A 496799-nucleotide genomic window follows, 5' to 3' on the forward strand; every position below is an offset into this window, starting at 1 on the left:
ATCAACAACATTAAGAATATAGATCAACAACATTAAGAATATAGCTCAACAACATTAAGAATATAGATCAACAACATTAAGAATATAGATCAACAACATTAAGAATATAGATCAACAACATTAAGAATATAGATCAACAACATTAAGAATATAGATCAACAACATTAAGAATATAGATCAACATGGGATAAAAACAGAATTTTAAGAAATAAAAACAGAATCCAAATTAAACCCAATACATTTTGTTGTTGCTGTATTTATTTATTTATTCATTTATTTATTTATTTATTTATTTATACTTGTTTGTTTACTCCTTAAAGTAAACGGAGCTGTGTGCACAAGTCCCCTTCAGAGGCTTGACCGGTGATGACACAGACGGACACTAGGTGGCGACGTGCCCTCAATGACTGAGCTTACAGAGGAGAAGAAAAGAAGAAGAACCAATGCGCTTAAAAGTAATCCTTCCGCAGGGACTGTCGCGGGAATCAAAACAACACAACAAAAAGGGAGCAGTAACGTAAACAATATTACACTTTAGTCTATATTAATGTGGTCGCTTTTATTTTATTTTTTATTTCGGAGCATTTGGTTTTAAGAGGCGATAAGAACGTGGCACAGTCTTGGCTAGAGGTTGGAGCGTCCTGTTTGTTGATGTGTGAGACAGGTAACTAGGTCTAACATCTTAACTGACTTTCTGTTGGACACCTGCTAGTGCACTATAGTGTGTGTGTGTGTGTGTGTGTGTGTGTGTGTGTGTGTGTGTGTTAAGTTCAGCTCCCTAACTGGGTTGCATGTCATCTATTTACATTGTTTTATTTAGACTACAACTAGCCCACTACCAGGTATATACATGTCATACACACCTGTCTGCACTGCTGATGCTAGCTCGTTATGCTAACTCACTTTTCTGCTCAGGGATATGTCATTAACCTGCTCTGGAAATGGCTTATCGACTGACACAAGAGGAGTTGGATCAACAGTTTGAACAGTTCTTGAAAGAGGTAAGGTTTGTGTGTGTGTGTGTGTGTGTGTGTGTGTGTGTGTGAGAGAGAGAGAGAGAGAAATTACCTAATTTTGGTTTGAGCATCAACCAACTGTTATGGTAATATTATATATTATTTTACTTTATGATGTACGATGACCCTTAATTCTGTTTGTATCAACAAAAAAACAAGTCAGGAAGTGGTGTCATTTTCAAGCTTGGTTACCTCCAAGTGAAAAAAAAAAAAGAGAGAGAAAATCTCATTTGAAGATTTCTATTGAAACATGCCGTGCCTTCTACATTTATAGAAAACTCCATTTTAAAGAATTTAAAGGTTACATTGGTAATTGAGTTCTCGTTGTGATCCACATCCGTCAGTCTCTACTGGATTTTTTTGGCTGAATACAGTCACACCGATTAGATCAAACTAAACATCAACAACGTTATACCGAAGGAGGATAGAACTGCGGGCATGAAGCCTTTATGATCGCCACACGTACATTACAGCACAGTGGAATTCTTTTCTGTTCATATCCCAGCATGGTGTGTACATTTATATGCTATTTCATCATATTTATGTTCTGTTATCTTTACAGTCAGTGTCTGATGACTCGGTTGATTTGGGCAGCAGCTCTAAGCGTCCCAGCGTTTTGGATAACCTAGGAAAGGCACCTCAACAGCAACAGGAGAAGAAAAGCCAGAGTTCAGTGCTTTGGTGGCAAGAAGATGAAGACAGTGATGAGACTCTGGGAAAAGGTAGGTTCAGTAATGATGTTTAGATGCAATTCAGACTGGAGACCTAAACCTCTGATCTGAAATTTCTATTGTAATAAATGCAATATGCGAAAAGTTTGATTTGCATAAAACTAACATGTTAAAGGTTTTATTAATGCTCATCATTTGATACTTCGCCGAAACTAAGCAATAGTGGTGGGTAGCAAAAAGCTATGGCGCACAATATAACCTAGCAAAAACCTTCAACCAACGATTACTATATAATGCATTGAGACCTGTAGAAGTTAATATTATCTGAATTGTGTGACAGAAATGGATTAGAAGAGTGAAAAAGTATTCACTGACTGGGAAATAACATGCCACTACTGATGAGAGATCCCCAAACCCTAGGGTTTTTTGCAGTCATCAAAAAAACAGTCAAACACCAAATTGTTTGGCTGTTTAGAGCCTAGATTTGCGAATTATCATGAGCATTTCTATAAAGCCAAGGTCTCCCTTATTTCATATTGTCATAAGTAATTTATTTGTGGAATGACTGTGAAAGGTAGAACATGGTTTAGAAAACAAAACAAGGCATTTAAAAAGGTATTCATAACGATTTGCTAAATTGTTCTCTAGTCCACAGGGTTTTTTTTTTTCTTTTCAGTAATAACATAAACATTAATTTGAGGTGATCTGGAAAAGAAACACTCATAGTTTAGTAGAATTCATTCTGATTGCCAAACACATGATGTTGGCAACAAGAGCATATCTGACTGTTGCATGTCTGGTGAGTCATTTGTCTATAACACATGCCAGAGTTGTAGCAGAACACTGCATCTTCCCCAAAGCCCAGCCAACTTGAAATGCCTTTATGACTGCTGCCAGTTAGTTCACAGGTCTTCTCTGAAACAGATGACTGCTGCCAGTTAGTTCACTCTGTAGTTCATCTCTGAAACTGGAAGACATATTTGCACATTGTCTAAGTTCCTGGGCAAGTCTTTGATACAAAACCTACACATGTTTGCATTTAGTGATGTTCACAAAACTCAGTAAAAGGAAATGCTCCACATGCTGTAAGCATGAGTTGACTACTAAATGGTTTTTAGTAGTTTTTTTTTTCTCTTTTAGTAGATTTTTGCCTTTATCCAGTTAAAATAGTATCAGTGTTAAGGCAACTGAAAAGGAGCCAAATTACAGAAAAGCAGAATAAGGTGTAAATTAAATGAGATGAAACAGTGGTTTGACATGAAAATACAGAGGAGAGAAAATGGATACCTATAGAAACAGCAGTGCTAGTGACTGTCAGCAAAGTCTCTTGGGCTTCTTGTGCACCATTGCAAATCCCATTTGTACACAAGCTTTCATCCTCTGGGGAAAAATCATCCCATACATATTCATTACATTTTGAATTGTATTTTAAATATTCGCATTTTTAACTTTTAAGCAGCATCTGCGTTTTTGCAGAACTTGCAGGAGTTTCATGAACAGCAAATGTTCCTATGAACAGTTTTCAAATGAATTCATTCGTATCCAGCCTGACAAATGAGACCATTCTGCTTCATCCCATGCTTCCCTCTGCTCCTATGATTCTAGAAAACCAGATTAAGTTGTAATCAGATTATTCCTTGTGCGATTCCCTGATCTGTTATTACTTCAGGGCATCTTTATGAGATCATCTTCCTTGCTTTTTGTGTCTTTGGTGTTTACAAAAAAATCTTTTGACATTCACCTTGTTCTCTGTGATTATCTCTTATTTCTCCTATTTGCTAACCCACATGAAGCTGGTAAGTTTAAATTTGTCAGGAATAAAAACACCCATGTTGTGGACACTCATGCCATGGACAGCAGACAGAGTCCATTTCAGGGTACAGCTTTTTATTTATTTATTTATTTTTTTTACCTATTAATACTCAGTACCCCCTAACATAGGTTTTCTTATGACTGTTCCTCCATTGTGTGAATCCCTGAAGCTTCCCTGTAAAATAACATTATCCTCATTTATTCTTGGTTTCCTTCCTACAATCAGTTTATTTCATTTGGCTCTGTAACTTGTTTGTGTTATTTCTTGCTCTGTGCCTTGCCCATTAGTCCCCTCTAAACCCGTCCTTAAACCCCGCAGCAAGGCACTCGACAACGTTAGACATCAAGGCAAGCTCCATCTGCCTAATCAAGAGCCTTCTTATAGCGCCGATAGGCAGCAAAGCTCTGAACACATTATATCAAAGCCAAAGCCACAGTCCTCCAAAATGTCCAGTGATTCAGAAGGAAGAAGTGCTTCAGATGATGAAGCTCTCACTGTGTCAAGTGGTACAAAACCAGATATGGCTGAGAATTCCCACCATCCCACTGGGACTGTCTCTGAAAATCCTCCTACAGAAAAGTGTGATTCATGGAACAGCAGCGATGGTAATATATATCTGTAATAGGACTCATAGGATTTATTTGTCACATGCCCAGTTATATAGGGTACAATGTGTTAGTGAAATGCAGAGATGCTGATACTGGGCCTGTAAAATAAGCATGTGTAAAGAGTAATAAAGTTATTAAAATATCAAATAAAATAGGCATAGACATAAGGTGGAAAAAAAGATATAGGAAAATATAGGTAACTGCAAAAGAATGTCATAAATAAGAACAGTAATAAAGAATATGATGGTGAGAGAAGAAGGATGGCCTATCATTTGAAAATGGTAGCGATGAAGTGATGTACATTGACCCGAGTGTATAATTGTGGAAATGTATGTAGGTAGCAGACAGACTGTCTAAATATCGTTTGCAAATTAATGTAAGTCCAGCACTCAGGAGTTTCTTCTGTCATTCATTTATGTTTCTGGTGTTGTATCAGATCAGATTCTCAACATGTGTCTAAATGGTGCCGTTTGACTTGATCATATTTTCTGTTTGATATTATCTTGATCACAAAGGTGTAGGATTGAGCATCACAGCTGCCCAAAGGAAATGGAGCTGTCCATGTGGGTCTAACAACCTGTCGTACAACCAGAACTATATGATCCATGCATATTTTAAAAGGAATATTGCTACTACACTCTGTACAAGAGAGGAACAGTTCTGAGCAGTTTCTGAGTGACATTTGTTTTCAGTGGTTTCAGTCCATTTTTATGTTTTTACATTCATTACTCTTGCTCAAAAAATAAAAATATAGAATATTTAATATATTCAGTCGTGGTTTTATCATGTGGAATGAGCAAATTCGTATAAAAATTTAAAATATGTTAAAAACCACATTTTTCGTAATTCATATATTCACTTGGGTTGAGTTGGGCCAAATGAAAGCCCTGCTTAATTTTTTTAATGCGTGTAATTACAGTATTTTTATTTAATTATTTTTTGCATGTAAAGAATTTCTATCCAGTAATTACTTGCTAATGTAGCAGGCGGTTGTGTAAACACTAGCCGTAATTAAACGTGGCTGCATAATACCATGTATGAGGAGACATTGAATGACATCTTGAATGTAAGGGTGCTTTTGCAATTCAAATGTAAAGTGCAGCTAATGCACCTATTCATGTTCCAGTCTTAGTTTTGCTACGAGAATTCTTTCAGTTTTTTTTTTTCTTTTATGTTCCTTTATGTTGCCGGCAAAAATGATAGCTCTTGGGAAGACCTTCCTCAAATCCTTAAGGAAGTCCCAAACCATCCAGGAGGTTGATGAAGATCAGGCGAAAGAACGATGCTTTCATGATGAGCCCAGAGCGGAGGCGGTCATGTTCAGCAGAGACAGTCTAGAGCCAGAGGGTTGGTCTTTCACTCGTAATCGTCGTTCTGTTTGACACATTGGGTCATTTGCTCATTTTTGCATTAACCAGAAATATTTTCTGTTTGGCACAGATTCACTAGTGATCTATGGATCTGCACAGAGTGCTGCCGCTTTGGGTTTGCGAACTCTGAATGAGGAAGTGGAGCAAGCAAGCTTTTTGGACAAGGAGTCTGTGACTGAAGAATCAAGACTGAACAAAGACCAGGAATCCTTCAGCCCTGCTCTTGCATCTCCTCAAAGGTGCTACAAAGACAGTGGGGGAAAATCAGTGACCATGTATTAGACATGTAGAACCGCAGATATTTATACATTTGTATGTGTGTTTTGTGTGTATGTGCATGGTTGTGTTTCAGGGAAGACGATGACTCGTTGATGAAGCAGAATCAAAGTGTAGATGGAGAAAGAGATTTGGGTTCTGTGAAAGACACTCCAGGTGAGGGAGTCCTGCACAAGTTATTATTTCTGAATAATGTGTAGGATCTTATGTGGGAATTTTACCTCATCACATACATACATACATACATACATACATATATGCATGCATATACAGTATACATCACACAAACATACCTTACATGCTCAGAGCAGAGGCTGTAACAGTGAGAGAGGAAGGATAGCCTATCATGTGAAAACGGTAGCAATGACCAGAGTGTATATTCAAGGAAATGTATGTAGATAGCAGATCAGGCAATCACAGAGAAAGTTATGTACATGCACCTTGACACTGCCTTTATTTGAATAGTAATGTTGAGTCCTCAGTCACACCGTAAGGAAGCATCTTTTTATTGCAAACTAAATAGTCAGGTTTGGTTTGTGATTGGTGACCCTTTAGTGGAAGAATACTACCAAAGGATAAAAGTATATTGAATTAATTGTGTTGTATATTTTATTGCTTTGTGTTTCCACACCAGCATCCCCTGCTTACAGTGATGATTTTGAAGATGAGGCAAGTGATAAGGAATCTGAAGAAAAGGTAAGGACATAATTTAGTGTACATACCTTTTTTAAATTTTGTTATGGATAAATTGCACATTATTTTTTTGCTAGGTTCGTTTTTTGTAGATACTCTAAACCTCTAAAGGGAATTTCTTTTTTCTCTCCTCCTGTTGCAGAAGCCAGAAAGGTGTGGGATGCTTGCTAAAGGTAATTATATACATTGCTTTCAGATTAGTGGAATTCATCATGACTAATCACATTAATTTGTACAGCCGAGTTCTATCTGTCTGTGTGTGGATCTATCTATCTATCTATCTATCTAATCTATCTATCTATCTATCTATCTATCTATCTATCTATCTATCTATCTATCTATCTATCTATCTATCTATCTATCTATCTATCTATCTATCCCTTGCTGGTAGTTCTCTGGCATTTGGTGAACTGTTATTCCCATCAATTTCTAGCAGTTCACTGTGACAGTTACCGACCGTACATACTGCAGAGCAAATAGTCAAAAGGTTGCAGTGTGGAGGCTGCAATTATTTCCTTGGATTAAGTGTACAGTATGCTCAAAAATCCATGAAATGGTTGGCACATGGTTCAGCATAATGATGCTTCTGTTTTTCTTACAGAGCATGTGGACAGTTTCCTGTTTTTATCAATATAATGTGTTTTAACTTTGAGGTAATTACCTTGCTTTCTCAGTCATTCAGTCTGGTATTAAGGGAAGAAATGAATCCAGACTAGACTACAGATTACGAAATTAGTTGTATTTAAAATGTATTGTGTTAGTATTATACCTGACACTGTGTGTGTGTTTGCTGCTAATTTTGAAGTGTCTTGTTTGCTAGTGTCCCTGCATGACTCTTTGAACTCCACGGATGGAGCTCCAGTGCCTGCTTTGTCCAAAAATGTGCAAGAGAAACCTGAGTTCCCTGACTCCAGAATGGCACCGGCATCAGGGCAAGGCACCACAGGTCTGTTTACATTTCTAATGGGTAGAAAAGATAAGCTTTTATAAGCTAATGCTAGTCATTTTAATAAGCTGCTTATTTTGCTGGGTCTTCATGTTTTGTTTTGCTGTCAAATTCTGTAGGACTGTCATATGGTCAGAGCGGGGCAAGTGACATGGAGGCTCTGCAGGAGGCCTACAGGCAGATCACTCACTCGGTGAGCAAGTGTGAGGAGCGAGAGGAGGAGCGTAGTAGGAGTCCCTCCTCTCTCTCCACTCCAGAATGTATGAAGAGAACCACACAGCATGGCTCCACAACAGAATCAGGTCAGTAAGAGTAAGTCTGCACGGATCAGAGCATTATAATGAGCTTTTCAGTGAGACATGTTTATACCGGGAACTGAAGTGCTTTAACTGCCTGTCACTTTGATTACTCGGGTTATTGAGGTTTGAAATTGGTTTCCTTAGGGGAGTGCGGCGTTGCCTGAATTTTGAATTGAGGTCTTATAGTTCAGTAGTTTGCATAGTAACAGTATATACTATGATAGACACATTTTATGACTGTCTTTCTATAGGTACATTTTTTAAATTCACTGGAGTCTTTCACAAAAATAAGGTTTTACACAGAGTGTTTTTAATTGAATTTTTAATTAAAACTACAAAGAAACAAACAGGAGAATAAATTTATTAAAAAAAAGACTATTGTGAGTAGACATTCAACAGAAGTAGCAAGTATTGTGCATTTATCTAAATATGAATCACTCCAAACTGATTATTCCCAGGCCAGCTGTTTCTCTGCATCTTGTAGAGAGATGCACAGCTAATTGATTTGATTCATGTGCTAGATAAATGTGATGCATAATTTATGTTTGAAAAATTCACACTTGCACAAGGCCATATGTGCTCAAAATCATGATAACTGTGGCCAGACTCTACATTTCTTTCTCTCCACGTTTTCATTCTCAACCAGACCCACTTTGCAACACTCTAAATTCTAAATGTTTTGGAGAGAGAACTACCAGATGGAATTTTTTTTTTTTTTTTTTAACTCATTTTTACCAGTATGCCACCCACCATGAGGCTTCTCTAACGTAATCACTTCTTGTTGTCTTGTTTGTGTTGAAGATTTACCCACTGCTGAAGAACTGATGCGTGCTATTGGACCAGATTCAGGAATCACTATCGGCTTGTGTCTTGATGCCTTAAGGTAAGCTCTCTGGAGCATTACACCTCTCTGTGATTATTAGGAATAGATAGGTTGATGCTGTTTCTGTTTTAGTGAAGGAGCTGTAGACAAGAAGGATGAAAGTTTGGATTCGGGGGGCCCCACTACAAGAGCTAAAGCTAAGCACTCTCCTCTGGCTCTCAGAGAAGCAGATAATGAGAGCCCTAAAGCAGTGGAGCAGTATCAAACATCATCCCAGCACAGACACAGGAGCATTACAGACGAGGTGAAAAGGCTCATGCAGGAGCAGGATGACTTCCCTGAGGTCTCTCCTGTGGCCTCTGGCAGAGGCAAGAAGTCTCAGGTGAAGTCTGTCAGATGTGAAAAGTTATAATGAATATAGTCTCAATACCATGGCCTGACCATTAATGCAAATAGGATTGCTGCGATTGTGTTAATGATGATAATTATGACGGGTTTGTTAACATTTTATGCAGGTTCCACACAGGTCCACTACCGCACCGCCTTTTTCATCTGCCTCTGGAAAAGTTTCAGTCCCAACTGTAAAAACTAAGAAAGCTGACATCAAGCCATTACCCAAAGCCTCCACACCAACCAGACCCAACAGATTAGCTAAACCTCCATCTCCACTGACTCAAAGGAAGAGTCAAAACCAACCATCCAAAAGGATCTCTTCTCTTAGTCAAACCCATATTGTCAAAGGTATTAACCCCTCTGCTTAATATTCACAGTATCTGTCAACCTGTTGCATTCTTTCTTTTCCCCAAGCTTGTACTACAGCTTCTTTGTGGTGGTGCTTGTTTTAGGAGTTTTTTTCATTCAGTCTTCTCTTCAGGAGGTGAAATGCTGCTCAGTTGGCTTTGGTCTGTTGATTGATTCAGCCTGTCTAAAACCTCTGGTTAGCAGTGTCTTTTGAGTAATTTTCTGCAGGATTTCTCTATGCATTGGCAGGCAGAATGTTTCGGTAGATTTCTAAATACATTCTGCTGCTACTATTGTGAGTCACATCATCAATAAGATTATGAAGTCTGTTCCAGAAGCAGCCATGCAAGCCCAAGCCATGACACTACCTCTACTACACTTGACCGATGATCTCATATCTTTTGGATCACGAGCAGCTCCTGTCTTTCTCTGCACTTTAGCCTTTCTATCACTTTGGTTGACATTAATCTTGGTTCCAGAACTTTTGTGGCTTATCTCTTTATTTCTTTGTGAGTTCGGATTCTTACTGCAGACGAGTGGTTTGCATCTTGTGGCATGGCCTCTCTATTTCTGCTCTCAAAATCTTCTAGGAACAGTGGATTGTGATACTTTCACTCCTGCCCTGTGGAGGTTACTGATGTCACTAAGTGGTGTTTTTATTTTTCTTCACAGCTCTCACCATGTTTCTATCATTAACTGTTCTTGACCAGTTTGTGTGATGTCTTACTGCTGGTATACCTACCAGTGGTTTATTTCCACCCCAAAAAAACCTGACATTCCAGATGGATTATGCACTATGCTTGTGCAATGGCCCTGATTTGATATTCCCTCTTCACCTCTCAAACCGGCCTGCTTTTCTCCCATAAATACCTCCCAGATTTGTTCTGTAGCAGTAAAGCATGGGCCTTAGCCAGTTAAGATTAGACAAGTTTCTGAAGCATTTTTTAGATCAATAACCTGCAGCAGGCTTTGAATCTGATAAAGCAGCAACTTGTGCACTGAGTGCAAATGTGTGTCCTTTACGATCTCCACTGCTGTTGAATTTTATGTGAAGTCTCGTGGATTGTAAACCTGAAGTCAAACCACTAGATGTCAAAAATGAGCCAGAAATTGGCACAAATTGAGAAATATTAAAAGAGCAAAAGATTTTTGTTGATATGCTGTGTTAGGGTTATCTTTTCTTTTCCTTTCTATTTTAAACATGCTCTTCATGTCTCTGTGTAGGTCCAGACTCTGGTTTGAAGGTAAGCAATGATCTTGTTGCTTCGATACAGTCTATTGCTGCCTTTTTACAACACAGGATGGAAGCAGATGGTCCAAACACTGGCTATACTGAGCAGTCAGTACAGCAGGCAAAACAAAGCAAAGTGAGTAAATTCCTCCTGTATTACTCTTCTTTTGTCTCATTTTATTAAATCTCTGTTCCTGCAGTGTGTGCATTTCTTCTGTCTGTTTTCCTATCCGCATCACTTGTGTTAAAGAGAGAGACAGAGAAAGAAGAAGCTGTAGCCAGAGGCCATGACCTTTCATTAGAGTACTCCTCATTGGAGCGTATACGTCTGCAGCTGGCTCAGAAAGAGAGAGAATATCTCCACAGGGAGAAGCAGTTCCAGCAGGATCACAGCAAGGAGATCAGCGCTCTCAAACAGGAGAATTATATGTTGCAGAGCAAGGTTAATTATTCTTTTATGGTATTATGCGTCCTCATTTTGAATCAGTTGTTTACATGCACAGTCTCAATAAAACATTTTGCTGCATAATGCACATAAAAGAAATCATTACTGTTAAGACAGTACATTGGCTTTCTTAATACTGCACATAAAAGAAATCATAAGTGTTATGTCAGTACATTGGCTTTCTTAATAATGCATATAAAAGAAATCATAACTGTTATGTCAGTACATTGGCTTTCTTAAACCTCATGGTGGCACATAATCTGTGGTTATTGTTCCAGACTTTGGTCATTTTAGGTGTTACAGGCTAGAATTTCTCTGTAGAGGTAGATTATGAAAAAAGAAAAAAGTGTAAACTGTCATTAGGTACTCATTCAGTCTCATATTTAGTCATTAGGAATTACATATGCTATGTTTAGCAAAACCAAACAACAGTCTATGAATAAGATCAACTTAAATTGCATCAAATATGGATTTTCCAGGCTTTTCCTTTCTCTGATGAATTTGTTTTAAGAGAAGAGTCATAGTAAGGGCTGGATTTGTTCCACTGTTTGCCGTGGTGTTTGTTTCACTCACTGGGGGTTGTATTTGTGAGAGTGAATAAGTTGTATTCTCTTTCTGAGAGTGTTTTTAAAGATGGACATCCTAGATGAGCGCAAGGCTTTTACTGGGCTTTTTAATGTTTATCTCGATCACGACCTTTCTACAACACTCAGTCTCATCTACAGCACATGATTGGGTGACTAAACCCGAAAGATTTTTTTTTTTTTTTATTAACCTCCAGTTTCCATTTCTCAACTCTTCCTGAGCTTATCTGGCAGGCTAAATGTGGTGCAACAGACTAAGGCTAATGCATGATGAGATGGTGTGTTTACCACTCCAAAAGTTCCTTCTTCTTTTTTTAAATAACGCCTTTCCACAGCAATTTGCAAGCAATTACATTTTTTATTAATTAAAGAATGGCACATCCTACTACTTATGTGGTTATAGTTAGGATAAATGTTGTGGAACATCCTCAGAACAAGTTCCTGTTATCACTTATGTTGTAGCAGCTGTAAACATCTAGCATCTCATTTTTCCTCTCTTTAAGTTAATAAGCTTGCAGAAAGCAGCTTGTCAGTGCTTTAGAGAAATTGCAAATGCCTGTAGAGTCTCTTGTGGTACATAACAAAACATCTTTTCATAAATGTCATGTAAATGTCACTTCACAGGAAGTTTCACCATAATGATGCTTATAATTTTTTTTCTTTGTTAAATAACACATCTTTTTAAGCTATTTATTATAGGCTTAAATTGTTTGGAATGTCTGGCATAGTCTTTGTGAATTGTTCGTATACCTACAATAACATGTCAGAGCAAATGCATTATTATAAACCTGTGAAATGCCTTGCCTTGTTATAGAAAATTAATCAATACCTTATAACCAATCAGACCCAAGAATCCGACATTGTGCTATAATAAATTCAGTGTTGGTGGTCTAAGCACAGATGTGTTGGTGTTAGAATGTAGCACTTGAATCAGAAATGAATTTTCTTTTCAGTAAAAGGATGCATCTATGTATTGTGTTGTGGAATTTTGAAAAAGGGTTGCTTTTAGAGCTTGTCTTATATGAGTAAGTATAGTGTATGTCATAGAAAACATTTGACCTTCAGTTGCACAGTGCAGAAGAGGCAATCAGGAAGCACAGATGGAATTTTGGTGAGGCTTCAGACCCAGAAAAAGACGAGAAACTGAGACTGATTGAGAAGGAATTGAAGGAGCAGGAGACTCTAATTCAAGGCTACCATATGGTAAGCTTATTTCTCTGCCGCTGCTTGAAAAGTTTTGCTGTTCGTTGTGGAAATAAATTGCTGAATGGATGGCTAATTTGGGATTTCAAGGGGGAAAAAATGCAATTTAATTCACTTTTTACCACTAATAATGCTTATTATACCCCCTCTTGCCCGTGTCTGTAGACTTAATAAGGTACATTGTTGCTTTGTGCATTTTCTTTTATGTACTTTATATGCCTAGGTTCAGAATGTAATATTTTGAAACTGTCTCTTCCTTGTATGTGATTTGAATTCATTTTCATTCATTTTCACTCCTGACTGGTTTAAATGATTTTAACTTGCAGGAGAATGAAAAATTGTACCTGCAGATGAAGGCTCTCCAGGCACAAAATAAGCAAAATGAAGAGGCAATGTTTGCAGAGAATCAGAAATTGCTCACCGAATTAGCGATCACTAAGTAAGTCATGCCATCAGGGCATTCTTTCTTATAAAACTGTGTCCCATAACATCAGTCACAGGATTCGTGTCTACTAACACACTGTAGTCTAACTTTTTGTTTTTCCTGCAGGGTTGAATTAAAAAAAAAAAACTAGAGTTTTGCAACACATTAAATTAACATTTGTGTTACAATTTGTGTAAATAGAGATTTGTGTTACATAACCGCTGAACTTGGAGAGTGAAATATGTATTACACCTCAAGGTTGGTCAGTTTATGAGGCATATGAAATTTAGATCATGCTAGTACTGCTTCATTACCTTATTTTATTTGTAAAAATATACTACAGTATTTCCAGAGTTTGTATTTTTGTATGTAGGAAGTGTGATACTGGTATTAAAGACTATTAATAATCAATAATGATAATCTACCCGAATATATTTACTATCTTATAGGGAACAGTTGAATAAGAGCAGTAAACAGAAAACAATTGGAAATATAGGCACTGCTGTCCATGGATACAATCTTGCTGAACTATTGTCTGAGCTACAGGCTGCACAGGTAATTTGCTTAAATGTAATTGTTAGCTCTTTAAAAAGTGTCTGGTTTTGTGTTTAGAATATGTGTTTGTATGTACAGAGAAGGGAATCACAGCTGCAGGACGAAAGCCGCAGGTTCAAACAAGAGAAACAGGCTCTGCAGGTGGACCTGCAAATGATGAGAAAAGAAAGGGACTTGGCAAAAGTACAAGTGATCTCTACCACGGGTACAGCAGGCTGGTGTGGGTGTTTCAAGCTACATGTTTATCCTCTGTGAATTATGTGGCATTTTCCAGCATGAGACTGTGGTTGTGTGTTTTAGGTGATAAAGGTTTTGAGTTGAAGCTGCTGGAGGAAAGGCATAAGGAAGAGGTGGCTGCACTGAAGAAGAGGCTGCAGTGGTATGCCGAGAATCAGGAGCTGCTGGACAAAGATGCAGCTAGACTCCGATCAGCCAATGCAGAGACACAGAGACTAACTGAGCAGGTCAGGTGGTAATCTGGCTGTAATCATGTTGACCTTTTCCCAGTTATGTGACAGAATACATTAGTTTACCTGGTGTGTAACTGAGAAATTTCACCTTTTTTAATCTTGCTGAGATCACGCTGTTGTTTTTTCGGCTGCTCCCTGTTTGGGGTCACCACAGCGGATCTTTTGGTCCGCATGTTTCGATTTGGCACAGCCTGTTGCCTTTCTTGACCACCCATTTAATCCGGGCTTGAGACTGGCACTGAGAGTTAACTCTTCAGTGGTTGGGTGAGTGCCCTGCCTGGGAAACGAACCCAGGCAGCAGCAATGAGAGTGCGGGATCCTGCCGCTGGACCACCAGGAGTTCAGGCTGAGATCACATGCTATTCAATAATAACAATAAAATTTCAAGGTGTTAGATAAAGACCTCTCCTAAGCAGCAATTGACCAGTGGTTGTTAGATTAAATGTCATCCTTAATTGCTTCTAATTTTATCTATTTCATGAAGCTGTAACAGTCTTATTGATAATTTGATAATGAGGCTGTTAATAGTGTTGGCCCTGTAAGATTTGCCCTTACCCTTTATACCAGGGGAGTTGAAGTTTTTCAGGGTCAGTAATTAAAAGCTATTAATTTTTTTGACATTACCTATTTAGTGGATTATCAGCAATAACTAAAATTTCAGGAAGAATAAGAGCTGAAACTATTTGTCTACACTATGAGACCTAGATGATAACATTATTTATAGTGATTAAGCTCACTTGGAAATTTAGGATATCATTTAAAGATGAAGCTTTAATCTGCTCGTCTTTTTCACCACAGTGTCTTGAGGTAGAACCAAAATGTGGTTCATCCAGGACACAGGTCGTAAAACAGCAATAGACAAGAAAAATGACAACAGATAGCAAGTATTCTAATGTTAAATACAAGAAATTAATTTAGTAAAAATATGCAATAGTTTCTTTGTACAGTCCAGTAAAAGAAGGTTGTGATTTAAAGTGACATTTGGATGTACAAGGTAGAATCATATTGTCATATTGGTAATTTTTCCATCATCTTAAAGATGAGACGCCATGCTGATTTGCTTAAAAGTCAGACTGCCTGCAGAGGAAAAGTTGTTGCTGTTAAGAGTCTTTTGTATTTTGCTTGGATTCTTTGAAACCTTTTTCCCAATGGGAGAGCAGTAAACTGCTCATTCGAGGGGTTCTTGCTTTGTTATTGCATCATTCAGTGTAAATATCTTTCACTCTGTGATCTGATGCATATCAGTTTTCCAAGTATCAAGCATATAAACACAGATGTATATGTCAAAGTCTCTGTATGCCCTGCTGTAATGACTTCCATCCTGGAGCACTCGTCAACCATCATTTTGAAGTGTGTCAAGATGCTTGTCATGATGCACATTAAAACGCTACTGTCCCCCTCCCTGGACCCTGGACTGGACACTGAACACGGGCACTTCCCATGGCTGTGTGCTTGATCCACTGCTGCTCACTCTATTTACTTGCAACTGTGCAGCAATCAACACCAGCCCCATAGCCAAGAAAGCCCAGCAGTGTCTCTTCTTTCTACAAAGGCTGGGAGAAGCCCATCTTTCACCCCCAGTCCTCACCAAATTTTACTTTACTGCCAAGAGTACCAATCACTGCCTGGATTGGTAATTGCACCGACTCTGAGGACAAGATACTGCAGCAGATGGTGAGGACAGCAGTGAAGATCCTTTCTGTCTTCCATCATAGATATTTACTCCACTGACTTTATGGCCACCAGTATGATGCTCTAAGAAATGTTCTGCTGGAAAGAACTTGGGTCCTGGCATACATGTGGATGTTACTTTGACACATATCTCTTATCAGTGTACACCCCTTCATGGCAACATTATTCCCTAATGGCAGTGGCTCCTTTTAACAGATTAAGGCACCCTGCCACACTCAGGAGTGGTTGGGGAAACATGACAGTGTTCAAGTTGTTGACTTGGCTTCTAGATTTCACAGATCTGTCTGATCGGGCATTTGTGGGATATGCTGTACAAGTCTGATTCATGGTGGCCCCAGTTCACAACATACAGGACTTAAAGGATCTGCTTCTAAGGTCTTTGTGCCAAACATAGTACAGAGGTTCCTCACTGTTCGAACTTAATTCGTTCCAAAAGTCTGGTCGAAAACCGAATTATTTTTCCCCATATGAAATAATGTAAAACAAATTAATCTGTTTCAACTCGATGGTTGATCGCAAAACTTTCCTCCTGGCAACATTGATTTACCCTTTTTCGGAGACATGGCCACTGAAATTATACCACAAAAGATGGCATGGGGTTATGACACAAGAACTCACAGGTGATGCTTTCAGAATAGATGACCCACGTAAACTGCTTCATCTTCATTGTCTACACCAGGTTACGCCGCATGGAAAGCGTGTGCGGAATGGGCGTCGCTAGACCATTTTTAGGGGGGCTTTAACATTTCTATTCAGCCCCCCTAAAAATTCTGCGATTCTCCATAAACTATACACAAATTCGTGATCGCCTCAGTCCGCTTTAAAAACCGTGGCAGACTTCGGCTCCTCCCCGCCTTTCAGAGCGTTCTTCAACTTGAGGCGTCGCAGAGGGAGGATCAGAGGACGTGTGTGTGTTTGTGTGTGTTTGTGATCTGGAAGACTCGTATTTGGCTTGTTGAGTACTCAAATGTTATACACATCTATGCAATACTGTGGAATGCTGCAATAAGTTTACCATCCTACCCTGTTAGTCAAACGTTTATTATTATTTATTAATTTATTTTTAATTTCTTACTATTATAAACTTATTGGGGGCTTTAATGTTATGTCTGTTCAGTGTACATATTATATTCAACAAGATTCCAACCCATTCTGGTTGATCTAATTTCACTTGTAGGTCATACTGAATACACAGCACCCCAGAGCCTTTACAAATCATTAGTCAGCAGACATATGTTTGCTTCACAAGGTTTAAACTGGAAAGTTCTGATGTAAGCTGTTTGATGATGTGTGGGAGGCATGGTTTTTTTTGCTGGCTTTATCATTTGAACTCACTCCCAAAGCTTTAAAACAGTATTTTACCACTGAGCTGCATAAATCAAGTCGTTCCTAAGAAAGTATATAAAAGCCAAACTACTCATCATGTCGCTCAGTAGTCTACAATGACCGTATTTGAGGGGTTACACTGTCTGGATGGGAAAAATAGAATTCTTTCAACGTCTTCAACGTGTTTAGTGAAATATAATTGTTAGGAAAAATGAAACTTGTATAAATATATGCCTTTAACTTACACTGAACCAAAGAGGTTGCAAATAATGCCTACCCATCTGTTTCCAATGTATGCATGCAGTAGTCTTATTAATTACTATTATTAATTACTATTGGTCATTTCCTTGCTTTTAGTTAATGTGTTAATATGTATGTTTATAAAGTATACATTACATAAGGTTATGTATAACATACAGCTTAAATTTAAGAAATCTGCTGTGCAGCAGAATTTGGGGTAGCATTGTAGGAGAGAGTTGGGCTCTTAGTGACTTTTTTTGTATGCAGGGTGCACTACCAAAATGACTCAAATTATTAAATACCACAGTGGTGTGTAGTGTCAGATGGTGATTGTGTCATTGTGATCATTATGCCCATCATGATGTTGTGATTCATTGGAGGGAATGCAACATGTGTGTTTCTTAAAGGTGGAGAAGCTGAAGATGGAGGTAGCAAAGCAAGCTAACCAACAGCAGAAGAAAGTAAAGGAGAGGGCTGCAGAGGCCAAGAGAATTCAGGATCTTGAGCGACAGGTATACCTGCACTCAGCAGAGTTTTACCATGTGTCCTTTGAGCTTCTTTTCCCTGGGGGGAAGCTGTCTCACTCTGTGGCTTCTGTTTATTCAGGACACGTTGCACGTCAGGGTTGCTTTCCTCACACTTTTAATTGCACAGTGAAATATCCTTGAATTTCAGGATAAAAGTGCATGAGTATAAAGAGAACTTATTGCCTACTTTTTGTGCCATGAAAAGTACTGCATAATAAGTTTTGAATGTTCTTGCCAGACGTGTTTGCATGTTTTACCTTGAAATTTATTTAGCAATAGTTTGGCATGTAATGTGGCTGTAATGCTGTAGTTTTAAAGCACATCTGTGTTTAAGAATCCTTGTGCGATCATTTAGTGTTTATCCTCAAATCTCTGTGTCAGGTGAAAGAAATGGAGGAGATTCTCCGCCGTAGGCACCCAAACTCTCTGCCTGCACTGATGTTTGCTGCAGCAGCTGCAGGTGGAGAAAAGGAAGGAGAGAGTTATCCATGTGCAGCTCCTCAGCCTTCTCATTCTGCTGCCCTGCTGGAGAGACGTATCCACAGACTAGAGGCTGAGCTTGAGAGCCGTGATGAAGAAGCCAAACGCTCACTCAGAGCCATGGAGCAGCACTTTCACAGGATCAAGGTGTGAAAAACAGCTGTTTCAATCTTACTTGTTCTAAAAGTCATTTTTATTTGAAAGTACTGAAACACATTTGCATAGATACTTATTTTACTGGTTTTCTGGCTAAATACTAAATGGCTAAAAACAAAATTTATACAACATTTTACAAAATGATAAAACCATACCCTTAAAACACAAAGCAGAGAATGTTTATATATTTGAATATTGTTGCTGAACAATATTCACTTCATGGCCACAATTTACCCATCAGTATGATTATGAAATAAAAATTCATCTCAAACTGGTTTCATGAACATGGCAATGCATTCTTCAGTGGACTTCAGTTACCGAATTTACATTGAGAGATTGCACCTAAATAAATCCACATAATTAAAACGCCTTGTAGCTATTTTTGAGAGTAAAGGGAGGTCCTACTCAGTATTGGTATAGTGTTCTTCTTAAAGAAAGTGTTCAGTTACTGTAAACCTTAGACTGAAGAATGAATGTTGTATTTTCCGCAAATAAACTGCAAATACACATCACATGCATATGCTGTAAAAGGCCCCACTACTTGTCCAGCTGTTTTAAAGCTGTTTAAATTCAGATATTAAAATAACAAAAAAAATTAAAAATCATGTTATTGGTCATTTAAGATGGATCAAGAGAACCACTGTTTATGCTATACATATTAATATAATATACTGTGTAGTAAATATATAGATTTAACACATACCTGGGTGGATTTTTTTATTTTTTATTTTAAAGAACAGAACCTAAAAGACAGAAAACAAGAATAATTTGACCCTTCCTGGTCCTGCTGTATTGTCCATTTGTATGAGTGAAATGTATGATGAACGTTTCATGCCAAATGCAAAAGTTCAGCATGCTTATGTGTTCTATTCCACAATTTATGATTCAGACCACAGTGATGCTTTATAGAGGCTGTTTCCATAGAAACAAAGATTATTTTATGATGAATGACACTGATAAACTGTCTCACTTTTCCATGTACATTAAGTTTAAAACAGATGTGGTAAAACACTAAACTGTATACTTGCATACAAAATTGACTAGTTTATAAAGGCAGTTTAATTGATATGCTTGTTGATGTTTTCCACATGTAACTCGATTTAACCCTAGATTTCAGGTCCATCTAGTCCATAGCAGAACACCACCCACACTTATTTTCACCTAGGGACAATTCTGAGTTGCCACTCCACATGCTTATTATGGTAGAAAACCAGAGAACCTAGAAGAAACACATGCAATGGAAGAACATTAGAACCTCCACAGACAGTAAATTGTATACAGTATAGTGTATTTCTACAGCTATTGCTTCTTGGTCCATGGTATCGGATACATTAAAACATTATTTTATTTTGGTTTAAGCTGGGTTAAAGGGAGCCAATGTTCATAATAAAACGTTATGAATAAAACGTGACAGACATGGAGCACAATATTCATTCATAAATTCATGTCCAGTGCACAGCATTGACTTTATTTTGAAATAGCAATAGGAAGGAACACTGCAGGCAGTAATCTAATTACTCAGTTGATTAATTACAGTTATTTCCACTTCCATACAGCCTAGAAGAACATTACTAAAAGTAATGTGTAAAAAACTACTCCTAAGTCTACATTAGGTATAAAAATATCCCCAAATATGTTGATTTTTTTTTTTTTTTTGGTCTTTCTGCATTTGAACTCGAATGAAGACAAGAAATGTCAATTGCTTATATAGTTTTTATAAATCCTTTAGAGCACTGTGCATGGACTTTTCTTCAGAGAGTTAAGAACACTTCCAACCTGGGAGCCAAACTTGTACAAAGCCTTGCATGGGCATTGATCCCAAGCAAGCAATAGGTTTAGGTCTGTTAAATACACCTAGGAGGTGGAAATGAGAGAAATCCCCAACATACTGCAATACACAAAAGTAGGTGATGAAAGACTCAAGCATATATCTCAGTACATCATAAAACAAACCACTCTCCTTTTTCAGCCTTATTCTCCTAGATCCAGAGGCTGGCTAAAGGCAGACAGGCTAGCCTTTCTGGTTACATGAGGGGTTTTTGTAAAATTGTGCTGTCTGTCCTCATGTGTAGCTATTCCAACCCACCCTAATAGTAATGATAGTTCCTCATTGCAGTGATTTTCTTCTCAGGAACTGTGCTGTAACCACTTACAGAACCATTTTTCAGAAAGGACTGTGCTACAGAAGAACAGTAGCAGCACAGCATTAGCAGCACAGCAGGCTCACAATGCTGCATCATCTATGACGTGTATATATTGTATTATGATCAAGGGCATAAAAGGGAATAAATAAAGACTAGGTCAGTAGTTGAACAGCAATTTACACCTCTGTATCTAAAGAGTGAAGTGTGGAATATATGACAGACATAAGGGTGTTTTCCTCCTTTTTTAAGTATTATACATTTGCTTAAAGGTCATGCAGTTATTTGCAGTAATTTAGTGGCTCAGATTAATTTGAACTAACCAGCACAGATGTTAAAAATGAAAATGTACTTCAAGCTCTTTCCTGTGTTCTCATCCCGAAATTAAATCACTGAGAGCAGATTGAGATGCAGACAGTGAAAACTGCATATCTATTTAAAGCTCTAAATCCCAAGGCACTTCAACCTTGTTTGCGTGCAGCTTCTTTCTAAAGATTTACTTTTTTTTTTTATTGTAAACCTTTATTGATATTGTAGCTCTGGTTATCATTTAGTGGTTTATATCTTTAACACTTTATAATATAAATTGTGTGTAATTATCATATGAAAATTGTGGTAAGTGTTGTGTTCCTGCTGTGGTTTGCTATTTAACATTTTTCAAAGGACATAAATATGTAGCCTCAGGCACTATGGGCTCTCAGGAAAAACTACTAATTTACAGTTAGTAGCTAACATACAACATTCAGTCGTTACTTAACATCAGTTAAGTGTATGCAAACTGTTTCAAACTACGTTTTCAATTTCAACCAGTTACCACTGGCGCTTGTGATGAAGCCGCCACACATCGTGCCCCTTGTTCCAATCAGAAGAGTCCAGCGCCGGCGCAGAGACTGAAGAAAAAAGAGGAAAACGCAGAGGGCTATGAGCCAAGTTCAGGCTAAATCCACACTGACACACTTCTGAGTTTTTCAAAGTTTCAACAGAATGTGTCCTGCTTCACTAGAGGACATAAAACCCTGAACCATGTATACACAAATGTGGCTGATGCTTACAAAGTCATATTTCTACCCCACCTTGGACAATCTGTGACCATCTTTCATTGTTTCTGCTCCCCAAGTACTCACCAGTCATCAATGTGTGAAACCCGTGTGAAAGTCTGTCTGGATGTGGCTGATGCTGCTCTCCAGTAGAAGTTTTCACACACTGACTGGAGTGAATTCACTAACCAGGCCACCATAGACTCAGACACCAACATTAACACCTATACCAACTCTGTTTTGGAGCATATTAACAGATGTGTGGACCATGACCACACAGAAAACAATCATTTTGTTCCCCAACCAGAAGCCCTGGATGAACCGGGAGGTTCACACGCAACACAGTCTTCAGGTCCGGTGACAGGAAGGCCTATAGCGTCATCAGGGCCAATCTGTGGGGAATATGCAAAGCCAACAAACAGCGGTTTGAGGAATACTTCAACTCTGCTGACCCAAGGCGCATGTGGCAAGGGATTCAGGCCATCACTGACCACAAACCACCCAGCATGTCATCTACTGCCAGCTCTGCCAGTCGAGCTAAATCACTTCTATGCTCATTTTGAAAAAGGGAGGATGGAACCCATGCTCAAGGCTGAGCTACTCCCAGGCGAGCAGCCACTCACTTTGTCCACCTCTGAAGTGTGTGCTATTCTGAACAGGGTCAATGCATGAAAAGCAGCTGGCCCTGATGGCATCCCTGGCCAAGTGTTTAGAGCCTGTGCAGAACAACTGACTGAAGTCTTCTCAGACACCTTTAACCCCTGTCCCTAGCTCAGGCAGATGTCCCCACCTGCTTTAAGTCAGCTACCATCGTACTTGTGCCTAAGCACTCTGCAAGCACTCTAAGCACACCCATTGACTTTCGTCCGGTCTCACTCACCCCTATCATAGCAAAGTGCTTTGAAATGCTGGTCCTCACCCACCTCCAAGACTGTCTACCTCCCACTCTGGATCCACACCAGTTCGTTTATCACCGCAAACGGTCAGCAGAGGATGCCATCTCCACAGCGCTTCATCCTCCTCTGACTCACCTGGACATCCCCAACATTTACGTCATGATGCTGTTCACTTTAGTTCAGCATTTGACACGGTCAGCCCATCCAAGCTAATCTTAAAACCTAAACAGATTGGAATTATTACTCCTCTCTGAAATTGGACTCTGGACTTTCTCACAAACTGACCACAGTCTGTCAGACTGGACAACCTAACACCCTCCACACTGGAGTTCCCCTAGGATGTGTATTGTCCCCTCTCCTTTAGTCCCTCTTCACCCATGACTACATACCTGTACATGCCTCTAATAGCATTAACAAGTTTGCAGGTGACACCACAGTGATGGGCCTAATCAGAGGCCCATCTAATCAGATGAGACAGCTTACAGGGAGGAGATCCAGCATCTTGTGGCTTGGTGTTGGGACAACAACCTGGAATTCAACACCAGGAAAACAAGGGAGGTCACTGTGGACTTCAGACGTGCTGGGAATCGCACTCATGCTCCCATTCACATCAACGGAGCTGCTGTTGAGCGTGTGCCCAGCTTTAAGTTCCTCGGTGTCCACATCTCCAAGGAACTCACCTGGTCCATGAACCCCTCCTTCCTGGTTAAAAAGGCAACAACAGCGCATTTATTTTCTGAGGAGACTGAAAAAGGCCCACCTCTGTTTCAAGATTCTTGTAAACTTTTACCGCTGTACCACTGAGAGCATCATCACCAATTGCATCTCAGTCTGGTATGGCAACTGCACAGCTACAGACTGTAAAGCCCTTCAGTGGGTGGTGAAAACTGCCCAACGTATCACTGGCACTCAGCTACCCACCATCAAGAGCATTTACAATAAATGCTGCCTGCAGAGGGCAAAAGGCTTTATCAAAGACGCCTCTCACCGAATCATTCATTGTTTACCCTCCTCCTGAAGGTGTCCATCCTGAAGGTGTCTTAGTGCCCGCACAAACAGACTGAGAAATCGCTTCTTCCCTGTGGTTGTTTCCTTACTGAACATCTGGTCACACAGATACACTGTAATATCTGTGTACATTTACTTTACCTCACTGTTATCCACCTGGCATCTTTGCACTATAGAAATTATAAAACCGGTTTTGCAGTACTGTACATTATCAAAAACAGTACTTTAAACATGCCTATATATATATATATATATATAATAATTAGTTAGAAGTTGCTGTGTGACAGGGAGGAACTACAGCCACTTCCATAAGTGGCTTTTTTTATAATTTTGCCTCTCTCTCCTCCACCACAGTAGATTTGCAATCAAGATGTAAAGCAAGTGTAGACGTTCAGCATTAAATCTAGGGGATTAACAAAAATATTTAAATAACGGTTTAGAAATAATCCATATGTTTTCACAAACTCGAAAGTAATTGGACAAGCTAACATACTTATAAATGTTTAAATAATAGAATAAATACATAACTAGATTATTTTAATATTTTGATACTTATCCTCTGTAGTCAATGACTTCTTGAAGGTTGGTACCCTTGCCATCACCAAATAATTTTTGGTTTCTTCCCTTGAGATGCTTTGTCTGGCCTTTACTGCAGCCATTTTCAGTTGCTGCTTGTCCTGGGGTCTTCCTGCCTTCAGTTTTTTATTCAGTAAGAGGTCAGATGCCATTTAAGAATATTCCATTTCTTTCAGTTAAGTTGTCTATATTTGTCACGCATACATTACTTTACAGTGAAATTCTTTCTTCGCATATCCCATCCTCAGGGGCATCACTGACCGCATGAAAAGCGGCTGGCCCTGATGGCATCCCTGGCCAAGTGTTTAGAGCCTGTGCAGAACAACTGACTGAAGTCTTCTCGGACACCTTTAACCCCTGTCCCTAGCTCAGGCAGATGTCCCCACCACCATCCCATCCTCAGGGGTTCGGGTCAGACTGCAGGGTCAGCCATGTTGCAGCCCCCTGGAGCAGGGTAGGTTTAGGGGCCTTGCTCAAGGGCCCAACAGTGGCAGCGCAGGGGCTTGAACCGTGATCTTCCAGTCATGAACCCAGAGCCTTAACCACTTGAGCTACCACTGCTCTGGCAGTTCTTTGCCTTAAGAAAGCTTTGTTTGCTTTCAGGGCATGTTTTTTGGTCATTATCCATCTGTACTGTGAGGCACTTTTTAGCATATACCTGAATCTGAACAGAAAGTTTAGTGCTATATACTTCACAACGCTACTTCTGTCAGCAGTCACATCATCAATAAACACAACTGACCCAGTTCTATTGGCAGCCATACATACCCATACCATAACACACTCTTCACCATGTTTGACAGATGGTGTGGTACAGTTTGGGTAATGAGCCCTTCCTTTCCTTCTCCATACTCTACTCTTTCCATCATTCTGGTACAAGTTAATTTTGTTTTCATCTGCACAAAGAATCTTGTAATAGTACTGGGCAGGGTTTTTTTCTTTTCTTTTTGTTTCCCAGCAATGTCTCATCTGGCCTTTCTGTTCTTCAGTGTTACCGGTGGTTTACATCTTAAAATAAACTGTCTATGTTGACACTTCTGAGGGCTTGTGTTGAATGTAGACTTTGGCAGTGATATGCCCTCAAGAGTGGTGTTAACTTGGCTAGATGTTGTAAATGGGTTTTTCTTCACCAAGCAAAGAATCTAGGCATTTTGCTGTTGCTGAGCTCAACAGTGCATTCCTTCTCATTCACATTTTGATTGCTTCATTTCATGCTTATGGACCCAACTGTAACTTCTGAGTGTGAAATGGATAAAATGCATGGTTAAAATAAAGATTTTAGCCCAGTGTATATGATAATGGAATTTTGATTTCTTCACCCTTGCAATATAAATCTTTCTGAGTACATTCTATGGCTTGGTACTACATTTATATATTGCTAAACAATTGATTTTTTTTTTCTTAACCACAACACTTGTCTATAACTTTTGGCTCAGGCTTATATACATAATAATCTTTTTGTATCGATTTTTATAACCAGTATTCCCAAATTTTATGCTCTTATTTAAATTTGCAGTCTTGAGACAATGCTGGTTACAAATCTCTAATTCTTTTTCTAGCTCCAGTATGAGCAGCAGATCTCTGATTTGGAACAGCGGTTAGCTGAGCAAGGTCCAGCTTGTCATAACTGCTCCTCTAAGAAGTCAGAGATCCAGTCCCACACAGAAGATGAGGTGGAACAACTAAAGGAACTGCACCAGAGTGAAATAAACACTCTAAAGGCCGAAGTGGCAACTTTAAAAGAGCAGCTGCAACACGTTCATTCCTCAGCAGAGCCCGAAAAGCCATCTCGACACCAGAAGCAAACCGAAGCAGCACACAGCACCCGGATAGAACGCCTGAACCAGGAGCTTGGCACCAAGAGCCGCACCATCCAGGAGCTGAAGCGTACCGTGGAGCGGCTGCAAAGAGAGAGGAAGAGCATGTTATTTAGCCCAAAATTACAAAGGTCCAGTGCTCTGTCCAAACAGACAGGCAAAGAGCACTCCCTTTTCCTGGCTGAGACTTTCCCATCTACACAGGATGAAAAAGATTATCAGCCTGGAGATTTCTCAGGCTCCCACATTTCCGAGGTGCAACAGGAGAATGAGAGGCTGAAGGTCAGACAGGAGCAGCTGGAGCAACAGTGGTTAGAAGAAAGAGCCTCACTTCAGGCTGCTGCCACACAAGCACATGCTGAACTCCAGAGGTATCTAAAACTACTGGTCAAGAACTGGTCATATTGGTAGTGTGTTAGTAAAAATGTGCTGTTTTTAGGGCTCAGGAACGAAATTTGGAACAGTTGGCGTCGCTCAAAGCTGACCACCAAAGAGAAATAGAGCGTCTGGTGGCCTGCCACGCCCTGGAGCACTCCTCTTCCAAAGTAGCTGAACTCGCAAATCAAGTGAAATCACAGGAGGTACGGCTTTACAATTTACAATTGCACATAAATGATGACAGATCTGCTCATGGTGATGAAATCAGTTTGTGCCAGTTCTAATTATTTGGAAATAATAATAAACAATAATTAATCATAGTTTTACAGTAAGCCATTTTTATTTATATAGCAAATTCAGTTTAGTTCAATTACTGTTTAAAAATGGATTATTGTATTAAAATAAAACCTTTTGTGATTTCAGGTCATGGTACTGCATTTGCGTGAGCAACTGAAGGAACTACAAAGAAATAAAGAGGCTCTCGCTTTGTCTAAGCTCCGAGAGGAAACATTACAGAACCAAGTAATCAAATTCTTTTAATCTCCCTCACTGAATCATTTTAGTAATGTTTCCACATGCAGAGTTACTTCTTTATTCTGTAATTTGTTTCCCCTCATTCTTTATGCATCAAGCTGAAGTACTTTCTAAGGGCTTTTATCTTAATTCCTCTCATTTTTAATGCTATGTATAAGCATTCGTTCACTTTCACACATATTTGCTCAGGTGTGTGCCTCTTATAATCTGGTCAATTTAGGTGTTTGGTATAGATGAGTTCAGTAATGGAGAATCAATGATCAGTTACTGTTTATCTCTTACTATAGCATATTGCAGCTTTTATCAAAAGGCCCAGGCTTATGTATAAAAGCTGAGATAAGAGTTAAACACATTTAACCTCAGGGTACCATTAATGCCCTGGTTCTGATGTGTTATTGTTTGTTAACTGGTAATTCACTAGGACTTGTATACAGCTTTCTGCACATAATACAGACTGATTAGATTCGATTCGATTCGATTCAACTTTGTCATTGTGCAAAGTACATGTACAAAGCCAATGCAGTTAGCAACTAAGCAGAAGTGAATAATGGTATATTTACAATAAATTATAAAAGATGTACAGCTATGGGGATAATATATACAGGGGGAGTAGAAGATTTATGTGCAGGGGTGCAGTAGTTATTATAAATAAATATATTTTTATATATTTATGACCAATGTACAGTTATACATACATGTTAAATCTCTTTATTTATATTTAATTAAGGAGATTTAAGTTTTACTAGACTCAAATAGTTCGTGCATGATTATCTGAAATTTAAAGTCTCTGTTTTCAAGTGATTAGCGAGTGATAAAATATGTCAACCGAAAATAACTGCAGTTATTAACCAGTGTTAATGTAACACTAAATCAGTGCTGTCAATCATTTGATAATGAATGTAATCTGTGTGCTTGTGTGTGTGTGTGTGTGTGTGTGTGTGTGTGTGTGTGTGTGTGTGTGTGTGTGTGTAGCTGACAAAGCTTTTAGAAGAGCTGAAGCAGGCAAAAGAGGCCCACAGTCCAGAGCTGAGACACTTTGCTAGCTTGGAACACAAAATCCACACCATGGAGCTCCGATACAATCAACGTGAGCAGGAACTACAGCAGGTATGTATGTTAAACCTAACTATACATTTATACAGACACAAAGCATTAATTACTTTCCTTCATGTTGCAGATGATCGCTCAGACACGTTTAGTCGTAGAGCAAGAACAGCAGGCAGAAGTATCGCGCTGGAAGAGACTGGCTCAGGGGAAGAGCAGCGAGCTGGAGGCCTTCAGACAGGAGCTGGACTCTATACTAGATGTGCTTCGAGAGCTGCAGAAGCAAGGTGTAGTGATTCCTGCCACGCAATACACTTCTGCTGCTGGCTGTATATTCCGGCATCTCAGATACTGATATAGGGTTCTCTGTATAACTAAGCATACACTCAGGTATATCTGGAAGACTCTGTTAACAATGCGAATGCACTTGAATACTCTGGAGAGCACTATTCAAACTAATATAAATAAAACATACAGATTGAATGAATTGTACTAGTCCTTGGTAGGGCTGATTAATTGGTGCCACAGCAATGTTTTGTATTTTCATAGAGATTGTTACACATTTCTTCATAAGTTGGAAAATATTACATTACAACATTACGGTTTGCACTACTGTTCAAAAGTTTGGGATCACTCAAAATTGTATTGTTTTCCAAGGAAACACACACAAAATTAGTCTGAATAGAAAATATAGCAAAAGAACAGGACATGCTGACATGTCAGAGTTAGAAATTATGATTTTGGTGGAAATGATGAATGTTTTCTTCAAACATTGTCTTCATCAAAAAAAAAAACACCTTTTGCAGCAATTACAGCTTGGGCATCCTAGCTGTCAATTTTTCAAGATAATCTGATGAGATTTCACTTCCTGGAGCATCTCCCACAAGATATCAACCTGAAATATGCAAGTGATCACAAAATTTTTGAGCGGTAGTGTAGTTACAACTGAAAGTAATCACAGTGAACTAACACGTTTCCGGTTTATACTCTCACTGTCCGGTTTAATGGGAACACCTGAACATCTCCACTTTTATCTACTCATGTGGCAGCAGCACAATGCTTAAAACCATCAGGTAAAAAGCTTCAGTTAATATTTACATCAAGCATAAGAATAGTGATCTTTGTGAATGTAACATGGGTTGTTGGTAGGGGATAGGCTGGTATTTCAGAAATTGCTGATATCCTGGGATTTTCATACATAACCATCTGCCCAGAATGGTACAAAAAACATCTGTGCAAAACATCTGCAGACTAAAAAGACTTGTTTGAGCTCACAGGAACACCTTACTAACTCAAATAAGTATGATTTATAACCCTGGTGAGCAGAAAAGCATCTCAGTACACACAACACATGAAAACCTTGGCAACAGCAGACCACACAGGGCTCAGCCTAGAACAGAAATCAGAAGCTATCATGGGCACAGCCTTATCCAAACTAGAAGACTGGGAAAAGACCAGGTAATATTTTTCTCATTTTTAACTGTACAACAGTTATTTTAAAAGATGAACCTCTACAGACCAGCCTTAGAAAACTCTTCTTTGTGTATGAACTAAAGCCAGTCCCACACTTTGCTTTGTGCAAGCTGAATTTCTTTTCAGCCTGATAGGGCAGGAGAGTTGCTGAACGGTATGAAATGAGACTTAACACTAAGATTTAAGTTTTTATGGCATATGATTTGAATAATGGACAAGTCTGCTACACAACAATTGTAAAGGTTTTAAATACTAGGAATGTATTCATGCAGTAACCCCTGTGCTTATATTTTACACATTTACCAAAATATTGGTATGTTTTAGTAAGCCTCAAAAAAAAAAGAAAAAACATGTACAATACTGAATGCTGACGTTTCTCATTGTTTAATTTATTATGAATTAACATTACTTATGTAAAAAAAAAAATGATTTTCACACTATTTAAAATAACTTGAAATATATTTTCTATTTGTACTGATCAAAAGTCATTTGTATGTTTTTAGGTTGAATGAAAAGCAACAGGTTTGCTGAATGTATTAAAGCTATTTTGTCACTGGTCGTCTTTCTGTGCTCATTGTGTCTGGGGACCAATCGATATCTCTGCATGCAATGGGTTGCATTTTCATCCTAATTTCACCTGGACTTGTTTTCTCGAGAAGTGCTCAATAAGAAATAAGATCACGTTGACTTCTGGCACATTACCAAGTACACAGCGTCCCATAAATCTCTGTGAGCCTGTCTTCACAAATTTCCTGTCTCTTGACTTGTACTCCTGTGACGAGTTTCACATCCACAGTGACTTTGACTAGGAGCTTACTTAATGAATGATTAAGTTATGAAATTAAAATGATTCATCACTATGACTCTACAATCATGTAGTCACAGCTTAGCAGTGTCTCAAAGCCCAGAAGATTTGAGGGGAGGTTTAAGTAGCCTTTATTTGTCACATGTACATTACTGCACAGTGAAATTCTTTCTTTGCACATCCCATCCTTGGAGGTTTGGGGTCAGAGTGCAAGGTCAGCCATGATACAGTGCCCCTGGAGTAACAGTGGCAGCTTGGCGGTGCTGGGGCTTCAACCCCAATCTTCCGGTCAATGACCCAGAGCCTTAACCACTGGCGCTACCACCACCACAAATATCCACATAGCTAAATTGTTTCATCTGAGATTTAGGTGTGCAAGTTGACTGAAAATTCATTCTGAAATTAATAGATTAGATTAATAGGTTTTTTTTCTGTATTTTTTTTTTTATTGTCCTATTTTGTGGGTTCACAATATACAACATGACTAAGCTGCTGTCAGTGAATTGTATTCCTCAGGTAGTAGGAGAGCAGAAGTACATTTCAGAGAACAATAACCAAAGGGAAAAAATCCATGTACCAGAACAAGATGTTTCTTTATATTTTAAGAGAACTATTTCTATACAGAACATTTCTGAGTCTACAAAGTCGTATTCCTTCCACTTGACAGAACTTCAGCTAGAAAGGGACAGAAGTATTGCAGTGCAAGTTTTTGATGCTATAATAGCATTACATCACAGCAAATACGGAGAGCAGCGGAATTTATACAGCAGTGATTTGCTTTTTTTTTTTCCATTCTTAAGTTTAAGCAAAAGAAAGAGATAAAAAGCATAACTATAGCTCAAACAGTTATTAGATGCAAGACCACAGGCTTTATGTAGATGGGGCAATTAAGCCTAAGAGCAGGACATTGAGCTCTGATGCTTTAGTGAAACCATTTCTAAAAATATCTATCACACAATTAGCTTTTACATGATCTCAGCCTGGTTACCACTGCTATTGTGAACTAGGGCAAATTCATTATGGAAGCTGCAAGTGTTTTTCATTCTCTTATTTTTTTTTATTTTTTTTAACTGAAACTGTGTTACAATTGTGTGACATATCTAGCATTTTATGCTGATTCTTTTGCTATAAACTGAAGACATTTGGGTTTGAGATCAAAAGATGAATGAGACAATAAATCAGAATAAATCCAGCTTTCATTTCCAGATATTTTATTCTAGATGTGTTAAACAGCTTGGAACATGGTATCTTTTGTTTTAGTCCAACCTTTTTTCAAAAATAATGGAGTGAGTTATTTATTTATTTACTTACTTACTTACTTACCCCCAGTGTGCCCTGTTATACTGACTGTTTAAATGTTTAATATCTCTGAATGTCTTCTCTTGGTTTGAGCCATGGTTTTCCTCTGTGAAGATTAAAAGGATAAATCAGAACATCAGAGAGCTGTCTGTTTGAACAGTAAGCTATTTTGTTGAAGCTAAGAAATGTGGGAAAATCGATCAGAGCAGCAAGCTCTGATGCACTGTTTGTTCTGACATCTTTCTTTCATAGCCAGCATTAACTTTGTCAAAAAGCTTTTTTTTTTTGTGATCAGACCAGATGGGCAAGACTTCACTCCCCACAAGCTTCAGTGAGCCTTGGCCGCCCATGACTCTTTCACCAGTTCATCTGCTGTCCTTGCCTGGACCACTTTTGTTAGGTATTAGCCCAATGCATTCCTGAACAACCCACAAGACCTGCTGTTTTGGAGCTGTTCTGACCCAGTTGTCTAGCCATCACCATTCCTTTGGCCTCCATATTCCCCAGATCTCAAACCAGTCGAGCATCTGTGGGATGTTTTGGACAAACAAGTCCTATCCATGGAGGTTCCATCTCGCAACTTACAGGACTTGCTGCTAACATTTTGGTGCCAGATGCCGCAGCACACCTTCAGGGATCTAGTGGAGGTCAGGGCTGTTTTGGCAGCAAAAAAGGGGACAGACACAATATTAAGCAGGTGGTCATAATGTTGTGCCTGATCAATGTATGTACAGTATGTGTACGTATATATTTAGGAAGAGAGGGAGATGTGTGTGCATGTCTGTATATGTGTACATATGTATGTTAATTTAAAACCAATTGTACATTGTGCATGTTTTTGGATTTATTTTTATTTCATAGGTTGAAACACTTATTTCTCATGTTGCCGCATGGCTCTCTGAATTTCATGGATGAGATGATTTGCACAGGCACTCTGACCATGAAATTACCCTGACTCCAAAATAACGGTGCCAAGTGAGGCATCAGATCCCGGTGCCATGGGATTGTGCTCTCCTGCTATCAGCTAATGGGCGTCATTTTAATTAGTTGTTCATTTTGCTTCAAATTTGTCCCTTTTACATGTCCCTCTATCATTTTTCTTTCACTTATTGGCACTCGTTCTAGGATTGTCATATGGTCCGAGTGAGGCAGGTGAGATGGAGGCTCTGCAGGAGGCCTGTAGGCATTCAGTGGACAAGTGTGAATAGTGAGAGAAAGAGCATATCAACAGTCTGTGCTCTCCAGTATGTTTAAGAAGAGTCACACAGCATGCCTCCACTACAGAATCAGGTATGTAAGATTGAGTCTGTAGGGATCTGCTTATAATGAGCACTTCAGTGATGTTTGTACATAGAAGTGAAGCACTTTACTGCCTGTCACTTAGATGAGTCAGGTTATTGAGGTGTAAAATTGTAAATCTTAGGATAGTGTGCTGAAGCCTAAACTTTAGATGGTGGTATTTTGCTTCAGCGGTTTGTACTGTAAAAGGATGTATTGTGATACACACTTTTTATGACAACTCTTATTAAATTTAAATTAACTGGATTATTTTACAAAATCATGGAGTTCCCACCAACCAGCCAGGTAGCAATTAAAGTATAATTCATCATCGTAAATGCATAGTGCCTGCATTTAGTCTTCTGGGTATAAGAGATAGCATAGCTGCTCTATTTCATTAACTTGGTATCTAAATTTATGTATGATTTTATGTTTCATACATAATTTATGTTTGACAGATTCATACTATGGCCGGTATCCTCAGAATAATGGTAAATGTGGTCTGACATTACATTTCTGTATCCAATTTCAGTTTCAGCACTGTTCGGTTTGCAGAAATATCAACCAGATGAATATTTCTACCAATATACCACCCACATGATCACTCATTGTCTTGTTTGTGTTGAAGATATACCAACTGCTGAAGAAGCGATGTGCTCTAGCTTGTGTATTGAGGCCATGAGGTAAGCTCACTGGAGCATTTCACATCTCTGTGGTGTCAGAAATTATTAAGAATGGCTGGGTTGGCTTTGTTTCTGTGAAGAGATTGTAGACGAGAAGGCTGAAAGGGTAGATTCAAAGGGCCACAAGTTAAGCGAGAGCTAAAGTTGAGCACTCCCCTGTGACTCTCAGAGAAACAGATAATAATAGAGACAATTTTGTTGCCTCTAGCAGAGGCAAGACGTGTCCAGTTAGGCAGGGCCAAAGGCAGTCAGACATGAAACGTTCCATTAAATATAGTCACAATGCCATGGCCTGTAAATGGTGATCACATTAATGCAGTCACGGTTGTTGCTTTCCCTCTTCATATGCTTATTCTTTTCGGCAATTGGTATATTTATCACTTATGACTTATTACTTCATTTATTATTGACTGGTTTCTTATTAACCTTTCATGTAGGTTCCTGGCAGATCCATTACCACAGCTCCTTTTTCAGTTGCCTCTTGAAAGGTTTTAGTCCCTTCTGCTAATATTTCTACTGATATACAGCTGATACCAAGCCATTACCTATAGCCTCTACACCAAACAGTTTAGCTAAACCTCCATCTCCACTGACTCAAAGAAAGAGTCAGGACCAGACTACTAAAAGGATGTCTTCTCTTATGTTGTTGTGAAAAGTATTAACCCCTCTGCTCAACATTCACAGTAGAGATATATTATCTATAGACACCAGTACTCTGTTATATTTTTTTTTTTTACACCATGTTACTGAAGTCAAGAATGACAAGGTTCAGGATGAAGGAATGTGATGGCACATCGTTTACTTCTAAGCGGCTACACGAAGAGATTCCCTTACTTATAATGAACATGGCCTATGACCATGACCTTTTCTCAGCCCCTAAAGAGCCATTTAAGTAAGTCTCTGACTCAACATGCATCATGTAGTGTAATCATTACATATATCACTGGTCAATTAAGACCAGCCGTGTTTCTGCATTCCATTTTAAGTTGCATTTTAGCCTTCAGATTGAGAGAGTCACTCAAAACACAAGCCTGCATGCCCTGGTGTATTTCCTTTCCATGCTGTCTGTACTTAGCATCCTAAATATACATTAAAACCCTGCACAAATCACATACAGCTGGCCTATAATTGACTAAACCCATCATGTTACACAGACATTGTTGTACATTTTTGTGTTAACATGTGAATTGGAAGGTATAGCTATATGATGTCCATCTTCTGTGAGATTTAAGTAATGCTGCTCCATTGTGGAAATGTCAGGTGTATCATCACTTTTTAAGTTAAATTAAATAAATAACATCTTGCCTCAGACCATGAGTTTCACATCCATGACCTATACTGTGATTAAATCTAGAAATGTTTTAGTGTACCACTAGTGGGGTCGATGCCAAAAATGAGCCAAAGATTGTTCAAACTTGACTTTTGAAAGATATTTGTGCTTTTGGATATATTTTCTGTTGTTGTTTTGTTTTATCTGTATGTTTGTGTAGGCTTAGGATTAATGTATTTGTTGCTTCAATACAGCAGATTATTACCAGTCATTGTACAGTATAAACTGTATATATGCATATATTTTTGCATTCTATATAAATGCAGTCATAACGCATGTCATGCCAGTATACTGAATTTAATATACCACAGAAAAGTAGGTGTGCTTAAACTGTGGTTGCTGTTGTAGACAGTAATTACTCTGCAAAGGTGGCTTGAAAATATAAATCAAACACTGATGAACTGATATAAGAGACATCTTTGGGTGTATGCTCTGAAGCTGAGGTGGAATTTTTCTCTTTAGCAAATCCTGAAAGTAGGGTCTGTGAATAGCCTCAACTTCAAGTGCCATCTAATACTCACTCTACACATTTACAGCAGGCTTTTTGGTTTGGTTTGATGAATTTATCTTTAAGAAAGGTTATAATAAGGGCTGGATTTGTTTCAGTGGTTGCCATGGTGGCTGTGGTGTTCATATAACCCACTCTGTGTGGGGGGTGGGGGGGGGCAGGTGGGAAGAGTGAATGAGTTGTTTATAAAGATGGACATCCAAGATGAGATAACACAAAGCTTTTAGTGGGTCTGTTTGTTCAGATCACAACTTACAACACTAGTTGGGAGACTCAGCCTTTCTTTCTTTTCTTTTTTTATTCATTAATTTTCTTATTTATCTGTCTCTATTTCTCATCTCTTCTTGTGCATGTCTGTCAGGCTGCATGCTGAAAGACAGCAGGACAAATAAAAGGTGATGCATAGCTGATAAAACATGACAGGGCATACTGTTATTGCAAAATAAGCATATCACTGGGGGATATGATTACCACCATAAAGTCGATATTTTTCAGTACGTTCCAGTCCAATAATCTCATGAGTCAAACAGCTCATTTTTTTATTATAACTACACCCTTACAGCAGCTTATGAGGGTATGGAGTCTGTGCACCTCAGCCCGGGTTTGACTGAGGGGTTAACTCTCAATATTGGTTCCATGCCCAGATCAAATGGAAGGGTTGCGTCAGGAGGGGAATCCAGGTAAACTTTTGCCAGACCAAATATATAATAATATAATTGTTAGCTCTTTAAAATGGCAGGTTTCTGTTAGAACTTGTGTTTGTGTCTGTACAGAGAAGGGAATCACTGTTGCATCTTGAAAGCCAAAGGTTGAAACGAGAAAAGAAGACTGATGAGAAGATGACGAAAAAAAGAAAGGGACTTGGCAAAAGCACAAGTGACCTCAGGTACAGCAGGCTGGTGTGGGTGTTTCAAACTGCATGTTTATCCTTTGTGAATTATGTGACATTTTCTAGCGTGGGCCTGTGGTTGTGTGTTTTAGGTGATAAAGGGCTTGAGTTGAAGCTGCTGGAGAAAAGACACAAGGAAGAGGTGGCTGCACTGAAGAAGAGTCTGTCCAGCAGCTTCTGATTCTCACTGCAAAGATGCAGCCAGACTCTGCTCAGCCAGTGCAGAGACTCAGAGACTAACTGAGCAGGTGAAATGGTAATCTATAATCATGTTGACATTTTCTCAGTCATCGGAAGGAGTTCATTAGTTTATATGGTGTGGAAACGGCTGTTTTTTTTTCCCCCCAATCCCCTCTTTAAACAGTAGCTGATAAATGATAGTTAGACTAGATTACACCCTTAAGTGTTTCTGCATCATGTAGCTCTAACAGTCTTGCTCTTTTGCCTCCATGCCACCCATATGAATAATTAGTAAAAAAAAATAATAATAATTATAGCTGTTTTCAAATGTCAAAAACATATAAAATTAAGAACGACCTGTGGTGATTCTTCTTTAATCTTATTATCCAATCTCTCTCGTCTTTGTGCATGTAGGATTCGCAGTGAATTATTCAATTCAATAAAAAGCCAATTTAATTTTCATTTGAAATAGATGTGTCTGTCAATCTCATTCTGATTATGATTTAAATTGGCACTGTTAACACTAGGACAATGAGTGCAGTGCAGGTCGATTTAATAGCAGGTCAAATGGAATATGCAGCACCTTTGACTTTTTGGACCCTTACTCAGCCCTCATCATTTCTCTTCACAAGGATTTGACAGGAAAGTTCTTACTGAAGCAGTTTGATGTTCATGCGTGGGAGGTATGTTTATCAGTTAAATGGCTTGTTCTCAGCAGGTTTCATTATAGGAGTTAACTACCATAGCTCTAAAGCTGTATTTTACCACTAAGCTGTACCAATCATGTGGTTTTTAATAGAGGAAAAAAATCTATAAGGCTACAGAACATTCTTTATATGGCAGGTACTTCTGGTCCTTGATTGGTCGGTCAGCGTGAAAGGACACTAATTCATTCAGAGTGAAAGGACACTAATTCCTGTACCTTTAATGTACAAATCCTGTAAATTCAGTGTGGCTTCTTCGGAATCTATTTCCTGTTGTATAAAAAAGCAGTGAGACACTCACACTTGTCCAGTTATACTAAATATTGGCATGGCTGTGGTTAGCTAATGCAGTTAAGCAAATGCTTTCTGGTTGAAAAATAGGATTTCTTTAGAAATATATGTTCACAAAGTTTAGTTTAGTAAAATCTAACTGTTCCTATGAGAAATGTAACCGTCTACAACATCCTGAACTATACTTACTGATGTTTTTATAAAAACGGAAAATTGCTTTGACTCCTCAAGAGGTTGCTTTGGTTTCCCCGTTGTGTTTTAGCACTCCTTTAAAAAGGTTGCTATTAATGTGTGTATACTTTACACACAGACTTTTAAATGACTAGCTTCCATCTCTGTATGGTGACTATTCTTCCATACATTCTGAACAGTACATAAAGTCAATAGATTTGATATTTATGTACTGAGTTGCGTGAAATTTCATGTGGGTTAAAGCAGAAGTATGCTTATTACATAATATTAATTTCAATAATAGAAAATTGTCATTGTGAACATTCTGTTATAATGCTGTTGTGTTACTACAGTACATGCACAATGTGTGTGTTCCTTTATGGTGGAGAAGTTGAAGATGGAGATAGCAAAGCAAGCCAACCAGCAGCAGAAGAAAGGACCTAGAGATGGCAAAAAAAAATTCATGACCTTGAGCCAGTAGGTACACACATATTCGGCAGAGGTGGTCCCTGTATGCTCTGAGGTCTTCACTGTTCTCATTATGCATTTTCAGGACACATTCAGGTATGCCTTCTGGGGTTGCTTACCTAACACTAGAACTGAGCTGCAGTTTTCTCTCCCTTCAGTTGTACTCCGTCTTTGTCTCTTCACTGATGATTTCTTTTTCAGGCATTGTGGTATTCAAAGCTGTAGAATAATCAAGACATTGTCGTCATTACCAGAAATGACTTCCTTATCCTTCGAAGTGAATAAAAAGCCCAAAGAGGATAAATTATTTATGATTACACAAAGGAACAATGCAGAAATCCCTGATGGTTTAGATACATAATAAGCAAACCAGGTGACACTGGCAGGGAAAAGCTACCTCAGACAACACGAGGGTGAAATCGGTAGTGTTACTAGGCTCGCAAAAAGGAACCCACTGGCTTTCTGACACTGGCAATTATAAATTATTACTGATGCAAGAGAGCACGCTGCTGCAGCAGGCTTCAGCTTTGGAATACAGCTGTGTGCCACTTTAAATCTGGAACATATACCTCAGAGTTTGCTATACCACTCATGTGCTATGCATGGCAATAAGTAGATATGGAATCAAAGTGGATAAATAGCAATGCATGGTACATGTATATGCTGTACAAGTCCATTGTGGTTGACCTGGCAGCATAATGGAAACATTTTTGCTCCTTGTGTAAATGATTCTATTCAAACAGAAAAAAACAGTCAATGTAACGATGCCTATTATTTAACATATAACACATAACATATGTTATATAACACAATTATGCTTTGCTATACTATATGCAATTTATATAGATAGAATCTGAAGCCATTTTAGATTCAGCCTCACTGTGCGAGTTATTCTTTTTATGCCTCCTTTGAAAGACAAGAAAATATAGTGGCAAAATGAATGAAAATGAATGAAACATTAAAGCCTATGATAAAATACATACGGCATATGTATGCTTAAAATGAATTTAGGGAAGCACTTAATCCTCACACCAAATCAATTATACTTCAGGGATATCAATCTGCCCAGTTAGGAAGCAAAAGTTATTGTGAATCAGTTTCTCCTGCTTTGTCAGACCTTATTTTGTCTGGAGTGCATGCAAGCATGTGAAGGCCATACTACTGACTTGCATTATGAGTTGCCATGATAAAATTTATACAGGTTAAATCAGCCTATAATTTCAGTTTCATTACTTTGAATTTCGGCGTGAATTTGATTTTGTTTTTGGCCATTGACCTTTGACCATTGACCGCTGTCATGTCATGTCATGTCATGTCATGTCATTTTGTTTTCAACAAATTACACAATGTTTATAAGTAAAGATTTTCAACTTGAATATTTCATTTATTGAGATCCAGTGTGTGATTTTAAGCGATTGCTTCATTTTTTTTTTTTTAGGCAGTGTATATTTTCTTTTAATGCTTTTACAAACCATAGTGTAGCACAGCTGTTCGCTTTGTCTTTAGCAGTAAAAAATATAGTTATATCTCTGAACAGTTGAAAAAATACAATGTGTTAAATCTATGTTAAAAAATGCCTAGCTGTCCCATACCTAAGTGGTTTTCAGTAGTAGCACTGAAGAGCAGAAACTAAATGACAGGCATGAAGAATCATGTAGCTATTAAAGCGTTTCAGGTCCTGCCGTGTAGTCTGTATCTATTTTATAAGTGAAACATATACTGAATATTTCATGCTATATTCAAAAGAGTAAAAACAGCATGGCTATGTATTTCACTCCACACTTTTTTATTCAGACAACAGTAATGCTTTATAGAAGCTGTTGCCATAGAAACAAAGACTATTTAATGGTTAATAGCACTTTCTTAAGGTACCTCACTCCCCCATACCCATTCAATTTTAATATGATGTCTGGACACTGTAGACCACTAGAATGACATTCTCAACTCATCGGGCCTGCTTGATCAAGCTCGGTACAAACTGATTTATTTGTAAATCATTCACAAGTGTGATTAAACAAGAAACTTGGCATTCTTGAAAAGCCTGTAATATTGGGAAAATAGTTGTATCTTCGTGCTCCTGTTTGCATGTGCATGTACAAATTTACGCATAAGAAGATTATCTAATGTAAATCTCAAATGATCAACTTCAATCACATAAATCATGATGAGGTACTGCATTTTTATAAACAGTGGACATGGCAAATGATATGCTATTTAAACAGCAAAATATCCTATGTAGTATTTCAGTAATATGCAAAAATAATGAATATTTTGGGAAACCCATTCGTTTCATATTAAAATGCCTGAAATAAATGTGTATTTAATATGAAAATGTTTAAATAGGGTAATATGTAAAGCAAGTAATGTAATACTATCAATTTGGATGAATAAGAGCATTTAGAGACAGCACAAAGTGACCAGTCTGGATGGATAGTTTCTCTTTTTTCATGTAAAACCATTTTCTTTTCATCTCCTTTCACAACTTGTTCATCTTTTCCAAAACTGTGCTTCAGATGTAGGCCTATCAGGAGTTATGCTGGTTCAATAATATGTATTTTTACTGGCTTGGCATGAGTCAAAACAACTTTCACTCCCTCAGAGGAAGTCTCTTATTGTCCTTCACCTGTCATTTCAGCTGTGAGTTGTGCCTTTCATGGGGTTTTGTGGGCTTCTCTAAATGTTAATAGGCTTTGTTATGCATGTGCCCAATAATATATGACTCATTTTCATTCATCAGCTCATGATTAAGAAGGAAAATCAGTGTTTCTGGCAAAATTGTTTTGTTCAGTTTGGCTTACACAAACATTTACTTGTGGCCTAATGAAATTAAAATGCTAGGGAGTAGGGCAGAAGCATCAAATGAAAACATCTTCAAGAGAAAGTCTCAAATGACGCTTTTTAATTGGGAGAGAATGCATAGACAATGCACATAACATCTATCTGATGAATATGTTAGACACATTTGCATTTGCATATTTATAGACAAGTCTGTACCTTAGTTTTTGCAGTACCTTACTGCAGTTTTAGCACATACATCACACATTATGCATGCATATGTGTGTATTTAATGTATTTCGCTCACATTTCATGCTTTTTATCTATACAGGCTCTAGTATTTGTTGTTTTATTTGTCTTTGTGTGGAAATACCAATAAATAGTGTTATAGAAATGCTGACATCACAACGCCTGGTTCAGGGGTGTGAGGAAGACGCAAATAATAAAAAAGAAAAAGATGCTGGAATTAAACTTATATCCTTAATAGTTTCGTAAGTTAATGATGATTTATACATCTCAAGTAAGTGCATTATTCTGGTCAGGGTCGTGGTGGTTCTGGAGCCTGTCCTAGGAACATAAGGCAAAAGACAGAAATACTCCTTGGATGGGATGCCACTCAGTCACACACTATTTTTCTCATTTTCTCCCAATTTTGGTTATTTTCTCATTCCCACCCATCCCATCATCCAGCTCTCCCCTATCGCACAACAGCTATGAAACAGGGACATTGAAGGCTATCCTGTGTTTCCTTCCAGACATGATGCCATCCACCATATCTTTTTGATCTGTTGAGTTGAACACACTCAGCACTAACTGCTCTATTGAACAAGCTCAACTCCTCACAGACTGGAGCCTTAACTCAGTATTGAACTGTGAACCCTGGAGCTGCACTACTGTGAGATGAGGTTCATAGTTATAGCAGAAGTTTTCCATAGCTATTATTGCGTCTCTGTCCCTGACCAAGTTTATTTCACAAGTTTATGTCTGCTTGCCCATTTATTTTAGCTTACCTTGAGCTGGATTAAGTAAAGTGAATCATAACGAGTGGGGAGAAAAGAATAGAGCGAACAATGCGCGTCGATTCACAACAGAATCCTAACCACTTTCATTTGAAATCTATGTTCCGTGCACAGCTTTGTATTTGTAGTGAAATACCAAGAGAAAGGAACATTGCAGAAAGAACTCAATTGATCAAGTAGTTATTTGCACTTGCATACAGCCTAGAAGAGCACAGAGTAATGTAAAACACACTACTCATAGAGTCGGAGAGGCTTTGTAGGTATTTCTTACTCTTCTATGATTTTGTGCATGGACTTTTCACCACATAGTTAAAGAACATGTTCTACCTCCAAACTGGGAGACAAATTTATTTAAAGCCCTGTATGGACAAAGATCAGAAGTAAGCATTGATCCAGTTCACTCAGTGTATACTCGTAATGGGTAGAAATAAGATCAGACAAGAAAATGAGGCAAATCTCCATAATAACCTCATTCATTCTTTTTTCCTTGGCTCTTATGCCCCTTGGCCATTGTCTTGCTAAAGGCAGACATCTGGTCTCCTGTTGGATGAGTTGTGTTTTGTGAAAATGTACTGTCTATCCTTGTGTATACCTATTACTACCCATCCAAGCAGCAATGATAGTTTTCACTGTAACTGATGAGTTACTCAGTAACTGTGAAATAAAGTCATGCATTTATTCCAGGAAAGTTTAAATAAATGTCTTTCCAACAGAGAAACTGTAGCAGCACTTTAGGTTCACAGATCTCTGGCTTGTGTAAAGATCAAACTCATTATAGTCAGGTAGGTTAGGTGATTCAAAGCAGACCCCGGGGTGTAAAGTGCTCTCCTACCAAAGAGTGAATTTCAGCAGACCAGATCCATCAGTACATTTACATTTCTGGCATTTAGCAGATGCCCTTCTCCAGAGCAACTTACATTTTATCTCATTTTATACAACTGAGCAATTGGGGGTTAAGGACCTTGCTCAAGGACCCAGCAGTGGCAGCTTTGTGGACCTGGGGTTCAATTTCACAACATTCCAATCAGTAAGGTAACACCTTCACCAGTAAGCTACCACCTCCCATTTAACAAGATTAAGAGACAAACGATGCTGCTTTCGTTTTTTTGTATTGCATCTTTGCTCAAAGGGCATGCAATTATTTCCAGTAAATAGATTCATTTGAGCTAACCAGAACAGATTTAACTGAAGTTGTACTACACGCTCTTTCCTGTGTTCTCCTTCTCAAATTAAATCACCGAGAGCAGATTATCTGTGTATCTGTATAAAGCTCTAAATTATGGAGCACTTGCTCATGTACAGCTTGTTTTGTTCAGTTGCTCTTTTTTTTTTTTTTTATTGTAAACATTTATTGATGTTACTGCAGCTCCAGGTAAGATATTTGTTTTTATATATATATATATATATATATATATATAACACACACACACACACACACACACACACACACACATACATACATGTATTATATATGTGTGTGTGTGTTAAAATATTTATGTTTACCTAACTCACAGTTGAAATCTCAACAGTGTTGTGATCCTGCTGAGGTTTTCTCATTTAACATCTTTCTAAGGTCATATTGCCTCAGGCACTCATGTGCGCTCCCTGAAAAACATGAAAGTAAAAGTGCAATTTTGTGATAAATCATAGAGCAAAACATGTTCTCTCATTAGTATGCATTACATCGCTATAATTCAAATCGCTATAGTGATTGGTGCATTTTAGCTAAAATAACACAAAAAAGCTTTGTTATTAGAGTTCTAGCAGTGTTTATGAGGCTGTTGTGGTTTTCCCCTATGTGATCCTATGCAACAAAGTTCTGCTTACAATACAGAAAAATTGACAGTTTCCAACCTGTTGTCTATTTCTATTATCTAAGTAGCTCATATGCAGAGATCGCCAGCACATATCATCTCTCACAGAAATTTCTCTCTTAACTTTATTTCATATCTATGTTTAAACCTAACATTTGTTATAAGGTGATGTGATTTCCATGTTTTTGGAAGGACCATTAATAAAGGATGCTTTGGGTGGAAAGACCTTCCAATCAGATGAAGGAGTGGAACAGACGGTGCCTCTGTGGCTGCATGTTTTGAGTTGCATTTTTTTTTTTTACCTTATATGTGAGTTGAGGACACCAAGGCTCCTAACAGAAATGATTTTGGGTTAATTTACCCAATTTGCAGAAAACTGGGATAGAAATGGAAAGAAAAAGAACTAAAGTAGTTTTATATTTATGTAGGTGCCCAGATAATGAATTTATGATTTGTGCAGTAGTCCTTGGTGTCAGTTCTACAGTTCAATACTGTGAATAAATACAATTATTGTAGCCAGCAATGTACAATGAACTTTTGAACAAAACTTTTGGATCAGGTCTACTATATGTTCTGAAATATTCATAGAAAATAACAAGCGTTTTCTGACATTCCGTTGTTTAATGCTAATGTATGAATTTGCAGGTGTGAGACCATGCTGGTTTACACATCAATGATATTCTAGCTCCAGTACAAGCAGTAGATCCCTGATTTGGAGCGACAGTTAGCTGATCAAAGCCCGGAGTGTCGTGACTGCTCATCTAAGATGTCAGAGATGCAATCCCTTGCAATGCAGGAGCTGAGACAACTAAAGGAACTGCACGTAATAAATTGTGTGCTTGTAATGTTAGTCATGAAGGTCCCACAAGTATTGCTCTTGGAAGGTAGGTACTTTACTAGAATAAGCTAAAAGCACTTCCATCTGAAAAGTTACAGATGCACCCGCATTTTATTTTGAAACCTTCGCCCTTCTTGCACAGCTACTGTGAAAATCGTGCCAGGACATATAGCCAAAAATAATACAAAGTTGGAACAAAATGTCACAAAGTCCTGATTAATGTCTGCTGCCACAAAGCTCCCCATAGTGTAGTGAATTTGTGAGCTGAAGTTTTCAAAAGCAATTTTCTTTTGGAATTTAAGAGGCAGCATCATCCTTTTTTTAAAAAAGCTATTACCTTCATTTCTTCAAGTTCATCTTTTTTAAACCCACAATAACATTTTTGCTATTTGGCCTGTTTTACATTAATGTGCTCTGAACCAAGTAACAGGCTCCATTCTCTGTTTAGTGCAAATTGCAGTTGGCTTCCTTTTCACATTACTGCCTAACATAATAGAGCTGAAGATCTTACCTACTGCTACATTTTTGCATAATGTAACATTTAAGATTCTGAAAATGCACAGCATCTGGTGCAGTGACCAGTAAGCATGCACAAGTTCATTAAATCATGCATTTAATTTTGTGTGTGTGTATATATATATATATATATATATGTATATATATATATATATATATACATATATATGTATATATATATATATATATATATATATATATATATATATATATATATATGTATATATATATGTATATGTATGTATGTGTATATATATATATATATATATATATATATATATATATATATATATATATATATATATATATATATATATATATTATATACACACACACATATACATGCACATGGATGGATGGATGGATAGATAGATAGAGAAAGAGAGAGAGAGAGAATAAGACTGTACAAGTACACTGTAGTAAGCTTGAGAGGATCTCCTGGGAAGAATGAGAAACTGCCCAATTACAGGTGTATAAAGCTAGAGTCTTACCCATGAGGATTCAAAGCTGTAATTGCTGCCATAGTCGCTTCTACAAGGTGCTTAACGAAGGGTTTGAATATTTATTAAAATGAGAGATTACAGTTCTGAAAATTCCGTTTAAAAATCTTAAAAATGGATTTAATGAGTATTTTGTGTAGGTATAACCTGTGAATGCAAAACAGTCCATAAATAAAAATCTATAAGAATAAAAACTAAAGGTGTCTGATATGTTACTCTGTGCATGTATTATTTGTAAGTCTTTTCAGTGTTCTGGTCTGAGTTTTAATATAAAATATTATACAGATGCTCTCTCAGTGATCAATTTTAAGCCGGATTTTTTCTCTTCCACATTTTGTCAAATGAGTGTCTCCAGAGCAATACTCATATAGTATTTTATTGAGATTTGTTTTTATGCCTGTACACATGAACTGTGAAGATGGTTGTGCTGTAATGAACATGCACATTTAGATACATTATGGATTTACTATGAGCTATAAGTCTTTAAAGACAATGGGCCACATTTATAAAGCAAATAAATTTTAGAAACCGATGACAGGCTGGTGTGTCTGTGCATAGCCATAAGCCGTGAACAAATGCTTCTTGCAGTTGTAAGACAAAGGTCAGTCGAGACACTTGAAAGGAAAAATAGCATTTTCCATGTGTGCTGTGACTAGTGTCCGTGATCACCAGGTACAGGGTAGAGCTTTGTTTCTCCTCCATTTTTATGTCACACAATTTTTTTTTTCACTTCACTTAATACCCTACTAATTGACATTTTCTCTCATTCATTTGCAGATTTTGACTTTTGCAGGTGCTGTTAAATGTCTTTTATTGGCAGGAAAAGTAAGACATGCCTTTCTGCTTTGTCTTTCACGGTGCTTTCAGCCTTCTCTGAACCTTAGCCTTTGTGGAGTTTTGTGGGTGTCAGTAAACGCAAGAGAGCTGCTTTTAGGAACGAGCTTTACACTTTATGCGTATCAACATACACATATTAGTACATAGAAAATCAACATTTTAAAACCTTTAGTAAATCTGGTGGAAATGTTTGTATTAGGGTTTGGCTCATAAAAACGTTTACACACAACTTAGCTGCCCATCGCCACAATACATATGCATCACACTGGACACATTATGAAATACAACAATGATCAGTCATTTTTATTTAGTGTTTACAAAAATAGTCTACATAACAAGTGACGAGAGAAAAGCTGTACATGTGACTTAGGTAACAGAATGTAAAAAATAGTCAAAGTGCTACTTGTTACTATACAGTTTGATGTTCATGAATATTGTTTCTAAATTCTGTGCAATTGCTTTCAGCTTATAATAACAGTTTAAGAGTAAGTTTGGGAAAGTGTAATATGATGCAGTTAGCAATGCCATATCTCTCGTCCCTAATTCCTCACAGGTTCTAGCTTCAAAAATATGAAAGGTGTTTTGTGTTATGTTTTTATTGTGTGTGTGTGTGCCTGAATCCCCTTAACAATGCTCCTTTCCTCAAAATACATTCTGAAATAATAAAACTTTAATAATTTCATAAGACTACTAAACACAATGGCTTGCTACAAGGTCAAAATAAAGTCTTTGTACCATGCCATGTTTCAAATTACATAACATCCGAATGCCAAAAGCAGTAGAAAGGTTAGAAAGAGGTTGGCATACTTTTTTTTTTTTCCCGTTAGCAATACATAACACACACTATGACCATTTTTTGTTATAATAAAGAAACTCTTTAAAATCTCTGAATTTAATATTGATGTGTTGTTAAATGTCTTTATTTTGTCCTAAGGGCAGCATTCTTCTGTACTTGACCTTTAATAACACTTTCACTACAACAGAATGTGTTGAGCATTTTAACAATCTTTGATGAGTTCTATTGTTTTAACTAATAGACACCATGTTTTGTTGACACTGGATAAGGGCAATATGCTAGTCTAGAATAAATATGACCATTTATAGTTTAACTGTACATACAAAAACCGTACATTTAATGCTATTAAATATTTGAATTGTTGTGTTATTATAATTAAACAACCTTCAAAACCAAGCTAATATTTCTTCAGCAAAATGTGGCCATCTCATTTCATTCAACATTTGCTCTTTTTGTCAAACCTTTTTTTTGCAATGGATATTTCCACATAGAACATGAAGGGACATACTGTGAGGGAGTGTGGACAGATGAGGATAACGGACACATGTTTTGGTTACAGTTACAAGAGGCACATCATACGGTCTTACAGTGCCTCGGCCTACCTCTGAAAATGCCCAAAAATCTGCATAGTGCAGAGCTATAGGACAGAAGATGAATGAGTTCTGTGTAAGTTTTAATGTTAAGTTCAGTGATGGACTTCAGTCTGCTTTTTAGAGCAGATTTATTTAGTATCCTTACATATTTCACCCAGTCTGGCTAATTTTCATTTTGGCAAAAAAAAAAAATCTGTGGTTCAAGTGTTTAGTCTCTAATGAGACTGGTACTGTGGGAATGAGTTTCACTGTCCATTATTATAGGTGGCTCACCCAGCAGTAAGTCATCTTCACCCAGTGTGGAGCTGAGTTCAGAGTTCACAAAGTTTGGGATGTTGAAATGAGCCAGAAAAGCTGCCTCATTATCTTCCATCATCTCCAGTTGTGTACTCTGAACAATTAGGCCACCGGTTTTCATCTGGCCACTCGAGTCACTGCTGTTTGATCGTGTGTGAGCTCTGCGGGCTTGGCTCAGGGACCGATCTCCTGCTTGCTCTTCTTCATTAATGTAGCAGTTAAAGAGAAAGCGAGACTCCTCCAGCAAAGGTCGAGGTAGACCAGCTCTGGTGTTCTCTGGCTCCCGAGGGCGGCCTAGTTCCTCAACACAGCTAGTCAGATGTACGCAATCCTCACACGGTTCAGCACTCCTGTGTGACATATATTGGAAATGGCATGTCATGAGAAAGACCTGGACTTTCATAAATTGGCATTATATGTCAGGAATTTACACAAAATATTACCTCTCCAACAGAGTTTTTAAACAGATGTGCATGACATTGTGAACCAGTATCAGGATGTATTTACTGATAGAGAATTCAAAGCACATTTGTAAGTCTCTCTTGATAACTGTGTCTGCCTAATGCCATGAATGTAAATGTAAAAAGCCCATAATATTGAACTGAAAAAAAAAATTGTTAATCTGTTAATGGTCTGATGCAACCAGTTGACACAACAATGGTTTTAATTTAGAAGCACACAAGTATGACAAAAGCCTATCTGAAATGGTAGGCAATAATGTTTTAGGAACAGCATAAGACACGAGTAGGAAATAAAAAGAGGAAACTCAATATCTGGAGCTCTTCGATACCATGTGGGCACATAAGTACATGGATTTTTTTTTTTTTAGTTTGTTTGTTTACTATCAAAGACAGTACAGCACCTTTTACATTTTTATACACAAAAACCTCATAACAGTTATTCCTGACAGTCCTATATATGCTGCATCTTTTTATATTTTGTCTATTTATTATTTTCGCTGTACAGCTAATGGCACTTTATTCCATTAGCTACTCTACTTTGCAGAGCTATTTCCACTTTATCATATTTTATCTATTTACATTTTCTATATAATGCTATTTCATTAAATTATATTCTTTTGGATTTTATTTAAATCCCCCTTTTTGACTCGTATTTTATTTTATTTTTATTTTTTTTAATACAGTCGAAAGAAAAAGAAAGAAAGAAAGAAAGAAAGAAAGAAAGAAAGAAAGAAAGAAAGAAAGAAAGAAAGAAAGAAAGAAAGAAAGAAAGAAAGAAAGAAAGAGAAAATTCATTGCATGTTGTACCATGTATAAGTGTGTATTAGACTAATAAAATTTGGCCACAAAATATGCACATTGTGGATTCAGTGGAAAAATTTGTATGTTTTGGTCTTATTAACTAAAAGACAAAAAGAATGGTAAGAGAATGACTCTAATAAGTGACAGTAATAATAGGAACACTGGCTGACTTAAATAAAAAATTGTACTTGTGATGATGTGGTAAGACAGTTTAATAACTCGGATGGAAAATCTAATATATGTGTCACATCATATCAATGAGACATTATCAAAAGTGTCATGAGGCAAAAGCTGAGGATCAATGAGTCATGAGGCAGAATTAGGATCAATATAGAGATGATGTAGGAGTGGCCTTATGACTACTGTGGCAATAGACAAATGTCATCCATGTGTGCTGTTTCTGTCACACATAATAAAAGGCTGCTGGCTGTTCATCTGAAGGTATAAGAAGGGTATAGAGAGGGACAGTTTGCTCAAACAAGGCTGGTAGTGTCATTACATTTATTGTCATCTTCAGCGTTGTTATTCTTATAAAATGTATTGCTGACATTGTATTGACTGTTTATTAAATTACTCACTGGAAATGTGTTTAATCATATAAATGCAGTTTTATAATATAAACAAATTCAATTAAATTTTATAAATGTTATTTCTTTAATTACATTAAGTTAGATATCATATCGGCCAGAGACTTTTGCAGGTACTTGTGTTTGCCTCACAGTTTCTGAAGATTAATGATAGTGCAACACTCCGAATGCATATGTTACAGATGAAAAACGAGGAAGTCTCGTGAGCAACTCTGTAAGTGCTTCATACTGGTTCTAATTTGTTTTCCCCATCAGCATATGAAAATGAAAGGACATGCACTTGCCAAGAATCCTGTGAAAATGGAGTCTTCACTGAGTAGCACTTGCTCCTGAAATTACCAGCCGAGACCATGTTTTAAAACTTTACCTGTTTGTAATGATGTCACTGTGCATTGTTTCATTTTTGTGTTTGTAAAATGCCATTGTATTAAACCTGACAGAATCTGTACATGTTTTTACATTTAAAGAAACTTCAGTAAACAGAATTGTTCTATATGTTTCCTGACTGAAGTCATATGCTACACCAACCAGCCATAACATTATGCCCATCTGCCTACTATTGCGTTGGTCCTCCTTTTGCTGCCAAATCAGCCCTGACCCGTCATGCACTGTGTATTCTGACACCTTTCTATCAGAATTAACTTCCTCAGCATTAACTTCTTCAGCAATTTGAGCAACAGTAGCTCGTCTGTTGGATCGGATCACACGGGTCAGCCTTCACTCCCCACGTGCATCAATGAGCATTGGCCGTCCATGATCCTGTCACCGGTTCACCACTGTTCCTTCCTTGGACCACTTTTGATAGATACTGACCATTGCAGACCGGGAACACCCCACAAGAGCTGCAGTTTTGGAGATGCTCTGGTCTAGCCATGACAATTTGGCCCTTATCAAACTCGCTCAAATCCTTACTCTTGACCATTTTTCCTGCTTCTAACACATCAACTTTTAGGATAAAATGTTCACTTGCCGCCTAATATATCCCACCCACTAACAGGTGTTATGATGAGGAGATCATCAGTGTTATTCACTTCACCTCTCAGTGCTCATAATGTTATGCCTGATCGGTGTATATATGTCCCCACTACAAATGATGACTGGAAACTTCTTTTTGGAGCTGGAAAGCTCTTTTTTAGCTCGATTATTAATAAGCATGCACAAACTAAGATGTTGTGGATACAAAAATACTAAAATCTCAGAATGATTTAGCTGTACTGTTACTGCAAAGATTTCTGCTTGTACATGAGCACATTTATCCAGGTTTCCAGGAGACAATCTTGTTTTGTCAGCTCCAGAATAAGGCTACACAAAATCACAGTCCATCCAGTCATCCACAATCTACCTGTGATGGCCAAATAATTGTCTTGAACTCATATTCTAGCCCAGTCCACTTCATTTTCTTTCAAGATTCTTTCAGTGCTTCCCTTTGGCCATCTGAGAAGATGAGGTCTTGGAGAAACTACTTATGTTTAGAAAACTAGCCGGGTCTGATAAGTATGATCCAATCTTTTTTAAGCCCCAGCTATTGCAAGTCCTATGAAATATCTGTTTAATTTAGTAATGTATACTGCTCAGACACATCTGACTGTTGTTTTCTAAAGACAAGACCAAATTGATCCACACTGATACAGGCTACAGCTATTTCCATCTTTCCAGTCCTAGTTTCCAGACCTGTTAATAAGCAGCTAATTAATTAAATGAAGTATAGCACAAACTCTTGTAATTACACCTGTTCGGGGTTCACTTTCTGATTTTTCCATTTATAAACTGTTAATATACACTCCATGTAAGAAGACTGGAAGACTTCATGTAAATCACTGCTTTAATCAAGCTCTATGCTATTTACTTTGATTGTGTGTGATTTCTGCTCCATTTGCCTCAGTCTTGATTTACCCTTTTTGTCTTCCAGTATTCGACTGATTATTGGATTCTGGATTTGGTTGAGTATTGTTATTAACCAGCTACACATGGATCCTCATACTTAAAAAACTCATTTTGGGACTCAAAATGGAAAAGTGCTTTATGTAACCAATAAACACTTAACACTGTGCAGTAGAAAAATAATCCATGACAAAATAAGGTGTGAAATCATGATATCAGCTGATGCTAAAGTGTTTTATCCTGTGATTTGCCAACGATTTCTATTTTCAACACATCATGCTGCAAAGAAACAAAGTATTACAGTGTATAATGTATCAATATAATGTTCAATTTATTTATATATTTAAAGCTGTCACTATTGTCCTGTACTGTTAGAGAAAATGAATACTTTCTGATCAGATTTGGGAATTCAACAGCTATGTGGTATAAAAAAAATAATTATTAGTATATCATACATCCTTTTCTTATTCATATGTAGAAGATTTGTTACTTCATTCAGCAAATATTGCAGACATGCTTGAATTCATGTTTATGAGCTCCAGGACCATATTTTTGAACATAATGAAAATCTGTGCTATGCGCTTGTTACACAGACATCATTAGTCATCTGATACATTTCCTGTTATCACTGAAGATTGATTTCCTGCTTTTCTGGTATCTGGTCTTGTCCTCATTGTGTGGCTTACTACTTATTAGGTTGTTTTTACTTGTGAAATTAAGATAAATAACTGAATGCATGAAACATTCAGTGTTTATTGCATCATTTTCTGGTGCATGATGAAACACCGAGGTTTCAGGCTTTATGAGTGAACATCATATTAGTGTAGACTGAAAAGTGGAAGGTCAGTTATGGGTCAAACGCTTAGATTTACACTCCCATATTCCAGGATGATGCGTGCAGGGTGTAGAGGGTCTTATACAACAAGCATGATTACACACTGGAACACTTTGACCTGCAATGTCACCAGATCTCAGTCTCACAGAACATTTGTGAGATTACTTGGAACACTGGGCGAAACACCAAGCTGAATTGCCACCCAGTAAGTGGAAGAATAAACTAAAATTGCCTGACATGACTGGTACGGGGATTAAGGTCAGGGAAAGTGTGACCCAGTATATGGGGGACAAAATGACATGTGACAAATTATTTGAGGTGCAGAGTAATGTGAACTCCTTGATATTCTCTATGAGTTATGAGACATTCTATATAGGGATGCACCAGTGCCATTTTTTTCCAGACCAGGTATGAGTACATGTTTTTGGTACTCACCGATACTGATACTTATACTGAAATGAAAATGAGTAATCTACCTAAAATTAAATAATCATGGGGCATGATGGAATATTTTATTTAGATTTCTTTATGTTCATTGCTGCTGTGTGCTTTTAGCAATGAACTCCTCATGCTACGTTTTATTTGTCTTTAAACAGTATCTTCAATAGCAAGCGCAAAGACGGCTGACGTCAGCACACATTGTCAATAAAATTGAGCACAATGTGCCACGAATTGCTCATTGACTGTGTAAAGTGTAGACCCTGGCACTGCTCTAATCCACAAATCCATTGCACCTTGCTCTCTCTTTAATGACCATGCTTTAGCTGATACTGTGCTACATGCTAAGAAAAGCCACTCTTGCACACTCTATTAAAGATACTGAGTCACATGCACTGGAACACCATGAGCTGTTATACCATGTTTCTTCCAATGTAAGAAAATCAGTGCTTAATTTGAGCCGGATCCTACCAGATCCTGTTACAGAAAATGTCCAATTTTCGTGTTTTGCGTTCCGGTATTTATTTTGATCGATCCGGCATTAACTTGTGCCTGGTGACCTGACAGAGTGTGTGTGTGTATGTGTGTGAGCGCGTGTGTGTGTGAATGAGTGAGTGAAACACAGCGAGCAAGTCTGAGTGGGTTTATGCAGATACATTTTGAGGTTTAGCTATTGGTCCTCAACATATATTTTTGACCAATCAGCTTTCTTAAGTTTACAATTACTCTCATTGATTATTATGGAATAAAATCACTGTCAAAAATAATCGTGCGTAATTCAGAACGTTTGTGTGTGATTTTAATTTACTCGTGCACAATTTAAAACTATTAGATGTAATTCTGTGTTTTGTCAGAGTTGGATTCCAAAATCTACAGATACGACAGTTTACAGATACGAGATTGTGTGTGTTTGTTAGAGTGCAACTCCAAAATGTATGACTTCAAAGTGACAGTTTTTTGTCACAACGTGACAAAATGTACGACTATGACAGTTTTGTGTCCGGATGTCCGGACGTGACAAGTTTACAGACACAACGCTAGTTTTCATAACAGCTCTGTGACACGCACAACATGAGAAATTACATCCACGAAGTGTGGCGTGCGAAAACAAGATCATAAGAAGATCCTTAAGAACAGAGCACCAATCAATCAAAGGGTCTTCTAATAGTTTAAATTTCTGCAATAAACTAAACAGTCTTCTTCCAGTTTTACATTTTAACAATCTTACAGATTTACAGTACATCCAAAATTCCTTTTGAAAAGCAGGAAACAATGGCTTTGTTTTAAGGCACTCACATTTAGGAATATAAGATTTTCCCAAAATGAAAATAATATTCAGAACAAATGAAGTAGGTACATCTTCCATTAATAAACCAAATATCATTTTTAGAAAACGGAGAAGACAGCATGATTTAAAACTTTAAGCCACTCGAATGTCTCAGACCAAAAGGCTCTACTGAATGAACAGTCATAGAATAAATGTCGTTTCAATATCAACATCACGAAAGGTACAATTATTGTGATCAGTATGAAATCTATATCTAAGAAACTCTAAAGATATGTATCATTAAAAAACTTTAAAGTGTACTTCCTTGGCTTTGGGGGGTATGGAAAAGGAGATATACATGGTTCTTAATTTAAAAATAGAGCTCTTGGGAAAAAGTTGAGTGATTTCGACTAGCTTGATTTGGAAATTTATCTAGGGTCAATAAAGTTCTTATTAATTTATTTGCAGGCTACATCTAATAAAATCTTGCCCATTTATTATTAAAGAAGGTAAATGAAGAGCTTCAGTTACACTGGCCACTGTATTACTGACCAACAGTATAAAGGCCTTTGGAATACAGTTCAATACCCTATTACATTGCTTGTAATCACAATGAATATTATATTTTCCACAAAAAGTACTGTGATCCCTGAGAGCTAATCTTACCTAATATAGAACAATATTCTATAATATAGAATATAAACATGTCCGAATTTGAAGAAAAAAAAAAGATTAGCTCGCTGGGCGCCAGACAGTGGTTTCACACCACACTTCATGGGTGTAATTTCTCATGTCTTGCATGTCACACAATCTCGTATCTGTAGATTTTGGAATCCAACTCTGACAAAACACAGAATTACATACAATAGTTTTAAATTGCGCACGAGTAAATTAAAATCACACACAAACGTTCTGAATTACGCACACTTATTTTTGACAGTGATTTTATTCCATATTGTTTCGCACGCAGTGAGCAGCGGAAAGAAAGAATGGTTTACATGGTAGAAATGGTTTATATTGTCTACCTAAATAAAAATGATATGTTAGAGACAGTCAAACATATTTTAATTTTTTAAATCCACAAGAAAAGCTGATGGTGTGCCTGATCAAAAGAGATCCCGAGAAGATGGAACTGTACACCTGGATCAAGATAGCGGGAGACAGAAGCAAAGCGAGTTACACCAGTCAGAAATAATTGAGGTCGCAACCACGTCGTTGGTGACAGAAACTTCCACTGATCATATAAATGATATTGAGCACAGTCGTACTAAATCGCATATGGTAGCAGAAAGCAAAGAGCCAGTCAGTATACAATCATACAGAGTTGTTAATGCACAGGCTGGACAGATTGAAGCGACTTCTTCAGTATTTCGAACAGCTTACAAAGAGGCAAAACACAATAGACCTGCCCATGGATTCGAGCACGAAATAGATTGCCACGAGTTAAATGGCTTCGATATAGGGCGTATCTTACATTCTAATGTAGCGTGCGTCAGTATTCACGAACACATCTCATCTGAAATTAGACGTAAATAGTTTGAAAAAATTCTGCAAAGTGACCCCAAAATTAGCCTTATTATTGACGAGGCAACAAGTGACGTCATGTTCCGGGAAAACTGAAGTTGTGTGGTTGGTGTCGGTCACAGAGGTGGGAGGTTGCTGGTTTTGTTCTGGAAATTATCCATTTACAAATTAAGCACTGAAGAATATGCTGTAGTTTACAGGACACAATCTTTGCTTTGCTTTGATTGGCATTTTTAATTGTGAAATTTTCTGATCACTGTCATAACAACATTCACTCATCATCCACTTATTAGGAACGGCATCACATTCGTGCAGTTATCCAAACACTCATGTGGCAGCAGTGAAATAACAATCAGGCAGATACAGGCCAAAAGCTTTGGGTAATGTTTATATTAAACAGCAGAATGAAGTAAAAGTGTGAGCTCTGTGACTTTAATCATGGCAGGACTGTTGGTACCAGTTGGACTGGATTGAGTGCTTTATAAACTGCTGATCTCCTGGGATTTTCACACACAGCAGTCTCTAGAGTTTACACTGGATGGCATAAAAAAACAACCAACCCATAAACCAGCCTACGTGCCGAGTGTCTGCAGACTGAAATACCTTGTTGATAAGAGAGATCAGAGGAGAATAAGCAGACTGGTCTGAGCTCACAGGAAGTCTATAGTAACTAAAAAAAGCACAGTGCCTCAAACCTTGGGTACAAGAGCAGAAGATTCTTGTTCTTGGCTGAAAAGAGTGAAACCTGGTGTGGTCTTATGCTGTTGTAGCCCATTCACCTGAAGGTTTGATGCGTTGTGCATGCTGAATTGCTTTGCTGTTCAACATGGTTGTAAAGCCTTCATTGCTCAAACTGGCCACTCTCCTCCGCTTTCTCCCATCAACAAGGTGTTTTCACCCACAGACTTGTTGCTCACTCTATGTTTATTGGTTTTTGTAGCACTCTGTGTAAACTCTAGACACTGTTGAGTGTGAAATTTGCAGGAGATCTGCAGTTTATTAAATACTCAAACCAACCCAACTGGTAATAACACTGATGCCCGATCAAAGTCACAGAGATCACACAGAGATCTTTGTTCTGATATTTGATGTCAACATTAACTGAAGCCCTTGATCTGTATCTGCATGATTTTATGCAGGGTGCCATATAATTGGCTGATTAGACAACTGCATGAATTTGCAGGTGTACTGGTGTTCTTATTAAAGTGTACATTATCATTACGCCACATAGTATTATTAGATATTGGTATTGGAGCATTTTTTGATAATGTGAGTAAAAAGAAAACTATCAAACCAATACCATTACCAGTATCAACATATCCCCAATTCTGATACATGCTAATCTTTGGTTTATTTACTCCACGCATTTTGAACTTCTAGCATAGCTAATCATAAATTTTTAATATGTTCTGTCCATTTTTGGTTCAGCTGAGTTCTTTAGTCATTTATAGCCAAAAGTATGTGGACACCCGACTAACATACATGAATATAAGATCTTCCACAAACTTAGAAGCACACAATTGTCTAGAATGTCTTTGTATGCTGAAGCATTGATACCTCCCTTTACTGGACCTGTTTCAGAATGACAATGCTCCTGTACACTAATTAAGGGTCTGTGAAGACATGGTTTGCCAAGGTACGGATCATAAGAATATAAGTGACCTGTAGAGAGCCTTGACCTCAATCCAACTGAATTGTGTACATTGTCTTCTCTCCCGGCATTCACCCAGTGAGGCACAAATTTCCATAGCCACATTACAAAATCTGATGAAAAAGCCTTCACTAAAGTAGAGGCTGTTACACTATAACACCACTATAGGGAGGACCAAGTCCACACTAATCACTAATGCCCATGGTTTTGGAAAAGGATATTCAAAAGCACATGGGTATCCACAAACATCTGGCCATATAGTATGTGTGTGTGTGTGTGTGTGTGTGTGTGTGCACGCATTTATATGTTTGTTTGAAATCAAGCATTTTTGTTCCTTTTAAATGAAATTCATTTTAATATATCAATGAAATGTGATTTATTTAAAATTATTCTGTCCTTGAACACTTATACATGGTCATTTTATTTAAAATGATTCAGCAAGAAAAAAAAAATACATCAAAAAGCCGTTGGTGTATAACGCTCATGAAGCCCGCAGTAGTATTACATGTCCTTATATTTTATAATCCTGCTTTGCCATTCCTTTTACTCCTCTTTTATGCATTCTAGGGATTTTAATGGATTGCATGTACGTTTGGCTAAAGAAAGGGATGAGACATGGCTTAAGAGCAATATAAATTAATTAATTAATTAATAAAATTAAATGCAATTAAATAACAATAAAAAAAACATTATTTTCCCACTGAAAATGAACATCCTTAATTACCTTCTTGCTTGGCTCTCAGCCACCAAGATTTTACCTGCTATGTGAGTATGATGTAGGTTCTCTGCTTGCATATTTATGCATGCAGCACATATCACAAATGTCAAATGTTTAAAGCTCTTCAGCTGCAAGATAAAGCTCTGAATGGTGCCTTGCTGCAAAATTGTCTTGCTAATTAAGAGTGATCTCAGAGTTGTTTTTAGTCAAGTGCTGGATAGCTTGAATTTGTTACTTGATTTAACTGAACCTAACAGACAGCTAATAAGAGACAGGTCGCAAAGATACACACACGCACACATAAAGACACGAGCAAGAGGTAAGTCGATGGACACAACACAAACAGTTTTGAATAAGATGAATATTAACATGAATGAGGCACTGTGCTTAGGTGCGTAATATGTTTATGGAATTTTTACCAAGTAGATTACTTGCTCTAAACCTTGATTGTTGTAATTCAGTGTATTTCAGTGAGGCATGTCCTGAGATTGATGAGGATTTACTTACTCTGGATGCGGAGCTCCTGTCTTGGTCAGAAGAGTGAGCACGAAGAACATAAAAATGACAAACACTGCAAGACCCACCCAGAAGCCAATTACAATGGAATCTGAAACATAACACTGACTTTAAGCATCATTGATGAAAATGATTAAGTGTTTGTTAAGGATGTTGGCTCTGATAGCTTGATTTAGTCTGAATGTACAGTACATGTCTGTTTGTTTGTACAGTTCTGAGATAAATCAGAAATCACGAGATCACAAGATACTAATTAATTCTCAGAACTGTGGTGTCAATCACCATCAAGACTGAAACTCTAATCACTGTCAGAAGAAGGAATGACTTACATTTGTGTGCTTTGAGTCCCTCGAACGAAACTGGCTCTTCGTCATCGTAGTATTCGTACCTCCATTCATAATCTGTGTGCGAAACGCCAGCAGTGGTGTTTGGATGCTGTAACACAGGCATCTCTCTCACTGTACAATAACGGGGCAGGACTGAAGGAGAATAGTTCACAGGCTTGTAGTTTGAAGGTGATAAGGAACAAAATCCGTCAGCTGACTACAGTGAGATCGGACGCCTATTTGCAGTTAGTATTTGATCTCTGACTGTGTGCATCTAAGGGATCTGTCCCTGTGTTAAAGGGATGCGATTGACACAGAATGTAAACGCAGTTCTTCAGCATGTGTTGGTCCAGATCCGCTGTGTAATTCCATCCCTTAAAACGATGAAGCAAATCCGCTCCTCTGAGAAGAATCCCGTGGGTTTGTGCTGCACGAGTCTCTGACCCGCAGCTCATACCACCACTGCTGTAATCGTCGTGAGTGACTCGCGCACGAATCGGTTCTTTCTGAACGACTCTTTTGAGAGCCGTGTGAAGGATCTGAAACCGCAACGAATGTTTCGGCTCCTTTCTACACTGAATGGTCTGAAAGTATGTGCCACCACATAGGAGGAGTGTTTTTGGATTTCTGTAAGTCTCCAATCTATAACACGAATAACACCCTACAGAGGCATTACATTTAGAATGGGATGTTCAGCAAAGGTCATATGAATGTGATGGTCAGGTGTCCGTATACTTTTGACCATTTAGTATATTCTATGATTCCTCCTATCATCACAGGGAGTTGCTCCTTGCCACTGTCGCCGCAGGCTTGCTTAGGGATAAAATAGGGATAAAATAGTTTAATAATTTAATTTAATATTTTTTTCTCTCCTTTCTCTGTTTCTCTACTTTTGTGAAGCTGCTTTGAGACAATGTCCATTGTATTAAAAAAAAAAGGCGCTATACAAATAAATTGAATTGAATATTCTGAATAGAAAAACTATTAGAAAAATATTTAAAAATATATATATAATAATTAGGTTGTAGCATAGGTGATATTTTAATAGTGTGATGGAAAGGTGGTCATAAGAAATAATAATAATAATAATAATAATAATAATAAGTGTATAAATTATATAAAAGAATTGTTGAACTCGGGAATCTAACAGGTCAGATTGTGTTGATTTATTTTTAACAGTAGCTTCGAATGGCTGTTTTTAAAATCACACATTTATATTAAAACACTATTTCTACCAACTTACACATGGACTTGTATGCCAGATGCTCCGCATAATCTAATGATAATAATAAATGGATTTTAAAAAGTGCTATTTCACAAATTTCAGAAGATATATGATATGGTGGCACTTTCTGTAAGGACATATTTATTTACCATTTATGGAAGGTAAGGTCTCCAGTGTCAATGTCAATAAGAGCTCCTGCACTAAAGAGTCTTCATGATTTCCGCTTTCTGGTTTCTCTGTAACGTGATGAAATTGACAACAGTTGTTTTTGTTTTTGTATTATGAACTTAAAAAGACAGAGAAAAAAGCAGACTGTTATAACTTCTCCGCTTCACGTCAGGCCACCTCAGTATCGATTATCTTCCTATAACAGAGCATCCTATTGTGTTTGATTCCTTCTACTCACCACATTACTTGATCTGAAATAAAAATGTGACTGTTCAGTAAATCCTGCTGTTTCATTGTAGCTGACTGTATCTAACTAGGTCATCTTTTACCAGTTATAAAAAAATCAAAAATATAAAGTAACAAGTTAGACATTAAATCACACAGCGATGAAATGTCTATTATTCGTTTAACATCATACACTTTAATGAATTCATCGTCTCTTAGAAACTATCAAGCAAATACGAAGCCAATCCTGTAATGAGTAGCCTTTTATTTTGCAAAGAGGAATAAATAATAAATGATAAATGCAGCCTTGTCCTGTACACCTGTGCCACAGTGTGCTATTACCCCATCCTTCCTGCTTCCTTCCATCCTTCCTACTGCTGGAAAAGACTAATCAGATTCAGTGCTCTAATGCTTGCTTTGTGGCACAGTATCCTATGAGTGATATGTGAGACAGCCTTGTGACTCATTCAGATCTGTATTCATTACTAAAGAACTAACAGCAGGCTAAACAGATTACCCTAATTGGGAATTCACAACACAGATCAGCAACCTGATTTATTAAGCCAGTAGGGACAATGAACAAAAGCAGCCAAGTTAAATATTCGGTATATCCCTTGTCTCTTATTAGGGTTATTGTGTAGGCTCACAGGCACAAACTTTGCAAATATATAGCACACTTTTTTTTATATATATAAAAGGGTTCCCCCCCCCCATGATACATCACGTCATACAACAACTACCTTCTAGGGGAAGCGTGGCAATTGTATCTATTCGAACTGCTGCTTAAGCGGTATCAGAGGTGGTGTAACACACTCAGAGGTAAGTGCTATGCCTTCTACAAGCATGAACTTGTAGAAGATCAACGTATGTTGGGGTAGTTATCGACAGGGAAGAGATTGTATGCTACCCCTCCCATAGGTGGCTGTGGCATTAACAGGTTTCGATTGCCAGAAGAAAGGGGAACTGTTTCTGTTGTGCTACTCAGGAGCCCAAATAAAAGAGTAATATTGATTTTTTTTTTTCTGAGCATGCACACTTTTGTGTCTTCTTTATGTATCTACTTGTATTCTGGAGCCCAGGAAGTTGTTTCCTGATGTGATTTCATAGATCTCTGTAACAGTCCTCCCTTTATACTATAATCTTTCCCTTATGCCTTAAAGAAACCAAATTTATGCTTGTTTAATTTATGATCAGCAGTTTAACATTAACCACTTTAACCAAAGCAGTTTATGATGAGGCTAAACACTACCACATGTCAGTTGCAAGCTAACAATCAAGTAACGTTGTACATAATGTTAATGTTAATAGTGAAAGTACCTTTCATTTTAGCAATGGAAATTACTGATGTTAACACTGAACACTTTCTTTTAAACTGGTGTTAATGTTAGAAAGCAGTCAAATCAACCCAGAAAGTCGCTTGTTCTCCTGCCGCATTCCTGCTGCATTCATGAACATTAGCTAGCTCGCTAGTCTCTTGCAAGTAGGCATGTGTATGATATAACAATTATTTGATATTTTATTAAAAGGTTCATACACAAAAAGCATCCCAAAAGAGACCCTGCCACACCAATAAAGAATAAATGAGAAAACTCACAGCTCAATATTATCACAGGCAATGGTTGTATGTATTAAGCAAGGACAGAAAAAACAGCATTATCACGAAGTCCCATTAAAAAAAAATACACAAAATGTGTGAGACCTTGAAATCAAATACTAAATAAATTAATGAAGCACAACAGACTCTGGATTCCACCTTTCACTGGATGGATAGATCAGATCTCTTTATAGAGATATTCTGCTTTGTTGGAGCGTAGACATATGAAATGCTTACACAAATTTAATGTCTTTTCCACAGAGGAGAAGGGGACTAGAGATAGTGACTCATTTGTTTTTAAAAGAGCGTGGGTGATGGAGAAAAAGTATTAAAAACAGAAAAACAGAGACTCTTAGAGATACGGTATATTTCATGACAACTCCAGCCTTATTTCACAACTGCTAAGGCATCTAAATGCAATTTACTCAAATTTGTTGTTAGTGCTATGGATGATGACAGAAAGACACACAAGGTTGTCTGTATGCCAAATGCAGTGCACAGTGAAATAAAACCAGCAGCTCAGCTATGAATGCAAATTGCAGCTCTCTTTGACCTAATCAGAGCTGTTGGAACTTGTTGTTTTTAATGTAGAAAGGTTGCTGCATATCCTTAAGCAATTCATATCGTTAAGAAAATAAAGGATTACAGAAAAGGGTTGCAGAGGATTAAAGAAAAAGCTCGGCAGGATGTATAGACTTTATTCATTTGTAGACTTTCATCTGTTTATGAATGTGTGCTAACTGTAACTTAGCCTATGAGAGTAGCCTACTACTAAAAATGGATTTTTGAATGAGTCTGCTCCTGTAATTGCATCGATTTCTTTAATTTAGTAAGTTTATTAGATTTCTTTGCTGTTCTTTTTTATTTCATATTGCTTTGAACTTTGTTTCTTTGTAAATTTTACTTGCCCATAGGAAGTATCTGACTGTATCATCGCTGAGGAAGCCTCCTCTTTCATGGATTACTCTCAGGGATTACTGAATGAAGCCCTACAGGTACTTTCCAGATCTTATAGTAGAGTATAAGTTCTGTATGAGATTGTTAGGTTTTTAATACAAAACAATCATTAGAGAGAATGCTGCAAAACACTGCCAGAGAGCAGCAGTTCTGTAGGTGGAAATGAAAGAGGTCATAATTGAATGGAAGAAATATTGATCCAGCTTGATATCCAGCATCCTGAACGTAAGATATATTAGTTTTATATGTGTTTAATATGCATTTACAGAGGATAACGTTAGGGATGGGGTTATTATTCCTACCCTACAGATCCCCAGCCTTCTGGCAATATGTTTGTTATACATACATTTTTTTTGTCTGTACTTTCCAATTTTGCATAATTTCTTCAAATCCTCAGAGGAACTAAAACATGGTGAAGAAAAGTAAGGAAACAAACTAAACAGTTAAATAATAGTTAAGAAAATTACTAAATAGTGAAAAGGTTGCTGCATATAACAAGCAATTCAAGCAGGTTGTATCTTTGCAGGATTTGTATGATTTATTTGGATTTGATTAATTTCTATGCTATATACACCCGATTATCACATCCATATAAGCTTGCCAGACATCCCATTCCAAACACATGGATGTTAATATGCAGTCGGTTCACCTTTTGCTGCTATAACTGTCTTCACTCTTCTGGGAAGGTTTTCCCAAATATTTTGAAATGTGGCTATGAGGATTCATGCCAATTCAAGAAGACCTGGTTTGCATCCCAATTCATGCCAAAAATGTTCAGTGGGGTTGAGGTCAGCACTATTCTATCTTCATGATACTCACTTTGTTCACAAGGGAATTGCTAGAACATATTTGAACTGGTTTGGACCCCCAGTGAAGGTAAATTGCAGTGCTACAGCACACAAAAACATTCTCGAAAATCTTGTGCTTTCAACACCACCACTATTTGTTCTTCCTAACTTTCAATCAAAATAATAGTTATATAAAGTGCCTATTTTTTTTTTTGCTCTAAATGCTGCCTATTTTTTGCTCTGAAATGCATTAACATTTCAGCAATCAACAACATTATGTCAAATTTAATGAAACATTTTTGTTAGATGTGGTTATATTTAGAATGAAGCTGAACACAAACATTTGTCAGTTTTGTTACCTATCTAACAAGCAGGTAATGATTTCAAATTTTGCATCATTTCCTAACATCCTCAGAAGGATGAGCTAAAATCTGAGGGAGGAAAGTGAGGAAAGAAAACAAGGAAGCATTATTGAAAAAGAACTTGTCTCTATGGTGGCTTGTGAATGTATAGTTTGAATTCACTTAGTACAGGATTATTTATTCTGGTCTTCTCCTGGATCAGGGCTTTCTTTATGTCTTGCCTGCATAGTGTGTGTTGTGTTATAGTGTGCATCTCTGTTCTGGATATTTCATTCTATATCCCAATCCATCAAATTTCCTGTCATAGTGATTGTTTTCCTTATTAATCTTCTTCTCCTTTTTCTAGGCTAATGGTATGCTCTGCCATAGGGCTTGAATGCATCAAACAACACAGAGAGCCCAAACTGGACTGTCAACAAGTTACCATTTCCAACAGCATATAAAAGATCATTTCTTTACATCTCACATGCTGGAGGACTGGATGGTTATTTGAAAATGTAAATGTAGCAGAGTTAGGAACATGTAATTTTCCTTTATCCAACTGAACACAATGTTACTTAAACAAACAAACAATATCTAGCATCCGCAATCTGTAACAGTAATGATGTGCCTTTCATCAGTTGGCTTTTTAGAGGGTTTGATTTTTTATGGATATAGGCAGTGATGTACTTGTACTCTTGTACTCTTGCTGTTACTTGTGTAATTTAATCAATATGCTTCCATGGAAACCACTTTTCATCATCTGAGCTGTTCGTTAGCATGATTGGTGAGACATGTGTTTGACACTTAGTTGTGTGTATGAGGCAGAGGATCCACCTGCTGCTTGTTGAAAATGTACTGCATGTATTAGGAGAGGCGATCAGCAATTAGGACAAATGAAAATTCATCTCCTTAATGAAGCACAAACACAGCAGGCACAAGGGCGATGCATTGAGTGGCGCTATGCCTCAATGCACATTCATAGTGCCTGATGTACTGATTATTTAAATAGATTTTATAAAAATTCAGTGCAAAGCAAATTAATTTCATTAATTAGAATGTAAAGCAATGTGATAGAAAAATATCAGCGAGAATCAAGGGGAAGGTGTACAAGACAGTGGTGAGACCGGCCATGCTGTATGGTTTAGAGACAGTGTCACTGAGGAAGAGACAGGAGACAGAGCTGGAGGTAGCAGAGCTGAAGATGTTGAGGTTCTCTTTGGGAGTGACACGGTTGGACAGGATTAGGAAAGAGAACATCAGAGGGACAGCTCATGTTGGACGTTTGGGGGACAAAGTTAGGGAGGCCAGATTAAGATGGTTTGGACATGTTGAGAGGACGGAGAGTGAGTATATTGTTAGGAGAATGTTGGACATGGAGGAGGCAAAGAGGAAGGCCAAAGAGGAGGTATATGGATGTAATAAATGAGGATATGAAGCTAGTGGGTGCAAGTGTTGAGGATGCAGAAGATAGGGATAGGTGGAGAGAGATGATTCGCTGTGATGACCCCTGAAGGGAAAAGCCAAAAGAAGAAGAAGAATTAGAATGTAAAGCAAGATTTCATGAAACAAAACTAGGCATAGTTTCCAGTCACCACAAACAGCCAAGAATAACAGTCAGTGGTCATGATATCACAATGTTTGTTCCATTTGAGGTTTTAGTGACTTTAGCCACATCTGACAGTTAGATATAAAACCCCAAAAGATATACATATCAAAGGCTTACAGGAGTCAGACAAAAACAGGTTAGCTCTTCATGTGACAGACAGGATAAAAATACTGTTTTTAAACATGTGTCTGGAATTTCACCTTAAAACTAAGAGAATGGTAGCTGTGCCCATGTCAACATTTCAAAACAAGATCAAACCTGACTCTTAGACTGCTTAAGCCTGTAAAGCCTTTGCTAATAATCGCTTTAGGGCGATTATTAATCTAAAATCATCAATTTCCCAAGGCAAGAGCGGTACATCGGTCTTTTGGAAAATGTGTGAAATCTTTGTGATCAAAGGAAATGAAATATTTATGATTATAAAAAAATTATAATTTAATGTTCATTGTGGAGATCTTTTGTTTGTTACTTTGAAGGCACTCTAAAAAAAAAAACAGAGCATATGACATAGACAGGATTTTAAGTAACACTCTCTAGGAAGAACTATTAACTATTTAAAGATCCCCTGAGGAACCCTTTGTTGTAAGAGTGTAAACAAATTGTGTGGTTTTTTAGTCAAAGAGTTTGCCAAAGAGCTTGTGAATGATTGTTCTATATTTGTGCTGTAATATTGGATATTATTTCTTTTAGAAAATCACTGTAACAATTGTTTTTTCCCCCTATCATCACTATCACTATACATGTGAAATAAAATTCCTCTCTATTTTAATGTCTCTATATCCAACTCTATTTTGTTTACAAAGTAGGTGTGAATAAGAGACTGCTGCTTCCAAAATGAAATGTTTGAGGGGTAAAGATAGATAGATAGATAGATAGATAGATAGATAGATAGATAGATAGATAGATAGATAGATAGATAGATAGATAGATAGATAGATAGATAGATAGATAGATAGTTACATGATTGTTTGATCTTTATAAGAATAAAAAAAAACAATAGCAGGTTTTATGTTAATTCATCATATGCACAGAATGCCAGTGGCAATTGTACATTAAATGTTATTGTTTCTATTCATATTTGACCCATAATTTTCTTCGCAATGGTGCCATCAACATTGGAGAACTTTACATTACATTCTGTTCCGATTTTTGGTATTAAAATAAAAAACAAAAAAAGCGTATGATGATAAATCATGATGCGTCTATGGTTAGTTTACAACATAAAGCATGGGTGATAGTGAGTGTACATTTCTAGGGCTGTTTCATGAGCCATTGTATAAGTCACTAATACTTTCTACAATCTGTATTTATCTTTAATGAAGGTTCTGCAATAGCTCAATGTTAAAAAGAACAGTTAAAAAGAACAAGCAACCCCACAGTGCATCCTCTGAAGAAAATGTCACTCAGCTTGGACATCTGAAAGGGCATCCTGCCATGCGTTAAATTCCAAATGATTTTGGCCCTATAAAGAATTAAGAGAGAAAAAATATCAGTGTTTACACTGTAGCCATTTTCTGGTATATTCTGGTTTTCTCTATGTTCCTCTTTTCATATGTCTGCATACCTAGTGCATATCTAGTATCATGGAGTGTTATTGCCTAACCCACCTTTGTTGAGCCTCTGTTTGTAAAGATCCCAGTCATTTTTGTTGGCAGAACTGCTGCACTATAAGTCCCAGACCAATAGCATAGTATCGGTATAATGTTGAGGCCTGGCAGTTAAGATAAGTGTGTTAATTCAGGAATAGAAGTAACTTTGTAACATCTTAACTTGAAAACTCAAAATTGTATATTCTTTAATATACAAGAAAACAGTTCAGACATATATGTTTATGCAGTGGTGTGAATAAGTATTAAAACCCCTTGAGATTGAATTAACTTGACTTGACTAAATGAAATTGACTAAATTGGGATTATGTCCTTGATCTACACAAACTAGCCCATAATACTGAAGTAGGAGGAAATCTACAGAGTTATATAGCAAAATTATTTATAAATGAAAAAATATTAAGCACTTTTGCTTGTTTAGCCACTTGAAACCCCTAAACTAGTTCTGGTTCAACCAGTTGCCACTGGAAATTATACGAGTGGTTGATGGCACCTGTGTATAATTAGAGTGTGACCTCAAAATAAATCCATCTGTTCCTGGAAGGCCACAGAGAGAACATGCCTAAACATATAGCATCAAGAAGACCATGGAGCTTTCGAAAATTCTGGGGCAGGGTGTGTTTACAATGCAAAGTGTTTGGTGGTGTTGACATATGGATAAGTGACTCTATTAAACTGTCAACATTAAAAAGTTTTAGCATTATTATTATTCATTAAATTGTGTGGTTTATTAAGTTTATTAAGAGTTCTATATAAAATAAATACATATAAACAGATACATTTTATAGTTATTAGGACACCACTGAATCAGAAATATATATATATTTTTTAATAATTGTGAGAAGATTATATTTGTGTCTTATATATGATGCATATATTTATTTACCTTATCATTTATCTCGTTCATGCCACCATGGACTGGTTGTTCTCTTACTGGATTGGATTGTTCTTTATTGTGGACTTGATTGGGATTTACATACACAGCATAATCTACAGTGAATGTATAATCTGTAATTAGAAGAAAAGTGTATTTATAGATGTATAAAAGTGATTTCATTATTTATTACACTCAACAACATACCGTCAGTTTCATACTCAAAGCTGTAATCTGTAAATGTAGAATATTCCTCAGTCGGTGTCACAGTCTCAAATTCATCATTTGTATCACCTGTAATTGGAGAAAAACAAACATTTAGAAGGTCATTATGTAGAGATGTTTGTGGAGAGTTTGAGCTACACTCCATTCTTTAAAACCATTTAACACTGTTGTTGTTGTTTTATCTTCATAATACTAAGCTGATCAGGAGAGTCAAAACTGCAGAATATATTGTTTTGTTTTGTTTTATTTGTATTTAATCGATTTGAAAATTGACCTAATGTCTAACAAAAAAATTCTCAACTCTCTTAACTTCTCTGAAAAGTCTGCTTTATAATAATCAGAGCTTGTTAAATTCATGTTGTGTCCTGATATGGGCTTATTTTAGGTGAATATGTGAGGTAATGTCATGGGATGTGAATGTAAAACGATGAAATGACACAAGGTAATAAAACCTGGCAGAAAACACTTGCAGAGTTTATAGTATTCAACTGCATCCAACCAACTGAAACGTTGTGATGGTCTGAACGTGTTCTTATACGTCAGGGATTGAGTTTCCCATCACTGAACCTGACAGCTCTGTTCTACCAAACAGGTAAAGACAAGATCTTAATACATTTTGCAGACTTGGCTTAATGCACCTCATCAACAGCTCACATCTAGAGAAAGTGTTTCTTGTTTTCCTGGCAGCTTTGAATGAGTGGCAAAAACCTGTGCACTGGCTCAACTTTCGTTTTTTTTTAGTCATTTCCTTAGTGCTAATATAATCAGTGTGAAATACAATTGGTTGGGTTGCTACATTCATTGTTCTCATTTTGAGTCAGTGGGTAAATCCTAGCAGACAGCCACCTTTAAGTTATCAGCTAAAACACTTTGTTGACAGCGGGGTGAACTTCTTAAAATTGTTAGATGATGGTCTGTACTTGTTCCACTCTGTATGTGTGTGTGTGTGTGTGTGTGTGGGTGGGTGGGTGTGGGTGTACGGGCTCTCATACTCACGCATGCTTGGACAAGCTTTTTTTATGTTTGCTATTCATTTCTCAGCATGACAGGAGAATTGATAAGCATCTTTTGGAAAGAGCAATTAAGGTAAAATGAGCTATATGAAAAAATATACACTCTGATCTCGAAGTGTTTTGCAATATGCAACAGTTCAAGAGTGCACGGCAAATAGGAGAATGTTTGCACGTTTCAGAGGCAAGCAGATAGTGACAAAAATAGAAATTAAAACTGTCCATCTGTGCTCATCCTCTTATTTTCTTAAGTAATCTACAGTGTTCTGGAAGATGTCAATGTCACAGTTGTTGAAATCTGGCAAACAGCCACAAAACTCTGTTTCAGACCGTTTTTTTTTTTTTTTCTGTTCACAACACAAACAAAATATTTTATTGACCTTGTAAACCTGCCTAGGCTTTCTGCCGAAATAATTTTAAATAAATCATTATCCAGTTTAACAAAATATTATAAAAATTTATACAGCAGCAAAAGCAGCAAAACATTTCACAATGTGATGGGATTCCCCAGGCTGCCACACATTCAGTATTTCTTCTTTCCGTCTACAAAGCTGAACATGAATGAGAAGAAGCTTTACTTAAGCTTTTAAACTGACAAAAAAAAAAGTTAAAATCTACTTTTAGAGCTTCTATCATTCCTAAAATCTACTTTTACTTTTTACTTTCATCCACACAGTATTTGAACGCCTGTTGAATTTCATAATTTAATTTCAGTAATTTTTTTATACATTGCTCATTATTATATAAGCAACTTCCCTTAATTTGGGAGGTCAGGAAAAAACAAGGAAAAAGATTTACCTACCCAAACATTGCAGCAATAAAGCCCCTGTCATGCACAGAGAGAGCAGTCCTGCATGCATGCTGAAGAAGAATGTGATTGCAGACGGATGTGTGTCTGTGTGTGTGTGTGTGTGTGTGTGTGTGTGTGTAGTGAGACACATGCATATCTCCATGTGATGTTTATGAACAGGAGTGTGTAAAAGGGTGGAGAGGACTGGGTTGGGCTACAACAGACAGCTAATGCAAACTAATCTCTGTTCTTGGTTGTTTGGTCTTTATAAACTTACATACAGGTGAATTAAAGACAAACCAGTGTAAACTGTAAAGTAAGTGTTAAGTAAGATATTGGGCAACCATGAGCCAGTAGAACAGCCTTAGTACTTGGAATAGGTTTTATTAGGTATGTCTCTGGAACTAGAGCAATGACAGCATTCTTTCAAATACATTCACTCAGCTGGTGTTTTAATTAAAAACAATGGTGGAATTTTATAGCTAAAAAAAGTACAACTATACACATAACATTATCCTTATATATAATACTATAATTTTTTTTTATCTTTAGGCCAAAGAATATGATTAACATCATTTTGTCCTTAACAAACCTTTCAGTGAGATGGAGGAGAGTCTTCCTGGAAGAGAACACTCCCCGTAGAATAAAAAGATTTCATCATACAATAAAGACGATCAGTCAGAAGATCTTTGAATTGACTGGCAGTGACTATTTCCTTTAAGTGGACTGAAATCATGTTGGCTGAATGTCTGTAGCAACAGTTACAAAACAAGGCACTGGGTTACTGATCAGAAGTTTGGGGGGTTCAAACCCCAGCACCACCAAGCTGCCCTTGATCAATGCTTCAGCACCCTGTGCTCTGAAGTCATTGAGAAGAACCCTCAGGGTTCTTCAGCTTCCTAACAAGCAGAAATATGTGAGGAGAAAATAGAATTTCACTATGCTGCAATTTATATGTGACAAATAAGAGTTCCTTCTTCTGAAACACTGATTATTAATTCATTAACTAATGCCAATAAACATTTTTGCTTTATTAAAAGTTTTTTTCCCCAAAAGTTTCAGGTAGTCAAGTTTACATAGCACTTTGTCTGGTATGTTAGGTAGTTCTCCTGTCTACAGGTCAAATCTAGAGGCAGATCCAAACATGCTGTGAACTTGTTTTTCTTGGTTTCATCTTGTCATGTCAGTATTAACTGGTTTCTGGGATTCAGTTAAAATATTGTTAGTATTTGTTAACCCAGGCGCATCTCAGTCATTGTGTAATATATCCACCTGGCAAAATATATATAAAAGAATATTTAAATAGGACACATATAAAGCACTATATAATTCTGTGAACTAGCACATGCTCCTGTGAGAAACATTTTTCATTTTAGTCATTTTGACATCTTTAAATATGCTACTTAGTGCTTAGTAGGAAGTGGGTCTCGACATTTATAAGTAGCCTATGTGGTAATCCATCCATTTATTCTCTGTACCTCTTATCCTACACAAGATCACTGGGACTCAGGGCCCATTGCAAAGCACAAACACATACACAATCGTACACCCATTCACACACTACATGCAATTTTGTTTCTGCATTTGCAGAAATCTAAATGAAATTATTACACATGGCAGTAGAAATCTGTGGTGGGGAAATCTTATGCTGTTTTATGTGCTTTGCTTAGAATAATTTAGAAACTTTAGAATATTCTGCCCATAACTCCGCTTTTAAATCTGCACTAATTTGAGAGAAGACAGGTTAATGGACTAAACACTCTTGTAGCTCATGAGTTAAATATACTGCTATCATATGACTGTGGTCTTGACCAGAGGAAGCCAAGTCTGCCTAGTCTGCATTTAACAATAAAAATGCAGACTGAACAATGGAATTACCGTAATGTGGTTTGTCAAAGGGAAATGAAATTCATTGTTTGTCTGAAAAATAAATATTTTAAAGTGTTTCTGGTTCCTGTTCTTCCTTCAATAGCAGGTATAGTGCATTATCCTGAAAGAAAGAAACAGCTTTTATACTTGTACTGACCCAATTCCTTGAACCACAGAATCTGCACTCTTATTGCAGCATGCCATCTAATGCATTTGGTTTCCTTAAAGTTATAATATGATATTTCATCTATTTGTGGCAATAAGATAAAAAAGATTAGTGAGTCATTCTTTTGCTTTCAATCTGTTGATTGCAAGACCCAGACACGTTAGGGCAAAATTGTGTTCACGGAAACAGGGCATTTCCAATCCATGAACATTCAACAGTCATAATATAACCGAAAGTAGATTCAAATAACCCCACAGTTTTACAAGCACAAGATAACTGTCGCAGAAATCTTTAGACCTTGTACAAGTTATATAGAGAATAAGCCGTATTTTTACCCATCTAAAGAACTGCCAAGGATTATTGCCAAATAATGAGTCACCTTACATATAATTTCTTGCAGAGGTCACCTTATAGACACCACTTATGTTCACACCAAAATATCTTACATTATGTTTAACAAAAACAGTGCAGACCCTTTTATAAGCAAAAAAACTTTAGTAGAGTTAAAATATAGAAATGATCATTGCAATATATGTATGTATTGGTTTTTTTGTTTGTTTGTTTTTAAGAATCTTTATTTGCATTTATGTTACATATAATCTAGAAGTGTTTTTCCCATATAGATTTTTAAGGCAAAAATATTATTATTTAATATATTTTTTTCTTTGTGAAAACTAAGATTAATAATATCCTCTCTTGTAAATGATATTAATGTTTCTATAACATAATTTTTCTCATTTAAATGAAGGACAATTTTTCTCATTTTAATGAAGGACAATCGAGTGTCCAGTGGAAAATAAGTCTAATGACATGTAGCTATTTTATGTTCTGCATTTGAAGTACCTTTTATTGTTTTAACAAGTTCATTAGCTTCAATTAGTCGTGCAATTGTGTCATGCTGTTCAGTGGGAAGTACATGGGGGGAACTAAGAATACAGGGCTGTTGTTGTCAAAAGGGAAAGAATTTCTATGATTGGATTCAATTTTGGTGCAATAGCAGAACAATATCTTGTTGAGTGTGACAACTTCTGGGCTTGTTTTGTGTGTGGGGGGTTTGTGTATACTGTTGTTAAGGAAACCGAAGGAGGAAGCATGTTATTACCTATCAGTGGCTTTATCTGGAGCTCGAAGAGCAATGCAGCCGCTTATTCCTCTGCCATTTTCTTGCTCCTCTTTTTTGCTATCTCATCTCTATGATGTCCTGTGATTATTTGTTATCATTTATGATTATGCAATTTGCCTGTGTATTGCCAAGGTCTAAGTCCCTATAATTCTCTTATTTGTTTCTCTGAGCTGGGGTCATAACACTAAGCATGCAGATATATTGAGGTGCTAAAAGTGATTTGTGTTGCTTTTTCACCTCTTAGGTTATATGTCAATTTCATTTCACACAGAGATTATAAGGATATACCATGTTGGGGTGGTTTTTCTTTTTTTGCTTTCTTCTGGAAGTGTCCTATAATTTTCACACCAGTAGGTATAGTCAATTGTGTGTGTGGGTGGGTGGGTGTGGGTGTGTTCTGTTTGATAAGGTATATCTTGAGCTCAGTTTAAATACAAATCTCTCTCTTTTTTTAAAGCTACTGTTCCTCTTTTGCAGGTTAATCCATTCATCATTCTACCAAATCACTGAAAGGTTTCAGTGCAAATTTCAATAATAGTATGTATGAATTTAGCTATTCCCCTATTTGCAAAAGAGTCAATTAGGAATTACATGCAGTAATCCCATAACCCTGCTGTCTGAGGAACAAAATAACATGTCGAAGCCATCTGAGATTACTTCCTGCATTTGTTTGTCATTCTGTGAAAATCTTTCGGAAGTTTTTTTCAGTCAGCAAATCAGATGACTGGGGGGAAAATACACTGTGCTATGTCACAAGTTCTGGCAACAAGTTTTTCCCAAGCAGACACAGATTTGTTATGCAAGGCTAACACCCTGTTTTGTGAGACGTACAACCTGGGAAAAAAAAATGATATGAGGGACAGGCAGTTTTATTCTTGCTACATCACCAGAGCGATGTCATATACAATGTCAGTTTAGCCTGAGGACTAACAACACTCTATCTGTTCTGGCACACGTACTGTACAGACGCTCAGATGCTCAAATTGTTTCACTCATTCACCTATTCTACTGTATATAATCAGAAAAAAAGAACAATGATAATAATAGTAACAGTTCTTGGTACAATGTGTTGTATTCACCACCACCCACATACACACACAGAGACTTGAGTATTATGGGCTAATTAGTGAAAATTCATGACATCCCTATTAAGACCATTTCGTTTTCAGAAACGTTTTGTTTCAGAAGAATTACAAAATGTAGAGAAATTCCAGGGGTGGGATGTGGGGTGGTAACTTAGGTGTAGTGAGGCTTGTAGGAAGAACAAAAGTCAAAAGTAAAAGTTCTTGCTGACAAAAAGTTTGTTATTTTACTGTCCTAAAGATAAATAAAGAGAATCTTAAGTACTACAACAAAATGTAATGGTTAGTGTAAGTTCCTATCACATTCTTCATTTCAGGCAGATTTCCTTGGGTGAAAATACGAGCAGTCATTTGTAGTCATGTGAGTGAGGATGTGTTCCCTTTAGGGTCTGATTCCTCTCAAGGTTTCTTCCTCTTACCATCTAAGGAGTTTTTCCTTGCCACAGTCACCTCATTAGGGATTAATACAAATACATTTAAATACAAGGCCAATATTAATCTTGAATTTTTTACCTAATATTAATCTTGAACTTTTTGTTCTATATTTCTAAAGCTGCTTTGAGATAATATCCATTGTTAAAAGTGCTATACAAATAAAATTGAATTGAATTAGTAGAGTCATAATATATAGCACAATATGTGTTCTTGAGTTTGTTCCTTCAGTTATGTTTGTTTAAAATAGCCTTAAAAGTGATTGATTTATAATACTTCAATTTGCAATTAAAAAAATACAAAACATAAAAGCATTTTATGCATTTTCTATAGCCATCCAATCTAAATAAGAACATTAAAAATCTTTTTAAGAAATTGTTCAGTGTTGCTTTGGAACTAGTGTATATCAAATTCTGCTAATTAGCTACTATACTAATTAGCTATCCAGCAGAAGAAAATGAAGTTAGCCATTATGCTAAGCCATTAAGCATAGGCTTATATGGATTACCTGAGAACAGCCATTTTAATGTTATATTTTTCAGTAATGAGTATGTTAATTTATTGGTCCTGTGTTATTTACAACCAGGTTCACTTTTCTTTTTCTTTAAAATAATCAATTTACTCCAGCAGTGTCAAATATATCGTCATTGATGGTAATAAATTTGAAGGCTGGAATCCTGTCTACTAAAATGGATGTAGAATCCGTGCTCAAAATTGGAAATCATCTTGAACACCGTGAAAGAAAGGGGGGGGGCAGTCTCTGTTACAAACACCAGGGGGTGAAACTGAGCAATACATGCCGGGCCACAAATTTACTACTGACAAAATGTTTTAATGAAGTTTAAGTCTTCATTTGCAAGCTACAAATTTGACGCTGAAACTATGTCCCTTTCCAAATAAATAAATAAATAAATTGCTCACAGCAGTGCAATCACATTTGTAAATAATTCATAATAATGACAAAAAGCAGAAATGTTAAAAGGGATGAATACTAATGCATTTTATGGTTTAAATTAGTTAGGTTATTAATTAGTTGTCTGTCTGTCTGTTTGTTTGGAATCTGTTCATCTGTTTTGTACGTTTGCTCATTCAGTATCCATTTATGCATTCAAAATGTACAGTGAGCTTTTCATATAAATGCAGATAAATTGGCAGTTAAGAGGAGCTGTTGATTTGCTGATTTGCTGATTGAGAGGTGCTATTGAATTCAATAAGTGAGAATATCGCGCCCTCTGGTGGATAGATACTGTAAATAATTATAATAAAAACAAGTAGTTGAAAGCAGTGTATTGCAAGGGCTTTCAAACATCTGGCAACAAGGGTTGCCTTTAACTGTGAAATAAATTCCATGGACATCTTATTGCAGATTGCTTTTTAAACATAGCAGCTTCATAATGTACAACAATATTTTATCAATGTGCTATTTATTAATGCCATATGATCCTTCTATTCCTGAACTTTCCACTGACAGGCCTCATTAGGCCTAAGTTGATTTATAAGCCTTATTGATTTGGGTTATTTAAAAGCAGATCACTGGGATATTACAATAAAAAAAAAATGAAAAAAGATAAGGGGGTATTGCAATATGGTTATATACACCGGTCAGGCATAACATTATGACCACCTGCCTAAAATTGACTTAAGGTCTTACAGGACAAAAAGGACTCTTTTAAAAGATACTGCAGACCGGGAACACCCCACAAGAACTAAAGTTTTGGAGATGCTCTGATCCAGTGGTCTAGCCATCAGAATTTGTCCCTTGTCAAACTCGCCCAAATCCTTACACTTGTCCATTTTTCCTGCTCCTAACACAACAACTTTGAGGACAAAATGTTCACTTGCTGCCTAATATATCCCACCCACTAACAGGTGCCATGATGAGGAGATCATCAGTCTTATTCACTTAGTGCTTATGTTATGCCTTATCAGTGTAATTTCCTAATGGTAATGAACTGTTGTTAAAAAAAAGTAAGTAATTTTGTATTAGATAATTAATTAAAAATATTACTGTGCTTACTTTTTTCAACATTTAATAAAATCATTCATCAATTAAGCCATTATTCTGAAGGGTTTTATGGGTTCAATTCTCTTCCAATTAGAAGTGAGGTGTCAAATTGTGACTCAGTAATTATATGAATATTGTATGAATAATTAAATAGGATGTATGAAGCCACGTTATATGTAGAAACTTTATGATTTTGACATTGTTTCATTCATCTCCACTTTGCCTGGGCTAACTCAGACAATCAGCTCTGGTCACAACACAGCTCTAATTCGCAGCTAAGGTTTCTCTTTTGACATGTTATACCATATGATGGAGTTTAAACCAGGTCATTTCAGACTGACACCACACACTGCTGCTAGTCTTTCAAGCCTTTCGGTGATGTGCTATCAAATCAGAATATTGTGTACAGACAATTCCTGGGACTGAAAATCTATTAACACTTGCTTCACTGTTCAGTGAATATTTCACATGTACAAGCTAAATCTGATTAATGAACTCCCGAAGGTGGAGATACACGAGTTTGTTCATTTCAAACAAATCTCCAAAGATCAGATTTAAAAAGAGTGGATTTTTTTGTAAAATGCATTCGCCCAACAATGTGTATAAACAGATTCCTTTGTCATAATGAAACTGTATTCAATGGCAAGCAGGTTTTTTTATTTTTATTTTTAACTTTGAAACATTAGAATGCAACAGGATGTTTTATTACCACACAGACAAAACAGATGCTTACTTATGATTTTGAAGGAAAAACAGAAGGCAGTAACAAAATGTATTATTCATTGAGTATATTTGAGACCCAGTGTGCTTACACAGCACTTGACTTAAACGATCTGTTTGGCCATTACACTCTGCTTGATACAGTTACATGTTATGGATTATGTGTATACCTACCTTGCTTAACAGAAATTAAAAACATTACCAGAAGAAGAGAGGACTGTTGTGTGTCTTTGGCATAGATCTGCACTCTTAGAAAAAAAATAATCAAAAGAATTCTTAAAGGTTCATCGAAGAGACCTTTAAAAGTTCTACCTAGCAGCCTAAAACTGTCACTTTAGGAAAGTAAGAAAGACTTAACAGTTCCAAGAATGCTGGAGAAACTTTTTTTTTTCTGCGAGTGCAGAATATTGCTGCTATTGCTATCAATGGAAGAAACAGACATTTACTCAGTATTTAAATGTGGTCATGGAGTTCAGTATGGTTTTTAATTGCACAAGTGGTCTGTCTCAAGTATATCAGAGATTTGCCAATCCTGAGCATAAAAAAATTAAGTGCAACACCTACAATTATATATTCACACACAATCACATGTATCCAGCTATGCTATACCTGAAGCATGTAGCTAAGGAGACTAGCGGGGACACACTATCAGTTTTACAAAACACTAAGCAGATCAACTGAAATGATTAAGGAATTTGAGGTACATAGCTGCATTTCTGAGGTATTTCCTGCAGTCTGTGACTGCATGGCATCTCAGCAATGGTGTGACATCAACCAGAGAATCAGAGACAGTCCAGAGCATAAACATGATTAAACATGCACACCCCCTGCACCAACACTTACTGCTCTACAATCACAATAAAACAATCTTTAAACATAACCCTAAGGATTTATTCTAGTACATTTCAACAGAGCCAGAGTTGAACTGGGATGTGTTCTGGTGGTCCATCTCTCCTAGGACCACAGATCTGACAAATCAGCCCAGAGCTATTCATTCATTCATTTTGTTAAAAAAGAAAGAAAGAAAGAAAGAAAGAAAGAAAGAAAGAAAGAAAGAAAGAAAGAAAGAAAGAAAGAAAGAAAGAAAGAAAGAAAAGCAATAAAAATTAAGCATTCCAAATAGTTATTACAATTTGTGGATTAGATGGCTTACAGGAAATATTTTTGAAGATAAGAAAAACTTAATTGTTATATGGTCACACTATAAAAAATAATATCTTAGTAAGTGATTTTACAAATGTATTTCTTATTATGAAATTATTATAAATTAAACATGAGATAATACAGCCTGTTTTAGATGCTTCAACTCACTTTAAATGCTCCTGTTCTGCTGGCAGATCATTTTTTTGCACCTTTATAGAAATAACTGCTTAATATTAAACATATCGACCAATAAAACCAGACTATTTTATGCTTCGAATTAATAAAGCATGTCTAGAAATAGGTTTAATAGTCATATGGCTTGCTGTAATGTTATTATAGAAAAGACTACATAAATCTGATTGAATTCCAGATATTTTCACTTAGATATCATTATCATTATAGATATCGCTAAGATATCATTTTTTTTGTGGTGCTTTATTTTAGCTGTAGCTGGTATTTACATTATTTTAGCTGTAGCTGGTATGATGCTAAATAATTTAGATCTTCTCATCTGTGGTTCATTTTGTCTACAGCCAAATAGAATAATGTGTCTCCGTGTCTGGCAGATGTGTGGGAAATTAACCTCCGGTCATAATTTAGTGGACAAATTGTGGTGAATCCGCATGTTGATGTTACATATTCAAATGTGCTAGGCACAAATTACTGGCATCTTTGCAGAATTAACATTGCATATAGAAAAGAAATGAGTTATTTGTATATATTACAGAGACAAAAAAAATGCAGGGGAAAACTTAAAAAATATACTGTGCTTTGTTACATATTTTTAAAAGATTTTCTAAAACACATCATAGTGCCTCACTCAGAGTCGAACAATGTGATGTGAGCTTTTTATCCAGTTAAGTATTAAGTCAATGATTTCGAAAAGAAAAAAAAAAAACGTTTCTAAAATATTTTTACTGATTCTACAAAAAAAAAAAAGCATTTTACAATAAAATGTACAAAAAATAACACTGTTTGGAATCAGGCCTAAACAACAGAACAGATTTAAATCATACCTATATTGTGCAAACACGTTAATTAGCTACTGACTGTAAAACAGGACGTTAGATACTGGCAGCACATGCCCTTTGGTCTGTTACAGTACCACACTTTACATCACCAATAAGCCTTGATGCTTGTTAATTTCAGGCTTGTATGCAATGTTGCATAGTTTTCTATCTACAGAGATTCACATAAGCAAATTAGGTGTAATGCGGGTGGTGTCCGATCTTCTCCACAAAGAGAGATTCCATTCAAGCAGGAGCCACACCTGATTTCACCGGTTTCAGTTCATCTTGGCTTTCAATAGACTCAGGTATCACTTCTGCTTGGTTGGAATGAAAACTGGAACCACACCAACTCTTTCTGGATAAGACTGGACACCCCTGGTCTAATGTAAAGGCCTCTGTGCCACTGCACATCTCACCTCTCAATGGTTTAGGCAACTTGAAGGTGAAATTTCATTAATGGAAAACAAAACTGACATGCAAATTGCATGTGCCCTTGGAAAGTTCACTAAGGCAGCATTTGAATATTTTTTTTTATATCCTTGTACCAACATTTTAGGTATCTGACTGTGAGATAGCTACTGTTAGATTGTCTGCTCAGTGCCTTAGGGGTAACAAAAAAAAAAAAAAAGACAGCTTGCCAGTTTCACTTTACTTTTACAGCATTCAATAGTGCAAATTTGAGATTATCCATTTCCTTTAAGCTTTCAAGCATCCACAAACATTGAATCACAGATCTAATGGCAGTTCTGTCTTATCCTCCTTTCACAACCTGTAGCAACACTGGCACCAGATTTTATCTGTATTTCTGATTATATTTCTACGCATGGCTTTTTTGAGTTTGAGTCCACCTATTTTGAAAGACAGTTTGCAAAGAAAGTACACAGAAGTACCTGGCAAACACCATAAAATTCAACATCAGCTTTCTTCTGTATGGACGGAGTCAGCCTCTTCTCCATGGCCGACACTGCTATTGGCTGCATCTGAATTATTCTGTGTACATACTGATGTCCTGTACGAATATAATAGACCATGTGTGCTGTGCATTATTAGGAAAACTTTAGAGAAGCAGCAAAGTCTCGCACAGCCCCATAACGTCCAGAGCCTTGGAGACTTCCATCCTCAATGAACCAGAGCTGTTCCAGTGTATCAAGTAGAAAAATAAAGCATTCACATTGTGGCAGGTTGGTGATGCCCATGGTTTTCTCAGTAGCTCCACTGCCTGGGAAGCATTGCTCTTTTATATTAATCTTCTTCATAAAGGGCTCCCTGACAGCAGAGTTAGAGATAACACTCCAAAATACCCTGACCTATGCTATATTGGTTTTCCGTGCAGCAAAAAAACCAACATAACAGAACAGCAGTGAATTTCTGTCTGCCTGATCCTTTATATTATGGACCGATATACACTCGCCAGCCACTATAGTAGAAGCATATGTACCCCTGCTTACTCATGACCGGCTGATTTTAGTATATTAGAAACTGCTGATCTTTTGGGATTGTCATGCCCAACAGTCTCTAGGATAGGCTACAACCTCTGTTAGCCAAGAATACGAATCTGAACCTACAGTAAGCACAGGCTCAATGAAACTGGACAGCTGAAGACCTGAAAAGTATCACTGGAACTGTCCAGCAGTGGTCTTTTGCTGTTGGAGCCCATCTGTATCCAGGTCATATTTCTTATTTTATTTCATCCTTATTTAAGTTACTGTGGCCTTCCTGGCAATTTGAACCAATGTGGCATTTTTTCTCTGACCTCTCTCATCATCAAGGTATTTTTACCCAGAAACCACACTCAATGGATGTTTGGTTGTTTTTTGCACTATACTGTGTAAACACTAAAGACTGTTATGTGAAAATTCCAGAATATCAGCAGTTTCTAGTATACTCAATGTAGCCGTTCTGGTACTAAAAACTATGAGGTGCACATTGACTGAAGCTCACCTGGATCATGACACATGATAAGATAAGCGTGTGTTCATGTGTCCCTATGAAAGCGGCCAGTGAGTACATATGATTGGCTCCACTCTACCACTGCCACTGAGGGAAGAGGAACAAATCAGGAGTGTGTAAAGCAGACAGAATTTCACAATGGCTACAACATGCATTTTCTGTAACATCGTGAATGACTGGATTATGGCAAATGTCTTGTTTCTGGCTTCGGACAACCTTCTACATAATATCAGCTGAAGTAAAACAGGACCAAAGTCTGCATGTTTAAACACTTACACACATGCTAAATGCCGTGTAATGTCAATTGGGAAGAAATCAGCTGTGAGTCCTTTGAGGAAATTCACAAAATTCAGGCATAGTGTGGCATCATAACCAAACAATTTCTGCAAAATAAGTAAGGTCTCTCAGTGATTTCTGTTATGTGCTATAAGTGTCATCATTTCAGATGTTCCAGGATGAGACTGCTAGGGGTTTTGTAATATAAAACCATTGTAGATGGTTGCAGAAGAGTGAATGTGTATTTAAACACTCTTTAACGTTTAGTAAGACTTCTGACAAGCTGGGACAATGCTGAAGGTGTGTAGCCTGACAAATAAGAGCCATAACTCCCCAAATCATAAACAGGTTAGTCTTTTACGGGCCAGAAAGTTGTTCATTTTTAAGTCCATTAGCTGCATCACCAGGCCTTACTGCATCACCTTGTCCACATCTTCACATCATGCTCTTCCTGTATTGATTTTGTTGTGGGCTCTTCAGCTTGTCACTGGGGCAGGAGACCTCCTCCAGCTGCCTGCACAGCACTCTGATTTCCTTCACCTCCTCCAGCACATCCCTGGCCTGCCCCCAGGCACTTGCCGCCTCCTCCAGCAGACGTTCCGCCTCCTTGCCAGGGGCAGAATTTGCACCACGAACCTGGCTGTGACCTTGCGCCTCACACAGCAGCTCCTGAGTTCTCTCCAGTTTTAACAAGATGAGCTCCTGTAGCTGGCAGATGGAGTGTGCGGGGGCTGAGGCAGAGCAGTGTGGGATTGATCTCTTAGCATCCGAGTGAGAGAGGATCTCATCCATGGAGGCGCAACGGTTCTTGTCCGCAGATCGGAACTTCTTTCCAGCCCCAGGGGTTTGTGCTTGGCTCTCGCTCCAGGTCCAAGCGCTTTCACTTTTGCGTGGCAAGCTCTGAGATTTGACTGTAGCCTCAGAATCAGAAGGTAGAAGTTTACTGGTATCCACTCTGGAGTTTGCAGGTTTCTTCTGGTCCTGTGCCTTAGGAGATGGTGTATCTTCTTCCTGAATGAGGTCAAGGGTCAGCATGCCATCTGATGTAGATGTTGAGGCCTGAAAAAGATCAAATAAAACAAATGCACATACTGGCAAGTTCTACTGAAAAATGTTTAAGAGAATGTGTTGCACATAACAGCTATCAGTTCTTAGCAATTTAAGGAATCCATGTAGCTCCAGGGTTAAAATATGGACAGCTCACCACAGCCAAAAGGTGCCCGCGGGTGGGAAGTCTGCGTGTGTGTGGGATTTTAGCTCGGTCTCGCGTGGGATGAACCAAACAGCTTTCACCTTCCACTGTAACCTGGAAAGTTAGCCAAAGCAACACGTTAGGATTAGAACATATTAGTCACGTCAAAAATATCTCTTATTTTACCTCTAATAATAACTAGCCCACATATAAATGTAGTCTCACAAAAATATTTAATATTATAATTTATTTTGCATGTATTTAAGTATTGCAGGCTAAACACTCAAATAAATTCATAAATATATTCAATACGTAGATTAGTAAATTAGTAGATTTGACACAATCAATATTATTATGATATTATAATATATATATTATATATATATTATAATTATAATGTTATTTATAACAGGGGCCAGTCTTGAAAACTCTTTTGAACACATTGCTGTTCCACATAATAATCTAAAGCCCAGTTTAAAGCATTTCATGACTGCAGTAAATATGCCAAAGAGCAGTATAACAGGAGGTCTTATGCTAAGCCCATACAACCTTTGCTCTAGTGTTAAAGGCAGTCATGTGTGAAACTGCAGTCTCTGAGGTTTAACTCCTAGATTACAGGGACAATCTGTTCACAGCAGACCTGGCTTTGTGTGCTGACTCCATCCTCTCCATCCTTTCCTCTCCTGATGAGTGTATGAGAAGTGCAAGTAGCAAGTCGACTCTAGTGGAAAGTTTTCATGCCAGTCAGGAGATGCTCTTCAATCAGCAAACAACGTCGACTCAACTATGACAGTTCCCTCAGACTCTCTCAACTCAAGATTTTTTCTATGGAAGCACTGTGTCACAGCCATTTTGCTGCTCAATACATCATTTAATAGGTGTAGTCACTGCTACTCAATCTGAGAAATGGACAGTTTAGCTGGGAAAAAATGCAACTCTATAATGCCATTTTGAGTCAGAGGTTACACATAGAATGTATATACTTAGCTGTTGTATCTTTCAGCTCATTTCAGTTACTAATTACAAATACCTGCAAATGGAAATTCATTAAAACATATGGGACATGAGGACAACAATGTGTGTTTGTACTCTTTAATGCTCACTGTACATCTTTGGAATATGAACATCAGAGGCAGCAGAGAGACAGATATATGTGCGCATGTTTGTGCTTGCAGGTTAAATTCACCTCGTCCAGAATGCGGTTCTTGCCCCTGGTGATGGCTATGTTCAAGGCATTGATCCATGACTCTTTTTCCTCTGGACTGACAGCCAGGAAGACCAGATTTGGAACCTAGGGGATATGCACACATAGCTGTTACATCTACACCAGAAACATTAGCTTTTATATCTTTCCTTGAGCATCTTGCATCTCTTGTTATGGTCACTGAGCAAGTGCAGCAATAAAGTAGAAAGAAAGTAGAAATAAAGATTACTCACTCACAGGTGAGAAGAAAGAATGAGTTCAATAATATCCAATCAAATTAACATTCCTTCATTCCATTTAACGCGAGTATGTGTTATCGGTAACCTGTTCTTTAAAATACATTCAGATTTCCTGTAGGGTGTACTTATGTATTTCACAGCAATAATGTTGTGGTAAAAATAACTTGCTGTCTTTTCTTGCTGTCTTCTGGTGCACTTTGTTGAGTGGTTGCTGAAATCTGTGAGGATAGCAGAGCTCTCTTGTATAAACTAATTCCTTGTCTTTGTGATAAAAATTACTGTGCTAATCTGGCATTTAAAATAAATAATTAGACATTTTATGGATAGGTGTTAATATTATGATGCCTAATAATGATACAACCCACCTGATTGACATGTAACAACCACTACTGAGTTCTTTGTTCTCATTTGCTACAGAAAGTTTAATTTAGTCAGTGTAGTCAGATAGCAGAGAGATGGAATAGCCTGGTTTTGTTAATGGTTGATAAATTCCACTCCACACAAGTTCAATTTTAACCAAAGTCCACCTCCAACATCTGATTTTAAAGTGGGTGTATTTTTAAGCACAAAAATATCAACTGAGTGCAAACAGGATACAACTGGCATATACTCAACCAATTTAGCACTATGCTGGCATTATACTGCAATTTCTGCTTCCACCCACAAAAAAAAAAAAAACAAGAGCCTATAGAGCAATGCGGTTCAAACTTCAGTCTATACACGCAAAAAAAGGAGCAAAAGGCTATAATAACATGATGCAAAATATTCTAAATGCAAAGCTCTGGAGACTGCAGCAGTATATACAAATTCCACTGCTTCAGCTCTGCATATCTCAGTGCTGTCAAAATTCAGAGCATAGCCTAGAAGCATATGTATTTTATTGCTGTCTAAGTAGTTCTGCAACACAAAAGGAACTGGTCTTTACCTTTGAGTCTAAAACAGAAATGTGCACAGCCAGTATTGTCTTATGATCTGCAACTTGGCATGGAAATAGAACATCAGCAGTATTGGTCATTTCCTCCACAGCCTGTGCCATATATTACAGCATGCTATTATAAACTAGTGGGAAACATTAGCCACGTGGTGGCGTGTGCTGCTGACTTGTTCTACTCAGACCATGGGATTAACCACCTGCCTCAGTACTGGATTTCACTAAATCAGCCTTAATGCTCAGCATGTGACCAGTTAAAATCAGGTAAAATAACCACTGATGTTAGGGGATAGCATTTGTGTGGTAATCACTGACGTGAGATTTGTTTTGGTTTGAAGGATAGTGCTCATGTCACATGAACAGGATGACTGAGGACTTGCGAAAGGCGATTAGCATTCTTACTGAAAGCTAATTACCTGCTACAAGATGATGACAAAGATTGTATATCACTTTGTGTTTGTTGTCACTCATTACTTATAAGATTTCTAATAAAAAATGTACCTACTTAAATTGAAGCGTCAGTATTTCCACAAAATATTTAGATGCTGTAGTTTGCACTGTACTCTTTTTTTAACTTGTTTTGTTTTGATCACCACTCCATTCTGAGCATTAGCCAAGAGGCTGCATTACTCACTGTGTTGCCTGGTTGGCGGGCGCACAGCAGTGTGAACTTGCTGTGATTTTTCTTGGTCCGACTCTTTGCCTTCCGAAGCTCCTCAGACCTCTCGTAGTCTGTAAGGTCCACCACCTCCTGAATTTTCTTCTCATCCTTCACCTAAGGAGAGCGATAGCTTTAAGTACATTCTGTCATAACCTTCCTTTTACTGATAATTGTCCCATATTTGAATGATAATGCTGAAGTCCTAAGGAGTCCTGACCTTTAGACTGAGAAGGATTACAGCAGAATCTTGGCTAGTGTAAAAGGGGTGGGAAGTCTAAACGCCTGTGCCAAACAGAGATGAAAGTCCTACTGTGTGTTCCTTAAGACATTTTAGCCAAATTCACTTGCTCTGAACAAAACCTTTCTATCTGTTTAATTGGCCTCTTTAAAAAATGGGGAAATAAAATCCAAATTACTTCAACCCAAACCATACAAGCAAAAACCCACAGCATAATAGTCTTCAGTGTTCTCATACTTGCCATCCATCAATAGCTATTTTGAAACTCAAACTTTAAATAAATCCAATGCATCCCCTCAGTGAACACTTTGGGACAAAGTCATGCCCTGAAAACCTGAATGCTAGTGTGAGATTTGACAGGAAGCATGACCTGGCTAGAGACTTGTCCTGATTGGTTCCATGTCTACATCATTTGTTTGTTTTTTTTCCAGTCAAAATGTGGTTTTACCAAACACTACAAAAACTGTAGACATTACTGTTCCTGGCTTTAAAGCGTATCTATAAAACTAAGGATACATTAGCAAACACAGCCTAAAGACTTATCACTTGGTAGAAAATACATGGGGGGGTACCTCTAATTGGCATCTCTAAATTGTCCGTAGTGTGTGAAAGTTTGTGTAAATGTGTGTGTGTGTGTGTGTGTGTGTGATTGTGCCCTGCAATAGACTGGCCCAGTAGTAAAAGCGGTTTAGAGAATAGATGGATAGACAAGATACATGGACCTACTTTACATGGACCACACTGGGCCTGCACTCTGGCAGTTTACGTCCCTGGCAACAGTTACAGTGCAAATGACACTACTTAGATATAACCAACTTGCCAAAAGGCAATCTAAGGACAAAGCTGCATTTGCAATATTTATACAGCCTGAAGCTTATCACCCTCAGCTCTGGCCATCGAGACAGGGACGATTATCAGTTAGCTTAGACACAAAGCTACTCGTGACAGTCGGTCAGATGCTGAAATTGGACTCTGTTTGTTTTCAAAGCCTCAGCAGTTTCACTGTTTGAACAATATGAAAGCTGACACTTACTAGGATGTAAATTGCAAGTGCTAAGTGTAAACTGAGTCTTTCAGAGGGAATATGTGCAGTTTTTCCAGAATCATCTAACCTACTGGTGTCAGGACATGAGAATAATGATGCTTAATGTTATGTCAATCATTGCATTACATGTCATCCATTGCATCCATGGCTTCAAGGACACTTTACACATATTGATTATCTTGTTACAGTGTATCTGTAAAGAACTGGGATATATTAGGCAGCAAATGGACAGTCAGTTCTCGAAGTTAATGTGTTGGAAGCAGGAAAAATAGGCAAGCATAAAGATTGGGCAAGTTTGTGGTGGTATTTCCAAAACCTCAGATTTTGTGGGGTGCTTCCGGAATGCCGTGGTTACTACATATCAAACGTAGGCCAAAGGCTAGTCCGTCTATTGTAGCACTAACTACAGAAAAAGTTAAGGCCAGCCATAAGTCTCAGAACACACCGTGCATCACAGATTGCTGTGTATGAGAGTGTGTAGCTGCAGACCAGGCAGAGTGCACATGCTGACCCCTGTCCACCACTGAAAGCACCTAAAATGGCCACATGAGCATCAGAACCGCACCATGAAGCGATGGAAGATGGTGGCCCGGCCTGATTAATCATATTTTCTTTTACATCATGTGTGATGCTTTGGGCAGTGTTCTGCTGGGAAACCTTGGGTCCTGGCAATTATGTGGATGTTACTTTGACATGCACCACCCACCTAAACATTGTTGCTGACCAAGTACATTCCTTCATGTGAAAGGTATTCCCTAATTGCAGTGGTCTCTTTCAGCAAAATAATGTGAACTGCAAAAATTGTTCAGGAATGGTCATGAGGAACATGACAAACAGTTCAAGGTGTTAAAATGGCCTCCAAATTCCCCAGGTCTCAAGGTAATAAACCATCTGTGGGATGTGCTGAACAAACAAGTCTGAACCGTGGAGGACCAAACTCACAACTTACAAGACTTAAAAGATCTTCTGCTAAACTCTTGGTGACAAGATACCACAACACACCTTCAGAGGCACAAGGGGAAATACAGACCATTTGGCAGGTGGTTTTAATGTTATGGCTGATCAGTGGATGTTCCAATCACTGTTCCAAAACTAAAGACATAAATTTAGAAACCGGTTACAATAAACCCTGGTGACAGCAGTTTACAGCAATATGTTTGGACATATTATCAAATATCAGCAACTCATCAATGTCTTTAAAAACTGACCTTATTTACACTTACATTTAGTCATGTGGCAGTTGTTCTTATTCAGAGCTTCTTCCAAATGATATGTACTACTGCCCTGCAATAAACAAGTCCTCTCACACTTTTCACTGTGAAGCTACTCATCTCATATTCCTGGAATAATTCTCAAAACCCACACACTAGCACTCAACCCACTCATCGACAAATCTCTCATCGGCAAAATGCACCCATATCTTTGTAAGCCTCATATGTCCACTGCACCAAATCTTGTCATTTCTGTCCACTAAACTTGCAAATGCAAATTTAGTTCAATATCAGAGTGTGACAGCATACTGAAATGATGGTATAACATTTAGTGGCATTACTTTTAACTATATATACATACTTTCAGCTAGTATGGATGAGCACATTTCTTAAATCGTGTACAAGATTTTTTTTAAAAGGGTGATCGATCTGTTTTGATAAACTACCAAATGTTAAAGGTAGGTGTACTGTTTAAAACAAAATTACATTACATTTGCACAGCTTCTGCTGTATCGCATGGTATCTAAACAATTAATAAGGAATGAATCAAGACAGGGTGTGCTGTTACAGGAAAATAATCAGTGATGAATGCATTCTGATGTGAATTGGACGGCTGTTATCAGCCAGTGTTTATTCCACTAATACCACAGCAATATGCCAACTCTAACAATTTTAATTTAAAAAATGTCATATATTATTTTTTATTTATTGTTTCTAGTTACATTTTTCTGTTGTGGAACATCCACAAAACAAGTCTGTTCTTGTTATCAATTATATTGTGTGTACACTTTTATCCTGAATTGTTACAGATGAATTACAAAGACATCTACCCTGAAAACTTTCCTGTGTTTGGAAACTTGAAATTATAGCTGGTAAATCAATTTACGTGGCAAATCCCTTGTGAAAATCTTACTATAGAAATAATAACCAGGCCAATTAATAAAACCTCTTATTTGACTTGCAGCCATGCTGCTATTATTGTAAATACATCAGAATTCAACAGTAGGTGAGAATTCATTCATAAAATTGTTGTTCATTTATTCATGTTCCTATGAATTTTAATATAGTGGAAATTCAACTCACTGTCTGAAATATCACAGACCATTACATCAGTCTGGTTAAGTCCTTTTCCTGTCAGGACTCTTTTCTCACAGTAGCCTAGCAATTAGCTCAGTAACAACAGTTCCAGTTGCATATTGATCAATTCTAAGGAAATACTCACTAGAGAATCTTCACTGACAAACTAAAATAATAATAATTGGGTTGGAGTTGGAATCACTTGATAAATCACAATGACCTTTACACAGAAACGGCTAGATTTACATCACACATGCATGATTACATATAAAAATATTAATGAATGAAAAGAAAGAAAATAAGCAGTGTATAGCTATTTAAGAAGGTCTCAACCATAAATAGCTGTTAGATGTCTACAAAGGCTGTTTTTTACTTTGCAGGTTTAGCTCCTTTTCCTACCTACAATACTGTACTTCAGAATCTAATTTTGTTTTGGTTCTGGGTCACTTGCTTTTGTCCATCACATCATTTGCTGTGGAATTTTGTGGGTAATTTCAGTAAAAGCACCAACGAATTAGCAGATATATATATATATATATATATATATAAATGGGAATAACAAATGCAAAAAAGGGTCAGCGTCATGTCAACCTTTCGGTCAAATGCACAAAATACCAAAGACCAGTATAAAACAAAGTGGAAGTGAAAATGAGGAAATACACTCCAAAAGCAGAACAGAGATCAGCTGAGTATTTCAACATGCAAGCTTATAAGAAACCACCCTTATATGGATAAAGAACCGAAGGCTCAGGCACTACATATCCTTTTTTTGGTTTTGGTGTTCCTTTTCATCAACAGTTTAATAAATACTCAGTTGAATGATCTTGGACGGACTAACTCACTAACTAAATTTTTATAAAGATGATTTAAAGTCTCCAAAGCTTCATAGCACTCACATCTGCTGTACCTAAAATTTGAAACATAAGTCTCTAATCTGTGCATAAAAGGTAAAGTGCTAGCTTGCAGTCTAATCAATAAATCCTAGGCAGGGCAACTTTTCCTAATCAGGAATCTATAACTGTTAAAGAAGTTCCACAGAGCCCCTATCCCACTACCAGATCAGATCCAAGTTGATAATATTCATAGTCTCTTTATAGTTTGTGAGGTTTGGATTAACACCATTTAATTCGAGTTCCATTTCAAATAGACTAATAACTATAATAACTCAGCAATACATACTTTAATCATAGAGGGTTGTGCTTTCCATCAGTGTAACTAAATTAAAAAAACTGACCTCCTGGCTACACTTCACCGATGTCATATTAAAAACCACCGGCTTAGGGAATGCACAACACCCATAATGCACTTTACAGTTTGAATTGAATAGAGAGTCCAGAGTCTTTTCAGACACAGTGACAGATTTTAGCAAATATATTGGTGCAGCTAGAGGTAGCAATGGCAGAAAGGGCTATTGACAAGAAAGAAGAGATGGAGAGACATGAAAGATTCACAGAGCCATTTGTTGCCTTTTTGTTTTTCTTCTGATTGACAGCTATATTGTGCTTACTAGGCTATTTGTTATTCTTCCAAAATTGCTGTCCTCCAAAACTGTCATGTTATAATGTGCTCACCAAAGTTGGCTCAACAAACAACACTTAGATTTCTGCCCAAGATTCACTGTAGGTGCTGTGTGCTTAAGCAGCCAAGCAGCACAATAAGACAATTCTACAAATCAAATCAGTTTAGATCTTATTGAGCTTCTTAATCAAGAATCAGTGTAGTGTAACAGACTGAATAGAATAAAAGCTTGCACCCACACTAGTGCTTTCTGGATCATAATATTTCATCTTGATTCCCCTGTTTGAATGTTTGGTGTGGAACTGAAAAGAATGGGTGGACCTCTTTTGTAGCTACATGTGGCAGCGATGAGTAAGATCGCTAACACTCAACGGCTTTAAGCACGAATAATAAAAATAGCTTCTTGCCGCTTTAACCCACACTACCAGTCAATAAAGTGGACACTAGAGTAAAAATATAATTTTCATTGTCTTATAGGCAATCTTATGATGAAGGTTTAGGAAGGGATTTAAATTTGTTTCTAAGACTAATTCAAACATTTAATAACTATGAATAGTAGATAGAATAATAAAAACAAATAGTTTTTACTTAAAACTCAATCGTTCCCTACAAACATTGTTTTAATGAGCAGCTTGGCCAACTAGGAAACTTTAAAAAAAAAAGAAAAAAAAAAGGGTAAAGCTCCTTATGTTGCATTATTTAAAATTCATATACAATTACAAATGCAATTACTGTAGTGGTTAATATCTTAGACCTGTGCATGTGTGAAGATCATGCTGATACCAAACCCAAAAAGTGTGAGAATAGCATGCAAGCAGGCATTAAACCACAGACAACAGGAAGAAACACTGCTTATTCAGACAGAGCAAAGAGACCAAGACCCATGTCTCCCATGTCTGTGTCAACTCAACCACAGACAGCTGTCACACTAAGAGGATGCCACTGTGTTCAGGACATCTGATCCCCTGCACAGATGAGGAGACACTCCAATGCTGAGGTCACGTTTGTTCCCACACCCCTTTTAAATGCAATAAAGGATATTGTCTCACTTTACACTGACCCACTGACTATCAGTCATTCTATTAAATCTGATGATTCTTTATACATTTTGTTAGTAATAAATCAACTCTAGTATCACTTTGTAAGTCTAAACACCAGGTTAACGCGACTCTTTCATATACTTCCTGGTGTTTCTTGGCGTTAAAGAGCAATTTATCAACTATCCCTTTTGGGGGTCCGTATGAAAATGTTGCTCATTTGTCCTTCACTTAATAAAAATGACACCAAAGCAACAGAAGTTGCTTGATTAATGGCATCTGTCTAGACAGCTGCAGAAAACAGTCACCAGCATGATGAAACATCAGTGTGTTAAGCACTAAAAGGGTCATTCCTCCCTGTAGCCACAGGCCATATGCTGGCTCGGCATTGTTTGATCCGATGCTGAGCGCAGCAAACAGCTTTCTGTGTAAGCATGACTCAAGCTTGTTCCATCTCCACTTCCCTTAGTGGGAAAAGCTAGATGAATAATGGTCTATTTATATTGGGCGTACTTACAGGAGCCTGTTAAAGCCTTCAGGGCGAAAGATACATTACAGAAAATATCAACATCTACATTTACTGAGATGGGAAAAGTTTATGTGTGGATATATATATACACATCCAGGATTGCATACATTTTTCGTTCTTGAACATTGAAAATCTAGATTCATCAGATCACATGAGCTTTTTCTATTGCTCCTGAGTCCAATCTTTACGCTCCATAGCAAATTGAAGCTCACTGATAAGTGGTTTTCTTAAGGCTACACAGCTGTTAAGACCCAAACCCTTAATAGTTTTCTTTGCATTGTACATCTGGAAGTGCTCTTAATTTCACTATTAAACATAGCCATAGTTCTACTGTTGTTGTTTTTTTTTACAAATGTTTAAGTCATCTCCGTTCACGATCATTCAAGATTTTTTTTACTGGCTACATTTCTTTGTCAAAGATGATGGTTCACCACTATCCTTCCAGGTTTTAATGATGTTTTGGACAGTTCTTAACCCAGTTTTAGTAGTTTCAGCAATCTACTCAAACATCTTTTCCATGACCACAGGAAATGTCTTCCAGTTAGGATTAAATAACTTGTTGCCATCTGAAACATATTAATCACTGCAGTAATTATCCAATGGAAGATTCTTAACTATTTGCTTAATTAAATCCAGGTGGTGATTGTTTTTGTCAGGCAGTATTGGTCAGAATATAAGATAACAGGAAACAAAGTTATAAATAAGACAAATGTCTGACAGCAACTTTGTTACGTGTTACATTCTGACCAAGGTAGAGACACAATTGGATCAAGGTGTTAAAGTAATTTTGAAAGCCTCTTAAATCCTTCAGCCAGACCAACTGCCTCCTGTTTTCCATCACACCCCTCTACTATTTTCCTTACATGAACCAGTGACCATATGCAACAAATACAATAGTACTATTAATGCAGCCACATGATGTAGCATGTAATAGCATTATATACACTTATCATCTATATGTAATATACAACTAGTACTTAATAATCAGTGTTTGACTGTACATGAGAACTTGGATAATCAAAACTAGATAAAATACAATAGGGAGAAGATCTATACAGAAGTTTGAGTATCAGTGCTCTAGCAGATTACATGTGTGATTATTTTTGAGCAAGCTTCCTGTTTTGAATGATTTTACTGAAGCAGCTGTGGTTTAGAGAGTTAAATGCATTGGCTGGGTACATACAATGTCTGTGTGAATGTTTCTCTTGTTTTTTAGCCATTTGCTGCTATTTGCGTAAAATTAGGCCATTTGACACAAACATAAGGGTTCATGTTATAAATGTCACTTATATACTGTATCTCTGTATGTAAATGAATATGTTTACAGTTAACTTTACAATAACACTTTTAATTCTAGGTCTCTAATGTACACTTTTAGACACTTTATAGAATAAGTATAAGCACTGGTCACTTCCAAACTGCAACTGTTGCCTATTAATTCCAACATAAAAGGTTGTGTCTAGACCCAAATCCTCCTTAGTATTAGACAACATTCAGTACATTCTGATACTTTAACCCAAATAACCTGATTCATAACTTTCTACACATTTCACAACCAGGTAAAGCAATTTGTTGTTTTAAAAAAGCAGACTGCAGATTTCACTACAAAACATCTAATTAAGATAGGGTCATGATGTTGGCTGGCTAGCTCTGCTCAGCTCATTACATTCTCCCATGCACAATGTTGTCTTTCACATCAGGGGAGGACAGTTGCTTGCTTGCACAGCAAAGCAAAACAGGTGCACTAGGAAAATGCAGAGGGAATGAAAATATTGCAAAGGAAACCAATTTTGTAACAAACAATTGACAGCCCTTTAACAACCCTCAGACCAGGTGTAAGGCAGATGACTGTTGACCACTAGGAGCCATCAGTGTTTATGTATGATGGCAGCAGGGAACACTTGCAAATATCACTCCAAATTCTGCTACCCTGCATTTAACCCTTATGTAAGCTTGAATGATTGTACTGTGGATACACAATTGCTATCAGCAAAGTTATTAAAGAGTTATAACCTTATGACTTCACATCTACTGCATCAATAATAAACTGGCTACTCTCTCACTTCTTTAAACAAAAGGAGGGACCACTTTTTGAAGCAAATTGGGCCACTGTTTAACAATATGTAAACCTTAAAATCACAACTGTCAGACAAGCATGGTAAAAGGATTTACAATGTAAATTATGTGTTTTTTCGTATGTTTAAACATTTCCACACAAATCCTGAAGAATTGAACACGTGTGATAAATGATAAAAAATCTCCTTTCTGAAAATATCAACATATCAATTGTATTTCTTGAAATCTATTTATGTGGAGCATCCACCGTGCTAGTCAATGTTTAAACTGTTATAATAAAATGTATCATCATTACAACAAATGCACTGATATAAACATTACAGTTGGAACTGTGTGATCTGGGCTTATGTATTAAGCAACTTCTGACCAATCAGAATAAAACAGTCAACAGCAAAGTGGTAAACATAAATATGATATTGATATCACAATATAATGACATTAACTTTTCATTTTCCATTTTAAAACAGAAACACAGGCATTAAGTGTTCGTTGTTATTGGATAACACAATCTCAGGCACGGATAAGAATCATCTATAATAATTCAAATAAGCAAAGAAGAAGTGACTAATGAATGAGGCTGTGGGAAAATGTATGAGCATTAATTTGACTTCTAACTCCAACCTTTATAACTTTCTATACTGCGTATAAGACAGTATTGTATCAGTCAAGTGGCAAAAAATTCTGAATATATATATAAAGGCTTTTTAAAATAGGCTTGTACTCTAAACTCACCTCTTTCTCCGAGATGTACAGCTTGTCTCCTTTCAGCACCACATATCTGTTTTTCCAGATCTCCCTGAAAAGGCCTTTGCCACAGTACTTGCGAATCCATCCCACTTTGTCGGGTTGAGCAGGCTGCTGGCTGGAGTCCTGCAAAGCCTTCAAAACACACACACACACACACACACACACAGAAAACTCTAAGCAATTAGGCTACAGCCCTGGGTGCAGCTCCTGGGGGTAGCCCATTTCACAAATTTGCATAGGTTAAGGGGTACACAAACACACACATATTCACATACTACACACAACACACATGCACACAACACACTACCATTGCCTTTGTCATGGAGATCGTCCCATTCTTTGTGCAACACCAACTGCGAGCTTGAGTCAGTGCTGAACTTTCCACAAGCGATCACACAATGGCTCTTTACTTTATGTAGTCCACTAATTCAGGCATGAAACAACAAAAACGTGCAAATGATGGAAAGTGGGGGGAAAAAGCTTTGATGGAAAACGTCAGTTCTGCAATAACAAATGGGTATTAGTGATGGAGTCCAGCAATCCACACGTACAAATAAACGCTATAATGGCGCATAACCGAGCAGATCGAGCATCAGTATGTGTTTCCCAAATGTATCCAGAGACAAAGTGTTAAAGCACAAAGACGAGCATTAGTTAAAGCCACAGTGACAATAGCGCCCACTCCTTTGGGGCTCGTACCCGCTTCGCCGAATTGTTCTTCTTCATCGTGAGATCGCCCGAGTTCCCTCGGATTAATCCCGTTTCTTCACTCTAATCTGTATTTTTGCTTTTTCCGAAATAAGTCCAGTCTGCAAGAGAAATGGAAGACGAGGTGGGAAACTAACTACAGGGTCGTGTCTCTTCACTCCGCCTCGTTTCTCCCAGGCGCTGCGCTTCACGTGTACGGTGCGCTCTTTGCGTTTGCTCCTCATGCGTTTCGCGCATTCCCAACAATAGAAATCAGCTTTCTGGTAGCACGCACATCCGCGCTGCCATGGCTCTCCTCCGCCCGTTAGAAGTGTGTTCTCACACTTGTATGGGTTTGAAGAAGTTGCCGCTGTGCCCCAGCTTGGTGCTCCACAGCGCCTCCTGTGTTCATCACTGCGCCATGAGCACGCTGGAGGAGGAGGGAACTGCACACTGAACATAGTGTACAACTCAAATTTGTGAAGGCCTAGATACAGAAGTTATCTTCTAATACTTAGGCATTACTGATTATTTCGTGGCTATAACCACGTCAATCTGAAGCTATGCTTTGTTTCACACTACTGGCTAGCACCACGGACTCTGAACAGATGAGAATGAGTGCTCAGTTTGATCCACTGTAACATACTGAGTCAAGGGTTCACAGGTTGACAGCACCTGCTGTATATGATCATGAGTGTTTCAGCTCAGCTCTACTTACATCAGTTGGTTTGTAGCTTGTTGGACTTTGTAATTGTGGAAATGAATCAGAAATCACCATTTACAGCTTTACCTGGAGGATGTATACATTGTTGGATGTCAAGCTATAAAACTATAAAATCATGTATATTACATTAGTGAGTATCATTCTATAGTTAACACTGTAGGAAGTAATGTATACAGGCTATAGAAAATGTTTTGTCTTTGGTGAATTACATTTGTCATGGAGATCATCCCATTTCTCATATGGCACCAAGTGTGAGTCTGTGCTAAACTTCACTGAGCATTTTCAGGACAAAATGGATCTTTACTTTATTTAGTTCTCTGATTTACACATGTATAAAAAAAACTGAATGCAGGGGAGGTGGAGTAATGGAACATGTCAGTTTTTCACTAAGTGCCATAAACTGTTTCTAGTTCAGCAGTGAGCGGGTGAGAACAATGTATTCTTCTGAGTGTTCAACATTTTAATGATGTACTTGAGCTTCCTGGAATCACTGGCTGCTGTCCCCTCATGCAACAGTGAAGTCATTCATCTGTAACTAATTACTCAGATGTAACTGTTCCTCTTTAACTGGAAAGCTATTCTGATACTCACTTAACTATTTGCTGCTTGTAAATGGACAACATCCTGTACTATAACGTCTATTTGGCTTGCAAAACCCTAATTTATTTGACAGAATGGATGCAAAGCATTCAAAATCTGTATGCAACACTATGTCAAAAATAGCCCAAATATGTGGATGAAGGGCAAATTGTATCTAAATTCATTCATTCATTCATTTTCAGTAATTTCTTCATCTTGGTCAGAGTTGTGGTGGATGCAGAGATCTGGGTGTGAGGCAGAATGGGACACCTGACTTTCACAAGGCGACATGCACACACACATATTCACACACTCTTTCAATTTATCTGTAATTTAGAGTCACTAATCCACCAGAGGGCATTTTTTTGTGAGGTGAAGAGAAACAGGAGAACCCACACAAAACCCAAATGAACACAGGGAGAACATGTGAAACTCCACACAGACAGTAACCTGAGCTCAGGATCAAACCAGAGACCCTGAAGATGTGAGATAGCAATGCAGCCCATTGTGAGATAGCATGCTGCTCATGTGCTTTGATGTTTGAAGCTAATTATCTTTATTTTTATTTATTTAAATAATCTATTTAACACCAATTACACATAACCATCTATTAGATCATTTGTTGGACAGCTGGTTAATGTGTCTCATTTGTATCTATCCAGAGATTTGATTTCCAACACATTTTTCATGATACCACATTTTAAGCCTATATATTTTTTAGAGTTAATTGAGATTTAATGTTTAATGCCATATTTTGGGATTTAACACTAATGTAATATATTCCTGTTTAAAGTATTTTTTATTTGCTATTTCTAAACATCAGGCACTAGAACACAAAAGTAATCACATCAGACAAATGACACTCACTAATCCAGTACCACTGCCCCAGTTTTAGCAGGCCTGTTGCACAACCATGGTGGAAAGGCGCTTATGGAGCTTCTCTCCAGCCAGTCAATAACAACAACAACAACAAAAAAAAAAAAACATAAGAGGCTTTTTAGACTAGTGAAGGTACAAGTAGATCCACTTTAGAAAGAAAGGAACAAATTATAAATGACTATGTGTTATCTTTTATATTCAAAAACATCTAGCAATTTACTGTCTGTAGATCGCTTAAGTGTTTATTGTCTAAAGACTTCAGACCCTGACAACCTCTCAAGTCCTTTTAGAAATAGCTCACCCTCACATCTCACTTTGTAAGGGAAAAGGTCGCATCTATAAATAGCAGGCAGTCTTCTGAGAGACCTGTTAGCAAATTGGTACTCTACTGTTTGGCAATCAAACTGTGAATCCATCCAAGCTCTGTTAAATTGACTCTTCACCATAATTGGCAAATCAGATTCAGAGTTTTCCAAGTTCAACATAAAAGACTAGAGAGAATCATTTGATGAGACTCTCCCACTCTGGACAGTGACCAAGTAGCTAATATGCTACAGCCCTTAGTGTATTTACACAGTTATTACATTACTGTTAAATGTAGCCTAAACACAGAGATCCAAGGAACATAACATTTTTCTGAGGAAAAATTAATTACAGCTTAAATGCATATTTTAGCTTAAAAACTCAGAGATCAAATGTTAAAACTAGACACCATAGTTAGCTAAACAACTACATTAAAAGCACATAGCTTTAGATTATCTATTTACGATGATCTATTATCTAGCTGGTCAGTTTTTCTTTGGCTTAAAAAATGATGAAATGTAAAAGTATAACAATAGCAAAAACAACTTAAACAACTTGTTAAAGAAGTTTTTGAGTACAGCACTATAGTCAGTGTTTTTAGTGTTTGATAATATTTATCACTTGTGATACTGAAGGACTGAGCATTATTCCGACTGAGGTGAAGGTTTGTGAGATAGCAACGTTGCAGAAACTGGAATGCTGGTGGTTCAGGTCTGTTCACCAGCATACTCCCACACAAGCTTGGACAAACGCTGCCATACTAGGGGGATATTGTGGGTGCTTCTTGACCAGTATCATTTAGAGTGGACCATGCTCAGTGTTTTAGGATTTATGGATTAAGTGTAGAAAAAATGTTTGAGATTGTGTGTAATCTAGCATTCAGTAATAAAATATAGACATATTGCTAATCTGAGGAATGACTGCATGTTTAATAATATTAGGAAAGATTGGGGCATAACAAAAATTGTCTAGTGGTGAAAAAATAATCAACTGCATAGTAACTGCACTTAAATAGATCTGGGTAATATTTGGGGATTTCTGTGTTTAACTTCTACATCACTACATTCCATTACACAAACATTTTCCTTAGGTGTATAATGCGACTAAAATGAAGTAGCTTTTTACTCCCAATTTGTAGTGTAACTCAACTGTATACTCTTCTTTTTTCCAGACTCATAGAGTCTTGTTTGGAAAATAGCAAAATAAATTTAAACCTAATTAATTGTCACAACTTTAATGCTATAAACCGAGTAGATCTACTTTTACTTGTATTTCCCTAGAGGACATGTGTACTAACCAAAGAATCTAAGCACTGGTCACATTTCTGAAATCTGAGTGCATTCTATAGATTTGAATAAGCAAATTCACGTTTCTGAAGTCAAATAAAGCTTTGCCTTATGCTGGAAAAACAAAGATGTCCTGTATATTTGTGCCTGTGTAAGAGAAAATCTGCACTGCTTTTATTTTTACTTTGGATACAGACATAATAAATCTATGATATCAACACAGCAAATATAGAAGCATTTGACTTCCCAGCTGACATACTTCTTACTTTTTCATTATGGTATTGTTTTTATTTGCCTCATAGCTCTCAATGAAAACATCAGGCTTAATGACATATTCTTCAGTTGTTCTTCCAGACAGAGCATCATCAGTAGTACACAGCACTTCACTTTATATACCAGAACAAAAGCACAAACATGTTGCTCCCTGAGGCTAAACTTCTTTAATAACCAATGCTGTATCATGTTGGGGCTTGAAATCCTATTAAAAGATATCTCGGTAATTTCGGTGGTTTAATTTTTCACATTATGTCAGAAAAGAATGTGTCTTAAATTGCTGTACATCCAAAGGGGATATACATCTAAAGCATTTACCCTATGCATCTGTGTATCATTTTCAAAATCCCTCAATACTTTGGAGACTCCAAGGTCATGAGACGGAAATATGCACATAAACATCTTCCTCTTAAGAAATGTAACTTAGGATTACAGGCTAAATATAAGATTTTCTCCCTCAGATAGCATTAAAGTATATAATTATTGTGTTTTCTCTATAGCTCTCTAACACCCTACTTCTTTTACAGGCAGGTGTTTTTTCAAGACAGAGTATTAAAGTGGGCTAGTACAGCTACTGACTGAGGTAAGTCTAAAAAGCCAGGGAGTCTGTCATAACAAAGCTAATGTTTACAATGTAAAATCTTGCTTTAAAATGTAAACTGCTCCTTCAGAAGTGCATACAAAGACAGAAAGCACCGGTCAGCCTTTCACTGGTGTGTTTAGTTTTGGCTGAAAGAATGGGTCGCAACAACAAGTCTTAGATGTGGGTTGTACTGTGTACATTCAGGCACTTGTGTCTGTAGCTGTATGCAAATAAGACCCTAGCTAGAATTTATATATGCGTACTTCTAAATACATTTCTTATGATCCTTTTGCATTATTATCCTGCCCATATCTCTGTACTATAATGATTATTAACACTATTATTGATCAATTAGTAAATTATAATGCACATAACCAATGACAGTCATTGTTACCTGTCAGATAATGATGGGTCTAAAAAAGATTATTATCACACATCTAAAAGCGATGGCTTCAGGATCAGGCTTACGTCAGGAATGTTGCTGTCTCTTCTTTGCTGTTACCTTACACTAGCAAATGAAAGATTCAGTGAAACCCCATCTCACATGGAATGTTGGGTCCTAGAGCAAGTGTCTGAGTGACCAGACTGCTGATAGTTAAACACCAGTTCAACCTGAGTCATCATACTGCCCTGTCCCTTGTTGCGTGATAAAAATACACAGAGGGATTAAAACAACTGAGCCATTATAATGTGTGCATAAGCACTGAAGCACAACCACCGAGTGAAAGTTAACCACCGAGCCGTTTTGTCCTTAAGAAAGAAAAAGCTGATTGAAATGGCAAGAATGTATATCACAGAAATAGGCAGCATTCTTGGATTTCACATTACAAGATATCATGTTTGTGTCCACCTCACTAATCTCACAGCGAATGAGGTCAAGCACAGATATTCAGGAAAAGACCTACTTTGTGTGGATTATATAATTGAATTCATGTATTAGGGTAAATATAGTGGACAGTATCCAGTGGTACAAGAAGTAATAATTTAATAACATGACTGTTTTAAGACAGATTTCAGATATCAGGCTACTTAAATAGCAAGATAAATCCTCAGTGATTTGCGTTCTGTACTCTGATACTCTATTCTGAGGTGTAAACATTGCATCCTCTGGAAAACCTAAAACACTGATCAGAACTCAGAGCTTTCAAGTCTAATTTGGCACAAACTTTTCTGCTACATACTGCCTACATTTCATAGCCTTAGGCATAACAGAAGGTCACTGTTTCAGTAATGGTGTTCAGGTTTGAAGCAGAAAAAAATAGTATTTGAAGATGGAGGATGAAACCACTCATCAAACCTTGTGAGCTTTTGCTGTGGGAATGATTGACAAGTTAGAAGAAATAAATAGATAGTAAACATAGGGTGAGACATGACCAAAGTTAAAATGGCAATAGCCACTTTTTTGCTGAGCATGTGAGATATTTTAGTCATTAATTAGTTTAACAGGTTTCAAAAATAGAACCCAGCTTAGGTTTGTTGTGGTTTTTCAAAGCATTTCAAAACATTTCAGACGTTACTTAACTGTTTTATAATAATTTTAGCTAGCTAGCTAATGTTAGCTCAGGCTTGCCATCAAGAGGCAGTCATATACAGCTCCAACTTTACCCCACATTCTTTAGGAAGCTAAATAATGGCTTAAATATATAAACTTTGGCTAAAGAGAATTGGATTAGATTACTTAAATTTAGCAAATCTAGTAGTTTTACTTGTAGGCTAGCCTATTATAACAAAACAGAAGTAAACTCTGGTAGGTAAATAACCACAAGAAGCTCAGACTTTGCATCCATTTGCAAGTGAGCATCAGGGCTAACTAACAATAGCAGTGACAGTAATCTTGTTTGCTGTAGTATTAATATAACTACCTGGAAAATATGCAGTTAAAACAATTATTGTAACTATCACACATTTCATTTTACAGTGTAAAATACAATAAATGACCAATTATAGAGTGCATTCAGAAAGTATTCTTCCCTCTTTTTTTTTATTTTATGTTGCAGCCTGATACTACAATCGTTCAAATTACGACTGAATCGTTCAAATAGACTGGACATTATTAGGAAAGGCACACACCTCTTTATAGATGGCCTCACAGCTAACAATGCATATTATAGCAAAAACCAAACTATGAGGTCAAAGGAACTGCCTGCAAAGCTTAGAGACAGGATTGTTGAAGGCACAGATCTGGGGAAGGCTACAAAACAATTTCTGCTGCACTGAAGATTCCTAAGTGCACAATAGCCTCCATAATTCTCAAATTGAAGAAGTTTGTCACAAACAGGACAAAAGCTGGTCAACAAGGCCAAACTGAGCTTTCAGGGAGAAGGGACCTGACCAAGAACCTGATGGTCACCCTGACTGAGTTCCAGAGATCCTGTGTGGAGATGGAACAAAGTTCCAGAAGGACAACCATCACTGCAGCCCTCCACTGATCTGGGCTTTATGGCAGATTGGCTAGATGGAAGGCTCTCCTCAGTGCAAAACACAAGCACCTGAAGGATTCTCAGACTGTGAGGAACAAGATTCTCTCATCGGATGAAATCAAGATTGAATGGTTTGGCCTCAATTTCTAAAATACTATCCCAACAGTGAAGCATGGTGGTGGCAGCATCATGCTGTGGGTTTTTTTTTTTCAGCAGCAGGGACTGGGAGACTAGTCAGTGTTGAGGGAAAGCTGAATGGAGCAAAGTACAAAGATATCCTCAATAGAAACCTGTTCCACAGTGCTCAGGACCTCAAACTGTGCCAAGATTTCACCTTCCAACATGTCAACGACTGTAAGAACATAGCCAAGACAACACAGGATTGGCTTAGGGATAACTCTGTGAATGTCCTAGAGTGGCCCTGACTTGAACCCTATTGAACATCTCTGGAAAGAACTGAAAATGGCTGTCCACCGACAGTCCCCATCCAACCTGACCAAGCTTGAGATGATTTGCAAAGAAGAATGGCAGAAAATCCCCTGCTCCAGGTGTACAAAGCTTGTTGTGTCATACCCAAAAAGACTCAAGGCTGCAATTGCTGGCAAAGGAGCTTCAACTAAGAATTGAGTAAAGGGTCTGAATACTTATGTACATTTGATATTTCAGTTTTTTGTTTTAGTAAATTTCCAGATATTTCTAGAATTCTGTTTTCACTTTGTCACTATTGGATACTGAGTGTAGATTAATGAGAAACAAAAATGAATTTGAACGATTAATATAGTTTAATAGTAATATTAAATATAATTAATAGTAATATCAGGCTGCAACATAACAAAATTGAAAAAAATAAAGGGGGTCTGAATACGTTCAGAACGCACTGTACATATGCTATATCATTTGCTAAACCACTGAAACCAGGAAGTCACTGCGTAACAGTGAAATACCGAAATATTTCACATTTAACTAAGTGAAAAAAATATTAAAAGTATTAAAAAAAACAATTACATGTTTAATTAAATTCATTCTTAAATCTTTCTTAAACTCTAAACAGGTTTTGTTCCAAATTTGGTTAGGAGTTTTAAGAGTGAGCCAAAGAAAGAATAAAAACCAAAATCTACGCCATTGAATTTTAATGTCAATGCAATATGATCTACTGAAAATCCTTTAACCGTCTTATTGGGTTACGGTCTGTATGGAGTATCCAAATGTTCTCTGCGTGTTGAATGGGTTTCCTTTGTGCTCTCCAGTATTCTCTCACATTCCAAAACATGCATATAGGCAGATTGGCAATGCTAAAATGCCTCTGATAATGTATGTGAAATGTATGTGCTTGGTGCTTTGCAGTGGACTGTTACTGAAGATGAATTCATGATTTCTGGTTCCCAGAAAAGGTGTGCGCCCATGTCCCTTTATTCTGGACTCCTAAATACTGATACTGACCAGATATTTATTCTATGAGAGTTGGAAAAGCATAATTGTTTCAAACTTGAGTGATCAGTTTTAAGACAAAAGTTTAAACACAAAAGGATTACTTTTAATGTAACGTTCAGCTGATCACTGAAATTCACAATAGCTGTTAATCTTGGTCTTTCTATTAAATACATTGCAGACATGTCTGATGCACCTCTGTTATGTAGCAGAGTGAGAGTAGTGGTTTGTTTACGACTGAATACTTGGATTTGACTAATCGGATCTTACATCATGCTTAAAAAACAATAAAACTAGGGGTTGTTTATTAGTTAACTGCCCTGATTGGACAGTTAAATATAACAAAATACACCCTGTATTGTTTTGTTTTGTTTGTTTTTTTTAAATCAAAACAATGCAATATTTCTTATAGAATAGAAATAGCTGAAAATAAAAATAGGCTCTGTTATATATCACAGCATTGTATGTGTGAGACCTACACTGTAATCATGTTGCTTTGCAAGCTCAAAAATAACACTGTTTATGGTTTAAATTTTGTTAAAAGCATTAATGACTTCCTAAATTTAAAGCTATTAAAAGCTTGCTGTAACTTGTACTTGGATCTCCTGTTGTATTAAAAGTGTAGAAAAATAAAGGTGTCAGAAATTCTGTTTACTACAATATTATCTGCTTCAAAAGGTGCTCAGGACACATAAAAATACGCCTTGCACTTTAAAATAAAAGCTGAATAAATCTTTTAAATGACATAAATTAATTTTAACTTGACCAATTATATCTTAATCTTTTATAAATTCATGTAAATATACTTGGATTTATGACACCACTGACACGTCCACATTTGCACTCACACTGACACTATATTTGGCCAAGTGAGATGCACCTGGGTCTTGTAATGCTAGCCCTGAAACTCTACTCTGTACACCCATCAATTATGGAGTGAGCCAAGAACAGGAATGTTCATTGACACGCTCTTGTCAAAGAACCATCTTTCCAAAAAAAAATCCCTGAAACTATTTCAGTTCATCACTGATATAACGCTGGTTTCCTCTGAATCCCCAAGGAGTGAGATTTATTAGTGTTTTTGTAGTACACCCTGAAAAAAATGGCAGCTCACAACACTTCTAAACACGTCTCATATTCTCAAGGTGTGTAGAAATTGAAATCCCTGTTGTATGGCAGTCCTCTGCTGGGAATTATAGGGACTTGTATATTTTCTCTGCTGACTGATGATCGTTGCTGGGTGGCCATGTATTTGGTGGCTTCTTTAACTGGATAATAATAAGTAAAGATTTCCCTGTAGGAGGCTCAGTGATTTACATTAAATAATAAACTCAGGTCTAAATTAGAGAATTCGTGAATATGATGTCAACCATTTCTTGCTGGTTATTATACAATGTAGTAATTTGGGCTCTTCACATTGGGTTTTGGCATTAAAGAGCAAGTAATCAGAGGTTACACTGAGATCTGAGTGCTCCTAATCAATTATTAAAACATCTTTTATTGGTTTGGTCATTATTCATAAGGCATAAATATGCTATTTCTACCATCTCAACCTATTGTAGAGGTTTGTTTTAGACATCTTTAATCAGTTAATGCAGACATTTATCTACAGGGTACTACTTTTTAATCTCCAGTAAAAAAAAAAAAAAGAAGAAGCCTGATTCCACCTACAGTCATTTACATAGAGTGTGTGTGTGTTGTGTGACCGGCTGTATCACTGTCTGGTATGGGAACTGCACTGTGTCAGCCCGGAAAGCTCTGCAGAGGGTGGTGAAAACTGCCCAACCCAATCTTAGGAGTTCCACTTCCTAAGATCGAGGACATTTACAGGAAGCATTGTCTCAGCAGAGCACGCAAAATCATAAAGGACTTCTCTCACCCTGCCAATAGACTCTTTGCCCTCCTGCCTTCTGGGAGGCACTACAGGAGCCTCCAGACCAAGACAAGCAGGTTTAGGAACAGCTTTTTCCCCACAGCTGTTTTTTTGCTGAACTCTGCCTCCACCCGATCACACATATTGACTGAACACATTATTATCAGTGTATATAACCTTTTTCTGTATATAACCCTTTCTGTGTACAGTTTACATATGTGTACAGTTTACATATGCAAATATTTATCATGGTATACAATATCTTACTCATTGCATACATCTAAATCATTGCACTCATTGTACATAACTCCTTCTATGAATACTGTTTAAATATTTAATTATTTTCATGGTATACAGTACCTTCTTTATTGCACCACCTATAATCATTTTATTATGTTATTATTATTATTATTATTATTATTATTATTATTATTATTATTATTTTATTTTACTCATTTGCACTCATTGTATTTATCTCCCTCTGTATACTGTTTATATACTGTTTTTTTTATATAAATTATTTATATATTTTTATATATTGTTTATATATGCAAATTATTTATTTGTTTGTATACTGATTATATATGCTAATTATTTGCACTGCGAAAATGCACTTCTGGTTAGATGCTAACTGTATTTCGTTGCCTTGTACCCACATGTGCAGTGACAATAAAGTTGAATCTAATCTAATCTAATCCTTTTGTTCACACTAAGAGATAGTATAGTGGACGATATAGTTCTGTATGCTGTATGCTATAGCATGCACTATTTGGCCAAATGTTTGTGGATGCCTGATCATCCCACCCATATTTGGGAATAAATAAATCCCAGTTTAAACACCAACTCCCCTCTTGCTGATATAATAACCTCTACTCTTATAAAAATGTAGATTTTGGAGTGTTATTGTGGGGATTTGGCCATTCAGGCACAAAAGCATTGGTGAGGTCAGGCACTGATGTGGGGCCAGCAGACCTGTGGTGCAGTCAGCTTTCCAATTGATCCCAGACCTTTCTTGTTTCATTTTGTTTATAATGGTTGAATTTGTATTACTGAATCTGTAAAGCAGATAACATTTTCATTTAAACTCTAAGAGTGCCATAACCACATCAGAATGACAATTTACTAGTTCAGAGTGTTAACCTGCACTGTATATTTTACAGTTTCCATGCCACAACATACTCAACTCAGTTCAACTCAGTGCCTCAAGAATGAATTCTGAAATAGTTTAAAATATGTGTAAGTGTAACAGAATGTGAAAATATTTAATTGAATAATGTTGCACAAAATGCACAAAGACATAATGTGTTTTTGCAGGATTAAAACTGCAAGTATGCAGTTTTGTATACAGTTACACACGCTGCCATGTCAGTTCAAGACAGGACAGCATGGTATTGACTGATTCAGACATGTCACATATGTTTGTTTGTCTGAGTTCCCTTTCATAGGTTGATTTGCATTTGTTTTCTATGTTCTATGGGGTGTGATCACACTGGAAACAGCTGGAAGCCACATTACATTAGATAACACAATCAAAGAATTTGGGATCAATAATCTCTCTGGCTCTCTCACTGCCATTATAAGGCAATGGCCCACAGGACAATGATAGTCACAATGTTGGTAAAATGTTGGAAGTGAAATTTGAAATGCTTCCCAAACCATCCCAAAACTCTCATTATCTCATAACCTTCCTGTCCAAGTGAAGCACTTAATCTTTTTATAGCTCCCCCTAAGAATTGTTCAGCTCAAAGGGCCAGAAGTGTGGAACATGAAAGTGCATCACATTGATTATAAAGCACAGGAAGTAAAATGATGACCAACAAACATTCTTCTTCATGGTCCATTAGAATTGAAAAAGACATTTTGCCTCCGATGAGTGAAAATGAAAGTGGCTTTACACAAATGGTTATGGATGTTCTGAATATAAGTGGTAATGATTTCTCTAATGCAATAGTAAGGGCTAGCAATGAGAAGAATGAAAGTGCTACTGCTGGGCCCTTGAGCAAGAACCTTAACCCACAACTGCTCAGCTATATGCTTGCATTGAAACTGTAAGTAACTTAGGCTAAAAACTAATGTAAATGCTAATGTAAAACTAATGTAAAGGCACATAAAAATCAATTTGCCATGTAATACGATCCCATGATGTTTTCTTGCACATTTGCATTTGATTGTGAAGAAGGGTAATTTGCACACTGAAAATACACAGCACAAATATTCATTCATTACTCATGATATTGATCGAGAGCATATCCAGAGAACACTGGGTGTGGAAGCAGGAACACACCCTAGATGTTACACCAATCATTTACCCATCACCATGCACACACACACTTAGCCAGTGCACCCACCAACATTTTTTGATAAGTTTTAGCAAGCCAGAGAGTCCAGAGGATGCTCATTCAAACCCTTTGCAAAACTCTGCAAAGTAATCCAAGCTCATGATTAAACTGGAGTTTGTGCAGCCCTGGAGCCGTGAGATTGCAACACTACCTATGGCACCAACATGCCACCCACAGCCCAAATATTTTCTAGTGAAATGAACTGAGGAACCCTTACAGAGCATGAAAGTAAATTCAAAAACTTTTTGATATGAACTACTTTAGACTTTGAGTTCCGCAAGAAGATCCCTACTTCACAAATGTTTTTATTGAAAATCATATTTATGTTGATTTAAATTACGTATCAAAGTGGAAAACTGAGAATCCGAGGCTTCAAACCTCTCACAGCAAGTGTTTTATTTCATGAACTGATAGCATGGGTCTCAAAGCGTAGGCTATCTCTGTACAATCCCACTGATTCTGTGAGTAGCACTGATTAGAGTGTGTCTTCATGCAGCATGCAGTAGAGTAATACATAGCAGTGATTACTGCACCCAACCAACTATAAGCTGCCATACAAGCTCAATGTTAATTACACCCCAGCCATGATCTGCCTATCCTCCTTCACTAAGCATGAGCTTCAGCTCCCATTATCTTAGTCTGTCTCTGCAAAGCAGCTGTGGACTAAAACATAGCCACTCTGAATATTATTTGGAGTTAAAAAGCTGAGCAATATTTGATTCTATCATGTTCAAGACAGGATGTTTCTTTATAGCCGTTAAATTCAGGCACCTTTACTAGTTAAAACACTATGGTCTTAATTTACTGAAGAGTTTTATGTGTAAAGCGTGTGAAATCGAGAACCCAAAGGAAAATTGTAAGCTGGTTTACTTCAATTGTCTGTCAATGAGCAAAACTACTGCTACATCTAAATTACTTTGCTTTTGTTGTCTCAATGACTACAGTGCCTTCAGAAAGGATTCACACTTTCTCTTTTTGCAGTATTGCAACATCACATCTAAGGATATAAGATTGGTGACTGTCTACAGAAATAAAATTAATTAAACTATTTACATGTCCTTGTGGCCTGTGCTTTGGCTCATTGTCCTACAGGAGCATAAAGTTTCATACTAAACATATACATTTGTTTGACTTTCTTCCATTTCCACTGTTACAGTGGATTTCATATTGATCCGAAAATGGTTTAAAGCTTTACTAATGTTTTATTAACCTTCTCCATCTTTATTCCTTGTCATCTCAAAGCTTTACAGGCAGTTGCTTGGTCTTCATGACGAACAGGTCTGACCCAATCTGCCATTTTAGCTGTGAGACATGCCAAATAAGTCAAATATTCATTGTGCAAGAATACACTTGGACACTTGGATGGAATAAAAATGAATACAGGTCTACCTGTGTACATGTTCCAGTATACAGATGTATTTAGTCTGAGCTCATGAAAACAAAATACTTTACTTTGGGAGGCTAAAAGTGAATTAATTAATCAATTTTAGTATTTTTTATATATTAATTAATAGTTTTCTTAACATGCTTGGAGATTATGTGTCAGTATCTCAGAATAATAAGAAGGTTTATATAATAATCTCAGGATTATGACTTAATAACAGACGTGTAAAATTGGTTCTTTATTTTCATAGTTTTTTCAATATGTTGCAGAGCCATTTATCTGTACTTGGTTGAATGACATCAGGAGCATTACTTTCTGTGAAATTGAATTTCCATTGGATGTATGTGTACACTTTATGGGCCAAAGGGATGGACCATTACTAACAATGAGCAATCAGTTACCAGTCATTGCTGTTCTGACTCAAATAGAAGGCAGTTAAGCTAAATCAAATTCTCTGTAAGAGGTAATTTAATAGATGCCATAACAGCCAAATCGGTTGAGTGGGTCAGCAGTTAATGACTGCAATATTTCAGTTCCTGAAACTAACAAAATAGGGTACTGGGAAACATGGATTCTAGGTTCTTTTCCAAGCTCAATTCCCCACAAATGTTCCCAATGGATTCAAGGTCATTATCCAGGATTATATAATAATAACCCATAATGGGCTATAAATGTGGACTTTATAAAATCGTTCTGACTACTGGAGCATGTAAAATCAATACAAAAGAAGACTTTGCCCATATAATTACTCTTTCAGCTTATGTAGTACAACATAATAATAGTTCACATTGCTTTAACAAAAACACAGCTGACACAGATGACATGATCCCATGAGCCAGTTCACAAAACCAGCACAAGCAACTGAGTACTGGTCTGTAATACTGGAATAAAGATAGCACCGTTCCAATGCCCAGTATCTGTATTGGGCCAATATCAACAAAAAATGCTGAATTCTATATCAGAGAAAACATATCAGATATTGGATCTTGCAACAACCTGGGATGACAGCACAAGAAAAGTATTGGATGGTTTCAGTGTCAGAATCTCAGTATCAGAAAAGACAAAGTGGTTTTGTGCCATGGTTGAATTATGTCCACTGTTTTAAGGGTTTTATGCAGTTAGACATTCACATAAAAGTGCAATGGTTGAACAAACACTCCTTTTCAGGAAGCCAGTTTTCACAATTTGGCTTTGGACAATCTTGAAGTTTGTATATAAACATACAGGGCAATGAAACTGAAACACTGGCCAATTTAGTGTTGAAGGTTTCATGGCTAAATTTGACCAGCCTGGTGGCCAATCTTCATTGATTGCACATTCCACCAGTAAGAGCGGAGTGTGAAGGTTTAATTAGCAGAGTAATAGCACAGTTTTGCTTAAAATATTGCAATGCACACAACATTATGGGTGACAGATTTCAAAAGAGGACAAATTGTTGGTGCACGTCTTGCTGGCGCATCTGTGACTAAGACAGCAAGTCTTTGTGATGTATCAAGAGCCACGGTATCCAGGGTAATGTCAGCATACCACCAAGAAGGACGAACCACATCCAACAGGAGTAACTGTGGACGCAAGAGGAAGCTGTCTGAAAGGGATGTCCGGATTCTAACCCGGATTGTATCCAAAAAACATAAAACCACAGCTGCCCAACTCACTGCAGAATTAAATGTGCACCTCAATTCTCCTGTTTCCACCAAAACTGTCCGTCGGGAGCTCCACAGGGTCAATGTACATGGCCGGGCTGCTACAGCCAAACCTTTGGTCACTCGTGCCAATGCCAAACGTCGGTTTCAATGGTGCTAGCAGCGAAAATCTTGGGCTGTGGACAATGTGAAACATGTATTGTTCTCTGGTGAGTCCACCTTCACTGTCTTTCCCACATCCAGGAGAGTTACGGTGTGGAGAAGCCCCAAAGAAGCGTACCACCCAGACTGTTGCATGCCCAGAGTGAAGCATGGGGGTGGATCAGTGATGGTTTGGGCTGCAATATCATGGCATTCCCTAGGCCCAATACTTGTGCTAGATGGGCGCGTCACTGCCAAGGACTACCGAACCGTTCTGGAGGACCATGTGCACCCAGTGGTTCAAACATTGTATCCTGAAGGCAGTGCCATGTATCAGGATGATAATGCACCAATACACACAGCAAGACTGTTGACAGAGTGGTTTGATGAACATGAAAGTGAAGTTGAACATCTCCCATGGCCTGCACAGTCACCAGATCTAAATATTATTGAGCCACTTTGGGGTGTTTTGGAGGAGTGAGTTTCCTCCACCAGCATCACGTAGTGACCTGGCCACTATTCTGCAAGAAGAATGGCTCAAAATCCCTCTGGCCACTGTGCAGGACTTGTATCTGTCATTCCCAAGATGAATTGATGCTGTATTGGCCACCAAAGGAGGCCCTACACCATACTAATGAATTATTGTGGTCTAAAACCAGGCGTTTCAGTTTCATTGTCCAACCCCTGTATCTTAAACAATACACATGCATAATGCATGCAATACCAGTTACATCTGATTTCCTTTCTCTCATATGATTTCTAATTGGTGAATAAGTATCCTGCAGACAAGAACCCACAGAAGAATGAAGACAGAGAGCAAGAGTCCCTAGTGGGTCAGTCTGTACAGACAGCACATTGATTGGGCATGATCCTTTCTACACTCTGAAATGAAACCAGACATGCTACAGTGTAAGTAAGCAGTGCTAAAGTACAATCTTATTACACTTATATAGTATCAAACTAAGTCTGTATTATAAAATATGAGCACCCTTATATGAGTAGCCATAATATAAAATAGATATTAAAAATACTACTTGTCTGTGTTATGACAGACCATTAAAGCTTGGCATCTGCATGATGATAGATGCAAGAGAAAAAAGTGTTAAAAAAAATAATCTATATTGAAGCCTTTCAGTAATTGAACTGCTAAAGTAGGCTTGAAGCCTTCAATATTTTATGTCTTATTTTTTTATCATTTCTCTCGAATGCATGCCGTTTTCCGTACCTTCATACATCAGGTTACTGATGTATAAAACCAACAGGGTTTTGAGTCAGGAAGCTCAGGTTACTGTCTGTGTGGGGTTTTGAGTCACATTGGTTTCCTTCATTACCCTCTCATGCACCCACCTTTCACAAAGCTTTCCTGCTCCAGTTTCAATTATTTGTGGGAAATAGCATTGCAAATATACAAATGTGAAACCCACATGAACCAACAATTTCAGGAGTGTTCCTGTATACTTTATCAGTATATTGTTCAGTTAGAGGAACCCTATAGACAATGTTAATTGTTGACACTGTGAAGTAAAAACCACTGACGAGTTTTTTGTTGACAGCCATTCTTCAACATAATAAAAACTTCCCTGTGGACGCCTCATCTTGTAAAAAAGGAAAATACTTGAGCTTAGATGTTCCAGTATGTACACACACACATGCACATAAGAGGAATTAACTAGACCATAACTTGACACAAAGACTTTTTTTTGTCTTGTCATCTTTGCCTTACTTTGCTTCCATCTAGGGGTCAAAAGTGATTCACACCACAATAAAATAGGAAGTCAGTGATATACTGTAAGGCCATCACACAAGACACTGCACAAGGTGACGCAATTAAATAGCAGGTTTAATTAAAAAAAATTTTTTATAAAGCCTCAGTAGCAAAATCACTGCAATAAATTTAATGTACACCATATCCTTCATGTACATTGTTTGCCAGCAGGAACAATCTGATAGATCATTATGGGAAAGCTAAAAATTACCAGATACAAAGCATATATTATATATATATATATACATATATACATATGTATATATATTAACCTTCTCCATCTTTATTCCTTGTCATCTCAAAGCTTTACAGGCAGTTGCTTGGTCTTCATGACGAACAGGTCTGACCTAATCTGCCATTTTAGCTGTGAGACATGCCAAATAAGTCAAATATTCATTGTGCAAGAATACACTTGGACACTTGGATGGAATAAAAATGAATACAGGTCTACCTGTATTCATGAAGACCAAGCAACTGCCTGTAAAGCTTTGAGATGACAAGGAATAAAGATGGAGAAGGTTAATATATATACATATGTATACATATACACTATATTGCCAAAAGTATTCGCTCACCCATCCAAATAATCAGAATCAGGTGTTCCAATCACTTCCATGGCCACAGGTGTATAAAATCAAGCACCTAGGCATGCAGACTGTTTTTACAAACATTTGTGAAAGAATGGGTCGCTCTCAGGAGCTCAGTGAATTCCAGCGTGGAACTGTGATAGGATGCCACCTGTGCAACAAATCCAGTCGTGAAATTTCCTCTCTCCTAAATATTCCACAGTCAACTGTCAGCTGTATTATAAGAACGTGGAAGTGTTTGGGAACGACAGCAACTCAGCCACGAAGTGGTAGGCCACGTAAACTGACGGAGCGGGGTCAGCGGATGCTGAGGCGCATAGTGCGAAGAGGTCACCAACTTTCTGCAGAGTCAATCGCTACAGACCTCCAAACTTCATGTGGCCTTCAGATTAGCTCAAGAACAGTGCGCAGAGAGCTTCATGGAATGGGTTTCCATGGCCGAGCAGCTGCATCCAAGCCATACATCACCAAGTGCAATGCAAAGCGTCGGATGCAGTGGTGTAAAGCACGCCGCCACTGGACTCTAGAGCAGTGGAGACGCGTTCTCTGGAGTGACGAATCGCGCTTCTCCATCTGGCAATCTGATGGACGAGTCTGGGTTTGGCGGTTGCCAGGAGAACGGTACTTGTCTGACTGCATTGTGCCAAGTGTAAAGTTTGGTGGAGGGGGGATTATGGTGTGGGGTTGTTTTTCAGGAGCTGGGCTTGGCCCCTTAGTTCCAGTGAAAGGAACTCTGAATGCTTCAGCATACCAAGACATTTTGGACAATTCCATGCTCCCAACTTTGTGGGAACAGTTTGGAGCTGGCCCCTTCCTCTTCCAACATGACTGTGCACCAGTGACCAAAGCAAGGTCCATAAAGACATGGATGACAGAGTCTGGTGTGGATGAACTTGACTGGCCTGCACAGAGTCCTGACCTCAACCCCATAGAACACCTTTGGGATGAATTAGAGTGGAGACTGAGAGCCAGGCCTTCTCGTCCAACATCAGTGTGTGACCTCACAAATGCACTTCTGGAAGAATGGTCAAAAATTCCCATAAACACACTCCTAAACCTTGTGGACAGCCTTCCCAGAAGAGTTGAAGCTGTTATAGCTGCAAAGGGTGGACCGACGTCATATTGAACCCTATGGATTAGAAATGGGATGTCACTTAAGTTCATATGCGAGTCAAGGCAGGTGAGCGAATACTTTTGGCAATATAGTGTATATATATATATATATATATATATATATATATATATATATATATATATATACACATTATACTGTACATGTCTTTACTCTGTACAAATGTGAACTCTATATGGACATCATAATGTGTGTGTATACATAGATACAAATGTTTACAGAAGAGCCATTTAGCACATTTACATTATAGAACAGCTTCACCTAAAAAAATAAAGTTGGACCAGAAACACAACAGAAATACAACCTCTGAATGAATAATCATGTGTAATCAATTACATTTTGAATTGCACTGTGGTTGCTTGGTGACTCCAGTATTTTTGTGCCCCACAGAGTAGGTTGTCCTATTTTCTCTTCTGTTCCACACCAGCGGCAAGTATTTGGTCTGCAGCCACCATCACCAGCAGAGTGACACACAGCAGGGGTAATAGACTGAAGACTTGCTGCTCGTTTAGTTTTACCTAGAACCCCAGCACTAACAGACTTGCTCACTGAGCGAACCAGAAGCAAATAGTGTCCCTCAACAACAGAACACTTAGAAATGGGCCTCATTGAGCCTGTTAATAATTAAAGGGGATTAATTAAGCAACAAGTATGATTGTGTGGTACTAATCAGGAGGCAGATCTATGCACTGTTGTCCACATGTACTGTGCAGCAGTGGTACCAGTCAGAAACCACACAGCTTCATAAGGAAACCACATCAGATCTTTGCAGAATTGAAAGCAGGTGTCGATGAGACTACTGCACTGTAGTCAAGCCCACCAGTCGAGCACTTTCATCCCACAGTCTCCGTGCCAGCTCATCATCTTTAGCTTCTGGACCAGGCTCCTTCTCAGCACAGTCACTATAACGCAAACACACATCCACATGAAACAGTTTACTCATCTTAATAATATAGCATTTCTCTAGCCAAAACATTCTGCATGCTTCAATCATTGCAAGATTTCATTCAAAGACAAGACCATCATTTTAATTTATTTTTCTTTTTCTGTTTTCCAGAATATGTTCATTTCAACTTGTCTCTCTGCAAAACGAACAGATACAGCTTCTGACAGTGTCTTGTTTCTGACCTACTGCTCTTTTTTACTGTCTAAATCAATTTTCAGAAGGGCTTATGTGCCTTCAACCGACCTACAAACACAAATGGGATTTGTTTTTCAAAACTCTCTCTCACACAAGGGAGCAGGTAGAATAATAAGTTATACTAACTAAACATTGGACTGATATGAAAGATTATTTGTGCCACTCAATTATCAATTTCTCATTAGATAAAGTAATCAACAAATCAATTGATAAATAGATAAATCTATAGAGAATGAAATAAACAAACTGACAAATAAATAATTATTATGGTTAGTGTTCAACTATCCAATAAACAAATCTGAGGATCTAGGCAAAAGAACAGGCAGAAGGTTAGGCAGTTGATGGACAGATATGAAGCTAAACTTCACAAACTTATAGAATTAAAGTCCAGATTATTTAAACCCTTGTCCCATGACCTCTTCTGAGGCATCAATCTCATCATCAAATCTCATCTTAAAATGAGGTTAGGAGTTGTAGTAAATTGCAGTAAATGTAGTAAATTTTCAAGTGATTGTTGACAATAATTTTTTTGAGGCTGCAGAAATCAATAAAGGGATGCAGGCTTCCTCCCTTTTTGAATTGACATAGAGGGTGAAATATAGCCCTGGGCAAGGGCCTCCTATAGATACTATTCCATTATTTTTTTTCCAGCTGAGGCTAAAAGATTATTATGGAAACTATTTGGTATGTTTTGGAGAGAAGGTCAACTTCTCAGTCATGAGGTGTGCGGACAGAGCACAGGCTTTTTTTTACTTGAAATTCAGTGCAACCTTTATAGATCGCTATGGACTGATTTACATTGGGGCTTTCGATAGAGATTGTTGCTATGGTAACTATAAGACATGTGGGTCTCATGGCAATACAGAGACCAGGTGGTGATTTCTTGTTATGGTCATTAACCTTTAAGGTTGTGATATTGAACCCATGGCAAACCTAGCACAATAGGGAATTTAGTCAGTGCTGTGAGGAGGAGACTGATTAGCTCACTGTCAAGAGCCCTGGTTCTGGTCATATCAGAATTAATGTCTTGTGATGAAAAGAACACTGGGTACTGTACCAGACTAACACTAACCATTTAGACAGATTTTTTTTTTTTATCATACTTGTATTCTTACTGTGAGTTGTCACTCAACAATGTGATTTGCTGCTGTTGTTCCACCAATATAAGCCCTTAAGCAGTGGGGGCTTGACAGAGCTCTCAGAAACCTGCTGAATCCTTATTATTAATGGTCAAGTCTTCTGGCATGGTTTTTGTGCAAAGGAACACAGATGAAGTCTGAGCTTTCATTAAACCATCCTGTGGCTGGACAATTTCCAAAATGAAGGACAGGCAGAAAGTCAGGCAATCAGCAAACAGACATTATCTAGGCCAGGCTGTTTCGGTAAATGTGAAATAAACAGAGGTCAAACCAAGTAAACTAAGCAGGAATGCAAACAGCTCAAAACCATCATAACCAAATCTTACAGCAAAATTGAAAGAAATAACAGTTTTTTTTAGGTAATAATCTACAGAATATGTTATTTGTGATCATCTTGTGCCCATAACATTACCAATATTTCAAAAATACCAAAAGAAAAAGACATAAGCTACAACAATTCATCACATTCGTTCCACAAATTGATAAATAGAAGTCACACAAGTGACTAACATAATCATCCCCAAGCAAAGATTCTTTAGAAAAGCAGACTTGTCTTAACTTTAACATTTGTATACTATCCTAATTACCTGAAATAGCATCCAGACTTGTCCTCCAGGCCCTCTGTCACAGCACAGTAGATGGACGTCTGTGCTCCCTGCCAGGGTGTCTTCAGCAGCAGCAAGGAAAAGAGTGTGAGTACATAACTTAGCAGGGGGTACTGAGACTTCACATGGCGGCCCAACTCCGTATGGATCACTCCAGGGTGCAAGCTGTAGGAAGTCACCCCAGTACCTTTGATGGTGTAAGAAATTAAATATGCTGATACTGTTTATGTGTTAAACATACAATAACAGGGAGACAGCATTATCTACACTTGCAGTTTGTTACAGTTACAGCTTAGACCATAAATGTTTACTATCTATATTTGTAAAAAATAATGTTTCTAGGAACAATAATTGACAACCTATGATTATCACAAAAATTATGGTAATGGACACATGATTAGCTCAGCTATATTATACCTTTCATCCGCTGAGCAAGTTGTCTGGAGAACAGCACATTGGCCAGCTTGCTCTGTCTATAGCTATCCAGAGAGTTGTATGGCCTCTTGTCAAAAAATAGATCATCAATATGAATCTCTCCTACACAAAAACATACAGATAAAATGAAATACCCTGTTCACCAGGGTAAATTCTCTCTGTTCTCTCAAATAGTTATGGTATTATTGTCCCTTTAATAAGAAAGTCTGACCTAGAAAAAAATTTGTCAAGAATCTTGACCTCACTGAGCTTAATTAAAAAGAGATTACCGCCAACATGTGCAATACTGGACACATTCACCACACGACTCGGGGCGGAGCTCTTGAGAATTCCCAAAAGAAGATTGGTAAGTAAGAAATGGCCCAGGTGATTGACGGCTAGCTGTGTCTCAAACCCATCCTCTGTGATCCACTTGGGGCACATCATTACACCTGTTACAAAAAGCATCACTTTACAGATATGTAAAGTAACTCAAGTCCAAACACCTAATAATCAAACAAATGTTAAGGCAGAAACCTTATGCCACCAGACTGAAAAGATCAATCCAACAAGCACCTTTCAGCCTAAGCTAAATTCTGTGTTTATAAAAATACAGCTGAAATATGGATTGATGATAGAAATGAAATCTCTAATAAAAGTCTTCTATAATTATAATTTCCATTTAAAAATATGACCAGTCAGAGCTTTCCTGCATTGTTGATGAGAATATCCAGTCGTTCCTCTGTGGCTATAAATTCTTTGGCAAACTCCTGAATGGAATAAAGGGAGGCTAGATTCAGGTGTCGGATGATCACATTCCCATTTCCTGTGGCTTGCCGTATCTCTTGCGCAGCGATTTCAGCCCGTGTCAGGTCCCGACAGGCCATCACCACCCGAGCCCCTTGAATACACACACTACTGATAGCACAGACGAACATGACAACATTGCATGATGAACAGCTATATCAGTTATAAATTGTGTTTCCTACCTCGACGAGCCATATCCTGTGCTGTTGCCTTGCCAATGCCAGTGTTGGCTCCAGTAATCAATACTGTTTTTCCATCAAGGCGAGCTTGACTTTTGCACATGCCACCAGCAATCCATTTCCGCATCAACAAAAAGCCTGCAGGAGAGTAGTTAAAAAATAACAAGGACAGTTAGCTGATACTTAGTGCTTGCTTATTATTTCAACACCTGGGCATGTCCACAAGGACAATGAACATATAGTATATAGTATAATGCAATATTGCACTTGAACTTATCAAACCTACACCCTAATTTTAGTATTTTTCCTATTTTTTTTAATTATTATATTTAGAGATTATAAATTTACTTTACTATTATCACTACTATTACTACTACTACTAGTAGTACTAACAATAATAATAATAAAAATAATAACTATGGGAGTGTGCAAACTAAGAATCTCATTGTATAATTAATGAACCACATGAATAAAAAAGTTCTTGAATCTGGACTTCATAGAATATGTCATAATAATAGGCTGATAGACATCCCTAATTAATGAATTAAAATGATTTCAGCCTTTTCATCACTGCTCCACAAACCTCACTTTAAAAACTTTGACTCTGTATGTACAACTTTATAACTAAAGTTCTCAATTGCGCAAATTTCTTCTAAAATAAAATAAAATAAAATAAAATAAAATAAAACATTACAACATATCATTGCCCAAGTCTGATTTTGTTTCTTTTCGACTGCTATGCTCCCTACCACACTCTCTGCTCACAACTAGTTAATCTGCAGTTCTTGTTTTTAATTCAGAAGTTGTGGACTACTTCAATATTACATACCATTATTTGTTATAAAGTTATGGAATGCTATAACTCACAGGATCCCAGCCATGGTCCAGGCGTATCCCTGTACTGTACATTTTAATGTTACAGACCAACTCAGGAAGGACATGTACAGGAAATGCACACGACAGGGAGTACTCCAGGACCTGTTCTGTAGCTATGGTTAATACATTAATACATGTATGCTCTATATGCACACGAATACAACCATATCCTCTGATTAATCTCACCGTCTTCACTACAATCCGTAATTTAAAGAGCACAGAGAAGCGCGCGTGATTTACCGGTCACTGCGAGCGCGAGCACTGCCCCACACTGCGCGTATACCGACGACTGAACTCGGTCCCACATCGTGCGAACTGACCCCCTGCTTTATCCGTCGACTGTCTCCTGAGAATTGTGTCCAGTCCTCACCAAGACTCTGCGGCTCTGAACACATAGGCTATGAATAGGGACGGCTGAGTTTAGCGCATTAAGCTGCACATGCGAGCCTGTGGCTTAAACCATATGAGAACGCCACTGCTGACAAAGTGGTCACAACACACCATATCCTGTTAGGAAAACGGGACTCACAACAAAATAGACTGAGCTGCGTAAACAATCCAGAAATAAAAAGATTCTGTATTTTTTCTGACACTTGGACTGTTCATGATCTTACATTATATTGCATTAATATGGCACACCAGGCCATATTACATGCAATCACAGGCGGATTAGGGTCCAGTAATCTATAACTGCAGCAGAAAACACTTTTTAATGCCTAGACCAAATTATGGAATATTATTTATACAACGTAACGTGTGCACTGAACATGCAGTATAGAAAAAACTGCAACTTTCTTCTTATATAACACCATACTGAAATAAAGCGCAGTACTCCTTGTGTAAATATTACAGTAGGCCACAGGTTCCCTGGTGCTTGAGTATCCCCTTCCCTACACTGTTTATTGTTTATCCTAATCTCTAATGAACTATCAGCTAATTATATACTTTCCTGGGTGGGAAGTGATTGTGTCAGGGTAGCAGAGATGTACAGGACACGTGCAGGAGCAGGCTTGGGAATCCGTGCAGTATAGGCTATAGGCAAAGTGCACATCACTGTATTAAGATGATCACAATGAAGACAAAATGCAAGGCATATCTGATCAAAATGTAAAGTCTTATTTATGTTTGTCTTTTACAGAAATCTCACAGATTAAGTGTGTCTCTTTTGTAGGCTGAAAGTTTGGTGTTCATAGCCTCACTTTTTTCACCACATCCTGAGTTTTCTGTAGCAAGTCTTAATGTGGACAATCAGCCTGTGTGCACGGCCTTTGGGTTAATCATATCTCTTTATGATTGTAGAGTTCAAAAGTGTCATTTTGTAATGGGATTGGAGTGATACAGACGAATGAAACCCTTTTTATACACTCCTTCTTTTTCACTTCTTAACACGTGTGACCATGCATATAAGACAGGTTCCTGATTATGATTCTGTTTAAGACATACAGAGATATCTGTATATAGAAAAATATATCTGAAGACTAGAAGGACTGCATGTGTCTCCTCTCTGCCAGATCTCTTTCTCTCCCCTCTATCACAGACATTTACACCACACGCTGCCCCACACTGCCCTCACACACTCTTCATCCTCCTGTCGTCTGAAAAGAGGTACCGAAGCATTGGGGCCCTCACAACCAGACTGTGTAAGTTTCTTTCCTCTTAACATCCAGAACTTTAACTGTATCAACTCTCTCTCTCTCTCTGTCTCTCTCTCTCTCACACACACACACACACACACACCTGTGTCAACTGACCTGTTTTAACTGTGTGAGATTCAACACATACATTTGACGGACAGACAGACAGACAGACAGACAGACAGACAGACAGATAGACAGATAGACAGATAGATAGATAGATAGATAGATAGATAGATAGATAGATAGATAGAAATTTTATTCATCCCAATGGGAAATTGTGATATGTTGTCTTATGTAGCACTAGGATCCATAGAAGGATGGACAGACAGACGGATAGATATTTTATTCATCCCAATGGGAAATTGGGATATGTTGTCTTATGTAGCACTAGGATCCATAGAATGATGGATGGATGGACAGATGGACAGACAGACAGATAGATCAGGGGTGTCCAATCTTATCCGCAAAGGGCCGGTGTGGGTGCAGGCTTTCATTCCAACCGAGCAGAAGCCACACTTGAGTCTACCGAAACCCAAGATCAGTTGATTAGCCAGTTGGAATCAGGTGTAGCTTGTGCTTGGTTGGAATGAAAACCTGAACCCACACCGGCCCTTTCTGGATAAGATTGGACACCCCTGAGATAGATATTTTATTCAACCCAATGGGAAATTGGGATATGTTGTCTTATGTAGCACTAGGATCCATAGACAGATGGACAGACAGACAGATAGCTATTTTATTCATCCCAATGGGAAATTGGGATATGTTGTCTTATGTAGCACTAGGGTACTGGAGAAACATTGTTTCATTTCACTATGTACTGCGTCAGCTATATGTGGTTGAAATGACAATAAAGCTTCTTGACTAGACAGTTCCCGACCGTGTCCTTGTGGGCGCCATCTTCCCGAGTGCGCGCCATTTTAAAAACTATGACGCCACTCACGACGACGGATCGGCTCCCACTAACTATCTGCCATTACCTTCACACTCCACAGAAAATCCAGAATCACTCATGTGTGTTAATGAGCTCGCTGGTTGGAATAACGTGTAACATACCACATAATACATCACTTTATTGCTTTGGGGAGTTTGTGTTAGTCTAATTAGAAATAACACATAGTGCAGTTCACAGAGCCGTGTGACTATATCAGGATAATTATACATACAAATCTATAACGTTTGTATTTGACAGTGATTTGCTGGTCTAGTGCAATCCTCCATTGTTCCAAAACTAATGTGCCTTTCTCAGAGAGCACAGCCAATCGCCATGTAGCGTTGAAGCAGGATGTGACGTAGGCACAGACGCCACCGTCGGTCGGTGTTCCTGAAAACGGAAAACCATCACGATGTCTGGTCGGTGACGTACCGGCCATGCTTGTTTGTTCTTGTTCATCATAAAGAGGTCGATTCGTAAATTCGCTTTAGTGGTGAGTATTCTCCATGATCCCTCCAAACGCGCTCTTTTGTAATGGAGGATGATGACGCGCGCCTTATGAATTCGCAGTTTACCAGTCTGCGCACTGAACAAAGTGCGGAAGGTTATAGCGGTGTAAAGTGGCCGCTGGCTCTATTGCGCCGTGCGCATCAATTGAGATCGTGCAATTTCAGGAAACGTCACAAAACTGTTTTGGCATGCTTGCGAAAAACAATTAGAGTCGCCATGTGTTTTCCATTGTGTTGCACACCTAAAAGTTACGCTGCTGTGTTCATAAATTCATTCTGTTCGCTTGTGTTATGCGTTTGTGATACAGTACAGGAACTACTTTTTTCTCCGCCCCTTTTCAGTCTCTGTGCCGTTTCAGAATTTCCCATGAATTTTACTTCTATAAATAGTAGATGCACAGAGAGCTGCACTATCCTCTTTATCTAATGAATGACTGTGCTGTCCAGTGCATATTGTCTAGGTGTGAAAGAAAATATTGAACAAAGTGTGGAAATAGTTTGTTTGCCAGTTAAGCATGGAAGCCAGCAGTCTTACCTGTCGTAGTAGATTTGCATAAATGAAGACTGTTCACGCCGTCAGGAAAATACATTCATCAGGCTGGGTTTTATTATAGTGAGGTAATAAGGAACATGTTTTTGGCGTGCTACAAAACACTAATTGGTGGTTAGTTCATAACCCAACTTCAATCAGTAATATTTATGAAAATGAATATTCATCACTGACCAATACTTAATTCATTGCAGTAAAATGGAGGAAACGGATTTGTTTATGGAGTGTGAGGAGGAGGAGCTGGAGCCATGGCAACAGATGAATCAAGATGAGCTATATGATTCACCTGACATTGCTGAAAGTAAGGCCTTTGCTCTCTTATACAGGATTTTATGATTATTTATATATCGTGTAGGGATGATACATAATTTAACTCACTTTATTATGACTTCTGTTTGGTAATTCATATGGAAAATGGCATGAAATATGCCCATGTTTTTTTTGTTGTTGTTGTTGTCAATAATTCTGATGGACTATAAAAATGTTAAATGTTTTTATTGTCCTTTTTTTTTTTTTACCCTAAAGTATTTTTTGTCTTTTTTTTGTATGCCTTCAGGAGCTATACCACCATCTGTGTCCAAACCAGTTGTGGTTTCCAGCATTTCACCAGCCAGGACTAATCTAAATACTCTCCCATTGCTCACACATCCATGTAAGTCTCACTCTGAGGGTCATCCACACTGATTTATAGTGTCAGATATTATTTTATTGTTTCTTATTTCATTATTTTTCCAGTGCCAACAGCTTTACCTGCTGGCATCTCTAAAGGTACACCAGGGCAGCAGTTGATTTTGACCCAAGGTGCTGGGGGATTGACACCTGTGGCTTTGTCCCAGGTGATTCTGCCATGCACTTCTCCTGGTGCTAGCGCTGGTAGCAGCCAGCCCATCTACCTAACCACACAGGTGCAGACTTGTATTGAACTCACAATTAGGCTCCCATCGATTGATCAAAAGAATGTAGAAGCACTTACTGTTGATAAGTGAAATGGCCTGCAAAATATCTGATTGTTAATGGCTTTGTTGTCTTTTTATCAGGGTATCCCTGTCCAGAATATCCAGTCTGGTCAAAGCCCACTGAGCATTGTATTAAATGTCCAGCAAGGCCAAACAGTTCGCCCCATTACTCTGGTCCAAGGTATGGCAGTTCAGTAATAGTGGGATAATAAATTAACGTTTTTCCTGTTTCTACTGCTTTAGTGTGATTGGATGAGAATAGCAGTATACTTAATTGAGTTTAAAACAGTGTGTCTTTATCATTGCCTATGAGTTTATTATTAATAGTAGTATTTTAGTATTTGTTTGTTTATGATTATTATTATTTTTTGAAAACAATTTTGCAGCACCTGGTGCACCTGGACTTTTTAAACCAGCAGTGGGAACAACTCAAATAATTACTCCACAAGCTCAAATGAGGCCGACAGCTCCTGTAGTGAACCGTGGACAGACGCCAGTCTCCTTCCCTGCCATGCAGATTCCTGCCACACTCACTATCCGAAACACCACTCCAGCCAACCAGGCCAGGGCAATGTCTGTCCCAAGCTCCCAGCCTTCCACTCAACCAAAACCACTGCCCATTAACACTCAGACTAAAATTGGTAAGCAAACTTTTAAGTATATTTCTAAATATGGAATGTGCATGACCTTGGGTTTTAGCAATTTAAGATTAGGTTATCATAAGTTTGTATTGTAGTTGATTCTGTTTTGTTGACACCAATTACACACCCAGGGTTGTGCAATAAACCAAAACTAGCTTTCTTTGAGATAGATCAGTTTGAGGGTTGTGGCCGAAGGACTGCAAATACTCACAGTATTGTATTTATGTATTAAATGTAATATTTATTATACATAGACACATTATGACGGTTAATATATAATGACTGGTGAAGTACTAGGTGCAATGTTTTAATGATTTCTTTACCTCATGTACCTGGCAGTGACTGTTAAATCAGGAGACATGCAGAATCTGATGAATATTATGAACACAGTCAATATTCCTCCTGGGAGTCAGGCTCAAACCATTGTTGTCATGAGCAATCAGAAGGTTAATGGCTCTGGCTCTGCTGCTGTCCAGACAGCTCTTCCTGTAGCTCAGAGCAACATCGTGCAAGGTATGCATTGCATTATTATGGATATGGCATTTTGTGTTGGCACAACTGGACATGTTTGAGAGAAAGAAAACCATTTCAAAATGCTCAATTAAGTGCAGTTTTAGTTTGGGCTTATTTGTTTGTTTCAGCCCTTTTGACCTTCACACGTTTTGAAAAAGTGTTTAGCATTTTAACGTCCGAGTATGCTGGTATGACCTATTCAAAAATATGCCATAAGTGCAGTTTACATATGAGGATGACTGATAATTGTGTGGGTGTTTTGAACTCTATTAACTGATGCATCTGGAAGCCCCGCCCCTTTCTCTTATAATCTCACATTAGTAATGTTTTAGCCAGTGCTAAATTTCAACTTTTACACTTGAGGTGTACTGACACACAGCCATCACTTACTGCAAAGGTAAATAAAGTGTGTTTCAAGTCACTTAAGATGAACGAAAATCCATCAGTGTATGTTCAATTTGGCTACCATTAGACAAGTATGTAGTTAACAGTTAATTATATTTTTATTTAGAGATGCACTATTCATCTGCAGCTTGTAACTTGTGATTTCTGACCTCCAAAAACAAACAAAAAAAAAAAAAAGCCAAAGAAAACACAGCTCAACTTGAAAATTTGTACTTTTGATGTAGTTTTACATATTTTTTACATTATAGTTTTACATATTGTAGTTTTTTAGTTCCTCTGAGTTCAGACAGGCACATCACATCCACATGGCTACGCACAGCATCAGAAGTGAACAAAATAGCACTTGTTGGCTACGCATTAGTTGTTATACTTTAGCTCAGTCAAGGTACAGGCATGTTTACTTGTTAAATCTATAATGTTGAATATACAGTTCACTGTTTTGAAAGTGGACATCACCCATCACGGTTAGCTGATTACCAGAATTTGAGAAATGTGGTACATTGGAATTGTGGTTCTCTCCGTTTGGTATATTAATACATGGATATTTTAGGTACTTCTGTGTCACCGCTATCCTACGCTTGTCCGCGCTGTGGAGCCCAGTTCAAAATGGTGGAGGCACTGCGGGGACATATGTGTGTAAGTACTCAAATGCATGACCACCCAGCACAATCACTGTGTCTAATGCCAAAGAGATTATTCATAATGAGTTAGGGTTTTCTTTTCTCCCTGTTCTATAGTTCTGCTGTCCAGACATGACTCATACAAGTGTAAAGAGTGAAATGCCCAAGCATTTAGAACAAAATCAGAGCATCCCCATCATAAAAATAAAGACTGAAGGTGTCATGAATCCAGGAGAACATCAGTCCAGGATTGTCATGTTGGTGGATGACTTCTATTACGGAACCTACGAGGGAAATCGGGAATATGTTCCAACAGACAACGTAAAAGAAACATTATCATTCAGATGCTTCACTTGTGGCAAGAAGCAGAAGAACAATATCAGGTTTGAAATATATTTTAATGTTAACTTTGTAGCAGTGCAACTCTTGAGGAGTTTACTTCTTCTGGCTTGTTACTTGTATGTTTTTTGGTCACCACTGTCTGGACAACTACGAACCTCTTATCTTATCAGGGAAGTTGTAGCTCTATGGTTAAAATGTTGGACTACTGATTGGAAGGTTGTGAGTTTAAATCCAACCCATCTGCCACTGCTAGACCCTTGAACATAGCCTTAGTTATTGATGTACATATTTACATATTTATCTGCACTTGTTCATTTGCACAATTTCTACTGTTTGCACTTCTGGTAGATGCTAAACAGCATTTCGTTGCTATGTACCTGTACTTTGCAATGACAAAGTTGCATCTGTCTGTCTGTCTGTCTGTCTGTCTGTCTGTCTGTCTGTCTGTCTGTCTGTCTGTCTGTCTGTCTGTCTGTCTGTCTGTCTGTCTGTCTGTCTGTCTGTCTGTCTGTCTGTCCCCTTAACTGCTCAGTTGTATAATTGAGATAAATGTATGTCTCTGTATAAGGGCATCTGCCACATGCCATCAATGTCTGCCAAATGTCTCCTTGCAGGCTCATGAACCACATGAAGTTACATGTAGATGTAGAACAGCAGAATGGAGAACACGCATCCTGCCCGCACTGTTATCGCCAGTTTCCAAGTCCATTTCGCCTTCAGTGTCATGTGGAGAGCGTCCATTGCACTATAGAATCAACTAGTAAGTGGAATGTCTTATTACCTACATACATTTTACAGTTATTAACACTTGAACTTTTTCCATTTACTTTGGACATTGACATGCCTCTGTGCACTAAGGTCTTATGATAATCCATGATCTGTTTTTTTTATGTTGAAATATAATGTTTGTTCTGCAAAACATTATTAAACTAGAGGAATTGGCACGAACACCCTTACAGTCATCCGGAAATACAGGTTCTATGAGCACGCAGATTTGGAACTCGATAGGCTATTATCACACAATAGTGTGTCACATGTTCAGCAGTAACTCGGATTTTCCACAGAGGATTTCAGCTCCTTCTGTTCCTGTCAAGAAAAATGAATAAAGAAAAAAAATCATTCAGGAAAGGCATGTCGTGTACAGTTTAATGCAAAGACATTAATTTAATCTGTAAGTACAACTAATCATTAAGGAAGTGTTTTATTTTAGAATTTTAAGTATGTTTTAAAAAGGTTTTGTAAGTTTAAGTGTAAACTTGTCAAACGTAACAATGTGCATATTTTGCCTTGCATTGAACCTTATAAACTTTAAAGAATTAAAAATTTCAAACTCTTCCAGATGCAGTCTGTAAATTCACATCTTCTCACAGCCAGAATTTCCTGGATATTGTTTTGCTTATTTAACAATAGTTTCACTTCCATTCATTTTGCTTATAATTAAACGTGTGGCTGAGCCCACCCCTTTTTTCAGTACTGAGATGGCTGTAAACATAAAACCTACTTTTCTTCAGTTGAATGATTGCAACAGCTGTTTACAAAGACTAGCTGTGAAAGCACTCAGATTGCCACTTATGGTGTAGTTAGTGTAAGAGGGAAAGAGTGGTCTTAACTGAGCTACATGATATGTAAGTTATATCCCTCAAACAACATCTTTGCATCACATGAGCATATTTCCTTTAAGTATCTGTCTTTAAGTTAACACAGAACGTCACGTGATGGTGAGACACACTAATCAGGCATAACATTATGACAACCTGCCTAATATTCTCTTGGTCCCGCTTTTGCTGCCAAATCAGCCCTGACCCATCATGCACTGTGTATTCTAACACCTTTCTATTACAACCAGCATTAACTTCTTCAGCATTTTGAGCAACAATAGCTCATGTGTTGGATCGGGCTATACTGGCCAGCCTCATCGGCCACCAGTGAGCCTTGGCTGCCCATGACCCTGTCATCGGCTCACCACTGTTCCTTCCTTGGACCACTTTTGATAGATACTGACCACTGCAGACCAGGAACACCCCACAAGAGCAGCAGTTTTGGAGATGCTCAGATCCAGTCATCTAGCCTTCACAATTTGGCCCTTGTCAAACTCGCTCAAATCCTTACGCTTGCCCATTTTTCCTGCTTCTAACATCAACTTTGAGGACAAAATGTTCACATGCTGCTCCCACCCACTAACAGGTGCCATGATGAGGAGATAATCAGTGTAAACATTCTATTTGATTTTATTTGTACAGTGCTTTTAATAACAGCATTGTTACTAAACGGTAATCAGCTGTGGTTTTTTTGTTGTTTGCTTCATGTTTTGTGCAGCCAGGTGTAAAATTTGTGAGTGGGCCTTTGAGAGCGAACCTGTTTTCCTGCAGCACATGAAGAATACCCACAAACCTGGAGAAATGCCATATGTCTGCCAGGTGAACTACATTTCATAAAGCAATTTCCTTTTTCCTTCTGGTCAGTGTGTTTTTATCCAGTTAAACACAGCCGTGTTCTGTTTCCAACTGTGATCTTTTTAGCTGTGCCAGTATAGATCTTCATTCTACTCTGATGTGCACAGTCACTTCTGCACATGGCATGAGGACACCCGCTACCTGCTCTGCATTTACTGCCTGAAGGTCTTTAAGAACTCTGGTACATATCAGCAGCACTTCGCCCGTCATCAGGTAAATACAGGTGTACGTTCTTTATAATCAGTTTGTAGTTTACAAATATCACACAATGTACATAGTTGTACATTTTTTCTTAGAGAAGTATAAATCCTTCACTCATTTATTTTGCTTTTGCTTGCAGAAATCGTCAGTTTATCACTGTAACAAATGCAGACTTCAGTTTCTCTTCACAAAAGAGAAGGTTGACCATAAAGTCAATCACCACAAGACCTTCCGCAAGCCAACTCCACTGGAAGGGCTCCAGGCTGGGACTAAAGTATGTGTTAGCACCTAACTTCATCTGATCACTATATTTTTTTTTAATGGCATATAAACACTTTTTTAATGTTACACACAATTATGATGTGCTTTTATGATTTTTATGACTAGACAACTCTTTTGTTTGTCTGTCCAGGTGACCATTAGAGCGTATGCAGGGCACAAAAAAATTACAGGTCTAACCAGTCCTAAAACAAGTAAAGACACTGAGAGACACACAAGCACTGCCCAGCCTGGTCAAACCGCTACTGAGCAGATAGCACAAAGCAGTGGACCTGCTAAAAAGCAGATCACCAAAATGTATGGCTTCCTGACCAAGTTCCAGGAATACAGGTGAGCTCACATGTTTCTGTATTAAATGACCAGCTCTCAGCTGTACTGTTGACTTTTTGTCCACTAGAAGGAGCTGTAGTCTTAAAAGCTAGCACAATTCATTGCTTAGGAATTCAGGTACACAATCCCAGTAGGTAACAATAAGTTTCTCTTTTGGTTGTGGTTGACATTATATTATGTAATAAAACACAGAAAATAATACACAAGTGATATTTGATAGAATAGTTGGAACAGATGTCAAAATATAGAGTAAAATGTTGTGTGCGTACTATGCAAAAAGTGAAAAACGATCAGATTGCCTGCAAAACATAATTCTATATTGCTTTAATATTAATTTCATATTTAAACCAATTTCAACATGTTCCTTTGCTTGTATGTGCTTCATTAAAGTGTCTAAATGTCTTTAAGGCTCTTTAACACAGGAGAAGTTGATGGTTGATGTTACAGTTAAAAAAGAAATAAAAAAGATAAAAGATACTATATTGACACTGTGGATATCTGTATTATTCACAAACATTTAACATTGAAATATCATTCTTCATACTCTGGGCTGTCCCTACACAAACTGTACTGCAGCTTGTCACAGAGATGGTACAAGTGGTACGCTGAAGGGTACATCTTTTGATACTTTAGTATATCTTTCACTTTAAAGTGCACCCTTAAACCTCAAATTATATGTTTAAAGAAAAATCCATCCTTAGACACCAATTAAAGAAATATTAGACAAATGGTACAGAAGACACTGTTGTCTGTGTGTATTGGGGGGGTGATTAACCGATTTTTGTATTTCTTTTCACAGAGCACTGTTAGGGAGACAAAGGTGTGTGGAGTGCACCTTTGATATCCCAGATTTTGCCAATCACTATCCTACATATGTCCACTGTTCACTGTGCGCATATAGCACATGCTGTTCCCGTGCATATGCCAACCACATGATCAAGTGAGTCACCATAACTGTCTCGTGTTAAAATATCAGGAATGTGCCACTGTAATGTATAGCAAATAATGCATTTGTGTCGGATTTAATATTTACTGTTTAGTCTAATGCCATGTCGTTCATAAATAACTAGAGGATTTTTACCTAGGCTATTCCTCTGGTAACTGGAGTTTTGTTTCAACTTTATTCCAGCAATCATGTTTCAAGCAGATCTCATAAAGCCCGTTCTAAAAAGGGATCTTTGAGGTAATGCCTTACATTCATTGGTCATCACTTTAGTAGTTGAAAATGAACAAACTGAACACTGAGGGTTTTTTTTTTATTACTAAAAGTTGACTTGTTTTGTAGTTGGTTAAAGCTAACATGTGCTTGGTGTAACTACAAGACTACTCAGGGAGACCTGATGGCTAAACACTTGGCCCAATTCCCAAAACACTCTCACTGTGTTTTCAGTCTAAAAGGTGAGTATGTTTTTTTTTTTTTTCCCCAGGCATTGCTAACATGTACAGTGCATTCTCTACAAAACTGAGAACTGATGCTGGTTGTTAAGGGAATAAGCTTCAGCAGATATACATATTTATGAATATACTCAGTGAATTTTATAGCCATCACATCTGTTCTGTTCATATTTTCTTATTTCAGATATTGTGAAATTCAACAATTTTATATTTAGACTTGAATGACAGTTACTTCCAATGTCCTCATTGGGTCAATCTAATAAAGTCTAATACAGGTCTTAATCAAATTTTAGCACACTAGCCTGCCTTAAACACCTCAGGTTCATTCTGGCATAAATTTCTGTTTAGTGTGAATAGGTTGAATCTGTGCCAACATGCCTGAGTGAATTCTTTGCCTAAATGGTCTTAAGTTAATTTTTTTTTACCAGGTAATTTATCTGATAGTGTACCAGATTTAGATATATTTACTATTTTTTTTGTTTTATATTTTATGATGAGGTTTCTTTCATCAGTTCTCTGACTTTTCTCTCTGTTATTAATGCAGTAATTGTAATAATGCAAAAAAAAACATCAATTCCAAGTGAAAATGGTGATTTTCTATATGGTTCACCAATTATAAATAGTTTAAAACTAGAGCTGAACAAACACCATAGACTTTGCTTCCTTTCAAATCCTCAAGTGTAGAAAAAGAGCACTGTCCATTTACACACTGTACTGTTGGTTGAAATGACTATTTGTTTCTCGCTGCATGCATTCTTTAACTTTATATAAATATAAGGTTTAGCTTAATTGTAGTAATTCCTAATGACATTTTTCCACTATCATGCTTTATCGATGCTGGGTTGCTCTGAAATGACTAATTACATGTTTTAAATAGGACGAACCCAAACTGGCCACCTATTGTAGTGTGCCATGCTTGTAAGTGCAACCGATCTCAAGTACTGTTTTGTCATAGTTGATGAACTGGCACAAATATGTTGTCATTCAGACTAATTCTGCCTGTCTAATGAAAATTTGTTTGTTTTCCATGTTATACATTGACATGACTAACTGTCCCCTTTCTGCATGCTAGTGGAAAAGTGTCATACAGTAATATAACCATATATTAAAAATAATGTAAAATAATTTGCTTACACAGTTCCTGCTGTAAACCATCAGAAGGAACACAGCAACAAGGGTTTCTAAAATACATAACAGGAACTAATTCCTTTTAAAAAAGGACTGTACAACGAGGAACTGTCAACTGCTTTTGAGCTCCTTACTCTTTCCAAAAATAAAAAAGCTAACTGCCACATGAAGAACCTCTTTAGCATTAAACATAGTGTTATAAAATGGAGTAGTAGTGGCCATAAGGCTCCAAAAAGAAGACTAACTGTGTGTTCCTATGATCCCTCCCCTCCCCTACAGAGTGTCTGGAGACTGATATTGAGTTCTGCCAGGTGGAGGAGGAGGAGGAGGAGGAGGAGGTGGAGGAGGAGGAAGTGGAAGGAGCTAATGATGTTGGGGCAAAGCCTGACTGGTTGTCCATGGAGAACTGGAGCGTTCCAAGTGATGGAGGATCTGTGCCAGAGTTCACAGACAGCAGTGGGCCACAGCATTCAATGGCTAAAAGCAGTGATGTACTTGAGTATTTTCAGCTATTATTCCCCGACAGCCTCATAGAGCAGATTGCTAAGGAGACCAATGCTTATGCTGAGTATCAGCGCTATGTAGGCAGAGGAGACGCCACTTGGCAATCTCTTACCAATGAAGAGGTCAAAGGCTTCATAGGCCTGTCCATTCTGATGGGACTGCATGTTCTTCCAGAGCCAGAGATGTATTGGTCCTGGGAGCATTATCATAGCTGTTCCACGTTTTACAGGACCATGTCTGCAGCCCGCTTCAAGCAGATCAGCTTGCATATTCGGATGAACAGCATGCTTGAAAAAGAAGACCACCACAATGTGGACAAGCTGATTTTCTTCCAGCCCATACTGAAAACCCTGGAGACCAGCATGCGCAAAGCTTACAAGCCAAACAAATGTTTGACAATTGATCGAACTTTACTTAGATCCCATGAAAATGCAGCTGATGGGGAGAAGTGTAGAAACTCTCAACCACAAATATGGCTCTTATGTGATTCGAAGTCAGGGTACTGTCATAAATTGTTAATCCTGACCAAGCAGAACAAGAACAAAGACTTGGGGAGCTTGGTTGTGCCATATCTTGTAAAGGGCCTTGAAGGTAGACATCATCAGATATTCATGTCAAGCCTGCTAACAAGTATTCCCTTAATGAAGGAGTTGCACAAAAAGAACATATACTGTTCCAGCTCCAGCTCCATATGCAGCACAGTCCTTCCTAGAGACTTCTGGGATCAGCCTGCATTGAAGAATACTGGGGATTATGTCCAATTTGAACACCCCCCTGTACTGGTTACCAGATGGAAGGATGCTAAAGAGATGGTCTGCATTTCTACAAATGCTGTCTCTGGCCAGCCAGACAAAGTATGGAGGAGGTCTACCAGTAAGGCGGGGGAACTCTCTACCATTTCAAGACCACTAGCGTTTAAGCTGCTGCAAGATAACATGCGTGGTGTGGACATCTGCAGTCAGCTCCTGGCCTGCAACCAGCTAGGAGGATTGCTCCTGGACACAAACTGGCGTCGTCTTTTCTGGTTCCTTGTCAACTTGAGTATCATTAACTCCTTTATTGTACTACGAGAGACTCGGAAAGGCAACCCACCCGGATGGCTTCAGGGAGGCCACTTCTCTCAAGCTAACTACCGAAAACGCTTGGGATACCAGCTGGCCAAGTGTGCTGAAAGACAGGCTCTTCAGAAGGAAATGAACAGTGACCAGTTGCATCAGCGGAGACATGAGGGTAGGACAGAAGCTTCTAAGACTCCTGAGGGGGTCAGACATTGTTTAACCAAAATTAATTGTAGGCCAAGATTATGTAAGAATTGTGACCTAAAGCATCAGCATCACGAGAATGTGTATGGCTGCACTGCATGTCAGGTCTAACATACCAGATGCTTCTGGGACTACCATGGTTTCTATGCAGATTTCAATGGTTATGAGGCAGAAAAGCCTGAGCATGAATGTATAAGATACAAAGAGCACTAACATTTTTCAAATTATATTTATTGGTATGAGATATCTTACTTATGTTTATTTTCTCTACAGGGAATTCTAAAATTGGGAGTGTGGATCCTAAGAGGTATGTCTTTGTTATTGGTTTAGAGTTAGTTAAAGAGAAATGGTATTTAAATAGACTTCCAATGCTAGTTGGCTACATTAGCTTTGTGACTCATGAGCAAAACTAATAAAGCAAACTTCAGGCGCTAAATTTTATTTGACTAAGGAGGGAATTGTTTCATTGTTCAATTTAGTTTGTACAATAAAGCTCTGCCCAGTTTATTAGGTATACCTGCTGTATAGGGGCATCATCACTGGCAGTTTAGTCCAAAACAGAGCACAGATAGCACACTATTTGACATCATTAGTTTTCTCATGTACCATGATTATCAGGGGAGTGTTGTGAGACACAGAAAAGTGCCCTACTGTCTTACTGTGCATAATAAGACTAAATTTAATAAAAAAAATGTGTGGTTAGTTGCATTTCATTTGCCATGCATATTTGTGCTGCACCAGGGTTCTATAGAATCAAGTAAGTGAAACCAGACCAACACTGCTGAGGGCACCGGGAATAATTACACTCAGATTCGGACCACCTCAGATGTTCTTTGTAGATATACAATTATAGATTGTAACCTAGTTTGTCAGTCACTCTGCATGAATGGAAAGGGGCCATCATAGAAACTCTACTGACCAGATATTACTAGATGGTGAACCATTCTAAACACACCAGAGTCTTTAGTCCAGTGAATGTCCAGAAAATGCAATAACACTTCTTTCAACTGTCTTCTTTCAGGCAAAATACTCAGCCTACACAGGACACCACTACACCTAAAAACCTTTCCTATGGCTCGGCAATGGAGGATTCCCCTGCGATGAATGAAGATATTGATCAGGAATTAGCCCCTCTGGGGTCATCCGATTCAGAACTGGAGACAGATGACAGTAGTCAGCAAGAGCCCCTTGAGAACAAAGATGAGCACAAAGGCAAGGAGTCTGCAGCAAAGGCAAATTCTCCAAATTCTATCAAAGAAACTGAGGACATGCTGTCTGCACATCAGCTCCGAATTCTACTGTTCGCATTGTGCTCTGGAGTACAGAAAGCAGCCAAGGATATGGACACGGAACCTCAGCTCATTAGGACTTGGCTTCAAGACAAAGAGAAAAGACTAGACTGTGAGGATCTAGGCAGTAGCAGCAGAGAGGCTGTGGAGCATTTGGTGGAGTGGGTACTAGTCCAGCGAGAACAACAGCATCCCATCGGAGAGGAGAACTTGTTTCAAAAAGCTTCTGAGATCCACAGTCAGACTAATCAAAACAGTTCCTTCCGTATTTCATATGACTGGGCAGTGACCTTCATGCTACAGCACAAGCTTGGCTTGCACAACATTGGAATTCCTGGTCATCAGCTACCACGCAGAATGGAGGAAAATTGCAAGGATTTCACAGGGTTTGTGCATAGACATATTAAAACGCATAATGTTCCTTTCTCAGCTGTTGGTGCTATGGATGAGCTTTCAATTTTTGTTGACTTTGACCAACTTGTCACATCTAAAGACTCAGCATTCCAATTAGAGGGCACTGAGACACCGTGGATGAACATTTACCTGTCGGTGCTGGCAGACGGTACAATGTTGCCGGCAATGCTGTTTATTAAAGGCACGCCTTTAGAGAGTTTTAGCAAAGGGCTGTCAGACTTAGTTCAACTTGAAGCAAGAGTTGAAGGTTTTTCAGAAAAAGAACAACTAGAGATCTGGACTGCTAATGTATGGCAGAAGTATTTAAACTCTCAGAATGGGACTAAGGCCATACTAGTTATTGATGGCCATCATAGCCACATGACAGATGACTTCCTATCCAACTTAAGTGGAACCCAGACCTTGCCTATGGTTATTCCATCTGGGTGCAGCAGTCAACGACAGCCTTTGGAAATGTGTCTGTGCCCTGTGCTGAAAAAGTTCTTGCTGTGTCGCTGGTCTCATTTAGCAAACCAAAACAGAACAGGTGAGATGAAGTCTGAAGACCTGGTTCGGCTTCTTGTGTCGTGGTTAGGGGAGGCCTTGGCTTGTTGTTCTGGTAAGCCTCAAATGATTCAGCATTCGTTCTGCTACTCCAGACTGATCACAGAAAATGAAGAATGTAACAAGGACACTGATGGACAGTTGAAACTTCTGAATACATTGACTGAAGCCATGCTTGGGCATGAAAAGATAAATTCTGTGTCACAGTCGAAGGAAGAGTCCATAGATGAACATGTTGAAGAAAAAAAAGAAAAAGTAATCAGTGAAAATAAAAACAGTGTTGAACAGACAGAGGGAGAAATACTTGAAACTGAAAATAACAGCAGAACTGATACAGAGCAAAAACCACAGGCAACAATGAATGAAGGTTTAGAGGCATCTAGTGCGACTTCAGAGTACTGTTCCCCCCTTCTTCCTGATAAGTCCTCAAAGTCACAAGCTGTACATCATGTTAATGAGAGAGAGGAGCTTTTAGAACCCTGTCAGGACCTTGATACAACACAGACTGATGTTGGATCCAGTTGTTAATTTGCTAAAGACATTTAAAAGAAAGGGTGAATAAAGGTAGTATATATTTAAGGACTAATAATTCATTATCCTGAGGAGAAATTGTCTTAAAAACCTCAAAGCTAATTTTATTGCAAAATTCTAAAGTGGATGAGAGACTTGACCTTTTTTTAAACTATTTGTACTTTCTCCCAGATTGTAACTATTTTTCATTTACGTCTATGGATGTGGATCTCCTGTACATTAAAGTTTTGTTTCATCCATCCAATTAAACATGGGTGTCTTCACCCTTATGTCTCAGTGACAATGAAGATACTATAATGAGAGCTGGATGTATCTTGAAGAGATGAGAATTTTTTTGCTGCTCTGGAGTTAACTCTGGTAACTGCTTTACCCAAACATTTACATTTCACCAAACACGTTACTTTCTGTTTGCTTTTATTTATACAGAAATAAATCCTGGATTATTTAAAAGAACATGGCATCAAAATATATCATCACTGGTAAACAGACATGGAGATCCATGTAACATTATATAAATTATACCATGCTGAACATGTCAAACTAGCTTATGTTTACTTTCAGATGGTTTGGAATTTTTGGACAAACAATATAAAGAGGATCACTTCCTATTCTATTTGTGTTTAAATGTTTATATGTTTGTATAATATATTTGTATAAATGTTTGCTTGGTTTCTCTTCGGGTCGGTGTTGCCCAATATGCAAATTATGTAGAATGCAATTTCTAAATAACTATTTGAAAATGCGTTACAGTATGATACCAATTCATCACACACACACACACCAATACTTCACTTGACACAAACCAAATGTATGCCAGCATGGTGGTACAGCAGATAGTATTGCTGTACCAGCACCCACCACCCCCTCCCAGGACATAAAAAAAAATAAAAAATATGATCAGTAACGTAGCACCAACACCATTGAGCCACCATTGCTTTGGAGTTTGGCATGCTTTCCCTGCATCCAGGTTTGTTTGAGGTTCTCTGGTGTCCCAAGACATGTTAGTAGGTAGAGTGGCTACTCTAGATTGCCCTTGGTCTCCCAAATAATCCCAAAGGTGTTCGGTGAGATCGAACCCAGGGCTATGTTCAGGTGCTCTTCCACATCTTTACAGTTCGGTGAAGGTCCACATATAGCTGGATTTTGGCTATGTAGTGTAAAAGTGTGTCTTTATTGAGGAATATAAAGTGAAAAGTCTTGTGTGTTCAACATTTTATAAGGGAGAAAATATACACGTACCAACATACACTGATCAGGTACAACATTATGAGCACTGACAGGTGAAGTGAATAACACAGATTATCTCCTTATCATGTGAACATTTCAGGCAGCAAGCGAACATTTTGTCCTCAAAGTTGATGTGTTTGAAGCAGGAAAAATGGGCAAGCGTAAGGATTTGAGCGAGTTTGACGAGGGCCAAATTGTAATGGCTAGACGACTGGATCAGAGCATCTCCAAAACTGCAGCTCTTGTGGGGTGTTCCCAGTCTGCTGTGGTCAGTATCTATCAAAAGTGGTCCAAGGAAGGAACAGTGGTGAACCGATGACGACAGGGTCATGGATGTACGTGGGGAGTGAAGGCTGGCCTGTGTGACCCGATCCAACAGATGAGCTACTGTTGCTCAAATTGCTAAAGACGTTAATGCTGGTTCTGACAGAAAGGTGTCAGGACACACAGTGCATGACGGGTCAGGGCTGTTCTGGCAGCAAAACACAATATTAGGCAGGTAGTCATAATGTTATGCCTGGTCGGTGTTATCAATTAAATAATTTGACCATAGCATTTTGGGTTCTGTCCTAATTTTGGTATTTATATTAAGGTTTATTCTATAGTTGTACTTCATTTATTCATAAAGGATTTGTGAATATAATAAAGTTTCCCCCAAAAAAATAACTTTCACTATAATCATTTTAAATTTCACACGTGAATGATGTAAGCATTTTGAAACCCCACCTCTGGGGAAAAAACAAGAGCACACTACTGGTCTGAGGGCTTTGGACTTTTGGGCTGATAAATGATTTGCAGCATTTCCAGTTTTCGCCTTAGTCCTGGTTACATAACCGACACTTTCTCCTGCAGTCTGTAGGACGCGCCTCGTTTCTTTATAAGATCCTTCTGCTACATCAAGTCGATTGTCCCTGTAAGAAACTTTTCGAGAGTTTCAACAGTATGGGTAAGTATACGTCTAACTGTGAATCTTGAATATCATGTTATTCTGGGGTTTTCTTTACGTTTCTTTCATGCACACGTGTGCGATGTTGAGAGTTATACAAACTAAAGTTTGCAGTCCTGAAATGGTGTTTCGTCATACATGAAATAATCGATATTATTATTATTTCTACATATACGGTGAGATTTGTACTAATAATGCTCCCACGGTAGTGCCTGTTAAATTTGCACCAAAGATTTGTACATTAAGAATAACCGATTTGGCCCAAAAATATTACCGTAAATACAGAAGGTGGGTGCTTGTTTTCAGTAAAACTACAGAACTATAGTCTGTTCCCTCAGCACTAATACACCTGATTTACCTGGCTGGAGATGAGTCAGGTGTCTTGGAACAGTATGAACAGTGCAGTGCAAACAATGGGTTTTAATGAATTCATTTAAGGCGAGGGGTTCAACAGAGCCAGAAAATATGCTAATATTGTTAATATAATATAACATGTTAATATTCTTTTTCTGTAACTGGGAAACACGATTAGTTTGCTACAGCAAAATGGCGTGCCAAGATAAGGCTTTTGTTAAAGTGTATCTGTACAATTGGATCCTTTTTTTTTTTAAAGGGCATAGGTGCTGTAATAGTCTAGTTATTAGAATTATAATTATTATAAGTTATTAGACAGTGTTGATTTAGGTGGTCGCTATACCATGTATAGCGTCATGTATAGCTGTCATATGGTCAAGTTGTAACATGACCATATGACAGCTTAAAATCCTCCTCTAACAATTTAATACATTTATTATCTTATAATTAAATTATTTTCAAAAAATAGCTTTTAAAAAAGAACATGAAGCAAATGTGGATTGCTTACTTACTTAATTCATTCATTCATTCATTCATTCATTCATTCATTCATTGTCTGAGTAGGCTGTCTATGAATTAGTTCAGGTATGCATGACCCTTTCACTGTATTACCCACCTTTTTTATCACCATTATAGATTAAAAGTTAGTTGTACTGAGCTAAATACATATGGAATGTAACTAATAGTCCTATTTGTGCTGAGGTATTGAGGTAGTTAGTTAGTTAGTTTTTAAATCAAAGGAGAATCCTCAAGGGTTTTCTTTTTTGTTTTCTATTCTTTTTTAGTGTTAGACACCATACATGGGATGATGTATAAATGTATAAATTTACAAATCAATGCATTAAAAGATCATTACCTCGTCTGTTCTTACTGACTGAGGTTTCTGAACAAAGTTTCCGAACAGATTACAAAATTTTCTAGGTTACAAAATGCAAGGTTTATTAAGAAGAAGACGACATGGGAACATTGCATGGACTTTATAGTATCAATAAAAGCCAACTACAAGTGCCCACTATTCATATCGACCTTATTGCTGACACCAAGCATGAACAGATTGTCACAACTTTATGGGTCACTTCTAGCTGTTGCTTTGGCCATTAGGCTTTAACCAGTGTTGAATGAGTGTATTTCAATTATGAGTGCATTGTGAAAGTACTTAAAAGAATTACACAGATGGCAAATATTTGCATATTGGTTTTTTTAGTGATAACAACTCCAGTGCTTGGTAGTGAAGGAGAGTTTCATGCCATATCTGTACCAGGACTTTGTTTTGGAAAGTCATAAAAATGCTGTAACTGGAAACTTAACTCTTTCCTTTTATGTCTCCAAAATGGTCAATGTATGATATATGAAAAACAAAGAAAAATAGAACGCAACAAAAACTTTTGTTTTGTCTTGCATAAAGACTACCATGAAATATTTGTTGAAGACTCACTAGAGTTTCTGTTTATCAGAGGAAGGATGTTGTATAACCTTTGGCAGTGCTTTCTGTTTCTTAACTTATTGAGAAAAGTCACATCTGTTGCTTCTCATATAACAACCACTCTATGCTTTTGCTCACTTTTTCAATAATTAACTATATTGAATAAATGTTGGAATATTTATTAGTTTATTTATATTTAATTTTAAAAAATGTGGGGATGGGAACATATTTATTTATTTTATTTCTTTTTTATTGCAATATCACAAAATTGTGCAAAATGTCATCTGTCTGGAATCAACGATCATGCTATAATACACACTTTTAAATTTATAACTAAATTTACCTTTGAACATTCAGAGAACTTTACATGGGGTTAAAAGGCGATAAAACAATCACCTTACTCTTATCATATCAAATAAAACAAAAGAGGAACTCTTGCTACATGAATTTACTAGAGTACTGTAAAGCCAAGCCTCAGCTGTCTGTTATATTGCTTAACTATTTCATGTCTGTTGTAATATTGCCTAACTATTTCATGTCTATATAAATATATAAATAGACAAATATGACATCTCACTGCAGAAGATATATTGTGTGATATATTTGTATTAAACTCTAATCCAAGTAGCTGCATCACCTTTTTAGGAGATATCAGTTTTTTATTTTTTTTATTTTTTTTTCTAATTAAGACTAAATAAATGTTTTTCTCAGCTTCATTAACAGTGGGATGTGGCAGTGAACAGGCTTTGTCTCACTGGACTAATGCTAGTTTCTATTATGGCTTTTCCTCACCCATGGCTAAAACCTTAGTTAGATTTACAGTCTGTTTATACGTAATGTAATCATTTTAGACATGTTGAAATTTCTGCTGGGAATTTTCCATGTTTTGCTACAAGTTCTTGAGCAATGTCTTTTTAGAACTTTATTACTTTATCAAAGATTGGGACACAGACATGAGACAAACTGAAGGAAATATTGTGCTGCTCGGTTTGGGTCCATGTGTCCCTTAGATGAAACAGTTACTACAAACTCATACAAGTTCTTCTGACTGATCACCTTTATCCTTTCTATCCTGATGGAAGTAGTCTCTTCAAGGATGACACGCCCATATCCACAAGGCACTAGGGCTCAGTGACCAGTTTGATGAATGATGATGTAAATCATATGATTTGGTCGTCACAGTCACTAGATTGCCGGAATATCTTTTGGAGGAGTGTTAGAGTGTTCCTCAAGTAGAGTTCCAGAGACTGTGCCTAGGTTCACTGAAGCTGTTCTAGTGGCTAATTGTGGTCCAGTCCCTAAATAAAACACTTTATTGTTTTTAATCCTTTAATTTGTCACATTGATTCCATCTAATCAATTAAACATGAATCTAATCCGGATAACACTGAATGTGAATTTGTTTTAATAGCAAGTTGTTTTTCTTTTTTTTCTACCCACAGCGTCTACCTGCTCAGGATGTGGACCAGGTTACAAAAGTCCTCTTGATGCCATGAAAGGTAAGGCAACACAAAGCTTGGTATCTCTGACTCTATCCAAAGAAAGAGATGCAAGATAATAACCTGTAACATGAACATTCCCCAAGGTCCTCGAGAGGAGATTGTTTACCTGCCCTGTATTTATCGGAATACTGAAATCCGAAAGCCTGACTATCTTGCGACTGTTGATGTGAATCCTAAATCTCCCACTTATTGTAAGGTAAGACAAAATAGAAGAAAGGATTAGGTTTCTGTTACAAGCTGTTTAATGCTGTACTAATTAAAGCTTTTCTCCTCTATAACAAAAATCTTTGTTTTTATTTAATACTTCACAAGTTAGTAATGCATGTGTGCACTGGGTGTATGTAGGTGATCCATAGGTTGCCAATGCCCAATATGAATGATGAGCTGCACCACTCTGGATGGAATGCCTGCAGCAGCTGTTTTAATGATGGCTCCAAAAAACGCAACCGGCTTATCTTACCCTCACTGATTTCCTCCCGGGTCTATGTCATTGATGTGGGAACAGACGCCCATGCTCCACGACTTCACAAGGTGAGTACTGAAGAAAAATTGCAACCCTCTCTGTTGGAAAATATCACTTACCTGGGATGGATAAAAAAAAGTTTGTCAAAATCTTAAGTACAGTGTACTACTAGTACAAAAATACTAGAAAGTAGAAGAAAGTGATCGTTTGTAAAATACTTTCACTAGCCACTTTATTAGGACCACCTGTATACATGCCCATTCATGCAATTACACACTCAGCAAATCAATTGGTAGCAGTGCAATGAATATAGTAGTGCAGATACATTTTAAGACCCAAAACTGGACAAAAGACCTTATACACCTTATTACATATATATTTTCTTGTGTGGTTGTTTTTCACACCATTCTTTAAAAAATCTAGAGACTATTGTGCATGAAAATCTCAGCCAAATACAGCTGTTCATCTACTGAACATATTTTTCCCCATTCTGTTTGATGTGAACCATAACTGAAGTTTTTGTGATCTTGTCACATGATTAACTGATTGGATAAGTGCATGAATAAACAGACGTGCAGGTGTTCCTAGCTATGTGGCCTGTCAGTATAATATCCGTAGAGGTTCAGCCACTTCCCATTAATCGATTTGTTCCAACAGACTGTTGAACCTGTGGAGATGTTCTGGAAATGTGGCCTGGCCAATCCTCATACTTCTCACTGCTTGGGTTCAGGCCAAATTATGATCAGTACCCTGGGCGACCCCTCAGGAAATGGAAAGGGTAATATACCACCTTGGGCAATTGCTATGCAATATGCTATGTTCCTATAATAACTCAAAGACATGTAATGACTATGCCATATTCATGATGAAATAAGCATTTATTATTATTATTATTATTATTATTATTATTATTATTATTATTATTATTAAGTACTTTAAGCAGTTTTCACAAGTGCCTAAAAATGTTTGCAGTAATGAAGGTATATTTGATCTCTGTGTGACTAGGTGGATTTGTGTTGTTGGATGGTGAGACATTTGAAGTGATTGGAAACTGGGAATTGCCTGGTGAAGCAGCACCCTTTGGATATGACTTTTGGTACCAGCCTCGCCATAATGTGATGATTAGCACCGAGTGGGGAGCACCCAAAGTACTCGCCAATGGATTCAATCCTGCAGATGTCAAAGCAGGTGTGTATTCTTTGTTGATTATTCATTTGTGACCACTGATGTGGTTTGTACACATAATTATTTTTATTACAAATAGAGCAAAAGGTGATTTAGACTTTGCTCTGCAGGTCACTATGGACAACGCATCCATGTGTGGAACTGGACCACTCATAAGCATATGCAGACTCTGGATCTGGGAGAAGAGGGCGCTATCCCTCTAGAGATCCGCTTTCTGCATGATCCTGCTGCATCTGAAGGTTATGTGGGCTGTGCACTCCAAGGTACAGTGTTCCGCTTCTATAAGACTCCGGTAAGCAAATGTTAAACTTTCCTCTCATGAAATTTCTATTGTCTTTATATTAGATGTATTGGCTAAACTTACACCTGTTTCGTAGAAAGGTGACTGGGCTGCAGAGAAAGTCATCAAGGTTCCTAATAAAAAAGTAGAGGGTTGGATCCTGCCTGAGATGCCAAGTAAGGATTTTGTAGACTATCCTGAACCTAGAGTGCTCACAAACAAAAATGTGTTTATGTATGTAAATGTGTCTTGCTTCAGGTCTTATCACAGACATTTTAATCTCACTGGATGATCGCTTCCTGTACTTCAGCAACTGGTTGCATGGTGACATTCGACAGTATGACATCACTGACAGGAGAAATCCCCGTATGGTGGGCCAGGTGGGATAGCACTATGAGAATTTAAAAAAAGATTAATAGTTTTCAACAATTTTAATTAAATTAAATAATTTAATTAAAAACTGTTGTAAGATCTTTCTGGGAGGCAGCATTCAAAATGATGGTCCTGTTAAAGTACTAGAGGACAAAGAACTGGATCAGCAACCTTCCCCACGAATAGTGAAGGTAAGCAGCACGTTTTTTAGCTGGAAATTCATCTGACGTGGTGTGTAGACTGAAGGTACGATACAGACTTGGTCATGAATTAAAATAGGATACCTGATTCATTTTAAAGGCTCTAGAAAAATACACTATTTGTTCCTGAAATTGATCAGTATGTTTTCTTGTGAATCAGGGCAAGAGAATTCCAGGGAGTCCACAGATGCTGCAACTTAGTCTGGATGGAAAAAGACTCTATGTGACTACTTCTCTGTACAGTGCATGGGACAAACAGTTCTACCCTGAGATAATAAAGTAAGATTATACAGTTATACACACATTATCAATTCAGATAGTCATGTGGCAGCAGTGCAATACATAAAACCATGCAGAGCTTTAATTAGTTCACATCAAACATTAAAAAAATATGATCTGCAAAACGTGTGTCTGTTTTTAGGCAAGGCTCAGTCATGATGCAGATTGATGTGGACACAGTGAAAGGTGGCCTGACGGTGAATGAGAATTTCTTGGTGGATTTTGGACAGGAACCTGACGGTCCTGTTCTCGCTCATGAGATCCGATATCCTGGAGGGGACTGCACCTCCGATATCTGGCTGTGAAATGGCAGCTCTTATTTCTACAATATTCTACATATACCTGAGGCACTAAACAGTTATCCTTCTTGCTTAGTTATCAGTGCATAGTTAACTTCATCATGCTTTGTATTACTTGTTGTCTTTCTAGAAATCAATATGTGACTGATGTTGATAAAAATTATTCACTGACTAACTGACACCAATGGTTGACCTGCATCACAATCATTTTTGTAATCTCCGTGTGAAACTGTAGTCCACACTGTAACTCGCTTTTTCAAAATAAAACACAATGTGAAGGCTGTAATATGAATCATTTTTTCCAATATACACTAGATATTAATAGTATTTAATTAAAGCTAACCATTAATATTACATGTGTTTCATTTGAAGTCAAGTTTATTACAGAACCAGAGCAGAAATTATGTTCATGAATTAATGCACTGCATAAACATACACAATATTTACAGTTATGAAGGTTTAAACTCTGGTATAAAGCTATATACACCAATCAGGCATAACATTATGAGCACTGAGAGGTGAAGTGAATAACACTGATTATCTCTTCATCATGACACCTGTTAGTGGGTGGGATATATTAGGTAGCAAGGGAACATTTTTCCTCAAAGTTGATGTGTTAGAAGCAGGAAAAATGGGCAAGCGTAAGGATTTGAGCGAGTTTGACAAGGGCCAAATTGTGTTGGCTAGACGACTGGATCAGAGCATCTCCAAAACTGCAGCTCTTGTGGGGTGTTCCCGGTCTGCAGTGGTCAGTATCTATCAAAAGTGGTCCAAGGAAGGAACAGTGGTGAACTGGCGACAGGGTCATGGGCGGACAAGGCTCACTGATGCACGTGGGGAATGAAGGCTGGCCTGTGTGGTCCGATCCATCAGACGAGTTACTGTTGCTCAAACTGCTGAAGAACTTAATGCTGATTCTGATAGAAAGGTGTCAAAATACACAGTGCATGACTGGCCAGGGCTGTTTTGGCAACAAAAGGGGGACCAACACAATATTAGGCATGTTATGCCTGATCGGTATATACTACAATATAGCAATAGCTAAAAAAAAACATGAAAATCAGTGTGGTTAATTGGCCAACTTCCAGTTGTTCTTTTACTACAACAAGTCTACAATGATTTATGTGCAGGTATAAACAAGTTCATAGCTATTTCCAAAATCTACTTCCTCATATCCTTACCTCCTGATTCTTTCCATAGTTCAAAGTTCACAAAGCATATAAGAAAAAGGTAAGGAGGAATCACTTTCTGTACTGAGCATTAAATATTATTTTATTAATATGTGGGCCACCTTATTAATGTAGCATGGATTCAGAACTTTGGGCTCTTTCCAATTTCTTAAAAACACAGAGAGACTGGATTTGCACAGATCTCAGAAATCTGTGTCCAGTGATTCAATTATCAGTAGATATCAAGCAATGCAAGAAAGTTCATGTCATGCATATCATTGAAGAAAAGCAATACAGTTTCTATAGTGTATTGTATTTTGTGTGTGTGTTTTCACAATTGTGGCTGCATTTGCACAGTTGCACACATTGCAACATCTCAGTGAAAGTCTTGAGCTGGCTGTTTTGAACCTCAAAAGCTAAACAAATACAACCCCTCCTTGTAGACTTTCTCGCAAGGTCCTACTGCTGAAACACCGAAACACTGAAAAGTACTGAAAAGAAAGAATACTGTCTTTTCTAGAACAATTTAATGATTTATAAAATGTATAAATTGAGAGCAAAATAAAAATGCCTTATATCCTTAATCGTCTTGCATGTTGGTGGTGCACATTGTTTTTTTTTATTTATTTATTTATTTATTTTTGTTTGTTTACACATCTGGGGTATTTCAGAGACCTGTGGTTTGCATGTGAGCAGATTTTATTGACATCTGACAAAATGTGATGAGATATAAAATGGTCACGCTTGAAATAGGGAAGAAGTTTGGAAAATGTAAGTCAAAGCGACACCTTGTGGCCATAATTCCCTTGCCTCAACTCTTTCAGACAAACTGAAACACACTGATCAGGCATAACATTATGACCACCTGCCTAATATTGTGTTGCTCCCTCTTTTACTGGCAAAACAGCCCTGAACCATCAAGGCATGAACTCTACTGATCTGAAGGTGTACTGTTGTATCTGGCACCAAGATGTTAGCAGCAGATCCTTTAAGTCCTGTAAGTTGTGAGGTGGGGCCTCCATGGGACAAGACTTAAAGGATACTTACAGGACTCAAAGGACTTACATGACTTAAAGGATACTTTTGATAGATACTGACCACTGCAGACCAGGAACACCCCACAAAGAGCTGCAGTTTTGGAGATGCTCTGATCCAGTCTTCTAGCCATCCCAATTTGGCCCTTGTCAAATCCTCACGCTTGCCCATTTTTCCAGCTTCTAACACATCAACTTTGAGCACAAAATGTTCACTTGCTGCCTAATATATCCTACCCACTAACAGGTGCCATGATGAGGAGATAATCAGTGTTATTCACTTCACCTCTCTGCCGGATCAGTGTATTTCTGAACTTCTGAATTACTTTATTGTTATTGTGTGTACACAATCAACGAAATGGGGTTAGCAGCTCTTAAGACGCCTAATAACAACTAAAAATCAATGACTAATTAAATAGATAATAATAGATAAGTAACCAAAATAAACAGTATAAACAATATAAAAAGTACTGCAACGACAGTATATTGTTATAATTGAAATAGTGCAAGAAGCATTACAGCATTAGCATAACATGTATGTTCGTACAACTAAAATATCAATGATAAGAATGTCGTACTGCAGAGGTGGACGAAGTACACAACTTCCTTACTTGAGTGAAAGTACAGATACTACTGGTCAAACATTATTCCATTACAAGTAAAAGTTGTAAAGACAAATTTTTACTTAAGTAAAAGTACAGAAGTACTTGTTTTTAAAAGTACTTAAGTATCAAAAGTAAATGTCAACGCATTTATTATTGCATTGCTGTATGCAATACTTACAGTACCTTTTGTAGCAACCTAGCAACCTTATTTCTTGAAATTGTGATTATGGCTTACAGATAAGGAAAACCCAAAATTCTGTGTCTCAGAAAATTAGAATATTACATAAGATCAATAAAAAAAGGATATTTCAAAGAGAAATGTCAGACTTCTGAAAAGTATGTTCGTTTCTATGCACTCAATACTTGGTTGGGCCTCCTTTTGCAAAAATGCGTCGTGGCATGGAGGCAATCAGCCTGTGGCACTGCTCAGGTGAAATGGAAGCCCGGGTTGCTTTGATAGCGGCCTTCAGGTCATCTGCATTGTTGGGTCTGGTGTCTCTCATCTTCCTTTTGACAATACCCCATAGATTCTCTATGGGGTTCAGGTCAGGCGAGTTTGCTGGCCAATCAAGCACAGTAACACCATGGTCATTGAACCAGCTTATGGTACCTTTAGCAGTGTGGGCAGGTGCCAAGTCCTGCTGGAAAATGAAATCAGCATCTCCATAAAGCTTGTCAGCAGAAGGAAGCATGAAGTGCTCTAAGATTTCCTGGTAGATGGCTGCGTTGACTGTGGACTTCAGAAAACACAGTGGACCAACACCAGCAGATGACATGGCAGCCCAAATCATCACTGACTGTGGACACTTCACACTGGACTTCAAGCAACATGGATTCTGTGCCTCTCCACTCTTACTCCAGACTCTGGGACCTTGATTTCCAAATGAAATGCAAAACTTACTTTCATCTGAAAAGAGGAATTTGGACCACTGAGCAACAGTCCAGTTCTTTTTCTCCACAGTCCAGGTAAGACACTTATGACGTTGTCTCTGGTTCAGGAGTGGCTTGACACGAGGAATGCGACATTTGTAGGCCATGTCTAGGATTCATCTGAAGCTCCCCCAAATTCTTGAATGGATTTTGCCTGACAATCCTCTCAAGGCTGCGGTTATCCCTTTTGCTGGTGCACCTTCTCCTACCACACTTTTTCCTTCCACTCAACTTTCTATGAATATGCTTGGATACAGCACTCTGTGAACAACCAGCTTCTTTAGCAATTACCTTTTGTGGCTTACCCTCCTTGTGGAGGGTGTCAGTGACTGTCTTCTGGACAACTGTCAAGTCAGCAGCCTTCCCCATGATTGTGTAGCCTACTGACCCAGACTGAGAGACCATTTAAAAGCTCAGGAAACCTTTGCCGGTGTTTTGAGGTAATTAGCTGATTAGGGTGCGACACCATGACTTTCCAATATTTAACTTTTCACAATATTCTAATTCTCTGAGACACAGAATTTTGGGTTTTCCTTATCTGTAAGCCATAATCATCACAATTTCAAGAAATAAAGGCTTGAAACATTTCACTCTATGTGTAATGAATCTATATAATATATGGGTTTCACTTTCTGAACTGAGTGACAAAAAATATTGACTTTTTTCATTATATTCTAAATTTTGAGATGTACCTGTACACATCTATGTGTATCCACTCATGCACATTTCAATCAAATGGTCTGTAAATAAAGACTGGTCAGAAAAAAAAAATCTAACCTGCTTTAAAACCCAGCTACACAACTGTAGCTGTACAACCACCCAACAGCAACACTGCTTTAACAAAGAGTTATATATATTTCCACAATTCATTTACATCGTTTTAATATGCATTTACACCATTGTCCAGGATGCTTCCTCCTGTGTGCAATGCGTTGTGGGCAATATTACCCATTACAGTGTGCATTGTTCTGCACTTTGAATTTCTACCGGAAGTAGTAGACCATCCAGGAATTTTTGGAATACTCTTTTCAGTATACTGAGATTTGGGGCATACTAATTCTATTTTTGAATACTATTTAGGACACATCGTATGAGAATTTGGACACAGCATACGTTTTTGTGTGTTAACTAACATCATTACCAATGTGTTGGTGGTGTATAATATACAAAGCATATCTTCGTCCAGTTTGTCAGCAATTGATCAATTGAGCAATTGAGTTAAAAAAAAAATTATGGAAAACCACTGAACTTTACAACATGATTAATGTAACTACTTTCTACTCAATGACATTGACAGAAATGTAGTGGAGTAAAAAGTAGAGTATTTGTCTTTCAAATGTAGTGAAGTTAAAGTAAAAAGTATCCAGAAAAAATAATACTCAAGTAAAGTACAGATACTCAAAAAGTGTACTTAAGTACAGTACTCAAGTAAATGTACTTCTTTACTGTCCACCTCTGTCATACTGTTTCAATTCATTATCGTATCTCAGTGGTTAAGACATTTTACATTTACATTTTAAAGCATGAACAGTTGCCCTTATCCAGAGAGACTTTATCTCATTTATACAACTTAGCAATGGAGGGGCTCAAGGTCCCAGCAGTGGCAGCTTGGGATGCTGGGAGTTCAACTCTTAACCTTCCAATCAGTAAGCCAATGTCTTAAACATTTCCTTGGACAATGGACTTCTGCTCAGAAGGTCATAGGTTCTAATTCTAGCACTGCTGGACCCTTGAGTAAGGCCCTTAACCCCAAAGTGCTTAGTTGTATAAGTGAGATAAATGTTAGTCACTCTGGATAAGAGTATCTGCCAGAATGTAACGTCATGAAATTTATGGTCACATCTGGATATCAGACAGTCACAAACACATAGGGATTTAAGATGGAAATGTACTGTGAAAAATATTAGAATCCTAGATCATGTGTGTGTGTGTGTGTGTGTGTGTGCCAGAGATAAGTTCCTAGAGGTTTACTCACATGTCCTGCTGTAAATCTGTCATGTCAGGCCTCTGACGTCAGTAGAGCTGTAGGATAAAATTGCTGCTTTTCGTACTTTTGCAACACCTTACTCTCAGTATCATCAAAAATTTCATAAGCACAGCACAAATTGAGCACTTCCCCTTGGCTGTTAATGTCACTGATTTAAGTCACATTGTTGTGTAACAAGAACACATCTTTGATTACCAAGTGGAAATTTGAGAAAAGAACATCCTGATCATGACCTATTATTTCTTAAGCTACTTGTTGCAGCAGTTGTAGTCATTGTCATATTTTAAAAGCTATTGAAATTTGCTATTGTAACGTTTTATGCATACTATATTAATATTGGTTAATCTATAAACATAAAACAATGAGTAATTATTCTTGAATTTAATTCTTGAATTATTATCAGTGATTCACAGATTCATTCTTCTTCAGTGAGGGCTTTATCATAACCAAGGTTGCAGTGGATCCAGAGCCTGTGTGACGTTGGAATACACCCTGTAAGGCACACCAGTCTGTCACAGAGCACAGTCCATCATGTACACAGTCACTTAGATATAAAGGCAGTTTTAGTATAGCCAGTACTTAGCATGTTTTAGAGGTGGGAGGAAACCAAAAAACCTAGAAGAAACCCACAGAGACACAATCAGAACAAGTCAACCTCAACAAAGACAGAAGCCTGAGCTCAGGGTTAAACCAGGGACCGCCACTGATAAAACGTGCCATGTATTAATATTTGGACCTTTCTCATACATTTCTGTTCAAATGTGGTTCAGGTTAGTTCATAATTCAGTTTAGTTTCACTTTACTTCCAGCCTACACAGCTATACCTGTTGTGTATGTTTCTTTTATCTAATTTTATAGACTATAATGCTTCAGGCATCACTATGATGTCCAGTACCTTGTAATCTCCTTTTATTCATCTTTAATCATAGCTGATAAGGCTCGTCTAACGGTTAAGCCTGACATTTCTCTGCTTTCTTGGTATTTGGTGAGATTGTTGAGTGACAAAAGAAAGAAGGATGTATTCTGCTCCTTCTGTACAAGCTTGAACTGAGATACTGCTGTTTTCAGTGCAGTAGGCACATTAAAAGCAGATGCAAATTTATGCAATGATTATAAACCCGTCCCCTGTTTGGAAGTGGTTTAACACAGAGAAAAAAACATCCTGTGACATGACCCTGCCCTGTACAAACATCACAGTTAGTTCAATTTCATTTATTGACAGTCCACTGGCCACGTGAAATTTGCGTAGAAACTTTAAATATACATAAGGTTCACAATTTCACAATATTGATAGCCCTATGCTTCACTTCAATACTTCAAATTATTGTTTGTTTGTTTGTTTGTTTGTTTTTTGTCTTCAAGGTCTGATATTGCAATACACTTTTAATGCTCTGGGTAGTGGTCGCTCCTAGAAAAGTGAAGAAGTTTATCCAAGTTCATTCCTTACTCACTTCCCTTTTACACTTCCACTTGGAACAATCCATTATTCTAGGGGCCCATCGTTTTACATCACAGATACTACTAAAAAAACTTACTCAACCAGTTCGTAGTTACTTTATTAGTGTTGTGTTTTTTACCAATCTAAAACATATTGTCGGATAAAATGTATTACTCAGGATCGAGTAATTGTTCCGTTTTGCCTTTCAGACGTTGCGCGTGTGAAGCTAGAACATGGACGCTACCAAGTAGAAGTGGGTAGGGAAAGTGCGTTGCGTTGAATTAGGATGTTACCTTCCAACTGCAAGCCGGTTGTTCGGCATCCTTCGGGGAATCGTACCTTCCAAATGGATGAGAGATAGAGCGAATAATCTCATCAACCTAGTTCACTCGGTAAGAGATGACGTCTGTGTCTTTCAACTAGTTATAATACGTCAAGAAGAGAAGTATTTTGTTCATGCCATCGTTAGTCAGCTAACCTGGTGATGCTAAGCTAGCTTTGCTCGAGCTGTTTTAATCCTCTTGGCCGTCTTTCTGAGGTGAACCAGCTATCTAAAATAACTTCCTCTGGCTATATTAAGTTCTAGTTCGGTATATGTTGTGGTTGGAAGTCATAAATTGTGATTGTAGAAAATAGTTTTAGGGGTTTATATCGACGTTGGCTTTGCTAAGTTAGCTAACCTAGTTAGCGATGTCGCTTCGATGCTAGCTTGAGTGAACGCAACATTTTCCATCGGCCTGCTTTCGCTACAGTCATAAAGCCGCACCGACTGAATCACCGCCAGAGCTACCCTGTTTAATTGGCATAAATAACTTTTGTTAATTGTTAGCAATTGTGTGTATGTGGTGTTTGTCATCTTGCTGGATAAACAGTTCTTGCATGAGCAGTAATCTAACTAGGTTAGCTAGCTCAGGCTAGCGTCATTAGCACTGTTTTGTAGCTAGCTATAGCGCAGTTTCTTCAGATTAAATATATATGACTTTTGTCTATAAATGTTGTGTGATTTAGTTTAGTAGTCTAGTAACTCGTGTGAGATGATTGGTTGGTGTATAATATCCACCAGAGAGGTTTTGATCACATTTGTTTCATTAACGAAGTCAAATATTTTCAACGCACATAAGCACGATATTGCCAAAAGTTTTGGGACACCCCTCCAAAACATTGAATTCAGGGGTTGGGCTCGGCCCCTTGGTAAAAGGAACTCTTAATGTTTCATCCTACCAAGGCATTTTGGACAATTTCATGCTCCCAACTTTTGTGGGAACAGTTTCAAATATTCTGGGAAGGCTTTCCACAAGGTTTAGGAGCGTGTTTATGGGAATTTTTGACCATTCCCTTAGAAGCACATTTGTCAGGCACTGATGGTGGATGAGAAGGCCTGCCTTACAATCTCCACTCTAATTCATCCCAAAGGTGTTCTATCAGGTTGAGGTCAGGACTCTGTGCAGGCCAGTCAAGTTCCTCCACACCAAACTCGCTCATCCATGTCTTTATGGACCTTGCTTTGTGCACTGGTGTGCAGTCATGTTGGAACAGAAAGGGGTCATCCCCAAACTGTTCCCACAAAGTTGGGAGTATGGAATTGTCCAAAATTGTCTTGGTATGCTGAAGCATTAAAAGTTCCTTTCACTGGAACTAAGGGGCCAAGCCCAACACCTGAATTCAATGATTTGGAGGAGCGTCCCAAAACTTTTGCCAATGTTGTGTGTATAATATTTTGTTGGACCGCTTTCTCTGTGAATTTTCCACCCACAGAGGCTGCAGTTAAAACAGATTTAAAACATAGCTAGTTTTAAAAGAGCAGTTAATGAGACGCCTATGATACTGATCATTAATATAAACGCTTTAGACTTTGATATTAGTGGATTGTAATCTTTAATAAAGCCAAATAAAGGTTAAGTGACAGGGATTTCATTTTTGTGCTTCTGTTATTGTTGTTCATCATCATGGCAGGCCTTGCTTGCCAGAAACTAGGAAAGATGATCCGATTCAGGTTTTTTCTCTCTCTGTGCTCATTGTTGTGTGAGGTAGATGTGGTGTCGTCTGTCAGCGCCAGAGCCTCTTGAAGCTGTTTCCATTGCAACAGGAGCCCATGTATACAGGAGTACTGTGGTTATAGCACACACACACAGCTGGGCTTTCAGTATTGCAGTAAGTCATCTAACATTGTTATAGACGCCCACATGGAAGTGGGGAAGATAACGTTATAATCTCATCACTGACACAATGACTTTAAGTTGAGCTCCTCTGTTGAATCAGATTGTTTATAAATGATTTGTCTTTGGTTTCTGATGAGTGTATTTAACTTTGTCACATCTTGGCTTGATTGAGATGATCTCAATTTCTTTAGCCAGTTTATTTACCCGTAAATATCTGATGTTTAATCATTTAAGTTGAAAGCTTGAGCCCTTCTTGTGTAAAAGCCTTGATCAAGGCGTAGTGTTCATAATGACTAGTCTTGTACTGTATCTTTAAAGATGAAGGGAAGAAATCTTTTTATATACACTTCTTCTATCCTCACTTCCTTTCCATATTTATATTGATTGAGATTTGACACCTTTCTCTATCTTATAATGACCTTCTGATGAAAAAGCATAGTCTAGGGAAGTTTTAAGCACTAGACAATTCAGTGTAGTTGAGAAAAGTGTGGTTAAGGGGAAGTTTCCTCACATGGTCACAGTAACATTTGCATGAAAGCTCAGATCACGTGTGGTGCTAAGATCAGGTTTCTGAGGGTGAGAGAGCTTTACGCTCAAAAGGCACAGAATTGTCATAGACGTGACAGGACGAACTCTGCAACAAACCTGTGGAAATCAAATAAACATTTTAGATTTTAACGAAATGTGTTGTAAGTAATTCTTGTGAAATCTTTTTCAATGAAACTAGAGCACGGGTGTTTTAAATGAAGGCGTTAGTTACGTACAATTGTGAAGTGTAGAAAAGAGAGGCGAGGAAAAGAAACAAGGTCAGAGGTGATAGTGATATAAGGGGAAGGGTAAGTAAGTAATGAGGTAGATACTGTAACTCCAAAGTCTAGGTGCCACAGCACTTAATGATCTGCTCACTACATAGGCTAGTCTGGTCTTGAGCACTTTGTTTACTTTAAACAGAAAACACGTTTTTTTTGCGCAAGAAAGACAGGGCAGTTAGAGTTCATATTGGAATGCAAACAGAGCTGAGGTTTGTTCTGAAGTGTTTCAGCCTACAGATGGGATTCAGCATTAAAGAGGGAACGCCCACAGCAGCCATTTCGAGGGTCACAACAAAATGAAATGATTAAATGCCTTTTCTTTTCGGGGTGCTCTGGTTCAGCTAGGGGACACTTTGCTTCTGAGATCCTTTGCACTAGACATGTTGTACCTATTACTATGAATTAAAGATGGCCATGTTTTAATGCTCCCTTGGGGAGAGCCCTCAGCTTGCACATTTGTGTTTGTTTGCATTTCAATTTGCATTTGTTTGCATTTAATTTTCTGACGAAAACTAGGTGGCATTGTAGGTAAATCATTTCAGGCTAAGTCTGTCTGTTACTAAGGCGCAGTATACTGATTTTTGATTACGTCAGCCAGAGAAGAGCACTGGTTTCAGACTGTTGCTATGATTTACACTTTCAAAAAGACCATTTGATGGAAAAACTCATATTCTCAGAGGCAGGCTGCATGGCAGCAGCTCATCATTGCATGAAAACTTGGAAGCATTTTTCAACAGTGTATGTTAATGTTGTTTTGGATGGATTGGCATTCACACTACAAATATAACATGTCCTAGAATCACCTCCACAAGGTGATCCTGACCTTGATCCTGACGTTTTTGGTCTTTTCATGTGTGATTACCAGAAAGAGATGTTAATACCAAGTCTGGCAGAGTCTGTGATTGGTTCAGAAGAGATTTTCTTTTAATTCCATGATGTTAGTTCAGCTCACAGCTCCCTCAACGCCATTCTGAGCCCTGAGCAGTGCAGTGTCTTACTTCTTTTTGAATAAACTTATGAAACATGAAGAACATGATGCCTTTACCTGTAGGGCCCACTGGTAAAGCCATGCTGGGAAACTTTATCCTTTGAGCCATCGGTGTAACAGCCATAAGAAGGACAGGACTATGCAGAGCTTTACGTGTAGGAAGGAGTAGGCTGGTTTACCCAAGATGACGCAGTAACACATTGTACCTGAAGGAGAGTGTGTAATGTGAGATGAGTGCATTGTGTGTGTGGACTCTAGCAGCAGCATGATTTATTTGCAGTTTATCTTTTTTGACAGGTACAGTAAATGGGTAGTTTGAACAGATAAGATTTTTTTAAACAGATTTTGTAAACATTTTAGGATTAAGCTAAACCAAGCCAAAGTGACCTGATGGTTTTTTTTTCCCTCATTTTGTCCCCTTCACTTTTTTACATATAGAGGCCTAAACATATCTGGCCATGGGTGACACAGAGCTGGAGCTTTCCCCTTCCCACTTGGAGGAGCTGCAGAAGAGTCCATCAGCCTCATCCACCTCCACTACCTCGTCTCTTTCCCTGCCCTCCTCACCATCCTCTGGCCCACGGCCTCTGAGCAGTTCCAGCCCCAGTGCCAGCGAAGGCCTACCTGCTTCTAGCCCTCCTCTGGATGTAATTTCAGAGGGTGCAGGTGAACTGAGTCTGGTTATTGATACTGAGGTAGCCAAGAAAGCCTGCCAGGAGGTGCTACAGAAGGTGAAATTCTTTAAAAGTGATGGAGATACAACTTTGTCCTCTGAAGAGCCACACCTGGTGAATGGAACCGAACACACCAAGCCCTTAAACGGGGATGGTACAGGATCAGGCAAGCCTCCGAGGATCACTGAAGAGGAGGAGGTGCCAGCAGCGGGCACAGGGAAGAGTGTGCGTCGGCGTCACAAGAACAACTCATCCAAACAGTCATGGCTCCTGCGTCTGTTTGAATCCAAGCTGTTTGACATTTCCATGGCCATCTCGTACCTATACAACTCAAAGGAGCCTGGTGTGCAGGCTTACATTGGAAATCGCCTCTTCAGTTTCCGAGATGAGGATGTGGACTTCTATCTGCCACAGCTGCTCAACATGTACATCCACATGGATGAGGACGTGGGTGATGCCATTAAGCCGTATGTTGTGCATCGCTGCCGCCAGAGCATTGGCTTCTCACTGCAGTGCGCCTGGCTGCTTGGCGCTTATTCATCTGATATGCACATTTCCACGCAGAGGCACTCGCGCGGCACCAAACTGCGTAGACTCATCCTGTCTGACGAGCTGAAGCCAACTGGTCAGCGCGCTCGCCTCCACCAGCAGCAGCAGAACCACATCCTCGGCCCAAACATAAGCGAGCATGGCCTCTCGCCCTCGAAGCGTACTCATCAGCGCTCCAAATCAGATGCCACCGCCAGCATCAGCCTCAGCAGCAACCTCAAAAGGACAGCCAGCAACCCGAAAGTGGAAAGCAGTCCAGATGAGGTGAGTAATCAGAATCAATGAGTGGGTGACTATGCTGCATGAAATAGCTTAATTTTAATCCTTCTTTCTTCATTGTGTGCGTGCATGTGTGTGTGTGTGTGTGTGTGTGTGACTATTTTGAATTTTATTTTTTATGGCTGCTTACAGAATCAGTGTTAATGAGTGTATGGCCATCCAGTCCAAATTAGGAAATCAGACAAAAATTAATTGAAAACTGTGTAAAAATACATAATTATTTGCATAAATTACTGCATAATTAATAGCTTTGCATTTTCAGCATCCCCAGCGAACATTTTTTTCCAAAAATTCAAATAGTCACTGCCATAGTCAGGTTCTCTCAAGCAACCTGCATTTATCTCGTTTATACAACTGAGCAGTTGAGGGTCAAAGGCCTTGCTCAAGTGCCCATTAGAGGCGGCTTAATGGTGCACGGATTTGAACTCACAACCTTCCCATCAGTAGTCAAACACCTTAACCACTGAGCTTTTTTTTTAAAGGAATAAATCAGCTTTTTGAAGGAGACAGCTAGATCATACCACATATCTAAGAAACAATGCACAGGATCGGGTCTTTACATAAGAATATTACTGAAATTGGAGTACTCAGAGTATTCACATAATCATAGTCCTTTGTCCATTATTCTGAATAGAAATGAAACCAACATGGCTGAAGTTTTTTCTGTCTTGTGACCACCCACAGGCATCTTACAATTGTAATCAGTAAGCATAATGGTCATGTTTTTTTCCCCTGGAAAAAAGAGGATGCTCTTGTCTTTTACTTGCCTGTTTATGTTGCCATAGCAACACTGGTGTCACTATTATGTGATTGCAGCTGTGGTGCAGATGAGGATTAGTAAAGTGTTTTGGAAGTTTTTGCTGTGAACCTTTGTTGATTTAGACCTTTAAGAATTGTGTGTATATATATATATATATATATATATATATATATATATATATATATATATATATATATATATATATATATATATATATATATATAATTAATTACATAGAAAAACAACAACACCTTGAGGCATTGTGAAAACAATGTTTAAAAATTTAATATTTTGAAAGTAGTATATACTAATCAACAGCCCTGGTTTAGCTATGATCTCTGGGTGTCTATTATATTGAGTAATGTGTAGGTAAAACTCAATTAGGATATGCTGAATAGTTATTTACGATTTAATGAAGGATCACACATTGCTCTATAGCACTGAAGTGTTTCAGGAGAGTGTGGTAATGGTATATTATTTTCTTACAGTAGATAGCTCAAAAAGTCATTTCAGCAGTAGTATGCATTATAGATTTGTATTAATTAAAGTGTTAAAGTAATGTTATTTTAGGAGACATTATTTTAACATTTATGGAAGTCTTTGGAGGAGTTTATGCTTTCCAGTTTTTCAGTAAAATGACAGAGAGAGAAGGGCTGTTTATTGTGGCTATAATGTAGGTGAGAACAGAATGTAACTTGTCTCTCAGAGATTCCACTACATTAAATCTCACTATAAGCATGCCATTTGTTAAATACTCATTGTAATTGTTTTGAAAAAAAAAAAAAAATGCTGTGATATAAACAGAATAACACGCAAATGCTATAAGAAAATGATGCACTTCATGGGCAGCAGCATGAGTGTGTCATTCCTTCCAAAGTAAACAGATTTACTAATATGACACAAGTTATTTTCATTTGAACTCTAGTTTGTCCCCAGTTTGTTTGGAGAGCTGCAATAGCCAAGAGTTTGCTTTACCCAACACACTTTGGCTTCATCCATCAGTGCTTGCTTGTGATCTAGGCAAAAAGTCAGTAAGCCAGGCCTTGGTTGCAGGATGAGCAAGAGGTTGTAGGTAGAAGCATTATTATAAGAGACAAAGGCAGCATAGCAGTGGCAGCATGTTAACCACAAATGCTCATGCAGATAGTGGCTCCCTGAGTAAGGATTATAGAGATTTAACTCTAGAGATAATTCATCTAGAGTTTGGACTCGTCTGTTGTCTCTGATAAATCACAACCACTGCCTAACCAATGTGACACAAGCTTTTGTAAACAAGTTGAGCACAACACTTGGCAAAGCCTCATTCGTAAGTTAGTGCTTGTTTGGGTCTCAGCATTTTTTTTTTCCATCCTGTGTTCAAGAGCTCCAGAAGCATGTGAATGATCAGATGGTCAGTATCTGTGTTGTTCAGATAATATATAATGGAGTATTTGGAAATATGTGAAAATAATTGTTTGTTTGTTTTATTTATTTTTAAAGCTTAGTTTCATAAAGTCTTTGCCGATTGATTGGTTCACCACATTCCTAATTGGCTAAGAAGTGATAAGGATTCTGGTTATTGCAATAGGTGGCATGGCAACAATAAACACTTAAAAATTATGTTCATAGCTATTAGTACTATTTATTATGCTAAAGCATTTAGCTTTAGCCCGTTGTGTAAAATGACCGTGTGGTATAATTGTGATGAAAACTAGAAAAAGAATACAGATGAATGAGAGGCCAATTTAAAGGGAATCACATGTCTTGAAAGTCAGATTGTTTTAATTAGAGGACAATTTGTCTTGTTTTATGAGTTTGAACCTATTGAGCATTAATTTATCACGACAGACCGCTCAGCTTTAACCTGATGTATGTTGTGTTTTCGTGGTGACAGCTAAAGTTTTTCTATTAGACTGTGTTGGTATTTCTGTGTAATTGCTAGTCTAAGTTATCATATAAATTCTGCTGTTCATGAGGGGAAAAAAAGAAAAGGCAGGTCTTTTGTTTTTTACTTTAAGGGTGTACAGTTTGCTATTGGAAAGACGTTCCTAACTAAGCTGTGTAAATGCATTGCATCTGTAGGAGCACATTTGTTCAGTGTCCGAATGAATGAGAGGTTAAGATATGTGTTGTGTTCATTATCTGAAGTATTGACTGCAAAAACAGAGACGTGTGGCCCAGAGGCTTTGAGATTTGTTGAGCCATGGACAGATCCATAAAGCTGCATCTTTAAACATAATTGTGAGCCTTGTGCTTTGTTTTGTTTTGTTTTGTTTTTTTCTTGCTCTTATCCCCCTCCACCATTCCCCTTGCTCTTGTACCGTAACCCACCCCTCCTTTTCCCAGGACATGAGCTCCAGCTCCGACAGTCTTGAGTTAGAGGCTGGTACCGTAAGTCAACCACTAATAGCATCCTTATCTGTGCATTGTGGGATGATGGCTGTTTCTGTTTGCAGTTGGGGTTGGACTCCCAGATTCCTTCAGATGTGTGCCTTTTAAAATTTGCAAGCATGTCATCCAGATATCATTATATCATTATATTATTATACAGTTTATTTAGGCTGTGCTTTTGCAGCAGCAGATTGTGATTATATCTGAGTTGACATGCTTGTAAATGTAGCCTTTGTCTTTTCCCCCCCCTGTTATGCTACCCGTTGTTTTGATTAATGGGAAAATTATAGAAGGGTTTCTCTTTTCTGGTGAAAGGTTGTCATCTACAGTAGGCATATAAAAGTCATCTGTAAAAGTTTGCTGTCTGTTGAATGTAGATCATTTAAGGAGAATTAAGGCCTTTTCACACCAAACTACATTTTACAAAAGTATTTATTTATTTATCAATTCAAAGACCCACTGTATGTTCTAGCCCTATCCCTGCAATAATAAATGACCGGGAGATGAACTCGGAGCAGTGCTTGGCCATATACTTTTAAATAAAACGGACAAAAACCACATGCATTACACACTCATGATGTGCAGGCATTTCATGACCCTTTTCTTGGTGCATGTGTTTGGTGTGCACAGGCCTTTAGGCTAGACAAAGTCCATAATTGAATGTTTGCTCCCCTTACCATAAAGTCAGTTTGCGTTCCTCAGGTGCTTCAGCTGAAAATGGTCCTTAATAGATATAATGGAGTCAAACTCATAAATGTTAGAATAAAGTGTTGGGTCTTTTTTTCTTTATTCCAACTGTAACAATATATTTTGCTCCTTTATATCTGGTACTTTGGCATTGATTTCCTTGTGCCAGAATTACTTCCTATCCAATCCTACAGTCAAGATTTTAGTTATTTTATGGATTTTGCATAGAATGCTCCTTTAAATAGATCTGCCGACATTTATTTTAAAACTAGTTGATTGTGTTAAGTATGTAAGTAAATAAACTCTGCTTCTCTTGGTATTGTTATTCAGACAGTTAATGACCTCTGTAAAGCTCTTACCTTAAGGTACTGTCTGTCATTATGGTAAATGAATCACCATGCAATCAGCAGCACTCTGTTGTTCTTTATAACTTGCTTAAATGGGATGTACCTGCCTTTGTTTGTTTGTTAAACCGTGATTTCACACTCTAGGCAAATGATTTGTGGTTAAGCTTTCTCTACAGCCTCTTGTACATGGTTCTAATTTATGTCTCCATATTACCATGAGAGCGGTAAATAGCTGTAGATAACACATATGGAGGAGTTTGACGAGTCTTACTCCACATGTGCCATTGTGGAATGGGCTGATTTATTTATTTATTTATTATTTTTTTGGTCATTCTCAGTAATGCTCTCATTTAGGTTATTCATTCATGTCACACTTTGTACCATCCTATGGTCAGCTGTTTCTAGAAAGCACTCTTGTTTGTTTGTTTTTCCCCCTCATTTGTTTATACCCTCATACTTTGCTTTGATTTCATAATGATTACATCATGCATGTCTAATTTGGCTGTCTACACATTTTTCGGTAGTAATTACAGTCTCAGTTGTCACTATTACCAGTAACTATTGCTGCTTGTAGAAGTTGGTGTTTTAATGGTATATTTGTGAAATATGTGTACTTTCTGTTTCCTCTTTCCTCTCATGTATTTGGCATTCTTCTGTCCTCCTGTCAGCCTGTACGTCTGACTCCTCAGCGTGAGTTCATTAAGTCTTTGATGGGCATTGGGAAAAGACTGGCCACTCTACCTACCAAGGAGCAGAAGACACAGAGACTCATCTCTGAGCTCTCATTGCTTAACCACAAGCTGCCAGCACGTGTGTGGCTGCCCACTGCAGCATTTGACCACCACGTGGTGCGAGTTCCTCACACACAAGCTGTTGTGCTGAACTCAAAAGACAAGGTGAGTATTATTTCAAAATTATGAAAATAATGCATGTGTTCTAAATCTTGTTACATTAATTTAATTGTATTTTGTTTTCAGGCACCATACCTAATCTATGTGGAAGTTCTGGAGTGTGAAAACTTTGAGACATCGAGCGTACCAGTGAGGATTCCAGAAACACGAATCCGCAGCACACGATCAGTGGAGAATCTCCCAGATTGTGGTATCACGGCCGAGCAGCGTGCCAGTAGCTTCTCTACTGTTCCCAACTATGATAACGATGATGAGGCCTGGTCTGTGGATGATATTGGAGAGCTCCAGGTCGAGGTACAATGACACAGCTGCTCTGTTTGTATTAACAAATTGTTTTTGGCCTTCTGTAAATTTATCGTGAATATTTTCCTTTATTCCTCTTTAGCTGCCGGAGATCCACACTAACAGCTGTGACAACATCTCCCAGTTTTCAGTTGATAGCATCACCAGCCAGGAAAGCAAAGAGCCCATTTTTATTGCTGCTGGAGATATCAGGTACACATTGATATATTTAGCTAGACTCACAATAGCATCTACAGAGCCTATCACATAAGCAGCATTGTATAAACATTTGAATAAATACATCAGGCCTTATTTATCAACTGATAAAAAATTACAACATTTTGTATACATATGCATCGTTCTTTGAATTGAGTGGGATTTATCAATTTCTGGACCCCTTGTGGTCAAAGACTGTGCAGAGCTTCTAATATATCACTTACTGGCTATTATATCAGCCTAATTGAGGGAGCAATTACTGATTTCTCTGCTTACAAGATGCAAAAAGATAAAGTAAAATCATATGAAAGGTATTAGGCCTTGTTTCATTCAGTTTGTTTTTAGCAACACAGGAAACTCCTAATTATGAGTTTGGAACACTGGGTATAAACATATTTTTGCATCAAAAAGTAGTGTCTGTATTCTTGTGGTACATAGTCTTTTGGTCAGTGTCTAATTTGGGTTTATGTGCACTTATTTAGGCGGCGCCTTTCTGAACAGCTAGCCCACACACCTACCACATTTAAGAAAGACCCAGAAGATCCCTCAGCAGTAGCCTTAAAAGAGCCCTGGCAGGAGAAGGTTAGGTAAGTAGAGAAAAGCCCTTCACACTGTGGTTAAAGTTTTTTTTTTTTTCCACTTTTGTTTATTCATTTGTTTGAAATAACTTATGTTAAACATTTTCTCTCCTACTGTTAAAAAAACAGACGAATCCGGGAGGGCTCTCCATATGGGCATCTGCCTAATTGGCGTCTCCTCTCAGTCATAGTGAAATGTGGTGATGATCTAAGACAGGAGCTCCTTGCTTTTCAAGTGTTGAAGCAACTACAGGTTATTATTTTTCCTTTCTTTTTTTTTTCTTCAAGACGTTAAACTATACATTTCATTGTTTTTTAGAATATGATCACAGATTTGTTAGTATATGAAGTTGGGATCAAATGGATTTTATATTTTGCCATCTGGCTTATGTTTGATAAACTGTTTTTGTTTTTTGTTCATCATGTCTATTCTTTGTGTTTATAGGCAATCTGGGAGCAGGAGCGTGTTCCTCTGTGGATTAAGCCCTATAAGATCCTGGTCATCTCCTCCGATAGTGGGATGATTGAGCCAGTGGTGAATGCCGTGTCTATTCATCAAGTGAAGAAGCAGAGTCAGCTCTCGCTGCTCGATTACTTCCTGCAAGAGCATGGCAACTACACTACAGAGGCCTTCCTCACTGCACAGCGCAACTTTGTGCAGAGTTGTGCTGGCTACTGTCTCATCTGCTACCTTCTGCAGGTTAAGGACAGGTGAGTCTGAAAGTTCTATCATCTCACTATCACCTCACACCTGTTTTAATCTGTTTTTATTCTGTAGACCTGTGAAGCTGTACAGGTCTCACTCTACTATTGTTGATCATGACTGAAGTATAAACTAAAAAAAAAACATTTTTGTTTAAAAGATCTCATCCAGTCATTTTGTGACCTTTGGGAATATGCCTCAGAAAATAAAACTGCACGTTGGTGATCCCATTCTGTGTCCTAGTGAACAGCCTGCAATATTTTAACATATTATTTTAAAGCAAAAACATCACACATTTGTAGGCTCCATTTTCTTCAGCTTCTCAGAGCAGGAATTTGATTTTAACTGCTTAAAAGTTCTGAAAGATTCCCATCATATGAAATTGAAATTATAAATAAATAAGATAAATGTAAATAAGAGAAATGGGACATTTATTTACAAATTACATCTAGTGGGATTTTAGATGAGTTGTTGTAATAAACCTTGAATGTGTCTTTATAGTATACAGTACTTGTTTCATTTTGTTTCTCATATTGTTCTGTTTTCCAGGCACAACGGAAACATTCTGCTTGACTCTGAGGGTCATATTATTCACATTGACTTTGGCTTCATTTTGTCAAGCTCTCCAAGAAACCTCGGCTTTGAGACTTCTGCCTTCAAACTGACCAACGAGTTTGTAGATGTAAGGACACTTGTATATGTACTGGCATGGAAGGAGAATTTAGAAAGGTATGACTATTACCACATGCAAGAATTTGTTAAGATTGCAAAACTGTGATTGTCTTTTAGGTCATGGGTGGTCAGGATGGAGATATGTTCAACTATTACAAGATGCTCATGCTTCAGGGTCTCATTGCTGCCCGCAAACACATGGAGAAAGTTATCCAGATAGTGGAGATCATGCAACAAGGTAATGTCTAGCCCTAAGCAGTCAAACTCTAAAAGCTATGTCTGTGTTTTTAGCAAAGAAACCAATTCTTCTCTAGTAGTCACATTTTCCTCATGGTGAGTGATTGTGATTGCTCTCCAGGTTCCCAGCTACCCTGCTTTCATGGCTCCAGCACCATCCGTAACCTGAAGGAGCGATTTCACATGAGCCTGACAGAGGAGCAGCTGCAGGTGTTGGTGGAGCAGATGGTAGATGGCTCCATGCGCTCCATCACCACAAAGTTGTACGACGGCTTCCAGTACCTCACCAATGGCATCATGTGAATGTGGTGTGAGAGCAGACTCGAACATTATGACTAGGGAAAAGCTGCACCGCTTTCAGAAGCCACTACCATGCCCTTTTGCAACCTTTCTGTTTTCAACATCCTAGCGTGTTTGTACAACAAGACTGAGTTTTTGATGGATTTTATACCCTCTAAAGAGGTCTCAGCTGTGAAATTTCGCATAGTCTTTTTTCCTTAAGGCCTTCCCTCAGTTTCAACGCTTATTCCTTTCCTCAAAACGTATTGTTTCTCTTGGAATCTGGGATATCTTTTTTGGAATATGCTTTTATCCACTATCCTAGTGCCTCCATTGACTGCTCAGACTCCAACGGCTTTTGTGTTTCATAAATGTGCTGTGTATCTACCGTCTAAGATTCGAATTGTTCATGTTTTCATGTGAACAACCTACAGCTTTCACGCCTACACATAATGCAATCCCTGCTGAGACAACTCAACAGTGCACAGAGTCCTGTGTTGAGTAATGCACATTGTGTAAAAGGGAAAGAGGTATAAACAGCACATATTCATCGGTGGGTTTCGTCTGATCAGTGTTATTTTAGATGCAGTTTGAGAGAAGCAAACACTTCTTTCAAGTCCAGATGTAAAATGTTAAGCTAGCTGATGCTGGTTGAGAGACTCTTCAAAATTGGCCTCTCAAAGAGGCACAAACTCTTTTATTAAAGCCTTTAATTTGGCTTTATTTGACACTTAATACATACCTGCTGTCAAACTTGCCAAGTCCCAGATAGCCACCTTCATACTTTCAGCTTCACAGAGGGGAAACCCCTCCACACTGATGCAATAAAACCTTTGACATTTTGACTTAAAGAGAAGAGATTAACTAAAAGTCACATTCTAACCATTGTAAGTATTAAAGAGTGACATGACAGAGCAAGAGTCAAAACACTATTTATTGCTTATTTACAGTTACTTGCATTCTCATGTACAACAAGGATGGCTGTTTTTTGTTTGTTTGTTCATTTCAGTTTCTTTTTTCTTTTTTTGAGTGAAAATTTATGATTCCTTAGTGTGTACAAATGTACATAATATAAATTTTAAAGTTCAAAATGTACATGGACTTTTTTCTTATCAGAATAATGGGGAGCTGTGCTGAAATAGCTTGGCTACTGAGTAGCTGAGTTACTGGACAGGAAAGGTTCATGAGATGGCACTAATGTGAGTGAGACTGAAACTTGTGTAAACTGATCAGGTAATAAGAAAAACAAAAACCTGCAAATAAATGAAAGAACCTGGTGCATTATTAATGCTTAGTTTTACATTATTAAATGCCACTACATGCACACATTTAAAAGACGATTATTAATATTATTATTATTATTTTAGAGACATGACCTGAGCGTTCCATTAACAAGACCTGTTCCTTCTATCTGTAGAAAACGTTTTAATTCACCTTACCTTTTTTATTTTTAGCGCAAGCCTCGCTCTTGTGAATTATTCAAACATATTTGACTTTAGGAGTCTATTCATCTGTCTTCACATTTTAAAAACTCTGTTTTTGTGTTTGTTTTGTTTTTTTGCTTTCTTTGTAACATGTTTGACGGACCATCTCTCACAATCATGTGAATGAACTCCCCTAACTTGTGAATGTTTCTTTGTATAATAAATTAAATGTATCGGTTTCATGTCACGAGTGTTAATGTCCACTGCGGTGCTGTCATAGTGTCAACTGCATGTTTTGAGTGTTTTCCCTGCTCCCAACACACCTGATTGAACTAATTAATGAATTAGCAGCATTTCCTGTGTTGACCTGGGTGTGTTGAAGCAGGATAAACACCAACATGCAGGAAATTGTGATTTGGGATAACGAAAAAGATGACTTGTAGCAAGAAATCTTTGTATGTGGGCACATAAGTGGTAGAGGGTGGCAACTGCCATTTTTTTTTATTGTCTGTACCGCTTATCCGATCTATCCTCGGGTCACAGGGATCTCAGGCGTCATCGGGCATCAAGGCAGCATACACCCTGGACGGAGTGCCAACCCATCGCAGGGCACACACTCATTCACTCACTCATGCAATCACACACTACGGGCAATTTAGAGACTCAAATCAGCCTCGTAGCATGTCTTTGGACTGTGGGGGGAACTGCCATGTTTGTTTAATTTAAAGTTACCAGCTCAGTTGCAACTCAGCTTGATGTCAATTCATGCAGATTTATTTGGCCTTTGAGTATAAGGAACTACAGATCTATGAACATGAAGTTTATACAGTGATATATTTGTGTGGTGATTTATCTTTTATGCAAAAATTGGAGGGGGGGGGGGTCATATTTGGCAACGTTGTACTATACATACTTAAGAGGTTGCCCCAGCTTTGCCACCTTGTGTCTGTATTTCTAGTGTTGAGCCTGGTAAAATGTTCAATCTTGAATCATTTGAGTACCCCTGCATTGTCTCACGGGTTTACTGGGGGGATGTGTTAGCTTAGTGGTTAAGGCGTTGGCTTAATGATCACAAGGTCTTGAGTTCGAATCCTAGGTCCTTGTAGCTGCCATTGCTGGGCCCTTGAGCAAGGTCCTTAAACCCTTAATTGCTCCGTTGTATAAAATGAGTTCAATTTTAAGTCACTCTGGAAAAGGACGTCTGCCAAATGACACTAGGGGGCGCCATTTTACAGTCTTATCGAAACTTCAGCACTTCTACCCACAATGCAGTAGTTTTCTTACCTGTCGGCACTTGCCTCTGAATTATCCGTGTCTGACTTTTCTTACGGGACAGTTACTAACGCTATCAGCTCACTGGACACACAATTGATGCACTTTTAATCTCATTCTGCGGATTTTAAAGACAGTACAGTGCATGGAATGACGGTACATTACTGTCTGTTCATGTTGATGTAACAGAAATCCGACTTTCACCTGAAACCTGCTGGTTCCTTAAACACTCCTGCAATTCTACACAGCAGTAAAGACTCCTGGGCAGGAGTGCTGGAACAGGAAGTGTTTTTTATTTCAGCATGGTAAGTAACCTAGAAAGCAAATGTTTAACGTATAAACATCTTCCTGCTTGTAGTTGTGTACAAATTTTTTTGTGTGGGGGGGGGGTTTAATTTTTTTATTATTATTTATTGTGATTGGAAATTCTAAGTGACATGAAAATGGTTGCGGTGTATTAGATTGTGAGAAAACTGTGATTATTACATCATAGGCCAAAACGTCTTCAATCTGTTTCAGTCATATTCTTAAAAACAAACCACAACAATTGTGTTACCTGGCCAGGTATCTGTGTGTAGCTGATCTTATAATAGGCGCATGTTGGGTGCGGCCTTACCGATACGATTACTTTCTACACAGGAGTCCTGTATCATTGCCAGAAAGACTGTTTAAAATCTGTTTTAAAAAATCTAGCAGAATTCAATTCACTTATAATGTTATCTGTACAGCTGTTTCAACTATGAGCAGCTGTGCAGAAATGCTGAGGTACACTCATGAAGTTCATGAACGTGAACTAAACTTTCTAACTTTCCTTGTTGCTGGAATGCGAGCCTAAAAGGTACATCTTTTGTACATTTAGTATTTAATATCTTTTACCTGGAAATGTAGATATGGTGAACATTTAAAATGTTCATAAATGAGGAAGCGTTTAAAGGTAAACTCCATCCCCATTTCTAGGGTAAAAGGCAACAAGGAAAAGTACATTTAAGTACTAAGAAGTCTTTGACACAGCATGAAGATGAAACCTTAAGATAAAGCAGACACAAAATGGAACCCATCCTCTTCTAGGGTAACAGTGGATAGTAAGAGTTCAGATCATTACTCTTGTGTAGTTGTATATTAGAAAAATCAAAATGTGTTGAACAAAGTGAATGTCATGATGTCCATGATTACAAAAGCAGTTCTTCCAAAAAACAGAAAAAAGAAGAAAAACAACTCAGTTTTAGTCTGATGGTATCGTACATATGTGACCTACTGAACCGGTGTTAATGTATTCATTGCTGAAAGAGACGTCAAAGCGCTTTTGTACGCCGCTATGGATAAGAGCATCTGCAAAATGCCAGAAATGTAAATGTTCCACGAGAGATATTGCACTGATAGAAGTGTATCCATCAACAGCATCACAATATGAGTTGTACGTGCAGAAGCTTCAAGAAGAAGTAGAGGATGAATCCAACAGAATATAATTTTTTTTTCCAAATCCAGTACCTTTAAGGTCCTGCAAAGGAAAAGTTGTTTTAGGGTCAGGTGTAAAATGATATACAAAACAAAAAAATCATAGTTCTTCTATCATGTTGCATTTTGCCACTGCAAGCCTGAACCTGTGAACTCTAACTTGAAGTTGATTGATATTTTTGGACCGCTGAGGTGATGTGATGATGACTAACTATTTTTAGTTTGGTGAACAGCAGTAGTCTTGCATGCAACATAGACAAGGTCATATTTTGGCATTTTAAACTAACTAGCAAAGAAACCACATAAACAATGAATTTGAACCAAACCATTTTTACCGAGGATTTAACCCAGTCCTAAGTCAGAGATGGACTTTGTTGCAGAATTCAGGATCTATCAGACAGATAGGTGTGTTTTGAAGATCTAGTTTAAGTTGATAAAGGAAATGCAACTGAATGTTTGGTGTATGTAAATAATAACACAAATGAAATGGTATGCATCCCTCTTTGATGGAATCATGAAAGGAATATGTTTAAACTTTATGTATATTATATATATTATTAAAGAGATGACTTCTGCAATTCAGAGACAGTTGAGTCCCATTTTAGGCTTTTTCTAATATCTAAGTTCAGCCCCTGCTGGTCCAGCAGCAAGATACTCCAACTGCTGCGGCCCAGGTTCAATTCTTAGTCCAGGAACTAACTCAGCCACTGAGCTCTCAGTGCTGTTTCCAAGCCTGGATAAAATGGAGGATTGTTACAGGAATGCCATCCGGTGTAAAATCTGTGCCAGAATCAAATCTGTGGCAACCCCGAACAGGGAGCAGCCAAAAGAAGAAGAAGAAGATTACTAAAATCCGAGTTCAGAGTCGTTGTATGCTGGAGTATTGTTTCTGTCCATCACACACATGAAGCACCTAACTGAAACCACTCCACTAAACCAGATCTGGAGATAAAGAACTAAACCTTTCACATAAAACAAGCTCTGGCCTCTTATATAGGTGACAGCCCATCAGTTGTTTGGAGTCCAGCCAGTACTATTACCTGAAAATAGAGGGTATTCAGTGTTTTGGTGTAATCAGTGTTACAGCCTCCTTTTACACACTGTCTGTAAAGATGGCTGTGGTTAGCTCAGAAACTAACTGGTTGTTATCCGTAATCCTGCTGTACATCTCAGTAAGGTGCGTTTGTCAACTTGTGTTGACGTAAACAGGTGGGTAATGCTTTCCAACATCATCTCACAATTCTATTCAACAGCACAAAGACCTAATCAAAGTCTTAATCAAAGACCTATTATATGTCTTGAAAGTTTTGATGTGAGATCATTTGTGTGGTACTTAGCCAGGATTATGTATTTCCAGACATTTTATGCCACCATTCAAAGTCATGTTTGTTCATAAGTATACTCACACACTTATTAACCAGATCAATCCAGCAGTCCATTCAAGCCAGTGCTGTCAGTCACAAATGCTTTGGTTAAGTAAATATATTTGAAGTGGGAACCTTTGTCTTTAAATTTATGATGTAACATTGAATGATTTTTTTTTTCTTTTCAGGGGAGTAAGGAGAAATATCACTGGCAAACCCAAAATGTGAAGGTCAGCGGGGTGGACGACATGGTCCTCCTTGCCAAAATCAGTGAAGATGCCATCACAGAAAACCTCAAGAAAAGATACATGGATGACTACATCTTTGTATCCTTGTGGCTAGATGCACAGTTTTCTCTTTTTGTGTAGTGTTTCAGTTCAGTTCAATATTATTTGAATAGCACTTTTAACAATGGGCACTGTTTCAAAGCCGCTTTTCAGAAATATAAAAATGTACAATAGAATGGCAAAGTTTAAAGTGAAATTTATATTACCCCTAATTAGCAAGCCTGAGGCAATGGTGGCACGGAAAAACTCCTTTAAATGATATGAGGAAGAAACCTTGAGAGGAACCATACCGGAAAGGGGACCCATCCTCGTCTTTTGAGCAACTTCTAAGTTCATTATCTTTTTAACACTAATTCCTTTAATATTTACTGATGGAGACCTAAGCACAAAAATTACCTTTGTTTTTTTAGAGCTTCATGGCATGTTTTCAGTAGCTGGTCTGGTTATGCAGAAATTTGCCCTTAGGCAAGTTGTGTGGGTGGTGCTCCTCAAAATGATAAAGTGGCTAATTAGTGAAGATGAATAAAGAAATTATTAAATGAACAAATAGACATTTTTTGCGAAGCAAAATGTAATGACTAAATGATATATTTTAATAAATAAAATTCATCAGATACAAGGTCCTTGACAACTTGTCTCCAGACATACATTGGCCCTGTGCTGATCTCTGTAAACCCATTTAAGCAGGTGCCGTATTTTACTGACCGGGAAGTGGAGCTGTATCAGGGAGCTGTGAGTAGAATTCGCCTTTCTTTTATGTTGCAAGTTTAAGAAATGAGGAGGATGAAGTGTCAGGGTGCTGCTTAGTGAAAATAACAGGAGAATACAGGGCAGGACTGACTTGGTGGAACTGCATGTCAGCACTTGCCATACTGTGCATAGTGAAGTCAAAATATGAACGTGTGTTAGACTAAATGTGAGCTATAAGTGTGACTGGAGAGATGCATTAACACTTCTTTCAGCGTTTCAAACATTTTCCTTCTCATTTCAATAATACGTACAAGTTACTGTTACTTTTTCTAGATTAGGTGCATCACAAACGTTGGTGTTTAGTCATCTATATCTATCTAATATTAATATTAATTAAATATCACTGTTAAGTCTGATGTCCGTTTGAATGTTTCCATCCTAGGCACAGTATGAGAATCCGCCACATATTTATGCTTTGGCTGATAACATGTATCGCAACATGATGATCGATGGAGAGAACCAGTGTGTCATCATCAGGTCAGGATACCTACTCATGATGGGTTTATGATTATTTTAACTGTTGTTTGGAGTAGAGAAGACATGAGAACACATGATGTAAACTTGCAAAAAACTGGATTTCTCCAGAATTATTTTATATGTTATGTGTGTATGTGTCTATGTAATGGTTGTAGTGGAGAGAGCGGAGCAGGAAAGACGGTAGCAGCCAAGTACATCATGAGCTACGTCTCCAAAGTGTCAGGAGGTGGACCTAAAGTTCAAGTAAGGAGTTGTTTATATTCTATTCAACACATACCAATGCACACAGTGAGCTGGAAAGCATTTTTATTTTTATTTGAATACAATAATTACTAGAAATAATGGTGTAGAAGGATTCCAGTTCAATGTGTAGGCATTTTTCTAAATACAGAATTGAGTTTATCATACTTTAAGTTGCTTTACAATTTATACCTTCAGTTTGTATTGTCATGATACTGTGAAATAAAGTGTCCCATCTCTCTCTCTCTCTCTCTCTCTCTCTATCTCTCTCTCTCTCTCTCTCTCTCTAGCATGTAAAAGATATCATCCTTCAATCTAATCCTCTGCTGGAAGCTTTTGGGAATGCCAAGACAGTGCGCAATAACAACTCCAGTCGCTTTGTAAGTCAATCTACTAGATGATTCTAAGTGTACAGTGGTGCCTAGTGTATAGTGAGCTTTATAATCTCCCATTACCAAATTCTGTGCTTGCTATGATTCAGTAAGTAGAATTATTCAGGCAGCCTCCACCTTTATTTCTAGACACATTGCATTTGCAGCAGTACCACGGAGATTTGGTATGCATTCCAGTGCAGTATAGACTAGTGTTAACAGCACACCGTCTCTCAACAAGTCAAGACTTGTTAGTGTTGTGTTTCTTTCGTTCTTTTTATTTTGTTTTTGGAGCATTATCTTGTGTTGTGAAAGTGCAGGGCTGTGTAACTATGATGTTGTACATTAGTGCATTGCACTAGTGAGTGTGCACATATGTTTTCTTCAGGCTATTTCCTTGATTTTGTGCTTAATTTACCACGTGTTCCCTTAGGGAAAATACTTTGAGATCCAGTTCAGCCGAGGTGGCGAGCCTGATGGAGGAAAGATCTCTAACTTCCTGTTGGAGAAATCCAGGGTGGTGTCTCAAAACCATGGAGAAAGAAATTTCCATATTTACTACCAGGTAACCCTTTGAACTCTTTAGCATATTTCCAAAAGATGGGATTGTGTAGTGTACTATAATGTAGTTCCAGTATGAAGGGTCATATAAGAAAACTGCTCAAAAGGATGATGATATCAGGTATTGAAGTACATAACACATTTTCTGCATTTTAATGTAAAAATTTAAGCTGCTAAAAGCAGCAGTTCTCATGAACTGTAAGTGTCATGAACCCCCTAAAACGATAATTCAAAGATTCGGCTCATTATTTTATTGTATCTAGTAATAATAGTGTTATTTATTCAGAAAATTCTGAAGTTAAATCTAAAAATCTTCTTCTTCTTCTATGCTTCATGGACGCCAAGGGGTCTGTGGTGCGGACTCCACTTTGAGAACCACCAGCTTAAAGAATTTAAACAGAACCTTTATCTGTTAATATCCTAATGTACCACTGGGTTCTACAGCTTTTGACAGGGGCTACCAAAGAGCAGAGGGAAAATTTGGGCATTACCGCTCCTGATTACTACTTCTACCTGAACCAGTCTGGTACCTACACTGTGGAGGACATCAACGACAAGAAGGAGTTCTCCGACACTATGGTGAGTTTGATGTCTTCGGAGAAAATATTTACTAAATAATTATTATTGTTTCTCCAGATCAGATGTTCTGAGCACTCTAATATTGCTGATATGTGCCATTTTTCTTTGCTGTGTTTTAGGAGGCCATGTCAGTTATAGGTCTGTCTCTGGATGAACAAGATGCAGTGCTGCAGATTGTGGCAGGGATTATTCATCTGGGTAACATCACTTTCAAAGAGGAAGGCAACTATGCTATGGTGGAGAGTGAAGATTGTAAGTATCACACAGCTTTAAGCTTTATGTTTATTGTGTTAAATGTTATGCAGCTGTTAATTGTAGTAGCAGCTGTTCTGAAAAATAAGTATATTTATAAAGTTACTTAAATCATGTATTTTTATTCATGTATGTATACTATATAGCTTAAAACGTACATGTAAAACATTTTATACATTATACTATAGTGCATTCTTCTTGTTAAGTATATTCTTATATATTAACCATTATATATGTGAAATACATTAATAATAGTCATTTTAATCTATATATTCATTAACATACATAATTCAGTCTAGTGGAATAGTTATTATATTGCCATGTATTTTCTTTTCATAAGATACTTCAGGAGGTCTGAGATGCACTTTAACCAAAACTATAAATACATGTACCTCCTCAAGTGACATTTGACAAACAAAATCTTTCCTAATACGTTGTTATGTATGTGTTCCATGACTGCTAAAGTTGCCACCTTTTCAGAAAATTAAAATCACCACATAAAATAGCTGAAAACAAGAAACAGCTGATTGTAATGATGCTGATGTGCCACTTAATGCATTTTACAAGACAGATTTGGATAAACATTTAACTACAGATGTTATTACATAACCCTTATCCTAATAAAAATCTTATGAGGGTTCAATCCAAACTCAAGACACATGAAATGAGTGTATGGGTGTAACCAGGATTTTTACACCTAGAAATTCGACCAGGGATTCTCAAAACCTTTTTTTTTTTTTTTTTTTTTTACTGAGAGACCCAAATACTGATATGACACTTTTTAGTAAAGTCAGAAGTTATTAAATTACCACAAAAATATCGGTTATTTGAACAAATTTGAGTGGCGTGAGTTTAAAGCACTGTATAGTTCTATACTATAAACCATTGATGGGAACTGTTGGAAACTTTTTCCTTGTCGAAGCAGAGACCAGGGGACGTTGGGATATCTTTTAAGCAGAAGTTACTCTTTATTGAGAACTCGCTGTGCGTCGCTGTAGTCATCCAAGTCTGACTATAGTTTCAGCACTGTAGAATTTATACTTTTCCAGGGGGAGGGATACATAGAGGTGGAGACAATCTAAACTAAGCATGCAACTGCAGTACAGGAATCAGCCCGGTAACGGTATTTCCCCAGCCCTGATCTCATCAGCATAACAGTGTTGTTCAAATGCATAAGTGCTAATCCAATCAGCCTGACAGTATCACCCAGACCTTCACATTATCATAGAGACAAAGGCACAGCCTGGCCTTGAGATTAGCATTCACATTTAACCTGGGACCCTGCCCAGTGGTCAGGAAGTACATACAGACAAAAGGTTAATGTCTCAGTCAACTGGGCTGCCAGACTTGATCTTCTTAGAATGTCATCATCTTTACCTTAAAATGTAAAACCCAATGTACATAACTTTTTAGTTTATATACTATTACGTTGGCACCTAGATTTAACATTTTATAAATTTGTAATCCAACAGTACTGATGCTTGGCTCATACTGAGATTCTACCATTTTCTACTATATAAATTGTTTTTTTTTTTTTTAAATGACAGGATTTCCTGAATGTTTCATTTTCACATAAACAACAAAAGTACAATTATAACTTAAAATTAATTGTACCACCAAAAGGGAGAAAACTGCCTTTTTCATTTTAATGATAGACAACTGGGTTTTTTAAGCTTTATTTGTACTATATAATATGTAATAAACTAAATAGAAAAATAATACATATGATCATGAAAACTATATGTATCTTTAAACCACATTTTTATTTATATCATGCAACCATTTTGCAGCAGTGTGTGTTAACTGGCTGCTTATCTACTTTACATGATCTGTGCAGAAAGTTTTGAGAAAACATTAATAACTATTAAGAACATTAATAACTATTTCTGAAGAGGTTTGTTGTGTATTTTAAGGTGAGTTGTCAGTGTTATAGTCAGAAAAACTTATTTGCCAGAAGTCACCCACAGTGATACCTGATGTTTTTCCACACCACCAAACAAATACCACAGGTAAAGGTTTTTAGGGCAACAGTTGCATGTCTAAAGCTTTATTGATTTCTTTTAACTGAGCAAAAAAAACCTGAGCATACAAAGACTTCAATTATTCTTACCTTTACCAAGTCTAAATCATCTCACATCATGCTTTACATATAAGTCTATAGACTAATTGTTATATCCTTATTTAATAGAACTGCCACATTACTTGTATATTGTATCTTGTATGTAACCTACACATTTTACTTTTCCTCTTCCGTCTCCCATCACTCCTGTGCAGTTCTTGCTTTCCCATCATATCTTCTGGGAATAGCTCAGGATGGCTTGAAGAAGAAACTGACAAGTCGGATCATGGACAGTAAATGGGGAGGAAAGACTGAGAGCATTTCTGTCACTCTCAATACAGAGCAGGCCTGCTTCACACGTGACGCTTTATCAAAAGCACTGTACGCCAGACTTTTTGACTACCTTGTCGATGTAAGTCTCCAGCTTCAAATAAACGTTTGGATCCATCACAACTCACAAATCTAACTAATATTCCAGTATTGGAAAAGAAGTTTAATCCTAATAAATGTTATACCATTACATGTGATTTGATATATTGACATATTTTACATAATACAAACCCCCCTGAATAATTTACTTTTAAAGCAGGAAATATAAAGACGTTTTTCTTAAATGTTAAAATGTTTCCCCATCGTTTAGTGACTGTTCATTTCTGTTCTGTCCATAGGCAATTAACAAAGCAATGCAAAAAGACCACGAGGAATTCAACATTGGAGTTTTGGACATTTATGGTTTTGAAATCTTCCAGGTAAGACTGAATCATTTTAGTACAAAGGAAAGTGTTAAAGGAACATTGAAAATCCAGTTAAACTAGCAGGCTTCTGTGTTCATCTCGTTTGTGTCACATACAGCAAAATGGATTCGAGCAGTTCTGCATAAACTTTGTGAACGAGAAGCTTCAGCAGATTTTTATTGAGCTCACTCTGAAGGCAGAGCAGGTCGGCAGCACAGTTTTTATATCCTAAAAAGAGACACTGCGATTAACCTTAGTCCTTAGACTGAGATTTGTAACATTTCACACTTTTCTTTTTCTTTTTTTAACAGGAAGAGTATGTACAGGAAGGAATCAAATGGACACCAATTGACTACTTTAACAACAAAATCGTATGCGACTTAATAGAGTCCAAAGTGGTGAGTTTCTATTACTACATTTTGAGAAATGTTGACTGTCATAGAATTGGCATTTTAATTGAATTTCAGAAGATAATATTGACCTGTGGTACTCCCAGAACCCTGTGGGGATCATGAGCATTTTGGATGACGTGTGTGCTACCATGCATGCCAAGGGTGAGGGTGCAGACCAAACACTGATTCAGAAGCTGCAGATGCAGATCAGCAATCATGAGCATTTCAACAGCTGGAACAAGGGCTTCATAGTTCATCACTATGCAGGCAAGGTAATAATGCAAAGGTTACCATGTACCAGTAAGTGTTATTGTTAATCAGTGGAGTAGTGACATTGATGTAGGGCTTTTTGAATAAAACTTCATGTAAAATGGAATAGAACTGGGTTCTTTGCGTACTTCTAATATTCTTTACTGACTAATGTTCCCCCAAATATTTGAAGATCTTCAACCATAGATGGATTTTTTATTTTCCTGATTTGTTGTATTTTGCTGATATGAGTGCATTGTCCTTAATATGCAGAAATTAGTCCAGGATGAGTTAAATAATGCTAGAAAGTAGGCCAAAAAAAATTTTGATTCAAAATGTTACAATTGGTATGTCTTTATCTTGCTGCTGTTTCAGCATTAGTAAGTATATTGCACTGCTTACCAGCTCAGTGGTAACATCTCATAATAGGTTTACACAAGTCCGGTTGCTTGTTTTTATTGTAGGTATCATATAATGTGAGCGGCTTTTGTGAGAGGAACAGAGATGTGCTCTTCAATGACATCATCGAGCTGATGCAAAGCAGTGAATTGTGAGTATGGCTTTTGCTTCATCAGCAAGTTTCTGCTGCTTCTGGTTAAGAAGGTGTTTTAAATGGTTCTCCGAATTGTGCATCCAGCAGCATTTTACTCTTGTTTTAAATAAGAGGTGAACTACAGTTGTAATAAAAAAACTTTGACAAGCCTTTCCTTTCTTCCAAGCAACCCCACCTGTCAGATCAAACTGTTTAGTTTCAGCAAGGCTGGAGCTGATTTCTGGGCCAGAAAAATATAAACAGAAAAATGAATTCAGGGAATTGAATAAAATGTAAAAGAAACTGCAACTCTAACTTATCTAAGTACCACATATGAGAAAATAATATGCACACATGCCCTTTTTGGGCTCCAGTGTAATTTATATCTTTGTAGTAGTATAGCAAATTGTCAGCTGAATAATTTCTGCAAATATTTTTTGCAAACAGCCCCTTTATCCGAGACCTCTTCCCAGAAAATCTTGAGGCTGAAAAAAAGGGTAGACCCACCACTGCGGGCGCCAAGATCAAGGTATGATACTAATCCAACAAAAGACAAAAATGATCTCACTTACAAGGATCTCAGTCAATGTTTGGTTTTAAATATCCGTTACTCCTGCCTTATAGAAACAGGCCAATAACCTGGTGCAGACACTGATGAAGTGCACTCCTCATTACATTCGCTGCATCAAACCCAACGAGACCAAGAAACCACGGGACTGGGAGGAGAGCCGGGTGAAACACCAAGTGGAGTATTTAGGCTTGCGGGAAAACATCAGAGTACGGAGAGCCGGCTATGCCTTCCGTCGTATCTTCAAGAAGTTCTTACAGAGGTGAGCCTCACCAAGATTCAACCTAAAATCCATAGAAAGACTTAATCACAGGTCTGGCTTTGAAACAGTTTACTTGTAGTTAACAAAGACTGTTACACACAGATACGCAATCCTGACCAAGGAGACATGGCCACAGTGGCGTGGAGATGAAAAACAGGGTGTCCTGCACCTTCTGAGGTCGGTCAACATGGAACCAGACCAGTACCAACTGGGCAAGAGCAAGATCTTCATTAAGGCCCCAGAATCAGTGAGAGGATTTGGTTTAAATACACCTCAGTATATACATTTTAACAATGTTTTGTATTCAACTGGGATTTTTAATGTTATATATTTCTTTTAGCATACTCTATTACCTATTTTAAATTCTTCTAAAAGCTCCCTAATTTGAGTCATGTCCCTCTTTCACTGCTCCCATTATATTATCCTGAGAGATTTTTTTAAGCTCTGAGCAAATTACATTGCATTTCTGTTATGGCATGATTGGGATATGCTATAGTGTGGTAAGAGGTAATGCAGTATCATAAAAAAGGAATTAAGGATTTGAGTTATTCTCAACTAGTTTAGTCAAGAAATTAGTTTAAATTGCTTAAAGCCTCCTTGTATAATTTTTTGGTGGCTATGCTGTTTAGGTCAGTTGTTGTTCCTTTCTATGTCATCATTAGCTTAACTCACAGGAACAAAGCCATGACTAGAAAGTCAAAATGAGTGTCCTAAAGAGTGTCCTAAAGCTGCAAGCCACTCACCCTCAGCCTCTGTCTCTTGCAGCTGTTCCTTCTGGAAGAAATGAGGGAGAGAAAGTATAATGGATTTGCTCGGGTCATCCAGCAAGCCTGGCGTAAGCATATTGCAGTTCGCAAATATGTCCGGATGCGAGAGGAAGGTAACATCATTCAGTTAAATGTCACACACACCACATAGCTCTAGCTTTGATGGTTATTTATATCCTAAGAGATCTTAAAAGACATGTTCTAAAATTGTATTTTCAGCATCTGACATCCTGTTAAATAAAAAAGAGCGGCGGAAGAACAGTCTCAATCGTAACTTTGTGGGTGACTACATTGGCACAGACAGCCGCCCTGAGATCCGTCAGTTTGTGGGTCGCAGGGAAAGGATTGAATTTGCGGATGTGGTGGTCAAATATGATCGCAGATTCAAGGTATAGTTACACTTCTTTCACTGTTGATAGCACATTTATTGTTCCAAGGATCAGGTGATCCTTTCTGTATTCTGTATTCTCACTCAATACTCACAGACCGTCAAGCGTGACCTGATCTTGACATCCAAGTACCTCTACCTGATTGGTCGAGAAAAAGTAAAACAAGGTCCAGAGAAGGGACAGATTCAGGAGGTCCTCAAGAGGCAGATTGAGCTCGAGAAAATTCAGACCGTCTCACTGAGGTATGCAGATCATTTGTATTACAATAACACTGAATGTTAGGGATGCACTAATGCCCTTTTTCTGTCAATAAAGTAATAATTTAAATACCCTAAGTATGAGCAGATACACAAATACTCGATACTAATCTGACACGGACACCCCCACTGTAACCTGCAAGCTGCCTCTCTGCAAGCTTCTGATGCAAATAATGAAAAACATCACAGCCATTATGGTGGAGCGACTTGAAACAGTTTGTGTCATATATACATATGCTTGCTGCGGCATGTGCATCAACATTAGATCCATTTACATTACAAAATACATTGCATCATCAGATACTCGTTCAGAAAATGTGGATTCAGGATTTTAGCTCAGTATTTGATACTGATACAGACAGAGAGCATTAGTGTGCTTGTTTGGTGCATCCCAATAAATATTATTCATTCTTCCCTAAAAAAAACCCCCAAAGTTTTGTCTTCTGTCTGTAGTTTCACTAATCTTAATCTACTTTTTTCCATTCAGCACTCTGCAGGATGACTTTTTCATCCTGCATGAGGAGCACTACGACAGTGTGCTGGAGTGCGTCTTTAAAACAGAGTTTTTAAGTCTTCTCTACAAACGTTATGAGGAAAGGACTCGGAGGAAGCTGCCACTGAAGTTCAACAACCTGTAACTCTAGGCCACTTCTCTTATCAGTCTCATTATTTAATTTTCTAGACTTTGGATGTGTATGAGGAATGTGATTGCTGTGTTCAAACGTAACTAAAATTTATCACTCATTGGCAATAAAACACACTACAATCAACTTAAATTTGCCATTAAAATGTCCTTTCCAGACTTGAATTCAAAGTGAAAAAAGGAGGCTGGGGGCCATTTGCATCTGCTGGCTCTCGGCAGATCCAGTTTCAGGTGGGCCAGGGAGATAACGTGGTGCTCAAACCCAGCAGCAAGACACTGATTGTGAGCATCGGGCCAGGCCTTCCTAAGAACTCGAGTAAGTCCGTCATTTGTTTATAATGACTTGAGTGTTGCTCACATTGTCCAAAAAAACTAAATTATATATATTCATTTTGAAAAAATGATATTTATTCAAGCAGGGTGAGTTCATGAGTATGATCTCAAGACTTTCTTTCTCTTAGGACCCACTCGGCGTGATATGCGGAAGAGCAGATACTTGGGAAATCAGAACCCAGGAAGATACTCACATGGTAAGAGTTTTCACAGATCTCATAGCTGCAAATATGATGGTGGCCTGCTAAGACAGGATCTCTAATGTAGATAATCACATGCTTTACCATTATAGATAACATATCTGCAGCAGTTTACCAGTTTTTAAAAGTTAAACAAAATGTTTTTACATGAATGTTTTCTTTAAATGCTATTATACAATACAGCAGAAGAAGACAAGAAACATGCCTAAACTTTAACTCCATTTATACACTCATTTGTGAATCAAAATAGTGTGGATATACACACACAGATAGCTCAAAACACATCAGGACTTCAGGTGCAGATGTTATACAACTGCAAACATATCTGTGTCTCAAATTTCATGAAGAGGAAGGAGGAAACTAAAAATAAGGAAAATTCTAAATATTTTGCTGCAGCGTCTATCTTAAAATATTTGTTATATGTTTCATATGTCATATATGAAAACAAGGAACCACACAGAACGTTGTTATAAGCTGATTTGCATATTATGCATTTTGCATTAATTGGATTTCAGTCTGCTGACCTCCAGGAACTTTTGACTAGTGTGAATGCAAGCAACAAGGTCCAGAACAAATCCAAGAATTTTGAAAGAAGCCTTGAATCATAAACCCATTCAAACTGGTCGAATGTGTTGGTCCCAGTTAATAAAATGACATTATGCATTGTTATAACGTTATAATTTGTTAATATCTATTTTAAATTTGTACTACATTTTAAGGTGACGTCAAAACAGGTTGTACCTCTTTTTATAAAGAACAAATTTAGAGGACTAAGAGGAATCCTGTTACCAAATTATTTAATATTTGCAATGCCATTTCTGCTCTATATGTGCATTTAACATCTTTCTCTTTGAAACTGTGAAATTTTAAGTAGATACTGTAATACATTATGCATTAAATAATAAAACATTGAACAAATCTGAAATTAGGTTGTTAAAAAATCTTTTGATTTCAGAGCGCTCAGCAGGTAGTGGTCGAGGAGGGGCAAACAGGAGCCGTCATACAGGCTCCAGAGCATCTCTGCTGCGCCAGCAGTCATCTATGGATCAGCCCACCCTTCCCCGCATCCACAGTCCTCGGCCCAGCCAGAACCAGACCCAGAACAACACTGACATGGGCTTCATGAAAGTCCCTGACCAGGGAGTGGCAGGGTGAGAGGAAATTATGCTCTGTCTCACTTTACTGTTTATTAACACAGTGCTTAAAAAACAACATGAATATAAGACAAAGATAAACACCAATTGTTAAGCATTCATATAGCTCATAACATAATATATATGCTATGTTAAGCATTCATATAGCTCACAATACATATGCTATCTTCCAGAGGCAAAGAACGATTTCATGCATGCTGTATATTTTCCTCATTCTGTTCAATTATTTACTATAGTCTTCATCGACGAATATCAAAAGAAGTTAAGCCTGTACCTGGATCAGGGGTACCAAAGCCTGCACCGAGGCCCAAACCTCGCTCCCCACAGTGCCGTGCTCTGTATGCATATGATGCCCAGGACACTGATGAGCTCAGCTTCAATGCAAATGACATTATAGATATCTTAAATGAAGGTAATCAACACCAGTACATACTGACGAAGATTGTGGACATTGCACATATATCTGCATGCATGCATTAATCTGTCCATGTGTGCTTCTATGTCCAGACCCTTCAGGTTGGTGGTATGGTCGCCTACGGGGAAGAGAAGGCATGTTTCCTGGGAACTATGTTGAAAAGATTTAGATCAGGACCCCAGTGGTGGAAGGTTTGATTATTGATTTAGGAGCAAGCATAGATGAAACCCAAGTACATTATGGTATGGTGATGTATACATACACCTGATACAGTAGACCGGAGAACTCTTTTGAATATCAGAGACAAAATAATCCAATTTAATGGATAATTTTATCTCTAATTTTATAAGTGTTTTATATAGGACATTTGAAATTTATTTTAGGAGCTTTTTGAACAATCACAAGATATATTTTTATGCATATATGCGTTAAAATTGTGTAGAAAACCTAAAGTCCATTCCACTGTTTTTCTGGGGTTTTTTTTACAATCATATAATTTGTTTTAAAATCATAAACAGTTTTAATTAATGTATTTTATCTGTAAACTGTGTCATCTGGATGAACACTCAAACGAACAACAATAAAGACCAATTTAATTATTTGAAAAAGAATCAAAATAACAGTAAACTCAGTATTTGCTTGAATGTCTTCAATTTATAGTAATGATCTCAGGTCTAAAAAATGTCCTTCATCTTGGTCTAATCAAAGCTACCAAAGTGTTGGACAAGTTGATCTGTCCTCAGCTATTATTATTATTATTATTATTATTATTACTGATGATGTTATGGTACATCATTTTCCAGCTGTCTTAATTCTTTTTTTAATTAAATTGTTTGTTACACTATATTATATGGCCAAAAGTTTGAAGACATCTGACCATCACATCATTTTGTGCTTTTTCAGTCAGCTCTCCATTTAATCCCAAAGGTGCTCAGTGGGTTTGAGGTCAGGGCTACAAAACAATATGGCACATTAACTTTGCCAAACCATGTGGTCATGCACCTTACTTTGTGCACAGGGGCATTGTTTTGCTGAAACGGGTTTGGGCTCTTTAGCCCAACGCGTTTAGCCCAACGCTAAAGCCTACAAAGACATTCTTGACAGTTGTGTGCTTCCAATATCGTGGCTGCAGTTTAGGAAAGAACCATGTAGGGCTTTGATGGTCAACATACTTTTGGCCATATTTTGTATTTTTTATTTGCCTTACTGTTGTGTTGTACAGTCCAGAGTAATGGAGAGTGTGGGAAAGAGGGAAAGAAGCGAGAGCAGGCAGGTTGGAATGGGTGGAGAAAGGTGTCGGGAGTTCTGTGTGGTAGAAAAATATCAGCCAGAATCAAGGGGAAGGTGTACAAGACAGTGGGGAGAGTGAGTATATTGGTAGGAGAATGTTGGACATGGAGCTGCCAGGCAGGAGGCAAAGAGGAAGGCCAAAGAGGAGGTATATGGATGTAATAAATGAGGATATGAAGCTAGTGGGTGCAAGTGTCGAGGATGCAGAAGATAGGGATAGGTGGAGAGAGATGATTCGCTGTGTGACCCCTGAAGGGAAAAGTTGAAAAAAGATGATGATGATGAAGAAGAAGACTGTTGTGTTATACAAGTTGTAGCATTATTTGCAATAATTTAAAATCCCCCCACCCTTGCTTCCTTTCTATGAGTAATTTTTTTTTTAAATGGTCTACCAGCTTGAACTATGTTTTAACTACTGGGAAGAAATTAGAAAAGTGTACTGTTTATTTTCAGGATTTTCCAAAAATCCATCTTGTCGAAGTTCACTACATAACCCTCAGTCACGTGGCTGAGTGCGACGCACAGTGATGATGTCAGTACATGTTTGCCAAACTAAAGCAGTGAAACGGCACAATCTAGTGCAGTGCATCGGTGGGTTAGTCAACTCCACAAACACAGTTCACCAGGAAAGGACAGTTTCATAATCATCAAGGACGTTCCGGTTCTCAGTTGTCCCGAGACTCTGTGTGAAAATGGAGACTTATTTAAAGAGCTGTCGGGACGTGCTTAAGGTAAGGACACGACGCGGTAATGACGAGGCGCGCTGCTCTCTCTCTCTCTCTCTCTCTCTCTCTGTCTGTGCACTCCGATTGTAGTTCGCCGAGTTGTTAATGTCAGTTCGTGGTCTATACTCGTTTATTCTCACGGAAACCAGGGTGTATTGGGATTAATGTTAGACAGTTGTGGCCTGATTAAAGCCTGCAGAACACTGCAACTCGGGAAAAGTTGATCGTGGCACCGGAGAGCGTCGAGGTGTAGCGATGTGACAATTACAAGAAGAGCACGCGCCGTGAGGGCAATACTTACTGTCTGTCATGTTGCTTTATTAAAAACTAGATCTATCTATCTGTCTACGTATCTCTCTCTCTCTCTCTCTCTCTCTCTCTCTCTCTCTCTACACATATATATATATATATATATATATATATATATATATATATATATATATATGTAGAGAGAGAGAGAATTATCCGATCTTCAAATTTTCACAGAAATGTTGGTTACCCAATGCTTTCCCCTTGCATGCATCGTTTAATCATCAATCCCAGGGTAGTAACGTGTCTGGTTTTGTAAATAAACATCTCTGTGGGTAGACACACCCACCCCCAACCCCCACAACACACACACAAACACACACACACTTGTGTAGGAGCAAAGTTCTAAAACAGTGGTTCTCATAGAGGGTTCCCCAGGGCTTAGTGAGATTTATTTATAGTGTTACACTGGTGGAAAATAACAACTGACTGTGTTCTTATTAGCCTGTTTTACTGGCCAAAAGTAGCCTATTATTAATATTATCATTATTATTCATATAATAATGATATCAGCTTGAACCTAATGTCTACTAATTAGCTCTAATAAATAGCCAAAATGTTACTGTATACATATAAATATTGAGCCTAAGGTGTGAATAGGAGGATTCATTAACAAATCTGTACTGTGTGGCTCCATTGAATGAATGAATGAATTTACAGTTTCTGAACTACAGGAGTACGAGTTTTATGCAAAAACAGTAAATGAGTACTGCTTGTTTCTCATGCATGTCAAAGCTGCACCCGCTGGTGATTATTTACACAGGTTGAACAAAATGCATTCATATTGTGAAATCGGTGGTGAGTAAAGCAAATAGTCAGCCAGATGTCCGTGGAAAAGAATATCTAGTCTGTATTTCGTATTTAAAGGTTTTTTTGACAGCTGAATGATTGATGTGCTCTTGAAAATGCACAATGTGACCAAAGGTTTGTGGACACCTGACCACCACATTTATATGTGCTTGATGAACATCCTATTATAGATTTCTACCATCTAAGGGAAAATGAAAGAATTTCACTGTGCAGTAAGGTATATGTGACTAATAAAGGCTTCTGGGTTGGTTGCACATTGTACATGGTGTTACTAAAAGTGTGAGTGTCTAGACCCTTTGCAGTTCTATTTAATTTCCATTATTTGATTCTGTTATACTGTATATTCACTATGTATGAGATGTATACCAAAAGCTATTGCATTGTTTTCATATTTTAAGCCACCAGTAATGGATATTACATCATCAGTATAAAAACCAGTTTGAACAGGTGTAACAGATTTATTAGATTATTTGTCAGGAATCAGTCCCAACAGGCAGAACAAGGCCAGTGTGTGTAGGGTCTGATTTGTCCACACACATTTTTGTTCCAAGAAAAAGAACACATACACACAACCTTAGGTTAATGGTTAGGCTCAGTTTGTAGCAGGAAAAACTGACCTGAATTCCTTCCTTCTAGCCTACAATTAGAGTGACAGTGAGATGGATGTGAGTCAGTGAGCATGAGTGCATTACCGTCAGCATAAGAACAACCGGCTCAGCAAAAATGCATTTTTTTTACATTGACATGTCTGACCTTTATACTTTTCTCACATGATATTTAATGTATACTGAAAATGTATACTTCTGTTATTTGTAATTGTTTGACAAAGGATCGTTGGGTATTTTAAGCTAAGCTGATTGCAGGTTTGTGGAATAAAGTTTTGAGTTGACTCACTCGTCTATTCTTATTTTAGGGTCACATGAAGAACAGCTCTGGGCAACTCAATGTTGTGCTGGGAAATGAGGCATGTGATCTTGACTCCATGGTGTCAGCTCTCACTTTTGCCTATTTTCTTTCAAAGGTGAGAACATCAGTAATTTATTCATTCTCTCAGAACTGTATAAGGAACTTCTGCGTATCTACACATTCATGCAATTATCTAAACAGCAAATCATGTGTCAACAGTGCTATGCTTAGAATCACGCTTCGGGTAATGTTCACGTCAGTCGTCAGAATGGGGGGGGATCTTAGTGATTTTTACTGTGGTATGATTGTTGGTACCAGGCAGGATGGCTTGAGGATCTTGTGAGGTTTTCACACACAACAGTCTGAATGGTGCAATAAAGACATCATGTGAGCAGCAGCAGATGAAACGGCTTGTTGATGAGAGAGGTCAAAGGACAATAACCCGACTGGTTGTGCTGAAAGAAAGTCTACAGTAACTCGTATAAACACTCTGTATAGTTGTGGGAAGCAGAAAGCATCTCAAAATTAACATGTCTAACCTTATGGATGGGCTACAACAGCAGAAGTCAGGTTTTTTATTTTTGTCAGCCAGGAACAGAAAGCTGAGGCTGCAGTGGGCACATGAGCATGATCATGGGTTCTTCGGTGGACTTTACACTCATCTGAATCTAATAGAACACCTTTGGGATGTGGTAGAATGGGAGATTCATAGCATGAAAGTGCACCTAGGAAATCTGCAGGAATACAATCATGTCGACCAGAATCTCAAAGGACATCCAGCACTTGTGGAACCTATACCAGGAAGAATAAAGGCTATTTTGAGAGCAAAAGAAGGCCCTACGCAGTATTACTATAGTGTTTTTAAATAAAGTTCTTAATGAGTGTAATCCGTTTTAGTTTAACATACGAGTTTTATGAGTCCTGGTTTAGAATACTGGGCATTTTCATATTGATGGAAAATTGTTCATCACAATTTTGCTAGAACAGGGGTGTCAAGTCTTTATCCCGAAAGAGCTGGTGCAGGTTTTCATTGCTTCCAGGCAGAAGCCTAAATCCTGAAAGCCTAATGAAAGCTAAATCAGGTGATTAGACAGGTGGAATCAGGTGTGCTTCATGCTTGATTGGAATAAAAACCTGCATATCCCTTTGCGGATAAGATCGGACACCCCTGTGGATTAATTAAACTTTGAAACTCATTGTTTGGTTCCTAGACTTTTGACTCCAGGAAAGCAGCAGTGCCTGTGCTGAACATCCCACGAGCAGAATTTACCTTGCATTCTGAATGTGCTTTCCTGTTGAGAGAGACTGGCCTGTCTCAGGACTACCTGCTCTTCAGGGACGAAGTGGATTTGCACAGTCTTCGAAATCTGGCTATCACATTAGTCGACCACAACGTTCTACCTGAGTAGGTTTCTTCACTACGGTATTAAAATAATCATGTGTTTCCATTTCTGTGTATTTTTACCTTATTGTTATTAGTTTTGAACATATTATTGTTAATATTATATTCTTCAGAAACTACCAAGTGATACAGTATGTAGTATTTTTATTTTAGTTTGCAGTGTTTTGCACGTTTACATTGTTTAGGGAACAAAAATATACCTCTGCCTGCCTCATGACTTTTTTTTCTGACATTGAGGCAAACGAGTTGAGGAATTAATGCAGTTAAAAGACCTTGAAGAAACTGACCTTAATTTAGTGCTTAAAGATCACTTATCCAAAATTCCAAAGCAAGTGCCAGAGAAAATAAGAAAATATTTTAAAAAGCAAGAACTGTAACTAAATTAAGTAAATAAGTATTAGTGGTTAGTTCAATCATACACATGGATCTGCTCTGGTAGTTTCTTTAATAACAGCTTAAACAGGGACTTCTTAAGGTCATGGTTTCACATAAACAGGTTTAAAAACCTCATAATAGTTGATAAGGATAAATATGATGAGAAGATATTTAGCATGTATGTAGAGTCAAAGGTAAAACACTGACTTTAGGTTTTCAGACGCTGCAAAGACCGCAGGACACAGAAAAGTCTTTTCAGTTTCTTGAACTCCATTTTAAGTCTCCTTATCTTTAAGAGAAAGAAAAGGGAGAGACTGTTGATGGAGCCACTGTTTATAGCTGTTAACATGAGTTAAAGTGATAACAGGACCAGCAACTTGTGTCCCTGATGTTCTAAACCATCATGTGGAACTATAAACAAGTAAAAAATATGACCTGTTTTTAATATAATCAACAACACAAATAAATTTATTTGTATGATGATTTTACTAATGGACATTGTTGAAAACAACTTAAATAAATATAAAATATGCAAATTGCTGTGGTATTAAACAGGAATAAAACACTGAGATGTGATGTCAGGCTGGTAGCAGCCACACCACACCATAATTGATCATTTTCACATAAAACATGAGTTTTGGCATGACAGTAAGACTTTATTTCTTTGTTCTGCTTAGCTGGCTGTCTTATAAAGTAACTTCAGGTTTCAAGTAATCAATTACTATGGTGTGTTTATAATACTGCAACATTACTATACGAGAATGCAATAGAACTATGGGTGCATATGAAATCTCCTCTGTTCAGGGCTGACAGGACACTGGAGGATGCTGTGGTGGAAGTCATTGATCATCATCGATTAGAAAGAACCCCATCTCCTTTGTGTCCCATCACCGCAGAAACCGTGGGCTCCTGTGCCACCCTGGTTACAGAGCGCATTGTCCAGAAAGCACCTGAAATGCTGGACCAACAGGTGGCACAGCTCCTTTATGGTATGTATTACTATTACACAAGTATTACACTTACTAATACACAATACCTAAATGCATCAGACATAAATCAATAAAACCACTGAACAGTGCAGGGAATATGCCTGCTGAAAACAGCACAAAAAAAAATAGGGAGAGATGGCTCAGACATACTGGATGCTTCACTGGCTTCAGTGCAAATAGCCAGATTGTTTGAAACATGTGAGACTCAGTACAGTCATTAAACAGTATGGCTGATTAGCAGGCTCTATGGCAGCAATTTTCAACATGAATGCATGTCCTCACAGCACAGTCTTCTGTTTGCTTTGTCTGAAATCGACTGCATGAGTTTAGACTGTTTATCTTAAACACAGATCAGCTCCAAATAGACCATTTGCTCCAGGTAATTTCATTTCACAAGGTTTCCACTTTAGTGTTGCATATTTTTGGTGACAAACACAATTTCATGAACCTCTATAAATACAATTTCATATTTATTTTGTGCTAATGATGTTACAGAAATCAGCAAATTGTGAATCTAAATAAATTTTCCTGTGTGTTGTCAGGCACGATTATCACTGACTGTGTTAATATGGCACCTGAGGCAGGAAAAGTCACACCCAAAGACAGCCAGTATGTCATCTATCTAGAGAGCCGTTTTCCTAAACTCCCTCCGCGGAGCATCCTCTTTCAGTCTCTACAGAATGCCAAGTTTGATGTGTCAGGTATGTTGGCAATCATGAAACTGATGATATTTGTTAAATGAGAAAATCGGGAATCAATATTTAGAAGTGAAATGCACCTCTTCCAAACTTGTTTATGTAACATGATTGAATTAAAATTGCTTGTTGTACCATGACTGTTGAAGTAAGAAATACTAAACATTTGTGTCATGTGGCTCAGGCCTTACCACTGAGCAGATGTTGTTAAAAGATATGAAGACCGTATCAGGAGGAGATCTGAGACTGGCTGTTAGTGTTATCTACATGACACTCGAGGTAAATGATTTCACGCTGAATTTCTGCCGTTGCTTTATTTACTCATACTGAATAGCTAAAGAAGAATGAGTCTAGTGCATTACAGCTGTAGCCCTTCTCATTATGAGATTTTCAGAGATCAGATCACATTTTAAACGTTAATGGAAATAAGGCTGAAACGATTCCTCGAGTAACTCGAATACAAAAAATCATCGAGGCAAATTAGTTGCCTCGAAGCTTCGTTTAGTCCATTTACTGTAATTACACACACACAAGATTTAGGCCGAAGAAAACGGCAGAAATTTTTCAAAGTTTGGGATCATTTCAAACTAAAACAGACAGAAAACTCTGTACAGTGTGATTACTGTAAGACTGAACTGGTGTACCACAACACTACAAGTTCCATACTTCAACATCTCAACCACGGTGAAGTTAGTTTGATATTCGGACATTAGACATTCGGAAGCGGTATTTTAGGGACTGTCGGCAAATAAAAGTCAGTGAATTTTGGGATAATTTTGGGATAACGAGGTGTACCTCGTGGGGGTTTCCAGTTAGATTATTTTGGTACTAGTTTTGGGTCACGGGGTCACATGACCTAGAAGGTATTGAAGGAATAGTGGTGTTTGTTTGTTTGTTTTGTTTGTTTTTAAATTAAAAAATAAATAAATAAATACAAATTAATTCGCATGATGCATAATTAATATTATCTATTAATTAAATTATTATTAATAAATTAACAAAAGCTGTATGCAATGACGCATGGCATATGTATGTTTAAGAAGAAATTAGAATAACTGGGGCACGTAGCCAGGTAAGTAAGAAGTACCACATTTCAGTCGTACAGAAATTTGTCGACGGTCCCTAAAATACCGCTTCCGAATGTCTGTCTAATGTCCGAATATTAAACTAACTTCACCGTGTTAATATCTCATTCACACACAGTCCCCGCTTTAAGTCCACGGAGTTGACACAAGCTTCACACTTAGCTTAAAACAATATGGACGTTCACACTTAGCTTAAATCAATATAATTGCTAGTTGAAATTATGGCCGGTATAAATGTATGTGGATTGTGGCTACATGTAGTGACTATTTAAGAGCGTAAATCAGTATGGTGGCTAGTTATGATGTCCCTAATTTAGCTAAGTTTTGTGAAAGCCTAAGCGTCATTCATTTTGATAGCCTCGCTCTCTCTCTGTCTCTCTCACACACACACACACACACACACACACACCAGTATGTAGAGAGACATTTAAGAGGGTTTATTCTCCAAATAACTCTAATTTCATTTTACGGAAAAATGTGTTAAGAAATTTGATGTGTATGGACTCTTGTTCTTGTTCCAAGTTACCTCCCTGTCCACTAATTTTTGCCTCGTACAAAAGCCACAAAGTCTTCCAGAAAGACAGTAAAGGCTTATGTCATGAGCTGTAGTTAGACTGAAATGTGAAAGTTGCACAACATACATGCAATATTTAGTTGTTATTATTATTATTATTATTATCATTATTATTATTATTATTATTATTATTATTATTATTATTATTGTTTTAGGTTGTACTATTTTTACCTTCTTTTGAAGTTTTTTTTTTTTATATATATATATATTTGTATTTGCATTTCGAATGTCACTTAAATGCACTAAACAGGTTTAGATTTTATTTTCATTTTTGTAAATAGGAAACAGCTTAGTTGTTCATTTTAAGAGACCTGTCTTATTTTCTCTTGCATATTTAGTATTCCTCTTTTAATAAAGAAAAAGTACTTGTTATCTGATTACTCGATTAATCGATGGAATAATCGGTAGAATGCTCGATTACTAAAATAATCGATAGCTGCAGCCCTACATGGAAAGAATGCAAGAAATTGAACGGTCAAACTTGTCTCATGCTACAAGCATTCAGTGGTGAGTAAAAGTGTAAATAAAATGCTCTGATAATGTGCGATTCATTGGCAATTTAATGGCTTATATTTAATCATCATAGTAGTTTTCAGTAGGATTGAAAAAAATCTTATGTTCATTTAGGATTTCCTGCAACGTGAGTGCCTACAGAAGGAGCTTTGTGAATTCTGTCAAAAACATAACTACAATCTGGTTGTGGCCATGACCATCTCTTTCATCGACAATAAGGAGCCTTTCAGGCAGATTGCTGTTTACAGCTCCAGCACACGCAACAGGGATGAGGTACCTCAGAGCTCATTCAATTTAGACCCTGTTTTTTTATTTGTTTTTCATACATGTATTTAAAATATATAAATACTGTTTTAGAATTTTGTTATCCATAGAAAAAAAATGTGCAACATATTTATGTAAAAATCCTTCTGTATTCTCAGATGTTGATGCTTGTCAGCAGCAAGATATTCTCTGTAGTACCACAATAATAGCAGCTTCCCCCTCAGTGAGGGAATATAGAGATAGCCATGTGTCAACTGACTCGTTAACTGTTACAAAAACCTGGACGTTAATTAGCCGGTCAAGGTTTCACATGGTCATCAATTCCACATTCACCATCAGCTAGAGATATTTAGCAGCATTAACATTTTAGATATAATGTATTAATTGTGTGGCAGACTGGGAAACCCATCTGATATCACTGTGACTGAACTATGGCAAACACCAAAATAAGTCCACAGACTTATAGTATTTTCCTGCAAAGGAACTGGTAGGGAGCCAGTTTAACGAAACCGGTGGTGAAAACAACCTTCTAAAAGATGCTTTCTTATCTAAGCAATTGTTAATGTTATACCCAGATCAAGTTGTTAGATAGCTAAAGGTCACAGTGAAACAGACATACACGTAATCATGATAGATCAAATATACCCGAAACAGGAGCATATTTCAGTCATGGCTAAAAAAGCTCTCAAAACAATTTATTGTCATAAATCTGGTTTTCTCCAGGCTGCCATACATTTTATCCAATTACATTAGGGACACCATGTGCATGTGAAAATGTTGGCATACAATGCTTGCCTTTCTCAATAGGTAATCAAAGCACTTGAAAAAGCCCGGAACCCCCATCTGAATCTGAGTCCCATGAGCAGTCCATATACAGACATGAAAGCCTACGTTCAGGGCAACACACTGGCCTCACGCAAGAAGGTGTTACCCATCATTTCAGACTTCCTTAAAGACAGAGAGAGGAAAATGGAACATCTGGAGGACTTGGAGCTGGAGGATGAGGCCACACAAGAGCAGGGGGACTCTCAGCAGTGCTGTGAAGACACTGGGATGGAAGAGGACTCTGGTGTCCCTCCAACACCCATGAACAGTCTGGTCGAAGGCTGTCCTTTAGACAATGGTCTACCCAAAATCAATGCAGACGTGCTGGTGGAAAAAGTCAACAAGATAATCAGTGAGGAGCACGATGACGGGCCATGATGGTCTTGTTTTTGTTTCCGAATCTCAGCTTCTGAAGTCGGAAGTCGACTGTTGGAGAAAACTGGTTCTTCTTGTTCAAGTATGCACTGTGTATACAGCTAGCACAGGGCAGGAAACATGAAACTACTCTATTCTGATCGAGGTTCATTTCGGAAAAGCACACGTCTTAAAAATGGTACGCAGTTTAAATGAAAGTGACGTTCAACATTTGGACATAATTATCATGGATAATTATTTATATTATATTGTTTTGTTTGTATTATTTTAGTCCAGCTGCTCATGCCATGGGTTCTTCAGTACAGTCCACTCAGCAAGTTCATGAAGAAGCATTTTTCTCAGGTGTTAAATTAATCTGAATCTGACAAAAGGTTGGGATCAGTAATATTAGTTATAGTGGTAATAGTTTCATTACTACTGATGGTATTTCATCATCCTAAATATCAGTATTCAGTTTTTATCTAAAGGCTGCCTACACACATACCTTCATAAAGAACTTTGTTTTAATTAAATTGGGGCTTTTATTCAATCTATTTCTTTCTTTCTTTTTAGCATGCTTTGCTGACCTAGTATTAATAAACAATCCTAAAGGGAAGTATTGAACACATTAGATTAAATTTAGCTTAAAGAAATATCCTGTGTGTTTTTATGGTTGCAATTTTGGGTTTATAGAATGATTTTGTTTTTGAGTTTTAGTGAAGTGCTGTTATCCATTATGCTTGCACTTAGGTTTCAGTGCATGAATGATATTGCATATTGCTTACTCAGATATGTTTAACATCAATACTAGATATTCTGCCTCCACGAGATATCAGTAGGAAGGCATTGAAAGCATTACTGTTTTCAACTATGTCCTGATTCAGGTCAGGCGTTTAGTCACGTCTAGGAGAGTGTATCATGAGACTTTATCTATTTTAATTTTGCGTCAGAAGCCAAGTAATTTGATGAACTGCAGCTCAAACTGCTCGCATGCAAGCATACGCTTATTTAATGAAACTCAGCTGCAGAGACATTTATGCTAAAGACCAAAGAGTATTAATGCAAGTTTTGGCATGTTCGGTGTTCATTTCTACAGTTCATTTGTGCATATCTTTATGCTTTAGATTTTACACATTTCATTTCAGTATTAATGCAAAAATTGGGTATGACATGCAGGGATGATTTATGTGTGTGTGTCTGAGTGTGTGTGTTGTATTTTCTTTTACAGTTTGGGAGGAAAGACATCCAGTGTATTCTTATTGTTTAAATCTGACTGTCAATTATTAATCAAAATTATCAGCATGCCAAGAGATGTATTTATTCTGGTATATTTAAATCAATGAAATAAATTCTGCTGTTGATTGCTTAGACTAGTCGTGTATAAGAGAATTGGTTTCATTGATGCATCACAGGAGGTGTTCCGGCAGCTTTTAGATAAACAAAATATAATTTGGATATTTCATTAAAGTTTTGAAGCATCCAAACTTGATGGCAAGAAACATGTTGACAGGGTCCATATGTGAGAATTTTGTAGGATTTGTAGTCGTAGAAGTGCAGCTCTCATCAGGATAAATGTAATTCAATCACTGTGAATAATTCTTGTCTTCTTTTTTTATATATAATGGACTATATAAAGGACGGCAACATGTAAATTACAGCTAGTTAGATGTTTTGTTCTACACAGTGCCTATGTCGGGCTTTAAATGTTTTCTGTGGGTTATGGGGTTATTATTTGAATGGGGAAAGAGTACTTGCATTCACTTTATTAGGAATACCTGTACACTTGCACATTCATGCAATTATCCATCAGCCAATCATCTGGCAGCAGCATGAAAAAATTCATGTAGCTACAAGTCAAGAGCTTCAAGTCAATGTTCACATCAAACAGAATGAAGGGAAAAAATCTCTGTGAACTCTGTGACTTAAATCATGGCATGGATGTTGGTGCCAAATGGGCTGGTTTGAGTATTTCAGAAGCTGTTGGATCTCCGGGGCATTTCACAAACTATCAGCAGTTTCTAGAAGTTACACAAAATTACTGTGAAAAAAAAACATTGACGATATTGAAGAACCTTGATAAAAGTAGTCAGAGGAAAATTGCCAGATTGGTTCAAGCTGCCAAAATGAATATAGCAACTCAAATAAGCACTCTTTGCTGTGGTGAGCAGAAAGACATCTTAGCATTCACGCATCTAACCTTGAGGTGGAGGTGTTCTATCCGAAGACCACATTGGGTTCCACTCCTATCAGCCAATAACTGAGGCGATCATGAGCACACACACCCAAACTGGACAGTTAGCCTGTGTCCATGATAGCCTCAGTTTCTTGTTCTCATTTGAAGTCTGCTCTTTTTCCTCTGATTTCTCATCATCCAGGTGTGTCAGTCTACAGAGCCTCTGCTCACAGGATGTATTTTTGTTTTTCACACAACTCCAGAGACTGTTGTGTGTGAAAATCCCAGATGATCTGCAGTTTCACCCCAATATTCACTCCAGCCGATCTGCCATCAGCAACCTGCTACAGTTAAATTCAGACATCACCTTTTTTTTTTTTTCCACCATGCTGATGCTTGTTGTAAAAAATCAATTGAATCTGAATCTGCATGCAATTTTTCCACTGTGCTGCTGCTACATGATTGGCTGATTAGAATGAGCAGGTGTTCCTAATAAAGTGGCTGGTGAGTGTATATTTTTCTGGATGCTGGACAATCATACACCAGTGTGTTAATGTTTCATCTGCCTATTAAATTTAAGGCCTTTTTTAATTCAAGGCTCTGCTGACAATTTCACGTTGTGAATTTAGTGTAATAAATAAAAAATAATAATAATTGTTGTTTGCAGATATGAACTTTATTGCAGTTCGGTGTGAATAGATTATGATGATGGAGGGCGTTAGATCAATAGTAGAATTGGGCTAAAATTGGTCTATAAATTATTAACACTTGCATTAATATTAATGAATGAGTAGGGAAAGTCTGTTGTCAAGCGCATGGCAGACAAATCCTTTGTGGTGTTAATTCAGCACTAAAGGTAAATAAGACATCAGTCTTTATGTGGATACTGTGCATTAATACAGGTACTTGGGTTTGAGACCAGTGGACGGCTGTGTCCATCTACCACCAGGGTGCACTATAAAGTATAAATTTTAACTATTCTCTGTATTTCAGTTTTCTTTCAAGTGCTAGAGCTATCTCGATTTTTAAGTCTACTATACAGGAAATAAGACTTTCAATAAAATATCTAATATGTTATTATATATATTGTATATTAATATTAATGTTACCCAATTTATTTTTCATATTTAAAAGCTTCTGCAAGCAGGATGTGAGGATCTGAAACCAAGATCATTTTTCCTCTTTGTTACCAAATCTTTAGATATCTTTGTTAACATGTCTTGATGGACGTTCATGTCGTGTTAGGTCACTTGGGAGGATGTGACTAAGAACTGATATGTTACAATAGGAGGTTTTAAGTGTTAATACAATCATTTTTGTAAGCTGTCATCATTTGACTGAGAAACTTGATTTGCTTGATTTAATCAATACAGTGCCTAAGTGTTTGGACCTCCTTATGGCTAATTGCAGTCAATCATCTGCCTTTGTTTTTTTTTTCTGATGGTGTTTTGCTATCAGTATGTTAAAGTGATTGTTAAAGCGCATTTTCTCTGATTACATCTATTTCTTGACGCACCATAACAGTGTAACTATGAAATACTGCAAAAGCCAAGCTTGAGCACAGACACTGGTGTTAGACGTTAACAGGATGAGAACACTTTAAAGCTTCCGTTGAGTCTGCCACTTCTGGTGTGAGTCACAAACACTTGACTTCCCTATTTGCAGAAGAAAACAGTGGAAACACTCAAAATTAAGGCAAGGTGAACGTTCAGCTAGTTCTGAGTCAACAGTGAAAAACACGACCAAAGGCGATGGTCGGAAAAGTGAGTACTGAGAAGGATGAGGACTTGCAGGAGAACTTGTACAGTGTAAATTCCTCTTTCATAACCACACATTAAGATAACCTTAACCTTTATTCATATATATATATATATATATATATATATGTGAATAAAGGTTATATAAATATATATATATATATGAATATGAATATATATATTTATATATATGAATATAAATATATAAATATATATATATATATATATATATATATATATGAATATGAATATATATATATGAATATGAATATATATATATATATATATATATGAATATGAATATATACACTATATTGCCAAAAGTATTCGCTCACCCATCCAAATAAACAGAATCAGGTGTTCCAATCACTTCCATGGCCACAGGTGTATAAAATCAAGCACCTAGGCATGCAGACTGTTTTTACAAACATTTGTGGAAGAATGGGTCGCTCTCAGGAGCTCAGTGAATTCCAGCGTGGAACTGTGATAGGATGCCACCTGTGCAACAAATCCAGTCGTGAAATTTCCTCGCTCCTAAATATTCCACAGTCAACTGTCAGCTGTATTATAAGAACGTGGAAGTGTTTGGGAACGACAGCAACTCAGCCACGAAGTGGTAGGCCACGTAAACTGACGGAGCGGGGTCAGCGGATGCTGAGGCGCATAGTGCGAAGAGGTCACCAACTTTCTGCAGAGTCAATCGCTACAGACCTCCAAACTTCATGTGGCCTTCAGATTAGCTCAAGAACAGTGCGCAGAGAGCTTCATGGAATGGGTTTCCATGGCCGAGCAGCTGCATCCAAGCCATACATCACCAAGTGCAATGCAAAGCGTCGGATGCGGTGGTGTAAAGCACGCCGCCACTGGACTCTAGAGCAGTGGAGACGCGTTCTCTGGAGTGACGAATCACGCTTCTCCATCTGGCAATCTGATGGACGAGTCTGGGTTTGGCGGTTGCCAGGAGAACGGTACTTGTCTGACTGCATTGTGCCAAGTGTAAAGTTTGGTGGAGGGGGGATTATGGTGTGGGGTTGTTTTTCAGGAGCTGGGCTTGGCCCCTTAGTTCCAGTGAAAGGAACTCTGAATGCTTCAGCATACCAAGACATTTTGGACAATTCCATGCTCCCAACTTTGTGGGAACAGTTTGGAGCTGGCCCCTTCCTCTTCCAACATGACTGTGCACCAGTGCACAAAGCAAGGTCCATAAAGACATGGATGACAGAGTCTGGTGTGGATGAACTTGACTGGCCTGCACAGAGTCCTGACCTCAACCCGATAGAACACCTTTGGGATGAATTAGAGCGGAGACTGAGAGCCAGGCCTTCTCGTCCAACATCAGTGTGTGACCTCACAAATGCGCTTCTGGAAGAATGGTCAAAAATTCCCATAAACACACTCCTAAACCTTGTGGACAGCCTTCCCAGAAGAGTTGAAGCTGTTATAGCTGCAAAGGGTGGACCGACGTCATATTGAACCCTATGGATTAGGAATGGGATGTCACTTAAGTTCATATGCGAGTCAAGGCAGGTGAGCGAATACTTTTGGCAATATAGTGTGTATATATATATATATATATATATATATATATACACATATATATATATATATATATATATATATATATATATATGAATATGAATATATATATGAATATGAATATATATATATATATATGAATATGAATATATATATATATATATATATATATATTCATATTCATATATATATTCATATTCATATATATATTCATATTCATATATATATATATATATATTCATATTCATATATATATTCATATTCATATATATATATATATATATATATGAATATGAATATATATATATGAATATGAATATATATATATATATATATATGAATATGAATATATATGAATATATATGAATATGAATATATATGAATATATATGAATATGAATATATATGAATATATATATATATATATATATATATATATATATATATATATATATATATATATATATATATATATATATATATATATATATGAGATGCATATAATTTTTCTTTTCTCATAGCTAGAGCAGACTGTATTTTTTGCATTTATTTAATATGTTCAATATTCATGCATCAGTAACTTCCATGTGTATATCTGTTAATGTAAAGAAAACTCCTTTAGACAGTGCATATAAAATAAAGGAACGCAGAGTCAATAGCTATCTGAAAACTCAAAGTATAGGCTACTGAACAAGCAGATTGTGGACATTTAAAATATGAACATTCGCTAAATAAACATTTGTTTTGCTTTTAAACAGTCTTTTTTTACATTAAAACAAAACCCTTTGTTGCTTCTCTGCAGTATGTAACTGAGAATGTGCAGCAAGTGATGGTTTTGACAGAAAACATTTGCCACACTGGTTACAAGTGAATCTGTATTTAGTGCTGCATGTGTTTTGTTGTGATTTGCGTGTGTGTATCCATTCGTGTCGCCTAAAAGCGCTTGGGTCGGCGAATGACTTTGGGCAGAGTGTGCACATATAGGGTTTCGCTCCGGTGTGGATGTTGTAGTGGATCTCAAGGTTAAACTTCTTGGCGAAACTCTTGCCACACTGAGCACACATGAACGGCTTCTCTCCAGTGTGGAGTCTGTAGTGAGAAGCAAGCGAATTTTTTGTCGAAAGATTTTTCCCACAGACATCACAGGTAAATATGCCGTTTTTCTCACACGGCAGAGAAAGGGAGAAACTTTTAGAATAATCCAAATGTTTCGCATTTTTGTCCGTCATTGCTAAATTGTCCAAATTTAAATTCATCCTACAGTCTGAGCTCCTGAAGGCTGATCGATTGCCTCTAGGCAGATGTGTGGAATTCGGTGTCCAAAAGCAGGAGACGTCAGACTGCTGCCCTTCTTCTCTTCTGTGTTGAGGACACTCGGTGTCACACAGCTCCTCCAGCACCACACACTCTTCTTCACAGTGTGAGCCAACATCGATGCTGCACTCAGAGGTTTGGAGAGCAGGCTGAGACTTCTCTGATTCAGCCTTGAGTTCATTACTGAGTGCATAACACTGACTATTTCCTTCTGTATCTAGACAGAAAAAAGTAAAAGTATTTAAGGAAGGAGAATCTTAATATAATGACCTGATTAAAATATACTATTCCTATTTAAACAGATAGTCACTGTAGTTTCACTGTACAGCGGATTGAGTCACTTACCGTCTAGCTTTTGCTCTACTCTTTCCATAAAAGATCTGTCCAGCATTTCTGCTTTTGTGCTCACCGCTGTATGTTTCCATCTCTGCAGCACACCAATATTCAAGAGTTTAGGGATCTGACATACACAGTTACGAACCTGGCCTACTCCACTACTAAAATACTTTTATAAAAATAAGAAATATTTGTAAAAATGTGCAAACCAATATATAACAATATAACATACATATAATAGTTATATATATAGTCAGACATAATTATGAAAATATAATAACTGTTCCAATTGTGAAAACTCTCTCAAATCTGCAAGTTCAATAGTGCAGCTAACAGACTTTCAGACAGATTAGAAACCTTTATTCCTAATTAGGGTCATGGGGATCTGCTGGAGCCTATCCCAGCACACATTGGCAGGGGTACACCCTGGACAGGTCACCAGTTCATCACAGGGCCACACATACACACACTCATGGGCAATTTAGAATTACAAATCAACTTAATGTACATGTTTTTTTGGACTGTGGGAGGAAACCAGAGTACCCGGAGTAAACCCACGGGGAGAACATGCAAACTCCACACAGAAAGGCCCCTGCCTGTTCGAACCCGGGACCTTCTTGCTGTGAGGCCACCGTGCTGCCCTTATCTTTGAATTATTTCAGATAAAATAGTATTCAAAGATATATATTTTTTAACTTGCCCTCTTATAATTCTTTGAAAACTGGTTATGTGTGATTGTACTGCGAGTATCAGTTTATTTTCTTGTCATTTTTTAAGAGCAAACTGTTTTCTCAATAAATATGAAAACGCTTACCGAGTGTGCTCTTTTGTCTGGCGCAGATTCAGTTGCTGAACAATTTCTTTTCTTAAAGTCTGCAGGACAAACACAATCAATTAATAAATGACTGTCATGTCAACATCTCACCAAAATTAGAGTAAATGTTGACACAACACACTTTTGCAAAAATCAGATCAGTCACATTTTGCTTGTGTTTTGGAAATTGGACGTGACAATAATCTGCGATTCTCTCTTCTTTCAGATCTTATAAGCCCTCTTTTCGATTTATAGGATCTCTTGAAATGTATTTTGTTTGCATTAGTTTTATAAGCACATGCTGTGTTTTCAAGTACTTTGTAAGGCCAAAGTTTGTCAGATATGCACATAGCTTCCTCAGAAAAGATTACTTTCTGGTTATTCCAGTGACTACATTCACGTTTTGCAGGAAGTGATCATAATTGCTTAGATAGAAATGCTTTTTTTGTGTAAGCTTGTTGACAGAATTTAGTTTTTAAATTGCAGATTTTCTTGTTTTTGTTTTCCATCTTTAGATTATAAGATCAGGAAAAAAAATGCCACCTATTGTTTCTAAACAGCGTGTTTCTGCTCCTGAGGTTGACTTCATAATGTCAATAGGTTTATGATAATGATGAGCTAAAATTCAGATTTGGTTCAGAATACCTGATTTAACAATTTACAGGAAAAATGAGAAAGAGTTAAGAAAATGAATGAGGAGAGGAGAGGAGAGGAGAGGAGAGGAGAGGAGTATCAGACTAGAATGTGAGCTTTGTGAAGCCAATATAAGAACAGCCAAAGAAACCTAACTTAAATAGGGGGTTGAGACTCCATGTGTCTAATCCCTCTGCAATTTAAATAATACTATAAAAACACACACACCTAGTCACTGAAATGTAGTCTCAGGTGTGTATATCCATAATATCTTTCCCCTAAACACATTTGTTCTGGGCTCATTTGGTTTAGAACACAGGAACACATAACATCTCATACCCCTAATACAGAGCGGATCATTTCTGATCATTGTCAGAGGTACAGAGCATCAGAAAACGACGTTAGATCAGAAACCAAAAGAGATCATATAAAGATCCAGTGCAACAGCAGCGTCCAGCATTATAATTTATATACAAATTAAATTGTAACACAAGGCCAAACAACAATCCAGTGTTATTTGTTGGTCTGTTTATTGAAAAATGATGTTACGTAACAGTCTGTAGAGCATGAATATGAGATTTCGGTTAAATATGGACAATGCTATGCCTCTGTAGGTGCTTCTTAAGGTTGCTGTTACGGGAGAATCTGAGCTCACAAAAAGGACACTGTTTTGGCACTGCGTGTGCTTTTTCTCTGTGCGAATACAGGGTTTGCTTAGTTGGAAACTCCTGGTCACAGTCCTTGCACTTTTCCAAGTCTCTTTTGTGGTGGCTGGTGTGTTTTAACAGACCACTTTTACTTCCAAAGGTCTTCCTGCACACATCACAAGCATGCTTAGTGCCAGTGTGCATGTTAAGGTGTCTTGAAAAGACCACTTTATTATGAAACATCCTGTGACAAATATGGCACTGGAAATTTTGGTCATGCCAGTCCAGGTGGCTTTTGAGGCATCCCACTTCTTTAATGCAAATGTGACAAACTGTGGTCTTCTTTCTCTGTTCTGTAAAAAGCAGGAGGAGTTATTGCTCTGGAAAAGAAAAAAAAAACAGCAGAAATAAAGCTGGTATACAGAAAGAGGAAATAATTGTTCACCTTCCTCAGAAGATGAAGGCCATAGATGTGCACTGGAAGGTAGATCTAGAAAAACAAAACAAGTTAATGAAATTAGTTATGTTCATGGATAATGGAAATATTAGGTAGTACAATGCTGTTTATGTGACTATATATCAGTTTAGCAGGACATGATCAAATCTTCATTGTGAGTGACTATTCTATGACTAGCATTTTTATAATATGAAAATCCCAGAGAGAGAGAGAGAGAGAGAGAGAGAGAGAGAGAGAGAGAGAGATTAAGAAAGAAAGGAAGTAAGTAAGTGTTGGAGGATAAAATGAACACTGGTTACTATGTTGTTTACCTTCTGTAGAGGTTCCTGCAAACACTGTGCTGCCAGAATCTACATGAGGAAGTAAATGCCAGTTATTTAGATGGTGCAAAAGAAAACATTTATTATGAGTAGCTGAAACTGAATTATTCTTATATTATACAATTATAAAAGCCTATAGAACATGAGGTGCTAGATCAGTGTCATATCATCTTTAGCATGTTTCTTTACTTCATTTGTGCCAAAACCTATGAGATAACAGATGTATAATGTTACACAAATGGTCTCAAAGCATGGTCAAAAGTATGTGGACAATTGAATAGTAATGCTATAGCACAAGGTCATAGAATTGTTTAGAGAAGAACCATGTTTGGCTGTGATAGTCAGGTCACCTTTTGGACATCTAGTGTATACTCAGCTATGACAGAAAGGTCAGAACAATGAAATCTTTTCTTTACATATCCTAGCTTGTTAGAAAGCCAGAGTCAGAGTACAGGAACAGTCATGATACAAGAGCTTGTTTAAAGGCACAGCAATGGCAGGGCAGGGATTTGAAATCCTTCTAAACAAAAGGATGGGTTAAGGTTCGGTTTTATTGTCATTGTCTAAGTACAAGTATAGAGACAATGAACTACAGCTAGCATCCAACCAGTAGAGCAAAAAAAGCATTAAATTAAATAAGATTATGGTGCTATATGTTGAGATTAACAGAACAATGCATGAAATATGATATTCATAATAAACAGTCTAATATTATTAATGATATGTATTCGCAGTAACATAATGTGCAAATAACTGTAGATAATAGCAGTAATGTACAATGCGGTATAATATAGTGTATAATGCCAATGTTTTGATATAAATTCTTGGAAAATGGACCCGTGTATCCCTAATATGTACACCAATCAGGCATAACATTATGAGCAGTGAGAGGTGAAGTGAATAACACTGATGATCTCCTCATCATGGCACCTGTTAGTGGGTGGGATATATTAGGCAGCAAATGAACATTTTGTCCTCAAAGTTGATGTGTTAGAAACAGGAAAAATGGGCAAGCGTAAGGATTTGAGCGAGTTTGAAATTGTGATGGCTAGACCACTGGATCAGAGCATCTCCAAAACTGCAGCTCTTGTGGGGTGTTCCCGGTCTGCAGTGGTCTGTGGTGATCTATCAGAAGTGGTCCATGGAAGAAACAGTGGTGAACCGGTGACAGGGTCATTGGGCGGCCAAGGCTCATGGATGTACGTGGGGAGTGAAAGCTGACCCGTGTGATCTGATCCAACAGACGAGCTACTGTTGCTCAAATTGCTGAAGACGTTAATGCTGGTTCTGATAGAAAGGTGTCAGAATACACAGTGCATCACAGTCTCTTCAGCAAAAGGGGAACCAACACAATATTAGGCAGGTGGTCATACTGTTATGCCTGATCAGTGCATAGATTTAATGTAACTATTTATACTATTCATCAAAATGATCACAAGTCTTGATCCATTTCACCCTATGAAGTGCACTTGTACAGACCCTAGGGAAGACATTTAAGATACAGCCATATGTTTAAATAATGTATATAACCTGGACTCCATCTACACAGTAACCTGACTGTTTGTAGGAACAGGTTTAAGTCCACTAACCGTCTGTATCTCTCACTTCACTGCCAGTGTCCTCTTTCTCCTCTTTGGTCATTTTGTTCTCCAGCACCGGAGGTTCAGCTGCAGGTTCGAGGTGTTTTTGTTGCTCCATGCTTTGCAGCTTTTCCCTTAAATCTTCGTTCTCCTTTTTGCTTCTCGCTAATTCCATGTGAAGGGATTTAAACCAGCTCTCCGCCAGAGCACAAATGTCTGATACCGCCGTTTTCATGAGCACATCCAACACAGCTGTCAGCTGAACGTGAAAATGGGAGTCGACCATGTTTACCTTGCAGACTAAGGCGCTACAAAAACATAGAATTAATTCTAATCGCGGATTAGAGATACCTGTTAGCTACAGACCTTTCACGTTCGTTTCGGCTTCGTCCCAATCACAGACTCCAGCACTACAAAGTATGCTAATATAGCACGCTACCATGCACCTGTACCATACTTTTTAGTGAGCTAGTGAGCGATTTGGGGGACCAAGCATTAGGCTCAATCTCAAATGACTCCGAACTAATCATATAGCGCTCTACAAAGGGTTTAGTTACTATTGCTTCCTGCCCTATGTAGTGCACTAATCTAGGGTATTAAGAGATATTTTGGTTCAATCGCAGACGACAACTTCCGCTATGTGAATAGCGTTCTTCGTTATTTGGATTTCTGAAGGAGTTACCGCCCTCTACTGGACAGGCTGAGAAGCGTCTCTGGACCGAGTGCATGAGGCAGATAGATAGATAGATAGATAGATAGATAGATAGATAGATAGATAGATAGATAGATAGATAGATAGATAGATAGATAGATAGATAGATAGATAGATAGATAGATAGATAGAAATTAGTTATGTTAAGATGGAAGGACGGATAGATAGATAGATAGATAGATAGATAGATAGATAGATAGACAGACAGACAGACAGACAGACAGACAGACAGACAGATAGATAGATAGATAGATAGATAGATAGATAGATAGATAGATAGATAGATAGATAGATAGATAGATAGATAGATAGATAGATAGATAGACGGCTGGACGGACAGATGGCCGGGCGGAAGAGATAGATAGATAGATAGATAGATAGATAGATAGATAGATAGATAGATAGATAGATAGATAGATAGATAGATAGATAGATAGATAGACGGTTATAAAGTGTAAAGAAAAGAGTAATTATATATTTCATGCAAGCTAATTATTGTGAATCTGTCATGTCAGTATTGTGTACGTAGCTGGTACTGACGCATTTTTAATTAATGATCATTAAAATTAATCATTTAATTTACATCCTTATTTTAACATACCACCCAACTTTCACCCACTGCTATGTAATTAAATTCTCATATACGATACACTGAAAGACTATGTGTTTATTGAACAATCCCTTTACAGATTTAGCCTCCCTTTGCTGTTTTAATAACCTCCACTCTTCTTAGAAGTCTGTAGGGATTTGTGTTCATACAGGAGATCATTAGTAACGTCAGGCCCTGATGTTGGGTGAGGACGCCTGGGGTGCAGTCTGTGTTCCAGGTCATCCTAAAGGTGTTCACTGGAGTTATGTGCAGGACACACATTCTTCCACACCAGCCTTGGCAAACCATGTCTTTATGCTCATGGGGCATTATCCTGCTAGAACAGGTTAGGGCTTCTTAGTTCCAGTGAAGGAAAATCTAAACGCTATAGTATACAAAGACATTCTAGACAATTCTGTACTTTAAATTTATGGCAACAATGTGGGAAGCGATGGTACATTTTGGGTGCGCTGATCAGGGCTCCACGCTCTGTGGTAATCTGCCTTTCTTTTATACACAATATTTTTGCCAAAAGTTTTGGGACACCCCTCCAAATCATTGAATTCAGGTGTTGTTTTCCAGGGGTTGGGCTTGGCCCCTTAGTTCCAGTGAAAGGAACTCTTAATGCTTCAGCATACCAAGACATTTTGGACAATTTCATGCTCCTAACTTTGTGGGAACAGTTTGGGGATGACTCCTTCCTGTTCCAACATGACTGCACACCAGTGCACAAAGCAAGGTCCATAAAGACATGGATGAGCCAGTTTGGTGTGGAGGAACTTGACTGACCTGCACAGAGTCCTGACCTCAACCCGATAGAACTTTGAATTAGAGCGGATGAATTAGATAGATAGATACTTTATTCATCCCAAAAGGAAATGTACAAATTACAGTGGAGACAGTGAGCCAGGCCTGCCCTTTGCAGCTATAACAGCTTCAACTCTTCTGGGAAGGCTTTCCACAAAGTTCAGGAGTGTGTTTCTGGGAATTTTTGACCATTCCACTAGAAGCGCATTTGTGAGGTCAGGCACTGATGCTGGGCAAGAAGGTCTGGCTCGCAGTCTCCACTCTAATTCATCCCAACGGTGTTCTATCAGGTTGAGGTCAGGACACTGTCAAGTTCCTCCACACCAAACTCGCTCATCCTTGTCTTTATGGACCTTGCACTGGTGTGCAGTCATGTTGGAACAGGAAGGGGTCATCCCCAAACTGTTCCCACAAAGTTGGGAGTATGAAATTGTCCAAAATGTCTTGGTATGCTGAAGCATGAACAGTCCCTTTTACTGGAATTCAGGGGCCAAGCCCAACCCCTGAAAAACAACACCTGAATTCAGTGATTTGAAGGAGTGTCCAAAAACTTTTGGCAGTGTATCGTATGTCAACGTCATGCAGTTGATTCTCGCACTGCGCATGCGCAGTAGCCCTGATTTCTTGGCTAGCAGCAGGTAAAGAGCACTAGCTGCGCGTGTTTTCGCTCATTAGTGTCGCTGTCGCTATTTCGACTCAGCAAAATGCTCAAGTTCCTCCCGAAATTATTACTGTTGCTGTTGCTAGCCTTCCCTGCAACTATCTTTATAAAAGGTAAGCTGTGTAAAAAAACGTTTTGTTGACTAGCCTGCTCGGATTTCTCGGTTAGCTTTAACTCAGTAGGCCGACCCGTGCACGTTGAGTTTTCTCCAGATGTAGTGTGTAATAAGCTTTTGGTTTAATTTACATGCGTATTATTTGGAAATCTCTCTCTGTACTAATACATGGGAAGGTTTTTTTTTATAACATTCTTCATTATCTCAGTGAAGCTAAAGAGATGCATTCACTTAAAGCTGCATTCAACTTGAGCGCGTCTTGACTGACGTGTCCTTAACGGCTAATGCTGCTAGGCTAGTGCTAGCTCACAGTGTAGCATTATTAGCCGTGTTTGCAGAAGCAGAGTGCTGTGTCGCCTGTTATAAAGGGGTTATAGGGAAGTAGGAGTGCAGGCCTTATTATTACAACATGTTAGTAGAAGGTACAGAGAATCTCTGTAGCAGGGAGATGTGTTAGCTAATGGGGAATCCAGTTGCTAACTTCGCAGCCTAAAATCGTGAAGTGAAGCTAAAGCACGCAGTGGAGTGGTGATTAAAATTAGGTGCTTTTGTGTAAAAACTCTATATAGTGTTCAGGAAGTTTGTCCTTAGGCTTAGATCCTAACTCCATTGTACCATTATTGATTGTCTGTCTGTTAGTTGAGTGACTGAAGCCTCTCCGGAGGATGGCTATCAATGGTCATGATGACCTAAAATGTGTATTTGTCTTTGTTTTCGTCCCTGTGTTTTACTTGGAAATGTGTATAAAGCTGATTAAAAGCTTCACCGTTAACAACATCGTATTTACAGGTCAGATCAAGTATCTCAATCACTCCTACGTTTAGAGAGATCACAGCTAAAGCTCACTTTTGCTGTACATCCTATGTTTACAGTAAAGTTTTATATCTCAGCCCCACAAATGTGGCTTAGGATTGATTCATTTATCTATTCATTTTTTTTTTTTTTAAAGAGATGCACTATATTGTCAGCTATAACATCTTCAACTCTTCTGGGAAGTCTTTCCACAAGGTTTAGGAGTGTGTTTATGGAAATTTTTGACCATTCCTCTAGAAGTGCATTTGTGAGGTCAGGCACTGATGTTGGACGAGAAGGTCTGGCTCAAAGTCTTGGCTCTAATTCATCCCAAAGGTGTTCTATCAGGTTGAGGTCAGGACTCTGTGCAGGCCAGTCAAGTTCCTCCACAAACAAGGTCCTTCTTTATGGACCTTGCACTGGTGTACAGTCATGTTGGAACAGAAAGGGGTCATCCCCAAACTGTTCCCACAAAGTTGGGAGCATGAAATTGTCCAAAATGTCTTGGTATGATGAAGCATTAAGATTTCCTTTCAACTGGAACTAAGGGGCCAAGCCCAACCCCTGAAAATCAACACCTGAATTCAATGATTTGGAGGGGTGTCCCAAAATGTGGCAATATAGTGTATAACGCAGATCTTGACAGATATTGCTCATCCTTTGTGCTTCAGGGGAAAGTTTGTCATGATTGGGCAACACATGGAATTAAGCCAACTTTAAGGTTTTTAAAAAAAAAAAGCAATTAGAATACAAAGGGTTGTTTTTCAGCTTCCTAGACAATTAGCTTACTATCAGACCGCACAATGCTGTCTCTATTAGGGCTGGAGAATGAGGTTTGTGGAAGTTTGAAACTTTATTTTAAGACCTTTTCAGTGGTGAACCCCAACTACTTCTTTATCCATCCAAACAAATGTAATACCCTGCACCTGTTGACACTATAAAAAGGTTGAGAAAGTGAATGGGTTGTATTTTCTTTGCACCTTTTAGGCACGTTAGTAGCGGCACAAGATGTTACAGAAGAAGAAGAGGCAGCTGATGAAGATACTACTGATGATGTGATTGCTGAAGATGAGGATGATGAAGCAGAGGTGGAAGATGATGAAAACACAGAATTGGTAAGAGCACTTTGTTTACTTAATTGTAGCCTTGGTTATTACATGGATCTCATAAATCTAATTGTTATTGTGATTGATCTGGGTCAGACTGAAGAAAAAGAAGAAGAGGAAGATGAAGAAGCTCTAGGAGGAGAGATGAAGCCTTCGCCAAACGCTGATACAACCATTCTGTTTGTCAAAGGAGAAGGTAGCTCACCCCTAAATTTACCAATCTTAACATTGTAACCAAGACGAGTCACATTTGAGAGGAAAAGTTTTGTAAACAAATCACAAAATCTGTATCCAAACAAAGAACTACAAAGTCTGTTACTTATGACCAATACATTTGTGTGACTTGTTTGCTGAGAAATGCAACAAGTTAAATATTTTGCTTAAATGTTTATTCCTGATTGAATTCCAGACTTTCCAGCCAACAACATTGTAAAGTTCCTGCTGGGCTTCACCAATAAAGGCAGTGAAAATTTCGTAGTCGAGTCTCTGGACGCTTCCTTCCGCTACCCTCAGGACTTTCAGTTTTACATCCAGAACTTCACTGCTCTGCAGCTGGGCATAGTGGTGCCTCCACAGCGCCAGGCCACTTTCGAGTACTCGTTCATCCCGGCCGAGCCCATGGGCGGTCGCCCCTTCGGCCTGGTCATCAACCTCAACTATAAAGACAGCAGTGTAAGTGTGACTGTAGAGACTTCTGACACTACAACAGAAATGCAGACCAATTACAAAGATTGTATAAATAACCATATGTGGTGGTCACTGCTTTGGGCAGGCTCACGGTGGGTGGGGTGGAGGGGTTTGGCTGCAGTACTGCTCTTGGCCAGGGGAAAAGTTGTGACTATTCAGACCTTATCAAGTCAATGTTTGTGCTAGATACTGTATGTAATGCAAACTTTTACAAACAAAAATGAAACCCATTTGTACAAGAGTGTTTCTATATATGTTAAAAGAAATGAGGGCCGATTTAATTCTATAATTCCATGTGTTTGTTTTTATATAACAGGGCAACGTTTTCCAGGATGCCGTGTTTAACCAGACAGTCACCATCACTGAGAAGGAGGATGGTCTGGATGGAGAGACGTAAGTGAATTTTGCAAAACAGTTTATAAGAAGGTGAAATGAATTGCTGCTTTCACTGTAGCTGGCCATCAAGTTTCTCATACTATTTTATGTTTTATTTATTGTTTTGTTTATTTATTTATTTTTTAAACCTTCCTTCACTGCCCCCCTTCTATAAGCATGTTGAATAACTGAGGTTGTCCTCTTCCCACAGGATTTTTATGTACGTGTTCCTTTCTGGCCTTGGGCTTCTGGTGGTTGTTGGCCTGCATCAGCTGCTGGAATCCAGGAAGGTAAATGTCCAGTAATGTAACACATTAAATATGAGGTATAGGGTTTGGCCTGGGTTTGAATTTACTGAATGTAGGTCAGATTTTTTTTTTTTATTAGTTTCACAGCTATACAATGTGCAAATACCTAGTGAGATCAGGTTATGTTTCTCCTGGACCCAAGGTTGACAGGAGATAAGTATATGTATACAGGGAGAGGTGGGGGAAACAGTAGGGGTGAGTTCCTGGTGGTAAAGTTATAGCTTGTTTTGCCAAAACTATTGAATATACAGTGTGATTATCCTTGAAAGTGATCTGCCTGAAACTCGACCAGGAGCCTTGAGCTTTAGCAGTTTAATTTGCTGACCATTTTTTGCAGTCATAAAGTAGATTTAAGTTACACTCTGGGAATGTTTACAGTATTAATGTAAAATGTTATACAATTGTATGAGTATGTTTATGGTGTAATCAGTTTGTTTTCTGCAAGGTAACAGGTACTAAATGCCATTGTTCTTTCAGTTGAGACAAAGCAGGCATGGGAAATGGCATGAGACAGTACAGTCACAGAAGACTTGTAGGGCTGCTTTAGTCCATTTAGGCTGCTTAGAGAGCATGTCCGTCTCGGTTATCACGTGGTATTAACAACCACCTCAAGTGATCCAGTCATGAGGGAAACAACTGAAATGCAAAGCTGTTTACATCTTCTGTAACTTTGGAAGAAAATTGTCACTCTCATTTATTAAATAATTTTTTCATGGCATTGACTTTCAGGTACAAATCCTTTCTTGTGTACCTGTAGGGGCTACTTGTATCGTGTGGTCTGCTATTGAAATGTGCTCTAAATCAGAGATGAGATGATGCTTTTCATAACTTCTTTCATCTGTTTGATCTGTGGTTCCTGAATAGCCTTTATTCCTGTGCCTATTAATGGGGAACTGTATAAAACCAGACGGGTAAAAATGCAGTCGATTAGGTGGTCCTCATTCGCTGTCCGGGATGTAAACGTGATGTGGTTATATGCATTCGAAATCACTTCTAAATGCAGTTTGAATGGTCATGTCTTACTGTGTCTGAGACGCATTAGTCCCTGTCCACTTGTAGTCAGATGTTAATGGTGGTATGTGAAGTGGACCTTACAAAATTGTTGTATTTCTGTCCAGAGGAGAAGACCTGTGGCCAAGGTGGAGATGGGGACCTCTAACCATAATGATGTAGATATGAGCTGGATCCCTCAGGAGACACTCAATCAAATCAGTAAGTCCTGTTTTGTGTATATATGTAATTTCTTAGTAGATTTTTACAAATGTGCTCAGAGAGACTAGTTATTTTCCTCCTTTATTCTTATTATACAATTTCTTTGCGTTTTCATTCACACATTTTGGCCTATCTTTTGAGACTTCTGACACAAACACTGGCTTTGCTGTATTTTCAATTCTTTTATCTTGCATGGTCTTGGCCGGCAGTGTGCTTGCTTACTCTCTGGATCACTCATTCTGTCTCTTTCTTTCCTTTTGCATCTTCAGTGCAGAGTCGGCGAGGTGAGATTTCCTTTTACTTTTGTGGTGGTATAGCAAAGTAGCAGAGTTCAGGTCACTTATTTTCTCTCTCATCCGTTGCCATTTTTTACTGTACGATTTATTCAAAGGCTACAGTTCTAAAAGAGGTATATGGTTTTGGGTGATGGGGTACTTGTGGGGTTTTTTTTCCCCATAACAAAAAGGTATTCATTTTTCATAAAACTCTTGGAGTTTACATCATTTTTCTTCATTCTGCTCAAAATGGTTCTCGTGTTAAGAGTTATTACTGAGATTTTTCTGACGTTTACAGACCCAATAATGCTGATGGGGCTTTAAATGAACAAATGTAGACACAGAACTTCCATTTATTGACTTCTGCAGTAGTTGTGGTGTCAAAGAGGATTACTATAAAGCCAAAGTAAGATGATTTTGATTTTTACCTCCCTCCAGATAAGGCTTCCCCCAGAAGATCACCCCGTAAGAGGACGCAGAAGCGCTCTGCTGGATCAGATGAGTGAAGAGGGAGTGTACCGCTGTGGCTCTTGGCTGTATGGTGCATGCTACTGAGCACAGTTTGTCTATCATACAGCATGCCTCTGGACTGGTCGATACTCTTTACCAATACAGTCACATTTTTAAAAAAAAATAATAAATAAGTAAGCCAAAAAAAAAAGTTTGACAACAATGAAAACCTACTCCAGCCACTGTAATAGTGTTTTTGTTTTTTTCCTTGTTGGTCACTGACTTTGCCAGTTTTGCTTTGTGGCTGATGTAATCACAGGATTTTTGTTTCTAGAAAGCCATGCCTCTGTTGTGATTTTATTTTTTTGGTTTATTTTTTTCCTCTTGGCACTGATTGTCTTCATGCACACACATATGCTTAGCTGGGTCTTCCTCACTAATTTGGTTTGTGGCCAATACAAGTGTGCATCTGCCATGTTTTTAAAGTGCACTCTGTGTTTGTTTTGGGCCATTTTATTCTGCCAGTTTTGGTTTTGGGGGATTGCTGACTGTATGAACGGCAATTGTAGTACAACTCACTAGCTCCCAGATTGTGCCTAATTTTCCGTTTTTTTCTTCACCTCTCTCTTTTCAGAATGTCCCCCATCCTTAGATTACAAGTGTGTGTTCAAGATTGTAAATCTCCTCATATGATTTCTAAGAGCACTGATACAGTACATACTGGGTAGTGCTTGGGAACAGGGAGTCTGTTTAATTTATTTCTTTCTTTTTTTTTTCCTCAATAATGTGTCTTGTGGCATGAATTTGGATGCCCATAATTGATTGTGTGCTTTGAAAGCATAGTACACTACTGTACACAAACTAACCCTTAGTTTCTGTGGGCTTTGGTGACCCATGGTATAGCAGCAATCAGTGCTTTAAATATGTACATGCTTTTTAGTAGGTGTGTGATTTATGGACTGATGGTTGATGTTTTTAAGGTTTTGAGAATCATTTACATCAGAGTGAAACAATTGATGTGTAAGCTGCAACCAGACAGTTCACAAATGATCTACTTAGTCATGGCTTTCTCTTATTGAGACTTCTAGCTCTGTTCTACTTTGCAAATATTAAAAAAAAAAATCCCATTTTTTGTTGAACAAATGCTGCAATTTGAGACTGCCCACACAAGTATTAATGATGGGGGGTGGGGTGGGGGGGGGACATTGATGAGGTTGTGGGTTCACATGGACAAGTACAAAATAAACATGGACATACATGTGTGATCTTGTTTGTTTTTTCCACCCTCACATAAATAAAATTTGAACTCAATTTTGGTTAAGTAACATAAAATATTAGCCTTGTATTCTTTTGTGTGACAAAGAGGAAACTACTACCTTGTTTTCCTTTTTACCTAAGATGTTAGTCCTGCACAGCATGTTTACTTGCTGACTTTGAAGCTGGCTGGATAGCAGAGATTAAACATGATCGATCATGAAGTATTTTAAACAGCTAAACATCCAGCAACAACAGCTGTGGTTTTTGTAACATCTATTTCCTCCATGACGAGTATAAGCATTTGAAACCTGCTATGTTCATAAACTGTTCTACAGAAGTCTTATTCATTTGCTTTAGAAACTCAACACACATGAGTTGGTAGAGCTTTTAAAAACTAAAATATGTCTACAATAATTTTCCAGTTGGACATAGAGTCTAAACATTTGTAAGAGAAGCCCATTCAACATGTCACAAGCAGAATGTGGTCCTTTAAAATGTTTAAAATAACCTACAACACTACAGTTAAGATACAATATAACGTACACTATATTGCCAAATGTTTTGGGACACTGCTCCAAATCATTGACTTCAGGGGTTGGGTTTGGCCCCTTAGTTCCAGTGAAAGGAATTCTTAATACCAAGACATTTTGGACAATTTCATGCTCCCAACTTTGTGCAAACATTTTGGGAATTCATCCCAAAGGTGTTCTATCGGGTTGAGGTGCAGGCCAGTCAAGTTCCTCCACACCAAACTCGCTCATCCATGTCTTTATGGACCTTGCTTTGTGCACTGGTGCGCAGTCATGTTGGAACAGGAAGGGGTCATCCCCAAACTGTTCCCACAAAGTTGGGAGCATGAAATTGTCCAAAATGTCTTGGTATGCTGAAGCATTAAGAGTTCCTTTCACTGGAACTAAGAGGCCAAGCCCAACCCCTGAAATACAACACCTGAATTCAATGATTTGGAGGGGTGTCCCAAAACATTTGGCAATGTAGTATATGTAATCCATAGTGAGTTTTTATTAGACCATACTTGTTGAACAAGTCATTGATAGTTATTCAGATTTAAGACTGAAAATAGTGCCTCACTATTTCATGCTTACCTTTAGCCCATCATTTAGTCAGTTAACATTTTACTGCCAAGCTACCTTGGAATGCTAGATAGCTTAGAATGCTATATTATGCCAAAAGGAGCAGTCAAATGCTACAACTTTTTAAAAGCGTTTGTTTGTCTCTGGTTCTAGGTATGGAACTGGGTTTGAATTTCATTTTTATCTGGTTCACAAACCAAAACTTTTCTCATATTGCCATTAAACTTGTATTGTAACTTGATTACACCACACAATTAAACACTTAGACCTGACTCATGTCCTCCTCCTCTTTCCCTTTACCCGTTAGCATTTTCAGCAGTGCTTTGTGTTCCTCTTTCAAAAACATAATCCTCGTGCTAGTACGAACACAGCAGGGTTTAAGAGTATGGACTATAATGTTAGAGAGGAGTCAGCACAATGGGCAAAACACTATTTTGTACTGATGTTTTTATTGTACTGAATTGAGGGATGACACAGACTAATCATCGGAGTATTTCTGGACACTGGAGTTCATTTATCTATCTTGGTAAAGGTCACAGTGGATCTGTGGACCTTCTCCCAAGAACAGTGGGCATTAAGTGATAATACACCCAAGATGGAACACCAGTCCAGTTCAGGGCAACACACTTTCACGTTATAAAGGCACTTTAGAATCGGTGTTTTGGCGAAACCAAAGAACCTGAAGGAAACACACATTATAATTGAGAAAACACATGGAGACAACTCAAGTACAGGACTGAATCTGGGGATCCATACAATAAAGTGTATGTGTGCATTGCGACAACGTAGCATCCCTACCTCTCTCACAGTATTCCCCAGAGGGGCTTACAAGGACAAGGATGAATGAAGTTGTAAATGTAATATTTTACTCTAGAATAACAGAGCAATACAGTGGAGGCCTGCATTAAGGTGTGTATGAGCAGGAGGGCTGGGCTCTGAGCTCACCTGTGTGTGAGATGTTAAGAGGTGTCTGTCTCTTTAAGGCGCCTGTCTGCTGCTGCTGCTGCTGCCTAGCTTTGTGTGAGAGGAAAAGCACGCTATCGCCACGGAACATGCCTTAATTATCCTGGGGGGGTAAAAAAGTTCAGATAAACGCCGGGATAGATAACGGGTTGTAACTTCACGGACTCTTAAACAAGTTTTTATAGTGACACGGTAAGTTTGAGTCACTCCCTGGTTGTGTTTTTGGTATATTGTTTTAAGCTGTAGTGAAGAAGGGGGGTGGGGGTGTCTTTTTTTTTTTTCTTTTCTTTCTTTTTTGCTTCTTTTATGGGCTACAGATGATGGCAGGCTGTTGGTGTTCATTGTCGGGTTTACATTAATCTACACAAGGGGAGGAAACAAAACGATTTTGCAAGGAAACACTGTTGCATTGGACAAACAATATCATAAATGAGCAGAATCTAGCCTCTGTAGTGATCTGAGTCCTCCTCAAACACGAGGAGTGAATTAGTGAGAATAGATTAGTCTTGCATGTCGGGGTTTAGAAGTTCGGGCGATTGATTAAAATGTATTTATCTGTTAAAACTAAACTATGTTTTGTTTTGTGTGAGTGAAAACTTCCTCGACCCAAACTAGGGCTAAATCCCAAATGGCTGCTCAATTCCCTTTGTATGTGCACTATGTAATCATGGCTTCCACACCCAGTGTAGTGTACTTCATATGCAATGGGAAGCCATTTAGGTTTTGTCCTTTTGGCTGTTTAATTACCTGGCCTCGCAGCTTTGATGTTGCCGCCCATTTTAACACAACAATGGCGCGCGAGGAAAGTGTGGAAAGTGCAGCCCGTTGTGCGCGCGCGTGTGTGCGTGTGTGTACCTGCATGTTTGTGGATTGTTCCCTGGTGGTTTGGTTTGGGGTTTTTCGCCTCAGTTGCTTGTTTATTTTTGTGTGTCTTCACGAAACTGGCTGTATCCTTCTTGTGGTTCCTGTGAGGATGCAGGTGGGATGAGATTTGCTCGAGACGGGATGCAGTCCACCTGGACACACACTGCACTGTTTGCGGCTCTTCTTGTGTTTTGGTCTGGACTTTCCCTGTCTACTGCATGCAATAAAGCCTTGTGTGCCAGCGACGTCAGCAAGTGTCTAATACAGGTAACGATGCTTTTTATAATAATAATTTATTTATTGTTTAGTACAAATACCTGCCTTCATTCAAAAAAATGTGTTTTCGTTTTGAATACATCTTATATACATAAAATATTTCATTTCATTTATATTTTATATTTCATTTATATTTTTTGAATCCATTTTGTACCTATGAATACATCTGTGTATATAGATAGATAGATTATTTCATTTATTTTTCATTTATATTTATTTTTCTTATCTGAAGCAGTCTCTGACAAAAGATTTTCCACCTGGATTAATAAGGTTCTATGTTATCTTATCTTTTATCTTATCTCATCTTGTTCAGCATTTGAGCTGAAGTTTTTAAAGGTGGTCCTTTTAAAATGTTTAAAATAACCTGCAAGACTACAATTAAGATACAATAAGACATATACACTATATAAAAGTTTTGGGACACCCCTTGAAATCGTTGAATTCAGGAGTTAGGCTCGGCCCCTTTGTTCCACTGAAAGGAACTCTTAATGCTTCAGCATACCAAGACATTTCGGATAATTTCATGCTCCCAACTTTGTGGGAACAGCTTGGGGATGACTCCTTCCTGTTCCAACATGACTGTACACCAGTGCACAAAGCAAGGTCCATAAAGACATGGAGTTTGGTGTGGAGGAACTTGACTGGCCTGCACAGACCTGACCTGACCTCAACCTGGTAGAACACCTTTGGGATGAATTAGAGAGGAGACTGTGAGCCAGACCTTCTCTTCAAACATCAGTGCCTGACCTCACAAATGCGCTTCTAGAGGAATGTTCAAAAATTCCCATAAACACACTCCTAAACCTTGTGGAAAGTCTTCCCGGAAGAGTTGAAGCAGTTTTGGTAATATAGTGTAGGTGGCTTTTTAGTCCCCGATTGCTGTTAAAATAGCCTCCATTCTTCTGGGAGGTCTTTTCACTAGTTTTTAGAGTGTGACTGCAACAAGAGCATTTAGTAAGGCTAGGCAGGGATGTGGAGTGCGAAGGTTTATTTATTGGGCTTGAATAAACCTTCAGAACAGGGCTCTGTGCAGGACACTTGATTTCTTTCATGCAAGCCATTTCTTCTTGGACCACTCTTTGGGCACAGAGACATTGTCATGCTGGGACAGGTTTGGGCCTCTTAGTTGCAGTGAAGGGAAATTGTAACACTACAGCATACAGAGACCTCCTGTACAATTATGAGCTTTTAACTGTGGCCACATTTTGGGGAAGTATCAAATAAGTGTGATTCTCAGGTGTCCACAAACACAAAACTGGCCTTATTGTGTATAGTGGACGGGTTTATTCCAATAGCCAGAGGCAGTTTTGTGGTGGTGGGGCTTGTTCCCTATACCTACACCATGACAATGATTTACATTTGCTTAAACTAGAAAAAGCGACTATACAAAATAGACGCTGCTATAAAAAAAAAAAAACAGTAAGTCACTGAGCAGAGAGAGCCAACTTCAACCCTTATGGACAAAATGAATCACAGGTTTTAAACGGAAAGACGTGCAATGGGAAAGCTGAGTCACAAGACGAGAAAACAAATGTGAGCACATTTATTGTGTCTGTGTGCAGACCAACACTGCAGTGAAAAAGAAAAGTAAATACCACAACAAGCAAGAGTTAAAAGTGCAGCAGTTTTATAACTACAACTACACATGTTCTAGAGAGCCTTCCGGAAATTGATATTATACCATTTTGAAACACATGATTTTACATGATCTTGCAACATTTTGTGCTACTTTATCTTTGGACAGTTCTCTGATGTACTACACCAGCATGTCCTGTATTTTTGCACATTTTCTTATCTAACAATTTACTGTGCTACATATGTTGCTGTCATGTATTCTGTATTTGTCATATTAACTGTTAGATTTGTATTAGTTTACCCTCTCATATGTTATAATCTTACTAACTTGCATATACATTGATCAGGCATAACATTATGACCACCTTCCTAAAATTGTTGGTGCCCCTTTTGTTGCCAAAACACAAAAAATTGCAATGCACTTTGTACCCTGACACTTTTCTATCAGAACCAGCATTAACGTCTTCAGCAATCTGAGCAACAGTAGCTCGTCCGTTGGATCGGATCACACGGGCCACCCTTCACTCCCCACGTACATCACTGAGCCTTGGCCGCCCATGACCCTGTCACTGGTTCACCACTGTTTCGTCCACTTTTGATAGATACTGACCACTGCAGACCGGGAACACCCCACAAGAGCTGCAGTTTTGGAGATGCTCTGATCCAGTCGTCTAACCATCACAATTTGACCCTTGTCAAACTCGATCAAATCCTTACGCTTGCCCATTTTTCCTGCTTCTAACACATCAACTTTGAGGACAAAATGTTCACTTGCTGCCTAATATATCCCACCCGCTAACAGGTGCCATGATGAGTTAATCAGTGGTGGTTACTTCAACTCTCAGTGTTCATAATGTTATGCCTTATCAGTGTATTTACTGCAGTAATGTTGATTTCCCCTGATGATCACTGATATTCAGTTTGTGTTTGTGGTTTTAGGGCCATGGTTGATCAGGCTGAATGGTATCCTAAGTGTAGGCTAGGGGAACAGATAAGCCTACAATATATATTACAGTTTAAATTTTTTTTTTCCTTATGACATTTGTCACTTAATATGGTATGACCCCATTAGTTGTTTCAGAGTAAAATGACCTAGCTCAGAGCTACTATTTTCTGTTCCCTATTTCCTTCCTTTAGTTTTAAAGTCTTTGCAGGTCAGGAATCTACAAACACAGTTTTAGATATGAACTAGCCGTATTGCCATATTCTGAAGAACATAGCCATTATGAGTCAGGTTCTGCATTGCCTGTGGTGGAGATTAGGCTGCTTATTTTTGCACATCTGGAATGTGACCTCTGCTCTCTGCCTCTCCTGCTGTTTTGGTATCCCGAGGTCTTAGAAAACCACAATATACTCCTACTCCATCAGAGACATGCATTTTATTAGGAAGAATACATCACCTATGCCCATTGCATTTAATCTATTTCTCAAGATTACACTTTTTTTATTTTTTATTTCCACCCGCATTACTCTTTCTTTTGATGATAGGTTCTTGTAATAGGTTCTTCCAGCAGCTATAATTTCTGTTTTTCAGGAGCTGTGCCAATGCAGGCCATCAGATGGGAACTGTTCATGCTGTAAGGAGTGTATGCTGTGTCTGGGCACGCTGTGGGAGGAGTGCTGTGACTGTGTGGGTGAGTGTAAACTTCTAGTCCATGTAACTGTGGAATTGAAATAAATAACAATATGAGGACTCGGGCTTCTTTAACTCCAGTACATTCTTCTCTCTTTGATTGATGCATGATGTGCTGCGTCCTTCCTGTAGAGCGCTGTAACCTGATATATACAGCTTGAATATTTCCTGAATCCTGTTAATAATCTTCTGTTTTTCTGTTAAAGGATCTGTGTTTTGATAACAGCTGTGTTTCATTTAACACACTCCCTCTCAGGCATGTGCAACCCTAGGAACTACAGTGACACACCAGCCACCTCGAAAAGCACTGTGGAGGATCTCTATAGGCCTATTCCCTCTCTGTTCAGAGCGCTCACTGAGGGTGAAGCCCCTATCAACATGATGGTGGTCTCTTTTCCAGTGGCAGAGGAGCTGTCTTACCATGAGAGCCTGGTCTCCTTCTTGGAGACCATGGAAGATCAGCATCAAAATGTCTCGTTGCCTGGCAACAGCATTCATTCTAGTTATGATAACACTCAAGGTAAGGCATGGTAACTCTCTAAAATCCCAGTAGCACATACTTTTTAAATACTTAAACATAGAATAACTGAAACAGCTAAAAGAATTTTTTACTTTGGATAAAAATCTCTGTTGAAGGTGTAGTTTATAATGCAGGAGTATTTCTAGATCTGTAATAATAATTTTCATCATAATTTTGAAAAACTTGATTAGTGGATTGATGGCAGTATTGCCAGTTTCTTCATTTCCATCCTTCTTTACAACTGACCTAAATATGAGCCATATCCCCCTGATCAAACGGAAGGCCAACATCCTTAAAGTTCATGAATTGTGAAGCATATTTAACAGGGCAGCATCAGTTAGGGGTATTTGCAGTTTGCCACAGAGTTGGTGAACGGTTCCTTAACCTGTAACTGTTTTATAAACTTTTGTATGCATTTAATATTTAAGAAACGGTCATACTTTTTCTTAGGTGTTTTTATAAATGCAGAATTCATGACTTTCCTGAGATTGTATTTGCATATCTAACTATTGTATTACACATTGTGTAGACGGGAAATTCAACATTTACCCCTAGCTTGAAATGTCATCTTGATTCAGGGCCTCACATTTAAAATGCTCCATCAGCTCTGGAGCATGCTGCTCTCCTGATTTGAATCTATTGTGAAGCAAATCTCTTTGCAGTGAACTTCTAACCCCATCTTTGATGTCTGATTACTTAATCAGCCTACAAGCAGAGAGGATTTGTTCATGTTCAGGAGGATATTACAGCTTAAGCCGAGGCTTTAGACAATAATTCTCATTTAAGGATTGAACACGCACTGGTTAGTGCAAATAAACGGATCATACGGTGTGATCTCATTTTATGGAAATTTGTCCTGAAACTGAAATATAAAAATTATCGATTGGGAACATGAACTGTGCCCCATGTAAAAGTTCTTTCTTCTCATAATTTCTCTCTCTCTCTCTCCATCCCTCTAGAAAACATGTGCACAGTAGTGTACTTTGACGACTGTGTTTCGATTCGTCAGTGTAAGCAGTACTGTGAGTCGATGGGAGGCTCGAAGTACCGTTGGTTTCACAACGCATGCTGCGAGTGCATTGGGCCCGAGTGTATTGACTACGGCAGCAGAGCAGTGAAGTGCATGAACTGTCTCTTTTGAACCACTAGCCTTTGAGAGTTGTGGATGCCTCATACTCCTGCCACCAGAGGGCACAATGACAGGACCATAGGCTCAGATGATGCTGACCTGGAATTGGGAAATAAGAGCCGACAATCATGTAAATTACAAGCCCTTGTGTTTTTTGCTCTTTGTATTAACCTTTTACACTTTCATAGGTTTCTAGAAAAAAAAAAAATATGGCTATTGTATTTTTTATATGAATCATTGCATAGGCAATCATTCTTCAAATTGTATTTGAAAGGCCACATTAATGCTTTCTGTAGCATGGTCACTTTAATCATGTTTACTATTCAAACCCAACTGATGGATATCAAGGTACATTATGGGGTTACAAAAAAAAATCAGAAAAGTCCATATAATATTTGCAGGTAGTCATACAATAGCACATAGCATGTTAAAAGTACTGCAGATGCAGTGAAGTTTTTATAGTGAAGGTTTGTTGAGATATTCTTATTCATAAATTCCTATTCAGCACAGACGAAGGGACCGGAGCCATATATACACAAAGGAAAGCATCCATGTCTTATCACACAGATATGATGAGGAAGCAAACAGAAGACTTGTCCTTAGATCAGCAACCTGGTAAAGACTACAGCTGAAGGATTCGTTTTAGTTGTTATTGTAATGAGCTGTTCTGATACTGTTACTTCAGGGTACTTTATGCAAATTGACCGAGGATGCTCTTCCTAAAACGCCTGCATGTTTCAGATTTTGTTTTGCAGTAATCCTCATTAAAAGATAAGAACCATGTGGAGTAATATGGTGTTCCTGGAGAGACCTACATTTGAAGCATACTCAACAGATTTCAGTCAAGAAACCAACAATCATGTTTTCTTAACACGTTATGTCACAGGATCCAGTTGCAAAGCTCACAACACTTAGTTTGCTTAAGGATGCAAGTTCCAGTTTGCTTTGTGGCAATTATAACCTAAGGTGGAGTTATTGTATTTTGCTTGTAATTTCTATATATCTATATATCTATTTTATATATATATATATATATATATATATAAAAAAAAGACAAACATCTACACACTATTAAAAGTAGTATTTTAATCTAATTGTTTTCAGTACATTTTGATCGCTCATCTGAGTCCTGCATTCATGCCAGGGTTTCCTTTCTTCTTTGTATGGATGCATTCAGTATGCAGGTGCACTAATCAGTTACCCCAACTGCCCCCTGAGGAGAGGAGAGGAGGGGACATGAGTACTTTCACATCAGCTTTGTATGATTGATCATGAATTCTGGGTCAGACAGCAGACAGTTGGGCCTGTGTGGAGGGTGATAGAGTTGCTGTAGGCTCCTCCCTCTGCAACACATTTAAACCAGTACAAAGGAGTCTTTCTCTCCTGGGAAGAGATTGAGACGCAACTAGTGCAGTCACATGACCACTCCATCTTGGCACTGGAACCAGGTATGAGCTTCACATGGCATTGTCCAGAAGCTGTGTTTGCCAGTGGGATTAGAAGGGCTTATGAGGACTTTACCAGGTAATCACCATTAGGTCAGCAGAAGTTAACAATCTTGTTTTACACCGCGAGTTAAGGGTCATTGTTTGGGCTGTAATGAACACTCTGAGTTTAAACGTGTTTACTGTGAAGAGATACTTTACAGAACTCCATAATCAATCAAGTATACTTACAGAAAAAGTAATTATTAGGAAAACAGTGTTCAGACTACTAATGGGAAAGAACACAGTGGTGAACATGTGTTAATACAGTACAAGAACTTTAACACATAACTTATATATATATGCAGAGGTAAGGGTTAATCTGACCGATAACTTACTGCCCTCTACAGTGCACATGCCACACTGACGTACGTTTGTTGTTCTTGTACACTAGAGGTTTACCTGGCAATCATGTTTATCCGGTTTTAGCATTAATGGGCTTTAGTAGTTGTTTGGTAAAGACAACCATTCATTGTTCACATTAAGATGAACAAATGGTATTGATCTATACAATTTTATTTACTAAAAACTAAACAAGTTTTTGATCACGAATCCAAATGCTACATAAAACCGACAAAAAAAAGGAAGCACTAACTGCAACTGCATCTGAACTTTTATTTTGGATAGGTTAGGAGAACATATAACAATTCTATTCATGATCACTGTTCAAAATGGAAAAAAAACAACTGATAAGGATATGTACAGTACATGTGATGCATGGATCATAGTGAAGCACTTTTATTTTCATGTTAAAATACCCCAGAGTGATGTGCAACAACCACACTGATTCAATATTGGATTTCTACATACTCTGCAAAATGGACCGCTGTGATTTTGGTTTAAAAATACAATAGTTCCTTTTCCAAAAGGACATGAATCCCTGTGTCCCAGGGGAAGCCTATGTCCTCAGGCACAACAATGTGCTCAAATCGACTTTAAAACAATATCGGCTCAAGCCCTTGAGAAGAAAAAACGTGTCCGGCTTCAAACAACGGCTCCCAGACCACGTGTGTGGAAAGGCTGAGGCGGTTATACTCGCTCCATTTTGAAGATATCTGCAGCATATGAGTCACTCACACAGTACAGTATCAAATTGGAAAATGAGATAAAATAAGGGAAACACTTGGCGCTACAGTCTTTCCTGCTAATGTGGTTGTGTGAAGCTGAGAGTTCCTGCTATGTTGAAGAGAAAAATGACGAAGGTCCCTCAATAAGAGCGCAAAGGAGACGATGAGTGAAAGAATAGCAATCACACACTCCCTGGATCTGAGATATGATGATATTTGATACTGTAGTTTGTTGATGTTTTGACTCCAGATATTCAAGTATTCTCTGGTTGTAAGGAAGACACTTATAAGGCTTCTGTGGCAAAAAAAAGAAATAAAATTAAAATAATAAATCACCAAAACTCTTTGTTGTAGTGAGTTGCTCTAAGGGAAGGACAGTTGGTTGAAGCGACTCCCCAAGCAAATATTTCTTAGTTCTTGTGCCCATGGTAGAGGCCAGTCCAAGCCCCTAAAACCATTATCCAAGCTAGGGGTGGTGTATGTGCGTGCTCAGTAGGTGGAGGAAGTGGTGCTCATGGCGTCCTCATTAATGCGTGTGCTTCCTGGGTGTACGCTGGCAAAGTATTTGACATCCTTGTCCAAGTCCATCTGCAGAGCTACTAGTGTCTGCTCCAGGGCCTCCTGATGCGAGTTGGCTGAGTGTAGGAAATATTCTATAGAAGACAACACAGAAACATTAAAACCTCCCTTCATCACAAACTGTGTAAATACGAGTGTGACAGATTTCTTGGCCTACGAGCAAGTGGTCTTTGTCAGATTACATCTACTCCTAGGACTTTCATTTTAAGTAAGAACAAGAGAAGATTTTATTCCGTATGCTTAATTCCAGATGTACACAAATACGTCTGAATATCTGCTCTTAGCAGTCCGTTTACATTCACAGTCTACATACATACACTCCCCTAAAAAGCAAGTCGATAGTCTGGCACTGACCTCGCTCCATCAGGCTCTGGCGCAGAGTTTTGGCCAGCAGCACACGAACGTTGGGCACGGGGTCAGATGCCAGCTGCAGCAGAGGAGCCAGCAGGTGCTCTGAGAACTGGTCCAATGACACACAGTCTTCCTCTATAGCCAGCTAGGGAAAGACAGCATTGTGTATTAAAGAAAATAAGAGATTGAAAGTAATGGTAACATCCACACAAATACACGCAGAAAGGGAGAGAGAAGCCATGAGAAAATGTACACACTTGGATTCAGTATATCCTCCATTAAGGTCCTTCAATATGCTGTGCTGTGCAGTGAGCAGGTGGCAGCCAGGAAATGCTACACTCCCTTTACTACACTGGCCATAGTCGAGAGGGCTGCTGACCATATGGCAACAGGGCTCTGGCTTTAAGCAGTTGGTTTTCAGAGTGTACCCATACAGCAATGTGCATCTTAAAATGTGTATTCAATATACAACTAAATAGAAAACACTAACTCAAATTTAATCACAAAAAACCCTTCAGGGTTGGGTTTTGGGTTGTGCCTCTTTGCACTGTGATGAAGTCTATGGCTGCATCTGTTGCACTGCCAAAACAGCATCACTAACAGAAAGAAACACTGCACTGGCTGAAATAACTATTCAGGGGCTTCAACACTAAGACCTACGATTTAGAAATGCTGTGGGGATATGGGAATGTTTGTCCTTACCTGACAAACAAAAGCAAACGCTTGGCGTCCAGACCATTTCGGAGAGTGACAGAATTTTTCCACTAATTCGCCAAGAAAATCAACCAACAGCGCCGGACATGTCGAAAGTTTCCTGATAATCTCACTGACCTAAACAGAGAAACAAACAAAAACACGTTATATTAAACATACTTTAAGTACTCTTAATTAACAAGCAACAGCCACAGCCTCACACCATCCATAAAGTTAGGAGAAGACAGCTATCAATGTAGAATGCTACATTGTCTACATAACAGAGGAGCTAGAAAGTAGAAGAGCCCACACAAAGGGAACAGCTTGTGTATAAGGCTATGCATACCAGTCTGTAGGAAGTCCACCGGACAGAGGAGACTCTGTCTATACAGAGGCAGAATGCCAGTGGCCTTAGATAGTCATATACGTCCTGCCCACTATACAGCTCCAACAGCAGGACCAACTGCCTGTTGGACAAAACACAAACAAAAACATGTATATTAAAATGGCTAAGGACAGGTAGGTAACAGGTTCTAATAAACATCACATTATGTGGTCATACTCTGCAAGTTCTGATCTGAATCTCCAGTTGCGACTATTGTCTGTGACCAGGAACTCCTGCAACTGGTAGAGATACTTCCTCCTTGTATCCTGATGCAGCAACTAAAAGAGGAAAAGAAAAGAAGAAGGTCAAGTAAAATGGGTTTTGTTTCTTTTTCACCTCTGTAAACTAGAGCGTATTTAAAGTAGAAACTCTGAATGATTTACAGAGATAGCTACAGAAAAAGGAATCACACAAAGCTGACTAACCTTGAGAAAATCATAGAGGTGTCGAAGGACTCCTATGCGCACTTCATCCAGGTCCTTAAGAAAACCATTGAAGATAGGCACCAGATCTTCAGCAGTCAGCTGATCACCCAAAATCAGGGCCAATTCGTGAATGGAGAAAGCCAGTGTCCGCCGTACCTTCCACTATGAGGGGGCAAAAGAAAAAGAGACTGATAAATAAGAGACAAACAGGTGCAAGTGAACAGAAGTGAGGATAAGATGAGACAAGTCTGAAGAAGCTGACTGAAGTGCATTACTTAGTTCACTTATCACTTACATACATGATGCAACTTTAAGAGCGGTAATTGCGAGACGTATAAAAATGTCTTAAAAATGACTAAACAGCTGCTGTCTATCTTGCAAGCAGCATTCTTTAGTCACATAAAAGTAATCAGGTGTGGCCAAGAGCATGAAGCAGATTATCTGCACATAATAGGGTTTTCCAGTCTCCCGCCTTAAGTGACTCAACTTATTTAACAAAACTGAACTAGGTTAAAGTGAATGAGGAATTGGAGTAATATTTTTAGAGCACTAAAAATATAAGTAAAAGTAGAGTAGCACTTTTCAACACCCTGGAGTACCGGCTCATTAGGGTACTTTACCCAAATGTGTTGGTACTCCATTATTGAAAAACACTACTCTAAAGTAAACCAGCAAAGTGATTAAATCAACACTATGCATCATCAGGCTATGTAAGGCACAACACTATGTATGGATGTATATCCACCACCAGTATTTGGCCAAATCTCTTCTGCTGGATGTTCACCTCTATTTTTTATTCTTACTCAAAATTCCAAATATAAGACTTGTATCCAATACTAGTGTGGGAAGCAGGAATAAGCATAGATAACCACCTCTGTGAAAAAAGGGACAGCAAAAGCAAGACAGAAGGCAACAGTTAATAGAAGTCAATAGTAAAGGTGTTGTAGAAGTGTTATGTCCTGAGGTGCAGTCTTACGGCACCTGCATGTCCGAAGCTAGGGTCTCAAAGGTGTCTCTGAGGCAATGCCAGTTCTGGCGACCCAGCGTGAGTGCCACACCAGGCAGGCTGTATGCACAATGTTTCGCAATCTCCATATCCACTGTCTGGGCCCGGGATGGATCAGTCATAGAGAGGTATTGATCCAACAGCGCCTGAGGGACTACATCCTACAGCATAGCACAAAGACACAGCCCCAAAAAACATGTTTAAATGAGCATGTGACATTTTTCCCCCTCTTCAGGATAGTAAAAAAGTTGGAACAATATCAATGGTTCCTAATTATTTATAAACATGCTAATCAATCAGAATGATAACACAGCATGCCACAGAAAAAAAATGGGCAAATGTGTTTTACCTGTTGCTTGGATTTTTTCTCCTCTTCTGGACTGCTACTATCACTCAACTCTGAATCATCGCCATGACTCACGGGAAGGGTGGATTCTCGACTCTGAAACAGGCACTTCATGTTTAGAGACGTATGACTGCGGGCAATCAGCAGTAACTATTACAGGAGTACATGACATGAATAGTCCGAATAGTTTAAATATGTTAAGATTTGATTTTCAACTAAAAAACGTATGCGAACCTCTACGTCAGAAGAGTCAATGAGAGGGACATGGCAAGAGCTGAAGGGGTTATCAAGAGCTTGCCGTGGTTCCAGGAACGCGTCCTCAACGTGAGTGTCCAACGACGTGGCTTTCAGAGCAGCAGTCAACACATCCACCTGTGCTGTTATATACAAACAAAATGATGCACAACAGGTTAGGAGTGCTTCATTTCATTGCTCAGATAATCTGCTGAAATACATAATACATAAAACTAGTCATATGAATACTGTGCTTATGAAATGTTTGACAAATAGCTAGAAAAAGTCTTTTTCTATGGTACAACGAGGCTGAACAGGCTGATTACTGAAAATCAAGCAAAAGAATGCCACAGCCTGTTATGCATGCTTGTTAAGCTGACAATGTGAACGCAGGCCTGAACACGAGTCTGCTATGTGAGTGCACAGAAACCCACTATCAACACACACCTGGTATGCTTGTACTGTGCAAAACTACCTTTTCATCTACCTGACAGAAACATCTGCACAACAGTGTGATAAGACACTTATATATATATATATTTCCAAACTTCACTACTTTACATTCATTCTTTACATTCTCTTACAAAATATTCAAGTAGATACAGCTTTAGCTCGAGTCAGCATATTTCAAATGGTCCACACAAAGTGATACCAAATTAATGTACTTTAGGAAAATAAAACCAATTTTCCAGTAAAATAGTGTCTAAACATTTGCAAGAACTACTAGAGTACATATTTTTGAGAAGTACTAGAGTGTTTCCCTATCATTAATGACTCGGAGTGGAACCATTCTAGACACTAGCAACCTCTAATCACACAGGAATCCTGTTTAAAGCAACAAGTCTTGCCTTCAGAATTGGAGGTAATCTAAACATATTAAAAAAATCATAAAGTGCATTGAACAAATCCCATCATACCCTGGTGAAAAGTACACATCAGAAAAACAGTACGTTATATTACAGTAATAGCATATTCTTTACAGATTCATCACATACATGTCACAGACTGAATATTTGTAATGACAAATTAAACTATAGCCAAGACTTGCTGTACTGATACAGGAGAAAGCAGAAGAGTAGGACCAACTCTACAAACACTCATCAGCATGTATTCACCCCACACAAACATGACATTGTTTAAGCTAGTAGTTATCTTCCATTCAACAGGTATTAACAGTTTAAAGTAATACTGTGGAATGCCAATGCTGTGCATCACGAGCCAACAAGCTTGTAATACCATAGGAGTTTACAATGAAGAAACCTACTTTACATTACTCAAAGTTAAAGCACAGTGGTGTTTCATCATGCTTTTGTTAACACATCCTTTTGTTTGTTCCATTTCCCTAAGCTCGTTTCCTTTCAATAGTAGCACAAGAATAGAAGCTTGGCCGCATCTACTTTCAGTGCTTGAAGTACCTTTTAAAAATCTTATTACCTCAAATACAGCGTTCAGGAATGGATATAATAATAATAATATAGAGAACAACAAACATAAGGACACAAGGTCATTCATAAGGAAAAAATTCTCCTTTTAAGAGCAACTCTAAACCCTTAAACATGTAACTGGCAAATAAAAACAGAGCCAAAGTAGGCCAGGCGTTTTCCCTGGATGGAAAATTTAAAGGCCTTCCTTAAACTGTGTCTGCATAGCAAACCAGACAGACATAAAAGACTACTTAACCAATGAACGAAATAGTGCATTTATTCTGTAATAGCAGCATATCGTGATCAATTCAATTTATCCTGAAAATTGCCACCAAAAAAAACTTCAATGCAATGAGAGCGGCTACCAGAAAATAAGTAATAACATCTTTTGCACCGATAAATAAACCTAGAATGTAATTTAAAACAAAAAAAATTTTTTGGAAACCAATCATACTACATCACTTTATTTTCAATACAATGAGAGAATATAACGTTCTTTACTTTTCGAAAGCCATTGTAAACACATTTTCTGCCTGACTATAGTACAAATCCAACCATCAAACACAAGAAAATAACCAAAAAGGTGTTTGCAGGATCATGTTTACCAGATATACCTGTTCCAAAACTGGAACATATACCACAGGGTTAATTATAAATTTAGGATATACCAAAAAAAAACCCTGCTCATACTGGGGTGTCATTATATTCTGTATTTCAGTTACAATACACTACTTTAGAACAGCAGCTCATTGTATATCATATGGCAGTTGTGTAGCCCCTGAACCTAATCTTTTTCCTATGATGGCCTGTACAAAAATATTTTTAAAAAGTGCACAGGGTTGCACAACAGTGTGAAGAATCCTTTAAAATGCAAAGGAAAGAACACTAGTGCAAAGCAAAATAAATGCTGCCCTAAATTCACTGTATGTTTATGAAGCACTGCTCTGGAACATGTTTGTTTTCGTGCTAATTAATTAAATAAATCAAACTATTGCGAGACAGTTCAATGTACACAAAAGCAAAAAAAGAAATAGATCAAATTTTTAAAAAACCCAACCCACAGAAAGGCAGCCCTTCTCACCTTTGACATCAGGGTCATCAACATGGGGCTCCAGATTTTCAATGAGCTCCTCCAGCTGCTTCCTGTCCAGAGCAGATGTTGAAACCTGGGTGGAGGAACTGGCAGAAGAAACCTCCTCGTCACTGTTGGACTTCTCCTCCAACAGCTCCAGGTCGAGGTCTATCTGTGGGATGGGTGTCCTCCAGTAGTGGAATGAGTTATAGAGCTCCTGCTCTGGTATCTCCACTTTCTCTGACACATGGCTTGGTAGTGCATTGGAGGAATCCTCTAAACTGGAGGTGCTGTCTGGGTTTGAGTGTGTAGGATTTTCCGTCACAAGGCCTTCTGAGGTGTTTGAGGGGCTATCCTGTGCTGTGAGACTTGTGGCTGGTGAGCACAGGGGTTCCCTGACCGATTGATCTGGCTCTAGATCACCTAGCTCAGAAAGGCACTTTGGACTGGGCCTATCTGCGTCAACATTGCAAAAGGACTCCTCCAGAGGTAATGCTTCGGCTGCCTGCTCCCCTCCACCCTCCACAGCTATATCCACACCTTCCCGTTCTGCCTGGCATAGCTGGCCTTCACAATCCACCTGAGTGCATGGAGGATTCTGGGAAATGCAGTCAGGTTGTGGGGAGCCAGTTTCTTTTTCACATGGGAGCTTCTGAACACTTTCGCCTGTTGCAGGTGCGTTTGTGCTTGTGGATCTCTCACCAGCCCTGAATGGTGGTATTAAAAATAAATATTAAAAATACAAACCAGACTTTCCACACCTGACCATCACACCAAAACTGGGCCTTCCACAAGCTATTAGCACACACGAGAACAGGATGTGTTTGTATGCTGTATTATGATTTCCCTTCATTGATGCTAAAGGACCAAGCATGCTCCAGATTGGTGCATTGGTGTACACAAAATCATGATGTTCATAAAAACTTGTTTTGCCAATGAATGGAAGAACCTGAGCGGCCTGCAAAGAGCCCTGACTTGAAACCAAGTGAACAACCCCCATGTCTCCTCGCTGCAGAATCAGTGTCTGACCTTACTAATGCTCTTGTGGCTGAATGTGCACAAATCCCCACAGCCATGCTCCAAATATAGTAGAAAGCCTTCCTAGCAGAGCGGATGTTATTAAAAACCTTTGGCCATATAGTGCAAGTCTTTATACATTTCCTCCATTCAGTTTTTTTTTTTTTTGCATGCACTTAGTTCCAGTTAAAAGGTGTGACTACTTGTACAATCTAGCATTATAGTCTTTCAGATAACGAATCAATACAGATTAGCAAATACTCTGAATTGTTGCCCCTTCAGCTGTTTGTATTTCTTGAAGTTACTCTGTGTCTGCCAAATAAGTCAGCATGAATAGAAATGTAAAGACAAGTTACAAAACTGTATTATAAAAATAAATTCTTACTGATTTTGCAAATGCTGCCCTCTCCAGTCAGCCTCCTCTGTGCCCTCTTTAAAGTACTGGCCCACATTAGTGCTGGGACTGGCAAATGTAGAGATGAACTGGCCCAAAGACTGGAACGCTGCCTGGCGCACCTGTTGAACATACAACATACAGCAATTAGCTACTTACTACAAGCAGGAAACCTGTAAAAAAAAAAAATTCAAAAAGGTTCCAAAAAGCATTGAACGTTATATCCAATGTCAAATGTTTATAGTAAATGTAATTTGAATAAAATAACCCAGCATTTCACATCTGTAAAGAATGATCCTGGCCAAGATTCCAGGGGAGAAAAAAAAATCCCATTTATCTGCACAAACAAACATCCTCAGAGTAGTTGCCCAAGGAAGAGGGAAGTCACGCACCCAGCGGGAGGGGTCACTTATGAGGTTGATGAAAAGAGATGAGAGTTTGGTCCTGCGCACTTCCTGAGAGGTTGCCGAGGACACGGTCATGAAGCACTCTGCGCAGGCCTTTCGAACTCCCCATACATTATCCGAGCAGAGCTGGAAAAACCGTGGCAGCTGCACAGGAAGACAATGTAGCAAAGAAAGGAAAAACAATTAGGCTGGTCTTGGAAAGGAAAATCTTTTCCTGTCCAAACTAATCATAACGTAGGCATTTTAATTAAAATCTAAAAAAAAAATCACCTGTTTATATTTATAGTGTACAATAGCAAAACTACAAGTATACTATGCCTAATTGGACTGAATAAAAAGAATGGACTGAGGGGAAAAAAAGTTATTACAGTAACAGTAAACACCCAGACAGGTAAAACAGACAATATGGGCTGGGCAGAGCATACAGGTTTGGCCTGTACAGGCAAGTACAAACTAGGAAACATAAGCTTCCTCATAATTAAGCCAATGGTCACACAGAGTTGAACAAGAGTAAGCTTCATTTTTGTTGACCAACAGTGTTCAGTACAGTGTAATAATATTGTAACACATGCAGTAGAAACCACCCTTTAATAGAAAAGTGTAGCTGTGAGAAATAGCTGGTCAGGGTGACGCTGGAATCAGACCCTGCCCCGGAGCACAAGGCAGGTTTACACCTTGAATGGGATTCCAAGCCTTCACCGGAAACTGTACTCGCATACCCATTCATGCCAAGGAGCAATTTACAGTAGCCAATAAATCTACCAGCATGTTTTGGGGAAATACATGCAGGCACAGAACATTTAAATCTACACTTAGAAAGCAACTGGTTATTACAAGTGCTGTTGTGGACTTTTCGTATTTCACTGCTGCACCTTTCGAACAAAAGTAAGCCTTACTTACATACAGCATTGTGTAAAGATAAGAAATGTAATCATTTTAAAACCTCAAGAACAAATAAGACATCCATACCAGTAACTCTTCTGTTGTTTCTCCCCCAACAACAGTACAGATATCTCCAAAATTTGCTGCACACACCTATCAGGTGAAGAAAAGGTAAAAGTCACAATACACTTAAATATCCATAAATCTTAAACAGCAAATCAAGACTGTTCTTCTCCGCAGTCATATTTGTGAAAGGACCAATCAGAAACGCCCACCTTGCGTACATGGAACATCCTGCAGTCACAGCACATCTCACAGAAGCGTGGAAGGAAGAGGCGCTCTGTAATATCCTTTCCCACCATGGGTGCCATTTTGCAAATGATCTGTTTTTAAACATTAGTGTTAAAAGGGAAAGGCTGAACACACTTCATCGAGTCAGAATGTCAAAGTTGTCCGTTCAAAAACTCACTGCCATAGCCTCAGTCTTGACGTCATCATTGCTGTCTGGGGCGGTGAGATCAACAAGGACAGGACAGACAAGATTTTCAGTGTCTGCGCGCTCTATCAGCTCCTGCTCCAGAAGCATCAGAAGGGCTGCCTGGCTTGTCTTCCTAACCTGTTAGGAGATTGAAGCAAAAAGAAACTCATAATACCAAGTTGAAATACAGTACTCAAGCTTATACCATGCACAGTGGTATACTAGCAAAATGTTACATCACTTAAACATTACCCTCCTGACCCACAGATATGGGCTTCCTAATGTGAAGCACGGGTATAATGATAAAGTTATAATAATCAGTGTGAGAAAGAACTTAAACAGAAACACTTACCAGGTTGTTCTGGTCAGCTAAATATCTCACTACAATGGGCAGCAAATACTTTGAAAATGCGAAGGGAATGGATGGTCTGTTTTCTTGGCAGAAAATGGCGATATGAGGAATTTGTTCCATAAGCTCAGCTCGAACTGTAGGCTCTAAAAAGACACGGACAGCCTGTTATATTAAAACAACTGGGACTAAGCATGATCAATAATCAAGTGACCACAGTGATAAAGCGTGTCATGTTTCAGAAGCACAATGCTAAAGGATTCGGAATAAGGTGAATGCCTGTAAGGCATCTTACTATTTGGCAAATGGTAACTTTGCAGTAAAAAAAAAATATCTTTCACTGTATCTTCCTTAAGCCATAAATGTGCTGAATAAGGATATTCACAAAACCATGAGCATGACATTCATTACACAGAGGGTCACCAGGAAACTTGATTACCTTTCCCTGCACTGCATAGCAAGGACATACTAGACATTTCTAGGGCACATAAAAGGTAAGGATTAGTAAGCTAGCCAGGTGTGCAAATCCACAAAAAGGATAAGCCTTTACATTTTGCTTTGTAAGGTAGCAGCCTGGCACAAACATTAAAAGTCACACCAGACTCATCAAACATTAACGGGTGCTAAAGGGAGCAGATTTCTTTGTAACACTGAACCTGAGACACAGCAATGGCACAAGAAATGCTAAATATAATATTAACATTTCCAGGAAAGAGCGCATTGTTTTAAGAAAAAAAACAACGGATGAGCTCATTTCAAATGCTGAAAAGCAAAAATTTGATAAGGGATCAAACTGTGGTTTACCAGAGTCCTCCGCAAGTCTGCTGACTCTCTCGAGGACTGCAATACAATCCCTCTCATCCTCGCTAACTGCTTTTAGCGTATCCAGCAAACTGCGAGCCACCATCTGTCTGTGAATAAAATACTAATGAGAGGTGTGTGCGCTACGGCAAGCATCTCTGGAATATAAGATGTTAAAACGAACACAAAGACAAATAAATTCCCTTAGGTAGGCAAGACATTCAAATATTAGACATCTCTAATTTGTCACATAAATGACCCTCATTAATGTAGACACCAAAAGACCGACAATGATGGCCAAGACAATTCTAAATGTAATAAAGTCTACATTTCAGTACCTGTTAAATATGTTTTCGCTTGTGACGTATTTATCCAGCCTCCCCAGGGGTGTCAGCATCTCATCTTGCGATACAAAATCCAAGGCTGAAGGTATAATAATGACGTCAGACTCTGAGCTGTAGTCATCCACACCAACTATTAGAAACATCGGAAATATTATAAGCAGAACCCACCACCCAGCACAAATTCGGGCAGTAATGACGACTTTTACCCATATTAAAGAAAGCAATCAGAATGCACACCAACGGTTTCAGCAAAAAAAAAAAATGAAGGACAAGACATGTTGCTTGATTGGTTTTAGTTTTTGGGGGGTGGTATAAATGAGACAGCAGAGTCAGACTGCCTAGATAAGAGGCACAACCCCAACAAGCAATGAAGTCATGAAGACATGAGACAGAGCTCCATGTACATCTTTTTTTTAACTGAACTCTAGTTGCTGATCTATTTTGCAAAGTATCACAAGCTGCAGTTCTCATTTCAACGGAGGCAAAATTTCTTTAACCTTTCCTTCCACATACTCCAAACTGAATACTCTACTCACCAGTAGCACGTGGTTGGTTAGATAATTAGTTAGTTCAAAAGATCTGATATAGCAGACATGTCGAGCATACCTCCACAATGAGGTGTTTCTCTCAGATATGTAGATCTGACTAGATATTATTCACTGACAGCTAAACTGAGTTATCTAATAATCTGTGATGATGGATTTTTCAGTTTTGGTTCTGGAAAGGCCTAATTTAAGAACAGTTTCCCAACTGAGAGACATCTGATTGATCTCACCAATAAAATAACCAGACTTAGCAAGTGTATTGAAGCAAAAAAATTAAATAAATCAAGATCACTCTAGATCTCCAGGAGTGGAACTGAGGAACCCGGCTTCAAAGCAATGAACAGCTAAATACACCGATCAGGCATAACATTATGATAATATTGTGTTTGTCCACCTTTTGCTCCCAGAACAGCCCTGACCTGTGATGCACTGTGTATTCTGACACCTTTCTATCAGAACCAGCATTAACTTCTTCAGCAACTTGAGTAACAGTAGCTCGTCTGTTGGATCGGATCACACGGGCCAGCCTTTGCTCCCAACGTGCATCAATGAGCCTTGGCCGTCCATGACCCGCTCGCCAGTTCACCACTGTTTCTTCCTTGGACCAATTTTGATAGATACTGACCACAGCAGACCGGGAACACCGAACAAGAGCAGCAGTTTTGGAGATGCTCTGATCCAGTGGTCTAGCCATCACAATTTGGCCCTTGTCAAACTCGCTCAAATCCTTACACTCTCGTATTTTTCCTGCTTCTAACACATCAACTTTGAGGACAAAATGTTCACTTGCTGCCTAATATATCCCACCCACTAACAGGTGCCGTGATGAGGAGATCGGTCTTATCGAATCAGTCTTATTCACTTCACCTATCAGTGCTCATAATGTTATGCCTGATCGATGAACAAAAACCAGTAAACAATATTGATCGAACAAGTCCAAATGCGCTGACATGATCACACACTAAACCTACAGGACTTAAACCATCCACACTGCTATACAAAGTGGAAGTCGAGAAACGAGTCAACTATTTCCGTTTCGCCCAAACTGAAATTCCTTGATGGTTTGTAACAGAACATCTTTATCAGACTATTCAGTTTCAAAGCTATACTTCGGCTGTATGAGCTGAAATACAGGGGTAAAATCCAATGCCGCCGAGCACCAAACGTTACTGCAGAGCTCAATGAGGAGCAAAGTTTGCCCGGTGTTAGCTGCTAAGCTAACTAGCACAGTTAATTAGCCAGCTTAGCTTCGGGTAACAGCTTCGATACTGCCGAATGACAGTATGCACCAAAGCTAAAAACATAAAAAGCACAGCATTTCACATTTAAATCCACACTTACATCCGTCTAGCTCCTCTTGAGAATCTTCTTGAAGCAGCGAAATATCTGTGACAAACACATGAAAGCGAGTTTAGTCGTGACTATCATCACCGAGCTACACCTAAACTTGGCTAAGCTAGCTCAGATTAGCCAAGCTAGCATGTGTATTCTTTCAAATATATATGAACAGAGAACATAGCCAGCTAACGTTAACGTGATCAAAGGCAAATGCTAAAAAAAACAGGGTTGTTTTTTTTTTTTTAAAGCGCCACGCTTTTAGTTTTGTGCTGTAACTCAAGTGGTACTTCTAACATACCCGCCATCTTGTCCTGGTCCTACATTTAAAAGTGGTCTGTGCCGAAGAGGCGACAACAACTGGAGGGGGGAAGCTAAGCTAAAGCTAAACTATGCAGCAGGACGGAACAGAGCGCGGCGCTGGGATCACACTGAGCCCTGTCACTACCCGTAACTTCGCCGAGTTGCACCACGCATGCGCATATCTGTGTGTCCGCCGCGTGATGTGCTCCACGCACGCGCAAGCACTTGCACACCCAAGGCGTGATCATGTGCGCGGTAACGTAACGTATGTGGCGGTGTTTTCCAATTCTGCACTTTCGACAAAGAGCCGAACCAGCTCTATTTTAAAAATAAAATAATTACACTTGTATTGCCAAAAGTTTTAGGACAACCCTCCATATCATTGAGTTCAGGAGTTAGGCTTGACCCGTTAGTTCCAGTGAAAGAGACTCTTAATGCTTCAGCATACCAAGACATTTTGGACCATTTCATGCTCCCAACTTTGTGGGAACAGTTTGGGGATGACCCCTTCCTGTTCCAGCATGACTGCACACCAGTGCACAAAGCAAGGTCCATAAAGACATGGATGAGCGAGTTTGGTGTGGAGGAACTTGACTCGTCTGACCTCAACCTGATAGAACACCTCTGGGACGAATTAAATCGGAACCAGTCCTTCTCGTTCCAACATCAGTGCCTGACCTCACAAATGAGCTTCTAGTGGAATGGTCAAAAATTCCCATAAACACACTCCTAAACCTTATGGAAAGCCTTCACAGAAGAGTTGAAACTGTTGTAGCTAGAAAGGGTGGCCTAACTCCATATTACATTCAGTTTTGGCCTGGCTCACAGTCTCCACTCTAATTCATCTCAAATGTGTTCTACTGGGTTGAGGTCAGGACTCTGTGCAGGCCAGTCATGTTGGAACAGGAAGGGGTCATCCCTAAACTGTTCCCACAAAGTTGGGAGCATGAAATTGTCCAAAATGTCTTGGTATGCTGAAGCATTAAGAGTTCCTTTCACTGGATCTAAGGGGCCAAGCCCAACCCCTGGAAAACAACACCTGAATTCAGTGATTTGCAGGGGTGTCCCAAAACTTTTGGCAATATAGTGTATCTGTGTATTATTGTAATCAATTAATATGTATAATTTATGTTTAATTCAAATATTTTACCATATACTACTAGTTTTTCTGTGTACTACATGTATATTTACTTGTTTGTAATTAAAAATGCAATGTTATTTTTGGATTTATTTAAGAATTATATAAGTATGTATATTTATCACATTTTAAGAATCATAGATATTTCTTATATTATAATACGTTATGTTATATTATATCCATCATATATTCTAACACTTATCCTACACAAGGTCACAGGGAACCTAGAATCTATCCCAGAGGACTTGGGGCACAAGGCCACACCCTACATGGGGTATCACACACATATACACTCATACACACAGTTTGGAGATGATTACAGTGCATATGTTTGGACTGGGGGAGGAAAATTATTGGGTTTTTTTTGTTTGTTTGTTTTTTAATACCAGGTATCTTTCATATTGAAGCACATCAACCATAACAACAAAAATATAAATGATCTAAAACAGCTGTTTTCAATAACAACTTACATTTCACCTTTTGGACATTATATGTGATATTTTTTGTATATTATTAAGCATAATATTTACAATATTGTTGATTACATAAGAAGTAAACACATAGGCTAAATTTTTTTTAAATATTTCCAAACTCTTACATCACTCCTAACATCAACCAACTTCATGTTGTGTTTTTAGTTGCTACTGTATTATGTTTTTGTTGACTTTAAAGTTATATTAAAATGAAATTTAGGCTATGGATTTTTTTCCTCAGAGTAAACATAGGTAAATGCAATAATAAGTATTTGCATAAATTACTTACTTATGCATGCACACATATACTTATATAATTAAGATTTTCAGGATACATTTAAGAATCACTGATTAATCTTTAAAGTACTCAAGTACTCTACTGATATTTACTAAAACATCTAATTACCTTCAATATTTCAAGTGGAGGTATGCAGGTGGACCACTCCAGAAAGGAGTGAGAGCCAAGCTGAGATGACAGTTTTAGAACAAGGCAGATAAAGTCTGATATCAGCACCTGGGAATAAGGAGTCATGCACATTTAACTGATAATGCAGAGGAAATGCAGTAATGACGAAATAATTTCATAAATTCAGACATACACACTATGGTTCTTGATATGATATCTTGTAATGGCTAATTGTAGCTTAACATGTGATGTTTGTTTTAGCATAATAAAATGATAGTTACATATTTACACAGTAATTACAAGGTAACATGATGTTTTACTATTATTATATCACATTATAACAATACAGTAATGGTCTGGTGAAAAGGAACTTCTTTCCTTATCTTAGTCTTCAAATGTATTCCAATAAGACATTTTTGAACAATAGTTTTCCTATCTTCTATTTATAAAGAGATAGTTTAATAGGAACAGGGCCTTTGGTTTTTTGAAATTGTGACTAAGAAAGACAAGCATAACAATATAGAAAAAACTTTCTTTCTTTCATGACAAAGCTCTTAGGTGCATTATTATTTTCATGAGCTATGTTTGATATCTCTTGAAGAAAATGTGTAATGTGCTGGGAGAAAAAAAAATATATTCAGAAGTTTATTCCAGTGCATATTAAAAATACCATTCAATAAAGTTACCATAATTGATTACATTTTTAATTAACAAGAAGAAGTCCAAATAGTATTTCTAATAAACTGATACTCTTTCTTTAATATATAGAAAAAGTTAGAAAGAAAGAGAGAGAGAGAGAAAGAAAGAATGAAAGAAAGAGAGAGAGAGAGAAAGAAAGAAAGAATGAAAGAAAGAGAGAGAGAGAGAGAAAGAAAGAAAGAAAGAGAGAGAGAGAGAGAGAGAGAGAGAGAGAGAGAGAGAAAGAAAGAAAGAAAGAAAGAAAGAAAGAAAACAAACTAAACTTTTAAGAGGAATATGTGTCACGGGCACCCGCAGCGCTATGCGCGCCGCCGGTGTCGTGCCCGTGGCCGTGCGCGCTCCCTGCTCTTGTGTGACTCAGTGAGATTCAGTGGTGGTTAGGTGAATATTCAGATAGCTTAGCTAACCTACAGCCACGCCGGCTTTTTCGGTTGCTGGAAAACATCACTGCTTTAGACAACATGTCCAAACTAGAGCAAGTATTAATCCTCGACCCGCCGTCTGACCTGAAATTCAAAGGTAAACACTCAGTACGTTCTTCATGTCTAGATGGAGTCAGGCAGCCGCTTGTCAGCAGATTACGGAGCTAGCTAGCTAGTTAGCTAAGCTAATTCAGGTATGTGATGTTAGCTAAAGAATGCTAGCTAGCTAACAAGCTAACTAACAGATTTCCAGCGTCAAGCCCGCGGATAAATGTAGCTAAAGCCCGTTTATACCTCGTATCTCCTGCCGCCATTTTGAATGAGGGGACGAGGATCTCTAGGCCTCTGATGAAAAATAATGACAGGTATTACTTTACTAGTTTGTTTGAGCTTGAGCAGTGCTGACAAATGGCACTGTAGCGGAATTTACCTTAATTCTGTTCATTCACTTGCCGCACTGTGGAGGAATTAGACTAGCTAAGTTAACTCTTGAGCTGTTACTCGCAGCTAAATGTCATCAAACCGAGTGGCTCATTTCCTAGCTAACGTAATGCTAGCACTGATTTCCGTGCCTTTTTACTCTCCACGATGGTAATTCTTTTGCTTCACTAGATTCACTAGCTAGCTAACTAACTATATGAACTAAATCGCAAAAAAAAACAGGAACCCAGAAGGCTCGAAAGTAGCTAGTTAGCTGTGAAGTTTTCATTCAAGAGCTTTGCTTGATGTACACCAGTGCTGATTCACTTTACCCTGGTAGTGACGATGCTCACATGGCTTTGGGTTCACCTGCACTATAGGTGCACTGTAGCAATGAACTGTTATGTACAGTGTGTCATTGCTCCTTTACAGAGTACATGTATGAATATTGACTATCTTTAATACATAGATATACTATATTGCCAAAAGTTTTGGGACACCCCTCCAAATCATTGAATTCAGGGGTTGGGCTTGGCCCCTTAGTTCCAATGAAAGGAACTCTTAATACTTCAGCATACCAAGATATTTTGGACCATTTCATGCTCCCAACTTTGTGGGAACAGTTTGGGGATGACTCCTTCCTGTTCCAACATGACTGCACACCAGTGCACAAAGCAAGGTCCATAAAGACATGGATGAGTGAGTTTGGTGTGGAGGAACTTGATTGAGTCCTGATCTCAACCTTTGGGATGAATTAGAGCGGAGACTGTGAGCCAGACCAAAACTGGGACGTCTGCCTTTACATGCACATGAATGTAATATGGAGTTGGCCCGCCCTTTGCAGCTATAACAGCTTCAACTCTTCTGGGAAGTCTTTCCACCAGGTTTAGGAGTGTGCTTATGGGAATTTTTGACCATTCCATTAGTGAATTTGTGAGATCATGCACTGATGTTGGACGAGAAGGTCTGGCTCAGTCTCCGCTCTAATTCATCCCCAAGGTGTTATACCGGGTTGAGGTCAGGACTCAAGTTCAAGTCAAGTTCCTCCACACCGAACTCTCTCATCCAGGACCTTGCTCTGTGCACTGGTGTACAGTCATGTTGGAACAGGAAGGGGTCATCCCCAAACTGTTCCCACAAAGTTGGGAGCATGAAATGGTCCAAAATGTCTTGGTATGCTGAAGCATTAAGAGTTCCTTTCACTGGAACTAAGGGGCCAAGCCCAACCCCTGAAAAACAACTTCTGAACTCAATGATTTGGCAATACAGTGTACATCTATGTATATAATACATGTGCTTGTGTTTCCTCATTTGTCCATCCCTTGGATAAGCTTTGGATACTGCTTACACAGTACATTAAAATCTGAACTGTAATACTAAGACCAAAACCTAAAGTTAGAAAGAGCAGACATGATAATGAATATATCCTGATTTTATTACAACAGTGACCCATACCATTTAAATCTACCTGACAAATATTGTCAAGTTCCCTCTTCTGCTGCCAAAACTCGGGGTGTACTTGGTCTGCACCGATGTTTAGGTAGGGGATACATGTAAAAATATTTTCTTTTTGCCATAGTGCATCCCGGTGCCCTCTCTTTCCCAAGTAGGTGACCCACATGCCCTTGGTTTGCCACATAATGTAAAAGAAACTGTGTCTCAGCATGGGCTCTGTGATCATTCTGTGGCTAAGCAGTAAGTTGTGATGCACTGTGTTCTGACACCTTTCTGTAACAACCAGCATTAGCTTTAACAGCAATATGTGCTTCAGTACATCTTTTGTGGGGTCGGACCAGACCACTAGCCCTTGCTCCCCATGCGCATGCGCGTGAGCCTTGGTTAGTGGGTGCCATGATCCTGTCACTGGTTCAACGGTTGTCCATCTTTGGACCATTTTTGGTAGGTACTAGCCATTGCATACCAGGAACATCTGACAAAATGTTCTGATGTTTTGGAGATGCTCTGATCCAGTTATGTAGCCATCACAATTTAGCCCTTGTCAGAGTCGCTCAGATCCTTACACTTCCTCATTTTTTTTGCTTTCACCATCAAGAACTACCAGAAATGATGGCGAGCCAGCAACCTTTGCAGAACATACAAGATAATGACCAGCTAGACAATTCAGAGGAAAGCTTGGGAACCGGGACCCAGGATTATGTTTTGAATATGCATCTTGGATCTAAAGTTGTCTTCAAAAAGTAATGAAAAAAATCTCCACACCAAAACGCTAATGGTGTATAAACAAGAGGAGTATCTGTTTATTCTGACACCTTTCTATCAGAAGCAGCATTAACTTCTTCAGCAAAAACGTCACCACTGTTTCTTCCTTGGACCTCTTTTGATAGATACTGACCACTGCAGACCGGAAACACCCCACAAGAGCTGCAGTTTTGGAGATGCTCTGATCCAGTCGTCTAGCCACACAATTTGGTCCTTGTCAAACTCGCTCAAATCCTTACGCTTGCCCATTTTTCCTGCTTCTAACACATCAACTTTGAGGACAAAATGTTCACTTGCTGCCTAATATATCCCACCCACTAACAGGTGCCATGATGAGGAGATCAACAGTGTTATTCACTTCACCTGTCAGTGCTCATAATATTATGCCTGATCGGTGTATGTGTATACACACAAACACACACAGCTGCTACGTCATCTGTATTGTTCAGATACTCAACTTTCTATCCTATGTACATCTGGAGGATTAAGTGTGGCCTCCACTATGTGGCACATGTGTAATTTTCTTGTGTGTGTGTGTAGTTAACAGTATAAAACAGCACTCCACTAGTGTGTGTATGAGCATGGTTGTAGGCATGATGTGAACAAAAAGTTCCTTTAAGCATTTGTTTGAAAACCGCAGCTCAAGTGTGCCTGCACCTTACAATAGTGGAAAACCACTTCTTGTGATTCGTGTAATAAGGTGTGGTTTTAACCCCACCGTTCTATATGGTTTCAAGTTTCCGCTACCTCCTACCACACCTAATTCAATGTATCAGCTAATTAACAAATCCTTCATGAGCTGGATTAGGTGTGTCAGGAGGAAATTTGAAACGGTGCAGGGCAGTGTGTCCTCTGGACTGGCTCTGACAAACATTTCTCTAAACATGGTTGCCTACTAAGATTCCTAGAGTCCTAGACATGTCCACAATGTTCTCTCTGATCCTCTTTACAGATATCAAGACACTAATATTAATGAACCTGAGAAAATTGATCTAGGCAGAAATACCCATTATGCCTAAATGCTTAGAGAACAAGGATTATAGTAAAGACATGACATGTAGTGACATCTGAAGACATTATTCAAAGTATGTTTACATCTTTGAAACTTTATGAACAATGGTAAATATTGTTGTATATTGTGTACTATTTAATCAATAAAACCTTTTAAGAGGTTGAAACCGTTCTTTGTGTTTGAGTATTTTTAAGTCACCAAACATGTTTTCATTCACAGGCCCGTTCACAGATGTAGTGACTACCAACCTCAAGCTCCGAAACCCATCCGAAAAAAAAGTGTGCTTCAAGGTGAAGACAACTGCGCCACGTCGCTACTGCGTGCGGCCCAACAGCGGCTCCATCGATCCTGGTTCCTCAGTCATTATCTCTGGTGAGAAATGTACAGACTCTCATCTTATAGACCCTATAGGGTGTTACAGTTTAAAAACTTTCAAGGTATGACTTCGGTCTGAAAAAATATTGCGGTATTAATCAATCGTTTAAAAACACACAAGTCTGTAGAGCGATTAAAAGAAAAGTCTGTAGAAATGCCCGGTTGCACATCATTGTATATATAACAGAAAAAAAGATCAAATCCAGTAATCATTTTTAAGATTTAGTAAAGATGTGGGTAAATGTTTGCATACAAACAAACAATTTCCACCGGATTCACAGTTCAAGGTGGAAAATTGGCGAGAAAATGTTCTCAAAGAGCATGAAGATATGTTTTTGATGGAGACTACACTTCTGTAAGTCATAAAATAGCAATTTTAATCAATCTAAGCAATTTAAACATGACACTATATTCCATATTAGTTGCTGTAATCCTTGCAAATTATATATTAGTTTGCAAAGTCTATATTAGTCAGTCTGTCTGTCTTATGTGTAAATGTACACACACTCAGGAGTGCAAGCAGGATATGAAAGTTTTTCTGAAACAATGGGATTTCCATGAATACCATTTTTTCTCGTGTAAACACTCCACTTACGAATAATCCATTAGTAACGATATTAATAAGCGAAGCCTGTTGTTAGTATTAGTCACTTTGTCATTCTAAGCTGATATATATACAGGATGTGGTAGCTTAGTGGTTCCAAGGGCATTGGAGCATTGGGTTGTGACTTCAGATCCTTCAAGTCCACCAAGCTGCCACTGCTGGCCCTTTGAGCAATGCCCTTAACGCTCAATTTCTCAGTTTTGTAAAAAAAAAATGAGATAAAATGTAAGTCCCTCTGGATAAGGGTGTCTGTCAAATGGCAGAAATGAAAAAACAAACAAAAAAAAGAAATATATATATATATAAAACTAGTGCAGAAGCATGCATTGCTTGGACCAAAAAGATTGTTGTTTTATATAGTTGGTTAGGAGTGCCATGTTGCTCTGTGCCTTTGATGGCCATTGTGATTAATAACATGCCAGGAGTGGCAGCAGAGGTAGAACGTTTTCAGTATAGTCGTGTCCTGTGCAGAGAAATAAAGGTTGTTGTGTGATTTCGGGTAGCAAACCTTTTGGGGCGTCACAACCAGGCACACAGAGGTGGTATGTACACAGAGGCAGGAGTACCAGTGTAGTAAGGACGTTGATTGGGTTTTAAAATAGAAAAAATGAACGGGGAGATGGTAATAGATGGAAATGCATTTTAATAATGTTTTGGAAAAGTCAACGGTGATGTCATACACCATGACTAATTGTGACACTAACAACCCTATCAGATACACATCCTGGTTAGCGGTGTCTCCTGTCACTCAGCATTTTCTTAAGCTGTTGCCCCATCTGCTCTAATTGACCCTTATTCATTACAGTTGCGTAGCTTTGGGGGTCGAGAATGACGTACATTATTCCATGTCTGATTCATGCAACTGTCACGCAGCACTGAGAGAAAGATTTGAGTGCAGTAATTGAACTAGTTCTGGCAGTGTGGGAACTAAAGTCTGTTCACTAGCTGTTTGTTTACTTGTCAGATTCATCACACAGCAGTGTACCATATACACTGACCAGGCATAACATTATGAGCACCTGCCTAATATTGTGTTGGTCCCTCTTTTGCTGTCAAAACGGCCCTGACCCGTCATGCACTGTGTTTTCTGACACCTTTCTATCAGAACCAGCTTTAACTACTTCAGCAATTTGAGCAACAGTAGCTCGTCTGTTGGATCGGATCGAACGCGTCAGCCTTCGCTCTCCACTTGCATCAATGAGCCTTGGCCGCCCATGACGCTGTCACCGGTTCACCACTGTTCCTTCTGTAGACCATTTTTGATAGATACTGACCATTGCAGGCCGGGAACACCTCACTAGCCATCACAATTTGGCCCTTGTCAAACTCGCTCAAATCCTTACGCTTGCCCATTTTTCCTGCTTCTAACACATCAACTTTGAGGACAAAATGTTCACTTGCTGCCTAATATATCCCACCCACTAACAGGTGCCATGATGAGGAGATAACCAGTGTTATTTACTTTACCTGTCAGTGCTCATAATGTTATGCCTGATCGGTGTATACACATAATTTGCATAAATACATGGAGTGTTATGATAAGTATTATGAGTGAAAAGCACATTAGAAAATGTTCAGAATTTTAATGCCAATAGCCACCTATTGATCGTTTGTTTAAAAATGTACATATATATGTTTTTTTAAATGATATTTTATTATTATTTAACTTTTATTATAGTTTAACTGCTCCTCTCTTCTGCCCATTCTTAGGTGTTTACTGATTACATCAATGTTTACAGAATAAGATTTTCAGAAAGCTTAAATGGGGCACAAAACATTCTTTTAGCTGATATTTCTGATTTATACTGATAATGTAAATATAATGTAATTGCAAATCGTGTTGGTTATAATATCTCCCATGGCATGACCATCATGTACAGATAGACAGATAGATACCAAAACAGTCTTGATTTCTGTGTGTTCTTATTCATCAATAAATGGTTTTGATTTTCAGTGTGATTATATCATGTATATTATTTTACAAATTATTTGGACTGTCCTGTTCACAAATACTTTTTTTTTTTTTTTTTAACTCCAGTAATGCTGCAGCCTTTTGACTACGACCCAAATGAAAAAAGTAAACATAAATTCATGGTCCAGACCATTTATGCGCCATCCAACATAACCGACCTGGAAGCAGTGGTAAGCATTTTTTTTGCCTCTTGTTTTTTCTATTCTGTTGTTGTAAGGCTTTTCTGAACTTAAGCATTGAAAGTGTTCACCAGCAGAGGGCAGTATAAGCTCTGTTTATTTCCTGCAGCAGCGATTGTCCCACAGGTCTTGTTGCAGTCTTGCAGACCTGCAAGAAATAACCTGCAACTGCAAAGGATCACTGCTTCAAATACTATTTTGCTTTCTACCTGTGATCTTAAACTACACTGTTTTATAAAGATTGATATGTGTGTAGATAATGCAAACATTATGTTTAGCGCATGCATCATCTTTTCTTTCCCTTCTCACAGTGGAAGGATGCAAAGCCAGAGGACCTCATGGACTCTAAGCTCAGATGTGTTTTTGAGCTGCCTTCAGAAAATGATAAAATGGTGAGTAGTGCCACACTCAGTCTTTCTTTAACAGCTTGAGTAATCAGCAGAAAGATGACATTTAGAATACTGAATGAGCAGAGAGAATCGCTGAGCTTTTAGCTGTCCTGCCTTCACACTAAAACCCTAATATATTGTGACCAGTAAGGGAGTGAGACAAATATATTTATAATCTCGGTCTCAAATCTGACATTATGTAGTAGTCGTCAGTATTAGCCTGTTAAATGTTACAGCTCTGGTTAGGACGTATTTACAAGTTAAATCTCATAATATTGTATGAGAGTTAGTTTATACCATATATTCATGGTTTAAAATATTGTTCAGAACATGAACGTATGTTGTAATTTTAATTTAGTCCACACGTCACATATGTTTTAACTGTGCATACACTGGATATTTATTTATTTATTTATTATATATTATTTACTTATTTATATAATGCCTATAGTTGAAGGAAAGTAATTATTTAAGTAACATAATTTATAATGTTTAGGAAAAGACAGACTTTGAATTCTAAAATAACACAGGGCAACAAAAATATTTTTATTCCATATTTTCATATATTCCAAATCATAATCGGCAGAATTATTATGGTAATTTTTTTAGCCTGCAAAAAATTATTTTGATTGATTTCCCTGTGGGAAAATGTTGTATTAGAATATTCAGTGCCTGTATTTGCGATCTCTGACCTCCTCTGGCCCTGTCGTCTCTTATCCTGTTTGTGTAACCTTTCATTGCATTTAATAGGTGCAATTACCTGACCCTTCTGTGTGTACACGTTTCTGTGAATAGCTTAATTCTTTACTAGGATAAATGCACTTTTTGCAGGTTAGTTCGATATACACAATGTTACGCAAATCTGACCCGTATGAAGTGAGCAAAGTGTTGAATCACCTATGAGACAGGAACATGTTTGTAGTTGTTCTGCGTGTTGCAGCTCCATTGCTCGGCTCTGTCCTTTTAAAGTCTGGTATATGTGGCCTGGTAGCTGGGCTCAGAGCCCCCAGTATGCAGAGTTGTGTTGTGTGGGAGGCTCACAGCCCCCGCTCCTGAAAATTACTGCACACCTGCAGGCAGCCGGAACCTCACTGATCATCAGGAAGTGTTTGACTTTCCCACTGTCAGGCCAGGCCAAAGATCAGGGTGGAACAGACAGAGTTAGGTTTAGTCAACATTTCATGAGCAGAAGTTGCAAGCAAAGAATGTTCACAAGTTGGTGAAGTATTATATCTTTTGTGGGTAAGCAACATTTCAAATGGTTAGAAGGTTTGCAGCGTTTAACAGTGCTAGACTTTGTAAAAACGTAGAAGTGTTTGGACTGTCTTTTCAAATGCCGTTCAGCTCTACACTAGAGGAAATGAGAGCAGCAATACCAGTCTGGGCAGAAATGAATACAAAAGCCTTAGTATGATATTTATAAATAAGGGTGTTTGTTTTCCCATCTACAAACATCTTGTTGGTTTAGATTTCCCTAGAAATCATTGGTTACTCAGTGAGAAGAAAGAAAATTGAAAAGAAATATAAATAAATACAAATATATACATTGCAAAGTAATGTTTATCATTGGTAGTATAAAGCCTCCCTTTTCAGCTTTTCCCTAGGCACCGACATAACAGCTCATGACAGATAATCTGCACATATTAAGAGCTTATTCGTCACACTTGCGTTATTCAATAGCTGTTAAACTTGTTCTTTCGTCTCTGGAGCTTATGCGTGTATAAAGCCCTGCGTGTCTGTCCTAAACAGAATGACGTAGACCCGACCAAAGCTGCCCCCGTCCTTAACTCCTCCAAGGCAGATAGCACATCAGCAGCCAAGCCCAGCAGCATGGATGACACAGAGATGAGAAAGCTGTTGGATGAGTGCAAGAGGCTGCAGTCAGAAGTGAGCAAACTTGGAGATGAGAACCGGCAACTTAAGGTACAGAAACGAAGAACTGAACAGACATTATGCACTATATAGGATAAAACATTTATTATTATACGAACAGTGGAAACTACACACACAAACACCTATTCATGTGGTTTATACAGCTGTAATGAGCGTCACTGTCCAGCCTTTGAATTTAGAAGTTGCTTCTCCTTTATTATTTGTTAGGATGAAGGTTTGCGGATGAGGAAGGCCCAGCGCTCAGAAAACATGGTCTCAAACACGGCAGGCATGATGAGGAAGGAAACCAGTTCCAAATCGCTCCCCTCACTGCTTGTTGTTATTGCAGCTATCTTCATTGGATTCTTCTTGGGGAAGTTTGTGTTGTAGGATAAATGCGTGTTCTGCCCAGCTCCTTCCAGTGTCTTCTGGGTCTGAGGGGCGAAACGTGTGTTCTTGTCGTTCAGCGTCGCATCAGTGCTAGTCTGGCCTAAGGCGGCGGGAAAAATGCGTCTGTGTACAGAATCATTCAAACAGGCCTTGCCTTTTTGCAATCTCACACGATTAGTACACATACACTCTCAGAAAAGAGAAGAACAAAGTCTCATCTTTTTTCCTCCCATATCGGTTTTTTTTCTGTTGTGGTGGTGGTGAAGGGGTATTTTCTTTTTTTCCTTCCAAGGGTTTGACAGGTTTAACTGTACATTTATTAATCATCAGTTGCAGTCAAATTGCCGGCACTGTGTAGAGACCTTTATGATAATGGGAAAAAAAAAAAAAAAAAATTCTATGATGAATAAATAAAATTAATTGTCCTTGCTTTCTTTATGTGGTTTAATAAGTGTTGGAATGTTTTAAGTGTCTTGTACATGTCATTCTAATCCTTTATGAAAATTTAAAACCGAAAAAGAAAAACAAAAAGATGCTGCGTGTTGCTGGTTGGCCTCTTCACAGTGAAACTGAGCTTCAGATTTACAATAATTTTATTTTCTTGAATGTGAAGAATTCAGCTGAGAGACTGTGCCTCCTTCCACGTTCATTATTTTTCTCTCAGTCACCTGACAGACACATCTTACTCTTACATTAAAGTCTTAGCATTTATTTTATGCAAATTATATACTCGTTTGTGAGGCAACTGTTAACTGAAACATGACCACTCTGACTGTATATGGTATTTAACATTGAGCCACTGGGAAATAAGAGAAATTAAAATTAAATAAAAATATCTAACATTCTTGTTTCAGCGTATGCTTAATGTCTCTTTATACAATACTGTACATTTTCAGTGAAACAGAAACTTGATCCCTTTGATACAACGCATGCAGTGGATGACAAACGCTTTGTAATTAACATGCTGGCTTTCCTCTTTATCAGCTTCATAAATATGTATTGGTGACTTTTAGCTATTGTAAAATGTACAGGTCATGAGATGGTAGAAGTAGCACGAACATTCTTTCAACAACACTTAAAAACAAAGGCTGCTGAAGCAGTTCCACCATCCTAACTGACATCATTGACAACTAGTTAACATAATTAATCCCATGGATTAAAGAAGCTGTGAGCTGGATATAGGACAGTTTCTTCACACTTCAGTTTTTTTCCTGTGATAAGCAGAAATGGAGTGTGCTGATCTTAGATAACACAAAAGACAAGCTGGACCAAAATGAGGGGATATACCAGGTACTGGGGCTGTGTATTGCATCCATTCCCAAGCCTGAAATAATGGTCTCCCTCCTTTCCAACACTTTTCTGTCCGGAGCTGCAGTGGATCAGTGGAGGCTGGTAGGATGTGGCACGCTTGTGAGGCTGGTCAGGGCTTGAGCCATTGGTAGGTCTCTGTCCATTAAAGAGGAGGCGGTGTCCAGCTGAATCTTGTCCCATGTAGAAAAGCTCGTATTCAGTGTGAGGCAGACGGATGCCTAGAGCGGCACAGCCTGATGTCGGAGTAACGTCCTGCTGGACTCCCAGCTTCCAGGAGCCGTGTTTTCCACATTCATCACCACTGAAGACGTTCAGGAGAGAGGTAGTGGCCACATCCATTGGAGTAACCTTCATCTGGGTCACTGTAAAACAAATAGACGATGAATCCCAATTAATGAATTAATCTTTAGATATACAGCAATCTAAGGTGATGTGCATGCAAGCAAAATATTCATTCATATGTTATACATTTATGTTCATGTTCAATATCCTGGACAATATTTAGGTAGCTTTACCCATAAAAGAAGAAGAATTGAACAATTAAGCAGTAAAAAAAAGCTACAATTTGTTGCCACTCTTGCTCATTAGCACCCCTACCTACTTAATAATTATTGCTTAGGGAGCAATAAATGGGCTTAGCGTACCTGTGAATGTGTATTCAGTGCCTCCCATGACTGTAGTGGAGGGAACGCCTGGGCTGTACTGTCCTTTAGCAGAGATGCTGAATGTGGGATGCCTGCAGACTGGGTCAGAGTAGTGGTAATAGTGGCCCTCCCAGATGTTGCTATCCTTGTGGAAGACAAAATGACGGGTGAGGAAGAGCACCCCTGGGCGGACCTCACAGCGTTTGCTGACCCAGTTACCGTAGAGACGCGGGGGGTGATCAGTCCGAGATGGCAGAACTGGGGGATGATATAAATCTGCTACAGAGACGATCTGGCAGGCGATACAGCTGTTATCATAAGTCTGAAAAAGAAATAAAGAACTCTAGCTAGGAAAATGATGATGCACAGGTTTTGAGGTCTAACTCCTGTTTGGCTTGTAGAACCCCAGCCTGGTACATTGGAACATCACTACAACTGACGGGGAGAAAGAAACCCTGCCATCTTTCATAGGCTTAGTGGTTATAATTCATGGGCGTACAAAACAAAAACAAGTCATAACAGCTATAAAATAATCAATTGATTTAAAGAAAGGGTATTTCATCATGCTTTCTGAGACTGGGCTAAAGGCAAGTCTTGAATGTAATCTGACCAAGTGAGGTTTTATAATATCAGTTTCATTTAGTGTAAGTCATATGCATGTCTTCCTTCTGGTCTGAAGAGAATTGTAAATAAATAATCAACATTAACTGCATTTTAGTTCACCGGTTTCACAGGCACCGATGAATTCTTGTTCATGGCTCAATTATACGTCGAGGTAATTACTACAGTAAGCATAAGTGTACTGGAATTACAATCCACCATGTCGTGCTAAGCCTGCCCTTCACTTGGTAAGGCTAATGTACACCTAGAATATTTATTGGAAGCAAGAAGGTTGCCTTCTGATCAGTTCCTACTGCTCGACTGCCATGACTCAACACGCACTTAATAAATTATTCAGATTCAAACCAGAATTCATTAACTACATCTACACTGCATCTTTCATAACGCCTTTATGTGCCGTCAGTATGAAGAGCGGTGCGTATGAGTGTATGGGTGAGAGTGCCCACATGAAAGGCATTAATCCAGCCGAAAGCTCCTGTTCCACCTCTTAAGTCTGGCTGCAGTTTTCCCTTAGCCCTGCCACAGTGCCTTAGGCACGCACCAAGTCAGAGCTGGAATTCAGAATGATGCCCTTTGCAGCTCTATTTCCTCATTCCCTTTGAAGCAGACAGGGGATAGAAGTGGATCAGCAGCCTGGGTACGCTCTGACACCAGCTGAAATCACACTAAAACGGCAGGGGAAATGCTGATATTTGTTCTGTATCAGTCTTGTTTGAAATAGTGGAGTGGTTGACGTCAGATCATGGTAATGCTAGAACAAAACTGCATGACTGGGAGAAAGTGAAATCCAATGAATACATAATGCACTCGGCGTGTACAAGGAAGGGCATGACAACTACCTAAAGCACACACGGGAAGATGAGGGCAACCTTACTGATACGAATGAATCATAATAATATGTCAAATTTGACATGAAGTGTATAGTGGACTTGTACCTTAAAATACACCGCTGTTCATAAATTAAACATGCTCCAGTGAAACATTTCATCTATTTTTAAGTTTTGTGTGTACTTTTGCTTTCGACGGCACACACAATGTGACGGAGGTCTACAGGGTAATGCCATGACTGCCAACATCTTTCTTGCTCCAAGAAGCCTATTAATATTCATAGGCGGAGGGACCTTTGTAATATATGGTTTATTATGCCGTTACTCATTTTCATTTAGCCATTTATTACTTAGTAGTGATAGTTAGTTGAACATAAAAAGCAGGCGTTGTGAAAATGTCAGTATGAATCAGTGTCTATTTTGCTGTGTGACTCCACAAAGTGTTTCTTGTTATTAAAGGACATTGACTCGTTGCTAACCTGGAGCTTTGCCAACCCTGCTGCTATGAGATATTAATCATTTGTATGCTGTTTATTCAATATGGTTATGAAGAAAACAGTGTAAAAATCTGGCCATGCTGAATTCTGAAGAGCTTTTAGTTAACTTCAATCTCCAGATGACAACATTAAGGACACAGTGATAAAGTAACACTTCCACTCGCGATAAGTGATTGGGCTGAAACCGGGCATCCAGTGCAAAAAGGGGGTGTGTTTTTCATAGATGATGATATGGATATTGGTATTTCTAGATTTTACACAGAAAATTCTGATAAAAAAGCATCCTTTGAGCAGAGGGTCTGCAAGTTGAAACACCTTGCTGATCAGAGAGCTCAAAGGGGAATGACCAGACTGGACCGAGCTTTAAGGAAGTCTATAGTAAACTCAGAAGAGCACTCTTTACAACCAGGATGATATTAAGAATTATTATTTAAGTTACCATATCTTTCCTGGCAGCTCAAACCAGTCGGGTTATTCTCATCGGTTTCCACCTACAGAGCTGTCACTCACTCAGTGTTTTCCGTTTTTTACACTATTCGAGAAACTGCTGCGTGTGAAATTCCCATAAGATCAGGAGGTGCCAACATCCATGCCACGATTAAAGTCACAGAGATCACACTTTTTTTTTTCTCTTCATTCCTGTGTGTGATGTGAACATTAACTGGAGCTCTTGACCTGTATCTGCATGATATTTTGCATTGCACTGCTGCATGATTGACTGATTAGATAACTGCATGTTTGTACAGATGTACAGGTGTTCTTAATAAAGTGTCTGGTGAGTGTGCATTCGTCTCTATTCCGCTGTCCAGTTTTTACAATGGATGATGGAGGTATGAGTCACATAAATGACCGAGATCCAGTTTTAGGAAAAAGCATGGTACTTATTTTAGGTCTCCTATACAAGCGCTAAAGCTGAGGTGAAGCACTAACCTTGATGTTCTGCAGGGGGGGCTGGTAGCCCGTGGGCCTGTGGTTTCGCCTCTGTGTGCGCTCTGTGTGCACGTCCCCCACAAACAACTCCTCCGCATGTCTCTCAGTCTCGCTGGGACGAAAGCGCCTCTCCATGCGTAACAGCTGCAGCTCCTGCATGCTGAAGTCTAAGCCGTGGGTGCAGTCACGATCAGAGCCCTCTACCCACAACTCATAGCTGAGATCCGGCTGCAGGTGCTCTGTCAGACCGCAGGACATCTCTAGTTTTACCTGGAGATCTTTGGTCACTGGCAGGCTGTAGCTAACCAGTAACACTCGACTCAGCTGGTAGTCCGTCTCCGTGCCTCCGCGGACAAGCCATGATGCCTGACGGGGGTGCAGACTGCCTTCGATGAGCAGCGTATAGCTTGGCTTTGTGCAGTGGTTGTCCCTGTAATAGAACTGAAGGGCCTGGAAGGTGTGGTTTGAGAAGAAGTGGTAAGATCGAGTGAGGAATTCAGGTCCGGGTCTCACCTCACAGCTTTAAGAGATGAAGGAAAGGTGTTACTCAGACCTCAAGATCAAATATTCCAAACATCAATAGTGAGTCCTGTGCAGTTAAAAATAAGATTAACACGACACAAGATAAGACAGAGCAGTACAACAGAAGAGATTGTACCTTTCAGATACCCAGTGTCCAGCAATATCAGGAGGCATCTGCACACTGATCTGCTCTCCATCTTGAAGGTGTTTGAGCATGTAATGGCACTGATTGTGTTTGTAGAGCTTCCCGTAACTCTTGTCCAGATGTACTGGTGTGGACTTCACCAACCTGTGAGGCGACTTTTCACACCAACCTGCAGCCAGGAGACAGGGAGGTGATGTGCAACATGAGAAAATAATTTCAGCTACACATTTCACACCATGGTGCCATCGATAAGGTAACATAATATTTCTGTCTGTGATGATTAAATAGTTAGATAACATACACGTTTCTAGATGGTGGAAACTATTTTTTATCTTCAGATCCTAAAACCACAACCTGGGATCATATCAATATGAAGTGTGTGCTTGAGAATTTGGTCATTTTACCATAATCATTTCTGAAAGCATCATGTAAAATAGCAAGCACAATCCTGAAATCAACTCTGCTGCAAAATCCAAAGCTAAAGCAGCCCAGAGGATGCAGAACACACACCACACACACTCTGCAGCTTATATGAAGGGTGTGTGTAAGGTGTCATTTCCAACACAAAGGTAGAGTTCTCAGCACCAGTGTGGCAAAACCCTAGATGCAACCCAATGCAATGCACAGCTATAGCACTAGTCTTCTTCTTGGCAGGTTGCCCTTAATTACATGGCTGAATTAAACCTCGACGCGCGTGTATTAATGAAACTTTTGAAATCGAATTAAGCAGACCTAATTTTCTGCTCTATAATTAAGGTACAAATTATACAAAGCTCGGTGACACCACGATGGATTTTCCACACCGGCTCTAATCGCTTATCGTGTTAAACCTAATGCAAATGAACTTGAATTACTGAGACCTAATTATAGATGTATAAGAGTTTTATGAGAGCTGCTGTAACTACATTTAGTTAACACACTCACCAGCACTCACGAGGAGGAAGAGGAGGAGGAGGAAGAGGATGGTCGTGCTCGTCGTGTAGCAAAAAAACATCCTTCTAACTTGTCTTCTACGAGAAAAAAAAAAAAACCAAAAACAATAAAGCTCCCAAAGTTTCCGATAAATGAAAATCTCTTTTCTCCAGTACAAGGAACTTGATATTAAGCACGCGCACTTCTCCCGACAGATTTCACCTCGTTTAAAAAATTCATAATGACCATGAAAACTGGGTTAAATTAAACACCCGGTCCACGCACGGGACAGTAGCTTCACTTCGCATACACATTCCCTCCACTAAAAAAAAAAGTAGTTTAATCCTTGTAGAGAAATAAAAAGTCCAGGTTTGAGTGCATGCAGCAGAGGATGAGTCGGTGTTTCCACAGCCAGGAGAACGGCGCCTGTTTAAATCGAACGCGCGCGAGGATCTAGTAGTATCACAGGCGCGCGCGCCGCAGCATCAGGGTTGCCAGATTGATTCAAGCCTTTAAGAATTTAAGCTCGCGCAATCAATTTTTTTTTAAAAACAGTAAACTATTTAATCCCCCCATTGACCGATATTTTGTTGAGTTGTCTGAAAAAGGTGTCTAACGATGTTTTCTGATATAGTTACTTTTAAACGACACTTTCCCACTAAAGTCTACCCAGCGCTAGGTACAAGTGTGATGAGATTATATATATATATATATGTGTATATGAGTGTATTTTTTGTTGTTCACATTACAAATGGAAAAGAAAAAGGAGCTCAATTCTCTTTCTGCTGATCTGACTCAGACTTGCTGCTGTAACTTCTCTCAGAGCCGAGCTGAGTGAACATGAATTATGGATAAGTCATTCAGAATGGTTCAAAACCTAAAACTAATGAAACATCAGAAGCATGTGGAAAAAGGGAAAAAACACTGAGGAGAAATAATCTGGTTTAAAAAAAAAAAACAGTTCATGCTTCATGCCATGGTCTGAGAACAGATACAATACATGCATACAATACTACAAGAGCACCAAACAGAGGACTGTTGCTTATATTATTATTATTGTTGTTGTCATCTATACTGAACCTCTCATTTCCTCTATTAACAGTCATGCCTTACACCGAGCAGGCCTAACATTATGACCACCTGCCTAATATTGTGTTGGTCCCCCTTTTGCTGCCAAAACAGCCCTGACCCATCATGCATTATTCTGTATTCTGACACCTTTCTATCAGAACCAGCATTAACTTCTTCAGCAATTTGAGCAACAGTAGCTCGTCTGTTGGATCGGATCGAACGCGTCAGCCTACGCTCCCAACGTGCATCAGTGAGCCTTGGCTGCCCATGACCCTGTCACCGGTTCACCACTGTTCCTTCCTTGGACCACTATTGATAGATACTGACCACTGCAGACTGGGAACACCCCACAAGAGCAGCAGTTTTGGAGATGCTCTGATCCAGTGGTCTAGCCATCACAATTTGGTCCTTGTCAAACTCGCTCAAATCCTTACGCTTGCCCATTTTTCCTGCTTCTAACACATCAGCTTTGAGGACAAAATGTTCACTTGCTGCCTAATATATCCCACCCGCTAACAGGTGCCATGATGAGGAGATCATCAGTGTTATTCACTTCACCTGTCAGTGCTCATAAATGTTATGTCTGATCGGTGTACCTTGACATAGGGCTGTACAACCTCAGTGGCCATTAGTGGAGTATTTTTCCACTTTGTTTTTATCTGTGAGTTGACCAGTACATGTGGACAGCAAGACATGCAGACCACAAAATGAACCACAAACAAACTGTACTGTGCCACATTTTTCTGAGTGTGATTTGCTTGTGGGCTGTTTACAGTGATCTGAATTCATCTGATGTGTTCAGATATGCACAAAAACCATCATTGATCTAAGACCTTCTGGAATGTTCAAAATGTCCAGTGTGAAAACACTACCAGAGTTTAGATATTTTTAGTAACTGCCTGTTGATTTCATATGAAGACATTTACTTCTACATTTACTTCAAACCTGCACCGGAGAAATATTTCTGCTTTAGTGTGCTAGGTTGGTAGCTCAATATAACCTTTAATGGGTCTTTCTGAAATATTAATATGATTGTAATAGGATTTTACTGTCACCTTTCAGAAATATGTGAGCAGCTATAATTATGACCAGTGGAGTAACACATGGTTCATTGTATATACACAATTGGCTATTTATAATACTAAACTACTAATTATCCATATTGTTATATAGAATATTTTATAAATAATAATATAGATGCAACATGCCACATAAATTTATACAAATGGAATAAAATGTAAATAAATTGTATTCTTGTTGTCTTTGCGAACCTATTTGTTTGCACAATACATTAAAAAAGATTTTCACTTTAAACACTTTAATCTACTGATGCTGTATTAACCCATTCGTCACAATTATAACCAAGAATACGAATATATGGTCAGAAAAATAAGTAATACCCAAGAACTGAATGGTAAAAATGCATACTGAACATATGTGGAAAACTTTCCAAACTGGCAACACTGTGCCCAGCCTCCTGCTCCTAAGTGCACATCCACCACACAATTAGTGGAGCATATGGAAGAGGATATGTAATCACTCAGGATTAACTAAGTACCTGTTTACTTCAACATTTTTGGCCTATATTTTCTAGCTTAAGCAGCTCAGTAAAGAAAATAGTACTGCAGTATTCCATGCCAGTATGATATTACATTAATCATCACACACATTAAAATCTGGAGTTCAGGATTTTGGGGAAGGGAACTGTTACTAGATGATGAGTTGCTGTTGTCATCACCGGCTTAATTGTGACACGGCATAGCTGTGTGAAAGAGGGCAATAGTCTGGTTGAAATTCAATTAGCCCCCGGGATATTTATTGTGTGTGTGTGATCTGTCTGGTTATTATCAAATATAAAGCACAGACAAGATATTAGAAATACGTCTTCTCCTTGTACTCAACAGTATAAATAGATAATGTTACCTGAATAATTATATATATATAAGAATATGAATAATAAGTGCTTCTTGCTCTTTCATTAATATCATATTATCCATATGAAAGTGTTCAGTTATGATCTGCCAGGTTCATATTTAATTCAAAGTTCTTTTCATAGTCACCCAAACATTGAAAGTATTTTATATGCTGAGATGGGTATGTAAAAAAGCAGCTCAGGTGTGAAGAGAAAATCATCATCGCCTAGAGAGAGAGAGAGAGAGAGAGAAAAAAAGACCTCACACCTTAAACACCTTCTACACTTTTCAAAATAAACTGGAATTTATGTCCATGTCTGACTCACACTGTAGCCTGTGTTAGCCTGGTGCCAAACACTTCTCATCACATGGGACAAATATAAGCTCACAAACATAACAAACTGGGCCGCTTCTGAATAAAACACAAGAGGATGTGCACCCATCAGAGTTTAGGTTTTTGCGCTTTGTTGTTTTCCTTTAACAAAGCAGCTTTGCAAAGAAAACCGTGCATTTCAATCTAGCAGAAATGACTTTTTATTGCAATAACTACCTGTACATTTTCGCCAGCATGTGACCAGTATCTTAATGTGTCGGGTATTCCATCATCCTCACATCTCTCCAACTCCTACCCCAAGAAAAGTGTTTCTGATGCTGGTTTCTCATAAAGGCTCCTTCAGTGATGGCAGCTCTCACCTGGGTGTTTGTTTGCAGTGCACAGACGGCCTTTCCTCCGCACTGGCCTGGGTGTCTGCCAGCCTGCTTGCAAAACCTTGCACTCACCCGCCAACCCATCTGGAAACCAAAAGCATATTAAACATGACTAAAATATGCTTGCAGAGAGCATTTGTGATGGTTAAGGAAAATACGCCAGTGTTTCCACAATCCTATAGCAGCATGAATAATCATTGGAGAATGTAAATAAACAGACTATAAACATACAAAGGTTTAGGAACCTTACAAACACTCATACTGAGATTTTTGTTTTTTTCTCCCTTCCACCTTTATATTTCAACATCAACATCACTAAATGCCTCTGCAATTTTGAAGCGCTAATATTGACACAACATTATTTTTATTAGTGCAGTTTCCAACATGACTGCTAACAGGGTAAGGGGGGGAAAAAAAAAACTCATTCTGACTTCATAGCTGCTGAAAACTACATTTACGGGAAAGTGCAAGTGGCAGAGAGTGAGCAGAAGTGAGATGAAAAGACCAGCAATCCTCTTTTGCCCTCAGTGGGGTCACTCCTGCAAACAGAGGGAATGTACTGGCAGATTAGGGGTGAAATCCTGTGGTCCTTTGTCACTAGTTGAGATGGTTAGTCGGGGTGAAAGGTCGTATAGTCCTACTGAGATGACTTAGCTGACCCCCCTCCATGTCACAGCATACCAGAAGGATGAAAGGAATGAAAGGCAAGCTGAAATCAGTTCTACAGACCTTGATTAGGGAAGAATAAGAAAAACACGATAACTTCCTGAAAACACGTTTTTCAGAAAATGCAGAGAAGTTGAAGATTTTTTGAGAAATTATGAATAAATGTATGAGCCAGAGCTACAGACCGCATCTGCTATTAGGGCAGAATGGATAATTAGCTTATGCTCCAACAAGTAGAAAGCGCACAATATTATGGAAAATGGACTGAAAAAAGAAAAAATATATATATATCAAGGGCAAAACCTAAATTGTGGAACTTCATTAAAACCATGCATGCTTTAATTTTTCTGTTCTATTTTTTACTATACAGACGCCTTTCCCACCACTAATCAGATCTCTCTGTTCAAAACTCTATTAAAACTAGAAGCCTAAATCTTGAGGGCTTCTTATTTTAATTTTACAAACCTTGCCACATTCATCTGATTACCATGCAGAGCAAATTCTTTCACTTTTTTTCCCCCCCTCTCCTGCCAAACTGCCAAAGTGAATCACAGAGAATTTGATGAACACGTCTGTCAAATCTCAGTTGTTGAAACATCTGCAAGTGTGCCAAGCACATGTTACGCTGACAGTGACAGTGGAGGAGTGGAAGACGTGAACAGACGCCGATGTGGGTGAGACGTCACTCCAGCTGTTGGCTTCAAACAGACATTCTCGCGCAGAAGACGACGGAGCCGGAACAAATTTCCACAACAGTAGGATGTTCCACTGAATATTATGACTTGCTGTGGAGGACACTGCAATTCCCAACATGGAACAGAATCTAAAAATGAAGTGCTTGTTAGAAATATATCACATGTTCCCGATACAGCACATGACAGTGGTAAGATGATGTTATTTTCCTCCCTGCATTACCCAACTTCAAATATCAGAGCCAAACAATGGCAATTAGATACGGACTTGCCTCTCAAGCAGGGTGTAAAAAAATAGCAAGTCCATTAACAGTCCTGGGCTTATGATTATTGGTTGCCTCCTTAGCAAGTCACTATAAGGAAATTCTAAAAGAAAAACAATGCCAGAAGGCAACAAGATGCTTTGATCAAAGTGAAATGGAGGAAATCCTGCATGGAGTACACACTCCTCCAAGGACAAACTGCCAATTTACGCGATGACACATAACAGAGGACACTGAAATACAAAAATGTATCAGATTTGGATCTCATGTGTAAGCCTGTTGAAGCTGCCGAACCCCAGTTGCTAATCCCCAGGGCAAACAGAGGCAAAAAAATCCTTGTTAAAAAAGCCGACGGAGCAGCTAAGACTACTGATTAGGATCAGAGTGACTTTGCAAGCTCCTGAAATAAAACAGTAAGGATGAAGGGCTTTACTAAGCTGCAGGAGAATTAAACCCACAGAGATCTGATACAGCAATATGAGATGCAGATTTGACATTCCATGAAAGGTCATCCTGCTTCATTTCATATAAGTATGCCAAGGTGTGTCTCATATCTATATGTCTATCTACATATCTGTCCATCTATCTATCTATCTATCTGTCCATCTATCTATCCATCCATCCATCCATCCATCTACATATCTATCTACATAGATATCTATCTACATATGTCTATCCATCTCTCTATCTTTCTGTCTACATATCTATCTATCTACATATCTGTCTATCCGTCTATCCATCTCTCTATCTATCTTTGTCTACATATGTCTATCTACATATCTATCTATCTACATATCTATCTATCTATCTATCTATCTATCTATCTATCTATCTATCTACATAGATATCTATCTACATATCTGTCTATCCATCTCTCTATCTTTCTGTCTACATATCTATCTATCTACATATCTGTCTATCCGTCTATCCATCTCTCTATCTATCTTTGTCTACATATGTCTATCTACATATCTATCTATCTATCTACATATCTATCTATCTATCTATCTATCTATCTATCTATCTATCTATCTACATAGATATCTATCTACATTTCTGTCTATCTACATATCTACCTATCTGTCTATCTATCTACATTTCTGTCTATCTACATATCTATCTATCTGTCTATCTATCTACATATCTATCTACATATCTGTCTATCCATCTCTCTATCTATCTTTTTGTCTATCTATCTATCTATCTATCTATCTATCTATCTATCTATCTATCTATCTATCTATCTATCTTTTTGTCTATCTATCTATCTATCTACATTTCTGTCTATCTACATATCTATCTATCTGTCTATCCGTTTATCTACATATCCATCATGGCTGTCCTTTTCCATGTACAGAGTGAAACTAAGCTTCAAGTTTAAATTAATTATGCATTTTCTTACCCGCTGAAAATCTTCCAGGCCCTCCAAACATTTCTAATATACTGTGGGCGTCCAATACCACTGTTTGATATCCCACAGAGAGTGAAAACAAGTGCTGTATATTAATGAGTGTTACTCTGCTGCCAGGACTCATCTATAACATCAAACAGGAATGAGCGAGTGGTTGCAGGTGTCAGAGAATTAAATTTATGTGAACTCATGGTTTTATAAGATCAAATCATGCATGCAGTTTCAATTGGTTCTTTTTTTTTATTTATTTATTTATTTTATATTACGATTGGCCTGCTGGAAATCACCAACACACTCTTGTTTTTCAGTCTCACAATGCTTTTGACTCGAAGCAAATTCAAAGTGCAGGAACCACATTAAAAGAAGGGGTTTCATAAGCAAAGCCCACAGTCCTCCAGTCATTCTGTGTAGCTGGAAAACAAAGTAGCACTCACCCTGTGAGCGTCTGGGCTGTGAAGGGAAGTGGACTTTGTTCCAGATTTCCTCTTATTCTTCAGGAGGGGCTGCGCAGGACTTTGATGTGGTGCTGGGTAGGGCACTAAACGGAGAGCGGCCAGATGGGGCTTCGCTTCACTGGTGCTGGAGGAATATTTATGAAGATTCAAGGCATTTGCAGACACAGCACTGCTGTACTGTTCAGCAGTTTACCAACAAAAGAAGTCCTTCTAATAAGTGCATACGCGCACACGCGCACAAAAGGGACAGATTAAAATATTTTTCCTCTGAAAAGAACCCCACAAATAATAAAGAAATTATTTACCTTTGTAAGCTGTAATAAAATATAACCTTTATAGGACACTGATTCTGTACAAGGACACATACAGACATATTTATTATGATTGAATGGTACCATTTTAGTCAGCCTTGGTGCTTCTCTTCTTTGTACCTTTGCCCACTATCTGGTGTGTGTGTGCTATTCAACATAGAGCTGTTACTAACTCAGTCCTTTTAGCAGAAATGGGGGAAAAAAAAATATATAAAAAAGAAAGCTGCAGGACTGGGTCAACTATTCAGATGCAAGTATGCTTTTAAGATCTACGAATAAATACAGGAAGGAAAACGTTTGGTATTGTAGCTGCAAACTATTACCCTACCTTTTAACAAGCTGTTTTTTTTCCTCCAGCAAACAAACCCGATTTTGTATTTTTCATAGAAACATTCGCCATCAAGAACATTTTCATCCTTCTTAAATCCAAATAAAAAAAAAAAAAGACAAAAAACATTACAATCGAGACAGACAGTTCCAAACAATGAAAGATGTTAGTCCAATCATCTAACATAAAACCACAAGTACATTATCATTCCCAGATACTATATCCAACGCCAGGTAGTTTCCCCCCAGACTCCCTCCCTTTCAGCCATGCTGATACCACTGCATGTGACGAAATGTGGAGAAGAGGCAAATAGTTTGGTTGTTTGACTCTACCCCACAATAGCTTCACACGTCAAAGACTGACCCCTCCACATTGTCATGTTAAAGGCTAGTTTTAAGAATAATAAAAAGCAACGCCATGACACGGCTTTTTGCTCCAACAATCATGGGTGGATCTTTACTGTAATAAATGTAAGCTAATGACCTCTCCTGCTAAAAAGAGCTTTCAAGAAAAGAAAAAAAAAAAAACATCAGCAAAAGACTACAGCAATAAAAGCAGCAATAAAGAATAAAGAACAATAGAGATTGACGGTTGCCGTTGCATACATGGTTGGACAGAAACAAACCACTAATTACTTTAAGAAGCTGTCCCTCCAAGAGGTTTTACATTCCAGCTCAAGTCTTTCACACACATTTCTGTGCAGGAAGAAGCAGCATAGACTATTACTGGTTCACTCCATCATCAAAGATGCTCTCCTAATCTTAGGCTTTGGATGTCTTTTCAAAGACCTCTTGAGTTTGAATTTAAAAGAACCTGTCGGCTCTGCGGCATCACATCTTATATATGATCCCTTCTGCTGTTTTTTTAGTAATGGCTGCGTTAAGGCCAACCTTCTACTTTTTACTTATGTGGATTAGGTTGCGGTTTTACGTTAGTGATTAAAGAGAAAAGTTGATTTTAATTATACCACAGAACTGCTGTCTGATTGGTCAGAAGGTGTTAACAAGGATTAACAAGCTAGAACAGCATGCTCCATGACAGTAGTTCAGCTCGGTCTAATATGTTTATAAAGGATGCAATAAAAGGGTTTTTTTTTTTTTGGGAGTCGATTCATTTTATATTTTGAAATGAGTCTTCATGGTCAGCGCTGTATAACATTCAGAGGGAAAGTCACAGGAAATTCTTATAGACTGCAGCCTTTGTAGTTTCTTGGCAACATGGCAAGCTGCATTGTGTGTGTGAGAAAAGGTGTACCCCGGGGAAGGAAAAACTATGTATAGCTGCTATAACATAAGTGATAACAGACGCGATAAACGGATAAAAAAAAAAAAGTCTGTGTGTGATAAACCATGTATGTGGTGGTGGTGGTGGTATAAGCAGAATAAAACTAATGCCATTATTCAAAAGTAAATGATCTTTAGGCTGGATAATCATGCCATTAATTGTGAAAATTTCTTTATTTGGTTTGAAAACCTAAAATATTCCCTCATTTATCAATTATTTTTGGTTAAAATGTTTTCATTCAGTAATTTCAATACTTAATAGTTATATACAGGGTACCTAAACGTCAGGAACTAATGAGAGTAAAACTACCAATAACTAATTTTACAATTATTATTTTATAACATACGCTCTACACAGTCACCATAAGCCCTATGCATTTTCTCAGCCACTGCATTATGTTTTTGCAGATTTTGCCAATGTTCAATTCTGGACACCCTGCTGAATGAAACATGGGAGATAAGGCACAGAAATAATCCCATATAAGACCCATGTATTCAAATACAAATAAGTAGTAATATATAAATAAATAAAAGCCTATTCATCATGGTTAAAGGTAGTGAAACACCCAGGCAGATTTTGTCCAAGTCTTGCACTGCAATTATTACTGGCATCACACAGATTATGCATGTGAACTTGATGCTCAAACTGTCTTAAATCCTGGCATTTGCATAATAACAAAAAATTTCAGCTCACATCCTTACTACTCACTTTCTAAAGCTCTATTATTGCTTTCGGTCCAAGCACAGGAATGCACTGAACTTGTGCTTGCAAGCTCATCTATACTTGGAAACATTTTCTTTACAAACCATTTAAAAGGCTTGGTGTTATATTCCAATGTTTGGACAGCTTTTAAGCACAAATGTTAGCAGTGTTACTGTAGGGCAAGGTTTGCCCCCCCCCCTCACAAATAGCCTCCCCTGTGCTGCTGAAAATAGAGGATCCATGAGCCACATACCTTTTCATTCAGAAGCAAAGAAACCAAAGTATGACCTTCAAGCTTTGTATTCACATTTTACTACACAAATAAATCCACAAGAGACATATCACAAGAGTCTTTTTAACCAAGGCTGTCAAAAAAAAAAAAAAAAGACGACGCATCACAGAAAAATGAATAGTAGCTATTCAATATGGTAGCTATTCAAAGAAGGAAAAGAAAATGGAAAAAAGACTGGAAAATGAGAAGGAAAAACAAATGAAAAAGGGAAAGAGAGAGAGAGAGGAAAAAAAACAAAACGCCACAGGATCTTCTGTTAGAACTGGAAGTTTTCATCAGCCATGTCAATAGCCCAGGCAAACTTCGCCCTGTGAGTCTTGTTGTAGATCTTCTCCACGGGAACCTTGTTCTTCTTACACCTGTGACAGAAACATTTCTCTAATCAGAACAGCTGAAATAACCACACATGCAATGGTCAGCCATTCGGAGGGACTGGTCAACAGAGAGCAATTACACTGCACAAATCATCATCTACGACTAAAACAGATGAGGTCTGGAGCTCAGCTCTTATTCCAGCTTCATATTTTAAAAAAAAAATGTATTTTACCAGATTATAATATGCTTGACTGCATATGTTGAGTGAGTCTGTGAGTTTAGGTCCTACAGAGCTGCAGACTGTTTTCATTGTTCACAATAGCTGCAAACAACCAGAATAGCAGACAATGACAATTTAACATGAACTTGAAGGGGACAGACTGTCTCCACTGCTCCCTTATAATTTGCACCAGATGTGGCATGGTCACCAGAGTGCTGTCCCAAAATCAGAGTGGCCCTTCAGGGTTTTGCTGGTGCGCCAAGTGAATCATGTGCACAATCCCTCATCAAATGGTTAATTAATGATTTTTAAATAATAAATGCACAATTTCACTATTACTTTTATGATTCGCCAATAACATAACTGGCTTGTGGTTGGTCACATATCACATAATCTGCCAATTTCATCACCAAGTCACCTTCTGCCCCTTAGATGTATGAAATATATATTAGTTAGGAAAAAAAAACCTGACAATGTTGTTCCTATCTTCAAAAGTTTTGGTGAGGCTGTGCCCACTCAGATTGCAGTTCTGGGCTGACAGGAATGGAACCTGATGTGATGATCTGCTGTTACAACCCATCTGCCTCAACTCTCGATGTGTGTCGGAGATGCTTTTCTACTCACCATAGAGGCGGTGGTTAAAAAAAAAAAAGTTGTTATTTAGTACCATAGCCTTTCACTGAGCTCGAATGCCCATTCTCCTCTAACCTGTCTCATCAACAAGGCATTTGAATCTGCAGAACTGCTGCACACTGGATTTTCTAAGAGAGATTGTTGACTATGAAAATCCCAGGAGATCAGCAGCATCTGAAATAATCAAACTAGTAGATATTGCACTAACAAAATGTCATATCCAGAAGCTATAAAACAAACAGACGATTTAGCACAGGCTTATATTTAGTGTTATTCTATAATAGTGATTAGTTTTATTGGCACAGGCGGACAAAAATAACTTCCACTTCTGCCTTTTTCATCATCATTCATTCTGAATCAAAATTACCATTGGCTGCCATTTCAGCCTTTACCATGATCAGCTGTCTGTGCCCTTGAACTTTCATAGAGTTTTGCGAGCGTCATTAAATGCAAATGAGGGATGTGAAGGGTATGTGCTGTGCATTTTATGACTGAACAATATACGCACGCGAGTACAAAGAAAATCTGGCTTTCTGAAACTTTTGTAAATCTTGCGGAACATTTGTGTTCAGTTTGGCTTAAGCAAATGTTGACATACAACTTTATTAAAAGATAAAATTAGGCTTAGGCAGTGTCAGGATGTTTTATCCTGCCATCAGGGAAATTAAATGACCATGAAGGGTCTGCAACGATGGTTAGGTAGGTGTGTTACGTGTTAAAATGATATTCACATGAATGGCAGGACCCCATGGTTTCCCAGAATTATCGGAAAGACAAACTTCTTCCATAATGTATGCGTATAAATGAATCATGATTTCTTAGAACCCCTGAGTAACATACATCACTCTGATGTCAGCTGCACCCTCCTGCTTGCAAAATCATATCAAAAGACCTCAGTGAATTTCAATTGCATGCCAGAATTTGTTTTCTAAAATGTCACATTATGTTGTTGGGTGTCAGAATCAGAAAAGCATTCATAAAACACATTCATTTTTAGCACACACTATTGAATCAAACACTATTCCCAGCCAAAAGAAGACAGATGTAGTTACAGGCAGTTGGGTGGGTGGATAGATGGATGGGGGGGATTATAATTGGATCGTGGCACTTTGTCTTTGTATTCATTTCATTTCAACCAAGTAGCTAATTATCATATTAGTAAAGTCGGTTTGCTACTAGTAATTTAACGCTTTTAGCTTGCTAGGTAGCTAACACATAGGTTTTAATTAAGCTGCAATATGGTAATGCAATATAAATTGGACATAAAGAAAACAGCTAGCTTATGCTTAATAGCTAGGCCATGTTCTTACTGAGGAATTGCCCTAGTCAAAACATTATGCGCCCACAAACAACAAAACTGTAAGCATCTAGAGGCTTATATGCCTTCAATTTGTCTCTAGTGTAAAGGCTTGGTGTGTCTATAAGATATGTAAACCGACTGGGCGTTGTCTGCAGGCTAGGTTACTGCCTAGAGCCACTGACGGGACACAAAGGAAAAAGAATCTTCTAGAGTTACAACCATTTAAAAGGAAAGTGTTAGTTTGGCTAAATAGCACTCACTGACTATTAGTGCTAATCCATAGTAATAAGTAGATAACATGTTAACCATCATGTCAATCCCATTCCTAAAGAAAATATTTGATGGATCCTTTAGTCAATTTGAAACCAAGCAGAACCAAGTTGCTAGGCTACTCGAGACTTTTTGCAACCAGCGTCTATTTTTGTTTACAAACACCAAAGTAGTACAATATTTTAAAGGCAAATTTCATTTTACTGCAGTTCTCAAATAAGCCAACCAGCAGCACAAAATCCCATGCTGTATAGTGGAAGTGTGAAATGTGGAACATGTTACCAGGCCACAGTGATGCGGGGGTCGAGGTAGTTGAGCTTGGAAGTGCCCAGAGCGATGACCTTGTTCTCCTCTCGGTCCGTCTCCTGCAGCTTGAGCTTCTTTAACTGTTCTGACAGTCTCTTCAAAGCTTTTTCCTTTTTCTCCACCAGCCTAACAGAGAGCAGCGGAACAAGAGGGAGGCTTTTTTTTTTTTCAGAGAAATAACATGCTTCAGGTACAATATGCAGATGAGCGTTGATATACTGCTGTGGGTTCAGGCTGCAGAGTGCTGGTGTTACATTTACTTACAGTGTTTCCAGTCTTTACTCAGTTCAAGATTAATTTATACACATTCACGTTAACATCTTTCTTTCTGATGTACTGTTAACCATTATGGTCACACGTGCATGTAAAGCCAAACAACAGATATAAATCCAGCTCATTTGTAGTTTGTGAAATGATAGAAATTTATAAATAAAAGCCACAAAAAAAAATAGTTAACAGCTATAATAAATAATAAATCAAAATTAAATCCTATTATTTCTTGCACAAATATATCACTATTTTTTAAACAATCTCAGCCTTAGCAAGTCTTAACCAGAAATATGTCTAAAGGCTTTGAGTCAAACAAAACATTCAACAGGCAAACCTTGAATTAACTCCAACAGACACACACACAAAAGCCAGTAAATACACAATGGTGGTGGTTTTAGTGCTGATTTCTTACTTCTTTGACTTATTCGATGGTTGCTCCTTGTGATCTTTCTTTGCTTGCTTCAGCTCCTTTTTGGCTTTCTCCACTTCCTCCTTTTTCTTTTTGATCTGTAAAAAAAAACAACCCACAAAAACACATCCACCTAAGCATCTTCACACAGATACAGAGAGAGCAGAACACACAGAATGCAATGACAGACTACTACTGATATGCTACTGATAAGCTAGTGTCTATTTACATAAAATCAGCTCTGAAGTCTGTCCGACTGCTATCCTCAATTAGTGTACCACATGTGTGGGAAAACCTGTCGGATGTGACTGTGGAGGAATTTTGGCAAGCAGTCAAAAACAGGATGACCAAAATACGTTTTTGCTACCTATAAACCACTTGCTCCAAGAAACCATACTTACACCGACCAGGCATAGCATTATGACCACCTGCCTAATATCGTGTTGGTCCTGCTTTGGCTGGCAAAACAACCCTGACCCATCATGCACTGTGTATTCTGACACCTTACTGACACCTCAGAACCAGCATTAACTTCTTCAGCAATTTGAGCAACAGTAGCTCGTCTGTTAGATCGGATCACACGGGTCAGCCTTCACTCCCCACGTGCATCAGTGAGCCTTGGCCGTCCATGATCCTGTTGCCGGTTTCCCCACTGTTCCTTCCTTGGACCACTTTTGACAGATACTGACCACTGCAAACCGGCAACAACCCACAATAGCTGCAGTTTCGGAGATGCTCTGATCCAGTCGTCTAGCCATCACAATTTGGCCCTTTTGGTCAAATTCGCTCAAATTCTTATACTTGCCCATTTTTCCGGCTTCTAACACATCAACTTTGAGGACAAAATGTTCACTTACTGCCTAATATATCCCACCCACTAACAGGTGCCATGATGAGGAGATAATCAATCAGTGTTATTCACTTCACCTCTCGGTGCTCATAATGTCATGGTAGATCGGTGTATATTTCACCAAGGCAATGTGGAAACATGTTAGTTAAATTATTAATCTCACCTAGGCTATGTGCCTGCAAAGATCATGCTTGGTAAAGAGCCAGTTTAACAAACACAGCGGTCAGGCTATTAAAGACGTCTAAAACATTGATGTGAAGTGTCATTTTTTCACACAGTGAATGTCAGACTTTGATCTAGTTGTTGGATAACTGTGCTGTAGTGAAACAGACACCAGCCTAATCACATCGGCTTGTAGTCAGATACCAGCTGCCAAAATGTGATGTGGTGATGCTCTGAAGCTGTAGACAGAATAAAACCTATAAATGCCAATTTCATCCTTTTAACTTCTGGAGGTAAACGTTTGAGCAAATATAATTATAATTAATTAATATAAATAGGTCTTTTTATTGAGCCACGAGGCATATAGCACTAATGATTCCAGTTGAATGATTGTCATCTGCTCTGTTCGTCATCCATTCACAGTTGAACAGTTATACACACACACCATGTCGTAAAAAATTCAAAAGGAATTAAATCTGTCTCTTTGCTGCTATGTTTGTCTTAACAAAAGTAACACTGAGCTGCTTTGTAAATGCTTAATTAAAAAAAACAAAAATTACAACATTAACAGCAAACAAAAAAATTCTCTGAATTTTTCTGATTTTATTGATGTGAAGATTTCTAAGGATATTTGCACAAATAACATGCTTAGTGTTATATTTATATATATATATATATATATATATATATAAACTTATATTTATATATATAAGTTTAATCTAGTGAACTAAACTAGTCAGTAAAAACATTAAGACATTCAAGACTGTGGTTCTGTCTCAAATCAGTACAGAACAAAACAAAAATATTAGTGAGGCCTGTTTGGATTGGTGTCGGTTTTTGAAAGCAATGAGAAGCTGGACAAAGAAAAAGGAACCTGATATTACCAAAAAAAGAAAAAAAAAAAAAAAGCACATCAAATCAAACTGTCCAGTCTAGGAAATAATAAACAGAGAGCAAAGCTGATAACTCATGACGGTTACAAAATCGTTGCCTAATTTTGTTAGTTAACAGTTACAAAACCAAAAACTCCTCGTTTCAGCCTCTACACACTGACTAAGCTACACACCCATTCACTGAATGTAGGAAGACAGTAAAGTCAGGGTCATGAACAGTTCCAAATCTGTTAAACGTGGTGACTAAGACGCTGCAGGACATCAGACCATTGCTGATTATAGGACCAGTGTATGTGCTCGATTCTGACTAAAATGCTACCGGGACCTAAGATTAATGACTAATAATTCATGATCAGAAAACAAAATTACAGGAAAAAGACTTGACTTGAGTCATGATGGTTTTCGTGTCAGAAACATACATATAATTAAACTGATTACAGGATTCATATTTTACATGATTAAAAATTAACAGGAAATCTGTCTTACCTTCTCCTGAAGAGCCAGCATGGACTTCTCAAATGTTTTGGGTGCTGCCCTCTGGTGGTTGCAAAGTATAGCCACAGCTCTGTTCGCTCGGTTATAAGCCAATAGTTTTTCCTCCACAGTCATATCGTCTGAACACACACACACAAATAAATGTTTCGAAGCCAGTAAACATTAACTAAATAAATTTTATGTTTAACAAAAACAATAGATGTAGACCAATGTATCTGCCATTAACCTCATTAGATTCCCAATGAACCAAGTCACCTACACATGTACACACACTCGCACACACCTACCCACCCCATACACACACTCACACATAGCCAATGGCAGTTGTGGAAAATAAAGGTCAACGTGACACTACGTCAACGAAATTACTTCTTACTAAAACTATTAATAATATTTAATAATAGCTTTAGGCATAAGGAGAATGCTAATGTTGGTGGACAAAAATAACTGATTTATGAAAATGCTATACATCAGAGTTGATGCACAAAACTCTGTGATGCTTCCTCAGCCCTGAGAATTAAACAAACAAATTATTGCAAGTTAGTACAATTTAATATCAATAATTCTTCATTAAATATATGAAATAATAAATTAGCAATGATAAAAATGAGTACCATAAGATACAACAAATAAAGCTAAATTAAAGGATAAAAGATTACTAATATTACTAATACTAATGTCTCTTCTGGAAATAGTGACTGACTGAAATCAAAAGATAAGAACGTAGAACAGAAAAATCACTCCAGTTTGTGCTGCTCTGGTTCTCTTGGCTGTGCAGAACCTGGAAATGTTGAATGAAAAAATGAAGACTTATAAAGACACCAACTGCTCTTGGAAACTGATGATCATATTTTTTTAGGATCATAAGATGTATTTTGCCCGCTATCTGGTACTGTGACTTATACAGTGAAATAACTACATAAATATGCTTTACTTTGTTATGCTGTGTTTGGTAAGTATTGTTTCCCATGCAGAGCGATTTTGATTTTTAATCAAAACTGTAAGTGGCCTTTGCAGATGGAACAGTTGGAAGTTTGGCAAAACACTACGATCCACTGAGATCAACAAAATACTCGGTATTTACATAATTGTCCAACAGACAGATGTAACAGTTAGTTTTTGATTGCTAAAGGCTATGGCTATAATTTTTTTTTATTAAACATTCAAGTTCCAGTCTTGGCTCAGTTTCTCCAGTCCGCCTCAGTGGAATTGAAGCATATGAGAAGCAAGAATCTTTGTTCCTACTGAAGTGTGTGTGCACTGACCTGTGGTGAGTTTTTCCAGCTGTTCCTGCAGAGTGGTGGAAGCATTGAAAGTTCGAAACACTTTGGCCGTCAGTCCCGGCATTGCTTCATTCAGCTTCTTATTGAGGTAGACTGTCTGCAAAGGGTTGACATGACAATAATGTATTTCACGTAATGCAGTTCTCGATTACTGTGAATATTAAATGGATGATACCAAATGTGAAGCACATGCTTACAGAAATTCGGTCGAATAGGTCATCTTCTGGATTCTTGTTTTCCATAAAAAGTTTCAAGTTTTTAAAAACCTGAAGACCACAGTACATACAAGTTAGAGATTTTTAATGGCAAATATTAGTACTTCAAAAATTCATACTTTGTGGCAGCAAAACTTTTTCATCATTGTTTCACACTTAACAAGTGGCAGCATAAAAGTCATACAACGTATGATAAAAATATAACAATTATGGTTTATTTAAAGCTTTAACAAGGAAAAAATGAACAACAAAAAAAAAAAATCACAACCCATCATCTACATATTACTGTAAGCAGTGGAAGTCTGTTGGTGTACGTGCTCTCAGACCTGATTAAAAGGTCTGTTATATTTAAAGCATAAACTCACATTTACAGTGGAATAATACACACAGTAGTGCAAGAGGTACTGCAAAGGACAAAGATGAAGAAGCAGTGCTCACTTTTTTTTCAACAGGCACTTTGTTGTAGTAGCGGATAGAGTCTTTGCCCAGAAAATCAAACTCCACTACGTAGTCCTGACCATCCTGGTGCTCGTGGAGGGTAATGTGCTCTACACGCAGAGAGCAGCAGCCCACGGTGTCTGCGGTATCGTCGTCCTTCTCATTACCAGCCCTCAGAGCTAGCTATATACATGCACACAAACAGTGAATTGCATTACAGATCATTTGTATTCTTGTACAATAGTGCACATGTATATTATGTTTAACACTGCACCACAAATGTGAATGGGATTTCATTGATCCATTTTAACATGATGCTCAGCAGTGAACTAACCTACCTTGTCAATGAAGTATAAAGCGACACCACGTTGTCTCTGTTTCATCTCTCGAGCAGTCCAGGCCATTCGGTACTCGCGCCTGATAGCATCCACTCTCAGTTTCAGCTTACGGGCAATTTCATACTTCTGCCAGTCCTTCTCACCCTGCAACATAATACAGTACTCAAAATTCAGCATTAAACATAAAAATGATTATGCTTATTCTTTTAAAGCACAGTCCAAAACCGTTATAACGTTATACTAATGCCCATCTCTGACGACTTGTCACTATACATACAATTTATAGCATGCAGGTTTTACATACATAATGTTGTGACTGACTATGTGTACACAAACCAACAGGGGTTGCTTTTCATGTAAATAAGGGCATTTTCACACTTCTTTCCTTTAAAAAATTCCAATAAAGCCACACTGTATAACTGACTGTGCAATTGCTCTCGTCAATTTCATATGTACAGCTCTCAGAAAAAGCAGCTTTACAGAAACCCAGATGTAACTTTGGATGAATGTGAGCAAAACCAGAGGCCACAGTGGCAAAGGAAAAAATCTAAGATGAAATAAGGAAGACACTTTGAAAGAAAGGAGACTCAAAATGGAATCCGTGTTCATCTGGGAAACACTGGAGGGTGGGATTATAAACCATTACAGCTGTAGAAAAGTTGTAGTAATGTCAAATGATTAAGCATTAGAAGTACAAAGTTAGTTATAAATGGGTATATAAATAGCTATATAGTAGGGTATACATGTAGACATTGAAATGTGTTACTGCTCTTCATTTTATGTAGCATTAACTAAGCACTATTAACGGATCAAGTTTTAAATGTAGTCACTTTAGCATGAATGTACCCTTTACTCCACATATTAAGAGCACATTGTGTCCCCACGGTATGCCACAATATATTTGTAGCATCTTTATTTGCACTTTACTCAACTATAGAACTATATACTGGGTGGTGATGCTCTGTGTACACTATTGTGTGGCATTTGTACCATCTGTTATGAACTTTGTTCTTAGTTCCATTTTGTTTTATGTACCTCTGCGTTTTATGTAGCAGCATGGTCCTGGAGGAACGCTCTTTCATTTCACTGTGTACTGCACCAGCTATATATGGTTGAAATGACTATAAAAGCTTCTTGACTTGACTCAACAATATGCCTTTCCCAGGAAGCACTGTGACAAATTCAGCTGATCTTAAGAGGACTGCTAAAGGCACTTGAGCCGAACCCCAGACCACTATTTGAGTCGGCAAATAGCGTTCATATGCAGCCAAACATACTGAGCTCTTGGGGCAAGTGGCTTCAGGTTACAGAAAAACAGGGCAGGTGTGAAACCACAATGAGACTAAGCACATAGAAAACCATTGGGTAAAGACGAGTGGAGGAGAATGAGTAGCTATGTATAAGGATTTACCTTCAGTTTGGAGCTGGGATTGAGCATGATGTATTTGATGTGGCCATGGATGTTCTCCACCCAGGAGGCCAGCCATGTGACTGTATTATCATGCTGAACTCTCTTCCACCGATGACCTGCAGGTGGCTCTGGGACCTTCACATCTCTAACCAAGAGAAAGATCATTAAGTATTAAAAAAAAAACGAGTGAAAACTAATTGACAGGATCTACATAAGAGTTCACTCGTGTCTCAGCAGTTCACACATTTAAACAACTTGAAGCACCGCTATGGACCAAGATTTATTGGAAAATGATTAACAATATTGAATAACTATAGACCTACCGGGGCCATATTAGTATAGTGCAATGTAATGTTACTGGAAATTATACATGAAAACAATTAAGGAGTAATCACCTGCTTATCTCTATCCATTTGAGCTTTTACTTACTCGCTGCAGTTAATAATCACATCCTCAGGCTGGACACGTTTCTTCAGCTTGCCCATTTTGGGGTGTTCCCCTCGACCTCTAAACAGCCCTGGAGGCTCCAGACGAAAATTGCCTATTTTCTCCTTATGTCCATCCAGCAGACAGTATCCATACTCCTCTGTTAGTTTATTGGCTTCCTCCTTTAAAACCTAAATGCCAGGAATAATAAGTAATAAAGGGCATATATTCAGATGCATAGAAGTGCTATGGCCAAGTTAACTACCTAATTCAGTAGAACTAAAATACAATGATGGTCACACACACCTGTTTTTCTTCTTTGGTCATGTTCTTCTTTTCTTCTGACTTTTCAAGAAAGTATTTATGGATTTTGCTGAAGTCACACTTGGACAGCTTCTTGATTTGTTTCCTCTCATCTTCTGCCATTACCTTTGAGAGAGAGAAGGACATACAAATTGTTCCTGATGGCAAAACCAGAAAAAGTCATCAAGGACAGCAGATAAATTGCTTCCATACCAAAAGACCTTACCTCCCTCCAGTCAGTGAAGAAATTTGATTGAAAAGTCTCCTTGGTGGTGTACTCATGATCCAGCATTTTGGCATAGAAAGTTGCTACTTCTTCAGCAACAAGACTAAGCTGCATAGGTTTTCCTAAAACCACAAAAAAAAAAAGAAAAGAAAAAAAACAGTGCATTCAAGCTTTGGACAATAAAGAAAAAGTCTGCTATACAGTACATAGTAGAATAAAACTCACCATCATATAGAAATGGCACACTGGATGGTAAAGGTTCATATTCTGGTGGGAAGAGTGGCCCTTTATGCTCAAGACTTTTCCACTTCTGACCATCAGCATGCTTCCCTTCCTCCCACCTACAAAACAGTCATGATTAAAGTAACTCTTAAAAGCACTCTAAAAGCTTTTATGGAAGTTGCTGATAAAATGTCAAAATATTATAGCAAACAAATAACCTTGGGAAAACCTGTCTGTGAGGTGTCTAAGTGAATCAAAAACAGTATGTAAGAATGACCAGTTAGCAGTTTATCATCAGATACATCATATCTTGCATCCACCGGAAATCACACAAAACCTACCTTTATCTATATATGCATTTTGCAAGTATACAATTACTGAAAATTATCCCACTATAAGGGCATCAGTGACAAGATAATTGCATGTTGGGGAATTGTATTGTATCTTTGTTAAGAACAGGCTTTCTATAAAAATATTCAAAAATTTCTTTTTGAAGTTCCTCCTCAGCTCCTTCTGAACAGGGGTATACGAATACCATAAAGAAATTATAAGAAGAGAGAGAGAGGAAGAGGAAGAAAGAAAGACAGAATATTCTGAATAAATCATTATGTTTGCAATATATAATCGATATATCGATTTATTACAAAGTTCTCTTTTATGAACTACACTATAATGGACAAAACCTTTTAATTATTGAATTCAGCTGTTTCAATCAGACCAGCACCTAGCAATGCGGTATAGGATAAAAACCGCTCGCTCTGACGACCTCAGATCGCAAAAAAGTCAGTTTGTGAAACTTCATCCCTGCTAGATATCCTACAGTCGACTGTAAGTGGTATTGCTAGAAAGTGGAAACATTTAGGAACAGCAGCACAGTCACAGAAAAGGGGGGGGGCCTTCATGGAGTGCTGAGGTGCATTAGTGCGTGAAAATCCCCAACACTCTGCTGATTATATAGCTGAACTTCCACTGGCATTAATATCAGCACAACTCTGTGCAGCACAACGGTTTTCCATGGCCAAGCAACCACAATGCCAAAACGTCGGATGGAGTGGTGCACAGCTGCACTGTGAATGCTCACATCTGTCCACCTATGTGCCTTCAATATTTACAGACCTAATGAGGAACATGGGAACAGTGCACTTATTTTTGTCAGCTCAGTGTGTGATGTTAAGGTGGATTTTTAAGTTGCTTGAAATGAGGAGTAAATGATTTGACATGTGATTTTTTTTTTTATTTTCAATAATGATCCTAATACAAGATGAACAAAAACACTAAAAGTTGTTTTTCTTTCTATTCCGATCATGTTTAAGCCATTTACTACCATCTTGTTTCTTGGCCGGGGGTCAAACTTAAAACAAATAAATGATAAATAAATTCCATGTGGGAATCGTATTTTTTTTAATTTATTTATAAAAGGTAGCGTAACCATGGCAACAACTGACCTATTCGTTCTATGCACCACTGTATGCACACAGATAACCAACCTTGGCACGCGCACGCTCGCGGCAGCACGAGCATATTTTCTGACGGGGTGACACCCAAGCGCAGTTCTTTCAAACGTCGCCGAAAAGCGAATCAGCAGAGTCAAAGCATCATAACAATTTCTCATTCCAGTTAAAAAGAATAAAACAGGGCAACGACGTGAAGCCTGAAACTAATGCGCTCATGTCACCGCAGAGCATAGACACACACACAGGCGCGTATCAATGACGGTGTCACATCTGCAATTGTCCTGGCGGAAACGGGTGATGGTTTTGAGTTCCGCACAAAACAACAACGAGAAGACAAACGAAAAATAGATATGGATAGTTCAGTTCATCGATTCTTCCGAATCTTACGTAGTCAGAGACCCATAAATTAAATTACATGGACCCCGCCCCCACCAAGTACCCATTTATTTTGATGAACATTGGTTACTGTGTACAATAGTATACTGTCTATTTTATTATAGCCTTTAATTCACGAACGTTCCTCCAACAAAACACGTGAAGTCCGGGACGACGTTAAACAGCAGCAGCAAGGATAATAATGAGTATAATGTTGTGATTTACACTGCTGTAATTCATTTAAAGAGGGACTCCGATTCATAGACAATTCACTGTCAAAGTCACTGGGTTGGATTACATGCTGCTGAAAGCATGAAAGACTCAACCAACTGCGATTTACAGCCTCCTATATATATTTTTTCTATAAGTGTTTTTATCATGTACACCAACCAGACATAACATTATAACCACCTGCCTAATATTGTGTTGGTCCCTCTTTTTCTACCAGAACAGCCCTGACCCGTCATGCACTGTGTATTCTGACACCTTTCTATCAGAATTAACTTCCTCAGCATTAACTTCTACAGAAATTTGAGCAACAATAGCTCGTCTGTTGGATCGGATCACACGGGCCAGCCTTTGCGCCCCACGTCCATCAATGAGCCTTGTCCACCCATGACCCTGTCACCGGTTCACCACTGTTCCTTTATTAGACCACTTTTGATAGATACTGACCACTGCAGACCGGGAACACCCCACAAGAGCTGCAGTTTTGGAGATGCTCTGACCCAGTGGTCTAGCCATCACAATTTGGCCCTTGTCAAACTTGCTCAAATCCTTACACTTGCCCATTTTTCCTGCTTCTAACATCAAATTTGAGGACAAAATGTTCACTGCTGTCTAATATATCCCACCCACTAACAGGTGCCATGATGAGATTTACAGCCTCCTACATATTATATACAAGTTAACTATGCCTATTTTTATAGTTTAAATCCCAAATATGTATTTTGCTGTCGTTTTCTTTGGTATAAATAGGGTAAATACTGTAATAATGTAATTTAATTTAATAAAAATACAGTAAAATGTACGGGTACTCACAGTGAAACAGAGGATTTACAGCCGGAAGCCTGCATGGAAGAGAGTATATTCTGCTCTCGTTTGGGATATATGTAGTGCAATTATTCGTAGTTGAAGAGAGATTTAAAGCAAAGGCCGTTTACATTGCATCTTGAATCGTATGAATGCTGAATTATTTTGTTTGTATGTGGTGTCTAAAAATTACTCTTAGTGCTATAACTCCTAGTATTAGTTAACTCTGAGCGAACAGCAGAGATGCGTCACAGGGCAGCAGCCAATCAGCGGTTTCCGTGAAATTGCGGCGCAGTACTAATTTGCTTCCAAGGAAAATTTTCCAAGGAAAAGACAGAGGCCGCAAACGCTGAACCGCAACTTCACGGGGTTCACTGTAATTATAATATAATATGATATAATATAATATAATATATATAAATAAAACACAAATAAATATAAGAAATAAATAATATGTACTATATCCTTAAGTCCTTCCATTATGTATTACTAGTTGAAACCCTTACCATTTCCATTTACCAGCTTCATCTTCAGCTTTTTTTGCTACTTCTTTTTCTTTCTTGTCCTCATCCTCTTCCCTCTTGGCCTTTTTATTTTTCCTCGGTTCATTATGTTCTGTACTGCGAGAGCTCCTTTTTTTCTTCTGGCCTTGTGTTTTATCCTTTGTACTATTGACAGTGCACTCTTTGTCCCTCTTCTTTTCAGCACAGGATTTCTCTTTTCTCACCTCTAGATCATTCTCAACAGGCAGGCAGGCTTGCGTACAGCCAGAGATGGGATCAGAGATTTGCTCTTCAACATCTTCCTCTTTTAAAGCTGTCAGAGACGTGTGGCTACTATCAGTCTGCTTCACGTTTGCCTGTTAAACAGTTTCATATGAACATCACAAACTATGAACAGGTAATGAAATGTATATGATTATCTGACGAAATAACCTTAATTCTACATGTTTATCCAACAGAAAATAAATAAATCAAATTAAAAGACAAATTTAAAAGACTAAAAAAAAAACAAAAAAAAAAACACTAAAATGCGCAGCATACTCTGAAGACAGTATTAACTTTTCCAATTCTCATGAGTTATGATTTTATGGACTACCTGAATTATACACTTACATGAATTTTATTACACTTGACATCAGATAAATATTTACTGTCTTTCTTCTTCCAATCCTTTTCAGATCTGCAAAGCAGAAGAGACAAACCGTGTTATTCAGACAATACTACTATGATTTCACACTATTTAGTATTATTTAGCTACTTGATAATTCCTAGTTTCCTCACTGAATGGATGGATTTCCACACCTGTCCAATCACACCCACATGTGCTTGATGAACATTCCATTATAGATGTAGTGTCCTTTCACTGTTATAATAACCTCTACTCATCTGGGATATTCACACACTTTCTACTTCTAGCATGTCCAATCTTACCTGCAAAGGACTGGTGTGGGTGCAGGTTTTCATAGCAATCAAACAGGAGCCACACCTGATTCCACCTCTCTGATGGAGCCAGTTAATCTCGGCTTTCAATAGACTAAGGTGTGGCTTGGTTGGAATGAAAACCTGCACCCACACTGACCCTTTCTGGATAAGATTGTATAACCCGGTTCTAATTCATTGAGAATTCTGAAATTTGTATGGAAATTAAAATTGCATCAAGTGTAAAGACGTCAGTCTGTCATGTCAAGTGGATTCAGTGTAATACATGTAATCTACAAGTAATTGCGTGTGTGACATTATTGGAATACATAGTTAGTAATTCACCAAGGAGCTACATAATCACCCCACACATTCATTTATGCTTTCATGCTGCTTTTCTCATAATTTAGAGACTACTGAGTAAATTGATATTCAAATTACATATACAAGTTATACAAATTGTGTATAAAAAATATCAGGGGGAAAACCTGCATGAAACTACCATGAAAGTACAATGAGTTCACAAGAAATGACAACCTGCTTCCTTGGAGTTTAGGTTCTTTGTCACTGGTAGTCCTGAGATGATCCTTGTGACTCTGGCTGCTTTTGCTGCCATTAGTGCTCAACTAGAAATGAATGAAGATAAACGGTTCTTAGAAAGTACTGTAGATTTTACTAAAGACTATCCAAATCACAAATGTAAGAAAACACACACCTTGCAGTTTTTAGTTCCCCCAGGTACAAAATCTCTAATAATACAAAAACACAAATCAATATATAATATTTACATAATATTTAATCTTGCTAACAAACTGCCTGCAAAACTGGAGTGCTGCATTTGAGTTCCATGATACATAATTTAACACTGAAGTTGCATTATTTCATAAATATAAATGTTAACATGTTCCTAAATGTTAACATAATATAAAACATGTATGAAAGTTTTTGAGCCATTAACAATTCATATCCTTCATTTTCTGTTCCTCGTGGTCGCATTAATTCCTCCAAGTTATTGTTTCCATCCACTCTATAAGAAAAACAGATAATTCATATATCTGTTATATATATATATATATATAAAAAACACTAAGCATGTTATTTGTGCAAATATTCTTAGAAATCTTCACATCGATAAAATCAGAAAAAGTCTGAGAATTTTTTTGTTTGCTGTTAATGTTTTTTTTTTTTTTAATTAAGCATTTACAAAGCAGCTCAGTGTTACTTTTGTTAAGACAAACATAGCAGCAAAGAGAGATTTAATTCCTTTTGAATTTTCTACGACATGGTGTGTGTATAACTGTTCAACTGTGAATGGATGACAAATCATTCAACTGGAATCATTAGTGCTATATGCCTCGTGGCTCAATAAAAAGACCTATTTATATTAATTAATTATAATTATATTATACACACACACTATCTTGGAAGCAAAACAGCTAATAAATAACTTGCCTCTTTCCCAAGTCATCATACGAAACCTAAAGGAAACACCCATATTACTTACATAAATCAAAGCGCATAATATTGCAAATGACCAGAAGAATGGTTACAGTGCCATCACATGGTCAACATTTCACAAAAAACCTGAGCTCATACCAACTTAATGCCCTCGGCTTCAGATCCACTGCTCCCAGCATCAGGCTTCAATTTCTCAGAGCTAAATGAAGCATATACAATATGGATACTTAGATATGAATAACAATATGGATATGGGTTATTTTGGCCAAAGATATAAGACCTCAAACACACCTTGTGATTTCAGACTCCTGCAGAGGCTTGTGTGAAGGTCCTGAGTGCTGCAAGGATTCGAAATTAAAACAGCCTTGTTATACATGTGGGCTAAAAGAAATGATGACCTTTCATGTCTAGCATACCTTTGCAGATGATCTGTGGTACTTTCCATTTATTTCAGAACCTTCAAGTTTTTCCTTGGATCCTGATTTTGCCTTCTTTCTAACTCTGGCATGAAAAATGATCGACACATTTGGCAAAGAAAAGGCATAAACATATGCGAAATAATGGAATTATAAATTTCTAAATAGTGCTATTCTGTATACATACACCAGACACTTTATTAGGAACACTGGTACACCTACTTATTCATGCTATTATCTAATCAGCCAAGTGTGTGGCAGCAGTGCAGTGTATGAAGTCATGCAGAATGGTCAGGTAGCTTTGGGAAATGTTCACAACAACCATTAGAATGGGGAAAAATGTGTAGTGATATTGACTGTGACATGACTGTTGATACCAGGCGGGCTGGTTGGAGCATTTCTATAACTGCTGATCTAATGGGATTTTCATGCCCAACAGTCTCTAGAATTTACTTGAAATAGTGAAATAAAGAAAAAAAAACATCCAGTGAGTGGCAGTTCTGCATACAGAAATGCCTTGTTAATAAGAGAGGTCAAAGATGAATGGCCAGACAGCTGGTCAGAGCTGACAGAATGGCTACGATGTAGTAAGCAGAAAAGCATCTTTGAGGCTTCAACATCATGATGTCAGGTTTCACTCAGGTTATCAGTCAACAGAAAGCTGAGGTTGTAGTGGGCACAGACTCACCAAAACTGTTTAGCCTGGTCTGATGGATCCTGATTTCTACTGAGCCACACAGTTTGTAGTGTCAGAACTTGGCAGCAATAGAATGAATCTATGTCGGGTCGACTTGTCTTGTGCCAATATTTCAGGCTAGTGGAGGTGGTGTAATGATGTGCGTAAGGTTTTCTTGCCACACTTTGGGCCTGTTAATACCAATCATCGCTTAAATGCCATGTACATTCATTTAGGTCTACAATTTACCATCTTCTAATGGCTACTTCCAGCATGATCATGAACCAAAAAGTTGTCTTAAACTGCTTTCAGGGACATTACAATGAGTTCAGTGCTCTTCAGTGGCCTTGCCAGTCACCAGATCTAAATCCAATAGAAAGCCTTTGGATGTGACAGAACAGGAGATTTACAGATTAAAAGTCCACCTGAAAATGTACAGCGACCTTGTGATCCAATCGTGTTGACATGGACCAGAATTTCTAAGGAATGTGTCCAAAATCTTGTGGAATCCATGACTTAAGGAATTGAGAGCAAAGGAAGGCCCTAACCAGTATTAGTATGGTGTTTCTAATAAAGTGCTCAGTTTGTGTATTTTGAAAAGCTAGTTATGGTGTTTTAAAAAGCAATGTAAAGGGTTTGATGGGTCACTGGGCTAACTTCTAATATTAAAGTCTTTTCTTTACCGGTGGTCTCCTGTCCCAGCTGATCTTTTCTTGCTGTGTGAATGGCCTTCTCTGGCTCTGTCACCTTCCTCTTCCGCAGTCATGTTTCATCACCGAGTTTGAGTAGTATACGACAATGATTTGGTGTTTTATCTCCCAACTCTGAAAAGAGAGAGAATATCATTCAGACCTACTGGATCCGTCAAAGACAAGAATGGGATTTTTCATATGCAGGTCTGAAAGAAAACATTCATAAACAAGCAAACATTCATAGACAAGGTTTCTAAACTCCATAGTCTAAACTCTTGAGAATAAATGCTGGCTGAATAGTTGTCTAACACCAACTTTAACTTAAACATTCCCAGGTGGTCTGCAACAGAGACATGTTTTTTAATGAGCAGCCGACAAAGCGTGGCCAGTGTGCTAAGAAAAAAACCATGAGCCTTCAACATATCAAGGCTGAAAAATCACCACCTACATATATTATGTACTTTTTCCCCCCCTGAGTTGTTTGTCTTCTAGCTATGCCTAACGCAAAAGAGTGTGAAAAGAGAAAACCGGCGTAGCTAAATCGGGTATTCATATTTTGGGAACGAAGTGACGATGTTAGCTTACCTCCTTATTCACACCTGCAAAATGTTGAAGTTCTCTTCGTTGCTAATTGCGCATGCGCATTAGCCATGTCACCTCCCAAGTTATCGAGCGGTGCAGGTTTAACGCCTTGACGTTCACGCGACGCAAAACTGCTAATTTATTCATCACCTCTTTCTAAGACGAGCAATGTTTTAAAAACTAAATACGGAGGATATTATCATTAGATCACTGTTCTGTAAAAAGGAAAAACCTAATAACCAGTGCACGTTTTTATACAAGGTCACACACATTTCTTTTTATATTACAGTGATAAGTAGTCACGAGCGCCAACAAGATTAAACATGCCTCTAAATCATTGACATTTGTGGACAAACTTTTCCGAAATGTTCCGTGGTTTGACAATCATCTTCAGTAACCATTTTATCTTGGAAAGGGCCACTGTGAATCTGGAGCATATCAGAAAAAACTGTTGATTACAGTGCACCATGTGCACACCTTGGGGCAAATCCAACCCAGACAATTCAGTTACCGGTGTGTATTTGGACCTGTGAATAAAACCCAGCACAGAGAGTAAACCAAGCTCAGGATTATTATTCTCTAGGGACTCTGGGGAGCTACACACTTCACTAAGCCTGGTTTCATATTTTTCACATTTCATTAACTAAATTGAGTTTTGATGATTGCTGATTAGAAATGACTAACAGTTTCTGTTCAACAGGTTTAAGTTAAATTATTTACAATCTGTAGATTTTTATGGGCCACACACCAAATACAACGATGCATGCGATACACAAAAGTCTGCACTTTTGGAAATGTTCTTTTTTTTATTACAGCAAAAATATCAATAAGGTAAATCTTTTCATCTTGTGTGATAGTTGATGGAAAGACTGACCATCAAAGACATAATTTTCATCAGCAATTTTTGATAATTCTGTTTTCTTAGCAAAACTGGCACTGTGCATGTGTACTGTGTCAACAAGTGTAGTCAGTACAATCCAATGTCCATTGCACTGCCACAAATACGCAAATACATTTGGTATGAAGTTTACAGTGGAAAAAAAAAATCTTGCACCATTTACATTTGGAAGAAAATAAAAACATTCAACAGTGTTAATCAACTCATCCGTCTAAAATTAATAAACTATCAAGTTCTGATATTCTAATAGTTCAAAAAAATGAACTTAAAACAAGACCAAAACAATAAGACTGCATCTGTTCACCATATCGAAATGGGTAAGAAAAAATTGTTCTACAGTGCATTAGTGTGAGTGTATTGAACACGCACACACACACGTTATGTTACGAGCATGCTATGGATTCCAGTTGCTGCTCAGCCTCTGCTGCCATCGCTGCTGCTTGCAGCTGTTCAGTCTCGCTCTGCAAGCTGTTTGCAGACAGCTGCTTCCTCTCACTGTGCATGTTGTTCTCATGTCTCTTCAAATCAGATGCTTTGGCAAAGGCCTTGGTGCAGGAGCTACACCTAAAAGGCTTTTCGCCCCGGTGTCGCCGTTCGTGGTCCTTCAGATGGGACTTGTGTTTAAAAGCTTTTTCACACATGTGGCAGTTGAAGGGACGCTCGTTGCTGTGCACCCTCTCGTGTTTCTTCAGATCTGGGGCGCGGATGAAAGACTTGCCACAGTCTTCGCATCTGTAGGGTTTGAAGCCAGTGTGGATTTTTAAATGCTCTTTCAAGTGTGCCTGTGTGGTGAACGCTTTGGTGCATATCTCACATATGAACGGTCTCTCGGCAGAATGCAGCTTTTCATGTTTCCTCAACCGGTTCTCATCCACGAAGGTCTTCCCACAAACCTGGCAGGCGAACTGGTCCCTGTGGCCATACAGCAGGTATTCGAGTTTCATGTCTGCAGTAGCCGTGCTCCACCCAGGAGCTTGCTCATCCTTAACATCCCCCATGCTGTCAGCGAACGCGAGGGTCTGGGTGTGAGCGGCAAGCTCTTTGGGCTCAGTGTCCATTGCTTCCACATCCTGATCATAACAGGCAACCTTGTGTACTTCCTCCTGGGTTAACTCTTTCAATAGTGAGGTGGCTTCCTCCACTCGCAGGGCACTGTTTGGTGATTTGTCTAGATCATGATTGCCTTGAGGCTCCTCTACAATATCGTCAGAAGGTGTGTCGTCCTGGTCCCCAATGACCTGGACATCACCATCTTGATTTAACTGGGGCTCATCTGGTTGAAGTCCCATTTTCACCAGGTCATAAGGATATTTGGCATTTTTATGGTCATTTTTCTCCTCGGAGGACATGTCGCGTTTCTGAGAGCAGAGCTTGTCCAAAAAACGTATTCCAAGTATTTGTCCAGATGACATCATCAAATTGACATCTTTCTTCTTGACTGAAATCTTCGCTGTGTACATGTAATTCAGCACCTCTTCGAAGATGTCGGAGCGAATGAAGTCGATCTCGATGACCGAGGAACTGTCCACCTCGTGCTTCTTAAAAAGCTTTTTGAAGTAATTGCTGCAGGCTGCTAACACACATCGATGTGCCCTGAACTTGACGTCTTCGACCACCACGGCTATGTCACAGTGCTCACCTTCTAGTCTCTGCTCGTTCAAAATCTTCAGGAAAATAGTTTTGTGTTCATCATCCACATATTTCAAAGTTTCTGACATGCTGGAACAGGGTTCTGGAGGGAAAGAGAGAAGGGAGATCAGAGTTTAGTGTCCTGGGCTTCAGGAATGCTAACAAATAGTTAGGCTATAAATAACTGGGGTCATTTCTTTACAGCTTTTCAGTCAGATCAAGATGTAAACATGTTCTCATTGATTTGAACAGTTCAGGCAGATGCATATATTCCTATAGAGCCTACATGTTTCGAGCCTTTTTTATTTGAGTACTCTGCACAATAAGCTGTGTTTTAAGAGAGCTAAGCAAAGAACGAGTGTACAATCTCTCTCAATATCTTAGCTCCTGAGCCTAAATATGTTGCTAACTAGCAGCAGGCTACCGATATTCCGAGGCCGGAGGTAAAGTACGTGTGAAATGAAGTGTGTTATTTACAGGATAGCACGAACCACGCATGTGTTTACTACTTTGTGAACATGCACTGCGCTAGATAAGGTTTTGTTTGGGCTAATAATCATCTCTTGGTATTATTTACCTGCCGCATTAGCCACCCCGGTTAGCAACCATCTTGTTATGCTATCGCCTAGAGCCAGCGGCTATTATATACGAATAGCATTTAGCAAGACGGCTAGCTAGCCAGCCAGCTAGCTAGCTTAATACATTCGCCGGCCAGCTAGCTAGCAGTGTATCATTAGCAAACCATTGTTATATCTGTCTCTCTCTCTCACACACACAAAACTATTTCGCAACTAAAATCCCCGTAGAGGTAAATAAAATGAATGTTCATCAAATAAACCAGGCTACATGGCGGCAGTTTATAAACACGGGACTCCGTGTGTATGTGTGTGTGTGTGTATATATATATATATGAGTGTATGTGTATGTGTGCGTGCGTGCGCGCGCGAGCGTATATCTTCCCCCCTCAGCAGAGCGCTAGTAATATGGACGCCGTTCACGACGGACACAAGCACGAGCAGCCATGAACACTCCTGACATGACGAAGCCGAGAACGCGCAGGCATCCTGCTCAAACATTATGCAATTATTTTAAAAGCTGCTCCAATTAGCGAAAAAAGCGCGTTTCTCAACCTTACGTGGCGTTTTGATCCCCTGGAGAAGTCTACGTTGAATGTCACGCAGCCAGTAGTGAATAATGCACTTTGTGTTTTGTTGGCCTGAGGACGAGCACACACACGCGGGAGGACGCGCTTGCGCCAGCACGGAACTGCAGACAGAGCGAGGGCGTGCGCAACCCTGCCGCCAGCCAGCGCGCTTACGCAAACAGCGCACAGCAGTCCACGGCAAGAGCAAGCGGCAGCGCGGCTTTACGCACGCCTGCGTAGTTTGCTGAATAGAAGTCTCTGGAGCGCGGGTACGGAGCTGCTGGCGGCGCGAAAGCCACTGTCACGAGCGGGAAATGAGAGTGCACGCAGTTTGCGCGCCACTGTAACCAGGAGAGCTGAACAATTACAAGACTTTGATGTCATTCATCGTATTTTTTTTTGTTTACACATTACACACATTGTCATTAAAATATTTTTTTTAAAGCTGCAGAATGTAACCACAATATGGATTCCCAGAGGTCATGTCTCTGCCTCTTTCTTGTATGTTTACAACGGAGTCTATATTATACTGTACACCCGTGGATATGTATGATCCATGAAAGTTGAATTGAATAAAAAAACAAAAAGCAACTTTTTTTTTTATTTATTCATCTTTTGACATAGCTGTTTTTTTTTTAAAATTATCTAAAAGTCCATGCATTCCATTAGGCAAGACAATTTTGGTCAATAGGTTGCATCTACAATACATCTCCTCTTAAGCTGTACTCATAAATATCACAACAGGAAAATGCTTTTTGTCCACTTGCCATTGCACACAATCAAAAATTTACAAGACGTCATGTCTTGTAAATTTTCCATTGGGATGAATAAAGTATCTATCTATCTATCTATCTATCTATCTATCTATCTATCTATCTATCTATCTATCTATCTATCTATCTATCTATCTATCTCATCTATTCCTAAAAAGCTTGTTTTCTGATTTTATATGCTATACTGTATGCATGTGTACTAAATATATGTGCACATCTGACCAGCACACCAGTATATGGGTCTTCCCACCTGTAAAGCTGTAGTTTTCAGTTTCCCTTTACTGGAACTAACAGCCGCAAACCTGTTTCATATGTGCACAGTGAGGAATGAAGACATGGTTTGCCAAAGCTGATGTAGAAGATCAAGCCCTGATGTCAAACTCGCTAAACACCTTTGGGATGAAGTGGAATGCTGTTTGCCAGGTCTCCTCACCCATCATAAGTACCTAACCTCATTAATGCTCTTGTGGCTGAATGAATGCAAATCCCTGAAAAAGTTTCTTCTTCAGTAAAAAAAAAAAAATCTCAGTTTTCTTGTTGATCTGCATTAATGAAATTTGACATGTTTATTACGATCCTTTATTAGAAGGATACAGCCCAAGAAATTCATTTACCGCTGCATTTACCTTGCTTTTTTTTTTTCAACTAAAAGTGACATTTTCTCATAGCTTAAAACAATAAAGAAATTATTTTCTAACTGTACTTCCTGTAAAAGTCTTTCTTTTGAGAAAGTATTCACAGTGAAATATAAATTTGAAGAATGACAATTAAAATATTTTATACATTTAAAAATAAAAGATTTTATTAAAAATTTTATTAAATCCTACATAAAAAGCATTGTCCTGCCAGCCCTTGACCCTCACCAGTTTGACTACCAGACAAACTGATCCACTGAAAACACCATGATTACTGCCAAACACACTATGCTGGATCATTTAGAACATTGATATTCATATGCAAATATGTTCTTTATTGACTACAGCTCCACATTTAACACCATACTGGCTAGAAATATACACTTACCTGCAGCCAAGCTCCTTACACCATTATCAAATTTGCAGGCAATGTAACAGTGATTAGACAATAAGTCTTTGGAAATACAGACCCTAGCACTGGATACTAAACACCAAGAAAACCAAATAGCTGATCACTGACTTCAGGAAGTCCAGGAACTACATACACACACAAGAAGATGGAGAAACTGTGGATGTGGTGTCCAGCTGCAACTACTCCCAAGGTCAGTCTTGGAGCATCAACACATCCACATATACATTTAGGACATTTGGCAGACAACCTTATCCGGAGCAACTTACTATTTTTTTATATATACATCTGAGCAATTGAGGGTTAAGGGCCTTGCTCAAAGGCCCAGCAATGGCAACTTAGTGGACTTGGGATTCAAACTCACAACCTTTCAATCAGTAGTCCAACACCTTAACTGCTAAGCTATAACATCCCCACATATACAGTACTGGCAAAGCTCAGTGCCTGCTCGGTCAGTTGCTGGTCAGAGCCTACTGCTGCACATATTAAAGCACCATGATGTACTGCTGTTGTCTTTAACAATGAAAATAAAACTTGAATACTGAAGTATGCTGAAATACACTTCATTGAATTATTGCATCTTTCTGGTCTCAACAAAACAATGTACAGATGTAAAGTCATCAAGATGAATGAATTAAGTGTTCCCTTAATTTTTTGAGCAGGGTACAAGCTATTTATTAAAAAATAAGGCTAAAAGAGTTTCTGAAATATTACTGCTTGATTCTCCTGCAGGTTTCCAATTTGTCACATATGTTTAATTGCCAGTTCATTAGGTACACCTATTTTGCATCTACTCTTATTGTCTCTTGTAGCAGGTATACTTACCAAATGAGTGTATATAGGGTTTATAGGTATGCAGTTACAGACTGTGGCCCATTTATTGCTGTGCACAGTTCCTTAGCTAACCCCTAATCCATCTGTGAATGAAAAGGGATCATTGTGAAACCCCTGCTGCCCAGGTGTTATTTTGGTGTTGAATCATTTTCAGCACAGCAGTAACACTGGAGCTGTATTGCAGTTGGTAGTACAAGGTGTTCCTGTTATTTGTGCTGTTTATGGTTTGCAGTGTATTGAGTATTATGTATACAAGAACAATCAAGTGAATATGTAAAATGAAACCATTTCAATCAGATTGGAGGAAATATACAGCATATATATATATATATATATATATATATATATATATATATATATATATATATATATATATATATATATATACACACACACACCCACCCACACACACACACACAGATCAGCCATAACATTATGAGCACTGAGAGGTGAAGTGAATATCTCCTCATCATGGCACCTGTTAGTGGGTGATATATTAGGCAGCAAGTGAACATTTTGTCCTCAAAGTTGATGTGTTAGAAGCAGGAAAAATGTGCAAGCGTAAGGATTTGAGCGAGTTTGACAAGGACCAAATTGTGATGGCTAGATGACTGGATCAGAGCATCTCCAAAACTGCAGCTCTTGTGGGGTGTTCCCGGTCTGCAGTGGTCAGTATCTATCAAAAGTGGTCCAAGGAAGGAACAATGATGTAATGGTGACAGGGTCATGGATGGCCAAGGGTCATTGATACATGTGGGGAGCGAAGGCTGGCCCGTATGATCCGATCCAACAGACGAGCTACTGTTGCTCAAATTGCTGAAGAAGATGTGTCAGGGGTGTTTTGGTAGCAAGAGGGGGACCAACACAATATTAGGCAGGTGGTCATAATGTTATGCCTGATCAGTGTATATGCAATATTATTGTCAGGCAGCAGAGATGGTGACCATTAAGAGCGATACAACCCCAGGTTAAGAGTTTTATTATTACAATAGGCACACAAATCCAAAATTTTATACGGAAATATACAGTCAGTAGTCAGGTGATGTAAATAACCAGGGCAATAGACATAGACATAAACACTCTGGGAAGATAATAAGGCTTGGAATCAGAGGTATAAAATACAGAGCATATACTTCACAATGTCCTTATATACTGTTGGCAGTAACTGTGTAAATGAGTCCAGGTATGTGCAAACAGTAGGAAGGTGAACGGGAGAGATTGTGATGGTTGTTAGATGTTGTTGTCTTTAGTAGCAATATTTGTAGGCCACGCTGTGTAAAAATATTGTAAATGCATTTCATGGAAGGTGCTGCAAAGCTGTATATTCTGTAGAAAATGTTGTTATAATGAACGTAATGATTATACAGTATTTTGCACAGTTGTCTTTTGGTAGAGAATGAAACCCAAAAAATCTCTGAAATCCATTTTAAACATTTTTATTGAGCTTTTGTGGTAAACACATTCAACATGGAGTGCAGCATATGGCAGCATGATGGATTGAAAACACACAGGCTAACAACAACAACAACAAGAAATATAATAATAATAATGACAATAAGAATAATAATAATCATAGTAATAATGAGAAAAAGAAGAGGAAACAGAAAAAGAAGGATTAAAAACCACATCATTTGCGATGTTTCTGATTCTCTGTCCAGTTTGTACAATTTAAGGCTCAGTTTTTGCCATCTGGGGCAAAATGACATATTTGGGAAATGAATTAAAAAGAGAGATTGGGGCAGAATCACCTTGCAAAGACATCATTGTTAGCAAGGAGTCAGTGACAAACGGTCACAGTGCATCCATTCTTTGAATATTTGGACATTTTAATTGAGTAAAATTAAGAACAAACATTAAAAAAAAAGCCATATATCTTGTAAAAACATTTTATTACTAATATGCATGGTCAACAAAGCAAGTGTACGTCATTCATGTTCTCATTCACGCGTACATTCAGCATGAACACATCAGAGATGGGATAGAGGTGGCTGGAACAGGACACGGTGACTGAACTCAATGACACACCTATTGCATGGTTAAATACTGGGTGCTCATACAGATGCAGTCTATTATTATTATTATTCTTATCACCTTTATTGAGAATTATTCTAATAAATAAAATGTAGGTCATAATATCAATAACTATTTTCAAAATTCTTGCCACATACTTACTTTTCCCCTTCAGAAGGAGTGTGCAGGGGGAGACTGAAATTTACACTGCGGTCATTGAGCATTTCCTACATTGTATATAGCGTTTGTTTTTCTTTACAGAAAAGGTGTTGATCCCATGTCATGCAGTGTCGTTGACCAGTGCTGGACCAGGCTAGCCAGGAGATCTGTAAGCATGTGTTTGCGGGAGAGAGTGAGCATGTGTTTGTTAGAAGGCGACTCCAGTAGTCAGATGAAGTTATATCCATTGATGTATCTGTGGTGCTGTTTCATTAGGCAGCATCTCCAAAATGTCCTTTATTCCCCACGGTGAAGGTGAGACTGCTCCAGAAAATATGAAGACACGCTAATCCTACAAACATATGGGCAAAGACTATTAAGCATATTGTTTCATAATAAGGCATGAAATAAAACAGAGCAGAATAGTGTATGAGTAATGTAAATGGCGAATACACCATTTTACCATTTTATCAACAGCGAAGCATGACATACAGTACAGAGCACGTGTTTGTAAGAGTGCAGAAGATTGAACACACTGAAAGCATAAGCATACAACAACGGCATATATTAAATCTGCCATGCAAAATTATTGCATTTATTAGTCTGACACATGCTTGCACAATATTTGACAATAAGAAATACAAAATAACAAAAACAAAACAGTAAATATATGGGGCCAAATTTTAATAAGACATCTATTATTAAATCCATCAATATATCTGAAAAGTAAAAAGCATACAAACAAAATAAACTAAGCTTTCAGTGTATCCATTAGTGAATACTTTATCATAATTAAATGTAGGAATAAATGATTCAATATATTCTTGACACAATTATTAACTAATTTATTGATGGATTTAACTGAAAATCTATCAAATGTCAGTTTGAAGGAAATCTCAATTATGTATATATTTACATTTAATGATTTATAGATTTTTCATTTGGCATTCTTCATCCTCCACATGAACCCGGCCGTATTTACCTGCAATTACCCGCTGTTCTACTTCTTATGTCCAGCAGAGGACACCCTAATTCTTGGTTAATAAAAAGCAATGGCTCTGAGAAGGTTGACTTCGGCGGCAGCCCCACAGCAACATTTTAATTTTTACTTTCATTGCTTATTGTCAAAGCACAATGAAGCAAAACCAACCAAAAAAATATATACTATATATACATGTAGTTTCAGAATGTCCAGCATGATCATTATGAGGGGAAATATTTGTTTTCAGAGCATCTCTATATGGGATTTAGATGCAGAAACATTGAAAGGGGTTAGAATGGCAGCCCCTAGAGCTTTGGCAAAGCTGTACATTAGTTCGCAGTCAGCCAAGTCAAACAGCGCTGGTTGTGATTGGCTCTTCCCTTACCTGCATCACTCCTCGCCATCTTCAGGTGTGATTTCAGTCTCTTTGTGGACCACTACTTTGGTCACTGACATGTCAGGGTGCTGCTCTTTGGCTTCTTTAATGGCCTGAGCCAGGGCCTGGCCCCAGTGGCACCCCATAACAGCAACACAAAGAGGTGTGGGAATGCAAGTAATAAGAATTATGTCTTTAACAAATGATAAAGCGGAACTAGTTTATTACTGTGCATGGAGAAAATGAATAGCTGGAGTGCGACTGTAATTACAGCATTACTGAAGGACACCAAATAATACAAAGAAGTGATTCAGGTGTATACTTGGTTAAACTCAGATTAAGTATTCAAGAGAACATACTCCTCAGAATCCTGTGAGGTGTTAAAACTGCAGAAGCAGTGTATCAAGAGTATGGCTAAAGCAGCTGTTCTGTGTGAATTAATGGCGTGATTCTCACCTCATCATGGTCGATGTCTGCGTCCCCTGAGATGACGATACGTTTCTCAATCCTGGTTTCAGAAACACCTCCTTTCACAGTCTGACCGCAAAAGAGAACACGCTTAAAAACAAGACATTTACAATAAGCCATGAAAAACTATTGGGTATTAAATTTCAGGGCATGCAAAATAATGGAGCCCTTCAGTTACCAAAAGGTCAGTATTTATTTTTGTATGTTGATAAATTACGGAATTGTTTCTTGTCAGTCTTCATTCATTCATTCATTCACTCTCTTACAAACACACATACACACACAAATAACTTTATAAGATAAACTTTATAAGAAACCTGAAAGGTTTGCACTACTACTAATACAGCTACCAACTAGACAGGGTGAAGGCCAACACATGCTTCCTCTGAGAAATGTAAAGCCAGCCAACTGCATTTTTTTCAAACAGCTGCTATCTGTCCTTTTCTGCATACATGAAGCTCATAGACAGCCATAGTTGGCTAGTGTTGCTGTGTTGCCCGAGGAGAAAGAGTACACCATCTCTCCCATCAAGAGAGCACATTTTTTCCCCCTTGACCCCTGGCCATGGTATAGCTGTATATCTTCTGAACCACTGCTGAAACTTTAAATACTGTCCTGTGCTTAGCCTAGGACTCTCATTCACAGTATGCTCACTCCATACATCCTTAATACACACTTAATACTCTACTATAACTGAAGAGTAATTATTTATAAACCACTATTAGGTACCAGGCAGAAAAGGACTGGTTCTCTTCTAGTCTAGTTTCGCTCAAGTTTTCTTCATGCCATCTCAGGGAGTTTATCCTTTTTCACTTGGTTTGTTCACTGGGGATCTCGGGATCTAGTGCTTCATGACCAGGATTATTGTTAACAGAAAGGAAACTGAATTAAACTGAATAATATCTCACAGCTGAGATGAGCAAGGATGATTGGTTTCATGCCCTACAATTCATCAAGAAGATAAATAATCTGGGAGCGCAACATCACTACATGTACAAATCTAATGATTTTTTAAAAAAATGTATTCTACTTAATGAATATATTTTTATTTCTATATTGTACACAAAATGTAAATAAATGATTTACCATAAATATTGCAAGTGTATGTTGAAGTGGATGCAGAAAATGAGGAAGAATTAGCTGGCTATACCTTAGTGATATGCGTGGTGGTGGTTGTACTGGTGGTTTCGGAGGTGATGGTCTGTGCACTCATCAGAATCCCCGGCTCTGTGTCACCTGCTGTATCACCCTGTCACCAAGAGAAAAGCAGTGGGGTGTTAGACTGCATGACACAGATGGAGAAAATGCCATTTATATATTCACACTCCAGGCTGAATGCATCTTCCCCCAGCGTTCTGCCTCCTCGGTCTCCCAAACTCCTGAGTTTCACCTGTTCCAATTTACCTGTTGTGTACACAACCTAAAATATGACTGCTGTCTACAGAGTCACTGCAGTCTGTCTATAACTGCAGAAAACATCTTTTTTCCCTTCAGTTGATGAAGAGGCACCACAGCAGGACCAGTACTGTGGTAGCAGAATGGTATTGTGTGTATGTATGGTGCAGGAATAAGTGTATGACGCACTGTGGGAGTTTTACACACAGTGTGCACTTGCTGGCCACTTTATTAGACATGCCTACGTTGTTGGTTTACATTGAAAATGTAAATGAAGTGTAAATGAAACTGTCAATCGCAATAATTTTCCCCAGTACAATTTGAGTTTATCACGCTAGTCGGTCTTAGACAATATCTGATTGCAGGAATGCTGCTGATTATACAGCTCTGGGGGAAAAAAGAGACCACTGCAAAATAATCAGTTTCTTATGTTTTTTTTATTCCAGGTGCATGTATTGGTGAGATGAGCAGTTTTGTTTCATTTTTTGTGAACTGCTGACAATACACATCAAAATAACCCAAGATCATGCAGTATTTGCAGAGCTTTAATAACTCAAATAAAACTAAATACAAATCATTTGTAAACAAATTGTGTTAATGCTTTGGCTAAATAACATTAAGAAATCAGTATTTGGTGGAATAACCCCGATTTGCGTGTGTTTTGGCTCCATGATCTCCACCAGTTTTTCACATTGCTGTTCGGTAACTTTATACCACTCTTTTTGCAAAAAAAAAAAAAAAAAGGAAACAGCTCAGCTTTGCTTGATGGTTTGTGACCATCCATCTCCCTCTTGATGACATTCCAGAGGTTTTCATTAGGGTTCAAATCTAGAGATTGGGCAGTGGTCTCTTATTTTTTTTTTTCCAGAGCTGTATAATTTTGATTGGTGGATATTTTCTCTGTTCAGCACTAACAGTGAAGTGTTTAGAATAGTGCTTAAAATAGTAACTTAGCATTCATACAGCAGCACAGTCCCACACCCCACTTGGGGAAAAATCTAAATGTGACTTGAGCATTAATGGCAGTTAGATAAAATCTATTTATTTGTGCTAGCTTTGATGTTTTTCATTACTTTTTTCTGTAATATTTTAAAATGATAAAGAATATAATAAAGATAAACAGTTTGAATATATATTTTTTAAATGATAAACAAGTGCATGGAGAGCCTCTGTAACAACCTCATGAATACACACTCTATTGCCAAAAGTTTTGGAATGTCTGCCATTCCTTTCTTGATCTGTAGTGTTTAATATGGAGTTGTCCCGCCCTTTGCAGCTATAACAGCTTCAACTCTTCTGGGAAGGCTTTTCACAAGGTTTAGGAGTGTGTTTATGGGAATTTTTCACCATTTCACTAGAAGCACATTTGTGAGGTCAGGCACTGATGTTGGGCGAGAAGGTCTGGCTTGCAGTCTCTGCTCTAATTCATCCCAAAGATGTTCTATCAGGTTGAGGTCAGGACTCTGTGCAGGCCAGTCAAGTTCCTCCACACCAAATTCGCTCATCCATGTCTTTATGGACCTTGCTTTGTGCACTGGTGTGCAGTCATGTTGGAACAGGAAGGGGCCACCCTGAATCTGTTCCTACAAAATTGGGAGCATGAAATTGTCCAAAATGTCTTGTTATGCTGAGGATTTTATACACCTGTAGCCATGGAAGTGATTGGAACACCTGAATCCAAAGATTTGGAGGGGTGTCCCAAAACATTTGGCAATATAGTATATAATATCTCGGTACACCCTGCACTGGGCTGTGTGATACTATTTGTTTATGACGTCATCTTATGATCATGATATCCTTTGTTTTGTCCTGGAAATTCTTTCTGTTCCGTTTTGAAGAACATGTGCCGAACAGAAACACGTCAACCACCACGTCTGTTTCTGTTGACGTCGATTGTTTACCTATAGAAAGAGTTTTGCTATTCGATCACTGTCTCTCTGTGGTTCTTTGGCAAAAAGCTTTCCTGATATCAGTAGTGGCATCGGCAGCAGAGCGACTCAGGCTTCTTCCCAGAGTGAACCCTCACTCACAATTCTCACTCACTATTCCAGTCTGTGTGTCTACATGCAAAAATATGCTGTGATGTGTTTCTTATCCCCGCAGAGTAGCAGTGTACCTGCAGAGCCTCATATGTTATGGTCTTCATTTCCGTATGGATCACTGGCATTTCCTCTGGCACCAGTCTCTCCGTCTCACCTGACAATGCACTGCTAAAGGTTATGACCTCTGTTTGGAGCACTGATGAAACCTACCAAAAAAAAGAAAAGAAAAAAAGACTAGAAAAACACTTCTGTAAACATGTTATTTTGGAAAAGGTAGTACAGATTCCAGTTGCATTAAAAAAGTGTACTACTCTTATTGCCCACTTAACTCTCTCATACTAAATAAAGTTCCATCAAGTTTACCACATATAGATCCAAATAAAGCAAATAATACTTCAATAAAATATTATTTGCATTTGTATCATAGTGCTTCAGTATAAATAGAATAAAAGATGAGAGACTGTCATGTTATAGAAAAAGTTGTGAGAGTGTGTGCACCGGTGTGCTCTTACACACAGAGCTACTGTCACACATTTCCAAAGCTGACAAGCTCTTGTTCTCCATTTTGTGCATATTAATAAAACCCTCATTTAGAGACCTCAGTGCAGCTCACTGATGCACACACAGATAATGCTGCACACTGGGACTACTGGCTCATATGACAGTGCATGGAAAGTGTAGGGGGTTTCGGGGAAGGATTGGAAGCAGAAGCCTGGGTACTGGTTTGTGGATTATGGGGTCAAAGGAAGGGTCACCACTAAAAATTGAGTTCTACCTCCTCACTGTGACCCTCAGCATCTCCCCTCTGCTCTGATAGGATGACGGGAGTGCAGAGTGCCATATTGGGCGACTGGTCTCCTGAGGCTGGCTCATCATCATCGGTAGACAGAGAAAAACTCTCATCACCAGACTCGCTGTCACTGGGAGACAGGGGCTGAGTGGTCATGGCACTGAGGGCATTACTCATAGAGAACATGGACCTGTTGAATTCAGCAGCTGCCACGCTGCCTGAATCACTGCTGCCCTTGTCGGACTCTGTGTCACTGCCTGATGTGGAATGGTCTGAGACATGCACAGAGCTAGTGGGCGCATCATAGCTTATTTTAGAGACACCAGGCTCCAAGGCTTCCGGAGAAATGGGGGCCTCTACCTGTGACTTTTCCGATACGGTACACTGCTGTGGTTCAACTGCCTGTTTCTCTTCTCCTGCCTGGTCTTTTTCTGGAAGTTTCTGAGTATCTGCTGGCTGTTGAGGAGTCCTCTCAGGACCGGTAGATGTCTATAACAAAACATAAAACAATATGAGAGATCAGAGTTGAAGAAAAAGCACATTTATCACCAGATAATTACACAATATTAGCTTGAATGAAAATACACAATTGATATACAATCATACAAAAGTGCTAAATAATAATTTCATCTATCTAAAAAGCCTCAACAAGCTACATTATGTTTTATTGATGTTTTTTAAAGAATTACTTAAAACCCGTGTCTAAGAAAAGTCTATAGGCAGTTGATGGGACGGTCACTGTGTTTTAATGAATTTAATAAATTAATACAGACAGAAGAAATTGTACTCATGCATTAAAAAGGAAATATAGAATTATACGAATAACTAAAATAAACATTTAAAATGTTTTTTTGTCCTTAGAGTTTCTAAATAGGCTTTTTGTTTAGTGCACATATTTGACAGATGCAGTAAAGATATACTGTATTAATTTTGAAAAGACACTAGGAGTGTTCTCTGAACCTGAAGATTGCAAGAATTACACATGGCTAATGTGACTTTGAATACAAAATCATCTACTGCCCCTGCTGGTACTCCAAACAATAAATCTGCCAAGACGTAATGGAAGGACAAAAGACGGCTATAGACAAAACATAACAAGGACGAGGGGACACAGCACCCTATAAAAGCATGCAGTAAGCTCTGTGAATATAAAAAGGCCTTATCAAATCATAGCTTTAATTATACAGCATTAAATATTATTCAACTGTAAATAGCCATAGCAATTTTATCCTATCCTTTAGACCAGACTGCTTGGTATGGTTGTTGTACCAAGCTGTAAACATTAGAATGCTATCTCTAATGTAGTCCACCTTAAAGATGGCCCGAGTTTGCCCAGTAGTTGTTGTGGAGGAGGACCAGGTGCTGATTTGCTCATGAGCAGACTTTAACAGAGCAGTGAGCTCCGGAGACATCTCATCGAATGTGGGCTTAGGCTGGGTACAGACCCACAAAACCCAGACACACACACACACACACACACAGGTAAGGGGTTAAAATGAACACAAACACACAAACACACACACCATTTGTCAGAACACAGAGAACTTGGGAAACAAGGACATCAGACAGAAATGTTGTGCTGAGTGAAGCTCTGAGTCATTGGGCAAAATTCAGCATATTCAGTTTGGGTTATTCATAAGAGAGGCAATTAATTCCTTATTTTCCACAGAGTCAACATCCAGCTGTAATCTAACAGCCTGTTTCACCATGTTTCAAATAGGAGATATCCCGAACATTTAAAGAGGTTCCACTAAAGATCAATCTTCCTAGATTTTCACTGTCAATTCTTTTTAGTGAGCAATAAGAGAGAACTGGCATTTTGGAGTCTAATTGAGATACTGTTGCTTTCCTTTTCATTCCTGATGAATTTCACATCACAACAGCCCTAAAAAGGGTCGAGTTACATCAGTTTCCACTGGGATTCAGTACCCTCTTATGAATAGAGCCCTCATCATTCCACATCAAGCAGCATAAACATCAGAGGGAACATAAAAGGAAAATCTGCCATCTCTTCAATCTGTGACTGAAGCCAAAGACATTTCACGTGTGACTGGCAGCAAGAAGTCTGTTTTTTAAAAAAAGGGTAAGTGAAATAAAAAAATAAATGAATAAAAAAAAAAATTAGCTCATTTGTGTGCAAAATGAAGCGGGTCAAAGCTAGCCTCAATAAAGCAGCAGGCTCGGGTTTTAAAGCTGGAGCGACGTCAAATTCCACGGGGCAGGTATTTGAGTCGCAAAAAGTAAAAAGAAACACATGACAAAGGAACAAATATACTTTGAGACCATTCATAAGAATGACTGCAAAGCACTGGCTTTTAAGTAATTAGTTAATGGTAATTATTTTGGAAAGCCAGGCCTGGGAAGCTGGTGGGTGCCGTGTAGGAAGCACAGTGCTGCTATTATCAGTGTTGGTGTTATACTACCACTCTGGCTGTTGGAGATGTTTTGGTTAGATAAGGGCCTGGACTGGGGCTCAAACCCAATTCCACTGACTTCGATGGAGATTTGAGTGGAGATCTAAGCGGGGACCTTAGAGGGGATCTGGGCGTAGTGGTGATTGCTTCCCTCACTGAGGAATCTGTAAGTAGCTTCACTTCAGCCTTTTTCTCCTCTTCGGTTTCCTCACTAGAGCAGACAGACACTACCATTTTCACAACGCCTGTAGTCTCAGAGGGAGAAAGGGTCCTTGCTTCTTCCTTTACTGTGATCACGGGTGCTGTTACGGCTTCTATGCTAGTCAGGATTGCAGGTTCGTGCTTCTCAGTGGAGACCGGTATGATCTTCACAGTTGTGATGCTAGTTTGATCTGAGAATTTCTTCACTACTGTCGGGGAAGGAAAATCGTCTTCTTTGGTGTTGGTCATGATCTTCCCTGTTGTAGTGTCATAAGACTTGCCGATTGCGAATGCCTTTTCACGTACTTCCTGCTGTATGGCTGATGCCTTTTTGAGAGCTACGTCTCCCAAAGCCTCGTCAGCAGTAACAGTGTTAGTAATGCCCACTACTTTGTAGCTGACTATGTTTGTCTTTTCAGGTACCTTAGGTGAAACCTTGCTTATAATTACCCAACCATCAGACTCCTACATACAAGATACAGAAAGGCATGTTAAGCAACTCTGTAGGAGAAGTGGAAGACACACTTACAGCCAACATACAGGTCAGTAGCTACTAACACATGCTGATAGATCTTTAAACAGCTCTTTAAATATATTTTAATAAGACAGAATCAGATTCAGAATGCAATCAGATATTTTGTTTTCTTACAAAGAAGAGATGCAATAAATCAGACTTTAATGCACACTCAGGACAAATTAGTTGGTCAGGTGAGATTTCAAACATGTACAAATGACAAAACTTCACCTACCACATCATCTTTCATGTCGTCCTGGCTGTCCTGTTGTTCTGTACCACTAGCAACCTCCACTTTCTCAGCCACTGCTTCTGAATCCTCTTTGGTCTGCATGAAGGCAGGAAAGAGAGTAAGTAAGTACTACTCTCTATCTTTCACTGAGACTAAGAGAGATCTTTCTTACTGTACTTACTGTATATCTTTGTCTGACTGTGGTCTTTGGTGTATTTGTATATATAATTATGAGAATATACTCTATTTCACACGTCAGATTAAAAAAAATTAAAAGCACAACAAAATGTGTAGAAAAATATATAAATTTTGATTTATTTGCGCTAATGAAATTCTCTTTGAACAAATGACCAATGATGTATTAATATACATGACAAAATAACACCTACATATTATCTAAATATAATAAGTCTAATATTAATATTGATATTGAAATAATATTGAAGATCTAATATTGTTACATAAAATGTCAATAAACCCAATATAAAATTAGTTTAGGGTTATTTCTAGATTTTCTTTTAGCTTTAAGTGGGTTTTTTTTTTCCCTATTGGCAAATAATTTTCCTAATTTTAAACATTTATTTCTGGAAAGAAGAAAAATTATCTGACAAAAGAATAAAAACATTTTGAATTAATATCTTTAAAATTATCTTTAAAATTGAAGTGAAATATGATTAATAATCTTAAATTTGTTTTATTATAATCATATAACAGGGAATGCTAGATAATCTTTTTTTGAGATATTCTCACATGCTAAGATGTCATGTTGTGTAATTGTTTTACATCCCTGGAATTTTTCACCGTCACTAATGTAATAAGCACGGGTCATTACCCCAGTGACACTTACACCAGAGAACACAATAATAATGGCCATTTTTTACTGCCCGGGAACCTTTAATGGTATACAGTGATCTCTCTTATGTTGGACTTCCGGAAAAGTTTTTACACTTCATCATGACCAATATTATAAGAGACAGGTTTTCATCATATTCTGAGAATCACTCACATAATGTTTATGGAAGACTGCAACCTAAGCAGCAGCTGTCACTTACATGGCTGCATGCCTTGTAGTCATACTGAGAATATAATTTGGCTACAATCTGGTGATTTTTGCCTGCTGTGAGCTTTGATAACAAGTGTGATAAATACAGTACGTTTTTTTCTTCATACATTATTTAGTTTTAATTTTTACAATTATCTGGTGCAGAATCAAAAGAACATATCTTGCAATCTCTGAGTAAACGAAAATGCTTCCTCCTCTGAAATGGGTATGCGAAGCTGCTTGAGACTATCTTTACCTCCAATCTCACTGTCTTTATGTGAACCATTTGATGAAACCTTATTTATAGCCAAGCAGCAAAAATTAATGCGACAATCTTCAAGAAAATCAGTAAATCATTGTTCGCATTCATTCTGATCCAATCCAAAGAGCTTTTATTTTTTTTTTTAACAAGCCCCAATCATTTTCCCAGCATCTGTCAGCTGTGGCGGTCACAGCATTAATGCCTCAAGGTTAAGAGCGCTGGGAATAATTCAGCCATTACTAGGTACATGCAGTAACCTGCACGTCATCTTGAAAATGTTTCAGAAGAAAGTCATTTGTGTGTGAGACACAGCACACGTAATGGCCCATCATAAAACATATCCTATATCTGCTTGAATGCTACAGTGCCTGGGTCAGTATATTGCTTACATCCTCAGGCACTAGGGGTTCAATCATAGGAGCCTCGTCCAGCCGGGGGGATCGCAGGGGGGATGAGGAGAGACGCTTCTCCCACTCTGTTAAACCTGATTTATTAGTGCCTCCTTCCAGGAAAGTCCTTTTCAGCTCACTAATATTGGTCTGGTGTTTGACCAGCTCTTCAGGTGTTTTATCCACCTCCTGTGATAACAGAAAATAAATATTGATGATAATAATAATATTCTAAATGTCAATGCAAAATCACAGATTGGTGTCTGCACTCAGTATCAGCTCCTCCTTCTTTCTATTAACAGTGATCGTTTATGTGCAATTTGACACAGATTGTACTGTATACCATTTCACATGATCTCTATTACCATGAGTCAGTGATAACGTGAGTAGAGACAGAAGAAGAGAGGAAGAGGAAGATGAAAGTTCTAAAGGGAAGAAGACAATAATGAAGAGAAGGAAAGGACAGTCTAAGAAGAACATTTTACTTGATAAAACACAGTAAGAAGGAATCCAGAGAACTAAAGAGTTACTAAGGAATACTGTACATATTAAAGTGAAACATATTCATAGGTTTTTAAAATGAAGCGCATTAAGATGATTTGAGTTATACTACCAACTTAAGTACGTACTACTAAACTAAAAAAGTCAACTAAGAAATGTGTTTGACTTTTTATTTTATTTTTTTAAAAAGAAGAAGAAGAAGAAGAAGAAAAAAAAGAGAGATCTGGAAATGTCAGTACTAACATCTTATACAGAAATTCCCAAACTAAGGGTCATGACCCAGATTGGATCACCTGATTTAGAAAATGGGTCACGAGAGAAATTCAGAATCTCCACCATTGTTTCTTTCATTTATATTAATTTTTAATTCAGTCTAGGAGTGGAAATGTCAAAAAAGATGGATTTTGTATGCTAATAGGTTGTAATGTTCCTGGATGTCACATTTAGACAAGCCACGTTTGAATGAATTCATTTTAGCCGTTTTCACTATCCTTACAATAGAGCAGGAATAAAAATGGAGAAATTTCACTGGCCATCTACTTTAGCCTCTACATTTGTCTCAAATTGTAATACATACTGTATGTACTATTTTAGGATCAGTGAGTACTAACATGAACGGGTTTATGAAACCTAGAATTTAGCCTTCAAAATTAGTGATGGCGAGGGAAATCTGTTGTTGAATCCCATGACACTTCACAGTTTGTCTTGGAAACCTGATGGACAGGGAGGGGTTTGTCTAATGAATGTCACTTTTAAATCATCCAAGTGTACATGAGATATGCAGTGACTGAGTAATGCCATATGTGCTACTGCTGAACATAAAATGTTCAAATGTTTTAGTAGCTTATTATAAATACATCTGGAATGTACACTGGGCAAAGCTTGGGGTCATCATGTCCATTTGGGGTAATTTAAATTACAGTAGCTACTCCAGCAAACACGTACAAGTGCCTTATAAAGCACTCATTTAAAATCTGATAGTGAACAAGGAAGTAGTCTTTAAATACAGAGTCTTCAGTGCAACACTTGCTTAAACCTTTTTCCTTGTTTAATTGCCACTAGGTAAACTGTAATGTAATGTAGAAACGACTCCATGTGTTCAAATACTCTGACTAGCGGCATATGTAATAAGTTTTTCTCTCCTAGCATTCACCCTGATCTTCTCATTGATTTACTCGACTGTTTCCTGAACTAAGAGAACAACTTCCTGTCTGTGGCATTAAGCCTCGTAAGAGAGTCTGACTGGACTCCAGTAAAGGGTCCCAGATTGAAGCGGAGGAACAGGTCCAGGTGTCCATTCTCACTCTGTAAGTCCGTGTCCATGACTATGGCCGTTGCTACATGGTCGCTATATATTACAGTTGAAATTCTCAGTTGTTAGTAAGAAAGCAAGCCGAACTTCCAATAAAACCATTAATATGGAACCACAAGCACAACACTCGACAATAAAACACTGCAAATTCAAACTCGATATTTAGTGTTTTGTTTCACCCCATGCACTACATCTCTCATTCCTTACCAACCTCCAGCATCAGTCTACTATGTCTGATAAACACATTTTCTCCTTTAATTCTCCTTATAAAACTGGGCTGCAGAGGGAAAGAGACATCAAATTATCAACCCGAGAGCTGACCTACTGTCACAAAGGATGAGTTTCATGACGGATTTTCTTTTTCAACATTCTAGTAATATAATGTTGCTGGAAGTATAGATGCTACATTCACTTCACGTGGATTCCTCATCACGAGTGCCACATCATGTATTGACCAAATACACACTCAGAAGAAAAATGTTTTGTTATTTTAGACAAAGCTGGAAATGGAATCACTGTCTCAAACTGATTATGGTGCTTCAGCTAAAACTAGGCTGATATCTTTTTTTGCAATGAAACCCATAGCATTCAGAGAGTCTTCTCACCTGGTTCCTTATTTCAGATTCGTCTTCCTGATCCGACTGCTAAGAAGAGGCACAAAATTGGACGTTTTTATATCAGAGAAACCACAACAGAAAGAAAATGCAGCAAAAGTATCAGTGAAAACGAAAATGGGCAGCATAAATGGGAAAAAAAAAACGAAAATGAATTATTAGATGACCCAACAGGTGAGAAATAACAGTGGCTCAATAAAATGAAAATCACTTGTTTAGAAATGTAATGTCCGCTTCCTTACTCGGTGCAAACCTGTGCTTTAAAAGGATAAATACATATGATTGAGCACAACTGCATAGCTACCGAGGTCAAAACTGTAATTTATTAAGATGTAAACCACAATTACTGAAATGTTTACTTGTGATAAATATAAAGATATGTATGCATTGGGATTTTTCACTATATTGCTGTAAAACCTAGAGCTCAAACTCAGGGCTATAAAGCTTATAAACTGCTTACAGATAGCACTTCTTAACAGCAACACAATGAGTAAGAAGTTAAAATATGCTATGAGGCTCAAATACGTTGTCCATACGCAATATCTTACAGTATAAAAAAAATGAATAAATATATTTAATGAAAACAAACACACAAGCAAACTATATATGAAGAAATGTGCTGATCTGCATGAAAAGGTCAGGAACTTCAACCTATATTACAAACCTCAGTAGCAGTCAAGTCACCATCGATAGCAGTGTCTGTAAAATCAGTCTGTAATGTGCAAACAAGCACACATCCGTTTGAAAGCATGCAAAGAAAGAAATCAACTTATTATTCTTTGTATATTACAAATAAATTCTCTTTCAGCTGCATATTTGTCTGCAAAGAGAGACAGGTCTAATCACAGTGGTTGGAATTTTTACATTTCCTCACTTTTTTGGTTGACCTCATTATATTTTATCTGTTAATAAATCAGAAGAAGTGCGCAATAAAAGGTGATTTTTTTCCACAGGCTTCACAGTGGTTCTCGAAATTGCTTCATGACATATGACCCATGTAATACTGATAATTGTACTAGATGGTCGTCACCTTCACGTAACATTCATTACTTCACGGTCGTTACTGTCATAATATTTCGTCTTGTGCTGACCACACCACATTTTACTTTTACTGGATATTAAATATTCTATTCTGATTGATCAGAAGGTATAGATTAATTTTCCATAACAGAGTGAGCACATTGATGCAAACCTCTGCATTTGTCTTGTCTAATACATTATCATTTCTATAGTACCAGCTTCCTCGTATTGTATTTGTGAATGCTCTTGTATTGTGGATGCTCCACTTACTGTAAATAGATCTTTTTTTTTAACGTGTTGATAAGGTTTAGATTTCTCTAATGAGACATTTGTTTAATATTTTGGAGGTGTTAACATTATGCAACACTGTGAGGTAAATCTGTACACAGCACAGGAAAGATTTCAGGACAGAAGGCTACGCAGTCTGTGGTTTCTTTGTAACATGACAAGATGCAATTGTTTTTGTCTTATTAACTTCAAGAGACAGAACAATAAGAGATGAGGGAATGACTAACTAATAACCCGAACTAATTTGCTTTGCGAATGTTCCACAACAATAAACGTAACTGTAAACGTGTCGTTATCTAACAAATAATAAATTGTTACCGTTGGCAACCTGCTGTGGTAATTGGAATAAAACACTCTGAGGAGTGCTGCTATTGGAAAACAATCAACTCTGCCTTGTGTCTGCATCACACAAACATGTCATGTTGTATTCCTTATATATATCATACCAATAATAAAATTCAGTAGTCAGTAGTGATTTTGATATTTCGTCTATTAGCCTCGATTTACATTTTTAAAAAGAGGGATACAGCATAGGCCTAGCTCAGTGTTTATTATGGCTCCATGCTAAATGCCTCACTTAAAGTGACATTAGTGTTAAGAGAGTAAAAGCCTCTTCCTTTCAATTCTCATGAGTTCTCAGGGTCTTCTGGGTATTAAACTAATAGCTTCACTCCCTGTAGAGATGTTACTGACAGAAATCTGTTTACTGAATGGCTTATGTGCACCCAGCGTTTCCTAATAGCAGACTAGACAAGTGTATATAAATGTGCTACTCGATTTATTTTTAATAGGTAATCACGCCCACACGCTGAAGAAAGCATGGAAAAAATGAACATATTTCACATTTAGTGCAATATGAAATCAGTTCTTCTTATTATTTTAACTGTAATACTCTCATTACACAACGGGTGTTCATTTATGAATCTGCTGTGAAGAACTGTACTTCTGTACAGCCAATCATCAATACTAACAAAAAAATGACACACATGACTGCAGTCATCCTGTGGCCTGGTAATGGACAGCTGTGTAAATTGTGATCTCTAACCATACATCATTACTAAGATGTGGTGACTGCACTTCTTATTCCAAAACCCGTGAGATAATCCTGCAATCAGTGCAACACAGTTTGATATACTGGCAGCTGACATCTGGGATTGTTTGTGATTTGGTCTGGGATTTGTTCGTGGCGACTTAGCAGTCCTCTGGACCTTTTTTGTAGCTCTGTAATTTATGATTTACTGACAGAAAAACGACTTCATATGAGGACCTGATTTTTAAGTTTCTTTTAAATTTGCCAGTTAGGAGCTACCCTTTAAGCCTTAAGATTTTTTTTATAGCTGCTAATACTGATTGAATGGAGAACTCAATATAGATATTAAATACCTAAAAATAAACCTTATGTTTAATTACTCATGAACTGCAACGGTGAACTCAGCAGAAAAATATTACTATCACATTTTACAATTTTTTTTTAGGAAAATGTTAAGAGGCACCATACCCTTGTGTCTGGATGGACAGGAGTTGGTGGACTTGGCAGGGATACTTCTGTAGCCTTGGTCGTCTCGTCTTCCTCCTCCACGACGATATTTTCTACGAGCAGAACTTCCTCCTCTTCCGACTTCTTCTCCTCTGCCTTTTTCTCTGGTGTAATTGTGGTGATGAGGTCACTCATGGCGATGCCCTTTGCAGCCCCGTACAATGCTGTGCCCATCTCTACAACACACACACACACACACACAGCTTTTCATTCATTGCATAATAATTAAAATATGAAGGATGCAGTTCAAAAGCTTGGTTGCTGATGTCATGACATTGCAGTCAAAATGAGCGAAGCCATCTTGCATTCATTTTCAAACCTACAGGGATGATGAGACCAGCATCAAAGCAAAGGCAAAATTAACATACCAGAAACACAAAAATGCAGCCCTCGTTTCCAGATATTAGCCTTGATCTATGACAAGAATCAAAAGCAATATCCAAGTGGCACAATAATGATTCTGTTGTGTACTTTGTTGTAATACAAAGATAAAGTCTAAGCTTTTCATTCCAGTAACTATAAAATATTAATACATACAACACATCTTCTGTACCTAATTAGGTGTTTTACTGCTTTGGCACCCTTTTTGATATTACACTATAGATCACCGTGTTATTTTAGAAAAGCAAATAATTCACATTTTTGTAGATGTAGTTCCTTACTACCATTTTGCAATAAAACAAATATACAGTAAATATTAAATCAACAGATTTTTTTTTTTTTTTACTCTACCACCTACCATCAAGTTCAAGCTTCTAGATTTCATGTCGCTCTATTTACAACTCATCCTAGTTAAGACCTGATCACACTTATTACAGTAGGCACACAGGCCATTTAATCAGTTTACTGACATTTTTCCATTCTTAAAACAAAGTTCAGAAGGATTTCTCTTGCTGGATTCATTTAAAACTAACATTACATATGTAGGTCTTTGCTTCTTCCCTAATTCGTCATATTTATAGACTAAGTTAAACACTCTTTCCTTCATATAATTCAATTATATTGCTTCTGCTTTTGGTTTTTATTGTGGGATTCTTGCAATTCTTGGAAAGTCACAAATTTACAATTTCTCTATGTTACTATCGTAGTAGATAAGATATTAGCCACATTATTGGACGTTTCACAAGAAAACTGGCACTTCCTGTAGCCATGTCCACACACTACCACACTAAAATGTAAACATAGTATAGCTATTTGCAGCCGGCAAAATGAAAATATTTTGGCTAAATGAACAGTGTAACTAAAAATTGAATTATATGTTAAATTACGATGAAATCTATGCCTAAGGATTCATTTACTTTAAAAACCCTTACTGCAGAGGTATCATTGCAAATTGTGCAGTGAAAGAATTGCAGGGAGGCAAATACCAAACAATTCATTTCAGGAGCATCAAATTTTAACACGAGAGTATGCAAGAAAAAGTTATGACTCAATACCAAGTCAATTTGACATGTTCCTCAAACCCTTCCTGAACAATTTTTGCAGTATTGCAGGGAGTATTATCCTGCTGAAAAAGGCCACTGACTGGAACTTTTTCAATTTGTGCTACAGTTGCTCTTCTATTTGATCAGACCAGATAGGCTAGCCTTCAATCCCCACGCTTATCAATGAGCCTTGGGTGCTCATTTCCCTGTTACTGGTTCACTGGTTGTTCTTTCCATGGACCACTTTTGGTAGGTACTAACCTCTGCATATTGGGAACACCACACAAGACCTGCTCTTTTGGAGATGCTCTCACTCACTAATCTAAACATTACAATTTGGCCATAGGCAAATCGCTCAGATCCTTACACTTACAATTTCTTCTGCTTCCAACACATCAACTTTGAGAACTGACAGTTCATTTGCTGCCTAATATATCCCACCCCCTAAGAGTTGCCATTGTATTGAGATAATCAATATTATTCACGTCAATTGCTTTAATATTATGGCTGATTGGTGTATGGGGGATGTGGTAGCATAAGCTAAAGGGGATGTAATTAAGGCACTGGAATACTGATCCAAAGGTTGTTAGTTCGAATCACAGATCCACCAAGTTGTATAAAGTTGTATAAAATGAGATAAAACGTAAGTCACTATGGATAAGGGCGTCTGCCAAAATGCCATAAATGTGGATGCGTAGTTAACAGTTAACTATATGTATTCGTGATACACCAAAAGTTTTATCCAAAAACCTGCAAGTGGGCCTCATGAAAAAAAAAAAAAGAAACTTTGCAAATGTCTGCCTAAACATATAAAAACTTAAATAATCCATTAAAGTTGCTAACAAGCTGGACCACAAATTTCACAAATGTAATATTACAGTGGTATACAAAATAATACCCCGATTCTTAAGTTTTGTCTTTCAATATTATACATAATGTATGCTTTTAAAGAAACTGTGGACATAATTCAGGCTAGAAATTAGATTTATCTTTAATATTTTTATGACCCAATAGCTCAATGTCCTCAGTTTACCCTGGGGAATGTCCTGAGATATAGTCAACAAGATTAATCTGAAATTAGCAGCCCGTGGTATAAGCCATGCTGACAAATATTCCCAGAAGACAAACTATTAGAAAGCTAAGCAAAAGGAGACTGTAGCTAGCAGTAAGCTTGCACATGCTTGGCTAGCAGCTTAAACAGTCAATAGCATGCAGAGTTGCCCGTTTGCACCTATAACCTTCCAAACTAGCAAGCTTTTAAAGCTCTTTTCTAGGCTGGGGGTTGTAGATGCGCGTAGCTACCTGCTGGTTTAGTGCCATTCATAGCGATAAGTGGTTTAGGTCCTGGGACTACAGTCGCTGTGATTTGGGGGATGCTCCGCTGAGCTGAGGAGAAAGTCAACATCACAAGAAGACTTGTTGACTGGTCAAATGAACAGAAACCATGTGTGCCTACAAACTGAGGTACATCGTTTCACCAAAGTAATATTAAACATATCGTTAGTTTTCTCTGTATTATTTCGTTAATGAAATCTGAAACTTAATTACATTTGAACAAAGCCCTTAAAGTGACAGGAATTGGGTAAATGCATTTGCCAGGACAATGCATGAAAAGTTGTACCTCACCAGCAACTAGGAGCTATTTTCATAGAGGTGCTAATGTCAACTGCTTTCTGCAATGCCTCTCTTACATGTTAAACTAGTAACCTTTATATATTCATGCTACTCATGATAAAAACGACAGTTGATTTGATCACTTTTCACTTCCATATATGCAGAAGACATTGATTATATATATTATGTATAAAGCAGGATGCTACTCTGATCCATTTTTTTTTTTTTAACAGTGTGAGGGTCTTAAACCAAGTAATAAAATAATACTTTTGTGTGATATTAAACCATTTTTCCTAGTTATATACTGGGAGTGATATGCAGTTTCAGAGGCAAAGGAAGTCAAACCACAGCCCTTTCATAGAGAAGAGCTAATTACAGAGGATGCAGATAATAGGAACTCGCATAAGGAAATTAGGAACTGCTCAAATCAATAGTTTATTTTCAGAATAAATTCATAATCAGTTTCTTCACTAAATCCAGGAAAATATCAAGTAAGCAGTCAAAACCACAGCTTTAAGACTGAGAGCCAAATCTCAGATCTGCTGGCTTCTGCGATCTCTCAAGGGGCAATACAATTATAATTTATTCTATTAATTAGAAACATGGGGAGGAAAGAAACGTGTAGTTGTACATTTGAAGGCAGAAAGGAAAAAACCCTGCGGCGCGTCTTTCTGCCCTGCTCTCAGCAATATGTTTCAGTAAGAGAGGGGTACAGAATAATGCTGGGGTTCAGAGGAGTCACCCCAGCACAGCAACGAGAGACGCCACAAAGCAACTTGGAAGACATTAATGGAGGTCTGGTACTAGGTGATAAAACGTGGGTAGAGGGAGAGTGAAGGCCATGCTGGATAAAAACGCAATGTGAACACAAAGGATAACAATGACACAAACACCAGTGAGGCTGACTGACATGCTGCCATTAGCAGAGGCACAAAAACATGTTAGCATCATTGTGAGAAACAGCCTGGACTCCTGAAGTGTGCGGCCAAGTAACAGTTAATGAGAAACAAAGGCACCATTAAAGACCTGATGGTAATGGAGAGTATAAACGTCAATAAAGAAAATTGTTTCTATTGATACATCGAAAGATATTACAGTTACAATTTTATTACAATTACTTTAGTCAAGACAGTGTCCTATAGTAATTGTCTACAGTGGCTGGAACTTGGCTGCACTGATTAAAGACTACCTTATTAGAGGAAATAATGTTTTAATGATGTCAATGAATAGTACATCAGCTCTGTACTCATTAAGGTAGACCTGATTAAAGTCTGATCTTCAAATTAGAGACACACCTTTGAATGTACATTAATCAGGCTTGCATTTTGGGCTTGTGAAATATTTTAATTATAACTTTTTAGATTTAAATAATAAAATTTAAGTAAAATTTGAATAATGCAATCCATGTATGCTCAGGTTGTCTCCGTATTAAACAGTACGGTTTTAAAAAATTAATGATTTAATGAGTAACAGCAATTTTTGTACAGTTCTGCTAAGTCCTGATAACGCTAGAAAATTAATTCATTTGTTTATCATCAAAATGTAATATTCATATGCAATCAAACTAGCTTCAGTAATTAAACACTCAAACACAAAATACAGACATCCTGAATGCAAGACTACACCAACCTCCATCTAGACTGCGGGACATGATGTAGCGTTTGCTGGTAGAACGCTCAAAGAAGGGAGCAGGGCGAACTATTTGTGAACTGGCCCGTCTCGTTTGGACCTGGGTTCGGCCACTGTAGCGGAACTTGGAACCAAGAGTCAGGAACTTCTTAGGTGGAGTTTCAGGAGATACCAACCTGATAAATAAATGCGCATATACATTGGTTACCTGTATCCTCACATTCTAGGCAGGGGTGAAGAAATGCTGTCAAGTAAGTATGCTTTAAAATATACAAAATATAAAATAAAAAAAAAATATAGACTTTAATTGTTTACTTTTTTTTATCAACTTATAAAATGCAATGTGAGAGAAGAGAAGAAAAATCTAAATCAATGCAATATTTGGTGTGACCACCAAATATTGGCTTCAAACCACCTTCAGTTCTTACACTTGCACACAAGTCAGAGATTTTGTAGGATCCGGTGCTAATGATCATCAATTTCATATGTAGGTTCAAGCAAAGTCATGAAACAGAAACAGCTGTGTATAAGACTTAAAACGGTGAGGAACTGCCAAACCCTGCTACTAAGGTGAGGTTGTGGAAGACAGTTTCATACACCATCGCAAGACTGAACACAGCAACAAGACACAAGGTAGTTACACTGCATCAGCAAGGTCTCTCCCAGACAAAGATTTCAAAGCACACTGGAGTTTCAAGATGTGCTGTTCAAGCTATTTTGAAAAAGCATAAATAAACTGGCAATGCTAGACACAGTGGTCAGCCAAAGAAACTTAATGCAGCAGATGAAAGACACATCATACTTACTTCCTCTCGACTCTGGAAGATGTCCAGCAGTGCCATCAACAAAGAACTAGTGGAAACCAATGGGACCCGGGTACACCTAGCAACCTACCTACTCCTTTAAAAACTGTGCGCAAGTGTTGTTTTGGAGGCAAAGGGTGTTCACACCAAATATTGATTTGATTTGGATTTCTTTTCTGTTCATTTACTTTCTATTGTGTTAACTGATAAAAATAAACTATTAACACTTGTATTTTAAAGCATTCTAAATCTACAGCAATTTTCCACACCTGCCTAAACCTCCTATGCAGTACGTATACATGCTGAAGTGGATCTGATTGGTGATTAATTTTCTAACATTATGTAGTGCTGACTTCAAGGTATATCATAAATTTACATTAATATTCCTTTTCTAATACGTTATTATTTCTTCAGTAACAGCTCATTCACAGGGACTTGTATGGTGGATGATGCACCACAGAAAGTCTAACAACAAATGAATTAAAATACATACATACTTTTAACGTGACATTTACATGGTGAAGCTTTTTCTAGATGTTTAGTTAATATTTACGGAAGGTGTCAGCACTTGGTAACAGTCAGACAAAGCTGTTCTAAGACAGAAAAGTCTAATGGCAGACAAGTTTAAGCTTTACTTTTGCACTGTTGTATGAAAAACTACTGGGTATAGCTGCTATCATTTATTATAAGTGATAGCAGAAACTACCTTGTTTCATAAACATCCCACAAAAAAGTAACTATAAACAGATAAAAAAACATTCTTTAACAAACAACAAAGACTCTTTAACAAAACTGCTGTGCTACAAGATGTCTGGGACATTCTGTTACAGGAAAATAATCAGCTTGTAAATCTAAGACCTGGACCTTTGCATAATGACAAGAACTATTCAAGTGCTAATTCTCCTCCCGCTCTCATAATGCTCACCTGAAAAAGGTGTGGTGCTCCACGCAAACCTTCCAGAGTCTCTTAGCTGCTCTGTGGTTGGGAAGTTTAAAGCCAATCGTGCTTTCGAACTGCTCGAACTAGACGTTAGCAACATACACAAAAAAAACCCCCATCTGTTATATTTGTCAGCGTTTTGCACTGAAATGGTATGCTGTGTACTTGAGCTCTAAATGTACCTCTCCAGGTCGAATTTTGATGTAGAAGTTATTTCTCTTGTAGGAGATTTTGAGGACTTTGGGCCAAGCAAACCTGTTGATTCGCAGCCGGTCTCGGTAGATGAGCAGGCCAGATGAACACACTCCAAGCATTATCTCCACCCCCTCTGAATCCTGAGGAATGATTAGATAGATACGTTTGAGACGATGCCTTGTGAACAAAGAGACGGTTACAGAACAAATAGCTGAAGTTTTCTGAGTGGCTCCAAAGTAATATGTCAAATTTTATAAAAACAGCTTTCAGTAAAGAACTGCTGGTAGCCAAAAATCTCTGGCAATGTATCAAGCCTGTCAGAAAAGTTTTTTCGTTTTTTTAAAAAAAATCAATGACTGATCATGTAAAATGACTTGGAAACGGTGCGGCACTGCAGTAGAAATGTGAAGAAAATTGTGTGTGGAACCAATGTTTAGCAGCCCATGAGGTTAGCAGCCCCTGAGAGAGAAAAACATTCAGCAGGCAATGTGGAGCCTAATCTGGCTCTTTTTTTGGGGGCTGTGTAAATGTCATTGGTCAGCCCCACATGTCCTTATGCTTCAATTGTGCGCTGTATTAACACAGCATACGATTCTCTGACAGGTCCGTTTCGGATGACTGCACACAAACGGAATGCAACTGCCTTTCTTATCCGTGCGATGGCTCATCACAATGTGGATTACTGAGATTTTTCGGGCATTCAGAATATGACATCATAAAAAAAAAATAAATAAATAAAAATAAAAATAAAATAAAAAAGCCTTTTAAAGATGGGTGTGCATTTCACAGCTGACAGATGCTGAACAAAACACTGTTGCTATCTAATCTAATCAATGCAACATCTACACAATCACAGTTGCTGAGGCATCGCAGCCGTTAATTATTAGGGGTATTAAACCACTAAGCATACACACACATAAAAAAAAAAAAATATTACAACAGTCTTTCAGGAAGTTTTCAGGGGAAGGTAATGGATGTCATAAAGTGGGTGTTTGACACATCCTGATGTGACTAATGCTATTTGTTAATGTGGTGATTACTTCGTAATAATGGAGCCCTTTTTTTAAATGTTTTCCATCTAATGAATGGTTTACAGTGCTGATGGAGATGATAGCTTGTATATTATTATCCTGGGACTGAACAATGTGTTTCTATAATAACATGAGAAACATGTGGATCTATGAGGAGATCTTTCTCTGAGGAATGTAACTTCCGCATACAGGCATACTGAGAATAGGCAGTGGGCCACAATAGTGCACGTATTGTGGCCAAATCAGCTGCAGCTCAGACAATGGGACTCTTCACTCCATGGTCATGCACGAAGACTAGGGTCAGACGGAAGAAGCATACACACACATACAAGGACACACAGATGCACGAATGCAGCCTTACCTCTCCTTTAGCTGGAGACAAGCACTCAAAGAAGCTTCCTACCAACTAGGCCATTCAGTAAGAAAAAGGAAAAAGAAGAGGGCTGATCTAACCAAATTAAGGGACAGTTTCCATGCTCATCATTGCTTGGTCTCTTGTTATTTCAGAGACCGCTCAATGACCATTTATGGGATGATATGTGCCGTCTCGACTGTTACACATCATCAACTGAAGATGGAAATCACTGGGGTTAGCAGTGTCATGAATGTTGATCAAATATTTTTTCAACTGTGTGGCCACTTGGTTTGAAATTAGCCCTTAAGGAAACGATCACTAATGCTTCCGAGCTCTATAAGATAAACAGGTAAACAGAACAGATGTTTTCATAAGAAAATGTAATTAAAAATATTGATTTAAGTAATATGCAGTATGAAAGATGACCTAATATGCTTCAAACTGACAGATTATATTTAAAGCCACTCACTATGAAATTAGTTTGAGAGACTGAGAATTGTTTACCACGTAATTGTAACTCGGCCCTAAGGGGAGTGTCGTAATATCAAACTGCACATCTGAGCTACCGTTTCTTTCTACTAAGAATTACGTTTATTTTAACGACTGCTGTCAACTGAAAGTTGCATTGCTTGCCAGGACTGAAGTAGATAAAAATGGTAGGTTACTTGACGTCGTCATAAATTTTTATCTACTTTGGAAAAGGTTATGGAGGTAAATGTATTACTGTCTGTCGCCATAGTATAGCACTGTAAGAACTGGCTTAAGATATGGAATTTCTGTTAACATCTCGACCCTGTCATGTACTTAGAAACACGTCAGCTTTGCTCATGGACCAGCATCAGTGAATTTGCAAAAACGCACATCAAACAAAAGAACAACACTTTACATGAATAACTGTAAATGACAAATTTTTTAGAAACAATCTGTGATGGGGAAAAAAAAAAACAATTTGCAGGCATTTGTGGCATTAAAAATGATACATTATTTAGGAGACATGACGTGTCACTATACGTGTGTAGCCTGGGAAAACTCTTCACATTGTGAAATTGTGTACTACACATAGTTCAGAAACTACATGTTTCTTAACTGGAATAAACCTCTATCAGTTTAAACTTCTGACAAGAGAAAAGGAGAAAGAATAAACCTGACTGTGACCCAGGAGCATCATAGACATTTTCACGCTTTTATCCGATTCACTCTTAATTAGCCTTATATCCATTTCCCTACAGCAAGTAGCTATCCAACAAATTGATCAAAGCCTGACATTCATTGTTTGAGGAAAGCACAGCTTCATTATCTTTAGGCAGACTGACTGTTTTAACCACCGGTTTTTATACTGACTCCTTACTCAAGAGGAGCTTTGCCAGAAGATCACCTAAAACATTCCCATGTGATTCTGCCAAAATATACACTGCACAAAAAAAGGGAACATCCCATTATCATTATTATTGGTATAACAACAAGTCAATTAAACTTCATGAAAATCAGTCTATCCAGTTAGGAGGCATTAGGAAAAAGTTTCACCTTCTTTGGTGCAAATGAAAGTGACAACCACCAAAAAGCAATGGTTTTGTGGGTGGTCTGACCAAACTGTAAGAAACAGACTCCATGAGGGTGGCATGAGGGCCTGACATCCTCTACTTGGAACTAGCTCACTGCCCAGCACCGTGCAGCTTAATTGGCATATGACAAAGAACACTAGGATTGGTAGGTGTGCCATTGGCGCCCCATTCTTGTCACGGATGAGAGCAGGTGCACACTGAGCATGTGACAGACGTGAAAGAGTCTAGAGATGCCATGGGAAATGTTATGCTGCCTGCAACCAGCATCGTCCAGCATGACAGGTTTAGATATGGTCTAGGGAGGAATATCCTTGGATGGTCGCAGACCTCCATGAGCTAGCTAAAGGGACACTTACTGCTGTTAGGTACTGGGATGAAATCCATGGACCCATTGTCAGACATTACATTGGTGCAGTGGCGCCTGGGTTCCTCAATGACAATGCCCGGCCACATGTGGCCAGAGTATGTAGGCAGTTTCTGGATGACAAAGGCTTTGATGCCATTGACTGGCCCTCATGTTCCACAGACCTGAATCCAATTGAGATACTTTTTGTATAAGAAGCCAACAAATAGCACCACAGAGAGTCCAGGAGTTCACTGATTCCCTGATCCAGGTATGGCAGGAGATGCCCAGGACACCATCGGCCATTTTTATTACTTTGATTTTTGGTGTAATGTGAAATCTGGCCCTTGGTGGGTTGATGATTTTGTTTTCCATTGACCACTGTCACATCATTTTGTTCAAATTGCACAATGTACATTAAGAAAGATTTTCAACTTGAATATTTTGGTCATCGATATCCAGATGTGTGATTTAAATGTTCCCCTTTTTTTTTTTTGAGAAGTGTGTTTATGGGACAAAGGTCATTTTTTGTCTTTTTCAGCTTTTTGTTTCAACTGACATGTTTTCCCAGGCAACCACATGTATAAATAGAAATTAGGATGACCTCAAGGTTTAGAAGCTTTTTCTCAGTATTTCTCTGTGCCCTGCTATTCTTAAATGTACAGGTGGAAAAAAAGAAATGCAGAATTTCTTTGAAATGACATGAAAAAAGACAGAAGATGAGTCAAAGGTGAGGCATGCTGAGAGCTACTAAATGACACCTGCTCCTGCTTACTTGGGGTGGTGGAACAGTGCAAAAAGGATGCATACAGGTTCTTTACCTTGGCGTGATGGAGGTCCACTCCGTACATAGACAGCTTTTTGACATTCTCTAGGAAGTGCATTTCAGCCTCAGATGGCATCATCCCTCTGATGAAAAATGGACCATATTACATTATTTTCCAAAAAACATACTGACTGCATTAGAGTCATACGATTTCTCATTGCTGAAACAAAGATGCTAAACATTCAAATTAAGATAAACCACAGAAAATATACAATTATGTTAATATATCTTGGAAGAGAGTATGTGAAGCGCACTTGTAGGTCTTGTGGAGCTCCATGACCTTCTCTTCGAGTTCCTTGGTTTGGTTTGGAGCGAAGTGGAACTCACTGACATAGTTGGTGCTGTACTCATCCGGATCGTAATCTCCAAGTTCTGACTGGACTGTATATGACCCGAGTACTGTGTGTGTAGCAAAGGAGCAAGGAAGGCGACCTGATGCTACATCATCTCTCAACTGCAGACACAGGTAATACCTGGGATACAGACAGAAACAGATGACAAAGAGGCATACCTGAGTGAATACAGATGTAACAGCAATGGGAAATATCAGAAAGAAAGATGCTACATATCAGGGAACTGTTCAACTAAATAAACGATAGCACTCGAAATGCTCACACTGGAGTAATACAATAGATTAGAAATACAGTGACACAGTTAGAGGGTTAATAATCCTGTGAATAATTCTGCTTGTTAGTTTGAGTGTTTTCATGCCTTCACTGCAATGAATTGCTCTGACCTTGTGATGTCCTCAGAGAGCTGAGCAGGGTCTGGAGGATAAAACTTCACATTGAAGGAAAAATTCCAGGCAACTCCTTAATAAAAAAAAAAGAAAAGAAAAAAGGAACGGAAAATAAATCGCCCAGAGCAATATGAAGGCTGCAACTGCTTCAATGACACTCTTTCAAAACTGAATGCTATTATGGAGCATTTCATTTGCCTGGGCTTTTTAAACTGGACTGGCCAATTGAAAGCCAGAGCCTTTGACAGCAGGTCATACAATTTTAAAAGAGGAATGGAGAAGTAACAGAGAGACTAAGACAGGACCTGCAGTGCTATAAGATTTCTGCACTATTAAATAGATTGATAGTAAGTAATTATGTTGTGTTCTTGTGCATTGTGTTCTTTTCGCTTTCTAATGACCAGCTTTGCTCAATTCGAATGACTATTTAGATCCACTGCTCCATTCAGGCTGGGCATAAATCGATTAATTATGTAATAAGCTCCTTAGTTTGTCTACCACAAGCTGGTTGACAAGAATATTCTGTATATAATATATGACTAGAAGTGTATCAATACATTAGATGTGGTCTAGCTTTAGCCTGACTTTAGCAAATTCCCTCAAACACTGAATAGTCATTAGTCAATTATTTGTAAATCTCCATATTTTCAATAAAGTGAATATAATGTAACCAGATTATCTACACAGAGCACATATAAAAATAATACTTAAAACTGCTCCATCTTAAGCACCTCACCCCTGATTTGCTTCTTCATGTCTTTGGCTGGATCCAACCAGTTCTGTGAATATAAACATTCAGCTTTTATTTTCTTTTTTTAAAGTATTATTTGCTATCAAAACTGTAAGTAAAGTGAACACCAACCTTTTGATTTTCTACATCCCGGAATGTGATACCAAAGTAGTCCCTCTCCAGAAGGTTGAGATGCTCACAGACTTTGTCAAAAAGCACCTGGCCTTTGTCTCGTTTCTGTGGACAGAGGAATCGTGGGTCAGCTCCCTCCTCATACAGATTATACACATTATACACTGCATTCATTACAATGCATTCAGTGACCGGTTTTTGAGCAAGAATTGATCTAGACTAAACACAGGGGAAAAAAATTCAGTCCAAGTCCAAAAATCCCTCACCAACTATAAAACTCCTACATCACCACAATCCATATCATGTCTGTACATAAAAAAATAGCGCCCAACTCTAAAAAAGCACTTTGCACGTTTACTGAATTGTGAATTAGAATTCCCACATTACCCTATTTTCTGCAGATACCACAATTATTAAAGTGCTCTGTTAGAATAAACAGGTGGAACCGTCATGTAAAAAAAAAACACAACTGGCCTGAAGAAAATGCTTTGGTTGCAAAGTCCCCAAAGTCTAAAAAAATCTCAAAGATCTCAAATCTCAAAGAGTACTACAGGGAATGCAGTATGGTGTAAACACGACAAGTACTTAATACACTGCACAAAGAAACACAGAAATTCAATTTTCTGTGTTTTAGGGAAGGCATCTGCAGACATAAACATTACATATTACATATACAGAGCAGCACATATTTCTTTTTAGGTTAAAATGTAATTTTGCTGAAAAAATTATTAAACAAGGCTATATGCCCAGCATTACCATAAACTGGATTTAATACCTCTGCACAATACAATTTAATTACAGTACAAGTAAAAACTGTTGTTTTTGACTGCTGTATTTCACTGCACTTCATTTAACCCGGTCTTGGATTATCCAAGCACTGAATTCCAGTTTCACACTGACCACTCTCCTGAAAAGCCGTAGAGCCATTTTCTAGCTTTTTTGAGGCAGGTGAGGCCCAATGTGTTATTGTCTGGCATAGGGGAAAGCATTTCAGTGAAAGTACTCCTCACCCCCAGAGACAGTCTGAAGCACATAAGGGCAGTAAATGGGGGACAGGCTCCTCTCCCTTACACTGCTCCATTTCCCTCCTTTTTCCAGGAAACATAATAATGGCATCAGATGCTCAGTATGTGCTAAAAGGCCAGGAGCTACAAATAAAGTGCAGTATAATCTGTTATTACTCACAGCCATTAGCGCATGGTAATAATGACACGTTTTGAGCAGCGGGATACTAAACCCCAAAATCGTTATGAAAGTGTTATATCATTATTATTTTTTTTATTTCACACATGCTAAAGGTTTCAACATGTCTGTTCGAGCTACATTATGATCAATGAAACACAAGGTCTTCATCCCAGGTCAAATAATCACGATCCAATTTGCCACTGAACGCTCTTGGATAGGAATGCAAAAGTTAACTTTTTCCATTTTTGATACAATATTGACTTCAGAGCTCGGAATATATCCTGATACCAAAATACAGAAAATAAGAAATGCAAGTTTCTGTTGCCAAGTTAAGCTAAACAAAAGATGACTGATGACAGAGCCCTTTAAAACAGTGTGTGTCCTGTGTCTATGTATATAATCTCTGTACCACAACTGGTGCATTCATTCCATAAAACAAAGAAGTGTACTGAACTGAAAAATACGTCAAATCTAAACCACTACCAAAGTAGTGTTAGAGACTGACATCGGACTGATACAAATACAGATTTGATGCATGTCCAATCTTTGGCATAATAACACACTGATAAGCAAGTAATCAACCAGTACATAAAACCCACTGATCCAGCTTGATTCCTTGAGCTAAGGGATCAAAGTGGATTTGTGATGCTGCAGGGACAAATCAACCATCCACAGCCTCTATTACACCGAGGAGCAAAAATCCAATCTACGCTTTTACATTGTGTCTACAACTTGTCTTCACTTCAATATAAATTACTGCACAATATGTTTTGATACGAGTCGGCGAACCATCCTTTTAGCTCAATAATTCTCTTCCTACACTGAACCACACGTAGCTTTTCTTGTAGTAACAATCCTCACTTCTTTGAGTGTTCTGATGTTCATCGTGAGAGCTATTGAGCACTTCCTATGCTGCAGAAGCGTACTGCGGGCACTTGAAACAAAAACCTCATTAAGATACAAGCTAATGGGTTCACAACTGTATGTAGTGGCAGATGAGCCCAGAAAAAAGCAGAGAACGAGAGGGAGGGGAATACGGAGACGAGAGCGATGTAAGAGTCAGAGTCATATGAAAAATGAATGATTCCATGGAAACGACAGGCTCTCGTGCTTTCACAATGCATCTGCATCTAAATCATTACACCCTTTTAAATCATGTATTATAAAATGTTAATAAATACACAAGCACCGATTCAGAAATGTTGAAATGGGTGGTATTTCATACATCTAAGAGCTTTATCTGTCACATCCATTATCCATGAGTTAGGAGATTTCTAGCCTTCTGATAATTTTCATTGAAAAGATCCACTGAGGTAAAGCAGCAATTGATTGTAAGAGACAGATTGACTTGACTAGTCATTCATGTTGCTAGAGTACATTATATAATCGCCAAACACAGACACACACAGACAGTTCATTAATTCAGATTCAGCTGCTAAAATGTTATTATTTTATGTGAGCATAAATATGTAATAGTATGTGTGCTACTCCAGCCCTTGTAGGCTGACATTTGTTAGTAATTTTACAGTAGCTGTGCTACTTTGGCATTTATAATAGTTTGCCGCCTTCTTACCAAGTGTTTTTTCATCGCTACAGCTAAAATCATTGCTATACCAGATTTCCCTTTTATCTTCTCACCATGTACATGTTGGACCAAATGTAAACCATATGCCATTGTGCCAAAGGTAGTTGTAACCTGTCCTCTACGCTGGCTACAGCCTCCTATCATCTCCTCTGCTGCAGCTAGCACATTTTCATACATTTTGAGTCATGAAATGCTGCAGATCTACATGGGACCTGCTGGCCTGACTTGATTTCAACCTAATTAGCATTGCTGGCTTTATTAGCTATCGCTCACTGTGCTGTTCTCTAATTAGCTCTATACACATCCTCTGTTGTTGCACAGTAGCAACACTCAGATTCTCCCTCTGCATATTTCACATCTCTTGCCATCTAGCCATCCAAAAGCCTGTGAATATTAGCATGGTGGAGTGGTTCTCCTGTTCCTTACTATGCACCTCCACCAAAGAGCAGGGCATTCAAGATGAGGCCCCCCATCCTTGTACGTAATGCAGCACTCGGTCTCATGAAATCTCAGACAAGATATCCTGGACAATGAAATGGGTTACATGATTCACTGACATTAAGCTAAATTCACGGAGACATTTTTGTACTTGCCTGTCATATTCAGGCAGGTTGCTAAGTGCAGTACAGGCTTGTGTTGAGGATGTTAGACTTGCATAGTAGTTCCCTTGGGCTAGCGGGGACTAAGAGCTATTCAGAAGTGGGTTATTAGCCTATGGCTGGACTCCAAATACTACAAACAGACACTTGTCCTCGTCTCAGTCATTGGGGTATGGACTCTAGCTTGGCTCTTTTAATGAATGAGGTCCACTTGGGGGAATTAGCCCATCGAAGAGAGATATTCAACAGAAACACCTCACTTGCTAGCTCTGGAGTAGTGTACTGCTACAGAAACATCTGTGGCTATGTGGCTCTATGGAGTGAGATATACAACACTCTAAGCAACTGGAATCGAATGTGGTACATCAGAACACCAGGTTTTCCTATTCTGAGATGGATGGCAATGCTTTGTTTTTCAGTGTTTTTTTTTGCTAGTGGTCAGAACACTCTGCTAACATGAGACCACTTCCCACAATGGACAATTTTTGTCACAGACAGCTGAGGAATATAAGCGTATAAAGTAGCCATTACACGTCACAACACTGCGAAAGGCATCACTTTGGGGACTTATATTGACCTTCTGCAGGGACCCTAGTGCACGGTAAACTATTTAGACTAGTCACTGACCATCTGATCCTGTATGACGCTGCTATTTCCATTTGTTTTTATGTATTATATATATCAATTCATGACTTTCATGGAGGTCTCAATGCATATGTATGCACACAAGAATGTGTCTGGGGTGATTCTGACCACTCTTGGCAGTTATTCACGGTTCACAGCCTAATGGTAAAAATAAAATAATAATTAGGGATATTTTTTAACTATTATGTGTATCGTTTAACAGTAATTTAACAGTAACCACAAGATTTGTGTGACCATACAATGGTTGCAGGAATGTTCACACCATTGCTGAGGAGTGTAGGGTATTACAATTTTGTTCTTTGCCTTACACATCATCAAGACGCATTCGCTGTGGATTAGCTGTGGGCTATCTGTCTCATCGCTAACAACTTACTGTGTAGTATTTTTATCCCAGTGTCATGGTAAATATTTGAATAACACAATGCACAGAAACAGAGAATTACCTTCAGGCCTGTTGAAACCGAGAATTCTTGCTACATTGAAAATGGGAGTGGTAGAGCTTTAAGAGATAAACTGCAAACTTGCTCTGTCTTTATAACAAACCGGTGAGTTATCACTCATTATCTCTATGCAGCAAACTAACTGTGTGGCACAGTACAGCTAGAAAACAGCTAACTTATTAAGCATCCTATAATCTTAAACAATCCTCCCAAGGCTTTGAGTTAAATTACATTACATTTAAATGTAGAATGTAATGGTGCATTTAGGCTGTAAAGATGTTATCACTTTATTATGCCTAATGCACTGTGCATTCACAATCTGCAGAAAGTAATAGCTTAAAAATATATTTTTCCTGAAATATGCATTTCTATTCGGTATAGAAACATTACAGAGTGATGTTGACAAGGATTAAGTTTAGGAAACAGGTTTTCCTCACTATAACAGCTTAGACTCACCAATAAGAGTCTCTCAAATGTTATATTGTGGAATTGAGAAAACTTAAACATCTTTCCAGTACACTAATCCTGCCAAATCCACTCATTAATCTAAAAGTGCATTGAGTGGTTAGGATTCTGTTTCTTGGCAGAGGTCATTTAGCACTCAGCACTGTCCTTACCCAGACAACAGCTATGAGACAATAAACAAATGCAGCCTGGCAGATTTATGCAGTCTGACAAATGGAACTCGAGTCTATAGAAGCATTAGAACAGTCTAGAAACCTTGGAGACTCTAGAGACTGGGTGACTCCTTACATGACTGGAAAGAATCATTAGGAAACAGATAACAGTGAGAGTACACGCATTTACCTCTATTGCTAGATAATATTGAAGGCCACTCTGCTGAGAGATAATACAGCTGCATTTCAACACTATATCTTATTTACAGGAACATCATGGGGAACGTTTTTAAATTGATTTTCATAGCAGTCACTGAGTACAGACCTAGCAACAAGATATATCATTTATACACATAATAAGTGAGATGAAAATGATACATAATACACACACACACACACACACGTATATCTATTTTGATTGTAATAATAAAAGCAGTATAATTCTTATATACAGGTTTTCACATGGCACTAGAGCACACTGGGCCAAAGTTTAAGTTATAGATTATAGCTGGATTTTAGTTAAAGTTATTTGTGATCAAGCTTAAGGTGTTCTGTATACTTGGGAAAAGAGGAACATGGCTGTCAACTGATCATTGCTTGGTGGTGAGTTGAATTTGTTGCACAGGATATTAGCCAGATGTACCTAGCCTTCCAGCTTGTGGCTTCGGTAAGAGAAAAATTTTGCACCAACCTACAGAAGGACTTCTGCCTTGTACTGAGTGAGAGCTTGAGTTAATATCTATTTATTGTTATTGGTTTGTTTATTATTTTACATTTAAGAATTTTATTTGTGGATGATAATGTTCTCAGGGTAGTATGGTGGCTTAGTGGTTAGCTCTGTTGCCTCACAGCAAGAAGGTCCTGGGTTCAAAGTTCAGACAGAGGCCTTTCTGTGTGGAGTTTGCATGTTCTCCCCATGGGTTTACTCCAGGAACTCCGGTTTCCTCCCACAATCCAAAAACATGTACATTAGATTGATTGGTAATTCTAAATTGCCCATAGGAGTGCGTGTGAGTGTGTGTGGTTGTCTGTCTATAAGTGGACTGGAGACCTGTCCAGGGTGTACCCCTGCCTTTCACCCAATGTGTGCTGGAGTAGGCTCCAGCAGATCCCCGTGACCCTAATTAGGAATAAATTGGGTATAGAAAATGGATGGATATGTGGACCTCTGTCATGAGCTGGAATGTTTTGATGCTAAGTGAGAAATGGCTGAGATGAGAATCTGCACTTCCAAGTCCAAGGCCTGGTCCTCTCCCAGAAAAGAATGAGATGGGCTTTTCAGATGAAGGGAGAAACTTTCCCTTGGTAGAAGTTTAAGTGACAGACAACAGTTAAGTAATGAAAGAGTACTTCCTTTTAAATTATAGGTAGTGATGGAAAGAATAAAACTCTTCGTTACAGATTGAGGGAAAAAAAAGACTCTTTGTGACAGATTGAGGAAACCAGCAGGCTGTGAGAAACGTGAAGTATCAACTTCCAAGAAGGAGCAACAGTGATGGTGCCTTATAAGGATGCTTCCTGTATCATATCAAATATAATTCATATCTACTACAATAGAATGTAAATAAAGCTACTCCATCCAGCTGTAGCTTTGATGGAGTAGGTGGTAAGCCTAGAAAGCGTGACAGAGTAGGATGTAAGCATATGTTTCTAAGTAATTTTATGAAAGAAATACTTATTTTTTGCTTGATAATTTCAGCTTTAATTTGTTAACCAATTTTTTTTCCATAGATCTGCACACACACACACACACACACACTTTCTGTTTTTTTCAAGAGTATCTAAGATCTCAAAGGGACACCTGCATAAAAGTGCTTAGGCAGATGGCAGTCCATAAAAGCTTTAAATACCTTGTTTTCTTGTTCAAGTAAATTGTAGATTGAAATAAAAAAAGAAACTGCTGCTCAACAAAGAAAGTGATGCTCTACATGAGTGGGACAAGCAGTGAACAGAAGAACAGGTTTAAACAAGTGTGTATGATTTTGAATCAGATCATAATGGTTATTTCTTATAAAGGAAAAAAAGGGTTATAACTGGAAACTTCACTCACTTCTACCACACAGGTGTAGTCGGAGCCATCGAGAAGCGTGACTTTGCACTGCATGTTTTTGGGCTTCTTGGCCACCTTGATGGGAGACCTAGACAGCTTGCTGGAAGTGGACTTGTAGGGGGTGGACTCGTCCTCGGTCGACTGCTGATCGGTTTTCCCCTGTGCAGCACCTCCTGCCTCTCTCGCACCGTTCTGCTCAGGAGGAAACAGATAAGGATAATGGTTCAATCTCCTAAACCTCACGAACACATATCGACTAGACAGACTTTGAACTGGTGCTGGTAATGGGTCAGAGGCATTTCTCTACTTTGATGCATCTTAATGACGTGTATGTGTGTGTAGAGATCTTCGAATACTTAACTAAGGACTGACATTTAATAAGTTCATTTCCTATTGCTTTTTATTCTATTGACCAAAAATGGCTGATGAAATTTGCAGTAATTGGGTTCGGGTGAGCACGGGTTAGCAAACGAGGAGGAGTGTAAAAGGTGAAAATAGGCATGTTTCTTATTCTCTATGCCTTAAAACTGAGGCAATTGAGAGTGAACATGGGTTTTTCTAACTCCAATCCAACCTGATGCATGTTAAACATCCCAGAACATGTACATTACTAACATACTCATGTTTCCCAAATTACCCTTCAGTAATCGAAGGCATATAGTTAACCCATTAATGTCCAAAGCAATGGAAAAATTCTTACTTTGCATTATTTATTTCATTCGGTCAATAATAACAACAGCTGCCCAATCGGACTGGGTTAAGTTAAAAAAAATTGTTAATGAAATATAGTGACCCTACCAAACGGGCGCACAGAACATTAAAGGGTTGGATGATGCTGAAATTCAGATTTCCATTTACATTTCTGGCATTTGGTAAATGCCCTTATCCAGAGTGACACAGATTTTTATAAAACTGAGCAATTGAGGGTTAAGGGCCTTGCTCAAGGGCCCAGCACTGGCAGCTTGGTTGACCTGGGATTCAAACTCAGAACCTTTCGATCAGTAATACAACACCTGAACCACTAAGCTAACACATTCCTAATAAATAAATACCAAATACCCTTATAACATGCCTTGGATTTAGAAACCAGATGCTACCTGCTCTTTTTTAACTGGCGTGCTGTGGGCAGCTGCAGGTGGAAGCTGGTCGTCGATGGGTGGGGCTGTGTGGGGCGGTGCCGCACCTGCCCCCTGCTGCTCCGGCTTGCCTTCTACCTCCGAATTTGGCTCTGTCGTCATGGTAATTCACACTGTAACAAGAACAATAACACTGTGACTAACAAACATATTATCAGAACACATACTATCATCCGTTCCCAGACATATTTGTAGCTGGCAGTGCTGCTAAGGAAGTGCCGTTCCTGATACTATAACATTCAGCAGAGACGCTATGATTAGAGTATGTAAGGCAACACCACTGGAACTGCTTTGAAATTGTAGCTACTTCATGTTTATGGGTGTTACAAACAGCTGCAAATCCACATGTAGCTGACAGACAGTGTTAGGAATGTTGACATTCGACTAGTGAATCTGATGCAATGAGCTGCTACTATATATAAAAAATATATACATTAAATACTGATTGTTGAATGACTGACAGGACATTCACAACATACCTAACAGCTCAGTGACAAAAAATAGTATTTATTGAATATGATCAGAGAGGGTAAAGCTGACATATTTCCTCAAACATTAGCGCATTCTCACATCTTATGATTACAAATAAAAATGCTGGCGGTGAAATGAACAACAACTCATCTATCGGAGCCGAAAGAGTCACTTCAGTTTGATTTCAGTTGGACAGATTCACTTCTCAAGCGCAGTTTCCTAACAGAGTAAGCGCCGGCATACACAGAATTTAGGAAGATCTCTAAGGTAAAAATATAGATTGAGACATAAGAGTAAAACGAGACGAGAGAAAAAAGAATAAAACTCCAAACCCACAGGCAAAGGGAATTCTTAAAAATGACAAAAAATAATAATCAATGAATTAATCTGGATCAATTCTAATAACAGGTCTGAGTTATTTGGAAAATAAGGAACTGGAGAATAAGTTCTGTAATTCATTCAGTATTGGGGCGCTTGGGTTAATGTGCTTAAATTCACATTGTCCAAATCACCAGGTACCTTCAGAATCACCACAACTTGCTAAACACACACACAGCAAGAAAATTCTTCACTTGTTTTTCAGTACATTTAGTCGGAGTAAATGTGGTGCAGTTTTGTCTTGATGAAATTTCTGGCATTTGGCATGACAGTGTAGAGTAGCAGGAGAGGAAGGATCACTGTGTAAAATGATAGGCGGGCATGTCCCATCCCTCTGTGCTCTATTTTAAGAGATTAGACTTATGGTGACTGCTGGGTGCATGACACACAGTCTAACGTAGCCCTTACTGACCCTACAACACTTTACACTGCAGGGAATACAACAGCATGGCCCTCCGACAGGTGCCAGTTACCAAGTGCATCTGAATAAATACAAAATCGACCGTGAAAGCAAAGCATTAACATCACCTTAACTCCAAAAGCTGTCTAAAAAATACCAAATAATAAATAGTCAAAAATACAATCAAGACACGAGTTGCTGTAGCCCGACTGTAACTGGCATTACATTTCTCCTAAAATATGCACAAATCTGGAAAAAAAAACCCACAGAGCTGAAAATAGCACTCATCAAACAGTGAGTAACATGAGCAAGCTTCATGAGTAAAATGCGTTAAATACGTTTGTAACAAAACCAAATCTAGATTGAATAACAAAAACTTCACATTTATTTTGTCCTTTAAATACAGTCTCTTCTTGAGCATGCAGAAAAAAATATAAAAAATTAATTTCAGCACACCACTCCTACAGGAACTGAACATTACCTCATCATTACTGATTCTAAAACAAAGCACACATTATAATTAAAACCAAAACAACAACAAAAAACAGACATCATTTTGAAAGAATAAAAAGTTTTTTTTAATAACTAGCACAAAGTCATTATATATAATTTATGATATAGTGTGAGCTAATGAACTTCACCAGCAGCAGCCTTTATAGTCATGATAGAGCCCAAAGGGAGCTGAACTACATTTCCCATCAGCGCCAGCATGTCACGTCCTAATCACTTGCACGTGTGCCTCATTTTCACCCTGATCGGCACCATTATATAAGTTCCCGTGTTGCGGCGTCGCATTATCAAGCCGCTTGTTGTTGTGTTTGCCCTGTGGGCCACATCCTAGCGCATGGTCTTTGTTTATGCCTGGTATCTATAGATTGTGATTCTTGTTTTTTTCACCATTTTGATTGTTTGTTTTGAAAAATAGAGATCTACGATTGCATCAGTCTTCTCAACTGGATCCATCAGGTATTGCGCCTGAACTACAGTCATTTTGACATCATGTGTGCCTGGAAAACACTTCAACACATGACTTTTTGATTACTGTCTGACCAAAGACAGCACTTTGGCAAGAGGTGAAAGAGGGATGAAAAGTTTTCTACAGTTGATGTGATCAGTGATGCTGTGCACATAATCAGTGGGGATGCTTTGATGGAAATTCATGTTTTTAGCGTTGTTCAGTCCTTTCTCTCTGTCACAAGCATTCTGTGTGGATTGTGTTGGTTTCTTATGTATGTGTGTTTCGTACCAGCATATGCACACTATATTGCCAACGGTTTTGGGACCCCCCTCTAAATCACTGAATTCAGGTGTTGTTTTTCAGGGGTTGGGCTCGGCCCCTCAGTTCCAGTGAAAGGAACTCTTAATGCTTCAGCATACCAAGACATTTTGGACAATTTCAAAATAATTTATCCCAAAGGTGTTCTATCAGGTTGAGGTCAGGACTCTGTGCCGGCCAGTAAAGTCCCATCACACCAAACTCACTCATGCATGTCTTTATGGACCTTGCTTTGTGCACTGGTGTGCAGTCATGTTGGAACAGAAGGGGTCATCCCCAAACTGTTCCCACAAAGTTGGGAGCATGAAATTGTCCAAAATGTCTTGGTATGCTGAAGCATTATCGAGTGTATCTCAAGACGAATTAGCATAAAGAAAAACGCGTTCAACAAAAAGTTAATAGGTAAATGACAGGTTTATGCCCATAATAAGGATTTAAACTTATTAAATAGACATACCTACATTTACCTTATCTACATTTTAGTTAATTTATTGTAGTAATATGGAGCTTATATCTATATGTAAAAGCTACATATTTACTTACTACACACACATTTCCAAACAGACCACTGCTGCTTACATAACGTACATAATGCATTTACATTACACGTACACACTTTTTCTTGCAAATGTATATGTATACACAAACAAAAATAGTGGCCAAGTCACTACGTGATGCTGGTGGAGGAAAACGTTTCCTGACTCGCTCCTCCAAAACACCCCAAAGTGGCTCAATAATACACTATATTGCCAAAAGTATTCGCTCACCCATCCAAATAATCAGAATCAGGTGTTCCAATCACTTCCATGGCCACAGGTGTATAAAATCAAGCACCTAGGCATGCAGACTGTTTTTACAAACATTTGTGGAAGAATGGGTCGCTCTCAGGAGCTCAGTGAATTCCAGCGTGGAACTGTGATAGGATGCCACCTGTGCAACAAATCCAGTCGTGAAATTTCCTCTCTCCTAAATATTCCACAGTCAACTGTCAGCTGTATTATAAGAACGTGGAAGTGTTTGGGAACGACAGCAACTCAGCCACGAAGTGGTAGGCCACGTAAACTGACGGAGCGGGGTCAGCGGATGCTGAAGCGCATAGTGCGAAGAGGTCGCCAACTTTCTGCAGAGTCAATCGCTACAGACCTCCAAACTTCATGTGGCCTTCAGATTAGCTCAAGAACAGTGCGCAGAGAGCTTCATGGAATGGGTTTCCATGGCCGAGCAGCTGCATCCAAGCCATACATCACCAAGTGCAATGCAAAGCGTCGGATGCAGTGGTGTAAAGCACGCCGCCACTGGACTTTAGAGCAGTGGAGACGCGTTCTCTGGAGTGATGAATCGCGCTTCTCCATCTGGCAATCTGATGGACGAGTCTGGGTTTGGCGGTTGCCAGGAGAACGGTACTTGTCTGACTGCATTGTGCCAAGTGTAAAGTTTGGTGGAGGGGGGTTTATGGTGTGGGGTTGTTTTTCAGGAGCTGGGCTTGGCCCCTTAGTTCCAGTGAAAGGAACTCTGAATGCTTCAGCATACCAAGACATTTTGGACAATTCCATGCTCCCAACTTTGTGGGAACAGTTTGGAGCTGGCCCCTTCCTCTTCCAACATGACTGTGCAGCAGTGCACAAAGCAAGGTCCATAAAGACATGGATGACAGAGTCTGGTGTGGATGAACTTGACTGGCCTGCACAGAGTCCTGACCTCAACCCGATAGAACACCTTTGGGATGAATTAGAGCGGAGACTGAGAGCCAGGCCTTCTCGTCCAACATCAGTGTGTGACCTCACAAATGCGCTTCTGGAAGAATGGTCAAAAATTCCCATAAACACACTCCTAAACCTTGTGGACAGCCTTCCCAGAAGAGTTGAAGCTGTTATAGCTGCAAAGGGTGGACTGACGTCATATTGAACCCTATGGATTAGGAATGGGATGTCACTTATGTTCATATGCGAGTCAAGGCAGGTGAGCAAATAATTTTGGCAATATAGTGTATTTAGATCTGGTGACTGTGCAGGCCATGGGAGATGTTCAACTTCACTTTCATGTTCATCAAACCACTCTGTCAACAGTCTTGCTGTGTGTATTGGTACATTATCATCCTGATACACGGCACCGCCTTCAGGATACAATGTTTGAACCACTGGGTGCACATGGTCCTCCAGAACGGTTCGGTAGTCCTTGGCAGTGACGCGCCCATCTAGCACAAGTATTGGGCCTAGGGAATGCCATGATATTGCAGCCCAAACCATCACTGATCCACCCCCATGCTTCACTCTGGGCATGCAACAGTCTGGGTGGTACGCTTCTTTGGGGCTTCTCCACACCGTAACTCTCCCGGATGTGGGAAAGACAGTGAAGGTGGACTCATCAGAGAACAATACATGTGTCACATTGTCCACAGCCCAAGATTTTCACTGCTGGCACCATTGAAACCGTTTGGCATTGGCACGAGTGACCAAAGGTTTGGTTATAGCAGCCCGGCCATGTACATTGACCCTGTGGAGCTCTCGATGGACAGTTTTGGTGGAAACAGGAGAGTTGAGGTGCACATTTAATTCTGCAGTGAGTTGGGCAGCTGTGGTTTTATGTTTTTTGGATACAATCCGGGTTAGCACAAGGACATCCCTTTCAGACAGCTTCCTCTTGCGTCCACAGTTACTCCTGTTGGATGTGGTTCGTCCTTCTTGGTGGTATGCTGACATTACCCTGGATACCATGGCTCTTGATACATAGACTTGCTATCTTGGTCACAGATGCGCCAGCGAGACGTGCACCAACAATTTGTCCTCTTTTGAACTCTGATATGTCACCCATAATGTTGTGTGCATTGCAATATTTTAAGCAAAACTGTGCTATTACTCTGCTAATTAAACCTTCACACTCTGCTCTTACTGGTGGAATGTGCAATCAGTGAAGATTGGCCACCAGGCTGGTCAAATTTAGCCATGAAACCTCCAACACTAAATTGGCCAGTGTTTCAGTTTCATTGTCCAACCCCTGTATATACATATATACATTGTGTTACATGGGATCAGCTGTCATATTACCCACTGCTTTGTGAACATGACATGAAATATTCCCTTTGGCCATTATACCTGACCCATCTTGTGTCTCGGAAACTCCTGGCTGTGTTAAGTTTCTTTCAGTTAAACTGTCAGTGCTGATCGCTGTCACACAATATGTGAAGCTGAAACCATGCTGAAAAGGGCAGCCATTTTCTACCTTTTTATCTTCCATTTCTCTGATGATGGATTGATTCTACTGTGGAGGTGAGGTCGATAGAAGTGACTGTACTGAGGGAGTATAAGCAATGCTACCCTATTTTTCCCCCTTATTTTTATTTTCCCTTATCTATGGTTTCACAAATGGGCCAGACTAGATGCATAAAAACGAAATCTCACTTAGGCTCAGGGTTTAGCCATAGTTACTAAGAACTCATTAAGAAGAACTTTTCTTTTATATATAACAAATGAGTAAGATATTTCGTTTTAAATGAATGGGGGTATATTGTAGTGTTTTTCTCTCACACTGAAGAACAACCTTGAATATTTTTAGGTGCTCCATTCATGCTGTATTGCAAAATATCTTTTGTTGTATAATAATTTGAAGTGTTGTATTTGATACATTCGATGTTTTGTGTTCACGCTGAACTGGAAAATGAAGTACTGTTGTATTTATAACAAATGAAAGCATTGCATAAGGTTGATGCGATTTCCTGCTAGTATTTTTGATCACTTTAAAACTTGTTACAAGACCATTATATTGTGATGGATTTGTACATTTCGTACAAATCTGATCATTTTTTCCACTAGGAATGCTACGGATACTGACAGGCAGATCTGCAGGCGTCTTTGTCAAAATGCTTATACAGGTATGCATCTGAGATTTTTTGAACAACTCATCTATGATATCATTACCACATCCAGAGCTGTTTAAAGAGTTATTTGAGCATCATTTGTCTGGTTTGAGCACTGTAGTTTTTAGACTACAGACTGTAAGAAAATTATGGCCAGCTGTTCACACTCCCTCGTTTCCCTATTTTCTCTCAGGTGACAGATTTGCTGGGCGATTACCATTAGTCTAAGTCTGTCTTTTCCAGTTTCTTTGTGTAAATGTGGTAAAGGGATGCTGATTCTGGTGTGGTCTCACCTAATTTATCAAACAAAATGCAAGTCAAGCTGCAAGTGAGCTCTGGAAGGGCTCTAGATTTATGTTCAGGAATACGTTGTGTTTTGCTATAAGATTCTAAGAGGATAAACATTTTATGTTCCACAACAGATTGTTCGGAGTGAAAGTGTGTGATGGGTCAAATACAGACATACAAAATAAGCACAAACAGTAACTAAATTTGCTTAAAGATCCTGCAGGTACATTAGCACTTATCTCAAAGTTTAGCACTTTCTGAGTTTGCCTTTTATTTTTGCATTGCACAATTAATTAATTGCAGCTACAAATCTGATTAATGGATGCAGCCTTCTGGTAACACTCTCTGTGCAAATCCTCATCTAAATCTAGTCTACGATCCCTGAAAGAGCTGTCCATAAGCATCTTGTTCTGCTTCAATAACTGTATGCTTTTCTCACATGAATAAAAAAAACCCAAAAACCCAACAACATGGATAAGTCAGCCCCAGAGATCACACACCCTCACTATAGAAACTCTCATCTGTGTGTTTGTGTGTGTGTGTGTGTGTGTGTGTGTGCTCTAAAGTAGGTCACACTCACTCTGTGGCATGACCGCTGTGATAAGCTCCCCACGTCATCACTACTATACAGGTGAATGAGAGCAGCTTAATGGACTTGATTTCCACAGTAACCACGTACGGACAGTTCAGACGTAAATGCGCATCAACAAAATCGCGTTCAGACACTCAGTTTCAGTCCACAGTAAAAGAAAGAAGAAAAAAAGATGGACTTGGCAATAAAGCAGTAAAAAGTATTGACATTAAAAAGCTGAATTCTAATAGTACAACATTTTTTGGACAAGCATAATAGGCTAAGCACTTTGAAAAGGGCACATAAATTAACAAACACATGCCCTGGTTAAAAGGAATATTGTACTGAAGTGCCAGTAACAGTAACCTAACATTAGCGTATAGTTGTGTTTATACGAAACATTATGACTTTTCCTAATCTTTAATAAAACTCAAGTGGTACAATCAATCAATTCGGGAAAAAACAGTTTCTTGGATGCATGACATGTTTACGTAGTCATTTGTTTCATTTCCATGTCTGGTTGGAAAAATCTGGCCTGACAAAAAAAAACACACAATTCCCACCTATAGGTTGATGTGAAATGTTTTCCATAGTAAAAGCGTGAGAATTATAAAGATGGGAAAGTAGAAAGGAAACGCAGCATATGAAAGCACTAGCACAACATTATCAAACTTAACTTACTAGCTATTACTTTTGCTATTTAGACTAAATCCATTACTGGAGAACTGGTCAATTTGATGTAAATCTACTATCATTGCAGTGTTTACTGGCATTACTCACTGCGATTGTAGTCTTGTATTAGATTATACTGCTTTATATTATATTGTACTGTATTACAGGTAGATAAATGAGACATAAAATTAAGGACAAAAAATTAAAAAAGACATTTTTAAATCACTAACATTTTGTATTGCTAGTTATCTGTCACCCCATCATCATACCTTTTAATAATAACTTAATAATTACTACATCAGTCAATAATATGTCTAAAGCCTGTGGGTTTATTTTGTGATTATTAATTTTAATATAATTTACCACTCTGAAAGTTATATAAGGCAGTAATGAGAAAACCTTTGATTTCAGTAGAAAAAAAAATGTTTTAATGGTGCTGTATGATCCAAACTGCAGTCTCTTATGATTTTTAGGGCAGGAGTCTTCAAAATCCTGCATCGTCATTGGCCAATGTAGACATTAAAAACACAGAGAGCATCACGGTGATGAAACAGCCACAGTTTAACACAAAATGAGAAATGGAAGAAAGAGCCTTTTGCATGTAATACAGGTCATCACACACGCTGAACTCTATGCAATATCCATGAAAGAGAAGAAGCAGAGAGAGAGAGAGAGAGAAAGCGAGAGCATAATACATATCAAACAGAGGGTCTGTGATAGTGAAAAAGAGGTAAAGAAAGAAAGCAGTCACATCCCAGGAGGCCGATGGAGAAAGATTAAAGCACTAGCCTGCTGAAGACATTCTCATCATCACATTTTGACACAGCATCAAAGAAAGCAAAAGGAAGCCAACAGCTGTGTTTCCTCTTCCTCTACCAGAATTACTATTTTAATTCCTTGGAGAAGGATAAATAAAACCCTGGGGCTGATGAGTAAACACAGGAGACGGTCTTCAAGAGGGACAAGATGCAGAATCAGTAAGAGAGTTTGACTGAAGATATTCAGGTGCCATCCTTATGAAGAGGGGTCTAAAATTTCATTTAAATTACATGACAGGTCTTGGTGATTTTATGTTAACTAAAAATGTCAGTACTACAACACATTCCTCACCTAGTATGTTATTTATTCTTCTTTCTGAGAATTCTATCACCTGTCCAAAAATAATAGCAGAAATCTCAGACAGTACAACACACCTTGTAATCTAACTGTCATGCCAGAAAACATTTATTGCATTCATGCGACATATGGTATCTCCCGTGCTTGAATTTAAAGCTCAAAGCTTGAATGTTAAAGCTTTAGAGCATGCAACATCCACACGATCCACACCACTGGAGTAAAAAAAAAAAAAATACAGTTCACGTTATTTACAAATTCAATACCATGGTCTAAACTTACCTCATAAATAAACTCAAGCAGATGCGGTGCTGAACTTTTTACCATTTCCTGCACGCTACACATTCTGTCCCCCTAAGGCAGGACAGTAGGGGGGCATCAACAAATGGACCAAATTTAAACACAGCACAATAGCACCACAGGAAGAACATATAAATATTTCAAAAGGCCAGACAGACTAAATTTGAATATCTATTTGATCCCCATGAGCAAATTAAAATGTCTCGACCTGTGTGGGAAGGAGACTTTACTTTGTGATCTCCTCAAATAAAATGAAAACAGTCATCATTAGCAAACCTTTCTATAGGGCAGCTTTGCACAGTATACACCGATCAGGCATAACATTATGACAGGCGAAGTGAATAACACTGATTATCTCCTCATCATGACACCTGTTAGTGGGTGGGATATATTAGGCAGCAAGTGAACATTTTGTCCTCAAAGTTGATGTGTTAGAAGCAGGAAAAATGGGCAAGCGAGTTTGACAAGGGCTAAATTGTGATGGCTAGACGACTGCAGTGGTCTGCAGTGGACCCGGCCTGCAGTGGTTAGTATCTATCAAAAGTGGTCCAAGGAAGGAACAGTGGTGAACCGGTGACAGGGTCATGGGCGGCCAAGGCTGGAGTGAAGGCTGGCCCGTGTGATCCGATCCAACAGACAAGCTACTGTTGCTCAAATTGTTGAATAGATCTGAATAAAGTTTGAATAAATTGTTGATAGAAATGTGTCAGAATACACAGTGCATGACGGGTCAAGGCTGTTTTGGCAGCAAAAGGGAGACCACCACAATATTAGGCAGGTGGTCATAATGTTATGCCTGATTGGTGTATGCTCATATATAAAGTTTTATTCATCCAGAATTAATTGATAAAGTGGAATTTAACAGTTTTTATGTACTATGCTAATAGAACAGTTACCATTAATAAATAAATAAGTCTGTTTAACTTCATCATAGTAAAAATGAATGCATTCAAGTGTGCAAACATGGGATGAAATGAACATTTATGAAAGAACAGATAATGTGTTCTAAACAGACATAAATAACAGATAACGGGGTGCTGAATGGATACAAATAGGAGGCACATTATCAGTTTTTTTGTTTGTTTTTTTCCCTAGAAATCTTGCCAGGTTACTAAACTAAACTAAAGGTGTGCATCAGTACTGGTATACAACTAAAAAGCTGCACAGGTGGAAGGTTTTCGCTTTCATTTGGGCATGAGCAAGCTTGAATCTTGAAGCTTGCAGGACAAAGAGCGAAGAACTTGAGGCATTGTGTGATACAGGGTCAGAGTGGTTTAAATTAGGTTACTAGTTTGGTTATACTTTGGGAAGCAGCATCAACTAAATGCATTAAAAAAAAAAAGAATGCTAAACTGAATAATACCCTCATGAGCAGGATTAAAAACAGTTTAGACAAATTACTGTATCGTGCCAGGTTTGATAATTGATAATAAAAAAGCCTTTAGACCACACACACTTCAGATTTGATCTAAATATATGTTATATAGACATTTTAAGCAATAAACAGATACAAAAACAGATTTGGTTAAATGTACAACGTGCATTTTTAGTAAAACCTTCACTGATTAAAGTGTGATAAAGCAGCAAAATCATATCACTTGCTTGTTGCCTCTGTGACAAAGCCTGAAATCAGGCCTTAGCTGTGCCATTCTATGTGCATCCAATCTCACAGTTTGAGACAATTTAAAGATTCGGATTGAAAGCCTTGCAACACAACAACAATCCTAATGGACTGAACTAGTACCTTTATAGCCAGCACACATCTCAATAATGCACCCACAGTGCAAACTCAGTAGAAAAACAACTCACTGAAAAGCCATACATTTGGCAGAGGTCCAGGTTCCTCCCATCAGTGATCTATGAGTGGCTATGCTCTGCGGTAAACACTGATCTACAGCGGGATCACAGCTGCTATGAGCTGCAGTAGAGAAGGTCTTGCTGAATGCTCTGTGCTTCTTACCGCCCGTGTACAGAGGGCTATAATTAGAACATGTGATCTGACGCCAGTATATAGGCTTATCATTCTGAGCCAGAACAGCTGGCAAGAGTGAGCAGGGGGGGTGTGTGTTACACATTCATTTGGTCACACTCGGGCCATCGGTGTATGACGGCTAACTCACAGCTGACTGCAGACATACATGCAATGCCATTCTGAAAACAAGTGTTTCAGTGAACTACCAGGTCAAAACAGTTTCAAATGTACTGTAAGGATGTGCTATTTGGTCAAAGAGTTGAGTACAAAAATGGCTAGGATTAGGGTGTGAAGTCACTGCATCACTTATCTGAACGCTTGGGCTGACATTTTGGTTATTAGCAGTGTACGATCAATTATAATTCAGTTCTGCAGCTTAAGACTAGAAAAACATCAACTTATCTTCGTCTGTCCAGTTTTGAAGAAAATGTGCCTACTGCAAACTACAGTTCTTGGTTGATAGGAGTGAAGCTCAATGTGGGTTTCTGCTCCTGTATGTCATCTGCCTCAAGGTCTGACGTTTTGTCTTTCCTAAGATGCTTTTCTGATCACCACCATGGTAAAGAGTGGATATTTGAGTTAATAAAAGCCTTATTGAAAGCCTTCCTGTCTAGTGAAACTGGACTGTCCTGTATCATGAATAAGATGTTACTGCCCACAGAATCACTGCTCACTCTATGTTTTTTTTTTTTTTGTTCTACACCATAGTACTCTATGTGAAAATCCCAGGAGATCAGTAGTTTCTGAAATAGTCAAACCAAACAACCATGCTACAGTCAAAATCACTGAGATCACAATTTTTCTCCACTGTGATGTTTGGCATAACTCTCATAGACTCTCTTTATGTGTACCAGCAATATTTTATGCACTGTATTGCTGCCACATAATTGGATAATTACATGAATATGCAGGTGTACTTACATGTGCATGTGTTCCTAATATAGTGGCCGGTGAGTGTATACAGACGACTTAATCGAGGACTATATGTTTAGGTGGATATTTCTTTCCCTCCAACCACATCAAGTGTACATTTTTCTGCCTGCTATGAGCATCAAAGCCAGTGGTTTCTACTTATAAACAAAGAAAAATACAATATTTATTTTTATGTCATGGTCCTAGATGAAAGCACTTCCTGTCGCTGAGAATAAGACTGAAAATATTATTGCTGTAACATTTATCGTACACACTGTGCTGCGCCATTAGAATACTGTAAATGCAATACCAGAGTGAATGCTCAATGTTTCTCGTATATGCAGTTTGCAGACTTTATCCAGAACAATATACTGAAGTGCTTTGAAGTCATCACAGAAAACATATATAGCTCAAGATCTATGAATACCATCAAGTCAAAACCCTGTGCATGTAAATCTCATTCGATGTGAACTGTAAGTTTGGACTGCACACTAAATAAAGGTTATGGTTCCATTTCTGGAAGGCTTTACCATATGATGTGTAATACTAGACTTAAATTGATTTAAATGTATGTGAAATTAAAAAAAGCTGATCAATTATCAATCACTGTTGGGCTTAGCCCCTTAGTTCCAGTGAAAGGAACTCTTAATGCCTCAGTATACCAAGACATTTTGGACAATTTCATGCTCCCAACCTTGTGGGAACAGTTTGGCCCTTTCCTGTTCCAACATGACTGCGCACCAGTGCACAAAACAAGGTCCATAAAGACATGGATGAGCGAGTTTGGTGTGGAGGAACATGACAGAGTCCTGACCTCAACCTGATAGAACACCTTTGGGATGAATTAGAGCGGAGACTGCGAGCCAGACCTTCTCATCCAACATCAGTGTCTGACCTCACAAATGTGCTTCTCGAGGAACGGTCAAAAATTCCCATAAAGCTTTTGCAAAGCCTTCCCAGAAGCCGTTATAGCTGAAAAGGGCGGGCCAACTACAAATTAAATGGATGTGCATGTAAAGGCAGACGTCCCAAAACCTTTGGCAACAGATTATATACTATGTATGCAATTATTGTTTCTGCCTCTGATTTTGGTAAGTGTGGCTAGAATGTTTGTGTGTTTGCTTTCCTTCTCTGAAGCTGTTAATCCTGTATTTGGGTATGTAAATGAAGGTGTCAGAACAGACAGATCCTTAAGGTAATTGCGTTGCTAATTTGAGCACCTCAGTGACAAGCCCCAGCCAGCTTGCGAGTGAGGTTATGTACTACCAGTGATGAGGTGATAATTAGTGTCAAATCCCAAACTAGGATGGTCTGACAGTACCTTCTTCATACAAAGTGATAAATGTTTATAGTGATCTAGCCACACAGGATTACATTCGACCAATTTATTCTTTTCAGAATTTATAAACTTTAGTATGTATTTACTGAATGGATTTTCTTCTCTGTTACTTTAAATACTCCTTTATAAATGTACTGATTAAAAAAAAGAGTGTTTTACAGTGTCAAATAATAGACATCTGGAACATACAGTACATCTCCATGCTGCACATAATAATTTCCTTATGCTTTGTGTTAATGCTGAGGTTAAATTCCTCCATGTGAACTGCAATTTCTTCTTAATACAGTTTCATCTGATTACTTTGCTACCCGCTGTCTCGCATACAAATCTTCAGGATGTGCATATTTTTTCCTAAAGCAATAAATAAATAAATAAATAAATAAATAAATAAATAAATAAATAAATAAATAAATAAATAAATAAAATCCGACAACGATAATTATTTTTTGAATTAGCTTTCCATAGCTACCATGCTGCTTAGCCTCTTCAACCATCTCTTCCCCTTAAGCTTTTATCTAGAGGAAAAAAAGCCCAGACCAGACTGAGCTCATAAGAGCTTCCACCAATTACCCACTAAACCATACTGCATCTGGTCCTTCTTTAAAATGTGCCTCATGTGCCCCTTCAGCTCAAAGGAAATGGAGAGCACCACCTGTGGAGATGAAAAAGTCCCCTCAAGTGAAGGTCTGAACATCTCTTACCTCAACAGGAGTTTAGGTAAGATACTTATAACAGAATGATCACCTGAGTTTAAAGCAAAACCAATAAAACAGGAACCTTCATACTGGTAAACTGACCGAGACTGAACTTTATATTTCTTTCTCTGCAGCACAAGTAAGAGTAGTTCTCCTGGAATTAAATTTTTAACCTTATTATTTACATTGGTGCACTGCATTTATACCAATGAATGCAGTCCTTTCGATGGAATGCAGCATTTTTTTGTTGTACTGTTCTACTGCCATGTTATTCCATTAGATTAGAAAGCTGAGCGTAAGAAAAATACAGCCTGAGGGTGTATTAGCTGGCAGATTAAAAGGATTAACTACAAGAATAGTTTCTGATTCAAACTGAAAATAGTGCTAAATAAATTGAAGTTAAATTAAAGATAAGCCTGCCTTAAAGCATGTTTGGCATTTCCAAGCGTTCAGAAATCATACCTGGAAGCAGAAAGGTAGGTTGGCGGTTTTTAATACGAGATCTGAAACAAAACATGTTTCAAGGAAAAATACAACAGCTCATAAATAACTGTGCTGATCTATGTTAATGAACTCAATATCAGCAATGTTGTTATTGAGTGTTGGTGATTTCAATAGACAGTTACACTACACTTGTCAAGTCCTCCAAGGGGAAAAGTTGATGTGAATATGATCCCGGTCAGTGTCATGATCTGAAGGCTATTCCTGCATCATGCCTGCAGAATTCACCCAAGATGGGACGCCAATCCATAATGGGGCTCACACTTTCACTCACATACACCCAGCATAGGAGAAGGAAACCTGAGAACCTGAAGGAAGCCTGCACAGACACTAGTAGAACATGTGCAGACACTCCACAGAGACATTAACTCGAGGTCAGGATCACAATCAGGTAACTTCATACTTTAACAATAATTGTTCAACCAAGTTATCCAACAAACCATTAAATGGGTATTTTGTACTACAAAATATACACCGATCAGGCATAACATTACGAGCACTGACAGGTGAAGTGAATAAGACTGATTTTCTCCTCATCATGGCACCTGTTAGCGGGTGGGATATATTAGGCAGCAAGTGAACATTTTGTCCTCAAAGTTGATGTGTTAGAAACAGGAAAAATGGGCAAGCGTAAGGATTTGAGCGAATTTGACAAGGGCCAGATTGTGATGGCTAGACGACTGGGTCAGAGCATCTCCAAAACTGCAGCTCTTGTGGGGTGTTCCCAGTCTGCAGTGGTCAGTATCTATCAAAAGTGGTCCAAGGAAGGAACAGTGGTGAACCGGCGACAGGGTCATGAGCGGCCAAGGCTCACTGCATGTGGAAAGTGAAGAACTCGCTCGTGTGGTCCGATCTGACAGACGAGTTACTGTTGCTCAAATTGCTGAAGAAGTTCATGCTGATTCTGATAGAAAGGTCTCAGAATACATAGTGCATCATGGGTCAGGGCTGTTTTGGCAGCAAAAGAGGGACCAACACAATATTAGGTGGGTGATCCTAATGTTTTGCCTGGTCAGTGTATACTGCCCACGCTTTACAAGAATTAATTAATATTAACTAGATACAGTATAGGTACATAAGAAATAAGACCTGACACACCGGGATGTTGTATACGGAGTGCAAGCAGAGTGCCGCTACCTGCAAAATCCTGACACTCCCCAAATGCATTAATTTCATATAACAGCACAGTCTGAGAGACAAGTTAGTAGTTGTCAGCTGACAGTATGTCCTCACCCTCCCCAGAAAAATCCCTCGTAACAAAACACTTGACTACAAGAAGTATAGATCTGACTTTGTTAATCAACACATTTTTAAAATCACTTTATTATTAGTCTTAGATTATGTGGACTGTCTGCCATACAAGCCCCCATTGTATAAGCTGTTAATATAATTTACCAGAATGAGTGTATGAAGATCATGTGATCTACAGCTAGAACTACTGTCTGAGCCGTGCTGCTATACGAAAACAACACTAAAACCTCCTGACCAATCGGGTTCAGATGCAGTGTGGTATAACTATCATATGTTCATATGATGTTCATATCATATGTTATAGGTTCTTTTCTTAGTATGTACCAGGACAAGAATAAAAATAAGGAGAAAACGTTTTTTTCTGTAATAATGAACATACATCAACAATCATATAGACTAACACAGAAAATGCTGTTTTTAGGATTAAGGCAGGAGCAGATGGAAAAGCAGCTGACTAAAACTATAGAAAAATTAACTTGTACATTAATTTATCGATGTAACTAATAACAGGACACATCCAGGTTGCTATAAAAACAGCTGTCTGGAAAAAGATGGGGTTTGGTCTATTTAATTTGGTTGAAGTTGAGAATATATAGCGCACATGCAAGACATAAAAACAATAAAAAATGATTAAGACTGCATTAATACACCTGTGATTTGAATTACTAATATCAGAGCTACTGACGTACAAGTACAAAATGAATCAACATGTTTTAATCAAACTGATTAGAGAATCAGAGGCTCTGTGGTATCATTTATAAATAACTTTAAATTAATTTGTCAGTGCACCAACAACAAAAATATGACTAGATCTCAGCTTGATGTATATAATAATGTAAATAAAATAAAAAAAAACCTGAAATAGTAATCTCTAAGTGAACATGAAGGCAGACAATATTAACAATTTATGAATATGATCATCTTTAATTCATGTTATTAACATTGCATGGATTGTGACACATAATTATGCACGGTAGCAATTCCATTAAGTTGGCTATAAATAAACATCTTCTCTGTCTGTTCCCATCACCAGCATCTGCTACATCAGTTCAGAATTTAGTATCAACACAAAAAGAGGAATTAAAAACTAAACCTGTTTACTACGACCACTGCTTTATAGACTACTTTGGGATATATGGAGATTATTTTATTTTGGGCTGTGACATTCATGTTTAAGTGCATTTCTCATCCTGGGTCAGATCTGGCTCAACAAGGGCAGGAAATCGAGCTGAACATAATAGCATCTCTGATTCATCCCAGTCACAGGAAGTTGTTTTTGTTTTGAATCGAGTTTGTTTTATTCATGACAAGCATTAATAATACATGTGAACTGGTCAATCTAAATGCAATTGAAAACTAAAAAACACTTAGCGACTAGTGCTTTTAACAGCATCCTTCATCTGCATGTCAATGTGGCTGAATTCTGGAAAATAATAATTTTACGAAGTCAAGCTCTGACCAAATCTGACTGCAAATTCATATGGAATTTAAGAAAAACACACACGTTTGACAAGAACTGGATTCATTTTAAAATTTTGGCTACTGTATAAGCTTGCTCCAGTGTAATTATTGTGCCTACACCTTGTTAGCCAAGTAAGCTTTTCTAATCAATTGTTCAAATCACTGGAGAGTTACATGCCAAAGAAAAAATAGACATAAGCCTAATCAATCACTGTGTAATCCAATACCAGCTGCCGAAAGGTCTGTGATGCTTCTGCACAATCACATTATCATCGAAACAGAGGAGAAGTGAACACACTCCATACTCTGTCCTCTATACTTCACTCCAGATGAGGAACGACATTTAAAAAATTTTATTTACCTAATAAAGAGATTCATAAAACAATAATTAGCAGAACAGAACTAATTGAATTAATCAATAAATTATAGACTCACTGAATTTTCATATCATTACGTAATGTGTTGAATGAAATGACAAAGATGTGTTTAAATAGTGCAAATATCACTTAGCTTCCATGAAGACAGACAGACAGACAGAGATACTGGTGGATGCTGCTGAAAGAGTGCTGATAAAGCTCAAAGTGATTACTTACTTCCTAGAATCTGGCAGTAATTTAATTTTTCCATAAGTAAATTAGACTAGAGGTAGAGAAGTAGGTGTGGCAGCTTTCAGTGGAATTAGAATGAAATCTCAAATGAGATTTTTTTGCCTTTGTCACATTTGGTGTAATCAGGCTTAAAAATTAACGCTTTACTTTCGGCTGAGAGAGATACACCAATCAGGCATAACATTATGACCACCTGCCTGATATTGTGTTGGTCCTCCTTTTGCTGCCAAAACAGCCCTGACCCATCATGCACTGTGTATTCTGACACCTTTCTATCAGAACCAGCATTAACTTCAGCAATTTGAGCAACAGTACCAAAAAAAACACACAGGCCAGCCTTCGCTCCCCACGTGCGTCAATGAGAATTGTCCGCCCATGACCCTGTTGCCGGCTCACCACTGTTCCTTCCTTGGACCACTTTTGATAGATACTGACCACTGCAGACCGGGAACACCCCAAGAGCTGCAGTTTTGGAGATGCTCTGATCCAGTGTTCTAGCCAACACAATTTGGTCCTTGTCAAACTCGCTCAAATCCTTACGCCTATCCATTTTTCCTGCTTCTAACACATCAACTTTGAGGACAAAATGTTCATTTGCTGCCTAATATATCCCACCCGCTAACAGGTGCCATGATGAGGAGATCATCAGTGTTATTCACTTCACCTCTCAGTGCTCATAATGTTATGGCTGATCGGTGTATGTAAAAGGGAAATATACTTCAGGTTCAGGAAATCCTGTAGACTGCAGAATGATATACAGCAGAAAATATCCAGATGTAACCATGTGAAGGGCTTTCCCAGGCTCCTACACATTCTGATAAAACAAATCTGTGAACAATGTGCAGTAGTGGGCCTCAAATCAAGTGCTATGAAGAGAGCTGGAACAAGCTGCATCAGCTGCTGAGTGAAACAAGTTATGTTGCAAGGTGCCACATCCTAAGATGTTGAACATCAAAAATTGTAAATCTTTGGAGATGCCTAGTCCGAGCTCTCTATTCTAACCACCATAAGCCACTGAACTGATCAAATAAGCAAGAAATTATTCCGCAGAAATTTCCATGTAAGTGAAAGTTCTGATGTTGCACCTGATTAAGTCATCCTGCAGACGGGGCACATATCTGGTGTGCCTGCCCTTCAGAAATGTCACAATCAGGCCTTTTGAAACAAAGACCTTTAATGTTGTGATGTAAAAGTCTTGTTTAAAAATTAACGCCATCTTTTTTGTATACTGATGTGTATAAATGGGTGTGCTCTTTGTGAGAACTTGATTGTCTGGCACTCACTATGATTGTCCTAATGCATCAATTATTATTATTAATATTATTAGTAGTAGTAGTAGCAGTAATATTGTGTTGTTTTTTTTACTTAGTGTAGCAAATAGAACCTCCCAAAATATAGATTCACAAAATCATGACTAGAGATGTAACACACATCATGTAACCCAGATGTATTACATGTAACCTGTTCTATCTACCACATGTTAATATATAAAGCATTTGCTGTTTACAATAACTAACGACATCATAAACAGATTTCTAAACAAGTTTATTGAGCCCTTGTTTCATCAGATCTATTCTGTAATTGATTGCCATTATATTTTTTTAATATATTTCTTACACATAGCTTTACTAAATCTTGATGCTAAATATATCTGGCCTGTAAAGCACAAGATTCATATACAAGACAGTTTTCCAAAGATATCTCAAAGCACAAATGTAAAGTAAATAAATCTTATTGTGGAGATCACTCTGTCTGTTTCTTGGTCTCTTCCTTTAATTGTCAGGGATATTCTCAACACCCAAAAAGTCTAAAGTAGCATTAATTTGGATATTTATTTGGTAAACTTTGAACCAAACATTTCATTTTAATCCTGCTGAATGTTTAAAGAAAGAGTTTTGTTCAAGTCATCATTCTTGCATACAGAAACTTGACCATGTAGCTGGAGAACAGTTCCTTGCATCATCTGAACACTAAATATGTTTTATTCCGAAGCATAGACAATATAAAATATAAATATAACTTTAGTTACCTGTCTACGTATTTAGCTGTATGATACGTGATGCTTTTTACATGATTTAAGGGTACATTTGATTTTTTAATAAAATGTGCTTGACATATGCCTGAACCTTGGACCACAATTTTTTGGAGCAAAAATATAAACTTATTAAAACATAATATTGTGTCTACTGAGAAGATTCGAAATATAGACCTCAATCTTCTATTTTCTTCGAACACTATTAAATTCTTGAGTAATTCCTCAACAGTGAGCATAAAAGTAAGAGTAAGAAACACTAGCTCCCTGCACATACAGGGCTGGATTAGTCTTCACTACAGTTAGGCTAATGCTAATGCCATTGATTCCTCTGAGTCATGCAGTAGGGCGTGTCCAGAAACAAAATGACCAGATAATACTTCTTCAGTATTTCTGTCGCCTGGAATGATGATACAGGAAACACAACATAAAGTTACATTTCAATAACACTAATTACAGAGAGGCAACAGTTGCATTCCCCCTAAAAGTACAGGGATAAACATACAAATGAAGTGAAGTGTAGCATGGACATGAAAGTACTGTAAAGAGAATGGACATGAAGGTAAAGTGCTGAATGAGCAGTGTTTTTTAGCTCTGTCTGTAACACACCCGAGTAGAGAAGCAGCCTCAAGGCCTTTCTAAGGCTAAAAACCCACACCTGGCTCTGTCCAGTGTCTCTGCAGGGCTCAAGTGTGACATTACAGCATCTAAAGGACTTACAATCAGTGACATGGAAGGATTACGGGCACATTTGCGGCTAGCATCAGTCGGGATAACTGAGGGCAGATGTACAGTGTAAGCACAGTGCTGTAAAACTAAACCACACCCGCCGCATTGCAGAAGCAAAGGGGAAGAAGGCCGGCAACTTAACGCAAGTCATCAGCTGTCCCGGTATAAACCAAAACAGCACCACGGGAAGCGTGTCTCCAAAAAGCACATTTACCACGACCAGCTATCCCCGCATCCCTTCCGCTGACTGCAAAGCCACCTGAAATCTTCATCACAAGGTTGCTAAAAATGGACACGTCTAATTTTAACCTTCCCGGCGCGTGCACATCGCCTCGTCCGTCAGATCGCGTCGTCTGTAATGTAAACGATGCACTAGCCTCTATGTTTATATTCCTGCTCATCTTTACTGCCTACTGTAACACAATAAGTATTGTAGTGTTGTGTTTTGTTGTTGTTGTCTTTTTGTCTCATAAGGTTATCGGTGCTATACTGTATGCTGGGATGCTAAGGTCTCGCTTTGAGCTCTTCACGCATATTTTAACGCGTCTTGCTACATTTTACAGACTGCAGTAGGAATAAAACAGCGGAACACGGGAATACTCATATGCTCATATTTACCGGTTATTCAATGAATAGCGTGTGATGTGATGCAGTTTCCCCGGTGCTCAGCCTCCTCGTGCTCTCCCCGCTCGCAGCAGCAGCCCAACTCACTGGCCACACGCACACGCGCGCGCGCGCACACACACACACACACACACACACACACACACACACACACACACACGAGAAAGGGACAGCGCAGCATGCTGGGAGTGGACAGCCCCAACAGATCCCTTGATTCCTGCCAACTAACTAAACAAACCCAGTCACACAACTAATCCCTTCTTTTTCTTGAACTTGTACCAAATTCCAAAAGTCTGCATTTAATGGCACTAATTCTCAAACACTGAGTTAAATCAGTCAGCTGAGTCACCATAACAGAGTGTAAAGTGTGTCTGCTACAGCACTGTTTCAACCAGAGTACCATTTCAGTGAATAATACTAGTATATTTTTAAATAAGCATACACTATATTGCAAAACATTTTGGGACACCACTTCAGATCACTGAATTCAGGTGTTGTTTTTCAGGGGTTGGGCTTGGCCCCTTAGTTCCAGTGAAAGGAACTCTTAATGCTTCAGCATACCAAGACATTTTGGACAATTTCATGCTCGCAACTTTGTGGGAACAGTTTGGGGATGACCCCTTCCTGTTCCAACATGACTGTACACCAGTGCACAAAGCAAGGTCCATAAAGACATGGATGAGTGAGTTTGGTGTGGAGGAAATGCACAGAGTCCTGACCTCAACCCGATAGAACACCTTTGGGATGAATTAGAGTGGAGACTGTGAGCCAGGACAAAACTGGGACATCTGCCTTCACATGCATATGAATTTAATATGGACTTGGCCCGTCCTTTGCAGCTATAACCCGCTCTAATTCATCCCAAAAGGTATTTTATCGGGTTGAGGTCAGGACTCTGTGCAAGTCAGTCAAGTTGCTCCACACCAAACTCGCTCATCCATGTCATCCCCAAACTGTTCCCACAAAGTTGGGAGCATGAAATTGTCCAAAATATCTTGGTATGCTGAAGCATTAAGAGTTCCTTTCACTGGAACTAAGGGGCCAAGCCCAACCCCTGAATTCACTGATTTGGAGGGGTTGTCCCAAAACTTTTGGCAATATAGTGTATAATTAAAAACACAATCAAGTAACTAACATTTAACAATGGGTTGAATGTAATAAAAAGAATGACCTAATGGACAGCACACTTTCCAGTCCAGTGTATTTTATTCACTATTTGTTCATAGTAGAGGTGTAAGGCAATGCTACCTCAACTTCTGCATCTTTTCAGTACATCAAATATCCATATCTGCATCTATGTTTGTATTTAAACCCAAAGTGGGCTTGAAAGTGGAAAGTGTTTTAATTACACACACACACACAACAGTTAGAAATACCAGGACTGCCAGCACGCTCTCTAAAATATAGTACCAAGTCACTCAAATTCATATGCAATCTCAACTAGAGATGTGGTGGGACCTAGCTTAGCTACACTAGGGTGCAGTTATTAGTTTAAACCAACGTGATCGTGACCAGGCAGTCAGTCAGGATGCTGTTCTGTAAATGCATTCTGCTGCCCTGCAAATTCATGTTGTGGTCTTTCTTTGTTCTAAGAGCTTAATATCTCAAGAACACTCACACCCTGTATGAAATGAATAACTCCTACTTGCAAATAGCGCCTCTGCCATTCATATCTGCATTTGTATCTGTTCTGAAAATATTATCTGTTCAATTTGAATAATGTTTTCATATTCAGATACATCCCCAGTTTACAGCGCTGGTAATCTCACAATCCTGTCACATTATGGTGTTATTTTACCCTTGTTGTGTTTATTTTGCTTGGCACTGAGTAAAATAACAATGCCCTTTGCTAATCTGATGCCAAAAACCGATATTAAAAAAACAGATATTAACATCATATTCACATTTATATGAAGGCAGGTCAATAAAAACAGAGAAATAGTATTTGGAATAAAAATAACAAGAGCATGTCGAAGGGCTGTCTCTAAATGCTTGTCACTTCAAAAAGGTCGGTGTTCTAGCTTAGGCAATGTAAGGGGCTATATTTTTAATTTTTGGGTTTTAAAACAGCTAGCTTCGGCTAACTTCTTATTTATAACTGTGATTATGTACGAGTACTGCACCTACTCTATAATCTATTTAGACTGTATCTAGACATGCATTTGATTCTTTTCACCATCTCCTTGATATGTAAACAATACAAACACACAAAAATAAATTTAAAACATGTAATCACAGTTATGGCCTTTTATTTTTCTATTTTGGTGCCCTGATATCTCCTCAGCTTCTCAGTCTTTTGAGCTTCCTGAATAACAAACATCTACCAATGTGACTAACTAAATGTGACTAGATAAAAAAGGAAATGGTTTTGTACCAGTCATAAAAGGACAAGGACATGCAAGATTTGTTAGTATCATCATTACTGCTAGCCACTAAAAAGACAGTCCGCCATGAACAAGGTTAATTACAGTGATAATTGATCAAAAATAACCTGATGAATTCATTCCTTTAAACGATCAAGATTAAGTGCTTAAGAAATGCGACCGGATTGTTATTGTGCACCTTTAAAAGTAACTTAATGATATGCTGCCTTAACAGAGTCTGTCAATCCACAGTCCCATAAACTATGGCTTAAGCTCAGCTGCAGTAATAAAATTCTGCTGCTTTGTAATTACGAGTGTTACAAAATTCAGCTGCACACTGCACCCAGACATCTCTCTGCTCCACTGACATCTTTCCCATCTCTCCCCCCTGTTATGTTTCTCTCAGTAAGTCACATTTTTCTCCTCAGTTTCTCCTTCAATAAACCTCAACTTCCTTGAGACTTGAGTTCCTCTTTTTTTTTTTTTTACCTCCCTTGTTCACATACTCTCTCTCTCCCCTAATCTCTCCCATTCTCCCTAACATGTGTCCCTGGTCATCTTGGCACTCTTGCTGTGCATGCTGATGAGTCTGTGTCTCTTTAATATTGTGTTAGCTAAGTCATGTCTACTCACACTACTCAAGGTCACTGGATAGAAGCCTTACTGGTGGCAGAACCACCACTACAAAAAAAAGTCTGAGAAAATACAATCAGGCTATGATCACAAAGAATCATAAATCTTTCCGAAAATCATTAAGTAGCTTCTAATTTAATATGTTTAATATATTCAATGACACTGAAGTTTAAGTACTGAATAGTCTGCTATATAAGGACTGTGCAGAATAATATTCTAATTAAACACACCTACATTAAGAATTATGACACTGATGATTTGCTAAAAAATATATACACTACCAGTCAAAAGTTTGGACACATCTTCTAATTCCATGGTCTTTCCTGATGTTTATTTCTTTCTACATTGTAAAACAATGCTGAAGGCGGCCAAAATACACAATAATCTCGTTTGAACAGTTGATATTGAGATATGTCTGCTACTGATGCTCTGTAAAGCCTTCATAACGGCTCTAATCTGAGGTCATTTCTGAGGCTGGCAACTCGAAATGAACTTCTCCTCTGCAGCAGAGGTAAGTTTTGGTCTTGCTTTCCTGGGATGGTCTTCATGTGAGCCAGTTTCATCATGGTGCTTGATGGGTTTTGCAAATGCACTTGACAATACTGTTCTTGCAAGAACTATTCCAGAACACCTGACCTTCGTGTCTTAAAATAACATGTCTTTAAATGACTGTTGTTTTTTGTCATTACATATGGATTACTTAAGTCCATGTGTGTTATTTCATAGTTTTGAAATCTCCAGTATTGTTCTAGAATGTAGAAAATAAATCCCTAAACAAAAAACATTGAATTAAAAGGTGTGTCCAAACTTTTGACTGGTAGTGTATAACCTATTTGAATCTCCATGCAGGATTCCTCCAGATTCTCCCAAAAACATAGCAGTAGGTGTACCGGCTACACTAAACCGTCCCTAGATGGACGAATGTTTTAATGTTGAAACACATCCCCTCTCAGTCATCCAGCTACTGATTAAATGCACCTGCATAGTATTTGCTCAGTTTACACGTGTATCTGACGTTACTAAGCCTTTTAATTACTATGCTCAGTATTGACCTTGTTCTTGGGTAACCTTTGTTTTGTTTTTTTGCCATAGCCTGTGAAATCTTGTTTGTTGATTACCTGACCACTGGCTGTATTTGAATACTTTTCATACCTCAAAACACTGGGCAGTTTAATATTCTCTGTTCTATTTCACCGCTACTAACAGCCAGGAGCATATGTAGTGATGTATTGTGCTGTACTTGCAATAAATACCATAATGGAAGTGGATGGTGTGTGTGCATGGTGAGCTGTGATGAACTGACATCCCATCCAAGATGTATACCTGGCTTGAACGTCCGGGAATAAGCTCGGAATTACTTAGTAAAGTTCCTCTCTAAGTTTTAAGAAGAAACTCCTTACTTTTAGAGCCATCTAGGAGAACTCTTAGAGGTATAGTGTTAGAATCTTCCCTCTATCAGTTACCGAAACGTCATTCTGACAGGCTTTCATTGTTTTCTCCACACTCATTAACACAGGCAACACAATTATCTAATAGAGTAAAAAGAGGCTGGAGTGACTAAATTAATTTTCTGCTTGGCTGATTTTGATGTGCTAGGTAGGTCAATCAAGTCATTAAGCAGAAACCTAGTTCCAAGTGCTCTTCAGCAAATTGTGAAAACAGAGCAGCAGAAAAATGCAGAGGGCACGTGTCTAAAATGCCTTTGTAGAGATTACTACCTGTTATAAAGCTTAAATGAACATTCTATGAACTCATTTTACAACACCTATTATTAACGACAAATGTATCTATACACTTGATTCAAAATAACTATAAAGAATTCCTCTTCATGAAAAACATTTCTGGAATTGTCTAACCTGGAATAGTACCCTGCATAATCTATCTCTGAAATGCCGTTTTATCATTCACACTATATGGCCAAAAGTATGTGGACAGCTAATCATCACTCTCACCTGCTTGATGAACATCCCGTTCTAGATTTTCTGCTGTTCTATTACCCTCCACACCTCTGTGAAGGCTTTCCATTAGAATTTGGAGTGTGGCTGTGGGGATTTGTTTATTCATTTTGCCAAAGAGCATTAGTGAGTCAAGGCAATGATGTTGGGTAAAGAGGCCTGGGAAGCAGCCGACATTCCGGTTCGTCCCAAAGGAGTTTGGAGTCAGGGCTCTGTGCAGGATACATGAGTTCTTCCACACCATGCTTGGCAAACCTCACCTTGTGCACCATATATGGATGTGATGATAACATATATGCATAGAGAAAAATCCAAATTTGGATAAAGCTTTGCCATCAAAAGAGAAAAAGGCAGAAAGGCTTTTTCATGAAAAAGGAAGCCTAGGTGTTCTTATGTGGCTTTTAGATAAACATACTATAATTTTGGTGGGTTCATATTTCTGTTCTGTTGCCTGCCTACTACTAGCCAGTGGTATATGTAGTTACATATGGCAGTGTATATGCAATAAATAATATAATCTCTCCCTGCAAGAGTCTTTTGTGATTGTTGCAGACAAAAATTCATTTTGCTGCAGCGTTTTCTCAAATTTTTTATGATAACGATTGGCAACGATGCAAGCACAGCATTCTTCTATTAAACCTCTACCAGGGAAGACGCATGCTATTACTTTCTATTATGGTTGTACCCGTGTTCTATGTACATGCTTCCTGAACGTCTTGTTGTGTTTGTTACATTATACATCCAATCTGGGGAAAACATGGAATATTGAGAGCAGGAAATTTCTTTTTATTTTTCTTAATTTGAGTTTATTTCTGCAGTCACAAATTTGCAAAAAAAAATGTATGCTGTCTTGACACTGCAGTCAGTGCTACAGGTATACTGCCCCATTCTGCATTGAAACTATGGTGCATTTGTAACTGTCAAACTTTCTCTAGCAGAGTATGAGAGCCAGATGAAGACTAGATCAGGAAGATTATAATTCTACCTAAATATAGTTTAACAACGTTTGTAAGAATCTCGCAGAAGTCCTGAATAAGAATAATACGCTACTTTCAAAAACAAATTCACCTTCAGAAAGGAACAACACTGGTGACAATTAAAGTAGCAAGTGTTTTATGGGCCAGAAATCTTTAAACAGCTGGACTTTAAACATTAATGCCACTGTATATAAAAGCTTTGTCATATTTTATCATTCGCTGAGGCTAATATTTAGATAAATATGTTTATAAGTATATTTTTAAGAATGAACAATTATCCTAAAGATTTGTTAAGCTGAACATGAACATAAACTCACCATCCAGCAAGGCAATGACCCAAAGCACAAATCCTTGACCTAAAGCCCATCAAAAACCTGTGGAATGATTCGAATAGGGCCATGCCAATTTGTTCGATCTGGAGCATTTTTGCGAGGAAGAGTGGAGGAAAATTGCCAAATCAAATTTGGTAAACTCTTACCCAAAAAGACCACAGAGTGCCTTATTATAAGCAAAAGGTGCTTTAACTAAGCATTAGTTACCCTTTTCCCTAAAACCTAAAATTATTTTTGTGATTAACTTGATATTTTTATTTTACTTCACAAAAACCTGCAATTTTAACAGGTTTGTGTAGAATTTTTATATCCACTGTAAAAAGGAAATATAAACAAATTCAGCACTCTTGTAGCTTGTTTTCCAGTCAGATGTTAAGCATGAATAGTGTGTAAGGAGGCCAGTAAAATGCATGAGCAGGCTAGCAGACCCATTCTAGACAGCTAGACTTTCTTATCTAGGTTTTCCTGTAAGCATGGAAATTTGTATGAATTTGTATGGTATGTTACCGTTAAAAAAAATCCTGTTAGTTTTGTACCTACCATTAAATGTGTAAATTTGTAGAAATACAGCATAAGTAAATCATTTTTGTTAACTGTGTCTAAATGATGATTAAATGATAGAAGTATCTTCTGCTGAGTACTGAATGAAATGTCACAGTTCACTGAATGGGTGTGGGCAGGCTTCAGATGACATGTCACTCCAGTTGGCAAACACACATTTAGGGTGTATGCGTTTTTCAGACCCTCACACCCAAGCAGTATGTGATAAGGTAAAAAAGCTGTTTGACACTAAATGAACTCCAGGTTCTTGTCTCATTTCTCATGTGTGGATACAGAAAGATTAAAATGGTTTAATATCTTATTAGATCTTCTCACATAAAATATCACTGTTGCATCCATGGAATGTAAGAACTGGGGTCATGCAAATTATTCCTACATTTTAAAAGCCTTCTATCTCTAGAGGGTCATGTAACTGGCATTACTAGTATCTGCACTGGCTGGAGTTAATGCACCAAAAAAAATGCAAATATCAGCCCAATATTTTTCAGCCAGACAATGTACTTGTCAAACACTATTTTAGCATGCATAATGAAGGTACCAGGTTGTCCAAAGACTAAAAAGAGGAGCAATATCAAAACCATTTTAAAACACATACAGGTCATTAAAGGAATGAACAAATATTCCATGGGCAAAAAAAGCCTGGCAACCACAGCTGACTCTGGGATCGGTCATGTTTTATTCATACTACTGTAAATGTTCCATTAACTTTCATGAATGCTAAATTACCTCAGAGGCTCTTTACTGGAACGCATACAAAGCAGAAAGAAGGGTACCATCAATATTCTTTTGTAAAAAAAAAAAAAGGTTGCAAAAACATTATTCTGTACGTCACCCTGTCAGGTGATTTCCCTAGAGAGCACTGGATCAAGGTGTTTAAGGAAGGTTATCTAAATAACTGATTGTATTCACAATGATTGTATTCGCAGATAGGTTGGATAATTTGTAATTTCTCTTCATTTTTTACTACCACTGGTTGGGACAATGAGCATACCTAATTGATTTTTCAGTAAATGATGTCAGTTTGCAGGCTTGGGAGCTGCTCTAGTTTAAGCAGTTCTAATTTCTTGAGAAAAGGAGCTCCAAATGCTCCCCGTACCTCTGTAATGTGTGTATACATGAGGTTAAGAGAAAAATAAAAAGAATCTTTAGGCTTTGGGTAGCCATATATGTTTGCATCAATCCATCACTGTAGTCAAGACACAAAGTGTCATCTGGGCTTTAATGCATCAGGGCTTGTGAAGGGTGAGAAACTTTGAGTTCAGCAGTTTTGCTTGGTTGATGGAAATTTGCACTGCAGAAGTGAATATAGTGCTGTGGATCGCTTGTATGTCAGCAGAAAGCACTACTCAAGTTTTAAAGCCATACCAATAGTAAGAGTTGCCTCACATAAAACCTGCAAACGACTGACATTTACAGCTGGGATGTTTAATCATATGCTATAAATATTGTAAGAGAATTACATGATTTAATCAGCACTTGTGAAATGCTGAGAACAAGAGATTCACAGAACAAGACATTTAGAGCAATTATACAGATTGTTATAAAATAACCAGTGGTGTCATACTGCAACATTAACAGCGACAAGTGCCTGTTAGACCATTATGCAATTACATTTTATTTTATATTTAATAATATCCTGTTTACTCAAATTTGATTTTCCTTCAGGTCCCTGAAGGGAGCTTTTTAAAGGCTTTTTTTTTGGTTATTCTGTTTTGAAGAAAACCCTTCTTTTTTGCCGCTGCTGTTTGTTACATTCATCTTCAGTAACTATTTGTTCATGGTATTTCTTAAGCCTATTCTGGGAAGGCTGGCCATTAGGCAGCAAAGATCATTGAAACTATTGATTTTTATCAACATGTTATTCAATATATTTTTGCTTTTTATTTCATTTCCAATATATTAAAAGGTAGCACAAGGCAACATACACTAATATATATATATATATATATATATATGAAGCCATGAAGTACAAGCATTTTATGAAAGTTTCACAGCTGTGGTTGTATGAATGCATATTACATGAATTATAATTTCTAATTTGGGGTGAGGTCTTGCCAATGAACACAGCTGCTATTTTTAGATAACAAACAGGGCTCATTAAAGCATTTGCATGGGGTATATTAACCTCGAACAGCAACGGCTCGAACAGAATAGGTGCTAATAGTCAATTAAACAATAATTTTAAAAAACTTTTTAAAAATTTTTTATAAATCCTATATGATATGTAATATCCATCAAAATGATGTCATTCAATCACGCATAAGTAAAACAAACAAGTGAACAAACAGCACAAAGTATGTTGACATTCCAGGCATGCAAATATAGTCTAGTCTGGCCTGATGTTAAAGTGTTGGTGATTCACATCTTTACACTCTGGATGCTGCCCATCTGGGCTTTGCTTCAGACACAGACACATTAATTCACAGACAATACTCAAAAACACACAAAGTGCTTAAGACCCGATAATAAATGAATACAGAATACCAGAGAGGAATGATTGTGTGAGAGGTGTCTAAAGTGTGTGAGTGAGTGAGAAAAAGAGAAAGAGCAAGAGAGAGAGAAAGAGAGTGAGAAAAAGCGAGAGAAAGATATAAAGTTGATGTTATTTTGGGAATATGGTCCTTCTTACAATGTTACTGATGACACTCTGCGCTTCTGCCCACTGGGATCACTGACTACAGACAGATCGATGTACCTTGATAGTAATGGGTGAAAGCAATCCATGGGTAAAAGACAGACAAACAGATGTTTATTTCTATACTCGCTATGCTATAAGTGACAGATGCATAAATGGCACGAAGCCATTTCTTCTCTATCAGTGTAAATCAAGCTGTATGCACCATGTCATTTCTAAACGCCAGTCTGCCCTCTATTCACTCAATTAGCTCCTAATTATACAACAGCAAAAAAAAGTACTGAAAATGAATGCTCAAGATCTCCTACCTCACAATGTGCTGCAAAACGCTTAACCACAGAAAGTTTACATAAAGCTCCTCACTGTATATGAATCATTTTATATATAAATGATTATATATAAGTATGTATACACACACCACCTACAGAATGCAGAAAACTCAAATATCTGATTCATAAAGTTCAGTTATATGACAAGAATTAGCATTTCTATTAATTAGTATGAAGTATGAGTATAAATAATTAGGGTAAGTTTACTATTTATTAAAAAAGAAATTAGTTCAAATAAGAATGGGTTTAGTTTTTCCTCTCAATTGAGAACAAAATCTGAACATGTTAAACAATTACTTTTAAAATAAGGTGCCTTCCTGTGATTTTTGCACACAGTCAGCAGCGGTTCTTGAAGCAGAAATTCCTTGTTGATGAGAGCGGTCAGGGGAGAATGGACAGACTAGGTTGAACTGACATGAAGGCACTTTTTACAACTGTGGTAAGCAGAAAAGCATCTCAGAACACACAACATGCCAAACCTTGAGGCAGATGATTGTTGGTGCTTACAACGGTTTGTCAGCTACGGACAGAAATCTACAGCAGGCACTAGCAGGCACAGGTAGGTTTGTGAATGAGTCGGCTCCTACTGTAGCCTCAGAGCCCTGATGTTAGACAGAAATCTCAGCCGATAAAACAGCAGTTTCTGAACTACTCAAAACAGCCTGTCTGGCACCAAATATGTCACAAGGTCAAATTTTTCCTATTCTGATGTTTGATGTGACCATTAATTGATTCTCCTGACCTGTCTCTGCATGATTTTATGCACTACACTACTGTCACATGAATAGCTAATTGGATAATTGCCTAAATGTTTAGGAGTACAGGAGTTTCAGGAATTAAACCTTGCCCTTTATAACATAAGTAGATAGGATTTTCTACACCTATTACATCTGTCTGTGAGATTACCAGTTGTGGACAGGAAAACAAAAATCCTTGGTAACAGTAAGGAGTTTGTCATGTGTCCAGTGAATATTAATTCTACATTTTCCTTTCTGAATTAATCACACAGTCTCCATGGGAATTTCAGAAAGCTATAGTGTGTTGTTCTAAAATATTAGATTCATAACAGAAAAATACACACTACATTTATTTGTCCATTTCTAGCTTGTGTTTAGTATCTTGGGTTGCTGGCAAACTGTGAGAATCCTCAGTACATATATAAAGTGAGTTATCTCTCGCCATGACGCATACAGAAAGATTAGCAGCAGACATCAAAAAGCTAAGTTTGGTTGAAAAATTGATGCTCAAGGTTATAATGCCTCCAGCTAAAGAAGAAACGATCTCTCCATGGGAAAACAATGGCTTCTTGATTTACAAGCAAAGGTGCTCCTTAACAAGCTGATGAGTTCCTTTTCAGACACCCTGTAGATTTAACAAACTGATTTGCTCTATACACCATGGCACCACAAATATAAAATACTGGTTTAATTGCAAGATACAGCAGCTGGTAACTTGTAATTTTGTATAAATACCTCAACACACACACACATGTTTATCACAGACTACAAAAAATAGAGTCTAGTAGTATCATGACAAGTGAAGAGATATGGGCCACTGGCACTATGAACAAAAAGGCTTCTGAATTGCCTCAACAATGTCTTCAACAAATGCAGATATTGTCATTAATATGTATCATCGTATTATAGATTAAAGAACTTGAAATGTCCTACAGGACACGGATCACAAAAATGCAACGTGCTTCCCGTACAGAGATGAAGTCCCCTTTTTTTGGCAAGAAGTAATCAAATTATCATTTACTGTAATGACCAATAGCAGAGCAAATAGCCTCTTGCAAGATGCACAAAGAAAATGTCATGGCACTTCAAGTTACACAGTAAATAAATGAAACAAGCACCTTCTCTGTTATTATCCCTTCTGGACAAACGAACCAATAAACTGTACAATCCAGTGTCTACAGTCAGTCTTGTATTAGTTAGATCAGTAACTGCTTATTCAAAAACTAACAAATAATAAGAGGGCTGTTTTTGAATTCAGTCTGCAAGAAATCTCCAGACAAGGTTCTACACGTTTCTGTAAACTGTAATGTTCACATGTGTTCACTATGCTGTGTCATGAGTGAAGCACACAGCCTTTATTGAGGGTGCTTGTAACTAATCACTGACAGAGACATAAGGGAACATGAGTCCTCCAACTGTTCATTATTTTCAAGACTCTAATCGAGTCTGAGTATCTAAGAGACAAATCTCTTGGCACTCGAGTAAGCTTTCAATCAGCAAATGCAGTGGCCTCAATACAGTAATATAAAAAGTATGGCATGTGAAATTCCTGTTAGGGCTTCAGTTCAGGGACATGTAAAGCTTGTGAATTGTGGCTAATTCAAGGTTCTCGGACCGGAGTCACGCAGTGATGATACTATGCTGCACACTTTACATTTTTAATCTCATTCCTGATATAAAACAGGATAAAATAGGACATGCTATTTGACCGGTACTGAGGCCCGCTGATGTAGGATCTGTTGACGACTGTTTGTCTTTGGTTCTTTATGCATACAAGCCCCAAGCATTTCATATCTCCCATTAAATATACACCATATTAATACATGGCAAAAAAAAGGCTCACAAGTCGGAAACAGCCCTTGTTTAATCACTAATGATATCCAGTCACAGTATGCTACAAGAGTGTGCTTTAGAAGAACAGAGGCACTTAAATCTGTTCAATAGTAAATGATGAATATTAGTGCATGAAAAGTCAATGATGTCCCCATGGAGTCACTCTGCATTGATCACAGAACGCAATCGCTGTGTACAGCTGGAAGCCATATAAACCCCTGACAGCTACTGTGTAATTATAAAACGCTACATGCTATCTGGTTCAGTTCCAAGCTTCAAATAATGTGATGAAGATCAAATAGGAACTGCTCTGAATACAATTTGACTGTACCGGTGAGTACAGTATACAAGTTGACCTTTCGGATAGAACTAGAATATTAGGCGTAGATGAAGGCTGTATGGTCATGCATGTCAATACCGAAGTATTGATTTAAGATGAGCGTCCTCTCGTCTATAAATCAAACAAAACCCGAGGCAAATGAAACAACTAGAGAGCTGTGTTGTTTGTGTGGGATCTGGTGTTGTAGTTGTAATTATACCTTGAGAATTAATATTTAGTCGTGTCTTGTTCCATGACACTGGACGTTAACCATACTGTATATGCACTATTAATATAGATTCTACGATTATATGTTAATTTTGTAGAAGGTTAAAGAGGTCAGAGAGCAGCACATTGGGAGTCTATATGTCATTTAAGCTTGGGTAGGTAACAAATATTAGTTTGTGATACTTGACAGTGTTGACATATCACAGATCATAATATTTAGGCTGACTAACAGCCACAAGCAGTAGCTGTGAAACGGAGATCAATTGCATTTGTATTTAATGTAAATAATTCCACTGCAAAAAGGAAAAGAATAGTACTTTTATTCATTTACAGCTACAATTAATGTTGTGAAACATCTGTTAAACAAGTTATTAGTTATTTCTTGTTAACACTCGTGTTAGCAAGAAATAATAACTCTGGCCTGAAGACTTTCCAGCATTGGAAAACTTAATGGAACAGCCTTAAATGTGAATATATAGCCGTTTTCTGGATTGTTATATGACTGAGGAAACACTCATTATTATTTATATTAAAGGGTCAGTACAAGTAAACGAACACCAGAAAATGAACAAACAAAAAAACCTCTGTTCAGGCTCCATTAGCACACTGAGCTTTCAGAGACCAGCATCAAGACACTAGAAGGTGCAGCATATAAATCATGAAATATTCACTCCCTCATATCAGCATTCCTGCATCCACAGCACTCCAAAGAAATTTATCATTTTTATCAGTAATGTATGCAATCGAGTAGAATAACAGCGAGCTATAATGAGTCACTCCTGTAACCAAGTGCTTAATGGCTTGGTGCTAAATAAGGGGACTGTGATTTAATACAGTTGATCAATAGCAATCATTTGCTTCCAGGGCTTGGGATGAAATGGAAAGATCCACAGTGGAAAAACACTGGAGGTTTCCCTTAATACTCTCCTAACACCATTTTAAACAGGGAGAGCAGGCCATTTGATATTAATGAGATAAATCAAAATAAAACATCGACAGCACAGTCACTGGAGAAATGGCGAGATGTCGCACTGTGGGTGTTTTTAATCTGTGCATTTGTAAAGCTTCAGAAATTGCTGCATTTAATCCATCACGCCAGAGTTTAGCAGATTAAAAACCAGGGAAAAAGGTTAAAGCCCAATGCAGGACACTATCCCTGAGACAATGTCAGCATAGTCCAACGGTTTCTGTGCAATGTCTTAAACAAAATGCGCAGCATTCTCTTGACTAGTGTAGATGTCACAGTCATCATAGTTGAGGGATATACGGCTTTGCAGAGCTGAGGGAGAACTAATCCTAGCTGTGAACAACTATTAGCTATGGAGTAAAAATCTGGCCTGTAGTTTGATGTAGATGCTGTTTGATTTGGAAGCGAGTGCACCTCATGGTCACACACATTTCCTTTGAGAGTTTTGTGAATGAGTACGCGTCCCAAAATGGAAACCATCTGGATACGCTGATGCCCACATGGGGCGGCTGTGTGTAATGCCTGTGTGTTGATTTATACCACCACATAAACTGTAGGCAATGAAGGTATGGCACGACAATTTAGATTTTATCCAACCACAGCACACTGTCAGTGATTTATATATGTACTCACAAATGTAGAGCATCCAGCACATCCAGGGTCGATCCATCCGTTACGATGAAGATCCGGGATCGTTCACAATAGAAAGGGATGGGAAATTAAATCATAAAACATTTTTATATTAACTGTCATGTAACACTGATATAATAGCTTTCAATTCCTATATAAAAAAAGCCTAAGCTTTCCTTATATTGCAATAAAACAAACAGAAATCTGTGCAGATTTTGTACAAAGAGTCTACACTCAGTAAACACTATTAGGAACACCTGTATGCTCTACACATTCATGCAATTATCTAATTAGCCCATCGAGTGACAGCAATGCAATGCATAAAATCATGCAGATACAGGCCAGCAGCTTTGGGGAATGCTCACATCCATATCAAATATAGAAAATTAATATGATCTCAGTGGTTTTGACTGTGGCATGAATATTGGTGCCAGGCAGGCTTGTTTGAGTATTTCTATAACTGCTGATCACCTGGGATAGTCTCTAGAGTTTATTCAGATGGTGCAATAAAGGAAAAACATCCAGTGACACCAGTTCAACACCTTTTTGATGAGAGAGGTCAACAGAGAATGACCAGACTGGTTTGAGCTGACAAAAAGGCCACAGTAACTCAGTTATCCACCGTGTACAGTTGTAGTGAGCAGAAAAGCATCTCAGAATGCACAACATGTTGAAACTTAATGTGGATGGGCTACAACAGCAAAAGACCACATTAGATTCCACTTCTGTCAGTCAAGAACAGAAAACTAAGGTGGCAGTGGGCACTGGTTCACCAAAACTGGACAGGTGAAGACTGGAAAAATGTAGCCTGGTCTGATGAATCTCAATTTCTGGAACGCACATAAATGGTCAGAATGGTCAGTGTGAATCATGAATCTATCGACCCAATTTGTGCCATGTCAATAGTCCAAGCTAGTGGATGTGCTGTAATGATATGGGGAAGGTTTTCTTAGCACAGTTACAATATGAATCGATCATTGCTTGAATGCCACAGCCTTCATTGGCACAATTTACTTCTAATGGCTAATTCCGGCATGATCATGCACCATATTGCAAAAGAGTCTCAAACTGGTCTCATGAACATGACAGTGAGTTCAATGTACTTTGGTGGCCTTCACTGGATCAGAATCAACCGAAACACCTTTGGGATGTGGGTGATGGGTGATTCACAGTAACAAAGTGTGCATGAAAAATCTGCAGGAATTGTATGGTGCAATGATGACAACATGGACCAGAATCTTTTCTAACTTTTGTGAAATCCATGCCACGAAGAATGGAAGCACTTTTGAGAGCAAAGCATGGCCATAAGCAGTACTGTGTTCCTAATAAAGTGTTTAGTGAGTGTATGGGAAGCTTCCAGCCTGACTTCTTACGGATCAACGGTTTTGAGCAGCTGCCATTGGATTATGTAACGTAAAATGCACTACATTCATTCACAAAATACCTTACAGCATATTTAGGTGTACAGATTAGTTTTAATTGCGCACAAATAATACTGACAAGTAAATGAAAAACTATTTCAGATGCACTAAAAGTCTCGCAGATGAATTCAGGAACTTTTCATGGTTCAACAAAGGAATAAAATTTCAGGCGTTAAACACAATACTATAAGAGAAAAGGAGTTCTAATAGGTAAAATGAAAACAAAGACAAAGTGAATGTGAGACATGTGAATGAATTAAAACAATATGTTATAGGGAACCCCTCTTCTCTGGAAGACTATACACTGATAAGGCATAACATAATGAGCACAAGTGAATAACACTGATGATCTCCTCATCATGGCACCTGTTAGTGGGTGGGATATATTAGGCAGCAAGTGAACATTTTGTCCTCAAAGTTGATGTGTTAGAAGCAGGAAAAATGGGCAAGCGTAAGGATTTGAGCAAGTTTGACAAGGACCAAATTGTGATGGCTAGACGACCAGATCAGAGCATCTCCAAAACTTCAGCTCTTGTAGGGTGTTCCCGGTCTGCAGTGGTCAGTATCTATCAAAAGTGGTCTAAGGAAGGAACAATGGTGAACTGGTGAAAGGGTCATGGGCGGCCAAGGCTCACTGATGCACATGGTGAGTGAAGGCTGGCCCGTGTGATCCGATCCAACAGACGAGCTACTGTTGCTCAAAATGCTGAAGAAGTTAATGCTGGTTCTGATAGAAAGGTGTCAGAATACACAGTGCATGATGGGTCAGGGCTGTTTTGGCAGAAAAAGAGGGACCATGAGGCAGATGGTCATAATGTTATGCCTGGTCGGTGTATAGGTATAGCTATGGCACATTTCGTTTTTGTAATCGGGTCAATGAAAATCCCAACCTTTACGCATTCCACTAGAAAATCTTGATATTTGTTTGTCAAAAAAGATCTGCTGTCAAACCGAGAAACATATACAGCAATGTAAAGCAGTGCAATGATCCAGGTTACTGAAATGAAACAGTGAATGGCAACAACACATAACAGTTACATCGAGCAAACAAAGCATTCCTAAAGAAACTACAACAAACTAGTGGAATGTAACTGTCATTAAAAATTGTCCTAGTATGTAGGTTACCTAGTAAATTGTAAGTAGCACAAGCAGATGTTCCACAGCAAAACCTTTATATGGGACGAGTCGCATTTAATAGACTTGCATACCTGTTCAGTTATCAGCCTGTTTACTCCAGAAAACAGCAAGCCAAGAATCACCAGTTTGCTATCCAACACGCGCAGACAGGAGACCCGAAAGCCAGTTACTCGTACACATGCACCCTCACGAGTACACACACACACACACACACACACACACATACATACACGAGCGCGCCCGCGCGCGCACACACACATATTCCATGAGTGTGATGTAGATGCAGAACCTGAAGCCAGCCTTGTAATGCACGCCCCCTTTTGAAACACAGCCTCACGCACACAGCTTTGACAAGCCACGCCCACTTATGATAATATTGGTAAGCCATAGTGGAACGCTATTGGTCAACTCTTTTACTAGTTAGTACAATAAATACGTTAAAGTAACCACATGAAAATGGACTCCTGTATATATACAGGGATTCTGTTAATGAAATACATTAGCATTTAAATAAATTAAATTAAAATTTCAATAAATTAAAATATATTTGTAACACAGAAATATTCCCATTTTAAACTATATTAATTAATGATAAATAATACATTTCATATATATTGTGGCCAAATTTGTCTAGAATCAAAAAGAATCAAAAGAATGAATACAAATTATACTCATATAAACATACTATTTTATACGTTAAACAGCATTTAAGCCTGATTGAATAACATACATGCTGTTGTTAACGTACTATTTACCCCTGTGCGTTATCCTGGCCGGAGTTGCAGTTGATCCAGATTATCCCCTGAAAAACTGTGTGTGTTGGGGGAGTACATTTTAGCTGGGACACCAGTCTGATGCAGGACATCAATCACACACATTCACACTTAAGGGCAATTTATCACTGCCAGTTCCACCACCAGCATGTTTTCGAGAGGTGGGAGGAAATCAGATAAGATGAGGAAAACCCACAAAGACACAGAGAGAACAACCAAGCTCGGGATCAATCTGTGGACCTTGGAGAACTCTGGAGCTCAGGAGTCTGTTATGCCACCATGCTGGCATGTTGATATACTATTAAAATGGATGTCTAATTTTACAGTGTTTCTTTTTTCCCTTTTCAATTACATATCATTACACAGCTGCAAAAACATCAGTACCTTAAGCTTTAGCAAGCAAAAGCTCCAGCCTAACCTCCTCAATTAAGAATTGGGAATGCTGTGTTACTATTTCTAAAAATCCCAGTTTATATGATATGTGTGACTGATTAACAATAATAATGCTAGTTATCTCTGCAATCTTAATATTGAAGTAAAAGAGATAGTTAACAGTCAAGCAAGGAAATGAGAGAGACACACAGCTTGAAGGGGCTCAGAATGGCAGGAGTAACAACTTGTATGCCCCTAATATGTGGTCAGGCTAGTGAGGTAAGAAAAGAGGAGACGAAACTGGTTTGTATACTGTATGGATTCATGCATAATGTCTTTATAATAATCTAATCCATGGGACTTGTTATTATACACCCATGCCATCTACAACAGCAGAGACTAAAATAATGTAGGTCTGGCTGGAGGGAGAAGTTTGCTCCGAGCAAATGGACTCCATGCCAGGACTGTCTTCTTTTGAAGCTATTGTACTGTTGCTATTTGATGGATTATTCAGAGTAAATCTGTCATCTGGAATAAAGATATATTCTTCCTCTCCCAGACTTTCAAAGCTAAAGACTGAAAGCTAAGTCACCATAGGGGGATATTACCTCAGTGGATCAGAGCACAGTCAGTACAGTCAGGTTTTTACTGTACAGTAACACTCTACCTTTTTACCCATTACAGCATCACTCAAATTAGACCTGATGTGATAACCTGAGGCAAACCCCTGCTATACCCACAGCTTCTGCTTAGCTAAGATGAAACATTTTGCTGCTCTTCGGCTTCTCAAAACATCTGCAGGCAAAAAAAAAAAAAACCCTTTTCAGTAGGAAACACATATCATATAACCTCTTCTGATTTCATGATAGTTTTATGATTATAATCTACTGCCTCTCTACACTGCTCATAAACTGAATTCCAGAGAATATTAGGAACGTTAACTTTATAGGTAATTGTAAAACTTAGATTATATATAGCTCTTTTACTTTGTTAAATACACTGATTTGAAATAATGCTCACAGTTTTACATTTTATAGATGATTATAATTTTTCATGTACAACACTTTAGACAAACAAATAAACCAACAAACAAACAACTGACAAATAAATAAAATATTTTTGTTATTGCGTTGGTTATTTCACTTGTTGTTGATGCTGTTATGGGCCGTTTTATTTATGCCTGCTCCACAGAACCCGAACAGGTCCAGCAAATTCATTTGCAATTTTGAATAAAAACATATAATTAGTTTCGAATAAAGTCTTTAGGGTTAAGTCATAAATAACAGTGGCGCTGTAAAAAGTGGTCCTGGTCATTTTTCCCTGAAGCTAAAAATTGTACAGCTTTAGATAGTCAGATACTTTGTGCAAAGTTCACGTTGCAGCATTTGTACATTCAGTAAAAAGAAGATGGAGCTGGTAGAGCGTGGCATTTGTTTATGAGTCAGTTTGTTTATCAGGCAGTTGGTTTTGTGGTATGCAGGTATGAGTTTTTTGGGAGACTGTTAACTAGACTTCATTGGCACAGATAGCTATAACAACTTTCATTTACTTTTAGTGGATAATAATCACTTTTATTACATCATCTTTTCCTTCAACTGATAATAACAATAAAACGGAGCACCCTCTGGAAACACAGCATGGGCAAGAACCACCATTTTGAGAAACACTTTTTTTGGTATAAATTATATACTGTATATATATGACCCATTACACATAGAACACATTGAAAAGTAATTTGTATCTGATTTTTCTACTGTCATATTCAGATAATCACTTATTCCAGGCTGCCCGCCAAGCTATGAATGGAGCAGGATCAATAGAAACACCCTGGGAAGCAGGCAGATAAAGGTGTATCTGCTGATTATATGTTGATTATATGCTTATTTTTAGATTTAGATTTCATACCATCAGATGCAATTTTCTAGACAGACTCCACTTCACCACAGGGTGTCTGGGACTCTTACAAACCTCAGTCCAGAGAGCAGGCACACGGGTCTGCCAAGCTGCCAGCCTGATCAAAAGGAGGGATAAAGAGCATTAAAATGCATAACCATCATGCGTGAAAATTAGAAATAGCTACAATAACACAGAGAGGGTTACTTACCCAGAGACACCCTACTGACTCTATGCTCTGACTGAACACTGAGGTCACATCTCTCTGGCCAACATGCATAATGCATCATTATTAATGTGCCTGCCAGCTTTCATTACTCCCAAATGTGTCAATGAGTAATGCTCTTTAAATTGACAAGAGCAGGCACTTGCCTGATGAGCTTGATGCATGTTGGTTGTGCATCATTATAACTGGATTATTTTGTGCAACACTAGCATGATAATTATACATTTATGTTATTTTAGTGTGCCTAATAGACAATAGTTGGGATCAGTTGTACTCTACCATCAGATAATTTAACTGATTATCCATATTGTAGATTTTTTTTACAGAGAGGTAAAACACACATGTTCAGGATATACACAACTTATTAATTAATTAATTAATTAATTAATTAATACTATTATAGCTATTAAACTTAGTGCTAATGTTCTTCTGAAAATTACAGAAAGAAGAAGGAAGGCAACTAGTGCTAATTTGGTTCTCTCAATTATTTTTGTCACTATTTCCTAACATTACATACCCACTCCCATAGGGTTTATTACAGTTATGACATAAAGCTCAGTAAAGTTAAAAGATTTTATCTACAAATCCATGGAGTGAACAAATTTCTAAATACTTTGAATGTATTACAGGATTTGACCAGAGCCAGACAGGAAATACATCCTAATGTAATGTTTTTCAAAACGCTGTTGGAAAACTCTGATCATTATTACTCCCCCTCAGAAAAGCTCCAAAAGCTCTATTTATTGTATCTAGATGGATCTGAGAACCTATTTAAGTACACATGGAAATAAAACAAAGAGATCACTTCTGGCATGCAGATATGGGAACTCATAAAACAAAACTGTATTAACAAGAAACCGAACTGTTTTTGGCTATGTCTTGATTTATTTCCACAGGTAGGAGAGTTTGTTGGGAAAGAGCTGATTAACGTCCAGTAGCTTCTGACACTTAGTTTAAGTTTAAACCCTGATTTATATTCAGGCTCGGCGTAATTACTTCTCAACTGAGTCATTGTCAGATGAGTCCATTATTTATATGTATGTATATATATATATATATATATATATATATATATATACATATATTTATAGAGAGAGATAGAGAGAGAGAAATTAAAATTTTAATAACACAATGTGTGTCCACTGTGTAAGGAAACCTAGGAGGACTGTCTGCAAGGAGGTAATGAAGAACAAACACTAAGGTCCTGAAAAACACTGAGGCTTCTATTCTGCAATAGATAGATAGATAGATAGATAGATATACTTTATTGATCCCATGAGGGAAATTCTTATGTTACAGCAGCTTGGACATTCAGTGTGAATCATATCAGTTAATTAAAGAATATATATATATATATATGTATATATATTCAATGCAAATATGTTAATTATTGTGATAGCACTGTTCACTTTCTTCCAAGCTATATTCAGCATGCATAAGCAGAAAGTATTACAATACTGCCACCTAGTGGCCAAAGATTAAACAAACACTGGCTAAATTATTCTGGAGAAAAGCACAGTTTAACAGGAGATTAGGATTAAATATTGTGTTAATTCGGTTGTTTCTGCGCTGTAATTGTCTCACTTGTTCATGCTAAATCATATTGTTGACATATTGTGTTTTATTAAAAAAGCTCCTTAAATTATTGCATTGCCTACACTACCAGAAAGAGGAAATAGACTGTGGGGTGTGTTTGTTCTAATAGTGTGGCTGATACCCACCATAGCCCAGAGGTCTAGCTGGCAAATGAGGAATAATAGTGAATAAATTACAGATCCCCAAAGATGACAGCTGATAGATACTGAAAGCCACGCATCCAATTTTTTTTTTTTTTAAAAAGATAGTGTTATTATTTAAATGAAGTTCTTATCCATTTATTGTTTTCCCCCCAACATTCACAAATGTACAAGTAAGCTCTAAATAAATATTAAACACTCACATCATTCAAAAGTGCCACATCAGTGTGAATTAAAATCCAATCCTAAATATAAATTGATGAAAAGTATTTTTATATTTGTTTTTCAGTAGAAATGTTAAATGTTAAATGAAAAGAGGATGTGGTAGCTTAGTGGTGATGGACTACTGATAAGAAGGTTGTGGTTGTGTGCAAATCCCAGATCCACTAAGCTGCTACTGCTGGGCCCCTGAGCAAGGCCCTTAACCCTACACTGCTCAGTCATATAAAAATGAGATAAAATGTAAGTGTCTCTGGATAAGAGTGTCTGCAAAATGTCAGAAATGTTAATGTAATGTGGATCATGTTAAAGAATTTATAGACAATTGCAAAACCTTAGCAGAACTTTACATTTAGGGTTTATTTGTGCTATAATACAACGTTCTAGTGTATTAAATAAAGACTGAATGAGATCATGATGTTAACAAGCAGAAATAACTGTCACTTTCTCACTCTTTATATTTAACAAAAAATGATGTTCTTCAGCTGCTCAGTAGTTGTTCAAGCATGCAAAGCCCATGTTCATTTCTAAAACTTTTATTCATTAATTGGTCATTGGTGTGAAATTGATATTAAAGATTTATGGAATACATCTGTTACACATTCATCTGTGTTCATGGTTTAATGATATCACATCATATTCACTGAATTTTACATGGTCAGTACGGTTCAGTTTGCAGTACGGAGAACATGGAGCTGTGGACTGAGATATTTTTATACTTATGTATGCAGAAATAAATGATTTAACAATGCAATAGGTCCTGACTTGTCCTGGTTATGTCATGTGTGCCATTTCAGTAAAATGCAATAATGAAATATTGATCAGCACGTTTCATTATTTACTTTTGTTCCAAAAAATGTGGCATCAGCTGATGTGGCTACGAGCCCTTTCAGGAAAAGAAAGACGTGAGCAAGAAAAATGAATCAGTGTTTGCAAAAGTAGTGGTAGTGATTGTACAGTCACTTTGATTGGGACAGATTCCTACTCAGCTGAGAGTAAACACAACGTACAGAAGCTCAGTGTATATTTACAATATCTGATGTTAGCATATGATTGAACAGGCCATGCAATTATAATGACATGATCAGGCATAACATTATGAGCATGAGAGGTGAAGTGAATAACACTGATGATCTCCTCATCATGGCACCTGTTAGTGGGTGGGATATATTAGGCGGCAAGTGAACATTTAGTCCTCAAAGTTGATGTGTTAGAAGCAGGAAAAATGGGCAAGCGTAAGGATTTGAGCGAGTTTGACAAGGACCAAATTGTGATTGCTAGATGACTGGATCAGAGCATCTCCAAAACTGCAGCTCTTGTGGGGTGTTCCCGGTCTGCAGAGATCAGTATCTATCAAAAGTGGTCTAATAAAGGAACAGTGGTGAACCGGTGACAGGGTCATGGACGGCCAAGGCTTATTGATGGACGTGGGGAGCGAAGGCTGGCCCGTGTGATCCGATCCAACAGACGAGCTACTGTTGCTCAAATTGCTGAAGAAGTTAATGCTGGTTCTGATGACAGAATACACAGTGCATGATGGGTCAGGGTTGTTTTGGCAGCAAAAGGGGGACCAACACAATACTAGGCAGGTGGTCATAATGTTATGCCTGATCGGTGTACTGTATATGAATGTTACGGCTTATGTGAGTGAAATAATAGAGGATCTCTTCTCTTGTCATGTTAGTGAAAAACATATCCTTGTAAAGCACTTTATTTATCATAGCACTCTTGTTCCTCATGAAGAGGATGCTGAAGTATGAACGTTTGCATAAACATCTATTGTACCATGTGTAATAGCATCCAGACCATGAAGTGTATTTTCAGTGCTATGTATGATAAGAATTGAGATGTGATTTTCCAGTACATCCAGCCTGATGAATTATTATAATAAGAATTATTATACATGCAAATGTGGAGTGCTTTGATTTCAATGATGTAGGTTTTGCATATATAGTGCGTCTATTAAAAGCAGAAAATCAAACTACTTCAATGCCAAAAAACATCAGAGCTATTAATCTAGATGTCTAATGGACGTGGGTGGACGCAGGTTTGTGTTGGATCACAGTGTAGCCTGTAGACTGAACCCGAAAGTCTGACCTGAAAGCGTTTGGATTTGATAACAGTTCAGATTGAGAACATGACTGGATACACACATTCACTCTGCATTTATAGACAGAGGTGAAGAAATGTCTGCTTTCTTCCTCAGACAGACAGCTGATTCACAGACAATAGTCAGTCAACATGACAATGCTAAAATGATATGAAAAAGAATAGTTTGTGTTGCAGAGCAACCTCCGGCAGCATAGCATCTGTCCTTTTTGGATAATATAATTTCAGTAAGAGTAAAGTGAAGAAACACACAGTAGTGCCATAGAGAACACTGGTACAGAGGTAATTTTGTATCATTATCTCCTCAGCTGCTAGGTTTAGCTTTTTAGATATTTTAGATTAGACAGCTACGTTTGGAGTCTATTAATGAATATATCTAGGGGACTGTTATACAGAGTGGCACAAAATATATATATATAAACACAAATCAGCCATAATATTAAATATAATATTAAAGTCACCTGCCTAATTGTGAAGTCCCCTTTGTGCTGCCAAAGCAGAAGAAGAAGCCTTTATTTTTGTCACATAAACACTGTGCAGGCATAACATTATGACCACCAGCCTAATATTGTGTTGGTCCGAGCTTTTGCTGGCAAAACAGCCCTGACCTGTTGAGGCATGGACTCCACAATCCACTAGATTGATAGATACTGACCACTGCAGACTGGGAACACCGCACAAGAGCTGCAGTTTCGGAGATCCATCACAATGTGGCCTTTGTCAAACTCGATCAAATCCTTACTCTTGCCCATTTTTCCTGCTTCTAACACATCAACTAAATGTTCACTTGCTGCCTAATATATCCCACCCACAAACAGGTGCCATGATGAGGAGATAATCAGTGTTATTCACTTCACCTCTCACTGCTCAGAATGTTATGGTTGATTGGTGTACATTACAGCACAGTCAAATTCTTTCTTTGCATATCCCAGCTTTGGATGTTGGGGTCAGAGTGCAGGGTCAGCCATGATGCAGTGCCCGTGGAGCAGAGAGGGTTAAGGGCCTTGCTCACGGGCCCTAAGCTCTGACCTGTTAAAGCATGGACTGCACAAGACATCTGAAGATGTGCTGTGGTATCAGAAAGTTTAGCAACAGATGCTTTAAGTCCTGTAAGCTGTGAGGTGAGATCATCCCACAGATGCTGAATTAGATTGGCAGTTAGGGAATCTGGAGGGTATTAACTTTTTCTGTTATTTGTGCTACAATTGCACTTCTTTGGGATCAGATGGGTTAACCTTCACTCCACACATGAATCTGTGAGCCTTGGATGTCTATGATCCTGCCACCAATTCACTTGTTGTCCTTGCTTGAACCACCAGTTGAATTTAGTTGGTTTAGAGAAGCTAACCATCATAATATGGCCAATGTCAAACTCGCCTAGATTCTTATGCTTACCCATTTTGTCTTGCTTTCAACTTTGAGAACTATAACCCTTGACAAGTTTCACTGTAATGAAATAAACAAGAATATCACTTGAGCAAAATATCTAGAGTCTCAGCACTGAAATTTAAAGATTCCGAGAAAGTGTGACCGAGAGGAAAAATAACAGAGAGAGCAAGACAATCAGGGGGGACAGAAGAGACATTATATACTAAAGAGTGAGAGAGAGAGAGAGAGAGAGAGAGAGAGAAAGAGAGAGAGAGAGAGAGAGAGAGAGATAGACAGATTCCAACAGAGTCCAAGTGAGAGTGGTGAAGGCTTCATGGGAAGAGTAGATTCCTGTAACTAGTTTTGGCTGTGATAAAGGTCATCTACACCTGAGTGCCTGCTGTAGCTATACCTGTATGACAGAGAAAAATAGTAAGAGATAGTAAGGAAAGATAAATAGAGGGTAAACAATGGCTGAACATTTATTACACAGCGGAAGGAGAAAGATGCAGAGATAGTGACAAAGAAAATATAATATAGAAATATAAATACAGAATTAATTGCTTAATTCCAATGAAATTTTGTGCATTTAAGTTTCCTAGATTCCAAAATGTATATTATTTTCCCAGAATTAGATCAGCAGTATAAATTTGTTTTTAGTTCACTTACTTTTTGCAATAATTGTGCTTATATACTATACTAGCTTAAAGTAGAACTGATGGACACATTAATTCATTCATCTTCAGAGAGCACTTTATTCTGCTCAGGGTTGCAGTGGATCCTGAGCATATCCCAGTAGATTCTCCTAGGCACAAGGCAGGATACACCCTGGACTGGACAACAGTCCATTACAGAGCACCCACCCACACACACACACACACACAATAGAAATCCACCTACTGGCATGTTTTTGGGAGATGGGAGGAAACCAGAAAACCCAGAGCAATCTTATGCAAACAGAGATAACATAAGAATAGGAAGAGCATAAAAACTCTGCAGACAGCAACCTAAGTCCAGGATCGAACACGGACCTTGAAACTGTGAGAGAGCAAAGCTATCAGCTGCATCATAAACAAATTCAATGCACGACTTATTTTCAGTGATAAATCAGAACTGATATAAAGGCTTATGTCCAAGTGTTTTTGTTTAGAGGCATAAGGAATATATGAGTCACTGAATGATACACAGAAAGCTATTTGTTTGTACTGCTCTTGTTTCCTCCCTCTCTCTCTCTCCATATTTATCTACAATATGCTGATATTTAAGTATGTATTTAGGCCAGTGTTACTCCAGTGATTTTACCCCACTTGTTCAGTTGTTGTGAGACCATGGCATGAATAAAAGGTAAAAAAAATAATAACACCACAGTTTGGACAACAAGTATGGCTGTTTAGAAGAAAACAAAAACCTAATTTAAACCACTGCATGGTGTATTAGTCAAGGCTATGAGCCCTCCTGGGCTGAACGTTACACACAACTTTGAAATGATATTAAATGGCTCTTTTAAATAGCAGAACACAACACGGAGCATAGCATTTCCCTTAAAACCTGGCTATAAATTTAGCAAATGTTTTCAATCCATGTGAATATAAACTAACGGTCAGCGCTTAACAGCTGTACTGAAGCCTTCAGTAAAACAGATGCCAAAGATGATCATTTCTGTGACTTTATTTGTTGTTTAGCGCACTAATAGTTTAGCATTTTCTGCTCCAGAGGGTGTTAAATGAAGTGTGAGGAAACATGAGATTTGATGAAGCATCTTAAAGTCAAAATTATGTGCTACACAAAATAATGACCAACAAGCATACTGATGTAAGATTAAAACCAACTATTAGGCTAGAAGAATGGACCTTAGTTATTAATGCTTAGCATCAGATGGGGTTATAAAATGTCAAATCCAGCCTACGTGATAGAGCTGTGATATCAGAACATTCTGGATGTGACCTTGACTGGAACTTGGCATACCAAAAGGACTAACCTTTTGCCATCTTCTTCAGAACTGTCTACAGGACACAGCTCAGCGTTTTCAACACCAAAAACAATGATTCAATAATCTAAAAATAAGCACAAAGTGTTTAGATTTTGTGTTTTATTCAGGTCAGGGTGGTCCTAGTAGATCCTGAGACAATGAGATACAAGACAGACACACACCCTGAATAGGAAAATTAATCCACTGCTGAGCAAAACACACACATTTACACCTAGGGGCAATTTAGTGTAGGCAGTGCACCTAACGGCGTGTTTGTGGACAGGAGGAGAACACAGGAAGAAGATCACACAGAGCACCAGATCTCCACACACACAGTAACCCAAGCTCAGTATCAAACCCTAGAGCTGTGTGTTCATATAATGAGATTATGGCATCATTATTTCACAGAAAACAAGAGATATGGTAAATAAACCATGAAAGATACATGTTAAGCTGTTTCCTTATAATGGGTTTATACGAAAAAGAAAACAGTTAACATTAAAACTATTGTACATGTGAGTGATTTGTTGCTTGATCATCATTTTTGTACATATTAACATTTTAGATTCTCCTTAAATCAATTGCTATAATCATATTTAGTTTAATTAGCCCGAGTTTACAATCTGTATGTCATGCACCATGTCTATATACAAACTATTTAATATATGTATTGTAAACTAAAACTGCTATGTTAAATATATGTTTTTTTTCATGCATGAAGCTAGCATGGGCCATAAGCATGAGTATTTCATCATAATCTAAATCCATCATATCTCGTTTGATCAGTAATTATTCTCTCATTTCTATTAAAATCTGGGGAGATGAGACCGGTAAGTGGATAAAAACTGATTGCAGAAAAGTGTAATCTGCACGCATCAGAAAACAGAGGGCTTTTAATGCATTGCTCATACACTGACCAGGCATAACATTATGACCACCTGCTTAATATTGTGTTGGTCCTCCTTTTGCTGTTAAAACTGCCCTGACCCATCATGCACTGTGTATTCTGACACCTTTCTATCGGAATCAGCATTAACTTCCTCAGCAATTTGAGCAACAGTAACTCGTCTGTTGGGTCGGATCACACGGGCCAGCCTTCGATCCCCACGTGCATCAGTGAGCCTTGTCCACCCATGACCCTGTCACCAGTTCACCACTGTTCCTTCCTTGGACCACTTTTGATAGATACTGACCACAGCAGACCGGGAACACCCCACAAGAGCTGCAGTTTTGTAGCTGCTCTGATCCAGTGGTCTAGCCATCACAATTTGGTCCTTGTCAAACTCGCTCAAATCCTTACGCTTGCCCATTTTTCCTGCTTCTAACACATCAACTTTGTGGACAAAATGTTCATTTGCTGCCTAATATATCCCACCCGCTAACAGGTGCCATGATGAGGAGATCATCAACCAGTGTTATTCACTTCACCTCTCAGTGCTCATAATGTTATGCCTGATCGGTGTATTAAAGCAATGCATATAAGTCTATATGCATTGCTTTAATATATTGTAAAATCAGGTTAAACCTGAATGTCGTGTGTTGGTGTTTCAATAGCAAAATCTCAAAGACTACTTTGACATCAGTTTCATTATTCTAGTTTATATTTCAGAAAATACTGCAATATATGAAGATTGTGATTGTTTTTTGTTTTGTTTTTGATACAAGGAACACTGATTTGAGATGGCATGGTTCAACATATTCTATGGAATTATACATTTATAATCAGTTACAAAAACACTTTCAGGAACACTCCAAAGGAATTGGGATGGTTTGAATAGATGTTTATGATTCTGATAATGATTCATTGTGCTAGAGGGTGGACTTAGTTCAGAATTCAGGCACAAAGCATTACAGCCATTTCTAAACAGGCAAGACGTCTAAAAAGAAACATACAGTCGTAATAAAAACTCTTCTTCCCCAGTCAAATGCAAACATAATGCGTCTCCAACAGGCAGATGACAATTCAAATAAGATATTGCTATGTATTCAGTCAAACCTTTAAAATTAATCTGGTTAAAAAAAAGTGCAAGGACACTACAGTATAAAATACATGCTGTTGATACAGCAACTCCTCATTAAACTGACTAGAAAGAAACACACTGGTGGACAGGTGGAACAGCCACATAGCTTTTTTTCTACTGTAAATACAAAAATGAAACCTTGTAGAGATGTGCTACCACACTTCAAAACTTTTTTTTTTTGTTTCTTTTTTGTTGTTTTTTGTTGTTTTTTCTGCTTTTCCTCATTTTTGCTTTGCTTATTAAATAGCAATTATAAATGTTCCCGGCATGCCAGCATGTTTTCAACGCTGTTCTCTGCAATGCAAGTTTTTTTTTCATTCTTAGTCTGGGAATTGCATTGAATGCAATTCCAAAGAAAGAAAGATAATATATTCATTAGTACCCAAGGCTGTACAGCAAGTTAATGTATCCATTTTTACTGTAAGAGCAAAAGGGGAAATATCCATTGCTGTAATGACTTTAGTATGTAATGTGTCTATTAAACCTCAAGTTCACTGATTTAATCCAGTGGCTCAGTTAGAGTTCTACACTCTCTATTTCCAGGTCCTCTAAGGTCGTGTCTGACTGGGAAATCATCACCAGTTTTTCCTTGTTTGAGTACCGTCTGATCATGCCATGCTCAGGCTCATCAGAAGCACCTTCCTCCAGGACAAGAGGACTTTTTGAAACTTGCCCTTTAGACAAAAGTTCAGAAGAACTCCCACGACTAAAACTTGTCACATCAGTGGACTCAAAAGACTCCCCTCCAAGACCCTCAAGTTTGATATAACCCCCACTGCTCAGGCCCTCCAATCGAGGACAGCTACGTCGCCTGGTTCGCTCCATGTGCCGGTCCACAGGGGTGGATGGGCAGATTCCCAAGTCAATGGACCTGGAGTAGTCAGATAGGGCACTTAAGGACAGGTGAGAGCCTGTCACTTTAGGGCCAGGGGATGCAGGAAGGAGTTGTACCCGAGAGCCTTCAAGGGAGAGGTGTGGCATCTCTTGCAGGCTGTCGCAACCCTTATAAACTTCCACTGAGTCCTGGGAAAGAATGGTTCGGTTTTGAGGAGTCTTCACTTTGGCTTTGGTGATGCTCCCTGATGCAGCTAGAGACTCCAAGCAATGACGAATAGCATCTGAATCCAGATATTCACTTCTGATCTCCCCGGTTTTATCTGAACCCCTTCTGTTTCCTGCTGTCCTGTGGTTAAGTCTGATCAATGGTAGCGTGAACGCATTGACTGAGGAGGTCACAATTGTTTTGGTCTCCCATTGCTTGGCCTGTGATGACTGATCCCTGCAAATGCTATACACTGTGTCTTTGATGGCAAGACTATCCAAAGGTAAGTCTTCCAGTTTGCCACTAGATGACTTTCTGGATGAGGGGAGGCTGTCCGGGTCCTGTTTGAAAGAGCCTGAAGATGGCCATGAGCCTTTTGCTAGCATAGCAGCATTGTATACAGAACTTGGATTGCCTTCTAACCCCTTTGATTGCATATAGTTCACAAATCCATTGAGTGAAGCATTGTCCTTGGATCGCAAACTGTGAATATCAATAACAGTTGAATAAATGTCCCTAAGGTTAATGATTTTTGTCTTTTTGTCCCTGTTTTCATGCAGCACTGCATTAGCACAAATGAACAGGAAGATACCAATGCCCATAATCAATGGCCCAAACACTTTTAGTTTGTCTGAATGTAAGTGTCTGTTTAAAAACTCAGCAAAGACACCTAACTTTGGCGATTCCTCAGTTGTGGTATTAGTATGATTAGAGCTTAGATCATCTTTATCCAGCTGATAAATAAGCTTAACACTAGTGGTCCAGTTCACTGCTCTGGGTCCTCCTCTGTCATCAGTCCGGGCTGGTTTCTGTAAGCCTTTAACTGCGAGCAGTCCCGGGTAAAGCGGACTTCCTTTAGGCCAGTAGCCTAATACGGCCAAGGCAATCCCAACCAGCAGGACAATAATGCCCAGTGCAGCAATCAGCCCAGAGATTGAACAGAGCTTCAATTTGCCCTTCACCACCACCACCTCATTCTTTCGCTTCTTTTTGGCTTTTCTCTTGCGCTTGTTCTCTGCGCGGTTTTTGGCACGGAGAGAATCTTGACGTCTTGCTGAGATGCGCAGGAGGCCTCCAGTAGCAATCATGATGAGGCCTGGACTAGTGATCAACTAATCATCCTGCATTTGACAGAAAAACAGAGCAAAAATCAGTACATCACACAGTAATCAGTATTCAGATATATACAGTAAACATCAGTAGCATACAGTAAGTTCAAGTAAACTGACAGGTAAATTTAATCTATTTTATATATAACTTAAGTCCTAACACAGAAGCATATATACACTATGGCCCAATGTTTGTGAACATCTGACAATCACAGTCTTCCCCAAAACAGTTGTTGCTACAAAGTTGGAAGGATGCAAGTGAAAATGATGTCTTTGTATGCTGTAGAGCTAAGAGTTTTCCAGCATCTTCCAGCATGACAATGCCCCTGTGCACAAATTGAGGTCCATGAAGACATGGTTTGCCAAAGTTGGAGTGGAAAAACTCAAGTATCCTGCACAGAGCCCTGACCTCAACCCCTGTAAGCACTTATGGGATGAAATGGTCTACTGACTGTGTGCCAGGCCTAATGTTCACCTGACATCAGCACCTGACCTCATTAATGCTCTTATAGCTGACTGGATAAATCCCTACAGCCATGCTCTGAACTCTAGTGGAAAGCTTTCCCAGAAGAGTACAACAAAGATGTTCACAAGCACATATTGGTGTGATGGTCAGCTGTCACAAACTTTTGGCCATATAGTGTATAAAGCAATCCCAACTGACAGAGACACACTTTCAATCATTTATTAAAAACAAAATAATAAACATAACCACAGCAGTAATTTATACACATAAAGTATAGTGGTTTAACTGCAGGGTAACACAGAGAACAAGCAATTATAAAGAAAGCAAGACTGTATATTATAGCATGGAACAACAACAACAACAACAACAACAAAAATAATAATAATAATAATTTCTTAGAGAATAGATTAATATAGTGTCACGCTATGCTTTTATTCCTTCAGTCAAGGTGATTGTTAACTGATGTCTGCATACAATTTGATTATTAAAGGTGTGTGTTCATTTACCTAGCTTAAAAGCTTTACTGTATCATATATTTCTGAATCATATTCAGTTGTGAGAACTCCATATCATTCATTTATCTTCTGTAATTGCTTTATTGTGGACAGCGTGGCTTGGTAGATCCATAGCCTATGCTGGGAACATGAAGCAAGAGGCGGGAATACACTCTAAATGCGAGACCAGGAGACCATTGCAGAGCACCATGAATACACATGCATACATGCATACATTCAGAGGGATGTAACCCATGGTAATATGTAGAAGGCAAATGGCAAATTTATATATATATATATATATATATATATATATATGTATGCTGTGTACATATTATATTATAAAAGCCAAAAAGAAGCGAAAGAATGGTGGTGGTGAAGGGCAAATTGAAGCTCTGTTCAATCTCTGGGCTGATTGCTGCACTGGGCATTATTGTCCTGCTGGTTGGGATTGCCTTGGCCGTATTAGGCTACTGGCCTAAAGGTAGTCCGCTTTACCCAGTTAAAGGCTTACAGAAACCAGCCCGGACTGATGACAGAGGAGGACCCAGAGCAGTGAACTGGACCACTAGTGTTAAGCTTATTTATCAGCTGGATGATAAAATAGTAATAGTAATATATAGTAATAGTAATTGTAATAGTATCAAATCAGTCCTAGTATTGGTAGAGGGAGGGATCTCACTACTTTAGATAAATGATATCTGAAAAGGCATGCTAACTGACCAGATGGGAAGAAATCTGTTCATTTAGTTTGTTAATGTGAGGGCTAACAGAGGCATTGTCACTATGAATGTGTGTGTGCGTGTGTGCAGTGTAGTGACATGGTATCTCATGCAGACCAGGAGAGAGAGCCAGATTAGCAGCTGTGTGTGGGAGCCCAGGAGAGCACTTACACTCTGCCACCCAGACAGATGTGTCTGCACACATGATGTAATGTGCAACCACAAACTACGGAGACACAAAAGTGATGGCCTTCTCCGTGCCCTTCAGAAAAGTGACAAATTATGTGAAATGTTCTAATACGGTTCCTGGAAATATTGTGCTTTAGGAGAGGTAATACTTCACATACAATTGGAATTCTGGAGAGATGGAGTTTTTAATCCTAAATAATTTCACATCACATAATAACACCCATATTTTCATCATCATGGAACAAGTGCAAAAATAAGGCATGAGATCCTAGTGATTTACACACACACACACACACACACCATATGGCAGTAGTGCAATGCATAAAATCATGCAGATGCAGGTGAAGAGATTCAGTTATGATCAAATCAAATATCAGATCTAGAAAAAATACAACTAAAAAAAGGAAAATTCAGTAACTTTAACTGTGGCTGGTGCAAGAATCGCTGGTGTGTGTGTTTCAGAAACCGCTGCTCTAATGGGATTTTCACACACAACAGTCTCTAGAGTTTACACTGAACAGTGTGAAAAACAGAAAACATCCAGTGAGCGGGAAATCTGTGGGCAGAAATGCCTTGTTGATAAGAGATGTGCCAGGAAGTCTATGGTAACTCAAACAACCATTTTTTACAGCTGTGCTGAGCAGAAAAGCATCTCCGAATGCATAACACGTCAAACACTGAGCTGGATGGGCTACAACAGCATAAAACTACAACCAGATTCCACTCCTGTCAGCCAATTACAGGAACCTGGGGCTACAGTGGACACCTAGAGGCTCAACCAAACTGGACAGTTCTAGATATTTTTTAAAGGTAATGTATATAGATGATATATAAACCTTTTCTATATAGAGACTAGTTTAAAATATTACATGCTGATGTGACGCCGAAACAAATCAACTCCATTTTCTCCTTTAAAAAATATTCAAAACCTTCTTGCGTACTTTTTTTGGGGGGTCTTCAGTCATGTATTGTATTGTTTATATTTGCTCATTCTTTGACTTTCTGATAGTTTTGTCGGACGATTCTGTGAATTATATGATGTTCCGAGTATAATGTCATGTCAACATTTCAAAGTGAATGATCTCAAACAAAATGTAAAAATACCACTGCACCACTGTGAATTCTGAATGTCACTTCCCCTGTTGCGCCACTCCACCCATGCTAGGGCATACACATTCATTTCTTCTGACTATAAAAATAGCAGCTGGATACAAGTGGGAAAGAGCTGCCTTTATCCATACAAATTAGCAATGAACTGTCATTACAGCAGCAAATAACGTTTGCGACCAGCATGAAAATAGACCCAGTAGAACGAAAAGAGGCCACCAAGGCACATGAAACAACCGAAAGAGCAGCGTTGTGGCAGTGTATACTGCGGGAATGAAGATATGCGTGAAAGAGAATGCATTTCAGATTGACCAAAGCACAATAAAGCTAGCAAAAGTCATGGAAGTGTTGGCATCTTTAAGCGGAAACAGGGAGAGAAATAAAGCTTTGTACTGGCTCTCTAGGAACCTCTTACTACAGATTGCTTTTGTGAGCCAAGTAACAGCACATCAGGGATATCCAAACCTGCCTGTTCTCATTCATCACCTTTAGCCTGAAGTCAACAAGTCAAAACTCTGAGAATCTACATCAGTAATCTGTGACTGACCAAACACAGAGATGAGGCTGTCTTTTTATATTTCTCAAAATAACACTACACACAGTCCTTTAAAATGAGCATTATAACCCAAAGAAAAAACAGGTTATAGTATTAATGTGGATCACTGAGTAATGAATATAGTTAATATGCAAAGGGATCAAATCAAATATACAAAATGAAGAGGATTAACAGGCTTTTTGCTAGTTAACTAGCTAGCTCGGTATAATGGACTTTACAAAGTGGCTTCATTGTTTGGTTTGGGACATTTATTTTACCTCCTATATAACATCTACAACAGTTTTAGCTTGTTAGTTTTTTTTTTTAATGCTATATAGATTTTGCTAATCAGATCTGTTGGTTTTGCTAATCATGGCTTGTCCTCTAGCAGGCTGTTTCCATATCTGCATACGGAAATACATACAGGATACATAAAGAGTGTGTTAGCATTAATTTCAGTACAGTTGGAGTGCTGTATACAGTGCTTGTGTCATTTACATTCTCATTTACAGTATTGGCAAGCGTTCTAACCCGAAACGATTTGCTTTATAGTTTTCATCATAATATATCCTTATGCTAGTACAAACAGGTCAGGGTGTAAAGACTACTCCTGATCTGTACTAGATTTTAGTATTTCTAGACAGTAGAGTATAGGATTGAGGTTCTGAGGTTTTATTTATAGATGAATTTCATTCCTCGTTGTTGTGGTGTAAGAGTAGTGCTGTCATTAACTCTGACATTAACCCCGAATGCTCCCCATTTCTTGTTTTTGCGTTGGCCAGGGACCAAGTTTAATGAGAGAGAAAAATCTTTTAGCTAAGTGTTCTTATTATTTCCTTGGGGTTTTTAAAAACACAGTGTTCCCATGCAAAGTATCTGTCTGAAGAGATAAAAAAAAATCATATGACTAATCCCCAATCTCTAATTTTGTGGTTATAAAGGATTTCAAATTATATGTCAAATATAGACATATATGGAAATATACAAATATATATCACAACAAATTGAAATTCTTATCTGAAACACACAGAGGATAGATAAATGAGCTTTTCTTAAACAACATCTGGTTGACAAACAGATGGCTGAAAAGATACCTGGAGCTCCAGCTAATGACAACAGACATCTTGGATCACACAGAGGCTCAGATGAGCAATTTCATCTCTCTCTAATTTCCTAAACTATCAGAGACAACAGAACAACATTAGATATGTTTTGAAATATGTTCAATTTAGTAGAGAGTTTACTTAGTCTACTTTCACTTTTTTGCTTTGTTTTGTATCTTCTTATAGAACTATATATATATATATATATATATATATATATATATATATATATATATATATATATACACACACACACACATCAGGCATAACATTATGACCACCTGCCTAATATTGTGTTTGCTGCTAAACCAGTCATGCACTGTGTATTCTGACACCATTCTATCAGAACCAGCATTAACTTCTTCAGTAATTTGAGCAACAGTAGCTCATCTGTTGGATCGGATCACACGGGCCATCCTTCACTCCCCACATGGATCAATGAGCCTTGGCCGCCCATGACCCTGTCGTCGGTTCATCACTGTTGCTTCCTTGGACCACTTTTGATAGATACTGACCACTGCAGACCGGGAACACCGCACTATACATCATCTAGCAATCACAATTTGGCCCTTGTTAAACTCGCTTAAATCCTTATATACAATAATAATAATCCCTAATACAATATTTTTTACATATATATATATATATATATATATATATATATATATATATATATGAATCTAGATGTTCTTTCATAATAAATTAATGTAATGGTGCTTCTGTAGTGTGTGTGAAAATAAAGACAGTAAAATATCCTGCTATTTCTGCATGTACCAGCACGTGTAGTAGTGTTTTGATGGTTGTAATTGTATTCACTGCAAGGTTGAAATCTTTGAGTGTTCTACAGTGCACCAATATACTGACTTGGCTTTCCACGAGCAAGGTCCATCAATTCTGAAGCAGCAGAGCGACACACAGAGACACTTGTACACCCGCTCCCTTCTGAGAATATAGTGGCCATTTTTCTTAATTTGTGGTGATGAATCTACTGCCACAGTGCAGTGGTCATTAAATTCCTTTTCCCCACAAAGGAGGAAAACTTCAAAACCAAAGGGCAACATGTTACATTATTTTGTGTTCTCTTAGATCCAAATATGGACATTGGAAAAACACAGTCTATCATATCTTCTGGGTACTCCTCTTCAGCATTTTTCCTTACAGCTGGGGTTAGAGAAAAAGAGAGAGAGAGAGAGAGACCTACAAACCACCTGAAGTTGATCTCCAGGGTAAGGCTGATATATTGTTTTTTACTAGATGAATTATGGCATGGTTTTATTCCTCACAATTTATCACTCCTGTGCTTCACTATCCAGCAAGGAGGAGATGTGGAAAGTGGTACTTAAAGGCATGCATGACATCAGATATATCTTTTTATAGTCATGACTGTTAGAAAACTGTTAGAGGTGTAAAAGATAAAATCAAGCAATGGCAACACTTAGTAGCGCTCTAAAACCCAAGCTTTCCAAACAGCAACATATACTCTAAATAGACTGCTATATCTTTCTTAAAAAAGATGGATAAAGCAACATGCGGAATTACTCAGGTCAAAGCTATTAATGTACTATATTTCTACATACCAAGCAGTCATGATTATACCGAGTTCTTTTTCTGTTTTTGGTTGAAACTGTTGAAAATTTTTAAAGGTCAAGCTAACACTATCATGAAAAGGTAAAACATAAAATGTACCATCAGAGAGGATGCATTACCGCAAAAAAAAAAATCTTATAGACAATTTCTAAAAGATTATGGACCGAAGCTTTGAACATTATCTCTATATTATGTTCAGAAAAGCATATTTGTCCAGGTCTGCAACTCACAACTTTTAAATATTTTCCAGTTCTCAGTATGAGTTGTGCTGTATGGTACCACTATCACATCACTGCACCTCATACAGTCAGTTCATTTGGGTAGCACTAGCAATTGAAGGGAAACCAACAGTGTAGTAACAGGAAATAGATTTGCTGCTGCTATCACACCTGTATCTGAATCTCCCGAAGTCACATATGTATTTACCTTCATTGCTCTGCAACCCCCGATGCAGTTCTTCTGTTTAGAGTCAGGGCTACTAGATTTACATGACTTTAACACATTTTGTTGGCAGTTTTATATCATGCCTTCTTGTAGAGTAATAGTGACTGGCTCTTTTTACAAAATGCTCCATTCAGTTACAAACTACGTGATTTCTGGCATTTAGCAGACTCCATTATCCAGAGTGACTTACAGCTGATCTTATTTTTTATACAACTAAGCGATTTATAGTTTAAGAACCCTGCTTAAGGAGCCCCAGCAGTGGCAGCATGGTGGACCTGGGATTCAAACTCACATCAATGTGATCTGTGGTCCAACACCTCAACTACTAAGCTGCCACATCCTACATGATGAATTGCATTTAAAACACAGATTCATAATTTCTTTGACGTATCGTATTTGTACCTTTATTAAGCCAGTCCTAAAAAACTGCATTACATTTTTACATTAAAAAGCATTAGTACATGAATAATCATACACTAATACCTTCATATGATCTAATGATGATTTAAAATATGAACTAATCACAAACTAACGACGAGCTAACCTTAACTAAAATAAATATGTTAGTTAAATGTTTGTTAGTTAACGTATTAATTAACAAGTAGCGCTAATCTAAATCAAACATGGTCTATAAGAATTCAAGTGAATAATTTAAACTTGTATAAGTTGTCAAATTGTTGTAAATTTTCCAATGGTATGAATAAAGTGTCTATCTATCTATCTATCTATCTATCTATCTATCTATCTATCTATCTATCTATCTATCTATCTATCTATCTATCTATCTATCTATCTATCTATCTATCTATCTTTCTGTCTGTCTGTCTGTCTGTCTGTCTGTCTGTCTGTCTGTCTATTTCTCTTTCAAATCTCTATTCCCTCCATGTATTCACAGCTAAAATCAGGGTTCTATAAGCTTGTTTTCCGGTGTTTTAGTCTCAGATAGAGCATGTTTGATTTAATCTACTCCTACGTGTTAATTAACACATTATCTAACAAACATGTACTAACATGTACTTAAGGTGGTCATTATTCACGCACGAAAGACTCCCGTCGTAGTTAAGGTTAGCTCTTCATTACTTCCTGATTAGTACATGCCTTAACTCATCATTAGTTCATACGTAAGAAAGTCTTAATTCAGCTATCCGTGCATGATTATTCATGTTCAGTTATTGTAGTGTTATATAGTGTTATATATAAGTGTAAGTGTTATATATAATGTATCCAAGAAATACATTGTCTGTAACCCCGGTCTATATCCTCCTCACCGCCAAGCAAACAGCAGAGGATAAGTGTAAACAAGGTGATGAAAAGTGTCTTAGAGGGTGACATATGAATTCACAGTCGTCCTTGAGGTCAGTGACAGAGATTTATAGGTCAGAGGGATGAGCCATGCACAGCATGGATCTGAAGCATGTACATCTGACCTTGCTGATGAGCAGGCAGCAGAGCGGTGAGAGAAATCTAACGAAGTGAATTTGCATGAAAAGAGAGAGAAAAAAAATAAATAAATAATAGAGAGGGAGCTGCTATATATATGCTTGTTAATAACCCTGAAATTACAGTCCATCAAATCGAGTGAAAACATTCCCAAGTGGCATGTTGTAGATAATGGAAGTAAACATGGGTGAGGCTGACCATTCACAAACACCACAAAACAAACAGGATATTAAAAAAAAACGATATCAGCCCTAACCTTCAGTACTGATCAGAAAGCTTATTATTCAGAATCAGAATCAGAAAGAGCTTCATTACCAAGACTGTTCACTAACAAGGAATTTGACTTGGTCAGTGAAGCTTCCAGTACATACGAAAACATGACCGCAAGACACATAATAATTACAATTCGAAAAGACACAATAAAGCTTAAGGTAGAACAGACATGGTACAGATGCTATGCAAGGAATAATGCAATGTGCAGAAGGTAGGGCCATATACAGGTACACACATAGGAGTGATTGCACATTAGATAATAATGTGCACGATTATAATATCCACAGTGAAAGAAAAAAAAAAAAATCAAGAGTGTCCTTGGAGGCAGTGAACTGTTCATGAGGGAGATGGCCTGTGGGGAAAAAGCTGATCTTGTGTCTAAATGTTCGGGCGCCAGCCAGAGGGCAGCAGTTCAAAGAGGTTGTGGCCAGGGATGGCGAAGTGTGAAATGATTTTTCCTTCCTGTTTCCTCATTCTGGAAGAGTATAGTTCCTGGATTAAGTGCAGAGGATCATCAATAATCCTCTCAGCAGACCAGATTGTCTCTTGCAGGCTTCTTCAAATGTCTGATTTGATTGTATGGGTAACATGTCGTCTAGAAAAGTGAAATATACCCCTAAAGTGAACTGGTCAGCAGCTGTATATCCAAACATCAGATTATTTTGAGTGACAGAAACCAAATACATCCATCTCAACATACCACTCCCTTCACATGTGTGTATTCTAATAATGAGGCAGATCCACATGGCCCAGTGATAAGCTTATATAGAGTTTAATGAGCAGTGAAATATGCCCCAGTGAAGAACAAGATCATTAAACTAACAATTAGCCTTATTGTGCCCATTCGAAACACAAAATCTCCACACTCAGCACCCATGAGGAGGATACAGCAGCTAGCTAACTTTCACCACCAACTCAGCTGGTGAATGTTACGGTATTATGGTGCATTTTATTACAGTGAGTCATTAGCCATGAACAAGTGTGTGTCCTTGAGTTGGCACAGTGTGAACCTTTACTTTGATATGCAGTCCTCATGGATGAATAAATCAGGAAATTAAACTGTCATCTACTGAGATGGTAAAGTATAAAATTTCACTCAGCTCCCTGAATAAACTCTAAGGAGCTACATTACTTCATGTGACATGGCTTAAAGGAAATAGGATATCATTCCAGTTCCAGTTACAAGAGAAACAATGAAGGTAAAGGCATATTAGTTCACTAATTTATACATCCAAGCTGACAAATACAGACGTTAACGTTCACACTCCTTACGGCCCCTTATTATAAAACTGTAAGTGATATACATTTGGAGCATATTTTTAACAGCATGTTGTCGCAAAGCAGCTCGAGTTTAGAAGCCTTATAAGCAAGCCAAAAGGACAGTGCCAAAAGAGATGGCATGAGACAGAAACCTACAGAGAGCTTCACTGAGGACTTGAACGAGAAATCTATCCTCCTCTTGAAGGCTCTGATTAATGGGATGTTTATACTGAGCTCCTGATGAATTGTCACACTGAGAAAAAAAAGAGTTACACAGTACACATTGTGATGAATACACATCAGATACCAATTACACTGTACACTTTTACAAATAAAGGTTAGAGGGTCCCTTTGGGGAACTCTGAAAGGTTCTATGTACAGACAGGTGACTAATAAAAGAAGAACCAGTGGCTCTGTTATGCTGTGGCATTTTGCTGGCATGCTTTGGGCCCACCTGTCCCTTTAGAGGAAAGAGTGACTGCAAATCAATACAAAGTTCTTCTGAGTGATCACCTTCATACTGTGATAAAGCATTTCTATGGGAGTGGTCTCTTCCAGGATGACCTCCCCTACATTTTAGAAAATGTTTTGCTCCAGTACAAATCTCAAGACTTGTAGAAAATGAGCCAAAGTGCATTGAAAATATGCCAAGCTTTGCACACTTTATGTTATTTTAATCAGGCACCCATCTGTAACAACCTGTTTTTAGTAAAGAGTTTTAAGTAGAAGCCCTGTAGGAAGTTAAGAACCTATTACTATCCAAAGAATGCTTAAAGGGTTTAGGGATCCTCTCACGTGTGATGTTTGTAGCATAATCTAAGCAAATAAAAAAAAAAAAAAAAACAGGCATGGAGGATTAAGAGGTTATGGGCTGGATTTTCTTTGTTGGGATCAAACCTACAGTGCCCAATGAACAGCTCGTGCAGTATATAAGACAGGTCAGATTTCTAACTAAAGGAAACATATCCCAATTAAATTCATATCTCTTTCTTATAGAAGAAGAAGCCTTTCTTATTCTCGCCACAATTACATTACAGCACATATTCCAGCTGAGGAAGTTGGGGTCAGAGCACAGGGGCAGTTATGATGCAGCACCCCTGGAGGGGAGAGGGTTAAGGGCCCTGCTTAATTGATCAACAGTGGCAGCTTGGCAGTGCTGGGGCTTGAACCCCTGACCCCCCAAGCAACAACCCAGAGGTTTAACCGCTTGAGCTACCACTGACCAGCCAAGTTTTAACCGAAAAATGATTGTAGGTAAAGCTTTATGGTAACTTGGTTAGCTGGGAATGGAAATACATTAAGAGAGCAAATAAAAAAAAATAAATAAAAATCAGTGTCTATATAGTAACTCTCTGCAAACGTGCTGAACAGACAAACATCTCAGAATGCACAAGATGTCAATTCCTTAGGTGGATAGGTTGCAACAGCAGAATACCACATCAGGCTCCACTCCTGTCAGTCAAGAACAAGAATCATGAGCACAGACTCACCCAAACTGAACAGCTGGAAAAGACTGGGTGTATTTTTATCTTCAACAGTCTAGTAATGGTGAGCCTGATATTAGACAGCTGCAGGTTATGTGAAGTGAATAGCACTGATTATCTTGTTACAATGCCACCTGTCAAGGGATGTAAGTTGATGTGCTGGAAGCAGGAAAAATTGACAAGTGCAATTTTGTGACTCAAGGGATCAATTGTGATGTCTAGATGAGTGGGTAAGAGCATCTTCAAAACAGCAGGTCTTGTGGGGTGTTCTCAATATGCAGTGGTTTGTACCTACAAAAAGTGGTCCAAGGAAGAACAACCAGTGACAGACAGTGTTTGCTGTGTTTGGGGCTGTGTAGCTGCAGACCAGTCAGAGTGCCCATACTGACCCCTGTCCACTGCCGAAAGCACCTACAGCGGACATGTGAGCATCAGAACAGGACCACAGAACAGTGGTCTGATAATTTGTTTGTTTTTTTAACATCATTATGTGGACAGCTGGGTGCATGTGTGTCCCTTGCCTAGGAAAGAGATGGCACAAGAATGCACTATAGAAAGAAGGCAAGCATGGCAGAGGCAATGTGATGCTCTGGGCAACATTTCCTTGCACTTATGTTGATATTACTTTGGCACATATTACCTGCCTAAACGTTGCTGCAGACCAAGGAAACATCTTCATGGATGTGGCCTTTTTTTCAGCAAGATAATGCACCATGCTTCACTGCAGAAAAACTATTTTCCTTTCGTCAATACGTCAAAACGTCAATATTTGGGACACACTCATAATAATATGGCAGAGAAATGGTTCCTGTTCTTTTCTTTACTGGATATTGAAGCAAAGGAGTGAAAAATTGTGAAGAATAAAACCATGCCATAATTCTTCCAGCACAAAACAATCCATCAGCCCTGCTCAAAAGATCAACCTCAGGTGATTACAGGGATCAGCTACTGCTGCCATGACGCATCTCACACTCTCTCACTCAGAATTTTTGACCTTAAAAATGGCAAAGCATGCATTTTAAAGAATGACAGACTGGAAAAAATGCTCCACTTCTATTTTTAAGATGATATAGTTATCAGAGCTCTGTATCTGATATGTATTCAACACTGACATCTTCTTAATAACCGAGCCAAGTGTCTGCGGGCATCTGTTGCCAGGTTATATGAAACATCACAGATGCAGTGATGCTTGCTTTAAGACTGTGTTCACATGCATGAACTGCACCAGGTCAATCAATACAAGAGGTGTTCACAGGTAAAATGCATCAGTGGAGTAAATCAGAACAAACAGCTCTGATCCTGCACTGATTCAGAGTTTCAGGTTAGTATCAGCTCTGATACAGATTGGATTAGGGAATATGTTCACTAGGTTTTCTGCTGTAGTTGTTTTGATAGTTTGAGATTTTGTTGCAAGATAAGACTCATAACACTCCGGCTGGAACAGCACAAACCCCTCCTTTGTGGTTCACATCTCTTTAAAAGCATCTATCTACAGTATTAGTGGTTTGGGCTGCATCAAAAGTATCTGTTTTATTATTGTTTGTAATGTTCTGTTGGTCTGAATAATCTATGAGCTATTTGCTCTTCTCCACCATTTAGTGAAGTGTATCTGTGGCTCCTTAAACCTCAACAAAGACCACGAGTGCACAACACAATTACAGCAGTGTATGTTCTCGTGCATTGAGGATAACCACGATCCTGCTACTGTGGACTAATGGGACAGGGGCACATATGAACATACAGAAATGATGGATGATGATAAAATTCCCACCATGCACATGGGGAAAAAAACATCCACATAATTAACTATGTCTGTAAAGTCAACCAGAATGTGCTTTTCTGCTTCCAATGAATCAACTTACATCGTCCATCTGCATTTACTCTGCACTGGTGGAACTACAGTACACCAACACTGTGTGTGGAGAAATGATGATGTACATCTCTGAATACATTCAGACTGTTCTATAGGGTTTTTATCTTTTATACATCAGTCTAATATTTTCAAAATCAACCAAATGGAAGCAGTTTCTAATTGAAATCAGTGGTTTTGAGAGGAAATGTGGAGACAGTGGTCAGAGCATGGTCTCAGCAATTGTAGGAATTGTGTGTGTGGAAATGTATGCTCGATCACTGAGCTCACTGTTCTGTGTTTACACGCACATTTACAGTGATGTATGGAACCATACAGCCATAAATCTGAATGGCTCAGCGTGGTCCTAAAAGCCCACAATAGATGGGGAATAATTGAAATGTTAAAAATACAGATAATTGTGCTTAGGCGTCGTGACAGTATCCACAATAAAGCAACACGGGTGGAAGGGAGGAAAAATAAAATCAGTGTGTGATTAAAAAAAAAAAGAAAAGACAAATATCTGCATTTATACAGCAACGTTACTTACCGAGTGAGAATTGTGCATCAGTGTCATAGCCGAATTCAGGCGATGATCAACAAAACTTTCTGTCCGCCGAGATCATCATTTTGCGCAGTGAGGAAAAACGTGGAAACCCGCGCGTAATTCCGCATGAACAGGGAAACTGCTCGGCTCCATCCTCTTATTACCCGCAGCAGCGAATCCATCCATTCTTCTCCTCTATCCTCTTTCCCTGTGCTTGCCCCTCTGTCTACCCGTCCATCAGTCCGTCAGCACAGCGCTGTGTCCAGTCCGGAATGGAGAGTTCACAGCCAGGCGGGGTTGCCAGATTGGAGTCTCACTCCAGTTATGGTTTTGAAACCCGCCCAGGTTTTCACTAGGCTGTACACCACCCAAAGTGTAACTTATAAATCCCGTCAAGCAGCCAAAGGCAATGATTCCAGCACAATGGGATTATAAACAGGGCAGTTGATAAGGAAACAGCAACACTGCGCTCATGATCCAGCGCTCATGATGGCGGGATGCTGATGTTGCGCTGATTCGCGGCTGTTGTTGCTATGATACCGCCGTATCAGAAGAGAGAGGGAGAGAGAGAGAGAGAGAGTCAGTCCTTTTTAGAAAAGGCCAGTAGGTATTTTACACATAAAAGCAACAAGGAAGTACTTTGGGTAATGGAAGAACAAAGCGGGTCACACATTTATCGTCTTTAAATAAAATTCGTCTATATAAGTTTAATAAACAGGTTTTTGGTTTAATAATGGGAAGAAAAAAGCTGGTTTCGTGCTAGGTATGTTTACTAGTGGACTGTTAAAACATAACTGAGCATAACAGTTAAGACTTAAAACTCTAAACATTATTTTATATGTATAAAGAATTATAATAGATATAGAAATAGAACTGAGAGCCTCACAGAACCAGTGCTCAGGATAGGTTACTGTATACAGACTTAGAGATAGACATGAAAGTTAAAGTTGCCAAGAAAGTGCCACATAAATATATGGCCAAGAGTTTTTGGACATTTAACCGTCACACATGTTGAACATGTGGTTCCAGATTTATTTGTTGTTATATTAATCTTCACACTCTTGGGAAGGCTTTCTACTATATTTTAGTGTATATAAGTGTAGCTGATGAGATTTCTGACATTCAGTCACAAAAGAGGTTAAGTACTGTCAGGCAAAGGGGTAAACAATGGGTTTGAGTTCAGGGCTCTGTGCAGGTCACTCGAGTTCTTTCACACCAACCTTAAAACCATTAAAATCATGTCTTTATGGAGGTCACTTTGTGCACAAGGGGCATTGTTGTGCAAAAACAAGTTTGGGCCTCCTGGTTCCAGTAAAGGAAAAAAGAAATGGTATGGCATCCAAAGATATTATAAACAATGATGTGCTAGCAACTAAGTGGCAAAGTTGGAAGAAGGCCCACATACGGTATGGTTGAGATGGTGGGTGTCTACATTCTTTTGACCATGAAGTATACCTGGTATATCTGGATGACCAAATATTCACATCATTAAAAGAAAGGATGTTTTTTACTGTTCCGACGTTGCTGCAAGCTATATAGCATCGATCAATATGGCAATTAATCTGTTATAAGCCTCAAATAATTAGTGTGCCACAGAGCATAGTGAACGAATTACAGTAGATTTCGAATGCATTTTACATGTTATTTAAATGAATTAATCAAATGCTTCATTTAAAACCTGATTGAATGCATTACATTTTCATAGAGTAGAATATGAACATAATTACATTGTAATTTGGTACTATAAGCAGCTTAAAAGGGTCGGGATTATTCCTTTTTACTTTATACCCCATATCCTAGTTTTGAAAAAACACTACACTGTTAATATATCATTATATGTTGTAGTTGTGATGTTTAATGCTATAAAAAGCACCTTTAAATATGGTTAAAGAATATATTCATTCATTCCCAGTGAATTCCTTTATACCAGTTAGGGTTATAGATCCGGATCATATCACAGAACACTGTGTATGGGGACTGTCCATTGCAGGGCACCACACACACACACACACACACACTCCTACCTGCATATTTTTGAGAGGTGGGAGGAAACTTCCAGGAAACCCAGTAAGACACACAGACAGTAACCTGAACTCTATACTAGGGGGAAGCTGCAGCTCCATGGCACCAGTTAAAGCTTCACCAAAATGATTACACTGCATCCTGTATGCTATGAAACTATTATACACAACATTCGATTTCTTCAAAGGCAAATTTTGCAGTTATGACGAACAAATGATATTGACCAGCCCTCTTCAGACACATAGCTGTCTGTATGCAGGATTCTTTTAATGCATGACAGATTTGATCCTGAGCTCAGTGGACTGTCTATATTCCCAAGGTTTCCTTCCACCTCCCTCAAACATCCCAGTATAGCAGCTGGTTTGACTAAGATAAATTACCCCTAGGTATAAATCCGTGTGTGATTGTGTGTGCATGGTGTCCTTCGTAGGACTTGTCCCATCAAGGTTGCATTAAATCCTTACATCACCTTATTAGGAACATCTGAGTACATGCAATTTTACAATCAGCCAATCTGGTGCTAGCAGCACAATGCATCAGGTACAGGTCAAGCGGCTCACTTAGTGTTCACATCAGAAATGCATCTGATGCATCGTCTGCCCTTGGCTCTGTGTTGTTTTGTAGCTCTATGTTGTTATGTTGTGTACTGTGACAGTTATATATGGTTGGAATGACAATAAAAGCTTCTTGACTTGACTTAATCGGGAAAAATGATAACGTTCTGATAATGTTCTCAGGGTCTGTCCATCTGATTACAGTGCATCAGATTACAGCTGATAATTACAAATACAAATACAAATATCCATGTCTTTGTGCTGCTCTGCAACACCTATATATATCTTTTACTGATTTTGGCTTGCAGGCTTTGCAAACAAACATGTTTTTTTTCAATAATTGTAGGAAAACTGTAAAAATTCATGTAATAATTGTCAGTAAAGATCAGTCAGTAATATGGAAAACCTGAAAGTAAGTATGTCAAATGTTATCCATTCTCACTAAATCTTCATACATGTGGAAAGTCTGAGGAGATTGGTTTAAATTTGGTTTGAAGGGATGTTTTAATGCTTAACTTTGTCAACTTGCTGAAATCTGCTGGCTACTTTTGTATTTTTTTTTTTGTTCAAGCAGAGAGGTTTGTATCCATTTCTAGTTCATTCGTAAACCTACCCTTATTCATCACGGGTTTAATTTGCACAGACTGGAGGAGGACTTATGCAGTAGTGCCTGGATGATGATCAATACTACTTGCATAAGATATTTACACCATCAAATTGCATGGTATTTATACACTGATCAGGCATAACATTATGACCTAATATTGTGTTGGTTTCCCTTTTGCTGCTAAAACAGCCCTGACCCTACATGCACTGTGTATTCTGACACCTCTCTATCAGAACCAGCATTAACTTCTTCAGCAATTTGATCAACAGTAGCTCGTCTGTTGGATCAGCTCACACGGACCAGCCTTCACTCCCCATGTGCATCAGTGAGCCTTGGCCGCCCATGACCCTGTCGCCAGTTCACCACTGTTGCTTCCTTGGACCACTTTTGATAGATACTGACCACTGCAGACCGGGAACACCGCACTATACGTCATCTAACCATCACAATTTGGTCCTTGTCAAACTCGCTCAAATCCTTACGCTTGTCCATTTTTCCTGCTTCTAACACATCAACTTTGAGGACAAAATGTTCACTTGCTGCCTAATATATCCCACCCACTAACAGGTGTCATGATGAGGAGATCATCAGTTATTCACTTCACCTCTCAGTGCTCATAATGTTATGCCTGATCGGTGTATATCCCAATCATTTAGCATAAAAATGCCATTTATTTAAATATAATAGCTATTCTGTTTGAGTCATAATCAATAATCATACTAATACAGTTTAAGGAAAAACTAAAATTTCATACTTAATAGAGGTTTATCTTTTTCTCTAAGACCATATTTGACATCCATGTCAGGGCACAGGGAAGGGAACATCCTGGACTGGACGTACTAATACACCGATTCACATACTACGGACAATTAGACATGCCAATCTGCCAACAATGCATTTCTTTAGACTGGGGGATGAAAGTGGAGTAGCTGAAGGAAACCCTCAAAGCATGCTGAGAACATGCAAACTACATGCTCAGGTGGGAATCAAACCCCCAACCCCCTAAATCTTGAAAATTTATGTAATCTACCTTTACTTAACACATCTTTGACATTGCTTTAGCCATATCTGAAGCTGAATCAGCTTAAAACAAGCATGTTTAAGAATGATGTATATGAGCTGAATATGTATGTATGTATGTTTTATTAAATAAATGCTTCCCGGCTTTTGCTGCTGCAGCCCATTTTGCTGGAGGATGCAGCACACTGCTTGAGCCGTTACACTAACCCATCGTTCTCATCCTTCCTGCTCTGCCTCCTCAACAGTCAGCATTCAAATGAATCTCATCAGCTTGAGTGTAGTCTCTGTGGGGCAATGGCTGATAAATGCATCCGTTCTCTCACTGCAGCAAAAGGATTTATTGAACCTCAATGACCACTTGTGTGTTCCCTGACGCCTGCATGCAATCACATAGTGTACATAACAGCCAGAATCCATAAGCACTGATTAAAACATCAAGGGGAGGCTAAGACCCCATGGGACAATCAGGCTCAGATTAGCGGGCCAGGTTTAATCAACATGCAGCTGAATGACGCGCTGCTGTTTTATTGGCTGCTGCATTTTTGCCTTTTCACAGAAAAATGTATGAAGTTCATCTTCACTTTATCCGGGTCGCATTTAGGTCTGAAAAGAAGTTGAATAGAAATCAAATTGCAACCTGCAGATGTTCATATAACAAAGACCCCCTACTTTTTTAAGTAGCATATAGCCCTCTCTTTTTGAATCTGACTACACAAAAGAACCTGACCCTATTAACCCTGTGCAGGTTTAATGTGACTGCAGGTGGTGTGATGTCATGTAGGGAGGATATTATACATGTATGCATCTGTTTAACTAAAATTGAAGAAAAAGAAACTGGAAACTGACATGCCTTCTTATTTTTTTTTGCTATGAGGCAGGAAGACGTTTTAATCGTGTGCCATTAGCCATCATTGTGCCAGATCTGTTTCAGCGTTAATGCATTATTATGTTCTGGGGAAAGGCTTCAATGTATTCAGAAATCTAATCACACACATGCAGAGCTTCTTCCAGTAAATGTTAAATATTTCACTTTTGCTATTGTTGAAGGGGTCAAATGTCTCATGCATTTGGAAGAAGAACCAGCCATAACTTTGTACCATAAGTCATTTTTTTTGGCACAGCATCGCATCCTGATGTACTACGTCCCTGATCCATTTGGTATAAAAATGTTGCTTTCCTTCGCTGCCCACGATACTGAAACTATCCAGATCTACAGAATTTATATGCGAAATTCATTTCTGGTGATCTAGAACAATCTTAAAATCATTGGCAGCCTCTCATAATTCTCTCAAATCATGTGACATTCATCATAACACAGTACTTTAACTATAGAGGCTTTAGAGTAATCCTAATCAGGCTGAACGTTTCCCATTCCCTAGAGACAGTATCAAAGCAATCCTTATGATTTTTTAAGTGCTCACTGTAACTCAACCCTGCCTAAAAGGGGAAAAAAAAAAAACCACACCTTGGAATTTTATAAATCTTCCCTCTTCATAGTGTTAGGAGAAACGCTCGGAGACTGCTCTCTGCTCGGAGACTCAGCACTACTGGATGCCTTATCCACAAAGCCTGTTAGACTGAAATGACTCACAGTGAAGAAAGACAAGATGGCAATCGCACAGAGGATATGGCAAAAAAAAAAACCCACTCAACACTCACTGATGTTCCTCTTTCCCCTGAGAGCATCATGCCTTTCAGTAATTACTACTCAACTGAAGAAAAACTAAAAAAAAAAAGCTTGCTTAAGAAGTCAAAGTTCTTCAAAGATCGTCTGCTGAGCCTGAAGCTTGTAAACTGTGAACAAATGTATGATTCAGCAGTGACAAACACGTACAATTGAGATAAAGTACTGGGAGAGAGACGACAGGAAATTTGCAATTTATTTGGGTTGTGCGCTGTGAATGTATTTTTTGTTGTAGAAAGAGGAAAGTCATTGTAAGAAATGGCATTAAGAAATATTTACAGTACATTTCAAAGTTGGATAATGGAGGCTGGAGGTGGAACCAGCTTACTGTAGCGTTGCACCAGTCAACAGCTGTCTTGAGAAAATATTGTATAGGAACAAAATACCTGGTGTTCTGCAGCTGAGCTGGCCCAAAGTAAGTAGAAGACATGAAAGCATGACAAAAACAGGAAACTGAATTACATTGTTTAACACTTGGACTGAACTCGGCCAGATGCAATTTATTACCTTAATTTCCACTCGCTTTAGAAATGTATACTGAATATGAAGAGTTGCTTGTTTTTATTTATTTATTTTTTTAGGGGGTGTGCAATAGAAGAGGCTTTTAGTTATCAGAAAACGTCCCTGATTTGATATTTCATACAAGATTATAAAAGGCTTGAAGAAGTAGTCTCGTAAGCGTAACTGACCTAGAATTAAAGCTTATAAGCCTAGCAAGCTTACTTGTTTTAATGAGAGCGTGAACGCATTACAGAAATGACACTCAAAGTATCTGAACTACTTTTTAAATTAAAACTCAATAGCAATTTAGATTAATTTGAACACTCATCCAAAAGGTTTGGGATAACCACTCAAAAAAAGTCAGCAAGATAATGCGCAATACATCACAAAAATAAACATTTTTCAAATCTTAAAAAAAATCCTTTTGGCATTTTTCTTTTTTTAAGTCATAATATACAATATATTAATTTTCCTTCAACTTTGCACAATTGTCCTTGCACAATAAATAAAGATCATGAATCAGCAGGAAAAGAGAAAATTAGATATCATCTATACAAAATAGGTACTAAAATAAGCACAAAGGGCCTTGTCCCAGGTTTTTTGAAATCACTAAACATGATCACTGAAACCTACATATCAATGGCTGTTAGTGGGTTGTATTAAATAGCACCTTCACCAAGAAAACCCCTGTTGCCAAAGCCGGCTGTTTCTTATTTGCGTGGTTGATTGTCAGTTCGTTTTATGTCAGGGGAAAGCTACTAGAGTAGATGGAGAAGGGTAAGGCCTAAAGAGGAAAAGTGTACTGGAACATGGCTTAGTTCAATTTTACTTTTATGCCATGGGGAAACATTTAAAGGCAGGTTTGAAAGTCATCAAACAGAGGACATACACTAGAACCTGAAAGTCAGAGGTTTGAAGAAAATCAAACCTAGAAGAGACAGTCTTTATAGATACCTCTAAGTCTAAGAAAGGGACGGGAAGTTGGGAGGTTGGAATGCATCGATACAGTACACATCTAGATTCACATAAGCTTGTAAGAGGACGGAGTGGGTCAGATTCGGCTGGGCTTCATGTATTGGTATCGCTGCTTGCTGATTGGTTGTCTTCAGCGTGCTTGAACATTAGGATGGAATTGTAGATTTTGAGAGCGGGGCCAAGCTTAACACTCATGATCTTCACAATGTCCCGCTGTGTGAGGAGGAGAAACGCCTTGCCGTCGATTTGCTAGCAAAGGGGAGAAGCAGTAGAGCAGGTTATTTTGTCTGTAAAAATGGCAAAAAAAACATTTAGAGAGACAGTACGCCTCTCCGTCGTCTTTCATTACGTGTCCTCCTTACAAGAATCCTAACACTGCACCCCTTTTTATTTTGCGAGAACAAATGCATACTGCCTCAGTGAATGTCATGAATAATTAGCATCTCTTGATTATATAATACAAATAGTTTTGATAGGAGTAGACAAAAAGTCTGCATTGCAAAGCAGATACAGTTCCTTTCATTTGCACAGCATCCCCTGCATACTAATACTTACAGCGCTGACTTCAAATATACATCTCTGCTTAATTGAACAAAGACTGGACTATTAGCGGCCATAAACAAACCTTCCTTGCACCGTCCTCAAGAGATTTACACTCAGAGTGTGTAGTAGCAAAAGGCTAGCTAAGGTCTATTCCACTCAAGCAAGGCAGGAACTTCCTGAACACACAATTCTCTAGCGGATGATACGAGGCTATATAAGGACAATATATTAAACTCTACATAGAAACTCGAGAATAAAAACTGCAGTACTAACAATTTCACAAGACTAATTTGGGAGTGGAAGTAGTGAATTCAGCGCTTGTGATGTGGAATACACGCCACCTTAAAATGGAGAATGAAGGCAAAGCCTAAATCATGTCACTTTCACTCACCTCCTCTTTAAACTGCTTGGCTTGTTCCTCACAGCCTGGGAGAGAGTGGATGAAGTCAGCAACCTAGACACAAATCCACCCAGACACATTGTGCAGTCAGATTTTTCAGTAGCACGGCATACTGTGCATTAAGTCTCAGAACCATTTCACGAGCACAACTTGAACACAATACAATTATACCAGCGAGTAGCAGTGGCTGAAAATGAAAACCTTTGCATCATAATAACATCTACAAAACATGTAGTTGAGAAACTTTCCTCCGCAAAACTGAAAGTATAGTCAGCGATGTTCCAACATCCGAACGTTGGGAGGTTTAGAAGCAACAATGAAAGAGAAATAAGCAATTAGTGAGATGGAAAGCCAGTGGCAAGAGAGAGAAAAAAAAAAGAGAAAGCGAGAGAGAGAGAGAGATGTGTGGACTAAAGGTGAAAGAGGGGATTAAAATGGAAAAGCAGAAGAGATGCAGTGAAAGCAGTACTGAAAATAAATAAATAAATAAATAAATAAATAAATAAATAAATCACAACATGAAAAATGTCCACTGAACAGAATACTGAGAAATTTAATCTAGATTTAGACAATTCAAAATACATAATTCAAGTATTATTTTATTCTAGATCAGTATGATTCTCATTTCAGTACAGTTCTGCCTCAGGCCCTAATCAATCTGGACCTTAAAATTTAAAAAAAATATGTGATTCCAGCAGGACCAACAACCTGCGTAAACCACTGGTGGCGCTAATTGGCTAGGGAATAGCACAAATTAAAACTACTGTTCAAAGAAGTTAGCAGCAAAGACGGTTTCCGGCAGAGCCTGTAATGAGACTATGGGGCAAACAGAGTCTCAGTGCAGAGCAAAAAGGGCCACAGAGCACTGGCAAAGTGCCTGGTATTCTCTCTGAACATCACTTCAACAGAGATATTCCTTTCAGGAGCATCGCCCATACCCTATCTCAACCTTCATCACCGTTTTAAAGCACAAGAAGAGTTTATTGTAGTGACACACCAGCCATAAAGCTGGAGAAAGCCTCACTGCTTAGGACCGTAAATTTATGGCTATTTTAGCAGGAGAAGTGCAATTAAATTCGGCTCATTATTAATCACAAGGCACTATGATGATGTAGCACTAGCTGCACAGGTTGGGTTAGTTTTGATAATGAAGATGTATGTGTAGCAGGCTAATGAACCCTGATGGGGTTTTTGAGCCTGTCTGTGAAAATCTCTATTCATGTGGTTTCATTCAAATTCAGACAAGGACTGAGAGAATAAGGAGGACACGATGAAGGTTATTGTGCTTGCCATATGAAAACTACATGGTAAAACATAGCAAGCTTTATGACGTTCATCATAACTGATACACAGGCTCACATTTTCAGAGAAGATCCTCTCCCAATAGTTACAAAAAGAAAGAGTTTTATTTTTCCTAAAATTGCCGCAACACTAATAGCAGATGCATTTGTTACCCTCAGCTGTTGCCAAATAACCTTGAAGCGTTTTGCGTGCGGTACGAGTAAGCTTGATGTGTGAAAAGAGAACAGCGGCATTTAGCTTGTAGTGAACTTATAGTGAACTCATTCACTGGGCTCATTCACTAATGCAGAAATGCTGATCAAGGCATACACCTCAGGCAGCAAAGCCACAGGAAAGATGAAGCTGTAAAACACAACAGGAAGTGAAGGATGTTGCATATAGCTAAATGTGGATACAGCTGTAGGGCCTTGAGGACAACTGATAAACACCTCTCTGGCTGCTTTTAAGTGTGCATAAACTCTACTCATTATTAATCAGGCTACATTGTACCTTAATGGTAAGCAATTCAGAAGTTTTGTATTCCGGGTTTAAATTACTTGTGCTGTTTGGATAACACCCATTGCAGGATCTAGCCTGAGAAAGGAGGCCTCATTATGCCTTGTTAATCAAGCTGGATGTGAACAAATAGGGGGAAAAAAAAACCCAATTCTTGAATTAGTTTAAATGTAGCACATATAAAAACAGGAACAAGCTAGCAAACAAGATTACGATTCGAGAATCCATGTCATAAAGTCATAGTGAATGTGGATTCAGTACTTTGGAAACCTGGATTTGACCTTGTCGATTACGTTAATTTGCAGACAGGTCAGTTTTCTATACACAAACTTAAAGCTCCATTTTTGAAAGTTTTCAGAAAACATTCTTCACCTCATCAGAAAGTAAGCTGCATCAGCGCATCTTTAGGCACCACGAGCACGAGCCATAACATTTACATTTCTGGCATTTGGCAGATGCTCTTATCCAGAGAGACGTACAAAAGTGCTTTGAAGTCTCTATCAGTGAATACATTAATACTGGTTCAATAGGTCACAAACTTGGGATACCATTAACCTAAAAACTTTTTTTTATATACAAAACACCAATACATAAAATAAACAGGGAAAAATAAGAGCTAGTTCTGGAAGACGTAGGTCTTCAGCTGTCGTTTGACGACGGTCAGTGACTCGACTGTACGGACATCTAGGGGAAGTTTATTCCACCACCTTAGTGCCAGAACAGAGAAGAGCCTAGATGTATAACTACCTCTGACCCTGAGAGATGGTGGGACCAGTGGAGCAGTGCTAGTGGCTCTGAGGGAGCGAAGTGCAGTGCGAGGAGTAATAAGAGCTTGGAGGTAAGATGGTGCTGGTCCATTCTTGGCTTTCATCAGTGTTTTGAATCTGATGCATGCAGCTACTGAAAGCTAGTGGAGGGAACGCAGCAGTGGGGCGGTGTGGGAGAACTTAGGCAGGTTGAAAACAAGTCATGCAGCTACATTTTAGATCATTTGCAGTGGACGAATTGCTTCCAGAGGTAGACCTGCCAGTAGAGTGTTGAAGTAGTCCAGTCTCAAAATGACTAGAGACTGAACTAGCACATTAGTAACATGGGAGGAAAAGGACAGTTGATTGTCCATGGTTACCCCAAGGTTGTGAGCAGTGGCTGAAGGGGAGATCATGGAGTGAAATGGGTGGGAAGGACGAGACTTCCAGGACGCTTCAGTTAGTATCAGAAAGTTCAAACGTGCTAAAGCCTGCCTGGCTCGTCTGCTGTATTTATCATGAAAAATCTCTCATCTCATTTAGATTTTAGTGCCCTGTTGTGTCTCTTCCCTTACCCGCATCCCCCTGCAATTCTTTCCCACAGTTTGACTAATGCTGATTTAAGTGGGTGATATATTAAATAGCAGAATGAAAATCATGAGAAAACACAAGCAGCAAGATTGCGACTGACAGCTGAACTGTCCTCGGGGTTAGAGAGGACGTGATATTGCTGAGGACATCTGAGCATCTGTTTCAACACACAGTGTATGTTTACCACCTTGACCTGAGCAAACAATGTGAGGTATATCCAGTTTCCATCACAAATAGGCTTCATCCTCTCCCCTTTTTTGGGCTGTCTTAACAGTTCAAATGGACAGACAGATATGAAACAGATTAACAGATTAATACATTTCCTACATATGCATCAGAGCCTCTTCAGGGTTATTTGTATATGTGAATCTGAAGAAAGAAACTAACACTCAAGAAACCAATCATCAGTGTTGGATAAATATGGACTTGTAGTGGTTTCCCCAAGCAGATGGTGTGCATGGCATTTTTTAAAAAACAACGCCTACAAACCAAGAGCAGAATGTCTAAACAGAAGATTACTACATGGAGCTGAAAAGGAAAAAAAAAAAACAACAACAAGGCTTATGTATGTGAACAATGGGCTTGTGAAGCCAAGCATTGTAAAATGCCAAAGAGCAATATGAGGAAAAGAATAAAAGCGAGTCTGCTGAACGTAGTGAAAACATTTAGTGACAGCAATCTCATCACGTTATTATTGTTGATGTGTTTTGTTCAGAAGCTTCTGGTTCTGTTGACTGTACGTTATGCCAGTTTTATAATTTGCGAAGTCGTCCCGAGACTATTTGAGGGACGATAATAAGGCAAGGCAAGCACTGAGTGGTGTGGGAGTTGTACATATTTTTACACCTACGTTCCATTTCTTGGCTTGGCAGATGATTGCATTAAACTGAATTATAAATTGAGACAGGATACATTCCGTCAAATGTACAAGTGAGCAGTGGATGACTGAAGGTTTGGAAAAATCCCTTACACCACAGCTCTGGTGAATTCTCAAATCTGATTGGTGTTCAGCTCTGACAGTAACGAACAGTCACTCAAATCACAGGTTTTACCAGATTAGAATAGAAAATAGAAACTAGAAACTATTCAATACTGTTTTTATCATTTTTACAGTAACAGATGATTCAAAGGGATTTGTACGGTTTTTACAGTGTTTCACAATCTTTTTTTTTATATATATTAAAAATATAACAGACACCTTTTTGTTAATAAGGTGAAGAAATCTATCAGATGTCTGGGTAAAGTGACCTTTAGAGACTTCAGTCCTTTGTCCTGACAAATTAAGTTATTAACTTCATGAGAGACAGAAAAAGAGAGGTTGGTGAGGGAACGACCATTTATAATAGCTGCTACAACCTAAGTGATAACATGATCTAACTTGTCTCAAAATAAATGCAAATCATAAAAACTATAAATGGTTTAAAATTCCACATTGTCGATTCTAAGAGTTGTAAAATAAAAACGTCTGTCTAATTTATGGCAAACTGTTGGGGTAGAACTGGACGAAAACACTTTAATTTCCTATAACGCCACATCCTAAGCAACTTCATGGTGGTGAGATTAATCCCATTACATCACCCTGGTGTTGGTTATTTTGCTAGAACAGCATGTCCTGTCATGTTTTATTCCTAACATATTTATCTATAACACCTGGAGCATGTGTGTGATTAACACAAGTTCAACATGATTCCCTGTATAAAACCTGTCGCCTCAAAACTCAAGGCTAAATGCCCCAACAAATTTCTGTTCTTTTCTCTCAGTTGAAAGTGTTGACATTCTTGTCTTCTTGCATTAACACCTAATGAAATTGCATTTGTTTTCTTAGGAAATATTGTATCATGCATTTTAAATGTAAGGCTCTAATAAGGTTTTCTTACCTCTTCCACTGTCCAGTGGGCGACGCGGCTAGCCTGCACCCCGGCCACACCGGGAAGGAGCTTACAGTGCTGCTCCCAGCACAGTGGCAAGTCACGCCCAGGCTGAGAAGACATGGCTGACAGGAAGACTGACTGATGCAGGGCCTGCTGGAGACTGTCCACGTTTTTCTCTGCACACACACACACAGAGACACATATAGACACAGTATGCATCAGTTGTGCACCCAAATCTGCTGAGCATATGCTGAACACAACATTGGAACTGAAAATGATTTATAGCTGTAGTATTGCCAGTGAAATGCATCAACGCACTGCATCTCGTGCTGCTTAAATCAAAGACGGAAAACTAACACCAGTTTGTTTGGAGGATTTTCTTAGGATGCTGGACAGGATGCTAAATGAGTCCGACTGAACAGGACCAGGTTGCAACAGGATGGCTGTGGGGATTGTGGGATCTTTGCGTCGTCCAATTTAGAGCGAGATTTATGAGCCAAAAAAGGGGGAAATAAATAAACCTATTAATATAAAGTACTGGAAAACCCAAAAGTGTGAGCCGCGCTAGAGAGCGGAAAGTATAATTGGATTGTTTATTTGTTTTGTTTACTGTTGATGTGTCATTTCAGACATGCTTTCAGGGTGTGGTGATTTGCAGAAGTGACTTCATGGAAACAGATATGAATTCGATACGGAATAATCCATCCTTCTTTTGTCTGTCTAAAGTGATACATGGTTGGGTAATTCAGTGCTTGATAAATATTAGCTAAAGCACTGATGAACAGAAAGGAAGAGAAAAGTGACAGAATTCTTCCACATATGACAGTGAGGCGTGTTCATTCCTTCAACAAATCTAAAAGGCAAACAGTCTGTTCGCAGCAGAATAATAATGAATTCATTATTCTCATGGGTGAAAATCAGAAAAGCTTTAATAGTCGTCAGCAGAAGACCGGCCGTCTCACAAGCGAGTTACGATAATCATTTTAACCCAACACACACACACGCACACAAAATATAAGGTCAGTTTAAATCTGCTGTTAATTTCATTTTGTCACAACTAATTTGTCACTTAAAATCGAATTAGTATACGGCTGCATCCAGTAGTTTTTTTTTGTTTTTCTTTTTCAGGAGAGATTTTGCTCTAAAATGAAATTCAACATCAGTTAAATCTTCTAAAAGTCACCTGAATTACAGCTTACATCTCTAAGCACACTATTTTGCCAAAAGTTTTGGGACACCTCTCCAAATCATTGAATTGAATTCAGGTGTTGTATTTCAGGGGTTGGGCTTGGCCCCTTAGTTCCAGTGAAAGGCACTCTTAATGCTTCAGCATACCAAGACATTTTGGACAATTTCATGCTCCCAACTTTGTGGGAACAGTTTGGGGATGACTCCTTCCTGTTCCAACATGACTGCACACCAGTGCACAAAGCAAGGTCCATAAAGACATGGATGAGCGAGTTTGGTGTGGCCTGCACAGAGTCCTGACCTCAACCTGATAGAACATCTTTGGGATGAATTAGATCGAAGACTTTGAGCCAGATCTTCTTGTCCAACATCAGTGCCTGACCTCACAAATGCTCTTCTAGAGGAATGGTCAAAAATTCCCATAAACACACTCCAAACCTTGTGGAAAGTCTTCCCAGAAGAGTTGAAGCTGTTATAGCTGTAAAGGGCGGGCCGACTCTATTACATTCATGCACATGTAAAGGCAGATGTCCCAAAACATTTAATGTTTTTTATTTTCTTTACAACATGGTTTGTCTATGATCATCAACCAGAAGTCCAGATTATCAAACCTGTGCAGCTCAAAAATCAGAAATCACTGTGGAACAAGAGAAAAACACAGGAAACTAGGACAGAGTTTAAATACAGTACCCTAATGAGGAACAATACCAAACACTGGCAGTAAAGATAGGAGAGAGGAAACTAAATCAGAAACCCAAACAAAAACAGAACAATGAACCACAGGTAGGTGTAGAAATAAGAAAACAAGAAGTGACCTAGCTCTAAATCAGCCTTAATCTGTCTAGAACAACACCATGGACAGGAACATGTCTAAACTACTCAACTATATGAAAAGAGATATGTCCTTTTTGAGAGGCCCACCTAAAATGACCAAGGGTTTCATTTTTGAGATGGAAGTACTGATGTTGTCTTCAAAGTCACCAACAGGAAGTGCAGAAAACTGTAGCAGTTTACTCTTTTATTCTTAAAGTTAAGAGAAAACAGATGAAGATACAACATACAGATAATTAAGAGTACACATCACTGTCCTCCTCCTCATCAGACCTAGCATCTTTGATCAGATTGTGTTCAGTATGTTCAGCGCTGAATATGTACTGCTGTGCGCATAGAGAAAATGTAATTAGTAATAATAATAATAATAATAATAATAATAATAATAATAATAATAATAATAATAATAATATTAGTGCCTCTCTCTAATATATTTTTACTCGACTGTCATGTTTTAATGGGTTGTAAAGCATGCAACTACTCCTATATTACATTTTACAGAGACACTAACTGGGATTTTCAGTCAGAGGAGAAGGAGTTCTGAATAAAATTGGCATAACAGGCTAGATTTCTTTCATGAAAAGCCATGAAAATCACAAGTACCAGCACACAGTCAGCTTTACCCACTAATACAAATATTATAAATGCATCACATTCAAGCAGCTCTCGGTGACACACAAGACATATGCTACCATTTCAGAGCCAATCTGCCATCACACTTCATCATCTGTGGCTAGACGAAACACGCAAATATGCACACACATCCGTGTGCACACATCCACTACAGACACCTAGTGCATGCATGTTACCATCGCTGTGAATCTTCTACTGACTTATTATTAAAGCTAATTAATGCCCTAAAATCTATCCTAATCATAACGTCTGTAACTAAAAGGAAACCTAGCGGAGTTACATAAAAAACAGCAGTTTTGCCTGTCCGCTGATTTCTATAGAACATATATTTCTATACTACCGATTGTCCAGTGTCGCTGTGAATGAGATGGGAGAGAGACAGTATCATATGACAGAGCATGCCTAGTTATTCCCTCCCTCAGCTCCCGGTTAGAAAAGCTGCAGTTTTAAAAAAGCCGTTTTCCCCATGGGGACTAGCCAAACGTCCCCCACAATGTCAAAACTGGGTGATTTTCCCTTCACCAAGAGAGAAACGAGATCCCAAGTGGCTCCACTCTCACAGAAATCAGAGTGACTCCAGCAGAATAAACAAGATCGAGGGAGCTGGAGGAACAGACAGAGCGAAGTGTGTTCTGTATGACAATATAAATGAGCGGACTACGACTGTATAAAAAAAAAAGTCTGATTAAACGGTTTAAAATGTTTGAGTGTGTTGAATAAATAGATAAATGATATTAAACAACATTTATTACAGTTTATATGATAAATTATATAGCAAAATGTCTGCAGCTTATATTTTATCTTCTGCATAATTAGCTGTTAATTTAGAGCGCTGTTTAATCGGAGGAGTATTTCACGAATGTATGCTCACATCAGATGGTAAATGTGTTTACCACGAACAGATCAGCGTCAATACATTCAACAAGCATCAGCCAACAAAATGTCTCCCGACTGAACAAACAGAATGATGTCAGATTTTCACTGCTGTCAAAACACGACGATATCCTGTTTTCTTTTCGCAGCGGATTCTTGTAAAACACAATGCGGTGCCTTTGAGAAGAGACGCGGACATTTTCCCACCCCTTACTGCTCATGTCAATCAAAGAATGCCCACTTCCTCTCTTCCTGCTGTTGGAGGACAGCTAATGGCTCTGCTCTCACACCCAAGCAAACACTAAAACCACAGATAGTGCAAATGAGACGTTATGCAAAACTGAGGCATGTCCTGACTCTGCTTACACTAACAATAACATTAAATCCACAATGGTTCCTATTAACTGTGTAATGGCTCTTGAAATTAACTGTGCCACTGTTATGGATTTAATTGTGTGGTATTTGAAGTGATTTATGAGAGAACGAAACTCATTAGGAACAGCTGCTAAAGTTTATGCAGTATTTTTGATGTTACATAATAGCTATTGTTTGACAAAATGTTTATGAGAGAAATGTACAGGCACAGCGGTGTAGCAGTTAGCATTACCACCTCACAGCACCAGGACTCCTGGCTTCATGCTGATCGCAGACTTCTGCCTGCATTGAGGTTTGTGTGGTTTCTCTGGTTTAGTTACCACCTCTGAAAAACATGCTGGTAAGGTGAACTGGTTACTATAAATGGCTCCTAGGTGTGAATTAGTGTGTATATTTATGTATGATATCACACTAATAGCCACTCAAAACCAAATATCCTGGGTAGCTACCAGCACAGTCCACTCATTTCGGTTATCTGAGGCAGGACAGCTGAACGGAGAAGACCTCATAACTGCCACATCGTGCCTCAGCTGAGAGTTCTTCACAATACCCACTGTGCATTTTTCCCCTTAATACTTGTGCATGTATTTTCTTTTCTTTTTAGATCCCATTAAGGCCACATAAACATCATCGCCTTGGGGAAAACAACACACAGAGACCACTTTACACATCTACAGTAGTGTTTACTCACACGAGGCTTTGCTATTCATTATTTAAATGCTCATTTTCACAGCATTAAAAAAACAGACAGCGTGGATGAGGGAGAGAGAGAGAGAGAAAGTAAAGAGATTCATACAGAAAGAGTACAGGAAGAGAGGGAGAGAGATTTTGCTAGCAAAGTCCCAGTGCACGTTACGTGTTGCATTGATTCGGACCTAAAAGAACTGAACTGAAAGAATACTTTCTCTGACGCATGTTACTTCACTTAGTGCAGAGAGAGAGAGAGAGAGAGAGAGAGAGAGAGAGAGAGAGAGGGGATGATAGGGAGTGTTTGCTCACTCTACTCTCCACACCACTGCTCCCTTCGGCATGGAGAAACAGATAGAGAGACAAACACATTACATAACCCCATCACATTCAGATAGGTGAGATTTCCATCCTATCATTGAGGAAGTACAGAAACCTCTGTAAACATTACAGACTGCATCTTTAAAAAGGTTTTTTTTTTAATGATTGCCACGTAGTAGGTCTTGGAATTTTTTTTCATTTCAGATTTATATTTATATTTTTCTCTGTGCTGGAGATTATCTCAATTCCCACTCCAAACAGCTCCTAAGGGAAAAAAAACACAAGCTGATCCATTTTTTAAATGTAGTATAAAAGACTTTAAAAAAGCAGCTTAAAAGGTATTTGATGCTACTAAAACACCTTCTTCCACATATAACGTGAAATGAAGTGACAGAGACAAATAACTCAAAAGCATGTGTATAATCCTGAATGATGAACTCGTATGGTGAATCTTCGTATTACAAATGACTACGCTCATAAGCTGATTTATCACTGAGAGATCAAGGCAAAATGACTTAAGACAACATTCGTGTTGCACTAATCAATTCAAAGCAAACGATAATTTATATGCTACCCCATATAAGAAAAACGATTTTTTTGAAAAAACCTTTCCAATTAAATCTAAATTAAAGGTTTTTATTCAACATTTTTAGCATACGGTTCTTTTTCTGTAGCCGAGTTCTGCAGGTTCGGTTCTGCAGTGACTGGCCAAATATGGCATTGAGGCGATCAGGTCAGTCAAGGGGTTATAGGCAGAATCGCACCCCCTCCAGCAGTTTTAGCTGCACCTCTTCATTAGTGCGAATGGAAGAAGCGCTAACAAGGCTGCTGACAGGAGACTCAAAGCGAGAGTGGCACATGGTCGGCTGTGAGACAGGCTGGGTTAGTGACACTAAGGTCCCTCAGCAACAGTCTTATGAGCTAACAGCCAGAAAAAGCGTGACTCATCAGGAAGTGCTCTCCAGAGAGAGACTGTGCATGTGTGTGTGTGTGTGTGTGTGTGTATATATGTGTGTGTATGTCTGCAGTGGGTCCAGGCTCCGACAGTGTGCGAGTATACAAGCAACGTGTGTTTGCATGCTAGTGGATCTGTCTGTCAGAGGATTAGAGACTCCTACAGAGAGTGTGCTCACTGAGACAGCATGCTGCTGTGTGGGAAAGTATGTTGAAAAGTGAAATACGGATCATTTAAACCAGAGGCTCGGAAATTAACGCGGGGCACGCACACATGACTGGTCAGGTGACTTTTGAATGGAGTTTGTGTGTGTATGTGTCACAAAGGCATACACCCCATGCAGCCATCTTGGTAACACCCATTTCCAGTCTTACGAGTCCTAGCTGAATAGCTGCCTATCTGAATGGGAGGAGACTTAAACTAAAACAGATAGCCAGGCACTCATTTAAAAAATTAAATGTAATTGTAATTCATTTTACGCCGGACCGGACCAGACCAGACCAGACCAGGGGCTGAAGAGGTCACTTAGGTATGGTTAATTTAAAAAAACAAACACACTATAATCTCCACATATACATATTTTTTTCTGTGTTTAATAACACAGTCATTTTTAATCTGTTTACTGGTAAAGAAAATAAATCAATAACCTCTGACCAATCAAAAAGCACAGTGGTATAATGTATTTTTAACCATGCATCAATAGTTTTATCTTCATACTACATACACTATATTGCCAAAAGTATTCGCTCACCCATCCAAATAATCAGAATCAGGTGTTCCAATCACTTCCATGGCCACAGGTGTATAAAATAAAGCACCTAGGCATGCAGACTGTTTTTACAAACATTTGTGAAAGAATGGGTCGCTCTCAGGAGCTCAGTGAATTCCAGCGTGGAACTGTGATAGGATGCCACCTGTGCAACAAATCCAGTCGTGAAATTTCCTCACTCCTAAATATTCCACAGTCAACTGTCAGCTGTATTATAAGAACGTGGAAGTGTTTGGGAACGACAGCAACTCAGCCACGAAGTGGTAGGCCACGTAAACTGACGGAGCGGGGTCAGCGGATGCTGAGGCGCATAGTGCGAAGAGGTCACCAACTTTCTGCAGAGTCAATCGCTACAGACCTCCAAACTTCATGTGGCCTTCAGATTAGCTCAAGAACAGTGCGCAGAGAGCTTCATGGAATGGGTTTCCATGGCCGAGCAGCTGCATCCAAGCCATACATCACCAACTGCAATGCAAAGCGTCGGATGCAGTGGTGTAAAGCACGCCGCCACTGGACTCTAGAGCAGTGGAGACGCGTTCTCTGGAGTGATGAATCGCGCTTCTCCATCTGGCAATCTGATGGACGAGTCTGGGTTTGGCGGTTGCCAGGAGAACGGAACTTGTCTGACTGCATTGTGCCAAGTGTAAAGTTTGGTGGAGGGGGGATTATGGTGTGGGGTTGTTTTTCAGGAGCTGGGCTTGGCCCCTTAGTTCCAGTGAAAGGAACTCTGAATGCTTCAGCATACCAAGACATTTTGGACAATTCCATGCTCCCAACTTTGTGGGAACAGTTTGGAGCTGGCCCCTTCCTCTTCCAACATGACTGTGCTCCAGTGCACAAAGCAAGGTCCATAAAGACATGGATGACAGAGTCTGGTGTGGATGAACTTGACTGGCCTGCACAGAGTCCTGACCTCAACCCGATAGAACACCTTTGGGATGAATTAGAGCGGAGACTGAGAGCCAGGCCTTCTCGTCCAACGATGTGTGACCTCACAAATGCGCTTCTGGAAGAATGGTCAAAAATTCCCATAAACACACTCCTAAACCTTGTGGACAGCCTTCCCAGAAGAGTTGAAGCTGTTATAGCTGCAAAGGGTGGATTGACGTCATATTGAACCCTATGGATTAGGAATGGGATGTCACTTAAGTTCATATGCGAGTCAAGGCAGGTGAGCGAATACTTTTGGCAATATAGTGTAGCTGACAGGTTAAGGGTCATGATGTTGGTTACTACATATTTAAACCATCAGATTTGGAGCCAGAATTCAAACAAACAATCACCGAAACCTGTTCTTTTCATATCCAGCAGTTTCTCCTTGACCAGAAGTACACTGCGTATTTTTCTGAGAAACGCTGTTGATCAAAGGAGTCAAAAACAGCATACACCGTCATGCTTATCCTGTCAAAGAAACCATTGCCATGGTGATAGTCACAAAGATCATCATCACTTAAGCACCTGTTTATAATTTGTTGTGTCACATGCTCAGTGTAGGTCCATTTGGCAAACAGGATAGAATCAGACAATATGTCAAGACAGATTAAAGTCATAGTATCACTGCAGAAGAGAGGGCTGTGTATAATATAGCATATAAAAAAAAAAAAATCACCAAAAACATGCCTGCTTTGTTGTGCGTTATGCTGCGATGTTTTCTATTCGGTGACAAAAGGACAGCTGCAGAGGAAATGTATAAATGTAGGTATAGCCTAAAGCATGAATAAACTATTAGAACCAGACAGCAGTGGTGCTGATGGGGATGCCTGCACCACCTTTCTTTTTTACTTTTAAGTATATACGCCTTCAATAAGTATACAATATGCTTCAAATTAGAAGGAAACTATTGCTCCAGATATATGACCTTGCAGTGACTTTGTTTGGATCTGTGGGTTATAAAGATGATTCCATATAAATCCTCCAAATATTCATCTAACAGTAATGCATGAGGCCTGGAGGAACAGATGCATGGATGGAACTAGAAAATATAAGTTGTAAGGTCACTTCCTTTCTCCTTCAATGCCTCTAAATAAAAAAGGGGGCACATTTTGGACTTTGCTGCTAGTCAAAGAAATCCTAAGCAATAAAACAGACCCATTGACTGAAATGAATCATTCACGTCATACCAATTTTAGAAGGAAACTACCACAAAAAAATTTCAGATATATGACCTTGCAGTGACCATGACCCTGTTTTTAAAGATAATTCCATAAAGATTCTCCAAACATTCGTTTACTTATTCTAGAGTTCACGTTAACAGTAACAGTATAAGGAATGGATGCATGGATGGACAGACGAGTTACAGGGTCAGTACTTCCTTTCTTCTTTCTAAATAAAAGGGGCACATTTTGGACTGAAGACCAAACTGAAGCTAGTCAAAGTCAAAAATCCTAAGCAATAAGACAGACTGAAATGAATCATTCAAGCCATACGAGTTTGAGGCTAGAAGCATAACTGCACTGGATGACTTAATGAAAAAAATCAGAAACACTTTGCTCTCCTGCTTGATGCTTGCAGCACAGGTGTACCCGCAGATAAAAAGCACATAGTGTTTGCTCGTTTGTTCCAGGTCTTTCTCTCTTCCAGTTTCTCCGTCTCTCCCTCGCTCTGTGTCTGTGCATCCCCCCCCAGGATCTTACCAGAAGGCCAGCCAGGATTGCAGCGTGCTCTTCTGCAGTGAGCCTTGGAGGCTTCCCAAGTGAGTGAACAATGAAAATACTGTCGAAGCAGTAACCCGAATCCTCAAGAGCATTTAATAAACTGGCCCCCAAAGCCTCAACATTGATGGGTCACATTTAAGTGCAATCCAATACTACGGTGTGTAAACAGTAGCCAGTCAATATATTTAAAGTCTATATAAAGCACATTCACTCCGAAAGGACACAGCTGGAGTCACTTTAAAAAGAATGTTATAGATAATAAATTGGAATGTTAACGTGAGATAAGGAATCTCAGGAGAGAACAGAATGTTCGGGGAAAATAACGTGTGACGCAGCATGACGTCCGGCTACCCCAATTTCCCCCCTAGAAGTGCATGATTTCTGTACAACAGTACGGTCTGTAGCGTGTGATACTACTTTTACCATCGTGATTTGCCAATCATTACAATGTTTACTTCAATCGAAAACACTACATCATGCCTTTTAATGGTTTATAGTTAGATTTAATGTTGTGGAACGTCTGTGGGACAAGTTAGTTCCTGTTCTCACAGTTGCTTTAGTTGTGATAAAGTCATTCCCTCACCCCCACCCCCACCCATCTCTCTCTCTCTGTGTCTCAAAACACAGCTAGTCATTTTACAGAGAAATTGCAAAGCATAAATTCCTCTATCCTGAACACTTTTTTGTGCTGATAAACTCTGCTAAGTACTGTGACTGTTGCTGTGACTCCTTCCATAAATGTTAAATAAATGCCTCATTTTAAAAATCCAATTATTAGTGCTAGATTATGTGGCACGTCTGAAAAACATGTCCCTGTGTATGAGCTGTTAATACAGAAACAACGTATTAGAGCAAAAGCTTTAATATTAACCTATTGTTCATGCTGCAGCAGAAACGTCTGTCTGAGCCATGCCATTACACACACACACACACACACAAAAAATATCCTACACTTCTGACTTGACCAAATAATGGACACCTTCTGCTCAGATTTAAGCATTCTATTGCACTGTGGTATAAAGGTCATTCATTCTGCACCGGAATTCTGAGGTTAATTATCAGGCTGATAATTATGAGGTTCATGCTTATGGCATACAGTGTGCAAACCTTTACGGTTTAACAGACTTGCTATGTGGTTTCTGATTCTTTATGGAATTCTATGTTGATTATATATATATATATATATATATATATATATATATATATATATATATATATATATATATATATATATATATATATATATATATATATATATATATATATATATATATATATATATATATATATATATATATAGTACATATAGTATATAATATAGTACATGTATATATATATATATATACACAAGAGCTGCAGTTTTGGAGATGCTCTGATCCAGTCGTCTAGCCATCACAATTTGGTCCTTGTCAAACTCGCTCAAATCCTTACACTTGCCCATTTTTCCTGCTTCTAACACATCAACTTTGAGGACAAAATGTTCACTTGCTGCCTAATATATCCCACCCACTAACAGGTGCCATGATGAGGAGATCATCAGTGTTATTCACTTCACCTCTCACTGCTCATAGTGTGTGTGTGTGTGTGTGTGTGTGTATGTGTGTAATATATATATATATATATATATATATATATATATATATATATATATACACACACATACACAGTTATACTGTGTCTATCACCTGCTTTAGATGATATTGGGTTAAAACTGCCACTATCATTGTCCAATGTATCATGTATCTCCAAACCCCACACTTCTACCTCTTCTGTCCCTCTGCCCCCCCCAGCCCGTCTCTTTTTGCTTCTCTCTGACCCCAAGCTGTGTTCATGTCACTGCCAAATTAGAAACACGGTGTGGTAATCTCTCAGTATGTATTAATTATTAAATGAATTTTAATTAAAATTTGTGGTCATCAATAGACCTGAGTGCTGTTCAAAACCTAGACATGGAGTTTGGACAATGCTAAACTTTCCTTACTGCTTAGCAATCATAGCATCATGCCATCATGTTCTGGCTGAATGACTGCACTGTGGTAACCTTTCCTTGAATAGTGAAGCATTTGTCATTTCTCAGACGCTAAACATGTTTAGCTATATAGAAAATGCTAAGAATTCATATGTATACATTATCATTTTATTAGGGCTACATAAAAAAAAAAAAAAAACATCTGCATGATCCAATAAAACAAAATGCAGGAGTTTGTGACCGTTTATGTGCTCCAACAGACTGCAGCAGCTTAGCACAATAAACTGACCAATTTTCCAGTCTGCCTGTTTTATCACTCAAACCATTAACCAATTATAATGCAGTACACTGCTGAAGCAGCATGTAACAGGGAAAGTGGTCAATACTAAAGGTCAGCCGAGTTTGAGAGGTCAAACCTCATACTATATAACTCACTTTCACACACGCTCTCTCTCTCTCCCTCACACACACACTATCATACAACTACAAGTAGGAATGTATCGACTTCCATTTCATTAACGTTTATATTGAGAATTTCATCGCTATTATTTTTTACATTAGCGTGAGAAAATACAATACGAGTAGAAAGGATGTGAAAAGGTTACATAATATAAGGTCTCTTATTATATAATATGAAAATGGTCTGAGCTTAGTGTGGGTGTGAGTGAGAGTGCAGAGAATATTGAGACACATAGAAAGACTGACAAAAGAGACAAAAATAAAAATGATTGTTAAAGCAATTTCAATTTCAACTCCCAAATGAGTAGCGTGTTTCAAAGATATAGCAGATACTCTTCCTCTAATTATAAAAGACGTTTCATCAACAAAGAACTGATTTCAGACAGGCTTAGATTTACTTGTCACTTCCAGCACAGCAGTCTTTCCTAATCCTTTTTAATTAAATAAACAGAAGAGGACACACAAACGGGATATTTTTGCTAAACATGCTCCATGGCATTTTGGAAATATATTAAAAAAGTTAAAATAGTTTTGAAGTTCATATACTATTAAGGTCTTTAATTTGTTTTGTTGAATCAAGCTTGATGTTACACAAGCGTCTAGTCTAGGGAGTAAGGAGATGCCGAGTTATGATGAAAAATCATCTGTATCATTTTACGTGGGCTCCGTCCTGACAGCATGAGGTTACAGTAATCTTAATAAAAGTCAACACCATCATCGCTTTGTACATGGGAACCCTGACAGCCTTGATCATGGAGTTTGTGTTTAGTGAAGCAGAGCAGGGACAGCTTACTCAATATGTATGTGAGGCATGGAGAACAAAATCAATGAGAAATGTCAAGGATTTCAAGGTTTTAACCTACCAGGCTAGGGCTACAGTTCAAGTCCACTGCAGTTACTATTAGACTATGACGAACAGGAGATGACAAGGAGGGAACATTTCACGTTTCATTCTTCAGTGTAATGTATAAAATGGACTCCGGTATAACAGGAAAACCGCGAGAAACCTGCTGGCCTACATAATCACAATCATTTTCATGTGAAATCCATGTGCCTTGTCTCCTTGCCAGGAGACAGCCATGGACAGAGCCACTTGGGGACTTTCACACCGTCACAGATCTGCCATTACATCTGTCAGCTTGTAACGGCAAAGAATTAGTGTCTATAATGAACTCAGAAACTACAGTGACCTAATAGTTCCTCATGGACCACTGATTGCTGTTATAGAAAGGACATTAATCAGTTACATTATTTACTGTCACCCAAATGATGGATGGGTTCCCTTCTGAGCCTGGTTCCTCTCAAGGTTTCTTCCTCATATCATCCCAGGGAGTTTTTCCTTGCCACCGGCTTGCTCATTAGGGATAAAATAAAATAGAAATAAGGATAAAATAGTTAAATAATTTAATTTAATAATTTATTTTTATTTCTAGTTATTCAGTTATTTATTTTTTTATTCCCCCCCATCTCCTTTCTCTGTTTATCTTCATTTTTGTAAAGCTGCTTTGAGACAATGTCCATTGTAAATGGCGCTATACAAAGAAAATTGAATTGAATCGAAACTGGCTCTACATTTATTCACTCAGCTCGCTCTTAATTCCCATTCCAGTATCACAAATACTTTTTCTATTATTACTTTTTAAATCTAACTCAAGCTACCAGCCACAAGCAGAGAGCACTTATAAACACAGGATTACAGATTTTCTATTCTCCATCTATTACAATGGAGCACAAATCTCCCTGGAAAATAATGATGGGGGGGTTTGGTAGCTTAGTGGTCTACTGATGGGAAGGTTGTGAGTTTGAATCTCAGGTCCCCCAAAACTGCCACTGCTGGGCTCCTGAGCAAAAGCCCTTAACACTCCACTGCTGAGCTGTATAAAAAGTAAGTCGTTCTGGATAAGGGTGTCAAATGTGAATGTAAAAAGTTTAAAATAATCTTGAATACAAACAGGAATTCATATTCAAAATACCTCTTCTACAGTGAATCAGAAAATTCCTGACAATCCAGCAACAAATTCCCCCCTTAGTGTCTTACTTATATGTGGCTGATGCATGCAATTACTGTGCTATACACACACACACACACACACGTTGATACACACGCATTAACATCCGTCTTGGATCTTGGAATTACTCGGTTTATAAAATGACACCATCTCACAGGTGGATAGGTATGAAGGCAATTACATATGCAAGTTGTGCTGTATATGCCAATATATGTTTAACATGGTGACTTGAACCAAAAAGGTCAGGTTTAAACTAATCTACACACACACACACACACACACACACACACATACACACACAGCAATGTCAAACACTAGGCATTTCCATAAGTTACGATGTCACAACAAATACTGTACATTTTAAAGACCGGCGTTAATTCCACTATTTTTATACTACCCAACAACACTATACAGCAATTACAAAGAAGTTGCAGTTTACAGAATTAATGGATCCCTCCTGTGGAATCAGTATGCAAGTACTTTTAAATTACAGACTGGCGTAAAGCCCAACCATTTGTTTGGTTTATATAAGCATTACAGTTAAGCGTTAGGTAAATGAACATATTCTGCGCAGCTGTAAATACATTCAGGTTCATAGAAATGTAATTACTCTCAATGTTCTGTTAAATCCATCTAATAATGCTTGCATAAGGGATTTACATTACCAAACACTAATATATCCATCAGAACGAACGTTTTAATATGTTGTAAACAGATGCAAATTGAAGGGATATTAGTTGTGATTTTTGATGAAAGACATCTGGGTCAGAACAGAGGTGTGCACCGAGACTGGATTCTCATGAAAAGCAATAAAAAAAATAAATAAAAAAAACATAAATAAAGAAAATGTGTGAATGGAAGGTTTTTACTTTTAATGCAGGCGCAAGAGAGAGTGTTCTGATATGAAACTGAGAACAAACACAATGACTGTTCATTAACATGCACACAATGCATTTGCCAGTTTCATTCATTTTTTCAATCCTTAGTAAATGCTTGGTCGCGGTTAAAGTGGATTAAACGAGGGTACTAGTTTGTTCATATATTGAGAAATACAACCATATGTTCATTAGAAATTATGATTGGTACAAATGTATATAATTCCAAATGAAAGATAAAAACGTGATGTAGCTGAAACCGAGGAAATGTCAGGTCTAGGAACAGCAGACCACACTGACACGGACTAGCATGTCTACCTTGCAACTAAAAAACGCTGTGTTCAAATAGAAATACAGATATTTACAGAATAATCAGAACCTCAGTTATGGCCATACTGTTGTAGCGTGTGTGTGTGTGTGTGTGTGTGTGTCTGTGTGTGTTACTACACAGGTATTAAAAACAAAATAAAAAAAAGTATAGACAGAATTTGAACACAGTAAATACAGGGAACATGAAACCAGGAATACATGAAGAATCCACTTCTCCATTTTCTGTCCGTGTAAAAAACACCGTGAACATCCCCCATCAGTAATACTGTCTGAGAGAAACAAGCCAGACCCACATTCAACATGCACAGCAGATAAAGCACTGTTAGAGCTAGTCAACAAACATTACTGACTGAGTGAGAGAGGAAATAAAGCATGGATTAAGATAAATTTAATCCTGGCATCTTTAAACTCAAACTAACCGCTGAGTCGAAAATGGGATACTGACTGGATTTGTGCATGTGAAGTTGAGATATTAGCATGGATTCATTGTGGAGGGCCAGTGGGTATCTGTGGTGCTCAGTGAGCTGTGCTGACCCCTGGGTGGAAGGGCCGAGCTCGGCATGGCTACACCCTCCGTCCACTACCAGTTGGCATGGAAGCTGCTGCTATAGCAACAGACGGGACTCTGAAGTTGTGTGACTCTGCCTCCGCCCCCTGAAGGACAGAGGACAGTAAACTGGGCAGAGATCCACCATGATCACATCAAATGTGATGGGAAAATGGCAAGTTTCTGAACTGTGTGAATCACACACACACAATGGAAGAGAGGAAGCAAAATCTCTTGGGTTTGTCTGAATGGTTTTATGAGGGTAAGATAATGATAAATTAAATAAATAAATAAATAAAAAAAAAAGGATTAGAGAGAAATCTCAGTGCAAGACCAAACGTCATAAGCGTAGAAACTATATTCAGAGAACACTAGAAAAAGAAACACAAAATGAGGGAACAAGAATAAGTGAGTCAGCCAGGGAAGGAGGGTGTATAAGTGAAAATGAATAGAAAGAGGAGGACAAGGACACATGAGAGGATGAAAGAGAGTAAGAGGGTGGAAGTGAGCAGATTGTGGGCTTCAGGTGATGGTGGCCGAGACAGTGGGTGAGAATGTGGTGATGGCACTTCCATGTCACACAGTGGAGGAGGCATTAGTAAATTTCCTACAGCAGCGATCCTGGACTAGAATGACATCCGACACACCATTATTCCATCTCCGTGATCTGTTACAGACAAAGTTTGCTTCCGTGACATGAACCACAGTCCCTAAAGTTATGACATTTCTATTTAATGCGTAATGAAGTCTGCGTGAATTATGGAAGCTACATAGGAATATTATTAGCTTGAGTGCCAGTGTTCTTTGCTTCTATCCTGGCAGTCTGGAACTGTTATATTCATTGTCCGTATGCAACGTAATAATGAAGCGAGTGGGTGTGTGGGAATTTTGCTGATATGCAGGATAAGGGTGGGTGATAATGATGAAAATCACGATACTTGGCATTACTATATCACAATATATGGCTATGCTAACAATCTGCCAGGCAAACAGCAATGTTCCATTTAAAATAAAGCTGTGAAACATTGGCTTCAATGAGACCATGACTAACTTCAATGATTTAATACTTACAAGATGAACACAAAGGCCAAAAGGCATCAGTGGGATGCCTCCTCTGCCAAGTTTATTCCTTCTTGTTATCGGTCAAATATCCTTAAAGCATATACTTTATAGTCATAAATATGTGGACACCACGGCCATTAATATTGTTCTTTTACCATTTGCTGCTGAGACATAACCATCATTCCAATTAATCCAAAGGTTGCTCAGCAGGGTTGAAGTCAGCAACCTCGGCAAACCATGACTTCCAAACTGTGAACTTCCAACTGCGGCAACAGTTTTCCAGACGACACACGTAGGCGTGTAATGATGAGGTGTCCACATACTTTCTCTGCTGGCTAAACTGAAATACTCCAAATATTTAACCCCTTGTTCTTCAGACGTCACACTAAATAGAACCTCAGACAGAGGCATTGCTGGACAGAAGCATGGACAGCCTGAAAACGTAATGCATCCACCACCCAGAAATGGAGAAATAATAATAATAATAATAATAATAATAATAATAATAATAATAATAATAATAATAATAATAATAATAATAATAATAATAATAAAAAGGTAACAGCTTTAAAGATTCACTACAAAATCTGCAACTGCTATAAAATACTGCTCTCAGAAGTGAGTGACCATTTTCCACAACAATATTAAAGCATCATAGCAGCATTTTGCTCACTGTTACCCTTTTGCATGCAATTTATTCAAACCCGGAAGTCACAAAAATAAGCCATAACACACACACACATCTTGTTCATTGTATCCAATCCTTTTCAAAATAGCTCATATAAATCAACTGGCTTTCTTCCTGTTGCCACGTCATTAAGCTAAAACCGAAAAAGAATAGGAGAAATTGCTAATCAATTCCAAAATTAAGCTGCAGGGATTATTGTTTTGAGGCCAGAAATATCTCTACAATTCAGCGAGAACACTATAACCCACCAGACTAATGATGCATAGGTTTTCCCTTGTGCCTTCCAAAAGCCTCCGAGGCATGGACTCCACATGACCTCTGAAGGTGTGCTGTAGTATCTGACACCAAAATGTTAGCAGCACATCCTTTAAGTCCTGTAAGTTGTGAGATTGGGCCTCCATGGATCAGATTTGTTTGTGCAGCACATCCCAGAGATGCTCAGTCGGATTGAGATCTGGGGAATCTGAAGGCCAAGTTCAACGCCTTGAACTCTTTTCTGAACAATTTTGCACTGTGGCAGGACACATTATCCAGCTGAATGAAGCCACTGACATGAGGGAATACCTTTGCAATGAAGGGGTGTATTTAGCTGGCGACAATCTTTAGGCAGGTGGTGTGTGTCACATGGATGCCCAAGGTCTCCCAGAGGTCTCTCCAGAGCATCGCACTACCTCTGCCTGCTTGCCTTCTTCCCAAAGTGCATCCTGGAGCTATCTCCTCCCCAGGAAAGTGATGCAATGTCCAGCCATCCGCATGATGTAAAAGAAATCGTGATTCATCAGACTAGACCACCTTCTTCCATTGCTCCATGGCCCAGTCCTGATGCTCAACTGCCCATTGTAGGTGCTTCTGGTGGTGTAGAAGAGTCAGCATGGGGGCACTCTGACTGATCTGCGGCTACACCATCTTCATACACAGCAAGCTGTGTGTGTTCTCACACCCCTCTATCATAGCCAGCATTACCTATTTCATCAATTTTATACTTCAGAAGATTTTCTGAGGGATTGTACCAGACAGGCTCGCCTTCACACCCTAGATGGATCAATGAGCACGACTACAGCAGTTCCCACTTTTGGTAGGTACTGACCACCGCATACCAGGAACACCCCACAAAACCTGGTGTTTTGGAGATGCTCCACCACAATTTGCATCAAAAGTCGCTCAGATCCTTACACTAGCATTTTTCCCTGCTTCCAACACATCACCTTTGAGAACTGAGTGTTCACCTGCTGCCTAATATACCCCACCCCTTGACATGTAATGAGATAATCAATGTAATTAAAAACCACTGACAGGTGACCTGAATGTTAAGGATGATCGATTTATCAGGGGAGTTAAAAGGTATAGTAGTATGTGGTCACTTAGTCAGTCATATGGTTAATTTATGCTTGACATACCCATGCTGAGAAAAGCACACAAGTTAGTGGTGTGGCAATAATCCTTCTACATAGATTAATAGCTAATAACTATAATCCATTGACTAGCACAGTGCTGTATTCCTGGCTGCATCCCATCAGCCTTGTTATTAAGGTCAATGCTCCATCTGCTTCCAGAGAGACAGAAAGACACAGAGAGACAGAGAGAGAGAGAGAGACAGAGAGAGAGAGCGAGAGACGCACAGAGACAGAGAGAGAGCACACAAATCATCACCCACCTCCAAGCTAAAATCATCCCTGACTATTACTGTGCATTTGGTACTTTGTTTTTCTTATTCTCTCTCTCTCCTTGTATCAATCATGATCAATTGTCTATTTTTGACCGTCCTTCTGGATGCTGACTGAGCCGCTGATATGCTCACACACAGTCCCCTGCGTCACACAGAGGAGAGAGCAGCAGGAAGCTCCAAGAAGGAATTACGGCTGATCTAATGTTAAACGGTATAATCTTAAGTGTAAAAAATAATTACATCAAACTGCACGATTATTTTTAGTGCATTGTGGTATAGCCGGAAAAATGCTGCACACAATGCACAAACATAACAGAAAAGAGGAGTGCTATAAACAAAAGCTTTTGTTTTGTTGCTGCTGTTTTCCCGCTCGTCTAAGGCTCACTGCAGTTTAATAAAACAGCATTATCTCCCAAACCATATAAAAGTGCCTCTAATCATCAATCATCATCAAAATCTAGTTTGGTGGCGGTGTATAGAGAAAGGAAATATTCCACAGGACGGCACCAGCAACTCTTAAATCACCAATAAAGGCAATGAAACACTTTTATCTAAACAATTTTTTCTCTACAATCCCACTGTTTGGGAAGACAGTGTAAATGATCTTAAAGATTTAGCAAACGAAAGCCTCCATGACTCACTGGGTCTCAAAATATCTCCGCATACTCAGCAAGAAGCTCCACATCCACAGCCTGCCAACATGAGCTCTGAGCAATAGGAAAGAAGTAAACTGTAGGCCTCAGGGACAGAGAAAGAAGCAAAAATGAAAAACATCCAATCTATCTATTCTTCTCAAGCAGCTGAGTCATTCTAAAAGCTTCCTGCATTTCGAGTCAATAGAAACGATTCGAGTTCTTCAGAACAATGGCTTCTCCAAGAATACTTTCACATATGCAGTGGTTTTTCAGTCTGAATCAAACCCTTCTGGGCAGGTGACAACACAGCAATTGAGTGTGAACTAAAATAGCTAGTGCTGTTCACTAGCATTTACATTTACCTCATTAGGCAGAAGCTTTTATCCGAAAGGAACTGATGGAGGATACGTGTGAGCAGGTTAAGAGCCTTGCTCAAGCAGTCGATAGTGGCAACCTGCTGGTGCTGAGATTTGAACTTTTGACCTCCCCAAATTTAGCCAAACTGAGCCACCACTGAGAAAGCCATCCAAATACATGATGTGAACCAAACATGACATAAGTTTTGGGTTATGGGTGACATTTTTTCCCATGAACCGAGCTCCTAAACTGAGCCACGAGACACAAGCACAGAAATGCTATGAGTTCTGGAGATTTGGACCAATGAGTCAATGAGAGAGAGAGAGAGAGAGAGAGAGAGATGGATAGATAGATAGATAGATAGATAGATAGATAGATAGATAGATAGATAGATAGATAGATAGATAGATAGATAGATAGAGGGGGCAGAAAGAGATAGAGATAGAGACAGATGGGAAGAGAGAGAGAGGAAGACAGACAGACAGACAGACAGACAGAAACAGACAGACAGACAGACAGAGAGAGGAAGAGAGAGAGAGAGAGCGAGAGAGAGAAGAAAACAGAGAGGGAGGGGAGAGGGGGGGCAGAAAGAGATAGATAAATAGAGACAGATGGGAAGGGGGGGCAGAAAGAGATAGAGAGAGATAAAGAGAGAGGAAGTCAGAGAGAGAGAGAGAGAGAGAGACAGATGGGAAGAGAGAGACAGAGAGACAGGGAGAGGGGGCAGTGAGAGGGAGAGAGAGAGAGGAGAAGAGAGACAGAAAGAGATAGGGGGGCAGAGGGAGAGAGAGAGAGAGAGAGAGAGAGAGAGAGAGAGACTGACAGTGAAAGTGATCTTTATTTCTATAAAATAGTCATTTCATTTGCTTACTCTGACAGAAATCCAGCCCTTTGTTTATTTACATGGAGTGAGTAAACAAACCAGAAAAAAACATCAGTCTGCTTCAGCTGGACTAAAGTGTGTGACTAAAAGCAACCTCAAAATATTCTATAGACCACACACCCACACACACCCACACCCACCCACCCCAAAGATACAAAATGCACCATGTGATCTTTCATAACGCCAATGCCATTGTAACTAACTACAGAATTTATACAGACACTACTAAATGTGAGTTGATTAACAGAGCTGTTCGTTCTCAGCAAGAAAGAAAAAAAAAGCCTCACGGTGTTTCATGCTTCAGCTACAAAAATATTTTCCCCGACATTAAACGTATTCGGTAGAAACAACACGTTTGTACGTTTCGAACCCTGCAAGTCAATATACAAGCAAATCTATTCAGAAACCAGAGCAGCCGTGTGGTCTAAATTCTGCGGTGCTGCTTCTTTAAGAAATTAGAGTTGTTGATTAGACCACAACATTTGCAAGTAAAAGGCGTAGAGCATCGTGTCCTATCAAATCTGAATCACTGCAGCATTTTAATTAAACCAGGATCCTGAATGATTAGAGTCTCTGAGCTGCTTATGAAATAATACATTTTTCCTCATCGGAGGTAAAAAAAAAAATAAATAAAAAAAAAAAACCACAACTTTTCCCCCGTTGTTTCTAATGGACCTTTATTACTGTGTTTCAGGACAAAGAAAAGATTGTTGTTTTCTGCAGCACTTAAATTGTCTACATTCAGTGACGCCTAGAATGAACAAAGCAAACATTAAAAATAAAATCTAACGGAGGAGGGAGAATGTGTGTGTGTGGTCATGCAAACTTGTAGATGGTGGTTATATATTCTTTCGTAATTTCACCTTGTTTTTTTCATCCGCTACAGGACCCCACCCTTATATTCATATGAACTCACATATGCACACACACACACACAGCAAACTAAAATTAGTGGCTCACTCTGCAACCATCCTTGAGAAGAGAAAGCTCCGTGCAGGGGAATATCTTACAGACCCACATATTCTCAGGAGACACTGTGAGAATGTGCTATTTCTGTGCCATTATGGGTGCACACACATCCACACACACACACACATATATATCAAGACTTACAGCTACGCATGCATATACGCATGCACACACACACACTCACATATGTCAAACCCTTTATTTTCCTATGAAATATTCAGACCCGGTACAGCCATCTCTGTTTATGCAAAGACTACTGTCGCTCAGTATAGCTGGTGGCCATCATAAGTGCAGTGAACGGACAGTAAATGAAATTCAGTCTGTGTAATTTCTTCTGATCTGCTTCTGCTGATTATATCCTCAACCCCTCATTACATTCAAGAGTCTCGGTTACAAAGAAGAAGAAGGAGGAAAAAAAAAACATCAGAAAATACATCAAAACTAGGACTAGGGGGGCAATAAATTCAATGGCTCATGACAGAAAACAAACTGATGCAGAATGTGTCGCAGTGCTTGAGATCAACAATCACACAGCAAAATAAATGAGAAAAATGGTGCAGTTGCAGTGGAAATGCTTGGTTCTTACAGCAGTAGGCGACAGTTAAGGCTCCGAGTTACTGTTCAGTAGGTTGAGGGTTCAAGGCTAAGCTGCACCTGGCTCCAAGGGATGCTCTGACCCTAGCTTCCTAACAAGCTGAGATATGCAGTATATGAGGCTTCTTATTTGAATACCTCCATTCTAAGGGGACATTATGGAGCATGTTCTTTGGCCAGCTTATGTTTCCCTGCTTTACAAAGTGGTCATGGGCATGCGTGATTTCTACTCGCAAACTTATCAATTTGGAAAGAAAATGAAATTAAACAAATGAATAGAGAGGATGATGTGAATCTCTCATACACACACACTCTCTCTATGACCCACCATGGCATGTTGAACTGTATTACAGCTGAGTGGCTCTAATACAAATCAGAATTCTAACTACACCTCGGTCTAGCAGCTTAATAATGCTTGAGGTTTCATGGCCTCACTGTTCACCCAGAGGTCAGACACTGAGTGTAAGTGGGAAGACAGATGTACAAAAAGCGAACGGCGTTTGGTCAATTTCGCTCATAAAATGTCCGAGCAAGTAATAAATAAGGACAGATGACAGCCTATATGACACCAGGTCAATACTCCTGAAATGGTATATTTGACACTGATCTATTCTAGGAACATGTTGAATTTTTTAGTAGCCAAAAGAATGAAAAGCAATCAAAAAGCATCGCAAGTGCAAACAGCACCAACGTGATAAGAAGCTGTGTGTCTGTACACCGTGGAGGTGAGGGGGGGAGAAAAGGAAATGGGTATACATTACTCAGGAAGGTTGCGCAAGACTTCAAAATGGATTAGATATCATTAGAGATACTAAAATGGAGGCGAGAGGGATACAAATAGAAAACGCAGAAAGTGATCTGAAGTTTAAAATCTCAAAAATTCAGCAAATTGACTTGGATACACTTTACAGCAGATGTCATTTCCTACCTGCGATCATGCTGTTTAGCTCAAGTTCCTCCTCCTCATCTTTGATGCGCAAGTATTTTGTTGACTGGGCAATCCTGAGCAAAAGAGAGAGAGAGAGAGAGAGAGAGAGAGAGAGGAAAAACACAGGGCTAAGTCACAGATTTTTATGGGCCAGAGAGCATGTCTGACTACACAGTGGCAGCAGGATGAAGTGTGTTAGAGACACGTTCTTCACAAGTGGTGTGCTCACTCAATCACGTACACCAGAGATCAAGCCGACATTTCATAGTCACACACTCAGAAAAAAAAGGTACCTTAACCCATCCGATCAGAGGGATTCTTAGCATGTGTACTCTTAATATCCATTTCACCCGGAAAGGTGTCCATATAGAAAAGGAAGTCTATATGCACCTTTTTAGTCAAAAGACACATACTACCCTTGAGGGTATCTCCCCAGCGTCAAGTACAGTTTAGTCCCCCTTTTCTAAGGGTAGAGATCAATCAATACACTTCATATCCAGAAGGTGGCAGTGGGAATACTTGGTGTAATTTGAGCGCATATACTCCTGTTAGAGAGCAATAGTGTTATTATACAAGTCCGGGGGAGTGATACATCCTCGGAGTCTGAGTAATGTAGAGAAGAAAAAAAAAAAAGGAAAGGAGGAAGGCCTCTGATTATATATGGGTTTAGATTCGATTTGAGGTTTTACTTCACTTGGTGTTCATCCTACAGAATCTCTGCAGCTTTGACTTGTAATGCTTCAAACAGAGCATGTTCCACAGACATCCCAAAATCTGACTTCCTGTTCATTACTTCCAAAATAACATGAACCCTGAGTCACGGGTTCAGCACAGCCGTTCAGCAGTTTCTCCCAGGTGTCAATCTCAGATGCTGCAGTTTTCATATTTAGTTATTTTTAAAGAATTTTTCCAGAATCTGTCGCTCCAGATGGATGATTGCTCCGTTTCATTGTCTACAAGGAAAATGGGCTTTTAATTAACTTAAGGGAAATTAGTGCATCTGTAACATGTTAAGATTAAATGATTCTAAAAGGTAGTCGGTCAAATGCAGTGAGAAGACATTCAGAAATTAGACAATTTAGTGAAATCTCTCATAAAGGAAAAGACACAGTTACCCAAAAGAATGTGCAGGTTACAGCTTTTCTGAGTCTGAAGCACCAATATACACAGGCTCACTGAAACTAGACCAAAAAAACAGACCAGGAGACATTTTCCCAGCTCGTCAGCTGCCCAGTTCCTGCGTCCACTGTATCCTCAGACTCCTTGGATGACAGGAGTGGAACCTGGTGTGTTTTTTAATTCTGTGCTTCAGTCAGTCTGCCTTAAGGTTCAACATGTTGTTTATTCTGAGATCACCACGGCTGTAAAGAACGATCATTAGAGTAACCGTAGCCTTCCTGTCAGCTTGAACCAATCTGATCATTCTCCTCATACCTCTGATCTCTCTCATCAACAAGGTATCTCCACCTGCAGGTCTCCGGCTCGCTCTATGGCTATTCACACGATTCTGTAGTGTGTGAAGGTCCCAGGAGATCAACAGTTTCTGAAACACTCACACCAGCAGCAACAAACATCCCGAGATCACATTTTTGCCCAGTCTGGTGTTGAGGAGAATATTAAACTAAAGCACTTGACCTGTATCTGGATGACTTTATGCATTGTACATGACTAACCGGTAACTGCATGAATGTGTAGCACTCCAGGCATTGCTAATAAAGTGCACAGTGAGAGCATATCAGTGACAGAAGCCCCTGACATTATAAGGCAAAGATAACCACTTTAAGTTAGACTGAACAGATTTGATTCAGATGTAAAATAGCAGTTATATTACATGCTTGCCAAGACAGCAAAAGGAAAACAAATGGCATCTTGTTCTCATGGAGAGGTCACAGTACTGTCTCAGAATCAGCCCAAGGGAGAGAATAAGCCTGAGCCAAGACAGACTCTCTGAGGATTCCTCTTGTTTATAGTTTTATGGTGCAGAAATAGCTCAAAAACATGTTATTAGTACAAGTAAACTAAACAGAACTTGGGCGATTAATGGTGGAAAATAAAAAGGATTCTTGGTGAGAAAGCTGTGAAATGAAGCGATTCGCTGAACAGCTGCTGCAGAAGACTGTTGACTACACACTATTCGTCATCTTAGTCAGATTTTATATTAGAAGGCTGTGATGGGATGGACAGGATTTATTGGACTGTTGCAAAAATAACACCATTTCTGTAACACCTTTCCAGAAAGGTAAGATTCTTGACTATAATTCTGTAAGACCTTATTTCTAGTTTATTTATTTTTTTATTTTATTTGGATGACTTGTTTCACGTCCTCATTATATAAGCCCATTCTTACATAATTCTCAGAGACTGTTCTACTTTCTGCTTTAACGGAAGGGGTTATCCATCTCCTCTGACACCTACACAGTATTAATGCAAGCCTCGGAACATACAAAGCCATTTAATATTAATCATGCAGGCAACATGAAACGTCCTCACGTGCATGGTACTGAAAAACATGACGGTACATTCATCCTCTCTGTGTCACATGGGAAATGTGGGACCGACGCCAATTACATTAATAAATAGCTAGATGAGATGGGGCTGTTCCGCCCACATGGCAGAGTGGCAATAAATATCATCACTGCTACTTGTTGACACATAACAGTTTAATGGAATATGACTGATTTGATGCATATGGGCTATCCAGAAACTATTATGATTCAGATATTATGCATTAAATTAGTGTTAAAGTAGCAATGAGATGCAGGTATTGCAGTCTATAAGCATTGGATTTCAGGGGTTGTCTTAAGCCAGTTTTACACTATGCGATTACAGGAGTCTTTTAAGATTATTACTGGTCACGCTGTATGAGATAAACTGTAACAGATCATGTTATATTCTATATATTTATAGATTTTATTATACAATGAAGATAATTCGAAAATAGATAGAAAATTACTATCTGATGCTTAGATCATCAGTGATGCACTATTAAACGGGGTTATGCCAGGGGGGCACGGTGACTTAGGGGTTAGCACGTCTGACTCGCACCTCTGAGAAGGGTGTTTGATTCCTTCCACCCTGTGTGTGTGGAGTTTGCATGCTCTCCCCATGCTTCAAGGGGTTTCCCCATTTGTCATGTTGTCTTCATGCCAATCTGTCACCAGTTTAAGTCGCTAGCCATATCCACCTTTAAAAACGTTCTACTCCTATGTTTTGTCATATGACCACACTGTATATACTGGTATATGTTTGTAGAGTTCTACAAACATAATAATTACACATAGAGGTATTGGGGAAGGGAGAAGCTTTTTAGGATTATATGCCATAAGATTTTCTCGAATCGAATGATTTTGTTTCTGTAACAGTTTATCCTAATCAGGGTCACACTTTCCATCACTCCATTGCAGGGCACCATGCACACATTGTGGGGCAAGCCACAGTAGCCAATTCACCTAAAGGCACATTTTAGGGATGTGGGAGAAAAATCCACCGAAAAACCTAGAGAAAAACCACCCAAGAAGATGACAAGACACTGGGAAACTCTACATAGTAACCTGTTGTGCCACCAGAACATCATAATGTATTTTCTCAGAGTTTTATACAATAATCAGGCATAACATTATGAGCAGTGAGAGGTGAAGTGAATAACACTGATTTTCTCCTCATCATGGCACCTGTTAGTGGGTGGGATATTTTAGTCAGCAAGTGAACATTTTGTCCTCAAAGTTGATGTGTTAGAAGCAGGAAAAATGGGCAAGTGTAAGGATTTCAGCGAGTCTGACAAGGACCAAATTGTGATGGCAAGACGACTGGATCAGAGCATCTCCAAAACTGCAGCTCTTGTGGGGTGTTCCTGGTCTGCGGTGGTCAAAAGTGGTCCAAGAAGGAACAGTGGTGAACCGGTGACAGGGTGATTGATGCATGTGGGGAGTGAAGGCTGGTCCATGTGATCCGATCCAACAGACGAGCTACTGTTGCTCAAATTGCTAAAGTTAATGCTGGTTCTGTTAGAAAGGTGTCAGGATACACAGTGCATGACGGGTCAGGGCTGTTCTGGCAGCAAAAGGGGGACCAACACGATATTAGGCAGATGGTCATAATGTTATGCCTGGTCGGTGTACATACTTGCTCCTCTCACTACTTTATACAGTATGATTTGTGTAATTTATTGTGCATGATCATACAAAATGATTTATTTTAAAAATAAATAAATAAATAAATAAACACACTCCATTATGTCCTGAAGCACAGCCATGTTCTCTAAAAGAGCGCAAATGAAAAAAATAATTATTGTCTTCGGTTACATAGAGTTTCATCATATCAACTCAATCTCATTATAAGACCTAGTTGAATTATCTAACCTCAGACAGAAAGTCCCTGAAGAGTCTGAGATGCCCTCGTTTGTGGGCATTATGTTGCTCTTGAGGAGTTCTAACGATGTTAGGTTGGACTCGGCTTTACCTGGTGGTCAGGCGGCTGCGCTTCCCCAGTGGCGAGTACGCCTTCTGTCCCTGAGATGAAGGTTCCTCCTTGTACTCTTTCTTAATTGTGGTATGGCTAGGGGGCCGGCCGCGAGGACGAGGCGCTGCGTTACAGCTGGACAGCTCTTCCCTGAGAGAGAGAGAGAGAGAGAGGAAAATAGACAAAATCAGCACCTATTCAACAAGAATGGCTTGTCCAAAATAATGGGAATACTAGGAGATCGATTAAGGTGTAGGGGACTTGGGAGAGGATTTCCATGAGAACAATTTGCATTTAGATTGGAGTGGAGGGTTAAGACCTCTCATGGCACTGGTTACACCCAGTACTCTGTAAAAGATAATGAGAACAGCTTGATGATAGATGAAGCATAAAAAGATCATGGGTCTCCTACAGAGAACACATACTGCCTATCAAAAGTTTGTGGATAAATTTTACAAGTCATATTTGATTATCAGTGAATTGACAAATCTATTACCTGTGATTAGGATCAATCTAAACTTGTGTTTATTTATTCACTGTATCCTTTGACATGGCACTGTGCAGTATCTATAAAGATGACCAGTACTACACAATTCACTGGCCACTCAAGGCTGTGCTTACTACAAAGCTCCTCTTAACATAAAGCTTCATTAAAGTACATGTTAGACACCTGTGTAATTCAGAGAGACTATAAAGCATTCCTGCAAGTTGCTTTGGATAAAGGAATCTGCCAATTGCCATAAATGTAAACGCACACTGTCTTGCACAAGGTGATAATGGCCAATACAGTCCTGCATCCTGCTGAGAGAATAAAGAGAAATACACCCTAAAGCCTTCGACAGCTATACAATGTGCATAGCGATGCAATTCCTGCCAAGTACCACTGTTTGATATGGATTTAACTCCTCTGGTCAAATGATCAAACCTGGTCTTTGTACGCAAAACGTCTGTATGAAATAACAGGGGTAACATTCAAGATACTAAACTCAGTCTTAGCAGAAGGAGAAAGGAGCACTAAAACTAAAAACTCCCAGCATGTCACAGATATTTCATATAACAAGCTCCTTGAACCACTTGGTCCATGTCCACAGTTTGCTCTTAGTAGGGGGGGGGAATGCAGTTTCATACAATGTCTCTGAAGGGGGATAAAGCGGCTCAGTGTTGCTGAGTTGGCATTTAAGCCCGTGCAGCCCCCTGTGTCTCGGAGTGTTTGTATGACAAGCAAGAAATGCAATTTCGGCACCTTCAAGGCATCTGCTGGGAATAAACATGACGCTCGGCCTGTCAGCTCGCTGCTAGACTGAGATCACCATGAAATTGGGCTTAGGCTGAAACCTAAATGTGAACTTGGGCATGAAATAGAGTAGTTTTAAAACCTGGCCATTGCTCATTTACTCATGTGGAATGAAAGGTTAATGAATTTGACCAGTTCTACAGGTTCGAGGCAGAATGTAGTCTGAGGTAATGAGGAAAGCGTCCACTACATTTCTGTTTAGTCACTAGTGTGGCAAATAAAATGTCAAATTACCCATGTGCCTTTCACATTGTAAAAAACAACAATAACCTTTTTTTCCTCAGTTTTTTAACAATCAAATCAAATATTTCCTGATGACATCATTTAAAAATGACAAAATGTCCAAAGTGGTGCAGATCCTCCCAACCTGTTCTCCTCATGGCCGTCTTTGTCGTTCGCCACCTCCTCCTCCTCTTGCTCGGCACACAGCCTCTTGGTTTTCTGCACAAAGTGCACTGGGACGAAGGTGATTTGTTTTTCACCACCGAGCCGATCAGGCAGCACTACCTCCTTCTTCATGTTAATGTCCGAGTAGGGACAGCCGAAGGCACTGTGAAGAAGAAGAAGAAGAAGGAGCCGTAAACGAGGAGAGCGGAGAGAAAAACAATTAAAAAGACAAAGAAGTGTTTTGTGCTAGACATGCATTTTATGTGCCCCCCCCCAAAAAATTGCACACGGGTGGGTTTTCAGTAGAAGCTGCATTTTCCATCATACGAGCAAGAACAATGCATGTACATCTGCTAAAAGCAAAGGTAGAATTGTGTTGCATTAATCTAAAATATCACTATAAATGCTTATTTGTTGTATATATTTAATGGATGCACACAAAAGTTTCTATTGTGTTTTGTTTTCCTCTTCTGTTGCATCTGTAACATCAGTCACTCTGTAGAGTGTGTTGGCTCTGAGAGAAGAACCGTTTTTCATTTAGCTTGCACCTGAAACACCATCTGGCTTCTTTCCTCTTAGTAGTAGAGGGTCCTGTTCCCATTACAGCTCCAATACCAGCCTCATCACAAGCATATGGCACCTTTTTGTAATGAAACAGAGATTGATTAAACAACATTGTTCTTCCTCTCAGGCAGAGATCCAAACACACAAAAAAACTAAATGTTTCTCCTTTTTTGTGAATCAATGTACTGACAAACACTCCAACCTTTTCAATTTTGCAAGGAGATTTGAAGAAAAATGCTTCATTTGTGCCACTGCTCAAGCAATCAAACTAAACTGCAATGATAAAAACCAAAAGCTCATCTACATCATCACTGTGGGGCCAAAAACGATTCACAGGAGAGGCCAGGCACCTAACTACCCTAAATCTGATCTATGATTGAATTTAGTTCTCTCATCATTTCAAATGCTCATGCACTCTGTTCTCTTTTATCCGACACGATGCACTACTGAAATACACTGGCCAGGCATAACATTATGACCACCTGTCTGATACCGTGTTAGTCCGCCTTTCGCTGCCAACACAGCCCTGACCCGTCATGCACTGTGTATTCTGACACCTTTCTATCAGAACCAGCATTAACTTCTTCGGCAATCTGAGCAACGGTAGCTCGTCTGTTGGATCTGCTCTTATAGTAAATCTCCTTGTATACAGTTTAGTTTTTGGATTTCTGATCATGCGAGTATCAAAGCCTAATGCTGATGATCAGTACTTATCTATAATCAGTGCAATCAAATGTGCATAGCATTTATTTTTAAACTCCATCATTTAAATCAGCACAGAATCGGAAAATCAGCCTACATTAGAATAATACGTAAAATAAACAAGTTTATTAGGAACACCTGTACACTTATGTATCGTGTATCATGCAATTATCTCAGCAGTCGGTCACGTGGAAGCAGCACAAGGCATAAAATCAGTTAATGTTCACATCAGAATGAGGAAAGATGTCATAAGAACGGAGAAACCAGGAAATATTGTGCATTTCAGTAACTGCTGATCTCAGGGGACGTTCACAAACAACAGTCAACAAAACACAGAATAGTCTGAAAAACAAAACAAAACCATCCGTTGACTGTTTTGCAAGAGGAAACGCCTTGCTGATGAGAGGAAAATAGCCATACAGGTTTGAACTGACAGAAAGGCTATGTTAACCTGATTAATCATGCTTTACAAGTGTGGTGAGCAAAAACAAAATAATATATATATATATCTCCATCCCAGAATGCACAACACATCATACCATGAGGTGGATGTGCCACAGAAGCCAAAAACCACAAGAGGTTCCACTCTCATCAGCCAAATATAAAGATCTGAGGCTACAATGGGCTCGGGTTCAATGAAACTCTCCAACTGTTCGGTTCTCGTGAACCCATGTCCACCAAAAACCATTACATGGTCTAGAGATTACCGTGTGCAGAAATCCCAGATCAGTGATTTCTAAAATACTTAAGCCGGACCATCTGGCACTAATAACATGCCATGGTGAAGTTGCCGAGATCTGATTGTGAACAATAACTGAAGCTCCTGAACCGTATCTGCACGATTGTGTTGCCGTCACGTGAAAGGGATCTGAGAACTGCATGAATGTACAGATGTTCCTTTAAATCAGTACCATCACCATCCAGGCATAAAAAGACAGATCATAAAAACAAACACTGCTAGCACCAGCACTCCAAAGAGCTTAACCAGCCTTTACATTTAATAAACCCCTCAAAATGTCTTTCCATATTATAGCACAATTAAATGATCCACTCTAGTGTGAATAACAGGATAAGAATAGGACCAGAGGAGAGGGACAGATAGGATATAAAGAACAGCTATTAGAGAAAGATAAGAGCATGATGACGACTCATTACAAAAATGCTTTACAGCTCCAACAATGGACTGTGCAACATGTTATCTTGTGTGTGTTTGTGTATATTATGCACAATTTATGATCATTTACACTGATTCTCAGTCTCTGAATTTCCAAACGCAGATGCTAAAATTGGACAATTAGACTATTTTTAAAAGCAGAAATGAGAAAAAGAAGCTGGAGGGTTTTGGAAGGAGTGCAAAAATAGATTAACGTGCGTGGATGTGAGGAGGCTAAAATTACTGCAGTCAAACGGGCTGTGCCTCACCGCATGGCGCCCTTTTCTACAGTACAGATGGCTTCCAGACAAAAATCAATGCATACTTAAGGAGAGGTCATACGATATTTTGAAGAGGTTTAAAAGTGCTCCCTACTGCCTTGTAAAAGACGGGGTGAGCTTTGAAAAGTATTTCATGGTTCACTTTTTTTCTTCCTGCTCTGGCTTCAATACAGCGAATGTGTCACAGAACAGTGTCATCAGGGTGTGCTCTCTGCTCGCTAAGCAGCGATTAACATTACCATCACATGAGGCATCATATGATTGAGGATACGTCAATTTAAGGAACATGGAACATTAAGAAATGGTATTTTTAAATTGACATGGGGGATGGGTTAAAATTTAAAATGTCCATTTGGGGTCATTTGGCTAAAGAGATTTTGTTCAGCCCTGAACAGCACATTTAACATGAATAGTATTATTTATAGAAGCAAACATTTGACAATAAATAAGTCTCCACTCTAATTCATCCCAGAGGTGTTCTATCGGCTTGAGGTCAGGACTCTGTCAAGTTCCTCCACACCAAACTCTCTCATCCATGTCTTTATGGACCTTGCTTTGTGCACTGGTGCGCAGTCATGTTGGAACAGGAAGGGGTCATCCCCAAACTGTTCACACAAAGCTGGGAGCAGAAAATTGTCCAAAATGTCTTGGTACGCTGAAGCATTAAGAGTTCCTTTCACTGGAACTAAAGGGCCAAGAATTCAATGATTTGGAGGGGTGTCCCAAAACTTTTGACAATATGTGTATGGTTTCAGTGTTATAATCCTACACTGATGATCTTACTACACCCCTCTTTCTTTCTCTCCTGTAGAGCTACACAGGTTACTCCTGCCTGATGAGATGCTTTGATCCCTCCGTGCCCTCCGGTCACGCTTGATCCATCCTGCTGCTCTCCTCCTTGCTTGGAGCTTCCTTCATCTGAGAATCCCTCAGTGCTGCTGAGAATGGCCCCTCAAGGATGGCCTAAAGATTGCTGTGAGATTGCTGTGGGATATACCCCACTGATATCCTAAAGATGGCTTCCTGATGGTCTCAATTGGATAGCCTAAAGATTGCACTTACTGACAACAGTTTGCCCTCAGGTCTCATTAATCATTCAGTAGATAACATCCCTTGGATACTAAAGAGTTGAAGCTAAAAAACGCTAATGAATAATAACCCTTTAATGTTCATAGTGAAGAGCCATTCAGTATTGTCTGATTTTATAGTATATGACTCATAATCTGGTGTCACCCAGGAGAGGTTTGGTTCCATTCTGAGTCAGATTCCTCTCAACTTTTCTTTGGTTTCAGCTCATTAAGGATCTAAATCTAACTAAATAACCAAATTTCTTTGCAACCATGCTCACTGTTAAAAGCGGCAGATAAATAAAACTGACTTGACATGGAACTGAAATGGTGAAAATGTGGATGGGGTTTAAAAATAACTCTGCGTTTGTGCTGCTTTTCTGGTTAAATTGTACCGTGTTGGAAATCACACTCTGACTCACAACTACCCCGCTATTTTCACTTTCAGATAATGGTGCAGCTCATCTATTTCCGATTAATGGATAGGGAATGGAAATACCGACGCTGTGCAAAAACAATATGGAAGTAGCTCTTTGAGAGTATGTCACTAATATGCATTTCAAATTAGGTTTTTATTAAAGAACGTCAAGAGGTTCCATATGCGCAGGGAGGACTTGTTTACTGCAATAATCTCCCTTCAGGACCCCTTCCACAAAAGCAGCCCTTCAAGCTGTCCAAATTGTTTAAGGCAGCTTATCAAAAGAGATGAAAAACTCGTCATAAATGTTCTCCTGGATGCTCTTCCTAATGACGGTAAACTCTGCTGAGCATCTCAGACATGTGAATATTGTATTCTCTTCCTACATGTGACTCTTGATGAAAACGTAATGCTATTGCCAAGCTTAAATGGTTAGTTTTGAGGCAATCATATGTTAATGTATGCAAATAGAATGTAAATTATTCACTAATGAAGCTCAGCTCTATTCAGTGGCTGGGAAGAACATTTTCTGCCGCATGGATAATAAACACTGCATCTCTCATACTCTCTCTAATCAGAAATGGCTCTCGGAAGGACCCCAGACTCTTTATCTAAAGATGAAGATGCATATTTCTGCCCCTGATTGATTCTGCTGCGATTACATGACTGGAAAAGGTGAAAAGCAAAGCAGCTAAAATGCAATCCGGACTTCATAGTGGAAAAATCAAATCAAATGGCTGGATCAAATGCAGTAGGACAGAATGAAGTTCACAACAGCAGATTACAATTCTTACTGCACTTTGTTTCCCATCAATCAAAATTTTACTTGATATTTCTCCAGGTGACGGTATTGATCCGCAAGGCCTGGGAGAGAAAGCTGGTGAGGAGTGACGGAGGCATAGGGTTGCAGCACAAAGCTGTATGCTTGACAAGACACTCTGACAAGACAGAAGACTTTGTCAGGTTACATAAAAGGCTGGGGGATAGAATAAATGCTCTGCTCATCACGGAAAGAAAGTTAATGTACACGGTAACTGCTGTCGCTTTACAGTTATATTAGCTTCTTATCCGGAAAACTGTACTTTTAGTTGCATGCTCCTACTTTAAACAGATCGATGCAGGCAGCTTGAGGATACAAGATGCAGATCCTCAGGAGATACCCCCTTTAACCTGCTTCCTAGATGATCCTACACTCTCTCCTTAAATGCCCTCTGCTTGGATTAAAAGGCTTGCATAATGTGACAGGTGAGCCTTTACTGAAGCACTCTTTCATGTCAAGTTCAGTCTGGATCGATTCAGCTAATGTGATTGTCGTCATTGTTATGACGATCAATAAATTTGTATCACAATTTGAACTACGTCCAAAATGCGGAAGGGCAACAGCCACTGTGACAAATGTCATGCCATACCTGTGGTGTCCTGTGTATTTTGCTCCCTTGATGTGGCCCACTCCCCTGCAGCCTGGGGTTGGACACACTCCCTGCGTCATGGAGCTCTTGAGGTCAGAAGGTCCTGCATTTGCTGACAAAGGCAAAAAGAATAAGCATTGAAAACAATAACCAGATATCCACCTAAAAAAAAACAACAAACAAACATGTATAAGCCTTGCTTATTGCCTTTCACCAAGCGTCGTCGTAGTTAGGCTAAAAAGATCATGCCTTCGTCCTTTTGTTGTTCTATTTTCTATAATTCTTATCTTGCTTCAACAGTTTGAAATTTCATTCGAGATCAAATCTTGTGCACTCACACGGCACAGTAACAAGGTCAAGTACAACATGACAGAATCAACATGGTCAAATGCCAGCTCAGACCTCAAACAGGTCAGTCCTAGAAGTGAAAATGTCATCGCTAGATCTGCGAGTGATGCTTCTTGGGGGCACAAATAAACGTCAGATTTCTCCCTGCTTGCCACAGCCGCTGAGGTGAATGTAAAAGGGTAAAGGCTTAACTGTTACATACTTTCAGAAATGGTGCAAAGACTATATCAAGACAGATTAGCCAACTAACTGAAATCTTTATAATCCATGTTCGCACTATTCATTAACAGTTCTATAGTATTAGATACAGACTTCTTAAGGAGTATAAAGACTCAAGTCTCCTGCAGACAGTTGTGTTTTCTTTCTTCTAGCACAACAGCTATAGCCCATGGAGGCCTGGGTAATTAGTTAATTAGGTAAATCAGGTGTGTTAAGTACAGCAGAATGCTAAAATAAAGACTCTTGTACTCCTGGGCCAGACAGATGTAGTAGCTGATACTCATTGCTGACCATGAGCTATTTTCAGCATCTTGTGCAGTGGTACAGTTAGAGGACATTTTATCATATACTGCATTAGCAATGTTATTCATATAGCTCATGTATAAAAATGAATACAGAAAGTGTGTTTGGGGAAACACTGAGCATAGCATGAAGGTCACATATAGATGTAGGTCATTTACACTCACTCAGTGGAGGTTCCAGGGGGTGACCTGTCCTCGCACACCAGCCCACTGGATGAAGGTCAGGCATATCCGAGTCCACCCAAAAGTCAAACTTGGAGTGCCAGCCATCAAAGTGCACCTTTTACACAAAAAAAAAAAAAACAGGACAAAGACTTTATTAGGAACACCTATAGATTTCATGCAAAAATCAGCCAATTGTATGGCAGCAGCATAATGTAATTATGCAGATACAGGTTAAGGGCTTCGGGAAATGTTCAAATCAAATATCAGGACAACAAAGGTGATCTCAGTGACTTTAATCGTGGTGTGGTTGTCTTGAGAAAGATCTCAGAAAGGTCTCCTGAGATTTTCAAGGTCACTAGAGGTTACACAGAATGGTGGAGAAAACAAAAACCATCAAGAAAGTGACAACTGCGTTAATGGAAATGTCATAAGAGGTCAGCGGAAAATGTCCAGAGGTCAGCGGATAATGGCCAGATCGATTCAAGTCAACAGGAAGGATACATTAAAGCTAATAAGCACTCTTTATACCTGTATTGAGCAGAAAACCATCTCAGAACAAGTAAAGCATTGAAACTTGAGTTCTACAACAGCAGAAGACCACACTGGGTTCCACGTTCAGCCAAGAGGAGGAATCCGAGGCTCCAGTGGGCACAGACTATCCCAAACTGGACAGTTACAGTGCCTGGTGAATGTATGTTAATAAAAAATGACAATATAAAAAATAATGCTAAGTCAATCTTCCAAGTACCTTTTAAGGCAAAAGCCATAGGATCGAAATAAGAGAAGTAGATTTACTGGCAGCTGGACAAGGTGGACAATATTCAAGTCCAATTATGCCACAAAAATGCTGACATTTCACTCAGTTATGTGATTAGTCACCAAGCTGATATTGATTTTAAAACCATTACATTTTGGTACTTGTAATGAGACACATCATCATGCCTTCTGAAAACAGCATATGTGAGACAGCTCTGGTGCATGTTTTTTTTTTTTTTTAATACAAAAGACTTCAAATCACAGCACAGTCTGCATAAAAGTATGCTGCATCTGGACCGTCTCAACAGGCAGCATCTGATGAGGCTCTAATGTGATTTCACCGCAGTGTTCGGTTAAGAAACATTAGCTTTCAGTTGCATCAACAGTGAAATCCTGGCAAACATCATTAAGTGCAGATCAAACTTAGCCTATGGTCCCAGAGCATACTCAACTCTAATTTCTATTTTCAGTATAAAGGAGCAGTGCTACTTCTGTGTCACTTTAAAACGTGTGCAGAAAATGTGCCATTAATTAGATTCTACCGTAGCAACTGTTTCAGGTTTCTTTTCAGCCTGATGAACCTGAAAAGGTCTCCCATAGAAACTGTTGAAGAAAAAAAATGAAACAAAAACCGTTTTTCTTCGGGTCTGCTGTAGTATGATGTGGAACTGGATTGTGTCTGATCAAAATCAATACGTTCAGCAAGTAGTTCTGACCTGCATTAGAACTACTACTCTCCTAATGGATGGTATCTGACCACGCAATTAGGAATAAATACAACAAGGGGACATATTTCATAAATTTCATATATGAGGTTTGCGATTTGGCCCATGCTTATACACCAACCAGGCATAACATTATGACCACCTGCCTAATATTGTGTTGGTCCCCCTTTTTTTCTGCCAAAACAGCCCTGACCCTTTGAGGCATGGACTCCACTAGATAACTGAAGGTGTGCTGTTGTATCTGGCACCAAGATAGATAGCAGCAAGTTCTGTAAGTTGTGAGGTGGATCTGACTTGTTTGTTCAGCACATCCCACAGATGCTCGACTGGATTGAGATCTGAGGAACTTGGAGGCCAAGTCAACACCTCAAACTCGCTGTTGTGCTCATCAAACCATTCCTGAACCATTTTTGCTTTGTGGCACGGCGCATTATTCTGCTGAAAGAGGCCACAGCCAACAGGGAATACCGTTTCCATGAAAGGGTATACACTGTCTGCAACAATGCTTAGGTAGGTGGTACGTGTCAAAGTAACATTAACATGGACTTTTGATAGATACTGACCACTGCAGACCGGGAACACCCCACAAGAGAAGGAAGATCTTGAAGGTCTAGATGCTCTGATCCAGTGGTCTAGCCATCACAATTTGGTCCTTGTCAAACTCGCTCAAATCCTTACGCTTGGCCATTTTTCCTGCTTCTAACACATCAACTTTGAGGACAAAATGTTCACTTGCTGCCTAATATATCCCACCCACTAACAGGTGTCATGATGAGGAGATCATCAGTGTTATTCACTTCACCTCTCACTGCTCATAATGTTATGCCTGATTGGTGTACATCCCTATAACACCTTTTGCATCAAAGATTTAATACAAACTCATTTCAGTGTTGCCAATTAGAGTCATTGCTGAATTACTAAAAATACAGAGTTTCTGATTAGGGAAAACCATTCAAGCTTCTAAGATGTCTTATCTAATAAGGCACTGTCTAATAAAGTGGCCAGCAGGAATACACAGTCTTCAAAGCACCAACACCTGCCCTGATACTAATGAACCAGAGCAGGCTTGTCACTATTGCTTCATTCGCTGTAGTTAAGCGTACTGTAACCAGAGCAAACAAGGACGTGGGGAGATGAAATTGAAACCCATCTAATTTTAACACTAAACTCCAAATTAAAAAGTGACAATAATAATGTCCATTGCAAATGTTGAACAGAAACACCTGACAATAATGCATTTATAAACATCACTGTGTGTGCTTTTTATCATAAATGTCTATTATATTTAAACCTAATACTAATAACAAATGTCAATGGGGGAGGTTTAATACAGGCTGTCCCAAAAGTCTCCATAAATGGACTGTTATAGTTCATATATTCAGGCATACCAGAGACAGATAAAGATACAGCACAAAGATCATACCATTTGAAGCACAAATCACATGCATTGCACCAGATGTGCTATGATGAGATGAGCTAATTTTCCATAAAAACTACATTTTCCTATGTACAGACACTTCTGGGGAAACCCTGTAGAACACAAATACCTCTTGCTCAAACCTGTTAAAGGGCAGCTTGTGTCTGTGTTGTTCTCGAACCCACCTTCACTCTGTAGTCTTCAATATCAACAACGGAGGCCACGCGGATCAGCATGGGGTTTCTTCTGTCCACCGCCTCTACCTTCATGTTGTTCTGAAATCCATGAGGAGCTCTCTGCAGACAGACAGTGTTGACCAGAGCCTTCACTTTGGCATGCTGACAGCAAGATAAACCAAATCTGCAGTTGCAAAATTTATAACTACAAGCTATTGTGAAAGAGCAGTGAGCTTGCTTTAATTAAACTGCCATTCAACATGTGTATAGCCTTGAGGAGAACCTTTTTCAGTCAGGACATTGCAGCTGAATCATTACGAAACACTTTAATCCTGAGGCGCAGTTAATTAATGCTATGTCTAAACCCAAATCTAGTCCTAGCCTTAATGTCAGTAAACAAAAAAAAAAGTTCTTTTGGCTTTTTTAATAAACCTTGCAAACATTGTTTAGGAAAAAAAAAAGAAAAGAAAATCTCTTTCTGGCGAAAACCAGACATTTATGGTCCCCACCATAATATAAAAACATGCCCATGCACACCACATACATGCATATACATGAGCAAAAACAGAAATAGAAGCACATGCACAGATCTGAGCTTTGTAGTCACACACACAGGCTATTTCCTTTTAATAAACAATATAGAAATGTTGTCTCACACTGATGTGACTATCATTATTTGCTCACCATACAAAAGGCTTGGCTTGGAACTGCAGAAGCACCATTGTCTTCCAAATACTCCTCCCATATGAAATGTTCTGGATTCGGGTGTCCTTGAACAAAAGCCAACAACACAATCTGATTAGAAAAATTGGCATCACGTATGCTGCCAGGTTCATTGACTTAGCGAGTAATGGGACTGAGGCACGTGACTGAATAAGTTGTTAATGGTTTGCACTAATGGTGAACGTTAGCGCCTTCCAAGAACAAGAGCGCTATTTATCAGATGTGAAATGGAAGACTAAGCATACCACTCAGTGTCTGCTGCAGGAAATGGCTCGAACTGCATTATCTGTAAGATCTGGCTTTATCTGCTATATTGTCTTTCTTCCAGTAAGTTAGGAGATGAATCCTAATTCGGCTCTGAACTTTTTACAGCCATGGATTACTTTAACTGTTACCTTCAGTAGAGACTGGTTTAATGCATAGAAACCAAGAATTCAAATATCAGACATATGATTTCAATTTGTATAATGATATTCTACACATGTACAATATTCTACAATATAGACTACATATTGGGAGTCACAGAGTCATTTAGTTCATTAAATCTATTTAATCCAAATGTCCAGTCAATTAACCTCAGTAGTAAAAATAACTGATAAAAGGTGCGATATCAGTGCTGTGTCCCTGGGCCACTGAAATAAAATATTACTACACTAGTAAATATTAACATTTCATCTTACTGGAACTAAAGGGCGCCAAACCTGTCCCAGCAGGACAACGTGTACAAAGCGAGGTTCATGAATACATGATTTGCTAAGATTAGAGAGGAAGATCTCTTGCACAGAGCGCTGACCTGATGGGCCCAGACAATGCCAGTGGTAGCTCAGTGGCTAAGGACTGATCGGAAGGCTGTGAATTCAAATCCCAGGACCATCAAACTGCCAATGCCGGACCCTTGAGCAAGGTCGAACGAGGTACAACGAGGACCCGTAACCCTAAAAAAATGGCATCTGCTACAAATAGTGTAAATGTACTTCAATCCCAAAGAACAGGAAGGCTGACTGCATCCCAGACCTCCTCACCCAGCATCTGTGCCTGATCTCAATAATGCTCTTATAGCTGAATGAACACAAATCCCCACAGCCACACTCAAAAATCTAGTCAAGTCTTCAAGAAAGGAGGATATTATAGCATGAAAGGAAACTGAGGCTTGAATAGGATGTTCTTTAAGCACAGATGTACAGATGTGATGGTTTGGTGTCCTCACACCTTTAGCCATAGAGTGACTCTGGACTGTCTCTGTGACCAACACTGTCCCCATGTTCCTTAACACCCACCTGTTATACACAGGAACAATATTTCTTCCTATAAAACATTTACAGATCACATACTCTTAACACATTGTCATTCAATTGGCAGATATTTTCCCCTAGACATTTACTATAGAACTGAACATCCATTTAAATGATACTATGAATACATCTTAATCAGTTTAGTACTGCAGTATTACAAAACAAAAAAAGTTGATTTAATTAAAGGAATAGAGTATATAGCATCATAAAGTATTGACATCTGGCAAATACATGATTTAACCCTTGACTACAGAGCTGCTATTTACAGAGTGGAGAGAAGGAGATTATAGACAGTATGAACCAGATATTATGAAAAGCTTAATAACTGCCTCACTATGGCTGACACTGGGTTATGGGTTATGTTTATGTAGAAATGATTAGGGAACACAACAAATGTTCCAGAAAAATCATAATAAAGCAGAGACTGAAAGATCATAGCAACTTAGTACAATAAAATTGCCAACTCCAACACTCAGTTAAGTTCATTAAGTGTTCTCGAATTTTAAGCAAGGTGAGAACACACTTCTGCAATATGACCAAGGGCTAAAATGTAACTACACTATATTGCCAAACGTTTTGGGACACCCCTCCAAATCATTGAATTCAGGTGTCGTTTTTCAGGGGTTGGGCTTGGCCCCTTAGTTCCAGTGAAAGGAACTCTTAATGCTTCAGCATACCAAGACATTTTGGACAATTTCATGCTCCCAACTTTGTGGGATCAGTTGGGGATGACCCCTTCCTGTTCCAACATGTCTCCACACCAGTGCACAAAGCAAGGTCCATAAAGACATGGATGAGCGAGTTTGGTGTGGAGGAACTTCACTGGCCTGCACAGAGTCTTGTCCTCAACACCTCTGAGATGAATTAGAGCAGAGACTGTGAGCCAGACCTTCTCGTCCAGCATCAGTGCCTGACCTCACAAACGTGCTTCTAGTGGAATGGTCAAAAATTCCCAGAAACACACTCCAAAACCTTGTGGAAAGCCTTTCCAGAAGAGTTGAAGCTGTTATAGCTGCAAAGGGTGGGCATGTAAAGACAGGCATCCCAAAACATTTGGCAACATAGTGTATGTACAAATTGGATAGAGTATACATGAGAATAAACTCCTCAATAACATAAAGTATTTTATAGGGTTAGAAATCAGGTTGAATGAATATCACTAGAGTGAACAAATATGGTATGATTGCACATCAAATGCATACTGTGACTGGTATAAAAGGGGTTTACTGATCGCTGCATGTTTACCAGTTCACTAACCTTACCACAATTGTAGTGTACCACACTATTACTATGCTTTTTTGAATTATTTTTTTTAAAAAGATTTTACCCCTATTCCCATACAGCTTTCTCTATATGACCCATATTCAAGCCCCAGTACCGCCAAGCTGCCACTGTTGGGCCCTTGAGGAAGGCCCTTAACCCTCTCTGCTCCAGGGGTGCTGTATCACGGCTGACCCTGTGCTCTGACCCCAATCTCCAAGGATGGGATATGCGAAGAAAGAATTTCACTCTGCTGTAATGCATATGTTACAAAGACCATTTTTATTGTCAAAATCTTCAGCTTGCTACATGAGTATGTATGTGAGTGAATTACAAGCCAGTTCCAAGAGCTACTTCAAATATAAAAAAGAGAAACTGGACTTTTTTTTTTTGGTTAAATACAATCTGAGAGATTAAATGTCCAGCCCCATTATGTAAAATACTAGTAATTAGTAATTTAAAGCACAAAATGGAACAGATTTCATTTTGTGCCCACTGCACACACCTTTGTTTTGTTGTGTAGAACAGTTGAGGTTAGTGCAAGAGAACTGTATCAGAGTCATGTACAGCTTAGCCAGTCCATATCCTTGGCAGATTGTGCAGGTCAGGTGTGAAGATATGATCCTGTCTGTATTCATCTGGGTTTAACCTTAAGCCGAGCTTGCTACTCAGGAGAGGAATGGCTGCGCTAGCTGCTATCACCCTGAGCCAGATTTCCCCCATCACACCTCTAAGGCAGCGCAGACTGCTCCATCTGTCTCTGTGACAGCAGTGTGACTCCCTCCAGAAGGTCTCCAGTGCTCAATTACATGCTCCTATGCTCATACAGCAGCCTGGCATACGATAAAGCTAAACTTAAAGTAAGAGATAACGGAGGAAGAGCGGGTTTCACCCCCCAACACATCACCCCAGTACGCAGCTCAGTATATAATGAATGTGCTGGAGGATTAATGTAGTAGCCTGAGCTATTCATGGAAAGATGATGACAGCTGCAGTTTGGGGTGAAAACTTGGGTGCAGCTTTAGCTTAATACAACTCAGCAGACCAGAAGAAAAGAATCAGGGGTGAAAGAAAGGAAGGAAATGCATGCACACAAAGTGTGTGTGTGAGAGAGTGAGAGAGATAACAGAAGTGTAAACCAGACACTATATAAAATTGCATAATTGTATCTCTATTAAAGATGACCAACTTACTGACTTTTGATATACATTTCTGGCATTTGGCACATGCCCTTATCCAAAGTGACTTTTATACCACTGAGTAATTGAGGGTTCAGGGCCTTGCTCAAGGGTTAGCCAAGTGGCAGCTGGGTAGACCTGGCAATCGAACTCACAACCTTCCGATCAGTGGTCCAACACCTTAACCACTAAGCTACCACATTTCCATCATATATTAACACGGTGATTATTGAAGAATTAAAATAAAGTGAAGACTGAAAGGCAATAATTTTAAGGAAATACCAGCACCAATTATTATGGACCTCTATGTAATGTAATGTAATGTTTTTTAGGTCAGTGTATGAAATCATCAGTAACACACAGCATTCAGAACACCTGTATATTCAATAAAACACTTATGTATGTAGGACATTGATTGTGTGACAGATCAATATTCCTTAAACACCTTTATCGAGAGGTGGACTGTTATTGAATTAAGAGAGTAAAACGCATCTTCTTATCAAAATCCTTTTTTGAAGAAGCTGCTCACCAGAAAATGTGAGCAACTTGTGGGCACTGAAATAATTTCATGAGACTTGCTTCAAATCTCTGCAGTGTATTAAAATCTATTACTATTGATTAGGGCAGTTACAGTATGTCTATGTTATGCTGTTCTATGAGAAAAGGTATTGACTAGTTTAGTGATTAAGGAATTACTTTACTTAAAATAAAGACTGAAGGACTAATCACACACTAATGAAAAACAATTTGTCTCCTAAAAGAAAATGAAAAAGACATGGAACTAATGAAATTACACCTAGGTCACAAACGCAAGCTCACTAATGAAAGCCAGGAAGCAAAATGATGACATCCCTTTATTATAAACAGATTGTTCCTTGGATCTTTTATATTGCGTGTATAGATATGAGAAAGGAGTCGTTCGGCCAAAACTGACATTTGTAGAAATAACATTTTGAGAATAGGACCCGAGTTACCCTGAGGTGCTGTGAGAGGTCGTCCGTGGTCCTGGCACCAGCCCACAGGGTGGATATGGGGGCTACTGGCATCACACCTGACCAAAAAGAGAGAGAGATATACACAAACACATACATAACACTTGTCTAATAACATCATTTCTAACTGAAAAGAATACTACTTCCTTACAGCATGATGGTATATTTTTAAGCTTTACAGACAGAACAGCAGTTTGGTTGTTGGATGCGTTCGCAAGAAATGAAAAGAAGAGGAATCCTGCAAGAGGAAATGAAGTGGACTATGGAGAGTATGAAGTCTCTGCTCTGTGCATGTGTGTGTGTTCTGCAGTGCGTCATGAGATGATTGCTTCTATTTGGGAAGGCTCAGAGCTTCTCCTGCTGGAAGCAAGTAGTATAACAGAAAGAAGAGAACATTTCTACTCGTTTCAACACAGTAGACTATGGACCGATCTCTAAACATTCTTCCTCATAGAAGTCATTGCACATCACTGTATACGCTTCACTCTAACGTGCATTTCATTACCCAATTCAGGCAGCCATGTTAAATTACTCAACACTAGCATGCTCAAGCAGACCTAACAACACAGGCAACTTCTTTCAATTTTCATCATATAAAATAACCGACAGCTCCCACTTATCTAAAGTAGTTATTCCATTCACGTAGGTGAATCAGTATGCTTCACTCAAAACACATTATATATTTGGAATGAATAACAGATGGTTTCCTGCAGGCATCATGCTTTCCTGACCCAAGTCAGATACTTTTCTCCGTATATAAATGCAGGATATGAGCCATGACATGCTGCCAGAATTCAATTAGACTGCACTTGCATACCTTAAATCTCTGGTCAAATCTAAATCCTTTATTTTTGGTTTTGTTGTTTGGGTTTTGATTGTATTCATATCCAGTACTGAGTCAGATACTTTGCTGTTTCTGCTTTGTACAGAAATTGTATTTCTCTTACAGTGCCTCTTACCAGTAATCGTATGTGTCGTCCCAGTTGTCAAAATGAACCAGAAAGCGGTTGTCTATGATGTCAGCCACAGTGGCCACACACACCAGGCAGGGGTTCTTCCTGTCCACTGCCTCCAGTTTCATGCCCACCTCAAATTTTGAGGTGGTGGTAGTCTGTTAAAAGATGTTCATCTTACTGAGTGCGCTAACCTCTAGCCTTCAACATTTCATTTGTCTGCTTATCTGATCTACCAGAACAATGCTCACCAATAAAGCTTGACAGCTGACCAGCACCCACCCAATTTCCTAATAATTCTTCGTAACTCTTCTCAGTAACATGTGCCTGTTGTTTCCTTCCCCAACTTGTGCTTTATAAAAAAGCTAGCTAATACAGAGGTAACCCGAGAGGATTTTGGCTGCAATTAGATGTCAAGGGTTTAAATGCTGGCAGCATTTTAATTCAACTATGATGAAATATGCTAAAAATTACCTCCAGGGGGTAGGTAAAATTCCACTATGACTATGCTGTCTGAAAATGTTCATGGGATTCAATAACTGATGTTGAGCTTACTCTGGCTGCACAGATCATTTCTTTTTAATACCAGGCATAAATAAGCTGAGACTAGCAGTAAAGAATATAACCATGACATTTCCAGTACAGGTTTTTTCAGCCTGTAAGAGGCACTGTTCACTGCTAATAGAGACATTTCCTCCTTCTGCTGTCTGTATGAGTGATGTTGTCTGAATCTACACAAGGCAGTGTACTTACACTGTTTTGGGATTTGAAGAGATTCTTTGGTGCAGCCTGAGCATTGCAAGACTCCAAGTATTTTTCCCAGTCAAACTCATTCATCTTATAACCTGAGAGGCAAACGGAGTCAGAAAGCGAGAGTGAAAGGTCATGAGAAAGAGAAAAAGGAGAGACATTATTTGAGTCAAACTAGTATAACAGACAATCTTCATATTTCTTATTTTTATATTAACAGACTGTAATTAAATGAATAATGTAAAGGTTTAACCGAAGCACCACTTCTCCTTGACTTTATGCGCTGCACATCTTTTATAAACAGACTGGCTAAATAAATTTCCATTTTGTAAAACCCAGGGTCACAGGTGGACTGCTGACCAGCAACTGCCCACCCAAAAAAAGGAGGGGGGGGGGTGGACAGACAGCTTGCCATCTGCCGAGTAAAAACATGGCTGATATTTTCCATCTATTACCACGGTTCACCGCTTATGAACCCCTATACCTTTCGGAGGGTGTAGTTTGCGACCTGTGGACTCGCACCATCCGACTGGCCGGATATCAGGGGAGTCAGCATTGACCCAGAAGTCATAGCACTCTGAGTAACTATCCATGTGCAGACGCAGCCGGTAGCCAATCACCTGGAGGACACATGAATAACAACCAATGCATCGTAAATGTCAAAATGTCTTTTAAAGAAATAGATCTTTCAGTAGAAAAAAAAATCAGACTACATAAATGAATTCAGTTTTCACATCTTAACATTAGCGTCATCAAGACAGTTATACTATCCTTTTAGAAAATTGGGGTGGAAATCCTTTAACAGCATGCTAACCTCAGCCACTGAGAGCACACAGAACATGGAAGGATGCAAGGGGTCGATTCCCTCCAGCCTCATTCCAACTTTAAAGCCGTTCTTGCTGTAAGGAAATGACTGGTTCTGCAAAAAAGCAACAAAAGAAAGAAAGGGGGAAAAAAAAAAAAAGGTCTTCAGAACTGTATATACACGTCCACCTAGCAGGTGTAGTTACACATTACAGCTTATCTTGTACAGGCAAAAATCTGTGTTTAATCATTTCCCAGCGCTTCTTCACTGGTCGGATTATGACCAGAGCATTGCTGTTGTTCTGACGTTTTCCAACCAATGATCCACCAGCCAATTAACATCTGCTCAGACATGTGGTAGCAAAGGTGAATTTGATGGAAGTTAGTCAGTAAGCCCAACTACATTTTGGATGTACACTACCAGTCAAAAGTTTGGACACATCTTCTAATTCCATGGTCTTTCCTGATGTTTATTTCTTTCTACATTGTAAAACAATGCTGAAGGCGGCCGAAATACACAATAATGTCGTTTGAACAGTTGATATTGAGATATGTCTGCTACTGATGCCCTGTAAAGCCTTCATAACGCCTCTAATCTGAGGTGCTGTTAATTGGTGATTTCTGAGGCTGGTAACTCTAAACGAACTTCTCCTCTGCAGCAGAGGTAAGTTTTGGTCTTGCTTTACTGGGATGGTCTTCATGTGAGCCAGTTTCATCATGGTGCTTTTTGGTGTCATGGTGTCTTAAAATAACAACTGACTGTTTTTTGTTGTCATTACATATGGATTACTTAACTCCATGTGTGTTATTTCATAGTTTTGAAATCTCCAGTATTGTTCTAGAATGTAGAAAATAAATCCCTAAACAAAAAACACTGAATTAAAAGGTGTGTCCAAACTTTTGACTGGTAGTGTATGAGTATTCAGAGATAACATGTCTTGTTGTCTGTTTTATCAAAGTAGTGTATGATAAAACAGACAATAAGACATGTTATCTCTGAATACTCAAACAGCATGCAGGATATAAAAGGGCATTACAAGGCATTTCATTCACCTCCATCGTATCCCTTTTTGTGAATACTGAGAAGGAGCGTCCCTGAGCTCAGGTTGCTATGGAAATGACTACTTGCTCGCATTTCTAAGGAGAACAGATGTCTTGTCATGTCCCTTCACGGAGAAAGTGGCCACGATGGGGAATGCTGCAGGCATGTTCTATAAGACTTAAGGATATCTAAAGACTTCTGAATTCTGCCCTAATTATATATGACGGACATATGATTAAATGAAAGTTTGGGCATGTTTCCAGGTACTGAGAAATGAACAGAAAATTCATTTCAGTTCATTTCTATTTCTATTGCACAGAAATCTGGCTGTGGATCCCTAATGAGCAGGCCAGAGCCGAAAGTAGCCAGGAGAAACAGCCCGAGACGTCATATGGAACAATTTTTGAAAGGAACTAGACTCAAATGGGAAGCTGTCCTCTTCTGGTAAATAGCCATTAGTTGCATTATGAATCATTACTCTTTTCTAATTGTTTTTTATAATACATTTGAATTATAAAAAGTCAAACCTTACTGTGTGTTTAGAAATCGTCTGTATGAAACATGCTTACTGTACATCAACATCTTGTATGTGGCAATCCAACATACACTACAGATGTCAAGCTTTCATTAGTGCTGCAGCAAAAATATCAGTATGAGCACTTCCAATATAATAATATTAAACAGAAGTAGTTTAATGGTTTGTGTGCATAATCTGCATTATTATTGCATTTGTAAAATCACAAGCAAGAACATTTTTATCCCTGGATAATCATGATTGAATGAAGTGTTTTATATCCATGTGATGTTTTCCCCACCGCGACCTTCACATATTTGTTTACTTCTTGTTTATCATGTACAGTGAAGTGAGCAATACTGCTGCTTCCAGCTTTTATATTTGCACCGTTCGCACGATTTCACGGGACTAAAGCAACAGACGACGTTTCAAATTGACTAAACGAAAAAAATCAATAAATAATACTCTGTGTGCAAAAGAACATCTGCTCATCATGGTGTTCAGGATGGTGGAGGAAGCAAAGTTTTATTTAAAAGAGCAGCGTAATATCGTCCTCGGCCTCGCAATTCAGCCCGATATTAGAAAGCGCAACATCCGTCAACTGCTTTTCTAATCAATATGATCCCTTACATAAATGCTGCCTTCAGGCTTATAATTCTGCAAGTCCCAGCTTTATAGCAGCTGGCGTGAGCGGCTCAGGGAAATTTCCAGTGTGTAGAGCTTAGCCCACACCACTTACTCACTGAGCAAATGACCTGCGGAAAGCCCACTTCCATAAAGACAGTGCTGGAGGCACAAACACTCGACTCAACACATTAATCATAAAAGGAGCTATTACGCAGCTGTAATAAGAGTTCAACAGAAAGAGATGCTCAACGAGTAAACAGACCAAAAAGAAGTCTCCGGAGTAAACAGGTTCAATTCAGTGAGATGCTGCAGTCAGCACATCGTTCCACACTGCCTGTCAGGAATATCTATAATTATGCTCCCTATACAGGAACATGAGTGAAAGTACTTATGTTTAACTTTCTGCTACTTCACTTCTCACTGAATTTAAGCAAAAAATAAACCCTTGGCAGCATGGAAAGATTCCAAGTTTGTCTTCATTTTTAAAAATTGGGCCCAGTGGGACACTTAACAAGTAAGGGCATGTTCAGTACATGTGCCAGTTTGTCTCTACAGTCCGGCTTTATGGTAAGCAGACAGTTCGACTACTTGCTCTATTCTAGTGCTGACAAGCTAGAGCAATAAGGTATAAATGAGCAGACACATGTAGCAAACACCGTTAATATTTGCCGATAAAATCAGCTAAGGTTACAGTTCTGACAACCAAGTGCCAGTGTTGGATCTGAACCGCCTTTCTGGCAGATGCTCTTGCACAGGCATTAGTCTGGGTGTTTTAGAATAAACATAACAGAAGTCAGACTACTTCATCGATCGCCGCTACAAATAACACAAACTTGGTTACGTGGCTTATTATAAAGTTGGTCTTATGCTATGACAGACTTGTGCCTGCAAGTAGCAAATGATTGAGCCGTCAGGTAGGTCATGCCGAGTGGAGTGTTCTGGGGTTAAAAATGAAAAGTCAGAGCTGTGACATGGGTGTTGGGTCAGAACTGGAGAAAGATTTGCACATATATGCTATAAATCCGCTCAGATAAGTCATCAATTTCGGATACAAAAGAAATCTGTAGAGAGGAAAGCGAGAGAGTAACTAAAATGGATTTAGGGTTTTTTTTTTTTTTTTTTCTTATGCCATTTGTTGGTTCTCTAATATTGGGCCTCATTTATCAAGCTGGATGTAGGCCGATTTATTCGTAAATCATTTACTGGGGCATTTACGCAAGAAATTTTGTATTCATGAAAATCCTGTAAATTTGATACAACATTTGTATCCTGCTCGGTCTCCTGAGTTTGTGCGTATAAGATGTCCGACTAATGCAAATTTTGACAATTCAAACGCATGCACATGCACACACACAACCATTTACACTGCATGGATCTGAACTGGAAACTGGAGTACCCAAAGGAAACCATCAAAGTATGGAGAGAACACGCAAACATCACACAAACCCACGGTATATTAACCACTAAAGCCACTGTGCTCCCATTATTACTATTATTATTACTATTATCATACATTATTAAATATTTGTATTGGCATAGAAGTGAGTCAAAACTCCCAATTCTGCCTGTTAATCTTTACCCTTATCATTCATTTCATTCTCCCAGCTGCCTGTGCGCGTTCATGGACACACACACGGCATGCAAATAAGCCGTGTCAGGGATGTGCTGTGCACCTTAACGGAGCTCAGCATACGCACGGCTCATCTGAATCATCCTCATTACGATATTTTATCAGTTATGAAGTTGTTTTTTGCCAAAAACTGATAATGACAACAGGTTAGTTGATAACTGGTCATTTGTGTGTGGGCATTATTTGTCATTTTAAGCACAACAATCAAGTCAAAGTCGCTTTATTGTCACTTCAACCATATATAGCTGATGCAGAACACAGTGAAGTGAAACAACGTTCCTCCTAGACCAGAGGCGCTACACATAAAGAAAAAGTACAGTGACACAGACAACCATAGAGCTAAACATAGAGATAAAACTAAACTATACTTAAGGTGCAAAAAACTTGACATACAACAAAAGTGCACAGGATGACAAGACAAGACAGTGCATACAAACAACATATAGACCGACTCTGCGCAAAAGAATAGTGTTGACAGTGAGTGCAAATAATAGAGTTAACATGTAAACAGGATCAATATAAAGTGTAAAGTAAAGTGACATATGCGTGCAAACAGGACAATTTTTGTGTGTGTGTGTGTCCAGCACAGTATAGATCTCTGTTGAAAGCAGTTCTCAGATGTGATGCTGCATTTTCACTAGCTAGCTAGAATTACTGAGTGAGGTTAAGAGTAAATGTGCAGCCTTGAGGAAACCCTGTTATATTCACAGCAGGGCAGGTTAGGACATTTTACCCAGCAGGTAGTTATGATTATTGTACATGATTCTGTGCACATGTGCCTGTTATAGAAGGAACTAGCACTTGTTGAAATCGAGAGGTTTTGCTCTTTTACATAATATTCAGTATATGTGAAAGTCACAGATGTGGTAATAAACCTTTTCAGAAGTTTGTAATAGCAGCAGGAGACGGTTACGTACATCCTCAGAGTCAAGAATACAAGGACTGCATCCCAAATAGCACACAGTACTACTTAGTTTGCAGCATGCCTTTTGGAACAGAACCACAAATTCTCTCTGAACATCTGTTTATTTGCCGCTTACAGCCATGACAATAGAAATCTTTACAGCAAAGGATGCAGTACATGATCTGAAATGTTCTTCCACAAGAAACTTGCAGTAGCATTTGCCTACCAAAGAGGGTGAAATTCAAAAGATTTACGTCTGCTTTAAACTAAATGAAAGGCCACCTTTTATTCATGTTTTCACAATTCCCATTATCACGAATGCGAACTAATCTGCCGCATACATTGAAAGTAACTGGATGAACTGGGGCTACATTAGAAGTGTCACAGTACATCCGCTGAAGTGTGAATTATGTGGCCTAATGCCCGTCTCTAAACACGGGCATATTACAAGCACACTGTCCTGTTATTAATAGGAAAGCAAATGACCGCAAACAGAAAAAAACTATTTTAAAAGGTTAAGACTAGATATCATGCATGATAAGGTTGAAAGGAGAGACACTGCACACAGTAGAAGCAGCTCACAGCTCCCACTTGTTGACTGCTGTTATTTTATGTCCTACACAAAACCTGAAGCAACCTAAACAAGCATTTATTTAGACTTCAGAGAATTGAAACGCTAAATGCATGCAGAATCATCCTTACTTCTGTAAAGAGTCCCGAGGGGGCTGCGATGGCTCCTTCCTCTTCCAAGTACTGATCCCATGACCAGGGCCTCTTCTTACTGTTAACTGCTCCAATGCAAAATCACAGTCGTAAAATATAAAATCACGCTGTATAAAATGACTTAAAGTTTTATGTTTAAATTGAGTGCGCCACTAACACCTTCTCTAAAGAACTCGTAAAATCTAGTACTGATTTAATTAGCTGCGCACAACAGAGCCTCGGAGGCTGGATAACATGAGAGATGTTTTACCGACAGAAGTGGGCAATTTATTTTTCATCTTTGTCGCGTCGTCTTTGGGACGTTCCTACGGAAAAGAGAGCCGGGATACTTTTCAGATCACGGGTAAAACAGTCAGTGTGGCTCAGATGAAGGGCAGGTTGCTACTCACTCTGAGACAGTACTCCTCTGACACACTTCTAGGATTCAAACTCTGTTTCCTTTTCTTTCTGTCCTCTCCCTGCATCATTAGAGAATGATAGACTCTGGAACGAAATGCAAACAATAGCAGTTAATAAAATAAAAGCCAGGGAGAAAACCAAAACAAAACAAAACATAAAACACATGACTTGAGTAGCGGTGTGCCTGATGATTCATATTTCTGCTGGAAATAAGCACTTTTGCCAGTGTGTTATCAAACGAAAATATAGATTTGAACAACAAATGCTTAAGGATATTTTTTATTTATAGTCTCTAGGCTGATTGTGCATCGTGAATAAAAGTGCTTGAAAAGTATACCGCATATCACTGTGGGTTTTGACAGATCTGTATTAAAACAGGAGCGCTTCTAACGGACTGCTACGAAACAAAATGAAATAAGCAGAGAAGTGGACCAGGGAATCCTCTTGAATTTGGCTTAGTCATCTTAGCAAAACACTGTTTATCATGTGCTGATATGCATTCTCAGGATGCTGAATCACTAGATTAGAATTTAGAATAATAAGCTCAAATAAATAAATAAATAAATAAATAAATAAATAAATGTTTTATTTATTTATTAAAAATAACGAGCCTACATAAATTAAATAAATGTTTATTTATTTATTTATGTAGGCTCATTATTTTCAATAAACAAACAAACAAACATTTATTTATTTATTTATGCTCGTTATTTTTAATAAATCAATCAATCAATCATTTAATATTGATATTTATTAAATATACAGAACCTACAGGGAATGTTCAAAACTGCATATCTTTCCTTCTGCTCACATAAAAAAAAATTTAAATCACAAAGGTAATTGTTTAGTTGCAGGACCTGTATTACAGCCTTGTGAATGGAGTTGCATAATGAAACAGATTTCAAGTGATAAAAGACCACACTTGTTCAAAACAGGCATTATACATATTGTATAACCTTTACATTGCCCTAAAAGACACACTATTATTTTCATTAATAAGCTTCAGTAGTCACACCAAGCATGGCACTGTTCCAAAATCAACACCACCTTTAAATGACTCACTGTATTAGTGTTTGCACTCACCTAATCCACCCTATCAGGGAACTGGCGCTCTGACTCCCATTCCAGTCACATTCTACGTCCTGATGCTGAATTGCTCCGAAACCTGCCATTTAAAGCAAAAAAAAAAAAAAAAAAAAACCCACACAATCTTTTCTTAAATCTTTTCGAACACTGATGCTTTCAGTAAAATCCGATAAGAACATGCGTTTAACCGGACCGTTTAGTCTAATGCAGTGGCAAGTGGCAGTAATTTGCACACTGCTGCACTGAGCCTGTATCTATCTTAGGAGAGAGGTGGATCATTAGACCTACAGCACTCAATTAATGCAGTTAAAAAAAGGATGACCAAAACCCTCAGGGTGCACTTTCCCCTGGGTTTCACTGATCATAATTAGTCAGTGAATATACCGCACAAAGACATTAAACGACTTCAGCTATAACACCAACATTTCTTACAATTTCCTCATGTAGCACTAGGACTACTGAGATCATTTAGCTGATAAAAAACGTGTCTGATATCAAGGCAACATGGGCTTTTGAAACCATACACTGAAAGACATGTTATGTTGAACAACAAAGAATCTTAGAGTCAGCTTTAGATAGAGCTAAGACCCACACACACACGCGCACGCACAAAAAAAAATCCTGATATCTTGCCTGTACAAGCACTCAGAGTGGAAAAACCACTGAACAATGATGTATTAAAAAATCTGACACTGGCAAATTTCTGCAGACCTTCGGTGTTTAGAAAGTTTAAAATGATTTTTGCTTTAAAAGTAGATCTGGAAGAGCTTGAGGAGTAGAACAAACAAGGACACAGGATAGCAACTACATGTGAGTTGGATCATATGCGAGAGTGAGAGAGAGGGAGAGAGGTGTAGAGAGGGGGAGAGGGAGAGTGGTGTAGAGAGGGAGAGAGGATTAGGGAGACAGAGGGAGAGAAGATGAGGAAGAGGGAGACAGAGAGAGAGAGAGAGAGGATGAGGGAGGGAGAGAGAGAGAGAAAGTGGTAAAGAGAGGGAGAGAAAGAGAGAGGGGGAGAGAGGATTAGGGAGGGAGAGAGAGAGAAGATGAGGAAGAGGGGGAGAGAGAGAGAGAGAGAGAGTATGAGGGAGACAGGGAGAGAGTGTAGAGAGGGAGTGAGGATGAGGGAGGGAGAGAGAGAGAGAGAGGATGAGAGAGACAGGGAGAGAGTGGTCTAGAGAGGGAGCAAGGATGAGGGAGGGAGAGAGAGAGAGTGGTAAAGAGAGGGAGAGGGAGCGGTAAAGAGAGGGGGAGAGAGAGAGAGGATGAGGAAGATGGTGAGGGGGAGAGAGAGAGAGAGAGAGAAAGAAACTTAGACACACTGTGTGAAAGAAGAGGAACATGGCTTATAACAAAACGTGTCACACACAAACCTGTCACCATCCATCACTCTTCAACATGTAAGAAATGTCATATACCAGTTTTCCCCCACATCACAACCCATGTCCCAGCTTCCAGCTCCCAGCAGACAAAATGTGGACCGTCTCTGGGTTCTGGATTCGGAACCAGAAAGCAATTTCCAATCCAAGTCTAAGTGCAGTCTGTTTTCAATCCTTTGGGTGCCCTCTTCACCTAGAGCCCTGGTTAATCATGTTTAATATTCGACTCACAGCCACGCTCCTGCCCTGAGGGCCGTGTTTCAGAAACACGGCCAAACACTGTGACCAGATCTCTCAATGGATGCAGCCCTTCAGCTCACATACTGCTCACTCCTGCATGAAATATAACACACTGGTGACGTGATGATTTCACGTGTCTTATGTTGGATATCATAGCTTTATATTCATCCCATAGTTCAGCAAACTCTTCAGCAAGAAAATACTACAGAGACACTAAGATGAAATGCCCTCGAGTTCACCAGCATTACAGTTTCTTTAGCTTTACCATTAGCCAGAACCACATTCAGTATAAAGAAAATAATATTTGGAAATATTGTGTTTATTTATTTATTTTATTTATATATAATGTTTGTTTATTTGGATTCTGAACCAACCAAACAATAAATCCAAAAGACATGCTCTTGTTGGATGATTTTGTCTAACATTGATCTAGGACTTTTGTACTATGTTTATGTTCTGTAAAGCTGCTTTGAGACGATATCCACTGTTAAAAGCGCTATAGAAATCAAATTGAATGGAACTGAATTGTTGATATCCTTATTATAATGTAATTACAAGAGTAAAAGTCAGTGCAAAATCCTCAGCTACAGATGTGTCAAAATTACTAAAGCTTTCCCAAGTCTCTGAATAAATTTTCTCCTGTAGACAGTTCTCTCAAACTGTTCAGATGTGGGTGTAAAGATAAAAGATCTACACTATATTACCAAAAGTTTTGGGACACCCCTCCAAAACACTGAATTCAGGTGTTGTTTTTCAGGGGTTGTGCTTGGCCCCTTAGTTCCGGTGAAAGGAACTCTTAATGCTTCAGCATACCAAGACATTTTGGACCATTTCATGCTCCCAACTTTGTGTGAACAGTTTGGGGATGACCCCTTGCTGTTCCAACATGACTCCACACCAGTGCACAAAGCAAGGTCCATAAAGACATGGATGAGTGAGTTTGGTGTGGAGGAACTTGACAGAGTCCTGACCTCAACCTGACAGAACACCTTTGGGATGAATTAGAGAGGAGACTGTGAGCTACGCCTTCTCGTCGAACATCAGTACCTGACCTCACAAATGTGGTTCTAGTGAAATGGTCAAAAATTCCCATAAACACACTCCTAAACTTTGTGGAAAGACCTCCCAGAAGAGTTGAAGCCGTTATAGATGCAAAGAGTGGGCAAGAGTGCATGTAAAGGCAGACGTCCCAAAACTTTTGGCAATATAAGTGTACAATGATATAACTTCTCCAGTTTGGTTCTAGCACCACAATTCAGGTGGTCTGAAACCAAGACCTGGTGACATGAGGGTAAGTACATCACTTTAGAAAAATAATGAACAACTGGGAAAAGTTCCATCAGCAAACCGAACAGGAGTATTACTGATAATGCTAGCAAAATATCCTTACATGTTTTAGTCAGTGTATTAAAAGATCATGACGCATCTGTAATCTTATAATACTGATACTGAGCAGGCTGGGGATGCTGAAATCTTTTAAAGCTGGATGTGTAACTTTACTTCATGTACAGTTCCCCATCTTGATTATTTTTAAGCTGTGGATTAGGAAACAGACACATCTGATTATTTGGTAGCTCAGGGGTTAAGTCATTGATTGGAAGGTTGCGAGCTTGAATCCCAGGTCCACCAAAAGCTGCCGCTGCTGGGCCCCTGAGCAAGGCCCTTAACCCTCAATGGCTCAGCTGTATAAAAAATGAAATAAAATGCAAGTCGCTCTGGATAAGGGCGTCTGCCAAATGCCAGAAATGTAAATTTGTGTTTTGTGTCTTATGAGGAAAGTGTGTGAAAGCCATCAGTTATCACTTTATAAAGGATTATTATTATTATTATTATTATTATTATCATCTAAATTCAGCTACAGAATCAGCAGCAGTGAGGAGAAAAAAACAAAAACTAAACATTAGACAGGATCCGTTTTGACCATGCTGCATTCTTTTCCAAACCAGATCAATCACCGATCGTTTGTCAAACAAGAGATTATCTGCGGAGTTGAAATCCTACCCAGAGATTGACATGTGGCTCAAATTCCTACAAACATTGCACACATCAGGTTCTAAGGTTAAAACACACAGGAGGCCTAGCAAAAAATAAACTCTGCCTTTATCTTCAACTGATAGTTCAAACAACCCATAAGGGCCATTAGGGGAATATTTCAGACACACGTTTGTGTAATAGACATTACTTACACCATGCACAAGCGTGAATCTCCCGGTTATCGTAATTCTCTCGCAGGCAGCTGTGCGTGTCAGAGTCAGCTGCTCTTACAGGACGAAAACAAAGAAAAGAAACAACACTGACATTCAATTGACTGACCCAGTGTGGCATGCACGACTGCAACAGATCCTAACCAACCTTAATACTGGAAAAAAACAAACAAACATATGACCAGCTTAAATCCTATACAAGTCAATAAAGCGGTCATTTCTGTTTGCTGTATAATGGATATAAACCACCGTCTAGAGACAATAAGCACCAGGGCACCTTTTACACTGCTGTCCACTTATGATGAGCTTCAGTGCAGCACTGTGATTGTACAGAAATGTCTGTACGTTGCATCAGCAAGAAGCCGGGAGGGATGATGGGAAGAAAATAAGAAATATTCTTATGCAGCTAACAGAGAGCATGGTGAGCACAGAGAGGAAGAAACCTTTCAAATGCCTATAAGAGATTAAGGCAAGACCCTAGAGGTGAATGGAGTCATTTTTAATGACACAATAAATCTTCATTAATTAATTGACGAGATTCTTTCAAGTATTTGATATTGGAATAGCTTTGGAATACAATTATCTACACAAACAAGGCTTTGTCTAATTACAGACGTGTGTGTATGTGTGTGTGTGTGTGCGTGTTTGCATACTTAATAAAACTACAATTATAGTGTTTTCTTGTTTGTGAATTAAAAATAAAAAAGTAAAATAATTAAAAATAAAAATTAATTTCAATGTGAGGAAACTATTAAAAAAATATTATTAAAAATGATTATATATATATATATATATATATATATATATATAAAAATAAAATTTTTGATCATTTTTTTATTATATATCAGATTATAAAATGAATAAAATGCAGGTAATCTATAGAATGAGGTTTCTGTTCAGGAAGAAAATGGAACAGAAAAACACCACAATGTGACTCTGGTAAGTGTGGTTGGATCTTTCTAAATAAAACCAGACAGGTGAAATAAAGATCTGTTGAGTTGAGATATTTATTACCACAGTTTAAAAGTAATTAGATGTTATAGATCGGAAAAGTTGTGAAAAACACAAAAGAAAATCCAGAAAAAGAGACTCAGCAAGGCAGGAACACAGAGAGAGAGAGAGAGAGAGAGAGAGAGAGAGAGACACAGACAGAGAGATGGAGCAGACAAAATGGCAACTTGATCACAGCCGTAGAGGAAACAATATATTTAAATGACTGATTCATGCTTCACAGCATTCATGCTTCGGCTGTTCGGTGCAACACAACACCAAATTTGACCATCTAACAATCAGAGCCCTTTTTATAGACTACAGCACCATTTACTATACGGTTGTGAAATAACAGGGATGACTTCTTCCCAGTATATTACTCACGATGACGCGGAGAAAAACAACAGACGCACAGTGGACAAAAACAGAGCTGAAACCACACCCTGAATACCAGCAACACACAGCAACTAACCATTCAAAATGCCCTTAAAACAGACACAGAGCCCAATCAGGCTGAAAAGGAGTAGCGTGTGCGCTGCCGAATTCCCTGAACACGGGTCCAATAACAATTACCAGGATAAACTAATAAAAAGCAGCTTGATTACTGTGTGCTTCTTTTCAAACTTGCTGTAGCCCTTACATTGTAATATCACAAAGACTAAATCTTCCTTGCCTTCCTGTCCTGTGTGTAAATAATTACCAACTATCATCTGGAAATTCATCAACAATATTATATTCATTAAAGGGAATCCTCCGAGGGAACGGAGAAAAGTTCCAAGCAGGAACTCTATTCACTGCTGATATTTTTGCTTCTGAAATGATTTTCCCCACATCGCGCCTTCCTCCAATTGAAGTCTAAAACAATGGACATGAAAAGGTCAGTCTTAATCCGTTTATTATCTATTATGCTAACAAATCTGATCCTGAATCACTCCCGTCTCTCTCAATGAAGCAGCGAGAGCTGACGAAAACACAACACAGTATGAAATACGCTGCGGGATATACACAGAAATAAATGCAGCAAAGGGCATAGGTTTATTATGCAACGTATCTGTCACGCCCCTAAAAAAATATATTCGTACGAAAGAGTAAAAAAAAAAAAAAAAAAGAACAAACGAGTGAAAAAGATCCTAATCTTGGTTTGTGTAACGTCTGTAAGAAATTCAATTAATTCCTGACCTGAATACGAATCAGGCTGGGGCACAGGTTAATTCGGTAATAAAGTTTCAGAATGAAATAGATCAATTTTCATTTCAAGGACTTTTCCTGGACCTTCACAGAAACTTCAGGACTGCATTGCTGCGTTTTTGCACGTGTGAAAGCGACAACAAAATGCTCCTACTCTACTACAGCATCAGCCTGAAATGTTCTTCCTGGAAACCGGACAACAGTAGCACATAACTCAAACCAGCTCCAGCTTTCTGTTATAGTGTAATTGATACTGGTGTGTATTGTAATAACCTGTATCTAGTGAACACCTCTCTCTTATTACAAGTAAACTGAATCTATCTGAGTTTAAATAACAAATCCCAGCTATCTTTTAATAAAAGATTCTTCCTTAATATTAAATTGTAATTGATTATAGAAAGATGTGTATGAAGTAGCAGTGGTACTGCGACTAGAAGTGAGAATTATTCTGCAGACATAACTGCGTTTTGATGATTTATATTTTTTAATTACAGATCAGCTCCATCACATGTCCTCCTGCAGAGTCACTCTGCACTTTGACACAAATATGCATCAATTCAGCTGCTATTCTACTTTTTAGTAGAATTAAGTATTAAGACACTTGAGATACTGATCAAAACACACACAATGTACTCCGATCAGCCACAACATTATGAGCAGTGAGAGGTGAAGTGAAAAACACTGATGATCTCCTCATCATGACACCTGTTACTGGGTGGGATATATTAGGCAGCAAGTGAACATTTTGTCCTCAAAGTTGATGTGTTAGAAGCAGGAAAAATGGACAAGCGTAAGGATTTGAGCGAGTCTGACGAAGGGCCAAATTGTGATGGCAAGACCACTGGATCAGAGCATCTCCAAAACTGCAGCTCTTGTGGGGTGTTCCCGGTCTGCAGTGGTCAGTATCTATCAAAAGTGGTCCAAGGAAGGAACAGTAGTTGGGGAGTTAAAGCTGGCCCGTGTGATCCGATCCAACAGACAAGTTACTGTTGCTCAAATTGCTGAAGAAGTTAATGCTGGTTCTGATAGAAAGGTGTCAGAATACACAGTGGATGACGGGTCAGGGCTGTTTTAGCAGCAAAAGGAGGATTAACACAATATTAGGCAGGTGGTAATATTATACCTGGTTGGTGTATAAGCAGGGCACAAACTTCTGCAAGCCACATGGCTGTGTGTTATACCAGAGTAGAGGAGCTTCATGTGTATGACAAAGACTTAAAACGTGATTTTTTTTTTTTTTTTTTTTAAATAATAGATAATCACAATCAACCCTCACGTATTGTTTGTACTGGACCTTTTTTTTTTTTTTAATTAAACATTTACTTATGCAAATGAGGCCTTCTTTAATTAAATGTGCAGACTTAAAACAAGCAAAAATCTTTTCATGCTATAAAAAAAATGTTAATCTTATTTCACACAGAACATGAAACTAACATTTTAAAACTGTCATTAAAATGAAACATAAGTAGAAAAGTTTTGGTTTTGAATAATTTTAGTTTAAAAAATATGTTGTTTAATGCTTTTTCTACCCTAGTAATTGTGTTTTGTATGTATGTATGCATGCATGTATATGTACGTACAGGCATAACATTATGACCACCTGGGCACCCTGACTGGTCCACGGCTATCCAGCCTCATATGCAACAATTTACAGTGCCCTGTGTATTCTGACACCAGCATTAACTTCACTTCCCTACATGCATCAGTGAGCCTTGAGCGCCCATGACCCTGTCGCCGGTTCACCACTGTTCCTTCCTTGGACCACTTTGGATAGATACTGACCACTGCAGACCGGGAACACCCCACAACAGCTACAGTTTTGGAGATGCTCTGATCCATGCTCTGAACTCGCTCAAATGGATGATCGGTGTACATATTTATTTATTTATGATAAAACTGCCATGTATATCAAAAGAAGACATTATATAATCATGAAACAAACAGGGAAATCACATTCTACTGGAGCTTAAGCTTTCTTCAGAGATATAAACTATCAGATGACACAGGGCTCATAAGTGGACCATGCAAATGATCCAAAAATAAATCCTTCATTAAAAATGCGTCCCGACTTCTTGTTTCAACCTGTAGCGCAAATGAATTAATCTTTCAGCAAAGAAACACGAATACATTTCCGTCAAATCATAAAATCACATCCTCAGACAATTCTTCCGTGTGTTTCGAGATCCCGTGGTAGTTTAGCAGTTACACATGCTCAGCTATGCTGTAGTCTTATCTTCAAGCAACACTGCAACAGGAAAACAGCTCGCATGCACGTCGCAATCATGAACCAACAAACTTTTCACACTTCAATTCGAGACTAAAAGTTATGCTCTGCAAATTCTTGGTTTTCTTTTGTCTTGTTTTTTTTTTTTTTTAAATCTAGCCTTCTCCTTTTTTCACAGAAAAGCTCAAAATATTATATTTTGGTAGAGAGAAGTAAATTAAGCACAATAGTCATGTTACACTTGAAGGTATTTGTTCAATGTCAACCAATAACTAATAGCAAAGTTACATAAACAAACTCGTACCAAGCAATAAATTTATATTTGCCTCAACATGAACCAAGGCTTTAAACAGGAAGTACTAGAGGGGCGGCCACAGAGCTGGAAGCAACTCTCAACTTCCCGACACCAAAGCGAAAATAAACACCATCAGCCCAAATCATATGGCATTATGGCGTTCTACATAACCGACCAGTCTACACTTGTACAAAATCCAAAGTAAAAGTCACACTGAGGGGAAACGCAAAAAACAAAAAATAAATCATCAAGTCTTGGTTCGTTTTTTTTTTTTTAGTGTAATGATAATCAATGGAAAACTAATGAGCCCGTCATGACAAACCACATCAACGCAACACATTAGAGATCCTATTAATCATTACTCTGCTTATTAAAACCAGTTTTCTCCTTACTGACTTATGAGAAAATGAAATTTTTCTGTTTGCGTATCAATAACCGACTGTCTATCTTCCACTGGACAACAGAAAATCACCCTCTGTAACAATTACAGGCAGAAAAAAAAAAAAAAATTATTTTGGTCAGGTCGATCATATCAAAATAATTCACATTTTCAGACACAAAATCTTGCAAGAGACATTTTGGCAACATAAAACATTAAAACTGTTCAGTTTTTGTTTACTCAACTTGACCATCGCATTAACCGAAACTTAGCAGAAGGTTTAAGCTCCGCCCACTTTGTGCAATCACATCATACCTTAATGAAAGGCTGGCTTCCTGATAAACACCTCAAAGCTCTGTCTAACTACGATAAATCCTTATCAACCATACTAACAAAAATGGAAAGGAATTTTTTTAAGCCTATAGTCAGAAACGATTTCTTTTTCCTAGAACACATGCATTAAACTTTTTCTATTAAAATCATTACTAACCCTATTTAAAGGGAATATTCCATATGATTTCCACCAGACTATTGATCGTTTTCTGATAAACACCTCATGCTGCGTCTAACTACGATAAATCCCTATGAATCATACTAACAAGAAAGGAAAGGCGTTTCTTTTAAAATAAAGAGTCTATAGTCAGAAACGATTTCTCTTCCCCACAACACATGCATTCCTGATATTATACTTTTTTCTATCAAGATCATTACTAACCCTATTTAAAGGGATATTCCATATGATTTCCACCAGACTATTGATCGTTTCCTGATAAACGCCTCATGCTGCGTCTAACTATGATGAATCCTTATGAATCATTCTAACTAGAAAGGAAAAGCTTTTTGTTTTGTTCTTTAAATAAAATCAGGGTCCCCCCCAAGTCAGAAATGTCTTTATAAAACGTCTATAGTCAGAAACAATTTCTTTTTCTACAACACATGCATTCCTGATATTACACTTTTTTCCCCTCAAGATCATTAATAACCCTATTCAAAGGAATATTCCATACGATTTCCACCACACTATTGATCATTTCCTGATAAACACCTTAAGCTCAGTCTAACTATGATAAATCCTTATGAATCATACTAACTAGAGACAAAAGGCGTTTTTTTCCCAAATAAAAAGTCTATAGTCAGAAACGATTTCTTTTTCTACAACACATGCAATTCCTGATATTATACTTTTTCTATCAAGATCATTACTAACCCTATTTAAAGGGATATTCCATACGATTTCCACCAGACTGGTAAACACCTCATGCTGCGTCTAACTACGATAAATCCCTATGAATCATACTAACAAGAAAGGAACGACGTTTTGTTTTGGTTTTTTTTTTAATGAAAAGTCTATAGTCAGAAACGATGTCTTTTCCCCACAACACATGCAATTCCTGATATTATACTTTTTCCTATCAAGATCATTATTAACCCTATTTTACAGGGATATTCCATACGATTTTCCACCAGACTACTGATTGTTTTTACACCGAAAAAAATCAGGACTTAAACATTTTATAGTGGCTGATTAAACGATTAAACGATTATTCCTAGATCCTGTTGTTTAAAGGTGTTTTTCTCTTGCGACAATAAAAAACAAACAAACATTTTAACACAATATTGACTTTTGTTTTGAAAAACAAAACAAATAAAATATAGAATGCATGCATAAATATGGGGGGGGAAAATAAATGATTCGGCGCAAGAAGATCAAAAAACAAATGACAAAGATTTCCAGTGAAATTTGTTGTTGTTTTTTTTATATATAATAATAATAATAAACCAGCCCCCTATATCTCCTGTAGTGTCTTATTAATGTGTCACCACTCTCATCAACACATCTGTACTAAGCCTCTCTCTTTCACACTGAGATCTAGGCCATGATGAACACAATCAACCACTGACTTTGTCCATTTCTAAATGCTCTCTCTCTCTCTTTCTCTGATCTAGATGTTAAAGTACCGAACCATGACGGCTTTCCAGTCCACATGAATGTTTATTAGCCTACAAACGACGCCATTAAAAGTTTCAACTCGCAAACAAATAACGTTAGGCATAATTTATAACAAACAACGCAACACTGCACCCTATCAGGAAACCGTCCAGAAATAAACACTGCGTGTGAAATAAATAATAATAATTCTTATTATATAAATAATAATAAATGCATTTCCAGCAGCTAACTAAAAGGTAAAAGTCCCTTCTCGCACGAGGAAGAGAGAGAGAGAGAGAGAGAGAGAGAGAGAGAGAGAGAGAGGGGAGATCAAGGAAGAGTTGTAACTGGAGCAAACTAAAATTGCTACGTGTTAAAATATGAAAAGGAAACATTTCCGAGAAGAACGAGAGGAGGAAAAGATATAGTTTCACTTAGCTTCACACAGCTAGCTGCGCGCTGTGGACTGTAGAATAAACAGTCCTGATATTGTGTAGAAATATATAGAAATGTATATGAAGTGGAATGAATTTGGCCTGCCGGTGTGCGCTCGTGCCGGAGGGAAGGGGGGCATCTCGTTTTGTTACATTAGCTCGCTTTAAACAGGAGAGAAAGCAGGGCAGATTAGCGAGCACAGCCATCTCTCTCTCTCTCTCTCTCTCACAGCGCATTTAAATACGATAGGGGAAAACACACACTCACTCACACTCACACTCACACATATATATATATATATATATATAAACACACGAGTTCATATTCGAGCGTCTTTCGCACCCCAAAGGCGACATCCTCCCCGAGTATCGCTATAAAACTAAGCGCACTAACTCGGGGTTTGTATGAAATTATTTTAATTCCTTACCCCACACGCCAGTCGGTATATACGCGTCAACGCTGTGACAGTCAAAACAGGGCTCTCCTCCTGCACGCACTGCGCATGCTCCGACACAGCCCTCTACTGGCCTGTAGACTACATATCAACATTTTTGAGATCTGAACAGAACAGGTGTGGGGCTTCATCAGGAGGATGTCCATCCATCCATTCAGCCATCCATCCATTGTCTATACCCGCTTTATTCCTAATTAGGGTCACGGGGGTCTGCTGGAGCCTATCCCAGTGCACATTAGGCGAAAGGCAGGGGTATACCCTGGACAGGTCTCCAGTCCTTCACAGGGCCACACATATAGACAGACAACCACACACACACACTCACATTCACTCCTATGGGCGATTTAGAATTCCCATCCCAATATTATGAACAGCAGCTACGCTAATGCTGTTCCATTGTTTTCCCTTCTTCTACCCATCCCGAGGCATACAGAGACTATGCCGGCTCCAGTGGTATCCGGAGATGGGCCAGCTCCAGCTGGGTTCTGCTTTGTGAGGATTGGGGTATTCAAAGCAGCGCTGTGGACAACAACCTCCTTATTGACTTACATAACACTATACACATGCTGTATCGGCATCACACAATTGTCATCCAAATGAGGATGGGGTTCCCTTTTGAGTCTGGTTCCTCTCAAGGTTTCTTCCTCATACCATCTAAGGGAGTTTTTCCTTGCCACAGTCGCCTCAGTCACCTCAGGCTTGCTCACTTGGGATAACATCTAGGACTGTTTGTCTGTTTATGTGTTTGTTGTTTCTTATGTGGTTTCTCATGTAAAGCTGCTTTGAGACAATGCTCTTTGTTAAATGCGCTATACAAATAAAATTGAATTGAATTGAATTGAATTCAGGAGGATGTTTTTCATTTCATTTCATTGTCTGTACCACTTATCTATACTCGGGTCACAGGGAGCCTGTGCCTATCTCAGGCATCATCGGGCATCAGGGCAGGATAAACCCTGGACGGAGTGATAACCCACCACAGGGCACACACACACTCACATTCACTCACACAAACACACTCTTTTATATCTAAGAGCAAGAAGCCTTTATTATCGCTACACATACCTTACAGCACAGTGGAATGCTTTTCTTCACATATCCCAGCTGAGGAAGTTGGGGTCAGAGCACAGGGGCAGCTATGATACAGGTTAAGGGCCTTGTTCAATTGCCCAGCAGTGGAGCTTGGGTGGTGTTGAGGCTTGAACCCCAAACCTCCAATCAACAACCCAGAACCTTAATCACTTTAACTGCCGTGTAAGGTGGTATACTCTATAAGGTGGTATAATCAAGCACATAAATCTTTTGTACCGTTTATTTTGAACGGTACCTTTAAAAAGGTGTGCAATATTCATACGTACAGCTCTGGAAAAAAATAAGAGACCACTGCCCAATCTCCAGATTTGAACCCTAATGAAAACCTCTGGAATGTATTCCACCAAATACTGATTTCTTAATGTTATTTAGCCAAAGCATTAACACAATTTGTTTACAAATGATTTGCATTTTGTTTTATTTGAGTTATTAAAGCTCTGCAGATACTGCATGATCTTGGGTTATTTTGATGTGTTGTCATTTCCTTTAAATATACACTCTAAATAACAATAGTTATATTTTGAATTTAGGAGAAATATTGTCAGCAGTTCACAAGAAATGAAACAAAACTGCTCATCTCACCAATACATGAACCTGTAAGAAAAAACATAAGAAACTGATTATTTTGCAGTGGTCTCTTATTTATTTCCAGAGCTGTATATTTAGAGCAGTGGTTTGGACACAGAAGGTGGTGAGTTCAGATCCCAGCACTGCTATCGCTGGGCCCTTGAGGAAGGCTCTTAACCCTCAACTGCTGTATGTAGTTGTATAGGCAGATAAATGCATTTGTAAATATTTCCAGCTGAAAGTTACATATTAAAGGTACAAAAAGTATTCCCTTAATAGTACCAAGTCAAAAAAAAGAGAAGATAATGAGCAAGCCAGATGTGACAGCTCCTAGAGACTCTCATAGACTACACAGGGAAGAAACCTTCAAAGCACCCAGTCTCTTCTGTGTGACACCATATAGTGGGATTATAAATCATTTATGTTTCACAGCTGTATTCTATAAGGTCAAATAGTACAATTTGGTTGAATGGATTATGTATATATATAAAAAAAACACATTAAATATTTAAAATGCATGTGTGCCATTTATTGCAAATACCCTATTTCTAAAGCTCATTGTTCCTGTTCTATTTGCGTCTTGTATTTCTCAGGTAAATCGTTATTCAACCCTATCCTAACCCTAACCCCAAGGTACAAGGCACTATTAATGCATGCAAATTAATGCACTGCATATCTATTGAGCTTCCATGTCAGAAGAGGGAAATATTTTAAATGCTCTAAAATGTAAATATGGAAATATGTAAGCAGCAATTGTTTATTTCATGTAGCCATATAAAATGGGCTTATGAACATTCAGAAAATTGTGCTTTTATTTTATTTGATCTATCTATCTATCTATCTATCTATCTATCTATCTATCTATCTATCTATCTATCTATCTATCTATCTATCTATCTAGTTAGTTAGTTAGTTAGTTAGTTAGTTAGTTAGTTTTGCCAGCTTAGGAAATTTGTGCACTGTGAGCTGGATAGTCTATAGGTATTTCATATACAGCTGCTGTGCTATAATACAAAAGATATAGAGTTGCATGTATCAGTAGACCTCACAGCCAGATCAGGTTAGACAGATTTAATTTTCGACAGAGAGAAAGGCAGAGAAGAGCTCAGGTTCCACCGCCTGTATGGCAATGAAGTAGAAACAACAGCACCGCTCTATCAAACTGTAGCCCAGTATGATGTCTTCAGAGCTTAAAAAATGATATAGACTGTGTTTCTGAGGAAGATCACTCCTAATACTGCATACTGATAGACTTATCCAGCACTTTAAAGACACCTAGTCCTAACTTTTCAAATTTAGGAAAGATGCTTCTTAAATATTTTTTATGTAAGGACCTTATGAATTGGAATGGACTGCTTGAAAAAAAAATAGCCTAGCGAATTAAAGGCCTGATAATTCTGGAGATTTAAACAAGACAGATGGTGGATGACTTGTTACAGGGTGAAGCCTGGGGATAGAGGCTCCAATGTGAAAACCTATAAAGGAAAACTGTACAGTACTTGAAAAAATAGCAGAGTATTAATTCCAAAATCCCATGAAAGCAGGAATGTCAGTGAACAAATATCCACCATATATACACCATCTCTCTGGAAGAAGCTGTGAAATTTCCTTGAGGCTATTCTGTTCGACAGAGGCCCACACCTAAAATAAATTATGAAATGTTTTTTTTTGTAGGAATTCCTCTCATTTAGCAGTACTGTTTTAACCCTCTAATGGACTCTAGTACACATGATCTACTCTGGTTTTAAATACACTTATAATAAATTCTAATAGATCAATAAACACAAATAAAGAAATAAAGAAAACTGGTAATATAATTGCATGTGTCAGGGAGTACTTTTGTCATGCATGTTACTCTGCAAAGCAGTCACAAGAGCAGTGGCCTATCAGTGCAAAACACAACAGCAAAACTGAAACCACAATAGCAAAATAAAAAAAACTAAAAATAAATGAATACAATAAATAAGTTAATAAATAAATAAAGTAAATAATAAAAATAAAAATAAAAAGAACAACAACAACATTAATAATAATAATAATAATAATAATAATAATAATAATAAAACAGTAAAGTCAGAAAATCACAAATAGCAACAGCAAAATCAAGTAAAACCAAAAAACATGAAAGCAAATCCAGAGGAAACAGTAAAACCAAAACCACAACAGCATTACAGACAACTGAAAAACAAACAAACAACAACCCCAGCATCTACAGTAAAAATAAACCACATTACTTGGTAAAAATGATAAAAAAAAAAAAACATCATCATTATCATCATCATCATTATCATCACCATCATCATCATCATCATCAACAGTTAAACCAAAACCAAAACCAAAACACTTCTAAACACTAAAAAAATCCCCCAACAATACTAAAACCAAAACCAGAACAGCCAATTAGGAAACAGTAATTTCCAAATTACAACAACAAATTTATAAAACACAAAAGGAAAACCAAAACCACAACAGCATTTCTGGGGGAAAAAACACACAACAGTAAAAAACAAAAAACAAAAAAAAAACCCTACAACAGCGATTTTGAAAACCCAACAGCAGTGACAAAATAAATAAAAGACAAATTTGGAAACATATCAGTAAATCAAAACACATTGAACTGAAAATCAGAAAAACAAAACAGTAAAACAACAACAGCAAAATGAAAAATAAATAAATTAATTAATTAACAAATAAACAAATAAATAAAATAAAATAAACCCAGAATTAAATAACAAAAGAAAATTCTCAAAACAGAACCAAAAGGAATTAATGTTAAGTGACAAATATTATTTTAGTAAGGAATCACCTGTATGTGTGTTCATTGCCACTGCATAGCTAAAATATCATCATATGAAGGCCTTTGATTTGAGCACCTGTCAATAACAATAATAATATTATAAAAATAAAACTCATTAAATAATATTATGTTTTGGATTTGCTCTTGTTGATTTGTCGTTGCTGCTGTCATGTTTCCTGATTTGCTGGGTTTTGTTTGCCTTTTCCTGTTTGTTTTATTGAATTTTATTTTTCCGTTGTTTTTGTTTCCGTTGTAAATGTAATTATAAATTTGCAATTTAAAAACTTTTTTTAAACTTTTTTTTTGTTTTCTGTTTTCTCTTTTTATGACCTTAACTGATGGCTGCTGGAGGATTCATTGTTTACTGTTTACACACTGTTTACTGTACATTTGACAATAAACTCTTGAATCTTTTTTTTTTCAAATTTATTTAGTTATTTATTTATTTAGTTATTTATTTTTGAGCTTGCTGTTGTTGTTTTGGTTTTATGATTTGCAGTTTTGGTTTTTAGATCTTGCGTTTTTTCCACTTAGGGGCCACTGTACATAATACACTATATTGGCAAAAGTTTTGGGACACCCCTCCAAAATGTTGAATTCAGGTGTTGTTTTTCAGGGGTTTTGGGCTTGGCCTCTTAATTCCAGTGAAAGGAACTCTTAATGCTTCAGCATACCAAGACATTTTGGACAATTTCATGCTCCCAACTTTGGAGATGGACCCTTTCTGTTCCAACATGACTGCACACCAGTGCACAAAGCAGGGTCCATAAAGACATGGATGAGCGAGTTTGGTGTGGAGGAACTTGACTGGCCTGCACAGAGTCCCCTGTAGGAACCTCAACCCTACAGAACACCTTTGGGATGAATTAGGGCGGAGACTGCGAGCCAGACATTCTCAACCCTACAGAACACCTTTGGGATGAATTAGGGCGGAGACTGCGAGCCAGACATTCTCAACCCTACAGAACACCTTTGGGATGAATTAGGGCGGAGACTGCGAGCCAGACATTCTCAACCCTACAGAACACCTTTGGGATGAATTAGGGCGGAGACTGCGAGCCAGACATTCTCGTCAAACATCATTGCCTGACCTCACAAATGTGCTTCTAGAGGAACGGTCAAACACACTCCTAAACCTTGTGGAAAGCCTTCACAGAAGAGTTGAAGCTGTTATAGCTGCAAAGGGCGGGCCAACTCCACATTATATTCATGTGCATATAAAGGCAGTTTTGGAATGGCTCAGAGTCTCCGCTCATCTGCCTCATCTTCCTGTAACAGAGTCATGAAAACACTTCAGTAGTCCTGACAAATAAGCTAATTTTCTACAGATGTTTGCTCAAACAGCACATTGGAGAATATTCTGTGATATTCAGTGATGGCATATAAAAACAGACAACAACTGAAGAATAATAAAAGTCACAGTTGCAGTATTCTGTTTTGCCCACTGATGTTTCACTTATATGTTTCAATATGGCTTCATTTTCAAACTCTATATATTTTATTACACTCTTTTTCTATTAGATAGACTTTTGAATCCCTGACTCTTATTTCCATACACATTTCTGTCTGCATTTTAAACAGTCAAATATGATGTCAAAACATATGATGTAAGTAACTGCCTTTGTGTTGTCAGCCTATCTTAGCTAGTGCAAAACACACACACAAACACACACACACACAAACACACACACAAACACACACACACACACACACAAACACACACACAAACACACACATACACACACACACACACACACACACAAACACACACACAAACACACACACACACACACCTGGAGCCATCTGTAAAACTGCCAAGGCAATGCTATGTAATGAAAGAAGAAAGGCAAGTTTTTTTCTCTTTCGGCTGTCCTCAATCTCCTCTCACATCTGTACCCCCTCTGGTGAGAGATCGATTCCCTTTGTATGTCAAGCTGGAAATACTATAGAGCTTGAGATGAGGGGCAATGGCATTAAAGGATTACAGTAATAAATGATTTCAGCTTTTTCCACTTAACCATTATGCACATTATTCATTTAAATCATCACGGGGTGTTATATGAATCAGAATTTGAATGGGCCGCCACAGAGACAGAACAAGAATCAGAATAAAAAAGCTTGCTTTTTATTCCCCATGTACAATGTGTACAATGATTTTCTAGAAAAATGATATAAAAAAAAAATTAATGAATGAATTAATTAGACACTATGGCCAAATGTTCGCATAAACCTGAAAAGAACACCCATATATGAGCCTTTCCCATACTGTTGTCACCAACTTTGAAGCATGCATTTGTCTAATGTATTTCTATGTTGTAGCTTTAAGATTTCCCTTCCCTAAGGAGTCCAAAACTGTTTAAGCATGACAATCCCCTTGTGCACAATGCCCACTAGCTCCCTAAAGACACTGTTTGCCAAGGCTGGTGTAGAAGCACCCAAGTAGTTCAAGCTTCACCACCACAAATTGACACAGACTGTAACACTGCTGCTTGCCATTCTTACATTCTGTTTTTCTCAAGAGAGATAAACTCCTCAACCAGGGGCAACATGTCCACCCTCATCTGAAGGGAGAACCCATTTTTGTCTGGGACAGGACCAGAGCATCAGTCTTAATGATGCTAACTCTAATCCCAGCCTCTTCACTTTCAGCACAGAAATGCTCATGAGGTCCACTTTGATTGATGCCAAGAGAATAACATCACCTGTAAATAACAGAGATGTCACCAACAGCCAGCGAAACAGAACAGCACTAGAACCTTGGCTGTGTCTGAGTGTCCATAAATCCACATCCTTGATGGAATCTTTTATCTTCTAGTTTTACTGAAAGATGAGAATTCAGACACAACTCTCACTGTACATATAGACCAGATCGTATTGCGACCCAGATACTCCATACTCCTGCAGTACCTGCTACGACAAATACCAAGGCACATTTGCTTTCTCCAATAACATAACATATATAGAATGGATTAGTACACTCCCATGACCTCTCACAAAGCTGTGAAGAGTAAAGAGCTGGTCCACAGTTCCACAGACTGGGTGAAATGTCAATATTCCAAAATATCAGACGGAATCTGCTCTCCAGGACCTGAGAATAGACTTAACCAAAGATGCTACGAAATTCTTATTCCCCAGTAATTGGAGCATACCCACTGATTCCCGTTTTTAACCATATAACACAAACCTTGTTCAAGGCCTTCAACATCTCTGGCCAAAACATATGGCCTTGAGTGTGATGAGAGATCATAAAATTGATTACTAACCTTTAGCAACCTTGTGTTCCAACAAAGCATTTGATATTGATAATTGATAATGTGTGGCTTGTACAGACATTTGATCAAATTTCACCCCAATTTCAGATCCAGGAGACTCTTCCTCTTTCCAGTATGAACACTGAAGTCCTCCAGGAGCAATGTGGAGTACAGCACTTGCTAAAGGCTAAATACTCTTAACTGTGAATTGTTACATATGCAGAAATATGTCAGGTTATTAGGAGAGGGGAGCTGACAGAGCACCAGGGGGATTTGCCACCTGTCCCCTCTGGAGCTCCGGAGCTCTGTGGAGGCATGAGGGGGCTCTCATTTAGCCCAGGGTGGGGGTTTCGATGCTGTTGTATATGCAGAAACAACAGTGAGGGGTTTTCCCTTTTAGACAAAAAATGTAATTCTCTTTTCCACTAGGGAAAAACTCCAACTGCAAGGCCCCTAGCTTGGGACTAGTGAGTATCCCCCCTGAGTCCTATCTCCTGTGGAAAATGCAGAAGAGGAAAGAGACATTTCAAGAATTTTGCTTACTAAGCAGTTATAGCTAGTCCAAATCTCATGCTCTAATGCAGGCTATTTCCCTGCCAGCAAGATGATATTCCATGCTCCCAAAACCATTTTCTTTTGCAAATGTCTAGTACCTCTAAAATTTACCCTCACATATCTACCACCCTACTGGTATTGCACCTGATCACCAGCTTTCATCTTACAGGTGGTGAGTCCGCCATGGCTCTATATTGGCATTTTAAATTAACTAGGTGTCCCAAACACCCGGCTACCTGTCTGTGAATAACAACACCAAGCCTGGCTCCAGGGGTGGGTCCCAGTAACCTTAATCTGAGCAAGAAACATTTAGTCCTTTTATAACTTTCATGGGGGTCTCTGAGGTCTTATTTTGTCTGACCGCTTCCCTCAAATCTATCAGTCAAGGACTGCCGTACAAGGGAGAATTACACCCCTAGTAACACTGTCATGAGATTCATGAGTTGTGAAATCAATCCTTTATGAAATTATCTATGAAAATTTCTCAATCAACAAAAGACTAATAACACTTACTAATAAATAGCAAATTATTAATTAGAAACATAATTATGACAACTACTACCACCACTAATAATAATATTAATAATAATAATTACTATTATTATTATTAGTAGTAGTAGTCATTATTGTAGCAATAGTAGTTGAATTGTGTCCACTATGTACTGTATATATAAATATATATGTAATCACAACAGGAGAGAAAAACAAACGGACCTTAAGTGACCATGCATTTAGAGACAAAAGTGTGCAGGAGATACCAACAGAAGGAAAAACACCAGAAGGAAATCAGGAAATCCAAAGCAGTGAAATCTTAACTAATGCACTAGAGGTGAATGGGAGTCAGTCACACACAAGGCTCACATGGTGGCGCTCTAAGCCACACTCTAGTCAAATCAGACCTACTTCTGGTCAAGGAGATAATGTTGCAAACATCCATTTGCAGACTTGGGTGCAAATGTCATTATCATAACAAAATCAAGTAAATAATATCCTGTACTAAATGCTATAGTATAATCCCTTATTTGCACTTTCCCAAAGAAATAAATAATTAATTACAATCTCATCAGGCATAAATTATGCAATGGTTTCAGATAACTAAGAGCTTAATTCACAGAAGATTCATGCAGACACACACACACACACACACACATATATATATATATATATATGTGTGTGTGTGTGTGTGTGTGTGTGTGTTTGTGTGTGTCTGCATGAATATATATAAAGAAATGCAATGCAGAGCAGAGAAAGAAAAAAAAATGGAAAAAAATGTAGAACACAAAACTAGTAAGAAATGTTCTAAAAACATTCTAAAAATAATTTATTACTAATTTAATTAAATATAATTTAATTTTTATTATTTAATATATTTTATTTGTCTGGATTTTAAGTGTTTTGTGTAATGAATTTCTCAAAATCAACAGACATTTTGGTACATTATTACACATGCAGTATGTTGTACTCAGCAACCCACACATTCCAGCATTATAAAAGACCTACACACTGAAATTTTACAGGCCAAAGAGCTTCTTACTTAATGCCAAACCAACAATGTAAGGGATGATATTTCTAAATATAACAATAAGGCATCACAAAAACTGGAGTAATTTATATATTTTACTTCATAGTGTTTTGGGGAAGAATATTTGTTTTATCCTTATTTATTACCATTCATCGAGTGCTTCAGTCTCAAACAGAACAGTCATCACTTTACTGACAGCATCCTATTAAGCATTCCTCCATCTTAGGCGATGGCAAAGAATAATAATATTACAAAATTGGATGAAGTTGGAAGAGCTGTGAAGGAAGGATGTGAGTAAAACATAACCTCTTCCAGGAAAGAGGGTGTATTGCTTGAGGCTGGAAAAAAGCATGGTGATGAAATTGAAAATTCTTAACTTTGTAATAATATTACTTTTTTACTGATTTGGGCACAAACCATTATATGAGATGAAATTGCTTTTGCTGGTCAAAGCTCCAAGTTGGGCAGAGGCTCTTGGTTGAGCAAAAGCTTCCAGTTGGGCACAAGTCTCTAAGGGGAAATGTCTCATGTTGGAAAGGATCACGTTTTCTAGTTATAACCTGATGTTTGAGCCTGATTGGACAAAAGCTTCCAGTTGTTCAGAAGGCCCTGTTTGGATAAAAGTCCTGAGTTGGACAAAAGCCCTTTTGCTGGACAAAGTCACATGTTGGGTACAATGTTAGGCAAAGACTTCCAATTGGGTAAAAGGTCCTGTATAAGCAACTTTAGTTTAAGATAATTTGTTATGATGAATTACTATAATATCTTTCCTTCTTTTCAATTCTACCAGGCGACCATGTAAACCAAAAAACTGCATTTTTAAACAATCCATCATTAGCCAGGGTCTTTTAAATAAAATAGGCATTCAGATTGAGTATAATGTTTTAAATACAGTATCTGCTTTTACTGCACACATTTCCACTGACGCTGGAGTCTAGAGAACCTCCTCAAGGTCAGTGTGGTCTATTAAATGTATGAGGAATGTTACTTCTCCAAGCAACATATGGTAGCTTCTGTTGAACTAGCAAGTTACAAAGGATATACATAATAATATGTCTTTCATTTAAGTGCAAGAACAAAACAGTAATAAGTCTGTCTGTCGGCTAAATATGAGCTTTTCCCCTGCTTAACTCATGCAGTCGGGTTAAAAGTGCCACTAATGAAGTCTCTGTTCTTTTTTAATAGTCCATATGCAAGATAATAATATTTGATGATACGCATATGTGCAACCTGTAGGATTAAAACTATATGCTGTTTAATAGTTTTATGGAGTGGAGTGTGTTGTGTGTTAAGATGAAACTGGGCTATGAGTCATTCATTCCCTCACCACCCTCTAATCTGCTGACAAACCAAAACCACTGCTCCCACACACAGGGAAATGCCCATTAACTCCACTATTCAAAATACTCTGCTACAAAGAAAGCACACTGGTGCTGAATTGTGCAGTTCTTGATAATACTGCAGCAGAATAAGAGTTAAACATCTTTCCTGACCAGCAAGGCTTTCTGACGACTTATGTATTTTAATTATTTATACATTACTCTCACAGTTTTCCAAGAAGCTCTAATACATTGTTGGCTTTTACAGTGCCAGGTAACGTATACAACTGCAACCGGATAAGTTTAATAAAAGTTCATCTGAGCATTTTGAGCATAGTCTAAACTTGCAAGATTTTTTTTTTCTTTTAACCAAGCATGAGTTCTTTAGTGCATGTAAATCCTCTCATGAGCTCTAAGAAAGCGTTCTCATTTTAACAATGGCCTTGGCAGTATTCACATCCTGCTGTATTAAAGGATTAAACAAGGCTTTTTAGGCAATGTGATCCTAGAATATTTCACTCCGAGGCAGAAGGTCTGAGATATGCTTGAGTCGCTAGACTGGGGGGTCAGAAATGCAATACACTTCCAGATTTCTTTGCTTTTATATCGACACACTGAGGATTTTGTAGGAGAATTGTTGTTCTCTAATTGTTTAGAGAATACTGGTGGACTGGTTATGCTAAATGGCCCCCAGGTGTGAATGATTGTGTGTGAATGTGTGTGCATGGGGCCCTGTAAATGGACTGGCATCTCATCCATTGTTCCTGGGACAGGTCTCCAGATCCACCGCAACCCAGATCAAGATAAAGCGGTTACTGAACCAAAACCACTATGTATACTTAAATATGTATACTAAATTATTTTTTCTGGTATAAAATATCTATATAGAAATTTATATAAAATGTATAAACCATTCTAATTAGAGTACGTTTCGCAAAAATTATCATGTGATGTAAACCGTTGTGACGCCAAGCTTACCAGGGAGAGGATGAAGACATCCCTGGATGAATTCACAGCAACTCATGACAGCATATAACATCTTTCACATGTCTTGAAAGTCTTATGACACGTAATACACGTATCTGTGTTACAACATGCTGTACGCTAATACAATCCATGCAACACAAGATAATTCTAAAACTAGTTAGTGCAGTTCAGTGGGGAGGGAGCTTGTAGGTATCTAAATAGTTTCCTGAACATATTTGTGCAGCACTTTAGGCACAGTGCTGTAATCTTACATGCTAGCTAAATAACACAAGCTAACATGATAACCACAGTTTCGAATTAAGTCATGTAAAAAAAAAAAATGATTCGGTTAATAATTTTACCCTAGGACCTGATAATTGTCATGTGTGTGTTTGAAGAATATGCGCCCACTCCCTGGCCCTGGAGCTGAAATAAAGACTAATAATAATAATTAAGAAACAAATAAACCCTATACTAAACACCATAGTCTGCTAAGGTCAACACGTCTTGTCCATTTTATATAACAATCTAGGCTTTCTGTTTACACTGGCACCAACACAGCTGAGAAGTCATTCATTTTCAAGGAGAGCTGGAGACACAACCAGCAGCAGGACATGAAGTGATCGTAAAAAACGTTGTCCATGTTTTGGTTTGAAACAATCTTTTCTGATGGGACCTCTGGAACCAGTGATGATTAACATGCTGCTACGGGCTTGAAGTATTGATTTTTTTAAATTCGATTTTTGGTCAAATTGCATGATTTCGCATATGACCTTTGCCTAGCTAGCTAGTTTGTGTGATTACATAGCATAGCCAGACCCTGGTAAAGAGTGCTGTGAGAAGTAAGCTAAGTCTGTCAAGCAAGGTAAGCCTCTAGCATCATTATTTTTATACAACAGCGTACTATGGTTGTGAATTTCTTAAGCTGACATCTGTGATTCCAAAATGATATTCCTTGCAGTGTTTTTGCTAGTTAACCATTTGCTAGTTAGTTTGTTTGCTAATTTGATTTGTCTTCCTATAACGGCATTTATCCAACAATGCTATACAGTATAACTAAAGCTATCTGAGAAAATGTAGCCAAACTGTATTTATATATTTATTTATTCTCTTTGCTATTTTTAACATTAATCATTACTTTTTTAATTATTATTGAAAACCAATATACAGGCAAAATTCACAATTATGGACCAGAGTATATAAAGACCCTCATTTCACAATCATCTTGAAAAGTAATCTCTCAGTGTTCCCGAGCGTGACTTTACCAAGCCGTTTGTCATTGCTTATTATTATACTGTTTTTTTTGGAGCATTGCCTGTTTCTTGATTCACGAGTTTGTCTGGCCTAGACTAATGTGTTTGCTCATCACCTGACTCAGTGCTGTGTTTTGACTTTGGTCATGCCTGACGTTTTGGATTTCTTGGCCTTTGCCCCTATTAAAAGTGTTGAACTACATTTATATGTTTCCACTCACCCTCTGTGATGAATAGGAGTGGAGAAAACGGCATCATGTAAAACATTTATTAAACCAAAGCTGAATTTACAAAGCGGCTTGCAAAACATCTCACTCAATGTAGTTTCAGAAATGCAGTTAAGATGATTGGGTGGTCGAGAAGTAATACACCAAGGTCAGCTGAATTATTTTTCTGAAAAAATAGGCTTGCAGCCAAGGGATAATATTACAATAAGCGATTTTCTTTGACAATTCAATGGAGTAAGAATTGCAGTATGCTTTTAACAATACAGTTACATATACACATGAATACAGTTGCAAGAAATTATAGCTGAGTAAAGTAGAAATACGCTTCTTTCTATTTTTTTCCCCCTATTCACTACTGAAAACATGGCAGCAATCTTCACAGGTAATAGTGCTCACAAATGCTGAGGTGTGAGTCTTAGAATCCTGGTCACTTTTGTGGTTTTTAAAAGCACCCTTGGCTTTTACACCAGCACTGTCCATTACCTAATCCCATTGAGAATTCCCTGGAGTGGAAGAAGCACCCACTCTCAGCACCTACACAAATAATCATGTGACATAAGAAACCATTATGTATTATTATCTCAAAGCGCTAACCGCAGATAGATAGGGCATCTTATGAAAATGAATTCAGTAATGATGGTAAAGGTCAGGACAACCACTGTTATTTCAAGCATCATAAACCCTTATATAGCTGATCCATGCAAATTCTAACCTTTATCATTTGAATGATCGGCGTCCAACAAGGTTAAAGAACGATAATTATTAGTGAATGAAAATGGCTTGTAAAATCCAATTACATGGAGAATTTGTGCTGGTCTGCATGAGCGTGAAATGATATTGTCTCAGCAGTACTGAATAGTGAATGATTTCAGTATGGGTTTTAGTGATTTATTAGCTAAAGATCAGTGAAAGGAACAGTGCCAGAAGCACAGTTCATTAATATTGTAATTGAGCTCCTGAATGGTACTGAATCCAAGACATGATTTTTTTTAAGCCTGTTTAAGTCATACATGCCTCTCAGAGAAAAAAAAAACTCTGATCATAATATGTAGACAGTCTGATTTGGTCTCTAGGGTAATAACAACTAAATAATAAAATAAACTAGCAAAGAGAGATCTTTCCTTTGTAAAGTGTCATAAATGAATATTAGAAGCAATCCCATCTAGCTTCAGAGATTCAGCTGTAAAAGGTAAAATATCTCTAATGCATGGTCGTACTGAAAGGGTGGTCACTTAGCAGTCCGTCTGTCCACCCAACTTTTTATGTTAACAATATTTATTACCTGGATGCATAACATTAGATTTCTTTAGTTTGTTATTAGCAACTATTACATGATGATCTTGAGTTTGTAACACTACTGTATTACATAAGATGTAGTCTAATGTTATGATAGATATGATAGATTCCTTAGGTGTGACCATTTACATTGGATAAGGATCTTACCCAGGCCATAGAGAGATAGCGGTTATCACGTATCATTATCACTTTCTGTACTTAAGGATTAGTATTCAGGCTTGCTGATGAGCTGTATCATGTATGTTGGGAGGAAAACAACCTGGCCACCTCACTGTAAAAAGCCTGGCTATGACCCTGTCCTGGTGTGCACTACATAACCACATTATTAATGGTATAGAGTGACTTTGTGAAATGCATGTCATAGCTTCTAACGATAAGTTGGCAGCATTTCTGAATACTCAGGATTGTCTGTTTATATTGTTTATATCCCCATTGCTGTGCAACCACTGTTTTTTTCCCCCCAATGTAGGGCTAGTGTGAAAGGGAAGTGAAGAGTTTGTCAGTATGACCTCTAAAGGAAACAGGCTGTTGTGACTTATGGCATTGAGCCTGAATAGAGAGAATGGCTGTAATGCTGCACTGCCAGCTGATACTGTTCCTGGGTCACCTCACAGCTCAGCCAGCTAGAGTTTCCCACAGTTCTCTCTCACTGTTTCCAGTGCCACCTTTCTGTGGTGTCATCAGAACCGTGCTCATGAACACTGA

The 496799-nt window shown here is 38.5% G+C and overlaps 20 protein-coding genes and 2 long non-coding RNA genes across 58 annotated transcripts; 10 read left to right on the forward strand and 12 right to left on the reverse strand.

Moving 5' to 3' along the window:
• Window positions 1-424: 424 nt before the first annotated feature.
• cep162 (centrosomal protein 162) lies at window positions 425-29997 on the forward strand. Of its 4 annotated transcripts, XM_058396141.1 has the most exons (28): window positions 425-664; window positions 916-1001; window positions 1579-1738; window positions 3788-4105; window positions 5312-5455; window positions 5549-5717; window positions 5831-5910; window positions 6389-6450; window positions 6590-6620; window positions 7268-7393; window positions 7513-7695; window positions 8494-8575; window positions 8648-8897; window positions 9031-9256; window positions 10481-10623; window positions 10738-10929; window positions 12582-12719; window positions 13046-13158; window positions 13593-13698; window positions 13777-13903; window positions 13999-14162; window positions 17834-17938; window positions 18335-18580; window positions 25807-26435; window positions 26504-26645; window positions 26866-26964; window positions 27949-28083; window positions 28154-29997. In XM_058396141.1, exons 2-28 carry the CDS (start codon window positions 942-944, stop codon window positions 28373-28375), a joined length of 4452 nt encoding a protein of 1483 aa, XP_058252124.1. In that variant the 5' UTR covers window positions 425-664; window positions 916-941; the 3' UTR covers window positions 28376-29997. The 4 variants fall into 4 exon arrangements, with proteins under 4 accessions (XP_058252124.1, XP_058252121.1, XP_058252122.1 ...); XM_058396138.1 differs by lacking the exon at window positions 3788-4105 and having other exon boundaries at window positions 13777-13918; window positions 28154-29992; XM_058396139.1 differs by lacking the exon at window positions 3788-4105 and having other exon boundaries at window positions 28154-29991.
• A 17266-nt stretch (window positions 29998-47263) lies between these two features.
• On the reverse strand, window positions 47264-59562 carry mrap2a (melanocortin 2 receptor accessory protein 2a). Its single transcript, XM_058378973.1, has 3 exons — window positions 59093-59562; window positions 58755-58854; window positions 47264-48434 (listed from the first exon to the last, which is right to left on the reverse strand). The coding sequence occupies exons 1-3, from the start codon at window positions 59211-59213 to the stop codon at window positions 47996-47998; spliced, it is 660 nt and encodes a 219-aa protein (XP_058234956.1). The 5' UTR covers window positions 59214-59562; the 3' UTR covers window positions 47264-47995.
• Window positions 59563-63059: 3497 nt separating this feature from the next.
• On the forward strand, window positions 63060-66766 carry LOC131361005 (uncharacterized). Its single transcript, XR_009205956.1, has 3 exons — window positions 63060-63130; window positions 63216-63296; window positions 64755-66766. It is a non-coding gene; the product is annotated as an uncharacterized LOC131361005 (long non-coding RNA).
• Window positions 66767-66957: 191 nt separating this feature from the next.
• Window positions 66958-70676, reverse strand: LOC131360994 (uncharacterized). Its single transcript, XR_009205949.1, has 5 exons — window positions 70515-70676; window positions 68685-68771; window positions 68490-68611; window positions 67604-67707; window positions 66958-67458 (listed from the first exon to the last, which is right to left on the reverse strand). It is a non-coding gene; the product is annotated as an uncharacterized LOC131360994 (long non-coding RNA).
• Window positions 70677-77819: 7143 nt separating this feature from the next.
• Window positions 77820-97042, reverse strand: plekho1b (pleckstrin homology domain containing, family O member 1b). 3 transcript variants are annotated; one of them, XM_058394195.1, is made up of 7 exons: window positions 96683-97042; window positions 95969-96115; window positions 86479-86619; window positions 84657-84761; window positions 84111-84191; window positions 83483-83584; window positions 77820-83337 (listed from the first exon to the last, which is right to left on the reverse strand). In XM_058394195.1, exons 1-7 carry the CDS (start codon window positions 96707-96709, stop codon window positions 82714-82716), a joined length of 1227 nt encoding a protein of 408 aa, XP_058250178.1. In that variant the 5' UTR covers window positions 96710-97042; the 3' UTR covers window positions 77820-82713. The 3 variants fall into 3 exon arrangements, with proteins under 3 accessions (XP_058250178.1, XP_058250185.1, XP_058250193.1); XM_058394202.1 differs by having other exon boundaries at window positions 96291-97042; XM_058394210.1 differs by lacking the exon at window positions 84111-84191.
• Window positions 97043-116097: 19055 nt separating this feature from the next.
• On the reverse strand, window positions 116098-121681 carry si:dkey-23o4.6 (retinol dehydrogenase 13). 2 transcript variants are annotated; one of them, XM_058405960.1, is made up of 7 exons: window positions 121411-121668; window positions 120298-120432; window positions 120017-120209; window positions 119599-119759; window positions 119312-119431; window positions 118877-119081; window positions 116105-116911 (listed from the first exon to the last, which is right to left on the reverse strand). In XM_058405960.1, the coding sequence occupies exons 1-7, from the start codon at window positions 121475-121477 to the stop codon at window positions 116806-116808; spliced, it is 987 nt and encodes a 328-aa protein (XP_058261943.1). In that variant the 5' UTR covers window positions 121478-121668; the 3' UTR covers window positions 116105-116805. The 2 variants fall into 2 exon arrangements, with proteins under 2 accessions (XP_058262028.1, XP_058261943.1); XM_058406045.1 differs by lacking the exon at window positions 120017-120209 and having other exon boundaries at window positions 116098-116911; window positions 119312-119464; window positions 119599-119760; window positions 121411-121681.
• A 2412-nt stretch (window positions 121682-124093) lies between these two features.
• Window positions 124094-140454, forward strand: pogzb (pogo transposable element derived with ZNF domain b). Of its 2 annotated transcripts, XM_058392148.1 has the most exons (20): window positions 124094-124234; window positions 124995-125101; window positions 125357-125452; window positions 125536-125705; window positions 125838-125937; window positions 126143-126397; window positions 126737-126910; window positions 127866-127951; window positions 128053-128318; window positions 128892-129037; window positions 130594-130694; window positions 130797-130943; window positions 131071-131205; window positions 131344-131540; window positions 132340-132480; window positions 132670-132723; window positions 132826-132938; window positions 134343-135797; window positions 136103-136136; window positions 136851-140454. In XM_058392148.1, exons 2-20 carry the CDS (start codon window positions 124999-125001, stop codon window positions 138601-138603), a joined length of 5526 nt encoding a protein of 1841 aa, XP_058248131.1. In that variant the 5' UTR covers window positions 124094-124234; window positions 124995-124998; the 3' UTR covers window positions 138604-140454. The 2 variants fall into 2 exon arrangements, with proteins under 2 accessions (XP_058248131.1, XP_058248142.1); XM_058392159.1 differs by lacking the exon at window positions 134343-135797 and having other exon boundaries at window positions 136851-140453.
• A 163-nt stretch (window positions 140455-140617) lies between these two features.
• selenbp1 (selenium binding protein 1) lies at window positions 140618-147422 on the forward strand. The gene is made up of 12 exons (XM_058392172.1): window positions 140618-140779; window positions 143999-144055; window positions 144142-144254; window positions 144404-144589; window positions 145179-145299; window positions 145527-145709; window positions 145817-145998; window positions 146084-146162; window positions 146245-146366; window positions 146457-146549; window positions 146719-146837; window positions 146980-147422. The coding sequence occupies exons 1-12, from the start codon at window positions 140776-140778 to the stop codon at window positions 147140-147142; spliced, it is 1422 nt and encodes a 473-aa protein (XP_058248155.1). The 5' UTR covers window positions 140618-140775; the 3' UTR covers window positions 147143-147422.
• Window positions 147423-154534: 7112 nt separating this feature from the next.
• pi4kb (phosphatidylinositol 4-kinase, catalytic, beta) lies at window positions 154535-169468 on the forward strand. Of its 4 annotated transcripts, none has more exons than XM_058389479.1 (12): window positions 154535-154691; window positions 158697-159745; window positions 162846-162890; window positions 164593-164820; window positions 164902-165129; window positions 165221-165330; window positions 165816-165920; window positions 166041-166164; window positions 166357-166622; window positions 167164-167296; window positions 167404-167524; window positions 167645-169468. In XM_058389479.1, the coding sequence occupies exons 2-12, from the start codon at window positions 158717-158719 to the stop codon at window positions 167824-167826; spliced, it is 2571 nt and encodes an 856-aa protein (XP_058245462.1). In that variant the 5' UTR covers window positions 154535-154691; window positions 158697-158716; the 3' UTR covers window positions 167827-169468. The 4 variants fall into 4 exon arrangements, with proteins under 4 accessions (XP_058245462.1, XP_058245482.1, XP_058245472.1 ...); XM_058389489.1 differs by lacking the exon at window positions 154535-154691 and adding an exon at window positions 156309-156450; XM_058389499.1 differs by lacking the exon at window positions 162846-162890.
• A 1039-nt stretch (window positions 169469-170507) lies between these two features.
• Window positions 170508-186390, forward strand: myo1eb (myosin IEb). Its single transcript, XM_058388378.1, has 27 exons — window positions 170508-170803; window positions 173506-173643; window positions 174247-174336; window positions 174737-174831; window positions 174987-175074; window positions 175362-175451; window positions 175876-176007; window positions 176448-176582; window positions 176702-176834; window positions 179109-179305; window positions 179562-179642; window positions 179746-179832; window positions 179939-180025; window positions 180124-180291; window positions 180733-180818; window positions 181248-181329; window positions 181425-181630; window positions 181733-181877; window positions 182396-182510; window positions 182617-182786; window positions 182883-183028; window positions 183531-183677; window positions 183845-184002; window positions 184148-184216; window positions 185175-185370; window positions 185610-185785; window positions 185881-186390. The coding sequence occupies exons 1-27, from the start codon at window positions 170801-170803 to the stop codon at window positions 185955-185957; spliced, it is 3297 nt and encodes a 1098-aa protein (XP_058244361.1). The 5' UTR covers window positions 170508-170800; the 3' UTR covers window positions 185958-186390.
• Window positions 186391-187495: 1105 nt separating this feature from the next.
• prune (prune exopolyphosphatase) lies at window positions 187496-198944 on the forward strand. Of its 2 annotated transcripts, XR_009204497.1 has the most exons (9): window positions 187496-187809; window positions 189836-189943; window positions 191040-191233; window positions 192410-192594; window positions 193137-193295; window positions 193474-193568; window positions 195576-195734; window positions 196533-197103; window positions 197197-198944. XR_009204497.1 is itself a non-coding variant. In XM_058388393.1 (8 exons), exons 1-8 carry the CDS (start codon window positions 187771-187773, stop codon window positions 196926-196928), a joined length of 1335 nt encoding a protein of 444 aa, XP_058244376.1. In that variant the 5' UTR covers window positions 187496-187770; the 3' UTR covers window positions 196929-198944. The 2 variants fall into 2 exon arrangements, 1 of the variants encoding a protein (XP_058244376.1); XM_058388393.1 differs by having other exon boundaries at window positions 196533-198944.
• A 3961-nt stretch (window positions 198945-202905) lies between these two features.
• Window positions 202906-208828, reverse strand: LOC131354106 (zinc finger protein 33B-like). Its single transcript, XM_058391421.1, has 6 exons — window positions 208480-208828; window positions 206882-206920; window positions 206559-206603; window positions 204834-204892; window positions 204029-204110; window positions 202906-203900 (listed from the first exon to the last, which is right to left on the reverse strand). Exons 1-6 carry the CDS (start codon window positions 208754-208756, stop codon window positions 203140-203142), a joined length of 1263 nt encoding a protein of 420 aa, XP_058247404.1. The 5' UTR covers window positions 208757-208828; the 3' UTR covers window positions 202906-203139.
• A 2347-nt stretch (window positions 208829-211175) lies between these two features.
• On the forward strand, window positions 211176-217335 carry ssr1 (signal sequence receptor, alpha). Of its 2 annotated transcripts, XM_058397753.1 has the most exons (9): window positions 211176-211352; window positions 213134-213261; window positions 213349-213448; window positions 213662-213924; window positions 214256-214332; window positions 214526-214604; window positions 215741-215834; window positions 216104-216118; window positions 216548-217335. In XM_058397753.1, exons 1-9 carry the CDS (start codon window positions 211283-211285, stop codon window positions 216613-216615), a joined length of 894 nt encoding a protein of 297 aa, XP_058253736.1. In that variant the 5' UTR covers window positions 211176-211282; the 3' UTR covers window positions 216616-217335. The 2 variants fall into 2 exon arrangements, with proteins under 2 accessions (XP_058253736.1, XP_058253743.1); XM_058397760.1 differs by lacking the exon at window positions 216104-216118 and having other exon boundaries at window positions 211177-211352.
• Window positions 217336-219903: 2568 nt separating this feature from the next.
• LOC131352532 (twisted gastrulation protein homolog 1-A-like) lies at window positions 219904-226900 on the forward strand. Its single transcript, XM_058388694.1, has 5 exons — window positions 219904-220062; window positions 220850-221001; window positions 224120-224219; window positions 224475-224738; window positions 225698-226900. Exons 2-5 carry the CDS (start codon window positions 220855-220857, stop codon window positions 225877-225879), a joined length of 693 nt encoding a protein of 230 aa, XP_058244677.1. The 5' UTR covers window positions 219904-220062; window positions 220850-220854; the 3' UTR covers window positions 225880-226900.
• A 1046-nt stretch (window positions 226901-227946) lies between these two features.
• On the reverse strand, window positions 227947-241955 carry ppp4r1 (protein phosphatase 4, regulatory subunit 1). 2 transcript variants are annotated; one of them, XM_058388681.1, is made up of 20 exons: window positions 241787-241955; window positions 241492-241536; window positions 239600-239684; window positions 239265-239371; window positions 238464-238606; window positions 238103-238249; window positions 237909-238016; window positions 237721-237786; window positions 236737-236895; window positions 236336-236466; window positions 234943-235640; window positions 232438-232580; window positions 232207-232299; window positions 231833-232018; window positions 230852-231013; window positions 230604-230704; window positions 230388-230508; window positions 230051-230179; window positions 229352-229493; window positions 227947-229071 (listed from the first exon to the last, which is right to left on the reverse strand). In XM_058388681.1, exons 1-20 carry the CDS (start codon window positions 241791-241793, stop codon window positions 228908-228910), a joined length of 2937 nt encoding a protein of 978 aa, XP_058244664.1. In that variant the 5' UTR covers window positions 241794-241955; the 3' UTR covers window positions 227947-228907. The 2 variants fall into 2 exon arrangements, with proteins under 2 accessions (XP_058244664.1, XP_058244656.1); XM_058388673.1 differs by having other exon boundaries at window positions 239600-239735; window positions 241787-241954.
• A 2873-nt stretch (window positions 241956-244828) lies between these two features.
• On the forward strand, window positions 244829-255205 carry LOC131357819 (vesicle-associated membrane protein-associated protein A-like). Its single transcript, XM_058397149.1, has 6 exons — window positions 244829-245023; window positions 248798-248950; window positions 251596-251699; window positions 252020-252100; window positions 253847-254020; window positions 254198-255205. Exons 1-6 carry the CDS (start codon window positions 244966-244968, stop codon window positions 254357-254359), a joined length of 732 nt encoding a protein of 243 aa, XP_058253132.1. The 5' UTR covers window positions 244829-244965; the 3' UTR covers window positions 254360-255205.
• Window positions 255206-255349: 144 nt separating this feature from the next.
• LOC131357807 (protein APCDD1-like) lies at window positions 255350-261282 on the reverse strand. Its single transcript, XM_058397137.1, has 5 exons — window positions 260781-261282; window positions 259848-260025; window positions 259190-259709; window positions 256315-256636; window positions 255350-256032 (listed from the first exon to the last, which is right to left on the reverse strand). The coding sequence occupies exons 1-5, from the start codon at window positions 260848-260850 to the stop codon at window positions 255602-255604; spliced, it is 1521 nt and encodes a 506-aa protein (XP_058253120.1). The 5' UTR covers window positions 260851-261282; the 3' UTR covers window positions 255350-255601.
• Window positions 261283-270059: 8777 nt separating this feature from the next.
• top1mt (DNA topoisomerase I mitochondrial) lies at window positions 270060-289510 on the reverse strand. Of its 4 annotated transcripts, XM_058387118.1 has the most exons (23): window positions 289365-289510; window positions 288006-288090; window positions 287881-287927; window positions 287728-287788; window positions 287584-287609; window positions 287090-287158; window positions 286847-286880; window positions 286669-286757; window positions 285826-285892; window positions 285217-285569; window positions 281853-281968; window positions 281628-281749; window positions 281405-281527; window positions 281102-281289; window positions 280673-280817; window positions 279262-279405; window positions 278924-279106; window positions 278468-278536; window positions 278253-278367; window positions 276979-277106; window positions 274591-274685; window positions 273885-274034; window positions 270060-271223 (listed from the first exon to the last, which is right to left on the reverse strand). In XM_058387118.1, exons 1-23 carry the CDS (start codon window positions 289445-289447, stop codon window positions 271121-271123), a joined length of 2595 nt encoding a protein of 864 aa, XP_058243101.1. In that variant the 5' UTR covers window positions 289448-289510; the 3' UTR covers window positions 270060-271120. The 4 variants fall into 4 exon arrangements, with proteins under 4 accessions (XP_058243101.1, XP_058242876.1, XP_058243025.1 ...); XM_058386893.1 differs by lacking the exons at window positions 285217-285569; window positions 285826-285892; window positions 286669-286757; ... (5 more) ...; window positions 288006-288090; window positions 289365-289510 and adding an exon at window positions 283295-283585 and having other exon boundaries at window positions 270072-271223; XM_058387042.1 differs by lacking the exons at window positions 285217-285569; window positions 285826-285892; window positions 286669-286757; ... (5 more) ...; window positions 288006-288090; window positions 289365-289510 and adding an exon at window positions 284720-284951 and having other exon boundaries at window positions 270074-271223.
• A 1231-nt stretch (window positions 289511-290741) lies between these two features.
• On the reverse strand, window positions 290742-293767 carry zbtb14 (zinc finger and BTB domain containing 14). Of its 4 annotated transcripts, none has more exons than XM_058400490.1 (2): window positions 293618-293767; window positions 290742-292585 (listed from the first exon to the last, which is right to left on the reverse strand). In XM_058400490.1, exon 2 carries the CDS (start codon window positions 292569-292571, stop codon window positions 291237-291239), a length of 1335 nt encoding a protein of 444 aa, XP_058256473.1. In that variant the 5' UTR covers window positions 292572-292585; window positions 293618-293767; the 3' UTR covers window positions 290742-291236. The 4 variants fall into 4 exon arrangements, with proteins under 4 accessions (XP_058256473.1, XP_058256458.1, XP_058256465.1 ...); XM_058400475.1 differs by having other exon boundaries at window positions 293613-293749; XM_058400482.1 differs by lacking the exon at window positions 293618-293767 and adding an exon at window positions 292685-293508.
• A 3930-nt stretch (window positions 293768-297697) lies between these two features.
• On the reverse strand, window positions 297698-374156 carry epb41l3a (erythrocyte membrane protein band 4.1-like 3a). Of its 16 annotated transcripts, XM_058393513.1 has the most exons (26): window positions 373980-374155; window positions 335367-335518; window positions 334270-334461; window positions 327149-327253; window positions 327023-327065; window positions 326284-326359; window positions 325802-326020; window positions 325543-325630; window positions 322823-322867; window positions 321418-321570; window positions 321221-321318; window positions 319493-319668; window positions 314787-315001; window positions 312645-312692; window positions 311972-312010; window positions 311578-311643; window positions 309554-309742; window positions 307864-307956; window positions 306923-307579; window positions 305810-305932; window positions 304860-304988; window positions 303784-303915; window positions 301423-301521; window positions 300261-300341; window positions 299814-299929; window positions 297698-298798 (listed from the first exon to the last, which is right to left on the reverse strand). In XM_058393513.1, exons 2-25 carry the CDS (start codon window positions 335505-335507, stop codon window positions 299819-299821), a joined length of 3318 nt encoding a protein of 1105 aa, XP_058249496.1. In that variant the 5' UTR covers window positions 335508-335518; window positions 373980-374155; the 3' UTR covers window positions 297698-298798; window positions 299814-299818. The 16 variants fall into 16 exon arrangements, with proteins under 16 accessions (XP_058249496.1, XP_058249514.1, XP_058249506.1 ...); XM_058393531.1 differs by lacking the exon at window positions 311578-311643 and having other exon boundaries at window positions 311972-312007; window positions 373980-374154; XM_058393523.1 differs by lacking the exon at window positions 311578-311643 and having other exon boundaries at window positions 373980-374153.
• Window positions 374157-380534: 6378 nt separating this feature from the next.
• Window positions 380535-403134, reverse strand: tmem200ca (transmembrane protein 200C, genome duplicate a). Its single transcript, XM_058389086.1, has 2 exons — window positions 402249-403134; window positions 380535-388757 (listed from the first exon to the last, which is right to left on the reverse strand). Exon 2 carries the CDS (start codon window positions 388722-388724, stop codon window positions 387111-387113), a length of 1614 nt encoding a protein of 537 aa, XP_058245069.1. The 5' UTR covers window positions 388725-388757; window positions 402249-403134; the 3' UTR covers window positions 380535-387110.
• A 5160-nt stretch (window positions 403135-408294) lies between these two features.
• LOC131352733 (lethal(3)malignant brain tumor-like protein 4) lies at window positions 408295-481301 on the reverse strand. 3 transcript variants are annotated; one of them, XM_058389059.1, is made up of 20 exons: window positions 481223-481301; window positions 469529-469610; window positions 468436-468529; window positions 468297-468351; window positions 468026-468114; window positions 462617-462721; window positions 462287-462422; window positions 461806-461897; window positions 461059-461210; window positions 460082-460158; window positions 455339-455424; window positions 454664-454774; window positions 451581-451695; window positions 450547-450658; window positions 444933-445115; window positions 443272-443421; window positions 438814-438887; window positions 415563-415732; window positions 410543-410605; window positions 408295-409857 (listed from the first exon to the last, which is right to left on the reverse strand). In XM_058389059.1, the coding sequence occupies exons 3-20, from the start codon at window positions 468511-468513 to the stop codon at window positions 409702-409704; spliced, it is 2004 nt and encodes a 667-aa protein (XP_058245042.1). In that variant the 5' UTR covers window positions 468514-468529; window positions 469529-469610; window positions 481223-481301; the 3' UTR covers window positions 408295-409701. The 3 variants fall into 3 exon arrangements, with proteins under 3 accessions (XP_058245042.1, XP_058245047.1, XP_058245056.1); XM_058389073.1 differs by having other exon boundaries at window positions 408296-409857; window positions 468026-468111; XM_058389064.1 differs by lacking the exon at window positions 469529-469610 and having other exon boundaries at window positions 481223-481275.
• Between the last annotated feature and the right edge of the window lie 15498 nt (window positions 481302-496799).

The sequence above is a fragment of the Hemibagrus wyckioides genome, linkage group LG01, assembly GCF_019097595.1.
Source record: "Hemibagrus wyckioides isolate EC202008001 linkage group LG01, SWU_Hwy_1.0, whole genome shotgun sequence".
Taxonomy (NCBI): Eukaryota; Metazoa; Chordata; class Actinopteri; order Siluriformes; family Bagridae; genus Hemibagrus; species Hemibagrus wyckioides.

Excerpts from the sequence above, each read along its gene's own strand:
- zbtb14 (XM_058400490.1), bottom strand. The coding sequence starts at position 292,571 with ATGTCAGAAACTTTGAAATATGTGGATGATGAACACAAAACTATTTTC.
- epb41l3a (XM_058393513.1), bottom strand. The coding sequence starts at position 335,507 with ATGACGACAGAGCCAAATTCGGAGGTAGAAGGCAAGCCGGAGCAGCAG. Across the intron at positions 307,580-307,863 it reads ACGACATGAAAGATGATGTG|GAGTCTGATGGTTGGGTAAT; the intron begins GTAGGTGAAGTT and ends TCTTGTATGTAG. Across the intron at positions 304,989-305,809 it reads AAACTCGGGCCATCTTTAAG|ACATCTACCGGTCCTGAGAG; the intron begins GTGGACTACATT and ends GTTTTGTTATAG.
- LOC131357807 (XM_058397137.1), bottom strand. The coding sequence starts at position 260,850 with ATGTTTTTTTGCTACACGACGAGCACGACCATCCTCTTCCTCCTCCTC. Across the intron at positions 260,026-260,780 it reads CTTCCTCCTCGTGAGTGCTG|GTTGGTGTGAAAAGTCGCCT; the intron begins GTGAGTGTGTTA and ends TCCTGGCTGCAG. Across the intron at positions 256,033-256,314 it reads CACTGAATACACATTCACAG|TGACCCAGATGAAGGTTACT; the intron begins GTACGCTAAGCC and ends TTTGTTTTACAG.
- plekho1b (XM_058394195.1), bottom strand. The coding sequence starts at position 96,709 with ATGAAGAAGAACAATTCGGCGAAGCGG. Across the intron at positions 96,116-96,682 it reads AGAACAATTCGGCGAAGCGG|GCTTTGCAGGACTCCAGCCA; the intron begins GTACGAGCCCCA and ends TGTGTTTTGAAG. Across the intron at positions 83,338-83,482 it reads GCGGGCACCTTTTGGCTGTG|GCCTCAACATCTACATCAGA; the intron begins GTGAGCTGTCCA and ends GATCTTTTTCAG.
- myo1eb (XM_058388378.1), top strand. Across the intron at positions 181,631-181,732 it reads TTCAAGAAGTTCTTACAGAG|ATACGCAATCCTGACCAAGG; the intron begins GTGAGCCTCACC and ends TGTTACACACAG. Across the intron at positions 182,511-182,616 it reads TGTCCGGATGCGAGAGGAAG|CATCTGACATCCTGTTAAAT; the intron begins GTAACATCATTC and ends TTGTATTTTCAG.
- LOC131352532 (XM_058388694.1), top strand. The coding sequence starts at position 220,855 with ATGAGATTTGCTCGAGACGGGATGCAGTCCACCTGGACACACACTGCA. Across the intron at positions 221,002-224,119 it reads TCAGCAAGTGTCTAATACAG|GAGCTGTGCCAATGCAGGCC; the intron begins GTAACGATGCTT and ends TCTGTTTTTCAG. Across the intron at positions 224,739-225,697 it reads TAGTTATGATAACACTCAAG|AAAACATGTGCACAGTAGTG; the intron begins GTAAGGCATGGT and ends CCATCCCTCTAG.
- LOC131354106 (XM_058391421.1), bottom strand. The coding sequence starts at position 208,756 with ATGGTCGACTCCCATTTTCACGTTCAGCTGACAGCTGTGTTGGATGTG. Across the intron at positions 204,111-204,833 it reads CAGACAAAAGAGCACACTCG|AGATGGAAACATACAGCGGT; the intron begins GTAAGCGTTTTC and ends GGTGTGCTGCAG. Across the intron at positions 203,901-204,028 it reads AGTAGAGCAAAAGCTAGACG|ATACAGAAGGAAATAGTCAG; the intron begins GTAAGTGACTCA and ends TTTTCTGTCTAG.
- LOC131352733 (XM_058389059.1), bottom strand. The coding sequence starts at position 468,513 with ATGATGCAGGGAGAGGACAGAAAGAAAAGGAAACAGAGTTTGAATCCT. Across the intron at positions 468,352-468,435 it reads CAGAGGAGTACTGTCTCAGA|GAACGTCCCAAAGACGACGC; the intron begins GTGAGTAGCAAC and ends TCTTTTCCGTAG. Across the intron at positions 460,159-461,058 it reads GACGACACATACGATTACTG|GTGTGATGCCAGTAGCCCCC; the intron begins GTAAGAGGCACT and ends CTTTTTGGTCAG.
- top1mt (XM_058387118.1), bottom strand. The coding sequence starts at position 289,447 with ATGACTGCGGAAGAGGAAGGTGACAGAGCCAGAGAAGGCCATTCACAC. Across the intron at positions 285,893-286,668 it reads CCTAAACTCCAAGGAAGCAG|ATCTGAAAAGGATTGGAAGA; the intron begins GTTGTCATTTCT and ends TCTGCTTTGCAG. Across the intron at positions 279,107-279,261 it reads CTTTATACTTCATTGACAAG|CTAGCTCTGAGGGCTGGTAA; the intron begins GTAGGTTAGTTC and ends GCATGTATATAG.
- selenbp1 (XM_058392172.1), top strand. Across the intron at positions 144,255-144,403 it reads AATCTCCCACTTATTGTAAG|GTGATCCATAGGTTGCCAAT; the intron begins GTAAGACAAAAT and ends GGGTGTATGTAG. Across the intron at positions 146,838-146,979 it reads TTCTACCCTGAGATAATAAA|GCAAGGCTCAGTCATGATGC; the intron begins GTAAGATTATAC and ends GTCTGTTTTTAG.
- ssr1 (XM_058397753.1), top strand. The coding sequence starts at position 211,283 with ATGCTCAAGTTCCTCCCGAAATTATTACTGTTGCTGTTGCTAGCCTTC. Across the intron at positions 213,262-213,348 it reads ATGATGAAAACACAGAATTG|ACTGAAGAAAAAGAAGAAGA; the intron begins GTAAGAGCACTT and ends GATCTGGGTCAG. Across the intron at positions 213,449-213,661 it reads TCTGTTTGTCAAAGGAGAAG|ACTTTCCAGCCAACAACATT; the intron begins GTAGCTCACCCC and ends ATTGAATTCCAG.
- ppp4r1 (XM_058388673.1), bottom strand. Across the intron at positions 236,467-236,736 it reads TAAGTGACCCCTCCCGCTGG|GTGCGCCAGGCAGCGTTCCA; the intron begins GTGCGTGACTTC and ends TATGTTCAACAG. Across the intron at positions 230,180-230,387 it reads GGTGGACTTCCTACAGACTG|GTCAGTGAGATTATCAGGAA; the intron begins GTATGCATAGCC and ends TTCTCTGTTTAG.
- cep162 (XM_058396141.1), top strand. The coding sequence starts at position 942 with ATGGCTTATCGACTGACACAAGAGGAGTTGGATCAACAGTTTGAACAG. Across the intron at positions 4,106-5,311 it reads TTCATGGAACAGCAGCGATG|CTCTTGGGAAGACCTTCCTC; the intron begins GTAATATATATC and ends CAAAAATGATAG. Across the intron at positions 18,581-25,806 it reads AGCACTTTCACAGGATCAAG|CTCCAGTATGAGCAGCAGAT; the intron begins GTGTGAAAAACA and ends TTCTTTTTCTAG.
- si:dkey-23o4.6 (XM_058405960.1), bottom strand. The coding sequence starts at position 121,477 with ATGTGGGACCGAGTTCAGTCGTCGGTATACGCGCAGTGTGGGGCAGTG. Across the intron at positions 120,210-120,297 it reads ACAGGATATGGCTCGTCGAG|GGGCTCGGGTGGTGATGGCC; the intron begins GTAGGAAACACA and ends TGTGTATTCAAG. Across the intron at positions 119,432-119,598 it reads CAGTATTGCACATGTTGGCG|GAGAGATTCATATTGATGAT; the intron begins GTAATCTCTTTT and ends GTTTTTGTGTAG.
- tmem200ca (XM_058389086.1), bottom strand. The coding sequence starts at position 388,724 with ATGATTGCTACTGGAGGCCTCCTGCGCATCTCAGCAAGACGTCAAGAT.
- pi4kb (XM_058389479.1), top strand. The coding sequence starts at position 158,717 with ATGGGTGACACAGAGCTGGAGCTTTCCCCTTCCCACTTGGAGGAGCTG. Across the intron at positions 162,891-164,592 it reads TTGAGTTAGAGGCTGGTACC|CCTGTACGTCTGACTCCTCA; the intron begins GTAAGTCAACCA and ends TCCTCCTGTCAG. Across the intron at positions 165,130-165,220 it reads TTGGAGAGCTCCAGGTCGAG|CTGCCGGAGATCCACACTAA; the intron begins GTACAATGACAC and ends ATTCCTCTTTAG.
- prune (XM_058388393.1), top strand. The coding sequence starts at position 187,771 with ATGGAGACTTATTTAAAGAGCTGTCGGGACGTGCTTAAG. Across the intron at positions 187,810-189,835 it reads GCTGTCGGGACGTGCTTAAG|GGTCACATGAAGAACAGCTC; the intron begins GTAAGGACACGA and ends TTCTTATTTTAG. Across the intron at positions 195,735-196,532 it reads GCACACGCAACAGGGATGAG|GTAATCAAAGCACTTGAAAA; the intron begins GTACCTCAGAGC and ends CTTTCTCAATAG.
- pogzb (XM_058392148.1), top strand. The coding sequence starts at position 124,999 with ATGGAGGAAACGGATTTGTTTATGGAGTGTGAGGAGGAGGAGCTGGAG. Across the intron at positions 128,319-128,891 it reads AAGCAGAAGAACAATATCAG|GCTCATGAACCACATGAAGT; the intron begins GTTTGAAATATA and ends GTCTCCTTGCAG. Across the intron at positions 136,137-136,850 it reads GGGAGTGTGGATCCTAAGAG|GCAAAATACTCAGCCTACAC; the intron begins GTATGTCTTTGT and ends GTCTTCTTTCAG.
- mrap2a (XM_058378973.1), bottom strand. The coding sequence starts at position 59,213 with ATGCCTGTGTTACAGCATCCAAACACCACTGCTGGCGTTTCGCACACA. Across the intron at positions 58,855-59,092 it reads GGGACTCAAAGCACACAAAT|ATTCCATTGTAATTGGCTTC; the intron begins GTAAGTCATTCC and ends GTTATGTTTCAG. Across the intron at positions 48,435-58,754 it reads ACAGGAGCTCCGCATCCAGA|GAGTGCTGAACCGTGTGAGG; the intron begins GTAAGTAAATCC and ends TATGTCACACAG.
- LOC131357819 (XM_058397149.1), top strand. The coding sequence starts at position 244,966 with ATGTCCAAACTAGAGCAAGTATTAATCCTCGACCCGCCGTCTGACCTG. Across the intron at positions 245,024-248,797 it reads GTCTGACCTGAAATTCAAAG|GCCCGTTCACAGATGTAGTG; the intron begins GTAAACACTCAG and ends TTTCATTCACAG. Across the intron at positions 251,700-252,019 it reads TAACCGACCTGGAAGCAGTG|TGGAAGGATGCAAAGCCAGA; the intron begins GTAAGCATTTTT and ends CCCTTCTCACAG.